Source organism: Podarcis gaigeae (genome assembly GCF_964106915.1).
Source record: "Podarcis gaigeae genome assembly, chromosome: 6".
In the NCBI taxonomy this organism is placed as follows: domain Eukaryota; kingdom Metazoa; phylum Chordata; class Lepidosauria; order Squamata; family Lacertidae; genus Podarcis; species Podarcis gaigeae.
Genome location: NC_139682.1, coordinates 5,263,775 through 5,805,983, shown reverse-complemented (window position 1 = coordinate 5,805,983; position 542,209 = coordinate 5,263,775). Strand labels below are relative to the sequence as shown.

General features: G+C 45.9%; 11 protein-coding genes and 3 long non-coding RNA genes across 32 annotated transcripts; 4 read left to right on the top strand and 10 right to left on the bottom strand.

Annotated features, from left to right (window-relative positions):
- Nucleotides 1–6,609: 6,609 nt before the first annotated feature.
- On the bottom strand, nucleotides 6,610–9,448 carry LOC310847225. The gene is made up of 2 exons (XR_014565682.1): nucleotides 7,922–9,448; nucleotides 6,610–7,812 (listed from the first exon to the last, which is right to left on the bottom strand). It is a non-coding gene; the product is annotated as an uncharacterized lncRNA (long non-coding RNA).
- A 587-nt stretch (nucleotides 9,449–10,035) lies between these two features.
- SLC2A4RG (SLC2A4 regulator) lies at nucleotides 10,036–58,230 on the bottom strand. Of its 2 annotated transcripts, XM_083744277.1 has the most exons (9): nucleotides 57,668–58,217; nucleotides 47,916–48,094; nucleotides 25,335–25,444; nucleotides 20,177–20,415; nucleotides 19,471–19,571; nucleotides 18,570–18,864; nucleotides 17,457–17,582; nucleotides 15,635–15,759; nucleotides 10,036–13,242 (listed from the first exon to the last, which is right to left on the bottom strand). In XM_083744277.1, exons 1-9 carry the CDS (start codon nucleotides 58,010–58,012, stop codon nucleotides 13,131–13,133), a joined length of 1,632 nt encoding a protein of 543 aa, XP_083600403.1. In that variant the 5' UTR covers nucleotides 58,013–58,217; the 3' UTR covers nucleotides 10,036–13,130. The 2 variants fall into 2 exon arrangements, with proteins under 2 accessions (XP_083600403.1, XP_083600404.1); XM_083744278.1 differs by lacking the exon at nucleotides 17,457–17,582 and having other exon boundaries at nucleotides 57,668–58,230.
- A 22,847-nt stretch (nucleotides 58,231–81,077) lies between these two features.
- LOC310847098 (uncharacterized protein) lies at nucleotides 81,078–105,550 on the bottom strand. 2 transcript variants are annotated; one of them, XM_083744608.1, is made up of 6 exons: nucleotides 105,024–105,550; nucleotides 94,105–94,255; nucleotides 90,426–90,477; nucleotides 88,448–88,508; nucleotides 85,589–86,007; nucleotides 81,078–83,558 (listed from the first exon to the last, which is right to left on the bottom strand). In XM_083744608.1, the coding sequence occupies exons 2-6, from the start codon at nucleotides 94,215–94,217 to the stop codon at nucleotides 83,142–83,144; spliced, it is 1,062 nt and encodes a 353-aa protein (XP_083600734.1). In that variant the 5' UTR covers nucleotides 94,218–94,255; nucleotides 105,024–105,550; the 3' UTR covers nucleotides 81,078–83,141. The 2 variants fall into 2 exon arrangements, with proteins under 2 accessions (XP_083600734.1, XP_083600733.1); XM_083744607.1 differs by lacking the exon at nucleotides 105,024–105,550 and having other exon boundaries at nucleotides 94,105–94,369.
- A 2,501-nt stretch (nucleotides 105,551–108,051) lies between these two features.
- On the bottom strand, nucleotides 108,052–119,369 carry ZGPAT (zinc finger CCCH-type and G-patch domain containing). Its single transcript, XM_083744443.1, has 7 exons — nucleotides 119,127–119,369; nucleotides 116,698–117,439; nucleotides 115,779–115,912; nucleotides 114,417–114,575; nucleotides 112,922–113,053; nucleotides 110,787–111,204; nucleotides 108,052–109,584 (listed from the first exon to the last, which is right to left on the bottom strand). Exons 2-7 carry the CDS (start codon nucleotides 117,282–117,284, stop codon nucleotides 109,446–109,448), a joined length of 1,569 nt encoding a protein of 522 aa, XP_083600569.1. The 5' UTR covers nucleotides 117,285–117,439; nucleotides 119,127–119,369; the 3' UTR covers nucleotides 108,052–109,445.
- Nucleotides 119,370–119,463: 94 nt separating this feature from the next.
- ARFRP1 (ARF related protein 1) lies at nucleotides 119,464–144,000 on the top strand. 2 transcript variants are annotated; one of them, XM_083744761.1, is made up of 8 exons: nucleotides 119,464–119,676; nucleotides 124,020–124,119; nucleotides 125,322–125,409; nucleotides 125,955–126,037; nucleotides 127,303–127,384; nucleotides 129,080–129,150; nucleotides 140,710–140,810; nucleotides 142,991–144,000. In XM_083744761.1, exons 2-8 carry the CDS (start codon nucleotides 124,027–124,029, stop codon nucleotides 143,076–143,078), a joined length of 606 nt encoding a protein of 201 aa, XP_083600887.1. In that variant the 5' UTR covers nucleotides 119,464–119,676; nucleotides 124,020–124,026; the 3' UTR covers nucleotides 143,079–144,000. The 2 variants fall into 2 exon arrangements, with proteins under 2 accessions (XP_083600887.1, XP_083600886.1); XM_083744760.1 differs by lacking the exon at nucleotides 119,464–119,676 and adding an exon at nucleotides 119,919–119,939.
- On the top strand, nucleotides 120,679–384,127 carry GMEB2 (glucocorticoid modulatory element binding protein 2). 5 transcript variants are annotated; one of them, XM_083744431.1, is made up of 10 exons: nucleotides 365,406–365,624; nucleotides 370,016–370,214; nucleotides 372,492–372,589; nucleotides 374,206–374,333; nucleotides 374,592–374,695; nucleotides 374,999–375,156; nucleotides 377,267–377,338; nucleotides 378,241–378,378; nucleotides 380,415–380,537; nucleotides 382,315–384,127. In XM_083744431.1, exons 2-10 carry the CDS (start codon nucleotides 370,084–370,086, stop codon nucleotides 382,959–382,961), a joined length of 1,599 nt encoding a protein of 532 aa, XP_083600557.1. In that variant the 5' UTR covers nucleotides 365,406–365,624; nucleotides 370,016–370,083; the 3' UTR covers nucleotides 382,962–384,127. The 5 variants fall into 5 exon arrangements, with proteins under 5 accessions (XP_083600559.1, XP_083600557.1, XP_083600556.1 ...); XM_083744430.1 differs by having other exon boundaries at nucleotides 365,408–365,624; nucleotides 370,013–370,214; XM_083744432.1 differs by having other exon boundaries at nucleotides 365,410–365,624; nucleotides 370,013–370,214; nucleotides 374,211–374,333.
- Nucleotides 173,244–187,518, bottom strand: TNFRSF6B (TNF receptor superfamily member 6b). Of its 5 annotated transcripts, none has more exons than XM_083744589.1 (5): nucleotides 187,385–187,518; nucleotides 183,801–183,950; nucleotides 181,275–181,650; nucleotides 176,495–176,707; nucleotides 173,244–175,082 (listed from the first exon to the last, which is right to left on the bottom strand). In XM_083744589.1, exons 2-5 carry the CDS (start codon nucleotides 183,843–183,845, stop codon nucleotides 174,796–174,798), a joined length of 921 nt encoding a protein of 306 aa, XP_083600715.1. In that variant the 5' UTR covers nucleotides 183,846–183,950; nucleotides 187,385–187,518; the 3' UTR covers nucleotides 173,244–174,795. The 5 variants fall into 5 exon arrangements, with proteins under 5 accessions (XP_083600715.1, XP_083600716.1, XP_083600714.1 ...); XM_083744590.1 differs by having other exon boundaries at nucleotides 187,167–187,415; XM_083744588.1 differs by lacking the exon at nucleotides 187,385–187,518 and adding an exon at nucleotides 187,071–187,347.
- On the bottom strand, nucleotides 240,646–321,596 carry RTEL1 (regulator of telomere elongation helicase 1). 8 transcript variants are annotated; one of them, XR_014565639.1, is made up of 36 exons: nucleotides 321,474–321,596; nucleotides 318,097–318,228; nucleotides 314,632–314,830; nucleotides 312,752–312,845; nucleotides 312,317–312,398; nucleotides 311,323–311,383; nucleotides 308,213–308,288; nucleotides 305,838–305,922; nucleotides 304,298–304,363; nucleotides 303,848–304,001; nucleotides 303,151–303,189; nucleotides 302,238–302,316; nucleotides 300,834–300,931; nucleotides 299,509–299,564; nucleotides 294,498–294,572; nucleotides 293,665–293,746; nucleotides 290,195–290,327; nucleotides 286,597–286,710; nucleotides 280,148–280,188; nucleotides 279,542–279,627; nucleotides 278,684–278,761; nucleotides 273,868–273,945; nucleotides 271,234–271,380; nucleotides 270,199–270,314; nucleotides 267,386–267,509; nucleotides 261,369–261,519; nucleotides 258,958–259,106; nucleotides 256,818–256,913; nucleotides 255,424–255,634; nucleotides 254,274–254,411; nucleotides 250,581–250,694; nucleotides 249,530–249,775; nucleotides 248,046–248,541; nucleotides 246,319–247,760; nucleotides 245,246–245,349; nucleotides 240,646–241,626 (listed from the first exon to the last, which is right to left on the bottom strand). XR_014565639.1 is itself a non-coding variant. In XM_083744116.1 (36 exons), exons 2-36 carry the CDS (start codon nucleotides 318,196–318,198, stop codon nucleotides 241,546–241,548), a joined length of 3,897 nt encoding a protein of 1,298 aa, XP_083600242.1. In that variant the 5' UTR covers nucleotides 318,199–318,228; nucleotides 321,474–321,596; the 3' UTR covers nucleotides 240,646–241,545. The 8 variants fall into 8 exon arrangements, 6 of the variants coding, with proteins under 6 accessions (XP_083600242.1, XP_083600243.1, XP_083600246.1 ...); XR_014565640.1 differs by having other exon boundaries at nucleotides 321,203–321,495; XM_083744116.1 differs by having other exon boundaries at nucleotides 246,319–246,462; nucleotides 248,344–248,541.
- STMN3 (stathmin 3) lies at nucleotides 334,781–361,921 on the top strand. The gene is made up of 5 exons (XM_083744784.1): nucleotides 334,781–335,160; nucleotides 347,790–347,885; nucleotides 350,153–350,328; nucleotides 351,798–351,989; nucleotides 352,961–361,921. Exons 1-5 carry the CDS (start codon nucleotides 335,142–335,144, stop codon nucleotides 353,018–353,020), a joined length of 543 nt encoding a protein of 180 aa, XP_083600910.1. The 5' UTR covers nucleotides 334,781–335,141; the 3' UTR covers nucleotides 353,021–361,921.
- LOC310847277 lies at nucleotides 360,074–364,863 on the bottom strand. The gene is made up of 2 exons (XR_014565754.1): nucleotides 364,819–364,863; nucleotides 360,074–364,586 (listed from the first exon to the last, which is right to left on the bottom strand). It is a non-coding gene; the product is annotated as an uncharacterized lncRNA (long non-coding RNA).
- A 16,701-nt stretch (nucleotides 384,128–400,828) lies between the features above and the next one.
- HELZ2 (helicase with zinc finger 2) lies at nucleotides 400,829–453,766 on the top strand. Its single transcript, XM_083744078.1, has 20 exons — nucleotides 400,829–401,005; nucleotides 414,982–416,100; nucleotides 417,556–417,739; nucleotides 418,577–418,684; nucleotides 419,824–420,350; nucleotides 421,239–421,871; nucleotides 422,991–423,777; nucleotides 425,747–425,822; nucleotides 426,488–430,004; nucleotides 432,168–432,253; nucleotides 433,241–433,375; nucleotides 433,875–434,030; nucleotides 436,623–436,767; nucleotides 437,796–437,912; nucleotides 440,920–441,115; nucleotides 442,648–442,782; nucleotides 444,571–444,792; nucleotides 446,473–446,629; nucleotides 448,702–448,869; nucleotides 449,767–453,766. Exons 2-20 carry the CDS (start codon nucleotides 415,100–415,102, stop codon nucleotides 449,889–449,891), a joined length of 8,475 nt encoding a protein of 2,824 aa, XP_083600204.1. The 5' UTR covers nucleotides 400,829–401,005; nucleotides 414,982–415,099; the 3' UTR covers nucleotides 449,892–453,766.
- A 3,709-nt stretch (nucleotides 453,767–457,475) lies between these two features.
- FNDC11 (fibronectin type III domain containing 11) lies at nucleotides 457,476–463,227 on the bottom strand (the record flags this gene model as incomplete). Its single annotated transcript, XM_083744632.1, is given in 3 exon segments — nucleotides 457,476–458,490; nucleotides 463,105–463,139; nucleotides 463,141–463,227. Coding segments are annotated over 3 exon segments (1,074 nt in total). The 3' UTR covers nucleotides 457,476–457,538.
- LOC310847259 lies at nucleotides 460,570–462,599 on the bottom strand. The gene is made up of 2 exons (XR_014565735.1): nucleotides 462,169–462,599; nucleotides 460,570–461,682 (listed from the first exon to the last, which is right to left on the bottom strand). It is a non-coding gene; the product is annotated as an uncharacterized lncRNA (long non-coding RNA).
- A 43,050-nt stretch (nucleotides 463,228–506,277) lies between the features above and the next one.
- STK35 (serine/threonine kinase 35) lies at nucleotides 506,278–529,944 on the bottom strand. Its single transcript, XM_083745892.1, has 3 exons — nucleotides 529,467–529,944; nucleotides 522,877–523,626; nucleotides 506,278–512,002 (listed from the first exon to the last, which is right to left on the bottom strand). Exons 1-2 carry the CDS (start codon nucleotides 529,927–529,929, stop codon nucleotides 522,914–522,916), a joined length of 1,176 nt encoding a protein of 391 aa, XP_083602018.1. The 5' UTR covers nucleotides 529,930–529,944; the 3' UTR covers nucleotides 506,278–512,002; nucleotides 522,877–522,913.
- Nucleotides 529,945–542,209: the final 12,265 nt, after the last annotated feature.

Here is a 542,209-nt window from a genome sequence, read left to right as displayed (position 1 = left end):
GACCCCTGCAGAAGGTGGTGGACTCTCCTTCGCTGGAGGCAATCCGTCGGGGATGCTTTCGTTGAGATCCCTGCATTTCAGGGGGTTGGACTAGATGACCCTTAGAATCCCTTCCAATTATACGATTCTATGAATTAGATCAGTGCTTTGTTTTGCCAAGAAAATACAGCAAGCCCATTTGGGGTCTAGCAACCACTGTAAACTATGAAGAAGATGCTGGCAAGGCTGCAAAGTATCAGCCGATTGGAGATGATTGATAGATTTAGCGGTCTCATAGACTGCCTATGGCAGGCATGGCCAAACTCTGGCCCTCCAGGTGTTTGGGGACTACAATTCCCATCATCCCCGACCACTGGTCCTGTTAGCAAGGGATGATGGGAGTTGTAGTCCCAAAACATCTGGAGGGCCAAGTTTAGCCATGCCTGGCCTATAGCGCAGGCATAGGCAAACTCCGGCCCTCCGGATGTTTTGGGACTACAATTCCCATCATCCCTGGCCACTGGTCCTGTTAGCTAGGGGTGATGCGAATTGTAGTTCCAAACATCTGGAGGGCCGGTGTTTGCCTATGACTGCTATAGAGCAGTGTTTCCCAACCTTGGGTCTCCAGCTGTTTTTGGACTACAACTCCCATCATACTTAGCGAGCAAGACCAGTGGTTAGGGATGATGGGAAGTGTAGTCCAAAAACAGCTAGAGACCAAAGGTTGGGAAACACTGCTATAGAGGATGTGACTCAGATGAGGCGATTGGCTGCAGTTACTTTTCTATGGTCTTTCCCCCCACATTAGACTTTGGTAGGTTTGTGACTTGGAAGCTGTAAAGCAGCTATAAAGATTTTGCACCCTAGTATTAGAAATCAATTTCATTGATTTTAAGCATTTCATATGCATTTTTCTGTGGTAAGCACGTTGCAATTAAGAATCTGAGCAGTGTTGCAATATATATATATATATAGTTTTAAACATATTGAGCTCCTAATCATTTCATCTTCCTGTTATTATTTTGCTTGTACCTTTTTTAATTGATTCATGCTGCTTTGATCATGATGTTGAGCTGGTCGGTGTGTTGTCCACTGAGTCCAGCATTGTTTCTTTGACTGGCAGCAGCCCTCCAAGACCACACAGGCAGCAGTCTTCCCTTTGTCTCTGTTTAACTAGCATTACCAGGAATTGAACTCAGGACTTTTGCAAGCAAAAAATATGCATCTACCAGGAGGGAGGAGTGGCATTCTTTTCCCTGACGAATCATAATCCTGAGATTCCAAGTTTCATTTTTTAAGAACAAGAAGTTTCTAGCATTTATAGAACCTGAGCTATGAAACAAAACATGCATTCAGGGTGCTCTGCTCATTTTAAGATTGGCGTTTTGTGTTACCAAAAAAGAAGAAATGGAATTGTTCTGCACACGTGTGTATTTTAATCAGGGATTAACTTCCTTGTCGAATGCTGCCCTGCATTTCAAAGAGGCTTGTGCAGGAGAACATCCCCCTACAGCAGGGGGAACAAAAAGGTCGTTGGGCTCTTCTCATCTCAGACCATTGATCGTACAACTCAATGGGCAGTGTAATTTCTGCAGGCTGGGTAACATGAATTTTTATGTATTTTTGGGTTTATACCCGGAAGCTCTCCTGCATACATGTGTCTGAATTAAATTCAGTTATTCAGGAGTGTGACTCACATCCTTCTTAACGAGGTAAGCACAGGAGAGATGCCCAAAATTAGTATGTTTTGATTCCCTATGAATATGGCATATCTGGCCAAAAAGCTTGGCTACCTTCGGATAAGGCTTTTCACAATCGGGCTTATGCTTCCAATGTTACACATCTCCCCACCACCACCACTTTTAAGTAAAAAGAGAGAAGCTCTAATAAAAAAGTTCAGTAACTGGAAACTTTGCAATATGATTGAAGATAACCTACTTTTAGTTCATTCTGTGACATGTGCAACTCTTAAGCCATACTGAACTGGGTTTTTATTTTATTTTTTAAGGTTCTCTATCGTATGGTTTGAATTTCTGCCTTGTTTATTTTAAAAGAATTCCTTCATGGTAAGGGATGCCATGTGTGTGTGTGTATGTGTGGGGGTGTGCTTTCATATATATAAATATAAATATATTTATTTTTCAGCGTGCTTAAACCTGTCTACTAAAATGTAACTAAAGCAAACAAAAGAGGGCAGTGTTTGAACATTGTTGATTATTTTTTTTGCTGGGAATATTCTATATTATACTGACTTTATATATTATTATAAACCTGTGTTTGTATTGCCGATGTTTAATATTTTGTGGGATATGGGGAGATTTTAGGACCCAGAAGTCAGTTGGGAAAAGAGTGTGTGTTTGTACTGATTTTCTGTCATTGTAGTTCAGGTAACTATGACCTTATTTTCTAGATGATCTCACACTTTCCTGTCTGTCTAGGCGAGTGCCAGAGGTCTGCCAAGCCGATTATATTTACTTTGTCATGAGATTAACTTAGACATACTTGCAAAAATCAGTCTGTTTCAATAAACTGGGATATTGCTGCTTAAAGTATCGGTTTCTATTTTTAAGTTTCAACATGCTTCTTACAATTTCCTGTTCTTGACCTGAGCTATTTGCAGATAGGGCAGGTGGAGTGTATGGGGACCTACTCCTATAGCAGAAAAAAATGTGTGTGAGATCAAACTGAATACCGTATTTTTTGCTCTATTGGACGCACCAGGCCACAGGACACACCTAGTTTTTAGAGGGGGGAATCAAGGCAGGAGAGGCGCGCAAGGCTGAAGAGGAAGCCAGGGCAGCGAGCGGGATGGATCGCGCTCGCTGCCCTGGCTTCCTCTTTAGCCTTGCGCAGCCTCCTCCCGGCTGGAGAGGTTGTGCATGACTTTTCTAGAGGAGGGAGAAGGGACTGACTGGCCGTGTCAGTCCCTTCTCCCTCCTGGGGAAAAGCCCGCGAGAGCGAAGCTTGTGTGTGGCTCTTGGGGGCTTTTCCTTCCTGCCTCCCCCTGCATTCGCTCCATAGGATGCACAGACTTTCCCCCTTAGATTTTAAGACGGAAAAAGTGCGTCCTATGGAGCGAAAAATACGGTACTTGATTCCCCTGCAAGCCCCAAAACTGACAGATGGAGGTGTGCACATACATTTCCCCCCCTACTGTCAACAGGGAGAAGCTTGCAGCCATGACCCCTTGACCCCTTGGTTCTTGAGCTCATGGTGACCAACCAAAAAAAGGGGATCTTAGTGTCATAGTGGGTAACTCAGTGAACATGTTGCAGCAGCTGTGAAAAATGTGAATTCCATCTTACAAGTCATTTGGAAAAGGGGTGGAAATAAAACCTGCAATATCCACATAGTCGTATGCCATGTACATTTGTGGAAAATGGGAAAACTGCTGTACGATTTAGCAGTCTCCGACACATTTGATATGCACAGCAAAATATGTATCTGGAGCTAGATCATGTTCAAAGGGATCCAAAGTGATTTAATAAATACAGAGACCCAATACCTTGAAGTCTCTTTAAGTATTAGAATCCCCCTTTTCGACCCTGGCTGTTGGGGAGAATTTGGTTTGAAAACTCACATGCAGCACTGAAAACATGGGTGTAACAGTGCTATTCCCTGCCCAGTGCTGAACGTCCACAACCCCGTCTTGGCATGATTCAGCACGGAGAGCTGTGCCCATGAAGCTGCTTCCCATAGCTTCCCTCCCTGCACAAGGAATCAAACATGGCTGCGAAATATAGTCAATACAGGGTGCGAGGGAGAGACCCATTGTGGGATATTTCAAGTGTATTTTGCTTTGTAAGCTGTTGGGGAGGGGGGGGAGAGAACTTGACAAAAAGCAGCCTGCTGATTATGAAGGATTTGTAAAGCATTTTCTTCCACTTCCTTAGGAATAACTCAAAAATATTTTAACAGTAAGGCATTTATCTGATTTTTAAAAATATGACCCCACCACCACCCTGGGTATAAAGGAGGATACATGACACTTTCATTCTACTCGCCTTATTTTAGAAGGCTGAACCTAATTTCAGAAGGCTTGACTGCACCAAGGTTTCAGTAAGAGAGTGCAATGTAGGCCTAGCTATCCTATACTACTGGAATAGATGTAAAGGTAAAGGTAAAGGTACCCCTGCCCGTACGGGCCAGTCTTGACAGACTCTGGGGTTGTGCGCCCATCTCACTTAAGAGGCCAGGGGCCAGCGCTGTCCGGAGACACTTCCGGGTCACGTGGCCAGCGTGACATCGCTGCTCTGGCGAGCCAGAGCCGCACACGGAAACGCCGTTTACCTTCCCGCTGGTAAGCGGTCCCTATTTATCTACTTGCACCCGGAGGTGCTTTCGAACTGCTAGGTTGGCAGGCGCTGGGACCGAGCAGCGGAAGCGCACCCCGCCGCAGGGATTCGAACCGCCGACCTTTCGATCGGCAAGCCCTAGGCGCTGAGGCTTTAACCCACAGCGCCACCTGCATCCACTGGAATAGATGCCCCCCCCCAAAAAAAAACCTATATAGAAAAGTGTCAGGGAGAAAGCTAGAACACTTGTTCCTGATGTGCTAGTTTTCTATGTGCAGGGAGCACTGTTGACCCAGAGGAGCAGCTCATCATTCCCATACTCTTAAAACAGGTCTAGTACATGTTTATGTCAGAGAAGTGCACTAATCCACTGTCAATTACCAACTCCCCGACTGTATGCACACAGCCCTTCTGTCTGCCTCCAGATGCACATCTAACCCTTTGCTGCTAGGGGGAGACAGATGTTCAGCAGAACTTCCTTCTGCAACGTGTGCCAATTGTGCAAAGCAAGCAAACGTTCGCCCTGCTTGCGCTGCAGTATTTTGCTTCTGCAAAACCGCAGGAGGGGTGAAGCAGATTGAGGCAAGCCTGAGTGCTGGCAGTACCGTACACAGCGAATCTTTCCCAGTTGGCCCTTGTTGAGAGTGAGGCATTGGCAAACACCAGCTTTCGCTAACTTGGCACACAGATGTGTCGACTGGGGCAAATGGGTACTGTAATCCAAAATGGCTGGAGGGGACAGCAGGTTGGCAAAGGCTGGTTTTGACCTATGAAAAGCCTTAAAGCAGCTCAGGACTGCAATCTCTCAGTCTCTCCGCATACGAACCAACCTGTGATCATCATGTGAGGACCTTCTGTGTGTGCCTCTTCCACAAGAGGTCCAGAGGGTGGCAACATGAGAACGAGCCTTTTCTGTGGTGGCCCCCCATTTATGGAATGCTCCCCCCAGGGAGCCTCGCCAGGCACCTTTGTTACATATCTTGAGACTCCTGGCGAAATCATTCTCCTCCTCCCAGGCCTCTGCCTAATTAAACAATCCTTAGCCTTTTTAAACTATGCATGGGGGTATGCGTGTTATTGTTTGTTACTATGCTACATATTGTTATGAAGGGACGCAGGTGGCGCTGTGGTCTAAACCGCTGAGCCTCTTAGGCTTTGCCGATCAGAAGGTTGGCAGTTTGAATTCCCACGACGGGGTGAGCTCCCATTGCTCTGTCCTAGCTCCTGCCAACCCTGCAGTTCGAATGCACACCAGCACAAGTAGATAAACAGGTACCACTGTGGCAGGAAGGTAAACAACGTTTCTGTGAGCTCTGGTTTCCACCACAGTGTTCCATTGCGCCGGAAGCGGTTTAGTCCTGCTGGCCACATGACCTGGAAAGCTGTCTGTGGACAAAGCTGGAAAGCTGTCTGTGGACAAACGCCAGATCCCTCGGCCTGAAAGCAATATGGGCGCCGCAACCCCAGAGTCGCCTTTGACTGGACTTAACTGTCCAGATATCCTTTACCTTTTTATATTGTTGTACAGTGGTACCTCAGGTTAAGTACTTAATTCGTTCCAGAGGTCCGTACTTAACCTGAAACTGTTCTTAACCTGAAGCACTACTTTAGCTAATGGGGCCTCCTGCTGCCACCGCACCACCGGAGCACGATTTCTTGTTCTCATACTGAAGCAAAGTTCTTAACCTGAAGCACTATTTCTGGGTTAGCGGAGTCTGTAACCTGAAGCGTATGTAACCTGAAGCGTATGTAACCTGAGGTACCACTGTATTGTAAATTGCCCTGTGGTCTTTGGATGAAAGGTGGCACAGAAGTTTAATAAATATTAGCAACTTCATGTTGAAATTAACTGAATTAGGGTGTCTAGCCTATGTCCACCTGGGAATAAACAAAGCAGACCTGATAGCTCTCCACTAGAGTCAACCTGGAGACTGACTCCATTCTTTTTCCATTAGCTATCTACCAATCACTCCTCAATGCTGCTGATAGGATGATGCAGAAGTCTTTGGGTCTGAACAAACACTTTTGAAAGTGATTTACATACAAGAGCCCCCCTTCCCATAAAAGCCACCCGTTGTCTCCCACTTCAAAAGGGTCAGTGTGGTTTAGTGGTTGGACTATTGGAATAGGGCCTGGGGTTCAAATCCCCACTTGGCCATGCAGCTCTTGGGCCAATTGCTGCCTCTCAGCTTAACATACCTCGCAGGTTTGTTTTTGGGATTAAACGAAGGAGGGCAGAAAACCATATACATCACCTTGAGCTCCCTGGAGAAAAAGGCAGGCTATACATGCAATAAATAACCCCAAAACCCAGAAAGACCAAGACACAAGCATATTCTTGAAAAACAACAACTTTTTTTCCCTCTGAATATCTGATAAAAGTCTCAATTTGATTGGCACGCTTCCTCTGATACCAAAGGTCACCTGAGCACAGCACAGCACACACATACAGACATACACGCAAACACAGTCAATACAAGAAGCGCCACCTCCACACTTCGAACATCCTGAAAGAAAAGGTTCCTTAAGGGGGGGGGGGGGCAGGGAAAGAAGATAACTGTTTGTCGCATTCTGGGCTGTGTAAATATCCTTCCAACCGTAGCAAAACAAAAATCCTAGTTTGGTTTCCTCCTCTTCTCTTGGTTTTTTGTTGTTGTTTTTTTTAAAAAAGCTTTTCAAAATACATTTCTTGCTGTGGCAGCACTTAGGAATGTTTTAGCTTGCTATTTTTATACACACACACAGAAAAAAAGTGTTTGTGTTTTGCTAATAGCACCATAGCTCTCCTAGCTGAGTTGTGTGTCACAGGTGGGAGATTCTTGATCTAGAAAAGGATTTGTCTGCCTGTGGCCCTAAAAAAAAAACAGTCATCAAAACATGGGGAAGATACATTCAATGTCAAAAGTATACACTCTCCATAACTGCAGATGTCCCGGCTACAAAAAGGAAGTGCCAATTTAATCTCAGAGCCTTGCAACCTCCGAGGGGGGTTTGGGATACTATGGCAAAATCAGTTCCTCACCTTCTGGCCATTCTCTGAAAAGCAGAATACAGCAATAACACTTAACACCCACAAAAGGCTTCTGAAGCCGGCTGCCTCTGATCTGAGATTATGATCAAGTTGACACACTGTCCAATCCTCATTTACAGACAGTCTAGCCCTGCCAGGGATGATTCCCAGAACCAACAGGCATGTTCCACATTCCACTGATGCAAGGCCCAGCCGGCAATTTGACCCAATTTTGTTGCACCTGCCAACAGTGAGCTGTCCCACTTTTTAATGTGTTGTTTTGCTTTGCTAGATTGATATTCAAAGCAATGTACAGAACAGACAAGGCCATAAATATAAATCAAGTTAAAAGCATCTTTATGCTGGGGAATTTTTACATGCATTCTCTGCTGCTTGCAGTTGCTAATGGCAAAGAAACTGTTCAGGCAGGTTGCGGAATGACAACCTTTCCTCAGAGAAGCCAGAGTCCCTCACAAAAAGGAGGGTAGAGGAACATCCCAGGCACTGCAAGCTCTGTGTTGACCTCCACTTGGAAATTACCGGCCACCCTCGTCTCCCCACCAAGGGCTTAATCTAACCCAACAGCTCTTGACCAGTAAGAAGAGGGCATTTCTGGCTGGCACAGTCTTGGCCAGACCAGTCTGGCCATTAAAATGGCATTTACAGAATCACAAAAGCCCTGGATGGATGCTAGACTTAGCCTACACAAGAAGCAGCAGCTTGTAGAAACCGGAGTTGAATGCACCCCTTCGTAAAACAACTCCCTGGAAGTGGAAATTCAGCATATTGAGAAGGGATCTCACGCAGCCCTGCTCTATGCTGTGCTAGCTTTTTACCTGCAGGGAGTTTTTAAGAGATAGGATGCCAGTCAAAAACCTGGTATTTCCCCCAACCTACTCCCCCAAGACCCTTTTATTCTGTTTTATCTGACCGCCCTTAAACATTGCATGTTTGAGGATTTAGTTAATGGCTATAATCCCACTCAAATCTTAAAAGGTCCAAAAGATATGCACAGGGCAGAACCTAATTCTGGGAATTCAAGTGGGGAAACTTCACCAACTGTATCTGGCATTGTCAAGATCCAACAAATATTGGCCACTTACTGCAAAAAAAATGGGGCTTGAGATTTGTGCAAACTCTCTTGAAAGTGATCTAATACACAGCAACAAGCGCGACTTGGGAATCCGATAGTTGGTCACATCACTGCCAAGAGCCAGAGATTATTCTCCCAGCATGTTTGACTGCCTTTTCTAACTGCCGGCAGCACAGGGGGTGTATACAAAGTAGAACTAAGGAACTTGCTCCATCAGCGCACAGATTTCAACTAGTGCAATAGATCCCCCACCCACCCAATGCTCTCTCCTAAATATGCTCTGGGTTCCCACCACCATCAACCACCCAGAGAAAATTTAGGATGGTGTGCCGGGAGGGTGTGTAGAGGAGGGCAGTCTAGTGCACAAGTTTAAATCTTTGCACAGATGCAACGTTAGCTGGATATCACTGCTGGGCACTGCAAATTTTACTTGAAGAAAGGGCAACCACTGATCTCTCCCACCCCTCCTTTTTATTACTTGCACGGGTTTTTCTATCTCTTTTTTTAAGGCTTACGGTGATTTAGAAGCAATGTGCTAAAATGCCACCGATAAATATTTAAGGTAAGATTTCAAACTGTGAATATCCCAGTTGAAATGTAAACTGCTCGAGGCGTCTCGGCTGTGTTTTGAAAGTGTTTTGCTTCTGCTGAAACTTCTGAGGACAAAAAGCCCTCCCTCCAGGGGTGGATCCCAAGCCTTTTGCATCTGACCGTGGGACTCCTCTCTATCCCCCAATCTGAAAGTCAGCATGTCTGTGCTCCTATACATATTAACTATCACATGCAAATTCCATGCAACTGTGTCAGGGCTTGTCTACACTTGAGCTTCTCCAATGCCTAGGAAGCACGGTTCTGAGCCGTTTCCCCCACTGTCTTCTCCTTTCCCTGGGAAAAACACAACCAACAGCAAACTGCAGGAAACCCAATTGCATTTTGCTCAATTGAGTACTAGAGCGCGGTTTTCGGGGGGGGGGGGGAGCAACCGGGGGAGAGGAAGTGGAGATAAGCCCTCATCTCAGTTGGCTTCTTGCGGCAGGAACAACTGCAAGGAAACCACTGATTTAACCCAATACCATACTTGACCTCCAGCCACAAGGTGGCAGTCTATTTAACAGAGAAGGGTGGGGGCTCATACCTGGACAAGCCAAGTCATGTGACTAGGATTCTTTTCAGTCTTCTGCTGGCACTTATAGTGGCTTGCTACTGCAGACAGTGGGAATTGCTGCTGTTCCAGGTTAGAAAATTCCCTGGCTATACAAAACAAGCATGTGAGGAAGATTCTAACTTCGCATTTACTCTGCCGTGATTTTAAAACTTCCCATGTGCATGGATATTTTATTTATATATATATATATATATATATATATATATATATATATATATATATGAGAGAGGTACCAGCAACACCTCCAATTTATACTCTTGGAACGGGAACATCTATGGTTGGTCTCATGTTCTAACCATGTCTACTCAGAGGTAAGTCCCATCCACTTCAGCTGGGTTCACATGCAAGTGCTTCCAAGCAAGTCTCAGACCCTTGGAGCGCAATCCTGCCCACGCTTACTCAGAAGTAAGTCTACATTCAATGGAGAGCTGCCGCTCTAATATGTCTCCAAGGTGGGGGCACCCAAGATTTCATACAATAAAATAATCTGAACTTTTTAACAGATTCCAAAGCTGCTTTTATATATATTTATATATAAAATAAAGCTTCCTGAACACATACATACACACAAACACACACACAGTTGCTTGCCATGCAGCACAATCTGACTGCTTACTCAGAAGCAAGTCCCTCAAGAGGGCGTACTGCTACATAAGCACACAAAGGACCGCAGCCTTCGTCTAGAAAAGGCCACTTTGAATAGGGGTTATGGGGAAAGGGCTGATTATCTTCCAACAGTTAACAACAATTGTGGCCGACTCGGGAGGACTTTGTCCGTTCCACTGCAGGCAAGAGACTGCACAGCAAAGCTTTTTTTAAAAATGGGGGGCGAGGGTGGCGGGGAGAGAGAAGAACTACCTCTCTCACTAGCCAGTGCAGTTTTGCTTAAAGTGAGAGGGAGGGAGCAAGCTGCAGGTTGGGGAGTGAGGTTCATTACCTCTACAAAAATGGAAGCCAAACTTTTGGAACCACCTAACGTTCACCTTGTGTATTACGGGGCGGCAGGCCTTAAAAATGCAAACTTTGCTACCATTCGATTTCTTAAAGAACATCATACTCCAAAAAAAACCTCAAATCCTTGTGCAGTTTGGTGTAGTGCAAAGAGTGGCGATCAAATGAGGCATTTCCCGGCAATCTGGTTCCCAAAGCTGATCGTCCTCATTTTCAAAGCATGAGGATGACAGGCGCAAGCACCTTGGAAATGTGCAACACATGTGCAAATGCCGCTGAAATAAGGCAGCGGCGCAAGAATGGAGACGCACTCCTGCCGCCGCTTGTCGTTTCAGCGCGGTTCCCTCTGGGTACATTTTGGCTAAAAGCAGATTTTATCTGAGGACCATGGATTCCCATTAATAGCTACCAAACTTTACAAGGTCTGTCTTTCAGACAAGTAGCTATTTTAGCTACAAGAAACATCTCAGGGGTTGAAGTGTGGCATGAAAATAATAATTAAAAAACAAAAACAAAGGGTGAAACATTTAAAACCTTAACGGGATTGGTTTGGTTATAAAGACCTGGCTCCTAAAACAAAAAAAAAGGGGGGGGGATTCTAACAGCCAAGCTAAATATTTATGGAGGTGGATGAAATTTGGGTAAGAATATCAACATGTTTTACAGGTGCGATACTTGAGAAAAAATAAAAATCAATGTTCACTTTCCCAAATTAAAAAAAAAAAAGGTTTGGGAAACAGCTGCAATGCGGACTTCCACTGCACAAGAGTGACCCCTCCCCACCCAAATGCAAGGTAGACCCAAGAGACTGCTTGAGGTGGGGGGCTGGAAAGGTCATGCCTTTGCACTGTGTGTCCAGTGACACAGGTGCATTGGACTAATTCCATTTAAAGCACATCATTCTGGCATCTGGTGCATTTAAGTGCAAGCAAGCTCACCACTGCTTGGTTCGGACCCCACCCCACCCCAAGAACAGCTACAAAATGGCAATTACTCCCCCCCAAAATAAGCCGCAGCAGTTCAGAAGGTGGAAGGGAGATGGAAAAACAGACCAAAATGAAACCTCAATGTTCGACATTTGGCAAGTTTCCTCCGAATACAAAACTCAGAAAATCCTGATTCCAAAATTCAAATTCGAGCCAGAATTGTCGGGTGGGAGGGAGCTGCGAATCTTGTCACTGAAATTTCAACTTTGCCACCCACATCTGGCACCCGAGTCAAAACCTGCTGCAGATCCATTTCCTGATTTCCTGACGGCACACACAAAATTCGAGAGAGTCTGGGATTGCACATACAGAAGTTGAAGTGTTCCTTTGTGTGGTCAGAGTAACTTGTAATGCAAATTCATTCCGGCTCTTGTGGGGGGGGGGGGGGAGAGCAGGCTGCCTTTTCCCGTGCATAGCTTATTTCTGGCAAGAGACTCAAGGTTTTCAAATCCACCATGGGACCATTCTTAAGCCAGGTTGCAAAAGTTTGGACGTTTCTTATAATACAGCCTTCTTCACCATGCCTTGGAGGGTGGAGGTGGAAGGGAGAAGGCAGGTAGTGAATGAAGACGAGGAGATAAAACTTCTCAGGCTCCGAGGACACCCTACAGATTCAACCCCCCCCCAGCAACTGCGAGTCCTAGATTAGACTCGCTACCTTCAAAACCTATACAAAAACAGACAAAAACACCTTTCTGTTTCTGAAAATTGTGTTGCAACCAATACGTGAAAACAGCTGAAGGTGCTGGAGACTGGGGCATCTTCCTTTCTGTCGAATGCCTGATTCACCAAAGCAAAATAATGAAACAGAAAATGCACAAGGAGAAGAGGAGGAAAGCCCAGGTGCAAAAGTCTCTGTTCTCCGTTAGCCATGGGATAAAAACTTGTTCTCCTTTCCGCTGGAGGGCAGGAAGAGCTACCATTGGCTCAGCCTGCCTCAAATTGGCTCTTTGGGTTCGGCAGCCGTCTCACAGGGCACTGCTGGCTGCCCCCCCCCACCTCAGACCCTAGAGAGCAGGGGTGGGGAACCCTCTCCAAGGACTGCTGGACTCCAACTCCCATCAGCCCCGGCCAGGGATGTTGGGAGCTGCAGCTGAGCATCTTCTGGGAGGCTACAGCCTCCCCACCCCTGACCTTAAGGCTACAAAGGGGAGGAGGCAAGGATATGGGGAGAAGGAAAAGAAATAGCTTATTTCAAACAGAAACACACACCCCCCAACAGAAAAAAAGGCTCGATCTTCACATGTGCGGATGTGGGAAAAGCTGCCATTTGGCCAAGGAAGGTTGGTGGCAGGTATTTTTTTTTAAAAAAAAAAGGTTAGGGGGGGAAAGCATCAGAGTGTTCCTATTATGGGGGTCGAGAGAGCCTGCCTGGGCCGTGCACATCTTGGGAAAGGCAGGGGTTCCTTCCTTGCAAAGCTACACTGCCACCGTCCGCAGCAGACTCTCCTTTTTCCTGAGCCAAGGCACAGATGTGAGTCCCCACCTTGGGTGGGGGCCGGGGGGCGGGGAGAGGGAGGTGCTGCCAGGAAGGGGGGCGGACGGCCAGGAAGGTCAGGCTGGAAGGCACAGAAGTGCAAATCGCGCGACAAGAAGGGGGAAGAGCCCAGGCGGGCGGCCTCCCCGGAGCTGGGCCGCAGGGGGACTCGGCTCAGTCGACAAACCGCTGGCAGGCCTTCTTCCAGCGACAGGCCGTGCACCACATGTTTCGGTTCTCCATCCCATACACCTTGCGGCACTTCTTGGCCTCGCCACGAGGCTTCCTGCAAAGAGGCAGAGAGGAAAAGGCCGTTGAGGGAGAGGGAGAGAGGAGGAGCTGCCGCCTGTGCGGACAGGTCGATACGATACGATTATTGTCATTGTCCCATACAGAACAACGAAATTGAAAAAATCGACATCAGACATTCAAAACCAACAAGCCGGCTATCCCAGCTTGGTTAGCCCCCCAAAAAACTCTGATACCCCATAATTAAATACAATATACTCCGGCGCTGCGGGTAAAACCACAGAGCCTAGGACTTGCCAATCAGAAGGTCGGCGGTTCGAATCCCCGCAACGGGGTGAGCTCCCGTTGCTCAGCCCCTGCTCCTGCCAACCTAGCAGTTTGAAAGCACGTCAAAGTGCAAGTAGATAAATAGGTACCACTCCGGAGGGAAGGTAAACGGCATTTCCGTGCACTGCTCTGGTTCACCAGAAGCGGCTTCGTCATGCTAGCCACATGACCTGGAAGCTGTACGCCGGCTCCCTCAGCCAATAAAGCGAGATGAACGCCGCAACCCCAGAGTCAGCCACGACTGGATCTAATGGTCAGGGGTCCTTTTTCCTTTACTCCCATAGAGACTACCTTACACTGCGTTTAAAACCAAAATCACGTTTGGATAGAAACTATTTCTAAGGCTGCTAGTCCTAGTCTTTATAACCCTGTACCTTCTTCCAGAAGGCAGAAGCTGAAAGGGATCATTTCCGGGGTGCGCCCTATACTGCGCTATCTCTGCAGCTTTCTTATGGCACCTGGAAGCATAGATTTGATCCAAGGTGGGAATAGTGCACCCAGTTATTCTCTCTGCAGTCTTTACAACCCTGGACAGCATTCTCCCCCCCCCTCCCCGTGACCGTGCAGCTCCCAAACCACACACACAGACCATAAGCTAGGTCGAACAGCCGCCGGTTTAGAGCACAGGAAGCAGGAGAGGTCAAGCCTTGGCCAAACACCCACTTCTCTAAGGTAGGAGATCCTAGGGCCGACCCCAGGCAACTTCAGCTTAGAGGAAGGATCAGTTAGCAAGTGATGTAGGAAGGCCACACTCCAATATATATTATTATTATTATTATTTCTACCCCACCCATCGGACTGGGTTCCCCCAGCCACTCTGGGCAGCTTTCAACAGAACATTGAAAAAAGAATAAAACTTCAAACATTAAAAACTTCCCTAAACAGGGCTGCCTTCAGATGTCTTCTAAAAGTCAGATAGTTGTTTATTTCCTTGATATCTGGTGGTAGGGCGTCCCACAGGGCGGGTGCCACTACCGAGAAGGCCCTCTGCCTGTTTCCCTGCAACCTCACTTCTTGCAAGGAGGGAACTGCCAGAAGGCCCTCGGAGCTGGACCTGAGTTGGAGCTAAATGGACAGATTGGCTGGCCTGTGCATGACCAACATCTCTTCATCCAAGGGCAAGCAGAGAGACACAGATGGTGGGACATAACAGAGAAGAGAATGTGCTTCTGTTTGGCCAAGGTGAGATGTAATCCTTATAGATGTATCTATCCAAGAAGCAAAACCGAAAAGCATTCAAGGCTGCATCTACAAGGGACATCTACAGTGGAAGAGACTGGCTTTGTTCACTTTTTAAATTTTATTTTACAGGACATCTGCAAGCAAAGCATGCTCCTCTCCTGTTTTGCCTTCTGGTTTTCTCCAGAACGCAGAAAATCGGACCTTTCCCTCGCCCATGACTCTCTCTAGTTTAAAAAACACATAATGGAATAGCTGAGCACTTTTTGCCAGCAGAAGATGGCAAGTGGCCTGTTTCCTCTCTCTAGGAATCGACTCCATCACTTTAACCCTTCACTTTCCAAACAGCGCTGCTTTTATTGCAGGTTTCTTTTCACACACACCCAAACTGCATCACGGGGTGCATGGTCACAAGCACAGGATGGAGTGAGAGGGGTTGGCGTGGGTGGGTGTCCAGAAGTATTTAACCCTTTCCTCCCACCCCATAGCCCCAGTGAAAACCCCAACACATCTGGGAATAGGAAAAGGTGGACTGCCTACAGGAGCTTATGTGGTCCTCCAAGTCTGGAAGGAAAGTTGCTATTTCACGGACAGCTTAAAGCAGAACAGACCTCAGTTGGGCATGGCTCGGCTTTCTCTCTCTGGAAGCACCTCAAGTGTCAAATGGTGCTTGTTCTACTCCAGAGGCACACCTGCAAGTTTCAATGTACAGTATGCGAGAAACAACTCCTTTCCCCTTAAATTCACCCCCACCCTAGATTTTAAAATGAGTTTCTTGAGGCACAGGCAGAGCCTGAACAGACTAGTGTGAAAACCAAAACCTTTTAAGAGGGGGATAGATGCAAATTTCCGTTCTATTTTCAAAACAGAGACACCAAATGGTGGATGGAGACGTAAGGAAGAGCACCAGCTGGCCAACTCACCTTGTGCCCGTGGCAGGCTTTGGCATGGAAGAGGGCACTGATGGGTGCCCCTTGGCAGCGGGCACAGGAGGGACCTGTGGGCGCTTTTCTCCTATGTCAGCAGGCCGGATAGGGGTTAGGCAGCCCTGGGGGGAGGGAAAGGAGAAAAAATATTACTTTTGTGCATCATGCCCTAACTGTGCAGCAATCGGAGCAGCAGTGATACAACTCTGGGCCCTGGGGGGCAACAGCAGCAGCAGAGGAGGAGACAGCTATCGAAGGCTGCTAGTCCTGATAGCTACGCTCTGCCTCCACAGTCAGAGACAGCAATGCTTCTGAATAAAAGTTGCTGGAAACCACCGGAGAGGAGAGGGCTTGTGTTCGAATCCTGCTTGCAGCTTTCCCACAGGCCTGTGGTCGGCCACTGTGAGAAGAGAATGCTGGATTAGATGGGCCACTGGCCTCATCCTGCAGCGCTCGTCTTATGTTCAGAGACTAACATGGGACAGCTGCATCTTCTGTTGCCAAAGACATACCCACCCATGAGAGGCATCTTAATTAGAGGCAATAATAATAATAATAATAATAATAATAATTTATTATGTATACCCCACCCATCTGGCTGGTTTTCCCCAGCCACTCTGGGCGGCTTCCAACAAAGTATTAAAATACTGTAGTCTGTTAAACATTAAAAGCTTCCCTACAGAGGGGTGCCTTCAGATACCTTCTAAAAGTCTGGTAGTTGTTATTCTGTTTGACATCAGGTGGGAGGGCATTCCACAGGGCGGGCACCACCACCGAGAAGGCCCTCTGCCCGGTTCCCTGTAACTTGGCTTCTCACAGTGAGGGAACCGCCAGAAGGCCCTCGGTGCTGGATCTCAGTGTCCGGGCTGAACGATGGGGGTGGAGACGCTCCTTCAGGTATACTGGACCAAGGCTGTTTAGGGCTTTAAAGGTCAGCATCAACACTTTGAATTGTGCTCGGAAACGTACTGGGAGCCAATGTAGGTCTTTCAAGACCGGTGTTAAGTGGTCTCGGCGGCCGCTCCCAGTCACCAGTCTAGCTGCCGCATTCTGGATTAGTTGTAGTTTCCGGGCCCCTTCTAAGGTAGCCCCACATAGAGTGCATTGCAGTAGTCCAAGAAGGAGGTAACTAGAGCATGCACCACTCTGGCGAGACAGTCTGCGGGCAGGTAGGGTCTCATCCTGCGTACCAGATGGAGCTGGTAAACAGCTTCCCTGGACACAGAATGGACCTGCGCCTCCATGGACAGCTGTGAGTCCAAAATGACTCCCAGGCTGCACACCTGGTCCTTCAGGGGCACAGTTACCCCATCCAGGATAGGGGGGGTCCTCCACACCCGCCCGCCTCCTGTCCTCAAAAAACAGTACTTCTGTCTTGTCAGGATTCAACTTCAATCAATGATGGGCGGTGACTACACCAATGGATCTCTGTAGCCAGCAGCCACATTTATTTATTCATTTCAAATAATTGTGGGGTTGGAAGGGACCCCGAGGGTCATCTAATCCAACCCCCTGCCGTGCAGGAATCTCAGCTAAAGCATCGATGGCAGATGGCCGTCCCTTTTTATATTTATTACCTTCATATACCACCTGTTCTTCTAAGGAGTTCAAATCGGTGTACACCGTTTCCCCCCCGCCCATCGCAACAACGACCCTAAGAGGTAGGTTAGGCTGAGAGACGGTGGCTGGCCCAACCCAAGCTAACAATGGCCAGCGAGAGCTTCATGGCTGAGCAGGGGATTCGAACAGTACAACACTCTAACCGCTACACAACACTGGCAGAGGGGAGGGGGCGAGCGTGGCCCTCTGGGTTACTTACCGGGGGGCTTTTAAAAAGGACAGGGGGCAAAGGTGGAAAAAAGGTTGGCTGCTGCCATGATATGCTGATTTCCATTCCAGTGGGTGGCGCTTTCAGATCGGCCAGCACGCCAGCAGGACCCGTCGCCTGGAAATCAAAGCAAAGTGGCATTTCTTGTTTTGTTTTTAGAAACCAGCAGGTCACCCATTTTGAGGGTTGGGGGGTGGGGGGCACAGGAAAACCTGGTTCTGCCCCTTATCGGGGCTCCTGAGCCATCCTTATTCAGTGAGCATTTCCTCCAGCGATTCCTATCCCACCCCCACTAAACCAGGGGTGGGCCACGTCCGGCCGGGGTGGGCCAATTGCTGCCCCCCACCCCCGATTTCTCTCTGCAGCCCTTTCCTCTCCCCAGGGGCCACAACCTGTCTGAGTGCTTAATGCACTGTTGACAGCCAGTGGTGACAGCATGGTGGTTAGAGTACTGGCCTAGGACCCTGGGAGGCCTGGGTTCGAATCCCCGCTCAGTCGTGAAGCTCGCTGGGTGGCCTTGGGCCATTCGTTCACTCCCAGCCTAGCCTACCTCACAGAGTTGTTATTTTGAGGGTAAAACACGAGAAGAGTATGCAGGCTGCCTTGAGCAAAGGTGAGATACAATTGCAACAAATACCGTATTTTTTGCTCTATAAGACACACCAGACGATAAGACGCACCTAGTTTTTGGAGGAGGAAAACAAGAAAAAAAATATTCTGAATCTCAGAAGCCAGAACAGCAAGAGGGATCGCTGCGCAGTGAAAGTAGCGATCCCTCTTGCTGTTCTGGCTTCTGGGATAGCTGCGCAGCCTGCATTTGCTCCATAAGATGCACACACATTTCCCCTTACTTTTTAGGAGGAAAAAAGTGAGTCTTAATAGAGCAAAAAATACGGTAATCCTGCTTGCCTGGAAGCATTATAGAGAGACGTGTTTCACGTAGAAGCCTCTGACTTTTGCACAGCTAGAACATAATCTATGGTGCAACGCTAAGAGTCCTATTCATTACTCTGTCCCGCTTTGCCACATGAGTTGATGCAGACCCCAAACTGAAAAAGGCTCCTCGCCCCTGCCCCAGCCAGTGCTCCAATGCGGAGAGCCCACCTGGTACGCATGGTCGGCTTGAATGTGGCAGACGCTCGTGGGCGCCGATTGGCTGAGGATGGCCATGTGCGTCGGCTGGCTCAGGTGGGGCGCCGCAGAAATGTCTGGACTGAATGAAGGAGGCCCCGGCGCTGGCTGCAGCTCCTCCAAGGAGGGAAATGCTGGGGGCACGGAGGAGGTGGGGGAGACGGGGGTCAGGCTGGACAGGCCGTCCGTCAAGGAATCCACATTGACGTCCAGCTCCGTGTAGTAGAAGTCTTCCTCCCCATCGCTCTGATCCAGGTCAGCTTTCCTCCTGGCGGAAGTAAAAAAAATATAAATGGAGGGGGGCTATCAGTAGCCACTGGAACTGAAGAAAGATTATTTCCTTCTTGTTGTTGTTGTTTAGTCGTGTCCGACTCTTTGTGACCCCATGGGTTAAACCACAGAGCCTAGGGCTTGCCAATCAGAAGGTTGGCGGTTCAAATCACTGCGACAGGGTGAGCTCCCATTGCTCTGTCCCAGCTCCTGCACACCTAGCAGTTCAAAAGCACGTCAAAATGCAAGTAGATAAATAGGTACCACTCCGACAGGAAGGTACACAGCGTTTCCGTGTGCTGCTCTGGTTTCGCCAGAAGCGGCTTAGTCATGCTGGCCACACAACCCGGAAGCTGTACGCCGGCTCCCTCGGCCAATAAAGCAAGATGAGCGCCGCAACCCCAGAGTCGGTTACGACTGGACCTAATGGTCAGGGGTCCCTTTACCTTTACACACATAACATTTCCCCTCTTCATCTTCCCAGTTCCAAAAATGGGTTTAAGCATGCAACATGTCAACATTTCTCCCCACTGCAATCCCAACCTGCCCACGGTGCCAGCAACTGAACGGGCCCACCAGGCCCGACCAGGGTGCCCAAACCTACCCCAGGTGGATGGTCCTGATGTGTTTCTGCATCCCAGACGAACTGCTCAACACCTTCCCACAGTTCTTCCACAAGCACTTGAACATCACCTTGGTGGAGTTCTGTAAGAAACGGGAGAAAGGACCATTTTTAAGACCATCTTGGAGTCTCAACAAAGTAAGGGGAAATGTGTGTGCATCTTATGGAGCGAATGCAGGCGGGAGGCTCTGCTCAGCGCTCCCTTTAAAGAGCCGCACTGGCTTTTCCAGGAGGAGTGAGAAGGGACTGATGGGATGCCCTTACAACATTTGATTCAGAGTATTTTTTTTTTTATTGTTTTCCTCCTCTAAAAACTAGGTGCGTCTTATGGTTGGATGTGTCTTATGCAGTGGTACCTCGGGATGCGAATGGGATCCGTTCTGGAGCCCCGTTTGCATCCTGAGCGGAACGCAAGATGCGACAGTGCGTCTGCACGTGCCGCGTTTCACCACTGCCGCGCATGCGTGTGACGTCATTTTGAGCGTCTGCGTATGCGCGAGCGGCGAAACCCGGAAGTGATGCACTCCGTTGTTTCTGGGTTGCCGCGGAGCGCAACTTGAACGCACTCAACCCAAAGCACATTCAACTCGAGGTATGACTGTAGAGCGAAAAATACGGTAGTCCTTTGGGGTCCCTTCCAATTCTACGATTCTTTCCCAAGATGCCCCCCCTTGCCCCACTCTCTCACCTTCCTCTTCCTGGGGATGGGGTCACCAAACAGGAAGTGTGTCGCCTCGGTCTCCTCCAGCTCCGACTGCAGCGAGGGAAGGAAGCTGGTGGGAGCCTCCGTGGACAGCGGTGGAGACGGCGTCGAGGGGGTGGAGAGGTCACTGGGAGGGTCCCAGCTCCAGTCGCCGCTGTTGTTACTGCTGCTGCTGCAGCTGGAGGACATGGCCGGGACTTCCTTCCAAACATCACCGTTGGTTTCTGCCGCGGGGTAGAAAAAAAAGACCTGCACACCACCCCAAGCATGCCTAAAACACCTTGGAGCAACTAAAACAAACCAGGTGTCAGAACTATTTTCATTCCGAGGGCCACAGCTCCTTGTGCGGGACCTTCCGAGGGCCGGGTGCCAGCAGGGCCAGAGTGACGAGCAAGCAGGGCAGTCAATGAAGCAGGTTTCATTCCAAACATGCAAAAGTCAGAGCTACGCACACCTCTTTCCATGCTCCATCCCAGTACATTTCCAAGCACAATTTACTGACCTTTAAAGCCCTAAATGGCCTTGGTCCAGTATACCTGAAGGAGCGTCTCCACCCCCATCGTTCAGCCCAGACACTGAGGTCCGGCTCCGAGGGCCTTCTGGCGGTTCCCTCACTGCGAGAAGTGAAGTTACAGGGAACCAGGCAGAGGGCCTTCTCGGTAGTGGCACCCGCCCTGTGGAACGCCCTCCCAACAGATGTCCAGGAAATAAACAACTATCTGACTTTTAGAAGACATCTGAAGGCAGCCCTGTTTAGAGAGGTTTTTAATGTTTGATGTTTTATTGTGTTTTTAATATTCTGTTGGGAGCTACCCAGAGTAGCTGGGGAAACCCAGCCAGATGGGCAGGGTATAAATAATAATTTATTATTGTTATTGTTATTATGCAAGTGGAGACCCTGGTGAACAAGGCTAAGCTAGGGGTGCAAAGAGCTTGGCATGGAACAGGGCTTTCTGCCAGACACCCCAAATGTTCCCGTGGCAGCTTAAACAGTAAAAAAAAAAAAAAAAAATTGCTACGCAAGCTGCAAGTATTGCAGAATGCTGCAGCCCAATTGCTGACAGAAGTGAGGCATTGTCAGCATATAACACTTGGACTCAGAGATCTGTACTGCTAGCCGATTTGCTACCAGGCTAGGATCAAGGTATGTTGTTGTTGTTGTTTAGTCGTTTAGTCGTGTCCGACTCTTCGTGACCCCATGGACCAGAGAACGCCAGGCACCTCTGTCCTCCACTGCCTCCCGCAGTTTGGTCAAACTCATGCTGGTAACCTCGAAAACACTATCCAACCATCTCGTCCTCTGTCGTCCCCTTCTCCTTGTGCCCTCCATCTTTCCCAACATCAGGGTCTTCTCCAGGGAGTCTTCTCTTCTCATGAGGTGGCCAAAGTACTGGAGCCTCAGCTTCACAATCTGTCCTTCCAGTGAGCACTCAGGGTTGATTTCCTTCAGTATGGAGAGGTTTGATCTTCTTGCAGTCCATGGGACTTTCAAGAGTCTCCTCCAGCACCATAATTCAAAAGCATCAATTCTTCGGCGATCAGCCTTCTTTATGGTCCAGCTCTCACTTCCATACATCACTACTGGGAAAACCATAGCTTTAACTATACGAACCTTTGTTGGCAAGGTGATGTCTCTACTTCTCAAGATGCTGTCTAGGCCTGTCATTGCCCTTCTCCCAAGAAGCAGGCGTCTTTTAATTTCGTGGCTGCTGTCACCATCTGCAGTGATCATTGAGCCCAAGAAAGTAAAATCTCTCACTGCCTCCATTTCTTCTCCTTCTATTTGCCAGGAGGTGATGGCACCAGTGGCCATGATCTTCGTTTTTTTGATGTTGAGCTTCAGACCATATTTTGCGCTCTCCTCTTTCACCCTCATTAAAAGGTTCTTTAATTCCTCCTCACTTTCTGCCATCAAGGTTGTGTCATCTGCATATCTGAGGTTGTTGATATTTCTTCCGGCAATCTTAATTCCGGCTAGGGATTCATCCAGCCCAGCCTTTCGCATGATGAATTCTGCATATAAGTTAAATAAGCAGGGAGACAAAATACAGCCTTGTCGTACTCCTTTCCCAATTTTGAACCAATCCGTTGTTCCATATCCAGTTCTAACTCTAGCTTCTTGTCCCACATAGAGATTTCTCAGGAGACAGATGAGGTGATCTGGCACTCCCATTTCTTTAAGAACTTGCCATAGTTTGCCGTGGTCGACACAGTCAAAGGCTTTTGCATAGTCAATGAAGCAGAAGTAGATGTCTTTCTGGAACTCTCTAGCTTTCTCCATAATCCAGCGCATGTTTGCAATTTGGTCTCTGGTTCCTCTGCCTCTTCTAAATCCAGCTTGCACTTCTGGGAGTTCTTGGTCCACATACTGCTTGAGCCTTCCTTGTAGAATTTTAAGCATAACCTTGCTAGCGTGTGAAATGAGTGCAATTGTGCGGTAGCTGGAGCATTCTTTGGCACTGCCCTTCTTTGGGATTGGGATGTAGACTGATCTTCTCCAATCTTCTGGCCACTGCTGAGTTTTCCAAACTTGCTGGCATATTGAGTGTAGCACCTTAACAGCATCATCTTTTAAAATTTTAAATAGTTCAGCTGGAATACCATCACTTCCACTGGCCTTGTTATTTGCAGTGCTTTCTAAGGCCCATTTGACTTCACTTTCCAGGATGTCTGGCTCAAGGTCAGCAACCACACTACCTGGGGTATACGAGACATCCATTTCTTTCTGGTATAATTCCTCTGTGTATTCTTGCCACCTCTTCTTGATGTCTTCTGCTTCTGTTAGGTCCTTTCCACTTTTGTCCTTTATTATGGAAATCTTTGTACGAAATGTTCCTTTCATATCTCCAATTTTCTTGAACAGATCTCTGGTTCTTCCCATTCTATTGCTTTCCTCTATTTCTTTGCATTGCTCGTTTAAGAAGGTCTTCTTGTCTCTCCTTGCTATTCTTTGGAAATCTGCATTCAATTTCCTGTATCTTTCACCATCTCCCTCGCATTTTGCTTGCCTTCTCTCCCCCGCTATTTGTAAGGCCTCATTGGACAGCCACTTTGCTTTCTGGCATTTCCTTTTCATTGGGATGGTTTTCGTTGCTGCCTCCTGTACAATGTTACGAGCCTCCAACCATAGTTCTTCAGGCATTCTGTCCACCAAATCTAAATCCTTAAACCTGTTCCTCACTTCCACTGTGTATTCATAAGGGATTTGACTTAGATTGTATCTTACCGGCCCAGTGGTTTTTCCTACTTTCTTCAGTTTAAGCTTGAATTTTGCTATAAGAAGCTGATGATCTGAGCCACAGTCAGCTCCACGTCTTGTTTTTGCTGACTGTATAGAGCTTCTCCATCTTTGGCTGCAGAGAATATAATCAATCTGATTTCGATGCTGCCCATCTGGTGATGTCCACGTGTAGAGTCGTCTCTTGTGTTGTTGGAAAAGTGTGTTTGTGATGACCAGCTTGTTCTCTTGACAGAACTCTATTAGCCTTTGCCCTGCTTCGTTTTGATCTCCAAACTTGCCAGTTGTTCCTTTTATCTCTTGACTCCCTACTTTAGCATTCCAATCCCCTATAATGAGAAGAACATCCTTCTTTGGTGTCACTTCTATAAGGTCTTGTAAGTCTTCATAGAATTGGTCAATTTCAGTTTCTTCAGCACAAGTAGTTGGTGCATAAACTTGGATTACTGTGATGTTAAAAGGTCTGCCTTGGATTCGTATCGAGATCATTCTATCATTTTTGAGATTGCATCCCAGTACAGCTTTCGCCACTCTTTTGTTGACTATGAGGGCCACTCCATTTCTTTTACGGGTTTCTTGCCCTCAGTAGTAGATATGATGGTCATCCGAACTGAATTCACCCATTCCCGTCCATTTTAGTTCACTGATGCCCAGGATGTCAATATTTATTCTTGCCATCTCATTTTTGACCACCTCCAACTTACCCAGGTTCATGGTTCTTACATTCCAGGTTCCTATGCAATATTTTTCTTTACAGCATTGGACTTTCAAGGTATACAAAGCCTTGTTTGACAACTTGTATTGTATTGTATTGTATTGTATTGTATTGTATTGTATTGTATTGTATTGTAGTGATTCCTTTGGACCCCATCAGCAAGGCCATGAGGGCAACTGCTCAGGCTTTGCGCTCCAGGGAGGTCGTTTTGGTGCAATCTGACTTGCACCAGAGGTGCACTTCATTGTCTCTTAAGACAGATGGGTGTCAACAAGTGACAACTTGTTTGCCTACAAAATCGCCTTGCCCATATGCGCCCACTTGACCACTTCAATCAAAGTTGGCACTGTTACAAGTGCATTCATAACAACTCAGTCTTTTGGTGTGGCAGCACCTAAACTTTAGGATTCCCTAACTGCTCTTTTTGGCACCTGCTATCTAGATGTTCGGAGGGATGCGGGTGGTGCTGTGGGTTAAACCACAGAGCCTAGGACTTGCAGATCAGAAGGTCGGCGGTTTGAATCCCCGCAACTGAGTGAGCTCCCATTGCTCGGTCCCTGCTCCTGCCAACCTAGCAATTCGAAAGCACATCGAAGTGTAAGTAGATAAATAGGTACTGCTCCAGCGGGAAGGTAAACAGCGTTTCCATGTGCTGCTCTGGTTCACCAGAAGCGGCTTAGTCATGCTGGCCACATGACCCGGAAGCTGGACGCTGACTCCCTCGGCCAGTAAAGAGAGATGAGCGCCGCAACCCCAGAGTCGGTCACGACTGGACCTAATGGTCAGGGGTCCCTTTACCTTTACCAATCTAGATGTTCAGAAAGTTGATGCGACTTTTCATGTGTTTTTAGACTATTTAAGCTTTCTTCTTTTGTTACCTTTTCTTAGTTACCATTTTATTGTTTTATCTTTTTTGCAAACTGATTTGAGGGTTTGCTTGTTTTTTTACAATCAAGCAGTGTATGTATCTATATCTATAGTATTTTAAATATAAATCGTTTGGAAGACACGGCACAGTGGATCAAGAGAAAGTTGGCCATGCATGTGCTGTAAACTGTAAAACGTGACATGTTGCAGAAACCCAAATGGGGTAGAGATACCTTCTAAAATTATCTGGGACAATATTAGGAAGCAGGCATTGCTCATCTCAAAGCCCAACCACCCCTCTTCTCCCAGTGTCTTTGCAATACCTGCGCTGAAACCGTTGGGTGGGTTGTTAAGCACAACCGGGCTGGTGGAGAGGCTCGTGAGGACTGCAGCCGCTATGACCTCGTCAATCCCCGCCTTTTCAGACAACTTTCTGCAGGACAGAGGGGAGGAAACACAACAACAACACATTGTCAAGAAGAGCAACTTCCAGCATAAATACCTGTACAGAACTTGCAACAGCTGCTCACTGCTGGGCAAAAGCTGCCTTAGAGCCATCTATGGTTTTCTGAACCGGGAAGGGTGGGGTATAAATAAAATATATTATTATTATTATTATTATTATTATTATTATTATTATTATTATTATTATTACTACTACTACTACTACTACAACAAATGCTCCTAGGAGTGGCCTTCATGCAAGTGAAAAACTGCTGTTCCTGGAATTAACACTTTTCTAGCCCTCAAGGATGATGTTTTCTGTATTATGGGTTTTTTAAATAAATAAATAAATCACAAAACAATGTTTATACACAATACATATTTATCCTCTGGTTTATCAACCAACTGGTCCCTCCCTTTCAGCTTACAGAACAATTGCTTAAAAACAGAAATTCAACAAAACATTGATATGTTGAGATGTGCAAACAGCACAGGCAAAGGGATTAAGGCCGCAGGGACCAGCAAACTTTTTCAGCAGGGGGCCGGTCCACTGTCCCTCAGACCTTTTGGGGGGGCCGGACTATAGTTGGCGAGGGGGAGAATGAACAAATTCCTATGGCCCACAAACAACCCAGACATGCATTTTAAATAAAATCACACATTTTGCTCATGTAAAAACACAAGGCAGGCCCCACAAATAACCCAGAGATGCACTTTAAATAAAAGGACACATTCCACTCATGTAAAAACACGCTGATTCCCGGACCATCCGAGGTCCAGATTTAGAAGGCGATTCGGCCGGATCCGGCCCCCGGGCCTTAGTTTGCCTACCCGTGAATTACGTTCTCAGGAGATTTTGCACTCTGCAGATTCCACCTCCCCCCAAAAATCCCTTTGTTTTTATGTCCTGTCCCCACCACAACCCTGACTTTCCAGCTTTGTCTTAGCCTCCTCTGAACCGGTCTCTCCCACAACACGCAACCCAAACAATCTGATTCCACATTTGCCTTTAGAAACAAGCACCACCTCCAGAGAAGGCACCTTAGCACTCTGGAAACTGTTCAATCAAAGTTTCTAAGGCAGATTTTTTCTGTACCGCCATGCATCCCAAATGCATCATTGAGACTGGAGGCAAGTCTCCCTTCAATAGAAGTACTGACTTGGCAAAGAACTCTTAACTTCTGGCTTCACCTAAACTCAAATCCCCCCGGTTTACTATCCCTAGTATAACAAGACTCCCATAAAAGTGCCTGGCTTAAAACCATTTATCCAAAACTTCCCTCTTGTGGCCTATCCCCACAACACCTGCTCACTATGGGCCCCACTAAAGCAAACAGACTAACTGGTCAATGTGAACAACCTGGCCGCTATAAGGAAATTCTGCCTTTGGTATGTTCAGTTTCCACCTCTCCATTTTGATTCTCTGGCCCCATATCTGCACAAACTTATCCCAAAATAGGTAAAGGTAAAGGAACCCCTCACCATTAGGTCCAGTTGTAGCCAACTTGGGTTGCGGCGCTCATCTCGCTTTACTGGCCGATGGAGCCAGCGTACAGCTTCCGGGTCATGTGGCCAGCATGACTAGCTTCTGGCAAACCAGAGCAGTGCACGGAAACGCCGTTTACCTTCCCGCTGAAGCGGTACCTATTTATCTACTTGCACTTTGATGTACTTTCGAACTGCTAGGTTGGCAGGAGCAGGGACCGAGCAACGGGAGCTCACCCTGTCACGGGGATTCGAACCGCCAAACTTCTGATCGGCAAGTCCTAGGCTCTGTGGTTTAACCCACAGCCCCACCCGCGTCCCATCCCAAAATACAGACGTGCTTTTACACTTGCAAGACTAGATGTTTTGCCATCTGCGGTACTTGAGGGTCGATTCCAAAAGATCCCGCCTCAGAAACGTCTTTGCCCCTGTAGAGATGGGAGCACCGAAACCGCAGCACACGTCCTCCTGTCCTGTACTCTCTACAAAGACCTGAGGAACGAGATCATCACCCCACTCGTACTAACCATCCCAGGGCGCTCAACCACTGCCACAATGTCCTTTCTTTTATCAGATCAAAATGAGCAGAGAACAGCAAAGGTTGCTAGGTGCATAGCAGGGGCAGAGTAAGGGCCACTAACTGACAGCTGATTCAGGACTTTAAATTGCGCTTTTATATCAGATTTCCTTTTCTGCGTATACTGCAATGTTTTACTGTTGCTATGGCCATTGGCTGATGCGAATGAAGTTTTATTCATCTTATCTCCAGAGAAGGAGAGGCGCACATGAGGCTTAAAATGGAACACCCACATTTGTGCATGTTAGCACCCAGCCCCTACGGTGATGTCACCGAATTTCCGAGAGCGGGGCGTGTGTGTTCCCTGGGAGAAGCTGGACTTCCTTCGCGAACAGTACAGGGAGCTCCGAACATAATATAAACAGGCGCCGCAGCCAAATTTGCCCACCACTCCCCCTTCCACCCTCCAGGGTTCTCGCTTAACTGCAGGTCACGCCAATTGGCTGGCAAGCGGCCCACTCCGCCAACCGTGACCACAAAAACAGCAACAGAGCCAAGCAGCTCTTCCTAAAGCAACTCCAAAATAACTTTTGCAGAGACTGGGAGGAATTGGCAGGCTGGAAGCCACATAAACACAGCCCCGGGGCGGGGAGGAGAAGCGGAAGGAGAGGATGCCTCGTGCAACAGGAGGGGGGTTTTTCGGGGGGGGGGGCAAGTTCTGCACAAGCCCCAGCTGAAGAACAAAACGAAGCTGAACCCGGGATGTCTTTATAAATTACATGGAAAAAGAAGGCTGCCAGGGCATCGCTTGGCTTAGCGTAGACTAAATGCCACCGGCAATCAGAGTGTTTCTCCAAGACTTACCACTAAATGCAGTTATCTGGAGAAAAAATGATTTACTAAGTACGTTGGTGGATAGCAGGAAGTCATGATTCGAATTAAGGAGTCAAGCCAAAGCTGTGAAAAGAAGGCCTGTACTACTTGCCAAAATATGCCATGTGCCAGACAATAAATGTTGGAAATGTAAGGAAAATGAAGGAACATTCTTTCACCTCTGGTGGACTTGTCCCAGGGTGAAGGTCTTCTGGGAAATGATATATAATGAGCTGAAAAAGGTATTTAAGTATACCTTCCTTAAGAAACCAGAGGCCTTCCTCTTGGGTATTGTCGGCCAGATGGTGCCAAAGAAGGATCGAACATTCTTTTTGTACGCAACAGCAGCAGCAAGGATACTTATCGCTAAGAAGTGGAAAACTCAAGATCTACCCACGCTGGAAGAATGGCAGATGCAGCTGATGGACTATATGCAACTGGCTGAGATGACTGGCAGAATTCGAGACCTGGGAGAAGAGAGGGTTGAAGAAGATTGGAGGAAATTTAAGACTTATTTACAAAAATATTGTGATTTGGTGGAAAGTTAAGTAGGATGTTTGATCATAAATAATTGGCCACCACAAAATCGGATCGGAATGGGATGTAAAGTGAGATTAAGAGAAATAAATTTGCAGAGGACTATATTTAAATAAGCGGTTATAAAATTTGCAAACTAGATGATAAATTGCATGGAAAAAATCTATGATGATGAAAATGGCAGCGGGAGATGTGAGGAAGTCCAAAGAAGTTATGAAACTCTGTTGAGATAAAAGTAAGGTTGTTTATTGTCTTTGTACTTTATTCTGTAAAAACCCCTAATAAAAATTTTATTAAAAAAAAAAAAAGAAAAGAAGGCCTGTACTCCCTATGTACTGAAAATATTTGTTTTTTGAAGTTGGCTCTATTTTTTGTTTTTATTCTTTTTCTGTTTTTTCCCCTTTTTCTTTATGTATGGATGTATCTATGTGTTTGCAATAAAGAAAGTTTAAAGAAAATGAAGCTGAACCCATCACTAGCCAGGCAAGGACATGGGTAGGCCAACTAAGGCCTGGGGGCCGGATCCGGCCCAATCGCCTTCTAAATCTGGCCCTCGGATGGTCCGGGAATCAGCGTGTTTTTACATGAGTAGAATGTGTCCTTTTATTTAAAATGCATCTCTGGGTTATTTGTGGGGCCTGCCTGGTGTTTTTACATGAGTAGAATGTGTGCTTTTATTCAAAATGCATCTCTGGGATATTTGTGGGGCATAGGAATTCGTTCATTTTTTCTTCGAAATATAGTCCGGCACTCCACAAGGTCTGAGGGACAGTGGACCGGCCCCCTGCTGAAAATGTTTGAGGACCCCTGCTCTAGGGCAAGAAGGTGTACCTGCGCACAGGACTGGCCTGTTTTTTAAGATCGTTTCTGTAACACATTTCGCGAACAAGAAAGCTCACATCAAAAACACAACCGCCACCAATCCAGCGTTGGAAACTCAGATAGGCACTAAATGGCTCCTGGGTTACAGGGTTACAGCCACTAAAAAGGAATGTCTTGTTGCCATCTGGGGGCCAGGCAGCAAGAAACTTGTATCACAGGTAGAATTCAACGGGTTGTGTGTGGGAAAAAGGGCAAGATCCAAGGATCCCCAGACATGCACCTCCAGAGGGTGGAGGTGTCAAATGCCATCCTGGCGCCCGGGCATCTTCACTCGGTTGGAAGCGGCCGATAGCCAGGTGCAAAATGTGCCTGGTGAATTTCTAGCGCTGCCAGTGCCTCCTCCAAGACAGACAAGTGCAGAAAGCAATGAGCACATGGTGCATTGGGAAAAGGAGAAGCATTTTGTTGGTCAGTACTAGAGTGTTAAAAGGGACACGGGTGGCGCTGTGGGTTAAACCACAGAGCCTCTTGGGCTTGCTGATCGGAAGGTCGGTGGTTCGAATCCCTGTGATGGGGTGAGCTCCCGTTGTTCGGTCCCTGCTGCTGCCAACCTAGCAGTTCGAAAGCACGTCCAAGTGCAAGTAGATAAATAGGTACCACTCCAGCAGGAAGGTAAACGGCGTTTCCATGCGCTGCTCTGGTTCGCCAGAAGCGGCTTAGTCATGCTGGCCACATGACCCGGAAGCTGTATGCTGGCTCCCTCAGCCAATAAAGCGAGATGAGTGCTGCAACCCCAAAGTCGGCCACGACTGGACCTAATGGTCAGGGGTCCCTTTACCTTTACCTCGGGTTAAGAACTTAATTCTGTTACGATATAGGAGCAATGCAGCTTCAAACTGCTAGCTTGAAAGCAAAACATAATGGGAATGTTGGGACTGTCCGTGGGAAACAGAGGGACAGTCAATTCACAGTGCGAAGCGCCGGAATTAACTCAGAGTGTAATTCGTTCTGGAAGTCCGTTCTTAACCTGAAATCTGGGAAAAGTAGATTGAGGGTTTTGCCCCTCTAATAATGAGAGAATCCAATGAAATTGAACTACAAGGTAAGCGGTTTGCCAAATGGCACGGCCGGCTCTCGAGCATGGGTCCCCGCTGCGGCCAGAAAGTACAGCGACAGATGCTGAAGTTACAAAGCCAATTGTGGCGTTTCCTGTCTTGTGACATTTGCCGGAGAAACAGAAGCTTTTCTCTCTCTTACTGGTTTGACTTTACGGCTGGCATGGCAGGTCATACAAGCAGCAGAACTGAATTATAGAGCTCCTTTTGCTTCTCTCCCCCCCCCCCCACCTCCCACCAGCTTAGAATGCGCATCTCACATTATATGGGGTGTTTTTTATGCTTGAATGTTGGAAATGGGGGACACCACATCATGGTTGCTAGGTTTCTGCATTTCCTGGTTTGGCTGCTGAATAAGCAAGGAGGATACCTTGTCTGAAAAGAAAATCAGTGTGGGGAGAGCTTGCTTGCTTGGGCTGCTGAGCAGCCAAGTCACTCCAGGTGCTTCTGCAACCAGACAGCCAGACCTTCCCCCAAACCACAAAGCTAGGAGGAAATGTGAAGGGGTGGGGGTGTTACTGTGCAACTTCGGTGGGGGTGGGGAGGCGGGGAAGGAAGCCTAGTCCATTGCCACACTCCCCAGCACACTTGCTCTGGAGAGAGAAAATCTAGAAGCCATCAAAATATATTATGCAAAGTGGGAGAAGCTATGCAAAACTAATTTCCGCCACTTGCAGAATTTGGCTGTGCTCAGCACAAAATCTGGATTGCCTGGGTGCAAATTTTAATTTTATTTTTTTTAAAAAGTAGGCAACACCCTGCTCACACATTCCAGGCTGCAGAGGCTGTCCAAGCCGTCTTGGGCTTGCGGAAAGGCCTGCTCCAGGAAGCTTTGCTCAAGATAAGGGGTCAAAGGACTCGACGTGCACAAGTGTAAACAACGGCACAAAGGCTCCTCCCTCCCAAAACTCACAGCCTATCGCCTCTCTCCTTCTGAGCCGTACCAGCCAATGGGAAGCCGGTGCCTGAGGATTTTGACAGCCTAGTGCGAAATCTGGGCTCCCCTCCATCCCAGCGATGGAGAACCTCTGCTCTCAACTCCCACATGACTTCCTGTAGCAGCAGCTCATGATCCCAGAAAGGACAAACAAATAATGCATTTCTCTTCCCTCCAAGCTGCGGGAAGCAGCTGCCAAACATCCAAGTTGGAGAAAGCAAAGGCCAGAGATGGAACGTCCTGTTTCCAGGCCTTTAGCAACCAAGTTGCAAAGTAAACCATGCAGGCTTTTCACTTTAAAAGAGAAGCCCGTTTGCAACGGTTTCGTTTTGGGTCCTGCACCATTTGCCACGGCTCTTAAGACCATATTTAGGACTGGAGGCTGCAGAATAAGCTATGGCCCTGCTATCCAAGCACGCTGGAAGACCCCAGCTTGTTAGATAATGCCAAGTCCACAGGATTTGGCCCGTACAGGACGGCTGCATATTCCTGCATTGCTGGGAGTGGGCTAGAGGATCCCTCAGGGTCCCTTACAATCCTGTGATTCTATGCAGCTCTGCCGGATGAGGCCCATCTGGTCTAGCATCCTGTTCTCACAGGCGCCAGCCAGATGCCTCTACGGCAGGTACATCCAAAATCCCTAATCCGGCCTGCCGGTCATTTTAATCCGGCCCCAGTGGCAGTTAATTTCCTGGGATAAAATTCTAAAAGAAGGTCAACCATTTTAACCCTAAAAAAGGAGCTCAACAACTTTGGGGGGAAATCTCTAAAGGGAGGCAATTTAATCCTTATATTCTGGCACCTTCAGGGAGAAAAAGAGTGGGAAACTCCTCAGCTGGAGGGCAACTGCCATGTCTCTGCCCACACGATTGCTCACATCCTTGTCTGTTCTGAGGAGAAAAGTGTCTCACTTTTCTCTGCAGAAATAAACATGGCACTCCAGAGGAGATCCCACAGAAGTGCCACTTCAAGGAGATTCCTCACCAAACGTCTCACGCCTTTCTGAGGGGGGCAATAAGCGACACAGATCACTTAAAGCAAGCGTGTCCACAGTCCATTCTGAGGGCCAGTTTTATCTGGCAATTGATTTATTGGGGGTCAAATCCTTTAAAAAGCTCAACAAGTTCAATCCTTTAAAAAGGTCAACTTTGGTCGGCCCTCAGGCATGTTCACTTCATCAAATCTGGCCCTCTTTGAAAATAGTTTGGACACCCCTGCTCTATGGGAACCCAGAAGCAGGATCCGAGCGCAAGTGTCCTCTCCTCTTGTGGTTTCCAGAAAGTGGCATTCAGAAGCATTATTTTTTTTTTATTATTATTATTATTATTATTATTATTATTATTATTATTATTATTACAGTGGTGCCCCGCAAGACGAACGCCTCGCAAGACGGAAAACCCGCTAGACGAAAGGGTTTTCCGTTTTGGAGGCGCTTCGCAAAATGAATTTCCCTATGGGCTTGCTTTGCAAGACGAAATGTATTGCGAGTTCCTGCGGGTTCCCCCCCTTTCCCTAAGCCGCTAAGCCGCTGATCAGCTGATCCGCTAAGCTGTCAATGGGCTTGCTTCACAAGACGAAAAAACCGCTATACGAAGAGCCTCACGGAACGGATTAATTTCGTCTTGCGAGGCACCACTGTATTATTATTATTATTATTATTATTATTATTATTAATACCCCATCCGTCTGGCTGAGTCTCCCCAGCCACTCTGGGAGGCTCCCAATCGAGTGTTAAAACAATACAGCATTAAATATTAAAAACTTCCCTAAACAGGGCTGCCTTCAGATGTCTTTTACAGATAAGATAGCTTATTTCCTTCACATCTGAAGGGAGGGCGTTCCACAGGGCTGGCGCCACCACCAAGAAGGCCCTCTGCCTGGTTCCCTGTAACCTCACTTCTCTCAATGAGGGAACCGCCAGAAGGCCCTTGGAGCTGGACCTCAGTGTCCAGGCTGAACGATGGAGGTGGAGACGCTCCTTCAGGTATACTGGACCGAGGCCGTTTAGGGCTTTAAAGGGCAGCACCAACACTTTGAATTGTGCTCGGAAACGTACTGGGAGCCAGTGTAGGTCTTTCAAGACCGGTGTTACATGGTCTCGGCGGCCACTCCCAGTCACCAGTCTAGCTGCCGCATTCTGGATTAATTGCAGTTTCCGGGTCACCTTCAAAGGTAGCCCCACGCAGAGCGCATTGCAGTAGTCCAAGCGTTGCTGCCTCCAACTGTGGCACGCAGCCATTGCTTCCCTCTCCTCCAGAAATTTGCCCTATCATCTTTCATAGCAATCTCAAGTTGGCAGCCACCACTGCCCTCCTGTGGCAGAGAGTTCCGCAGTTCCACAACATGCTCCGTGAAGAAATTCTTTTATCTGCCCTGAACGTTCCAACTTTCAGCTTCCCTGCCTGTCCGCAAATCCTAGTGTTATGAGAGAGGGAGAAAAAAAGCCTACAAACTGAAAATGGCAGAAAGCTAGAAGCCTGATCACCTGCTGTGACACAGGGGCAATTTCTACTGCTTTGCAACTCCACAACAAGTGTGCTCATCGGTAAAGAGCTGTCCAAAAATGATTCAGGACACGCAGACCAATCCTATGGCAAAGTTCAACAGAGCTTACTTCCATGTAAGCATGCACAGGAATGTAATCACAATCTAACCAAATTAATTGGAATTTCCACCCATCTATGTAATCAAGCCCAGGAGACCTTGATAAGCCAAGATAACCTCTTATATGGGATGATGGACTATTCGGAGCTAGCCAACCTGACTGGAAGAGTCTGCGACCAGAAGGAGGAGGAGTACCAGAAGGAATAAATGAAATTCAAAGACTATTTTAGTTAAATATGCGAAGACAACTTACTTGGGAAAACTTGCAAATACCAGATAGGCTTAGGATTTAAACAGGTGATGTTAAGAGAATAAAATGTTTAAAGTCAGAATGATGTTAAGTGATTAAGTCAGTTTTATGAGAAATTTAGTTTGTTACGATGATATACACTGAAATTCAGCCAGGGGGACTAGAGGAAGTCACCCAACAATGTTATGAAGATTGGATTAAGTACAGATAAGATTTATGTATGTTTGTTTGTTTTAAAATTTTGGAAAATCCATTTAAAAATTTGAGGGGGGAAAAGATAGGCTCTCATACGGGACACAGAGTAAGCTTTGGGATAGTCATAGAATTGGAGAGTTGGTTTGGAAACCAGCAATTACCAACAGTAGAAGAATGGCGGCAGAAGGTAATGGAATATGCAGAAATAGCCAAACTAACAGGGAAAATTCGACAGCAGGGCAAGGAAACATTTCAAAAAGAATGGGGGAAATTTATGTTGTATATAGGAAAGATAAGATGAAACTGTAAAACCAGTAGAATTGGAAGCAAACCTCATAACAGGAAAGATTAAGAAAAGTGATGGATAATAAAAATAATAAGGAAACTAATGTAACAGCAGTTGTAAATGAATACATGTACAGACAAGAATTGCATAAACATGAGGACTTATTTGTTTATGGATACACTATGGACAAATATGGAAAATGAATAACAATATATAAAATGGAAGAAAATAATGCGATAAAATTAGATGTGATATAAAAAACCAGAAGAAGGAAGGAGGGAAGTCAGCTCTGAAGAGCAAGTATAAATGTCAAACGTAATACAATATGTGTATGTGGAGTATCTAATTGAAAAACTAATAAAGATTATTTGAAGAAAAAAAGAATTGAAGAGTTGGAAGGGGTCCTAACGGTCATCTAGTCCAACCCCCTGCGATGCAGGAATATGCAGCTGTCCCGTACGGGGACCAAACCTGCAAACTAGAGAATCTTTTGAACCAAGGCGAGGCCACATTCGTGCCGTGCATTTAAAGCAGCAGCACACCACTTTCAAGAGTCAGGGCTGGCTCCAAAGAATTCTGGGAACTGTAGCTTGCTGTGGGTGCTGAGAGTTGTTGACCCCTCTTCCCCTCCCAGAACTACAGTTCCCAAATGCAGTTCCCTGGGAAGAGGGATGAACAGTTAAGCCACTCTGAGAATTGGAGCTCCTGAGCTGGTCTTTGACTGTAATAAAAAAATATTATTAATATTATTTTGTAGCTCAGGGAACGGGGTCCCCTAACAACTTTCAGCGCCCTTAAAACTATAACTCCCAGGATTATAACGCACATCTACTTAAGAAGCTCAGGGTATGTATCCATCGAATTAATGCCCACCCCTTATTTAACCTGAAAGGAATATATATATATATATATATATATATGGCACCATCCAATTACACGCCACTTTCACACAGGTCTCTGCCCCAAGGAACATACAAGTCTTCCATTCGACACAGGGGAAGACACAGTTCAGGGCAGTTATTTGTTTGTTTATTAAATTGGTATACCGCTCTTCATCCGAAGAACTCAGGGTAGTTCGCAGCATAAAAATACAAGATAAGAACTCAAAATACGTAATAAAAACAAGAACAAAACAGACCCGTAACACCCTCCTCCTTCCAAGTTATGCGCACTTAGGCTTAGCTGTCGAACGTTTAGGAACTGAATGAATGAATTTTATTACTACGGTCACAAACCAGTTCAGACTCACTCATAGTATCAGGAAAATCATAGAACACAACAGGGATACATTGAATTGCAATTGGGTATAACAGAGAAAATTCAGATATAGCGCCAGTTATATCTTGATCACTAAAATATAACCTGGAATTGTCATTTAAAACCTTTTTGGTAGTACAGCTTGTTCCCTAAGTTTTATGGCAGTCGCACAGAATTTGGCCACCCTTAGTGTGATCTCTAGATCCTTATCCTCTACCAGGAGTTTTAGACGTTGAAGTTTGGACCCATTTGGAGATTTTTGTATAACAGGAGTGATAAATACCGAGTGTAGATCCCCGTAGAAACGGCAGTGTAACAGGACATGAGAGACAGTTTCTACCTCCATCAAGCTGCAGGGGCAGACTCGTTCCACGTACAGTTTACCCTCGAATCTGCCCTGCAATAAGGCAGGTGGCAGCATGGGGAATCTAGCGTATTTGGGTATTTGCAATTCTAACCAATAATTTGCCAGGGTAAATCCTCTCCCCTTATCTTTTATTGCTGGGTGTTTATTCATCTCGCTCACGTGGCATTGCAGTTCCACATATGTTTAGGAACTTTGGAGTTAAGGATTTATAGAAAAGGTGGATTTTTTTGGGGGGGGGTTGCAGTGGAGGGAAAGAGAGAGAGAATAAATTGCTTCCTTCCCCACCCCAAACCCTCCAGGCACACAAAAGGAAAATGAGGCTGCACACCCAGTGCGCAAACACGCCCAGCGCACCGGGCGGGAGCAGAGAGACAGAGGGAGCCAAGTGGGCCAGGGGCCAAGCTGAGCTGTTTACTACCACACAGCAATGCCTTAACAGGTCTCTCCAGACCGCTCTGCATTGCAGGAGCCCAGAGGCAACCCTCTGGGATGAACAGCACTCCGGGACGGCCAAGTATCAAGTTACCCAGTCCTTGGAAGGGAGGGTTCAGTCCTTCCGCCCTGCACTGGTGGGCACATGTACACACACACACACACACAGAGAGAGAGAGAGAGAGAGAGAGAGAGAGAGAGAGGTATACGCCCCTCTCTTAGAAGCTTCCACAAGCCTACAGACGCACACTCCTCAGCCAAAGTCCGGGATGGGGGTGGAGAGGAGGGAGGAAGGGAGCAGAGGATGTTTTGCAGCCGGGTAGTTTTGGCCCAGAGGCTGCTTCCTTCCTGCAAAAGCTTGTGTGGTGCGCAACTCCACCGCCTCCACCGTTCGACAAGCCCTACACGTAAACATAAGAATGGCATCACTTTCATGGAACCTATGGAGGGGACCCCAACGGTCATCTAGTCCAACCCGCCCGCAAGGCAGGAATTTCTTAACTAAAGCATCGCGGAGAAATGCGCACACACACAAACACAACCTCTGCTTAAAAGCTCCACCACCTTCCAAGGGAGACCGTTCCACTGCTGAACAGCTCTTGCCATCGGAAACTACTTCCCGATGTTTAGATGGAATCTCCTTTTTTGTAACTGGAAGCCACGGGTTTGAGTCCTACCCTCCGGAGCAGCAAGAAACAAGCTTGAGTTAGGTCTGGATTACCATATACAGTCATACCTTGGGTTACAGACGCTTCAGGTTTTTCATTTTTTCGGGTTATGGACGCGCCGAAACCCGGAAGTATCGGAACGGGTTACTTCCGGGTTTCGGCCGTCACACATGCGCATAAGTGCTAAAACATGCTTTGCGCATGTGCAGAAATGTCGAATCGCAACCCACGTGTGCACAGACATGCCGCTGCGGGTTGCAAACACTGCGGGTTGCGAACATGCCTCCCGCACAGATCACTTTCGCAAACCGAGCGTCCACTGTGCTATTCTTTATAAAGCTGACTTGTAATGCAAAATAAAAAATCTCCTTAAAGACTTGAAAGCTGAAGTATTCTCGCAACGGACCCACCCTGCAGGAACCAACAAGCAGGACCCGAGTCACAACTCTTTCCAGCAACCGGGAAACGGAAGCATTGCTTGCTGCAGAGTGCAACATGTGCAGAGCGCCCATCCTGATGCCAGCAGTGTGCGCCAAAAGAACAGAGAAACGCCAAAGAGCTGTAGTAGGAAGAGACAGCTGCTTTAGCGACTGTGTAATGCAATTTCAGTTACAGTCGATGACCTGTTGATGGCATTTTACCATTGTACTGTGGAGAGTGTATTAACTTAGGGTCTGTGTGTGTGGTTTGGGAGCTGCACGGCCAGGGAAAAAACAATGCTGTTCAGGGTTGCCAAGACTGCGGAGAGAATAACTGGGTGCACTCTTCCCACCTTGGATCAAATCTATGCTTCCAGGTGCCATAAGAAAGCTGCAGAGATAGCGCAGGATAGTGCGCACCCCGGAAATGATCTCTTTCAGCTTCTGCCTTCTGGAAAAAGGTACAGGGCTATAAAGACTAGGACTAGCCGCCTGAGAAACAAATGCGAATTTGCTTTTAAACGCAGTGTAAGGAGTCTGCATGGGATTATATTGTATTTAAAAATGGAGTATCAGAGTCTTTAGGGGGCTAACCAGGTTGGGATGGCTGGGATAGCAGGCTTGTTAGTTTTTGAATAACTTAGGTAGATTTTTCAATTTCGTTGTTCTGCATGGGACAATGACAATAAAGACTATCGTATCGTATCGTCTCCTTTCAGCATACAGACTATGCTCTGGCCAAGTGGTGGGAGCCAAGAGCAAACCTTAAACACAACAGCACAAACCTAAGCCATTGGTGCCTGCTGCTGGCAATAACAGACAGTAATCCTGGGTACCACGCTGGTGCCTGAAAACTCACTTCACAGCTTGCTAAGTTGGCTTTTCAACCTGTCTGCTTAAAATACAGCCAAGATCTGGACATGTGCAATTCGTCGAATGCAGCAAATTACCAATTGCAGACTGATATGCTCCAGCATCTACACAATCTGTCCCTCCCCCCCCCCTCTGTTTTTTGGAGATCATGGAAGTTTGTGCACTCCTGCCGTTGGCCGTTCCAAAATTCTCCAACGAAACTCTCTTAACTCCAGCTGCGGAGGCAGGGCATCGCCATCCCACCAGGTGGCGCTCCAGCCACGGCCACCTTGCTTAACAGCAGTCCACACACACACACCCGCGGGCAGAGGAAGTGGCGTCCTGCCGCTCTCGGCTCCGGCAGACAGCAAAGCGAAGCAGCGCCTCCCCTGCCTGTAATCCAAGAAGATTAAACACACACATAATTTGCTGCCTGCTTTAAGGCCTATTTTTAGCCCAGGTGCTTCCCCCGGCACGGAAAGTGACGCGGCCTGCCAGCGTGCACTGCACTGCCAGCTCGGGGAGCTCTATAGCGGCACCGCTGGGCACGGCCTGCAGACGCCTGCTGCAGCCGAGAGTGCCCGCCACAAGCGTGGGGCTGACAGCTTGTCCAGGAGGGGCAGAGGAAGGGCAGGTTCAGAGACCTGGAGGCCTTGGGAACCTGAACGTGGAGATTTATTTTTTAAAAGATCAAAGATCTTTTAAAAAATAAATAAATAAAATTGGATATTTTTAAATTTAAATTTGATTTTAAAAATTCCTTAAATCTTTCTAAAGATGGTTTTTTTTAATTTAAGTTCCATTAGACTCCAAAGGCTATTCATCAGGAAATAAGGATTTGTTTTAAGTTTTTCAAGTTTTTTTTTTAATTGTTTGACCACATCAGTTAATGAACATGTACACAATATAATGCTATTGTTGCAGTTAAATAAATTGTTTACATTAAGGAAATGATGGTTTTTCTCCTTCCAGTAAAGAACAGCAGAAAAGTTGTCCAAATAGAAACAGCTAACTTATTAAACCTCGCAATAATGTGTCATAATTATCAGTCTATGTATTTCTAATGGTATAACCAAATCAGTAATTTTTGATGCAACTGTAAAAACTACTCTGAAAATTTATTATTCCAAAAATGAAACCTTCATCTGGTTGTGAATATTAAGATTATACCAGCAAGAATGAGTCTTTCTTTAAAAAAAGGAAAAAAAAGATTTAAATCAAGTCTTACTGACAAGTGATTTAAATCGTGATTTAAATCAAATCCACCCTGGCCTCAAACAACATCCTTTCAACAAAAGACAGAAGCTGATGTTTCCTGCACCCAAAGCATGTGCTCTACAGATGAACTGCAGCCCGTCACTCTTGAGCGATCCACCTAACTCTGCTCAAATTGTCGGCGGTTCTTCAGGGTATCAGGCACAGCCTTGTTCCCCAGAGATGTCAGCATTCGAACTCGGCTCCCTCCACCGTTCCAGCACTCAGTTACGCCAGCCCACCCCAAAAAACTGAAAACTCTGAAAGCAGAGAACTCAGGGTGCAGAATAATCTGGGACATACATGGGAGTATGAAATGGGATTGTCTGCAGGAGAAGAACTGCAGGAGAAGAACTGCAGCCACCCCTCAGGAACCCAAATTCTGCAAGCAGAAAAGCGGGATTCTGCAAACCCCAGAACACCACACAAGCTGAACAAGTTTGCAAGACGTCTTCTCCTGCGTATACTTTTCATTTAATTAATCAAAATGTTCACTTATCAGCCTTTCAGCTCAAGGCAGCTCACAATCGCAAGATAACACAAAATGCCACGTGGCAATAAGAGGAAACCACAGCCAGGCACACTCACAGTATGAAGGGGGGGGGGTGTAGGAAAATATTCATAAAACACTTGGCAAACGGGGGGGGAAAGCCTTCACAATGTACCAGAATGCTATTTGACCTGGGGCCAGCTGGGCACACTGAGGCAGGGAGTTCTACAATCTGGGAGCCACAGCAGTGAAGGCCCTGCACCAGGTCCCAGACAATCAAGCCTTCAATGGCCAGAGGGAAATCTACCCTGTTCCCATTAGTCTTAGGAAGAGACAGGCACTGCTGCCAAACCCTCTGGCGCCCAGGATTTCAACAAAAATGTCATCCACTTACTTTCAAGTGCAGCTTCATGGCCATAAATCAACATATCCAAGCCCTAGATTGCTTTGGAAATTACGGGGGGTGCACATCTTTAAAGTTGTTAAATGTTACAAATATTATGCATAAATGTATCCTTTCGACTTGACAGCTCAGGGAAGTTACCTACCTTTAACAATCATGTAAAATCAACTCCTTTGCCAGTTTCCTCCATGTAAAGGGACCCTTGACCATTAGGTCCAGTTGCGGACGACTCTGGGGTTGCAGCGTTCATCTCGCTTTATTGGTCGAAGGAGCTGGTGTACAGCTGTGTACATGTGGCCAGCATAACTAAGCCGCTTCTGGTGAACCAGAGCAGTGCATGGAAACACCGTTTACCTTCCCGCCAGTGTGGTACCTATTTATCTACTTGCACTTTTGTGCTTTCGAACTGCTAGGTTGGGAGGAGCTGGGACTGAGCAACGGGAGCTCACCCCGTCGCGGGGATTCGAACCGCCGACCTTCTGATCGGCAAATCCTAGGCTCTGTGGTTTAACCCACAGTGCCACCCAGGTCCCCTTTTCCTCCATGTATACACAGCTCCTACCACAGGAAGTGCCCAGAGGTGACAATTGCTGAGCTGATTGTTGGCCAAGGAAAGCCTAATCCCATCACCGGACATGCCAAGGGGTCCAGACATGCAAAGGAAGTTCTATTGTACTTTGGGTGGTGGGACTTCAGAGGTGTTTCCCTATGCTAATCTTATACCTGGGTTTTGCCCTGACATGTCTGCTTATGCTAATCATGTACCAAGGACTTGTCTGGACATGTTTGCCCAGGTTAAACTAGTGTAACCCCGGTCTACCTCTCCCCTTTTGTGACATGTCAGTGATGTAGCAATGATGCTGAAATATATACTCAGAGTTGAGAATGGATTTCATGCTCTTTATTCAGCTCATAGTGGTGAGGAGGAATGGAAGTTCCCCCAGAATGTCTGCTTTATATACATTATTTACACAATGGGCCCCACGTGATTGGCTAATTCCAGGATTCTCCTGTAGGCCAATCAGGTTGCGGATTCACTTCCACCTGGAGCTGGATTGGGTGGCTCCTGTGGACCAATCAGACTGCTGCATTCTGGACCCTATTGTTCTAGGACCAATCAGACTGCTGCCTTTTGGATCCTATTCAACTCAGTACATAACAGGTGCTGTACAAACTGTATTCTGGGATACGGTGGGAAACTTTTAAAAGTCCTTGTCACACCATCCTTGGGGTTAAAAATTCGTCTTTGAACCCGCTGCGCAATAACTTTGGTCTACAGCCGGTGGCTGGACTCCTTCCTTTATTCCGCAGGGACCCACAGGGATGTGATAGGAATTTTGAGGTCTTAAGATATATGTTAAATGTCCATAAGTGTACCATCCAAGCACTTACATAGATCAGCACAGGAAGACCAACCTGGAACCATTTTGATTCCCAAACTGAGCTCATGATTTCTCTGCAACGTCAAAGTTGGAAACCTCCCCATTGTCTCTTTCCTCACAAATCCTGTCTTAAGGGCACATTTGGGATATGAATAGGGTGTGAGCCTGTGACCTGGCTCAGGAACTAAGTATTTATCAATACAAAAGACTGGCCAGGCTCCCCAGGCAATCCAATCAAGTGACCATTAAACAGGAGGTAAACAAAGCACTCAGATTTCTGCTGTAGACCACCTTTTCTGTGGTGTAGGTATGATTTATCGGGGGGGGGTGGTGGTCTTGAGCTACACCCCTTTTCTGATGTATGTATGTTTCTGGGGTGGTCTTGATCTACAGGGTGGCAATTTCAAAAGTCTATATAAGGCCTTGTGCACCATTGTTCTGCGTTCCTCCTCCCTCCTGCGTGTGAGGGGAGCACCCTGCTGCAACAGATCAATAAAGATCAGGCTTACTAGCTGCTTTGCTTCTCAATATTCTCTGGTTGGCCTCTGTTATTTTCTCCTACCAATAGGGAACCTACGTAAGGACCCTACATGGGCTCTTGGATACCCCATAAGGGGAAAAGGGTAGATTTTTGTTTTACAAGACATCCCAGTCCCCTGGAAGTTCAGAATCAAAATACTTTGGACGCTGACTAACGGAGTTGCGCTCACATTTTCCAAGGATAAATTTGGGCCTTTCCAGAGCCCCTCGTGCAACGGACTTCTGCTTGCACAACAGAACTTCCCCTTCTGTGCACCCTCAAAACCTTCCCCAAAGCTTTGGGGGGGGAGGTCCCTAAGGGGAGGGGAAAGTCCCATTCCGCAAGGGGAACTTTGCTCGCAAAGCCCGGGACCCAACGCGTTATTTTCCGGGGTGGAGTAGAACATAAACAAAGCAAAATCTTTGTGTAAATTAACCAAGGAGCAGGAATACACTGAATATTTAGCTGAGCTTTCTAGAAACATTTTGCATCTCACTGGCGTCATTACGCACAGGCGACAGTGCTCTGCTTTTAAGAGGGCCAGATTTGATGAAGTGAATATGCATGAGGGCCGACCAAAGTTGATGCGCTTTTAATAGTCCAAAGTTTCTTTTTTTTGCTGACTGAAATATGAGATACTACTATGTTTTTTACTCTATTCATACTTTTATTCCTCTTTCTTTTCTTTTTTTCTTTTCTATTTTGCTTTATTTTTGTTCTTTGGTATGTATACTCTCAAAAAATTCTATGTTTGTTTACTGGTACTGCATGTATTTTAAGACTTTGCCTGGTCAATAAAAAAATTATATTAAAAAGAAGAAACAGAAGTTGTTGTTGAGTTTTTTTGGGGTTTAAGCTGTTGAGTTTTTTGGGGAACTTTCTTTTTTTAGGATTTGACTACAATAAATAAACTGCCACAGGGGCTGCAAAAAACCGGCCGGGGGGCCGGATTGGGCCCCCAAAACAGACTTTGGACATGCCTGAACTTGGTGGAACTTGCTCCCGAGTAAACATGGAAACTGCGGCAAAAACCAGGTATTCTGAATGTAGACCACATTCTCATCGTGAATTTAAAGCCCTGTGATTACACTTTAAGCAGTCATGGCTCCCCTCTCGCAAAGAATTCTGGGAAGTGTAGTTTGTTATTCCTCTCCCAGATATATAATTCTCAGTATGTAATTCTTACATACTGTTTCTAAGCCCAGGTAACCCTTTCTTTCTTTTTCATTTTTCATGGAAACGTTCGTCATTTCTGTTTTTCCTACTGGCAAGAACTAAGAGTTTCATCTCGGACATGTGATAAATTTAAAATAATTGTTTCAGTAAGACAACGGCTGCAACTCTTTCCACACCTGCCTGGAAATAAGCCCCACAGAGCCCAGAAAGTCTAACTTCCTTCCATCTGGAGTTTATGTATGCTACTAAAGTGTATTGCAAGCTGTCTTGATGATGATTCCATCAATAGTCAGGATATAAACTTTCTAAATAAATAAATAAAAATATGCAAGATTTAAAAATTCAATAAATATGCCATACAGTACAACCATAGAGGCTGACTCAAGTTATTCACCATACACCAAATGTTAAGAGGAAATTTAGGTATTCTAAGAAAGGATATATTTGCATAAAGTCAATTTCCCTTCCAAAATCTGATTCTCCAACCCACCCACCCCACCCCTTGGGTTTTTCCATATGTCCAGAAATATTATATATATCTCCTTCTACATTCCAGGGTGCTTCTTAAGAACCCAACAAGTTAATTATTTACTATTACTTTACTTATTCAATGTCTATACCACCCTTAATCAAAGGATCACAGAGCGGTTTACAACATAAAATCACAAAACTGCGCAGCATATTAATAAACAAACACACACACACACCCCACACACACACTTACAAGTTTAAAAAGCCGCAGGTGTTAAAGTGTGGGGTGCACTTTGACCATTAAGGGTGTTTCTTCATATTATTACATCAGCGGAGGAAAAAATATCAGCTGTGGCATGAAGCCGATTGGTATGGCCACAAGACTGGCAGATATTGATAAGGGGGCAAATTTCAACACAGAGGTATGTTCTCCAGAAAGCAATTTCATCCTACCCTGGCAGAAGATAGCATCCCCACCGTCCTCGATTCTGCAAAACTCAGCTGCTCCAGGTAAGCAAAGGTAGGATTCTAAGAGTGACTAGTGGGGTGCCACAGGGTTCTGTCTTGGGCCCGGTCTTATTCAACATCTTTATCAACGACTTGGATGATGGACTCAAGGGCATCCTGATCAAATTTGCAGATGACACCAAACTGGGAGGGGTGGCTAACACCCCAGAGGACAGGATCACACTTCAAAACGACCTTGACAGATTAGAGAACTGGGCCAAAACAAACAAGATGAATTTTAACAGGGAGAAATGTGAAGTATTGCACTTGGGCAAAAAAAATGAGAGCACAAATACAAGATGGGTGACACCTGGCTTGAGAGCAGTACATGTGAAAAGGATCTAGGAGTCTTGGTTGACCACAAACTTGACATGAGCCAGCAGTGTGACGCGGCAGCTAAAAAAGCCAATGCAATTCTGGGCTGCATCAATAGGAGTATAGCATCTAGATCAAGGGAAGTAATAGTGCCACTGTATTCTGCTCTGGTCAGACCTCACCTGGAGTACTGTGTCCAGTTCTGGGCACCACAGTTCAAGAAGGACACTGACAAACTGGAACGTGTCCAGAGGAGGGCAACCAAAATGGTCAAAGGCCTGGAAACGATGCCTTATGAGGATTGGCTAAGGGAGCTGGGCCTGTTTAGCCTGGAGAAGAGGAGGTTAAGGGGTGATATGATAGCCATGTTCAAATATATAAAAGGATGTCACATAGAGGAGGGAGAAAGGTTGTTTTCTGCTGCTCCAGAGAAGCGGACACGGAGCAATGGATCCAAACTACAAGAAAGAAGATTCCACCTAAACATTAGGAAGAACTTCCTGACAGTAAGAGCTGTTCAACAGTGGAATTTGCTGCCAAGGAGTGTGGTGGAGTCTCCTTCTTTGGAGGTCTTTAAGCAGAGGCTTGACAACCATATGTCCGGAGTGCTCTGATGGTGTTTCCTGCTTGGCAGGGGGTTGGACTCGATGGCCCTTGTGGTCTCTTCCAACTCTATGATTCTAAGGTGCCACCTCTAGGCAGGACAACTCTTCTACGCTCCATCAGAATAAAAACCACCGCCTTCCAACCAATCATAGCAACAGTCTATGTACCTTAACCACAAATACAAAGAGAAAACTCCTCTTCAGACACCACAGACTGATGAGTGTGTTTGGTTCTGGTGAGCTGGGGGGGGGGGGGTGTGGAGTGCGAAGAGGGAATAGAAAACCGGGAGGGGGAACATAATGGAGCGTCCTGGAAAAGGCCATCCGGGATTCCGGAATGGAGAACTCGGTGTCGCAACACCTCTAGCCAGGTGTGAGGGCAAAGATGCTCTCCCAGGTCCCTGCTTCAACCAGGGGTTGAATGAGAGCATGGGTAGGTAAACAAAGGCCCGGGGGCCGGATCTGGCCCAATCGCCTTCTAAATCCGGCCTGCTGACGGTCCGGGAATCAGTGTGTTTTGACATGAGTAGATTGTGTCCTTTTATTTAAAATGCATCTCTGGGTTATTTGTGGGACCTGCCTGGTGTTTCTACATGAGCAGAATGTGTGCTTTTATTTAAAATGCATCTCTGGGTTATTTGTGGGGCACAAGAATTTGTTCACTTTTTCCCCAAAATATAGTCCGGCCCCCCATAAGGTCTGAGGGATAGTGGACCAGCCCCCTGCTGAAAAAGTTTGCTGACTCCTGAATTAGAGCATGGGTACGTAAATTAAGGGCCGGGGGCCAGATCCGGCCCAATCGCCTTCTAAATCTGGCCTGCAGACGGTCCAGGAATCAGTGTGTGTTTACATGAGTAGAATGTGTGCTTTTATTTAAAATGCATCTCTGGGTTATTTGTGGGGCATAGGAATTCGTTCATTTTTTTTCTTTTTGCAAAATATAGTCCGGCCCCCCACAAGATCTGAGGAACAGTGGACCAGCCCCCTGCTGAAAAAGTTTGCTGACCCCTGGAACACACCAAAGACACTAAGAAGTTGAGAACAACAGCAGTGGCAGCTGCGGGTAGTGGGGCCCCATCCTAATCAACATTTAACACAGGGGTCAGAAAACTTTTTCAGCAGGAGGCCGGTCCACTGTCCCTCAGACCTTGTGGGGGGCCAGACTATATTTTTTTGGGGGGGGGATGAATTCCTATGCCCCACAAATAACCCAGAGATGCATTTAAAATAAAAGGACACATTCTACTCATGTAAAAACACGCTGATTCCCGGACCGTCCATGAGCCAGATTTAGAAGGCGATTGGGCCGGATCCAGCCCCCATGCCTTAGTTTGCCTACCCACGGTTTAACAGAAGGGTGACAAAACCCTCCAGAGGAATGCAGCACCTAGCAAGCCGTCCTGAAAAGCAGGTGTCAATATGTTCGCAGTGGAGTTGGAGAAAGCAGTGCCCGCAGCAAAAACAAGCTGCGCTCCTCCGCTGCGGCCACCAAACTAGTTTTCAGGGAAATCCCCAGCGCTCAAGGCCAACGACATGGCCCGAAGGTTTTCCAAATGCAGCAAAGCAATCCACTGCGAGAGATGGATAAGATACCAGCCCTTCACTAAACCGGTGCATTTTCCTTCCAATTCCCACCATTCAATGAGCTTTGCAATAAATGAGACTCAGGAAGGAACTACCCCCTCCAGAAACCCAAAATAACTTTTCTCCAACGACCCTACCTTTGCCTGGGTACTGGGATGTAGGCTGAATGATGCAGGGGGCCCTGATCCAGCAGTCGGAGTGCCGCTGCCTCATCCTCCAGCCGCTTCAGCACCAAGGGATCGGACAGGTGCCTCGGCCTCCCGTTGATCAGCTCCGCTTCCGCCGGAAGCCCCTTCCCACTGGAGTGGGCAGGACTCTGGAAAAGGACACAGAGGCATTTGATGCCGGACGCAGGTAGCAAATCAACAGCAACAGCTGGCCATAACCCTTGAGAGTGTTTGCCCAGCTCCTTTCAGCCCAATAGAATCGCTTGCCACCACATCCCGTCCTGTGGCAGTGAGTTCCACAGATCAACGTCACACAGCACAGCGGGGTAGCGAAAGGTTGCTACCTTATTTTGACATCCAGCTCTGGGCCCCAAGATAATTGTGGTGAAAATATCTGTTTCTCTCTCTCTTCTTTTACAATTCAAAGTGTTGGTGCTGACCTTTGAAGCCCTAAACGGCCTCGGTCCAGTATACCTGAAGGAACGTCTCCACCCCCATCGTTCTACCCAGACACTGAGGTCCAATGCCGAGGGCCTTCTGGCGGTTCCCTCACTGCGAAAAGCAAAGCTACAGGGAACCAGGCAGAGGGCCTTTTCTGTGGTGGCACCCGACCTGTGGAACTCCAGATGTCAAAGAGAAAAACAACTACCAGACTTTTAGAAGACATCTGAAGACAGCCCTGTTTAGGGAAGCTTTTAATGTTTAGTAGACTATTGTATTTTAATATTCTGTTGGAAGCCGCCCAGAGTGGCTGGGGAAACCCAGCCAGATGGGCGGGGTATAAATAATAATTATTATTATTATTATTATTATTATTATTATTATTACACATGGCCTTGTATTTTTTCTGTGGTTCTGCTTGTACAGTGGTACCTCAGGTTACATACGCTTCAGGTTACATACACTTCAGGTTACAGACTCCGCTAACCCAGAAATAGTGCTTCAAGTTAAGAACTTTGCTTCAGGATGAGAACAGAAATTGTGCTCCGGCAGCGCAGCGGCAGCAGGAGGCCCCATTAGCTAAAGTGGTGCTTCAGGTTAAGAACAGTTTCAGGTTAAGAACAGACCTCTGGAACGAGAATTAAGTACTTAACCCGAGGTACCACTGTATTGGTGTTCTTTTTAAAAAAAAAAAACCCCCCCACCCCCCGGTCATGCATGTGAACAGCCAGGAAGGGCTTGGGCTCTTGTTCTTAAAGCTCAGGAGCCCTTGGCTTTATCTTAGATAAACAGAGCAGGTGCGGACAAAAGCAGCAGCGAGCTTGGCCTTATTGCAACTGAAATCCAGGCTACCCCAGCCAGCAAAGCCCGTTCAGCACTGATAAGCATGTTCTAACATGGAGGCCGATTCCTATTCTGCACTCACGCTAAAAATCTACGCACACCAGGCAGCAGGAGCACAGCTCAGAAACAAGGACGGGCAGTTCAGTTGCACCTCCAGGGTCTATCCCTCTATCTTTATGTGGATCGGCTTTTGAGCTCTGTAATCCTTTAGAAGACCTATCCACTTCTGCAGGGGCTGACCAGGAAAGCCAGAGTCAGCTAAACTACAAACTTCTCCCTTTGCTGTGGCTTTTATGTTCTGGTTTGCAAGTCTAATAAATGCCACAAATATTGAGCAGCTTCGCTTTAAGGAACGGGGGGAAAGAAGAGGGTAACCCGGCAAACCTATAACAATCTGCTTTTGCAGAAAGTAGTAAGGATTAAGCCAACATATCAATGGGGGGAAAGAAAGGCCTGGGTGATAGATCACTATCTTATCCAAAACAGGTTTGAAGTCCATATTGTGATACAGTGGTACCTCGGGTTACAGACGCTTCAGGTTACAGACTCCACTAACCCAGAAATAGTACCTCGGGTTAAGAACTTTGCTTCAGGATGAGAACAGAAATCGTGCTCCGGCAGTGCGGCAGCAGCAGGAGGAGGCCCCATTAGCTAAAGTGGTGCTTCAGGTTAAGAACGGACCTCCAGAACGAATTAAGTACTTAACCTGAGGTACCACTGTATTGGTTTCACAATTTTGGGCCTGGCAATACATCGCGAATCATTGGGGGGGGGGATGCATGCAAAAATCAAAATGTGGGGGAAAACATGATGCCAGCCAATGCTTCTCCGATTCCTGCAGGTCCTGTTAACTGCGCCAGCTCAGCTCTCCACTCTCTCCTGCAGGAGGCAGCGAATCACAAGAGCAGGCGCTGGCAAAAGTCACAATGCGGGAAAAACTGTCCAGCCAGCCAGTGCCTCTGCCTAGCTCCACCCTTATTTCAGACATCGTGATACAGTCATACCGCGTGTTATGTTTGCTTCAGGTTGAGCGTTTTCAGGTTGTCCCCCACGGCGACCCGGAAGTACCGGAAAGGATTACTTTCGGGTTTCGCCGCTTGCGCAGACGCTCAAAATGAGGTCACGCACATACACATATGCGAGTTGCCTTCTGCTCAGGTTGCGAACTGGGATCCGGAACAGATCCCATTTGCAACCAGAGGTACCACTGTACAGTGGTACCTTGGGTTACATACGCTTCAGGTTACATACGCTTCAGGTTACAGACTCCACTAACGCAGAAATAGTACCTCGGGTTAAGAACTTTGCTCCAGGATGAGAACAGAAATCGCATGGCAGCAGCACAGCAGCCCCATTAGCTAAAGTGGTGCTTCAGGTTAAGAACAGACCTCCGGAACGAATTAAGTACTTAACCCGAGGTACCACTGTATATCGTGGACGCTCAGGTTGCGAACGTGATCCGTGCGGAATGTACATTCGCAACCCGCAGCGTTCACAACCTGTGTCTGCGCATGTGTGGGTTACAATTCAGCACTTCTGTGCATGCGCAAAGCACGATTTAGCACTTCTGCGCATCCGCCGAAACCCAGAAGTAACCCGTTGCAGTACTTCTGGGTTTCGGTGGTCCGTAACCTGAAAAAACGCAATCTGAAGCGGCTGTAACCCGGGGTCTGACTGTATTGCGATGTTTAGCTTGTGGTACATCAGGATGTTGATATTGCCCAGCCCTAGTGGGGAACCTCAGACCCTGTAGCTGAATGTGGCCCCCCAGGATGCTCTGTCCGGCCCTTGACACTCTCCACAGGCCACCCCCTCCACCAGCCATTGAGGGCGACTGGGATGAGTCCCAGAAATCTTTTTTTAAAAAAATCCCATTGGCCAGTATGTGTAGAAACTAGGCATTTAATTTGCATTCGATGCTCCCCCCGCTCCCCCCAAGCCCTGCTCAACCCTGCCATGTGGCCCTCAGAACATGGTCTGGAAGGGAATGCGGCCCTCGGGCAGAAAGGGATTCCCCATCCCTGATATCAGCCACCCAAGTCAGCAGGAAAGCTCTGGATTGCAGCAGTCTGAGAGCGAGGCTGCGAGAAATGATACGCACTGGACAAGCCAGCAGCACCTGTCTAGGCAAGGGCCACAGCAAAACGTTAGAGCACACACCTCGGATGCAAAAGGTCCCAGGTTCCATTCCCAGCTTCTCCCAGTAGGGCTGGAAGGACACCCCCCCCCCCTGTAACCTGCAGAAACTATTGCTATGTCACTTGGGGGCAGTCGCTCCATTCATGGGAGAGCTGGGAAGCAAGGCTCCTTCCACCTGCTTTGCAAGAGATCCAACAGGCACATCCTGCAACTGGATATTAGAGGAACAACTGTTCATATATTATTGCCTGGGTTTTTGTTTTCCTCTTCCCTCCCTGATCCTCTCTCCTTGTGTGCTGTGGGTTTTTGGTTGTTTTTTTAAAGATTGTAAGTCTGCAGGGCAATTGTTTTTACTATTTATTTTGTGCTTCTATCCTGTATTTTTATCTTGCGAACCGTCTCAAGATCTTCAGATGAAGGGCGGTATATAAAGTTTGCAAATGATGATGATGATGTAAGCTGCTCTGGGAGCCTTATTGGCTGAGGAGCAGGTTACAAATGCTCTAAGTAGCCAAAAAGTAAATGTACCTTCCCTCCCCCACCCCGGTCTTAATTCCTGTCCTTCTTAGCTTATCTCATTCCGCACTAAGATATTACTCTTAGACGACACCAAATTGGAAACTCTCCAACACTCGGCTGCCACCCTGCAACTCAAACTCAGGCAAGCCCTTTGCTTGTTGACAGAGGGCATCTGCTGGTATGAACTCAATGCTGCAAGGAGTCAGCTTCCCAGAGAGCTTTCTTTTTTAAAAACAGGAGAACTGAGCACGGCTGCATCTGTCTACAGAATCCGACCACTGCAGCAGACTGGACCGACCTCAGCACCGATTCCAAAGTTCTGACCGGTGATGTAGGCAGTCGTACAATTCTAGAACCTCAGCTTTCGGAGAACCTCAACTCTAACAAAACAATTAAAAGCACACCACCAAGTTTCTAGACCTCATGACTACGAAGCTGGTGAAACCTGTTGCACGTCAGGTTAAGGCTGGAGAAAGGATACAAAGGCAAATTTCGAAGGAAGTGTGCATGACTCTGCCTCCAGCCTCACAGCCAATTATCCCATACCATCTTCCCACTTTTAAAAAAGCCCAGGGAGAAAATACCGTATTTTTTGCTCTATAAGACTCACATTTTCCCTCCTAAAAAGTAAGGGGAAATGTGTGTGCGTCTTATGGAGCGAATGCAGGCTGCACAGCTATCCCAGAAGCCAGAACAGCAAGAGGGATCGCTGCTTTCACTGCGCAGCGATCCCTCTTGCTCTTCTGGCTTCTGAGATTCAGAATATTTTTTTTCTTGTTTTCCTCCTCCAAAAACTAGGTGCATCTTATGGTCTGGTGCGTCTTATAGAGCGAAAAATACGGTATGCGTCCCAGGAATGAATCACAGCAGCATCCATCTAGTGGACATTCAGTGGTACTGTGGACCTGCTAAAATAGGAACTAGAATCCCATTTCCATCTGCACCAGCAGGCAAGGGCAATATATTGTCCAAAACTGGTCCTTATTGTGATATCGCTTTCATGATTTTAGACCTGGATATAAATTATGAATCATGGTGTGTGAGTGTGTGTTATGCTATGCAAAAATCACAATGCGGGGAAAACGGTGAAGCCTCCATCCTTATTTCAGACATTGTGATATATCGATATATTGTGATGTTTAGCTGGTGATATATCATTATGCTGAAAAACATCACCCAGCCCTACCAGGGAGGATGAAAGTTAGGGGGCAAGAGGATGAAAAAGGGACACCCCCTCAAAAAACACACACACATACAAATTACTTTGGGGGCGGATGGAGAAAATCAGAAAAAGGGTGTTTTGATGAAGGGCTGGCCTTGAAATATTTGTACTAGTAGAATTGTAATGTTTTCAACAACACACCAGAGCACTACAAAATAAATGTTTGGCTTATAGTGTTATAGTGCTGCTTATGTTTATAGGTGTGTGAGGATAAACACACATACGTGTTTCAGTTACAGATAGGTAGCCGTGTTGGTCTGCCATAGTCAAAACAAAAAATTCCTTCCAGTAGCACCTTAAAGACCAACTAAGTTAGTTCTAGGTATGAGCTTTCGTGTGCATGCACACTTCTTCAGATACCAAGATATCTGAAGATATCTCCAGATATCTGAGGAAGTGTGCATGCACACGAAAGCTCATACCTAGAACTAACTTAGTTGGTCTTTAAGGTGCTACTGGAAGGAATTTTTTGTTTTGACACGTACGTGTGTGTGTGTGTGTGTGTGTGTGTGTGTGTGTGTAATATTAATCATAACACCTTTTTTGTTAGCTTCAGCCCAACAGCATCTGAAAGATAGCAGATTCTCCACTCTTGCACGAAACCTTGCTTATTCTCAAGAGCACCCGGCCTCCACCCCAAAAGGTAGCAAGGCTTGGGTGAACCCCACAGGCCATGGCTTCCATCGCACTAAATCACAGGGACCCAGCCCCAGCCATGAAGCCCCCAAAAATCGCACTGGGGCTGGCCTTGGGGGCCTGTTAAAACACCAGAGCCAGCGGCCTCCCTTCTCTGCTTGGAGACCCTGAGACACGACGGTTCCCTAAGAGAGCGATTTCACCCATGAACTTTGCCCCTCACTTCTTCGGGGAGAGGTGGGCAACCCTCACCATTCAGAGAGGGGTTTCACCTCAGTGGCAGAGCACCTTGGCCTAACCCTGTCTACACACTGGTAACCTCTAGATTAGATTACTGCAATGCATTGTATGTAGGACTGCCTCCGAAGACGGTTTGGAAGTTTCAGCTGGTGCAGAGTTCAGCACACCGATCCTGGCCCGACTGCACTGGCTGCCTATTAGTTTCTGGGTCCAATTCAAAGTGCTGGGTTTGACCTCCCCATATGAACCGATCCGGACACTGCAATCACCATCTGGGCCCCTTCTTCATGCGCCTCCTCTGTGAGAGAGGTCCAGAGGGCGGCAACACAAAAACGGGGCCTTTTCTGCAGTGGCTCCCCATCTGTGGAATGCTCTCCCCAGGGAGGCTATTTATTATTATTATTATTATTATTATTATTATTATTATTATTATTATTATTTTCTATCCCATCCATCTGGCTGGGTCTCCCCAGCCACTCTGGGTGGCTTCCAACAAAAGATTAAAAATACATTAAAACATCAGTCATTAAAAACTTCCCTAAACACACATTATATGTCTTTAGGCGCCAGACGAACATGTTCTTCTTCATCCAGGCCTTTGGCTGATCAATATTCTTCAGTGCATCTGTGGGAAGGGCGGGGGGGCTAAATTGTTTTTGTTCTTTTTGTTTTAGTTATTTACTTGTTTTTAACTTGTATTTTATTCCGTGAACCGCCCTGAGATATTGTGGTGAAGTGTGGTATATAAATTTAATAAATTACTGCAAATAATAAAAATAAAAAACTTCCGATCCAAAATCCTGGAGGTGCAAGCACACCGTGACCAGGAATGGGGCACCTCTGGCCCTCCAGATGTTACTGGACTCCAACTCCCATCAGCCCCAGCCTGCAGGGTCAACGGTCAAGGAATCGGACAAGTGTGGCCTATCAGCAGCTGGAGGGCCACACATTCCTCATCCACGGCATAGGGACCATGGAGCTGAATGGACGAGTGATATGACTCTGCATAAAACAGATTCCTGGAACACGGTCAGGAAGGATTCCCAAGCAACATGGAAGCCCCAGCTCACTGGAAAATCCCTCCCAGCCCCCTTTAGCTCTTGAAATTTGCCTAGACACTTTCAAGCCTATTTTGACTTGTGCATGCCCCCCTAGAAGTGATGTTCAGAGGCTGAAGACAAAGGAGCGGTCTTCTTGGTGGTGGCCCCCAATCTGCCTCATGTGAGAGAGAGTTCCACAGTTTAGCAATGTGCTGCTCAAAGGAGGATTGTCTTATCTGTCCTGAATTTTCCAACCTTCAGCTTCCTTTAATCACCATGATTTATAGTGCAATGATGGGAGGAAAAACTTCTTCTATTTCCACATTCTACATGCAGTGCATACTTCCTCACACCTCTACCATATCCCCTCTTATTTGCCTTTTCTCTAAACTAAAAAGTCCCAGACACTGGAACCTTTTCTCACTCCGCCAGCTGGGTCATTTCGCTCGCCCCTTTCCAACTCAACAACAATAATAATATTATAATAATAATTTATTATTTATACCCCACCCATCTGGCTGAGTTTCCCCAGCCACTCTGGGCGGCTCCCAATCGAGACTTAAAAACAATACAGCATTAAGTATTAAAAACTTCCCCATTCTGGATTAATTGCAGTTTCCGGGTCACGTTTAAAGGTAGCCCCACGTAGAGCGCACTGCAGTAGTCCAAGCGGGAAGTAACTAGAGCATGCACCACTCTGGCAAAACAGCCCAAGGGGAGGTAGGGCCTTTTGAGAGGAGGTATTCCAAATGGGAGGGACACGGGTGTGGGTTAAACCACAGAGCCTAGGACTTGTCAATCAGAAGGTCGGCGGTTCGAATCCCCGCGACGGGGTGAGCTCCCGTTGCTCAGTCCCAGCTCCTCCCAACCTAGCAGTTTGAAAGCACAAAAGTGCAAGTAGATAAATAGGTACCACTCCGGCGGGAAGGTAAACAGCGTTTCTGTGCGCTGCTCTGGTTCGCCAGAAGCGGCTTAGTCATGCTGGCCACCTGACCCGGAAGCTGTACACCGGCTCCCTTGGCCAATAAAGCGAGATGAGCACTGCAATCCCAGAGTCGTCCACGACTGGACCTAATGGTCAGGGGCCCCTTTACCTTTTTATTCCAAATGGGACGCTGCAAACTGCAGGAGGAGAGAAGGTGCTGGGCAAATTAGGCCACCGGCCTGGTTCAGCAGAACCTTTCCTACAAGGGACCACCAAAGCTCATCTAGTCCACCCCTCCCGCAACGCAGTTATAATCCAGGCCCAACATTTGCACCAACATTGCCAAGCAGGTGCCCTGCAGATGTTCTAGCTTCCAACTCCCACGAGCTCCAGATTCTGCCCGCCGCCGCCTGCGACTCAATTCGCCCTTTCGGACTCCCAGCAGGACCCAGAAGCAACGCCTCCCCGCCCCCTGCACGGCGCACGTGTGAATCCCCAGCGAAGCGCTCCGGAGGCGGGCGCTGCTGTGTTCCCCCACCCACAAACCGAGGCCGAGCCCACCCACCCCGGTGGGCCCTCCCCTCCTGGCCCAGCGCGGTGCCTGTTCTGCAGAGTGATTGATGGCCCGTCCCTCCGAGCAGCTCGCGCCCCGCCATGCAGGGGTGGAGACCCGATGGGGCGGGGATGGGCTCGGGCGGAAAAAAGAGAGAGAAAAAAGGCGGCTCTCTGCAGCTCCGCTCCACGTCCCGGCCCATTGCTATTCCCTCCCCTCGATCAAAAACTTTCAGCGCAAGCAAAGCAAGCAGAGAGAGGCGCCATCTTTTCGCGAAGGGGAATCAAACTTTTCGCCGGGGTTGCTGCAAGGCCGGGGAAGCCGGGCGCCTGCCGGGTTTGCCAGCTGGACCCGACGGCGCGCACGGTCTCTCTTTGCAAGCGCAGCGGGGCAGGGGCTCGGCGCTGGCACCGGCCCTTTTTGCTTCGGGGGCCTAGCGGAGCCCCCAGCTACTATTTAGAATTGACGGCCCAGTAAAGCGCTCCAAGGATCGCACTGCGCGGCTAGTTTCCGCTCTCCGAGCCTAGGCAAAAAGGGTGCGCGCGCGGGTGCCGTCTGCAAAGAAGCCGGGTCTGTCCAACCCACCCGGGACTTCTTTATTTTGCAAGCAACCGCGGCGGCTCTCGGTGGCTTCGTGTAAGGGCCGCTCCTCCAGCCCACCCTCCCTATGCAACTTCCCGGTCCCACCCTCCAGCTGCCATGCATGGCTCTGGGTGGTTCCCCTCCCCCCCCCGTTTGCAAATATAATGCACCCCCCCCCCCGCAACCGAAATCCGCCTCCAAGGCTCTAAGCAGTTTCTTGCCAAACGCGTTGGGGACTCTCCTTTTTCCGATCTCTGCAAAAATAATATTCCCTACACACGCCCCGCACTCCTGGCCTCCCCTGCGCAGGACGGCCGTATCTCTTTTCTCCGCCCCAAAAGTCCACGAAGCAAGCAGCAGCGCCGCGAAGCCCACGGCCGTCGAGTCTTTGCAACTTCAGCTAGTGGCCTGCGTCTCTCGCCCGCCCTCCGTGCTCCTGTGCGCCATGGCGGGACACACCCACCCGCTTCTCCTTCGCCAGATCCGAAAGCGCGGCCGAGGCCGGGAGCAGCAGCGACACGGGACGGGACCAGACGGGGCGGGAGAGCGAAGTTGCCGCCGCCGCCTTCCGCCGCTTCTTACCTTTTGCAAAAGCTGCAGCCTGCCTTTGCTGCCGGCCGGGGAGCTCCTGCCGGCGCCGTCCTCGCAGCTCCTGCGCCGGGACCTCCTTCGGATCGACGCCGGATCTTCCACCAGCACCGTGTAGACGGCGTTGCTGGCTGCCTCGGAGGAGGAGGAGGAGGAGGAAGGGGGGTACGGGGAGGCGAGCGGCTTGCAGGAGGCGGAGATCACCCCGCAGCACAAGCCGGGCGGCGGGGGGCTGCCGTCGGGGCAACAGGGTCCGGCGGACGTCAAGCCGGGCGGCGGGGAGCAGATCCTGCCGCCGGAGGAGGCGAGGCGTTTGAAAAGACGCGGCTTGGGCTCCATGATCGGGGGGGGGGACACGACGAGGAGGAGGAGGGGGCCTGCAAGCCCCCTTCCCCGCCGAGGGCGAGGGGGGCCGCCGCAGAAGCTGTGCGGGGTGAAGCCCCCCGCGCTGCCTCCCAGACTTTCCCTCCCGCCAGCCAGCCAAGCGAGGGAGAGAGAGAGAGGCTCCCCCCGGACCACGCCCCCCTCTCCTGCCCCACCGCCTGCTGCCCGCGCTGCCTTCGGCTTTTCCTCCTCCTTCTCCTCCCGCCCCCTCGGAGCTCGTGCAAGCGGAGGGAGCCGGGTTAAAAAAAAACACACGCGCGCGCACTCACACACACACACACATTTCTCTCTGCCGCACGCCATTGGTCCGCTCACTGTATCAACATTCCGAAATGGAACGGTGCCCGGAGCCGGCTCGAGCGCTGATTGGCCGGCCCGGCGTTGCCAGTTGCAAACCGGGAGGAGGAGACGGGAGAGGCGGCGTTCTAAGCCGGCACGCCTCCTCCGCCTCTTGCAAGCGACTATAAAAAAAGGAAAGGAGGGCTGGTTGGTTGTTGGTCTATCTATGTGCATTTTTTTTTCCAACGTATGTGTGCGTGCAATTTATTTATTTTATTTTTTTAAGCCGCGCTGGTGGAGCCAGAAAGGGGAGGTCTCGCCTTGGGGAGGGGGAAGCCGGCCTTTCCGCCGCTCGCTCCAGCGGCCATCTTCGACGAGAGGGGGGCGGAGGCGGCCGGGAGACCGACCGAGAGCCGCCTCTGATTATTAAGATGACGGTTGCTGCTGCTTGACGTTGCAGGAAAAAAAGAAAGAAATCGGGGAGAGCACGCGCCGCCGCCGCTTTTAATACGGATTTTGTGGGGAGCCGGGTGTTGACCCGCCGCTTCCTCGCGATCCAGCTTCGGCTCGGTTTCTACCGAGGCTGTCAACATGTGTGATCGCTGCACGCAGGTGGTGGTGGTGGTGGGCTGCCACAACTGGAATCCCCGCCGCCCAAATCCCTGCACGCAGAAAAGCAGCAAGTCTGGCCCGGACCCCTCCTCACTGGCGTGCACGCGTCCTGCGCTGCTTGCTGATTGTTTCGTATTGAGGAGCAACCAAACTGCACTCTGAAGCGATGGAAGCTCAGGCAGAGGCACACAAACTGTTGCTGTAGACCTGAAAGCCACCTTGCATTTAAAGCACTCGGATACAACTTTAAAGAGTCACGGCTTCCCCCCAAAGAATCATGGGAAGTGTAGTTTGTTCAGGGTGCTGAGAGTTGTTAGGAGAACTCCTACTCCAGATGTTTTCAACCTTTTTGAGCCCATGGCTCCCTCGACCAACTACATCTTTCTGCGGCAGCCCTGTGGGGCTCAGGAGCCCAGTTGTGCCCCCCTTGCCTGCAGAGCTGGCAGCCCCTCGCCCTTTTTCAAACACCCTCCCTTATGGAGGGTTCCCTCAGCCTCCTCCCCTCGACTTGGGGGTCCTCTGGGCAGCTGTAGTTGCTGCCCCTGGTCTCTGAGCTGCCTCCCCCCACCCCAAAGAGAGGTGTCTCCTCCCACTGCCCCACAGGGGCCTGGGAAGCACCCCCTGGACAGCCCCAGACGCCCATGGCACCCCTGACCATCATTGAAGACACCCCAGGGGCCACGGCACACGGGTTTGCAAGCAGTGGCCCTAGTCCCTTCACAGAGTGGATTAACCCTTAATCCCTCTTGAGAGTTGTAGCTCTCAGGAAGAGGGATTGTGACTATATTAAGTTACAACAGGGTCGTCTACTGAAGATCTGGCAGCTGAGGGCCACATTCCCTCGTGGGAAGCTTTCTAGGGCCACATGCCAAGGGCAGGCAGGGCCAGGGGCAAAAGTAAGCAGAGCAAGGGATGTAACTCTTACAAGTTAGTTAGATATACAGATAGATATATAGATATAGATATAATATCTCTTAAGTGGTTTGCATAAAAAAACCAATGAAAATGCAACAAAATTCAACAACTATTTTTTAATAAAATAAATGGAATGCAGCACCCTTCCACTGTGGTTCTGCAAAGCCCCACAAATGAGTGGTGGTAGGTTTTACTTTTACTTTTAATTCATTAAAGGCAAACATCTAATCAGCTGATACTTCTGTCAATAATTTGAAAATATTTCCTTGTTGTGCATAAGCCACTTAGAAGTTTTTTTATGATTAAGCAGTATATAAAGCAGCATTATTACTATTCATACCAAAAACACATTATTATTATTATTATTATTATTATTATTGAAAGCAAAAGAGTCATACAAATTTGGAGAAATGTGGTATCGTTTTATTAAATTCACTACTAACAAAGAAAACAAGTTTATTCCACCTCTTGGCTTATTCTCTTCATTTCTTATTTGAGTCCGAATGTCTTGTTTCTTTGTTTTCCCTTCTTTGTCACTGATATCCAGATGATATCTTCACCCCGTGCTCTTGACCTCGCGTTAATTGCCTTGCACCTTACCTGTAATCTGTTACCCTGCCGTTGTTATTATTGTTTGTTTGTGAAACTTAGTAAAAACTTAGTAAAAACTTTAAAAGAAAAGATCACTGTAAAAAAATAAATCAGATTTCTACCTCTCACCAGAGTCACCACAGACATATCGGAACATGTGCAAGGACCCGTTGCCAAAATATCCCATAATTGCTGGCAAGCAACAGGAGGAGAGGGCAGGAGACAGCTCCTACGCACCTTCTCCTCTGGCCTCTGACCACATTCTCATACCTGCATGCTCTTAAAAGCAAAAGATCAGGATCTGGCCCTGGTAGCTGTGATAGGAGTTTTATGGTCTTAGATATATGGTAATGTTCATAAGTGTACCAACCAAGGATGTACATAAATCAGCACAGGAAGACCGACCTGGAACCATTTTGATTCCTAAACTGAGCAAGTGTTTTCTCTGCGGGTTTGAAGTGGGAGACGTCCCATTGTTTATTTCCTCCTCGAGGATCCTGCCTTGGGGGCACATTTGGGATGTGAATAGGGTGTGAGCCTGTGACATGCCCCAGGAACTAAGTATTTATCATTACAAAAGACTGGCCAGGCTACCCAGGCAATCCAATCAAGTAACCTGCCAGACAGGAGATGAACAACAACAGGAGAAAAACAACATTCAAATTTCTGTTTTAGACCGCCTTTTCTGTGATGTAGGTGTGATGTATCTGAGGGGTGGTCTTAGGTTACACCCCTTCTGTGATGTATGTATGATGTTTCTGGGGGTGGTCTTGATCTACAGAGTGGCAATTTCAAAAGTCTTTATAAGGACTTGCGCGCCATTTTTCTGGGTTCCTCCTCCTCTCCTGCATGTAGTGAGGGGAGCACCCTGTTGCAACAGATCAATAAAGATCAAGCTTACTAGCTGCTTTGCTTCTCAATATTCTCTGGTTGGCCTCTGTTATTCTCTCCTACCAATAGGGAACCTATGTAAAGACTCTATATGGGCTCCTGGATACCCCATAAGGGAAAAGGGCAATTTTTGTTTACAACATAGCCCAACAAGGGACAAATTGCTGACCTACTTCCCAAGACTGTTGCAATGAAAAATATCAGGAAGCCGTTGGCATGGGTTGCTGCTGTTGTTTTCAACACACACACACACACACACACACACACACACAAACACACACACAGAGCTACACACATGATTCCTAGCAGCACATTCCAGCTAAGAGGCTGGAGGCCACAGTTCCTTCATGATCAAGTGGGTTAATAATTAAGAATCGTTATCTAGGTACTGTCGGTAGTTCCTTCGTGTGGAGACCAAAGTTGGCGGCTTGTCTTGTTTGAGCAACTCGTGCATTCCCCCTTCACCTCCAGTGGCATTCAGATTCAAGGCGGGAAACGTTGCTTTCATGGAGATGAAGAGCCCCCAACAATACCTTACCTGGGAGCCAGCCAGAATCAACCCACCGGCAGCTACGCAGGTAATCAGAGTACATCTCAGTTGCCTTCATCTCTGCAGTGGAGTGCCAGAAACCCAGTTTCGGGACTCCAAGCCAAGAGAGTAACACTTGCCAAGGGAACAGCATCTCGCTGGCCACTGTGATAACAGGATCCCTCATCCAGCATGCTCTTCTTATGTTCTTAATGGTTTGCTTCATACACAGGGGGGAAACTGAGGCTGTAGTCGCCGGACTACAGTTCCAATCACCCACCAACAGTCATTGCCAGAAGGACTCCACCAACGCTGCAATAACGCTATAACCATTATTTACCTTCAGGATACGTCCTGCGGCGACCTGGAAGTACTGGAAAGGGTTACTTTCAGGTTTCGCAGCTCGCGCATGCGCAGACGTGCAAAATGATGTCATGCGCAGAAGCAGCGAATCGCGACCTGCACACGCGCAGACACTGGTTGTGTTCTGCTCGTGTTGCGAATGGGGCTCTGGAATGGATCCCATTCGCAACCAGAGGTACCACTGTAGAACACATGCTGGCTAGGGCTGATGGGAGTTGTAGTCCCAAAATCTGGAGGACGCCCGGTTGGCAAAGGCTGATCTAAGTGAATGTTTATTGACACTTCCATTTGCCACGTTGCTTTCCCCTGGGGAAACGCACCTGTTTTAACGCTGAATGGGAACAAACGGCAAATGAGTTTTACGCAGTTTGCCATTTGTTTTGATTTACCTCTAAGGAGCGGGTTTTCCAGGGGAAAGAGGCGGTAGAAAGTTAAAACTGCTTGGGCCCATACCTAGAAAGCCCAGGGCAAGCGGGAAACTGCTTGGGCCCTTGCTTTATAAGTACAGGACAAGCAGGAATGTGGATGATCCCATGGATAATGCCTCTACCCTAGGAAGCAAGCATGCTAGAGAAAACAATCTCCCTGACACCCTAGCTTTCTACATGCAGGGAATGTTTAGTACACTGGCAATTTAAAGTGGTCCGTTCTAGGTAGGTAGTGGGGCATCCCATATTTGGTCATCAAATATGGAATTAAATCCGGGTGGGCAGGAATCAGTAGCCATGCTGGTTTAGAATTGGAGTCCAACGATACCTGGAAAACCATAGACTCCTCACCTGATCCCCACCCTGTGTTAAAAGATCTAGCCCAAAATCACCCTTCAGATCAAAAACTGTCACTTTAAAAAAAACCACATTAAAAACCACCTAGATGTACCCATTTGTTGAACAGCATCACTGCAGGGCACATGCCCCAACATCTAAATACTGTGTGTTCTTTTTGGTCTCTCTGACTTCCTATTATACAAATTCTGCTGAGACCGGAGCTAAAAATGATTGTGTTTAAAGGCAGTACCTGCTTCCTGTTAAAACTACAGTGAACTGCGTTGGTTTGTGATTCTGCTTCTGGTAAAAAAAGAAAAAGGAAAGGAAATTCTTTTAAAATCAAGAGACTTAGTAGAATATATGTATAAGAACTGCTGGTTGCAGCCAGGGGATTTATTTGAATAGTTTATGTTCATTGCTTTAGGCGGAATGCTGCAAGCTTCGACAACGCTGCCTCCCATAGGATGGATCCTCAGGACTTATCTGCCCTCGGAGCTGGACCTCAGTGTCCGGGCAGATGTTGTTGTTGTAGTTTAGTCATTTAGTTGTGTCCAACTCTTTGTGACCCCATGGACCAGAGCACGCCAGGCACTGCTGTCTTCCACTGCCTCCCGCAGTTTGGTCAAATTCATGCTGGTAGCTTCAAGAACACTGTCCCACCATCTCGTCCTCTGTCGTCCCCTTCTCCTTGTGCCCTCCATCTTTCCCAACATCAGGGTCTTTTCCAGGGAGTCTTCTCTTCCCATGAGGTGGCCAAAGTATTGGAGCCTCAGCTTCAGGATCTGTCCTTCCAGTGAGCACTCAGGGCTGATTTCCTTCAGAATTGAGAGGTTTGATCTTCTTGCAGTCCACGGGACTCTCAAGAGTCTCCTCCAGACCAGAATTCAAAAGCATCAATTCTTCGGCAATCAGCCTTCTTTATGGTCCAGCTCTCACTTCCATACATCACCACTGGGAAAACCATAGCTTTAACTATACGGACCTTTGTTGGCAAGGTGATGTCTCTGCTTTTTAAGATGCTGTCTAGGTTTGTCATTGCTTTTCTCCCAAGAAGCAGGCGTCTTTTATCTTTTTGCCTGCTGTCACCATTTCCAGTGATCATGAAGCCCAAGAAAGTAAAATCTCTTATGTTGTAGTTATGTTGCATAGACAACATAATTTAGTATATCCCTGCACAGATCGGCCACCAGTCAAAGCTGATGGAATGCACTTTGAGTCCCAAGTGACAGTAAGGAACCCCGAAGTACAACCTCCAGAATGGATTAAGTTCTTAACTCGAAGTACCAGTGTACCCCCAAGCTACGTACCTGCTCCTTCCTAGAGAGTGTAACTTTACCCATTCATCAGGTTGAGGGAACCACCCACTAATCGTGTCTCAGTCTTGCCCAGTCTTGCCTAGATTAAGTTTCAGTTTGTTGGCATTCATCCCATTACCGAGGCAAGACATTGATCTGGCATATCTACCGCCATGCCTGCAGATTTAAAGGAGAAGCAGAGTTGTGTGTCATCAGCACATTGCTGACCACAACACCCTAAGAATTAAACAGAGTCTCTCCTGCCTTTTGCAGCAACCTTGCTGCAAGAGTAGGGATGGGGGACAAACTCGATTCGGTTTGCATTTGAAGGCAAACACACATATTTTGCACTTCATGAAACCATGTGCAATCCAAAGCGCAGATATATTTCAAAATCTGCACTTATATGGCTTTTGCAGAGCGGTTCTCCAGCCAAGTAACCATAGCTGTCAACCATCCCTTATTTGGCGGGAAAGTCCCTTATCCCAGCGCCGTGTCCTGCTGCTGTCCCTTATTGATGATGTCCCTTAAATTTCCTGGGTTTCAAAGGAAGCAGCTCCTCTCCCTCCCTCCCTGCCAGCCAGGGAGGAGGGAGGCTCCAACTGTGTTGCTTGGCTGTGTTGCTCACCCAATAAGGAGTCTAAGAACGACTAGGGGGTGGAGCTTGCATGCCTTGTGCTGATCAAATTGGCCGCGTTGCCTGGGGACTTGTCTTTGCTCAGCGCTTCCCAGGGGAGAGGTGACGGTGGCTTTCCTTGCTGCATCCCCTTTGCCGGGTTGCTGCGTTGTGGGAACCACCGCTTGAGGCTTCGTTTGGCTGCTGGTTGACTGAAATCCCTTATTTTGGCTGGTGATCCCTTATTCTCGAGGCTGCTGGTCCCTTATTTTCAAATCTGTAAGTTGACAGCTATACAAGTAACATGCACGAAAATGCACAGGCCGAGGTAAAGTGTGCACAAAACATAGGCACCGACTCCATGGGGCCTGAGGGGGCCCGAGCCCCCTCAAAAATTCGTTTGGGGGGGCTCCGCCCCCCAATAATTTAAGAAAATTATTACCGTAAATTTCGCTCTATAACACACAGATTTTTTCTCCTAAAAAGTAAGGGGAAATGTCTGTGCGTGTTATTGAGCGAATGTGTAGTCCCTGGAGCTGACTCGCCGGAGCGCAGGGGCAAAAATAGGCAAAAATCAGGCAAAAATAAGATCGGGCGGGCGGGCGGAGGGAAGGCGGAAGCTGCTGCTTTCCTGCATTCTGCCTCAGGGTCTTACTGCCCACCCGCTTCTGTTGCTGCGTTTGCTCAAACTCAACAAAGAGCAGGGAATCCCCTGCCCTCCTGGCAAGCAGAGGGTTAAGGAAAGGATCGAGTCCTTCCTTCTAATTCTTTCCTAGTCACACTGCGTGCAGGCTCCAGCCCACCACCTCCTCCTCTCCGTGCTCTAGGGATGCAGGTGGGAGAGAGAGAGAGAGGGCTGGCGTGGGGGGGGGACTTTTGCCTTCCTTTCCTCCCCCCCACCCCGTTAAACTCCTCCCCTGCATTCTTAGCCAGCTGCTTCTCCGCACACCCCTCTTGTGCTTCTTGTCCCTTCTGTGTTTTTCCTTCCCTCCCCATTTAAAACGTGGTGACAAAGCACGGATCCACATGGATCCTCAGGATCTTTGCATTGGGTCACCCCAAATTCACCATCAGATCACATAGCATGTCCATGGCTACATCTTGCACCAAAAAAATCACGCACCCACTGTTGCCTAGGGTCACAGTGGTGCAAAAACGTGGTTACAAAGCACGAATCCACATGGATCCTCAGGATTTTTGCATTGGGTCACCCCAAATTCACCATCAGATCACATAGCATGTCCATGGCTACATCTTGCACCAAAAAAATCACGCACCCACTGTTGCCTAGGGTCACAGTGGTGCAAAAACGTGGTTACAAAGCACGGATCCACATGGATCCTCAGGATCTTTGCATTGGGTCACCCCAAATTCACCATCAGATCACATAGCATGTCCATGGCTACATCTTGCACCAAAAAAATCACGCACCCACTGTTGCCTAGGGTCACAGTGGTGCAAAAACGTGGTTACAAAGCATGGATCCACATGGATCCTCAGGATTTTTGCACTGGGCTACTCCAAACTCACTGTCAGATATTAAAAATCTTTATAAAATAGAGAATTAAATACATACAGAATGTTAAATTTTCAGTTTTGAAATATTAGTACTAGTTTAGTACTGTATTTCTATATTACTATAGTACTGTATTAGTTATTTTCAAATACATAAATATTTTTAGGGTGTAAGACCCAATTAAAGCCCGTTATTTACATACAGTATTACAGTATTTACATACAGTATTAGGCATACTGTATTAACTTTATTAACTGTATTAAAGCATTAACTTTGACATGGTGGACCAGAGAGTGCTTAAGAAGGACAGAACTTTTTTTATGTACGCTACTACAGCAGCAAGGATCCTGATTGCAAAATATTGGAAGACACAAGATTTACCCACACTGGAGGAATGGCACACGCAGTTGATGGACTACATGGAACTGGCCGAAATGACTGGCAGAATCCGAGACTTGGGAGAAGAAACAATTGAGGAGGACTGGAAAAAATTTAAAGACTATTTGGAAAAATATTATAAGTTGTATGAATGTTAAAAAACGCACCTTTTAGGAAATTCTAGCTTCAGTAAGGTTAAATTAAAGAAATGGAAATCAAGGTACAAGAAGTCAGAGATAGAATAATGAAACAACTTTATTGTGTTAAAATGAAAACGTACATGATTTGGGTCATAATATATTTGAAATTGGGTAGCATGATAAAATGGAAGATACAATAAGTATTGAAACAAGTTAACAAATTGCAGATGTTATGTATCACAGAGAATGCAGGGTTGGGAGGACGCGGGGAAGTCCAGTAGATTTGGAAAAAAGAACAAGAAAATTTGTAACTTTCTTTTTCTACTTTTATAATATGTTCTTTATTCTTTTTTCTGTATTCATAAAACTAATAAAAAATATTATAAAAAAATAAAGCATTAACTTTGAGATATTATATTTATTTAATGAACCCTCAGCCTTATTCAAAGTAAGCTTAAATTAGCTATTTCACTTATTAATCAAAGTGCTATTACTGTGCGACAGCAATATTTTATGTTTTATTCTTTTAATGATAGTTTAGGATTTATTTAAATATCATTTCAGTCTTTTCAGAGCTATATATTCACTGCTCTGTAATAGTCCATAAGCATAATTGTTACTGTAAATTAAATTAGCTTTTTACGAAAATACCGTGCGTGTTTTTGTTTTGTTCCTTTTTTCAAAGCCAAAAAGTGTTTCAGGCTTGTTGAGTTTCCCGGAGTGTGGAGTTATAGAGAGTCGAGTTTTCGGGGTTCTAATGTTGATCATATGACTCTAAAATACTTTTAAAAAACTTTAAAACTCACTAATTTTCATCTAAAATTTAGAAAACTTCCCCGGGGCAGGACCCCGGTATGGCCCCCCCCCCAATATTTTTTATAAGTCGGCGCCCCTGGCACAAAAGCACATATAATAGCGGGCGCAGCATACAAAAATGCATCACATTAGGGGGAATGGGTTTGCGGAAATGTGCTTGCTGCGCACAATTGCATACAAAAATGTGCATAAGGATAAGTTTGCATGAAGATGGATTTCATAAGGACTGCTTAAAGATTTGCAAATGAGTGTGGAAGATTGGGGAAATGAGAAACTGAAATGGGACAGATTTGCCCATTCCTGTTAAGAGCGCCAGGAGCAGAAAAGGTGGTAAAAACAGTGCCAACTGCAACAAAAAAATCCCTGTTGTCTGGCAACTTTTAAAGGTCCCACTCGGCAGATCTCCTCCTGTTGCATCTTCTCATCCCCTGTGGCCGCTGGTTGTGGTTTCTGTGCAGTCCAAGTTTTTTTTTTCCACCTCCCGCAGCCTGTACAACTCTTCGTAAAGTTTTGCTTCATTCATTCCCTTTTGCCAGCTGGCTCTGATCAAAAAGCTTTTAATATTACGAAACAAAGACTTGGGGTGGGAGGGAGAAGAAGAGAAGGGTGAACAGGCTGCAAGGAATCACTAACTGGCCCAGCCTGGAAAGAGTTAACAGGACAGTGGTATGTTATTGGCCAGCAAAGCAACCGCCTCTTTGGGATCCTGGCTTATCCCCCCCTCCCCCCCCTCTCCTTCCACCTCCTCTTCCCCTTTCCCTTAAATTATTATCAGGCTAACAAGTCTGGGCTGTTCTTCAGCCAGCTCGGAGTGTCAACTTGCAGGCTCCTCGCTCTTCCTTTTCCTCCTTCCCTCCTTCTCTTTCTTTCTTCCAAACCGTGTTTAATCTTTAACTCCAAAAATGCTGATCTGGCCTTTTAAAAAAATAAATAAATAAATTCTTATTTAAAGATCAATTTACATATTATGCAATCACAGCAAATACAGGCATTTTGCAAGAGAGTGCAAAAAAACACAAAACCCCAGCATTGGACCTTGCTGGCCATTGCTCTCCCCACATTCTGGCCCAGGAGATTTCTACACTCCCCACTCTCCCCCCCCCCTTCACCCCCAAACCCAAGCCTTAGAAGACCGAGTATGGAAGTGTGTGTGTGTCCCCTTTCTGCAGGTTTTTCCCCTTTCTTTTCTTTCTATTTTAAAGTATTTTTTTAATAAACAGTTTCAACATAACAAATTATCAATCCAAATAATCAAATACATTATTTCCCCTCATTTCCCTCCCTCTCCCCCCCCAACAAAAAGGACTTCCCTCAGCACCCCTCTCTGATTTCTCCGCACATAATTGTTCTCTGCATGTTATAAAATTGCACATATCCTTGCCTTATCTATCATGGATTCAACCAATAAATTTGTGGATGTTTATTCAAAACCTGCCAAAGAGTCCAATTCATTTAGTTGTATTTTTAAGTACTTTGTAAAAAGTTCCCATTCTTCCTTAAAGTCACGGTTGTCCTTATCAGGCAGGTTGTATGTCAATTTAGCCAATTCCACATAACTCATCAGTTTTTCTTGCCACTGTTCTTTCGTTGGGATGTCCTCATTCTTCCATCCTTGTGCTATCAAGACTCTTGCCTCTGTTGTAGCATACATAAATAAGTTCTTTGTTTTTCTTAGCAGGTCCTACAATCCCTAAATGCTTCTGGGTTTTTTTACAAATGTCATTTTAAACATTTTTTTTCAATTCATTATATATCATTTTCCTTTTTTTTTAACTTCTACATTCCCACCACATATGATAAAAAGTCCCTTCTTTTTCTTTACATTTCCAACATATGTTTGTCCTGGTTTTGTACATTTTTGCTGTTTGTACTGGTGTGATATACCATCTATACATCATTTTCATATAGTTTTATTTCAAAAGAGAACAATCTGTAAATTGCAGATCTACTTTCCACAATTTTTCCCAGTCCTCAAATTGTATATTATGTCCTATATTTTGTGCCCATTTGATCACGACCGATTTGACCTCCTCGTCTTTTGTTTCCCATTCTAACAGAATACTATATGCACCCTTCAGCAGCTCCGCTTCTTTTTCTAAAACTTCCTTTTGAAATCTTTCAGCAGGCATTTTAATAGAAACTATCTGATTTGCAGTTTCTGAAGCAAAAACACAGCTACCCTTCAAAATTCACACTTATCCAACCGAATAACAGGGCTGAAAATGCACACGTCAATGAAAATAGATGTGTTTGATGGGTGAAATTGCCTGCAGAAATGTGTTCATCAGAATTCTGACAAATTTCTGTGGGAAAATTGCAAGCCGATGGAGAACTGAAATGAAGACTGGAAAAGCGAGAAACAAGGAGAAAATGAAATTGGCAGATTCCCTCCCCACCCCCGTCATTCTGTGTGTCTGGCAGGTCCTGTATTTTTCTCCATTGCAAACCCTTCACGAGCTTCAAACGTTGGAGCCACGGAGCGGCCCTTAGTGGCCTCATCTGTGCTTGTCCCACAGTGCTGCCAAGCCACAGTTGTTGGTGTCATCATCATCATCATCATCATCATCATTTATTATTTATGCCCCGCCCATCTGGCTGGGCTTCCCCAGCCACTCTGGGCAGCTTCCAACAAAATATTAAAATACCGTAATACATCAAACATTAAAAGCTTCCCTAAACAGGGCTACCTTCACATGTCTTCTAAAAGTCTGGTAGTTGTTGTTCTCTTTGACATCTGGTGGGAGGGCGTTCCACAGGGTGGGTGCCACTACCGAGAAGGCCCTCTGCCTGGTTCCCTGGAACCTCACTTTTTGCAGTGAGGGAACTGCCAAAAGGCCCTCGGCGCTGGACCTCAGTGTCTGGGCTCAACAATGGGGGTGGAGACGCTCCTTCAGGTATACAGGACTGAAGCTGTTTAGGGCTTTAAAGGTCAGCACCAACACTTTGAATTGTGCTCGGAAACGTACTGGGAGGTCTTTCATGCAGGGCCGGCCTTGCTGTTGGGCAGAGGGAGATGGCCAACTCAGGTGGCAGGTGTTGGGAGGCAGGCACAGAGTTGCAGGGGTGGATCGGAGGACAGAATTCGGCAGGCCATGCAGCTTGCCTTGCTAGCTGGCTAAACTCCCATCTCCTCTGCAGACAGAAGATCCAGTTGCTGCTCTGATTCGCTTCTGTACATGGGATTATGGGCCTCTTGTCCCTTGCCTCAGGCAGCAAAATGAATTGAGCAGCACTGATCTGAGTCAAACAGTTATGGTCCACCTAGTGGGGAACAATGTGCATCCTGCTTGCAGATTTCCCATGGGTGTCTGGTTAGCCCATGTGAGACAAGATGGGCCACTGGCCTGATCCTGCAGGCTTTTCTTATGTCCTAGGTTCAATACCCAGCTGTGGCGTTTGCCCTCCTAGGTGTGTGGCATCATACTGGGTTCATAAGGAAAGGGTTAACTAATTGTAAAATGACTAACCAATAGGAACCCAAGGGGCGGAGTTTATTGTGTATAAGGTTTAAGCACAGAGGGTTTGGGGGGAAGTTAAGAGTTAGAGTAGGGACGCAGGTGGCGCTGTGGGTTAAATGACAGAGCCTAGGGCTTGCCTGCCCACCTAGCAGTTCGAAAGCACGTCAAAGTGCAAGTAGATAAATAGTTATCGCTCCGGCGGGAAGGTAAACGGCGTTTCCGTGCACTGCTCTGGTCCGCCAGAAGCGGCTTAGTCATGCTGGCCACATGACCCGGAAGCTGTACGCCGGCTCCCTCGGCCAATAAAGCGAGATGAGCGCTGCAACCCCAGAGTCGGCCACGACTGGACCTAATGGTCTGGGGTCCCTTTACCCTTTACCTTAAGAGTTAGAGTAAGGGTGGTTGAGAAGACAGTCTGGAGTTAGACTAGAGAGGGAAGATAAATCTGTGGGTTGGGCTAGTCTGGTGTGAGAGAGGGAGAGAATTTGTTAAGAGGAGTCAGTCAAACAGTTGAGACAATCAGTCAGTAGGTATTAGGAAGGTATAGACCAGTAAAGAAACTAAAGTTAAGATACTGACAGGAATATTATCTGAGAAACCATATACTTTTCAGTGTTTGTAAAATAAACTTGTTTTTTTTTTTTGTTCACTTTTAACAACTGACTGGACTCAGTGTTTTACCAGAGAGTAAATGGTTGGTGGCAGCGGGGAAGCGATCACAGTGGTGGCACAGGGATCAATAGACCATTAAACGTCCAGGGACCCTGTGTGATCGACACACCAGCATCTCCAGTTGGATCTGAGAAAGTCTCAGAAACCTTGGAGTCGCGTAGGGCAGCATAGTAGGGGTAGACAATATGGCTTGAGAGACTAATGGTCTGGCTCAGATTAAGGCAGCTGCAGATGTTCCTAAAGCCGCTTCATGTGTCCATCCCATCCTTTAAGCTATTGCATGTTGGCGGTTGATGGTGGCTCCCATTCCCCACTATTTCCCAGACGTATCTGAAATCTCCTTGCCCACGTTCTTGGCTGCCCTGCCCTCCCCACTCCCTGTCTCAATGCTTCTTGGTCCTTCCTCATCCTGGCTCGAGTGATGGGCTTGAGATGCCATCCTCATTGACCTTTTGCAGGGCCCGATGTCAGATGTTATTCAGAGTCACAAGACGAGGGGTTGACTCAAACTCCGTTCCAGCAGCTCTCCGGGACACACAAGCGCAGTTGTTGTTCGGCACAAGACCAATTTGTTCCAGTCACCCGGCTAGCACTTCTCCTGCTCAACTTCCATCCATGCGGTGACTCGGTGGATTACAACGAGGGCATGAAAGAGAAGTTGGTTTTCCTTGCTGGGTGCCCAGCCAACCTAGTCTCTGCAAGAAGAGCCTAGCTGCTCGGTCAGGCCATGGACCATCCGGTCCAATGCCCTGTTCTCAAAATGGCCAACTAGATGCCCTGATGCAGGATTTGCCAAACTTGGATCTCTGGCCATTTTTGAACTATGCCTCCCATCATCACCCCTAGCTAGCAGGACCAGTGGTCAGGGATGAAGAGAGCTGCGATGCAGAAAGAGCATGAGACCCAAGTTTTGCAAACCCTGCAGTGGTAAATCCACAGCAGAATTCTCCTCTCCTGCAGTGGAGCCCGCTGGATCAGGCCACTTGCCCATCTTCAACACCTCCCTCTCCATGGAGGCGCAGATTGCAGCTATAACAAAGACGGCATTTTTTCATCTCCGCCAAGCTAAGCAGTTGGCTCCTTACCTCTCTCGCCCTGACCTCGCCACTGTGATCCACGCGACGGTCACCTCCAGACTGGATTATTGTAACTCGCTCTACGTGGGGCTGCCCTTGAGACTGACCCAGAAACTCCAGCGGGTGCAGAATGCCGCAGCGAGACTCCTTACGGAGTCCTTGCTGTGGGATCACATTCACCTGGTGCTATACCAGCTGCACTGGCTCCCGGTGGAGTATAGGATCAGGTTTAAGGTGCTGGTTTTAACCTTTAAAGCCCTATACGGCCTAGGACCCTCGTACCTACGGGACCGCCTCTCCTGGTATGCCCCACAGAGGACCTTACAGTCTTCAAACAAAAACATATTGCAGGTCCCGGGCCACAGGGAGGTTAGGCTGGCCTCAACTAGAGCCAGGGCTTTTTCGGCTGTGGCCCCGATCTGGTGGAACGCTCTTTCACAAGGGACGAGGGCCCTGCGGGACTTGACATCTTTCCGCAGGGCCTGCAAGACAGAGCTGTTCCACCAGGCCTTTGGTAATCCTCACAGAACTCTAGCCTAATGGTTGCCATGAATTTGATTTTGAATTGATTTTAGAATGAATTGATTTTAGAGTGCTGTGTTACTTTTATTGTTGTGAGCCGCTCTGAGCCCGGCTTCGGCCGGGGAGGGCGGGATATAAATAAAATTATTATTATTATTATTATTATTATTATTATTATTATTATTATTATTATTATTTTATTATTATATCTAGTCCAGCCAGTGGCGGAGCTTCATGCTCTGGCACCGGGGGGGGGGGGGAGAGCAGGTGGGGGCAGGGCTGGCATGCGTCCTGGGGGGTGGGGCGTGTGTCCTGGGGGCGGGGCGCACCACCTGCCGGGATCACGCTGCCGGGGGCGGTGCCCTCCCCCCACACTCCTCTTCCTCTGCCAGTGAGTCCGGCGTCCTGTTCTCACAGTGGTTGACCGAGTGCCTGTGGGATACCTGTAAACAGGACCAAAGCAGAAGAGAAATTCTCCCCTCCTGTGATTTCCAGAGTATAGCCTTCTTGTCCTTCAATTGCCCAATCCTCTTTTTTAGACCCATAGCTCAGTGGCCATCACTGCCTTCATGCAGCTTGCAAATGTGCAGGAGGCGTTTGCAGAAAAACACCCTCATGGGGATCTGTCCTCCTCCACGCCCCTCTCCCAATTAACCTCTGTCTCCAGGACCTGCCCCTGTGGCATCACTAGGTCTCAGATTTGGGCTCTAAAACCTCAGGGTCTAGGATGATCCTCTAATCCCTGTGGATGTTTCCATGGGAACCAGGAAATGAGCTCTCCAGGCAACGAGAGAGTTTCTCTCTAACCTTTTTACACCCTCCATCCTCTGCTTCTTGGCTCACATCTCCTGCCTGGCTGTTGGCTGGCTGCAGACCCTGCTCCCCTCCTCGTGTCAATCACAGGTGACCTGGCTGCATCCTCCAACACGCCCAAGGGCAAGGCAGGCCAGAGCAGATGGCACATGCATTATTTGCTGCCTTCCAACAGCAGCCGGCGAAACTCAGGAGGACTGGACAAGGCAGCTGCCACCACTATTGCTGTCACCACACTTCCAGCATCTGCCACCCAATGCGGTTTCCTCACTCTGTCTAAAGGCTTGGTGGCATTTTGAAGCCCTCCAGGACCCTGCCTGCCCTTGCGGGCCACTTCCATCCATCCACCCATCTCCATTCCACTGGTTTTCATTCCCAAAATATCCTGCAGCTGTTGAGCCTGCTCATTTCTTAACAGGCTGCTCTGCAAGGGAGCAAAGCCTTTCATTTTTATCTATTTTTTAAATTATTTTTGCAAATCTCTTGGTTTCCGCCCAGGTGTGCTGGGACTTCCCCTCTTGTTGGCCAGTGGCCCTAGTTCAGCTACAAGGGTGTCATCGCTCTAGGGCTGCATTCAGCATTAGAAGAAAAGGTGTGAACCCAGTCTATTGTACCAGGACTGTTATTTTCCCCATATACCTATGTGAAAATATGAAGACCAGAAATATTGCTATTTCTACCGGCAGGCCACGGTTGCCAACTCTTTCTCTGACAGTGTCACTGTTATGTACTGAAGTTCTCACCCTGTAGATAGTTTTCACTCAGGTCCACATATGCAAATAAGGAATTGAAAGTGACGTTCAGTGATTGGATAGTTACAGAAAGTTGTTACTGTTGCTTTGTAGTTGAGCTCTATATAAGCAGGTTGCCTGAACCCTTCAGTTCAGTTCTGTTCTGGCCTGTGAATAAACAAGAGCTCTTTGAAGTTTCGCTGTGTCATCTGATATGGTTCACCCACAACTTAACAGTCACAATGCCTTTAACAGTTGCACAACCAGCAGAAATTCATTCAGTGAAGTTTTTTTGCTGGTTCTGGGACAGTTGCATGTGATGAATTGCAGTCTATCAGGTAGTTGTTAAAGACACAGGAGCCCTGCTTACTAAAAAGGTGGCAGCCGCCAGGATGTTAGAATATTGGAATAGAATGACATTCTCCATTTCCTTTGGAACAGGAAGTGGAGACAAAAAGCAACACTGTTTTCCCTGCCTTCTTTCTTTATTTACTATTTTGCAACTTCACAGGTGCGCCATCACGTACCTGCAGGTTAAGTGCAGCCGCCTGAGCAACAGGCCCTTGTAGGACTGCATTTATTGAGTAAACAAACAAACCCCTGTGTTGCAAAATATGAGTCTGCAATATCAAAAGCAACACGATGGCCAGAAACAATTAGAATGTGAAAAACTTTATGGAATAATTCAAAACATCAAAACTAACAAACTGAAGTCTCTGAAAGTCCTTAAATGAATCACAGTGCCAGACTTTACCAGGTGGAGAACAAGCTGTGAAGCTGTGTATAATCATCAGGGGGTTTGGACTGGGTGTCCATCAGTATGCAGATGACACCCAGCTCTACCTCTCTTTCAAATCAGAACCAGTGAAGGCGGTGAAGGTCCTGTGTAAGTGTCTGGAGGTGGTTGGAGGATGGATGGTAGCTAACAGATTGAGGTTGAATCCTGCCAAGACAGAAGTATCGTTTTTGGGGGACAGGGGGCGGGCAGGTGTGGAAGACTCCCTGGTCCTGAATGGGGTAACTGTGCCCCTGAAGAACCAGGTGCACAGCCTGGGAGTCATTCTGGACTCACAGCTGTCCATGGAGGTGCAGGTTAATTCTGTGTCCAGGGCAGCTGTTTACCAGCTCCATCAGGTACACAGGCTGAGACCCTCCCTGCCCTCAGACTGTCTCGCCAGAGTGGCGCATGCTCTAGTTATTTCCCGCTTGGACTACTGCAGTGCACTCTATGTGGGGCTACCTTTAAAGGTGACCCAGAAACTGCAATTAATTCAGAATGCGGCAGCTAGACTGGTGACTGGGAGTGGCCGCTGAGACCACATAACACCAGTCCTGAGAGATCTGCATTGGCTCCCAGTATGTTTCCAAGCACAGTTCAAAGTGTTGGTGCTGACCTTTAAAGCCCTAAATGGCCTCTGTCCAGTATACCTGAAGGAGTGTCTCCACCCCCATCATTCTGCCCGGATGCTGAGATCCAGCGCCGAGGGCCTTCTGGCGGTTGCCTCATTGTGAGAAGTGAGGTTGCAGGGAACCAGACAGAGGGCCTTCTCGGTAGTGGCACCCTCCCTGTGGAACTCCCTCCCACCAGATGTCAAAGAGAAAAACAACTACCTGACATTTAGAAGGCATCTGAAGGCAGCCATGTTCAGGGAAGTTTTTAATATTTAATGCTGCATTGTTTTTAACACTCGATTGGGAGCCGCCCAGAGTGGCTGGGGAAACTCAGTCAGATGGTCGGGGTATAAATAAATTATTATTATTATTATTATTATTATTATTATTATTATTATTATTATTATTATTAAATGTACAATTCTGATGTCCAACTCTGAACTCTGCTGAACAGTGTTTCTGGATAACAACTACTGTTTCATTGAATTCTTCATCAGCCAATTAGTTCAACACGCGTAAGGCGATTATGTAGTCATTTATTGACTGAGCATCTTTGACACAGAAGCACTAGAAACACGGGATGTATATATTTTAACAAACACCCAGAATTTTAAACACAGATTATTAAAAACAAACATGGCGGCTGAAGGCATCGCACTCCTATCCCAATAAAGCACAGCCACCAATGAAATGCTGGAAGGATGGGCATAGAGTTAAAGGGACACAGAACTGAGATTCTGGACAATTCAGCTATAACTCAGTAGGAGGTGATGCCAAGAAAGTTCTCATTTTCAGCATTGCTCCCCCACCAGCAAAACTCATACACTTTACGGCAGGTGTGGGGAGCTTTGGGCACACCTAAATGTTACTGAACTACAGTTCCCATCAGCCCCTGCGGGCATGGCCCATGCCCAGGAATATGGGAGTTGTAGTTTAGCGATACGTGGAGTGCCAAGTGTTCCACAAACACACCTTTCAGCAACTTGGCACCCTCCAGGTGTTGCTGAGCTACAACTCCCATCAGGAGGGTGCCAGGGTAGCGCCAGCTGACTTACAGGATTTCTGATTGAAGAACACAATATACATACATGAAGTTCAACGGCCACTTTTTTCTATTCACGGATTTATTCTAGGCACAACCAAATTTTCTTGTTGAACCTCGTCTCATTAGATGAGTATTAAAGCATTCCCACTCCTTTTGGACTACATCAGTTGGTTTATTCCTTATAGATTCAGTCATTTTTGCGAGTTCCAAGTACTTGCTTAACTTTAATTCCCATTCTTCTCTAGTAAGATCTGTTCAATTTTGCTTATACCAAGATGAGGACGTGAATTGAAATATATGGCAAAACTGTATCAGATAGATAGAATGAACCGTGGTGAGATAGATGGAAGTCGAAAATAAATAGAATAACAAAAGATATCTATTCCAAAAGGGAAAGTACTGTGTTTGAGAAATGATGTTTTGGGATAGCATTGTATAGTTAATTTCACTTTATTTTTGTTCCTGATTTTTTCCCTCTTTTCCCCTCTTATTCTTTCTGTTCTTTGCTTTGTTTCTTTGTTTTCTGTAGATTTGTTTGTATTTGCACAAAAACTCAATTAAAAAGAAGAAGTTCAATGGCCACTTATATAAATGCTAATTAATAATTGCATTATCATTGCTCTTATTAGAGTTAGTATTACGTACAGGGACAGCTCAAGGATAGCAAAAGGTGTTCTCAGGATTCCGAGGCCACAGCACCCTCTGGTGGTGGCTAGCTTGAGGTGCTACAGAAGCTTTGTTTCCCAAAGTTTTGACTGGGGCGCAGTCCCCCCTTGTTGCTCATTAAAACTGCAGCAGCCTTCTCCAAGCTGATGCCCAGCTGTGCTGGCTGGGGCTGGTGGGAGTCATAGTTCAAAACATCTGGAGGGCACCAGGCTGGGGAAGATAGAATCAGAGGCTCCCTCCACCTAACATATACAGTGGTACCTCAGGTTAAGTACCGTATTTTTCGCACCATAGGACGCAGTTTTTCTGTCTTAAAAACTAAGGGGGAAAGTCTGTGCGTCCTATGGAGTGAATGCAGGGGGGGGAGGCAAGCAGGAAAAGCCCCCAAGAGCCACACACAAGCTTCGCTCTTGCGGGCTTTTCCCCAGGAGGGAGAAGGGACTGACGCGGCCAGTCAGTCCCTTCTCCCTCCTCTAGAAAAGCCTTGTGCAATCCCTCCAGCCGCGGGAGGCTGCGCAAGGCTAAAGAAGCCAACTTTTTAAAAATCCCTCTATCTCTACCTCTTTTTCTTTTTTCGTCCTTTCTCCACCCCCTTATTTTCCTCTGGATCAGTGTTTTTATCTAGGTTAACGTTTTAGTTTGGAGGGGAGGAATATTATAAAAAAGGAAACTTTGCAGCTTTTATTTTAGTATACAATAGAAACAGATTAAACAAAACACGAGAGAAGGAACTAGCATAGAAGAAGAAGAGAAAAGGGAAAGAGGGAGGATACAAAGCCATTTACCAGAGGTAGATCTTAACCCTTGCCTCACCTGGGAGCTTCTCTGGGCAGGAATTCCCTTGGCTTAAGTGGGGTGGGGGAAGAGTGGCAGGTAGGGGGGTACCTACCTAGACACTGAAGCCACATGTCTCTCCAATGAAAATTGGGAGTGGGCATTGCGTGAAGTGGCTGTGGATCTCCTGCCGCAGAATTGTAGGACTGTATAGAGTTGGGAGGGCCACCCGAGGATCATCTAGCCCAGCCCCCTCACAATGTAGGAATCACAGCTAAAGAATGCCAGGCAGATCGTCCCCCAACCGCTGCTTAAAAGCCTCCAGTGGTGGAGACCCCCAACAGCTCCCGAGGTCACAGAATTGCAGGGTTGGAAGGGAACCCCAGGAGTCATCTACTCCAGCCCCGGTGGACAGCGGGCACGATCCATCCCGTTGTGCAAGGCTAAAGATGCTGCTCAAGGCTAAAGAGGAAGCGAACAGCCTGTCCGTTGCTCTTTTGGACTGGGTGGGGAATAATATTTTTTTTCTTGATTTCCCCCTCTAAAAACTAGGTGCGTCCTGTGGTCCAGTGCGTCCAATAGAGCGAAAAATACGGTACTTAATTCGTCCCGGAGGTCCGTTCTTAACCTGAAACTGTTCTTAACCTGAAGCACCACTTTAGCTAATGGGGCCTCCCGCTGCCACTGGAGCACAATTTCTGTTCTCATCCTGAAGCAAAGTTCTTAACCCGAGGTACTATTTCTGGGTTAGCAGAATTGGTAACCTGAAGTGTCTGTAACCTGAAGCGTCTGTAACCTGAAGCGTCTGTAACCCGGGGTACCACTGTACTTTCCTAAATACTTACTTCCCTCACCCCAGACAATGAGCAGGTACAGTGGTACCTCGGGTTACATACGCTTCAGGTTACATATGCTTCAGGTTACAGACTCTGCTAACCCAAAAAATAGTGCTTCATGTTAAGAACTTTGCTTGAGGATGAGAACAGAAATCGTGCTCTGGCGGTGCGGCAGCAGCAGGAGGCCCCATTAGCTAACGTGGTGCTTCAGGTTAAGAACAGTTTCAGGTTAAGTACGGACATCCAGAACGAATTAAGTACGTAACCCGAGGTACCACTGTACCCTCATTGCATTTTTGGAATTGCCCACTTAATATTGACATGATCTGGCACCTCGCCTCTCCCATTGCCTGGCTAGTGAGAATCCTGGTATGTCTTCATTTCCTCCTTTAGGATATGTCAGGGGAGGGGATTTCGATGTAGTTCACATTTAAAGGAGAACCTGCTTAACTTTCTCTCTCCAAGACTCTGTGTGAACTGAAGCACACCCATCCTGAGAAATTCACATTCCTCCGAATTTCACAATGCCATTCTACAGCCCAAGAAACAGATGTAAAATTGCAAATACACAGGTAAAGCGTTGCTGAAAATGTATGGATCAGTAAAAATGAACACACAGACCTGCATTCTATTAGGGGAGATTGCTTTGCAAAAATAAGTGTATTAGGCAAAATTGCACACATATGCATGTGTATATTAGAAGAATTTGGCACTGAAATGCTGATTGATTTGCACGGAGGCTTTTTCTTCTTCTTTTTTTAAAAAGCTGACTGATGTTGAACTGTGGAGAACTGAATTTAAGATCTGAAAAATTAAAAACAAATATTGACAGATTTGCCCACCTCTGCTCAGGAAGGAAGTCTTCCTGGGGCTGGGAGACGACGATGACGAAAAGCCAGGAGGGAGGCTGATGGGGGAGGGGGGGAATGGCATGACATGGCAAGAAGACTGAAGATGGCGCCTCAAACTGCAACATTTTGTTGCAGACCACACCTGCTTTTCCAAAATGCATTTGGAAATACAGGTATTGAGCTACCTGGTTTTTGCTGCAGCAGCATATGTACCGTATTTTTCACTCTACAAGACGCACCAGACCACAAGACGCACCTAGTTTTTGGAGGAGGAAAACAAGAAAAAAAATATTCTGAGTCTCAGAAGCCAGAACAGCAAGAGGGATCGCTACACAGTGAAAGCAACAATCCCTCTTGCTGTTCTGGCTTCTGGGATAGCTGCACAGCCTGCATTCGCTCCATAAAACGCACACAGATTTCCCCTTACTTTTTAGGAGGGAAAAAGTGAGTCTTATAGAGCAAAAAATACGGTAATTAATCTGCTGCTACCCATTTTTTCTTTTAATTATGCTGCTTTCTTCATAATTGGGGGGGGGTTATGGCTTATTGCTAAAATGTTATGACGTAGCTGATGTCAGATTGTTCTCTTTAATTTGCAACTTTTAATGGATAAAATGGTAAATGGAAGTGCTAATTATTTTCGCTGCCTGGGAATTTCCACTGCGAAACAGAAGCGAATCTAACAGAGCGGCTTAATTTGGCGCTCGAAATTCCTGGAACCCCAACTGGTCCCAGTTTGGAAATCATTGTTCTGAACCCACAACAGGTCAATAATACACACATGCAAGGAAGTATGGCTGAAAAAAAATGTTTAGGGGGGATTAAAGTAATAGCACACCTAGCAGACACAAGAGATTTAAAGGCGGAATCCGGAGAGGAAAAGCAAGGACCAAAATGCAGGGACTGACAAAAATATACACATAATAAAAAGGGCTCTAGCAGTTTAACAGTTAAAGTACCATTCAAGGTGGCTCTGCTGGAGGACACAGTCCAACACCAGTTCAAGAGTTTATTTCATTCCCATTCATGCCCCTTAAGCTGTCTTTTCATTCATTCGAAACTTCCCAGAATGCTACATGATCTTAAAGCAACACAGCTGTTCTCCAGTGACCTATTCTCAGGGGTGTCCCTGTTGAGAAAAGGCCTGGAAGGCAGAAAGCCATCGGAAAGTCCTTTGTTGCAACAATTAGTACCTGGATTTGCAAGGGATGGGGAAAGGAGGGGGGATATTTTCACAGAAAACTTAGCAGTCCTTAAAAGAGAGGAGGGAAGATGAGGGCTCTGTTCTCTCTTCACAGTTTTATGAACCTCTATTATTCATTTCAGCAGTGACAGACAGCATCTTTAAAAGCAGAGACATCACCTTGCCAACAAAGGTCCATATAGTTAAAGCTATGGTTTTCCCAGTAGTGATGTATGGAAGTGAGAGCTGGACCATAAAGAAGACTGATCGCCAAAGAATTGATGCTTTTGAATTCTAGTGCTGGTGGAGACTCTTGAGAGTCCCATAGACTGCAAGAAGATCAAACCTCTCCATTCTGAAGGAAATCAGCCCTGAGTGCTCACTGGAAGGACAGATCGTGAAGCTGAGGCTCCAAGACTTTGGCCACCTCATGAGAAGAGAAGACTCCCTGGAAAAGACCCTGATGTTGGGAAAGATGGAGGGCACAAGGAGAAGGGGACGGCAGAGGACGAGATGGCTGGACGGTGTTCTCGAAGCTAACAGCATGAGTTTGACCAAACTGCGGGAGGCAGTGGAAGACAGGAGTGCCTGGCGTGCTCTGGTCCAGGGGGTCATGAAGAGGCAGACACGACTAAACAACAACAAATAATTATCCGTTTCCCACCCCCCACCCCTTCTGAAAAACAACAACTGTAAATGCTTTGCAGCAATAAGTAGGGAAATGGCAGCTATCTGGATGTTGGACGGCAGCTCTCATCAATCCATCAGCCCTTTCAAGCCATGACAACTCAGATCAAAAGGGGAAGTTCCATTGAGGCTCTTAGAGCTTACTCGCGAGTAAGCAGATGCAGGGTTGCAGCCAGACATGTTGATGCTCTTCATAAAGTTCCTAGTGGAGCGAAGTGATTATCTGCAAAGATTATCCAAGTGCGAAATGTCACCCAGCACTGATGCTCTTCTCTGGCAGTTCCTAAGGCTAACAGCTCACCTTCGTCTCCTCCTCCCACCACAATATTTTTAGGCTTTTTTTATTGGTCTTTTTCATTCTGCCAGATTAATTGATGCCGGTTGTCATATAAGCTCCCTGCAAGCAAATGAGACGAAATGCTCAACAAATAGTCTGACCTCTGTGCAAGCTTTGTGGAAGCAGATAAAGAGGAATGGTCAATAAAACATGTCGTCTGGAGGTGCCCTTTGTCAGTATCTGGCGTTTTGAGGGCACCTGCCAGTTAACATGCAACCGCAGTCAGCGTTTGATGGTTTCTGAGGGCTGACATGCAACGGCACTTAGTAACGTTTGAACTATGTCCACTTAATTCATTTGCATCCGCTTGAATAGGTAAACCAAACCAAAGAGTCAGATTTCAAAATGGGCTAACATGTTTTGATTCTGAAACTGAAATGCCAGGTTTTCGATGCTTTCGTAGAGGTTTTCTGCTGGGGCGTTCCTCTCCGACTTTCTTTTCCTCCTCGAGTTCTTCCAGTAAGTATCTACAGCCTCATAAGCTGGCTCTGTGCATGGCTTTCTGCCGTTGCCCACCCACGATTTACAGCCAACAGACTCATAGCAGGGTTCAATAGCGGGAGGCTGGAACAATGAGGGCGGGTGCCCTGGCCTGCCATCTGATTCCTGATGGACAGATGCCACCAGGGCATTTCCTAGGCTCATCTCCCCTTGGGATGGTCTCTCTCCACTGTGCCCACCAGAGCCCTCAATTTTCTTCTTCTTCTCCTTCTTCCTCTCCTTGCGCACCACTGAATACATTTCTTCTAACTACGAGAGAAGCAGACATTAGGGGAGCGTCAATAAAATGGCTTTGGGGGTCAGTTTTGTGCACCTTTGATCCTATGAAAGCCCGTTGAGGCAGGAGAGCTTTTCTCTTGCCATTCTGCACAAGGGATACCCCATTGCACTGGTGAATTCAATATATAATAATAATAATAATAATAATAATAATAATAATAATAATAATAATACAAAAATGCTGACAGATTTTCACAAGGACTTTCATTAAAAACACACAAATAAATTGCAAACTGGAAAAAGAGACACAGGGCGAATCTACACTGGTCGGTTATAACGTTAAAAATGTGTTATAAAGATGTGACACTGGAGGCCGCTGCAGAGCGGTGATATGTTGAGAATGGGAAATTATATTGAGAGCTATATTATTATTTTTTATAGCCTTTAACAGCGATTTTACAGATCAGTGTACATCCAGCCATTAACTGACAGATTCGCACTTCCCTCTTCCAACCCCAGTACAGTGGTACCTCGGGTTACATACGCTTCAGGTTACATATGCTTCAGGTTACAGACTCCGCTAACCCAGAAATAGTACCTCGGGTTAAGAACTTTGCTTCAGGATGAGAACAGAAATCGTGCTCCGGCGGCATGGCAGCAGCAGGAGGCCCCATTAGCTAAAGTGGTGCTTCAGGTTAAGAACAGTTTCAGGTTAAGAACGGACCTCCAGAACAAATTAAATACTTAACCTGAGGTAGCACTGTATAAGTTTTTTTTTAATGTATTTTTTATTAAAGATGTATTTTTATTAAAGATTTTCTTGATTTACAAGGGTATATGCAATGTCTCTCTCTCATATGTTTTTCCATGTAACTTTTTTTTTTTTACAAATCAGTTTCATTTGTTGAGAATAAGGGAAAAGAGGTGGGGGGGCGGAAGATGGGTGGGGGTGGTGTGGTGTGGTGATGTTTCTATTTCACTTAATATATGTGGGGTTTTGTGTCAGCGCTGCTTGTGCCGGTTCTCTACTGTTCACTTGTGTTCCTTTGGTGGCGAGAGAGGTTGGGGTTGGCCTAGGGTGTGGTTGTCTTAATGTGATTGGCTGTGGGGGTCTTTGTTTTCATGTGTGAGGGGGGTGGGTGCAACCCCAGTATAATTAAGAGCAATGAACCCCCATTGGGGGGGGGGTTTACTTCAATTGCACAGAAATGGTAGGTCTCTTATACTGGTGACTGGGAGTGGCTGCCAGGACCACACAACACTGGTCTTGAAAGACCTACATTGGCTCCCAGTACGTTTCCGAGCACAATTCAAAGTGTTGGTGCTGACCTTTAAAGCCCTAAACGGCCTCGGCCCAGTATACCTGAAGGAGCGTCTCCACCCCCATCGTTCAGCCCAAACACTGAGATACAGCGAGGCCTTCTGGTGGTTCCCTCATTGCGAGAAGTGAGGTTACAGGGAACCAGCCTGAGGGCCTTCTTGGTAGTGGCTCCCGCCTTGTGGAACGCTCTCCCACCAGATGTGAAGGAAATAAGAAGCTATCTTATCTTTAAGAGACATCTGAAGGCAGCCCTGTTCAGGGAAGTTTTTAATATTTAAAGCTGTATTATTTTAAGCACTTGATTGGAAGCCGCCCAGAGTGGCTGGTGAAACTCAGCCAGATGGGCAGGGTAAAAGGTAAAGGGACCCCTGACCATTAGGTCCAGTCGTGGCCGACTCTGGGGTCGCTCATCTTACTTTATTTGCCAAGGGAGCCGGTGTACAGCTTCTGGGTCTTGTGCCCAGCATGACTAAGCCGCTTCTGGCAAACCAGAGCAGCGCACGGAAACGCCGTTTACCTTCCCGCCAGAGTGGTACCTATTTATCTACTTGCACTTTGACGTGCTTTCGAACTGCTAGGTTGGCAGGAGCTGGGACCGAGTTACAGGAGCTCACCCCGTCACGGGGATTTGACCCGCCAACCTTCTGATCGGCAAGTCCTAGGCTCTGTGTTTAACCCACAGCGCCACCCGCGTCCCAAATAAATTATTATTAATAATAATTATTATTCTGATATATACCTGTGCTGCTTGAGCAGCGTGAAGTGCCGTTGCTAGAGATCCCTGCTGCGATGCTTCAGAGGCCCCCGCCTCTATCTCTGCGTGGTGGTGGGCCTTCATCTTCTTCCCTTTCAGAACACAGGCATACTCTGCTCCAGTTGCTTGGTCTTTTTGCCCAATAGCATCCTCCTCCTCCTCCTCCTTTGTGACAGGGCTTGGTTCCTCCGTTGCTTCCTCCGACGCCGTCATGGATTCATACAGCACATCCTCGGCTTGGTTTGGGAAGCTCAGGTTTGAGTAAATCTGGTCTGGAGACAGCAGATCCACTGGGGGCCTGCGGGGAAGCCCCCTCGGGGGCAGGATGATGAAGCTGCAGCTGGATATCGTCCCATCATCTTCGCTCAGTGCGTAAGGGATGTTGCCACCGGTTGACCTCAGATCTAGAGGAGGAGGATGCAAGAAGCATAAGAGGAGGGGACTCCAGAATTCAAAATGAACCTAACAGATTGGAGAACTGGGCGCAAGTTAACAAAATGAATTTCAATAGGGACAAATGTAAGGCAGGAAGAACCAGATGCACAAGTATAGGATTGGTGACAGCAGGCTCACTAGCAGTGCATGTGAAAAGGATCTAAAGGGTCTTGATCAGGGGTCAGCAAACTTTTTCAGCAGGGGGCCGGTCCACTGCCCCTCAGACCTTGCTGGACTATATTTTGGAAAAAAATATGAACAAATTCCTATGCCCCACAAATAACCCAGAGATGCATTTTAAACAAAAGCACACATTCTACTCATGTGAAAACGCCAGGCAGGCCCCACATATAACCCAGAGATGCATTTTAAATAAAAGGACACATTCTACTCATGTAAAAACACGCTGATTACCGGACTGTCCGCGGGCCGGATTGAGAAGGCGATTGGGCCGGATCTGGCCCCCGGGCCTTAGTTTGCCTACCCATGACCTTGATGGACCACAAACTTAACGTGAGTCAACAGGGTGATGCAGCAGCCAAAAGGATGATGCTATTCTAGGCTGCATCAACAGAGATATAGTGTCCAGGTCAAGGGAAGTCATAGTCCCAATGTATTCTGCCTTGGTCAGACCCCACCTGGAGTCCTGTATCCAGTTCTGGACATCACAATTTAAGAAGGGTGTTGACAAGCTGGAAGGTGTGCACAGGAAGGCAACCAAGATGACCAAGGGTCTGGAAACAAAGCCTGATGAGGGAGTTGGGTATGTTTAACATTTGAGGGAGTTGGGTATGTTTAGCCTGGAAAAGAGGAGACTGAGAGAAGTTATGATAGGGGGAGGGTAAAGGGACCCCTGACCATTAGGTCCAGTCGTGGCCGACTCTGGGGTTGCGGCGCTCATCTCGCTTTATTGGCCAAGGAACTGGCATACAGCTTCCGGGTCATGTGGCCAGCATGACTAAGCCGCTTCTGGCGAACCAGAGCAGCGCACGGAAACACCATTTACCTTCCCGCTGGAGTGGTACCTATTTATCTACTTCCATTATGACGTGCTTTCGAACTGTTAGGTTGACAGGAGCAGGGACTGAGCAACGGGAGCTCACCCCGTCTTGGGGATTCAACCTTCTGATCGGCAAGTCCCAGGCTCTGTGGTTTAACCCACAGTGCCACCCGCGTCCCTGAAGATATGATAGCCATCTTCAAATATCTTAAGGGCTGTCACATGGAGGAGGGAAGAAGCTTTGTTTTCTCCTCCTCTGGAGGGTAGGATTCAAACCAAGAAAGGAGATTCCGACTAAACATTTGGAAGACCTTTCTGATAGCAAGAGCTGTTTAGCAGTGGAACAGATTCCCACGAGAGGTGGTGGACTCTCCTTCCTTGGAGGTTTTTAAGCAGAGGTTGGATGGCCATCTGTCAGGGATGCTTTAGCTGAGATTCCTGCATTGCAGGGGGTTGGACTAGATGACCCTCAGGGTCCCCTTTAAACTGTAAGATTCTATTATTTTTCTCCCTGCCCCTGGGGACCTAAGCTGGGTTTCCCTTTCGCCAGCCATGCTCTGCTCCTGCAACCACAAAAGTGCTGAGCCCTTGAGAAGGAGATGCTTTAGGATTTGTATGTGCACAGTCAAAATTGTACGTATCTAGTTCTGCCTGTTGGTATCAGGCGGTTGACTCTTCTGTACGCTTTCTAGTGCCTACTAAAAACACTCTTGTTTGGTCAAGTCTACCCGGGTGCTTAGAGTTTTAATGTGGTGTGAGTTCTAATCTGTTTTTCGTCTATTGTTATTGCAACTTTTCGAAAGTCTGGAATTTTTATTGTTAGTTTTTCTTAGGAATGATTTTTATTTATTTTATTTTTTAACGGCTTGAGGGTTGTAGTAGTTTTTTTTAATAATAATAATAATAATAATAATAATAATAATAATAATAATTTTATTTATACCCCGCCCTCCCCAGCCAGAGCCAGGTTTAGGCCGGCTAACACCAATAAAATCACAGTAAAAACATAATGGGGAAAAAAGAGAGGGGGAACAAAAAATCCAATTTAAAATACAGGTTAAAATGCAATTTAAAATGCAGCCTCATTTTAAAAGTAGCCCATAGATCAAAACCATAAGGGGAGGGAAACATAAGGGTCAGATCGAGTCCAAACCAAAGGCCAGGTGGAACAGCTCTGTCTTGCAGGCCCTGCGGAAAGATGTCAAATCCCGCATTCAAGCGGTGCATAAATTTTATGAAACAGATAAATGAATAGCCAAAATAAGATGGGGAAACGACTCTTATATTATTTGCAATTTGCAGCAGCGTGGGCAAATGCTCCTTTGCCTCCAATCTTTGTTGCCTCTCAGCTTGGAATCCTGAGATTTGAACTGGATGCCAGAGTCTTTGGGAAACGTGCGGCGACTTACTTTTTGCCTTGGAATTTGTCCTGTTCAGCTGGTGCGAGTTGATGACCGTCAAGAGCTCCGTCTGCAAAACAAGAAGTTGTGTCTGGGTGGTGGGCACAGTGGCATAGGAAGGGGGGTGCGGTGGGTAAGGGTCGCCCTGGGTGTCATCACTGAGGGGGGTGACAAAATGCCAAAAATATGTTTTTCTGAAAAAATAACTCTTGCACCCATCGCAAACCCCTTCTTATGCGACTTCAGAAACACTCTCCCCTTGAGTGATTTCCAGAAACCATTGCTGACTCCAACTTTGCAGGCAGAAACCAGAAACCATTGCTGACTCCAACTTTGCAGGCAGAACACAGCCTTTATGGCTAGGAGCCTTCGACAGCGCTCTCCTCCATGAATCTGCCTAATCCAGAGGCGTAACCAAACAATTAACCCCCAGTGTTGCAAACAATGATCAGTAATATCCAAGGCAACACGATGACCAAGTACAACAATGCAATAGCAACATAAACTCTTTATATAGTCTATACGAAACATAGAACAATATGAGAAACCAAATAAACAGAAATCTTATAAATCTCTGAAAGTCCCTAAATGTGCACTCTTGATGGATTCTCTTGAAAAAATAGAACCAGACAAACATAAGTCTTATAGGTCTCTGAAAGTCTTTGTGGGCTATGCAAGTCTCTGAAAGAAGCAATGGGTCAGATTCTTATCTGATGAAAACAAGCCGTAAAGCTTTGTTTTATGACGTCCAACACTGCCGAAGTGGTCCGCAAACAGATGTTGTGAACAGTGATTCCAGATATACCCACTGTTTCGTGGAATTCTTCTTCAGCACAGAAGGATACAGAAATATTTCATTAAAAAGGTAAAGGGACCCCTGACCATCAGGTCCAGTCGTGGCCGACTCTGGGGTTGCGGCGCTCATCTCGCTTTATTGGCCGAGAGAGCCGGCGTACAGCTTTCGGGTCATGTGGCCATCATGACTAAGCCACTTCTGGCGAACCAGAGCAGCAGACGGAAACGCCGTTTCGCTTCCCGCCGGAGCGGTACCTATTTATCTACTTGCACTTTGACGTGCTTTTGAACTGCTAGGTTGGCAGGATCAGGGACCGAGCAACGGGAGCTCACCCCATCACGGGGATTCGAACTGCCAACCTTCTGATCAGCAAGCCCTAGGCTCTGTGGTTTAGGCCACAGGTCCATCTGCATCCCTTGTCTCTGTTATACCCAATTGCAATTCAATGTATTCCTGTTGTGTTTTATGATTTTCCTGATATTATATGTGAGCCGGAACTGGTCTGTGACCATAATAATAAAATTCATTTATTCAGCCCTCTCTCCCATGAATCTGCTTAATCCAGAGGTGTAGCTAGATGAGGCGGGGGGCACTGGGTGCCATAGCGCCTGCAGCGTGCCTGAGCCACGCATCTCTCCTGGGCAGACTGCCTGCAAGCTCTATGCTGCTTTTTGAGCAGCGTTTGGCTTGCATCTGCCCACCACCTCAGCCGCCCTACAGATGAGGGAGCGGCTGCAGAGAGGCTCCACGCAGCACGCCCTGCCTTGGTTCGCCCCGCCCCCATGGGCGGCTTGCTCCGCCCCCAGCTGCAGGGCACAGAAATCGCCCCGGGCACCTGAGCATCTAGCTATGCCACTGGGTGGGCAGCTGTCCGCATCCCTGGAATTGCAGAAAATGGTGCACACACACCCAATCGAGTAAAGAAATAAAAATACTTAACTAAAAGTAGAAGTGATCAGAATGTTTTAATGCTCACTGAGATCACTCGGATGACGTTGTGGCGCATTCTAGCAATGCAACTGGCAACCCAACTGAGCAATAGCATTGCTTCTGAAAAACCAACCAATCGCATCAGAGGTTGCTCAGTCCTGGCTCCCCCCCCCCAAAAAAATATCTTGGCTACGTCCATGTGCACAAAGAATGTACTTGTTATTGGGAAACCAAATGTAGAAAAGAAAGAGGTCCACTCACTGCTTCGTCCAGCATCACTCCATCTTGTGGAATTACCCTGTTCTTCTCTTTCCTGAATGGCAGAAAAAGAGATGGAACGAATCATTCACGGGTCAGGTTAACAACACCCTGGTCAGCCGGTGGGAGTACAGAAGGTCCACGTATTTTTGCTGGACTGGATAGCCATCTGGTCAGGAGGCCCATTCCGCACAATGTAGGAATCAGGCCTTTTCTGTGGTGGCACCTATTCTTTCGAACCCTCTCCATTTAAACACCACACAGATGCTCTTGCCATCCCTTTTCGTCACCTGCTAAAAAAACCTCCCTTTTTTGGCCAGCCTTACAAACGTCTGTCATTTTATTTCTTTTCTTTTTTTATTGGCTTAAAAAGAATTTATGCAGACAGCAAAACAAAGAAGCCTAAATTAACATTGCCTTCTACCGATAAGAAATAATAATAACTATTACAATAATGAAAATACTAAAAGTACATTTACTTCCCCTTTTAAACTTCTATTCTGGTTGCAATATATTACTATTCTACAAGAATCTATTATATCCTTTGCTGTCCCATATATTATTTTATTTCCCAAATTCAACCTAACCCTCCCTTCCTCCCCACTGCTTCCCTTCACCTGTGTGAGATCTTCCCATCATAATATATTTTGTCTAGTTGCTTTGATAAAATAGAGTAACATGAACACTGTTAAATTATAATTACTTCTTTTGTCCTTACACGCTTAACAATTCCCTATTAAGAGTTCTGCTTTAACATCATATTTCTTCATGTATTCCCCTATACATTCCCATTCTGTATAGAATTTTTGATTGGAGCAGCCCCTGATTGCTGCAGTCATTTTTGCCATCTAGGCAAACTTCTGTCACTTTCATGCCTCCCCATTACACCTCCCCCCCCCCCCCAATAGCATCTTGCCAGACTGGCACATGCTCTAGTTATCTCCCGCTTGGACTACTGCAATGCACTCCACGTGGGGCTACCTTTGAAGGTGACCCGGAAACTGCAATTGATCCAGAATGCGACAGCTAGACTGGTGACTGGGAGTGGCCTCATTGGCTCCCAGTACATTTCCGAGCACAATTCAAAGTCTTGGTGCTGATCTTTAAAGCCCTAAACAGCCTCGGTCCAGTATACCTGAAGGAGTGTCTCCACCCCCATCATTCAGCCCAGACACTGAGGTCCAGCTCTGAGGGCTTTCTGGCAGTTCCCTCACTGCAAGAAGTGAGGTTACAGGGAACCAGGCAGAGGGCCTTCTCGGTAGTGGCACCCGCCCTGTGGAATGCACTCCCTTTAGAGGTGAAGGAAATAAGCAGCTATCTTCTTTTTAAAAGACATCTGAAGGCAGCCCTGTTTAGGGAAGTTTTTAATATTTAATGCTGTATTGTTTTTAACACTTGATTGGGAGCCGCCCAGAGTGGCTGGGGAAACTCAGCCAGATGGGCGGGGTATAAATTAATTATTGTTGTTGTTATATTATTATTATTGTTGTTGTTATTATTGTTATTATTGTTATTATTATTATTATTATTCTGAACTCAGAATCCTCAAATGTTTTCGTGCAGGAGTCGGGAACCCACGGGGGCCACCTTCTCTTTGGGGCAACTTTCTGAGGGCCACATGTGAATAGGGGTTGGGGCAGAGGTAATTGCGTGAAGCGGAAGCAACAGACGTGAATCTTGGCTTTCTATAGCAGGCTAGTTTCTAAGCAAACTCCTCTCCAAGCAACCAATACTGGGATGGTTAATTTTGCACATGTGAAAGCTTCTGGGTGAACAAAACGCTTGTATTGAAATGAAAATTATCCAGTCCCAAAATATGGTTCATAAAGCTTCACTTACAGAACTCAACTGAAAAACAAATAAAATTATATTTACTCAGTTGAATATTTCATATACTGCTCCCAGCATAAGGCATCTAAACTTAGCTTACATATTGTCACATATAAAAGAACTTAATTTGCAAAAGCCGCTAAAAGTATCTGTGCTAGTCACATGAAAGACAACGCTGTAGATTATGCAGAAGACTCAGTTAATTTGATTTATTGTAAATGGCTGCTTGTTTCTGGATTTTTCTTCATAGGTTTTGTTGGATTTGCTGGTTTTGTAACTGAACTGGTAATGGCTTTTAGTCAAATACAATAAATGATTGATTGATTGAACTTAGTTTACAAATAACTTGCATTCTGAGCTAAAAACCCTTCTCCGCTGCCGCCTCTTTTAACTTTTTGCTGGAGACAGAGACAAACACATCCATTCTCTTCAGTGCCTTAGAACAAAAAGGCCCAACACCCAACATGCCTGCAAATTAGCACATGCATAGACTGGAAATGCTCTGTCTTTCCTGCAGCTATGAGCTGTTGATCATCCTGTGACTAAGCCACAGAAATAGGTAAAGGTAAAGGTACCCCGGCCCATACGGGCCAGTCATGTCCGACTCTAGGGTTGTGCGCCCATCTCGCTTAAGAGGCCGGGGGCCAGCGCTGTCCGGAGACACTTCCGGGTCACGTGGCCAGCGTGACGAAGCTGCTCTGGCAAGCCAGCACCAGCGCAGCACACGGAAACGCCGTTTACCTTCCCGCTAGAAAGCGGTACCTATATTATATATATATAATTTTCCAGTGGCACCTCAGAGACCAACTAAGTTTGTTACGAAAGCTTATACCAAGAACAAACTTAGTTGGTCTCTAAGGTGCCATTGGACAATTTTTATTTTATTTTTTTATATGCTTTGAGGTTTGTTCATTTTCCAATCAAGAGGCATGTAAATTGTATGAATGAAATGAATGGGATGTTGCAGAATCTGGGACCCCGGCACTCTGTCTGGAGAAGGCTTCCTTCCAGTAGCACCTTAAAGACCAACTAAGTTAGTTCTTGGTATGAGCTTTCGTGTGCATGCACACGTCTTCAGATACACTGAAACAGAAGTCACCAGACCCTTCTATATAGTGAGAAGGTGGGGAGGGGTATTACTCAGAAGGGTGGTGGGAATGGGTGATTGGCAGATAGCTGTGATGAGCCTGTTGACGACTCTTAACGACTGCAATAGGTCTTACAGGAAAAAGCAAGGGGTGAGAGGGTGAAAAATGGCTTTGTCATGTATAATGAGATAAGCTTCTCTTTCCAGTCTATTTCTGAAATTCCTTTGTAGTAAAACAGCTACTTTGAGATCTTGTATAGAATGTCCTGGGAGATTGAAGTGTTCTCCTACTGGTTTCTCTGTCTTGTGATTCAGAGAAGCTGCTGAATTGCAACTTATTACCAAACCTAAAACCATGGAGAGACCTGGTCTGAACAAAGACATTGGATTCTTATCTCATTATACATGACAAAGCCATTTTTCACCTTCTCACCCCTTGCTTTTTCCTGTAAGACCTATTGCAGTCGTTAAGAGTCGTCAACAGGCTCATCACAGCTATCTGCCAATCACCCATTCCCACCACCCTTCTGAGTAATACCCCTCCCCACCTTCTCACTATATAGAAGGGTCTGGAAACTTCTGTTTCAGTGTATCTGAAGAAGTGTGCATGCACACGAAAGCTCATACCAAGAACTAACTTAGTTGGTCTTTAAGGTGCTAATGGAAGGAAATTTTTTTGTTTTGACTATGGCAGACCAACACGGCTACCTATCTGTAACTGGAGAAGGCTTGCCACTTAAGGGTGAGAGCAGCTCAGATGCTTACCTCCTGCAAAGTGTGCAGAGGGCCAAGAGACAGGCGGTTAGGCCAACCAGGGAGACGACAAGGAAGGAAGGAAAGAAGTCGCCAGCGCCCGCTTCCTCCAGGGATGGAGCCATCAGTGGATTCCCCTGTGAGACGCACTTAGCATAGGATGCTGTGGAGGAGAGGAAGCAAAACGGACGATCAGACTCCTGGGATGCAGTTTGCCTCATTCATTCATTCTGCCTTATACAGAATCAGACCATGGGCTCATCTGGCTCAGTACTGCAATAATAAGAATAATAATAAATTTTATTTATACCTCGCCCTCCCTGGCCAGAGCCGGGCTCAGGGCGGCTAACACCAATAAAATCACAGTAAAAACATAATAGGAGAAAAAGAGAAGGGGAGGGAACCAATTTAAAATACAGATTCAAATGCAATTTAAAATGCAGCCTCATTTTAAAGTAGCCGATAAATCAAGACCATAAGGGGAGGGAAACATAAGGGTCAGACTGAGTCCAGACCAAAGGCCAGGCAGAACAGCTCCGTCTTGCAGGCCCTGTGGAAAGATGTCAAGTCCCGCAGGGCCCTGGTCTCTTGTGACAGAGCGTTCCACCAAGTTGGGGCCAGTACTGAAAAGACCCTGGCCCTAGTTGAGAGCAATCTAACCTCCTTGAGGCTCCGGACCTCCAAAGTGTTGTCACTTGTGGACCTTAAGGTCCTCCGCGGGGCTAGATGGGCCATTGGCCTGATCCAGCAAAGCTCTTCTTATGCTACAGTGGTACCTCGGGTTACAGATGCTTCAGGTTACAGACGCTTCAGGTTACAGACTCCGCTAACCCAGAAATCGTACCTCGGGTTAAGAACTTTGCTTCAGGATGAGAACAGAAATTGTGCGGCGGCAGCGGGAGGCCCCATTAGCTAAAGTGCTACCTCAGGTTAAGAACAGTTTCAGGTTAAGAACAGACCTCCGGAACGAATTACGTTCTTAACCCGAGGTACCACTGTATTTTGTTCTCGTGTTTTACCCCCCATAAAGATGGCCCTCACAATCGAATCGTGGAATCCACAGGCAAAGTGGATTTTAAGCAAGCTGGTGGAGTGTTGGATCCTCAGGACAGCAATGGAAGCTGAAAGGTTCCTTCTTGTTGGGAATGTAAGAAAGTAAATAACTTCTGGGAAATGATATATAATGAGATGAAAAAGATGTTGAAATATACATTTAAAAAAACACCAGATGCATTTTTACTTGGTATTAAAGGTCAGGACATTAAGAGGCAGGATGTTATGGTAAATTGTTTTTATATGCAACAACAGCAGCAAGAGTGTTGTTAGCCCAGGAATGGAAGCAAGAAGAAATTCCGACAAAAGAAGAATGGCAGATAAAATTAATAGACTATGCAGAATTGGATAAAATGACAGGAAGGATTCGAAACCTGCGGGACTAGAGATTTACAGAAGATTGGAAGAAGTATACAAACTATATGAGCAATTGTAACCAACAAATTACGCTAGTAGGACTACAAGAGGTTCTGTAAAGAGAAAAATATGAAACGTTGCAAAGTAGAAAAGGAAAAAAGATAACAGTTGTGAGATTTAAATGTAATAGGGAAAGTAAGAAATGTATATTAAGAGATTAGATTGGAAAATTTTCGGACAGGATTGATGGAAGTCAAAAAAATTGTATAAGATGTAAAGGTATGTTTAATTACTGTTGAAAATGATATGTTAAAAAGCTAATAAAAATTTATATATATATATATATATAAAGGAAGCCTACTTCTTGCAGGCTCTTAACGAAGAATGCAAAATATCACGGGCCCCTTGCAGTTTGCACTCTGGTTGGCAATGGGTTTCCTGTGCCTCTGAGCCACAGGGCCTGCAAACTCGAGGGAGCTGTCGCTGCATCGCCAAACTGTCAACCACCGCTGAGCTGTGGTCTCTGCTGCTCCTGTGTTGCAAACAAGTACAACCTGCATGTTCATGCACTCAAAGGTCAAACAGCACACAGGAAGCTGAGTGCAACATTCACAATAAGGCTCCCCCTAACATGACTCTCTTTGTTTCCAGTACCGTAAGAACAGAGGCGGATTTAGGGCATCGTGGGGGGTGGGGGTGAAGTTCACACCTTCCCGCTTCTGTCCCAAAACCTAGTTAAGTCCTGGGCTATACAGCTGCAAATAAAAGGTTTTAAGTGTGTTTTAAGTGCAATATACAATGTGACACTAGATGGCGATGGTTGAGCCTTATGGAAAAGTCAATGTATTTTTAAAAAAAAAATTCAGTCGAAAATCTAACTATAACATACGTCAAAATCATCCTCCTATTAGTTATACATAACAGTATATACTTTTGTCCCTACTCATTTATCCTTATTTTTTTCCCTTCCTCCCTCCGCTTTAACCCCTCCCCCCAAAAAATTGTTCTCTCTTCTGATCTTTAACTATGTGCACAGATTATTCATTCTAATTTGGATGCTTGGGTTGGCTCCCCCCCCCCCGTGCTATCCAATTCCTATAACTTGACCATTTATTCAAAATCTTGTGACATTTGTTTTTCCGTGTATCTTCCGCCATTACCTGTTCAAATATATCAGATTGTATATATTCAAAAACATAGTCATTCCATTTTTCCATGGTCCATTTATCCTTTAGTTTTCCATCCTAATGCAATAACAAGCATACCAGCTAATATCATAATTTTAATAATAATAATAATAATAATAATAATAATAATAATAATAATAATAATAATTGCCAGAGCTGACTCTAGGTCCCAGCTCACAGAGGACCAACGCTAGGCTGTCGTAATGTACAAAAGTCTTTATTGAAGTTCAGTTTCCATTTCAAAGCCACAGCGTGCAGCCCTACGTCTTAAACCCTACATCGGCGAAGTCCCGTCTGAGTCTCCTCCCCTCTGACACCAGTTTAAGATCCTAGCCCTGCTCCACCTTTTCCGCTGCTCTCTCCTCCTCTGGGTCCTCCTGCCCACTGGGGCATTGCCCTTTCTGGACTCTTCCGACGCTGAGTCGCTTAGCTCCTCCCCCTGCCTCCGGCGGGCTTTAGGACCCGGTTCCCAATCCTCATTCTCTGCTGTCCCGCGCTCCTGTACATTTGAACTTGCCTCTCGCGCCAACCCAGTGACCTTTCTCCTAACCGTTACACTACTTCTGTCACTGCTTCCCTCTTCCGTGATACTGGCCGGATCTGACCTCCCCTCCGTTGTCCGACTCTCCGATGGAGGCGTGGTCAGCCCTGCCTCGTCTTCTCTCCCTGGTGGGGAATGCACTGGCCCCGATACTTGGGACTCTTCCCCCCCACTCTGCTCTGGTGGGGAAGCTGGTCCTGATTTCCAACTACTGCTCTGGGAGTCCCTGCTGCCCCCTTGCTCCTGGGGCGTTCCCCTTGGGAACCCCCTACCCCTGGCCACTGGCGCCCCCTTCTGTGAATCTTCCGATTCGCTGAAGAGGCTCATGGAATCCCTCGGCCCACTGTCCTCTTCTCCTACGCTCCCCTCGGATTCTTCCCCTTCGCTCTCCACTCCTGAGCCCCTGACATTAATAATAATTTATTTATACCCCACCCATCTGGCTGGGTTTCCCCAGCCACTCTGGGCTGCTTCCAACTGAATATTAAAAACAGTACAGCATCAGACATTAAAACATCCCTAAATGGGGCTGCCTTCAGTTGTCTTTTAAAAGTAAAATAGTTGTTTATTGCCTTGACATGTGCTGGGAGGGTGTTCCACAGGGCAGGTGCCACTACCGAGAAGGACCTCTGCCTGGTTCCCTGTAACCTCACTTCTCGCAATGAGAGAACTGCCAGAAGGCCCTCGGTGCTGGATCTCAGTGTCCGGGCTGAACGATGGGGGTGGAGACTGGACCAAGGCCGTTTAGGGCTTTAAAGGTCAGCACCAACACTTTGAATTGTGCTCGGAAACGTACTGGGAGCCAATGCAGATCTCTCAGAACCGGTGCAATGTGGTCCCGGCGGCCACTCCCTGTCACCAGTCTAGCTGCCACATTCTGGATTAATTGCACTTTCCGGGTCACCTTCAAAGGTAGCCCCACGTAGAGCGTATTGCAGTAGTTCAAGCGGGAGATAACTAGAGCATGCACCACTCTGGTGAGACAGTCCACGGGCAAGTAGTGTCTTAGCTTGCGTACCAGGTGGAGCTGGTAGACAGCTGCCCTGGACACAGAATTAACCTGCGCCTCCATGGACAGCTGTGAGTCCAAAATGACTCCCAGGCTGCGCACCTGGTCCTTCAGGGGCACAGTTACCCCATTCAGGACCAGGGAATCCCCCACATCCGCCCGCCCCCTGTCCCCCCAAAACAGTACTTCTGTCTTGTCAGGATTCAACCTCAATCCATTAGCCGCCATCCATCCTCCAACCGCCTCCAGGCACTCACACAGGACCTTCACCGCCTTCACTGGTTCTGATTTAAAGGAGAGGTAGAGCTGGGTGTCATCTGCATACTGATGGACACCCAGCCCAAACCCCCTGATGATCTCTCCCAACAGCTTCATATAGATATTAAAAAGCATGGGGGAGAGGACGGAACCCTGAGGCACCCCACATGTGAGAGCCCAGGGGTCTGAACACTCATCCCCCAACACCCCTTTCTGGACACAGCCCAGGAGAAAGGAGTGGAACCACCGTATAACAGTGTCCCCAGCTCCCAGCCCCTCTAGATGTTCCAGAAGGATGTTATGGTCGATGATGTCAAAGGCCACTGAGAGATCCAGCAGAACGAGGAAACAGCTCTCACCTTTGTCCTGATCATCAACCAGCGCGACCAAGGCAGTTTCAGTCCATGGTGAGGCCTGAATCCCAATTGGAAGGGATCCAAATGGTTCGCATCCTCCAGGCGTGCTTGGAGTTGTTCGGCAACCACCCGCTCAATCACCTTGCCCAAGAATGGAAGATTTGAGACTGGGCGATAGTTTGTCAAATTGGCTGGGTCTAAAGATGTTTTTTTAAGAAGCGGTTTAATGATCGCCTCTTTCAGTGGGTCTGGGAAGGCTCCCTCACAGAGGGAAGCATTCATCACCCCGCAGAGCTCATTGCCCATCCCTTCCCGGCTCGCTTTTATCAGCCAGGATGGGCAAGGATCAAGGAGACAGGTGGTCGGTTTCACTTGTCCAAGCAGCCTGTTCACATCCTCGGAGGTAACAGATTGGAGTTGATCCCATGTAACAGGACTAGACAGAACTCTAGCACTCTCCCGCCCTGGCCCTGCTCCCATGGTGGAGTCTACCTCCCTCTGAATCTGAACGACTTTATCTGCAAAAAAATTTGCAAAAGCATTGCAGGAGATCTTGGGGTCCCTACCAGGCCCTAGTGGTGCAAATGGTTCTGATAGATTGCGAACCACCTGAAAAAGTCTCCTGCTGCTGTTTTCTGCAGATGCAATGGAGGTGGCGAAGAAGTCCCTCTTCGCCGTCGCCATTGCCACTTGGTAGGCTCGACGTTGAGCTCTAGCCCGTGTCCGGTCTGATTCAGAGTGAGTTTTCCGCTACCGGCGCTCTAGCAGTCTCAATGATTGTTTCATCGCCCTCAGCTCCGGGGAAAACCAATCTTGCTCTTTTCTTTCTATTTTACTATTCCCCAGTATTCCTGAGATAAGCATTTCTCTATTGACTTCTATCTGAAATACATCAGAAATAACCTTTATAATCTTTTGCCAATATTCCTTTACCCAAATACACTCCCACCACATATGTGCATATACCCCTAACTCTTGACCGCAGTGCCAGCACTTAGGACTCAATCCTTTAACTATGTATGCCAGTTGCGCCGGGGTTCTATACCGTTTCAATAGGAATTTCCTGCTTTATTCTTTTTATTTATCCATTTTTTATTTTATCTGTACTCTTCATCATCTCTTGGACCGTATTCAAATGAAACAGCCCTTCCCACTCCCATTTATTCTGAATTATCCTTATCATCCTTTTCCTTATTTCTCATCATTAATTTATATGCACAGGGCTCCATATTGCCAGGCTCTGGCCTGATAAAAACATAAGAGGAGCCGGCTGGATCAGGCCAATGGGCCAGCATCCTGTTCTCACAGAGGCCAACCAGATGACTGTAGGAAATTCGCAAGCAGGATTCGAACTCAGGAGCACTCTCACCCCTCCTGGGGTTTCCAGAAAGCGGTATTCAGAAGCATGGCTACCTCCAATTGTGGAAGCAGAGCAGAGCCATCGTGGCTAGGAGCCATTGAGAACCCTCTCCTCCTTGTTTGTGATTATACCGTACCTAAAATCACAAACGATATTCCAGACAATCAAAGGAAAGTATTATTTGCGACAACAGCTGCCAGGATGCTCACAGCAAAAAACTGGAAAGGGAGAGAAATTCCATCCGTGAAAGAATGACAAATTAAATTTTGTCAATCTGACCAAAAATTGTTAAAAGAATGGGGATGTGCTAAAGAGTATATGAAAAAATATTGTTCTGGAGTAAGCATATCGGTATGCAATGAATGAAGCTTTGCAGGGGTAAAGAAAGAGAAAAATGGTGTAAAAAGTATAAAGATAGAAGTAATAGAAGTAATCTACATTAGACGCAACAACTTAGAAAGAGTAAAAATTTTGAGGTCTTAGAACAAAGGAAGGAAGTCAATACGTGTATATGTATGTAATGACTAGATTGGAATGATGATATGGTTTTATTTGTAGATGTGTGGTTTTTTGTTCTTTTTTCTTTTGTGTGTTTTTTCTTGTTTGTACTGTTTGATTTTGGATAGAATGTTTGTAATTTTTGTTGTAATTTTGCATTGAAAATTAAAAAACAATAACAAACAGAGAGAACCCTCTCCTCCTCATGAATTTGCCCTCTCCTTTTTTATCTTGATTGGCAGCCATTGCTGCTTCCTGTTGGAGTGAGTTCCGCAGTCTCACTATGCACTGCACGAAGGGCTTTATTTTATCTGTCCTGGATCTTACAACATTCAGCCTCATTGACTGTCCACAAGTTCCAGTTTGATTATGCCGGTTATAACCTCATAAATTTCTAGCATGTCGCCTCTTCCTTCTCTTTTCTTCTCCTAGTCCTACAGACCCTCCAAGTGTCCCTGTTTTGCAGGGACGGTTCCGGATTCACAGAAGCCGTCTCGGTTTTTTAGTTGATCCCTGAATGTCCCCCTTTTCCTTAGGGCATCCCTGTTTTCATTGGAGAAATGTTGGAGGGGATGGAGCTATCTGACCCCCACAAGCCATCTGAAGGCAGCCCTCTATAGGGAAGTTTTAAAATGTTAAATGTTTTATTATGTTTTTATGTATGTTGGAAGCTTCCCAGAGTGTCTGGGTCAACCCATTAAGATAGGCAGGGTATAAATATAAAATTCACAACAACAACAGAATTTCAACAGAAGTAGCTCATAAAGTTATAGCTACTACAGTGGTACCTCGGGTTACATACGCTTCAGGTTACATAGGCTTCAGGTTACAGACTCTGCTAACCCAGAAATAGTACCTCGGGTTAAGAACTTTGCTTCAGGATGAGAACAGAAATTGTGTGGCGGCAGCGGGAGGCCCCATTAACTAAAGTGGTGCTTCAGGTTAAGAACAGTTTCAGGTTAAGAACAGACCTCTGGAATGAATTAAGTACTTGACCTGAGGTACCACTCTATATTCTAATTTTAGGACAAGTCCAAAAATAGGGCAAATAGCTCCCTGCTGCTTGTTCTTTACTGCAGCTCCTCCACACACCAGGGCCGGCTCTATCATTGGGTGGAGTGAAGGGGCTGCCTCAGGTGGCAAAAATTGGGGGACAGGGAGTTGTGTGAAGATGGAGCTGTACGTTCCCTGTGTGGGTTACCGTCTGCTCCCTAACCTAGCTTGCTTCCCTCAGTTGTGGCAGAGAGAATGCTGAGCTTTCTCCAGGTTTTGGCCTCCCTTTGGAAGCAAACAAGGCCTTTGACTATCCCATCGCAGCAGGGTAATAAAGCAAACAACCGTGGATGAGGCCAAACAAAGCTTATGACCTCCACCCTAAGTCCACTCTCAAAAGTGGTACCTCGGGTTACAGACGCTTCAGGTTACAGACTCCGCTAACCCAGAAATAGTAGCTCGGGTTAAGAACTTTGCTTCAGGATGAGAACAGAAATCGTGCTCCGGCGGCGCAGCAGCAGCAGGAGGCCCCATTAGCTAAAGCGGTGCTTCAGTTAAGAACAGTTTCAGGTTAAAAACGGACCTCCGGAACAAATTAAGTACTTAACCCGAGGTACCACTGTACTATGCTATAAGATCCACTCTCCTGTGATATCATATATGAGTTTGTAATACTGATGAAGCCCATGACGGCGAAACAAGGCTAATATTCCGGAAATCCTTGTCTTAGACTCTGTGAAAGGATTCTGTGGAACTGCAACAACCTTTCGTACGGATTGTTGGACTCTATGAACAGACAGGTGGAATAAACTTATTCCCTTATGCATAAACTGATCCACTGGGTCTTCTGCTTTTTCCGTTGAACTTTATGACCTACTTTTGTTGAAATCTACAATTCAATACAATGAATACTATATATTATATTTTTTCAAACATACAGCCGGTTACGTCTTGTGTGTTTATTGAATAAGTTTCACGTAACCATAGGTTTGTTGTTGTTTTGTCCATTCCCAGCAGCAAGGGCTGGCCGGCTGGGCTCCCTCACCTGCTTGCTTGCTTGCTTATTCTAAGGCTGCCTCAGTTCCTGGCAACCAGCACCCCCTGGCCAGCCCCAAAGGCACCATTCGCCTGGGGAGTTTGCAGCCAGGGCTGCTGCAGCAAACAGCTGTGCAAGCCTTTGGGAGGCAGAGATGCGAGAGGGCATCAGAGGAAGGAGAGGAGGAAAGAGGGACAGAGGCCAGTGTTGTCTGTGGCACCCCTGGCCATCATTCAAGGAACCCCAAGGTGCCATGGCACACAGGTTGAAAACCACTGCCATAACTAACCTGGGCCCTGTGACCTAAAATAAACCCAGTCTTGCCACAGCCTGGTGCTTATCAGCTTGCGGTGACACAGAGGCAGAATATTTCATTGTTTGCCCCAGCGTTACAAAATGCAACCCCTGCTCCATCGGTTTGGGCGTTTTGATGGGTTGGGTTTTGAAGACTTACCTGCTTAAGGAAATTCCCTTGGTCTCTCAACCAGAGTCTGGTGTTTTAATTGCTGTGTTTTAAAGGGATTGTCTTACTGTATGTTCTAATTGCAGGTGCTTCTATTTAATGTTTGTGTAACTGGTTTTTACACTTTGAAAACTACTGGGAAGCCTTTAATTTTTTTAAAAAAACTGAACACCACTTTTATTTTCTTGACCTTGTTTTTTGTTGTTGCTGTTAGCAGCTCAGAAAAAAATACTTTTGTAAAAGGAAAGGGAGAAGGTGAAGTCAAATGAATTTTAAAAATGTAGTTAGAGGGCTAGCATCGCAGAATGTTGATGCCCCCAAACTGGTGCCTGAAGGAGCTCATGGTCCCAACACAAGCCTCCCATCGACTCATCTCCTCCTAACTAAACGAAGTCACAGTCGCTGCCCCTGATGAAGATGCTGGGGTTGGACTAGATAACTCATTGAATCCCTTCTAACTCTACAATTCTGACATTAAAACAGATTGGATAATCCAAACTCTCGTCCATAGAGACTCAAGATCAAGAAACATTTATTGATCGGAATTGTGTGATAGCTCAGTCAGTGGAGCACAAGGCTCTTATAATAATAATAATTTATTATTTATACCCCACCTATTTGGCTGGGTTTCCCCAGCCACTCTCGGCAGCTTCCAACAAAATATTAAAATACAATAGTCTATTGAACATTAAAAGCTTCCCTAAACAGGGCTGCCTTCAGATGTCTTCTAAAAGCCTGGTAGTTGTTTTTCTCTTTGACATCTGGTGGGAGGGCGTTCCACAGGGTGGGTGCCACTACCAAGAAGGCAATCTGCTTGGTTTCCTGTAACTTGGCTTCTCGCAGTGAGGGAACTGACAGAAGGCCCTCGGAGCTGGACCTTGGTGTCTGGGCAGAATGATGGGGGTGGAGATGCTCTTTCAGGTATACTGGACCAAGACTGTTTAGGGCTTAATCGCAAGGCTGTGGGTTCGAGCTCACCATTAGATGAAAGATTCCTCCATTGCATTAGGTTGGACTAGTTGAGCCTTGTGGTCCCATTCTGTAGTTCTACGATATTCCCTCCCTTCTTATAAAAAAGCTAATGGGGCATATGCGATTCTTCCCCTCCTTTTAGTCTCACCGCAGGATTTAAAGCTTCAAAGAGCATAAATTTGGGGCGCCTCTCTCACTCTAAAGCAGCTCTCATCAACCTGGTTCTCTCCAGATGTTTTCGGACTACAACTCCTGTCACCCTCAGTCACGGGGTTGTCAGGACTGGGACTGGGGAGCACTGAAAGCCCCAAACACCTGGGGGATGTTGGAGGATGCTCTAAAGCATTGCCACCGATTTGGACATAAGATGTATTTATGACATTTATATCCCCCCCAACAAGGAACGTAAGATGGCAACATAGCTCCTACCCTCCTCATTTGGTCCCAACAACCCTGAGAGGTAGGCTGAAAGGGACCAGGCCCCACAAAGGTCACCCACTGAGCTTCATGGCCGAGTGGAGATTGGAACCCTGGTCTCCCAGGTCCTAGACTGGCACTCTGATACACCACACTGGCTCTCCTCAAACGGCTGAGCCTTTCACTCCCTCTGCTGCCAAGTCCAGATTACAAAGCAGAGAGCCACCTCTGAAAACGGAACGTGCTCAATGCATTGCCTGGCCCCTAACTGGACGGGTGCTTGGGGCAGGAGAATTTCAGCACATTTCCTTGCAAATAAATCCCCTGGGATGCTCATCCCAAGCCAAGCGTGTCCAGGATTGCAGCCTTAAGACAACTTTTAGAGGCGCGGAGAGCCGCCACAGTCCAGGTTACTCATGAAGGTTACTTACTTTAGCAGTGGGGGGAACAGAGGCGGGCAAAGAGCATCTCTGCAATCGGCCCCAGCGATTGGAATCCCTTGAACTTTCGGCTTGACCTCACCGTCTTCTAAAATAAAAGGTCAGGTCCCAGCTTTCTGGGTGGCTGCAGGCAGCTCGGTCGCACGGCTGACTTTCCCAGGGTGGGTGGCTGCCTCTGAGCGGAGGCCACATGCGCCCTGCGGCAGAGCCTGCTTCCTGCCTGCATCGCCCAACTGCACGCTGCTTTTCAAAACCAAAAAAAGGAAAAGCAAAAGTACCAGCGGCAGGTAGATGCGACCAGAAGTGTGCTCCGCTCCCCACCCCCTTGTGGAACATCTCAGCAGGACCTCATCCCCTTTTAGGGTAGGTTTTTCAATGGCCGAGGTAGCTGAATGGAACTTCCATGTGCAGCCGCAGTGTATCTCTGAAAGTCAGCTGCTGTGAGGGGCGGGATGTTGTTCCTTCCCACCTTGCCTATGTGCTTCCCAGAAGCGGCTGGCCAATAATAATAATAATAATAATAATAATAATAATAATAATAATTTATTTGTACCCCACCCATCTTGCTGGGTTTGCCCAGCCACTCTGGGCAGCTTCCAACAAAGATGAAAAATACATTAAAATGTTACCCATTAAAAACTTCCCTTCAGATGTCTTCTAAAAGTCTGGTACAGTGGTACCTTTTGTTACGTTCTTAATTCGTCTCGGAGGTCCGTTCTTAACCTGAAACTGTTCTTAACCTGAATTACCACTTTAGCTAATGGGACCTCCTGCTGCCGCTGCTGCTGCGCAATTTCTGTTCTCATCCTGAAGCAAAGTTTTTAACCCGAGGTAATATTTCTGGGTTAGCGGAGTCTGTAACCTAAAGCGTATGTAACCCGAGGTACCACTGTAGTTGTTTTTCTCTTTGACATCTGGTGGGAGGCTGTTCCACAGGACAGGTGCCACTACCGAGAAGGCCCTCTGCCTGGTTCCCTGTAGCTTTGCTTCTCGCAGTGAGGAAACCGCCAGAAAAGCCTCGGCACTGGACCTCAGCGTCTGGGCAGAACGATGGGGGTGGAGACGCTCCTTCAGGTATACTGGACCGGGGCCAATTAGGGCTTTAAAGGTCAACACCAACACTTTGAATTGTGCTTGGAAACGTACTGGGAGCCAATGTAGGTCTTTCAAGACCAGTGTTGTGTGGTCTCGGCGGCCACATAGAATATTAAAAAAAAACAAGATGCTTCGTTATGTGGACACGTGGTTTGAGCCAGCAACCGCGAGTTAAATTAAGAGCTCTGTGCAAGTAACCTCATCCTATTTCAGGCCAGAGGAAGAGCAGATTATTTCACTGAGGTTCTCCCATGCTTTCTGGGGCCAAAGAGGGGCCCAGTATTATTCGGTGGGAAGGAGAAAACCATTTCCAAGTAATATCAGAGAATCACAAACCACCCTTTAAAACATGTTATCTACCACACATAAATGTAGCCTGAATACTTTATTGTGGATGCAAAATATGAGGTTCCTTTCCAGAAATCGGTTCTTCTTTTGTAAGGAACAGGTAACTAACAGACGGACAAAGTAACATTTAGTTCCCACTTACTAAGGGTAGCAAGCGAGGGTGGTCTAAGGAGTGAATGATGACTGGCACAAAACCTGGGGAATCAGGACTCTTGCTTCCATTCCCCAATTGGGAGCTTCGCCTGGCTAGCCTTCCCCATGAGAACTAGAAACCTGCTCAGCATTTAAGAGCAGGAGAAGCTGGTGCTTCCAATCTTCCATGACTCTTCAGGCATAGCATGTGCCCTGTGGTTTACGTGGACCCAGAAGTAGAACCTACTGTCATGTGCATATCTGTACTGCCCGATCCTGAGCACATTTACTTAGAATAAGCACCACTGGATTCAGTGGTTCTTAGTCCTAGGTTATACCGTATTTTTCGCTCTATAAGACGCACCTGACCACAAGATGCACCTAGTTTTTGGAGGAGGAAAACAAGAAAAAAATATGCTGAATCTCAGAAGCCAGAACAGCAAGAGGGATCGCTGCGCAGTGAAAGCAGCAATCCCTCTTGCTGTTCTGGCTTCTGTGATAGCTGCGCAGCCTGCATTCGCTCCATAAGACGCACAAACATTTCCCCTTACTTTTTAGGAGGGAAAAAGTGAGCCTTATAGAGCAAAAAATACGGTAATTTTTTTAAAAAAAGCAAAACAAGCATTGCAGCCTTAAACAAGAACGCCGGCGTGTTGAAGAACCTGACAAGACCCAGTCACCCTAGCAAAGTAGTAGCTTTTTCAGACTAAGTGAGGATAACACCCCACCCTGTTTTAAACAGAGGGCTGAACGCATTGCACCCAGCAGGGTGGGATTTGGCACCTAGCACAAATACAGCACATTTAATGGGCACAGATTAGGAGAGACTTCCTTACATTTGTCTTTCTGTCACTATTCCTCCTTACTTTCCCAAAGGTGCCATGGGCTTTGAAGATGCTTGAACTCAGGATGCAAGGGAGAAACGTGCTAAGAGGAAGGCACGCTTGGCAAATCCACACCGTGATCAACTCCCACCCGGGAACCAATGTCCCCACTGTGGAAGGATGTGCGGGTCCAGAACTGGCCTCCATAGTCACTTACGGACTCATTGTTAAAACCGTGCTTATGGAAGACAATGTTACTCGGCTACGAGGGATCGCCAAAGATTGCTCCTTTAGAAATGGGAAATGGAAGGAGAACAAGATGCCTTTCTAACAAAATTCAAGAGTGTGGGAGGAGGGATGTAACAGGAATTTAAACCGAGTGGCTGCTCTTCTTCTGGCCCCCAGCGCTTTTTACAGGGTAGATTTATCTCTGTTAGATGGCTCAGGCACAGCTGAAGAAAACCAGACCACTTCCTTGCTGGCGAATTATATTTTGCAAACCCGACTGCAAACGAAGATATCATACATGCAAAAGCGCGCACACTAGAACCTGAGCTACGTAAAAAGTCCCAGAACCCAGAAAGGAAACTCCCAAGACACAGAAAGCAAAGGAGTCGGCATGACAATTGTTCTTTTAACGCAAAATAATCTTTACAAACCTGAAAGGAAACGTGCACAGGAAGCTACACAGATGTCTAAGCCTGCCCTGAAACGGAGAACCCACCACTGCTCTTCTCCTCAGCAGAGCATTCTTCCTGAGACCAAACAGTTTACCCACTTCTCTGATGCTCTCTCCCCTGTGGGGCTGCAGGAGAGAGCAAGAATGATAGTGGCTTTTCTCTGCTCCGCTGTCAGTTCTGACGGAAGGCAAATGCTTCAGAAGGTGGTTGCATGAACACAGAAGAACTCACCACCTGATGGTTGTTGTTCGGGGGGGGGGGGTTGATGTCACCTGAAAGCCTCTTGCACTCCTTCCTTCACCCCGTCCGTAGGATTTCAGGCTAGATTTGGGAGGGCGGCAATGCAGGCTCAGCATGCGCCTGGAGGCCACACGTGACCAGCTTTGCACACCGTTTCACACTGCAAAGCACGTGGCTGTCCCCATGTTGTTGGGACTCCAACTCCCGTCAGCCGCAGCCAGTGGTCAAGGATGATGGGAACTAGAGTCCCAACAACAGGGGGACGGCCGCAGATTTCCCCACCTCTGATTTAAGGAGACCCTACGGGAGGCGGTTCTGCCTTCAACCTTGCCGGGATTTGATGGGGGAGAGCACAGGGACTATAGGCCAAGAATCCTCAAAGAACTGAACTGCTGCTCGTGTGGGCCAGTGAAAACGGCCAGCCTTCCTCCAAGCTTCTTTTCACATGGCTGTTAAACCCTCCCTGCCCAGGAGTTGCACAGGGAGATAATGCTACCACACTTCTAGCACCTGACTATCGGTGCGGATGCCGCGCATGAGACTGCAGCAGTTCCTTCCGCTAGGTGCTAGAGAACCACCTTATCTCTTCCTTCTTCTCGTGGTGCTTTTCTCTGTTGCGAGTTGGGTGGGGAGATCACCCACCACCAAGAAGTTGCCAAGGGATCCTGGGAGGCAGAGAGGCGGTGACAGACAAGGAAACGGCCAGGAGAAGGGCAGGAATCTGCTAGCGGCTCCCATGCCTCATTAACGTTCTCTGCAGCTCCAATGTAGGTGCATCACCATGTAGCCTTTCTTTTTAGAAACACTCATCAGGCCCTGTCAGGGATGATAGGAGCTCAAGCCCAGAGACACCTAGAACACCCCACGCTGGCTACCTTTGCATTCAGGTATGCATGGCTCTGGGCCACCCACCTCATCGTCTGCACCTGCCTTTCAGGCCTGCTGTGCAGCCAGGACAAAGGAAGAGCAGGACTAGCCTGTCTGCCAGCTCAAGAGATAGCAAGGTCTCCCTCCTTGCACACTTGTAGAACAGCATGGCTGCTCCAGACCAGTGAAAATGGCCCGGCCTGACGAAGGGCGGGAGAGGAGACAGGTTAGAACTCGGTCATTTTCTTGTGCGTGTTGGCTTTCTTCTGCTCTCGCTGGAGACTGGCCTCCTGAGCCCGCAGCTCGCTCAGTCTCTTGTGGGCTCCGGCAAGCTTCTCCTCTAGCTGAGCTGCGGCAACCGTGTGCCTGAAAGCCCCAAACCCAGAGAATTAGAAGGACGTCCTCAGAAAAGGAACATGCACAGGGAGGTGCCTACTCTATCGCCCTCCATCCCTCCAATTTCTGGGCACCACAATTTAAGGATATTGACAAGCTGGAAGGTGGGCAGAGGAGAGCAAACAAGATAATCAAGGGTCTAGAAGCCAAGCCTTATAAGGAACGGTTGAAGGAGCTGGGTATGTTCAGCCTGGAAAAGAGGGGAACTATATAGTGGTGCCTCGCTAGACGAAAAGAATTCGTTCCGCGATTCTCTTCGTCTGGCGGTTTTTTCGTCTTGCGAAGCAAGCCCATTGACAGCTTAGTGGATTAGCGCTACAGCTGTCAAGCGGCTTCCAGCGATCAGCTGTTAAGCGGCTTATCAGCAGAACAGCTGATAAGCGGCTTATCGGCTTAAGAAAAGGGCGAAAAAAGCGAAAAAAACCCGCGGGGGGATGCAAGATTTTTTTCGTCTTGCGAAGCAACCCCATAGGGAAATTTGTTTTGCGAAGCGCCTCCAAAACGGAAAACCCTTTCGTCTAGCGGGTTTTTCGTCTTGCGAGGCGTTCGTCTTGCGGGGCACCACTTTAATAGCCATCTTCAAATATCTCAGGTTTATCGATAAAGCATTCCTCGTGCAATATGAACTTAATTTCACAAGCAACCGTATCAGGCCCACCTGGGTTCTAGATACAAGTACTAGGTCATCAGCATACATTAAGACTGAGAGTTTTTGGTCGAGAATTGTGACAGGAGCATACTATAGGCCCTCCATTTCTTTAACCATGTCATTAATATATAAATTAAACAGGAAAGGTGCCAAAATGCATCCCTGTTTGACTCTAGTAATGGTCTTAATTCTAGTGGTGAGATGGCCAGCCAGATCCACCTTTACTTGTATCAATGTGTCAGTGTATACTGTTTTCATGAGAAATAACAGATGGAGGTCTATATTTGTCTTTTCCAATTTTTGCCACAATGCATGCCCTTGTGGGTCCCTTCTAACTCTATAGTTCTCTGATTCTGTGATGAAAGAGCCTGGTGATCTTCCAGATGTTTTGGACGACAACTCCCATCAGCCCCAGCCAGCGCTACTGAAGTATTTCCAGCTAAGCTAGAAATACTGGGAAGCCCAAACCCACGGCCTCCATTCTAGATCAGATACCACATGCAGAATCGAAAGGTCTCATTACCTCCCGATGTTGCGTGCCAGGGCTTCCTGGATCCCGCGGATGTCCTTCTGGGTTTGGTCAATTTTCTCCACCGTCTGGAAGAGGCGGACGCTCAGAGCCTTCTTCGTGCTCTTACTGGCATGGTAGATCTCCTTGCTGCTCCTCTCTAGAGGTGTAAGCCCTGCCTCCTGCTTACCGAGGTCCTGGCCCTGAAGCTTCTCATTCAGGAAGTCAAAGACATTTCGGGAGGGCTTTGGGCCCTGCCGGGGAGGCCGGGCGACTCGGTTGCCTTTCGCCCTCCGTTTTCTGGGCTTGGCTGGATCAACCTTCCCCTCTCTTTTCTTCTGGAGGATCTCGGCACACTCGTCCAAGGACTTGCCTTTGGGCAGCACAACTGCTAAGACCGGCTCCACTCTGCCTTCCGAATTCTTCCCCAATCCTGAAGCAGGAGGAGAGTCATGGGTGGAGGACTTGACATGGCATGTGTAAGAGACACTTGGATGGATGAAGCAGATGGGCCTGTCCTTGCTGCTGCTTGTCCACCAGGTTTCTCTTACGCACAGCAACCCAGGTCATATGGGGGGGGGGGCAGTTTGCAGTGATTTTTCGGAAGTCATTAGCTTTCATCAGGCATCCTACTCATTAGCTACTCCTAGTCATTAGCTTGCATCAGGCGTCCCTACTGGGAGTCATTTTGGACTCACAGCTGTCCATGGAGGCGCAGGTCAATTCCGCGTCCAGGGCAGCTGTCTACCAGCTCCATCTGGTACGCAGGTTGAGACCCTCCCTGCCCACAGACTGTCTCGTCAGAGTGGTGCATGCTCTGGTTATCTCCCACTTGGACTACTGCAATGCGCTCTATGTGGGGCCACCAAGAAGGTGACCCGGAAACAACAACTAATCCAGAATGCGGCAGCTAGACTGGTGACAGGGAGCAGTTGCTGAGACCATGTAACACCGGTCCTGAAAGACCTACATTGGCTCCCAGTACCGTATTTTTCGCCCTATAGGACGCACTTTTTCCCCTCCAAAAATGAAGCGGAAATATGTGTGCGTCCTATGGGGCGAATGCAGGCTTTCGCTGAAGCCTGGAGAGCGAGAGGGGTCGGTGCACACCGACCCCTCTCGTTCTCCAGGCTTCAGCAGAGCCCCACCGCCAGCCCCACAAGCGGGGGGGACAGCGGGGAGGCGCAGCGCGCCATCCCGCTGTCTCCCGACGTCCTTTGGAGGCTGGCAGCGGGGAGAAGCCTGCTTCTCCCTGCCGCCAGCCCCGCAAGCGCCTGGGGGGAAATAATTTTTTTCCCATTTATTTCCCCCCCCCCAAAAAAATTAGGTGCGTCCTATGGGCCGGTGCATCCTATAGGGCGAAAAATACGGTACGTTTCCAAGCACAATTCAAAGTGTTAGTGCTGATCTTCAAAGCCCTAAATGGCCTCGGCCTAGTATACTTAAAGGAGTGTCTCCACCCCCATCATTCAGCCCAGACACTGAGGTCCAGCGCCGAGGGCCTTCTGGCAGTTCCCTCCTTGTGAGAAGTGAGGTTACAGGGAACTAGGCAGAGGGCCTTCTCAGTAGTGGCGCTTTCCCTGTAGAATGCCCTCCCATCAGATGTCAAGGAAATAAACAACTCTCTGACTTTTAGAAGACATCTGAAGGGAAGTTTTTAATGTTTGATGTTTTATCGTGTTTTTAGTGTTCTGTTGGGAGCTGCCCAGAGTGGCTGGGGAGGCCTGGCCACATGGGCAGGGTATAAGTAATACAATTATTATTATTATTATTATTACTACTACTACTACTACTACAGTGGTACATTGGTTTAAGAACAGCTTAGTTTATGAACAACTTGGATTAAAAACGCTGCAAACCCGGAAGTAGGTGTTTTGGTTGGTGAACTTTGCTTGGAAGCAAAACATGTTCGGCTTCCTGTTGAGTGTGTTCCATTTGTAAATTGAGTCCCCCGCTGCTATGGGAAAGAATGCCTTGGTTTAAGAACGCTTTGGTTTAAGAACGGAATTCTGTAACGGATTAAGTTCATAAACCAAGGTACCATCGTATTATTATTATTATTATTATTATTATTATTATTGGCACAAGCAGAGAAATTACTTGCATAAGTTGCAGAGACAACCACCTTTTGCGCACATGCAAATACTTACCTTTGCCAAACTCATACCCCATCTGAGCAAGGAGTTTGGAGCCGATGCCACGCGTATGCGCCTCCCAGCTGCCGAAGGAGGAACTGCAAGAGGAGGGCCCTTCCCTATTCTCAGGCGTGCTGGAGTCGATAACTGAGGGCACAAGAGGAGATTTAAGTGGGGGAGGGCAGCAGCACTGGCAAAACCAAGCAGGGTGGGATGCCTAATGCAGAATCTTGGAAGCAGGAAGAACAACCGGCTTCTCTCTCAACTTCTGGCTGCCTTGAAGACTAGAGTTTGTTAAATGCCCTAATCATTCCAGCCAGTGTGGTGTAGTAAGGAGGATGTCAGATTAGGACCTGGGAGACTAGGGTTCAAATCCCCACTCAGCCACGGACCTCACTGGGTGACCTTGGGCCAGTCACATCCTCTCAGCCACCCAACAGGGCTGTTTGGGGAATAAAATGGGGAAGAGAACCATGTATTCCACCTTAAGCTCCTTACATAAATTGCATTTATGATTACATGTATATGGTTTGGCTTTCTGGCCACTTAAAGCAGCTGCCAGCTTGCAGAGAGCTTTTATATTACTGCCTGTCACTTACGCTTCAATTTACATGCAGGAGATCCCAGGTTTCCTAGTAAGACTGGGAAAACATTTAACTCTGAAATCCTAGAGAGTAGCTGAGCTAGAGGAACAAAGGCAGCTTCCTTTATCCCCCCTTTTAACAATATTTCCTTCCCCTTGCAAACTTATTTCTATGAGAGTGCTGGCAGAGCATTTTTGGCCTCTTCATAAAACCACAGTTTCCTGGTATATTTGGAGCATATGCATTGTTAAAGTTCCTCTAAGTTTACAGCGCAGATACAGCACTACATTCCAATGGTCACTGAACTCCATTTGCCATTTCTTCACAGCCACAACTCCGGAGGAATCAAATTTCCTGGGGTCCGTTTGCTCCTGCGATTGCTTTGGTTCTTTTTTTTTTTTTTAAGACTTGCTGTGCGCGGAACAAACCTTTACTGTTTTTGAGGGCAAGGTGACCTTGACTAAAGCGAGCCACTTTGCAGATAAAAACAGCGCGCGAATCTCCAGCATTTCAACATGGCCACAAGTAGCGGGCTCAAGATGATGGAGACAATCCTTTCCCCGAGAGATTAAAGAGTGCAGTTACACTAAGTGAAAGCAGATGTTCAGAGCAAAAAGGGAGGCACCCCCCCCCGAAGCCCTGTGAGGCTTGAATGCCCACACCTTATACCAGGGGCCAGCAAACTTTTTCAGCAGGGGGCCAGTTCACTGTTCCTCAGACCTTGTGGGGGGCCAGACTATATTTCTTTGGGGGAAATGAACAAATTCTTATGCCCCACAAATAACCCAGAGATGCATTTTAAAGAAAAGGAGACATTCTACTCATGTAAAAAAATGCTGATTCCCGGACCGTCTGCAGGCCAGATTTAGAAGGTGACTAGGCTGGATCTGGCCCCGGGCCTAAGTTTGCCTACCCATGCCTTATACCTTTGGCATATCCGGCATCATCCACTTCATCGCCTTCTGACTCCGATGAGGATGAGCTCTCCTCGCCACGGAGGGGAGGCATAATGCCGTCTCCTTCCACAACCGCTTCTTTCAGGAGCAGCGAATCAAATTTCACCGTGTAGTAACCGCTGTCAATGTCTGAGGAAGGGAAAGTGAAACGGTTAGGCTGCAATTCAAAGCGCCAACTGGCGTAAAGGTAAAGGGACCCCTGACCATTAGGTCCAGTCGCAGACGACTCTGGGGTTGCGATGCTCATCTCGCTTTATTGGCTGAGGGAGCTGGTGTACAACTTCCAGGTCATGTGGCCAGCATGACTCTGGCGAACCAGAGCAGCGCATGGAAATGCCGTTTACCTTTCCGCCGGAGTGGTACCTATTTATCTACTTGCACCTGACGTGCTTTCAAACTGCTAGGTTGGCAGGAGCAGGGACTGAGCAATGGGAGCTCATCACGTCGCGGGGATTCGAACTGCCGACCTTCTGATTGGCAAGCCCTAGGCTCTTTGGTGTAGACCACAGCGCCACCCACATCCCATGTACAATTAGGAGAAGCTCCCCCCCCCCCCAAAGCTCAAATGTCAAGACACGCATCTCTCACAACTCCTCAGCAAGAGGTGTGTGAAAGAAACCGTTTCAGATCAATACCTTTTGGTGCAACTTTGGTCTGGGAGTAAACTCCACTGAACTCAGTGGACCTTGCTTCTGGATAGACGTGCACAAGACTGAACTGTAGATCGATTTATATATCCACTGTATATATGAACTGGTATAGCATTGTGACTTTGTTTTCCCAGTTCCTGATGGGCTATTTTAATACCCATTACTTTCTAAAAGGTATGATATTAAATGCATCCTTAAAGTACAGGAGGCATTTTTTTTAACCACTCCCCCCCCCAATATACATTGGGGAAATCACTTTGGTGGAGCAAGTGTACTGCATACAAAATAGTTCAGGGCCCAGTTCTCCAGTTAAAAAGGGCTGTGGGTATAAAGACCAAAGAAACACATGCTTGTGCCCGAAATCTTGGAAAGCTGTTGCTAATCAGAGAAAATAAACTAGCTAGATGGACCAATGAACAAGCTTGGAATAACGCAGCTTAGTTACTACACGTGGAGTAGTAACTGAAATGTTTGCAGGCAGCTAATGTTTGAATTTCTTTGCAAGAGTGCATCATGCAAACGCCTGCATCAGAGGGGCCACTGATAGTTCGGGTATGTCTTAGGGTCCCCTCATGCCAGACAGGTATCTTGCCTACCCCTGCTGCACCCATAAGTCAGGTTAGAAATAGGAATAAACCACCCTCCAACCTCACAGCAAACGTGCAAAGCGAAAGAAACTCACCTGTGATTTTAGCAGCATACCAGATCCCATCCTTATGCCTTGCCAGGCAAGCTGAGCCCACAGCAAGGCAGCTGAGGTCGGGCTCCTCAAAGGGGCGCAGCTCCTCCACAGATACAACTTGCCCATGGGAGAATCTACAGGAGGGTGGGGTGGGGGGCAACACAAGGACAATGAATCACAAGTGCCAGCTGCTGGGAATCACAAACGGGGAGAGGACTGCTGTACTCAGGTGCTGTTTTCAGGCATCCCACTGACTGGCCACTGTGGGAACAGGATGCTAGACTAGTTGGTCAGAGCAAGCAGGGCTCTCCTTATATTCTTATTCAGGACTGTCTATGAGAAACATTTGGCCCACCAGATGTTGATGAACTACAGCTGCCTTCTTCCCTGACCATTGGCCATTTGTGATCGGAGGCTGATCGGAGGGCCAAAGTTCCCCTGCACCTGAACTGCAAGCTTCCAAGCTGCACAAAGGATACTGCAAAATTAAACTGCAGAGATGCTCTAAATTGGACCCCAGTGCCTTCCAAGTATTGTAGCCTCCACAGCCCATTTCTCTAGCAGCTGGCCATGCTGGCTGGGGCTCACGGGAGCTGTACTACCAGATATCTAGAGCAGGGTTTCCCTCTGTTTCTGGACTACAATTCCCATCATCCCTGACCACTGGGCCCTGCCAGCTAGGGATGATGGGAGTTGTAGTCCAAAACCGGAGATCCAAGTTTGGGAAATCCTGGTGCAGAGGGCAGCAGGTTGGAGAAAGCTGCCCAAAATGAAAGTGGGTACGGGGAATGCAAGCTTGGCATAGCATCCAGGTCCTTGTTGGAGGGGAGGAAGGGGAGAAGAATATTATGAAGACTTCCCTGACCCATTGGGAACCCCATCCCTACCCCTTACCCAACTCAAGAGGAATCCTAATTACCGGCAATTCTCTTTAAACCGACACTTGTCATCCAGGAAGAAGGGGCACGGCTTCAAGGATTTGTGGGTGGGGTAGAGATAGAGCACTCTGACCCCTCGGCTTCCATCTTCCATAGATTCACTCCCCACAATCATGGCATTATGGTACTCAAGGGTGCCCCAAGAACTGTAGTATGGGGCTTTCACTTTCATCCCACTGGCTTCCTCCTCCTCCTCTTCTTCTTCCTCTTCCTCCTCTCCTTCTTGCTCCACATCTTGAGCATCTGGGGACTCATCCTCTCCACCTATTTCAGAAATGGCTTCCTTAAAAGCGGCATATTCATCATCTGTGCTCAGTGGCCTGTCTGACTGGAGAGGATTGGACGAAGATGTGGAGAGTGTCTCTGGGTCCAAAGTTGCACAGAGCTTGCTCTTTTTCACAGAAACCAGGCTGGATTCTGTCAGTTCTATCAGCTGCTTTAAATCCGCCTGCAGCTGGATCAGGTCGGGTTCCTGTGTTGGGTCCAGCACAGCTCCCAAAGCCAGCTCCACTTGCTGCAGCTGGGCGTTATAGGTCTGGATTGCCGCTTCCAAACTCTCCTCATCCATCTCTGCAGAATGAAGAGGTCCCTGCCCCCTTTTGGGCTTCAGCACATCTTCAGCTTGACAGGTAGCAGGAAAACTCGATGGCAGATGCTTGCCCAAAGCAAGATCTTCTGAGCTGTCCAGCAATTCCCTCTTTGTTATCAATCAGGCACACCTCACTGCAGCAAAGGTGGGTTAGTTAAAGTTACAAAGAGTTAGAAATAAGACCACAGTATTAAAAACCAGCCCCTAGAATTTATTCAATAGATCACTTAAGACAAGGCAGCCATTATTCCACTCTTTCAATGGGTGCAAACTTGCAGCAAAGTATGCCCCACAATTACAGCCTCTGCTCCGAGGAAACAATTCACTGGAGCAGCCAGCGTTGCCACCTTTCTTTTACTAGTTTTGCTCCTGTGCCGTTAATGGCAACCTGACTGCAGAAATGAAGCAAGCAAAACTTTCCCCATGCCTGCCTTGTGGCTCCTAATGTGGAGCCCATAGTAACCACAGAACTCCCAGCCACTTCTTGACTCTCTCCAGGGCCTCCTGCTGCTGCCGCAACATTCAATAGGTATGTAAGCAGAGCAAGACACTATTCCTTGTGTCACACGATCAAAGCAGGCTAAATGGGGGAAAAACCCTTCATATTTATTTGGGGGGGGGCTTTTCAAACAGGGAAAAAACACATACATATACACACATCCTTTTCCTATTAGGCAAAGATCATAAGATGACCCGGATGGTCGCCAGATTCTGTGTACAGATCTGTAGGCGCAGACCATCCCCCAACCCAAACTAGTTAGTTAAGAAAATCCCCAAACTCGGTTCCATGGGTGACTCTGGGTCATCTCTCTGCAGTAGCTTATCTTAAAGTTTTAAGTGTTGATACGCTTATCGCATTTATAAATTTATTGTTGTACATTGTTTAAAATGTTTGTTTTCCTTCTGGGATTGTACCCCCAAGTGTGTTTTATAAGCTGGTCTCCGACTGTAATAAATTATCTATCTACACATACACACATACATGCTTTAATATTTAATGTGTGGCAAATTCTTAAAAATCGGTTGCTTTGCTTTATTCATTTTTCTTTGCTTTGGGGCGTCCTCCTGGAGAGCAGGATCTAAACCCTCCCCTGAAGTGATTATGTTGTGTATGGTTGTCTTCCTAGACTGAAAACTTTTGGAGACAGAGGCTCCATCCCTGAGCTGGCCCTGCGACAGCCGCTCTCTTCCCTCACCAGGCCCCGCTCCGGCCAATAATAATAATAATAATTTATTTATATCCCGTCCTCCCCAGCCAAAGCCTGGCTCAGAGCGGCTAACAATAAAGGTAACACAGCATTCTAAAGTCAATTCATTTTAAAATCAATTCAAAATCAAATCAAATAATTATTTATTTATTTATTTGCTTTACAGGGTTAAAGAAAAATGCTTCGCAGGGTTAAAGAAAAAGAAAAATGGAGTAGAAAAGTACAATGATGGAAGTAATCTACATTAGACACAACAATTTAGTAAGAGTAACAATTTTGAGGTCTTAGAACAAAGGAAGGAAGTCAATACGTGTATATGTATGTAATGACTAGATTAGAATGATGATATGGTTTAATTTGTAGATGTGTTCTTTTTTTGTTTTCTTTTTTCGTGTTCTGTTTTCTTTCTTTTTGCTTGTTTGTATGGTGTTATTTTGGATTCAATGTTTGTAATTTTTGTTATAATTTTGCATTGAAATAAAAAAAAAATCAAATCAAATCAAATCAAAGGCACCCATTGGGCTAGAGTTCTGTGAGGACTACCAAAGGAGGGGGTCAGACTGTGCCAAAACCTCCCCGAGAGATACCCGTCAACCCCCCCCCGGTGGCCTACCTCGCAGGGTTGCTCGCAAGGGGGACTGGAATGACGAAAGGCGCAGCGCTTTGGACGTCCCGCCCCGCTACGGAAGCTCGACGACGGTAGGCCTCGCGCCGATCCCGCCTTCCTAGCCCCGCCAGGCTCCCTCTCAGCCCCCGCGACCCCGGCGACTCCAGGCGCCGGCCACTACCCAGACGAGGGAAGACCCAACTCTATGCCCGGAAGCCGGAAGGCGCACCAGAGACGAGCGCCGCCATCTTGGGTCCGCCGGCCTTTCCATTTCCGCTCTGTCCCTGGTGCCCGGCGCGCACGTCGCCCTAAGAGGCGGGGCTTGTGCGTTTACGTCCGTCTTCGCGCGCGATGTACGCTGGGTATTGTAGTGCTGGGCCGGGAGACGACCTCGGAAGCCGCCGCGTGGTGCGGGGGAGAGGAGGACTGCGTTTCCCAGGGTGCCCTGCGCGGGGCGGCCTTTACCACAGCAGGAGGAGGAGGAGGAAGAGGAGGAGGGGTGGTACGAGGAAGGCGAGCAGCAGCCGTTGACGGCGGCTTGACTGAGGTAGCTCAGGTAAGTCGTGCGGCCTTCCAGAGACTCACCTGGGCAGGTGAGCTTGCCCCGCCCCCGCCCCGTCGACCGTTACTCTTCGGCGGCAGCGGGTGGAAAGAGGTGCCGGGGCTCCTCAAAGGGGCCGCGGGGAAGCGCCTTCTGCGCATGCTCGGGTCCATTCAAGAGGGAAACACTTCGCACATGCTCAGAGGCCCCTCCTTGTCGACGTAAGAAGAGCTCTGCAGGATGAGGCCCGTCTCTCGTTCCAGCCTCCTGTTCTCACGGCGGTCGACCCATAGCTGTCAACTTTCAGATTTGAAAATAAGGGATCGGCAGCCTCACCTGTCCTGGGGAGCCTCGAAAATAAGGGATCAGAGCCTCTTTCCTTCTTTGTTTTTTCGTTGCTGTTTAATGGATTTTATTTCTCTGTTTTTTCATATTGTGATGTGTTGTTTTGTTTTTGTTTAAAGTAGTATTTTTACTTTTTCTTTCTGTAACCTTTAAAACTTTAATAAATATTATTTTTTTAAAAAAGAAAATAAGGGATCAGCAGCCTCACCTGTCCTGGGGACAGCCTCCGGGATAGCAGCGGGAAACGGAGCTGGAATAAGGGAATTTCCCGCAAAAAAAAGGGAAGGTTGACAGCTATGGGTCGGCCAGATGCCCATTATGGGGAACCAGCAAGCAGGATCCGAACCCAGGAGCCGCCCTCCTGTGGTTTCCACCAACTGGTACTCAGAAGCATGGAGGCAGAGAGCATCGTGGCTAGCAGCCTTCAACAACCCCTACCTCCATGGATTTATCTAATCCTCTTTAAAAGGCGTCCAGTTTGGTGGCCAGCCCTGCCCCCTGTGGCAGTGGGTTCCACAGTTTAACTTTTTTGTTGTTTAGTCGTGTCTGACTCTTTGTGACCAGAGCACGCCAGACACTCCTGTCTTCCACTGCCTCCCGCAGTTTGGTCAAACTTATGCTGGTAGCTTCGAGAACACTGTCCCACCATCTCGTCCTCTGTCGTCCCCTTCTCCTTGTGCCCTCCATCTTTCCCAACATCAGGGTCTTTTCCAGGGAGTCTTCTCTTCTCATGAGGGGGCCAAAGTATTGGAGTCTCAGCTTCATGATCTGTCCTTCCAGGGAGCACTCAGGGCTGATTTCCTTCAGAATGGATAGGTTTGATCTTCTTGCAGTCCATGGGACTCTCAAGAGTCTCCTCCAGCACCATAATTCAAAAGCATCCATTCTTCGGCAATCAGCCTTCTTTATGGACCAGCTCTCACTTCCATGCATCACTAAGTTTAACTTTAGTGAAGTGCTTTTAAAAATCTGCCCTGAACCTTCCCACACTCTGCTTCCCTGGATGCCTGCGAGTTCAAGTGTCACCAGAGAGGGAGAAAACCCTTTTTTTCTCTGTCCGCTGTGTCCATGCCATGCATAGTTTTATAAACGTCTATCCTGTTGCCTCTGTTGGAATTCTGCCTCGGTCAGAGGGATGTGCCAGTCTTCCAGGCACCGGCAGATATTCCTTGGCGACCTCCCCGCTGCTTCACTCTGCTGATAAGCAGCCGAGGTCTCGGCGATTCTTCTCAGATGTGTGAGAGGAACACACCGTTCTTCCTCTCTCCCCTTTGGTGTCCCCCAGGGAGGGGAAAGAAGCAGACAGAAATCTATTTACATCTTTTATTTCTGTCTCTTACATCAGTACAGAGAAAACATGTCTGCACTCAACAGCAGTAAGAATAAACTCCGCCCATGTACTTCCAGTACGGGTCATATGACACAGACACTGAGCTCACATCCTGTGCTCAATAAGGACAATGGACTGCCCCTTTGTTTCCATGGCAACAGTCACAAACATCCTGTTTGGCTTTCCAGCCACAAGCAGCTGACTGAGCTGCTAGAGCCTTTGCTTGCTGCAGCATTGCTGCTTTAGAATAACAGCCTCTTGCTCACCTTTCTAAGCTGAAAAGTCCGAAACGTTTCTTCGTAGGTTAGTTGCTCCATCCCCTTGATCATTTTGGCAGCCCTTTTCTGGTTCTTTTCCAACCTTACAATAGCCTTTCTGAGCTTAGGGGGCCAAAGCTGTACACAGTACTTCAATTAAGTCTGGACTATAAATTTTTATAACAGCATTATGATATTGGCAGTCTTATTTTCAGTTCTTTTCCTATTCCTAGCATGGAATTTGCCTTTTTCATGACCACTTCACACCAGGTCAACATCTTTATGTATATCACACAAGTACAAGTATGTAAAAAGTGTAATGTAGATTCCTCCATTCCCCACTTTGTTGCTTCACATATTAGTTACAATGCCATGATTTTTATTTAATATATTTGTCACCATTCATCCAAAGATCACAGAGCGTCCGTTATAAAAAGTGGATATGAAAGAGAGAGGTCCTGCCCCAAGGAGCTTACAGTCTTAAAATGTATTGCAGGGATGATAAAGAGGAAAGGTATGGGTAGATGGTCATGCAGAATTCAGTTCATCTTGTGGTGCTAGAAAACAAACACTGGGTCTGAGTTCTGCGTCAAGTTAACTTCTGGTTGAGCTTAGAGGAGCTGACAAGGGATGGGAAGCTTCAATATGCCTTGAACCTAGAGGGAGAAAATCCAGTTAGCATTGTCTATAATAAATCATTTAAATTAACTGACAAATTCTTTACATAATTGAAAATCCAGCCCTTTTTAATGGACCGGGGAAGCTTTCTCTGCTGTGCAGAGTCCTTTGTCCCACCTCACTAAATATTTGTTCCACCTGGGACCTTAACCTGGATGGAGATAGCAAGTGCTCTGGTAACCTCCCGTTTAGGCAACATAGAGCTCCAGTCTCCTTAGGATCACCTGTTTCACTGCATGTTTCCTGCAGTGTGGCTCAGCTGCCGTAGCTGCAATAACAAAATTCTGTTCAGGGATTGTATTATCACGATGACTACAAGTTATCAGTGCTTTAATGCATTGAGGTCACTCTTCCTCAGAGGACGATCAATTGTGTTGTAAATGAGAGAACAGCGGTTGCAAATAATTCAGCAGAAGTTACCAGCCTGCAAAAAGATACCTCCTTGCTTGCTCTGACACTTCACAAGCACACTCACTCACTTATTGCATGACATTTCTTTCTTTTTTCCTGTGGCTACCACAGCATTTCTGTGCACTCTGGGTTCCATCACAGCGTCCCGTTTTGCCAGTAGCGGTTTAGTCATGCTGGCCCCATAACTGGAAAGCTGGCTCCCTCGGCCTGAAAGCGGAGATGAGCGCTGCACCCCATAGTCGAATTTGACTAGTTTTAACAGTCCAGGGGTCCTTTACCTTTTACCTTTACCTTGAAGCTAGTGCTTCAAGGCTGTGATAGAAAGTGGACAACTTGCACTCTATAGAAATGTTTTAAATGCAACTTGTGCGTTCCAAGTTTGTAGTCAGCACCTGTAATTAAAACATGATACTTCAGTGACTGCTCTGTTATGTACTTGTATTCATGAAATGAACTCACACCTAAAATAATGAATGATTTAATGGCTTTCTCTGTGGTGTAGTGGTTAAGAACAGGGGACTCATAATCTGGTGAACCGGGTTCGCTTCCCCGCTCCTCCACCTGCAACTGCTGGGTGACCTTGGGCCAGTCACACTTCTCTGAAGTCTCTCAGCCCCACTCACCTCACAGAGTGTTTGTTGTGGAGGAGGAAGGGAAAGGAGATTTTTAGCCGCTTTGAGACTCCTTAGGGTAGTGATAAAGCAAGATATCAAGTCCAAACTCTTCTTCATCTTCTGTGTATGTAATTAAATACAAATTCTCGCAAAGCAAATCTAGGAATGCATGTACTCTTTTCACTAGATGCTAAACATAGTTACATGTAAGAAAGAGACCGCAGGCTTATCTGCCTTGGTTCGTAAGGCTGATGTTATCTTTTTCAATTAGGCTATATATGTTCATGGGGAAACTGCACCACCTGCAGCTGGTTCTTTTTTCATTGTGTTTTTATTTTCTAGCCGACACTGTGGTTTTGAAGCATCCTCCTACCTACACCACAATAACGTTGGTGTTGTACTGAGATGAGGCTTACTGTAGCTGAGGGTTAAAATGGCCGGGTAGTTGTAAGCGTGACGTTGGTGCTCTCCCTGCAGGTCTGGTTGCCGTCCTTCCAGCAGGCAGGTAGCAGCTGACTTGACTGCAGTCTGCATGATTGGCCCCTGCTCGCATCAGTGAACATGTTTCCCCAAGGTGCAGAAAAGTCGTTCTTGTGTTGTTTGGGCGGCATGCATAGGGCCTCAAGTCATGTCCTCCTGAGATGGGTCAGGAACATAATGTGCCTGTAGGGGGGGGGACACACACATTTCTAGCAATCTAATATTTGATATTTTTGCTTGTAGGGTCAGGATGTATACACTGCTATCCGGGCTTTACAAGTATATGTTCCGAAGGGATGAATACTGCATCTTGATCCTCGGACTGGACAATGCTGGTAAAACGGTGTGTTCCAATGCTTGTTTGGTGGAGGAGGAAAGAAAACCCTCTCCTCTTCCTTGCTACCTTGTCTGGTTTCATGTATCATGTAGTAATTTCCAAGATGCTAGGTAAAAATGAGTTAATCCCGAATTCTAATTTTAGGAGGATAAATCCTTCAGGCAAACAGCACACAATTAGCATCATTAGGTCAGCTGTCCAACCCCCCCCCCCCCCGATCTTCATTGGTTTGAGTTTCTAGTAATTTTCTTGCATAATAATATTTTTGTTGCAAGCAGATATAAAATTAAGGGTCTCAATCATCTTGGGTTTGGGTGGGTAAAAGTTTGCTCAGAATGCCTGTAGCAAAGGAAACCAGAGCAGAAGGCAAGAAAGACCTACTGAACACTGTGGACTGTTTCATATAAGACTACAGTGGAAGGCAGGGGAAAATTGCTTGAACTTGGGGTGAGCCTGTTATGCCTGATTTTGGGTGATTGCCCCCCTCCACCCACTGCAGTCCCATCCAACATGGCCCATGATGTTTTGTAGGTTTCACTAACCCACTGAAGAGGGGTTTTTTTTTGGGGGGGGGTGCAGGGGGAAATAAGGGGAAATGAAATATCCATTGCATGAACTTGCTTTCTGCTCATACAGTGTTGGAGTAAAAAAAAGGTGTCTAAGGACTGCCAAACTCTGGCCTGGTTTGAAGTGGAAATGGCTTCGCGCAAGCTCTGGGAGAGGAAGTTGTGGCTGCCTTGTTCCTTGGTCGTTCTGCTGTGCGCTGAGCTCAGTCGTGGGTTGGCTTAGCATGGCATTTGAATCTGGGCTCGTGGTTTACAGACAAACTGTAAGACAAACCATGGCTTAGCTCAGTGAAGCAGTGGAATGATAGTTAGGGTGGGTTGTGAGACTGCACACCTCTGTCTTACTAATGCTTTATTCTGTCCCCTTGTTCTCGGTTATGGATCCCCGCCCCTCTTTTCCCGGTTTAAATGTTGAACTCCATAATATTCCATAAAACGGAAATTCTTATTTCAGTGGAGATTATGTATGATTGCTAATTTGGTCACAGAATTTTTCGTTGTTGGCTAGCAGCAGCTAGATTTGATTGAAGAGCTATAAATTTTGGAATTCCAGTTTTACAATAAAGTTTTCCTGTGTCCCAGAAAGCACTTAGTTTAACGACCTGTTTTCCTTCTCCCTCCCCTGCTTCCATTTTTTTCCAGACCTTCCTTGAACAGACTAAAACAAGATTTAACAGGAACTACAAAGGAATGAGTTTATCCAAAATCACAACTACTGTGGGCTTGAACAGTAAGTGGATCTAGTTTGGTCAAGTGAAAATAAGGTTTAAGATGATAAGAGTTTACCTTGGCGGGGTGGGGAACTATTTAGAAAAGTTTAAAAAGGGAGTTTGAGCAGCTGCCTGAAATATCCAAGGCCATGATATATGCATTCTGAAGATAACAGTGCTTCTCTTAAGACTGCCAAGGGGAAAAGAATACAGCTGTCCATTCACAGAGTTTTCTCTCTAGCCTATCCGATTTAATTAATGACTCTGCACTTTAACAATTTTTTTTTCATTGTGGGCACTGTCAACTCTCCCTCATTGCTTGCCCCCTATTCCTGCTTCAGGTTTCAAATTATTTTTCATTGGCTTTGGAGCAGTGGTTTTCAAAACCTCTCTTCCTAAGGAAATAAATCAAACTTCTATCTCCCACTGAGGGGCCTTTGCATCTTGTGGAGGATTCTGGGTAGTTTTCTAGTGGTGGCTCCTGACAAACATCACCTCTGGGGGACTTTTGGATTTCTCTTTGTACAGAAAAGAGGCCCATGTTGGGTTATTGTCTGTCTTCTAGTTGGCACTATAGATGTGGGCAAAGTCAGGCTAATGTTCTGGGATCTTGGAGGACAAGAGGAGCTTCAATCTCTCTGGGATAAGGTAGGGATGACGGCTGTGTGTTCAGAAATGCCTTGCCATCTTAATAATGGTCCCTTTGAAATTTGTAGCAAGAGAGCTCCCCAGTTAATTGCGCTTCCCAGTCAGTGTGAGCAGCACACAAGGAGTTGGAGTCAGACTAAGTTCATTGAACTTGATCCTCACCGAAACCCAACAGGACAAGTTAATCATGCCTTGACTTGATTTAATGGGGAATGAAGATCCACAAAGTCCGGATTCAACCCAAAGTGTATTGGGACCATCAGACAAGACTCATGCAAGGATATAGACTATGCAAATGAAATGTCTTCTCTATGCAATCCCTCTAATTTCTTTATAACAGTGTGGGTATCTGGGAGCTGAGGACTCTTTCATCGTAGTATTTATGTGGGCTTCAAAAGTACATCTTTTCCAGTGTTGCCCGGTGGTTAGGGTGTTGGACAAGCACTGGGGAAGCCTGGGTTCATATCTTCACCTAGCCATGGGCTAGTCACGACCTGTCAGCCTAATCTACCTGACAGAGTTACTTGTGAGGATATCCTACACTGAGTTCAGGAAGGGAAAAGGCTGGATATAAACGAAGTAATTGTAGCATGGAATCAGAGCCTAGTTCAGTTAAGAGCTTTGCAAGAACAATAAATAGCTTTTATCGAGGCTATCAAGTATTGAAAATGTACTGTTGCTTTTTTTCTAATAAAAGTAAAGTTTTACTGTCCCCATAGTTTTGTTTTAATGACCCAGGAGAGCTTTATGTTTTTGCTCTGAAAGCAATCAATAATCATGTTGATGTCCATTGGTATATATGTATGTATGTACTTACAGTATTTATATTTTTGTTTAACAAACTGTATAGATAGACTGTTTAATCCTGGGAATTTAACATCTGCTTGTTATGTGCAGCTAGTTTTCTTTCTGTGACCCATTTATACATACATCGTTGCACTCTTTTGCATAGCTGTCAACGTTTCCCTTTTTTAAAGGGAAATTCCCTTATTCAGAATAGGATTCCTCGCAAGAAAAGGGAAAAGTTGACAGCTATGCTTTTGGCATATGTCTCTGGGGCATTAGTGCGCACCTTTGGCTTCTGTTTGTAGCGCAGAGCGTTCTGAAAGGACTGCATGTTTGCTAGTTTGCAGGGAATTAATTGTGCAGGCAACTGTGAGTGGCAAGCAGCTGGGCAGGATGAGGGTTTAGTTTCTTCTGACCCTGCAGTCCCATGAAATAGGTGAGGAGAACCCCTTGGTTTAGCTCCTCTGTTGTGTTTTCAGTATTATGCAGAGTCCCACGGCGTCATCTACATTATCGACTCCACCGATGAAGAAAGGCTTTCAGAATCCAAACGAGCTTTCGGTGAGCATGCGGGGAGTTTTCCTGGAATTTGTCTGTGTAGGGTGGGAGGGGCTTAAAACTGCTTGAAACAGGAAGAATGTATTCCTGTGACTTCGCCAACCGCAAAGCAAAAGTTGAAGCCCCCAATTAAGTCCAGAGATGTCCAAGCAAAGATATGTGTTCTCCCTCTCCTTGCAGCACAACGTCATTTTAAAGGTCAGTGCAGCTAGCTGATTACATGGTTGGCCTTTTCAACATAGCTTTCCAAATAATACGCTATCATTTATTTATTTAAGAAATCTGTATATATTGCCATTCATCAAAAGGTCACTGGCTTTTTACAATACACATAATAAATTACAAATAAACACAGACTGTAATATTTGTACAATACGAAAACCTAAAGCAGTAATATAAATAAAATTCAGAGGGTGGAATTCAGCTAGCAAGCTCCGCCACCCCACACAAGGACTTCTGTGTTGCAACAGGACTTTCTCCCTTGCACATGTTTCCCAGAATTGGCTCTTGGGGTGGGAAAACACCTAGAGCAGCATGTGGGGGAAGGAGAGGGCAGATTGTTCCGTGAGGCAAGCAGAAATACTTGTGCTGATGAACCAGTCTGCTTGGCACTACGTTGAATTCTTCCCAGCAGCAGTCAACCCAACAATAAATTCCACAATTTACCCCCTGTGAAAAAAGACAGTCTAATAACTTCAGTTATTATCTACTCATTTCTGATGCAACTATAAAACGGAATAATTGTTTAACAGCAGTTTTATGAATAACAGCAGGAAGGGGGAGAGAACCTGCAGGAGGATAGCTAAAGAGCCGAAACAGCGTGCAAACTCCCAGAGTTGCTAGTTTTCCTGGAACCCCTCGTTTTAACTTTTTTACTCCAGATGTTCCCCTCGGCTGTGCATAGACTGCAGTTTAGTTGCGGACAATTGGATCAAAAGTGTGATATGAATGTATAGGGGAATATCTAGGTTCCCTTACTGGAGGCCAATAATAGCAAGGCAATGAATCAATAAGCATTTGTTTGCACGTGCAATGTGGGCAACCCCAATGCAGAAGTCACTGCGAAGGGTTCAAATGTAATACTAGTATAGATATAGCAGTGTAAAATAATCAAACCCACTCTTTAAGAACACAGTCTTAAAGCATCGTCTCAGGGACGCTAACCAATTAGCAGCTTGTACCTTTTTATGTGCACATTTACTTCCCTTTGTTGCTACCCTATTTTACACAACCAGCCATTTTCATTGAAGCTTCTAAAGCATGATTTGTTGCATTCTCCTAACTTCTGATGTCTGCAAATGTTTTCTTATCTCTAACATAGCTTGATCGCTCCCTTTCAACCCTTTCAAATATGGCCTTGTTTTCTTTCCACCTAGCAGTTTCTCTTCAATACAGTTTAACTAAACGATTTAACTATTTCAGTCCCTACAAATGTCCTCTTGCCACTGAGTCCTCAGTGCAAAAGTGTTTTCATTCTGACATACACAGGATCTCTGTTAGTGGCCTGTTCCAGAGAGGAACTTGTAGTCATTTTCTTCCTCCCTGGCCTTCTTTTACTCCCCTACTTCGCTGAGCTAAGCCAAGGTTCGGCTTAACTTGCCATCGAAATGTATGTTTGTGGTTAAGCAATCCTCCTTGATTACAAGCTGTGGCCAAGGATATAACCCAGTTCTCTTCTCCCCTTCATCTTCCTCACAGAGAAGATGGTAACTAGTGAAGTCCTGGAAGGTGTTCCATTGTTGGTTCTGGCGAACAAGCAAGACGTGGAGGTGAGATCATCATTTGTTTCAAAATCGTTAGTGGTGTTTTAAAATTTCTAATTAGTATTTCAGGACTACTTTTCTATTGCCTTCTAAAGTAGCTAGCAAAGTTGAGCACAGCTGAAATATAAAAGCAACAATAAGGGGGAAGAGAATGGCATAAGCACTTAGCAGCAACAAACCTATAAAATGGAACAGAAACTAGGTCCCGCTTTCCATAAGGATACATACGTCTTTTCACTGATACATAATCGGTAATCTCAGGCTGTCCCTCTCTGGCTGCTTCTGTGACTTTCTAGTTACCAGACATAATTGCTGTGAGCTACACATTTCAGTAGCCTCCAGGAAATGCGACCTGAAAATTTTCTGTCCTTCCCTGTGCATGTTGTATAAACTGGCTGTTGGATGTTTGTAGTGGTCTTACGTCAGGTGACCTCAAACCAGGAGAGGTGGTCTCAGGTGCAAAAAGCAACAACAATGTATTTTCTTGGAGGGGAGCTATCCTGCTCTGTCTTGCTCTTCCCATTGCCTCCAGAAAGTAGGGCCAAATACAGCTTTTTCTGTCTCCTTCCATGGGAAGGAGTTGGTGTGCTGGGATTGTATGTGTTTGCCTGACAAGTGTGTTTTTGGTGACATAGGTATCAGTTTAAAAGGTAAAGGGACCCCTGACTATTAGGTCCAGTTGCGGCCAACTCTGGGGTTGCGGCGCTCATCTCGCTTTACTGGCCGAGGGAGCCGGCGTACAGCTTCCGGGTCAAGTGGCCAGCATGACTAAGCTGCTTCTGGCGAACCAGAGCAGCACATGGAAATGCCATTTACCTTCCCACCGGAGCGGTATCTATTTATCTACTTGCACCTTGACGTGCTTTCGAACTGCTAGGTTGGCAGGAGCAGGGACCAAGCAACGGGAGCTCACCCCATTGTGGGGATTCGAACCGCCGACCTTCTGATCAGCAATTCCTAGGCTCTGTGGTTTAACCCACAGCGCCACCCGTATCCCCTAGGTACCAGTTTACTGCCCCATAACACAGGAAGCCCAGCCCTCCAGTGGTGAGCATAAAAACAGGTGCATTCAGAGCAAAGTCTCTGGGAGGGAGAAACTGCTGCCCTCCAGTGTTTCTGGATCCGCACTCTAATCCCTGACCCTGAAGCTCAAATCTATCTCAAAGCTGATCTTTCTTCAGTTTTGACTGTAGTGAATGAATATGCAAGAAAAGAAGCGTTGCATGCTACGGGCAACATATGTCATACTCTTTGATGCCCTGGCTGTGGTATCCAGTGTACTAGGAATTCTGATGTAGCCTCTCTTCCCTCCCCATGTCTGTGCTGGTTGGGGCTGATGGGAGTTGTAGTTCACAATATCTGGAAGGCACAAGGTTGGGGGAAGACTGGCACTGTAGCTTTCATTAATCCCAACAGCTGCAGCGCCCACATGCTGTCCTCTAGGGGGAGCCAGTCACTCATTGAAAATGGGATATAGACTGTACAGTACCATTAAGCTCTGCACCTTGAATGTCCTCTCTGACTCTGTGAACATGCGCACACATAATTTGTGCCGGCGGATGCGCACACTAATCCAGCCGAGACTCTCACTTCATTCACTTGATGGTTTGCAGTCCACAAGCACGTATGCCAAATAAACACGTCACCCAATTTAATGTGGCAACTAAAGGTCTTCAGAGTTCCGCTGCAGAAACCTTTATGCATACAGAAGTAAAATGTGCACATCGAAATCTCCGGGATGAAATGCATCTATCATCGAAACAAGGAACAGCAGTCTCCTTATTCACCGTAGCTCAAAGATTCTCAGCAGCTTGGGCAGACAGAGCAAACCTTTTTTGGAATTTCCTCTCAGAAAGGTGGTGGCGATTACTGACATACATACAAAGGAAACGCTACGTTTCTGGCACCATTTTTTCCTGGCATTCCGCTTTCCAAATGCCTTTTGTTTAAAGGTTGTAGCCTGACTCAGTGGCGGTACTAGGTGGGTCCTGCCCAAAGAAGGTGCTTTGAGCAGTCTGGAATGTGGAAGCGAAATTTAAACGAAGAACTGGGTCATGCTTGTGAATTCTTTTGTGCTTGCGTCAGATGTTCCACTCTGGTTTACGTTTTGCACGCTTCTGTAAAGAATTGGCAAAAGTGTTGCAACGAGTGCCTGCGAGGGATGAATTCCGGCATCTGTGGAATGTGCCAGACCAGCGTGTGCCCTCACACCACAAACAGACTTGCACAGAGGACTTTAGAGCGATCTCTGTTTCCCGTGGGGTGCCAGCCAAATTGCTAAGCCTGGTTGGGGACCAAGGGTGGGCTTTAGCACATGGGTCCACGACTAAAGGAAATTCAACCGCATCCCTCCAAGCTTAAAAGTCTGCCGTTGCTGGGGCCTGCTCTATACCCGGAGCAAAAACGAGGTGGTGAAGTGGACAGGGTGCCATTTCTCCCATGTGAAGAGTGCCTCGCCCCCCTGCGATGAGTGCCTAGTCTGAAAAAAAACCTTAACAAAGCAGGGAGGAAGAAGGCTTATTTTGGTTTTCACTAGAGGAACATTTGAAACAAAAAACTATCCATCGCAATCTATTGAACACGATTCTGGGCTGCGCAGGTAGACCCAGGCTTGATTACACCTGAAAACACTTGGGCAAAGTTTCTCTTACTTCGGGGAGGTTCAGTTTGGAAACTCTCCTTTTGTCTCTAGCCGTTCTGTTTGCTGGAACTGTTTCAGTCCCCCGCTGTCCTTTTGGGCGGCGGTGGCTGCTCTCTCATCAGATCATCTAGTGTCCAAACGCAGCAGCAGTGCCTGGCTGCAGCAGGTCTTGTGCCAAAGTTTTATATGTGATTCCAGGATTCCAGTTGGCTGGTCAGATGCTTCATGAGGTTGAGAGCAGTGCTGTGTAGCTTTCCTTGGGTTGCATCCAGCAAAGCCGTCCCATTGGCACAAGGACTTCTCCCTGTGCAATGGGATTGTTTTCTACCTGTGCCACCTCCCCCCAAAAGGATCTGCTCCAGAGAGTTGGGGAACCTCTATGTCAGATGCTGATGTGTTTGAGAGCAAACAGGCAAGATTCCAACCTGTCTTTTCCAGGCTTTATTATCTGTACAAACTATTTTACAGTGCAGAGCGTCACAAGTCCATTTCTGCTCAGTCACTAGCAGAATCTGGGAGTGGCCGGTCCTTATACCTTCCCCAGCAGAACAGTCGTGTGACCCCCATCCTTCTCCTCCCCTCTCTGCGCGCAAACCTACTGCGCAACGTGGGCGCTGGCAAAACGGGACTTGCCTCCCCTCCACTTTGCTCAGGCTCGGTGTTGAGGCTCTCCCTAGCATCTTCTGATCCCTGCGCCCCTTCCCCACTGGAGGCGGGGCTTCCCTCCTCGCCAGAGGAAGAACTGCTTTGCAAGATCTTCGTTTTTTTAAAAAAAAATAATATTTATTGAAGTTTTGAAAGATTACAAAAATAAAGAGAAAAAAGAAAAGACAGAAAAAATAAAAACAATTAAAACAAACAAACAAACAAATCAATCTTTCCATAACTTATCTTTCATTTGCTTGTTTCCTTGACCTCCTCACACCTCCCTTTTTTGTATTCTAGTTCAATTAGCCATTTCAGCAAATCCTTTCCATCTTTGTTTTTATCCTAATAATTTATCTTAATATAATGTAACTTTACATTCTCACCAATTAACAATCTATTTTTACTTAATACTTTATAACACTTCTGCTAAAACCACATAACTTCATTCCAACATCCTTCTAACATTCCTTAATTTTGCAATGTTTCTGTAAATAAACTTTAAATTTCTTCCAATCTTCTTCCACCGACTCTTCTCCCTGGTCTCGGATTCTGCCAGTCATTTCCGCCAGTTCCATGTAGTCCATCACCTTCATCTGCCATTCTTCCCGGGTGGGTAGATCTTGTGTCTTCCAATACTTTGCGATGAGTATTCTTGCTGCTGTTGTAGCATGCAACAGATCTGCTTTGCAAGATCTTCGGAGGCTCCCTGTAACACAACTGCCCTTCCACCTCTCGCCTCTGAGCTGATGGCAGTTCCCTGACACTGCAGAACAGACTGAGGGCAGCTTATAGAGGAGGAGTCCTTGAACTAATGTGACAACTTGGTTGGATGCAGTCCCTTTAAAAAATAACAATGGTGCCCATTGCTAGCAAAGGCAAGAATTCCAGCTGCTTGCTCTCCATGCCCAGGAGGCCTTTTCTTGCTGCTTCTGCTACAGGGATCTCCGCACAGGAACACATTTGCCAGGGACAAAGGTTAGCAGCCCATGACTCCCACCTTGTTCACTATAGGAACTAAGGTGGGCTTTCTCCACGTCCTGATGTTTTGGACCACAACTCCCACCAGCTCCAGTGAATTATCCAAAAAACCAAGAGCGTGCGAAGCTGAGGAAGACAGGGTGAAATAGTGGGGGTTGTTTTACATATTGAGGTTGATGTTAACTGAAGACTTGACCTGCTGCATCTTTAACAAAGCAACTTTTCTTAAACAAAAAACAAAAAAATGCCAGTTGTATTTTTTAAAGAGGCGTCTTCCTTTATTTCTGATTTGTTTTCGTGTTTTGGAAAGAAATTAAGAAAAATCTACCATAGCCCTGACAGTGTTTTTCCAGGATGGGAGCCAAAAACAACAAAAGAATGAGGAATAAACAAACGAAATCATAAACTGTGTTTGTCCAGGAGAAATTCTCAGTGAGCAATAAGTTGGTTTTATTAGGATCAAACCAAATACTGCTGAGTAATAGTGAGCAACTTCCTCTGAATTCTTCTTCCTATTGGTGTTTTGCAGGGGATGGGGGGGAGAGAAGAAAAAAATAAAAAGATCGGCCCTGTTCTTGGATGATGTGGCACTTAATTTCCAACCGCTAGGAAGTGCCTTGATTGGCTCATTTTACAAACACAGCATCATCCAAAATTTATCTCTGGCTTTGCTTATACAAAAGCTGCAATGTTTACTTTTTACTTCTATTGCTGGCCTCAAAAGGAGAACCCATGTCCTTCACTTAAGGTTGGAGACAGATCTGGCTAACAACTGAGGTTTATATTATTATTTTAATGGGGGGGGGGGTCCCAGCAAACATATTAATAAAATTAATCCAACACATCCAGATCAGAGTCAGATTAAAGCGTAGCCATGCATTTCTCTGTCTTTCACAAACTTAACTTTTGAAAGCAAACTGATCTTCAGAAGACCTGGGCAGGAAGCTTCAGCAATAGCTTATTCTAGCACCAACATGGGGTTCTGTATTCAGCATTATCCATATATCACTAGGCCATAAGGACCTCCCTGGCAGATCTCAACTTGTGAGCAGGACAGCATCCTCCCTTCAGATAATTTGGTCCCAAGTCGTTTAGGGCCATATAGAGAAAACGTTGAACTGGGCTCAGTAATGAGTTGGCAAACAGTGCAGATCTTTGAAGGGTGGTCTTCAAAAGTTGGTGTCAGCCATTCATTCATTTATCTCAGGATCCTTGGTTTAGCCAGGTATCAACAGCATTTGGTGACTATTTCGATTAGACTGCATGTTCTTTCCATCTTGAGACCTAGTATTAATGCAAGCTATTAATGTTAATTAATTAATGCAAGTATTAATGACTTCAACATCCAGCATATAACACAGTTGCCTAATGTTATTCATCACAATTTCCCCATTTCACAATAATGATTAATTGGCTCAGGCATCAAACCTGCTGAATGCGTCAAATTAAAAATACTTGACCGGTATTTGACTTTTCAGTTGAGCAGATTGTTTTTTACTGGTCAGATGCCCAATTTCTCATTCCCTCGTGACTCCCAGGCCACTCCATCCCTATCCATTTATAGCTGACAACCTTCGACTTGCCATTACTTGGGAGTTTGCTGAGGCTCCACCTCTCTTGTCTTGCAAAGGAGGTGTGTGTGGGGTGTGTGTGTGCCAGGGCCACTGAAAGCCATAGCTTACTGGTGCAGCATCTGTGTTGCATCATCATCATCATCATCATCATCACCATCCTGCCTTTTCCCCAACAAGATTCAAGGCAACTTACAGCTAAGATAGACATAGCTAAAAACTTACGAAAAGGCAATAATTAAAAAACAATTAAACATAAGTCCAATTACTTACCTGGCAGGGGAGATACCATGATCACAAACATAAGTCCAATTAAAATATAGACATTTTTTATTATTATTACATAGAAAAAAATCACATACAAAATGTCCCCGGTTCAAATCCATGGCATAACCTGGCAGGGATGAGAGGAAAAATCCTTTTTCAGTGTAGCTATGATGGGGCTAGATGAGCCCATAGTCTGCCTCTGCAAAAGGCAGCTCCTTCTGTTCCTAGGGCCCCAGACCCCCTGCTCCGTCGCAGTGTCTTTTGATGTCAGGAGCTGGAGTGAGGCGTGGGTCAGCAATAAAACAATAAAAGCGCCCGATGTCAGTGAAGTTAAATCTTTATTCCAGGAAACAAAAGAGCGCAGGCCTGGTGAGCACAGCAACCCTTCCCAGTAGGTCTTCCCCGAATGAGGCAGTTGTGAGGACTGAAGGTCTGTGTCTTCCCACTGCTCCCTAAGACTCCTCCCCATCCCAGGTCCTTCCCTAGCAATCTCCGCTCCTTCATCTAGTCCCTCATTGCTCTGCCCTCTTCATTCCTCTACTTGTTCTGGGAGACCGGGGGGGGGGGGAGGAGCTGGTCGCAGCAGGAGGGGGAGATTCCCTGGATTCTTCAGCATCCTATCTCATCTCTATCTCCTGGCCTTCCTCCTCTCCTGCCTTTGGGTCTAGACCAGGGGTCAGCAAACTTTTTCAGCAGGGGGCCAGTCCACTGTCCCTCAGACCTTGTGGGGGTCCGGACCATATTTTGGAGAGAAAAACAATGAATGAATTCCTCTGCCCCACAAATAACCCAGAGATTCATTTTGAATAAAAGCACACATTCTGCTCATGTAAAAACACCAAGCAGACCCCACAAATAACCCAGAAATGCATTTTGAATAAAAGGACACATTCTACTCATGTAAAAACACGCTGATTCCCAGACCGTCTGCAGGCTGGATTTAAAAGGCGAATGGGCCGGATCCGCCCCCCCGGGCCTTAGTTTGCCTACCCATGGTCTAGAGCAGTGGTTCTCAACCTGTGGGTCCCCAGATGTTGTTGAATTACAACTCCCATCACCCTTAGCTAGCAAGACCAGAGCTCAGGGATGATGGGAGTTGTAGTCCAACAACATCTGGGAACCCACAGGTTGAGAATTGCTGGTCTAGAAGCTACCCTCTGGCACAGCTGCCTCCTGTTCCCTAAACCCTATTACCTTTTCAGCTTCCGACACTTCCTCCTCCCAGTCTGCTCCCTCTTCTCCCTTTGACCGCTTGATGTCGTCCCACCACCACCAACCCCCTGGCTCTGACCCTTCTTCCCTTGGGGGTTCCCCAGCTGCTGCCTCCCACCACTCCCCTTCATCCAGCCAGTCCATAACAATGGACCAGCCTGTAACAGTTGCTTTGGGGAGTGCCAGGAACCAGAGACCAAATTGCAAACATGCGCTGGATTATGGAGAAAGCTAGAGAGTTCCAGAAAGACATCTACTTCTGCTTCATTGACTATGCAAAAGCCTTTGACTGTGTCGACCACGGCAAACTATGGCAAGTTCTTAAAGAAATGGGAGTGCCAGATCACCTCATCTGTCTCCTGAGAAATCTCTATGTGGGACAAGAAGCTACAGTTAGAACTGGATATGGAACAACTGATTGGTTCAAAATTGGGAAAGGAGTACGACAAGGCTGTATTTTGTCTCCCTGCTTATTTAATTTATATGCAGAATAGATCATGCAAAAGGCTGGGCTGGATGAATCCCAAGATGGAATTAAGATTGCCGGAAGAAATATCAACAACCTCAGATATGCAGATGACACAACCTTGATGGCAGAAAGTGAGGAGGAATTAAAGAACCTTTTAATGAGGGTGAAAGAGGAGAGCACAAAATATGGTCTGAAGCTCAACATCCAAAAAACGAAGATCATGGCCACTGGTCCCATCACCTCCTGGTAAATAGAAGGGGAAGAAATGGAGGCAGTGAGAGATTTTACTTTCTTGGGCTCCATGATCACTGCAGATGGTGACAGCAGCCACGAAATTAAAAGACGCCTGCTTCTTGGGAGAAGGGCAATGACAGGCCTAGACAGCATCTTGAGAAGTAGAGACGTCACCTTGCCAACAAAGGTCCGTATAGTTAAAGCCGTGGTTTTCCCAGTAATGATGTATGGAAGTGAGAGCTGGACCATAAAGAATTGATGCTTTTGAATTCTGGTGCTGGAGGAGACTCTAGAGAGTCCCGCGGACTGCAAGAAGATCAAACGCATCCATTCTTAAGGAAATCAGCCCAGAGTGGTCACTGGAAGGACAGATCGTGAAGCTGAGGCTCCAGTACTTTGGCCACCTCATGAGAAGAGAAGACTCCCAGGAGAAGACCCTGATGCTGGGAAAGATGGAGGGCACAAGGAGAAGGGAGCGACAGAGGACGAGATGGTTGGATAGTGTTCTTGAAGCTACCAGCATGAGTTTGACCAAACTGCGGGAGGTAGTGGAGGACAGAGGTGCCTGGCGTGCTCTGGTCCATGGGGTCACGAAGAGTCGGACACGACTAAACGACTAAACAACTAAACAACAACAACAACAACAACAGGACCTCCTCTGAAGACAATTCCTCCAGGCAGTTAAGGATGCTGCAAATGATGTGCTAATCTCCTTTGGAAGGTTCCGCCTGCTATCTTGGTTCAAAATGGTGTCTCATCGGAGCAAAACAGAGACCCAGACCCGCTCCTCGATCTCAGGGTCCGTATCGTGCAAAGTTTGCTGACAATATATGAAGAGTTGTCTGAATGTATAGAGAACAGATGGACAAACAATTTTCCGAGCTTAAGAGATTTAGTGCTGTTGAGTCCAGAAACCCTCAGGCACACAGCTGTGTTAATGGATCTGCCTGGGAAAGGTTTCCTAAGGATTGTGCAATATCTAATATGCAGCATGCTGGTTCTTTTACAGGGACACCTTTGTGCTCTTGTGTACTTATTGTTATAACGTCATGCTGCTCCATTAGCTAAGTGGGGCCGGTTCCCAGCCCTTTGTCCTTAGATGACCTGGACGCTTTTACGGGAAGGAATGTTTTAGACTTGAGCTCCAAGCATTCTGTGTCAACCCCCCCAGCACACAAACACTACAAATATGATATCTGCAAGACCTCACACAGACTTAAGAGACGGACGCAGGAGCCTATCCGGTCTCCTTTGGCATTCAGAGTTCTGGTTCTGACTTTTTAAAAAAAGCCAAGCCGTTTAGTATCCATATGCCTATACTTTGCCGGCATGAACCTGTTCATGTGGAGGTCCCGCCCTGTATTCTGCAGTTACTGGATGCACTGCTGGTTGAGTACTATGCCAGGGAGGTGCCTCAGGAGATCTGTCTGACTCCACCATCTTCGCCCCTTTTATTGGAAAACAACATTGTTCCATAAAATCTGGCAGTGGCCGTGGCCTTGGAAGGCTTTAAAAAGGAATTGGATAGATTCTTGGAGAAAGAGAAGTACACCAGTGGCTCCTACTCGTGATGGCAGTGTTATGTAGTGGCTAGAGTGTGGGACTAGGACCTGGGAGACTAGGATTCAAATCCCCATTCAACCATGAAGCTCACTGAGTGGTCAGCCAATGTATTTCAGCCTGAGCTACCTCACAGGGTTGTGGTGAGGATAAAATGGAGGGGGAGAGAAGTATGCAGGTGGGGCAAAAATGCAGTTAATTAACTAATTAGGTGGATTCAGAAGCAGCATGAGTAAAGCTCATAGCCCATAGCAGTTTATGCCACAATAAATGGATTGGCTCCTAGCTGATTTTGGTGCATTACATTGTTTTGTTAATTATAGCATTTAGTTCAACGTTTACTACTAGCTCTGGGCACATGACATTTGCCTTTCCCCTTTGCAATGAGGGCTGTTTGTGCTGCACTGAAGAAGGGGTCTCGTTTGCCCTTGGAGCCAGACCTAAACCCCAGCTCTGGGCCCTCTCCACCCAAGCTGCCTCACCGAGTTGCAGTGAGATGGCTTAGGCTAGACCGAGAGTGTATATAAAGGAATGGCAAAAGTGCTTTGCATTTTCCATGAGCAATCAAAATCTCAGGGAAGTATCTCACCAAAACCCGTCTGCTGGGTTTTTGTCTTGGTTCCTAAGCCTCTTCCAAACACTGCTTTCTTCCATGAACGCATTACGCCTGCTATCTTCGTTATGTTTATTACGTCGTCCTAATTGAATACCCAGGGGACTTAGCCATCTCTGTCCTAAGGCAGTTTGCTGGAGATCCTTCGGTACAAATCCCTCTCAGTAATTATTGCTTCATGGACCTCTTCCTGCTGTTTTGGAACTCTGGAATTTTCCTCAATGATGACATTGAACTTAAACACAAATAACTTAACTTAAATGGCCAAGCAGTAACGCAACTTTGCGCAGATGTGGACGATTCCTCCTCTTTATAATCCCAGCAATCTGACAACAGCTGAGGAAGTTTCTTTTAAAACATCTTACTCGTATTTCCTTATCTATTTCTCAACCCTGGTACTATATGTTTGATTTACCACTTAATCGTAAATCCCTGTTTGTCTCCCAGCAGCTGCGGTTTAAGTGTGGGATGGAACAATTCAGAAGCATTTTTTTAAAGTAAACAAAAGAAAACATGATGCTTTTAATTACTATTTTTTATCCCTTACCTGTTTTGAGTCTTATGTGTTCCATTTATCCGCATGTTTTATCTTGTGCTGGTCTATGACCAAAATAAAGTTTGACACTGATACCTGTAGTATCTCTGGCAACTTAACTACAGCCATCAAGAGCCTTCCCAAATAAAACACTATGAGAATTGCGGTAAGGATGGCAGAAGTAACGTCTGCGCAGCATTTTGAAAACTTAGCTTGGCATTTGCACGTATAGCTTAAAATCATCAGTTTCATTTGGATACTTGTTTGAACATATGGACTGTGTCTGTTAAACTATACATTGAACTCGGGGTCAGTGGAACATTTTTATTGTTAAAGTCAGCTGACATTGTTTCATTTCCCCCCGTCTTATTTGCCTAAATAAAAGGTGCATTAAAAATAAAAAGTTGGCGCACACATTTGCAATGTGCACTGACAGGGTTCTAGGCTATTAGGAAACATGAAAAAGCAGAGTTCCTGGTTGCATGGCGCTCTGACGCCACATGTGCATTTGTTTACAGATGTCCTTGTTTCTGCAGAGAATAGCCTTAATGACGAAAAGGGGCTTAGCATTACATTGCTTCCTAAATATGAGCAGACTCACGCTTTGGCTAGGCTTCTGAGTAAAGTAGAGTTGCACAATTCTCTCTGCGGCTTGTGTCTGGCAGTGAGTCTGGCCGAGATGATTTTCAGGTCCTTAGAGTTTGGCTCAGCGCATAAGCTGATCCATTATATCTTGCCCTGGCTTCCAAGTCCAGGGAGACGGGCTGTAGGTGAGCGAAGGAGGTGCTTTGTAAAAGGACAAGCCTCTGACAGTTACTCCCTCGTTTACTCCTGCAGAGCTGCCTGTCCATCCCTGACATCAAAACGGCTTTTAGCGACTGCATCAACAAAATCGGGAAGAGAGACTGCCTGACCCAAGCCTGCTCTGCTCTGACAGGGTAAGTGGACAAGGGCAGCCCATCAGTGCTCTGGTGAAAAAGCAGCAACAAAAAAGGGTGCATGTGGATGCCGTCATAGGCTGGATAAGTATGAAGGCAGAATCCTTCCACTCTATCATGGTATAGAGAGGAAATACCTGCCCCGGCCTGTAGTTGCACCGTGTACCCTTGAGGTTGAGGGGGAGGCCTGTTGCCAGATTGCCTTCTGACCGCACCAAAAGAGGTGGCTTACATGGGAGACTGCCTCCTGGAGGCTGATGAGGCATAGCGGCTGACGCTGCATCTGATCTCAGCCGCTAAATTCGCTAGCTGGCCCTTAAGATCGCCGAGCGACCTGTGTGAGCTGGCAAGGAGTGGCAGTGCTGAGCCACAACAACAGTCGGGAGGCAAGCCCTGGCAAAGAACAAAGGAGTGATTAAACCAGGCTTATGAACACGCTGACGAAAGTGGGAAGCCCACAGAAATACCAACTAGCCTGCATTTGTGTGCACGCTGCAGAGAAGGGGAAGCCAGCACTGACGCACCACCGGGGTGCCTTTGGCAAAGGGACAAAGGGCTCTGTCAGATGCTGTTGGTGGTTGCTCGTGAGTAAGCAGGCAGGACTCCGACAGGCGCTGTGGGTAAAACCTCAGTGCCTAGGACTTGCCGATCGCATGGTTGGCGGTTCGAATCCCCGCGGCGGGGTGCGCTCCCGTCGTTCGGTCCCAGCACCTGCCAACCTAGCAGTTCGAAAGCACCTCTGGGTGCAAGTAGATAAATAGGTACCGCTCACCAGCAGGAAGGTAAACGGCGTTCCGTGTGCTGCGCTGGCTCGCCAGATGCAGCTTGTCACGCTGGCCACGTGACCCGGAAGTGTCTGCGGACAGCGCTGGCTCCCGGCCTATAGAGTGAGATGAGCGCACAACCCCAGAGTCTGGCAAGACTGGCCTGAACCGGCAGGGGTACCTTTACCTTTATTTACAGTGCAGAACCACAAAGTTCATGTCCATCTTAGTCACTAGCAGAATCCGGGAGTGGCCCCTTCCGGTTCCCCCCTCCCCCAGCATAAGAACTTAGACACCCCAAGTCTCTGCCTCCCCTCCTTCTGTTTCACCCCTCCGCGCTGGCTGGGAGACGGAAATGGCTTGTGTGCCTCCTGGCCAGCCGGGCTAGGAGAGGCGCTTGGACTCTCAGCAGCATCTTTGAGCCCTCTCCTTCCTTGGCTGGCCCCTTCCCTCCACTGGAGGTGTGGCTTTCTTCACCGCTGGACGATGAGCTGCTCCTCAGAAGCGTCTGAGGCTCTCTGTATCCCGCTGCCTCCCTTCCCTGTTCCGATGGCTGTCCCCTGACAGGTCCCATCTCCTTCGCCGCCAGCCTGCTGTGTTTCTATCCTACTTGCGGAATATGAAACCTCCCTTCCTCCAGGGCTCACAATGGAAACCTAGAGGGCTGGCAGCGAAGGAAGAGAGAAACCTGGGCTTCCCTCACCTATTTCTGCCCTCACCTGCACTGACTTCCTGACCACCTGTGGCTACCCAGCAAGGTGACCTCGAATAAAAAGGACCCAGCCTGTGATATGCAACCTTTTAAGTTGCATGACCTGGAGCATCCAGAGCCCCTGTGTCATGTTATCCTATTATTATTATTATTATTATTATTATTATTATTATTATTATTATTATTATTAGAATTTATATAGTGTGTTTGTTTGCTCTCAAAATGCACCCTTCTGCAGCATAGATGTAGACAGCAGGAGATGGGAAAGGGAAGGGGCTATGGGGAGACCCTAGACCCATGATTCCCAAATTGGGAGGTACCTGGGGGCGTGTTCCTCTAGGGGAGTGCTGGAAGTGTAAATGACAATCAGACTTTGAAAAGCTGGTATCAAGTTTACCGGTTTTGTTAAATGAATAAAACTAAATAATTTTTATTGGATTTTGAATAAATGTGCAATGAGTTGTTACTGTATTGAATTTTAAGTGTTGTCATCTTCCTTATGGGTCATGCAAACCGCTGTTCTGAATAATGCTTTTTAATAGGGTGGGGTGGGGGATGAGTTTATGGGACCAAGGGGGTGGTAGTGTCAAAAGGTTTGGCCTCACTGCCCTAGAGAGTGATGGGAAGGATTTCTGAAGGCAGAAGGAACACTGCAAAGATGGGGGTGATAAGTGGTGACCTTTTCTTTTTTTGTGTGTCCTCAGGAAAGGGGTGAACGAAGGGATCGAATGGATGGTGAAGTGCGTGGTGAGGAATATCCATCGCCCCCCCAGGCAGAAGGACATCACGTAAAGGACCACTGAGGAACTGAGCACTGGACACCTTTGTCCCGCACAGACTCACGGCTCTTTCTCTATCTTTCTCCCTCCCCCCCCCTCTCCCAACCCCCCCCCCCAAGAGATCTGGCCTGGGCTCAAGGCATGAATGTCCTCTTTTGGTGTCTCACAAGAGAACTCCTTGACAGGAGAAGTCACACCGAAGTCTTTACCCTGTGCTCTCTCCTGAGCTCTTAAGGGGTGTGACCATCATCAGCTGTGCTTGTGCACCTGCGCACTGTAAGAGTGCAGGCCTTGAGCTCCTTCTGTGTCGCTTTTAACCTGTGGAATTGACTGAAGGTCCTTTCAATGGCTAATCGGATGGAAATCGGTGTTTGGATTCGATTGGGAGGCGGAGGGCAGGGACTAACATCCCTATTTGCTGTTGAAAGTTGCCTTCCCAAATCCAGAATTGCATTGACGGGAGACCCAAGGGTGTTTGTAAGGCAAAGAGGGGTTTGGTGTGGGAGATGACGGTTCCTTTGTAACAAAGAGAACATGTCACAAATCCTACGGTGGGACTGAGGCATCACTGGGGCTAACGGGGAGTTGTGGTCCACAATATCTGAAGGGCACCAGCTTGGCTGAAACTGCTGTATAGGGTCAAAATTGATTTTTTGGGGGGTCTTATATTTCCAGTTTGTTTTGCTGATTGATCTGCAGCATTGCAGAGACCAAAAGCCAAAACCTGCCCTGTGATGTTGTGCTCCCACAGTGGTCTTTGCTAGAGGGAAAGCTGCCTTCGGAAGACATTTTCTCTCTTGTCTCAGTCAAATGAAGAAAATTGTGGTTCTTCTGTATCTGGCTGGCACTGAGATGCTCTGTGTATTTCCCCGGGGGTCCAGGGAGACCACACAGGGATTGTTGTTTCAATAAAAGTTTCATATTCCTCTGTACAACTTTGCAGAATTCATGGCTTCCTCTCTCTGGCAGAGCTGCTCAAATATCCCTCCTTATGAATGAAAGTTGCTCGCCCAACCCTTGGCAGCTTCTGACTCCTGCTTTACCTAGATTATTCATTCATTTGTGATGCAAATGGCCTCTGAAACGCCCTCTCTCTAGGGTGGCTTTTGCCAAGCTGGCTCGGCCTGATGGAAGCTTTAGTGCAGGGGTCGGCAACCGAAGGCCCATTGACCACAAGCGGGCTACGGGGGTCGTTTAACCGGCCCACGAGCTGTCCCTGAACCGAGACACCTGCTTGGCGAGTCCCTGCACGCTGTGCTAAACCAGCACGACGCAGGGACTCACTTTCGTGGCGTCGGAAATCGCGTCTGCGCAGACGCCGGCAATCACGTCTGTGCAGACGCAGACACCAGAAATCGCGGGCACGATCCAGCCCATGGAGGGATCGCCGCTGGAGTGAACCAGCCCAGCCCAGGCAAGGCAAACCTTGCCAACCCCTGCTTAGTGTGAAGCATCTGGATTGTGCTATCTTGGCATAGGCTGACCCGGAGGCATGACTGATGCCAGCCTTGTCATCAGTTTGGTGTCAGGTGGAACCTGTCCATTTATCCAGGCTTTTTGAGTGGGCAGGGAAGATTAGAAATTCCAATATGTCTGCAAACGAGGAGCTGTGATTGTATTTTTTTTTAAATATTTTTTTATTCAATTTTTTAAACACATACAAAAAAGACAAGCACAACACATAATAAAGACAAACTAAAACAAAAACAAACATGTATAATTGCACAATCTTATTTTCGTATACCTTCTTTCATCCGACTTCCCCATACCTCCCTTTCACTGCATCCTTATTTTACAATTTTTTAGCAACCCGTCAATCCATTTATCCATTTAATTCCCTTTCATTAAGTTTTCCTTAATTTATTAGTTACAGCTGTAATTCTCTACTTCTTACCCCTTGACATCTAACCCTCCTCAATTTTACAACAATTTTTGAGATACATTTTAAATTTCTTCCAGTCTTCTTCCACTGTCTTTTTCCCCTGGTCGCGGATTCTGCCGGTCATCTCTGCCAGTCCCATAAAGTCAATCACCTTTGTCTGCCATTCTTCCAGAGTAGGTAGTTGCTGTGATTGTAGCTCTGACTGTTCCCGCTGCCCGCCCACCCAAATTCTGTACAGTGGTACCTCGGGTTACATACACTTAAGGTTACATACGCTTCAGGTTATAGACTCCACTAACCCAGAAATAGTACCTCGGGTTAAGAACTTTGCTTCAGGATGAGAACAGAAATTGTGCGGTGGCGGCCCCATTAGCTAAAGTTGTGCTTCAGGTTAAGAACAGTTTCAAGTTAAGAACGGACCTCCGCAACGAATTAAGTTCTTAACCCGAGGTACCACTGTATCTGCTTTCATAAATTGTGGTTTTACTCCACTGCAACCCACCCTGAAAGCATCAGATGATGCAGGGAGAGGGGGCCTAGAAATTACCTTATAAATAAAGAGCGTTTAAATTGTCTTTATCCTGCTCTTCCGCAAAAAAGAAACAGCTCCCACGGCAGCTTAATACAGATCAATACAAACAAGACAAGTCCTTGCCTTCAGGCTTACAATAATAATAATAATTTTTCAAAACACACGGCACACAAGGAAAATGGGTTGGGGAGGAGGAGGGATAGAAGCAAACTCAGGTTTAACCTCCTGGTTGCCAGCTCTTTAATGACCAGCTGGGGTGGATGAGTTCAAGGAGAGGTGCAGCCAAGGCGTTGGTGGTCTCTGCTACAACATAGTGCTTGCTTCTTTTGGTTTTTCCCCTGCTATCGGTGACTTTTCTGACCTAAAGCCTCTGCTACTCCTGTTTTGTCAGCTGTGGGTTACGTTTTCCAGGTGACTCAACAAGCACCTGCCATAATTCTATTTGCTCAGATCCAAATTACTGATTTGGATACGGTATGATTCATATTTTTATAAATATTCCTCTCATGAAATGTCGAAACCTGTTCGGACTCAACCTAGTATTTTTGAACCCTACTCTGAAGCGGATTTGCTGTTCCAAATATTTTTTCCAGTAATTTGTACACGCATTCATGCTTAGAACACAGGCTTGGTTCTGCCGAGAGCCTCGTTTTTGTAGTATCGCAAGAAGCCCAAATTGAGTGACCTCCAGCTGGATTGCGAGAAGAGGGTGGGCCGCAAGGCGTTCGTTTTTTTCTTCATCAATATTTCTCTCGAAATTGGCTGAGTAAGGTTTCCCAGCAACGCTACACACCCTTCTTTCTCTAATGAAAATTATGCATAGTTGAAAAGCAGATTTCCCCCCCTGCCAAGTTTTGACTTTTAAAAAACCTTTGGAATTTATTTGTAGTAAGGGAAGAGGTTGGTGGAGAGAACAAGACGGAAAAGAAAGTCATTGGTGAGATCAGGGCCCAGGAGAGGAATAGCTCTTGGCGAAGGAAAGCATTCTATATGCTTCCAAGAGAAGACTTGAATGGTTTCTTTAAATGTAAAGGTTCATCATTGTTCCACCCGATGTGTATGTCTTTAAGGGGCCAGAGCAAAATAACGAGACCCAGCTTTACAGCTGTGAAACATAGCAGGTGCTGCTGAGTTGTATTGATTAAGGTGTGTCAGCATTTGGGTGTAGTATATAAGGAGCCCCACCTAGCTCTCCCATTACCCTGGGGGATGGGTTGGTGGTTGGGTCTGGTTTGTTGTTAATGTATTTAGTGTAAAAGGAGTTTTTGTTTTTCTTATTAAAACCTTGTTTAAGTTATTTTTGAGTCCCTTTTTGATGCATGGTCTCCCCAGCAAGCTCTCTGCAGCGCTACCATACTGCATATAGCCAACAAAGACGATGCAGGAATGTCATGTAAAAGTGCTGTGTAAAATGTATAAAATATTACTGGAACGGGAGACAGAGGATGAGCAATAAAATCCTCAGTGATACATTGGGCCATAGATATCGGTCACAATATAGACATGGAGGCATGGGAGCGATTGTGTAATATGGATATAAAATTTACAGCGTGTTATTGTCTAAGAGAAAATGATATGAAAATGATATATCTTTGGTATCTAGCACCGAGTAAATTGGCAAAAATGTATAAATCTAAATCAAATAACTGCTGGAAATGTAAAGAGAAAGAAGGTTCTTTTTATCATATGTGGTGGTCTTGTAGTAAGGTTAAAGCTTACTGGGAAATGATATATAATGAAATGAAAAGGATGTTTAAAATAACCTTTGTAAATAAACAAGCAGCTTTTCTTTTGGGAATTATAGGGGCAGAACTACCTAAACTGTATAGACATTTATTCATGTATGTGACTACAGTGGCAAGAATGCTACTCGCCCAAAAAAGTCCCAGCAAAGGAAGGATGGACGCAGAAACTTATGGAATACGCAAAAATGGCAAAACTTACTGGAAGAATAAGAAATCAGGATAACAAATTTTAAAATAAAAGAATGGAAATGGTTTGTTGAATATTTACAGATAAATTGTAAACAAATAAGAACAGGGTTATTGTAATAACCTGCAGTTTCATATGTGTATATATTTAAAGTAGATAATTAAATGAGCAAATTAAATGAATTTGGATATGCAGAAGATATTAAAAATAAATTTAAGGAACTGCAGAAAGGGGGGGGGGGAGAAGTCAACTTTTGAAATGTCAAAACGCTGGTAAAATTAGTGAAATGTATAAACTTGAAAAGTAGAAATAAAAAATTTAAAGAGAGAGAAGATGTTGAAGGGAAGACATGAGCCCAGTTGGCCAGTAAGCAGCTGATTGCAGCCTTGCTGCCTGCTGCCAATCAAGTGAGCATGTGGGTCTATTGGTCCCTCTAAATTACTGGAAGCCTGCAAGGCTCTCTGTGCAGCAGAAGGGAAATACCTTCCCAGGCAATCTAGGCCCTTTCCTAGATCCTTACGATTTCTCTTTTTTTTTTAATAAATATTTATTAAAGTTTTTCTTAGTACAATAGAAAAAACAAACAACATAACATATAATTTTTCCAATATCCACATTTTCTTCACTTCTTTGGACTTCCTCGCATCCCTCGTTCCTGCGTTCCAAATTTTCGAACTTTACCCAGCAATTTATCACCTTGTTTCAATTCTTATATTATAATTTTCTGATATTGTATCCCTAATTTTAGATAATTTAACCCAGACCTTAAAAGCTTAATTTTAACATAATATTTATCCAAAATTTATCTTTTCTTATATTTTCATTTATCTTCATATTCCCTTTAACTAACTTATTGGTGCCATATTGTTGATAATCTTACATCTTTCTTAACATTCATACAATTTACAATATTTTTGTAAATAGTCCTTAAATTTCTTCCAGTCCTCCTCCACAACTTCTTCTCCCAGGTCTCGGATTCTGCCAGTCATTTCTGCAAGCTCCATATAGTCTATCAGTTGCATCTGCCATTCTTCCAGTGTGGGCAAATCTTGGGTTTTCCAGTATTTAGCGACAAGTATCCTTGCTGCTGTTGTTGCATACATAAAAAATGTTCGGTCCTTCTTTAACACCCTCTGGCCGACGATGCCCAAAAGAAAGGCCTCTGGTTCCTTAGGGAAGGTATACTTAAATACCTTTTTCAACTCATTATATATCATTTCCCAGAAAGCCTTAACTCTAGGGCAGGTCCACCAGAGGTGAAAGAATGTTCCTTCAGTTTCTTTACATTTCCAACATTTATTATCAGACAAATGGTATATTTTTGCAAGCTTGACTGGGGTCATGTACCACCTATATATCATTTTCATAATATTTTCTTTCAAGGCATTACATGCCATGAATTTCAAACCGGTGGTCCATAACCTTTCCCAGTCAGCAAACATATTATTATACCCTATGTCCTGTGCCCATTTTATCATAGCCGATTTAACCGTTTCATCTTGTGTGTTCCATTTTAGCAGCAAATTATACATTCTTGAAAGTACCTTAGTCTTAGGTTCTAACAATTCCGTTTCTAACTTTGATTTTTCCACCTGGAATCCTATCTTTTTATCCAACTTAAAAACTTCTTTGATCTGAGCATAATGTAACCAATCTCTCACTTTATCTTTTAATTTCTCCAAACTCTGCAACCTCCAATTATCTCCATCTTTTTCTATTATTTCCCAATATTTCGGCCATTTGGCCTCCATATTGAGTCTTTTCCGGGCCTTAGCTTCCATTGGTGATAACCACCTTGGGGCCTTATTTTCCAATAAGTCTTTATATTTTATCCAGACATTGAACACTGCTTTCCTGACAATATGGTTCTTGAAAGCCTTATGAATTTTAACCTTGTCATACCACAAATATGCATGCCATCCAAAACGTTAAATCCTTCCAAATCTAAAACATCAGTGTTTTCAAGAAGCAGCCAATCTTTCAACCAGCAGAAAGCTGCTGATTCATAGTACAGCTTTAAGTCTGGCAGGGCAAAGCCCCCTCTTTCTTTAGCATCAGTTAGTATCTTAAACTTAATTCTGGGCTTTTTGCCCTGCCAGACAAATTTGGAGATATCTCTTTGCCACCTCCCAAAACACTCCATTTTATCCACAATCTGTAAAGTCTGGAATAAAAACAGCATTTTTGGCAATACATTCATCTTTATAACAGCAATTCGTCCTGACAAGGAAAGTTTCAATCTTGACCAAACTTCTAAATCCCTTTTAATTTCAGACCAACACTTTTCATAGTTATCCTTAAATAGACTCATATTCTTCGCTGTTATGTTTACCCCTAGGTATCTTACTTTTTTAACCACATTTAACTCTGTCTCTTTCTGAAACCTTTCTGATTCTAAAGGTGTCAAATTTTCCCCCAAAACCTTAGTTTTCTGCTTGTTAAGTTTAAATCCCGCCACCCGAACAAACTCCTGAATCAATTGTAATACCCTTTTCGTACTAGACTCTGGCTCCTGTAGGGTCAAAACTAGGTCATCTGCAAATGCTTTAAGTTTATACTGTTTCGCTCCGACCTGAATTCCTTCCACCAACCGGTCTCCTCTAATCATGTTCAAGAGCACCTCCAGGACCGATCCTTACGATTTCTCACAGGGGATACCTTTGGCCCTCTAGATGTTGCTGAACCACAACTCCCATTATCCCCAGCAAGCTGAAGTGCAGAGTGTTTGAGGACCAGGACATTCACAGGAAAACCAAAATGCTTGTTTACAAAGCTGTTGTACTACCAACCTTGCTGTATTCTTGTGAAACATGGACCACTTACAAACGCCATCTCCAACTTCTCAAAAGATTCCATCAAGGGTGTCTCTGACACCCATCGCTTGGGAAGACTAATATCAGTGAACTGGAAGAAGCAAAGATCACCAGTGTTGAAGCAATGATTCTTCAACATCAACTTTGTTGGACTGGTCATGTTGTGCGGGGTGCCTGATGATCGTCTTCCAAAGCAACTACTCTATTCCGAACTTTAAAATGGAAAGCGTAATGCTGGTGGTCAACAAAAGAGGTTTAAAGACTGTCTCAAGGCAAATCTTTAAAAATGTAGTATAAACACTGACAACAGGGAAACACTGGTCTGTGAGCGCTCCAGTTGGAGAACAGCCTTTCCCAAAGGTGTCATGGGCTTTGAAGGCACTCGAACTCAGGAAGCAAGGGAGAAACATGCTAAGAGGAAGGCACGCTTGGCAAATCCACACCGTGATCAACTCCCGCCCGGGAACCAATGTCCCCACTGTGGAAGGACGTTTGGGTCCAGAATTGGCCTCTGCGGTCACTTACGGACTCATTGTTAAAACCGTGTTTAAGGAAGACAATCTTACTTGGCTACAATTGATCGCCAAAGAAGATAGGAGTTGCAGTTAGGCAACAATCCCACCTCTGGTACAGTGGTACCTTGGGTTACATACACTTCAGGTTACATACGCTTCAGGTTACAGACTCCACTAACCCAGAAATAGTACCTCGGGTTAAGAACTTTGCTTCAGGGTGAGAACAGAAATTGTGCGGTGGCGGCAGCTGGAGGCCCCATTCGCTAAAGTGGTGCTTCAGGTTAAGAACAGTTTCAGGTTAAGAACGGACCTCCGGAACGAATTAAGTACTTAACCCGAGGTACCACTGTATATCAGAAGGGGCCGTGCACCTCTGGCAATGTTAACAGGTGTTGCAACGGTTTTATGCACATCCTTCTGGACCCTCTAGACGGTCCAGAAGGATGTTATGGTCGATTGTATCAAAGGCCACTGAGAGATCCAGCAGAACTAGGAAACAGCTCTCACCTTTGTCCCTAGCCCGCTGGAGATCACCGACCAGTGCGACCAAGGCAGTTTCAGTCCCATGATGAGCCTGAATCCTGATTGGAAGGAATCCAAAGGGTCTGCATCCTCCATAACTATGTGAGTATTTGTCACTCGAAGTGGGGCAGAGGTTTTATGTTCTTCCAGGATTCAGTTCTGGAATGTATGAAGCAGTGTTCCAAAGGAAATGTGTATAAGCTGATTCACGGCTGAGCACAATCGACCTTGCACACAGAAATGATTAAAATGTAGGAGGAAGTAGAAACTTGTTAAACCCCATTCTGGGGTTTAAAAAGATAATGGTTTAATCAGGTTGTGTTAGTCATACGTCCACGCTCATCACATTCATAGCTGTGAAGTGGGATGTGCCGGGAGACAGCAACTGCCCCAAGGCCGTCAAACTTTAAGGAACGGAAATGAATTGGATCTCAAGCCTGCTTTTGATCCAGCTCACTCGCATCTTGTGCTTTTCTTTCTTTTTTTGAAATAGTTTTTATTTGGTTTTACAAATGTAAATTTATAACAATACCAAATGCACATCCCTATATAGAGATTTCTCTGACTCTCAAGACTTCCCACCATCCCTTCCATGGGTCTTACTGTCAATATTTTCAACTTTATCTTACTTCCTAATCAATGTTTCGTATCTGTACATATTGCCCAAAATGTTTGTTACATTACAAGCGACATTAAAATCCTGCTAATGTTTTCATCTGCTTACAGTGGTCTCCTAAATAAATTATCATTTTTTCCCCATTCTTTCTTAAAGTTTTTGTCTTCTTGGTTCCTGAGCTTTCCGGTCAGTTTTGCCATTTCGACGTAGTCCAACAGCTTGATTTGCCATTCTTCTCTGATAGGGACTCTTTCTTCTTTCCATCTTTGGGCTAGTAGCATCCGTGTTGTCGCATACATGAAAAGTATTTTGTGCTCCTAATAAAATTCCTAATAAAAAAACTTCTGGTTTTTTTTACAGAAGTTATTTTAAACATTTTTTTCAATTCATTATATATCATTTCCCAGAAGGCTTACATGACCACCACATATGATAGATAGATAAATTTATTGTCATTGTCCGTATATACACAGTATACACAACAACGAAAATCAAACACCCAAGACCGGATTCACATACACATTTGCACGTATCTCCAACACTCTCATCCTATTCAGACATAATCTATTAGAACATAACATAATCCAGAATATAACATAACCTATTAGAAGCATAGCATAACCTAAAACCTATCTCATTCCTTACTACTCACTGCTTGCTATTTCTTACAACTGGCCCTGAGATCATTATTTAGTGCAATCAGAGCTCTTGGATAGAAACTATTCAGAAGGCGTGTGGTTCGTGTTTTCATTGTCCTGTATCTTCTGCCCGAAGGCAACAGTTCAAAGAGGTTGTGAGCAGGATGGGTGGGATCTCTCAGGATATTGTGTGACTTCTTCAAGCTGCGAGACGTGAAGATCTCATCCAGGGTTGGTAGTTGGAGCCCAATAACATTCTGGGCAATTTTAATTATTCTCTGTAAAGCTTTTTTATCCATTTCAGAGCTGCTCCCATACCACAATAATATACTATAGGTTAAGACACTCTCAATGGTACTGTGATAATAGGGACAGAAGTAGGTGCTGAGATAGATTCAATCCCCTGAGCATTCTCAGGAAATTCTCTTTCTTTACATTTCCAGCAGGTATTGGTACTTGCTTTATACATCTTTGCTAACTTACTAGGAGTCAAATACCGCCGGAACATCATTTTCATATAGTTTTATTTCACCGTACAACATGCCAAGAATTTCAAGTCTGTTTTCCCAAACTGAAAGTTGAATATTATGCCCCAAACCCCTTGCCCAGTGTATCATTACTGATTTAACCTGTTCATCTTTCATTCCAAGAGCAATTTATACATTTTTGACAGTAATTTTATAGTTTTCTAACAAATCTTTTTGAAATCTTGAGATCTCATAACTAAAACCGTTCTTTTTGCCTGTCTTGAAACCAAAGGCATCTTGCGATTACAGTCATACCTCGTTACGTCAGTCTCCAGTTGCATTTTTTCAGGATACAAACGCGGCAAACCTGGAAGTGTATTCTTATGGGTTTCTGCGCATGCGCAGAAGTGCTCTGCGCGTCTCGCGCATGCGCAGAAGTGGTGCTCTAATTGCGGACTTTTCGGCCTGCGAACGGCACCCTGGAACGAATCAACTCCTTAACTAATGGTACCACTGTATTTAACTTTCACGGTCGCAGCTTTGCATGGGTTGGGAGAATAAATATATAAATGGAGAGCAGCGGAAAGCCACTCTGCATTTATTTATTTCCACCCACTCACCTGCACAAAGCTGCGATGGTGGGCTTCCCCGACTTTTGGAAAGTGGCACAAGGGCTCTGCCGGCATTACAAATCCTTCTGCCTCTTTGCCAAAGCCAGGCAAGCAGCCCTCCACATTGCAGGTTTGGGATGGGGGCAGGGAGCTGTTCCTGGCCTTATCCACATCTTCATGGACCCCTGGAACCCAAGGCCCTCCTGTAAAATGTGAGTGACCTGGAATCAACTCTGGCTGTGAGAAGCAAGAAACAGGGAAGGAGAGAGCTGTATCGCCGCCACCCAGAGATCTTTTGAGCCTACAGGAAAAGGGTGGAGTTGCTGGAGAAGGTAAGCAGACGTTGGCACGAAGCACGCACCGCAGGAGCCTGGGGTGAAGGAAGGGTGCGTTGCTGGAAGGGGGCAAATGACTCACCTGCTGATCTGTGAGCAAGCGGAATAAGTGGATGGGAGGTGTGGGAGGGAAATGAATGAGCCCCCAACATGCCTGGAAAGCATCCCCTGCTTGTATCATTAACATAGCTGTCAAGCGTCCCTTATTTGGTGGGACAGTCCCTTATCCCAGCGCCATGTCCCGCTGCTGTCGCTTATTGATGATGTCCCTTAAATATGTTACTGAAGGTAATGGGGCCCTTTCTATGTCCAGCTGTCCTTTGTCAATAACAAATTGTTGCTTTTTTATGTTGAATATGTGCTATATGGTAATTTATGGACCTAATAGGTATCTAAAGTCATTTGCACGCAACAAAATATGTATTTTATCAAAGTAATTGTTGATCCCTTATTTTGGCTGCTGATCCCTTATTTTCGAGGCTGCTGGTCCCTTATTTTCAAATCTGTAAGTTGACAGCTATGATCATTAATTTGGGGAGACAGCAGATCATCTCCTTTGCCTGCCTGCCTGGCTGATCATAAGCAGTCCTGAGCCTCGAATCAGATCTACAAACACCCACTAGGAGATGGGAGACTTTCACTTTCTTCAGGTGGCCTGCCCAAGTCCTGATAAACAGGTGGAACGTGTGCATACTTCCCATCCCAGGCTGTCGGTCCTGAATTCAAGGAAACCGGGCAGGGCTTGTTTACACTGCTACGACTCTTTTCGTTTCATTTTCTAGTCCACAAATAGATCTTTGTAGGTGTGGATCAGAGCAATATGTATCTTAAGAACTTAAGAAATTCCCCTCCTGGCTCACACCATGGATCTGATTTCACCCAGACGAGTCATGTGCCGATGAATTGCTCACCATGAATTCCTCGCAGCTGCACTGTCCCTCAAGATAGGTATTTACTTAATAGCTCCTGTTATGAGCGTAGAAAATCTCCTTTTAAAGCCACTAAAAATTTCATACTCTACAAGATTTCTCTGATGAAAATCTGGACATCCTTAATAATAGAAAGAAAGGAAGAAAGGAAGAAAGAAAGAAAGTGTTTGGTCTATTAGTGAATTCTTACTTTGGTAGATTTAGCTCATTGCTACATGGAACGCATGGTTTGTATACAGGAGATTTGGTATTCTCAATCCATTTCCTGCCCTGGAAGCCCAATAGAGTAGACCAACCATCCGAAGCCATCGATGGCTGTCCTCATGACTCATCTGATAATTAATAGTGATCTGATGAATTAAACCAGTAATTCCTTGAAATGCAAAGCAGGTTGGAAGAAAGGGCACCTTTTATTTTACTATTATTTTATTATTATCATTGTTTATTCAATTTATATCCGCCCTATACCCGGAGGTCTCAGGGCTGTTCACAGAACAAAATCAAAATATAAAACCACAAAATACGTAATCAAAATAAAAACAACTATCCAATAACACCCCCCAAAACCCCCACACTTTAAAAGGGCATAGGATTTTATTAGGTTTATATTTCCCGAAGGCACAAAAGGAACCATTACATTCCTTCCTTCTAATTAACTGAGTCATCTCAGGAACTTCCACTAGGAGGGGGAAGCTTTCTAACAGTGAAACAGCTATACAAAAGCAAGGAAGTTGTTACTGTTTGGGTGGGAAACTCTCAAGGTTTGCAGAAGTGTGTAGCTGTTCCTTTAAAAATAAATAAATCCACCACAACTTCCCATTCTCATGGCTATTCTTGGATTGAACCGTCTTACGTTCCAAAGTCACATACGCATTACGGAGCAATAATGGCAAGTTGCCCCTTGGTTCTTTGTTCTACCATGCTGTAAAATGTTTTAGTTACTCAGTGAAGTCTTTAAACAAAAATAAAATTAACCATAACAATGGACTGATAACCCCCTGCGTCCTTACAGAATGCTGATGGCAGTGAAACCGAAAGAGGTGGTGGTGGGGAAACTAGACTTCTTCCAGATTGTGCAAGTTTTATCAGCTAAAATCTATGACTAACAGCACCTGAAGCACAGAACATTGAACAGAGTTTGCAGATGACACCACCATAATGGGTTTAATAACAGGTGGAGATGAATCAGCGTATAGAGGGGAGGTCCAAAAAATATCTACATGGTGCCTAGGGAACAACTTGCACCTTAATATCAGCAAGACAAAGGAGATGGTGTTGGACTTTCGGAGGAAGAGAGGAGAACTAGCTCCGCTGTATATCAGGGAGGGCTGTGTGGAGAGAGTCCCTTCCTTTAAATTCCTAGGAGTTTATCTCAGTGAAGACCTTACTTGGAAAATCATTACAATCCAGGTGGTTAAGAAAGCCCAAGAGAGACTCCATCTCCTCAGAGTATTGCGGAAGAACGATGTCAATCAACATTTGATGATCTTCTACCAGCCCACAATAGAAAGTGTCGTTTCATACTGCATTACGGTGTGGTACACTGGTTTGACATCAACTGATAGGAAGTGCCTACAGAGGGTGGTGAATACAGCACAAGATATTATGGGCTGTCCCGTGAATCCGCTGGATGAAATAGCGGAAGAACGTTGCCTCAGGAGAGTGAGGAAAATTCTCAGGGTTGATTCACACTTTGGCCGGCCCTCAGGCAGAAGATAGAGAAGCAGGATTAGTCACACCAACAGGGTAAAGAACAGCTTCTATCCGTGGGCTGTTGAATGAAAAGATAACAACAGGGCAACTGACTTTCGGGTTTGGTGGGTGTGGTTCAGTAAACAAGGGGAATTAAGACTAAGAGAGCTAAGTGGGGGGTCCTCATGTAATCTCACTGTATACAAGTTGTACAAGTGACAATAAAGTATTTCAATCTGAAGCACAGACAATGAACATTAGTGTATCAGTTGAAAACAACTCCCTGAGGCTGCCGCACCTTGCTGTCTGAGTCTTCTAGGGCCTGAGGGCATGGGGCAGTGCTTTATGTTTCTTTAAAAAATGTTTAGGGGTACTCTCATTTTCCTACTCCTATTGAAATACTGCCCCTCAAGGAGGCCAAACTTAGATTCACAAAATGTTTAGGGGTATGCGTCCCCCCAGGAAAAAAGCACTGGTATGCGGGAACATTTTGCTGCCAGTTCCATTTGCGAACGTGCGTGTTGCAAGCTTGTGGCTTGCATATTCCTGGAAATGAATTGTTTCAGCGCCAGATGTCTTTATCTAACCTCGTATCTTATCTCAAAACACGTAGGAGTAAATTCACCTGGGGCTTGGCAGGGCTCGCTTCTGTGTAAAATATGCGTAATATCATCTGGTGGTCTTTGCTCACCAGGTGATATCTGACGTGCCCATTATGATAAGTATCTGTCTAGCAAGCTCCGCTCCGCTTACAGTTACAGAAAATGAAACTATACATAAAGCTTGCTTTTATACAGCTGTTTTGTACTACAACAGCCTCAGTCCGCTGAGCCATTGATGGATTAGACTGGTGGGAGTTGTAGTTCAAAGAGGTGGAGGGCACCAGCTAGGGGAACGTTGGTCTAAGGCAGACCCCATATAGAAGCAAGTTTTTTGGACAGCTTCCTTTTCTGTTGCTATAGAAAGGATGTTAGCAAGAGTAAGCCACAAACTGTTCTGGAATACATGATTTATTTCTCTGAAAGTTTTGTACACTGTTTCCCATTACAAAGTGACCCCAGAGAGGTTTCGATGTCTCAACAACAATCTGTTTAAATAATAAGAAGAAGCAAATTTCATGTTTCATGTAGTTTATAAATGTTTGGGTCATAGGTCATTCACATATTAGATAAGTATGGTACAGAACCCAACAGTTCAATATGCTCCATAAAATCACACTGCTACCTAGTCTCATACATAAAACCTATGTCTTTAAAATACTACGTAAACCGCATGATGGTGATAATTTTATTAATTATACCCTGCCCATCTGGCTGGATTTCCCCACGTATATAGAACTTACATATTGAAAAGGTAAGATTTAATACAAAAAACATCAATTATTCAAAGATACTATAGTTAAATAAGTCGTTGACTGCAATCTGCTTAATAACTCTTGCCTGGATTTTATTTGTTGCTAGCGAGAAAGAGAGACCTTGTGGGAATAATTTGACCAGTAATAAACAAACACTGGCAGTTTGATGTATTTCCAAGCTGGCTGGGGAAGAGATGAGTCTTCTTCCTCATATACCAGCACAGAAACCAGCCTGTTTACTTCCACGGGATCTATATTGCAAACTCAAAGTAGGATGAGGAAAGCTCTTCAGATCTTGAGAATATCTCATTGTGTGATTCAGAGCAAACTCGAAGAGAACAGGGTCCAAATGATGATTGCCTGCTTCCTGGAGCAAATAATTAGACCAAGATGAAGAGATGGGGCCTGAGGATGGGGAAATGTCCTCTCTCTGATCTTTCCTAAACAGTCTCGGCTCAATATATCTGAAGGAGCATCTCCATCCCCATCGTTCTGCCTGGACACTGAGGTCCAGCTCCGAGGGCCTTCTGGCGGTTCCCTCATTGCGAGAAGTGAGGTTACAGGGAACCAGACAGAGGGCCTTCTCGGTAGAGGTGCCCGCCCTGTGGAATGCCCTCCCATCAGATGTCAAGGAAATAAACAACTATCTGACTTTTAGAAGACATCTGAAGGCAGCCCTGTTTAGAGAAGTTTTTAATGTTCAATGTTTTATTGTATTTATTGTATTTTGTTGGAAGCCACCCAGAGCGGCTGGGGAATAAATTTATTATTATTATTATTATTATTATTATTATTATTATTATTATTATTATTTTCCTGGCCCTGTTGCCTGAGTCGATGATACATCATAAGTGGTTTCTGAGGAGCTTCTGTGGGGTCCGGCTGGCATGACTAAAAGCTCAGTCATAGCATAGGCAGCTCATTGTCCCCTGGAAAGAACCCTGGGGAGCTCTGTGTTGTGCTAACCATTGGGGGGGGGGCAAGGAAGGGATGGATTGATTGTATTTCTGTGCCGGCCTAAGACATTTTGGTACCTGAGGTGAACCACAGCCTCCCCACCTGTTTGGTGAGATTGAGGTGATAGTGCAGAGGGAAGTACAGAACCGGACTTCTAAATGCAATTCCAATACACACCGCTCTGTAGTCTCCACACAGTGAAGCTCAGAAAATTCAAGTTGTGGTGCTTTTGCCCTCTGGAACTCTCAAGAGGTTACACACTTCCAGCATTCCTGTTTCACTGCCAAGGATCATCGTTTGAGCTCTGCGTTGCCCCCATTCCGCCTGCCCAATGAACACAGCAACGCATTGAAATCTTAACAGGTTCGAATCCCAGTTTCCCAAAAACCTCGCATGACCATCTTGAGACAATTACAAGATTGTTGTGAGGAGAAAAAATGTGTGAGGGAAGGGATCATGTACAACACCTTCAATAGCTACAGTAAATGGAAATAAAATTTTAGCTGTAGGCTGCCTTGAGTTCCTGTCAGGGAAAACGGTGGGATATCGTTCACTCACTCATTCATTCAGGGAAAACGGTGGGATATCATTCATTCATTCATTCATTCATTCATTCATTCATTCATTCATGGAAAATGGTGGGATATCATTCATTCATTCATTCATTCAGAGAAAACGGGATATCATTCATTCATTCATGGAAAATGGTGGGATATCATTCATTCATTCATTCATTCAGGGAAAACGGTGGGATATCATTCATTCATTCATTCATTCATTTAGGGAAAACGGTGGGATATCCATTCATTCATTCGATTTCTATTCATTCATAGCACTTTGGCCCTCCTTACTTTCAGCTCCCCCAAACTCCAAACCTTGTAACTTGCCTCATAAAGGAGTTGTTCTGACTGCCTTGATCCATTTGGTTGCCCTCTTCTGAACCTTTCCCAGCTCTGTGGTATCCTGTTCAAGGTGATGTGACCAGAAGTGTGGTTGTGTGATAGATGTGCACAAAGGCATTGTGACATACTGACCCTTTACTTTTCACCAGTGGCAGCCTCCCCACCCCCAGGAGCCACACACTGGGTCAACATCTTCAGGGAGTCATCAACCACAACCTCAAGTTCCCTCAGCAGTCCATGAATGCTGTGAGAGCCATGATGCTTTCTAAATCCAAAGTCAGCAGCTCAAATGTAGACTCGGGGTCATGCCCTAGACCTGACGTTCTCGACCAGGCAGAGAGATGATGGGGAAATTCTTGAGAATTCATTCGTCATGGGTGGATCAGTTTGTGAGTAGACGGATTCTGAATGGCTCTGAGGGGGTTTCCATTCCACATGACTGGTGCTCCCGCTGAAACCCTGTGGAGCACTGAGTTTGACCCAGACACTGGACTCTATCACTTCCAACATCCTCCCACTGACTCCAGCTCTGCCAGACCATTCATACACCAGGGAGCTGGGGTTTATGGCACCGCAATAGGGAAACAAAGGCAGATGTGGGCTACATCTGACTGAATGCAAGTCAGGTCCCACTCTAGGGCCCATCATGGGGTGGTAATGGTGGGGAAGCTCAGTTCCAGACATTCTTATTTCATTGTGGTTTCTGATCTAGAAGCAAAATAGCCTTGGTCACCTCGATGGGTGACTTGTACGAGAGTGATGCAGCTTAAAGCATTTACAAATGTTTCAGGACCCCGGAGAGCTCCGAGTGAAGCAAGGCCTGGAGACCAAATGAGGTCTCTTATTCTCAGTCCAGACTTTCCTCCCTAGGTCACACCCTCTCTCCAGAGATGGTTAAAGGATTGGTCATCTGGCTCAACACCCAGCTCCTCATCTCTCCAATTCAACCTGATTCATTGCCTGCACAAAAGATCCAGTGTCGAGGAGCGTTCACCCCGAGATGAGTTGTGGGCTCTAGGGATGCCTTTTCAGAACTGTCTTGGTGGACAAGATCTGGCTAGAGCCAGTGTTGGCCTTCCATAATCTTCACTCCTGGTCCAGGTCAGAGCTCAAACTGCTGCCCAGGAGAGGAGGAGGAGGAGGAGGAGGAGGAGGAGGAGGAAGAAGAAGAAGAAGAAGAAGAAGAAGAAGAAGAAGAAGAAGAAGAAGAAGAAGAAGAAGAGGAGGAGGAAGAAGAGTAGTAGTAGTAGTAGTAGTAGTAGTAGTAGTAGTAGTAGTAGTAGTTTGGATTTGATATCCCGCTTTATCACTACCCGAAGGAGTCTCAAAGCGGCTAACATTCTCCTTTCCCTTCCTCCCTCACAACAAACACTCTGTGAGGTGAGTGGGGCTGAGAGACTTCAGAGAAGTGTGACTGGCCCAAGGTCACCCAGCAGCTGCATGTGGAGGAGCGGAGACGTGAACCCAGTACACCAGATTACAAGTCCACCGCTCTTAACCACTACACCACACTGGAATCAAGACATGCAAAGTCATGGGTAGCCAATGTGATGCCCTCCAGATGTTGATGGTTAAACTCGATGACCCTTGGGGCCCCATTCCAACTCTACAATTCTATGAATCCTCATTATCCCTGACCATTGAGAACACTGCCTGGGTCTGAAGGAGGCAGTAGGCTTCTGAACCCCAGTTGCTGGAGACCTCGAGAGAGAAGGATGCTCTTGTGCTTCGATTCTGCTTGTTGGCTTCTTTTAGGTCTATTGGGGACCACTGTGAGAACAGGATGTTCTAAATGGATGACTAAATGGGAATGACTAAACAGATGACTAAATGGGAACCTTTGGGCTGATGCTGCAGGTTTCTCCTTATGTTCTTATTATGGGCTGCCTAGGAACATAGGAAGCTGCCTTATATTGAGCCAGCTGAACAAAATAACACAACACGGTGGCCAATAACAATGGCACTAAACTACAGTATCATACGAGCACTGACCCAGAGCGTATTTTCTAGTGTTTATATTTACTTACATGTAAGATTGGCTTGTTAAGAAATTGAACTGCATCCTTCTCATATTAATTCTTACAAGTCTGGCTGATGAAGAATTGATCAAGATTGGCTGATGAAGCATTGAACGAAACAGACTGGTTATCCGGAAACTCTGTTCTGGCAATATTTGGTGACAGATTATGTATATATCGAACTTTTGAATTCTACCATGACTGGTGAAGAAGATTTAGAGACTTTGGTTGTAATTTCTGATGATTTGTATTAGTCTATAAATAGTGTTTAGTGCCATTGTTATTGGCCATTGTGTTGTGTTATTTTGTTCAGCTTGTCCATATTACAACACAGGGGTCTTTTTACGGATTATATTGAGCCAGAACATTGATCAGTTTAGTGCAGTATTGTCTACACTGATTAGCAAAAGCTCTTGAGGGTTTCAGCCCTCACCTAAGCATTAAAGCTTCATCCAAGATGTCATTCTAGACATCCTCATCTTCTGAGGTAAGAGAACTGGGGAGAGGTCCTTTTCCACTTGTGGAACCCCTTATGTGAAATGCTCTGTCCCAAGAGAAGCCCACCTCTCTCATTGCTACATTTTATGCACAAAACCTTATTTAATGTCCTGATTTTGATTATTTTTAAAAAGAGCACATCTGGTTTTCCTTCTTGGCTGCAAACTTAATATTTTTTTTTCCTGCTATTTTACTCATCTGCCTTGACATTTGCTGACTCATCTCCTGTCCAATTGCTATTTTATGCTGTTTTTGGATTCATCATAACAAATCTCAATTTATGTTTGCATTTATAAATATATATATTTTTAAGAAGAAAAATGTGTTCACGGCTTCAGAAACATTTGCACTCCAAATGACTGCTAGGAATCCTTTAAATAACTTTAGTAAATTAGTCGTTCTCCTTGGTCAAGTGCTCTCGGGAATGGATGTCAAGGGCAGGTCAGCAATAAATCACATGGAGTAAGTGAAGTTTACTCTTTATTAGAAGAAACAAGGTCTGCTCTGGAGTGCCAGGTCTGATGAGTGCAGCAACTGTTCTCTGTAGATCTTGCTCCTATGAGGCAATTGTGGAGGCTGAAGGAGGTCCCTCCTTCCCACAACTGCCTAACTTGCCTCCTCTCCCAGGTCCTTTCTATGGGAATGTTATGGGAGACAGGAGAGGATATATTGTTTAATGATATCCTTCCTAACTTGCAGTAGCAAGTTCTATATCTTAGCAGAGTTTAAACATTCCCCTTTAAATGCACAGCGGTTTGCTTGTTGCAGGTTCTTCTGAACCTCTCTATATAAGATTCCTGGTAAGATCCCTTCTTGTCCCTCTTAAAAAAAATATACACGACAATCTTATTAAAGTGAATACAAAAGTAGTTTACTCACATTCATTCAGTTCACAGTTAGATCCCTGAAGGCAGACTTAAAGGTATATATACATGTGGAACTATCCCATAAGGGAGTTAGTCCCAAGTGACTGCAGACAGGCAGTCACTTCTGCTCACAGATAGAGAAAAACAAAATGGAGAAGAGAGGAGCAAAAGAAGATGGTGTGCTCCTCTTCCCCAGATTAGGCCATACATCCCCTCTAGTCACATGCAGAGGAAGTTTGTCCCAGCTCAGGAGGAAACAGAAAGTTTTCTCCTGGCTGGTACAAAGCATCTCCTAGCATGTCCCTTCTAGGAATGTTGTACTTGACTGCTATGTGTTTCACATCCCACACTTTCCAAGCAATCTGAGACTCTGTGGCCACACCTGCCTTTGCTCCTCCCTCTTCATACCTCTGGGAGACCAGGGGTAGGGGAGCTTGTCACAGCAGGATGGGGAGACACCCTGGCTTCTTCACCAGCTTGACTCATCTCAGCTTCTTGGCCTCCCTCCTCTCCTGCTTCAGATTTTGGTTCTGGACTTCTTTCTCCCAGACTCTCTCTGCTCACTAAACCCTGTTACCTCTTCAGCTTCCGACACCTCCTCCTCCAAGTCTGCTCTCTCTTCTTCCACTGACCACTCATTGTTGCCCCACCACCAATCCCCTGGCTCTGAGCCTTCGCCCCTTGGGGGTTCCCCAGCTGGCTCCTTCCACCATTCCTCTGAGTCCAGCCAGTCCAGGAGACCTGCTGAGATTCTCCTTTCGACAGCTTGTCTCTTACTGGCACTGCCTGTTTGTGGAAACCTTCAGAATTTCCTGCATCACAAATACTACTTGTGTCACCACAATGAAGTACTTCAAATCACATCAAGTATTTTAAATAAAAAACAACTTCCTTAACTGCATAACAGTTTCCTGCCTCATTCCTGAGTAGTTTCTAAACCACAAAGCATGCATCCCAGTTATATTAACGGAGCACTCATTGTTCCACTTTCTGTAGAATGTGAAGCTCTTTGTCTTAGCAAAAACGAATTTTCTCAGAGTTGCAGAAATAAAAGTCAGGAAGAGGTGAATGTCTAGCGGGAAATGTAAACGGAGGCAAATTGTTGCGGCGTCCCAGAAAAACTTCCTGTTATAATAAACTCAGCCAATGCAGAATACCAAGTTAGGGATCAAGATGGTATCCAACTAACTCATTCCATCAGCGCAAGAGTTTCTGCTTCCCACACCCCACACCTCCTGCTGCATACCCCTAAATCTGCTTTGGGGTTTCTTCTAAACCTCCAGAGTATATTTGCAAAAGGCGGTGCCTAGAACTAGACACTCCAGGTGGAAGCTGACCAAGGCAGAATAAACAGTACCTTTACTTCCCTTGATCTGGACATTTGATTTCTGTTGCTGCAGCCGAGAACTGCATTTGCTTCTTTTTTAATTTCCTGCAGCTGCCACATCATGTTAAGCTTGTGGTCTACTAAGACCCCGAGATCCTTTTCATGCGTACTGCAGAACCTTAAATATCCATCACTATCCTTCTTAACACAAGGGACGCGGGTGGCGCTGTGGTCTAAACCATTGAGCCTCTTGGACTTGCCGATCAGAAGGTCGGCGGTTCGAATCCCTGCGACGGGGTGAGCTCCTGTTGCTCAGTCCCAGCTCCTGCCAAACTTGCAGTTCAAAAGCACGCCAAATAGTGCAAGTAGATAAATAGGTACCTCTCTGGCAGGAAGGTAAACGGTGTTTCCGTGTGCTGCTCTGGTTTCAGTGTTCCGTTGCGCGGGCGCCACAATCCCAGAGTCATCTGTGACTGGATTTAACTGTCAGGGGTCCTTTACCTTCACCTTTGTCCTTCTTAAACAGTGGTGCCCAGCTGTGGTTTGTTTTGTTGTGGTGAGCATATTGCTGAAGCAGAGTGCCTGGGGCAACCCAGTCAGATGGGTGGCATACAAATAATAATAATAATAATAATAATAATAATAATAATAGCTGGTTCCCTGCACCGTTCGCATGAGAGGCCCTGTCGTCCCAGTCCCTCCAGGTGAGACTACTGAACCCAAGCCAATCTGAGGCTGTCTTGATCTGACTCAACCCAAACCAGATCCCATCCAAATTTGCCTAATTCACTTTGGCATTCAAGCTTCGGCCAAATCTAGTGCACAGTCCTGCCACGTACCCAAAATGCCTCCACCTTGTCAGGGTTTAGTTTCGGTTTAATGCACCCCCTCACTGGCCCTAGAGGAGAAGAAGAAGAAGAAGAAGAAGAAGAAGAAGAAGAAGAAGAAGAAGAAGAAGAAGAAGAAGAAGAAGAAGAATAGTAGTAGTAGTTTGGATTTGATATCCCGCTTTATCACTACCTGAAGGAGTCTCAAAGTGGCTAACAATCTCCTTTCCCTTCCTCCCCCACAACAAACACTCTGTGAGGTGAGTGAGGCTAAGAGACTTCAGAGAAGTGTTACTAGCCCAAGCAGCTGCATGTGGAGGAGCGGGGAAGCGAACCCGGTTCACCAGATTACGAGTCTACCGCTCATAACCACTACACCACACTGGCTTTGACCATCCCTGTTTCGCTGAATACCATACTGACAGACCCTCCAAGTGTCCCTGCTTTCCCGGATTTACAGACGCCATCCCAGCTTCAGATTTTTGACCTTGGAATGTCCTGCTTTTCCTTAGGACGTCCCTCTTTTCATCAAAGAAATGTTGGAGGGTATGGAGTTATGCAACCCTCTAGCCTAGGAGATAAGTAACTATGCAACCTTTAGAAGACATCTGAAGGCAGCCCTGTATAGGGAAGTTTTTGAATGTTAAATGTTTTATTTTACAGATATATATGTTGTTGCATATGTTGGAAGCCGCCCAGTGTGGCTGTGGCAACCCAGTAAAATGGACGGGGTATGAATAACAACAGCAATGGAATAGGACATCCCTATTTTCATCAGAGAAATGTTGGAGGGTATGTAGTGGAATTAAATGCTGTGTGCCTGTGTGGGCTTTTATATGTCATGTGACTGACAGGCCTCTATCACATGCCCTGTTCTCTCAGGGAAAAGGGATGGGTGGATTATTCACACAATGTGTCCCATGTCACTCATGAGTGTGACCTGTCTCCAAATCACTGCTAAGCCCCATTGAACCCATCAGTTCTTAAGCGCTAATCTTAAGCAACCTTTGTGATACAAAACTCAATAGAAAATACTAGTCAACTCGCGATGAACATTTTTGCTGAGCCACATCTAACCATTTCTAGCATGAAAGTCATATTCCTCCAAGGGAGGAAGTGGATGGTTTCGATAAAGAAATGAAGGAAACCAGAATGCAAACGAATGTCAGTTAAAGGTGGCAACCAAAGCCCCATTAGATGCTGGCAAACAACTCAGCCCTCCAAATCTAGGTCAACTTCTTGGGTCTAATGTTCTTCCAGAAGCTGCAGTTAGTGCAGGGGTGAGACCTTAGCATAAACACCTGTGCAGGTGCAGCAGCAGCAGCAGCAGCAGCACAAATCATTAAAAGAGAGACAACTTAGAATAACAACTGCAACTTCCTGCCTATTGACATCAGGCAGGAATCTTCACTGTACTCTTCATAGAATCATAGAATCATAGAATCCTAGAGTTGGAAGAGACCACAAGGGCCATCGAGTCCAACCCCCTGCCAAGCAGGAAACACCATCAGAGCACTCCTGACATATGGTTGTCAAGCCTCTGCTTAAAGACCTCCAAAGAAGGAGACTCCATCCACCACACTCCTTGGCAGCAAATTCCACTGTCGAACAGCTCTTACTGTCAGGAAGTTCTTCTTAATGTTTAGGTGGAATCTTCTTTCTTGTAGTTTGGATCCATTGCTCCGTGTCCGCTTCTCTGGAGCAGCAGAAAACAACCTTTCTCCCTCCTCTATGTGACATCCTTTTATATATTTGAACATGGCTATCATATCACCCCTTAACCTCCTCTTCTCCAGGCTAAACATGCCCAGCTCCCTTAGCCGTTCCTCATAAGGCATCGTTTCCAGGCCTTTGACCATTTTGGTTGCCCTCCTCTGGACACGTTCCAGTTTGTCAGTGTCCTTCTTGAACTGTGGTGCCCAGAACTGGACACAGTACTCCAGGTGAGGTCTGACCAGAGCAGAATACAGTGGCACTATTACTTCCCTTGATCTAGATGCTATACTCCTATTGATGCAGCCCAGAATTGCATTGGCTTTTTTAGCTGCCGCGTCACACTGTTGGCTCATGTCAAGTTTGTGGTCAACCAAGACTCCTAGATCCTTTTCACAAACTTGACATGAGCCAACAGTGTGACGCGGCAGCTCTTTTTGGCGTCTGCTGCAGTTTTGCTTAGACAAGCCTAGCCAGATATGTAGAATGTTGGTGTGTGTTTTGAACTGATTGTTGATTTTTATATTTTAAATGTTATTGTTGTTGTTGTTTAGTTGTTTAGTCATGTCCGACTCTTTGTGACCCCCTGGACCAGAGCACGCCAGGCACTCCTGTCTTCCACTGCCTCCCGCAGTTTGGTCAAACTCATGCTGGTAACTTCGAGAACACTGTTCCACCATCTCCTCCTCTGTCGTCCCCTTCTCCTTGTGCCCTCCATCTTTCCCAACATCAGGGTCTTTTCCAGGGAGTCTTCTCTTCTCATGAGGTGGCCAAAGTCTTGGAGCCTCAGCTTCACGATCTGTCCTTCCAGTGAGCACTCAGGGCTGATTTCCTCCAGAATGGAGAGGTTTGATCTTCTTGCAGTCCATGGGACTCTCAAGAGTCTCCTCCAGCACCAGAATTCAAAAGCATCAATTCTTTGGCGATCAGCCTTCTTTATGGTCCAGTTCTCACTTCCATACATCACTACTGGGAAAACCATAGCTTTTACTATACGGATCTTTGTTGGCCTTATGTAAAAACAAACCTTATGTTTGTTGACCTTATGTAAATGTTATTACATAGCTGCTTTTAAACTATTCTGGGGTTTTGTGCCAGAGGTGTCAGAGGTGCACGGCCATTTCTGATATACCAGAGGTGGGGTTATTGCTGAACTGAAACTCCCATCTTCTTCTTTGGCGATCACTCGTAGCCAAGTAAGATTGTCTTCCTTAAACATTGTTTTAACAATGAGTCCGTAAGTGACTGTGGAGGCCAATTCTGGACCCACACGTCCTTCCACAGTGGGGACATTGGTTCCCAGGCAGGAGTTGATCACAGTGTGGATTTGCCAAGCGGGCCTTCCTCTTAGCACATTTCTCCCTTGCGTCCTGAGTTCGAGTGTCTTCAAAGCCCATGACACCTTTGGTAAAGGCTGTTCTCCAACTGGAGCGCTCGCAGGCCAGTGTTTCCCAGTTGTCGGTGTTTAATAATACATTTTTTAAAGATTTGCCTTGAAACAAACCTCTTTTGTTGACCACCAGCATTATGCTTTCCATTTTTAAGTTCGGAATAGAGTAGTTGCTTTGGAAGACGACAATCAGGCATCCGCACAACATGACCAGTCCAACAAAGTTGATGTTGAAGAATCATTGCTTCAACACTGGTGATCTTTGCTTCTTCCAGTACACTGATATACGTTCGCCTGTCTTCCCAAGTGATGTGTGAAATTTTTCGGAGTCACTGTTGATCAAATGTAGTTCATACTCTTTATCTCCCTGCCTGCTTTTTCCCCTGCAGGGTATCAGATGATGAGCAGATCAAATCTTCCTTCCCCTGCCATTCCAAGGATGATTGGCCCCATGCAATGTGTATGTAGGAATTTGCACCAAGATTGTTGGAGGGAAGGTCTGTGACTCAGCCCAGATAGTAGGTTCTCCTAAACCAGGCATAGGCAAACTCAGCCCTCCAGATGTTTTGGGACTACAGTTCCCATCATCCCTGACCACTGGTCCTGCTGGCTTGGGATCATGGGAGTTGTAGGCCCAAAACATCTGGTGGGCCGAGTTTGCCTATGCCTGTCCTAAACCTCCAAATGCCAGATAAATATTACTACTGGCCACCCCAATCTTTGACGAGATTCCAAGGGGCCTTGGCACTCAACCAAGTGAAAAAATGGCGTGGCAGAGTCTGCAGTGTCTTTGAAATGTGATATATTTCACATACAGTGGTACAACCCCCTGCAATGCAGGAAACCCAGCTAGCGACAGGAAGCATACACTGTGCTGCTTTAGAAACCCAGCTTCAAAAGGTCCACGCATTCATTATGAGTAAGGAAGCAATCTTATGACTCTGGAATTACAATACTGCCTGCAAAATCACTCAGGTTTCTCGAGGGAGGAGGGAAGACTGAAACAATAAACAAACCACAACTTGACTAATTTAGAAAGAAACCAAAGAGGGGAATTTCACTGGCATGTAATCATGTCTCATTTCCATTCCCGCCCTCCTGTTAAATAGCACAAGCCCTGGGTATTAGATAATCCCAGTATTGTCTGTTGCCTGCATAGATTGTGTAGAGAATGAATTTCCACCTTGGACAGCCATCAAAGAAGTCAAGCACTGTCACTTGTCAACTGGGCGGGTTTAATGACATGTGTTAATTGGCTTACCAAAATATGGCACAGTGGAGTGGACTTGGTGTTTTCATGAGGACTAATACTTTTCGTGTGTGTGATGTTACTCACCGGCGCCTTTTGTGGGAGGGTTGCAGATACTAGGAGTGGATATATGGATTTAATAGTATCCTTACTAACTCATGCTTGTGAGTCAGCAGCAGAGCAATATGCCCCTGGCTCTGCTCGTTTCTCTCTGGTCGGGGACAGAGGGTGGTGCTTGGGGGGGAATTGTCATCCTGCCACTCCTTGGGGTGGAGTGCCCTAGGGTGTGATACTCTCCCCGATGCTTTTTAACATCTTTATGCGCCCCCTCGCCCAGCTTGTCCGGAGTTTTGGGCTGGGCTGCCATCAGTATGCTGATGACACCCAACTCTATCTGTTGATGGATGGCCATCCTGACTCGGCCCCAGACATACTGATCAGATGCTTGGAAGCTGTGGCTGGATGGTTACGTGGGAGCCGGTTGAAGTTAAATCCTTCCAAGACAGAGGTCCTCTGCCTGGGACGGGACAATATGGGATTGAGGGGGCAACTCCCATCTCTTGCGGGGGTGCAATTAGTGCCAGCACCGTCCGTTAAGAGTTTGGGTGTAATCTTCGATACCTCCCTCTCCATGGAGGCGCAGATTGCAGCTATAACAAAGGCGGCATTTTTTCATCTCCGCCAAGCTAAGCAGTTGGCTCCTTACCTCTCTCGCCCTGACCTAGCCACTGTTATCCACGCGACGGTCACCTCCAGACTGGATTATTGTAACTCGCTCTATGTGGGGCTGCCCTTGAGACTGACCCAGAAACTCCAGGGGGTGCAGAATGCCGCAGCGAGACTCCTTATATAATGTTGCACTGTTTTAGTGTTGTTAGCCGCCCTGAGCCCGGCTTCGGCTGGGGAGGGCGGGATATAAATAATTTTTTTTATTTTTTTTATTATTATTATTATATAGCAGGAAGTTAGCTGATAGATTAGTTTGAATCTCTTTACTTAAGCAATCCAATCTGGCTTTGTTCAAATGATTCCAAATGATTCAGCATAACTGCCCAGAGTGCTTCAGTCTGAGGTTGAAATGCATACAATGCAGTTCGGATGGAGATGTGTGAAGCAAGATCCCAAAGCATGTGTTTCTGTGGGCGCATTGCCTGGAAACCCAGCCAGCAAATGACATAGCAATTTTGATACCACAATGCTGGCAGAACAATGTGCTACATGCATTTGGAAATAATCCCATAAAACCGCACCCTCCTTGCAAATAATCAGTCCTTCAGTGAGCAGAGCCTACTCTCTGCAACTTCCTGCTCATTCAGGTTCTTCGCTGAATTGTTTTTGGTTTTTAAAAAAATTGCTCTGGTAAATCGACCCTGACAAATAATTTTAACAAACATGCAGTTTTATTATGCATATTTGTTCATAAAGTGCTGGTTTTATTTATGCCTTGACAAATTTGCACGCATCTAATGTTTGATATACAAGGGACGCGGGTGGCGCTGTGGGTAAAAGCCTCAGCGCCTAGGGCTTGCCGATCGAAAGGTCGGCGGTTCGAATCCCCGCGGCGGGGTGCGCTCCCGTTGCTCGGTCCCAGCGCCTGCCAACCTAGCAGTTTGAAAGCACCCTCGGGTGCAAGTAGATAAATAGGGACCACTTTCTAGCGGGAAGGTAAACGGCGTTTCCGTGTGCAGCTCTGGCGCGCCAGAGCAGCGATGTCACACTGGCCACGTGACCCGGAAGTGTCTTCGGACAGCGCTGGCCCCTGGCCTCTTGAGTGAGATGGGCGCACAACCCCAGAGTCTGGCAAGACTGGCCCGTACGGGCAGGGGTACCTTTACCTTTACCTTTAATGTTTGATATTGTTGGTACTTTGAATGGATATGTTATATTGTTATATGTGAACTGCTTAGAAGCTTTTGTTGATTGAGCAGTATATTTCTGAGCAGTACATTTTAACTTTGAACCAATCCAGAAATGCTACAACTGGATTTAATATTATCAATAATTTTTCAAAAACCCAGAAGTTTGCAATGCTTGAATGATTAAGTCTAAAAATGCAGAACACCTTTAATAACAGGCTCCAATTAACGGAACAGCAGTATGTGTATATTTAGCAGGAGAATGCATAAAGAGGAGATTTTGCAAAGAAAACAAATCTTGCAGACGCAGACTTTGTGTTTGGACTGTGCTCTGGGGCGAGTTCACCCGAAGGCACATTCCAGCTGCAATACCAACATAGTCCACTTGCTTTGGAATAAAACCCTCCTAGTGGTACCAGTGGAGGACTTTTCTTAACGCAAATACTAGCTTCAAAGGAAGGATTTCCCCCAAGATATGCAGTAGGTAAGGATCAAATCCCCTCTCCATGCCTGGTCTGATCTTCTTCACAATCCGTCCCCACCTTCTCTGTAGCTGATCCAACCTGCATGTAAACAAACCTGCCAGTTAGATGCAAAGGCATTTAATAGCCATCAGGTGTAGTTTGACCTTTGGAGACATCATCTTTTAGCCAAGGGTGCTGGTGCAGCAAGGCTTCCGATGCCAATGGCGCATAAGCCCTGGCTGAATCTCAGAAATCCATGGTGAATTTTCCAAGAGGTGGAGTCAGGAAAGTGTGTGTGTGTGTGTGTGTGTGTGTGTGTGTGTGTGTGTGTGTACACCTCTAATGTGCATGCAGAAAGTCGACAATACCCCCAGGTAAAGCTTGGAAAGCCACTGCCCATCCTGCCACTTCCACCACCTTGAGGCACCAGCAGGAAATCAAAAACACTGCAGTAGGCAGCTGTCAATCTCTAGGATTATTATTTTTTTTGCAAAGTTTTGCAAAGGGACAAATGTGAATGCTTGCTCCAGATTTGCTATTCTGTCTTTGCCAACAGGTTTGTGAATTGCAACCCTTCTTGTCTTGCGCTCCTTTTTGCAGTCTTAGTATAAGCATGGACACAGTAAAAATTTATTTTGTTCTTTTTAATCCACAGCACATCATTTTAGTCTATCTGGAATCTCCTGCAGCAATCAAAAGGAGGAAATGCACACAATTCATTTTGTGTCCTGTAGTTTATAAACAATGGAGATTGCCTTTGTGTGGCTGCCCTTGCTATGCTGGGATACGACAGGAGTCCACTATCTGCATTTTCCAGAAACAATAAGAGGCATTTTTGCTCCAATGGGCTTTCCCAGCTGGTGAAGTGGGTCATTGTGAGGAGTGTCCACTTCTTAGGGTTTTAGTTTTGTTTTAAATGTATTAGCCCTTTTATGCTTTCAATTGTCTCTGTCATACATTGTGTTGAGACCTTTATCTAGGAGGAATTAATAAATCAATAATACTGTAATTATCATCCAAGACAGCAAACTTTACTCTCAAGGGAAGTTCCTTTTTCCTTCTCTTAACTTGCCATGTGCTAAGAAAACCTTAGAATTTCCACAACCAGACAGGCATTCTTGCAGTAAATTCCAAACAATGCCTCCACCGCGCTACTTTTGCAAAGCGCTTGGCTCAATATACTACTTTCGTCGGTCACGTTTAATCCAGAAACTACGACTGAGGCTCCGCAATGGAGCAGAGCAGAAAAGCAAGAATTGAACCACATGAGAGATGGGATAAAAATGCCCACAACTTTTATTGGTTACAACTAACAGATTGGCGTGACAGAAGGCAAGCATTCAGATCCGAGAGCCACTAACCTGAGGCAGGCTGGACCCAGAAACACCAACCCAGGACCATTTAAGGGTGTCCTTACCTCCACGATCCATTCATGCATTCATCACCTTTATATACCAAGGAGCTCAAGGTGGCGTACATGGTTCTCGCCTTCCCATCTTATCTTCCCAACAACCCTGTGAAGTAGGTTAGGTGGAGACAGGAACTGGCCAAAGGTCACTGAGTGAGCTTAATGGCAGAGTGGAGATTCGAACCCTGGCCTCCCAGGTCTTAGTCCGGCACTCTAACCGCTAGGCCACACTGGCTGTCAATCTGGACCCAGGCCTCCAGAGCCGTTTCGACCAGTTGAAATGAAATTACAATGGGTTAAAAAAAAAAAGATTAAAATTATGGTGTTGAGAATGTTAAGAAGAGGATCTGCTCGATCTGGCCAGTTTCCCATCTAGTCCAACATTCTACTCTCACGGTGCCCCCACCCCAGATCCACATGCAGGATTCGAACACAAGAGCCCTCTCCCCGCCTGTGGTTTCCAGCAAATGGAATAAAGCTTCAGAAAATGATGCTGGATTTTAAAATATGTTGGATCTACTCTCATCCCGAGGTCATGTTGAACTTCCTGAGAATTTCAGCTGTTGTTTGAAGAACCAGCTCCCAGCACTTTGGGCTCTTACCCTGGGTGGGAACAATTCCTGGGCCCCATGCCAGGGTAAAGCTTTCAACTAATTTTGACTGGTGAAAGTTTGTCTGCATAAACTGTTCCTTGTTTCTCCCTTCCCCACGTTTCCTTCATGTGGAACATGCTGTTGATATATCTGGCAACATTAGGCGTATATATTTTAGAAACTTAAATGCACGCACTGGCCTTCCAAACAGATTTAGCCTCTTGATAATCCTGTTTGGTCACCAAACTTTTGTTTGTTGGGGCAGTATAAAAACGCTAACAACTAAGAAAACCAGAGTTATGAATGGCAAGATAAATTAAAATATAAAAAAAACAATATGCAAGTGTAACTATTCCAACATAAACCAACTCTTCCCCTGAAACAAATAGGCTGCAGTGATAGGACTGTAGCAAGGATAAATCAGTTCTCATTGATATATTTATGCTGTTTTGCGTGTTCTATTTGGGTGGCAGGGGAGAATAAGTAGCACATTTTTTTAAAAAAAAACCTAATACTGAGTTAAATGCTTTTAAAAAACCAATTCCTTGGACGTTCAGGACCCCCAAGGTGAACAATTTCATCAGGGAATACAATGCAACGTGGACTCAACTCTACCTGCTTCAGGGAAAATCAGATTCGTTAAAAATTGTGTCTCTTAATTTTTGCTTCTTTTCAAAGAGGGGAATTTTTTTTTAATACACAAAGCCCAAGGGAAGGCAATGTCCTCTTAGATATAGTCCCAGTCGCAGACCAAAATGGTACTGGTTATTTTTCTCAGAGGCACTTGTGCATATCCTTTTTATAACTTGAACCCAAGTCCAATCTCATGAACTCAAGAAATGCTTTTGGATCTTCTTTTGTATGTTCTGCAATTTCATGTGATCCAGGGCTTTCCAGAGCTTCTGCACCACGGCCTGTTTCCCCAGAGAGTCCTTGAGCTGGATGAGGAAAGCATGGAGTTCCACCTGGAGCACTAATGGGCTCTTCTCATCACAACCTGCGGCAGGTGCACTTCCGTTGATTCTGTGCAGCAGTCTCTCCAGCCGTCTCTGCGACCCGACTTGGTATGGCACAAAGTCTATTATGGCGTCTTGACAATCACTCCCGATTCCTGAAGAAGGCAGGGTGGGGAACGAAACAGGTCTCGGTATTAGGCGGTGTGAATAAGGCCTCTAGTGCCAGGCTCATATTATAGTGGGTGGGTGGCACTGTGGTCTAAACCACAGAGCCTAGGACTTGCCGATCTGAAGGTCGGCGGTTCGAATCCCCGCGACGGGGTGAGCTCCCATTGCTCAGTCCCTGCTCCTGCCAACCTAGCAGTTCAAAAGCAGGTCAAAGTGCAAGTAGATAAATAGGTACCGCTCTGGCAGGAAGGTAAACTGCGTTTCCATGCACTGTTCTGGTTCTCCAGAAGCAGCTTAGTCATGCTGGCCATATGACCCGGAAGCTGTACGCTGGCTCCCTCGGCCCATAAAGCGAGATGAGCGCTGCAACCCCAGAGTCGGCCACGACTGGACCTAATGGTCAGGGGTCTCTTTACATTTTACTATTCAGTAGACTTCTACATGTTGTTTTTAGGCACCTGATAAACCATGCTTCAATCCAAAAGGGAGTAGGTTACAAGGGCAGCAAATAGAATCCACTGGCAACTCAACAGACCAGCATTAGAGTGATGTTTTTGAAATTCCCAGGCCCTCTGACCCAGTTTTAAAGTGTTGCGCATGAAACTTGTCATGACTGCTGCAATGCATAGCTGTCAACTTTCAGATTTGAAAATAAGGGATCAGCAGCCTCACCTGTCCTGGGGACAGTCTATGGGATATCTAACAATCCAGGGAAGCAGCGGGAAACGGCGCTGGAATAAGGGAATTTCCCGCAAAAAAGGGAAGGTTGACAGCTATGCTACAATGTGCTCTATGTGCTCAGAAACTACAGCAGACCCAGAACGGGGCTGCCACACACCATACGTCACAACAGTCATGGAGTATTCTGGGAACTGCAGTTCGTTAAGGGTGCTGACTTCACAGAGCTACAGTTCTCAGCACCCTTAGCAAACTATGGTTCCCAGGATTCTCAATGGTTATTTAAGTGGAATAAGAGTGCTCTAAAAGCATGGGGTGGGTGGACCATAAGCTGGCAAGAGTGGGTGTTCTGGAAAGGGCACAAAAGAACTCCTAAATTACAGGGCCCAGGATTTTTCTGAAGGTAAGTCACAAGTGTGCTTTTGAATTCTGGTGCTGGAAGAGACTCTTGAGAGTCCCATGGATGACCCTGATATTGGGAAAGATGGAGGGCACAAGGAGAAGGGGACGACAGAGGACGAGGTGGTTGGACAGTGTTCTTGAAGCTACCAGCAGGAGTTTGACCAAACTGCGGGAAGCAGTGGAAGACAGGAGTGCCTGGCGTGCTCTGGTCCAGGGGGTCACGAAGAGTCTGACACGACTAAACAACAACAAGTCACAAGTGCTTGATGCCCATTTGAAATGGGCAAGGGGATACCTGTGCCCCCGTGCAGCCTCTCACCTAGTAATTCATCTGCTTTGTCCTTGGTGCTGTTGGCGTTGCTCATCTTGCAAGCAGTGCAGAAGGTGTCATGGAACTGGTTCCCAGGGACGTTGACCACCAGGCCTTGCTTGGAACAGTCCCGGTGGGGTTGGCAAACCTCAGTGCTGGACACAGAGTCGGAAAAGGTCCCCTGAGGACACGGGATACATGTAGTGTCCTCCTGCGGGTTGCCTGTAAGATACAGCCATGGCAAAAGAAGAAGAAGCTGTGAGCAAACACTGCATGCAAATTCCGAATGGAGCTGGGCACTGTCTAAGAACAGCGGCTCCCAAATGTTCCCACCCCCCATGTAGCACTTTAAAAATTGCTGAGGGTCTTGGAGGACCACTTGGTACTGGGGTTCTCCAAGGGTGTGGCAGGAGAGGATGGCAAGCGTATTGGGAAGATTCAAGGACAATCAAACATTTAAACATTTCAGTGTAGCATAGCATAGTATCAGTATATCTATTATTTGCAGAATATGATCACTGCAGATGGTGACAGCAGTCACGAAATTAAAAGACGCCTGCTTCTTGGGAGAAAAGCAATGACAAACCCTAGACAGCATCTTAAAAAGCAGAGACATCACCTTGCCAACAAAGGCCCGTATAGTTAAAGCTATGGTTTTCCCAATAGTGATGTATGGAAGTGAGAGCTGGACCATAAAGAAGGCTGATGGCTGAAGAATTGATGCTTTTGAATTATGGTGCTGGAGGAGACTCTTGAGAGTCCCATGGACTGCAAGAAGATCAAACCTCTCCATTCTGAAGGAAATCAGCCCTGAGTGCTCACTGGAAGGACAGATCCTGAAGCTGAGGCTCCAAGACTTTGGCCACCTCATGAGAAGAGAAGACTCTCTGGAAAAGACCCTGATGCTGGGAAAGATGGAGGGCACAAGGAGAAGGGGACGACGGAGGACGAGGTGGTGGGACAGTGTAGTTGAAGCTATGAATATGAGTTTGACCAAACTGCGGGAGGCAGTGGAAGACAGAAGTGCCTGGCGTGCTCTGGTCCAGGGGGTCACAAAGAGTCGGACATAGGTAAAAGGTAAAGGTACCCCTGCCCGTACGGGCCAGTCTTGACAGACTCTGGGGTTGTGCGCCCATCTCACTCAAGAGGCCAGGGGCCAGCGCTGTCCGGAGACGCTTCCGGGTCACGTGGCCAGCGTGACATCGCTGCTCTGGCGAGCCAGAGCCGCACACGGAAACGCCGTTTACCTTCCCGCTGGTAAGCGGTCCCTATTTATCTACTTGCACCCGGAGGTGCTTTCGAACTGCTAGGTTGGCAGGCGCTGGGACCGAGCAACGGGAGCGCACCCCGCTGCGGGGATTCGAACCGCCGACCTTTCGATCGGCAAGTCCTAGGCGCTGAGGCTTTAACCCACAGCGCCACCTGCGTCGTGACCTGCGTCACGAAGAGTCGGACATAACTAAATGATTAAACAACAACAACATGGATGGGTATCTTTCCTGTGGTCATATTATAAAGTAACTGTGTTCTGTGTTATAAACCAAGCACTGCTCATTGTTGGTTCTTTTTGTTTTCCAATGTATTTCTCATCAATAAAAAATTTCAGTGTGGAGTGCACAATTTTTTATTCTGAAAGTGTGGCCAAGAGAAAAAAAAAGTTTGAGAAGCAGCGATTTAATGATTTTGTAGCAATTGTAATGCGCAGTGCTAGATTTTTAATTGCATGCTTTTTGTTGCTGTTTCTCTCTCTATTATATTGCAGTTCAAATTGTAATACAGTGAAATGCAATATGCATAAGAGATGCAATGAAAAGTACAGTTAGAAGCAATATGAATCTTTAATGTGTTGAATGCATAGTCTCTCATCTTAAACCACAAATATGCTACAGACCACCTGAATAATGCTCATGGACCACAGTTTGGGAACTCCCTGGGCTAATACATATACTGCAATGGCTTGGCTAGGTCTCTTCTTAATCTGTGGTGCTTATTTTCATGTATGCAAGCCCCACATTTTGAATCCAGGCACCTAGCCATTTCTTTGTGTTGTTCACCCACACACGTGGGTCCACAAGGTTTCATTTCCTCCCACCATTTCTATGCATGCGTAAAGCTAAGGTAAACCTGTGTAACTTATAATCAGGTGGACTTCACTTTTGTGTGTTCCCCAGTGGCCGCAGTTGTTCTGACCAAAACAAAAGTGGTCTTAAACTTCACAACTGGAGGGGTTAATTGAAGAAAATCCACTACGCTAGCCTGATTCAGTAAAAGGCAGAATTCTAAGTCAGGTATAGGTTGCCACAAAGTATGTGAATAATAGAACTTGTTCAAAGTCCAAAATCCAGTTTATTACAGAACATGTAGAAAAGAATCTCAGCGAAACACCACTGAACCACAAAACTTCTCTGAACTTAGTCCACCCATTGAGCACACCTGGTCCAAGGCAGAGACAAAGGCCTCATCCAGACTTGTGACTTGATACCATCTCCCATTGGGCAGAACAGAGGACTTGAGCCATGTGGTCTATGACCAGAACTGTACTCCACAAAACATAGATGTTTGCTAAAGGCACTGGCTAGAGGAAGGCAACTGAATCAGGGCTGCCAGACTGCATTGCAGGGAGCATTTTTGAACAGTATGCTTGCTTCTGCACCTCCATCATCATCATCATCATCATCATCATCATCATCATCATCATAATTTATTATTTATACCCCGCCCATCTGGATGGGCTCCCCCAGAGACTCTGGGCGGCTTCCAACAAAATATTAAAATACAGTAGTCCATCAAACATTAAAAGCTTCCCTAAACAGGTGGCACACACCTGGTTTCAAACCCATGCAAAGCCCTGATGGCAACTGTCTATTTTGCAGAACCTTGCCAGAATTCCCCACTGTTCATGGAGTACAGAGCGTCACATTTTATCAGTGGTAACTCCCCCTGCAAAGCCATTTCAGTGGGAACCAAGGACGCGGGGAGATGAGCTGTCCATGAAAGCTGAGCTCAGCCCCTGCGTTTATGAAAGCCAGGCTGCCTTTCCAAGATATGCAACTTTCGCCTTCACTGAAATATGATGCCAGGGAACCCCCCTGGCTAAGAAAGAAAAGAGAAAGTGGAACAGCGCTGGTCTCCTGCCAAGTCACTTGGTGATCCGGGCACAGAGATGACCTCAGACACCACTTAGATCATGGCCAGGGCACTTGCTGTTAGGAATGCAGAGAGTTCCGCCTGGGATGGGAACGCAGAGGCTTAGCCCTGCAAAACCAGAAGCAGCTGGAAGAGGGGACTTTGGGCACACTCGCATTTCTCCCTCCCTTCAGAGTAATCGCACCACATGTAAGAACATAAGAATAGCTTGCTGGATCAGGCCAATGGCCCATCTAGTCCAGCATCTTGTTCTCAACAGGATGCTCCTTATGGGAAGTTCAAAAGCAGGATCTGACCACAAGAGCCGTCTCACCTCCTGCAGCTTCCAGCCACTGCCCATCTCTCTCCCATCCTGTTTCAAAAGCCAAGAATAGAGTGTGCTCTTTATACTAGGAGGGGAATCCCAGCATCGTCCTACGATTTGAGCCCCACGGCTCAAAAGGAGCCTCGTTAGAGGGTGAGAGGACAGGCTGCGCCAACCAGGTTGGCAAAGGTGGTTCTACAGCTGCACCTTGAAGGAAATGGCAACGCCAACAAGTTGTACGGGCTCCTCCGGAAGAGATGCAAGTTTAAGAATGTTATAACATCAAAATGCAAAACTAAGCTGGAAACCAAGCTTTATATATATGTAAATATGATTTATTTACACATATTAAAATTGGAAGCTTTCCACAGAGAGAGATTTCACAGCATTCACGTCTCAGAAGAAGCCCGTTCTTCACAGCAGCCCAGTGTTGGATTTCCAGACATCTGGGTGCCACAATACAGTGGTACCTCGGGTTAAGAACTTAATTCGTTCTGGAGGTCCATTCTTAACCTGAAACTGTTCTTAACCTGAGGTACCACTTTAGCTAAGTGGGCCTCCCGCTGCCACCGCCGTGCAATTTCTGTTCTCATCCTGAAGCAAAGTTCTTAATCCAAGGTACTATTTCTGGGTTAGCGGAGTCTGTAACCTGAAGCGTCTGTAACCCGAGGTACCACTGTATATAAAAGGTATTGACAGAGGCAGGCAACCAGGATGATCAAGGCTCTGGAAACAGAGGAACAGTTGAAGGAGCTGAGTATGTTTAGTCTGGCAAAGAGCAGACTGAGAGGAGATAGTCATCTTCAGATGTCTGAAGAGGGATGTCAGATGTCTGTCACATGGAAGGGGGAGCAAGCTTGTTTTCCACTGATCCGGAGAGTAGGACTCTAACCAATGGACTCAAATGACAAGAAAAGAGATTCCGACTAAGCATCAGGAAGAACTTTCTGATGAGAAGGGCTCTGCTGACAGCGGAATGGACTCACTCAGAAGGTGGTGGACTTTCCCTGAGCAGAGGTTGGATGGCCATCTGCCATGGATGCTTTAGCTGAGTTTCCTGCATTGCAGGGGGTTGGACTAGATCAGGCATAGGCAAACTCGGCACCCTCGAGATGTTTTTGGACTACAACACCCATCATCCATAGCTAACAGGACCCAGCGGTCAGGGATGATGGGAATTGTAGTCCCAAAACATCTGGAGGGCAGAGTTTGCCTATGGCTGGTCTATGATTCTAACCTCTGTGATTTACCAGGGACGGCCAGCCCAAACCAAGGCCTGTCCCCAGTAGAGACGTGCCTGTTGGGATCGAGAGTGAGGGTGCTGCTTGCAATACGTACCAAGCTGAGCAACTCCGGTTCCCAAGGGGCAGCTGGAGTGCTTTATGCAGAAATCCAAATCCGAGTGGTAGCCCGCCTTGCACTGGCACACCCGGTTGTGTGTGCCATTGCACGGCCGCACCTCTTCTTCCAGGCTGTTGCAGAAGACGTTGCAGTAGAGGCACTTCTTAAGGTAGTTCCAGTATTGCGTGTAGTGGAGAGCGGGGCAGGGCTGGCAAACGGTGTCCTTATCATTGGTGCACTCTTCAGCCACGTACGTCCCCGGCGGGCACTGCTTGCACACAAACACCTCATTGGTCCGGCGATCTCGCCTGCTGTAGGTGGGGTAGCTGCCGGAACACGGGGGGCCCAAGAGCAGGATGTAGAGCACCACCCACTGGAAGGCAAAGGGAGAGAGTGCAGATGAGTTCCTTTCCCAGTAACTGTCCTTGGCAAAGGATTCTGCCATTGGCTGACATTTCTAACATTTTGCTAGAATCCTCGTGGTCAGATCCTGCTTCAGGAGTTTTCTCCCAAGCATCTGGTTGGCCACTGTGAGAATGGGTTGCAGGATTAGATGGGCCACTGGCCTGACCCACCAGTCTCTTCTGAAAAAAGGTACAGGTAAAGGACCCCTGACAGTTAAGTCCAGTCGCGAACAACTCTGGGGTTGTGGTGCTCATCTCGCTTTACTGGCCAAGGAGCCGACGTTTGTCTGCAGACATTTTTTCCAGTTCATGTGGCCAGCATGACTAAGCCGCTTCTGGCAAAACTAGAGCAGCGCATGGAAACACCGTTTACCTTCCCGTCGGAGCGTTACCTATTTATCTACTTGCACTGGTGTGCTTTCGAACTGCTAGGTTGGCAGGAGCCGGGACTGATCAACAGGAGCTCACCCCGCCGCGGGGATTCGAACTGCCGACCTTCTGATCGGCAAGCCCTAGGCTCTGTGGTTTAGACCCACTCTTCTTAGGTTCCTTTAAAGGGTAGCTTTTAATGTTTAACAGACTACTGTATTTTAATATTTTGTTGGAAGCCGCCCAGAGTGGCTGGGGAAACCCAGCCAGATGGACAGGGTATAAATAATAAAATTATTATTATTATTATTATTATTATTATTATTATTATTATTATTATTAGCATAAGAAGGCCAGTCCACCACCCTCTTTTCCACATGCCTCTGGGAAGCCCACAAGTGTGGCATGAGCACAAAAGTCTTCTTCTTAATAATAATAATAATAAATTTTATTTATATCCCACCCTCCCCAGCCGAAGCTGGGCTCAAGGCGGCTAACAACAATCAAAATAATCCAACATTCTAAAAACATTCATTATAAGATTAATTAAAATCAAATTAAAATCAAATTAATGGCAACTATTGGGCTAGAGTTATATGAGGATTACCAAAGGAGGGGGTCAGACTGTGCCTTGGCCAAAGACCTGGTGGAACAGCTCTGTCTTGCAGGCCCTGTGGAAAGATGTCAAGTCCTGCAGGGCCCTAGTCTCTTGTGAAAAAGCATTCCACCAGATCGGGGCCATGGCCGAAAAAGCCCTGGCTCTGGTCAAGGCCAGCCTAACCTCCCTGTGGCCCGGGATCTCCAACATGTTCTTATTTGCAGACCGTAAAGTCCTCCGTGGGACATACCAGGAGAGGCGGTCCTGTAGGTACGAGGGTCCTAGGCCGTGTAGGGCTTTGAAGGTTAAAACCAGCACCTTAAACCTGATCCTGTACTCCACTGGGAGCCAGTGCAGCTGGTATAGTACCGGATGAATATGATCTCGCAGCGAAGACCCCATGAGGAGGGTCTTCTACTGTTCATCCCCTCCTCTGTGACCAAAAAGCCAACACAGGCTCTAAGTCCTCCTTCCCCTGCAGAGACAACAGCCCTGAGACTAGGAACAGGCTTCCTTTCCCTAAAGCAATGCATACAACCCTCACTTAGAATATTGAGTCACCTGCCCTCTGCCACCTCCTGTGTTCCTTGTTTCTCTTTAACATATGCCGAACTCTGCTTGACTTGGCAACATCCCAGTTCAACTGCTTCCAAGAAGTCCATACGATGAATAGGAAGACAGCCCTCCTTCCTTGCGCTTCGCAACCCCCTGCACCCTCCCCAGCAGTCAAAGGCAGGCTGCTTCTGAACATTAGCTGTCATGGCTAATAGGCCTTGATGCTCCTACCCCCGGCCAAGCCCTAGAGTCATGAGAGAGAGAGAGGGGGGGGGAGAGGGAGAGGGAGAGGGAGAGAGAGTTCTTCCATTCTCTCTGCACCAGGGTTTCCCAAACTTGGGTCTCTGGCTGTTGTTGGACTACAACTCCCATCATCCCTAGCTAGCAGGACCAGTGGTCAGGGATGATGGGAGTTGTAGTCCAATGACAGCTGGAGACCCACGTTTGGCAAACCCTGCTCTACACCAAGAGTAGCCAACGTGATGCCTTCCAGGTGACTACAACTCCCATGTTGGATCCTCCAGCTCTACCCTGTTCAAGCGTATTTATGCTTGCAAGCCTAGACCTCCGAAAGCAAAAGGGAGCCGGGAACTCTACCTCTGAGAGCATCCTGAAAGGGTTCCGCTTGCTGTAGAGTTGCATACTACTTCCGAGGGTTTTGACAGTCCTGCTTACTCTCTTGGAATCAGGTGGGGTCTGCTGCAGCGCGGACTCAGCCCTTCTCTTGTGTTTGCAGACGTTGTAGTTCTGGGAAAGAAAAAGTGAAAGGAAACAGAGTGTTAAGAAACCGTAAAGAAAACAATGTGCAGGCGTGCGGAAGGACGGAATCTTCTGTTCTTTGGAGAGTAGAATGAACCCTCTTAATTTGTCTGAGATTGGCTGTTTCCCTTTTGGGGGGGAGGAATATACAGGACAGGGGGCTACTTTTCAGAGCTGCCCTGACCCTTCCTCAAAACCACAGACAGGTGTCAGGATTAGACAAATGGAGGGTCATGTGAAGAGATGTTATCCATGTCTTGTGTTGAGCTGATTGAGTACCTGGAAGGTTGTGTGGTCTGGGAGGGTGAGCTGAGCCCCTGGGAATGTTACTCCCTCATTTAAGGAAATTGAAGCCTGACTATCAGAGTCCTTATCTCAGGCCTAGCAGCATCCCATCCCAACCTTCCATCCATCCATCCATCCATCCATCCATCCATCCATCCATCCACAATGTAATTAGTGTCAGGGCTGGATTAACTATTAAGCAAAATAAGTGTGTGCTTAGGGCATCAGGAGAAGGAGGGGGCACCACATAAACTGCTCAGTTGAGCATTCATTTCTCAGTTGAAGTATATTAAAAATCCCAACAGAACAATAATGTAACAAGGCAGGCTGGGTGCCTTACCTCGAGTAAGAATAGAAGCAGATGCATTACGTAATGTTAGTTTTGAGGATCTGATCAAAGGCTTTGCAATTAGAAAAAGGTACATAAAGAATGGAGAATATTTAAAGACTATCTGAAAAAATATTGTAACCAAAAAAAATCTCCTGGCAGACCTTGAATGATTCTTGCAAAATTAAGGTGATAATAATAAAGTACTCTTGATAAGAACTGGGAAAGCAAAAATAATAATAAGGCACTGTGTGTAAAATGACAAAATGAGTAATAGTACAACGAGAATAGCCGGAAGTTAATTTTATTTATTTTAATCTTTCTTCTTCTTCTTCTTCTTCTTCTTTTCTGGTATGAGAATAAGGGTCTAAGATAGCATCTATCTCATGCTCCCAGCACCTCCTATCCCTCTATGTCCCTGCCCTCTTGTTCCACTTTAGGCTTTTTCTTTATTTTACATTTAAGGCACATGAACCAGCTTTTGCCTGTTGGACAGGAAAAGCAGGGTAGTCCAGGCTCATGAGCATCTGGCAAGGATAAAATAGTCCTTTTTTATTTTCACATTCTGTACTCCCAATACTCTTAAACTGTTGATTTATGCTACTAGACAGTTTGCTACCTAAGGATTACACCACCTAGCCTTGGATCATAGCCAAATTGCTTATCTTAGAATTAAGTTTCTTTGAAGACCGGTGCATTAAGTAGAAGATGCACAAAGAGACTGGAGCTGACATACGACTCGTACACAATGTTAAATAGGAACCAGCCATCTATCTATCAAGGGACCCAAACCAATGGCCTCAAATGACAAGAAATGAGGATCCAATTAAACCTCAGGAAGAACATTCTGACAGTAAGAACAGTTCAACACCCTCAATAATGTCTACACTGACTGCCAGTGGCTCTCCAGGCTCTTCGCCAGGCAGTCTTCCCATGTCCTACCTAGAGATCCCAAGGATCTGGCATGATCTGCCCCTGACCCACAGCCCTTCTCCCAACACATGCTAAGCCAAGCAAGAAATAAGATGAAAAGTGTGTGTTATGCTGATGTGAAACAAGACACAGACCTCATATCCTATTAGCGCAAGGATCTGGGAAACATCCAGCCACACAAATCTTTTCAATTAAGAATAAATCTTTACCCAATAAAAGTTTATTACTTAAATAAACTCTGTGTGGATCCCAGACATCTCTGCTAGGACCAAAAGAATTAACCACAGTAGCCCAACTGAAGTCATCTCAGACACCATCTACTCCTTGGAGAAAAAGTTGAGATATGAATGCAATAAATAAGCTCTTCTCCTTATCTGCTGGAGGGCCCAACCAGACGGAGATGTCAGCCGCCAATCTGGCATCAAGACATCTCCACATGGTTTCAAAATGTGCCTGGGGAATTTCTAACACTGCTTTTCTCCCTAGCTTATAGACTTCCCAATTTAAATGTATAAAGTTACATGATTAATTTGGGTGGGTAGCTTAGACAGAAAGGCATTTATATCTGTAAGACAGGATTCTTTTGAAAAAGAGACTTGATGAAGTGGGTCAAATCATCCACTTTGGGCAGATCCACAGCATGCATTGAACACAAATTTAAAGCACTTCTCTCAAAGGATCCTGGAAACTGTAACCTCCCATCACAGAGCTACAATGCCAGCACCCTTAACTACAGTTCCCAGAATTCTTTGGGGAAAACCATGTGTTGAATGTGCTTTAGAATGTATGTGGATTTGCAGTATTATAGCACTTTAAATAAACCCTATAATATAATGGAAGAATTCTGCTCAACAAAGAACAGTCTCTTTTGTACACCTGATGAACATTTAAAGACAGTCTCATATGCACATCTGTACACACAAACACACATGCACGCACCTGACAAAAGCTACATGTCCTCATGACAGCATCACATGTACACCAGCACAGACACATGTACGTCTCATACCTCCCACCAGACATAGACACACATGCACCAGTTGCACATGAACACACAGGAAATCGTCATCTCTGCCAGGAAAACAGCACTGACGACCCCTACGGTCCCTCGGAATGCACATCAGCACAGGGCACCGTGCCAAAGTGGCCAATAATAATAATCATTTTATTGTTTATGCCCTGCTCATCTGGCTGGGTTTCCCCAGCCACTCTGGGTGGCTTCCAGCACATCTAAAAACATAATAAAACGTCAAACATTAAAAACCTCCTGATACAGGGCTGCCTTCAGATGTCTTCTAAAGGTTGTGTCGGTCTTTATCACCTTGACATCTGATGGGAGGGCGCCATCGCAGAGAAGACCTGGTGATGATGATGATGATGATGATAACCAACTATGTTTATAAGGGTACCTACTGAGAAGAGCCATTCAAAAGCAACTGTACCAAAATGTGGAAATAATAAATTTTCAGGGGCGGCGCCGAACTTTGTCCTCGCTCAGGGCTCCGTATTACCAAAGTCCGCTCCTGACAGCATCATGTCCATACCTGTATCTGCACACATACCTCGCACCAGACACAGACCCACATGCAGCCGGCGCGACCACGCGAACCTTCAGGAAACGGTCATCTCCGCTAGGAAAGCAGCGCAGATGACCCTACCTGAGCCACGAATCATCACCGCGCGTTCCCTCGCAAGGCGCATCTACGCGCGCACCCGGCTTTCTATTCGTGGCAACGCCAGAAACGCTTCGCCACGGCGCGTAAAGGCGCACGCCGAGGCGCACGCGGGCTGGCAGACTCCGCCGAGCCTTGCACGCCTCTTCCGCCGCCGGAGCCGACTCGGCCAGCGCTGCGCTCCGCCCCTGCCTGCCCTTTACCTCGGCTCGCTGCGGTTTCGTTGGTGGGCTTGCCTTGGCGCGGCCTTTGCTCCCCGCCGCTTATATGGTGGCTCCGCGCCGCTTCTTTCCAGGTGGCTCCACCCCAAGGGAAATCCCAAAACGCGTTTCCAAATTTGCGCGCTTCCTGGAAAAGCGATGAGGACAAATGGGGGGTGATTGGGTTCATAGCTGTCAACTTTTCCCTTTCCTTGCGAGGAATCCTATTCGGAATAAGGGGATTTCCCTTTTAAAAAAGGGAAACGTCGACAGCTGTGATTCGGTTCGAGGATCGAAACAGCGGCAATTGGGTGATCGATCGTTCAAGGGGCAGCTGACGACCCCAGCCCCTAGAGGGTCGTGTGTGTTCAGGTCCCATTCTGCGGTTTCTTCAGCCATGGATCTGCGTGGCTCTGGTGCCACTCTCCGTCCGCAAATTTCATCCGGATGGAGCTCATTCTTCCTTCCCAAATCGCCGGTTCTCTGCTCCCCGCCTCGATTCTGGCATGTGTGCAGGCATTTTTGAACTTTTACTCAAGCACCTTAAAAATAATAAATCCCGGGGAGGCAGCAAGTGCTAACGTAAGATTGTAGCTGGGTGGTATAGCATCTAGCTTGCATTGAGAAGTTCCTGGGTTCTATTGCCAGCGCCTCCAGGTGGAGCAGAGAATGTCACCTGGCTGAAACCCTGAAGCGATGCTGTCAATCAGTGTAGGCAGTACTGACCTGGATGGACCAACGGGGTTGATTTCATGAGGCTAGGTTCTTAAGCGCTACTAACCTCAGTTATGATTCACGGAAGGTGGCGTTGGTGGATAGGGTGGATAGGAAGATATCAATTTCCTTTTAATAAGAAGAAATACTGAAGCCTTTTGCAAAGGTGATTTTTACCAAAGGCAGGGATTCCCAGACTGGTCTATGGACCACCAACGCTTTGTTTAAGTGCTCCGCAGTGTATCTGTGGATACTTGATTGAAGACGAGAAGCAGTGCATCTGTCACATTAAATATCAATGTTGCATTTAAATTGCATTTAAATTGCAGCTTTTATTTCTTACATTGTGTTTTTATTGTGTTTCCAAATATGAATTCTGTTGAATGCAAAAGAATACAACACAAGAAATTTCTAAAAGCAATAAAAACGCAATTAACAACCATGCAGCACAGCAGTTTATGGTTGCTACGACAGCTACAAAGCTATTAAGTGATCTGCCAAAAGCCTCAGCAATTTTGAGATGGTCTGTGAAAGTCGTGGAATCACTGTATGTACTGTGATGACAATGTCTGAATCCTTTGAGTGTAGAGATCTTGAGAAAACAACTCCCCCTGCAGCCAGGCTGCTTATTAAACATTGAACTCCTTTCTGGTGAATTTGGCTCCAACCCACAACAGTTTCTTGCTGTCTAAAGAGCCACAAGAGGGAGTATAAGTTTCATGCTAGATAGAACATAGTACAGTGGTACCTCAGTTTAAGAGCTTAATCCATTCTGAGACAAATTGAAATTGCAGAGTTTTGAGAAACTAAAAAACAAAGTGCGAGACTGGCTTCATTATTATCAGATAATGGAGGCTTATAAATTGGACAAGAAAATTGGATTCCAGGTGGAAAAATCAAAATTAGAAACAGAATTGTTAGAACCCAAAACTAAGATTCTGTCAAAGATGTACAACCTGCTGCTGAAATGGAATACTCAGGATGAAACAGTGAAGTCTGCCATGATTAAATGGGCACAAGATGTTGGACATAATATTATGTTTGCTGACTGGGAACAGTTATGGACCACCGGTTTGAAATTCACGGCATGTAATGCCTTAAGAGAGAATATTATGAAAATGATTTACAGGTGGTACATGACCCCAGTCAAGCTTGCAAAAATTTATCATTTGCCCGATAATAAATGTTGGAAATGTAAAGAGACTGAAGGTACATTCTTTCACCTTTGGTGGACGTGCCCAAGGATTAAGGCTTTTTGGGAAATGATTTATAATGAAATGAAAAAGGTATTTAAATATACCTTCTTGAAGAAACCAGAGGCCTTTCTCCTGGGCATGGTCGGCCAATTGGTGCCAAAGAAGGACAGAACTTTCTTTATGTATGCGACAACAGCAGCAAGAATACTCATCACAAAATATTGGAAGACACAAGATCTACCCACTCTGGAAGAATGGCAGATAAAGATGATCGACTATATGGAACTGGCAGAAATGACCGGCAGAATCCGAGACCAGGGAAAAGAGTCGGCGGAAGAAGACTGGAAGAAGTTCAAAGACTATTTGCAGAAATATTGTAAAATTAAGGAATATTAGAATGATGCTGGACAGAAATTAAGTGGTTTTTCAGCTGTAATGCTTAAGAGATATGGAAAATAAGGTTCTGAAATAAGTAAAAGAACTAATGGTGAGGATTTGCTGAACAAACAATTTGAATTGGAATATAAGAAAGGGAGGTATGAGGAGGTCCGGAAAATAAGTTAAAAGAAAATAAGTAAATGGAAACTTTTTGTGTTTTTAAATTGTTTTTATTTCTGTATTTTTGTATTTTTGGTTTTTTTCTGTTTTTTCTGTTTTACAATGTATTATTTCTGAAAACTTTAATAAATATCTTAAGAGCTTAATCCATTCTGGAAGTCTGTTCTTAAACCAAAACCGTTCTTAAACCGAGGCACGCTTTCCCTAATGAGGCCTGCCGCTGGCAGTGCCCTTCCACCATTCGGATTCCGTTCTTAGACACTACTTCCAGCTTTGCAGAGTTCGTAAATCAAATCATTCGTAAACAGGACTGCTCTTAAACCGAGGTACCACTGTACTAGGATTTAATCTGTGGCAGCGTCTCTAATTCAAAGGGTCAGGATAACAACCTGCATATATGTCACTAAACAGGCGTAGGAGTTGCAGGTCAATGCTATGCCTGTTCATTCAGAACTGTGCTCTGAGGAACATATTCCCAAATAAATATGCATAAATAAATATGCCCACATCAAATTAGGCATGCCCTCAATTCTCTCGTGCTGAAATCCATCTTCAGCTTTACCTAAAGCACTTTGCAAAGATTCTGCTTTATTCAGTCACTTCCCATTAGTAAGTAGCATAAGCTTGGTTTGTATGGGCTGCACCACTACAAGCCAAATGTGTGTACTGTCACTCCTGAAAGAGTATTGAGATATTGGACAGTATGGTGATTAATCCATGATAGTTCTTGTGTGTGAGAAGAGAAGACTGGAAAAGACCCTGATGTTGGGAAAGATGGAGAGCACAAGGAGAAGGAGACGACAGAGGAAGAGATGGTTGGACAGTGTTCTCGAAGCTATGAATATGAATTTGACCAAACTGCGGGAGGCAGTGGAAGACAGGAGTGCCTGGCGTGCTCTGGTCCAGGGGGTCACAAAGAGGCGGACACGACTAAATGACTAAACAGCAACAACAGTTCATGTGTGTGTGGGTGTGATGAGACATCAGGATGCTGTGCCCCTAAGCCAGGGTCGGCAAAATTTTTAAGCTGCGGGCCGGTCCACTGTCCCTCAGACCTTGTGGCGGCACAGGGAGAGGAGAGCTGGAAGAAGATGCGAGGGGGGCAAGTAGTCCTCCTCCCCACCCCCCAGCCGCTGTGCTTACCCCCCCAGGGGCTGCCGCCACCACCATACCACCACTTCTTGTGGGTAGGCAGAGTGAGCTCATCCGTTCCGCTCTCTGGCCCACAGAAGCACCAGGACGGCGGCGGTGGCGGGAAGATGAGAGGCGCGAAAGGGCTGGCTCCAGAGAGGGGCTGCTTAAAATGGCATTCAGCCAGCTCAGCCCAGCCCCCTTCCTCCTCTAGGCAGGGCAAGGAGAAACCAGGAGGAGGGAGGGAGGAGGCGCTGCCATGGTGTGTGTGAGGGAGAGGGGGGGAAATGGAATGGTGTGGGGAGAAATGGCGCAGCCCGAACGAACAGAATCCCCACACTGATACTCAGACAGTCCGCGGGCTGCATCCTGAAGGCAATTGGGCCTGATCCAGTCCCCCGGGTTTTAGTTTGCCGACCCCTGCCCTAAGCAATAGGTGTACACATGTATCATGCTTTAGCTGTGAGATGTTTTGCCTCATGAGTGTTAGTCACCATTAAATAATCCTTGATGACTACTCCAAATCTACTCCAAATCTTCTAAACTTCTGCCCCTTCCAACTCTGTTTCACAGGATCCTTGGAATTACTCGGAACTGGCTAACAATAAGCAGGATGCTAAAGGAGACGGTCCTTCCATCTGGCTTAGCCGGGTCAAATTACTTCTATTGCTGGATCTTCCGACATTAGCATTATACAAACACCTGGTTACTTCACTTCCAATGAAACTTCTGAGTAAGCGTGTTCCGTAAGGGTGAAAACTTGGAGCCAGGTTTCTGGAACCCGTGTCCAACTGTCCAACCACAATGTCACACTGGCTCTTTGTAATACATGTACATTTAATAAGCGTCTCTAAAGTTTTCTGGCAGCTATGAGCAAAGACTAAACAACACAGCACTTCCAAGCAGGCTTTCAGTGTAATACCAGAACAGAACCATCTCTTCCATGAAGCATGTGGAGACTGTTCCCTCAGACAACAGAAAATTGGCAATGCCACCATCCCAGGACTCTGGCTTACTTGCTTCATTTTCTCCTTGCCCTGTTCCTGCTGCTGCTCCCAGCTGCACACCCAGCAAAGCCCTCTGCTACCCGCTTGCCTGTTACCAACCTCACCTGTTACTTGTTACTTTTAAGCTTTTTTTCTATGTAATAATAATAATAATTTATTAATTATATTCCGCCCATCTGGCTGGGTTTCCCCAGCCACTCTGGGTGGCTTCCAACAGAATATTAAAAACACAGTAAAACATCAAACATTAAAAACTTCCCTAAACAGGGCTGCCTTCAGATGTCTTCTACAAGTCAGATAGTTGTTTATTTCCTTGACATCTGATGGGAGGGCGTTCCACAGGGTGGGTGTCAGTACCGAGACGGCCTTCTGCCTGGTTCCCTGCAACCTCGCTTCTCGCAGAGAGGGAACCACCAGAAGGTCCTCGGAGCTGTACCTCAGTGTCCAGGTTGAACGATGGGGGTGGAGACGCTCCTTCAGGTATACTGGGCCGAGGCTGTTTAGGGCTTTCAAGGTCAGCACCAGCACTTTGAATTGTGTTCTGAAACGTACTGGGAGCCAATGTAGGTCTTTCAAGACAGGTGTTGTGTGGTCTTGGCGGCCGCCCCCAGTCACCAGGCTAGCTGCCGCATTCTGGATTAGTTGTAGTTTCCGGTCACCTTCAAAGGTTGCCGCACATAGAGTGAAAGTGTTGAAAACACATTTCTACTTGTGGCAGTACAGGCACTCTCCTCATCACCTAACTGAGGAAGGAACTCACTTGGCCCTTTTTAAGAATAGGTAGGGAGGCGGACGAGATGCAGCACTATTGCCACTGCTAAACTGGCAGCAAAAGAGGGGAAAGTGGACAGGAGTTGTGGGGGGGGGGAGAGAGAGGAGAAGTGGGGGTGACAGCTCAGGTGGTGCAATTTCTTGTGTGGGAAACCTGAGACCCAGGTGTTGAATGTGGTCTTCTAGGCCTCTCTGTCCAGTCCAGGGTACATTCCCCAGGTCACCCCCCCATTGCCAGCCCTCTTCTGAGCTGTCCTTGAGTGCGCTAGTGTTATGTACTGAGTTGAATAGGATCCTGTAATGGTTCTAGGGGTTGCTCGTGTGTAAGTTGTCGCCACTCCTGGCTAGGTTACCTGGGTGAATCCTTTCTGTCTGGACAGCCTCTCACCCGTGGCTGTCTCAATCGCTGGCAGAATCCGTCAGTGGGCATTTCTTGAACTTCTTCCAGCAAAGAAGTTCTTTGACGCCTAGTCTCCTCCTACTCTCCCTGCGTGGAAGTCTTCTGCGCAGGGAGGGTGTGGGCAGCGGAGGACCCGTGCTCTCCCCACTGGTCTCCGGCGAGGAGTCCTGGAGCTTCCTCACCGATTCCCCCTTCTGCCCCCCTTCTCCACTGGTGCTACGCTGATTTCCTTCCCCAGCAGATGGGCTGCCTCTCTCCCTACTGGGACCCTCTCCGGCATGCCTCTGGAGCCTTCCCTCCGCCTCTGGCTCCGATGGCAATTCCCTGACAGATCCAAAAGGCAGCAGTCTGATTGGTCCTAGAACAATAGGATTCAGAATGCAGCAGTCTGATTGGTCCTAGAACAATGCAGCAGTATGATTGGTCCGCAGGAGCCATCCAATCCAGCTTCAGGTGAAAGTGAATCCGCAACCTGATTGGCCTAGAGGAGAATTCCAGAATTAGCCAATCACGTGCAGCCCATTGTGTAAATAATATATACCATATAAAGCAGATATTTTGGGGGAATTTTCATTCCTCACTACTATGAGCTGAATAAAGAGCATGAAATCCACACTCGACTCCGAGTATATTTCAGCTAGCCTGGCTTGACCATGTCCTTGAACTGTCAGAATGTCTCTGGCTTCCCAGGTGGGAATGTTGCATTTGTGTGTGTTTGCAGAAACCTCTGGCTTAAGTTTTGTTAGAAGGTCGCCTTCCTTAGAGTGCCTATTTTCCCTCTGGTCCTGCCCATGGCTCGACATGTGGTCTCTGGAATGTTGCCCACAAGAGAACATGGACCTTGGGCTGAAAAAATACACCCAACCCCAGCTCCCCAATTTAAGAGGGACCATACAAAATGAAAGGTTGGTTTGGAGAAGCAGGAAACCCAAGTAAATTCAGGCACATAATAGTTTTTAAAAATCCGACACAATTGTGACTGTTCAGAGGACAATGACAGGAAATGCTCACTTCCCCATGTCTGAACGGCCAGTGCTGCTCCAGAGATAACATCACACAGTACTTTTATAAAGGGGTATTCCGTGGTCACCAATCCTTACTGCAGGACCTCCAGAATGTGCAGTTGAGAAATATGAAAGCAGAAAATTTACTAGATCAGCATTAAGTTAGCATAAGGTAAAGGGAACCCTGACCATTAGGTCCAGTTGTGGCCAATTCTGGGGTTGCAGCCCTCATCTCGCTTTATTGGCCGAGGAAGCCGGTGTGCAGCTTCTGGGTCACATGGCCAGCATGACTAAGCCGCTTCTGGCAAACCACAGCAGTGCACGGAAATGCTGTTTACCTTCCCGCCGGAGCGGTACCTATTTATCTACTTGCACTTTGACGTGCTTTAGAACTGCTAGGTTGGCAGGAGCAGGGACCGAGCTCACCCCGTCACAGGGATTCGAACCACCAACCTTCTGATCAGCAAGTCCTAGGCTCTGTGGTTTAACCCACAGTGCCACCCACGTCCCTTCACATAAGTTAGCATACTGATCTTGAAACATTGCCTGCTCACCTGGAGGAGATCCAATGGAACATCATCCTGTGCCTTTTGTTGTTGTGTAAATGCTGGCAGATGTTACGTTTATTGCTAGGGATAGATTGGGGGAACTTCGGGGAACTTTCTTTGGTTGTAAAGTGTTCAAATTACTTGCTCTCAGCAGTGTATTTGAGACACAGCATGTAAATAAAATTGAGTCAGCTTTGCACGCAGGCCGGTTGGGAAAGGGTGTAAATATATTCAGGAATCTGTATGAGTGTTTTCTCCCTGGGGTGGAATTTCTTTCCCCCCCTCTTTGTTTTGTGGTGCCAGAGAATTTGAGCGGTTCCCCCACCCCCACCCCCGCACAATAATCACCATCATCATCATTTGAAATAGTGGTGGTTTCCCCTTAAAACATCCTCTGTCTTATTTGGTAATATAAAAGCAAAATATGCAAATTAACTTCACAGCAAACTTTAAGTTGTTTTACAGCTTTAGTTAGCTAACTCGTTTTTACTAGCCTGGCCAAATTGTAGCTTCAGAGGCTGGGATTCACTTAAGAAGCCCCACCAGCATTAGAGAAAGAATTGCAAATAAAACCACCAATCTCATAATGCTTTTGCAAAAACCTATCATGTGACTGTGTTTTGGAATACTGTGTACAGTTCTGGCAGCCTTACCTAAAAAAATAATAATGGAGCAACTCTTCTATGAAGAATGGTTGCAGTGCTTGAGATGCTTTGGAGAAAAGGGGCGTAAGAGGCAAAATTTATTATTATTATTATCATTATCATTATCATTATCATTATTTTATATCCTACCCTCCCTAGCTGAAGCTGGGCTTAGAGCGGCTAACAACAATAAAAGTAACACAACATTTCAAAATCAATTCATTTTAAAATCAGTTCAAAATCAAATTAATGGCACCATTGGGCTAGAGTTCTGTGAGGATTACCAAAGGAGGATTACCAATAGAAGTTTATTAAATTATGAATAGCATGAAGAAAGTGGATGGGGGAAAATCTTTTCCCTTGGAATACTAAAACTCCTGGACATCCAGTGAAGCTGATTGATGGAAGATTCAGGGCAGATGCTTATTCACAGAGTGCATCGTTTATCTATGGAGCTCACTCTCCCAGGCCACCAACCTCGACGACTTGTAAAGAGGATTAGACAAATTCATGGGTGAGGTGGCTATCAATGGCTATTAATCATGACGGCTGTGCTCTGTCACCACAGTCTGGAGGCATTATTGCTTCGGAATACAGTCATACTGAGGTCCAGCGCCGAGGGCCTTCTGGCGGTTCCCTCATTGCGAGAAGCAAAGCTACAGGGAACCAGGCAGAGGGCCTTCTCGGTAGTGGCGCCCGCCCTGTGGAACTCCCTCCCACCAGATGTCAAAGCGATAAACATCTACCTGACATTCAGAAGACATCTTAAGGCAGCCCTGTTCAGGGAAGTTTTTAACGTGTGATATTTTACTGTATTTTTGGTTTCTATGGAAGCCGCCCAGAGTGGCTGGGGAGGCCCAGCCAGATGGGCGGGGTATAAATAATAAATTATTATTATTATTATTATTATTATTATTATTATTTATTATTATTATTATACCTCGAGTTAAATGTGCTTCAGGTTGAGCGTTTTCAGGTTACGCTCTGCGGCGACCCGGAAGTAATGGAGCACGTTACTTCCAGGTTTCGCTGCTTGCGCATGTGCAGACGCTCAAAATGACGTCGTGCACCTGCGAAGAAGTGGCGAATTGCGACCCACGCATGCGCAGATATGCAGTCGTGGGTTGTGTTTGCTTCAGGATGCGAATGGGGCTCCAGAACGGATCCTGTTCTCATCCTGAGGTATCATTGTACCAGTTTCTAGAAATCGCAGGAAGGGAGAATGATCTTGTGCTCAAATCCTGCTTGCGGGTTTCCTACAGGTATCTGCCTGGCCGCTGTGAGAACAGGATGCTGGGCTACATGCATCATTGGCCTGATCCAGCAGGGCCTTCTTATGTTCTTATGCTCTGCACAAAGATTGCTGCTTACACAGTGGTGCTTCTCCATTTCCTTTCCCTGTGCCCCCTTACAAATGGCTCTGGCAGAACCCCCAGAATAGTGCAAAGTGGGAGTGCCATGTCACTGTCATACAAAAAAGTGTCCAGAGTGAGGAATTAACTATTAATTGCCAAAAGTATACTTAGGGAAGGGACGCGGGTGGCGCTGTGGGTTAAACCACTGTGTCACTTGGGCTTGCTGATCAAAAGGTCGGTGGTTCGAATCACCGTGATGGGGTAAGCTCCCATTGTTCAGTCCCAGCTCCTGCCAACCTAGCAGTTCGAAAGCACGTCAAAGTGCAAGTAGATAAATAGGTAGCTCTCTGGCGGAAAGGTGAACGACGTTTCCATGCACTGCTCTGGTTTCGCTGCCACATGACCCGGAAAAACTGTCTGCGGAAGCAGACAAACGCCGGCTCCCTCAGCCTGAAAAGCGAGATGAGAGCCACAACCCCAGAGTCGTTCGCGACTATACTTAGTTGTCAGGGGTCCGTTTACCTTTACCTTTATACTTAGGGAAAGGCATGCCCACCAGTTACACTTAGTTACTCCTAGGTGAGCACCTGATGAGGCAGTTATCTATCTCTCCCACCTGAACTGTGTGCAAGCAGGTGAAGACTATGCCTGCGTGAAACCTGTTTCTGCTACTCCCTCTTCCATCCTCTCTTGGTTCTGGGAGACAGTGGCGGAGGAGAGTTGGGCACTGAAGGAGGAGGTGTAGAAGCCCTTGACTCAACACCAGCCTGACCTATCCTTCCTCCTGCACCTGTTCTTCAAACTCCAGTCCTGCAGCTTCTCTTGCCTCTAAGTCTCGCCTCAAGCTGTTACAGGCTCCCCCAGATTACTGGCTTCTTCTTCTAAGTCAAGTCTCCAACCCTCCTTTCTCCAGGTGCCTACCCGTCAGTATCTGACCACCACTCCTCAGTATCCAGCCAGTCCCTGGCTGGGAGCGGGGCTCCTTCCATCTGGCAAGCTGAAATGCTTGCACAGGCCAAAGAATTGGAAGACTGCGACGTAGAATTGCACCCAGAGGCTGCAAATTAAGAACACATCAAGCTAAATATATTGTTAGTTTGCAGTCTTGTTCTGGTGTTTCAGTTTGATTGGTGAACGAAACATACCACAACTTTTTTCCAGTAGCACCTTAAAGACCAACTAAGTCAGTTCTTGGTATGAGAAGTGTGCATGCACACGAAAGCTCATACCAAGAACTGACTTAGTTGGTCTTTAAGGTGCTACTGGAAGGATTTTTTTTTGTTTTGACTATGGCAGACCAACACGGCTACCTATCTGTAACTGGAACTATGGAAGGCACCACATTGAGCCGCATGAAATGGAAGTCCATGAAGAAGTGTGCATGCACACGAAAGCTCATACCAAGAACTGACTTAGTTGGTCTTTAAGGTGCTACTGGAAGGAATTTTTTTTGTTTTGACTATGGCAGACCAAGACGGCTACCTATCTGTAACTACCACAACTTTATAATCGTTGTGCCTGCCCTGAAGCATGCACAAAAGCGTCAGAGCACTCTCGTTTGAAATTCAAAAACCCTTTTACCCAAAGTCCTCAGTTTGTGTTCTTAGCTAGTCCAACCCCTGTGACAAGTATCCAAGGTTGGTGCCAAAGAAAGACAGAACTTTTTTTATGTATGCAACAACAGCAGCAAGAATACTCATTGCGAAGTACTGGAAGACGCAAGATTTACCCACTCTGGAAGAATGGCAGATGAAGGTGATAGACTATATGGGACTAGCAGAAATGACCGGCAGAATCCGAGACCAGGGAAAAGAGACGGTGGAGGAAGACTGGAAGAAATTTAAAGACTATCTGCAAAGGCATCATAAAGTTAATGGACATTAGTGTGATGTTGGATAAAAATTAAGTGGTTACCAGCTGTAATGCAGAGGTTGAGTAATAAGTCATAATAAGTTACAACAAGTTATAATAAGGATTTGCTGAATTAAGAATTTGAATTGGAATACAAAAGGGGGAGGTGAGAGGAGGTCTGGGAAACAAGTTAATGGAAATGAGTGTCAGGGAACTGCCATCGGAGAGTCAGGTGGTGGTGGGGGGGCTCAAGGAGGCTAGGAGACCCTTGGATGCGGAGGAAGGAACCAGCAGGGGGAGAGAGAGAGTTCATGGAGAAACTCAGTCGGAGGGATGGCTCCAAGAGACTTCCAGTGAAAACAGCGGGGAGGTCTCAGGACCTCCTCTGGGTACACCTACTCCTCGCAGGAAACTGTCACGCCGAGAATCACGCAGGAGAGTTTCCGTTAAGGAACTCTTATGTTGGCGCAAATTCCGGAAACGCCCACCAACAGATTCTGCCAGCGATTGAGGGAGTCATGCTTTGAGGGCTCCCGTAAAGGCAGAGCTTTGAGACCTATGCCAAGCTCTGAGGGATTCAGCTTTTACGCACAAGCAGCTCATTATCCCATCACAATGAGTAATGGAAATTATATTTGTTTTAATTGTTCTTTTTGTTTTTGTATTTTTGTATTTTTATTATTTCTTTTTTGTGTACGTTTATTTTTGTTGTATTAATTGGAAACTTTAATAAATATTATATAAAAAAGCTAATCCCTTCCTCTCTCCATCTGAAATCCTTGCATCTCCTGTCCCTTTTCAGCTCATAGCACTGTTGAAAATTTATCCATTCATTTATATCATTGATTCCCCATTCCCCTGCTTTATTTTGAGCTTTTATTCAAATGTTTCCAGTTTAGGTTGTAAGATACTCTGAGCAAGGAATTTACATTTGCTCTGATGGCAATAGACAAATATCAAGCTCAAGTGAGTTTTATTTCTTGATCTATATTCATTCCATTAAATGAATATACTGCTTGGTTGTAGGGGGGGAAACCTCAAGGTGACTTACAAAAAAAATAAAACAATAAAATGACCACTAAAAAAATTACAGCTGCAGTTTGAATCATACAGAAGGTTAAAACCACAGTAGAACAGACTAAAACAAATTAAACTCCTTCAAGCTTCCTAAACATGTGGGTAAAAAGGTAAAGGGACCCCTGACCATTAGGTCCAGTCGTGGCCGACCATGGGGTTGCGGCGCTCATCTTGCTTTACTGGCCGAGGGAGCCGGCGTACAGCTTCCGGGTCATGTGGCCAGCACGACTAAGCCGCTTCTGGCGAACCAGAGCAGCGCATGGAAACGCCGTTTACCTTCCTGCCGGAGAGGTACCTATTTATCGACTTGCACTTTGACGTACTTTCGAACTGCTAGGTTGGCAGGAGCAGGGACCGAGCACAGCGCCACCCACAGCGCCACCCGCGTCCCTAACATGTGGGTAAAAGGTAAAGGTAAAGGTACCCCTGCCCGTACGGGCCAGTCTTGACAGACTCTGGGGTTGTGTGCCCATCTCACTTAAGAGGCCAGGGGCCAGCGCTGTCCGGAGACACTTCCGGGTCACGTGGCCAGCGTGACATCGCTGCTCTGGCGAGCCAGAGCCGCACACGGAAACGCCGTTTACCTTCCCGCTGGTAAGCGGTCCCTATTTATCTACTTGCACCCGGAGGTGCTTTCGAACTGCTAGGTTGGCAGGCGCTGGGACCGAGCAGCGGGAGCGCACCCCGCTGCAGGGATTCGAACCGCCGACCTTTCGATCGGCAAGTCCTAGGCGCTGAGGCTTTAACCCACAGCGCCACCTGCGTCCCAACATGTGGGTAGGCTTGTCTAAATAAGAATGTCTCCAGCAGGTGCCGAAAAGAATACAGTGAAGGTGCCACCTGGTGTCAAGAGGTGGAGAGTTCCAAAGTGTCGGTCCTGCCACACTAAATGATCACATTCTTACAGATGTGGTGCGGGTATTCTGTGGCACGTGCAAAAGTGCCAATTCTGCTGATCAAAGCAGTAACTAAGTAGCTTGGGCTCTCCGCCAGTGCCAGATTTATGTATAAGCTATAGTTTAGGGGCCCCCTGGATGTACTTTTCAAAAATATATGCTTGAATAAATAAATAAAACCTACATACAGCAACAGTGTTTTGTGTTGTGTAGGCTCCTATGATGTAAGTAATGGGCCCCGCCTGCTAGCCTGCTCCCTAAAATATCCCTGGTTTGCTCATTTCTATATATAGGGTGCCTACATTCTGCATGGACTGGTTGCACGGCAACATGTGCAAAAGGCTTTAGATACCTATCAGGTCCATAAATTACCATTTAGCATATATTCAACACACACAAAAAACAGCGACAATTTGTTTTGGACAAAGGACAGCTGGACATATAAAGGGCCCCATTACCTTCAGCAGCTTAGGACCTCATCAAACCTAAATCTGGCCCTGCTCTCCGCCATCAGAAATTACTTGCTACCATTCAAAGGAAGACTTGGGAACTCAGTTCTGCCTCTCTTGGGACCAAGTAATGCTTGAACTCTATGCCTCCCCACAAACAAAAACAAAAACCCCCAGGGGCCAATCTATCTCCCCACCCCCCACTTTAAATACTTTCCCCAGAAATCTCTCTCTACAAAACCAGGATAGCCTATCAGTGAACTTTGCCACCAGAACCGGGAAAGTATCTGTGATAGCTTTCTTCCTTACAAGGAAGAGAAGCGGAACCCCAACTGGGAACATGTGCAGAATAGCACAATGCAGATATTAATAATTTGTGCTGTGCTGTGCTGTGCTTCCTTTCCGGCCAGTTGTGCTGTCGCTTCTAATGCAACCCAGTACATGCCCTTGTGAGTGGGAGCCACACAGCCATTGACCCAGCTTCCTCTTCCTTGGAAAAGGCCTTAGAACATGTTGGGTCATTGGTTCATCTAGTTTGGCGCTTCTGAAACTGGTGACTTACTCCCCAGTTTCAGGTGGATCTTGTTCAGCACTCCAGGTCCCTTCTAACTCTAAAGGTAAAGGTAAAAGTACCCCTGCCCGTACAGGCCAGTCGTGTCCGACTCTAGGGTTGTGCGCCCATCTCACTTAAGAGGCCGGGGGCCAGCGCTGTCCGGAGACACTTCTGGGTCACGTGGCCAGCGTGACGAAGCTGCTCTGGCGTGCCAGCACCAGCGCAGCACATGGAAACGCCATTTACCTTCCTGCTATAAAGCGGTACCTATTTATCTACTTGCACTTAAGGGTGCTTTCGAACTGCTAGGTGGGCAGGAGCTGGGACTGAGCAATGGGAGCTCACCCCGTCGCGGGGATTCGAACTGCCGACCTTCTGATCAGCAAGTCCTAGGCTCTGTGGTTTAACCCACAGTGCCACCCGCCCTTCCAACTCTGCAATCCTACGATTCTAAGAAATGTGAGCAATTGAACCTTGAGACCATTCGCATGCAAACCAGGCGCTCTGCCACTAATCTCCTGCTCTTCCTCTTTATCGGGAAGGATTCTTACACAAAGACACAGCACAAATCCTTGCGGCAACCTCCTTTAGAAATCCTCGGACTCTTGTGACAACCTGTGAGAGCCGCTGCGGTGTGGTGGTTAGAGTGTCAGACTAGGGTTCAAATCCCCCACTCGGCCATGAAGCTCACTGGGTAACCTTGGAGCAGTTACTCAGCCTAGTCTACCTCACAAGGTCGTTGTGAGGATGAAATGGGAACTATGTAAGCCTCCTTGGAGGACAAGTGGGATTGTTGTTGTTTAGTCGTTTAGTCATTTCCGACTCTTCGTGACCCCCTGGACCAGAGCACGCCAGGCACTCCTGTCTTCCACTGCCTCCCGCAGTTTGGTCAAACTCATGTTGGTAGCTTCGAGAACACTGTCCCACCATCTCGTCCTCTGTCGTCCCCTTCTCCTTGTGCCCTCCATCTTTCCCAACATCAGGGTCTTTTCCAGGGAGTCTTCTCTTCTCATGAGGTGGCCAAAGTCTTGGAGCCTCAGCTTCACGATCTGTCCTTCCAGTGAGCACTCAGGGCTGATTTCCTTCAGAATGGAGAGGTTTGATCTTCTTGCAGTCCATGGGACTCTCAAGAGTCTCCTCCAGCACCATAATTCAAAAGCATCCATTCTTTGGCGATCAGGCTTCTTTATGGTCCAGCTCTCACTTCCATACATCACTACTGGGAAAACCATAGCTTTAACTATAGGGACCTTTGTCAGCAAGGTGATGTCTCTGCTTTTTAAGATGCTGTCTAGGTTTGACAACCCTTGCTTTAGAGCTTTTAAAAATGAGGAACAGCCACTTGACTTGAGCCTGCAAATGAATACAACCTGTCTTTTGTTTTGGAAGGGATAACTTGTCCCAGCTTCCAAGCTGGATCAGACTATGACTGGTCTCACTCCTGCGGCTGTGCAGAAGAAAACTGTGCCACTTTGATAGTCATGGAAAGGAGGAGCGGAATGGCAGTTGCCAGGTGACTTTAGAAGGGATACTTCTAGGACTTGCCTCCGAAGCTGCTTGAGAGCTAGGTGGCATATGGTGATCTCCAGGGGGCTTAATCTTAGGTTTGGTCTGGCATTCATCTGTATCAGGGGACCATGGAAGACAATGCGCCTTTGGGGTGAAGTCAAACTGTTGGAGAGTTACAGCGCCTGCTGTGGCTGTAGAGAGAAATGCAAGGGAGAGATGTTTTGCTGGGCAGCTGAAGATGTCTGCACCATGGCCTTTCTTCTCTCTGCGCTCCTCCCAGCGGTCATTCCTTCTCTGGTCACTGTTCCGGATATGTGACCTAATTGATTGCCTCCAGGCTCCACAGTTATCTTATGGTTATTGTTTTCATAATACCATATTTTTCGCTCAATAAGAAGCACCAGACCACAAGACGCACCTGGTTTTTGGAGGAGGAAAACAAGAAAAAAAAATTCTGAATCTCAGAAGCCAGTGAAAGCAGCAATCCCTCTTGCTGTTCTGGCTTCTGGGATAGCTGCGCAGCCAGCATTCGCTCCATAAGACGCACACACATTTCCCCTTACTTTTTAGGAGAGAAAAAGTGAGTCTTATAGAGAAAAAAATACGGTAATAACCAGGGGGTTTTTTCCAGCCGGAACTCAGTTCTAGCACCTCTCAGGTGGGCGCCATTGCCATTATAAGAGAACAAGGGAGGCGTTCATTGGGAGAGTTCTGGCACCTCTTTTCCTAGAAAAATAGCCCTATAATAATGTTCTTTTACATACTGCCGGTCATCTCTTCTGATAAAGAGCTACACATTGCAACAGGGACTTGTCAGGTGTAGGAAGTTCTTTAAAAATGAAAGAGGCACAATAGCAAGTTTTGGGATTCACCCAAACTCTTTTTAATTTAAACCTCTGCTGTATTCTTCCTTTTCCTTGTGAGTCACTCTCAAATTGGCCCTACCTCACAGAATTGTAAAGAACTCTAATCCCTTTGTAAGGTGGGTATTGCAAAATGGGAATGACACACAGTAGAAAGCTGTTTAGCACGCTATACAAAGCCCCTTATAAGGAGCTCTCTGGTGTATAGGGGAGTGGTCTTTCACAGTCGTTCCCTAGAACCGTGCAACCTAGAAAGGTCAGGATCTGAGCCTAGATAGGCCTTCTGCAAGCTGACCACCAAGTCAAACCATTAGCCCACCTAGCCCTGCTAGTCCTACGACTGGCTTTATTTCTTACAGCTCTCAGGCAGAAGAGTCTCTTTGACCCTTGCTACTTTAGAGCCATTTAATTGGAGATGTTGGAGTTGAACCTGGGACGTGCACTGTATGCAAAACATTTGATTTGCCACTAAGGTACGAGGCCTTTGCAGCATAATGAGGTCACCGCAGAAATTAAGGGTGCAGCTTTTGAAATTAGTCAGTTCCCAGCAGTTTGGTTCATTTGTATATTTCCCAGCAAGACTCGGTGAATTTATTATTTCGCCTGTTCTTGTTCCACTTGGGTCAACAGGGATGCAGAAGAGGAAGACAAAGGCTTCTAGTTCTCCATCACAGTCATTAAGCTTGGGAGTTTCCATGCCAGAATCTTTGGTTTTGTCCATGCACAAACCTCAGAAGACCAAAAGATGTGTGTGAAAGTCCTCCCTGAGGGACTTGGCTGGGGAAATTCAGCTGTCATTCCTGCCACAAAGCAGAACTGCTCCAATATTTCTCTGCCCGACTACGCCTTCCCAGTAAGACATGTTGCACCAAGACGCGTCTACCTGATCCGAAGTCACGTATAGGGAGTGCTGTGGCTAGGTCTACCAGGAACTTAACTGAATTCTGGTATTTGACCCGCAGAATCATACCAAGTCAACACATTGGATTCTATCTTCAGGGGGGGGGGGTGTATGCAAATCTTTTTATAAGTTTCATAACCCAAAGCTGAAAGGAGAGCTAGGCAGAATGCCCTCCATAATCCCCAGTAAACAGAAATTTATTGTAAGACATATTCCAGCCATCCTCACACTTAAACTAATGTTTAAAAGGGGATGGAAGGCACTACTAGAAGGTTTGGGAGTGTCTTTTCCTCTTAATTAGGCAATGTAGAAATAATTATTATTATTATTATTATTATTATTAGTTAAATTTATATACCTCCCTTCATCAAAAGACCACAGGGCTGCTTACAAGTAAACACGTATTTTTGTATTTTTGTGTTTTTTGCAACTGTTGTAACTGTTGATTTGTTTTCCTTTTTGGTTATTTAAGTGAAAATTAATAAAAAGAATTAAAAAAACAACAAGTAAACACGTAATTTAATTCTGGACTGGTGAGATGTTGGCAGAAAAACAGGCTAGCACCATCTGCAAGCCTTAGCCAAGTTACACTTTTCTACAGAAAACTAAACTCTTCTGAAGCTGCATAATTCAGGAGTTCCTTATGCCAATTAATTGAAAACCTGATAAAACACAGGCATATATGTCTTCTTAAGAGGCTATGGTCAAAGCCTCATGAAAATTGAAAAGGGATAAGCCCATCTTTCAGTTTCATCCACCCAGTAACTCAACTCATCCTCAAGGGAAAGTCTTCAAACTCATCACAGACTCATGACATAGTTCTATAATTTATTTTAAACTGCTGCTGTGTAGAAGAGTTAACTGCTTTTATAAATGCTTCCACATTGATATATTACGGGGTCTTCCCTTAGAACAAAGCCCTTTTGAATCCTCAGGGGGAATTCCTGAGGGAATATTTGCCTGTTTGTCTGTTGGACTGTGGCTTTCTGAGGAGTATTGCCCTTGGAAATGCCCCTCTGACCCTTTCAGGACCTGTGAGGAGAAAGAAAGAGAGTCGGATCTCTAAAGGGAGGCAATTTAATCCTTATATTCTGGCACCTTCAGGGAGAAAAAGAGCGGGAAACTCCTCAGCTGGAGGGCAACTGCCATGTCTCTGCCCACACGATTGCTCACATCCTTGTCTGTTCTGAGGAGAAAAGTGTCTCACTTTTCTCTGCAGAAATAAACATGGCACTCCAGAGGAGATCCCACAGAAGTGCCACTTCATAGAGATTCCTCACCAAATGTCTCACGCCTTTCTGAGGGGGGCAATAAGCGACACAGATCACTTAAAGCAGGCATGTCCAAAGTCCATTCTGAGGGCCAGTTTTATCTGGCCCCATGGCAGTTTATTTATTGGGGGTCAAATCCTTTAAAAAGCTCAACAAGTTCAATCCTAAAAAAATCTCAACAATTTTGAGGTAAAGTTGCAAAAACAGCTCAACAAGTTCAATCCCAAAAAAATCTCAACAGTTTTGAGGTAAAGTTGCAAAAACAGCTCAACAACTTCAAACCTAAAAAAAGCACAACTTTGGTCAGCCCTCACGCATGTTCACTTCATCAATTTGAAAAAAAAGTTTGGGCATCCCTGACTTAAAGGCTGACAAGTTTTCGGGGCATCTCCTTGGAACCCCTTGACACAGAGAGAACACACTGCAAATCCATATAGCTGCAATATAACATATACCATGTGGCGTTTCCTCAGTAATTATTCCACATAAATCCAGTCCCCCTCCTTGAACCTGTCCCCCTGGTGTCTGAAGGGTGGAAAACAAAGAGGAAGGGGATACTTTGCCACTTTGTCAGTGCATCCTGACTTTATATTAATCCTTCATGATTATCCTTCATGCATAATCTCCCAGTGGGCTCCCTTTGCCCTGGCGGAGAAACTCTGAGCAAAAACCCCCTAACATCAGCCATCAAGGCAAGAACAATGCAAAACAAGACCACTCAGACGTGTTGGAAAGAGTCCACTCAGCCTTCCAAAACATTACTGATGTTTTGCAGGAAAAACACTGTAGGTGGGAGGAAAAGGGGGAAACTTTTAGATGTGTAGCCAGGGATTATGATGTGAGCTCAGACGCCACAGGCTGCAAAATCCATTTGGCCTTTGCCAGAGAGCCAGGAAAAAACTTAAGGTGAAAGTCTGCCTTGAGAAAGCAGATTTCAACTGCTCCTATGTAAGCTCATAGCAGAAGCAGTCCAAACAGCCCTAGCTAGTTGGTTCCCCATAAACTGGAAGATACCTTATTTACTCGAATGTAATGCACACCTGTTTTGGCTGAATTATGTCATGAAAATTAGGGTGTGCATTAGATTTGATAGCGTGTTAGTTTCGATTGTTGATAAACACCGCTGACATAGCAAATACTTTTTGGGTTTCAAAGTTTTGAAAACCAAGGCGTGCATTAGATTTGTGTAAATATGATAATTCCTGGAGGAAATTAAAAGAAGAGAATCCACAGAACTTGAAGAACTCTGGTGCCTTTTGGATCTCAGCTTCCTTTTGCCTTATGCATAGAAAATCTCCCCCTGCCAGACTTAAATGAATGAGGAGGAAATAACCTTCTGGGAAATGAAGCTTCCAAGCTAGAATAGAAACTTAGGAAAATCACCTTCTCCCAGGAAGGAGACTGGCACATTAGAAAGTGTCTCTCACACAACAGTGAGAGGGGAAACAGGCGATCCCGCAGGGTTATTAGCGTGGAACTTGCCAAAATAAATGGAGCAGAGAAGGCAAGATCACTCTTGACTCAAGCAAAACTCTAGACACCAGCGGTGGTGTTACACGATGCTCCTGCTGAGCCAATTTATTGGTAAGATTCAACACAAACCCTCCATTGCTCAAACAGTCCCTCTTTGAAGCTCTTGCCACAGAGCAGGGGAGATCAGGCATGCTGGACCCACCAGTGCAAAATGGAGCTCAGGGGCAGAAGGAAAACACTTGTATTATGAGCCATGGGCCTCACTGGCCAAGCAAAAACGGCATTTCTCATGGGTGTAGCTAGGATTTTTGTTGGGAAGGGGGACAGGCTGTCGTTAGGGGGCAGAACCCCGGATTTGTATTGATTTGTATTGATTTTAATTTATTTAGGGGGGCGATTGCCCCCCCCGGCTATGCCCATGGCATTCCTGTTTAGCAAGTGTATTGACTGGACCTGACAAAGCTCCACACCTCAACTGTGACTTTCAAAGACACCCTGAAGAAAGAGAAGCTGCAAGCATTCAGATAGCCTCCTAGAAAAAGGATGAACACAAACAGAGAGGCAGGCAGGCAGAAAAACATGGCGGCATAGAATGTGTGTGAGGAAATTCAAAACGCAGAGTCAGAATGGTCAGACCCACAAATAAGAGGATGTGAGGGGTAACAAAAGGCAAGCCTCTAAAGATGCTCCTAACCATAGGCAGGGAACCTAGCAAGTTTCCCTTCAAGGCTGCCATCTTGGTGAGAGGCAACGGTGATGGGTGAAGAAGCCATGAAGTTAAAATGGAGCTTGCACAGTGAAAAAGAGCAGGAACTCCCTTCTGTCAGGACTTCTCTCAACCGCCACATGCTTGCATTCTTAGTGGGTTAGGTAATGTAAGAAGCGCTGAGCACTAATTAAAACCACCTCTGAACTGGGAAGGGAGGAGGAGATAAGGGCCTAGGGAGATAAGTGCTCAAGCGCCAGTTTGTGTGTGAAACAAAAGGCTGGCGCCATTTGAGGATGGGCAATAAATAAAACGGCGCTCCTGGTCACATGGGCGTCCCATGAAGCAGAATGTTGGAAGGTTCGGGGCAGAGAAAAGAAGGCACTTCGTCAAGTGGCACATACCGTATTTTTTGCACCATAACACTCACTTTTTTCCTCCTAAAAAGTAAGGGGAAATGTCTGTGCGTGTTATGGAGGGAATGCCTACGGGTGGCATGCCTACGGATTTTCCTCCTCTCAAAACTACGTGCGTGTTATGGTCGGGTGCGTGTTATAGGGTGAAAAATACGGTAGTTAAATTATGGAACTCCCTCCCATGGAACTTGAATGGCTTTAAAAGAGGATTAGACTGATTTATGGAGGAGGATGCTGTCGATGGCTACCAGCCATGATGGTCCTGTCCTACCTCCATGGTCAGACGTAGCAACGCATCTGAATACCAGAAGACAAAAGAAGACGAGAGTGCTCTTGTGCACATACCCTCCAACATTTATCCTAGGGATGTCCTATTCTGAAATATACTCGGAGTCGAGTGTGGATCTCATGCTCTTTATTCAGCTCATAGTAGCGAGGAATGGAAGTTCCCCCAAACTGTCTGCTTTATATACATTATTTACACAATGGGCCGCATGTGACTGGCTAATTCCGGGATTCTCCTGTAGGCCAATCAGGTTGCGGATTCACTTCCACCTAGAGCTGGATTGGGTGGCTCCTGCGGACCAATCAGACTGCTGCATTCTGGATCCTATTGTTCTAGGACCAATCAGACTGCTGCATTCTGAATCCTAGGACCAATCAGACTGCTGCATTTTGGATCCTATTCAACTCAGTACATAACATATTCCATTATTATTATTTTATTATTTATACCCCACCATCTGACTGGGTTTCCCCAAGCACTCTGGGTGGCTTCCAACACATATATAAACATAATAAAACATTAAGAAACTTCCCTCTACAGGGCTGCCTTCAGATGTCTTCTAAAGGTTGAATAGTTACTAATCTCCTTGTTCTCCGAGACATGGAGGAGAGGGGAAAAAAAGAAAACTCGGACATTCCAGGATCAAATCAGAAACCAGGGCGGCCTCTGTAAATCCAGGACTGCCCCTGGAAAATAGGGACACTTGGAGGGTCTGCAGACATTGGTTGGTCTCTGTAAGAAGAGGATGCTGAGTTAGATGGGTCATTGGTGTGATCCCCCAGGGTACAGGATACATAGATGGATGAAGAAGACAAAGGAATACAAGGAAATTTGGGACTGGGGAAAACTAGCATGAGAGGAACACAAGGACCAAATCATCCCCAACCACAGGCAGGGTTGATCTAGTGAGAGGGATCAGTTCTCCTCCTGGAGAGGTGGACAAAGACTTTAGTGGACCTCTGCCTCTTCCTTCCTGTCATCCTCATGGGGAATATCACCCATCACCAAAACTTTCTGACAGTAAGAGCTGTTTGGCAATGGAACGGTCTCCTTCGGGAGGTTGCGGACCTCCCTTCCTTGGAGGTTTTTAAGCAGAGGTTGGATGGCCATCTGCCATGGCTGCTTTAGCTGAGATTCCTGCATTGCAAGGGATTGAACTAAATGAGCCTGTGTCACTTCCAACTCTACAATTCTATGATTCTGTGATCTTCAGGTAAAGGACAAACCACAGGCCACAGGCATGCACCCCTGAATATCAGGTTTCAACGTTTAAAATATGAGCAGAAAGACTGCATCTACACTGGAAACCCTGAGGATGGAAATTCATGGGAAATGGTTTTTCAGGATTATGTGGTTCTTTTTAAGTACGTGTGCCCTTGCAACTCGGAATTTAATCAGGCTGAGAGAAACAAGGTTAGCTATGCCAAGCCTCTGACCTTTCCCAGCTGCAGACAGCCTCTGATACAGTATTTAGATTTAAGTGAGCAGAACCTTAGGGCTGGAATTGCTGGAACCAAACAATGTTCCTGGTTTTCTGGAAATCCACCACAAATGCAAAAAAAGGCTTTCTGGTTGGTCTGAGGAACTGATTTTGGCTGAGTGGCCAAAATGTACTTTTCTGTGACAATTCTACCCTCATGCTACAGAGGGAAAATGTGGATTTGGTGCGCTCAGGTTTTTTACTGGAGAAATCTGGGTATGTACTGTATTCTTAGCTGACCCCTGGTGGTTTTCAGAAGTTTTTCTTTGTTTTGTTTTGTTTTGGCTGAGCCTCACAGTTGTGTTGGATGCATTTACTTCCTCTGCCCCACAAAAGCAAGTGGTTCAAAACTGTGCATCAAAAACTTCTTACATGCGGTCTGCATTCACAGTCCCTACTATCAATGGGCCTCATTAAAGCAAAGAGTCTAATAGGCCAGCGCCTGAAAGACATTGAACGGCAAAACAACCTGACTATCTTAAAGAAACTGTGCCCATGGTATACCTACTTTCCCCCTTCTCATTTTGACTCTCCAGCTTCATATTTGTTTAAGTTAACCATCCCAAAATATAGACGTGCCTTTACATTGGCTAGATGGGATGTTCTCCCTTCTGCCGTACTCGAAGGTCGCTACCAAAAGACTCCATTTGAAAAACGACTCTGCCCATGTGGAGATGGTAACACGGAAACAGTGTCCCACGTCTTCCTATCCTGCCCCCTTTACAAAGACCTAAGGAATGAGATAATTACTCCACTCATTCTCTCCAACCCCGGCCGTTCACCAGACATCACACTGTATTTCCTCTTATCTGATACGGATAGTCAGATAACAGAGAAGGTCGCGAGGTACATCGAAAGAGCTATGAAATTGAGGGCCACCATCTGAGTGACAGACTTGTTCATCTGACGGACCTCCTTTTGCTTGTTCTTTTCTCCCTTTTATCCTTATTTCTATTTTTAATTCTTGTATAGCTGTGGCCTGTTGGCTTTGCTAATAAAGTTTTGATTGAATCTTTACTTCCTCTGCAAATTACAAAGAAGAGGGTACGTTTGTGAGGAGAGAGTAGCCGCAGTAGCAGCATAGGTGTGAAAAGTAATAATAATAATAATAAATTTTATTTATATCCCGTCCTCCCCAGCTGAAGCCGGGCTCAGGGCGGCTAACAACAATAAAACAGTACAAAAGTACAGCACAAACAACACTCTAAAATCATTCATTATAAAATTAATTAAATTCAAGCCACTGGCCACCATTGGGCCAGAGCTCCGCGAAGATTGCCGAGGGAGGGAGTCAAGCTGTGCCCTGGCCAAAGGCCAGGCGGAACAGCTCTGTCTTGCAGGCCCTGCGGAAAGATGTCAAGTCCCACAGGGCCCTAGTCTCTTGTGACAGAGGGTTCCACCAGGTCGGAGCCACAGCCGAAAAAGCCCTGGCTCTAGTTGAGGCCAGCCTCACCTCCCTGTGGCCTGGGACCTTCAAGATGTTTTTATTTGAAGACTGTAAGTTTCTCTGTGGGGCATACCAGGAGAGGCGGTCCCATAGGTACGAGGGTCCTAGGCCGTATAGGGCTTTAAAGAGAAAGTAGAGAAAGTGAAGCATTTCCTCAATGTGGGAGACGCAGCAGGAAGCCAGAGGGAACTCTTTCTGGCTTAAAACCCAGTGACAACCAGGAAAGTAAACTCCTTCCAAGAACAGGTATATTCAGGCAGAAGTATTGTCACTGAGACTTCAGTGGTGAGATGACTTTCAACCCTCACCTTGGGTAGATTCAAAAGCAAGCAGGGCTCTGCACCCTGTGGAATTTGTTTCATCTGGAATAACTTCTGGATTTGGAGAACTTGTCATTCTCCAATTCTCTGAGGGCAAATAGCCCAAATGTTTGATTTTACATGACAGCTTTCCTTTCTTGCCAGTCCTATATCTGGTCTAAAAATTCATGAATTCTTCAGGCTTCTGACTGGTCCTCCGTTTACAGTAAATTAATGAAAAGAAAGGTCTATGTCAAGGAAGAAGGATAAACTGCCCACACTTTGATTGGAACGCACTCTTTATTTGCATGCAAAAATCCCCTACAAACAGTTTTTTTAAAAACCCTGAAAAGTCAGAGAAACCTTTTTGCATGAAGCTGTGGTCTAAACCACTGATCGGGAGGTCAGCAGTTTGAATCCCCACGACTGGGTGAGCTCCCGTTGCACGGTCCCTGCTCCTGCCAACCTAGCAGTTCAAAAGCACACCAGTGCAAGTAGATAAATACGTACCGCTCCGGTGGGAAGGTAAATGGCATTTCCGTGCGCTGCTCTGGTTTCGCCAGAAGCGGCTTAGTCATGCTGGCCACATGACCCGGAAAAACTGTCTGCGGGCAAACGTTGGCTCCCACGGCCAGTAAAGCAAGATGAGCGCTGCAACCCCAGAGTCGTTCGCGACTGGACTTAACTGTCAGGGGTCCTTTACCTTTACCTTTAAAGCCCACATGCTTGAATTTATCTAAGTGCAGGTCCATTTCCAATATTTGCCTTAGCTTCTGGGCAACAGGGCTACAGCTTTCCCCACGGAACAGTGTTGATAGGCGGCTGCTTAGGAGAGGTTAGCCCAGAAGCTACCACCCCTCTCCATTTTGTTCTTTCTCCAAGGCTAGGCCTTAATGCTGCCATCGGGCCCTGCCACCCTCTGACCCGACCAACTCTGCCCTGCCACAAAGTTCCCTACCCACCTTGAGGGGATGGTGCACAGCTAGAAGATTCGTGCCCAGTGCCCACATGCTTCTTGTTTCGATGGCTGCTTTCCCATCTTGGAAGGGAGCAGTGGCTCTGCAGGAATGCTCTGTCATCCTCCACAACACTGCGTCCCTCGGAAATGAAGTCGTTGCCCAAAAGAGCGCCTCTGTTGAAAAAGAAACCAGCTGCTGAAGTTCAAGGTCAAGCGGTGTCACAACAGCTGGGATTCCAGAAGTTGGTCAGCAGCCTTCTGCCTCCTAGCTAGGCAGGGCTGAAGGCAAGCCCTTCCATTGAGACCATTGTCACTGGAAGCCCCTTCAGTCTACTGGAAGGCGGTTATTTAGAAAGCAGAGACTGTTCCACCCTGAAACCTTTACATTTCCACAGTGTAGGTGTTATGTACTGAGCTGAATCCTAGAACAATAGGATCCAGAATGCAGCAGTCTGATTGGTCGGCAGGAGCCACCCAATCCAGCTCCAGGTGGAAGTGAATCAGCGACCTGATTGGCCTGCAGGAGCAGCCAATCAGGCTCCTGGATGAAGTGAATCAGCAACCTGATTAGTCTGCAGGAACAGCCAATCAGGCTTCTGGAGGAAGTGAATCCACAACCCGATTGGCCTATAGGAGCAGCCTGCAATTAGCCAATCACACGGGGCCCATTGTGTAAACAATGTATATATAGCTAGATGTTTTGGGGAAAGTTTCATTCATTGCTACTACGAGCTGAAGAGAGCATGAAATTCACACTTGACTCTGAGTATATTTCAGTAACGATTGCATAGAAATAGTGTAACAATTGAAGCCGTGTATTTCCGTAGTTCTAGTTACAGGTATGGGACGCAGGTGGCGCTGTGGGTTAAAGCCTCAGCGCCTAGGACTTGCCGATCGAAAGGTCGGCGGTTCAAATCCCTGCGGCGGGGTGCGCTCCCGCTGCTCGGTCCCAGCGCCTGCCAACCTAGCAGTTCGAAAGCACCTCCGGGTGCAAGTAGATAAATAGGGACCACTTACCAGCGGGAAGGTAAACGGCGTTTCCGTGTGCGGCTCTGGCTTGCCAGAGCAGCGATGTCACGCTGGCCACGTGACCCGGAAGTGTCTCCGGACAGCGCTGGCCCCTGGCCTCTTAAGTGAGATGGGCGCACAACCCCAGAGTCTGTCAAGACTGGCCCGTATGGGCAGGGGTACCTTTACCTTTACCTTTAGTTACAGGTAGGTAGCCATGTTGGTCTGCCATAGTCAAAACAAAATAAAAAAATTCCTTCCAGTAGCACATTAGAGACCAACTAAGTTTGTTATTGGTATGAGCTTTCATGTGCATGCACACTTCTTCAGATACACTGAAACAGAAGTCACCAGACCCTTATATATAGTGAGAGGGTGGGGAGGGGTATTACTCAGAAAGGTGGTGGGAATGGGTGATTGGCTGATAGGTGTAGTAAACCTGTTGACGACTGTTAACGACTGCAATTGGTCTTACAGGAAAAAGCAAGGGGTGAGATGGCTAAAAATAGCTTTATCATGTATAATGAGATAAGAATCCAATGCCTCTATTCAGACCAGGTTTTAAGTTTGGTAATAAGTTGCAATTCAGCAACTTCTCTTTCCAGTCATTTTCCTGAAATTCTTTTGTAATATGACAGCTACTTTGAGATTTTGTATAGAATGTCCTGGGAGATTGAAATGTTCTCCTACTGGTTTCTCTGTCTTGTGATTCGTGATGTCAGATTTATGTCCATTTATCCTTTGGCGTAGGGTTTGGCCTGTTTGTCCAATATAGAGAGCTGAAGGGCACTGTTGGCATTTGTTGTTGGCATACACAATGCTACAAGATGAGCAATTAAATAGTCCTGAGATGGTATGTTTGATGTTGTTGGGGCCAGTAATTGTGTTTTCCGGGTGTATATGGCAGCAAAGTTGGCATCTGGGTTTATTGCAGGCTCTGGTACCAGTGTCCATGTAATGTCTGGTTGTTATATTATTGTGGGTGAGGAGTTGTTTAAGATTGGGTTCCCACCACCCTTCTGAGTAATACCCCTCCCCACCCTCTCACTATATATAAGGGTCTGAGGACTTCTGTTTCAGTGTATCTGAAGAAGTGTGCATGCGCACGAAATCTCATACCAATAAACTTAGTTGGTCTCTAAGGTGCTACTGGAAGGAATTTTTTTATTTCCATAGTGTAACCATTAGGGTGGGCAAAGTATGGTAAGATGCCATCGATCTGTGACATTGATCTGTCTCCTGATGTTTTCCACTGTTAGTTAAATGTGGGGTGACTCAAACTGGATCACGGCAGAAGTGCCTTTTTTATTTTAGCGTGTACACGCACACGCAAACACATGCTTCCCTTGCCTTGCAATTTTCCCCAATTTGAATTGCTCTTCTGAAGTTATTTGCAAAAATGAATAAACACATCTCCTGCTCAGACACCATTCCCAGCTGCAGGTTTGCTACCGCCATCAGCTGGATTGGAGCCTTATTGCTTCCTTCCTCATAAGAAGTCCATGACACCTATTGATTTCTGTTGAGAAAGACTGAAGGGAACCCCTTCATAATCCTAGTTCTTGGAAACGATGCCTTATGAGGAACGGCTAAGGGAGCTGGGCATGTTTAGCCTGGAGAAGAGGAGGTTAAGGGGTGATATGATAGCCATGTTCAAATATATAAAAGGATGTCACATAGAGGAGGGAGAAAGGTTGTTTTCTGCTGCTCCAGAGAAGCAGACACGGAGCAATGGTTCCAAACTACAAGAAAGAAGATTCCCCCTAAACATTAGGAAGAACTTCCTGACAGTAAGAGCTGTTCGACAGTGGAATTTGCTGCCAAGGAGTGTGGTGGAGTCTCCTTCTTTGGAGGTCTTTAAGCAGAGGCTTGACAACCATATGTCAGGAGTGCTCTGATGGTGTTTCCTGCTTGGCAGGGGGTTGGACTCGATGGCCCTTGTGGTCTCTTCCAACTCTATGATTCTATGATTCTATGATTCCTATCAACCTGTGTTGGCAGGGCTCTCCAACGTCAGATCGTAGTGAGGGTGCGTGTGGTGGAATGCTCTTCCGTAATTGCCCCTGTCCTTTTGTGGCATTTGAATATAGACTGCATTTTTAATCAAGACTTATATTGGCTTATATCTTGATCAGGTTCCTAAATTAAATGGGCTTAGATTTTCAAATGTTTCATGCCAGGCAGAAAGAACCTTGGCAAGAGGTTTTTCTCCTAAGACAAGGGGGCCCCATTGATTTATAGTAGAAAAACAATTCTCAAAGTCATAAAAAAGGGAGAATTACATATGCTGCCCCAAGGCTGAGAAAACACAATTAAAGGCAAGGGTAAATAGTAAAATAATACCAATGTGCCTCTCAGTAAAATGAGCCAGATCTTCTTTCCAAGGTTGAAAGGCCAAGAGCAGTGAAAAAGGCAACTGGCTTGGCTAGAAGAAAAAAGAGCATTTTTGGGAAATTTTCTAAAGCTGTTGGGAAGAGCTAATGGGAGAAGCATCTAGCTGGCTGGGAAAGGAGGGGGAAAGGGGGGAGGTGTAAACTGAAGAGGCTTCTTTTTAAAAGCTGTTTTTTACTGAGTTCCTTTTTACTTTACAAAGGCTTTATTCTTTTAAAAGGCTACCTATGATAAGTGAATGAAATATATTAGCTTAAATATATTGGCTTAAATGTAATTATGCAAAGGATTTAAGGAATGCTAGATTCTTATTTCATATGGTTGTAAGAGTTGTATTTATCCTGAAATTAAGTCAGCCACCAGCCTAGCCCCCCTGCTAGACAGAAGACGCCATCCAAGCACTCTTGATATATATATGGTTGTCAGGCATTTGTTTAGAAACTTTCAAATGAAGGAAATCTTTCAATATTGATGTGAAACTCAAGATCCTTGACATCTGTTGAACATAAAAATGTAAGATTAAACATTTGTTTTAGAAGGCAATAGGGCAAGGAGGGCAAGGAGGGCAAGAGGTGAGCTGGTAATTAAGATTCCATGTAAGATATATTATTACTTATTTGTCATTTATATATAGCTCTTTGTCTCCCTTATAAGGGCAAGGAAGTGGGTGTATCTTTTGTGGGTGTATCTTTTGTGATTGGTTCTACCAAACAGCCAATAGGAATTTCAACCAGGCTGATTGGACAGAGGCAGCCACAGGAGGAGCAAAGGGGGCTGGATTAAGGGAATATAAGTGCTGGCCAGGATGGCAAGAGGCCAGGCCAGAGCTTGGTAACCATATACCACTGAGCCTCTCATTTATTTGTCTGACAAATAAATTATTATTTTAATTTCTCTATTGCTGCGTTGAATATTTCATTCCAGCTAAGCGTTAACCACAAGCAGGGTGCTACATTTTATGGTGCCACTGTGACTCGGATAAGTGGTCTGCTGGAACGCAGCCCCTTCGCCCTACTGGGCAGGGTACAAGAGAGAGGACCACTGCTTACCCAGCGCGCACTGGTAAATTTTTCCAGGGGGAACGCAGAAGACTCGTCTGTCTGATACCCTGCTCACTGGCGGCGACGGACCGGGGGAAACAGGGAACCAACCAAGGGTAAGTGCACAAAGGGATTTTTGGCCCTCCAATTAATTGGGAGGAAGAGAAGTCTTGATCAAACTTCTGCGTCTCAGTAAGGGGAAACTGAGTACGCTAGGTGGTTGGGTACATCAGATGTTGGTCTGGTGGAGGAAAAGGGAAAATTGGGAGGTAGAGTGTGGTGAAGTATCTAGCGCATTGTATGTGTGAGAAAGTACAGAGCAATCTGTAGCTGACCTGAGTGTGGAGTGGGCAGTACTTCGGTTCTTAGTAAGGCGACTTCACTAGGCAAGGAAACCCACAAAGCGTGTGTGTGAGTGACTGAGTGGATACTTCACAGGGCCATACAATGGGAGTTGGGGGTTCAAAGGGGGAAAATACACCTCTTGAGTGTATGTTAAATAATTTTAAGAAAGCCTTCTCAGGGGCATATGGAGTCAAAATGACGCCAGAGCGCTTGAGAACGTTATGTGAACTAGAATGGCCGAAACAAAATACTGAATGGCCATCTCAGGGAACTTTTGATATAAATTTAGTAAGCAAACTTTGGTCTAATATCGCCAAAGAAACTGGAGGGTGCCCAGAACAATTTCCATATATAGATTCCTGGCTGAGCACATTAAATAAAAATCCTCCATGGATAAGGGAATGCAAAGTCAAACGATGCAAATTATTGGCTGTAAAAGCTGAAGCTAGGAAAGGAATCTTGCCAAATAAACTCAAACCCATTTTTGAGGGACCAGAGGAAGAGGTGCTTCCACCTCCACCCTATGCTCCACATCGAAGGGAGCTTAATTCAAACACTCCGCCAGTTGTAACCCCAAGGCAAGAAAGTGGAATGAATAATGGGAGTGGAGTCACAGAGCTTGATTCCTTGATAGATTATGATAAATATCTTCAGGAGGCATTGGAGTCCTATAATAAAGCCCAAGCAGAAGTGGTTATTCCACCTGTGACTCCTAATAGACCTGCATCCACAGTCTCCTTTAGTGGAACAACTGATTGCCCACCCCAAACCCCTGTACATCCAAGTCCCAGAGAAATATTACAGAAGTTACAGGGAGACCTTGATCGGTCAGCAAGCAATACAGCCAGGCGTATAAAGCTGCTAAAAGAACGCCTTGGGACAAATACCATCCCCTATGATTTGAGGCCCCTAGAGCAAAGCGAAGAGAAAGATCACGTAGTAGCCCCTCTTAGAAGAGTATTTGATGCACTTGAGGAGCCTGCGCTGGTTAACGGGCAACCCGGACCACGGCCACCTCGAACTTCGACCCTGCAATATATTCCATTCACAACTACAGATTTGATGAATTGGAAAACACACACCCCATCTTTTGCAGAAAAACCTCAGGCTATGATGGACTTGGTGACTTCAATAGTAAATACTCATAGCCCTACTTGGACAGATTGTCGCCAGCTCCTAAATACTCTTTTCACCACTGAGGAAAGGAGAGACATAATTGAAAAGGCACAGATATATTTGCGTGAGCAGGCCAGAGTGGGAAATATTTTTAATATTGACCGTCATCTCCAAGATAACTTTCCCTTGGAAGATCCTAATTGGGATCCAAACAATGGAATTCACCTGGCCAGACTTACCACCTACCGCCAGACACTTGTGCAAGGTATCCGCAGGGCATGCCAGAAGCCCACTAATATGTCTAAAGTCTCAGAAGTAGAACAGAAACCAAATGAGAGTCCAGGAGACTTTTTAGAGAGGCTGCAAGAAGCCTATCGTATATGGACTCCTTTTGACCCTGAAGCCCCTGAAAACAGCAGAATGATTACTGCTACATTTGTGGCCCAGTGCGCTTCTGATATTCGTAAGAAAATTCAGAAATCAGAAGGATGGGAAGGGATGCTGATGAGCCAAATTATGGCCATTGCACGCCGAGTTTATCGGAATAGGGATGAGGCTGAGAAGCAAGAGAAGAAGAAGTGGCAGAAGGAAAAGATGGTAATGCTAGCCACAGCAGTGAAGCAAGACCACCGCCCCTTAAATGGAGGGAGAGGGCGAGGAAGGAATCCACCACTGGGAAGGAATCAATGTGCAAATTGCAAGAAGGAGGGTCATTGGAAGCGGGAGTGTCCTGAACCCCTGAGGTTGGAAGAAGTACGCCCAGGCCCAGGCCCAGGCCCAGGCTCCGGCCCAAGAAACCAGGGACGGGGACGGGGAATGATCCGAAATGGAAGATATCAGAGACCAGGACAAGGACAGAATAGAGACAATTTCATTGGACTGGCAGAAGAGGATTTTACTCAAGACTAGGAACGACCGGACTCCATAAAGTTAGGCTTCCAGGAGCCCACGGTCACGATTCAATTAGGGAGCCATTTAATAGACTTTATGATTGATACTGGGGCTGAATACTCAGTACTCCCAGAACTATTGCAGAAAAAGGCATCCAAAAGTGTAGTCATTAAAAGTGCCACTGGACAGTCAGCTAAGAGGTCTTTCCTCCAACCTTTGGAATGCCAGATTGGGGGACATCGTTTAACCCATCAGTTTTTGTATATACCTGAGTGTCCAATACCTCTCTTAGGCAGAGATATGCTGTCCAAATTGCAGGCCCAAATCACCTTCACTCCTCGAGGTCCAGAAATGAAACTGCCATCAAAAGCAGCAGGAATAATTACCCTCTCAGTACCTAAGGAACAATCATGGCGCCTAATGTCAGCCCTGCAAGTCCAACCCACATTGGATACAGAATTAAACAAGCTCCTCCGAACTCTACAAGTGCCACCAGGAGTATGGGCCGAAAATAGCCCACCAGGAATGGCTAAGAATATAGCTCCAATTGTAGTAACCCTAAAACCTATGGCTACCCCCGTATCTGTAAAGCAATATCCCTTACCCCGGCGAGCAGCAGAGGGCATCCAGAAACATTTGGACCGCCTATTAAAATATGGTCTGCTTAAGCCTTGCCAATCAGAATGGAACACACCCCTTTTGCCTGTTCGAAAACCTGGGACAGATGAATACAGGCCAGTGCAGGACTTGAGGCTCGTAAACCAGGCTATCGAGACCTTGCACCCAAATGTACCAAACCCATATACCTTGTTGAGTTTGATCCCACCAGAAGCAACATTTTTTACTGTATTGGACTTGAAAGATGCATTCTTCTGTTGCCGGCTGGCACCACAGAGCCAACCTATATTTGCCTTCCAGTGGGAAGACCCTTTGACAGGAACAAAAGGCCAGCTAACCTGGACAAGATTGCCCCAGGGATTTAAAAATTCCCCAACTTTATTTGGCACTGCCTTGGCGAGGGATCTAACAAGTTACCCCTCAATACCGGGAGAAAAGGTGGTTCTGCAATATGTAGATGATCTTATACTAGCGGCAAAGGATTTTAATACCTGTAAAGAAGGGACAGAGGAACTGCTCCACTTGCTCTGGGAAGCTGGCTACCGAGTTTCCCAGAAAAAGGCACAGTTATGTTTAGAAAAGGTCAAATATTTGGGCTTTGACATCTCACACCAACAACGAGCATTGAGACCAGAGAGGAAAGAAGCTATTTGCCTTATCAAGGAACCTACCACAAGAAAACAACTTAGAGGATTCCTGGGAACAGCAGGGTTTTGTAGACTATGGATACCTGATTTCAGCAGTCTGGCCAAGCCCTTACATGAAAGCACTCGAGGTGCAGAAAAGGACCCATTCGTATGGGGACCTGAGCAGAAACAAGCCTTTTTAGTTATCAAACAACGACTTATGGAGGCCCCAGCCCTTGGATTGCCTAATTCGGAAAAACCCTTTCAGCTGTATGTACATGAACAGAATGGGATTGCAGCTGCAGTCCTGACCCAGAGATTAGGAAGTTGGAACCGCCCAGTAGCTTATTTGTCTAAACAATTGGACTCAGTAGCAAAAGGATGGCCTCCATGCCTAAGGGCAGTAGCGGCCACTGCAAGCCTTGTCAAAGAAGCTGATAAATTTACCTTCGGCCAGACGATGTATGTGAATGTACCTCATGCTGTTCTGACACTCATGGAATATAAGGGTAGTTATTGGCTAACGAACCCAAGGATGGCTAGATACCAAGGCCTATTGTGTGAAAATCCCAGGATTCATCTACGAGTAGTGAATATGCTCAATCCAGCGACTTTGCTGCCCCTACCAGAGGTAGATGATGAGGAATCACATGATTGTCTCCAAGTAATGGATGAAGTTTATTCCAGTAGACCTGATCTGAAAGATGAACCATTGAAAAATCCAGATGTTGTATATTATACGGATGGTAGCAGTTACCTTCATGAAGGTGCCAGACGAGCAGGATATGCTGTGGTCACCAATGAGGAAGTTGTGGAAGCTGAAGCTTTGCCTGCTGGCACATCAGCACAAAAAGCTGAACTTATAGGCTTAACTAGAGCTCTGCAATTGGCAGCTGGATGTAAGGCAAACATCTATACTGATTCTAAATATGCCTTCTTAACCCTGCATGCACATGGAGCTCTATGGAAAGAAAGAGGTCTAATAGGAGCCCACGGGAAGGCCTTGAAATATGGACCTGAAGTAGAAATCCTGTTAGAAGCAGTATGGGCTCCAGAACAGATTGCTGTAATGCACTGCAAAGGTCATGGACGAGGAAGGGATCCAATAACCAGAGGAAATCATGCTGCTGACAAAGCAGCCCGAGAGGCAGCCCAAAAGCCTGTGGGAGGATTTATAGCAGCCCTCATACCAGAGGTAGTTCCAGAAGAAGTTAAACCTCACTATACCCCAGAAGAGAGGAAGTGGGCTGAACAGGAAGGAGCGGTTGTGAAGGACGGTTGGATGATCCTGCCGGACAATAGGATTTATGTACCTCATCATCTAGCAGGCACAATTGTAAGAAATTATCATGAATCTACTCACCTTGGCGGTACTGCAACCAGAGAGAGTCTCAGTCGGAAGTTGTATATTATTAATCTATCACAATTAGCAACTTGCATTTCACAGAAATGTGTTCTTTGTGCTAAAAACAATCCCAGGCAGGGACCAGTACAACCTCCTGGAATTCAACATGTGGGATATGTCCCCATGGAAAGTCTAATTGTGGACTTCACAGAGCTGGTCCCTTCTAAGGGATTCAAGTATCTCCTTGTGTTTGTAGATACTCTTACCGGATGGGTTGAAGCTTTTCCCACCCGAACTGAAAAGGCACGAGAGGTAACTAAGAGACTCCTCACTGAATTGATCCCAAGGTTTGGATTACCTAGATGCATTGGAAGTGATAATGGGCCAGCGTTCATTGATCAAGTAGTACAAGATGTATGTCGAGTCCTACAAGTAAAATGGAGACTGCATGCAGCATATAGGCCTCAGAGTTCAGGGAAAACTGAAAGAATGAATCGGACTCTGAAAACCCAATTGGCAAAATTAACCCAGGAAACGGGATTGGGATGGGTAGATGTGTTACCCATAACACTGTTTCGTGTTCGGTGTGCACCCACAAAAAGACTTAAGTTGTCACCTTTTGAGCTCCTGTATGGGAGACCGCCCTCCTTTGTTCAGGATATTCCAGCTGACCTTAAACAAATAGGAGATCATGTGACACAGGGACAAGTGCAATCTCTCTCCCGTGTTTTTGTTTCTCTTAACAGGTGGGCCCTCGAACGCACGCCGTGCAGCATTGCCGAGCCGATTCATCAGTTCCAGGCTGGCGATAGCGTATGGGTGAAAGAGTGGAAACGTGATCCACTTGCACCAAAGTGGCGTGGACCTTACACCGTCTTGCTCTCTACTCCAACAGCGGTGAAGGTAGCTGAGGTGACCCCCTGGATTCATCACTCTCGTTTGAAGAAGTCCGAAGGCAGTTGGACGTGCAAAGGTGACCCCTCTAATCCTTTAAAACTAACTCTCTCCAAAAACCCCTGTATCTAGCCCTACCGGGAACGGGCTAGGTCACGGGCAACATTTGACGACCGGCCTGCTGCAGCCACAACCTGGAAGCTGGCTGACCTGCGCACGCCTGAAGCTTGAGGAGCGTCTGAACCAGCGACTGTGAACGGAAAGATTCTCTAATACAATTGATTGACTGCCCCCTTGTGGAACAATTATCAGAGATATTACTCATTGGGGATCCTCGGGATATATGTTTTGGTCTTGGTGGTACCCCATTTCTGTCACTGGGGGAATTATATTGGGGCTAATAATTATTTGCTATCACAATAAGGTAATCTTTTGTGGAAGGAATGCATATACTAGACATCAACATGATTTTATTATTAATCCTGATCCCTTGGGAAGGGGAAGGGTCCTTAAATCTGACCAAATTGGCTAAATATGGATTCAGCCATGACCACAATATGTGGGTAGGTTTAGCTGAAATGGTAGCCAATGTTGCAAATAGGACCAATTGCCTTGTTTGCTCTCTTGGGCCAGATGATTCAGAGGGAGGTATGCCCTTATTACCGATACCATTAGATGCCATTGGTATGGTAAGCGAAATGCCACACCAAACAGAAATACAGAATTTCCCCGGATGGAACTCAACTAAACCATTACGAGTTATACCTGTACAAGGGGAATTCTGTGTACATAAATCATCAGATGCAGCTGATTCTCCCATGATAGGCTCTTCTCATTGTCACTATACTTGGGATTATATTAAGAATAGTCATACCTGGGCACACGGTACTACCTATCGAACTCGGAATACCTTGCCCTGTGCACCTCCTTTTATTCACGCATGGAAAGTGGTGTGGAACATAACTGTGACAGAAAAAGGCAATCTAACATACTGCACTGTGAACTCTCTACCTCTTTTGGTATTTCGCCTTCTGTACTCCACGTACCAAAAACCTCAGACCCGATGGTTGTGGTGGATATGTGGAGAATGGGCATACAAAAAGCTCCCTTCCAAATGGAGTGGGACTTGTTTCTTGGGTTGGGTATTACCACCAATGTGGATTATGCCCACTAGTTCGGCCAGGCGAACACGAAGGAATGCTGATATTTCTCATATAGCAGGAGGAAGTACCCAAAGTTGGAGCGGTACTGATGATTGGCCGCCAGAGCGCATTATAGCCTATTATGATCCTGCCTCCTGGAATCCTGGTGAGCTCATACAAGGGGCACGGGATCCTATTTATAATCTAAACAGAATAATTCGATTGCAAGCAGTAGTGGAACTTGTAACCAATGCAACGGCCCAGAGTTTGAGACTTATTGCACAACAGTTGGATGAAAGTAGAGCCGCCATTTTGCAGCTGAAAATGGGAATGGATTATGTACTTGCCAGGCAGGGAGGCCTATGTGGAGTCTTGAACTTGACAGGGAATGCCTGTTGCTTTAACATTTCAGATAATGGTGAGGCAATCCGTGTGTTGGCCACAAAGATGGAGAATATAGCACATGTCCCAGTACAAACATGGGAAGGATGGGATATGGGATGGCTCACCAATTGGTTACCTAATGTCACAGGACTCAAAGGGATACTATTGTCTTGCTTGTTTTTCTTGACAGTAGTGGTAATGGTTTTGTGTATGATGCCATGTATCATTTCATGTTTTAGAAGTACAATTAGCAAGATGGTTTCAAATGAAACTCTACCTCATATCATGGCCCTATACAGAGCTTTACCTCAGGAATATGATGAAGGTCAAGCTATCAAGGACACTTGGGATGAAGGTCCTTGAGCTTGAAAGGGGGGAATGTGGCATTTGAATATAGACTGCATTTTTAATCAAGACTTATATTGGCTTATATCTTGATCAGGTTCCTAAATTAAATGGGCTTAGATTTTCAAATGTTTCATGCCAGGCAGAAAGAACCTTGGCAAGAGGTTTTTCTCCTAAGACAAGGGGGCCCCATTGATTTATAGTAGAAAAACAATTCTCAAAGTCATAAAAAAGGGAGAATTACATATGCTGCCCCAAGGCTGAGAAAACACAATTAAAGGCAAGGGTAAATAGTAAAATAATACCAATGTGCCTCTCAGTAAAATGAGCCAGATCTTCTTTCCAAGGTTGAAAGGCCAAGAGCAGTGAAAAAGGCAACTGGCTTGGCTAGAAGAAAAAAGAGCATTTTTGGGAAATTTTCTAAAGCTGTTGGGAAGAGCTAATGGGAGAAGCATCTAGCTGGCTGGGAAAGGAGGGGGAAAGGGGGGAGGTGTAAACTGAAGAGGCTTCTTTTTAAAAGCTGTTTTTTACTGAGTTCCTTTTTACTTTACAAAGGCTTTATTCTTTTAAAAGGCTACCTATGATAAGTGAATGAAATATATTAGCTTAAATATATTGGCTTAAATGTAATTATGCAAAGGATTTAAGGAATGCTAGATTCTTATTTCATATGGTTGTAAGAGTTGTATTTATCCTGAAATTAAGTCAACCACCAGCCTAGCCCCCCTGCTAGACAGAAGACGCCATCCAAGCACTCTTGATATATATATGGTTGTCAGGCATTTGTTTAGAAACTTTCAAATGAAGGAAATCTTTCAATATTGATGTGAAACTCAAGATCCTTGACATCTGTTGAACATAAAAATGTAAGATTAAACATTTGTTTTAGAAGGCAATAGGGCAAGGAGGGCAAGGAGGGCAAGAGGTGAGCTGGTAATTAAGATTCCATGTAAGATATATTATTACTTATTTGTCATTTATATATAGCTCTTTGTCTCCCTTATAAGGGCAAGGAAGTGGGTGTATCTTTTGTGGGTGTATCTTTTGTGATTGGTTCTACCAAACAGCCAATAGGAATTTCAACCAGGCTGATTGGACAGAGGCAGCCACAGGAGGAGCAAAGGGGGCTGGATTAAGGGAATATAAGTGCTGGCCAGGATGGCAAGAGGCCAGGCCAGAGCTTGGTAACCATATACCACTGAGCCTCTCATTTATTTGTCTGACAAATAAATTATTATTTTAATTTCTCTATTGCTGCGTTGAATATTTCATTCCAGCTAAGCGTTAACCACAAGCAGGGTGCTACACTTTTGCAAAGAAAACTAGGATTTATAGGAGAAGGGTTCTAGCTTGTCTTCTCCCACTGACACATTGGTTTTCTACATGCAAGCATGTTTTATTTTTAAAGATCATTTTCATTCAGATTATCAGAATGAGGAGCATTAAATCATGTGAACCACCTGATGCATTGCGGCCAAGGCGACACAGATTTACCACTTCATGAGAACTAGGCCACCGTGACAATCCTGTCAGAGGTCTAAAAATAAAAAGAGGCGCTGTCTCGAAAGGGGCCACACATGTCAGAATGATTCTAACTGGTTTCATAGGCGTTCCGTTTAGAATACATGACTGAGACGTTATGATTTAGAGGCCCTTATATGCAACTTCCTTTAAAAAACCGCTTTGTCATCCGAAAGAGCTGATATATAACTCTGGTGGTGATGATGAGGAAGTCAAGTGGCTGAGAATGCTGATAGCAAGGGACTTTTTACAAACCCAGCTGTTCTGCATTAGCTGGGAAATTAGATGTCAGCCTGAGCCTTTAGTGTCATCAGCCCAGTCCTGTGAAATATTTTATTTCATCTCTGTTGTGAGAATTATAAGATATAAAAATTATAAGATATAAAAAATAAATGTACCAGGCAAACACATACATACATACATACATACATACATACATACATACATACATTGAATGTCTGAAACAGTACAGGAAAAAAGTCCTGAAACCATTCTGTCTCTCAAATTGACCTCAAACGTTTCTCTGTAAGGACAAAGGAAATGGGAAAACCTCCCCATTGGCTCTTTGTTCACAAATCATGTCTTAAGGGCCTATCCGTGCATGAATAGGGTGAGCCCGTGGCCTGGATTCAGGAATTAAGTATTTATCGTCACAAAAGAATGGCCAGGCTCTCCAGGTAAACCCATCAACAGGTTTCCTGCCAGACAGGATTTCTGCTGTAGACTGCCCCTTCAGTGATGTATGCATGATGTATTGGGGGGTGGTCTTGGGCTAAAGGTAAAAGTAAAGGGATCCCTGACCATTAGGTCCAGTCATAGCCGACTCTGGGGTTGCGGCGCTCATCTCGCTTTATTGGCCGAGGGAGCCGGCGTACAGCTTCCGGGTCATGTGCCAGCATGACTAAGCCACAATTTCAAAAGTCTATATAAGGGCTTGTGCACCATTGTTCTGGGTTTCTCCTCCCTCCTGCGTGGGGTGAGTGGGGACCCTGTTGCAACAGTTTAATAAAGATCAGGCTTACTAGCCGCTTTGCTTCTCAATAATCTCTGGTTGGCCTCTGTTATTTTCTCCTGCCGATAGAGAACCTACAAAAGGACTCTATTTGGGCTCTTGGGTGCCCCATAAGGGAAATGGAGATGGTTTTTTTTTCTTATAATAGTCTCATTTACTGCATTTATATTCCACCTTTCCTCCAAGGACCTCAAAGTGGTGCACATGGTTTTCTCATTTTATCCTCAGAACAACCCTGTGAGGTGGTTAGGCTGAGAGTGAGTGACTGGCCCAAGGTGACCCAGTGAGAGTCATGGCTGAATGAGGATTTGAATCCTGGTCTTCCAAGACGTACGGTAGTCTGACACTCTACTACACCACATTGGCTCTGCCAATAGAAATTCAGCAGCGGCCTTCTATGCCAACTTTTAAATGCCTGCTGAAAGCTTCTTTTTTTTTTATTCCGCCAGGCCTATGCAGTCAATTAAGAGCACATCTCCCAAAAACGGCTTATTGATGCTTGTTTTTAATTCTCTCTCTCTTTTTTCATTGAAAGTGTTTTTTAAAATGCTTTTATTGCATGGTTTCCATCTTTTCAATGTAAACCACATTGACATGTTTTGTGATTTAGAGGTATATAAATACTATTATCGACGTGCCCTGGTCCATGGGATCTCGAAGAGTCGGACATGACTAAACGACTAAACAACAACAAATACTATTATAGTAAATAAAAATGAGATCAAGCTACATTAAAAAAGAGAGAGAGTTAAAAGGTATACATTGGATATTAAAAGATTGACTAATGTGGCATGTGGGAGGGAAGTAGACTGGCTCAGTGTTTTTTTTTGGGGGGGGGCAACTTACTGAAATATAGCAATAAATGCAAATCAAGAATACTGGGAAATTAAATGAAATTACAAGAGCCGGGAAGGGCATATAGAAAAGTTAGCTACAATAGCTCAAGACAGTCATATTTCCTGAGATGGAGCAGTTAGTGAGTGTTGTGCACCCAAGTCCAAAATCTAAGAACTAATGTCCCACCTGACATGGCAGAACCACTTTGGGTCTCCCATCCCTCCAGAGACCAGCAATTTCTATGTTACTTTTTCTGCAGCAGCCAAAGTCCACAAGTTTTCTGCACCATAAATAAAGAGGAAGATATGGTTGCATTTTCCATTGTTGAGTTACGGAAATCCTGGTCACAGCCAGCGTCCGTGTCAAAAGTTCTTTGGAATGAAAAGTTTTCATCTGATCATCCCACAGGTTCAGCAAGAGAGTTAGGGATAGAATATTTTATTATACAGTGGTACCTCGGGTTAAGTACTTAATTTGTTCTGGAGGTCTGTTCTTAACCTGAAACTGTTCTTAACCTGAAGCACCACTTTAGCTAATGGGGCCTCCTGCTGCTGCCACGTTGCCACCATGCAATTTCAGTTCTCATCCTGAAGCAAAGTTCTTAACCCGAGGTACTATTTCTGGGTTAGCGGAGTCCGTAACCTGAAGCGGCTGTAACCTGAGGTACCACTGTATTAGACCTTTTTTAAAAATAAACGCCACACCAACATGACCCCAAAGTATTTTGAATTTGGTTAGAGCTGTAGCAGCCAGGGCTTTAAAAGCCTGATCAGCAAATGTTGTGTGAAAACAGGTAGATATGTAGCCAATTTAATCACAGGACACCTATGTTTAATTTGTTCCACAGAGGTAAGATTGTTGATAACATAAATATCACACAATCTAAAAAGATTCCCTCTCCTCCCACGATATGACAACTTTACGTAAAGTCAAGTCAGTGACCTAAGAGGAAGCAGTGGCAAACAGAGGAGAGAAAGGCCATGGTGCCATTTCTTCCAAATCCTGAATGTGTTTGGAGTATATGGGTAGTAAATTAGATGTACACCTGAAGGAGATCATTTGCAAAAATGCAAAACACATAGCTCTCTGTGTGGCAACATTTCCTGTTTAATGGAAATCCAATTTTTTATCAGCCTTCCTAGAATAAAATGGAGTTGACTCAACTGAAATTTGTTGTGGTGTAATGTTAGTTGTGGGAGCCCCCAGCCGCCTCCACCCAGCTTTGTATAACAATTGTTAAACACTAATCTAGTTTTGGTTTTTCCTGAAATTCAAAATACAAAATTAAGAGATCACTTTTTAGCACAGCAGAATGGAGAGAGATACGGAACACTTGAAATAGGAACAAGAATTTGCGAATCACCATCATGTGCCTTGTCATAATCTGCCCTAGAACAGGTATTATTTCATGGTATTTTTCATTAGATATAACTAAATGAATATTGTTTGTTTAGATTTCATGGTAGGAGAAGAAATGGAGACAGTGAGAGATTTTACTTTCTTGGGCTCCATGATCACTGCAGATGATGACAGCAGCCACAAAATTAAAAGACGCCTGCTTCTTGGGAGAAAAGCAATGACAAACCTAGACAGCATCTTAAAAAGCAGAGACATCACCTTGCCAACAAAGGTCCGTATAGTTAAAGCTATGGTTTTCCCAGTAGTGAAGTATGGATAATAATAATAATAATAATAATAATAATAATAATAATAATAATAATAATTAATAATAATAATGGAATAATGGAAGTGAGAGCTGGACCATAAAGAAGGCTGATCGCCGAAGAACTGATGCTTTTGAATTCTGGTGCTGGAGGAGACTCTGGAGAGTCCCATGGACTGCAAGAAGATCAAACCTATCCATGCTGAAGGAAATCAGCCCTGAGTGCTCACTGGAAGGACAGATCGTGAAGCTGAGGCTCCAATACTTTGGCCACCTCATGAGAAGAGAAGACTCCCTGGAAAAGACCCTGATGTTGGGAAAGATGGAGGGCACAAGGAGAAGGGGACGATAGAGGACGAGATGGTTGGACAGTGTTCCCGAAGCTACCAGCATGAGTCTGACCAAACTGCGGGAGGCAGTGGAAGACAGGAGTGCCTGGCGTGCTCTGGTCCAGGGGGTCACGAAGAGGCGGACACGACTAAACGACTAAACAACAAAATCCCAAAATGTCAAGAGCCCTGTGGAATGTTTAGTTTTCATTTCAGTTGCTCACCTGGAGCTATATTAAAGATGTACTCAAGTTAACTTGCCCAGTTTTCCTTTCTGCTGGACCACTCTGGTTCTCCCCAAGGGCTGGTGCATGCACAAGATGGCATTTTTTGCCGCAGCTCACCAACTACAAAACACACCTGCACATCTTCAGAAGTCTCCGATTGGCTGTATCCTGCCTGCTTTCCACACTTGGGTGGCACACAGAAGATCCCAGGGTTCAATCTCTAGCATCTCCAGACAGAGCCACCAGCAGTCAATGCACACCAGGAGTCAGAAGATTTTCCCAACTTGCAGTTTAAATTCTCTCATGGGCAACCTTCCAGATGCAAAGGTCGGCAGAGCAACAGGTGCAGTGTATACCTCTGTCAAGTGGGTGGTTCTATGGTCTAAACCACTGAGCCTCTTGGGCTTGCCGATCAGAAGGTTGGCAGTTCGAATCCCCACGATGGAATGAGCTCCCCTTGCTCTGTCTCAGCTCCTGCCAACCTGGCAGTTCGAAAGCACGCCAGTGCAAGTAAAAAGGTAAACAGCGTTTCCATGCGCTCTGGCTTCCGTCACAGTGTCCCGTTGCGCCAGAAGCAGTTTAGTCATGCTGGCCACATGACTCAGAAAGCTGTCTGTGGACAAACGCTGGTTCCCTTTGCCTGAAAGCAAGATGAGCGCTACAACCCCATAGTCACCTTTGACTGGACTTAACCATCCAGGGGTCCTTTACCATTACCTTTTACCTTTTATATTCCAGCCACACAAAAACAGAGGTTTCTACACACACACACACACACACACACACACACACACACACACACACACTTGCTAGCTAATCTCTTGATACAAGTGGTTATTACTGCTGGAGTCCAATAAGCAGCCTTTTATTTTAACAGTAAGTGAACCAACCAAATAGTTTGTGGCTGATCTTAAAGCTACATATGTGAGCACTCAGTGAGCACACTTAAGATCCAGAATGGAAGCAGGAATAAGTAGGAACAAGGGTGGCAAGCCTGCAAAACCTACCCCACCACTTTTTCTCTCTCTTGTCCATTCTTACTAAGGAATGTAGCCTATTTAAAAAATCCCATAAAACAGGGACGTACAGGGAAAAGGCAGGATATAAATAAATTTAACAACGACAACATGCAGGCATGTAGCGCATACAATCTGTGTGAACTCTGCACTTCAGGAGGTTGTGGACTCTCCTTCCTTGGAGGTTTTTAAGCAGAGGTTGGATGGCCATCTGTCATGGATGCTTCAGCTGAAATTCCTGCATTGCAGGGAATTGGACTAGATGCCCCTTGGGGTCTTTCCAACTCTACCACTCTATGACTCTATGATTCTGTGAAAGACAACACAAAGAGGAAGCCAGTCAGAAACACATTACTCTAAAACAGATTTCCAGTATTACATAGAGCAAAACCCCAATTTTAGCCTGTCCCTAGCTCAGGAGGTATTTTGCACTCATGTTTATTTCCATTACACAGCTGGCGGGGGGGGGGTTAAATTCCGAAAAACAAGTATGGTATTTTAATGAGCCAACATCAGATGAGCAGGGTATTAACTGTTCTGGTGCACAATGAGCAGAAAGCATGTAGAGGCTCTGAGTCAGCCAGGATGCCCCAGAATTGTTAGCTACAAACCAATGGCTCAGCTATACACAGGGACGCCTTGCCCATAGAGGCAAGTGGTGCGGGGCGCCAGGGCGCCAAGTTCTGGAGGGCACCAGGGAAGAGGCGGAGGCTCCCGGCATCAGCTTGCTGCCCTCGCCTGCCTCCGCCATGCCGTGCCAAAGCAGTGCCGCGCCGGGAGCCTCTGTCTGCCGTGGCCACCTCAGCACGGGCGCCAGGGAAGAGGCGGAGGCTGGGCATGGTGCCGCCCTCGCCCGCCTTGCTGAAGCAGTGCCACGCCTTGACTTCTTTGATGGCTGTCCAAGGTGGAAATTCATTCTCTACACAATCTATGCAGGCAACAGACAACACTGGGATTATCTAATAGCCAGGGCTTCTGCTATTTAACAGGAGGGTGGGAATGGAAGTGAGACATAATTACATGCCAGTGAAATTCCCCTCTTTGGTTTCTTTCTAGATTAGTCAAGTTGTGGTTTGTTTATTGTTTCAGTCTTCCCTCCTCCCTCGAGAAACCTGAGTGATTTTGCAGGCAATATTGTAATTCCAGAGTCATAAGATTGCTTCCTTACTCATAATGAAAAACGTGGACCTTTTGAAGCTGGGTTTCTAAGGAGACTAAATATATTAAAAGATATTAAAATTAAAATATATTAAATACTAAATATATTAAAAGAAACTTGTGCAAAAGAGGAAATATGGCAGCCTTCCAAGATAAGACATAAACAGCAAATAAAAGCTCATATAATAAAAAACAGTGCTGGATGAAATCATAGTTGGATGGAACTTGCAACCCATGTGGCCATGTGGTTAAATACGCTACATGAAAACTACCAGATGATGAATCCTGAGTTAGTGGGTGAACCTCTCTGATGTGGCAATAAATAAGGCTTTGGAAAATCAAGTTTGTAATAAGAGTGCATAGAAGAATCCTTCCAGCCTTGAGCGCAATGGAATGGGTAGCTGCTACCTAGCAAGTGAGTTATCGTTACGTAAATTGGCACTATCTCCCATGAGTAAACACTACTAGAAACAACTAATTATTCAGCGCCAAAATCTTGCCTCATAGAAGAGTTGCTTTTGGTCAGTCATTCAGTAGACTAGACTATGTTTATTTGGAGGGTTGTGTGTGTGCCACGGAAGCATGAATAGGCCACTTTTGGTTTCTGAATTGTTCATTTTTCCAATCTAAAGTTCAGTTCTTCACATCAGTTTGAAAATTCGTCAGCACTGTAGTGTACATTTCTCCTAATATTTACATTTTTGCCCAATATACACATTTTTGCAAAGCAATTTCCCTTAATGCAACATTGATTTTACTAACATACAAATGTTTATGCACACTTTATATCCCACCATATGGATCCTTGCACAATTACTTGGTTGCCGAACTGCATCACAAAATTCAAAGAAGTTTGAATAGTGAAGGATGGATGCGTTTCAGAATGTGAGAATTGGGCAGTTTGGCCTTTAAATATGAACAAAATGGCACACACACCCATTGCTAATACATGCATATCACGAACAGCTTTAAACCCTCAACATCTTCATTATTTTTTTTCAATAGAATGGTCCTTCTGATCTCTGCAGTTGGCCGGAGATGTGGGGCTTGTTTATCATTTGAAAAAGGCATAAGACATACAACTCATTTCTAAGAGAGGCTTTCTGGACCAAGCTGACCTAACCACATCACCCAAGAAGTGTGCTCGGTAGGAGGGAATTCTGGGGCCAGTTCTCAGATTCTGCACTCTCTCAATAGCCATACCCAAAAATATTGCCACTCTGTTTAACTTGGGCTGCTACTCTATGAAGCAAGCCAGGTTTCTATCTGAGGAACACTCTGCATAAATGAGAAATATTTTTTAGGGTGTGATTATTTTTCGCAAGGTTTCCATTTAAATAGAAATATTAAAAAGTATTTCATTGTTCTCTGTGCTCTCACCTTCTCTAAGAGCTGACCCACATTTAGAGGCATCATGCACAACTTTGCTAGGGCTGCTTCACTTCAGAACGCAGATCATCGGATCACATTATTGAATGCAGCCTTTACGGAAAATGAACATTGAGGAGACTGGTCCTAACCTGGGGCTTCTCCCTGATGCCAGGCAGCTTGTGATAGTCAAGGAGCATACAAACCCCTCAACTGCACCCTTTAAGTCTATAAGAACATACCACTCTGGGCAGCTTCCAACAAAATATTAAAATACTATAATACATCAAACATTAAAAACTTCCCTAAAGAGGGCTGCCTTCAGATGTCTTCTAAAAGTCTGGTAGTTGTTTTTCTCTTTGACATCTAGTGGGAGGGCGTTCCACAGGGAGGGCACCACCACCAAGAAGGCCCTCTGCCTGGTTCCCTGTAACTTGGCTTCTCGCAGTGACGGAACCGCCAGAAGGCCCTCAGAGCTGGACCTCAGGGGTGAACGATGGGGGTGGAGACGCTCCTTCAGGTATACTGGACCGAGGCCGTTTAGGGCTTTCAAGGTCAGCACCAACACTTTGAATTGTGCTCGGAAACGTACTGGGAGCCAATGAAGATCTCTCAGGACCGGTTGCTTGCCCCTGGCGGCTTGTATTCAGAGATACACAGTGGAGCCTGGGAGGCACAGAGTGTGTAGGGAGACCAACAGTAGATGGAGCCAGAGCCAACAAATTCTGGTTTCGTTCCCATCCTCCCTGCTGCTGAGTTGCACAAGTGTAACGCTGAGTCTATGGAGGAAGAAGCTGACAGCCAATGCCACCCACTGGACTGGGCATAGTAGGGGGCTGGCTGAGGGCAGATTGAGTGTGGTCAGGCACTGCCCCCTTTGCCCTAATGAACCAGTCTCTACTGGAAGTATATTGTCCCTGAATGCAGATGTTCCATTTAGCTGTCATGGACAATATAGCCACCACTAGACCTATCCTCCACGATTTAATCCAGTTCCCATTTAAAACCACCCAAGAATTCACCCAGGAACAGGGCAATGTCATAGTGCAGCATAGTTCCCGCTAGGCGTTCTGAACCAGGAACCTGGCCAGGCTGCTGCGGGCAGCCAACCTGCCGCTTGGAAGCAATTTATTTTTCTTTGTTGCAAAATGGCACCAAAGAAAAAGCCTCTACTACTTTGCAAAGGGTAAGACCACACCCTGAAAATTCTTAGAATTCACCCATTTCCCTGAAAGCAACTGAACAGCCTACTTATTTCCAAGAGGGTCAAAATTAGGTGGGTGTATTTGTGTTCTGTAAGTTAGTTATTCGAACTGTGCAGTGGATTTGGCTGGGGCCTGAGCCAAATTGGGCCTATAAAGAGATTCTGTTGTCAGCAGAGTCAGGTTGAGACCTCTATGGACTGCTCTGAGTTGGGATGGGTGGCCCCGAGCAATCTGAGACTGCCAAGGAGTGGGACACAAAGCAGGCAAGAGGTGGGAAAACTCAATGAAAAGGCCAAGACTTGCCTAACCGTTAGCTGCATGTTCCCAGAAGGGAGGAGCCTGATGGTGCAACGTCTGTTGAGTGGAGGCACTGGTCCTGCGAGGTGCACCTCCCCTCCAAGCAACTTTGCTACAGGAAAACCACTTGCAAAGAAGCACCCTACAGAATTGGCCCTACTGCTCTCGGTCAGGAGAGGCGGAGGAGATGGCCGGTAGCCAGAAAGCACGGGACAATTGTTCTAGTCTTTCTCATGGTTAAGGACAGTTATTTGCATACAGAGACTTCTTTTTTTTTTTTTTATAAATGTTTTTATTAATTTTACAGAATAGAGAAAAAACAGATAGAAGAAAAAAGAATATAAAGATTTCATAGATCTTTTGTCAAGACTACTGGACTTCCCCACATCCTCCAGACCTTGCATTATTTAAAATACAAACTTCAGCAATTTGTCATCTTATTTCATAACTTATTGTAACTTTCAGTTTATCATGTTATCAAATTCAAAATGTTGTACACCGATTCTTATATATTTTAATCAAAACACAATAAAATTATTTCCTGATTCCACCTCAAACTTCTTATACCTTGGTTTTCATTTCACCTAATTGCTATTGCTGGGGTTAGAATTTCCTATAAAGCGCATTTTCTTAACATTCATACAACTTATAATGTTTTTGTAAATAGTCCTTAAATTTTTTCCAGTCCTCTTCCATTGCTTCTTCTCCCAAGTCTCGAATTCTGCCAGTCATTTCGGCCAGTTCCATGTAGTCCATCAACTGCGTCTGCCATTCCTCCAGGGTGGGTAAATCTTGTGTCTTCCAATACTTTGCAATGAGGATTCTTGCTGCTGTAGTGGCATACATAAAAAAGGTTCTATCCTTCTTTAACACGTTCTGGTCTACCATGCCCAGAAGAAAGGCCTCCGGTTTCTTAGGTAAGGTATACCTAAATACCTTTTTTAGCTCATTGTAAATCAACTCCCAGAAGGCCTACACTTTCGGACATGTCCACCAGAGGTGAAAGAATGTCCCTTCTGCCTCCTTACACTTCCAACATTTATTATCGGACAGATGATATATCTTAGCAAGCTTGACTGGGGTCATGTACCACCGGTATATCATTTTCATAATATTTTCCTTCAAGGCACTGCATGCCGTGAATTTCATTCCGGTGTTCCATAACTTTTCCCAGTCTTCAAACATAATGTTGTGCCCAATGTCCTGTGCCCACTTTATCATGGCGGATTTGACTGCCTCATCCTGTGTGTTCCATTTAAGCAGCAAGTTATACATTCTCGAAAGCAATTTATTTTTTGGTTCTAACAATTCTATCTCTAATTTCGATTTTTCCACCTGGAATCCCACCTTTTTGTCCACTTTAAAAACTTCCTGAATTTGGGCATAATGCAACCAATCTCGCACCTTGTATTTTAATTTTTCCAAGCTCTGCAACCTCCAATTGTCTCCAATTTTTTCAATTATCTCCCAATATTTTGGCCAATAGTCCTCCATGTTAAGTCTCTTACATGCCTTGGCCTCCACCGGTGAAAGCCACCTCGGGGTCTTACTCTCCAATAAGTCTTTGTATTTCATCCAGACCATAAAAATTGCTCTTCTGACAATATGGTTTTTAAACCGTTTGTGAACTTTAACCTTGTCATACCACAAATATGCATGCCACCCAAACGCGTTATCAAACCCTTCCAGATCTAGGACATCAGTGTTCTCCAGCAAAAACCAATCTTTCATCCAGCAGAAGGCTGCAGATTCATAATATAACCTCAAGTCTGGCAGGGCAAATCCCCCTCTTTCTTTCGCATCAGTTAATATTTTAAACTTTATTCGGGGCTTTTTGCCCTGCCAGACAAACTTAGAAATATCCTTCTGCCACTTTCCAAAACATTCCACCTTGTCCACGATCTGTAGGGCCTGAAACAAAAATAACATTTTCGGCAATACATTCATCTTTATAGCTGCTATTCGGCCTAACAAGGAAAGTTTCAATCTTGACCAAGTTTCCATATCTCTTTTAATTTCGGACCAACATTTCTTGTAATTATCTTTAAATAAATTCAAATTTTTGGAGGTCAGATATACCCCTAGGTATTTCACTTTTTTAACCACATTTAATTCTGTCTCTTTCTGGAACTCATCTATTTCTGTGGATGCCAAATTTTTTGCTAAAACCTTAGTCTTTTGCTTGTTCAGCTTAAATCCCGCCACTCGACCAAAGTCAGAAATTATTTCTAAAGCTCTTTTAGAACTAGAGACTGGCTCCTGTAATGTTAATACCAAGTCATCTGCAAATGCTTTCAATTTATATTGTTTCACTCCGACCTCGATACATTGTACCAACCGGTCCTTTCTAATCATGTTCAATAGCACCTCCAGGACTGAGATAAACAATAGAGGTGATAGGGGGCACCCCTGTCGTGTCCCTTTTTCTATTTTAAATTCCTCTGTCACCACATTGTTTACTATCAATTTAGCTTTTTGTTCTGAATAAATTGCTTCTATTCCATTTTCAAACCCCCGTCCCACTCCCATCCCTTCCAGATTTTTCTTCATGAACATCCAAGAAATGTTGTCAAAGGCTTTCTCCGCATCAATAAAGATTAACACCGCTCTAGTGTTGAGATTTGTTTGTAAAAGTTCCAAAATGTCAATGATGTTTCTTGTGTTGTCAAACAAATGCCTACCAGGTAGAAAGCCTGCCTGGTCCTTATGGATCACTTCATTAAGGACTTTTTTAAATCTACTTGCCAAAATGTCCGCAAAAATTTTGTAATCCACATTTAGGAGTGAGATGGGACGATAGTTCTTAAGCTGGGTCTTTTCAGTTTCTAGTTTAGGTATCAATGTGATGAAAGCTTCTTTCCACGTTTCCGGTGCCTTCCTCCCCTCCATAATCTGGTTGCAGACCTCCAACAGAGGTTGTATCAAATAGTCTTTCAAAACCTTATAATATTTGGAGGTAAGTCCATCGGGGCCTGGAGATTTGCCTAATTGCATACAGAGACTTCTTTGAATCAGAGGTGGTGCACAGACTGGCTCCCCATCCACTATCATTCACTGTAGCCTTAGCTGCCAGCACTGGTCCCCTGCCCACCAAACAGATGGCCAGGAGTCCTAAATTTTAGTGTAAGAGATGCCTAAGACCTTGGAAGGCTCTGCTCACCCTCCTCAAATAACTGCAAACAAACAAACAAACAAACAAACAAACATTTTATTATTATTATTATTATTATTATTATTATTATTATATAATTTATACCCCGCCCATCTGGCTGGGCTTCCCCAGCCACTCTGGGCAGCTTCCAACAAAATATTAAAATACTATAATACATCAAACATTAAAAGCTTCCCTAAACAGGGCTGCCTTCAGATGTCTTCTAAAAGTCTGGTAGTTGTTTTTCTCTTTGACATCTCGTGGGAGGACGTTCCACAGGGCGGGCGCCACCACCAAGAAGGCCCTCTGCCTGGTTCCCTGTAACTTGGCTTCTCGCAGTGAGGGAACCGCCAGAAGGCCCTTGGTGCTGGACCTCAGGGGTGAACGACGGGGGTGGAGACGCTCCTTCAGGTATACTGGACCAAGGCCGTTTAGGGCTTTAAAGGTCAGCACCAACACTTTGAATTGTGCTCGGAAACGTACTGGGAGCCAATGTAGGTCTTTCAAGACCAGTGTTATATGGTCTCGGCGGCCGCCCCCAGTCACCAGTCTGGCTGCTGCGTTCTGGATTAGTTCAGTTGCTCCATACACAATTTTTTCTCCTCCGTATGCAGTGATCTCCCACAAAACCCTGCATTATTTTCAGTAAGTGAATGCAACCATATTTAAACAAAATAAAAGAAAAAAATTCCTTCCAGTAGCACCTTAAAGACTAACTAAGTTAGTTCTAGGTATGAGCTTTCGTGTGCATGCACACTTCTTCAGATACACTGAAACAGAAGTCACCAGACCCTTCTATATAGTGAGAAGATGGGGAGGGGTATTACTCAGAAGGGTGGTGGGAATGGGTGACTGGCAGATAGCTGTGATGAGCCTGTTGACGACTCTTAACGACTGCAATAGGTCTTACAGGAAAAATGGCTTTGTCATGTATAATGAGATAAGAATCCAATGTCTTTGTTCAGACCATGGAGAGACCTGGTCTGAACAAAGACATTGGATTCTTATCTCCATGACCATTTTTCACCTTCTCACCCCTTGCTTTTTCCTGTAAGACCTATTGCAGTCGTTAAGAGTCGTCAACAGGCTCATCACAGCTATCTGCCAATCACCCATTCCCACCACCCTTCTGAGTAATACCCCTCCCCACCTTCTCACTATATAGAAGGGTCTGGTGACTTCTGTTTCAGTGTATCTGAAGAAGTGTGCATGCACACAAAAGCTCATACCTAGAACTAACTTAGTTGGTCTTTAAGGTGCTACTGGAAGGAATTTCTTTCTTTTATTTTGTTTTGACTATGGCAGACCAACACGGCTATCTATCTGTAACTGCAACCACATTTGTTTAGCTTTACCTCTGAAGCCACTAACCCACATGCTTTATTGCCAAGTGACACACCATAAGCAAAAAACTCTTAATTTTCTTATGTGGAGGGCTGGAGTTTGGGGAAAGGGGAAACCAGGAGTCTGATTGTACAAGCGGATATCCGTTGTGGAAGTGGGTGGCCATCACTGGATGCTGTCCACAATGTTTTGAATGCTGCTGATATTGAAGCCACACGGCAAATGCGCTTTTTATTTATTGACATAGTTTAACACATACTATTTCCCACTTTTGAAAACTGAGGCAATTTCTCAATTCACAAAAATACTTGCAGTTTATAAAAATATAAAAGCACTTAATGTACTTTAAAACTGTTCCATTTATTTTCTATTTTTTACAACAGAACCAATTGGTTGTTGCAGAAATCCTTCTGAAGCATCAGAAAGCAGAGTAGAGAAGAATCCCTTCTTATCAACAGAAGTTTCCGACATGAGGCACAAGTAGCGAAATTCAGAGGCTTTCTATTTAATTAGGACTTAATTACACTGACTATCAACTATCAAAATTGACAGCCAGCAATACGCACAGCCTTCTAATGAGCAGATAATCCACCTCAATTTGAGGTTTTCATTTGGTCAGTTTCTCTGAACTCTTTTGGTAGGCAGCTGGCCAATAGATCACAAGGCCTGCCAACACCTCAAAGAGTTTTTTTAGCACCTACAAAGTGATTGCTTTTACAAATGGAAGTCACAAACTGTCCACAGGGAGACAAGCCATAATTATCTTGCCTCACTGAAAAGACTCTTATAAGAAAAATGATTTTATGCTTTTGTGTAAAAACGTCATTCTAAGAGCCCAACAGCTGCAAAAGTGTTAGAATGTTTGAGAGTATAAGGGGAACTGTAATCCTAAAGATCACACTGTCCTTTCACCTTCTGCTGCCACTTGTCATCGTGAAGATCATGCTGATTCTCCAAACTTCTGCTGTGTGTTGAAAATCTCTTCTGGTGGAGGAACTTCAGCAAGAGGGTGGCGGCAAGAGGTGGCAACATCAGTCCAGAGAACAAAGAGCAGCTTGCTTAAAACAAATGCACACTTTGCTTCCTTTCCATGGTCCTGGGCTATTTTTGCCTCAATGCATACCTCTCTCACTGGGGATCTGGCCAATAATTCATAGATAAATGTCTCGTCTTGGTATCAACTTTGCATTCCGGGCACTTCTTGGCAACCTGAGGGGTGAGGTAGGGGTGAAGCAGAAAACAAGGGAAAAAATGAACACTGCCCAACATGCGCAACTCCACTAAGAACAATCAAGATGTTTGACTTCTGCCATTCTGCCAAGAACTCATACAAAGGGCCAAGAACAACAAGAAGTAAGCTTTTGGTGCTCAATCTGTGGCATCTGACTTACACATGATTAACCCAAATTATATCACTCATTTTGCTTCTGACTGGGGAAGGAAGGTTTAATGGGAAGGGGGAGAGGTGCTTCAGAGAGCAGTTTGCTCTGAAGCACCTCCCCATTACATGCGTCCCCAGAGAGGTCTAACAGGTGAGGAAGCACTTCAGAGAGCAGTTTTGCAAATGACTCTCTAAAGCAACCCCCCTTCTTTAAAGGGGTGTGGCGATAGAGGACAGGTCAGGGGTAAAGGGGGAGGGGTGTTTGGTCAGGTGGGGGGGGGGGAGCACCTAGTTTCTTAAATAAAAGCAAAGCACACAAGGGTCAGTCAAATCTAAAAACTTGCTTCCTTAAAGTCAAGAATTGCAGAATGGCTTCTCCAACTGAAGGTTACCACAGGGTGAAAAAACTCTTTTAATGAACTTCATAGACCAATAGGCCACAATAGAGAAGCAATGCATAGCTTGCAGAATGCTTGGCCAACTGAGGGAGATAATCTAACTTTAGTTAACAGTTTGATTTCTAATTATCTTCTGCTCTTCGTTTATCTCATGAACCTTCATATTTTATTTAAGGTTTGGGACAGATAGGGGTTACACACCAGACTTTGGGTGTCTTATGAAGCATTTATTCATCTGACAGGTTATTCAATGATTTATTATTCTAATAAAAATATAAAGTTGACACACGTTTCCCCTTCACTATGTTTTTGGACGAACTCAAAAGGCTGCCACACGTTTGTGACATTTTGGTTAGTTCTAATAAAAGGCATTGCCCAACTCTGGATTTTAGAGCTCGGTTCTAAGTTCCTGCTTCGTTTATGCAATCCCAGTCTAGGAAAGGAGGAAGCAAAACCGTTCCAAAGGTGTTAAAGAAGTGAACTCACCGCGGTTCTGGTTAACAGTTGCTGACCTCAGTTTTCACTGGCATTGCCTCCCACACCCCCTGATAATGTCTGAGTCAGGTTCTTTCCCATCAGGGGAAACATTAGCTGATTTTTGCAAACTGGCCATGCTGCTTGACCATGCATGTTATTTGGTTGGCACTTCATGGAAGAAGATGAATGCTTCAAGGACCCAACTCACAGGTCACTTGCCAGGGAGAACTTTCTGAAGGCATAATTCCACATGCTGCTCACTGTATTTGGTAATCTAAATAGGCCTCATTTCACTGTGATGATTAGATGCTTTCTCTTACTGCCCCGTTGGTGCCCAAAAGGGGCAGAGAGCTGGCTTGATACGTCCTGATGACCTACATGCCTTGGTGAGACAAGAAGAGCCAAGTTTTGGCTGCCAGGACTGCTTGGTTCAAGACCCAATCATGCCTGGCGCATTACTCCTGTAAGAAAGGGGGTTGGCTTCACAGTCTGAGGGGCAGAAAAGTTTTGGGTGAGCTGTGTCACATGGAGGAGTTTGGGGTGAACTTTCAGGGAGTTTGGAAAGAGCTGTGCAGGGATGGGGGTTGGCAATGGGGTGGAGGTGGCAGGTAGAAGGAGATGGGGATTGGATGTAAAAGCTGTGTAAGGGGATGAGGGTTTGGGGCGAGATGTAATGGGAAGCGGGGCGGGAGGTTGGCAGGAGCCCCTACTCAACAAGCTGTTTCAAATAGGCATAAAGGATCACTGCCAACTCTGGTGGTTTTCTTTCTCTGGAACTGTTGCAATTCCGTGATTAAATAAATGGGGGGGGGGTAACTGTCAGGAGCTCAGCCTACACTCGAGTAGGACCCTGGTAGAGACACATACCCGACTGGCATGTTCTCTCTCTCCTGGTCATTTGTTCGGGAGCTTCAAAAGCTTTCTTCTGCCCGAACATCACAGCGACCGATGCCAACAGACATCGGCACACTTAGGGATCAGCAGAGTCTACGCAACTTGCGTGACAGACCTCAGCAACTCAGCATGTTGGCTAATCTACTTTATTTACATATAAACACACATAGAACACTGCAACATGGCTCCCTCTCTCTCTAGCATCAGGCAGCAAAGAGAAAGAACAAAGGACAATAGTCCGACTTCACGGAACACAGTAACACAGACATCCTGTCTCCGTCACTTCCCTCTTTGTGGAGTCAAAATATACACCGTCATGTGATAGACAACAATGCCATGACTGCAATCATGGAGCAGGAATTCTAACAGTAACTCCCTGTACTTGCTGCACCCTCTGTCATCCTGTCTTCTCTCATTAATCAACTTAACCGGAACAGTGATAGCTCAGAGAAGAATTGCATTTGCATATACTTACCATGAAACAGGGAACATTTTTCAACTGTAACTTCATAGAATCATAGAGTTGGAATAGACCACAAGGGCCATCGAGTCCAACCCCCTGCCAAGCAGGAAACACCATCAGAGCACTCCTGACATATGGTTGTCAAGCCTCTGCTTAAAGACCTCCAAAGAAGGAGACTCCACCACACTCCTTGGCAGCAAATTCCACTGTCGAACAGCTCTTACTGTCAGGAAGTTCTGACAGTAAGGAAGTTTAAATTTCATACAATTTAAACTGATCAAGAGATTAAAGCTTGCAACCCATACCATTTCAATGCGTAACCAGATGACTGACTCATGTGCTCCAAAGAACGAACATGGAAAACCACATATTGTCCTTCTCTGCAATGCACACTCCCTGAATCAAGCTGAGTGACCAGGTGCTATTGGTACCTTCTGAAAGCTCTGTGCATGCCTGTTTGTGCCACTGCCTCGTGAGAGAGAGGAGGCCTGTGGCTGCAATGGACCACAAGAACAACCCATTTTTTTCCGGCAGAGGAAAACTGTAACAACTCCACAGTTGAAAACAGATTTTAAAATGTGCAAGTCACACATCTTGGGAGGCAGGGAAAGTAAGTAATGGCCAGTAGTGGTGAGCAAGGCAGGATGCAGCTGCTTACCTGACCTCCTATCACACTGTTACTACGGCTTATGAGAAGGGACAAAGCTGTGATGCTGGTGGTGCAGACACACTGCCAATCTGGCACTAACCCTGCCAGCTATGACTGGGAAAATAGCTTCATTACAATACAGTGGTGCCTCGCAAGACGAAATTAATCCGTTCCGCGAGTCTCTTCATCTAGCGGTTTTTTCGTCTTGCGAAGCAAGCCCATTGACGGATTAGCGGATTAGCGCTATTAGCGGCTTTTAGCGGCTTATCGGATCAGCTGATAAGCGGCTTAGCGGCTTAGAAAAAGGGGGGGAAGGGGGAAAAAACCCGCAGGAACTCACAAGACATTTTCGTCTTGCGAAGCAAGCCCATAAGGAAATTCGTTTTGCGAAGCGCCTCCAAAACGTAAAACCCTTTCGTCTAGCGGGTTTTCCATCTTGCGAGGCATTCGTCTTGCGGGGCACCACTGTATTGTAAAGTAGCTGCTCTACCAGTGAACAGGGAAACCAATCAGACAATGTTGTTTTGAGGAAAGGAGAAAGCAAAACTTCGACAAGCCAAACCGACCTTTAGGAGACTCTCCCAGCACAATTTGCAACAAGTGAAGTCGCACAGCTGGCATTTAAAAGGCACACTATGCTCAGATTTGCATTTTCCACACTGGAACCCTTCTGGAAAATTGAAAAAGAGTGTGACTGTTAAGAAATGGATTCCTTTTGGCAGCTGAAGTACTGCCCCCCTACACAGTAATGGCCTTTTTTGCACAGATAAAATACGTACAACAGAAGCTGTCAGATTTATTGCTGTTTGATATTATAGCTCCCCGAGGACTGCAGAGATGAAGGAAAACACACTCTGACCTCTAGCCTCTTCTGGGAAGAAGCCAGAATGAGCACAGATAGGAACTAACTAATGGAATTGTCTTCTTCTCAAATTTTGGCAACAGCAGCTAGTGGCAAGGTTGGAATGCCTTTAGACAACTGAATATGTAAAGCTCCTATTTACTTAATGAGGCCATTAACCCATCCAATTTGTTACTGTCTACTCTTGACTCATACATTCTCCAAGGCTTTAGGTAACCAAATATTTCCCACCCTTAAAATTTGAGGTCCTTTAGCTGATGGTGCAGCACGCTGAAACTGGGATCTGATGCAAGGAGAGCATATGCCCTGTCTTTGAGCTACTGCATTTACAATGTATTTCTGATGCAGCTGAGGTATCCTTTCTTTTGAAGGAAGAAGGGCTTCTACCTGATCCAATATTTAAGGTAAAGGTAAAGGGACCCCTGACCATAAGGTCCAGTCATGGCTGACTCTGGGGTTGTGGCGCTCATCTCGCTTTATTGGCCGAAGGAGCAAGTGTACAGCTTCCGGGTCATGTGGCCAGCATGACTAAGCCGCTTCTGGCGAACCATAGCAGCGCATGGAAACGCCGTTTACCTTCCCGCCAGAGCGGTACCTATTTATCTACTTGCACTTTGACGTGCTTTCGAACTGCTAGGTGAGCAGGAGCTGGGACCAAGCAACGGGAGCTCACCCCATCACGGGGATTCGAACCGCCGACCTTCTGATCGGCAAGTCCTAGGCTCTGTGGTTGAACCCACAGCGCCACCCGCGTCCCTTGAACCAATATTTACATACCCCTTAATGGTGAGATGGGCACACTGTCAGAATCCATGGGTGTGCGGACACTGCTTGGACCTCCCTTGGAGTTCTGTGATTCCAAGTTACTTATAGGGGTGGCATTACTTAGGATCTTCTCTAGCATCTCGTTCTTGGAGGAGCCTGCAGAGGAGATCATACAGTTACATCTCAAAAAGCACACACAACTATGTATGAGCAGTTTTTTCTTCCATTTATTTATTGCTTATTTATACCACACATCCTCCAGGATTAGGACACATGGTACTGGCTCCACAATTTAAATAACTACAGGGCTGATGGCCAACATTCCTTTCCTGGACACTCAAGAGAGGGATGGCCAATCGACTCTAGTTTAATTCAGATGAAAAATTTATATAGGTCCAGTTTAACTGGGCTTCAGTTTTGGATGTGGGATGGAAACTATCCCGGCTGTCCAATGGGATAACCACTGCTGGGAGACACACAGGAGGACACAAATGCTAATACGAAGAGCAGGAACATGTTTTTCCTTGAAGACAAAAGCCAACACAACTAAACCCAGGGCACAATTCAAAGAACAAACTAAAACCAGTGTTATTAGCAACTACAGTGGTACCATGGTTTGCAAACTTAATCCGTTCCATAAGTCCGTTCTTAAATCAAAGCGTTCTTAAACCAAGGCGTGCTTTCCCATAGTAAAGGGGGACTCAATTTACAAATGGAACACGCTCAACAGGAAGTGGAACATGTTCTTATTCCAAGGCAAAGTTCACAAACCAAAACACCTACTTTTGGGTTTGCAGCGTTCTTAATCCATGCTGTTCATAAACTAAGCTGTTCTTAAACCAAGGTACCACTGTATAAGCAAAATGATATAATTTACACTTATACTACCTGAAGAAGTTGGATAGAATGCCCACCATATGCTTCCAAGAAAAGGAAAAGGTTCCACCACAGAACCTGTTTCGTACCATGAGACAGCACTGATCTGGGGCTGTGAATTGCCTTTAGGTAGCTGTTGTAGCTGTTATCATATTGTAGTGTGAAAGAAGAGAGCAATAGGACTGGTCTGGGAAGATGAAAACATCTTTACGGAGGAGTCAAACTTACAAACTGCTTTGCCTCCTTCTGGTAGGTGGGGCAACACAAAAGCATCTGTATTCTCTGGATGAGTAATCAGGAAACTACCGGTATTTGGGGGGAGGGGGGGAGACAGTAGATAAGAACACTTTGGCCTAGATGTGTCATTGAAAGTAAGTTATCCATTATGGCAGTAATGCCCTGCACCATTAGTCAACAAAAATATGTAACACATCAGGTGCAGTGTGAACTGCCAGCTTCAGACACTTTCAGCCTTCGTCAGCCTGCTCTGGCCGTTTTACAATAGTATACTCACAACCCAAAAATCTGGGTGAGATTTGTGGCTACAGCTAATCCTTAATTCATTCTTCCTTAGTTGTCTGAGTAAACACAAAAGAGGTACTGATGAGCAATATTTAATTTTATCTAAAGAAAAAAATAAAAATTCCTTCCAGTAGCACCTTAGAGACCAACTAAGTTTGTTATTGGCATGAGCTTTCGTGTGCATGCACACTTCTTCAGATACACACCTGAACAAGTTTACGAAGTGTGCATGAACCCGAAAGCTCATACCAATAACAAACTTAGTTGGTCTCTAAGGTGCTACTGGAAGGAATTTTTTTGTTTGTTTGTTTAGACTACGGCAGACCAACACGGCTACCTACCTGTAACTTTATTTTATCTGGTGAGCAAACAAAGAGGCCACATTTGCTGCCTCATTTTTGCTTGTTGTGCCAGGGTTGGGGGTGCCGCATTTTTCCTATTAAGCAGCAAATTTCACTGCAAAAAAAACCAGGCTGCTGTATCTTATCCTTAAACTTGTGGTAATCTTCCTCTGATTCATTGAACAGGAGAAGGCTACAGCTTCTTTTTATTTCCCTTATCGGTGGATGGAAAGAAGAAAACCTGGAGCACACTTCTTTGGGGAGGAGGGGAAACTGTACTGAAATAAGCAACTCAAACCTGGGATTGGGCTGGCAGCTTTATCCTGAATTTTACTCTGTTCCACCGTGCAGTTTGAGTCCCTCAAGCCAAAAGAGCCCTCCTCCTGTGCTGGTAACGGAGCCTCCTCACTCTCCTCAGGGCAACTCATTCCAGTCAGCTCTTTACACATCTGTCTGAACTGTTTTTTGTGATGGGGGCGCACAAACATGGAGAACCCTGTGAACATAAACAAATAATGACGTGCGCGCACAGTTGGAGCCAGCTTGTTATAAGCCAGAGAATTCCAGGAGAATGGGGAAAACACTTCAAAATGATCAAGACCAACAACAACAAAAAACCCCTCTTGGCTGGTCACTAAATCCAGCCTGTTCTGGTTTCTACCTACTGCGGCGGAATCATTTTACTAGTCAGAAAGACTCTTTGAATGTCATATTCACACAAAGAGCAGCAAAAATGTTTGCATTCTTGTCTGCCCTCTGAAAAACACATGCTGGGGAAATCCTCTTGGGAACCAGTATGGAATATTGCATGATTGTCTCAGACCTACAGAGGTCAACTATGACAAGTCTGGAGCCTTGCAGTTTTCTGGTTAAATATGTCTAGTGCCAAGGATGACTGTACAAGATCCAGAGCTGGCCTGTTGAGTCAACTTGTCTGAGTGTAAAGGTGCTTCTAAAGTAATCTAGTGAGATGAAAAGACAGAGTGCCTCTTTTGCACAGTACTTAATCTTTTACCTCCTTGGAGGCTGATGAGCTTATTAGCAGAACTGTTGTCTATCCAAATCAATACGTGCATTTGTAAGAACTCGATTATTTAGTGTGGCAGCACCCACACTTTGGAACTCCCTGCTTGCTGATATCAAAGTAGGCGCCTTCGCTGTATATGAACTATTGCCCTTAACATATGTATTTTCCAGCATGCTTCTGGTTGGAAAGGTGAATTTCAAAGCCTAGATGTGTTTCAATCCGCAAACCTTTTCAAATGAAATAAATTCGGATGAAAATGCAAATTTCTCCCCCACCCATATCTGATACTGATGTGCCATAAAGAAGTTCAGCCACGGCTGTTGCACAGCTTGTTAGCGATGGCAACTGAACTCACTGCCCCACCACACTGAGGAACGGGCTTAGCAACATGTGGGTGGGAAGAGCAGAGTTCTGCGGGCAGCAAGACACTCTGAGAAACAATCAGGCAGGTACTTGCTTTGTAGCAGATGGAAATGTTCTGGCTTCTCTGTGGTGAGGGCTGCAACCACAGACACCATGGCATCGTAGTCATCAGTCTTCTTGTATGCTGACAGGGCTGAAAAGAAACTGCTGAAGCTGCTTTGGTCCAGAGCCAGTTTGAGGTCACTCAGGTAGGCTGATCGGATTATTTGGTTACGGCTCTCCTTTAGGGAGCTGGGCATTTTTTTGGAGGGCTCAGCAGTCACACAGGCACCGTTTCCTCCTGTTAAAAAGCACAAGGCAAGGCACATAAGGACAGGATCCTAAATGTAGCAGTCTGAATCAGATGAAGCAAAGTTAAGAATGTTCCTTGTTAGGGTTTTTGGGGTTTCCCCCCTTTTTGGAGGAGGTGGGATCCTGCTTTGCTAGCACAGCAATTTATTTGCATACTGCCCAACATCCCTTAATACACACTGATGTAAGCCATAGGAAAAGTTTCCTCCTTAGTGATGGATGTGCAATGCTGAAAAATGGTAACAAAAAAGAAATTTAACATGTACAGGGTACGCAAATCATGTGTGAGTCAAAACTAACTCAATGAGTCAAAAGTGACTCACAGATTTATTTAATCTTAACCCTGATATTGGGATTAGTGAGCCTCTGGTTCTCCAGAAGTTGTGGGAATCAAATTCTCATCCAACCTGCCAACATGGCCAGTGGTCAGGGATGCTGGGAGTTGCTGAACTACAATATCTGGAGGACCACAAGTTCCCCATCCCTGATTTATTTGCTGCCTTTCTCAACAAACCCCAAACATCTCAAGATTGTGTTAGAAGCCATTAAAAGACAACTAAGTAAAAAAACACCATTACAATTATAAAATTAAAAACATAGGGTTGTTCGATGGGGGAAGGGAGAGTTTGTGTGCAATCTCGTGATCTTAATATCAGCCCAATGAACGTGTGAAGGTTTGACTCAAGGGACCACTTTTCTTTCTTTACTTTCATTGACATACAGGAAGTAAAACCAAGTTTTATTGCTCCTGCCATTAACATACTTTATGCATTTCTTCTTTACAGGAAGCATACCTGCACCGTCCGACCCAAAAGTTAGGTGGGAACCTCCTTTATTCAAATGCTGCTCAGTGTTCAGCTGCCCAGTTGAACCACCCGAAAAGGTGGTTTTCTCATCACATTTCTTCTCTAATATCAAAGAGAAAGAGATACAAAAATTGCTTGAATGAAGGTGGGAAGTCTTGAGAGTACGTTAAGAACAACAGAAAGGAAGTCCAACAAAATCATTGCAATGTATCCTTATTCTTAATCCTAAAATGACAGGAAAATCCCTTTCCCAAACAATAGGAAGAATGAACAGAATAACAACTTCTTCCTAAGGGAGGCCAATTCTGACCATTTTTATTTAAAATATACCACATAGTTGTATGCCATATATACCGTATCTCATTAAAACAATACCAAAGTGGTGTACAATAAGAAGTACAATTGGTGCCTATCTGAAGGGTAGTTTTCCAGTGGCATGGCACGGCTATCGGACTGGGTTGAGAGAGCTGTATATGTTTGGCCTGGAAAAGAGAAGACTTGATAGCCATCTTCAATTATTCTTGCTTGCTCCTGAGGGTAGGACCTAAACACATGGCTTCAATTTCAATGAAACATCAGGAAGAACTTTCTGATGGTAAGAGATGTTCAACAGTGGAATGGATTCCCTTGGAAGGTGGTGGACTCTCCTTCCTTGCATGATTTTAGGCGAAGTTGGGTGGTCATCTGTCATGGATGCTTTAGTTGAGATTCCTGCATTGCTAGATGACCTTTGAGGTATTTTTCAGCACCGCAAGGCTGCTGAGGTAGCAGTGCTCCAAAATGGCACTTGGTCACGGTTGCAGTAAGCCTCCTCAATTAGGTCTGAGCAATACACACTTATTTAGAGAACAAAAAACAGAACTAATATGCTGAAATGGTCTGGCAGAGCCAATATAATATCAGTATAATATTGAGTATGCAACAGATTTTTTGTGGGAGTATTTCCTATCAGTGCAAAGGAGAGGTCTTGAGGTCTATGAAAGACTGAATTCACCACAGAAAAGCGAGATTAGGGAATGAAACACAAGAGCATCTTAGTCACTGACATATCATATATTAGTCACTGATTTATGGTATTTTGGACACATCCAAAATACCGTAAATCATGAAGTTGGAAGAGACCCTGAGGATCATGTAACCCAAGCCCCTGCAATGCAGGAATGTGGAGCTGACTCTGACGGGGATCGAACCTGCAACCTTGGTGTTATCAGCACCAGGCTCTAGTCTAACCAAGTGTGCTATCCACCCAGCAGAGGATAGTTCTGGGTGGAGAACGATATTCTAGGAGGGAAATTCAATGGAACTTTGGTCTAATGAGCCAAATGGAGCTTTAGTAAGAGACTGGAAAGTTCAGTTCAGGGTCCAGGTAGGAAACCAGTGGGACCATGGGTTTATATAATATTTTAACTACTTTTAGGGAAACATTTGAAGTCAAATTGACATGGGGTGATTTTCTTCCTCTTGCAAGCTGGAGCAACTCCCTTAAAAGGCCAGGTTACAACATCTGGGGATTTTTAGTTTTGAAAAAAAGGCAAGCAAAGGAGGATATAATCAAGATTTTTAAAGTTATGCATGGCGCAGAGAAAGTGGAGAGAGATTATTTCCGTGTTTGCTGCTCTAGAAACCTGTCCTTTGTTAAGGAAGAAACTCTCACAGAGTTAAGAAACCCATGATGCAATGCAAGGTCCTACCAGGTTAGGAATAACTGAATACAGTGGTGCTCCGCAAGACGAACGCCTCGCAAGATGAAAAACCCGCTAGACGAAAGGGTTTTCCGTTTTGGAGGCGCTTCGCAAAACGAATTTCCCTATGGGCTTGCTTCGCAAGAAGAAAGCCCATAGGGAAATCTCCGGGGACCTCTTTTAAATGCTGGCGGTGGGGAGCAAAGCCTTTCCCCCCCCCCTCCGGCCTTCAGAAGAGGTCCAGGAAGAGCGGCGGGGGCCGAAAGGCTTTGCTCCCCACCGCCAGCATTTAAAAAGCAGTCCGGGATAGCAGGGAAGCGCTTCCCGCTATCCCGGATGGCTTTTGAAGGCAGGCGGGGGGGGGGAGCAAAGACTTTTGCCCCCCCCGCCCACCTTCAGAAGAGGTCCTGGACCTCTTCTGAAGGTGGGCGGGGGGGCAAAAGTCTTTGCTCCCCCCTGCCTGCCTTTCCGGGAGAGCGGAGAAACACAGCGCGTTTCTCCGCTGTCCCGGACGGCTTTTAAAGCCGTCTGGGGGCTGCCTTCCCGGGGGCTTTTAAATCACCCCGGACAGCGGAGAAGTCCTCCGCTGTCCCGGGGTTTTTAAAATGCTGGGGGACAGCAGCGAAGCGTTCGCTGCCGCCCGCCAGCATTTTAAGGTCGCCCCGGGACAGCGGAGAAGTCTCCGCTGTCCCGGGAAGGCCGGCGGGGGGGGGGAGCAAAGACTTTCGCCCCCCGCCGGCCTTCAGAAGAGGTTGGGGGACAGACTGTCCCCGGACCTGGTCTGAAGGCGGTTTCCATAGGAACGCATTGATTGATTTTCAATGCATTCCTATGGGAAACCGTGCTTCGCAAGACGAAAAACTCGCAAGACGAAAAGACTTGTGGAACGAATTAATTTCGTCTTGCGAGGCACCACTGTACAGCCCCTAAATGGAATATGTAGGGTGCACCCCAGAGTTATTACTAAGAAGGCTTTTATCCTTGGCTAGGACTTATAGGAAGGAGCTAAACTACTGGCTACGCTGGCTAGGAGTTGGAAATCCAACAAGATCTGGAGGATCACAGGTTACCTCTCCCTGATTGACAGCTTCCACAAAATGGTTAGGACTCAAGGAGGATGGTGCTGCCAGGTTGTTCCTACGTTATATCCACTAACCATGCAGGCATAAGCTTCTTCTTGCAACGGCACGGGCACTGAGGGTCTTTAGCACTTCTTCCAAAGAAGCTGCCATAGCTTGTTGGCAGTTTAATATGTTTCCCTCGATGATAGTGAAAAGAAGATATTTAGCTCTCCCAGAATCAGAGCGTCTCTGCAAATGTAGTAAACAGGAACCTGATACTTTGGAGCATATTTTCTTTTCTTGTGATTTTGGCATTTATGCCAGAAGACAATTATTCGAGGCCTTACAACTCAATAGGCTGAATTCTATGATACCAACGGTTCAGGGCCTGCTTTTGGACAGGAATGATCAAATTACTTTAATAGTGGCTGAATTTTTGGGTGCTGTCCATGTATAAAGACTGGGCCATTATAAAGAGATTTAGTGGTTCTTAATTGATCGCTGATGTGGTAGTGTTGTATTATTTATGCAAATTGATTTCCTCTGGAGTTAAAGATCCGACTGGGACAAACCTTGTTATGCTGAGCACGTATTTTGCACAATTTGTATACGGTGCCTGTTTGATAATGTGTGGTTTGCTATGCCTAATAAAGGATTTTTGAATTTGAATTAGCTTGTTGTCAGAGCGCATGCTTTGCTTGCAAAAGGTTCCAGGTTCAATTCCTGAAACCCCAGAGAGCTGCTGGCAGTCAGTGCAGGGAACACTGAGCTAGGGATCTTTAAGGACTTAATGACAGGTGGGCAGCAACTCGGGATAACAGAGCAATGATGCAAGCATTCTAAAGACAAGAATCCCTCCCTGATCCTGACTGAGAACATACAGAGAGGCAGGAAGTCTCAGAGGGCTGCCAACTCCTCAAAAGTAAGGCTGGTCTCACCTGGGTTCTTGGCCAGCCGCAGCCTCTCCTCCAGCTTCAGGCTGTGCTCAGGTTTGTAGCCACAGCCCAGTCCCGTCAAGGAACAGCAAGCTTCGTCAAACTGCTTTTTGTGCTGCGGCCGAACAAACTGGTAAAATTCTTGCATAGAAAAGAAGGAAGGGTAAGTTCATAGCATCAAACACTGAAAAGGTGCTTTGTTCAGGAAGGCATCAACACGTTCCTAGAAATTTGTCACCCCCCACCTGCCTGTTCCAAAGTATTTTCAGGGAACAACAGTAGCACATTGACAAAAGGCGGCTTGCCACCTTGAGATTAATGTTCCATAGATCATGTTACAGTCTATTCAAGTTCTGACAAGTGATGGAAACTGCCGCTAATACTAAATTTCTTTCAAAACCATCTTCAAAAGGAAAGCCCTGCTGGATTAGATCCAAGGGTCACTGTGTCTTGTCCAGCATTTCATTTCCAGTTGTGGCCAGACAGATGCTTCTGGGAAGCCCATAAAGGCAAGAGCTCCCTCATCGTTCCTCCTCTCTTTGCTTTGGTATGCTGCATCTGAACCTGCAGCTTCCATCTAGTTATCACAACTATTAGCTTTTGAAAGACCACCCTCCTCCAACCACGAATTTGTCCAATCGCCTTTTAAAAGCATCCAAGCCAGTGGTCACCACCACATCTTCTAATAACACATGGACAAAAGGGTTAGGCCACTGGCCTGATTATTTTATTAGGTGTCTATCCTGTGCTGTCCCAGTACCTCCATTTCCCTCCCTCCCGATGTCTCCTTGTGTCTGCTTTAGATCACAAAACTTATTGGGACTATTTCCCCCTCCCCTATATAACCAAGCAGAAAGAACGTGCATCTGCATCCTAAAAGTCAGTGTTAAGTGAGGAAACTGCTTGTTTTTCCAGTATTACAGATACACAATTGCAAATCCAAATGGATTTCTTCAGCGAGACGATAAAAACAGCCAACATTACTCGTTTGCACAGGAGAAGGAATAACAATAAAAGGATAATTAAAAAGTGCAACCAGCACACGGGTGAGTGTCTCCTGCATTGCACTTTGCAGAAGACCTTTCATTAACCATAATAATTTGTGCATGAAAACCAGCAGGTGCCCAGAAGAGATGTCCAGGGCCCACAATACCTCGCAATAGGACATGTTTTTTCTGGTCTTCCACGAAAAGTGAGCTCATCTGGCACAACATAGTACTGAAGTCATTTGTGGTTTTGTACTGCTGAAGAGCCCTTGAGAACGTGTTAAAATTCATCTGGCTCAAAGACTGCTTCACTGTTGCAATGAAAGCTGCAGCCCTGGCAGTTTTAGTCTCTGAGAGGTCTTGGGCTTTGCCAGCCTGCTGAAATAAAAACAAAAACAAAAAACAAAGAGATTTAAGCACGATCCGCAAGCAAGCTCTTTTTGCACACACTTCTCTAGCCCCAATTTCTTCTTTGTAACTAATGATTATAGGGACGCGGGTGGCGGTTTGAATCCCCGCGGCGGGGTGAGCTCCCGCCGTTCGGTCCCAGCTCCTGCCCACCTAGCAGTTCGAAAGCACCCTTAAGTGCAAGTAGATAAATAGGTACCGCTTTATAGCGGAAAGGTAAACGGTGTTTCCGTGTGCTGCGCTGGTGCAGGCTCGCCAGATGCAGCTTTGTCACGCTGGCCACGTGACACGGAAGTGTCTTCGGACAGCGCTGGCCCCCGGCCTCTTAAGCGAGATGGGCGCGCAACCCCAGAGTCGGTCACGAGTGGCCCGTATGGGCAGGGGTACCTTTACCTTTTTAACTAATGATTAGGGAAGAAGAGTTCTCCCTTCTCTGAAGCAACCAAGGGGAGATGGAATTGTTTTATTTTATTTAACAAACACTTAATTGATAGAAAACCTCTAAGCAGTTTTCTTCTTTGTCCTACAATGGTACATTGCATGTTATAATTAAATGCCTGGGAAGGTTTGTGGAAACAAAAGGTTTTAGGAGATGAGCTTCAGGAAATAAACCAGGGTTGAGAAACTACAAGCCTGGGTACCAAATGTGGACCATGACCCTCCGTGGATCCCACTGGTCCCACATGCCATGTCCTCCTTGAGTGCTTTCATCCACCTGCCTGCCTGGAATGACTCGTTTGCATGGAAGGAGGATGGAGAGGGGTGTGTGTGTATATATATGGAAACCTCTGACTTCCGCATGGCTAGAATGGAACCTACCATGCAAAGGTAATAGCTCTATGCATCACTGTGCCTGGTTTAGCACTTGGCCCCACCTAACACTGGCATGAGGCCCCTGAAAGGCTGCCGAAGAATGTGGCTTTTAGGGTGGAAATAGTTTCCCACTACTAACCTAAACCTTTATGCCGAAGGTTTCCCCAAGTGACTCATCTGGCTTTTAGAGCTCACCATTTTCAAGAGGCCACCTGTGCTTTTTGAACAATGAAGCATTTGAGGACTGAGCAATAACACCTGCATTTGGCTTCAAGGGGGTCTCTCATCTTTCTCCTATGATCTGATTTCTCGTAAAGCTCGCTGACTCCTTGAAACATACCGGATTGCTGACTATCTTGATTTTCTTCCTGCCTCCTTTCTGCTCATCCATGAGCTTCTTCTCGTATCGAAGGGAGAGAGTCGACAAGCGTTTTGCCTGCAAATGTTAACAGTGTTAATGCAATCTCCTCCCTCTCTTTCAGAAGAATTCCGCACTGAAGGTTGGCTTGCCCTCCCAGCAATGCTCAAGAACACAAAAGCAATCTTTGCTCTGACTAGGTATGCCGCGCATGAAAGGATGTTCACATTTCTGGGAAGACACCCACTTAATGGAGAACAAAGGGAAGTCATTGTCCTGGAGATGTGGCGGAAAAGCAAGCCAACATTTAGAAATGTGGGGTTTCCCTGACTGGAAAGTAATGCTAGCACTTCAAAGCTATGGTCAATCTCTTCTGCATCTCCTTGTAACCTCACATTCAAGGTGGGTCTGGGGGTGGGTGGGAGTTCAACAGAGACAGAAATAAAAAATAGGCTGCTAACATTTGAAAAAAAATCAGGTCAACTCAGAGCCAATACTATCAAGTAGTGTGATTTAATAATAAGACCAAATATGAATTACAATAAAACGTAACTGAAAAACAACAGCAACAAACAAACAAACAAACAAACAAACAAACAAACAGTTAATTAAAATACAGCTTAAAATGCACCCTCATTTTAGTAGTAGCCCATAAATCAAGACCATTAAAGGGACGAAACATCAGATATTCACTCAAGCCAGCTAACCATGCTGGTCCTACATGGGCCAGCAAAAAAGCCAAGAAAAAATTTATATACCAAATCCCATATAAGGGGTCAGAGTGAGTCCACGCCGAAGGCCAGGCGGAACAGCTCCATCTTGGAGGCCCTGCGGAAAGATGTTAAATCCAGCAGGGCCCTAGTCTCTTGTAACAGAGCGTTCCACCACGTCAGGACAAGTGCTGAAAAGGCCCTGGCCCTAGTTGAGACCAATCTAACCTCCTTGAGGCTCGGGACCTCCAAAGTGTTGTTATTGGTGGACCTTAAGGTCCTCCGTAGGGCATACCAGAAGAGGCAGTCCCATAGGTACGAGGGTCCTAAGTAACTAAGGGATAAGTGAATGTGTGGTGAGGAAGATTCAGATTGCAACCATAATACTGGATGTGTTTGGGGGGGTTTTTACACCCTGCTCACCCCACTCCTTGAGTGGGAAAACACCCTTTTAGAGAAAACACATGGATATGCTTAAGTTCTCCCCAGTGGGTCAAATCACACAGGCAATTTCTATCTGGAAAACAGCGAACGGGGAAAGGATTAACCCCTGCCCTTCCTCCAGCACTATGCTGTGAATTATCTCCCCGCCTGCTTTTCTTACCTTTACAAATTAAAGGGACAGGAGAGCCAATAAATGGACCTCAAGTGCCTTGTCTAGAAGAGCTGGCTTTGACCTGAGAATCTAAGAATCTGAGAAAACTGAATAGACACACCTCATTCCAACAATATAGTGCTGTTATATGACTCTGTCTATGACAGTAAAGGGACGCAGGTGGCGCTGTGGGTTAAAGCCTCAGCGCCTAGGACTTGCCGATCGAAAGGTCGGCGGTTCGAATCCCTGCGGCGGGGTGCGCTCCCGTTGCTCGGTCCCAGCGCCTGCCAACCTAGCAGTTCGAAAGCACCTCCGGGTGCAAGTAGATAAATAGGGACCGCTTACCAGCGGGAAGGTAAACGGCGTTTCCGTGTGCGGCTCTGGCTCGCCAGAGCAGCGATGTCACGCTGGCCACGTGACCCGGAGGTGTCTCCGGACAGCGCTGGCCCCTGGCCTCTTAAGTGAGATGGGCACACAACCCCAGAGTCTGTCAAGACTGGCCCGTACGGGCAGGGGTACCTTTACCTTTACCTTTATGACAGTAAAACAAAACAGATACTGTTTGTCAAGAGATAATAAACAAGAAATATGCAGGCTCTGAAGAAAACTGAGAAGCCCTGGCTCATGGGAATCTTAGGCACACACCTGTACACCCAGGTGTACTCGTAGTGTTCACTGTAGCATGTAAAAAGTGGTACTTGAGTGACACCTCTGTAGCCCGAGATCTCTGCCTAACAGAAGCACACTAGTCTATTACCTGTTTGGGGAGAGGGTGGGGAGAAATCGGGGACTAGAAATTCAAACTGCGCTCTCATACCTGTTCCTCTCCTGGCAAGATGTCTTCCTCACCTGCCTCTCTGCAGTTCTTTTCATTGCACTCCAGTGCAGCCAAGAGGCTACCAGGTTGTCTTTGTGAGGTGGACGGCCTTTGTTCATACTCTATACACAGGCTGGCCACTCCATTATCTGAGACAAGATAGACAGCCTGTAAGTAACTAGATTCTGAATGTCCCAACTCATTTTTCTCTGCTCAGGGTTAGATCAGTTTGAGACAGGAGGAGAAGTAAAAAGAAGAGTATATCCAGTTTAGATGTTCAGAATAAAATGAGAAGAATCCTAAAATTTATACCAATTTCTGTCTCTGGAAGGTAAGCATCCTCCACTTTAAAAGCATGACCAGCAAGAAGTCTATTTTCAAATTCAGCTGGGGCCAAAATGTTCTGAGCATGTGAGCAACAAGCAAACAATAAAAAGATCTTACAAAAAATTATAATACAGCTGCAGACTAGGAAGTATCCCCACTTAAAAAGCTTGTTGAAAGAGGAAGGTTTTCAGTAGACACTGAAAACAACAACAGAGAGGGTGCCTAATATTCATCCAACAACCTTTTAGAATGTGGATTTTTTTGGAGGGGGAGTTATTGGGTTACTGCTTTTGGTTTGATTTTATAAGTTGCGGTCTTCTTGTGAACCTCCCTGAGACCTTCGGGTATAGGGCGGTGTATAAGTTGAAATAATAATAGGGAGGGAATTCCAAAGTGCAGATGCCATAACACTAATGAGCAGATTCCCAAATTGTGCAGAAGGGATTTCCTGATAAGGAAACCTGATAAGATGGTAATTCAGGAAGTCCTCACTTTCAGAGTGCAGTGATCAACTGGGCAGATAAGGGGTATTTAAAAGTGTTTATCATCATCATCATTATTTTTAATGTGCATGTATTTGTGTACCACCCTGGGATCCTTCAGGATGAAGGGCAGTCTGAAAGTTAAACAAACAATAAAGCAGAAGTTTGAAGGACTTGGCAGCAAGATTCAGTCCACTAAAGTGTCAGATAGATGCCCTCTCCATCCATGGACAAGGAAATGAAACAAAAATCTGGGACTAAAAGCAAAGCATGTATATATTAAGTTTTAGGGAAAGTTTTGTTGTTATGGTAAAGATTATGTTCCTGCAGAAGTTTTCAAAAGAGACAGCTAAATAATATATGAATGCACATTGAGCATTGTTAAATATGGTTAATCTAAAGGCTCTCCCCATTCAAATTATTCTGGTGCATTTGGTATATTTGACTAAATGCTGACGCTGGTCTTAAATACATGGAAACCACCTTTTGTGAGAACACAAGTGATTAACATTTTTTATGGGTTCATACTGACTTCCTTTAAGGAAACCACAGCTGCGGGGGAAGTAATAATTAAGCTGGAACTGATCTCAAATGCTAATAAAGTACAGAAGTATGTAAATCCATTTCTGTTACTTGGATATTAATACTTTGTGATATTAATTTATTATGTTTTATTTTGGTATGGTCTGTTCCTATATGTTTGGCTCTAGATACCTCATTTACTTCTGATTTGTTTTAAATTACATTGTTTTAATTTGGCATAGGACTACCTGAAGAAAAATCTGTGCCCATATTATACCTGACTGGGTCCTGATATTGGCCTCAAAGGCCCTTCTTTCTAGCCTATCACTAAATAGCGTCAGTTTATCACATACAAGGGATAGGGTCTTTTCAGTGGTGGCCCTACTTTTGTGGAATTCCCTCCGCTAGGAGTTATTTATGGGCCCTTCATTGGTGACATTAAAGAAGGTTCCTTAATTTAATTTCTAATTCCACTTTGCTTTTCAATGATGCCTTTATCTGGCTTCATGTTTTAGTTGTTGCTACTTTAATTTTTGATGCACTGATTTTGTTTTCTGTGTTTTATGGTCTGTCATACTATTATTAATGGCTGTGGCTGCTGTAAGCTGCCTTGTGAGGGTTTTAGTCCAAAAGGTGAGATATAAATACTGTCTTCAGAGGCAGCCCAACGAAAGTGTGTTGCTGTAATCTACCCAAGATGCAACCAAGGCATGTGTAATTCAGGCCACGTCTGTTTTCTCTAAACACTGCTGCTGAACAAAATGAAGATGGGAAGAGGTACTCCTAGCCACTGATGTCACCTGCAGTTCCATAAATAATACCAAGTCCTGGAAAATACCCATATGTGCTACAAGCTTCTATCTACATGAGAAGTCTTATCTAACAGCAGCAATTCACAAGCCTTGGCTTGTTTGCCCTCCCCCATGCCAGAACTGCCTTCAGACAAATATTCGGTGTTTCAACTTTCCCTAGCTCGTTTGGCTGACATTTTATGACCTCAGCACACCTTGCCTTTTTAAGATTCTGAGGTGAGATTGTTCCAGTGCCTATTTTGCACAACAGGAAAAGGCAACCGCTTACCAATCCTCTTCCTTTTCAAACTAGGAACATGGTTGTCCGTGTTGCTGGCTTTGGTCACTGAAAGGAGCTTCTCACATGAAGCCGAAGTTGTAGGGCTGCCTTCTTCTCCAGTGGTGGTGCAAGAGGGGTCTCGAAGTGGGGGAGGAGGCACCTGCACAGAAATTGGAAGCATTACGCAAGAAAAAATGTAAAACGCTCAACTTCCAACATCTTAAGAACCTGCCTAAATATTATGACTTGAACTCTACAGCCTCTACGTCACCTTAAAACTGGAGTCACCAACCTTTTTAGGCCTTTGCATTTTTGAGCAAGTGCTGTAGGCACCACCCACTTTGTTCCCTTCTCCCCTCCCTCCTTCGTCCGCAGGAGACAGAAAGTGCACACAAAAAAACCTTTGCTTTTCCAAGGGATTTGGGTAAAAATCATACCCAGTGGAATTAATCTGAGCCATAGACCTGAAAGAGGAAGTGAGAAAGACCATCACTCTTCCAGCTCTATGTACTTTTCAAGGGAGAAAAAGTCAACAGCCCTCACACCTCATGACCAGGGGAACAATGAGTGGGGTGAGTGGCACTCAGAGGCTTTGTGGGCACCAGGGAGCACCATCTCTAGAGCCCCATCCCACCCATGGGCACTGTGCTCACAAGCCCTGCTTAAAGCCTTCTTTTAAGTTAAACTATGGTTTAATATGAATGAGCAACACTTCTTACTTCATCACTTTGCCAAGGAGTAAAGAAACGAGAGGTTGGCTTGCCATTATGTGTCTGCCTCTTTACAAACCATGGAGGTAAGCCAAGGATGTTGAGTAACCATCATGGGTCTGTGAGCAAACGAAGAAACCATGAGCACAGGTTTGCATGTAACAAGCCAGCCTCTGATTTGTTTCTTCCCAATATGCTGAAGAAAGGAGTCTGGTAGTAACACTGTGGGACTTTAGAGCAGTGTACAATCCAGTGGTGCCCCACAAGACGAATGCCTCGCAAGACGGAAAACCCGCTAGACGAAAGGGTTTTCCGTCTTGGAGGTGCTTCGCAAAAAAAATTTCCTACGAGCTTGCTTCGCAAGACGAAAATGTCTTGCGAGTTCCTGCGGGGTTTTTTTCCTCCCCCCCCCCTTTCCCCAAGCCGCTAAGCCACTTATCAGCTGATCCGCTAAGCCGCTTAACAGCTGATCCGCTAAGCCGCTTATCAGCTGATCCGCTAAGCCGCTAATAGCGCTAATCCGCTAATGGGCTTGCTTCGCAAGACGAAAAAACCGCAAGACGAAAAGACTCGCAGAACGGATTCTTTTCGTCTTGCGAGGCACCACTGTAATAGCAAATTGCTCGTTCATGTTAAACCATACTTTAATTTAAACATGGTAAAAATAGTGAAGGTTAAGACACAACAGCATAATATGGAGAAATGTGTTGAGAAATGACATGGTTAATATATTAGATTTAGGTGGAAAATGGGCTATACATCTGTGGGACTATGATAATGCCTAGAAGGGATACCAGTAATGAGGTGCCACGGGTTGATTGTACGACTCTGTCAAGACACATGGTATAGAATAGCCTCTGGCATGACACAAGTCATATGTGGCCCATCCAAGATGAGATGAGGCCCATCTAATTATACTGGTAAGAAAGTCTAAGGTTAGTTTAGGAGACACACACCCTTAGCAAAGAACCACGTCTCATCTGACCACAGCGTGAAATTATGTAAAACAGGACAGTTAATATAATTAACAACCTGGCAGTTCCGATCCTGAAAAGGTTACTCCAAGATCTACCCATTACATCATTCTCTTGCCAACAGTAATCAAATGAATGCTGAAAGCCAAGAGCAGGGAAGATGGTGACAGCCATCTCAGAATCTGGTTGGAGGAGAATAAGAAGCTGCCTTCTATCAGCTCAGACCACAGGTCCATCTACAGTTGCTTAGTACCCCTCACTTTAGCTGTAATTAAAAACTGCTGTCTGAACAGATTTACAGAACAATGTGCTTCATGCCTGAGACAAGTTTTATAGCTAATGAATCCCAGTTGCACCCCAGAGAATTAGGATGAAACTAGTCATAATGATGGCAAATGTGTTTGTTTAGCCAGGTGCCTGCTGGGCTGTTCATCTCTAAAGTGGGTGGATGGGTGTGTGTTGTTTCCATCAAAAGGAGAAGCATAGGAGGGGAGTTGGAACTCCCCTTGCTCCCCCCCACCCCCAATAATGGACGTGAGCCAGATTGGGATAAAGTACAAGTGGTGAAGAAGGGGATTGTTTTAGATCTATCACAATCTGGGTTCATGCCTGACCATGGGTCTGAAATATCCTTGGTTGCACTGATGGAAGATTTTTGCAGAGAGCGAGACCGGGAGAGTGCAACCATGCTCCCGCTTCTCAAGAGCTATGCAGCCTTTGATTCCATTGCCCATGGCATCCTCCTGGAATGGTGCTGTAGAATGGGAAGCGAGGTCACTGTGTTACAGAGGTTCTGGTCCTAGCTACGGGCCTGAGTCCTAAAAGTAGAACTGGGAGAGTGCTTTGGGGCTTCCTGGCATTTATGCTATGGGCTGCTGCAGGGCACTCCTCCCTCTCCAATGCTGTTTCATATCTATATGAAGCCACTGGGAACGGTCATTAGGACTTTGGGGAGAAGGTGCCACCAGCATGTTAATGACATCCAGTTCTCCTCATGCTATTTGGATCAGGAAAGGCCGTGAGGGCTCTGGACCAGTGCCAAGACAAAGCAGTAGGATGGAAAAGAGAGGAAAAGGTGAGCTTGAATCCTAGCAAGAAGGCAGAACTGTGGTGCAAGTTGTAGTTCAAAGCATTCAGAGGGCACGAGATTGATGAAGGCTGTTTTATCTGATGTAAAATACATACACATCCCCAATTTATATGAGAAAAGGAGAGGTGCCTGAATAGAAAAGGTGTGCATGCCGTTGTGTCCAGCTCATAGGAAGTGCTGCTGGTGCTGAACGTCCTTGTGATGTAATGGCTAGGACTGGCAAAACCCAGTTTCAAATCACTGCTCAGCCCTGGAATTCACTGACACTCTCTCTCAGCCTGACCTATCTCACAGGGCCGTTGTGAAGAAATTGTTTCTCAGGGTGGGGTGAAGAAGATAACCACAAATGTCAACTTGGGGTTTTTCAGGAAAAGGTGAGGATATAAATGAAATAAATAAAACATTCTGTATTGGTGAAATGAGAAGCCAGATGGCTAGAATTAATATGTCATGATAAGCATGAACACCATAGAACTGTTAAAACCTTTTTTGGGGGGTATGTCTTTTGGAGTGCACTAAAATCAAAGTGTATGATCCATCTGATAACAGAGCTGCTATGCCAGAATAACTAAAGGAAAGAAACAACAACTAGTGACTAAAGAGAATAACTAATAAAGAGAAAACTACATGATGTATCCTATAGCTGTACTTGCTAATAGGTCTCCGCCCCCCACCGCACCCGATCAAAACAGCTAAGCAGCAAAAAGATGCTGCTGGAAACTCCCTCTGTGCTGTATTTTCATCTGTAAAATAGAAATAATTGTGATCTCTCTTCACATGGTGAGAAAACGGTGAGAGATTAGGATCTTAAGCCACTTTACATATGTAAAATTCAAGAAGCAAGAGATTTCTGTAGATGCATACAATATTTATTCAGTCCAAGGTTCACACTATATTTGGAACTGTACAATTTTGTACATCTGGAGAAAAAAAAGCTGCAGCATAAAGCTTCCTTTGTAAAAAGTTTGGCCAGCATTGGGAAGCTTTTTGTTACTTTGTACATTAGGGTGTTACACCTCTTCCGACTGTTCTAAATGAACAGCATGCTGCTAAGCCAAAGTGTATCAGATCCCGGATGAACTATCGCCAAGTCAACAAAATGTATAAAGAGGATTTAAAGGAGAAAGGATTTGGTGATAAAAAATCAAAAGCTGAAATAGAAATATTAAGCAATGAATGTAAAATAATGTCTAAAATGTATAAAATACTGTTGGAATGGCACCTGAAAGACGAGGAAGTGAAATTGGTGATGATACACTGGACAAAAGATTTTGGATGTAACATACAGCTTAAAGAATGGGAGAGGTTGTTGAAAGATAGAATAACATTTACAGCTTGTAATGCTTTGAAAGAGAATATGATGAAATGATGTCTAGATGATATACTACACCTTTGAAATTAACTGAAATGTATAAGACAAATAAAGTGGTACCTCGGGTTAAGTACTTAATTCGTTCCGGAGGTCCGTTCTTAACCTGAAACTGTTCTTAACCTGAAGCTCTACTTTAGCTAATGGGGCCTCCAGCTGCTGCTGCACCGCCAGAGCACGATTTCTGTTCTCATCCTGAAATAAAGTTCTTAACCTGAAGCACTATTTCTGGGTTAGCAGAGTCTGGAACCAGAAGCGTATGTAACCTGAAGTGTATGTAACCAGAGGTACCACTGTACTAAATGTTGGAAATGCAAAGAAAAAGAAGGAACATTTTATCATATGTGGTGGGAATGTTAAGGAAGTAAAAAACTTTTGGGAAATGATATATAATGAGATAAAAAATATGCTGAAATATACATTCTTTAAAAAACCAGAAGCATTTTTACTTGGTATTATAAGTGATTATATTAATAGACACAATGTTAAATTGTTCTTATATGCAACAACAGCGGCAAGAGTATTGTTAGCCCAGAAATGGAAGCAAGAAGAAATTCTGACGAAAGAAGAATGGCAGACAAAATTAATGGACTACGCAGAATTAGACAAAATGACAGGAAGGATTCGAAACCTGCGGGACCAGAGATTTACAGAAGATTGGAAGAAATATACAAACTATTTGAAAAGCAATTGCAACCAACAAATTACGCCAGTAGGACAACAAGACATTTTGTAAGGAGAAATATATGAAATATTGCAAAGTAGAGAAAGAATAGAGATAGTAGTTAGGAGATTTAAAGGTAATAGTGAAAGTAAGAAATGTATATTAAGTGAATAGATTGGAAAATTTTCATATGTGATTGATGGAAGTCAAAAAACTGTATAAGATGTAAAAGTATTGTCAGGGACGCAGCGGGAGCGCAGGGAGGGGAGGAGATGGAGAGCGAGGGGGAGCAATCCGAGGGCAGCGTAGGAGAAGATGACAGTAGCCCGAGAGATTCCATGAGCCTCTCCAGTGAATCGGAAGATTCATAGAAGGGGGCGCCGGTGGCCAGGGCAAGGGGGGCCCCAAGGGGGACACCCCAGAAGCAAGAGGCCAGCGGGGACTCCCAGAGCAGCAGTTGGAAATCAGGACCAGCTTCCCCACCAGAGCGTAGTGGGGGGGAGGAGTCCCAGGTATTGGGACCAGCGTATTCACCACCAGCGAGAGAAGATGAGTCAGGATTGACCACGCCTCCATCGGAGAGCGGGGGAACGGTCAAGAGGAAGGTTGCCGGCTGGGCGCGCCGCCAAGTTCAAATGTACAGGCGAGCGGCACAGCAGGTAGCCCGGATAGGGAACCAAGTCCTAAAGCCCGCCGGAAGGAGGGGCAAGAATCAGGGGGGTCAGCGTCAGAAGAGTCCAGAAAGGATGAAACCCCAGCGGGCAGGAGGGCCCAGAGGAGGAAGGAGCTAAGGAAGAGGTGGAGCAAGGCTAGAGTCTTAAACTGGTGTGGAAGGGGAGGAGATTCAGATGGAGCTTCGCCGGTCTAGGGTTTAAGACGTAGAGCTGCACGCTGCGGCTTTGAAATGGAAACTGAACATCAATAAAGACTTTTGTACATAACTACAGCCGGGCGTTGGTCCTCTGTGAGCTGGGACCTAGGGGCGGCTCTGACAAGTATGTTCAATTATTGTTGAAAATGATATGTTAAAAAAACACTCTCTCACACTCTCTCTCTCTCTCTCTACATATATATATATAAGACCCAAAGTGTATCAGATCCCAAAACAGTCTGTGAACAACTGGCTGGGTAGCCTTATGCCTCTGGAATGCTAGTCATAAGATAACTCTCAGACATTTTGCAGACTAATAGCTTTCGCCTACAGTTGCTTGGAACTTACAGTTTCCTGGGCAAAACGGAAGAACTGTGACACATCTCTGACGGCATGCCCAAATTTTTCATAAATCTTGATGTAAGGACGGACCCAGGAAGGCAATTGGGCTATTGCATCTGTATTCATGAACCTGTTGGAAAGTGGGAAAGAACACATGGTAAGCTCTGACAAAAACAGTTTTGGGACATGCCTAGAAATGTTTGTAACACTTTCCCACCAAAACAACCCAGAAGAAAGATAGAATTGGATGCCTAACTGCTCTGCAACATCTGATACCACTGGTAAAAGAAAACACCTTTGGATATAGCACCCCATAATAATTTTATCCCCATCACAAAAATAACAGAAGAGGATAAACAGTATCCTTACATTTACACTTGTCTCATTCTTCCATACAGCAAAAGGTTAAATGGTAAGTTGCAAAACACTGTGGGATTGCAAGTGCTGGATAAGGGAGTCAACTGAAGTGCTGGCCAGAAATCACACATGAATTAGCTAAGAGCTCCAAAACCCCTTTTGCGGGGTTGCCACCTGTGGGAGATAAAGCAGTCATCACCAGACTCCCCTCCACAATGTCTGGATCAGGCCAACCTCCTTTGCAATTCCTACGAAGAGTCTAATTGATTGACTGAACTATACAGCTTATGAGATCTGCTTTTTAATTCGCCACTGCTGTTACGAATAGATTAGTTTCATAAACCATTCCTTTCCTAGGAAGAGAGCACCAGTTGCAGATAATAGCTCATCTGGAATCGTTCAGTTTCCAGTTACAGGTTCCATTTAGAAAAATAGTGCGTTCCCAGAGGATTACTTAGAACCACCCTGCAGACATGGGAGTGGCCTGAAACAGATTCAACTCTCCCACAGCAGAGAATACTACAACCTGACTTTTAAGGGTTTAGTGCTGAAAGCCTTCCCTAGGCCCTCAAGCAGAAACTCCAGGCTTGTGGGCATCCCCTCTAAACTTGGGAGGTGTCCCTTAGACACCATATAGGAATAATATTAATATGCAACATGAGTAAGTCTTGAATAAACCCTTCTCCATCTATTTGCATCCCATGCCGATAACCTAATACCCCATTTTAGATGGTGTACTACAGAGATAAATGTATTTGTCTGTTTATGATAGGAGTGCAATTATAAGGACCACATACTCCAGTTTAGTGACTTTCTTCACATTTGATGTCACTGCAGTGGGACAAAACCCACATTTTGCACATATGGTGGCAAGCGGTGAGATAGAGCATTCCTGTTTTTGAAGAAAGCCGCGAAAAGATGATGCAATTTCTCCCGAAAGAATACGTTCAACTTGGATTATTATTCTAAGACTACTGATGTGGATTTAGAAACCCAGTCTAGCAACCCATGAGAAATATTTTGGTTAGATCATATTTCTTTCTTTATTTTGGTTTTGAACCAAGGGATACATGGGTAAACAGTTTTCCTTTCCACTGGCCAGAATAACAACTCAGAGCTTTCTCTGAATAGCTGCTCCCATTAATTTGCCTAGTTCTAGTCACAGGCACAGCTGCATCCTGCAGGCTTGTGGTTAAGAAAGTAAGAGGCCGCTGAATCAGGCCTACGGCTCATCCAGTCCAGCATCTTGTTCTCACAGTGGCCAACCAGATGCCCTGAGGCAAGTCCAAAAGCAGGACCAGAGCTTAAGACCATTTCCCCTTCCTGCAGTTTTCAGCAACTGGTATTCAGGAGCACACTGCCTCTGACTGTGGAGGCAGAGAATAGCCATTGTGGCCCCAGGTAGCCTTTACCTCCACAGGTTTGTCTTTCAAAGCCATCTAAGTTGGTGGCCATCACTGCCTCCTGTTGGAACAAATTCCATAGTTGAACTATGCACTGCATGAAGAAGTACTTTCATTTGTCCCTCCTGAATCGTCCAACATTCAGCTTTGTTGAATGTTCACAAGTTCTAGTAACATGAAAGGAGAAAAATATTTTTCTATCCACTTTTTGCATGCAGTGCATAATTTTACACACTTCTACAGTATCATGTCACCTCTGACTTGCTTTTCTCGAAAATAAAGAAAAGGCTTCTGCCATGTTTGTTAGTCTTTGAGGTGCCTCAAGACTATTTTTGCTGTAACAATTTTTTAAGTATATATTTTTATTCTGTTGTTTTGTTTTATTAAAGTAATTTAAACATCTATTTTTTAAATATAAAATTTATTAATTAAAAAAAATATGAACACAAAAATCCACACAAAACCTAGAATAAACAAAAACATTAACAAAAGAACTGAACACACCCAACCCTTCCCCAAGAACAGACACCTTAGAAACAAACACATCTGAACAGCACAGCCATCCTGCATTCTTCCATCCAAGCTCGGACTGAAAATGGGAACCAAGCATGCTCAGAAGAAGTCACAAGGGTGGTCACAAGGGTGGCCCATTACTTTGGAATTACACGGTAACAAGGCAAGCAAGGAAATCAGAGAGGTGCACCAACTGAGCCAATTTGCTGCCCATTTACTCGGTTTGGAGAGTCCTTTTGGAGCTCATCACAATCTTTTTTTTCTAACTACCCCGAGCAATTTAGTATCATCAGAAAACAGGGCTACCTAACCACTCTCCCCTAGCTCTAGCTTGTTTATGAACTAATTTAAAAACACAGATCCCAATATGAAACTTTGGGCGATTCCACCTTCTACATTCCTCCATTTGGAAAACTGTCCATTTTCTCCTACTTTCTGAAGGCTTGTTCCACAGTAGCAAAGCAAGGAGATGGCACAGATGGTACAGAATTCAAGTAGACGGAGATGAGGACACGAGAACTCTACCCAAGCAAGAAGGAAGGTCACCTGTGGTCACAGAGGAAGATGGCGCCGTAATCCTGTCGATGCCGAATGACTCTACCAATGGCCTGGTTCACTGCACGAGATGCCTGTTGTTTGTACCAGCTGTTCCCGGATAAATACTAAATGTCAAAGAAAATGCATCAAACAACAGACCAAAATTAATACTACCCTTTAAGGAGATGCCCTGAAAACACATCTGCAAAGAATGCCCTTCTGCCTGGCCCTTGGTTCTCCCCTTCCCCACTGTTTTTGTAGCTTAGGAGCACCTCTTTTCTGAAAGAGGAACTGGTCACCCCACTGACCCAGCCAGCTGGCCCCTCCCTGCCATGAAGATTTATCTGGATTAATAACACTGTGCATTGTGCTTTAGACCAGTGTTTCCCAACCTTGGGCCTCCAGCTGTTTTTGAACTACAATTCCCATCATCCCTGACCACTGGTCTTGCTAGCTAGGGATGATGGGAGTTGCAGTCCAAAAACAGCTGGAGGCCCAGGTTGGGAAACACTGCTTTAGACGTTTGCAACATTCCTTTTAGATATGCATTAATACAAGGTTAACTCTGCCACTTGCAAACTGTCTACAAATTCTTAAGAAACAGCAGCCAATGGCGAATTCTCTCATAAATAACCAAGCCAGTTTTAGAAGCCTTCAACAAATATTCCTGTGGCCCAAGGAAATGGGACTGATATCCATAGAGAAAAGTTGCAATGAGAGAACAGAGACAAACAGGGTCAGACCAAGAATTTTTGCTGCCTGAAGCAAAGGACTTGATACCCCACTCACTTTCCATGCCAACTGGACTGTTATTGTTTGTCTTCATTTCAACATTGGTGATGGATCAGACCCAAGAGCAGCAAGCTAGGTTAAGGGGTACAGCAGGGCATGCCATGTAGCACACACAGTTCAGCTCCCCCCCCCCCACACAGCTACCTGCCCCCTAGAACCTTCAGCCTGAGGTGGCTGCCTCACTCTGCCTAATGGCAGGGCTCGCTTTGATGACAAATATCCATAATATCAATGGGAGGGCTCCCTTCTTACCTGTCCACCAGCGGCACCTTTTGACCTCATCTCATCCAAGAACTGCATCTTTAAAATGACCTTTGGGTCCATGCGAGGGGGGAAAGGAAGTCCTGTAATGATGACACCTCGACCATTCCTGTCCGTGAAGTCCAAACCTTCGCTGGCCTGAAAACAGATGATGTCTGTCACCAAAAGAGGCAGAGACAAATTCCTGCTCCGCTTCCAGCTTCTCCAGTCTTCCCTGAGGGTCCCGAACGCACTTCAGCTGTTGTTCTGGGTTGGTTCCTGAGTTTTGGGGGGCTCCAGGTCATCTCTGGAAGGGGAGCTACTTGGCAGGGGCATGAGCTCAAGAACAGCACTGCAAGGCTGCTGTGCCTACTTGCCGGAATTTAAGGTTGCAAACAGGGGGTGCTTAAGATCTGAGCTGTGTCTCTCCGCTTGATGGTGCCAAGGCCTATGATATAATTCTCTGGATGCCTCAGTCTAAAGGCCACTTCATGACTATACTAGTGCAATGTAAGGTAAAGGTAAAGGGACCCCTGACCATAAGGTCCAGTCGTGGCCGACTCTGGGGTTGCAGCGCTCATCTCGCTTTATTAGCCGAGGGACCTGGCGTACAGCTTCCGGGCCATGCGGCCAGCATGACTAAGCCGCTTCTGGCGAACCAGAGTACTAGACCTTCCCGTCGGAGTGGTACCTATTGATCTACTTGCACTTTGACGTGCTTTCTAACTGCTAGGTTGGCAGGAGCAGGGACCGAGCAACGGGAGCTCACCCCGTCGCAGGGATTGGAACCGCCAACCTTCTGATCGGCAAGTCCTAGGCTCTGTGGTTTAACCCACAGCGCCACCCGCGTCCCTCTAGTGCAATGTAGGAGCGATGAAAGTAAGCTGCTGGTTAGGAAGCACTGAGTTAGAATCTCATTTATGCTTTGAACACACTAGTTGGCTCTTAGTAGCCCATTCAATCTACACATCAAGAAGTTCAAGCAGCACTCCATGAAGGAGTCACATGACCTCCTGGGATATGGAGAGAGCCCTCCAAGGCTGGACAAGGACACACACTAAGAGTTCCAGGTAAAGTAAGGAGGGTGGCAATAAAAAACTGGCATTTTGAAGCTATAGCACCCTATTTATGGAAACCCTTTCCTGAGAAGTTTCCCTCACAACATCTTTTTTTTATTTTCACCAACAGTATTTTATTTATCTAGACCTTTTAAACTTGCCACTGCAATATGTTGTAGCTTAAGTACATCTTTATGTTTTATCTTGCAGCTTAGATCCACTGTTGGGGAAAAAATATTTTTTTAAAAAAGATCATATATGGTAAATGAAGGGATGAATGAATAGATACACAAATAAAAAAGGAAACGGTAACAAATTACTGTTCTTCTGTGTAGAGCCTTGTCACCGGGAAGTTCCCGGTGGCTGCCAAATAAGGTCTGTAATGTAACCTGAGTATTACAATGGTCAAGAAGCATGCCTAACATTTTCACCTTCACTTTCCATAAGAGGCAAAAGACAAAACAAAAACAAAAACCCCAACCGTAAACACAGGAAGCCAGCTTTATTATGTCTCTTTGTCTCACTGCACTCATGATAACATGCTTCATTTATTTTTATTTTGGCTTCAATACTACTGCTTCAAAAGTTAAGCTTGTGCTAGTTACATCATTTTCAAATAGTTCCAGGATATCCTGAGGTTTCTTGGAAGCTTATCACGAGTTACTCAGCAGAAAGATATGGAATGACGGAATAGCTTCCTTGAAAGGCCCACTCCTACCAATCTTTCCTTAGAAGACACATCAGCTGGGAAGCACTGCAGGACATTATCTTAGTTCACACAAGACAGCTGAACAAGCTCATGGCCCAGAGGAAATGCAGACTAGAAGTTGCCACAGTCCAGCAACACCACACAAACAAGCTTCATGGCACCCATGAATGGGGTATTTGACACACAAGCTGGTGTGTTAAAGTTCCTATGAAAGTAGAAACTTTAGGGTTGTGAAAGACAAGAACAGATAGCAGGAAATGAGTTTGAGTTTCTCCATCTTGCTGATGAAAACCAGCGAGGAAATGGTATAGTAACAGCCAACAAATCTTGTATTATTTCCATGTGTGTAATGGAACTTCAGAAGCAGTGTGGTGCAGTGGTTAGAGCATCCAGCTAGCACAGGAAATGCAGGGATTCAAATCCTCACTTAGTGATGAAGCTCACTGGTGACCCTCTCCATCACTCTCTCTCAGCCGAAACTGTCTCATAGGGCTGTTGCAGAGATAAAAATGACCAGTTGAGAACCATATACACCACCCTGAGCGAACTGGGAGAGAGTTGGTATAAAAATGTAACTAATAATAGGAACTCACAGAAGCAGGACTGCAACAAAATGTTGCAGTATATTTCAACTATTTAACACAACTACTCAGATTCTGTTAATTGATTTCTATTATTACAACAACCCTGTAAAATAGGTTAGGCCAAGAGATTTCAAGCATAAAGTTCCCAGTGAGCTTCATAGCTGAGAGGGGATCTGAATCCGACTCTTGCCCAGTTCTCATGATTCTTACATAAATAAATTCCCACTGTTGCTCTGCACAAGTTGGCTTCTGCAGAGAGTCTAAGTTTCAGACATCTGCAATCTGTTACACATACCTTCCCCCGGCACACAGCCAAGAAAACAGCACCATTAGATTTGGGGCAGACAATCTTCTCATAATAGGCATTTATGACCTAGGAGAGAGAGAGAAATGTAAATGAAAATTTAAGGACAAACTTGTGTCGTGCCTAGCTCTGGCTTGGTACCAGACAGAGAAAGAAGTTTGGATTTGATATCCCGCCTTTCACTCCCTTTAAGGAGTCTCAAAGCAGCTAACATTCTCCTTTCCCTTCCTCCCCCACAACAAACACTCTGTGAGGTGAGTGGGGCTGAGAGACTTCAAAGAAGTTTGACTGGCCCAAAGTCACCCAGCAGCTGCATGTGGAGAAGCGGAGACGCGAACCTGGTTCACCAGATTACGAGACTATCGCTCTTAACCACTACTCCACACTGGCTCAAGACACTCCACAGGACCTTGAGGAGCAGGCACGGTCCCCTGAATCCGATGCTTAGGATCCCTTTGAGGGGCCATTCTGATGATGGATGCTGCAGCACAACTGTTGACAGGATTAAAACCCCGTCAGCATATGACACCTCTGCTCAGAGACCTGCACTGACTGCAGATCTGCTACTGCACCAAGTTAAACGTGCTGCTATCGGTATATAGCACCTTTCAGAGCTTGGAACCCATAAACTTCTGTGATTGCATTACCCCATGTAGCACCTACACTTTGGAACTCCCTGCCTATTGACACTGGCCAGGTGCCTTCACTGTCCCGCCCTGAGACCTCCGGGTATAGGGTGGTAAGTAAGTAAGTAAGTAAGTAAGTAAGTAAGTAAAAATACTTTTTTTGACACCTGGTAAAGACATTCTTCGGACGCGGGTGGTGCTGTGGGTTAAACCACAGAGCCTAGGACTTGCCGATCAGAAGGTCGGCAGTTCGAATCCCCGCAACGGGGTGAGCTCCCGTTGCCCGGTCCCTGCTCCTGCCAACCTAGCAGTTCGAAAGCACGTCAAAGTGCAAGTAGATAAATAGGTACCAATCCGGCGGGAAGGTAAACAGCATTTCTGTGCGCTGCTCTGGTTCACCAGAAGCGGCTTAGTCATGCTGGCCACATGACCCAGAAGCTGTACGCCGGCTCCCTCGGTCAATAAAGTGAGATGAGTGCCGCAACCCCAGAGTTGGCCACGACTGGACCTAATGGTTAGGGGTCCCTTTACCTTTAAAAACATTCTTGTTTAAGCAAACCTAACAAGACATGTAGAAGCTATCATGTGTTTTAATCTGCTTTCGGTTTATTACTGGTTTTAATTATCTTTTGAACGTTCTAAACTGGGTTTTAAACTGAGTCTTTTTAACTGGGTTTTTAACAGGTAGTTTTATTGCTTTATTCTTTTTGTAAACTGCTCTGAGGTTTTATTACAGTCAACTACTTGGATGATGGACTCAAGGGTATCCTGATCAAATTTGCAGATGACACCAAATTGGGAGGGGTGGCTAACACCCCAGAGGACAGGATCACACTTCGAAACGACCTTGACAGATTAGAGAACTGGGCCAAAACAAACAAGATGAATTTTAACAGGGAGAAATGTAAAGTATTGCACTTGGGCAAAAAAAATGAGAGGCACAAATACAAGATGGGTGACACCGGGCTTGAGAGCAGTACACGTGAAAAGGATCTAGGAGTCTTGGTTGACCACAAACTTGACATGAGCCAACAGTGTGACGCGGCAGCTAAAAAAACCAATGCAATTCTGGGCTGCATCAATAGGAGTATAGCATCTAGATCAAGGGAAGTAATAGTGCCACTGTATTCTGCTCTGGTCAGACCTCACCTGGAGTACTGTGTCCAGTTCTGGGCACCACAGTTCAAGAAGGACACTGACAAACTGGAACGTGTCCAGAGGAGGGCGACCAAAATGGTCAAAGGCCTGGAAACGATGCCTTATGAGGAACGGCTAAGGGAGCTGGGCATGTTTAGCCTGGAGAAGAGGAGGTTGAGGGGTGATATGATAGCCATGTTCAAATATATAAAAGGATGTCACATAGAGGAGGGAGAAAGGTTGTTTTCTGCTGCTCCAGAGAAGCGGACATGGAGCAATGGATCCAAACTACAAGAAAGAAGATTCCACCTAAACATTAGGAAGAACTTCCTGACAGTAAGAGCTGTTCGACAGTGGAATTTGCTGCCAAGGAGTGTGGTGGAGTCTCCTTCTTTGGAGGTCTTTAAGCAGAGGCTTGACAACCATATGTCAGGAGTGCTCTGATGGTGTTTCCTGCTTGGCAGGGGGTTGGACTCGATGGCCCTTGTGGTCTCTTCCAACTCTATGATTCTAAGTGGTATATAAATGTTGTGAAATAAATAAAACAAATAAAACTGTCAGAGGAGGAGGTGAAGCAGGCTCCTCGCAGCTCCCTGTTTTCAAGAGTGCCGGCACCAAAAGCTTTCAGAGGAATGGCACATTATGCATCTATGGACCCAAAGTTCTCACTCTACTCGTAAGGGGGCTTCTCGTGAGTAAGGAATCCATGCTACTCCATCACAGCCAGCAGCTGAGGCTACCATCTTGTTTAGGAGGCCTCCCTCTTGAGCCTTCCACTTGCTGGAAACATCTGGGTCCCAGATCTAGTCACTCTGCCTTGCTCCACTGTACCTTGCCTGGACACCCTGTGAGCTTAGACTGTTGCCTGACTTTGTCTTTGCATCATGTTTGGCCTTCAACTGATTCCTGGTTTCCTTGGAACGTACTATATCTGCAGTCCTGTCATTACATAGAAGCTTACAGCTTCAGTGATTGTGGCCTCATCCTCTGGAACATAACAGCTTTCCAACTTCCACTGAAATATACAGGATCTAGGATCCCGGTATCTTGGTAACTTTGCTCAATCGGGCAGATGTTTAGTTCCATGAATGAGCCACCCTTCATTACAAGAAACCTGCAAATCTCATATCAGGCCATGTGAGACAGCAGCTTCCATGGAATTCCCGTTCCTTATCTTCCCGCAAATTATGTTCAAGACGAGACAAACAGGAAATATATAGCATTTTATATGCACATAAATGTTCGGAAAATTAGGATAACCCAGCAGAGACATTTCAAGGTTAGGAGAATGGGTTTACTTATGGATCGATCTGAGATTTTTAAATGAAAGTTCATAAACAAAGTTATTTTAAAAAACCATCACTGTATTTTGTTTTCAGTGGAATTCAAGCATGACTAACCGTTTGATAAGAAGAGTTGAACGTGCCGTCCCACCAAGAAGAAAAAGCAATGATGAAGGAAGGAAGCCCTATCTGCAGGGTACATGCTGCTTTTTCAGAAATTTTTTTTCCTGTAAAAAGGTTTTGCCCAAGAGGTGTGATACACAGGAGGGTGTGTGTGCAAGGGCTGTTCTATGCAATAAAGTTCCAGAGATTTTTAGCAGATTATTCAAAGCACTGCACTGTTTCCAAAGTGCTTCTGCCAGAGGTCAAATCAAATCAAATCTTTATTACGGTCATAGGCCAGCTTGGGGCGGGGGGGAGGTTTACAGTTATTTAAAATCTGAAAAACTATTTCAAAAACTAAAAAGAATTAAAAGTCTATAAAAATCTAAAGGAAGCAAGGGAAATCTAAAATTGCCAGGAGTCAGAACTATGTCCAATGTTCAACTTCCTTTTAACTCACTTGAGCTTTCTGAATGATTTTTTAAATGTTAACCTGCTGTTCATTGCACATTTTTATTAAGAGTTATATGGTGTTTCAAGGCCAAAGTGATGAATGTGTACTTGTGATAGGTCATATATCTGGCACAGTGGCACTGCTCACCTGGTTTCCAAACCCTATCACTATCAATTACTGAAAAGAGGAAGAGGAAGATGAGGGGTGGAACTTGGCATCCCGGGTGAAGCATCTGATTGGTTACACTGCTGCGGCACCCTGTGGCAAGCTTCGCTTCTACCCATCTCCCTTTCGGTAACTGGAAGTGATGCTTGGCACTGGGAATCCAGGTGAACAACTCTGCTTTACCAACCACTACTGTGTATAACCCAAATGCCAGAATTTTGATTAAGGCTCAAGCTTCAGGAAAACCCTAATAGAAAAAACAGATACCTTCTGGTGCATGGAGTGCTATGTGAGCAGGATAAAACCAATAAAACTGCTAGGAGGAAACTGCCACTATTCCTGTTGGCCTACCTAACTTCGTGACAGCAGTCACAAAATTGAAAGATGCCTGCTTCTTGGGAGAAAAGCAATGACAAACCTAGACAGCATCTTAAAAAGCAGAGACATCACCTTGCCAACAAAGGTCCGTATAGTTAAAGCTATGGTTTTCCCAGTAGTGACGTATGGAAGTGAGAGCTGGACCATAAAGAAAGCTGATCGCCTAAGAATTGATGCTTTTGAATTATGGTGCTGGAGGAGACTCTTGAGAGTGCAAGATCAAACCTCTCCATTCTTAAGGAAATCAGCCCTGAGTGCTCACTGGAAGGACAGATCCTGAAGCTGAGGCTCCCAGACTTTGGCCACCTCATGAGAAGATAAGACTCCCTGGAAAAGACCTGATGTTGGGAAAGATGGAGGGCAGAAGGAGAAGGGGACGACAGAGGACGAGATGGTTGGACAGTGTTCTTGAAGCTACCAGAATGAGTTAACCAAACTGCGGGAGGCAGTGGAAGACTGGAGTGCCTGGCGTGCTCTGGTCCAGGGGGTCACGAAGAGTCGGACACGAGTAAACAACAACAATCTCAAGCTGTATATCGGACATCACTAACAACCAGATTCTCTTTTCCCTGGGACCAGGCTCAAGGTTGCTTAGTAGAAGTCTGACTAAGCAGCCAGGAACCAAGTTACTATGCAGCATAACAGTGTAAAGTCTTGCCAACCTCTGTGAAGGTTCCTTTGTTTCTTGGTTCCACAAACATTGGTTTAACTGCTTCAATTCTTCCAGCAAGATCATGCTCCTGTGAGAAAACAGAGAGAAAGAGAGGGACTGGTACAAGTGAGTCAAGCAAGTGAATCAACTACTTCAAACAAGGTGTGGGATTTTCCTGCCTGCTTGATAGATGTAATACAAGCAGGTGTGCAGTCACCTAAGACGCCCCCCGCCTCCACACCAAAACTGGACAAAGGTTTCATGCCTGTTAGCACCAGACAACAAGCTCTGATTCTTTGGATAAGCAAGCAAGAACCCTGGGGCATGTTTCCAACATGTGAGTATTTTTGAAACTCAAGGTTTCCTAAAGTAAACAAGAAATATAGTCTCTTGCTTTATTCCAATGCCACAAGCCAGAAAGTTTTAAATTAAAATTATTGCACTAATTTGAATCAAGCCAGAACATGAAAGAGAGGCGATAGCTGTTGGAACCTGTAAGGTAATGCCATCTCAATTGTGCCCTCTGGTGAACAAGTTACTTTGCCTAACTCCTCATTGTATAGAATCTGATTGTATCGCTTCAGATCAGATGGGGAAGATGCTCAGGCTGCCAATAGTTACAGCTTTAAGCCATGTCACCATTCAACTCCTTTTTGGCAACAATGCAGTGAAAGCAGTTAATGAGGAATGAGCTGAAGACTGTGTGGAACAATCTTATTATTCCTTATTATCTGTCAAAACTGTGCACAAATCCACTCAACTCAAACACCAATATTGTTTGTATAGGTTCTCGTTAATGACTAGCAGCGTGAACAATGCATATTGCTTAATGTCGCTTTATAGGACAGAAAAGGCCATGGAAACCTACTCTCCAATATTCCAGGCTTTTATCCATGACAGGATATGAAGGGAAGAAAACAAGCAGCCCATGTGGTGTGATTCGAACAAGATTACCTGCCAAAACAAAACAAATATTAAGACCAGGTTCACCCTGGTTTCAGTATCTTTTTTTAAAATTACTTTTTTTATTTGCATTTTATTTGATTGGCAGCAGCTCTTCACGGGTGGAGTCAAGGACACATTTCCACCCCCCAACAGTATTTAGCGCCTCAGTTGGTGGGAGACCGACAAACTTTTTCAGCAGGGGGCCGGTCCACTGTCCCTCAGACCTTGTGGGGGGCCGGACTATATTTTGACCAAAAAATACATATAAAAATGAACGAATTCCTATGCCCCACAAATAACCCAGAGATGCGTTTTAAATAAAAGCACACATTCTACTCATGTAAAAACACGCTGATTCCCGGACCGTCCGCGGGCCAGATTGGGAAGGCGATTGGGCCGCATCTGGCCCCCGGGGCTTAGGCTGCCTACCCATGGTGTAGCAGCTGCATTGCTTGGCTAAGTGCACAGCGTTGATTTAAATCTGTGCGGATTTCAGTCATGTTGGAGCAGAAGGTCTTCTCGGTCTTACCTATTGTTCTCCCAAGAGATGACAGACACTCTGATGAAAATCTGCAAAAACAACAACTACCCGTCAGCACCCAGCTTCTACATGTTGGAAAGTAAAGAATGCCTGGTGCCCCCACAGTCATCACCAAAGGAATACAATGAACCGTTTGTCACCCTTAAGACATGACTATCACTCTCTTCTTTCCCCTACTGACTGATTCACCGAAAAAACAGGTCCCTGTAATTTATTAGAATGTATCTAGTCATATGATCCAAAGAATCATCTACAGAAGTTATAAAAGTTTAAATAGCTGAGTCATTAACAGTGTCACCACTAGAAAACAATGGGTGGGGGACAGAAGAGGCAAAGTAATCACTTTAATGCAGAAAAGGATTTTAAGCATTGGATTTATGCTAAGATTTGGACTGTAGGATCTTTCTCTGAGGAATCTACATTTTAAAAAAGGAAACCCAGGTGCTGGAACTGCCTGGCAACAGTAGCAGTCAGCCTGCAGACATAAATACTTTGAAACAAAATTTGGAAAAAATCTGAGGGGCTTGGACTTTGCTACTTTGACATCTTATGAGGTACCAGCAAGCACTGCTTGAAACATTGTGTTTTTGTAAAACCAACTCTGCTGAAGATTTAGCATTTGAAGGCTTTTGGACATGGGTTTTGTTTTCTCTGTGAACTGTATTTATTGATTCCCTTCTGAAAGACTTTTTAAGCTCCCCCTAGAGGTTTTGGACTTTACAGCAGTGACATCCTTATACTTTCTGTTTCCCGGTCTCCTGGTTGAATGTTACCATCTGGGCTGTCTTTTTCTCATGGGAACAACTCAGCTTGACCTTGAGCCTTAGATAAATTTGGAATGAGTGGCGCAAAGAAAAAGGAGCCAAAAGAAAAGGAAAAAGAACAAAGACCGCGAACTAGACAAACAACTTTAGCCTCAGCCTTGCAGCAACGCAGATCTTCGGTACCCACTGTACTCTCTGAGGAAGCAGCAGCTTCTCTGCCACGTGCAGGGGAAGGAGAAACAGAGGAACTACAATTGGAAGATATGGCTTCAGGAACAGCTGCCTCCATTTTAGAAAAAATATATGAAAAATTGGAATCTTTGGATAAGAAAGTGGAATCCTTGGATAAAAAAGCTGATGAGCAAACTTTTAAAATAGACCAAAACACCGAATGTTTAAATAGATTAGCTGGACAAGTGGCACAGAACGTGGAAACAATTGCAGAATTGAAGGGAGCTACAGGGGAGAACAGAAAATTGGTTGAAGACACCAGCCAAAGGCTGGGAAAGTTAGAAAAAGAGGTGAGGCCACTCAACAAACAAGTTGGTGAACACCAGACCTATCTCTCGATGATTGAACTGAGAAGTAGGGAGACCAACTTAAGGATTAGATCGATACCCAAAGTGGAAGAGGACAACCTGGCTGAGTTTCTGACCAAAATATTTTCCAAGCACTGGAACCTAGAAGAGACGGACTTTAAGATTACATCAGCTTTCAGACTTGGAAGACTGAGAAAAAAAGACGAGCCCAGAGACTGTTTGATATCACTGAGATCAAAGGAGGAGAGGGATAAGATTTTGGGCCTACACTACGGAAAGTCACTGGACATTTTAGATAAGAGGATTGAGTTATACAAGGACGTTCCCAAACAGCTTTTGGATTTGAGATCGGAATATTTGGAATTAGCAAGACTTTTGAGGAGCAACGCCATCATCTTTAGGTGGGATTTTCCACAAGGACTATCTTTTACTTTCAGAGGGAGGAAGATCAAAATTAGAACATTGGAAGACAGAGACAAATTTCTGAACCAATGCGGAGAGGACCTTCATAAAAAACTTGGATTACCATCGGAGCCCGAAACACCAGAGGTACCTGCACCCTTGGATCCTGAAGATTCAGCGAAAAAGGTACCACCCCTAGAAAAATAACCAGATCTATCCAGGATGTCTCTGCAACTTCTGAGTTGGAATATAAATGGCTGCAACATTCCGGAGAAAAGGAGGAAAATTTTTCACATATTCAAAAAGGAACAATTGGACATTATTTGCCTGCAAGAAACCCACGTGACTAGGCTCCACAGAAAAGTGCTGATAAATAAGAGAGTTGGCCAAGAATTTATATCTTCAGACATAGTGAAGAAGAGAGGGGTGGTGATATATGCAAAAGAGAGCCTCTCACCTAAATTCTTATTTAAAGATGAACATGGCAGAATTTTGGCAATTGAAATACAGTATCAAGGAGAAAAAATTTTGATATTAGGAATCTATGCACCAAATGATGGGAAATCGGAATTTTATAAGAAGTTGCATGAAAGCATGCTGGAATATCTGGACTATGACAACATCATAATGATGGGAGATATGAATGGGATTGTATCAACTAACATGGATAAGTCGCAAAGTCAAAAAGTTACCAAAGATGGCAGACTACCAAAGACCTTTTTTGAAATGACAGAAAATATGGGCTGGATTGACATATGGAGAATCAAGAACCCCCTAGGAAAAGAAGGAACATTTTTCTCTGAGGCTCAACTGACTTGGACAAGAATCGACCAAATTTGGATTACTAGAGGTCTGGCACCTAAGGTCAGGAAAGTGGAAATCTGCCCAAAGACATGCTCCGACCATAATGCTTTGAAAATGGACATGACATTATTACCAACCGGCTCCTTTAGATGGAAGATGAATGACAATTTGTTTAGAAATCAGGAGATCGTTAAGAAGGCCCAAAAAGTTATAAAGGACTATTTTGAAATAAACCTGAACACCGCGGTGGAAAAAAGAACAATTTGGGACGCAAGCAAAGCTGTGATGAGAGGGTTCTTGATACAACAGAATGCCATAAGGAAAAGGACACAAAATGACAAGAAAGACAAGATTCTGGAGAAAATTAAAGAACTAGAGAAGAAGCTAAGAGCCAATCCGAAGTCACAGCCGATTTTGAGAGAAATTAAACTTCATCAGGCACAATATTCAAAACTGATAAACCAGGAAATAGAATGGAAGATTAAATCAATGAAACAAAAAACGTTTGAATCGGCAAATAAATGTGGGAAACTGCTGGCCTGGCAGTTGAAGAAGAGACAAAAATTGAACATAGTAACAAATTTGGAAATTGAAGGAAGAAGTATACAGAACCCCGTGGAGATTAGAAAGTGTTTTCAAAAATATTTTAAAAAATTATATACTCAAGGGCCGCAGAATGAAGTTGAGATTGAACAATTTTTGAGGAAAAACGGATTGAAAAAATTGTCACAAGAAAATAGACTACTCCTGAACAGCAAAATAACACGACAAGAGATTGAACATGCCATTCAGAACTTGAAATTGGGCAAATCTCCAGGGCCAGACGGCTTGACCTCCAAGTACTATAAGACATTAAGTGATTATTTGATCCAACCACTGCTGGAGGTCAGCAATGAAATTATGGAGGGAATGAAGGCGCCAGAATCGTGGAAAGAAGCGTTTATCACATTGATACCAAAATCAGAAACTGAAAAGACACAGCTCAAGAACTACCGCCCCATCTCCCTTTTAAATGTGGATTACAAAATATTTGCTGATGTTTTGGCAAACAGACTTAAAAGAGTTTTAAGTCAAGTAATTCATAAAGACCAGGCAGGCTTTCTCCCAGGCAGACACATGTTTGCTAACACAAGGCACATTATTGATGTCCTGGAACTTTTGCAAACTGACATAAACACTAAAGCAGTGCTAATTTTTATAGATGCGGAGAAGGCCTTTGACAACATCTCTTGGAAATTTATGAAGGGAAATTTAAAAGAAATGGGAGTGGGGAGGGGTTTTGAAAATGGGATTGACGCAATATATTCAGAACAAAAAGCAAAATTGATTGTTAATAATGTGGTAACAGAAGAGTTCAAAATTGAAAAAGGAACACGACAAGGCTGCCCGATTTCCCCTTTGTTATTTATCTCAGTCCTGGAGGTGCTCTTAAACTTGATCAGAGGGGACCGGTTGGTGCAAGGGATCCAAGTCGGAGCGAAACAATATAAACTTAAAGCTTTTGCAGATGACCTAGTTTTGACACTGCAGGAGCCGGAATCTAGTACGAAAAGAGTTTTACAATTGATTGACAATTTTGGTCGGGTGGCGGGATTTAAGTTAAACAAACAGAAAACTAAGGTGTTGGGGAAAAATTTGACAGATATTGAATCAGAACAGTTTCAGAGAGAAACAGAATTATCATTGGTGAAAAAGGTAAAGTACCTAGGGGTGAACATAACAGCAAAAAATCTGAGTCTATTTAAGGAAAATTATGAAAAATGCTGGTCTGAAATTAAGAGAGACTTGGACAGTTGGACAAAATTGAAGCTTTCTTTGTTAGACCGAATTGCTGCTATTAAGATGAATGTATTGCCAAAAATGTTGTTTTTGTTTCAGAAGAGGCAAAGTATATTTCTAGGTGAGCGTGCTAAGATCACTGAAAAAAATTAACAGGATATGTTAATGGAAGTCCAGCAAATGGGGGGGGGGGGAATCTCCTTGTTTGAGGAAGGGGGCTTTGCCTTCCCTGCCCACCCCCATGCTGCCTTAGGTCATTAAACTAACAAAAAGGGGTAGGTGGGGTTGAAATGAGTGCAGTGCCTGGTTTAGCCTTCCTCAGAAACCATAACAAAAATTTTTTTCCTTCCAGTAGCACCTTAAAGACCAACTAAGTTAGTTCTTGGTATGAGCTTTCGTGTGCATGCACACTTCTTCAGATACACTGAAACAGAAGTTTCCAGACCCTTCTATATAGTGAGAAGGTGGGGAGGGGTATTACTCAGAAGGGTGGTGGGAATGGGTGATTGGCAGATAGCTGTGATGAGCCTGTTGACGACTCTTAACGACTGCAATAGGTCTTACAGGAAAAAGCAAGGGGTGAGAAGGTGAAAAATGGCTTTGTCATGTATAATGAGATAAGAATCCAAGGTCTTTGTTCAGACCAGGTGTCTCCATGGTTTTAAGTTTGGTGATAAGTTGCAATTCAGCAGCTTCTCTTTCCAGTCTATTTCTGAAATTCCTTTGTAGTAAAACAGCTACTTTGAGATCTTGTATAGAATGTCCTGGGAGATTAAGTGTTCTCCTACTGGTTTCTCTGTCTTGTGATTCCTGATGTCCGATTTATGTCCGTTTATTCTTTGGCGTAAGGTCTGGCCTGTTTGTCCAATATAGAGAGCTGAAGGACACTGTTGGCATTTGATGGCATACACAATGTTAGACGATGAGCAATTAAATAGTCCCGAGATGGTATGTGTGATGTTGTTCCTCCCAGACCTTTCATTGCCTACAGACAGCCACCCAATCTTAAACAACTCCTAACCCACAATAATACTACAACCAGACCTAACACGGACACTGGCACCAGAGCCTGCAATAAACCCAGATACCAACTTTGCTGCCACATACACCCGGACAACACCATTACTGGCCCCAACAACATCACACATACCATCTCGGGACTATTTAATTGCTCATCGTCTAACATTGTCTAACATTGCTTTTTCCTGTAAGACCTATTGCAGTCGTTAAGAGTCGTCAACAGGCTCCTCACAGCTATCTGCCAATCACCCATTCCCACCACCCTTCTGAGTAATACCCCTCCCCACCTTCTCACTATATAGAAGGGTCTGGAAACTTCTGTTTCAGTGTATCTGAAGAAGTGTGCATGCACACGAAAGCTCATACCAAGAACTAACTTAGTTGGTCTTTAAGGTGCTACTGGAAGGGGAAAAAAATTGTTTTGACTATGGCAGACCAACACGGCTACCTATCTGTAATCAGAAATCATGCTTATTGTCCTACGTGGAGTGGACTCTTATCTCTGGCCACAGAGAGTCATATGGTGAAGTTCTAACTCTGAAACAGAAACTTCTTAAGTTTCCTTTACTTTCTGGCTCTTTTGTGTTTGCCTCCTGCAACTTCCTGTCTGAATTAGAGGTGACTGATCCAGAAAGAGAGATATTGGGCTCACTGTGGGTATCTTGATGAAAATATTGACCCAGTGTGTTGCAGCTGTGAAAAATGTGAATCCTGTATTAGGGGGTTATTAGGAAGGAGAATGAAACAAAAACTCCCAGTATCATTATGCCATTGTACAAAACTGGTGCAGTCACATTTGGAACACCTTGCACAGGTCTAGTTGCTGGACCTAAAAAAATTGTATTTTAGAGTAACAGAAAGCTGGGGTTTCTTCCACAACAGAAAATGAAAATATCAACTGTTTTTCCTTTGCATGTGAAGGAGTGAAGAGAGAGAGGGGTCAAATTAATGTCTCATTATAACACAGTCTCATAAAGCATTTTCTGTTATGTATGAATTTGGGCTCTGTAGTCCCAAAAACCACAAATACGATTTTTCTGCAGAGAATTTGTGCTGAGCCCATGTGCAGTAAATCGATGCAGTACCCAAGTCTGCAACAAGATTATGAAACTGGAAGGAACCCTATTACCTTTTTTCATAGGTGGAACTCAGCAAACCACCATCAGGTCCTTTAGGGATTATCCCCACCCAAATCTGGTGTTTATCGATAACGTGTGGGTTTTCCAAACAAACTGGGAAGGGACTAAAGGAAAACAGAAAGACAGTCAGACTTCACTAACCTGTCAGTGCTATAGACTTTATAGTTTAGCTTAATCCTGAGAGAGACAGATGGAGTTAATCAGAAATTGATGGGGGAATTCCATTATCTGCATCCTCTTCGGTTGGAAGAGGAACCAGGTTCCCATCCAAAGTTTGCCTGGCGGTCTGGCACTCAGTTTCCCCATGGAATGCAAGGGCAGGCAAAGGGACTGGGTGCACAGAGCACTCTGGCTGCCCTGACTGCCCCCGATTCCGCTATTATAATGAGGCCATTTTTGGAAAAATATTGGAAAATCAATAAAAAAAAATTTTTTAAAAAAAGAGAGAATGATGCTCTTAGCGATCTGCAGTTTCTTTTAAAAGTTATATGATAGATATCTAGATATATGTGTGCATTCTACCTCCAGTGTTCTGGGATCACAGCAGTGAAGCCAGAAAGGAACATTAGGTCATTTACCATGCATAGACCTTCTAGGCTGGTATAATCAACTTGTATAATGAACTTGTATGAGGAGTTTTATGTTCTGATTTCCCCAGGGATCATGTGACTTTGATTATTAGTATAACAACCTCCGTCGAGTTTCTCTTCTTTTCTTTTCTTTTGGTCTGTGATAAAGCTCTAAAATCTGAGAGACGATAACAGGAAAGACAAAAGAATGAAGAAAACTCAGCAAAGCCACTTGAAGAGGAAATGTAAAGCTGTGATAAGCCTACCGGGCTCTGCTGCCATTTAGAAAGGAAAGTTCCCCTATTAGCTGAAACAGAAGAGAAGGCACTAAACCAGGGGTCAGCAACCTTTTTCAGCCGTGGGCCGGTCCACCGTCCCTCAGACCATGTGGTGGGCTGCACTATATTGGGGGTGGGGATGAACGAATTCCTATGCCCCACAAATAACCCAGAGATGCATTTTAAATTAAAGGACACATTCTACTAATGCAAAAACACCAGGCAGGCCCCACAAATAACCCAGAGATGCATTTTAAATAAAAGGACACATTCTACTCATGTAAAAACAGGCTGATTCCCGGACTGTCCGCTGTCCAGATTTAGAAGGCGACTGGGCCGCATCGGGCCCCCAGGCCTTAGGTTGTCTACCCCTGTACTAAACTTATCGTGTCCTTTGATGGCCTCTGGTGGTCAAAGAAAACACTGCAGCCTAACTCTTTGAGATCAGTAGTTGCCACACTTTTTCAGAGACGGGACCAAACTTTAACTTAAACATGCATTTGGGGACCCATGTCTTTACCGTGTATTTTATGGCAGCAATGCTGCTGTTGTAACCTGCCTTAGATCAGGCTGGGGCTTGACAGAGGGTTCTGATCCAGCAGCTGAAGACTGGTGCTCTATTGAATATGGCTGGTGCTCCAACTGTAGAGGTGGGGGAAAGGGTGCTGGGGTTTGAGCAGTGGACTTCAGGGGAGGCCTGGGAAGTGAGGGGCCTGCTGGCTGCCAAATCCTCATGCAGTCTCCTATGCTCTTCTAACCCCAAGCCTGGTGGCCAAGAGAGATTCCACATGGGGAGAATTCATGGCCGGAAGCATTTGGGTCTTCCAACGCTGCCTGCTGCAATCCCAGCACTGGCACAGGCCCCATGGGTGAGGTGTTCTGAGTGGGTGACTGAATAGTAACCTTTCACCAAGTAGGGGCCTCACTGGGTCCTGCTTTTGCCAGTCTGGCTATAGGCCAATCTGGAAGGTATTTGTCTTCGCCGTCCCACTTTCAGACTCAGAACTACGCATATCTTGGCCTGCAGGCACCATAGCAGCAAAGAAGAGGGGATATAACTAACTAACTAACTAACTAACTAACTAATAATAACAATATTAATAATTTATTATTTATACCCCACCCATCTGGCTAGGTTTCCCCAGCCACTCTGGGTGGCTTCCAACAAAATATTAAAATACAATTAAACATTATTAAACATTAAAAGCTTCCCTAAACAGGGCTGCCTTCAGATGTCTTCTAAAAGTCTGGTAGTTGATTGTTCTCTTTGACATCTGACAGGAGGGCGTTCCACAAGGCAGGTGCCACTACCGAGAAGGCCCTCTGCCTGGTTCCCTGTAACTTGGCTTCTCGCAGCGAGAGAACTGCCAGAAGGCCCTCGGCACTGGACCTCAGTGTCCGGACACAACGATGGAAGAGAACTAATGGGGGAAAGGTAAGGATTTTTTTCACACATATAAAAATATGTAGAGAACGGTCAAGGAGTAAGAAACTGAGTAAGAGGTGGAGTCGAAAATGGAAGCGGAGAAAACAAGGCACAATCCAGAAATAGAGAGAGGTTATACACAAACTGGATGGGTAGAGGCAGGGACAAAAAACTGGAGAGAGGTTGTTATGTTGGTCATCAAAGTCACATGATCCCTGTGTGGCCTGGGCAAATGAACCCTTCATGCAGATGCATCACATGTCAGCAAGCCAGAGGATATTTTTAAGTCTTCCTAACTGTATAGGTCCTTTGAAAAAAGTAGTCCAGTCAGCTAAAACAAGTTACTGGCCCAAGTGGTATGGAATGACGTAGAAACAGGGATGCCCCAAAATAATGAGGTAGAGTATGTGCACATAAAATACACAACACCGAAGAGGCAAGCACAAGCTAAAAGGTGCATTTAGCAAATAGGCAGAAATTTAAAGAACGAGTCCTCTAGCCTCAGGCACCTGAGTACCTCAGGCGGCGCAATGGGCCAGAGTGCCTGGCTGTTAACCAGAAGGTTGGTGGTTTGAGCTGTGGGCAGGAGAATACGAAAGAAGCAAAAAACTGAGTAAGTCAGGGTCCCTCCCGGCTCTTAGATTCTATGATCTGGTTGGTCACTGTGGACTAATCTATCACACAACAGCATTTAAAACTGAACATCTGTTAATATGAACATAAATAGTGGTCCAGTATGTAATTAATAATTGCCTCAAAGTAAGTAGACTAAAAAAGAGAAAAAAACATGTATCTGTTCAGTAAATTTTTTGGGCATCTGTCTGCCACGTATACTTTTAGGACCCACTTTATTTCTGTGATTGTAGGTTGTTTTAAGCTTGTTTTAACACTGTGTTTTACTTGCTGTAACCTGCCCTGGGACAATAGGGTGAAGAGCGAGCAATCAATTATCACCATCCTCATCCTCAGATCACAATTAAATGGCAAATTAGTAAAATCAAGAGGCAGGTTTAAACCGGTGCCAATTTCCAAACGATTTAGAGGGAGGACTTTTCCCATGGCACTTCCACATGTACTGAAACTGACCTCCAAGAATAGCCAATCACTGGTGTGCTCAGGGCTCACTTTGCATCACAGGAAATGTGTGATGATGTTTCTTCAAATACCTTGTGACAAAAGCATCCCACACGTAAGAAATAAACCTTGAACCTGAAAATCCCATACTCGTTCCTCAGTGACTTTCATTGAAATCCAGGACAGGATATGACCCAACTCAAGCTGCCTTTTGTCATAGGAGCAACAGAAAGAGACTCACATCTGCATTTCCATAGTAAAAGACGATAGTGGAGAGAGTGTTCCGCTAGTGAGAATGATTGTTCGGACTTCCTGACGAACTAACTCGTGCATGCTGTATCCAGGACTGAAACACCAATAGCTCAAGACCTTTCCTGTATCAAACAAAACACCAAGGCAAAACGTTAAGAGGTATTCACTGTGGCTGGAGCAAAGAGCACTGACCCGTAAGTTACTGCAAGCAGATATAGCGGGCCACTTGCAAGTAACCACGGGCCTTGAACTAATTACCATCTTCTCTTAATGCACAGCATTAAGAAACTGTGAGTTCCAAAACACTTTTACAGAAGTTATTATTTTTTTTAAATGCCCTAAAACATGTAAACACTATTAAAAGGATCCTTTGAGTGGTTATTTGTACAGAGCAGTATCTGATAAATGCCCCTAGAGCCTTGGAAAATGTTTCCAAGTAGAAAGGCAACTTTATTTTAATGTCTTGTGCAGAACTGGTTTCCCTTCTGATGGAGAAGAGAAGAAGTTAGGTAGAGCAAGTTCTTGACTGATATAAAACAATTCTATCTTAGGAAGGAAAGCAGTATCTGGGTGTACCTCAATGTTTATCACTGCAGAACTGCATAGATACAAGGAGAGTCAGATCTGAGTGCAGACAGCTCACCATATCACCTCTAGAAAACCTGTTCTGAAGGATGAACACATTGACTAGAAGTAGCCACTGGCTAACTTGGGACAAAATAAAAAATTCAATGCAGCTATGTATTCTATCACTGGCAGGTAGCACTTTCAAAAAGTGCTTAGCTGTAGGACATGAGAAGATAGGGAAATGCTGAGATGGTTGAATGATGGGCTCTGAGAGATGAATTCACCAAACCTACAGATTTTATGCATGGCACAGTTGCCTGGCAGGGGTGAAAATAATGAGAGTATACTCAGAGAACCTCTTTCACTTTGCTCTGTATGACATGGATTGACTCTGTATTGACATGGAAGGGAGGAGGGGATATCAAGTTTTGGAAGGCGACCATTTAAGTTGGCACTTCACTCGGTATCACATTTCTGGCACAAAAGAAAGTAGAGGCAGAGCATGGAACAAGCAAAGGAATTGCGAGATTTGTATTTGTAGGCAATGCCATTGTTACTTCAATTCTCAAGGTTCTCTTATCAACACTCCAGATTCTTTGTTTTCTGTATTATTCACCATATTTCTGAACAAGGAAAATGTGTACTGCCTAGACAGAGTTTCTGGAACTAAAGTACAAGGACATGCTATGAACAGTAGGAAGTACTTGAAGTAAACCTAAACAAGAGTTTTCCCCACTCAGAATTGGTATGTGTAAAATAAATATAATTTATCAAATTACTTACGACAACAACTGTGGGGGGTGAAATATTTATATGGGAACATACCTTTGTAATTGCATCAGCATCATTAGAGGCTAAAGGTCAAATGAATTCATTTTTGCTCTTTAGAACACACCAAGTTTGGCTATTGTAATAGTGAGATATACACACACTCTTTGCTTCTGTACACCTCCTTTCATTCAAGCTGCAAACAATTCTGTACTTAATTCTAATTTAGGGATGGGAAATATGTAACCTTTCAGATGCTGTTGGACTCCAACCCCCATCACCCCTGCTGATATGGCCACTGACCAAGGATGATGGGATCTGTAGTCCAGCAACGTCTGGAGGGCCACAGGTTTCCCACCCCTGCTCTAAATTAAGCATTGATTCCCATTTTGTCCAAAGCAGGGGAACCATGGTTGCAAACTTCAGAACAAGCCAGAATATTAAGCCACAGTTTGAATTCATCTTATTCCAAAGATAGCAGCAAAACAGGGAAATCTATTTAAATTTAGGTTTCCTGATTTAATGACAACTTGTGGCATAGAGGGAGGTAAGGAGTCCGTGTGTGCTGTCAAAAGGCTGATGCATATCATCTGGGGAATGAAAATGGAAGATACTGGTCCTCCTAGCTTCTTTCCTATGTCTAAGACTCCCAGTCCTTGATTACCTAACCTACATGGTCATGCTTGTAGGGATCAGATGGGATTACCATGAGGAATTATAGAATATACATCGAGCCATCGTGTCCACAATGAAGACATTGTGTTGACTGGGTATGATATGTTGACGATAATTTCTGATTAAATCCCATAAGATTCTACATTCATGCCCTTTTGCTGCCCTTTTGCCTTTGCTGCCCATTTCTCCTTGCTCTTCACAAATCACGTACATACTTAAGACAGGCAGGATTCCTGTGTCCTCAAAGACTGGGCAGTTTCGTCTTTGTAGTTTTCTGATATTAATCTTAGGATGTTAATCTTAGGGCCAGGAAACAGATCTCACATTAAAGGGATAATGGTCACTGTCCTCCTGGCCATCCTCTTTATCATATGTATTGCTTGTTTATTATCTCCGGGGTTGCCAGATGCTCTTCTTTGTAGTTCTGTTCTTTGTTTACCCCTGATGGGAAGTTTTGCTTCTGCACATGACTCTGGCAAACCGCCCTAAGCTGAAGCGTTCCTTCCTCACTCACCCTAGAATGTTTAGTTCACATTGAGTTCATGAAACATCGTACCCTGACCTGTTCTCAATGCATGGTTAACCACATTTACGGAATGCGATAGTTATGTTCTTTTAAGTCATGCTATATCAATCACTAGTAATAGTTTAATAAGGAGGTTTTCATACCTGTCCAATTCTGTGTTCCCTTTCCCAACCTTTAATCTATTGATGATTAATGCCTATATGCAACCCTTGCATTGTATTTGTGTTAACCAATCAGCAACCAGCACATATGTGGCAATGCTGTAATATTCAATAAAAGGGACTCCCCGAGACATGCTCGGGAGATGCTTCCCATATGACACTTGTCATTCGTCTGTCGTTTATTTCAACCCAACATACCCCAGAAATATTTGTGCTTAATTAGTTTTAGTAGTTTAACTTGTCCCCACGTGGGTTTGTTTAAATGCTCAGAGGAAATGATTGGTTCTTACGAACACTCTGTAAAAAGTTCTTTTGTGAATAAAACGGCCTGGCCCAGGGGCTGCGGAGATCTGACGGACAGGCACAGAGAGACACGATTATACGCACCCTTCCCAGAGTCTTGCTGGTTCAAGTCTCTTTGTGTATTCTTATTAATCAGAGTTCAATCCTTCCTTTACTTTGAGAACGCAACAATGCCACTGTTTTCCCTGTTTTTGTCTATCTTTGCCCCCACAGTTCTTCCCAAAATCAACAGCACAGCATCAATACCTTCAAACACAACATTAAATTTTGGAAGCACAATTACACAGTGCAATGACAAAACTACGCAATGGTTTCACAAAAACTGGCTAGAAATGTCCTGGCCAAATGAGATTATAGATTGCTGTCATGGCACACACAGCTGCCTCCAGTTCTCATTTAAGTTGAAGAAACCTGGGCTGAAAGATTTACATGATCAAAGCAACGTATCAGCATTGTCACCTTGTTTTTTAGTTGCTGACGAGTTCCACAGGTCTGTCCTCTGCTTCTTTTTATGATTACTTGCATCTAGATGGATGTGGACCTAAGAGGCATAATCAATAAATATGAAGTACAAGAATAGGACATCTATGCTACTTGCATCACCACAATGAGGTTTGTAAGGGAGCAATGAACAGAACCAGCTTCTACTAGCAGGCAACATGTTGTAAGTGGGCCTATGCAGTTTGAACAAGGAACTGAGTAAATTCTGAAAAGGTATTAACTTACTCTTTTGCAGTATCTTACAACTGAAAAGGTATAAAGTCACTAATTATACTATGGTAAACTCATGCAGCCCTCTTTTTCCTCAAACTTAATTCAACCATTTATTGCTAAGCCTATAAAAAACTAATTTTTTTTTTACTTTTCAGCACCATAAAGGTAAAGGTAACGTGACCCCTGACCATTAGATCCAGTTGCGGACAACTCTGGGGTTGTGGCGTTCATCTCGCTTTACAGGCCGAGGGAGCCGGCGTACAGCTTCTGGGTCATTTGGCCAGCATGACTAAGCCACTTCTGATGAGCCAGAGCAGTGCACGGAAATGCCGTTTACCTTCCCACTGAAGCGGTACCTATTTATCTACTTGCACTTTGATGTGCTTTTGAACTGCTAGGTTGGCAGGAGCTGGGACCGAGCAATGGGAGCTCTCCCCGTTGCGGGGATTCGAACCGCCGACCTTCTGATTGGCAAGCCCTAGGCTCTGTGGTTTAGACCACAGCGCCACCCGTGTCCCTATTTTCAGCACCACAGACAAGCTAAAGTAGGAAATCAGCCTCAGAACAGCACAACATACCTTATAATACTTTGAGACTGAGCAGCCCAGGATGGAACTAGACGTGCCTTCTGATGGACGGAAATTAAAAACAGTCTAGGAAACAAGATGGGAGAAAATGTAAGATGGGGAGGGAAAACCCACCATGCCTTTCAAGCATGCTTTCAGCATGCTTCTGAATGGCTTCATCATAAAAACAAAATAATTTCAAAATAAAAAAGGATTTCTGCTGGTTATCCGCAACATCTTTGCAAGGCTTCCAACTCTATCACTAGGCTGAAAGCACAGAACAGTCATAAAGGTAAAGTAAAGGTAAAGGTACCCCTGCCCGTACGGGCCAGTCTTGACAGACTCTGGGGTTGTGCGCCCATCTCACTTAAGAGGCCAGGGGCCAGCGCTGTCCGGAGACACTTCCGGGTCACGTGGCCAGCGTGACATCGCTGCTCTGGCGAGCCAGAGCCGCACACGGAAACGCCGTTTACCTTCCCGCTGGTAAGCGGTCCCTATTTATCTACTTGCACCCGGAGGTGCTTTCGAACTGCTAGGTTGGCAGGCGCTGGGACCGAGCAGCGGGAGCGCACCCCGCCGCAGGGATTCGAACCGCCGACCTTTCGATCGGCAAGTCCTAGGCGCTGAGGCTTTAACCCACAGCGCCACCTGCGTCCCTACAGAACAGTCATACCTTGGGTTAAATATGCTTCAGGTTGAGCGTTTTCAGGTTATGCTCCACGGCGACCTGGAAGTAATGGAATGTGTTACTTCCAAGTCTTGCTGCTCGCACATGCGCAGACGCTCAAAATGACGTCACGCACATGCGCAGATGCGAGCACATGCTTCAGGATGCGAGCAGGGCTGCAGAACAGATCCCGTTCGCATCCAAAGGTACCACTGTAAAGGGTAACAGTGTGCAGAAGTTCCAGTTACAGATAGGTAGCCGTGTTGGTCTGCCATAGTCAAAACAAAAAAAATTCCTTCCAGTAGCACCTTAAAGACCAACTAAGTTAGTTCTTGGTATGAGCTTTCGTGTGCATGCACACTTCTTCAGATACACATCTGAAGAAGTGTACATGCACACGAAAGCTCATACCAAGAACTAACTTAGTTGGTCTTTAGTGTGCAGAAGGGCAATTTGTGGGCGTTTTAGTTCTCATTTTGCCAACGATTACTCTTAGAGTTCCACAGGGTTACTTCTGAGTAGACATAAATAGCCACTTTTCAGTTTAGGAAAAAAGGCGGCTAAGGGGGAACAAGATATTGGTGTATAAGAGATGAATCGTGTATCTTATACAGCGCTCTGGACAAAAAGAAGGACTTATTCATGCAGTACAGTGGTGCCCCGCAAGACGAACACCTCGCAAGACGGAAAACCCGCTAGACGAAAGGGTTTTCCGTTTTGAAGGTGCTTCGCAAAGCAAATTTCCCTATGGGGTTGCTTCGCAAGACGAAAAAATCTTGCGAGTCCCCGCGGGGTTTTTTCGTTTTTTTCGCCCTTTTCCTAAGCCGCTAAGCCGCTTAACAGCTGATCTGCTGATAAGCCGCTTAACAGCTGATCGCTAGAAGCCGCTAGACCGCTGTAGCGCTAATCCGCTAAGCTGTCAATGGGCTTGCTTTGCAAGACGAAAAAACCGCTAGACGAAGAGAATCGCGAGGCACCACTGTACATAGTAAAAACCATGTAACTTGCTCCCGCAGCAGGCATTGATGGCCATCAACTTAGTTGGTTTTAAGAGAGAATTAGACAAATTCATGGAGAAGGCTATCAGTGGTTTCTAGCCATGGTGGCTGTACTCTGTCTCTACGGCTGGAGGCTTAATGCTTCTGAATATCAGTTACTGGAAACCACAGGCGGTGAGAGAGCTCTTGTGCTTGGGTCCTGCTTCTGATTTCCTATTAAGGTATCTGGTTGGCCACTGTGAAGACAGGATGCTGGATTAGATGCGCCATTGGCCTGATCCAGCAGCCAGGCTCTTTTTACCTTCTTATAGTATTACTTGCATGGGTGGCCCTGTGGTCTAAACCACAGAGCCTAGGGCTTGCCAATCAGAAGGTCGGCAGTTTGAATCGCCGCAACAGGGTGAGCTCCTGTTGTTCAGTCCCTGCTCCTGCCCACCTAGCAGTTTGAAAGCACGTCAAAGTGCAAGTAGATAAATAGGTACCGCTCCGGCGGAAAGGTAAATGGCGTTTCCGTGCGCTGCCAGAAGCAGCTTAGTCATGCTGGCCACATGACCCGGAAGCTGTCTGCGGACAAACGCCGGCTCCCTCGGCCAGTAAAGCGAGATGAGCACCGCAACCCCTTAGTCATCCGCAACTGACCTAACGGTCAGGGGTACCTTTACCTTTACTTTAGTATTACTGGGGGGGCACGGGCCTCCCCCAACTCACTCTGCCCTGCCCCAGCTTGCCAAACCGCCTCACTCATATATAATTTAACTGGCATATAATCATGCCTAATTCATGCCCCCATGTATAAGACGCACCCTACTTTTAGGGACCCCAAATTTAGAAAATGGGCATATGCACTATTCGTGTATAAGATGCCCCCCGATTTTTAACCCTAGTAAAAAAACCTAGTCTTATACACAGAAAATTACAGTATATATTATAGCTTGGAGAGTGATCGCCCCCTAGTGGAAGTTAAAAGAACTACATCAGAGAGCTCAAGAAGTTAATAAAAACGAATGGCCTACAATTCTGTTTCTAAAAAAACAGTTTACAGTGGTGCCTCGCAAGACGAAATTAATTCGTTCTGCAAGTTTTTTCTTTTTGCGAGTTTTTCGTCTTGCGAAGCACGGTTTCCCATAGGAATGCATTGAAAATCAATCAATGCGTTCCTATGGAGACCGTTCGGGGACAGAGGGGAAGCGCCGCACGCCTTCCCCTCTGTCCCCGGACCTGTTTAAAGCAAGGGGTGGCGGGGAGAAGATTGCTTCTCCCCGTTGCCTGCCCCGCAATCTCCGGGGACAGAGGGGAAGGCGCGCGCGCCTTCCCCTGTCCCCAGACCTGTTTTAAAGCAAGGGAAGGGGCAGCGGGGAGAATCGCTTCTCCCCGTTGCCGCCCCTTGGTTCAAAAGAGGCGCCTTCCCCTCTGTCCCCGGAGATTGCGGGGCTGGCAACGGGGAGAAGCGATCTTCTCCCCGCCGCCCCTTGCTTCAAAAGAGGTCCGGCAACAGCGGGGAAGACGCGCTGCGCTTCCCCGCTATCCCCGGAGCTTGTAGAGCAAGCTTCGTTTTGCGAAGCAAGCCCATAGGGAAAAGCGTCTTGCGAAGCGCCTAAGAAAACGAAAAACTCCTTCGTCTAGCGAGTTTTTCATCTTCCGAGGCGTTCGTCTTGCGGGGTACCACTGTATTTCATTATTACTGGTAGCTGGTCAGGAGATGCTGTTGGATGTTTTGTGGTAGGGGAAATGGCCAAAAATCACTGCTAATATTCTGGATAAAACAGTTTGGATAGATTTACATTTCCTATATTATAAGGTATTAATATGAAGCATGTTTAAGCAATCTGAAAGGATGGTACCCTGAGGAGCAAAAGGTTTCTCAGTACTCTTAAATATACTTCATGGCACTGTAGAAAGAGCGAAATTAAGGCTATCAAAAGTAATTCATGTACAAAAAAATTAACTCATTTGCATTAAGTTTATGAAGAAGTTAAATAAGTCTTAGTTCATTTCCTATCATTGCAATTTCCTATAATTGCAATGGATAATGACTTGTCTGGAATCTAGAAGCTTTGAAATGAAAACCTATGTGGAAATACCACAAGCAAATGCATCTCCCTTTAATTTTTTCTTCTGCAGACTAAACATACCTAACCTCTTGGTTTTAAGGTAGAAGGTAAAGGTACCCCTGCCCGAACGGGCCAGTCTTGCCAGACTCTGGGGTTGGTGCGCCGATCTCACTCAAGAGGCCAGGGGCCAGCGCTGTCCGAAGACACTTCCGGGTCACGTGGCCAGCGTGACAAAGCTGCATCTGGCAAGCCAGAGCTGCACACGGAAACGCCGTTTACCTTCCCACTAGAAAGCGGTCCCTATTTATCTACTTGCACCCGAGGGTGCTTTCAAACTGCTAGGTTGGCAGGCGCTGGGACCGAGCAACGGGAGCGCATCCCGCCGCGGGGATTCGAACCGCCGACCTTTCGATCGGCAAGCCCTAGGCGCTGAGGCTTTTACCCACAGCGCCACCCGCGTCCCATAACCTCTTGGTTTTAGACACTGTCAATTTCCTGGTCATCCTCCTCCTCATCTCCAGCCTAAACATACCCAGATTTTTCTACTGCTCTTTTTTCCCCAGACTCTATCATCATCCTGGTCACCCTCACCAGCATTTCCTGTCAAGACCCATCCAGTGCTCAAAGCAAGCATAGAGGTTACTGTGTCTAACGGATAGGATTCCCATAGGATTTGTTATTGATCTGCAGGAAAGGTTTACACCAGGTACAGGAAAACTCGGCCCTCCATATGTTTTGGGACTACAACTTCCATCATCCCTAGCTAAAATGACCAGTGGTCTATGCCCGGTTTACACTGCACCAGCTCAACCTGGTCTCCTTAAATCTCTCCCAGTTATGTTCCAGTGAATCACAAATATGGTACAGTTTCTAAACTGAAAAATGCAGACCACATCCCTTAGAACTCTCATTCCATTGTGCACAGTAAATTGGCATTCAAAGCCTCTCTTCAGAGACAAAGAATACCAAGTGGAAATGACCAAAGCCTTGATTGCTGCCACCATCAAGCAAAATTTCTTTTTCCTTCACCATAATAAACTTACACAAACACAACCAACCACCCTACCTTATCATAGCTTCGGACCTGAGCAGGTTGAACATGAGAGTGCAGCAGAATTCTGTAAAGTGATTTTAACCATCCTGTTCTCTAATTACCAACTTGCCCCAGGTTTACATAATATGCATTATGAAGATATTCACAGAATGACATGAAAAGCTCACTTGGAATGCTATTACTGAATTTATAACTCTCTCCATGGTGCCTTTCAGTCTTTGAAACTACAAAAGAGGAGGCAACATATATTTACCTGAATTATGTCTGTAAATTTATGCAACCCAGCTGTATTGATGAATATGCCAGTACCTAAAGGCAGGGGAGAATATTGTAACATTTTTACATGACTTTTCTCACAATCATCAAAAATCCATTTATGAACACTGCGTTGTAGGCATGGAGGCACTGAGCAAAGATTCTGGCATCTGCTACAGTGCCCTGGTCAAAACTAAGAAAATGAATTCCAATGGGGCAAATCAGGCATTAATTACTTCCTGGACTCAATCTCCTTTTACTAGAAATAATTAGCCATCATGGGCAAGGGGGAAGGACACAAAAGATCAGCCACAGAGTACCCTGTCTACATCCTTAGGACACATCAACTGAAACTCATCCCACGAACTTGGACCTGATGGCATTCTGGTAATACAGTGGTACCTCGGGTTAAGTACTTAATTCGTTCCGGAGGTCTGTTCTTAATCTGAAACTGTTCTTAACCTGAAGCACCACTTTAGCTAATGGGGCCTCCTGCTGCCACTGCGCCGCCGGAGCCCGATTTCTGTTCTCATCCTGAAGCAAAGTTCTTAACCTGAGGTACTATTTCTGGGTTAGTGGAGTCTGTAACCTGAAGCATATGTAATCTGAAGTGTATGTAACCCAAGATACCACTGTATCCCCAAACACTGTTACAAATGAGGCATCAAGGTCAGAGAGGATACAGTGGTACCTTGGGTTACATACGCTTCAGGTTACACACTCTGCTAACCCAGAAATAGTGCTTCAGGTTAAGAACTTTGCTTCAGGAGAAGAACAGAAATCGGGCTCCGGCGGCGTGGCAGCAGTAGGAGGCCCCATTAGCTAAAGTGGTGCTTCAGGTTAAGAACAGTTTCATGTTAAGAACGGACCTCCGGAACAAATTAAGTACTTAACCTGAGGTACCACTGTATAAGCAATTTTATTACATATTCTTATTTATTACATTTTTAGACACTTTTTTTTCTTTTTCACAAAAGTAAACTCAAAAACAATTGACAAAAAATTTGTATACTCAAAATGTTTAGCAAACTTATCATAAGATGCCTCTGAAGATTCTGGGATCTCTCCCCATGGACCTCTGTTGCTTATTCACCACCATACAAAATAGGTTTCATAGTGAGTTCTTGTGTTCAATCATATTCACCATGACTCTCTCACCTGTATTCTAGTTGTCTCCCACCTTGTTTCATTTTCTCTAGATGCAACTATTTTCAGGTCTGTTTCTTGGGCTCATGCAATGCTGTGCACTCTCACAATATTATACTGTACTTTCAAACTTTCTCCCCACCCCCTATTTCCCCAAAGTATAATGTGCACACTTACGGCCTGCTAAATACTGTAAGATTTGTTCCAGTGACTCAAGGAGAGACGCTTGGGTTTGGGATGTGATTTGGACCTTTTCAAACAGGTCAAATATATAGCTGTAATTTCAAGAAGAAACATAAACAAAATACTTATCCTAGTAGCTAACCAAAGTACAAAATACAAAACAGTCTCGTTCCATTTCTCACTAAGGTATTCTAGGGTTCTCAGCACATATAAACATTATGTATATAGAGTTAGAAGAACTACTCAGAATCAACCCCGGAAAAGGCAGATCATTCCATCAGACAAGCAGAATAGCTTGCACTGAAAGAGCAATCTGCTTAATGCCATGTTGAATTCCTCCCTGTAAGTATGGAGAACCTATTCTGTAACAGAGAGTGGAAATCAAATATGTTTTACTTAACAGTAGTTTGAATCCCCATGATGGGGTGAGCTCCCGTTGTTCGGTCCCAGCTCCTGCCCACCCAGCAGTTTGAAAGCATGTCAAGTGCAAGTAGATAAATAGGTACCGCTCCGGCGGGAAGGTAAACAGTGTTTCCGTGCGCTGTTCTGGTTTCGCCTGAAGTGGCCTAGTCATGCCAACCACATGACCTGAAAGCTGTCTACGGACAAACGCCGGCTTCCTTGGCCTATAGAGCGAGATGAGCGTGCAACCCCAGAGTCGTCTGCAACTGAACCTAACGGTCAGGGGTACCTTCACCTTTAACCTTAGTTGAATACCATCCGCCACCTCCTACCAAAGCTTGATGAGCCTCCATAAACATGAGGGCTAGAAACCTTCTTTTAAAAAATAGTTTCTGTTTTTGAAAATGTGAAATGCAGTGGCTTGATGAATGTCAAGTGATTTGTTTTATTTGGTATTTGTAATCAACCCTTCCCCCAATAGTGTATCCTCTGGACATTTTATCCTTGCAAACCAACCTGCAAGATAGGGCAGGCTAAGCAATATTTCATTAATTTATTTTATTTATATCCCACCTATCTTTCAAGGTGGCATAAATGGCTTGTTCATTCCCTATAACAACCTTGTAGACTATGTTAAGCAGAGAGGTAGTAGGTACCCCAAGGCCTCCAAATGAGCTTCACTGCTTACTAGTCTAAACATTATATGTCCTACTTGACCTGACGGGACACCCAGTGAGTTTCACAGTCAAGCAATGGTTTGAACTGAGTGTCCCAGTCTGACCCTTCGTCCTGCTTCATCAAGCAACCTCTTTGCAGCTACAATTTCCAGCAGCAACAACTGAGCTCCAGAAAACCTGGGTGACTCAGGCCCAAGATTCTCAAGGAAACACCCTACACCATAAAACAAGCAACAAAGCAATTTTATGAGTCTATGGGCAGGCACACAAAAACAAGAAATGCCAACTGGGCACATGCTTTGTATCTCCTGAAACATACCTTCCATCCTTAGTGAGTCCACTTCCACTTGGTGGCAGCTCGACAGCATCTATAACGTTTTCTAGCTGAAGAAGAATCTCTTGAAGGCAAACAGAGGAAGAGGAGGAATGTTATGCAGCTGGCATATAACCAAATTATCCTGCTCTTTCTCCTCAGACGAGACTGCAACACAGGCACTCTCTCACTGCCTTCCCAACAAGAAAAGAGCTCCTTCTAAGTGACACACTCCCTCAGGGTGGGTAGGTTGCAATGACACATTTACACAACAGGCCACCTCAGTGGGCTTGTTACTGAAAAGCAGGACATAACTTTTAAAAAGAACTAAAGCAAAGGACTTTTTCTAGGGCTGATGCAAGATTTTCACATTTGGGGGTAATACTTTCTGAGTAAGATAAGTAGAATCCAGTCAACCAATGATCTGCCATATGCCAATATCATAAAAATGACAGGCAAATTACATTGTTTACAGGCAATTAAAATATGCAAATGAGTAGTAGCTTGCCAGCCAAATACATAAACATGAAATATCCTTCAGTATTCAACAAGTTGTCAGTAAATTAGCTAGCATTTCTCATCCACCATGTATGTTTCTCTCAAACCAAAGTGATTAGGAATTTGCTTCCACAAGGGATACTGTGCATTCCCCTCACGCACACAACCCTTAATAAATGTTCCTCTAGTCTCTTTGGGTATTGTTCAAGGCATTCAGTTTTTCACATACTACCTACGTTGACAGATCTTTAATTTACTGCACCAAAGAGGTGCATAAAGTACAAAATTTGGAATATCTGTGCAATAGAGAGTAATCAGCTACATGATTGTCTTGGCTAAACTGAAAGCCACCCATTGCCAAAACATTTTTTAAAAAAAAACTTTTCTATAGACAAAATATGAATCTAATAATTGTACTTACGCTTTATCTTTGCAATGTCTTCAAGCTCCATGTTTAATCCTGTTTCAGAAAGAATTCTTATTCAGGCAGTTTCCAGTGCAATACTGTATCAATGTCTCTTCCCCCAGCCCATCCTGTATAAATCTCAATATTTAGATTGTACATTAATGTACCTTTCCAAGTGCAATGTACATGCACTGCCTGTTGAATGCTTATTGGACTTTGTTCCAGATCAATGATTGTGGATGAGTGGAAGAGAGGAGGCCAAGAAGGCTGCAAAGTATGTGCTCTTCATTTCCCTCCTTGACCAATTCTCTAAACCAAAATCCAGAAATCCAAAGCACAAATATCAAAAGCGCCATTTAACCAATTTGCTTTTAAGTACCTAATTTACACTGGATTTGCCTTGGCATGGAAAACTCCCCCCCCCCTTAAACAAGCTCAATGAATGCACTGAAAAAACGCTTGCATGAAGCCTCACTGGCATTAATACACAGCTGCACAAAAGATTTTCATGTTCTTGCACAAGTATCTTTCTTTCATTGGGGTTTTCACAGAAGAGTTGCCAGCAATAATCCTAATACATCCACTGCCTAGCAACCAAACTCCACATTCTGAAGACTGATTTTGCAAAACCCAAGGGTAATTTCTAAATGCATGCAGCCCAATGAAGCTCTTGTTGAATTCAAGAAATCACTGCCCTATACAGACAATCTACCTGAACTGGCAGGCTCCACATTGAATTCAGAGTTGATTTCACTCTGCTGAACATTTTTCACTTGTTCTTCCAGAACTATGTTAATGGCATCCACAGCTGAAGCTAAGTCATAGGGTGTCAAGTCAAACGATGCCAACTCTTCACATATCTTTTCCTAGGGGTGTAGACAAAAAGTTACACTTGTAGTGTACACTATTAACCACATCAGCTATGCACACACTTTGAGTCTGTCTGTCAGGACAATTCCTGCTCTAGGAAGCCAACATTATCAAAGGACCAAATGAAGAGAGTATTCTTTTAAAAATAACACCAGTGACCTATCATCTCAGTTGCTCAATACTTATTGAGGGAACAAATAGTCACAGATTACTTGAATTCTTATATGAAAACATACCTACAAGGCTCTTTGCCTGTTAAAAATGGAGAGAAGCCAGATGCATCTTTTCTTACCACATTGTGAGCTTCATCAAGTATCACTACAGCCCCCTTCAAGTCCAAGTTGTGAGCTCTTCGACTCTATTTTTTTTTTAAAAAAGTGGGAGATATGTGAGGCAGGATGGCAGGGACAACTTGTTTACAACTATTTGCACCACCCTTAAATGTCTGTCATCACAAAGCAGTCTATCAAGGTATGGCAGCTGCACATGGCCCAATGAAAGAAGTGCAACATGGCCCTGTAAAATTCCATTTCAATGACACTCACACAGGTGCTCCTTGCAAACCTATTATTTATTAAATACCGTATTTTTCGCTCTATAACATGCACCCGACCATAACACGCACGTAGTTTTTAGAGGAGGAAAATCCGTAGGCATGCCACCTGTAGGCATTCCCTCCATAACACGCACAGACATTTCCCCTTACTTTTTAGGAGGAAAAAAGTGAGTGTTATGGTGCAAAAAATACGGTATTTTATATGCTGCCTGTTTTGCAGACATCTAAAGGTGGTGCACAACAATATATAAAAAAATTACAGCAAGTACAATCAAAACTAGTAACATACAGTAAGGCAATCCATAAAAATATCCTTTAAAATCCCACAACAAGCAGGAAGTTGCATGTGGGTATTATCTGTCGCACACACGTTTGAGGAACAATTAATGCCAATAAACCAAAGCGAACATGTCATTTTGCTTCTTCAGTGCACATTTCACAAAGAAAAACAGTGAAACAGCTTTGTCAGCACATCAGAAACCGCTATTATTCAATAAACCTCATAACTAGAAAATGATCCATAAATCTGCATTGCTACAATCCCAAAATGGTGACCGGTACTGCGATTTCATTATTATCCACACTTCACCATGAGATCCCAGTACAGGTCACTCGAATCCTGGTAACCTGCAATAATGATTAAAGAAAAGGGTTTTAGCCTTCAAAAGAAGGGAGTAGGGGAGAATAAAAACTACACAAGCAGTTTTTTCTAAAAGCAGAACTCAAAGAGGCTTCTAATACTCAGTAGATAGCACCATATTCAAGGTGGATCAAGGACCACATGGCTCTAGCTTTCCTATAGCACTGCCACTAAACTAGCCTTGTTAGTCAGTACAGGGAGATATGCAGAGACTCCTGTGATTTTAATTAGTTATACAGAAGGGAGAAATTTAGCTGGGAAAGCTTCTATGATGAAAACAAAGAAAAGCAACTATAAAGTTCTCCCTTGTATGCCTAGCCCATCATGGAAGCTCAACAAACCAAACAATATTCAGCATATTTGGAAGGATGGAAGAAAGGGAGAAATGCTACATGACTTCCAACAAAAAAGAACTAGTGAACAAAACTATCTCACTTTCTGAGAAGGAAATATGTTAAAATAAAAGAAACATGCACACGCGCACACACACACAATCTCTGCCTTCTATGATAAGCATTTAGCATCTGTAATGTTTCCTGTAATGAGTTAATTAAGCAATTTACTGGCATATCCACCAAAATCCTCTTAAAATATTCAGCAAAACTGACTTGAATTTTAAAGTAATACCCCACATACCTTTGGGTCCAGTAAATAGTTATAAGGCATAAAAATGATGTCTGCCTGCTGCTTCAAACTCCGAGAAAGATAGTAAGGGCAAACTCTGTTTAAAGAGAGAGGGAGGGAAAAATACACAGTGCTACAAGACAACCAACGTGCTTTCCACAGTCATTTATTGAGATTCTCAGGGGTTTCTTGTCAGCTTCTTAATGGGCTAGTCTTAAAGGCAGATGGTCTGGTGGGTTTATGTGGGCCCGTCTCCTCTCTCATTTGATAAAAGAGAATGCTGGCAATAAATCCTTGACCCTGCAAGTGCAGCGAGATAAAAGAAGGTGGTGGTGCAGAGGCTGCTAGGAAGCTTAGCATTTAAGGCAGGCATAGGCAAACTCGGACCTCCAGATGTTTTGGGACTACAATTCCCATCATCCCTGACCACTGGCCCTGTTAGCTAGGGATGATGGGAGTTGTAGTCCTGAAAGAGCTGGAGGGCAGTGTTTGCCTATGCTTGATTTAAGGCATTCAACTTTTTCACTGACATAGTCCAGCTTTGACGGCCTTCTGGCTGTTCCCTTCCTGCGAGAAAGGAGGTTACAGGGAACCAGGCAGAGGAACTTCTCAGTAGTGGTGCCCGCCCTGTGGAATGCCCTCTCATCAGATGTCAAGGAAATAAACAACTATCTGGCTTTTAGAAGCCATCTGAAGGCAGCCATGTTCAGAGAGGTTTTAAATGTTTGATGTTTTATTGTGCTTTTAATTCTGTTGGGAGCCACCCAGAGTGGCTGGGGAATAATAATAATAATAATAATAATAATAATAATAATAATATTCTTAAAAAACAGGGCTTCAACCAAGAAAATAAACTGTAAAAGAGAGAAGGAACCTTAATAAAGCATTACACGGGGGGGGGGGTGCTTATCATGTAGTCATTTTTCAATCACAGCTTTATAGCCCATTAAGCAAATATCTGTTTACTTAATTAGATGTGTCATGGGGCTTATGCGTACAAAGATGGATTGTTCATGATTTAGAAAGTATAGAAAAGGGAGATCTGGAATTATCTCCCACCTGATGAGCTTATCACTGTATGAACATCAGCTACAGTGGTATAGATCCAACAGCACCCGTTTGATAATTAGTCATAGATGTCTTGGTATTTACAAAGACTTGCACTGGAGATTTTGAATTCCCTAGCCAAAGGAATGCAATTCAGTCCCTAATCTTTCTATGACTAAATGAAGCAGTAATTTCATATAACAGTGGGTTTTTCTTTTTCCGTGCCATTCTTTAATGAATTTCTAAATTCTGCAATACAGATTTTATTTATGATTGATTAATGCTCCTTTGGAAGGAAGGGCAAGATATAAATTTAACCAACAAATAAAACATTTGGGTTGACTCTTTTTGCAATAGTCAAGTATGTAGATGTAAGTGAATGCAGCCAGCGCTTTCTATTCACAGAAAGATCATACAACAACTTGCATGGTTGAAGGTGTGAGCGACAAATGACAATATCCCCACTTCAAATTTCAGCCTAGTCATGAACTCATTGGGTGTTATTAAATCAAACCAATACATCTGAGTCTAAGCCTACCCGATGTTCACAGGTTTGATGTATGGATTACCAACATAGACTATATGAAATTGTTTGAGCACTTCATATTTAAAGAGCATTTTCCTAAGTTTCCATTATTTTCTTATATACATGCACATATACATTTCCTATATACAAATACATGCACAAATTTACTGTGCACAACGACTGAATTTTGAAAAAGGCTGTCAAAACTGAATCCTTTCCTCATTTCAGTTCAGCACTAATGCAATTATCTATTGAGAATATGCCACTAATATTATTAATAATTGTTTATTAATGAAATTTGTATACTGTCCTTCATCTGAAGATCACAGGGCATTTCACAACATAAAAATACAAAATAAGAACACAAAATACACAAAAAACAAACTAATAACCCTCCCTCCCACAAACACATTTAAAAGGCCATAAAATGTTAATCATTTTATAATGTTTTTAGAATGTTGCACTATTTTAGTGTTGTTAGCCGCCCTGAGCCCGGCTTTGGCTGGGAAGGGCGGGATATAAATAAAATTTATTTTTATTATTATTATTATTAATCAGCCAAGGACCTGGTTATAGAGAAACAAGTTTTGCCTGGCACCTAAAATATGCAGTGAAGGCAGCCAGCAACTTTCCTGGGGAGAGAATTCCACAAAAGGGGAGCCACTGCAAAAAAGGCTCGTTCTCATGTTGCCACCCTCTGGATTTCTCATGAAGGAGGCACATGAACACGGGCCTAAGATGATGAACATAGGGTCCGTGTTGGTTCATATGGGGAGAGGCATAAAGAAAGAGAAAAGTGAAGAGGAATTGTGACCTGTGCTTGTTCCCATTTTTAACCAGGTCTTCAATATCCAAGATGGAGCTGATCAGATCTTTTTCAGTGCTCTTCTCTATAGAAAAGAAAAGAGGAGTTAGCATATTCCAGCAGATCCCTGGCTGGCTCATCTATTCCCGGCTCCTTGAACATCCCATTTTGGGCCTGCCCACCCATTCAGCAGGTAGAATGCCGGGTTCCACACTAGCAGAGAAATGTTGGCATCACTCCACAGCTGGGTGGCCAGAAGGGCTGGGCAAAGGACACCTCTGCCCAATCCAAATTCCCCAGATTGTAGCCTTAGGTCAGGGGTCACCAACCTAAGGCCCAGGGGCCAGAAGCGGCCCGCGGAGGTCGTTTGACCGGCGCACGAGCCGCCCACGAACCAAGTTGCCCGCTTGCGCTAAACTGGCACGGTGCAGGGACTCACTTGCATGGTGCCGGAAATCATGTCTGTGCAGACGCTGAAAATTGTGGACGTGCATACGCCGAAAATCGTGGCTGTGCGCGTTCACACATGCTCACGATTTGGCCCACGGAGGGATCCCTACGGGACCAATTCGGCCCAGGCAAGATAAACCTTGCCACCCCCTGCCTTAGGTGGTCAGGGTTATGGAAAGCAGGTCCTATCAAGAAAGTTGGAAAGAACTGGGCATATTTAGACTGGAGGAGAGAAGACTCGTCCTACACCAAACACTCTTCTCAGTGAGGAATGCTATGTCATCCAGGAGGCCCCTTCATCATCATAGCGGGCCCTGGGATGATATCTTATTTTCCACTAGAAGCAGTGCCTAGCTGAGCAGAAGAGAAAGGGTGATGCCCTTAGGGGTTCAATAGAAGATTGGATGATATAGCAGCAATGCCCAATTAATCAGGCCTAAAATTTTTATTGAGTTCTACTATTTTAATTTATTCATTTGATGAATCAATTAATACTGCAGCCCTAAAACAAGCAAACCTGCAAGTCTTTTCTCCCCTCTTAATTAAAAAAAAACCCTGCCTGCGATGGGGCAAGACATGGATTCATGACATCAGAGGCACCAGGTAATTTGTGTAGTGAACAGCTGGCTTCTGCTGCAACCTAGCAGAAAGCAGAAGCATTTCCCTTGAACTCTACTTGTGAACAAAATGTAGTGAGTACGATTCCACGATGACCCTGCTGCTTAAATTATATACTTTCATGTGCACCCTTAATTATCATTTTCTGGGTGCAACCACCCAACACTGCTGCTAGGCAACCTCTGCCCATTTCCTGCACAAATCACATTTAAAATTAATGCAGGTTGCGCATCAACAGCACTTGATGGATTGCTCGTTCTATCTTTAACTTACATGATTATATGAACATAAGAGCCTGCTGCTTCCACATTCCAGGAAAGGCTCCAAAAATATCTGAACATCTGTTGATTTAGTTCTTAATTATGTTTCTCATAAGATACCACATTATATGCAGATGACACACTCTGCAAGCTATGCTCATGGATGGCACCATCTCAACCCACCCCCATTATGTATGTGTCTGTGTCTGTGTCTGTGTCTGTGTCTGTGTGTGTGTGTGAGAGAGAGAGAGAGAGAGAGAGAGAGAGAGAGAGAGAGAATTTACTTTAACCTGAAATTATTGATCAGTGCCACTTTCTATGGTCACCAAATTCTGGGCTCCTAGTATTCCTTATACAGGGAGGCAGCCGTTTACCTTCCTAGGCCTTATTGTCTCTGAATGTGCAAGCAGGTCACTTCACATAATGCCAGCGATTGCTGAATGTGCATGGTATAATAGTCAGCTGACTACCTAGAGGCATAAGCTTGAACTTCAACACTGTTAAAATGATGATGATGATGATGATGATGATCATTTATTATTTGTACCCTGCCCAGCTGACTGGGTTGCCCCAGCTGCTCTGGGCAGCTTCCAGCATACATGAAAACATAGTAAAACATTAAATCTTAAAAAGCTTCCCTATACAGGGCTGCCTTCAGACGTCTCATGAACATAATATAGTTACTCATCTCCTTGACATCTGATGGGAGATGGGCGCCACCACCAAGAAGGCCCTTTGCCTGGTTCCCCCAGCTTTACTTCTTGGAAGCTATCTTCCAAGTGAAGTTTATATACTGAATACGAATTCAATATAAGTGAGACTTTCTGACAGGCTCAGAACTTCAAAAATCTTTGGGATAATGGTACCTCATTGCCTAGCTACTTTTTAGCAATCTAGCAAGCTGCCTTATACGGAGTCAGGAGTTCATCTATTTCAGCATCATCCACACTGACTGGCAATGGCTCGCAGGGTTTCAGAGGAGACTTTCCCAGCCCCATCTCCTTGGGATTGCTAGGGATTAAACCTCAGACCTTCTGCATGTAAATGATGTACTTTCCCACTGAGCTTCAGCACTTCTGCATCCTATATTAAAACAGCCCTATGTCTGAGAAGTCTCACTTTAAATACTGCAACATCTGCACTTATAACTGAATTCATGTGGACTAGCGCTATGGTGGCATGGTGGAGTGCTTTTCAGTAGTGTTCCTTCCGCAATGTAAGGGATGGGGAACCTCAGGCCCAGGGCCAAAATGCAGCCTTCTGTAAGTGCTTCTATTCACCCTTGGGACTTTTCCCACATGTCCTCACCAGGTTAATTCACTCATCTGGTCTGCACCCTCCTTGTGTGCTTTTACCTGGCTACAATTATACCTATTGTCTACCTAAATGGGTAATGGAGAAGTGTGCATGGGGGTATATTTAGAAACCTTTACATTTTGCCTAGCTGGAATGTAGCCCACTGAACACAGGAAATTGCCACATCTGAAACTCTTAGGTCAATTTCCTAAGTGGGAATCCAGTTTCCACAGCCAGCAATTTGAGAACTAAATTAGCCAATATCTACCTGAAAGCAAAGCACAGCACAAGCGCACAGACAAGTATGGGTTGTACAATCTAAACTAGTTAATGATGCTTACAAACCTAACAAAAATGAACAGCAGAGGCTGGCAGTTTTGCATGGAAGAAACAGTTACATGCAAGTAGTCAACAGAAAGACTGATATAAAACCAGCCCAACATCAATTACCAGACTCCCAAACTGAGAATTACTTTCACAAACGTTTATTCATACCTTCCACATTGTTATAGAAATGACATGTGCGAGTTGTTATCTTCATACGGCACATGTGGATCTGCAAAACAATATAAATTCCAGTTCAGTGCATAACATAATGAAGCCCAAATAAGTGTATAATTGCACTTGCTCCTATTCACCCCTTATTTCCCTTGGAATTTAGATTGTATGTTCCTTGCAGCAGGGACCCATCTACTTCATTTATGCAGCTCTTTAAAATACCATGTACATTACTGGCACAATATAAATCACTACCACAAGTAGCTCTCAATAGCTACTCAATAGAGGGCAACATATGATAACTGGATTTGAGAAAAATGGTTCTGCAAGCTCTCCTACAATTTCAAGCAGAAAGTGCTGTTACTTGGCAATTTCTAGAAAAGCTTTGCTGGACAATGAACAGGGAAAAACATCCGTCCCTACTAAGCAGCAGAGAGTATGCTAGAATTCATATTAACAAAAGCCATGTAACTTGACTGCTCCATAGCAATCTATTTCATATCTATTATTGATTCTCCAACTGCAACCTGCTTTTGCCCCCTCCCCCAAAGAAATATGGATTTTGGTTTACTTTACCAAAATGTCCAAATAGTCACCATAAGAAAAAGAGTTTAAAGGTTGCAAAACAAAAACAATCAGCAGGGTTTAAACTTATGACTGAAAGGCCTGAGAACATACAAAGGTCTTTGTCTGGCACCAAAATGACAAAGTAGGTTTCAGGAGGACCTCTCTTTCATGCAGACCTTTCAGGTGAGATCATTCAATAATTGGGGTGCCACCACAGAGATGCCACAGGTGGACACCCAGAAAAGGCCATCTACCTAAGAAGTGGAGGGCTTGAAAAGTCAACCAGAACTTTGGAATGGGCCCAGAAATGGGCTGGATGAAGTCGGTAAAGTATTAGTGAGGGAGACCTGGATTTAAATTCCCACTGCCCACAACTCTCACTGGATGAACAAGAGTCAGTGCGGCTTTACTTTTATGCTCTTACCTGTGTATGGTTATTTTCCTGTCTTTTAACTTCAGGGTGGATGCAGAGCTGCTCTCTGGAACCCAATACACATACCTTTGGCCTATTAAATAGGGGAGGGACGACACAAGCACTGACATTTTAATCAAGACAAGACACTGAAGATATACATGGTTGGGTTGTGGCAAGCATTTCAAACATGGAAATGAAGCAGGGCATAGTGCATAAGCTTTTCAGCATTAAAGGGCAGTATATTTTGCAAAAGCTATAATCCCTCTGTGTTGAGGGGGAGCTCCTTTACTATGGCTGCAAAATGTCTCAGCGACAGCTTATATAACCAGTGTTTTCAAAAACATTTCTATCAACAATAATACAGCTAAAACAAAAATTGCCAGACACATATATCCCAAGTTGTTTCACACCTGGAGTGAGCATCAATATCTTAAGTTTCTTTACCTGTAAACTGTGTTCTTTAATTCATTGATGGCCTGAGTAAGCTGAGAATGAGTTCTGGAGGCATAAATTATTTTAGGAACGTCAGTGTAATAAGCTGTCAAGTGGGGAAGGCGAGAAGGGGATTGGGGGGAGGAAGCAGAAAGGGAAAAAATTAGTTCTTGTTTAGTGCTAAATATATCATCAGTCTGCTTTTCCCCTTCTGGTGCTATGGTAACAACTCAGCCTGCAGAGGCAGTGGCAGATTTTGCAACTCAACCACTCACCTATAAGGAACAAGAGTGCATATTTTTAATCACTTTAGCTAAGAGTCGTTCTATGAGGCACCTGTAGGATCTGCACATGAAAACTAATGCCCTGATTTATACAGATTGAAGTTAGTAAGCAAAAGAGGCACCCAAAATATCAAAATGTAAGGAAAAGTGCAAATCTGGGCTCTGCTAGACATGAAGAGTGAACAACTACAGCAGAGCAACCATGATGGATCAACATGGATGAAATGGATTTCAACACTGTGCCACTTTGTGAAGGCTCCTTGAATTTTTTTTACTGAATTTCAGAGACAGTCATGTGAGAGCATGGCATCTTGGGTGACGAAAACCTAATGATAATGTTAAATACAACATTACACCACCAGTATAATAAGATCCTAAAGAGAGGAGGAATGGGATTGCTCCTGATGTGGAATTATAGATACTGCTAGAATGTTTCAAAGGAATTGCTGGAATGTGTCAAGGGTGCACCTGACCTTGGTGAAAAAATGTTCACCCATAGATTATGGATATCCAGAGTCTACATCAGGGGCATTCAACCTTTTTATACCTACCGCCCACTAATGCATCTTTCTTGATGGTAAAATTTCCTTACCATCGATGGAAGGAGGATTCAGCTTGTGCTGTACAACCCCCTTCTGCCCACCTAGAATCCTGAAACGCCCACTAGTGGGTGGTAGGGACCACATTGACAACCCCTGGTCTGCATCTTATGTGGGATCACCTATGCAAGTAATCAAATTGACACAAAAGATGGGAAGTCTAATCTTCCTGGCCCAGTTTCTAATCCCTATAAAAAGTGTTCAGAGAATTGATTCTCACTCTCTTCCTTCTTTCCTTGCTGCCACCGCCTTTCCCACTCTTTTTTATATGTTCCCTCCCTGAACTGGTTGAGTAACTAGGACTTTTATTCCAAAATGTTAAGTGTGGTAGAAAACCTAGAAATACAGATATGATATGAAACTTTAGCAACTACATGAGCTGGAGGATGTTAGAAGGCCAAAATTTCAGTTAGAATGGGAAAAAACAAACTCTGATTGGCTCCTTTATCAATGTAATTACAATGATAATCTTAGCCTATTCTTACTCTATATTATTTTCTAAGTGTTAACTTGCTCTCTTACATTACTTTATTTTTATGTTATAATTCAAAGTTTAGAATATCATTAACTTCCATATGAAGATAATACGATTTGAATGAAGCACTGTACATCAATAAACTGATTTGTTTCAAAGACGATCTTGAGTCTGTGGTCTTTTATCACTGATTATGCTTTATTCTTTGTCCCACTGGGTTGCTAATGAGCAAATTCCAACACTGATGAAATAACCAAATTAACAGAGTCCCCAAGTTTTTCTCTTGCTTCTGATAAAGAAAAGAAACTAACCATAACACTCAGCAATGTTTGCATAGGTTCACATGTTCCCCACCTTCTATGCACCTGAATTTCCACAACTTGAGTGTGGGACTCTATTGAGGCTGGGCAACTGCAATGTTTGCCAGCTTGTCACATCTCATTTTCTACTTCTTCTATAAGGTCAAACAGTCCAGTCTAAGAACTTCCAAATGAACATGACATTGCTTACAGAACCACAAGACCCAGGACTTACCTGGGATATCAGCACCTGTGGTAGCATTGCCCCAAGATGACATTGGCCGGTCAGTGAAGAGTTCTGCTCCATTCAGTCGTTGGGCTATCTTCTGCGCAGAGATGGCATCTTTGAAGTGGTCCCGCCAAGCCAGAGATGCACAAAGGAGGCATAGTGTCTTCCCCGTGCCTGTGGGACTCTCTAAAATCCCATTCACTTGCTTGAATAATGGTAACAAGTAGAGAAAAGAAATAATTAGAAAACTGGACATTCACTTTAACTGCCAGCTAATTGCCAAGTATTTTCCCCATGAGTCTGTACAGAAACAAGTAAGTGGCTGACAAATGCTGGCAGCCTGGATGGAAGACAGGTTGCTAGGTAGCAGATTAGGCAGGGTGAGCTATAACTGGGAAAGCTAGGGCAGCTTCCTCTAGCTCAGGGGTCTGCAACCTTTAAGACAGAAAGAGCCACTTGGACCCATTTCCGAGGGGAAAAACTGGGAGCCGCAAAACCATTGCGACATTTAAAACAAATATAACACTGCATATATTGTTTCTTACCTTAATGTCCGATCTGACAGCGGGAGGGAAGGTGACGTCGGGACGGTGTGTGACTAACGCACGCACCGCCCCCATGCAACGTCACAGCCAGTACAGTGCCCGCCACAGTGGGGAGTGTCGGGGCGCACAATGTGCCTCCTCCCCTCGCTAGTATCCGCCCTGGAGCCGTGGCAAAGGTGTAAAAGAGCCACATGCGGCTCTGGAGCCGCGGGTTGCAGACCCCTGCTCTAGCTGCTCAGTTAGAACCTAACTCTTAAGGAGAGAACCAAACTAGTAATGGGGATTACAGCTGGCCACCTGTTCTTCTCTGGAAGTTACCACTCTAAACAGGAGGATGCACACATATCATCTGGACTGTATGTTTTAGTTAAATTGACCAAGAACAATGTTCTCTCTAGCTGTCACTGTATAGCTTAATCTGCATAAATCATTTGACTCAGCATTTACTGGAGAATTTATATGTCCACAGTAATTTAATACCCTGCTGTGAGCAGCCTGTTCTAGAAGTATCGTCCAACTCTGATTCTATGACATTAGAAACTTCAACCAAAGCTCTCTTTCTGGCTTGTTGTTTTACCAGACTGGGAAAGGAAAATGTAGCAAGACAGATAGAGCTCCAAAGGTTATTCTAATCTAGAGCCATCTCTGACTGAAATACTTAAGAAAGGAACAGGCATTGTTGGTGACAGTGAGAGGGTTGTTGACGGACTCAGTTTTAGGGCAAACATGCCAAAGTTCTTACGCACTAATATTATGATCACAAGTTTTATTTGATCTGTTTAAATTAGTTGGCACTTCAAACTGGTGTTGAGGCAGAGTTAAACGATTGTTCCAAGTCTGACAACAGGAACTCTGTGATTTGGAACTCTTGGAGAGGGAAAAAAACCTCTGCTGCTGAATTGCATTTGAAATTATGCACACTTTTTACAGAGCAGTGTCCCTGAAACTCATGTACAGCATTACAGCAATGGCAAGGCCTGCATGTCACTTTGTAAACAGATCTCCTTGCTTCTACAACGGCTGTTAGAGCACTTGTGTAGGACAGTGATAATAATAAAGATTTACAAAATGGCCTCTGAGCACAATGGTTCCTTAAGAGATTTTCTTGCAGACGTGCAAAAGAGATAATGGAATGCATGGTCTCAGTTCTCAAGCCTTAAGAACAGATTGTACGAACATAAGGTCTACTTATTTGCTTCTTTCCCCTCATCTGCAAGTGTAAGAGAAATCCCACCTACCCACTTCTCTACAAACAGATCTAATGCGATACGTCTGGCACTAACAAGAGAAGGGTTTGCAAAATAGCCTCTTTTCAGGAAGTGTTAAGCAGGTTTCATATGTTGAAAATGCATCTGTTCTGAACAGTATAAAAATATATCTCAAAAACAAGAAATGGAAGTCAATGTCTTGAATTTAGCCAATTTCAACTAACGGGAATTTATGCAAGATTTTAAGTTACAAAGAATACTTATTACATTACACAAGTGCATTTCTCCTTGTGACTGGGACTTCACTTTCCTCTCCTCCCCACTACAAACTTCCACATTTCCCCAGAAGGTGCTCCAGAGGGTTGACCTACTCTCCAGAAAATTATTTTGAGAGCATGTAAGGGGGTGGGGGTAGGCAAGACCCTATGGCACAAGCAAAGTCCATTCCACTTGCACGTGAACATAGCTTTAGACACAATCCTAATCCAAAATTCAGTTCCACTCAGTTCCATGGCACTTACTCCCAGGAAACTGACAACAGCATGAGTATATGATTTGCTGCCTTAGGACTTACTTCTAAATAGAATTGTTAGGATTGCAGTTTCTTGATTATTAATAGCAGCATGGTGAGTGACACCATCCTGAAATTTTATAATTGCAAATGGAAGCATCCTCTAAGATGCTTACTGTGACATGTGTTCATCTAAAATCAAGAATATGATTTTTTTTCTTTTGGAACTATTGGTTTCTATCCCTTGCAGATTTATGAAAATTTAATAAATCAACTAAATCAACAGTTTCATGCAAATTTACTTGAAAGTAGGTACTACTAGGTTCAGCAGTTTACACTGGAATAAGCACGAAAAGGATTGCAGTCTAAATTATTTGCAGTCTAAATTATTGCACTCTTATTATTTAAATAGCATTTCTCCTGAATGCTCTCAGCACTTCATATTCTATAACAACAGTAATCTTTACAACATGGCAATTTTTTTAGCATTATACTGCACTGTCCCTTTTCATGGGTGAGTTGAGAAATGACCCAGTTACTTCCAAGCTCACGATACTTCATTTACTTAATCAGAACATTATACTACCATTTACAACTGTGAATATTAGGCAGATAATTTTGTAGAATGAACAAATTTAGTTCAAAAATGCAATATAACATGAAAATCCCAAAATAGTTTATCCAATTAAAAATAAAAAAAAATGTCCATGATATTCACAGTCAAGCAGGCCACAAGTATATATGCTCTGCTGTCTTTGAATCCTCCCAAAGATACTTATAAAACAAACAACTGTGTCATTCACCATGCCAAGCCTGCATTTCATTCGATGGGAGCCAAAACTGAATAATAAAACTCACTTCAAGACATTTTGAACCAGTGTACTTTTGCATCTATTTGAAACATTCAAAACTTATAAAACAATGGCTTGGTCAGCAATCTCATGGTGTTATGCATAATATATGCACATTTCTCCCCTGTATATATTATGTATTGTGTAATACTGCAACTATGTCTGAGAGCAAACTAATGGTAACCAGGAGTAATCTAATCTTTCCCAACAAAACATCCCAAATGCTGGACCTTACATTATTTCAGAGATGTTAGCATGACTAGTCTCTAGATTTCCTGCTCTTGACACACATTATTAAACATTGTTTAAGAAGTGCCCTGCAGAGGTCTCTGGCTGGGATTTCTCAGATTACCTACCTTTTGCAGGCATTCCAGCACTTTAGACATGTATTCTTCCTGACATTTGTAGGGTTGAAATGGGAAGTCCACAGTGATGCCATTTAATTTTATTTGGGGCATATTTCATCAGACATGTCAGGATCTCAGAGTCTGAAATCAACAGCACACTTCCTTAAGTTAAAGGTGTCATTTTGCTAAAATACAGTATTAACAAGGACAGTGTTTTCAAACTACCCCTCCCAATTCCTATTTTGGAGGCGGGCAGAGAAATCATGTAAATCTAAGCCCCTCGAGGAACAGAACCAGTTTGGATCCGGCAAACCCATAGTTGCCTCTGCCTCTGCCCCTGCAACAGTCCATTTTGTGACCCTTTGCTTGGTATTAATTGTGGGAATATTTGCGGCAGCAGCAGTTTTTTGTCCACCAAGCTCTCTGCAGGTGTGGTGATGGTCTTTGCACTGGGATACCTTCACAATCCTAATCCCAGCCAGTCAGCAACATAATGGGATAAGATTAGTTTCTTAGACTTACTTTAGAACCTCCCTTCTCCATATGATAAAAGACCAAACACTTTGCTTTGCAGTCTACCCATTTAGTCTGGAATAACACAATTTAGACTTGCTAACAAACAACAAAATCATGAAACAAAAGGATCACCTGCCATTTACAAAGTATCGTTTCTGAAGCACTTTGCACTACTGTACAGTCATACCTTGGCTTTCAAACAGAATGCGTTCCAGAAGTCCGTTCGACTTCAGAAACATTCAGAAACCAAGGCGTGGCTTCCGATTGGCTGCAGGAGCATCCCGCAGTCAACTGGAAGCTGTGGAAGCCACACCGCTGGACGTTCAGCTTCCAAGGCAAAGTTCGCAAACCAGAACACCTACTTCTGGGTTTGCGGCGTTCGAGTTCCAAGTTGTTTCTGAACTAAGCTGTTCGAAAACCAAGGTACGACTGTATTTGACAATGGTCAAATAATGTTGTCAACTGACTAGGTGCAATTTAGTCTTGGCATAGTTCAATTCTATGCACAATCATTCAAAGGTACCACTGAATCCAATGGGATTTACTCCCAAATAAGCATGGATAGGATTATGGCCCAAAGTCGGCAACCTTCTGGACGTTTCCCTGGGAACAAGCTCCAGAGAACTCAATGATGACGCTTTTAAGTAGAGAATAAAGAATTGTGGTGTATCACTGCAATCCCAATCCCAATCAGGCCCTGCCATCTTTGCCCCGCCACTCACACCAACCAGGGCAGAAAGTCCTGCACTGGACATGTTACCAATGCTATCAAGCAATACAGCAGAGGGGCTGGCTCAGGATCCAGTGGATCCCAGACCAGCTCCTCCCAGTTCCCCAGAACTGCCAATTCTGAGGCTTTCCACAGGCTGCTGTGGGGATTCCACTGGCAATACTTCTATCGATCCGCATGTTGAGTGGGCAGAATGATGAGTTCTTCATTGCCCAATCCACCCAGTGCAGAAGAGGTTTGAATTGCAGTCTGTCGCTTCACCTTTAAAGCTTATCTCTTTATGCATAGCAGCTGGTTATTTTGAACATTCCAGAAACAACTGGCAAGATTTAACTTTGAAAAACTGTGACTTCTTAATGTTCAAAATATATCACTATGCCAAATGAATGGTCTGGGCCCACTTAATGCTACAGTATTGCCTGTAGTTGTGTAAATCTGGTCAATTTTATTTTATTTATATTTCATCTTTCCTCCATGGAACTTAAGAAATGCAGTTGCCCAGACATTACTATTGTTTATTATATTTCTATACAGCCCTTCAGGGGTGCCAACTTGAATAAAATATGGGGGGGCACGTAAGCCCCGCCTCACATTAACCATCACAAGACACAGCACACAAACTCCATTTGAATTGCAATGCCTGGCCTCCTCAAATGTTTGGGGGGGGGGCACTGATGGAGGAAGAGGAGTGTGGGGGGGTAGCACCCTGCCCCCGGCAGCACGTTCCCAGCAGGGTGCCATCATGACTGTCCCCCCGCCCCCAGGAAATGCGCCCTGCCCCCCCGGACACATGCCAGCCTGCCAGCTATGTGCCCCCCACGCCACGGGAGGGGGGGGCTGAAGAGACCGCAAGCCCTATGAGTTGGCTCCTATGCAGCCCTTCATCCAAGGATCACAGGGAAGTTTACAATATAAAAAACGCAAGTTTAAATTGCCATAAATTGTTTAATTAGCCAAAGGCCTGCAAGAAGAGAATGTTTTTGCTTGGTGCCTAAAGATTTGTAATGAAGGTACCAGGCAAGCCTCCCTGGGGAGAGCATTCCACCAGCAGGTAGCCACTACAAAAAAAGGCCCATTCTTGTGTTGCTGCCCCCTGGATCTTCAGTCCCATCCCTGCTTAACTTTGGCACGGCTGTTCTATACGTGTTAGCGCCATGGCAGAGGCAGGGATTACCCACGTGTAATCCCTGACATTTACAGATAACAGGATTTTAATCAGCAAGACCTTGGAAAGGAGCTCACATTTGGAGCAATTGTGCTAGATGAACTGATGGGTTTGATCTGAGTAAGCTTCATGAGCTTACATTTAAACAGGAAGCACAGCTCAGTGGTAAAACACACACTCATCACATAAAAGGTTCCTGTGTCCTTCCTTGGCATCTCACTTAGTAAGGCTGGGAAAGGGATCTACTGAGTCAGAGTAGGCCATAATTCTCAACCTGTGGATCCCCCGATGTTGTTGGACTACAACTCCCATCATTCCTAGCCAGCATGACCAGTGGTCAGGGATGATGGGAGTTGTAGTCCAACAACATCGGGGGACCCACAGGTTGAGAAACACTGGGCTAGATGGATACACGGTATTTGGGCTCAGATCTCTCAGCAGAACCGAAGAGTCTGAGCCCGAGTTTGACTCTCCCCTTCCTGGTGTCCCGCAAAAAGCCCTGCGGACCTCGAAGGGCGGCATTTAGAATGAATTACTTAATATTCAGAAGCAAAGCCCAGCCATCCCCGCCAGGACTGCGGGTGACGGCCTCAGGAGGGATCTCAGAACCATGGAGCTGGGCGGGACCCCCAAGGGTCATCTAGTCCAACCCCCTACAATGCGAAAACTCGCGGCCCTTCACACGCCGCTGGGCTACGACTTACAAAGCCCCAATTGGGCGCGCTGACTGGATTTCACATCCTGAGGGGGCCACCCCTGGGCCTACAACACAGCCCCCGCCGCCGCCGCCTCCTCCATCCATTCATCCGAATTATCTAGGGACGGGGCTATTTCCCTCTGCCTCCGGGCTCCCTTCGCCGCTCCTCAGGCAAAGGACCGGAGGGCAGGGAGAAGGCGGCCCGCTGTGGTGAGGCGGACCCGAGTAGGCCTCAAAAGCCTCCCGCCACCCGCCGGTAACAAAATCCCCTCACGCACCTCCGAGTCAGCCCCTCCCCTTTTCCTGGGAGCCCGCGCGCGCGCCGCGCCACGTGACGCCTCCTCCGCAACCCCATTCGCCAAGCGGCTCTCCTCGTGTTCCCGCTCACGAGAGAGGGAGAGAGTGTCGCCGGCTTCCCATGATCTCGCGAGGCTTCCTCGAGGCGTTGCCCAGGCAACCGCAGGAGGAAGGCCTGGCTGCGGCTGCTGTTTTTTCTCTCTCCCTCCCTCCCTCTCCCTCTTTTCTCGGCTTGAGGGGAGGCGAAGAGGCCTGGCGTCGTTGCCATGGAAGTCGAAGGGGCTTCGGATTTTCCGCGGTCGGCGGTCTGCTTTTACCCCTTCAGCCGCCTCAGTCAGAAATGGAGGGGGGGGGACCCGACCTCCTCTCAGCGCCCCCCACCCCAAAGAAAAGCATTGTTGTCGTTTAGTCGTGTCCGCCTCTTCGTGACCCCCTGGATCAGAGCACGCCAGGCACTCCTGTCTTCCACTGCCTCCCGCAGTTTGGTCAAACTCATGCTGGTAGCTTCGAGAACACTGTCCCACCATCTCGTCCTCTGTCGTCCCCTTCTCCTTGTGCCCTCCATCTTTCCCAACATCAGGGTCTTTTCCAGGGAGTCTTCTCTTCTTATGAGGTGGCCAAAATATTGGAGCCTCAGCTTCAGGATCTGTCCTTCCAGTGAGCACTCAGGGCTGATTTCCTTCAGAATGGAGAGGTTTGATCTTCTTGCAGTCCATGGGACTCTCAAGAGTTTCCTCCAGCACCATAATTCAAAAGCATCCATTCTTCGGCGATCAGCCTTCTTTATGGTCCAGCTCTCACTTCCATACATTACTACTGGGAAAACCATAGCTTTTACTATACGGACCTTTGTTGGCAAGGTGATGTCTCTGCTTTTTAAGATGCTGTCTAGGTTTGTCATTGCTTTCCTCCCAAGAACCAGGCGTCTTTTAATTTCGTGACTGCTGAGTCACCTCATCTGTCTCCTGAGAAACCTCTATGTGGGACAAGAAGCTACAGTTAGAACTGGATATGGAACAAGTGATTGGTTCAAAATTGGGAAAGGAGTACGACAAGGCTGTATATTGTCTCCCTGCTTATTTAACTTATATGCAGAATTCATCATGTGAAAGGCTGGGCTGCATGAATCCCTAGCCGGAATTAAGATTGCCGGAAGAAATATCAACAACCTCAGATATGCAGATGACACAACCTTGATGGCAGAAAGTGAGGAGGAATTAAAGAAAAGCATTGCCCTCCGCTATTATAGCGCTTTGAGGGGGGCTTAAAGCGCTTCTCCGTTATCCTTACAGCAGCCCCGCAGGGCAGGACGCCGTTTTCCCAACGGATTATTCACGCTCACATTTCAGAGGAACAAAAACAGTAACATTTGCCTTGAATTAGGCACCCTCTTCCATTGTCTCCCCAGACAGACGGCTAACCACAACAACATGCCACGGAGCTCGGGCTTCTCTCCTCAGAAGGCTCCTCCCTTCCATCCTTGCACAACAGCCCAGCAAGGGAGGCTAGCCTGACAGCTGAAGTTGGCACCCAGAGTCCCTCAGTTTGCTTCCACACAATGAACGTGCTTTGTTAAGAACATAAGAAGAGCATCGGCTCGATCTAGTCCAGCATCCTGTTCTCACTGTGGCCCACCGGATGCCTGCAATGAACTTGTAAGCAGGATTTGAGCAGAGGAGCACTTGTGCGGTTTCCAGCAACTGGTATTCAGAAGCACTGCTGCCTCTGACATTCAAAGTCTGCTCAGTCCTGTGTTGATTGTTAAAACTCCAGCAACCAGAGGGCGTTAGATAGGCACCAGTGGACTGCCTTCTGCCAAGCCTTGGTCTTAATCAGCTGACAAGCGTTCCCCTAAAGTTTCAGGATGAGGCCTCTCCTAACCTTCTAACCATAACAGCCTGGAGACCTGTAACAACATGAATTTCAGTAGGGACTCACTCTCCAACTGTTTGGCTTTACCCCCCAAAGGCATGCTCATATCAATGTCCTGAGACAGTGCGCAAAACGTTTCTCCCCTTTCTCCACCCCATGCAGAATTGCAAGGGGTCAGTTCATCTGGCTGGTAAGAAGTTGGTCGGAGTTTAGAGCCCAGCCAGGGCTGGCTGTGGGCAGAATTCTGGCATTTTTGGGGGTTGGACTAGATGACCCTTGGGATCACTTCCAACTCTACCATGCTATAATTCTATCGAGCAGCTAAAGGAACGGGCGGAGGAGCAAGATGGAGAACAAGGGGAGGCACAACCACACCCCAACAGCACACTCTGGCCTGACCCATGGTGGCCTCATCCCACTTTGCCCCCCCCCTTTCCTATTAATTCAGCTACCTGGCAACCCAGCAGCCTGGCCCCTGTTTGCCAGCTGATGTCACAAAGTGCTGCTTTGCAAGCAAGCCTTATAATGCCCTGCAAGAGGGATACCTGTCAGATGATGGTGAGATATTTGCGAGAAAAGGCCTCAGAGGCTATTGTGGCTTCATGAGCAAATGAAAGAAGGGGAAGCTGCCATGTATAAAAACTGCAACTTGGAAGTCGTGGTATGTTAATTCCACGGGGAATCCATTCCCCATATGTGCCAGGAGGTTGTGGCGCCAACCTGAGCAAAACAAGGCTGGGGTGGGGAGTAGGCCCGTTTCGCCCCAACCCCTTGCCCCACTTCTTCCAAACAAGGGGTTGGGCTGTCGTGTGCCCAGGCAGGAGCAGTGAGCGTTGGCAGCCAGTGGTGACGTGGGCATGGGCAGCATGGCAGAGCTGATGGTTCTGCCTCCCTCCTTCCCTGAGTCCGCTGTGCTGCTGCTGAGCTGCTCTGTGCCACACAGGAGAAGGAGGGATGTGGCACTGAATTTTAGCATTGCACAGGGCACCTTTTAAATTTGAGAGCCCAATGTCCACTCTGGTTGGGAATGCTTCTGTGGAGATGAATCCCAGAATTCTCCCCACCCACATCCTTCCTATAAAAAAGCAAAAAATATCAATGTTTGGTTCAGAATCTAGGTACTACACCCTCACTAAAGGAGATTGTATGAATGATTCACTAAATTATGACGTGTGTACCTGAGCTTATTGCCTCAAATTCTCTTATATGCTGCTTTACTACAAAAATGACGACTAGACTACTGATCCTAAACTGAATAGTTAGTTGCCCAACCACCCCCTCCAGAACCCACTGACTCTCAACTGCCTCGCACTTAAACTCCCCTTCAAATCCTCATCCAATCATCACTCACCACCAGAATTCCACAATCTCTCTTTTCCCCTCCCTCCTTAACATTCCCATAATAATTCTGATACAATTACCGTAATAACCCTATTACAATATTTTATTCACACAGCTCCCTATAATCATACCGTTAGAAACACTTGAGCTTCCCATTCCTGGTTTCTAGGAAATGGGGGTGAGCAAACTGCAGGTTCTCCATCCCTGTTCTAAAAGCCAGGTGTCTTCCCCCAAATGGGAACTGTAGTCTGTTAGGGGTTCTGGGGATTGTGGATCTGTGAGAGGGAAGCCACAATTGCACAAATCATTTCGGAAGAAGTAATGTGCTTTAAGGGGACGTGGGTGGCGCTGTGGTCTGGTTTGCCAGAAGCAGCTTAGTCATGCTGGCCACATGACCCGGAAGCTGTACGCCGGCTCCCTTGGCCAGTAAAGTGAGCACCGCAACCCCAGAGTCGTCCGCGACTGGACCTAACGGTTAGGGGTCCCTTTACCTTTACATTTACCTTTTTAATGTGTCTAAAAGGCACATTGGAAGCTCTTTAAAACATAGCATCATAGAATTGTAGAGTTGGAAGGGACCCTGAGGGTCATCTAGTCCAACCCTCTGCAATGCAGGAATTTCAGCTAGATGATCCATGGCCGATGGCCTTCCAAGCGCTGCTTAAAAACCTCCAAGGAAGGAGAGTCACTGCTTCAGGCCCTAAGGGCCTCTGGAGCAGGAGAAAACAAGCTTTCTCCATCCTCCATGTGACAGCCCTTTAGACTTTACTTATTGAAAGGGCTGCATGGTGTGGATCTCATATCAGTGTTATGAGAGTGTAAGCAACACATTTCTCTCTCCCCTTTCTCCACACCATGCAGAACTGCAATGGTAACCAGAATGCTGGCGTTTGGAGCCCAGCCAGGGCTGGCTGTGGGCAGGATCCTTGCATTCCTGAGGGTTCCATACTATGATTATATCAATCAGTTAAAGGAACAAAAAGATGCTTCTGAAACATTTGGGGATCATAGGAACACTCTCCCCAGAAGTGGTTTTCAGCAGCAAGAACTTGCATCTTTCTTAAGAGAGAAGCAGTCCAGAACAAGGTGGGAAAGCCTCAGAGTTCAGGTAGGTGGAAATGCCAATTGAGTGCCCTATACTATAGGAATGCTTCCTTCCCGTGTCCCCCACTCTCATGCGCCAGACTGGTGCTAGCATGGCTGGGAGCCAGGCGCCTGCTCTTTCCTCCATATTCTTTGCAGGGAGGGAGCCTTTCCCCAATATATACTTTGTTCTGGTCAAATCCCTGGAGAGACGTGACGAACCTCAGGTACTGGGGCAGAGGGAAGGAAGGGGTCCTGGTGAAACACGTTTGTGGCTTCTAGCAAGTGTTTTTCAGAGGCATTGCTCCCTCCAACAGGGGAGGCTGAGCATAGCCATCATGGCTAGTTGCCTTTGATAGGCCTCTCCTCCATGCAATTGTCTAGCCCTCTTTGAGAGCCATTCCATCCAAGATGCTCTTGTGGTGCATCTGATTCTCCTGTGCTTTCTTGCTCCTGCAAGGAGATGACTATTGTGAGATCCTTTGGTTAACATCTATCTGGGATGGAAAATATTAAAGAATCAGAGGACTGGTGAGCTTCCCTTGAAGCACAACTGATCAAAGGCAGGCGGATCTATTAACATCTTGATAAAGATGCTCAAACAACAAAGGATGCTATCATACCCCGCAAGCATCTCAGAAAAAGCTCCCAAGCTGATGGAGAAGAGAGCAGTTGGAAGTTGCCATTTCTGGATCCCACCACGGCCCTTCCAAGTTGCCCAAGAAATCAATGTCACAACAGTTTTTTCCTCACACCTCCTCCCCATGATCCCTCGTGGGGCCTTCTCAGACATATGCTGTGTCTGAACCAGCAGATCCCACCAAACCAAGTAATCGTGGACCCAGTCAGAAAAGGAGTGTGCACAGTCAAACCAGAAATAAGCAAAATAACTAAACAGGTACTAGAAGTCATCCCAGAACTGGCCCTACTGAACATCTTCCAAGATAACAATGCCGTCTCACACTAGAAAGAGCTCATAACCCACTGACAGCATACGATTCAATATGGCTAACTTAACCCGACAACCCACCTCACCCACGCACAAACAAATCCCACTGCAGCCAGCCAAAGATGATCAACCACACCCTAGGCCACCCCAACCTCTCTCACCACCAAAGAAACATAACAAGCAAATAGAAAGAGAACTTCCCCAAGTGACGCTGACAGAAAACCCCCAAGCATACACTAAATAAAAGAACTTAAGCTTTGCCACCCAGTCCCTCTCTCCCGTGCCCCGTCCCACCCCCCTCACTCTTCCATTGTCTCCTGAGACAGACAGATGCCAACAACAACACTTAGGCAGGATGAACCAGCTACACAAATATAAGATGGGGGACACCTGGCTTGCCAGTAGTACATGTGAAAAGGAGCTAGGGGTCTTACGTAGACCCAATCAAGGGGAATCATATTACCCAATCAAGGGGAATCATATTACCGCTTTATTCTGCCTTGATTAGACCACACCTGGAATTCTGTGTCCACAATTTAAGAAGGATATTGGCAAGCTGGAACATATTCAAAGGAGGGTGACCAAGATGATCAGTGGTTTGGAAACCAAACTTTATGGGAAGCGGTTGTGGTAGTTGGGTATGTTTAGCCTGAACTACTGCTCCTCATTACATTGGATGGCAGTCTATCAGTGATTCTATGTGGTACCTGAATTATAATGGGTAAGACTAGTTGACCCTTGGGGTCTCTTCCCACTCTATACTAAGATGAATGTCTGTGTCAGCAGCAAGATGGAAAAGAGTCTCAAGAAGAGCAACCTTCCACAGTAGCAATGGAAAACAACAGGGGGTCAGATTCTTCTCTGCTTCCCACTGCCTAGCTTCCATGATGACAGCAGGGAATATTCCTGGCAGCAAGCAGCATGCAGGCACTTTTGCAAGCAGAGACGAGGGAGTATGCTCCTGCACTCAAGCATGTCTGGAGCCAAGGATCAGCAACCCTCTAGCCAATCCCTGGGGCTGAGACAAGCAGCGGCAGTGGAGGTTGTTGGCGGGAGGGGAGAGAACATAGTCATGGTCATTTATTTCTGCTCAAGTCGGACTTTGGCATGAGGAGCCTCTGCCAGCACCAGCTGCATCAGGAATGTGGGAAGAAGGGAAGTCAGAGGCAAGGGGTGGGCAAGATTAGAATGAGGGAGCTGTTTGAGGACTATGGGGGGAGAGAAGTGGGAACCAATTTTCAGCAGGGGTGTCTGCGGGCTTATTTGAAATTTGTTGTGACCCGGAAACTACAACTAATCCAGAATGCGGCAGCTAGACTGGTGACTGGGGGCGGCCGCCGAGACCACATAACACCGGTCTTGAAAGACCTACATTGGCTCCCAGTACATTTCCGAGCATAATTCAAAGTGTTGGTGTTGACCTTTAAAGCCCTAAACAGCCTCAGCCCAGTAGACCTGAAGGAGCGTCTCCACCCCCATCGTTCTGCCCAGACGCTGAGGTCCAGCGCCGAGGGCCTTCTGGCGGTTCCCTCCCTGTGAGAAGCAAAGCTACAGGGAACCAAGCAGAGGGCCTTCTCAGTGGTGGCGCCCGCCCTGTGGAACGCCCTCCCATCAGATGTCAAAGCGATAAACAACTACCTGACATTCAGAAGACATCTTAAAGCAGCCCTGTTCAGGGAAGTTTTTAATGTGTGACATTTTAGTGTATTTTTGGTCCCTGTGGAAGCGCCCAGAGTGGCTGGGGGAACCCAGCCAGATGGGTGGGGTACAAATAATAAATTATTATTATTACTTATTGTCATCTTGTGCAGCAAAACAAAATATAGTGCTCCAGTCCCTTTTAAAAGCAACAGAAAAGCATACAACCATTGAGTTACTGATAGCATGCTTATCAATTTTCCAAGGCATCATGGTCACTCAATGGGAAAAGTAGGTCTTAAGGCACATCTTCCAGAGCAAACTTTTTATCCACTTGACTACACTGCAGCCCTACCAAGTCATTCTGCATTTCAGATACATGTATCTGCAGAACGGAGGTGCCAGTTTCAAAAGCTTCCAAGCCTCTTTCACACCTGCCATATAGCATGCTATAGTGATACTTCCAGGACGTATTGCTCATATTTGTTCCTTTTATCTTACTGCATCTTTCAGGGAATTTCATTATATCAAGCATGGGTGAGTTCTACAGTAATTATCAAGAAAGCAAATTCTGTGAGGGAAAGGGAATCCTGGACAGCTCCCAAATGCAAGTAGCAAATACAATGAGTCAGGAACTGCTTTATTTTTATAGATAGATTCTGATGTGACTCAGCTCTGGCTAAATGCTTCTCTGTCTTCCCATTGGATTGTATCTTTGCCCTAGTTTACCAATACTGCAACTCTAGCATAGCAGTGTCACTGGTTTTTCTCTAAATCACTTCCTCAAGAGCCCCCCAAATTCTGCATGCTGCTTTGCATTGTTTGCCCTTAAGATGTCCTTCACAATAATATTTGCAGGTCAATCCTATCCAAATAAGTCTCTCTGCATTTAGGATTGCAACCTTCAATAGGGAGAATCATCCGAAGTATGGGATAGTTACCTGAATAAAAAGGGAGGTTTTGAATGCATCAAATACTTACATTTAAGCCCAGATTGTTCCTTTAAAATAACAAGGCTATGGAAAGAACTGGAAACTGTAGGGTTTTATCAAGTCCACGAAATGCTTCATCCATTCCTTCTTGTGTCTTCCCATGTTTTATGTGGCTCATTCATTGCAAGATCCCTGTCAGCAGGGTCGTACTGTGCACAGAGGGAAGCAGCTGGGCAGTCTAGATTTCTGGCCTATCCCTTCATAGGTGGCTTACCTTCAGGGAAACCAAGTCTATTTCCCTGCAGCAGGAAGAGAACGCATTCTCCTTTGCCAGGCACAGCTCAAGAAAGAAAGCAAAGTGCAGAAGAAAAAGAAGAGGAGGAGGAGTTTGGCTTTGATATCCCGCTTTATCACTACCCGAAGGAGTCTCAAAGTGGCTAACATTCTCCTTTCCCTTCCTCCCCCACAACAAACACTCTGTGAGGTGAGTGGGGCTGAGAGACTTCAGAGAAGTGTGACTAGCCCAAGGTCACCCAGCAGCTGCATGTGGAGGAGCGAACCTGGTTCACCAGATTATGAGTCTACCACTCTTAACCACTACACTGGCTCAAAAGAAGCAGAGAGCAGATTTGGCTCAATTGCACACATTGCATCTCTGTGTAAACTGTATGCTCCATGTGTAGTGACGAGTTGCATTAATCCTTCAAGATGGGAAAGAACCCTCCACTCAGTGTAGCTGGCTTTTATATAACTGGTAGAGTTGAAAGATGCCACAAAGCCATTAATTTCTACAACACATTTTAACCAGTGTGTTGTAGTGTTTGTTGTGGGGGAGGAAGGGAAAGGAAAACGTTAGCCGCTTTGAGACTCCTTCAGGTAGTGATAAAGCGGGATATCAAATCCAAACTCTTCTTCTTCTTCCTGATATTTATGTATTATTTATCTGATTTATTGCATTTATGTCCTTCCTTTCCTCCACAAAAGACAAGATGGTGCACCTGATGTCACCTCACCCTTTATTCTTACACCAACTCTTGGAGAAAGGTTAGTCTGAGAAATTGTAACTGACCCAAGGTCACATAGTATGCCTCACAGCAGACCAGAGATTCAAACCTGCCATAGCTGCTTTCCTTCCCGTTCTTTTTTCCTTTTGTATTATGCCTTTTAGACTGCGAAGCTGAGGGTAGGGGGATATTTTGTTTTTTAACTTCTCTGCAACATTCAGGAAGTCTTTACAGAGCTCTGCAATGCCGATAATGCCAGTGGTGGTAACAAATGAAATGACCCTGTTCTGAGTTTCAACCAATTGAGTCAGGACGTATAGCTATACTTTCATTCCAATTTTGGTCTGCTAAGTACCTTTGAGCAAGTAACTCTTATGAATCAGCTTTCTACTTGGCATTGAGTCACCTTTGGAAAATGTTTTTGGTTCTTCAGGTGCATTCTTAGAATACTCTATGTTTGTTGGTTAATTTTTGGTGGGTCTCCTTCCACATTTCCATTCTACTGATTATGTGCTTGGAACCCATGTGAGAGTTTGAAGGTCCTATGAAATTCCGTTGAGGACAATTTTATTGAAGACTCACTTCAGCCAGATGGGCGGGACAATAATAATCATAATTTCCTTGTCAGGACGAATTGCTGTTATAAAGATGAATGTATTGCCAAAGATGCTGTTTTTGTTCCAGACTTTACAGATTGTGGATAAAATGGAGTGTTTTGGGAGGTGGCAAAGAGATATCTCCAAATTTGTCTGGCAGGGCAAAAAGCCCAGAATCAGGTTCAAGATACTAACTGATGCTAAAGAAAGAGGGGGCTTTGCCCTGCCAGACTTAAAGCTGTACTATGAATCAGCAGCTTTCTGCTGGTTGAAAGATTGGCTGCTTCTTGAAAACACTGATGTTTTAGATTTGGAAGGATTTAACAACGTTTTTGGATGGCATGCATATTTGTGGTATGACAAGGTTAAAATTCATAAGGCTTTCAAGAACCATATTGTCAGGAAAGCAGTGTTCAATGTCTGGATAAAATATAAAGACTTATTGGAAAATAAGACCCCAAGGTGGTTATCACCAATGGAAGCTAAGGCCCGGAAAAGACTCAATATGGAGGCCAAATGGCCGAAATATTGGGAAATAATAGAAAAAGACGGAGATAATTGGAAGTTGCAGAGTTTGGAGAAACTAAAAGATAAAGTGTGAGATTGGTTACATTACGCTCAGATCAAAGAGGTTTTCAAGATGGATAAAAAGATAGGATTCCAGGGAAATATTAGAAAAAGATGGTGACAATTGGAAATTGCAGAGTTTGGAGAAAATGGAGGGTAAAGTGCGAGACTGGTTACATTACGCCCAGATTAAATAAGTTTTTAAAAATGACAAAAATCTAGGGTTCCAAGTGGAGAAATCAAAGTTGGAAACGGAATTGTTAGAACCTAAGACTAAGGTACTTTCAAGAATGTATAATTTGCTGCTAAAATGGAATACACAAGATGAAACGGTTAAATCGGCTATGATAAAATGGGCACAGGACATTGGGTACAATATCATGTTTGTTGACTGGGAAAGGTTATGGACCACCGGGTTGAAATTCACGGCATGTAATGCCTTGAAAGAAAATATTATGAAAATAATATATAGGTGGTACATGACCCCAGTCAAGCTTGCAAAAATATACCATTTGTCTGATAATAAATGTTGGAAATGTAAAGAAACTGAAGGAACATTCTTTCATCTCTGGTGGACCTGCCCTAGAGTTAAGGCTTTCTGGGAAATGATATATAATGAGTTGAAAAAGGTATTTAAGTATACCTTCCCTAAGAAACCAGAGGCCTTTCTTTTAGGCATCGTCGGCCAGAGGGTGTTAAAGAAGGATCGGACATTTTTTATGTATGCAACAACAGCAGCAAGGATACTTCTCGCCAAGCACTGGAAAACCCAAGATTTGCCCACACTGGAAGAATGGCAGATGCAACTGATAGACTACATGGAGTTAGCAGAAATGACTGGCAGAATCCGAGACCTGGGAGAAGAGGCTGTGGAGTAGGACTGGAAGAAATTTAAGGACTATTTACAAAAATATTGTAAATTGTATGAGTGTTAAGAAAGATGTAAGATTATTAATAATATGGCACCATTAAGATAGTTAAAAGGAATATGAAGATAAATGAAAATATAAGAAAAGACAAATTTTGTATAAATATTATGCTAAAATTAAGCTTTTAAGGTTTGGGTAAAATTATCTAAAATTAGGGACACAATATTGGAAATTATAATATAAGAATTGAAACAAGGTGATAATTTGCTGGGTAAAGTTCGAAAAACTTAGAACGCAGGAACGAGAGATGTGAGGAAGTCCAAAGAAGTGAAGAAAATGTGGATATTGAAAAAAATATATGTTATTTTGTTTGCTTTTTCTATTGTATTAAGAAAACCTTTAATAATTTTTTTTAAAAAAAATAATAATAATCATAATACTAATACCTCATGTTTTGTACTGTTGGTTGGGGATTTTGCAGAACTATCTGACTTTCAAGTATTCAGACTAAGTTTTCAATAGCCCTTCAGCGTCTCAGTTTTATATATAATGACTCTATCTAAGCCAAACAGTTTATTTGGCATGAAGTTTTCTCCTTACGGAAAGCTGCTTAAAGTATACCCATTAAATAATACCATTTATGCAGACTACATCACCTCAGCAATCTAGAGATACTAATTTCCAGTCTGTTGGCTCGTCAGAATCCTAAATTATTGTATCACCAGTCAAGCCTGATGTATGTTTCAGGCATATTCAAATAATTCGTTTTTGAAAGCTGGGGCACTGCCATGGTTAGAGCATGAGGTGCCTGTCAGGAAGACATCACATCAACTGTAAATTCCCAAAGTGGCCTAAGGCAAGTCTCAAACTAAATCCCAACTCTGCAACATGGTGATAGCGATAATATGGACCTGCCTTACAGCGTGATTGTAAAAATGGCAGTGCATGTGGTGATGTGCTTTGAACCTCAGAAAATATGAAGGGTGCTGATTATTATTATATTTATTTATTTTTAAGCATTTCTAAATCACTTCCTATACCACTTAAAGATTTGTAAATATTAACACTAAAACCAAGTATCATAAAACCAGTAAATAAAACTTATTAAAAAGAGCAACAGGTATAAACAGGAATTCAGCAATAGTAAGAGTCCAATCTTATTGGGTCAGAGAAATCCTAGGCAAAAACATAGGTTGTCTTCTTCCCAAGATGTGTTGACTTCTTCCCAAGATGGCTGAAGTAGCTCATAAGATTATGTTCCATATATGGCAGGGGATGGGAAGGTATTTCATAGTGTAGGGTCACTATATATAGTAGAAAATGGGTTTGGGAAAATGGGTTTTCGGTCACTGTCCTGCGATGTTCTTTAAGGCAGTGTTTCCCAACCTTGTGCCTCCAGCTGTTTTTGGACTACAGTTCCCATCATCCCTTGCCACTGGTCTTGCTAGTCAGGGATGATGGGAGTTGTAGTTCAAAAACAGCTGGAGGCACAAGGTTGGGAAACACTGCTTTAAGGTGCAGTGTTATGAGTAAAATTTGCCTGAGTAATCTAACCGGTCTATACAGGGGCTGGCAGTCTTTTAGGTAACCTGGTCTCAAGTTGTTCAGCACTTTATATGTTAGTAACAAGGCCTGATAGGTGATCAACAAATAGTGCAGTTCCCTCAGCACAGGTGCAATGGGCCTGATCCTGACAATTGGGGCTACTAATACAGCTGTCCTGATTCTTAGGCTTATCAGAAAGCAATGCTGATCAAAACATGGTGATTAATGTGATGATAGAGGAGAATTAATACATTTGATGGAATTAAAAAGATGGTGATCTGCCATGACTTATTAAAAAAATCCTCATGCCCCACTGTACCTCCTTGAAGAAAGGGATATATATATATATGGAGATTAGATATATAGTGATATATGTATGTGTGTGTGTGTGTGTGGCATGTTTCCAAATGTTTGACTTATGAAAGGTGGGAAACATAATATGTTTATTTGCATATCTGAGAATATGCAAAGTAGGTATTAATTTTAAAAACAGTACTCCTTGATTTGGCTTTTGGCTTTCAATCCTGCTATGGACATAGTTTTAAATGTAACAGTGATAAATGTAAAGAACTGTATCATGTGATGCCAGTGGGGTTAAATTCAGGTACTGTAGCTTAACTAGGTTGTGAACTGGAGTACTAGGCTTGTGAAATGGCAACCCTAGGTGAGAATAGGAGCTGGTATTTTCGTGCTGGGTTAACTTGAATTCCAGACACATCCTTCAAATAGGTCTGCGAAATTGTGAATGGCTGTGCTTCCCAAAACTTTTTATCTCTTAAATTCGGTTCACTCTGTGCATTTTCACATTTTGTTTTCAACTCCCTAACATAAAACGAAACAGCTGATTTCTAGACTATACATGTCAGACAAGAGGTAAATCTCCAGTTTGGGCGTGTCTGCTAACTATCCCCTTTGCTAACAGGCTCTGCGTTTCTTCTCAGACTCCTGACATTGTAAAAGAATTGGGCATCAAAAGCTGCCCTCCGAGGCCCATTGATATTCTGCACTGGGAACTCATTTTCCGTATTTCAAGCCCTTTCTCCTTTTTTTTCTTTCTTTTTTTCGCCTCTCTCCCTCTCCCCCTCTCCTTCTCTTTCTCTCCTCCCTTCTTGGATAGCCACAGCCCCCTAGAGCTGAGTCAGACCTTCCTCTCTTCCACAGCATTGCAGCACTTCAGCAGAAAAGACAGTCTCCTGCCTCTCTGCCTCTGCATCTTCCCTTGCAGCATCCTCTCCACTACCCATCTCACCATCATGGCCAGCACCGTCTCAGGTAAAACAAGCAAGGGTTTTTTCCCCTCTTTATATGCAGCTGCATCATTGAGAAGGAACCCATCTGCAATGATCAGTGTTATTCTCCATTCTTCTTTTCAAGGTGGGGCTTATCTGCAACGCTATACAGATGGTAGCCGGGCAGGCATCATTGTCTTCTCTTGCTTTCAGAATTGTGTATTTCCAGGCTTTGATACGTGTTTTCAAATCATCTCTTTTTCTCTGATGCATACGGTTAAAAATCCATTTACCTGAGTGGTTGTGTTTTGTCTAATTTTTTAAACCCAGTTTCTGTAAAAGTAGATTGGCAGTGGTAGAAAGGAAGGGGATAAAAAGAACAAAGAGGCAAAGACATTTAAATAATAATAATTGTACATCTGGGTGAGTAGAATCAGGGCAGGTTGTTTAGCCAGCAGCTGCTGTAGAGGGAGTGGTCCGCCCATGGCGCTGAATGAAACCCAATGCTGTTAGACAATCCTTTCCTGCAGGGGCTGTGACACCACTGCATAGCTGCACCCTGTTGCCCTCCCAGGATACAAGGCCTGGTAGGTGAGGTGAAGGAACAGCTTTGCTCACAGTGTGTCCATCGCTTGTGTTGCATCCACCTGCTTTCTAGTCCCTAAACATGTATCTTTCTTCTCCTTTTTTTCTTTTTAAAGGCTGGGGCTAAGCATATGGAATTTGGCTGGGAGGAAGCGTGTTGTCTCTTTACATAGACAATAGATGACTTGTGATGTCCACTCACTACTGGTCTTTAAAGCTTTTATAAATTGGGGCACAGGTCGTGTTTATTTACTGAATTTTTAAAAAATGAAAATAAAGGAAAGCCATTATAGATGGGGAGAAAGGGGGGAAGAAAAATGTATGTAAATACTTTCGTAAACACAAAAAACTAGCTGTGGAGAAGCTCTGTCTTGCCTGCTGCACTCGCTGGACTTTCCCATCCCTGTGTTGCCTGCGGCTCCTTTTCTGAGCTGCCTCCTTTTAAAATACAAGGGGAGGTATATGTGATGGGTCCCCCTGTCTGAGGATGTGCAGCTTTGCATGAGATAAGAAATTTGCCAGAAACCTTTTGCAAAGAATATGTTTGATCTGTGCTGGGGGGCGGGGAGGGAATGCATTGTGTTTGAATGGGAGGACAGAGGTAGCAAAAACTAGGAATGTTTTTTTTGGAGATAGGTGTTTTCCTCTCCTATTATTTTATTGCAGAATCAGTACAAATTAAATAAATGACAACGTCAGGGTTGGTCAGGGTTCTCAAGGCTGAAAGAGCCCTGCTGTGAAGGAGTTGGGAGGGGGAATGACATGTCTGGGTACCAGGTGCCTTCCCCATATGGTGCTCTGAAACAATATGGTACTTTCTCCCTTTCCCTCCCACCCCAACCATACATTTTAATTTCCTGACAGTGGGACGCAGCTTTTAAAGCTGAGCAGTTTGCCTCGGAGGTCTATTTCCGATCCTTTTCCCGTTCCAATTGGATTAGGTTTGGCATAAGACTGATGTCAAAGAACAGAGGTTCTGGGGTGACAGGAGTGTGATCAAAACAAGGAGATGAAAGAAGAAAGGTGTTTGCAGAAGACAAAGAGAAGGGTGGACCAGAACTTGAGGCAGCTTGTTATCCTTGTTTGCAGACATGCAAACCATAGAGCTGAGAGGTGAGATTTTATCACTGTCTGTCCCCTCTCTTTTCATCTTGCCTGGTTGCTCCACCCTGTTTCATAAAAGCAAAACACACTTGAAGAAAGATAAGAAGGGCAGCTGTATTTTTATGTGTGCCTCAAGAGATTTCTGTATATCCTTTTCGACAGCTGGAAGAGGAGCGGGTTCTCTGTGCCTTGGTCCCACTTGCTTCCCAAGTACATTCCGTTCGCCAGAATAGTATCACTTCTACTTAGCAAGCAGGGGAAGCAACAGCACATGCTCAGTGCAGGCTCAGCTGCAGTGGCGGCTGAGCTGTGCCAAAGGATTCTGCTCAGGCAAACATCTTGCATTTAGTCCCAGACAGTCCCTTGGCTCAACAAGGCCACGGCTTCTTGAACATTCTCCCCCAACAGAAAGCAGAAAGCCACTATGTTCACCTATGGCACACGCAGATCCCCTCAGTGCATGGATGGGAATTAATAGCTGTGACCTTCTCTGAGAATTATCAATTAATTTGGTACCATATGTTGAAAAACCCATGGGACTTTTATTGTGTAGTGAATGCATGCCTCTTGCTCTGGTCAGCCCATCCATGGAATACATAGTATGTTTAGCAGTCGCTGGTCCCCTTCCTGTGGCTACAGACCAGCAGCTGGTTGAGGAATTCAAGAGACAGGTCCATGCAAGTGAGGGCTGCCAAGTTAGGGTGTCCTGGTTTTGACTTTTTGAAGTATGGCAACCCTAATGCAAGTAAATGCTGAGTTTTTATACAGAGAGGATGAATAAGCTTTTTGGCCACGATATATGCTGTGTGGAGAAGGGGGACAACGACCCCAAATAAATACCCTCAGTTGTTTTCTTTGCCATTCCTCATTGGAACACAATATAAGGGGAGCTGGTTCACTATCTTATGTGTTTCCAGACTTAAGGAGGACACTTTTCTGTTAATTAGAGCCAATGTTGAATGTAGAATGAAAAACTGTTGTTGGAGAGGTTGAGAAGGAAGGAAAAGGGAACAGTTAGATTGGGCTCCTTACTGTCCCCCAAAACTTCAAGCATTGTTTTCTTAATATATTTAAACCAGGGCAGCCAAAGTGGTTCCTTCCAAATGTTGTTGTTGGACTCCGTCAGTCCCAGACAGCATGGTCAGCAGTCAGGGGTAATGCAAGCTGGAATCCAGCAACATCTGTAGAGTACCATCTTGGCTCCCTAATGAGTAATTGCTGTGCTAATGTGTAAAGAGAGTGCTTCTCTGGTTATATTCAGAAGGTAGGAGAGACTAGGAGGAGCCATAGTGGACATGGCATATCAGGTGCTCTGTGTGTGTGTGTGTGTGTGTGTGTGTGTGTGTGTGTGTGTGTGATGAATACTTGGTTCAACCTATTGTTTATAACAGCCAGGTATTTGTTTATACAGTGGTACCTCGGGTTAAGTACTTAATTCGTTCCAGAGGTCTGTTCTTAACCTGAAGCACCACTTTAGCTAATGGGGCCTCCTGCTGCCGCTGTAGCACGATTTCTGTTCTTATTCTGAAGCAAAGTTCTTAACCTGAAGCACTATTTCTGGGTTAGCAGAGTCTGTAACCTGAAGTGTATGTAACCTGAAGCCTATGTAACCCAAGGTACCACTGTACTGCATTGAATTATTATTCAGGATTTAAATAACAAGTAGTCTGCACATACCCTGCACTGACTGGCTGTGATTTTGCCTCTGACGTGCGATTCTTAACAAGTACTTTCAGAATCACGCTGAAAGATTTTTTCAGAAACCACTGGAATTCTTCAGTCCTCCCTGCATCTTGCTCTCTGACAAATGAGTTCCAGATAATGATTTATTTCTGTCCCTTCCCATATCTGGGTATCTATGATGCAACCACACTTGAAGTACTTTATACAGTTCTGTTTGTTTTGCCTAAAAAAGAATATCGTAGAGCTGGAAAAGGTAAAAAAAAGGGGGGGAGCAGCCAAAATTATCAAGGGGCTGGAGAGATTCCCCATAAGGAAAGGTTACAATATGGCTTTTTAAGTTAGAAAAATCACAGGTGGAGAAAGGGGACATATAACAGAGCTGTATAAGTTTATGCACAATGTGAAGAATGTAAATACCGTATTTTTTGCTCTATAAGACTCACTTTTTCCTTCCTAAAAAGTATGGGGAAATGTGTGTGCGTCTTATGGAGCGAATGCAGGCTGCGCAGCTATCCCAGAAGCCAGAACAGCAAGAGGGATAGCTGCTTTCACTGCACAGCCATCCCTCTTGCTGTTCTGGCTACTGAGATTCAGAATATTTTTTTTCTTGTTTTCCTCTTCCAAAAACTAGGTGTGTCTTGTGGTCTGGTGCGTCTTATGGAGCGAAAAATACTGTACAGAGTTTTCCTCCCTCTTTTATAATGCTAAAATCCATGTAAATCTAATGAAGCTGAATGTCGGAAGATTCAGAACATATAAAAGTACTTATTCACACAGTGCATAGCTAAACTATGAAATTAACTCCTAAAAGAGGTAGTGATGACTGCCAGCTTGCATGACTTTAAAAGATTATGAAACCTGCTTGGAATTGTCGGTAGGGGAGTACTGTTGGGCTCAGGTTCTGCTTGCACGCATTTTATCATTTGACTTCTGTTAAAACAGGATGCTGGTCTAGATGGGCCTTTGGCCTGATCTGACAAGCTCTTCATGTGTTCTCCCAAGTAGATCCTACCCATGTCTTTGATTTAAATCACATACTCTTCAGGCACTGATCTTCTGGTGAGGAAATAATATTTTTAGTGCCTTCCTTAATCTCAGTGTGCCCCCCTTAGTTTTAGTGTGTCTGCCCTTACAAAAACTGGACAGAGATATAATGGATGCCTTGATAAATTCCTGTTTGGATTATTGCAACGCATTGCACATGGACGTCTCTGCAAATGTTCCGGAAACTTCACGGGATGCAAAATATGGCTGCTCAAATACTAACTGGGAGGGGCATTTTGCAACTTCACTGATTACTTGTTCAATTCAAAGTGATTTTTTTATCTTTGAAGCCCTGCATGGTCCCATGTTGTCATCTCAGTCCCTTTGAGATAACACAAGGTGCACCAGGTGACTATGAGAGAATGGGCCTTTTCTATAGTGAAAGGTCCTCCGCATCCCTGGCTCACCTGGCACCTATTTCAATATCCTGCTGGCAGCAGGCAAATACGTTTTTACTTTCTCCCAGGTCTTTTATACCAAGTTATAATTTAATACTGTTCTAGGATTTTATTCCCCCACCCTCAGTTTTGAACTGATACACTGTTGCAAAGTTCAGTGTTTTAAAATAATTTTATGTTGTGTATTTTAGCTGTATCTGTTGTTTTATTGAACTTGCTGGTTTAAATCTATTTAAGCTAGCCAGATAACTTTGGTTGTAGGGTGGCCTGTAAACTGCACACATGTTAAAATAAATGTTTTCCATGCAGAAAATCACAATTTAAACTTAAAGGTTCTCAAGCATTAGGATTGGGATGGGTCTGTTTTTAGAATCTGGAAGGTGCAGATTTCTCACCCTGTATGACAGGCTGTGCTTGCTAAAAGTTCTCTTTCTTCATAACTATTCAAAGTGCAAGAATACTGCCCTCCTTTATATCTAGTTATTTTGCAAGCTCACTTGGGACGTGTTGCGTATTTATCAGTTAAATGGTGATGTCATTTCTCTCTTTTTTCTTTTTTCTTTCTTTTTTTTTTGATAAACTCACCCAACTCTATATTTTCATCTTCCCCCACTTCTGCACGACTATGGTTTAGCTTTGTGTTTCAGCAGGGGGTGAGCAATACAGCTCAAGGCCCTAGTTAGTATGCATGAGCCTTCAACACATACCACCTTTCAGTGTTGCCTTTTGTCCCAAGAGATTTTTGGAACACTCCTTGACAGGCAAAGACATCCTCAGAAATGTACTGATTACTGTATGAAATCCATACAAATAGTACGCTTTCTGCAATGAGGTTTGACCCTGCATTGAGTAGGCAACTTGGACCACTCCCGGCAGTCCTGGGAATGTGTTGCTGTCCATTGGCACCATCTCTTCAGCAGTGATATTGGAGAACAGTTGGATCTGTGCCTGTCCTGTCTGTTGAAGAGCAGAATATGGCCTGGGAGGTGTTTCTGTATATTGGGGTGCACCTCATCCATCAAGATGGGGGCCCTGCATTTGATTCCACATAAGCTGAGTTTCTTTTGTGATAAGATTTATTGGGAGAATCATTCAAATTTCCAGTTCTTAGTACAATCCTGGCAATAAAAAATCCAGATCATTCAGTTTCCAAATTACCTGACCTAGATTGTAGCTGATAAAGATAAGTCACACGATCATGGCCAAAGTGTCCTTATTAGAGAGCTACCATAATATTCTACAGGTAAATGTTTTAAGCATGGCTTTGGCTAAAAGAGCCACTGATTATCACAGGCTTATTATAACAATCTCACACAAAAGGAAACTATGGAAGAAGACTGAACATGCCTGTACTGTCTACTAAACACTACAGTTTTGTTGAACTGGAATTCTTTTTTTACCTTAACTGAAAGTCTGGAGCATCTTTGCCCCTGTATTCTGAGTTTATGTTTTGGTTTTTGTCAGTGGATTTAGTTACAAATAGTTATCTTTGTTCTGAGCAAATTCAATATAGCCTTTGGCTTAAATTTCAAATGAGAATAATTCTTCTATTACTCATTGCTGACATTCTCTTTCTTTGAAGAAGCACATTTTTCTCTGGACTTTGCAAAGACACTTCCCCCTGCGAGGTTTGTTCAAATTCCTTGTACGCACCTTGATCTGTCAGCCCCAGCTGGCATGTACGTAGTCTGTTCCTAATGCTAAAAAAACCCCTCAGTAGTTATTGAACTAAAAGAATTAGAAGAATTTAAATAGATTGTTTAAAGTGGAATGATACAGAAACAAAAGCACACAGATGGAGGTGTTCTACCAAGGCCACATAAAGGCTGAGAGTGAAGGGATAGCTCAGTTGGTAGAACATGAAAATCTTAATCCTAGGGTCATGGATTCGAACCCCATGTGGAGCAAAAAGGGTTTGGACTAGATGACTCTCATGGTCCCTTCCAGCTCTACAATTCTACAATTCTATGAACTAAGTCATCTCTATCAGCTTGGAACCTGTACTGGAACCTGTACTTTTGTCTGTACTGGGTCTTTTGGTACAGACAAAAATAGGCAATCTCTGTTCTGTGACAGAATGAAATTATGTGTTTGTTTGCTTGTTTTGCATAAAGGCTTGACAATGACTGAAGAAATGGAAGGATGAGGAGGCATGGCGATTGAGCCAGATGGACAGCAGGAACTAAGGAACAGAAGCTGTGGGGACAGAAAAGTGTGCTGTGCCAGCACTGGGAGGCTGTTCCAGACCCCTTCGAAGTTTTGATATTTTACCAGGCATTGTTCACACACCATCCAGGTTTTCTCTGTAGTAATCATAGCCAGAAACTTGTTTTATTTTTTAATGTGATAGTTGTGGTTCTCAGAAAGCTATAATTTCATCAGAGTTAGAGTTCATGGATCAGTTTCATATATTCACAAAATGCACATGACCTTTTGTGCAGGCAACCCATACAGCTGTCTGGGCTCTACATCTGAAGGAGTTCAGCAGCTGTTCATAATTAAAATATAAAATGTTTGGATGGGCCTTTATGCCAATAGGACCTTCTTCCCCAGTAGTATGGGTCCCAATAATGTGGGTGAAGTACAGTTTCCCCAGGTAGTCTATCCAGCACCTTGTTTGGGCTACTACTTATTACACAGTTTGCTAAATGATCCTGATCCATTATCTGTGTTTTTCATAATGCATCAGTAGCCGCAGGAGCAATATATAGGACCCTGAAGAAATATGAAGGAGGCCTCTTTGGACTGAAACAGCTGGAAACTGAGCAAGTACATTGCCCAGCATCTTCTGCATCTATGCACATGGAACACTTTGCTAGTTTGCACCAATCAGGCATTTGCAGCAGTTTGCCCCATTGGCATCTTAGTGAGGCAGCAAAGCTGTGTGCTTTACAAAGAAAATCAATACCAAGGTCAGAGAAGCTTCCTGGATGGCCTTTACTGTGTCCATCTGTCTAAAGGAAAAGTGAACTATTGACTAGTTCCCCCTTGAGATGACTTTGATAGATCTCTTCAAGTAACGATTAATGCATTTCCCATTATAGAGCCAGCACAGTTCTTACGTTGTTCTACCTTGATCATACAAGGACTCCAAAGCAATGTGTGTGTTTTCCCTTGGGGATCACTATTCATATGCTCACGTTCCTCCCTTGTTCCTGTCCTCTCGCCCCCACCCCCATTTATGCATTATTGACTTTTTGATCTATAAATCTATAAGTGCTTCTGAACTGGAGCTTTGTTGCCTTCAGTTATGCCCCCAGGGGATTATCAGAACTTAGGCAGCTGACCTTGCAATGCTGGAAATCCTGGAGATGGCTACATCACTCAAAGAATCAGCACACTAAGTTTTCCATCAGGCTCCTGTGTACTTCCCCACACATTATGTTGACTTTTATCATCCCTGGGGCAAGCATGGCCTGTTCACAGCATTCCAATCACCCCACTTCTACAAAGGAAGGCAAGAGCAAAGGTAGCTTGTTGAACAAGGTCTTGCTCAGGGCCTGGAGAACTGGACTCTGATGCCAGCCCAGATTTAGCTTCCCTGGGTGGCCTCAAAAGCAAGCTGCAAATAGCCTCAGTTTGTACCTCTGTAAAATGGTACTAATATTGGCTTGCATTAGAGGACGATTGTGAAGATCAATGTTATTTAGGGAATTGTGATCATAGCATTGTAGATTCGGAAGGAAGCAAGGCTCCAAACCAACTTGTCAATGGATTTAGGTCCTAACAACCTCCAAAGCAACTTGGCCTGGCTTGGATTGCCTAATAATAATAATAATTACAGTGGTACCTTGGTTTATGAAATTAATCCATTCCAGAAGTTGGTTCTTAAACCAAAGTGTTCTTAAACCAAAGCGTGCTTTCCCATAGCAGCAGGGGACTCAATTTACAAATGGAACGCACTCAACATGTTCTGCTTCCAAGGCAAAGTTCACAAACCAAAACACCTATTTCCGGGTTTGCAGTGTTCTTAATCCAAGTTGTCAATAAACCAAGGTACCACTGTATAATAATAGTAATAACAGCAATAGTAACAACAACAACAAAATAACAACAATACACACATACACCACCCATCTGACTGGGTTATCCCAGCCACTCAGGGCAGCTTCTAAAGTACAGGTCAGACTGTCCCTTAAGAGGTGACTACAGATCTTGTCACAAAATTGTGCATTACAGGAATAACTAGATTTCAGGGCATCTTGCTGCAGGGAAACTCCATTTAGGCAATGTAGTGAGTCAGTAGCCAACCACTTTGAAACAAAGAAAACCAAACACTAAGGGAGCTACTGTTATTTTTTTATTGATTGGGATATTGTCTGGGATTTGACAATATGCTCGAGGTCTTTTCAAATACCCTTTTGAATAATATTTTGTCCCAGTGACCATTCACAAGATCTCTTAATACGATGAGTTTCTCATTGAAACACTTTATTTACTGTTTTCCTGAACAAGGTGGCTAAAGAGTACAATACTGTAAACTTCCACAGAGCTGTTAAAAGGCAAAGTGTTATCAAATGTGGGAAAACATATTGTTGAGGGGATAAGTGCTAAATCAAAGCTAAAGAGAAGAGGTGTGTTTTCTCACATGAAGCTCCAGTGGACCTTCATGGCCACTGAGGGGATCTCCTGCTGTTTGTGCCTTGTGTGTGACTGTTGTTAATGTAGCATACAAACTCATGAAAGCCAAAGTGAGCTGCGTTTCAGCCAAAGTTAACGCTGAGTGAATCCAGACAGTACAAGCTGAAAAATAAACACACATAACAATGCATATGCAAGTGATTTGGCGTTTCTTACATGGAAATTATACCCATCTGTGGTAGAAACTCATTAAGTGTGGCCCTTTGTCGGGCTTGTGTGGCAGCTGACTCAACCAGAAGTGGTGCTGAAAGAATAGCTCCTTCACCTTCAGGCTTGAGCTCTGCTTGAGAATCAGAAGGGAAGTGGATGGCGGACCAAAGAGGTTTTGTGTAGGGACCCTGTGCCTGCAGAGATGGGGAAAGGCCAGGTGGCTCTGGGAAAGCAGCCCTGAGCAAGGACAGCCTCTCTCTTTGCATCCCTGTTTCCCAAAGCTGCTTTGTGACAAAACATGGCTCCAGCTGGAAGACTCAGCTGAAACTTCATTTAATTGCAAGGGGTTGAGTTCGGAGCAAAAGCTCCTCCAATTTTCTTCCCCTGTGGCTTCTCCCTGACTCTCCAGTACATCCAAAGCCAAGAGAACAGCTCCTCCCCTCCCTCAATTTGTGTTGACTGGAATCGGCTAATTGCTGCTGATCGCTGGCGCCAAGATGGAGTTAGAGAGTCTGAAATGCCAGGAGATGTACACATCCTGCTTTCCTCATCTCATTAGGCTGCTGACAGCAGCTGGGATGCATTTGTCTTCCTACCACTTTTATCTTAATTGATGAAGGGGAAGGGGGCTTCACTACATGACAGGAGGAGAGTACAAAAGACAAAATTGGGGACAGGCTGGGGCTGAGACGGAAAGATGCCCCAGCATTGGGCTTGCAGGCAAGTAGACACAGCAGCTGAGATTATGCAGTATTTGGCAGGACCTTTAAAATACAAGACCCAAATGGAGATTGTAGGGGGCAGGGACAGTTGCTCAGCCCAGCTTTTTTAAAAATTCATTATTCATATATTGCCTCCAGCTGCAGATGCAGGTTTGATATGCATTGTGCCTGCCATAAAAGTAAACTGGCAGACAGCTGAGTTCTTTTTCACACGTGAAGCTTAAATCAGATGAGTTAAGTTGGCCCCTAAAACCTACCTTGGCAATAAGGTGCATTTGGTTCTTTTTTGAATTCTTTCCTGAATTTATGTACATTCACATGTGACACACACACATGCATATTAAACTGACTCACTTGCTCTTCTTAGTGTCTTACACAAAAATAAACAAATGAAGCAGGGAAACTGATGGAATTGGTTCGCTGGTCACACATGGCAGTGCTCTGTCCAGCCAAGAATGCTCTTTAGCGATGAGTCAAACATTAAAAGCAAATTTTGGATTTTGTATGTTTCCTAAATTTGTCATACAAGTACATACATTTGAATATCTTGTTAAATTTGCAACTTCCTGACTTCTCACGGGGGCTCCCCTTGATAATTTTTAAGCAATTCAGAACAAGATTTCAGAATACAGAAATCTTATCTATGAGACTTAGCAACTAGAGCACTGGCTGCCAGCATCTCACTATAGTTATCTTACTTCTGTTAATACAATGAGATGCAGTCAGCAGGTGCTCTGGTTTACTTACAACTTTTGGTAGATAGAGGCTGAGAGACATGAGATCCCCAGATTATCTTGCTACTTGATTACTAAAGAGACTATTCACCACTAATTATGGCTATGTAGAATCCCTGTTATGAACTCCATTCATAAGATTGCCATTCATACTCTATGACATTGAACTCTATATGTTGCAGTTTTCTGTCTGAAAATATCCTTTTGCTTATTGTTTTATAACTTTGCTTCTTTTGCAAAGATAAAGCAATTTTAAACTTGCAAACCCCCTCCCTGTCCGCACAAAGTAAATCATTGACATTCCCATTTTACAGAATGGAAAGTAACTTGTCCAGAACCAAACAATGACTTGGGGCAGACTTGGGCCTACTTCCCTGGACCACAAACTGTTTTGTTTTGTTTTGTATTGTATTACCTCAAGGATACAGGAGCCGCTTCCATACGGCTGGACCTCATGTTGTTACACTAATGCCAATTTGAAAGGGTTGGCAACTGGCAGTGTCACTAAACACTAAGTCAGGAGCAAAGTGGAAAGTTGCCCAATTAGGACCCCTCTTCAACAGATGTTATAAGAGTAGTATAGTACCCAGACATGCACTCAGCAAAAGCAATTTAGAACCAATTCATAATTCAACTGTCTGTCCATTGACTAGCTCATTTTGGCTGTTCTCTTTCTGGTGCCCATTTCTTTCCATTTTACTCTTCCTTGTTTTTGTGTTATGAGGAATGGTAAACAACAGACCACTAGCCTAATGCTGGAGAGAAGTACCAGAGGAATCCCACTGTATGGGTCAGATAGCAGTTTGGCTGAAGACTTTGGTAAGCTACTCACCCAGGAAGAAATACTATTCAACCTGGCAAGTGGCTGACTGTGATGCTGCCCTGATCCCTGGGTCTGAGTTGATGAAGCAGAAAACTCACCCTGTTATGTCAGCCAGATGTTTCTCAATGGCCTGCGTATCTGCTTCATGTTTGTGTTCCATAGTGCACCTTTAATTGCAATCAGATTTGTCTGAGGAATTAGAAAATGGGAGAGGAGTGGATTGCACTGGATAGGACAACAGTTTTTTGAAATGGACAGAAAGAAAGCTGTTTCTAGTAAAGAGAAAGACAGCCTACCTGAGCAAGGAGATGAATACCTGGGGCACAATCCACAATGAATTTCCCATGCAGATGCCCCATGGAAATGAATAGAAGAGTCATTGGGTTGCAACCAAAATGAATAGACATGACTATCTTTGATCTCTTCATTTCAGTGGGTCAGCACTGATTAAAAGTTAGTTGGATTCAACCCATCCATTTTTCTAACTACAAGGTATTTTCTTGGAAGTACGAGGGAATGTAGCTATTTGAAATCTCTGCTCAAAGATGCATGTGAGGCTTTCAAATGATCATTCTCTTCTTACCTAAGAAAGCTAGTTTTACCATTTTGCTTTATGGTGGAAATGTCCAAACACTCTTGGTTTTCCCCTTTTGAGATTCTGGAAATAGCTCTAAAGAATAACCCAGGTTTGTGGCATGGGTCAACATTTTACTCCATGTCCTCTGAAAATAGCAAATGGCTGCCATTAGAACTTTGCTCACTGTTGTTTTTTTGTTTTGTCTTTCTAGCGTACAAAGAGAAAATGAAGGAACTCTCTCTGCTTTCATTGATCTGTTCCTGTTTCCACACCCAGCCACACCCAAATACCATATACCAATATGGAGGTAAGTATCTCATACTGCTGACCTGACTGATCACTAAAAGTCAGGGTTTAAAACAAGTTAACCTAAAAAAAAACAAAAAAAACACAAATAGAATCAGCAGTTAAAGGTGTAGGTTATAAAATAAAATAATGTATTTAAATAGATGTCCAACTTTTCATATCTTGGTAGGCGTACAGATGCTGAAAGCTGTACTGCGAAGGTGCCTGCCTAATGTCAGTGACCAGGGAGTTCCAAAGGGTAGCTGCTGCCACACTAAAAGATCAATTCCTTACAAGTGCAGAATGAGCACTACTCATAAAAGTGCCAGTTCTGCACTCAGAGGTGGTTGAATGGGCATGTAATATGGAGTAAAGGTAAAGGGACCCCTGACCATTAGGTCCAGTCGTGACCGACTCTGGGGTTGCGTCACTCATCTCGCTTTATTGGCCAAGGGAGCCGGCGTACAGCTTCTGGGTCATGTGGCCAGCATGACTAAGCCGCTTCTGGTGAACCAGAGCAGCGCACGGAAACGCTGTTTACCTTCCCACCAGATTTATCTATTTATCTATTTATCTACTTGCACTTTGACGTGCTTTCGAACTGCTAGGTTGGCATGAGCAGGGACTGAGCAACGGGAGCTCACCCCATTGCGGGGATTTGAACTGCCGACCTTCTGAACGGCAAGTCCTAGGCTCTGGGGTTTAACCCACAGCACTACCCGCTTCCCGTAATATGGAGTATGTGTGTTAAATTAAGACATGGCTGGCCATTCTGCAGGAGATAAAGGGATAGCAAGGCAGTTCCAGGGGCCCGCCAGATAACTGCCCACAAGTTCCCACTCCGCTCCAATTCCATTAGAAGGCCGCCATTCTGAAGTGTAGCAAACAGAGAGGGAGAGGGGAAACGAAGCTCCTTTCACAAGCCTACTTTGACCCACTTTTTCTTCTACATTCTTTTGATTTTTTTTTTAGTTTTTCTGTTGAGAAAGATGTGATATAAATAGAATAACTAAACAAAGCAAGTCATTTCACACATTCAGTTGCAAGTCATCAAGCAGTGAGTAATCCAGTGATGTACATACACATGTGATTCAAGCATTTGTCTGCTTAAATCCTACTAAAGCTGGTGGGAATTTAGTGTCCCAACTGTGCTCAAGAATGCAGCCTTTGTATACTGTGGAGGTGTGCTATTTTATTCCTGTATTCGAAATTCCATAGAATCATATTGCAAGGTTCTTTTTTAGTGTCAGGCAGCCCGTTTTGTGATAGGGAAAAGGGAAGGAGACCTCAAGGGTGCACTAAGAACAATATATTGATCCATGACATTTCTATCAGTAAGTCTCAGAAGCACACAAGCTATCTTTTGAAGAGATTGAGTCAGTTCTTCATGAACTTCAAATTCCTACTGCACCTTGGAAGTCTCCTCTCTTGCTGCCCTGCTTTCTTTCCTTCACCTGCAGTGTTTGACATGCCTGACACCTGCAAGCAATGCAGGGTTTCTTTCGGCCATTCCCCAAGAGTTGCCAGCCCACTGCAGATGCTGATATATCATGATTGGCATTGGTGGCATAGTCTGAAGCCACAGCTGCTGCACAACGCTCACATTAGCTGATAGCTTTCACTGGTTGTACAGCATATGTTCCATTAGCATTCAGAACTGAATCAGCTATCTATGCAGGATTAGTTGCAACCAGCCTTAATACTTAAGAAGGACTCTGCACTTACATAAATCCTAAAGATTCATACATATGGAAAGAGTATTTGAGAGACCATTAGAACTGCTCCAGCTACAATGAAGAAAAAGTTATGACACAGAACTATTATTTATTGATCTATTTATTGATTTGATTTGATTTCTTACCTGCCTTTCTCCATAAGGTTCCAGGGTGGCTTACAATAAGTTAAAGCGCAATATTGAAGTCAGTTAAAACAATTTACAACCCAAAGACTAGGGTGGATTCTAAAATATATCTGCCTATCTCATGTGTCAAAAATCTAGGGTAAAGAGGTGCATTTTCAGCGTGACAAAAGCTATGCAATGACGGTGCTAGATGCACCTCTGAAGAGGAAATGCCACAGCTTAAGAGCTGGCACACAGAATGCTCTTTCCTGGGCCGCAACCCTCAGAATATCAAGATGGCTCCCTCTGCTGATCTTGAAACCTGAGAGGATCTGCAAAGAAGGAGGAGGCAGTCTTTCAGATAGTCAGAGCCTAAGCTGCTAGGACTTTATTTGACACTGCAGTTCACACCCCTTCATCCTTTTGGTACCTGTCTTCTTCTTGCTCAGATATGGAGGTCAAGCAGCTGGACAAGAGGGCTTCTGGCCAGAGCTTTGAAGTGATTCTGAAGTCACCTTCTGATTTGTCCCCGGAGAGCCCAGTCCTCTCCTCTCCCCCCAAGAAGAGGGACCTGTCCCTAGAAGAGCTGCAGAAGAGGCTGGAGGCTGCAGAAGAGAGGAGGAAGGTAATGGGATTGTCAAGGAATTGCCATTGAAGTGAGCCCAAGAGAATGCTTTGACTAGAGCTAAAATCCCGTGCTGGTGAGGGCTTGTGAAAATCCTTGCAATTCTGTGGTTCAGAATGTTGTATGTGGGCAGAGGAGAAATGAAGATCTGTCCCTCTCTCTTGAAGGAGACTAACCAAGTCGTAAATAATACTAGTGCACTATCAATAACATTAAGGGCTTATGTGACTGAAGTGCTTCACTTAGTGAATGCTGCAACTTATGGGCAGGATCGTTACTGAATATTCATACCCCAATCCCTTTCTCCTTTCCACTCTGGTCATGAGTAAAATTACATCTAGTACAAAGAAATAAACTGGAAGATTAGCTGACCCAGAAGCAATAAAAAAAATCTTAGTAATGTTAAGAAACATACAAACCCTAGGTGGTAATATAAATACATTCAGTGGATAGAGAGCAAAGTTCCAGATACCTGTTTTATTTCCAAACACTACCCACCTGGTTTGCAAGTGTAAATTTGACTAATGCAGCATTGTAAACACAGGTATTAGGGACACTGAAACAGGGGTCAGCAACCTAAGGCCCATGGGCCAGAAGCGGCTCACAGAGGTCGTTTGACTGGCCCATGAGCCGCCCCTGAACTGAGTTGCCCGCTTGCGCACTGCGCTAAACTGGTGCAGCATAGTGCGGGGACTCGCTTCTGCGGCGCCAAAAATCGCATCTGCACATGCACAGATGCCGGAAATCACGTCTGTGCACGTGTCGATGCCAGCAATCATGGGTGCGTGCACTTGCACACGCGCAATCCGGCCCACAGAGGGATCTCCGCGGGACCGATACGGCCCAGGCAAGATAAACCTTACCGACCCCTGTTTTAAACTATTTTAAGGCTATTAGAGAAACAGGATAAACATATAAGGCTCCACCACACATGCAAGGGAGCTGAGGGGAGGGGAAAGCAACAGAGGAACTGACAGGGCAGAGTGGCTAACCTCCAAGTAAATTCCCTACCGCTATCAGGACCCCACCAATTTTTGCAGCAGTGGGGAAAAGGAACACAGTAAAGTAGACAAGGCAGAAAGGACTGAAAGTCTCCACTCAACCCAGCACCTTCATGGGGGTGCAATTTCCCCCCTTCCTAGACATCAGAACCATCATTTAATGTGTAGAGAAGGGGTGATAATCCCCTCTCCTTAGCTGATCTACACAGATCAGCAGAGGAGCAGGACTCGTGTGTCCTGTACACAGTGGTGGTGGTCACACCCACAATTGTTAACGCAGCCTCTGGGGGTTAAGCTACCCCTGCAATAAGAGCATGTGTAATAGATGCCATGTACAATATTATCTGCTATGGGGTAGCCAGGCATTGTAATAAGCTCCATCCAAAAAGATGATGCACAGGCACATTGACCGACAGTTGGCTATTCAGGAGCCTTTTCATCTAACCTGGTTTGCTGGTTGCGTTGCAGAGCCAGGAGGCTCAAGTCCTGAAGCAGCTGGCGGAAAAGCGGGAGCATGAGAGGGAGGTGCTGCACAAGGCCTTAGAAGAGAACAACAACTTCAGCCGGCTGGCTGAGGAGAAGCTCAACTACAAGATGGAGCTGAGCAAGGAGATCCGTGAAGCTCATCTAGCTGCCTTGAGGGAGCGACTCCGTGAGAAGGTAAGTGCCAGAGGCTCACACCAAACAAATCCCACACTTCCCAGCATCGTTTCTGATATGAAGAACATGCTTCAGCTCATTTCATATCACAGGTGATTCCAGGGACCATGAGCCTCCTCTGCGGGGCCCCTTTGTTCCACTCAAAGACTGGAGTTAACAAAATGAACTCTACTTTTTGCTGCAGCTGTTGCATGTTGAGAAAAAATTAAATAGTTTCATACATTAGATTGAGGGTGCAAGTAGATGAGACAGCTAGAGACCCATGACCACTCTGAGGTTTTATTATAATCAAATGATATATAAGCTTTGGGAAATCAAATCAAATGAAATAAATGATTTGGGGAGGTTTAAAGGGCAAATGCAACTACAGTACTATGACGGAATGGTTAGATGTAGATGGGCCTCCCTTGTGTCCTTTCCCCAGGCTACAACCCCCAGCCCCATTTCCCTGATCCAAATACACAGACCACCCCCATCCCCCAAGCTGCTTCCCATGGAGAAAAATATTCAGGTACTATGATGGAACACAGAGCAGCTCCTTGACACTTGAGTGATTTTGATGGGGGAAAATACACATGAGAAAGGGTCAAGCCCCTTTCCCTTAGTACCACAGCCCTGATCCACCACCCCATATCCCAGTGCATTCACCTTCTTAAAAACCAAATGAGGACTGATCACAGCGCTCACACTAGAAGATCTAGTTTGGTCTTTAGTGTGATCGCCAATGATGTCTTAGAGTAGACTCATTAAAGTCAAAGGACTTAAGTTACTGGAATCCATTGATTTCAGTGTGTCTACTCAGAGTAGGTCTTAGTTGGAGATAACCCTTAGTCTTTAAGCTGCCTAAAGACCCCTGTTTCTTCTGCAGCGGACTAGCAAGTTTGTCCCCCTGAAATTAGCTTGAGACCAGCAAGGAAGCATCAGCTGTCATGGATACTTTTCATACCGCATCTCATTTCTGTCTCTTTCAGGAATTGCACGCAGCTGAGGTGCGCAGAAACAAGGAGCAGCGGGAAGAGATTTCTGGATAAAGGGCTTTTCTACACAACTAGCACCTGCTTCCTAATAACTAACAAACAAAACTCAACACTTTTTTTTTTGTCTAGATGAGGCAACATCTGATTTCTCCATTTCCATTTCCCTCCCCCCCCTTCCCTCTGGTGTACCAAGCTTCATATCTCTCTCCTCTCTGTATCCTTAACTCATGGGGGTTCATAGGGGCCTCTCAGCAGAATAGCAACTAGTCCACAAACATTAAATATAGAATCCATAAACCAGCTTCTCTTCGGGCTTTTCTTCAGGAAAAAAAAAGATAAACCTTAAACTAATGCACAAAAATTAAGATGACACGCTGAACATATTTGGCAATGTTGTAAAGGTGAGGGCTGTTCTCTATGAAGCATGGGCTGCTCTTGGTAGTTGTCTCGAGTGAAGCAACAGTGTGCAGTTGGACAAAGAGAAGCCTGTCCTTGACAAGTAGGGTGATGGGCAATTTCACATGTTACAGGGTTTTTTAAAGACATAAATCTAGCTTTTAAAAGTACACTTGAAATGTAAAGTGAGGGCAACACAGTTGAACCAGTATTGGCTATGGCTTCTTGCTGGGTATTGCTTCAGTGGCAATATGTGTCTGTCACTCTGCAATGTGTGAAAAGGACCTACTAAGCCCTTAGCTTTCTGTGTGGCTGAAGCAGGGACTGGATGATTGAGGGATTTGGTTAGAAAGAGCCTCTTGCAGCTTATTCCTTGCTCTCTGTTGTCTGATTTGGAACTGTTGGTAAATTAACTTAGTAGTTCAGAGCCTGTTTAGCCTCAGACCTAATCATGCCTATGAATTGAACTATGCTTTTATTTTCATAAGATTTCTCTTCAGGGCAAAGAAACTGGCTAGGCAAGGCCACTGAATGATCAAAAGTTCTGTGGTAAACAAGAGGTATCTTGAAATCTGGAGTATTTCAGATACCAGTATTTCACGTTGACTATTCACATCATCAGAAAAGCTACAATGTGCAGGACTTTAGCTAAATATGGTAGTAAGCCACACCTCCCCCTAAGGATGGAAGCATCTTGTCAATAGCATTACAGGAGGCAGAACTGGAGTACAGATCACACACCTTTGTTTTTTTCAGGTATTGTAAAGGACATAAAACCCTCTGTCACCATTTCTGATCGTTGTAACTTCCTATAAGTAAGGAGGAGACACTGCCTAGGAAAAGTAACAGGGAGGCATGGTGGAACATGTGCATCTGTATTAATTGTGACGTTTCAGAGATACAAACGTGAAAGCAACTGAATATTTTTATTTCAATAGTGCCTCCCCACCAAAAGTAGAGTGTATGATTCTGCATAGCTAGTAGAAATGTTCAAATACAATCATCAGCGGTCCAAAGGTCTGTTGGAGCCAATATACACATTTCCCTAAAACAATTGGGTCCAAAAATTACCCAACTTTAAACAGCAAAATAGATGCTTGGCACCATCAGTTGTCAATATTATTCACTTAATTGATAACCCACCTTCTTGCTCATGGTATTAAAACAATCAAGATGCAGAAATTAAGGCAGTGTTATGCTTTCAAAATTGTAATGAAATTCAAAAAAACTGCAACCAGAAAAACCAAAAACCACCCTAATCTTCCTCAGTCCCTAAATGCCTGATGGGAGAAAAGGGCTCTATCCTGCCTTTTTCAAAAGTTAAAACAGTAAACAAATTTAAAATAACGGTTTTATAGCACATGCATGTTTAAATAGCTGGATCCAGCCCCCTTTCTCAATAAAACAGAAGCAGCCACAGTTGAGAAAAGGTGTAAGGAAAGGGCAGTCACTCAGTGTTTAGAGCATCTGCTTTGCATCCAGAAGGTCCCAGGCTCAATCCCTGGCATCCCTTTGCCTTGTCTGAACTCCTGGAGAGCAGCTCCCAGTCTATTTCAAGAATACTAAGCTCAATGGGTCAATGGTTTGACTTAGTATAAGGCAGTTTCATAAGTTCCTAGTTTTTGCTTTTATATTAATTTCAGGGAAAGCCAGCCATTCAGATATGCATATGCCATTCCAAGTGCATGTGTTTTGACATTTAAATCCAGATAACTTTTCTTTTTCATAGTGGAATTTAAAAAATAAAGCATGCCTCGCCCATTAGGCTGGACATGGCATTGGCTCAGGGATGAGGTATGTGTAGTCAACCTCCCACTCTGCAGTTCAGTGGGTGGCCTTTTAAGGTTATTGTCTCTCAGCCTAAAGAATGCCATTTGGTTGCTGTGAGGGTTAAGAAAAAGTCAACCACTATAGAAATGATGTGCCTCATGGCACATTGTGTCATACCCCAGGGAAGGGGGGCAGTGCTCCCTATTTCCCGTGGACCCATAGCTAAGGGGTCAAAGAAGGCACTGACTCCCCTCTAGTCTGCTGCAAGAATGACTTTATTTCAGGTCTTCTCCTTCAGCAGGCCAGCCTCTGCCATGCCCCAGGTTGCTCTCAACAGCAAGTGCAGCCCTTCTGTAGACCTCCTCTCCTTGGGTGCCTGGCTTCTATGCTGTTGGCCTTGGCAGACTTAAGCCCAGGACTTCAATGTGTTCGTGTAGAGGAAGGGAGGCCAGGTAAACTATTCCCTCTTTGGATTCACTCAGTGGGGCTTAAGGAAAGTCTGAAGATGGCCACCGGCAAGGAAACGAGGGCAGCCTGTCTCCTGAACTTCCACTGCCCCACTTCCCCATCTCTGAGGCTTTTAAATGTCCTCCAGATTCCCCCACCTTTCATTCCAGCTGAGGCCAAACAGCTGCACTGCTTTGCCTCCCTCAAGCAGATGATTAAGAGCCTTGCCTTGTCCAACTATTGCCTCCTCAGAAGCCATTGCACGGTTGGCGCTTGGTGGTGGGGACTGGGTCCTTCTTAAAGTGCTGGCAAAGGTCTAAGAAGGCCCTGTGGCCCATCACAGACATGGTTGGATGAATGCTGGTTCTAATGCAACATCCGGTCTGACAGGAAGAGATTTATTGTAGGCAGAGCTTTTAGGGCAGGGCCAACTGTATACATATTTGCTCAAAAGCAAGGCCCACTGAGTTCAATGAGGATTGTATCTTAGTTTTGTGTGCATAAGGTTGCAGTGCCCACAGCTAAACATGTTGTGTTTTTAAAGCATTTTTTTGGTAAGTCGGGGGCCCAGGTCTGCTCCTTCAAAAGTACGTCCTGTGGAGTGAGTTTTCACAGATGAGATCAAAAGGAACAGTGTAGGGAGGCAGTGCTCTGTAGGAAGGAAAGGAATTGACACAATTTGGGGCAGAGTATGATGTCAATCTGCTGTTACAGCTAGAGAGCTCTCCATGATACATTTCTGGCATATTGTATAGTGCATGCGTACAGGGAAAAGATGGGACCAAAACTAGAGAGTAGTGCAAAAGAATCAGGATGTGCTAGACGGATTTTAATTTTAAAACAGACTTGGGAAGCCTGAAGAAGAAAACTGTTTACAAATACAAGTGGTATTTCAAAATACTAGGATTATCAACATTCCCTTTCTAACAACTCTTTCTAACCTATTGATATGTCACTGAGACCATTTGGTAGCTTGGGAGTTTTTCATCTGTCACATGATGAATCCTTCATGTCCCATAAGCCAAAAGGTGCTTTGTTAACCACTAAGACAGTCCTCTTCAGTGCACCAGAAGCATGGAAAGTGGGGGGTAGGCCTTTAATCTCTTTAAGTAATATAATCTAGTTCAGATTGAAGATCTGCCTCCTGCCAGTTCCAGCAGAGTCACCCTAGTTAATCTCATGACACGCTAGTTAATTAAGTAGTTACTGTGTGGGCTAGAGAATGATTCTACCTGTATGCAAGGCTGTTTCTTTGGCTACTCTTAAGTACCTCTTAGATAGCACTTTTAGTACAAAGGGCATTGCAATGCAATTTTTTGTGCTCTGTAAAAAATTCATCCTTATTCCAGTTTTTAAGATGAAAGCTAAGGCTGAGAGACAATGGCTGTCCACAATCAAACATACAATTCAGCCTACATCAAACTAAGTTCAACCTGCATTGGTTCCAAAATCTTAAAGAGTTCCCACTGAAGGAAGGGCCTGAATTGTGGAGCACCAAAACTTAGTCCAATGCCAGCCCCAACAGTGACAAATAAGTATTTTGTCCTTGAGTAGGTATTACTACATACTAGCCTAGTATCTCTCACTCTGACTATTCCTTTCTTTTTGTTTTCCTGGATCTGCAATGATTCCATTCTTTGTGGTTTCTGGTCAGAACTCAGTTGTGCCTTTTCAGACATCAGGTAAGCGGTTTGATGACCCATGTGCCACTTTGGGGGCACCAATGTTGTCAGTGACATCATGTTGTAGATGCTTCCCCCTCCTTCTCCCAGTGTCTCTCTTGTCTAGGTTGTACTATTAATTCCTCTTTGGTGGTAAAGGTTCTTATGGGAACTGCTTCTCTTTGAAATTCAGAAATGGGGCAAGACAATTTCTTTTCTAGTAGAAAAGGCCTTTACAGCCATATTGGAGCCATAGTTCTCAAGCATGACTACTGTGTGCCTCCTAGATTCATCAGAAGAAAAATCTAGACTGGATAGACCCCCAAGGTCCATGGAACCATTAGGGAAGCCATATGTTGGGTCGGGGCAGGTGAGCATTCAGCCAACTGATCCAGTCAAGGCACAGACAAAAATTGGCTGGAAGTCAGGTGGAGCTGTGCCCCTTCCCCAGCACACATCCTGCCTTCCACTTGGGAGTACCAGGGCATTAGCAGAAAAGCTTTGTTTCCAAAGAAAGGGGCCATGTCACAATGAAATGTCTGTTCAGAGGCTCAGAAAGAAAATAGAAGCATCATCCCAGGGGTGGCAAGACAGGTGCTTGAAGCCAGGAAAGAATTGGGCTTGAATGTCTGAGCTATTGCATCAGTTTCCAAATAGCAGCCATCCTAGAAAAGCACCTGTGTATAATGCAGAATCATCTCATCCATGCTATAGTGATGATAGTTTAAAATGTTAAATAAATTTTAAGGAAAAATAGAGTTTGTGTGTAAGAAGTGGTTGCAGTCCTCAGTGCCCATGTCCTCTGGTGGGACCTGGGAAAATGTCTGCAAGGTGTTAACGATGTCTTATTTGCTGTGGTGCTGGGTGTTTGCTTGGTGTGTACTTCTGACTTGCTGTAAATACTGTTTTTAGTACTATGGTTATGATGGCTGATATTGATAATAATGGTGACAACAACTAGAAATGTCATAGTTATGAGCACAAGCTCAAAAGCAGCATTCACTCTGGTAGTTATCCATTTTGCATCAAAAGCATTTAGAGTCAAGCATGGAACCTAGTTTGTCATTGGACAACAACCTCTACCTGAGCTGTACCACTTCAGGCTGCAACTGGGAGCTCACATGATTGAATGCTCCTCCCTATAAAAACAGAATCTGATGCATATGGAAAGCTATCATTTAAGGAATAGAGGGAGGTTAAAGCTCTTCTCTGATACCTAGATTTGTATGCGCAGGGGTATTTTTATAGTAAAGAACGTCTGAGCATTCCATCATGAAGTCCAACCTACAGTCTGAAGTTGTGCAGCTTACTGCCTTGGTGAGAACTAGGCTAGAGTAATAGCAGGAAGAGTTAATATCAGCGCATTCTCAGTCTTTTTTGCTTACTGGAACAGATGGGCTGTTTCACATATGAAGAAATCTATAGATTTGGGAAAGAAACACAGATCAAAACAAGGGGGGAAAGTGTGAGAATTCAATAGTAAGTTGAGCAGGTACTGGAATAAACTGTTCTGAAGTTGGTAGGAGGAAAAAGGCAGAGTGGGTGGAAATTCAAGGAAGTCTTGACATTCTGAAAGGTCTGGGTCCACTTTAGTTTTCGTCTGTTGAGGTTCAAATGATCCAGCCTACCTCTTAAGGTAGAGGCAACTTTCAACTAGACAGAGGTGTCATATTCTCTGTAGGTGCTTCCTTCCACTTCCTGACCCTACAGTCATGGAGCTCAGTGTGTTCTGTGGCTGCTCCTTGGGTCCCATTCACCATTTCAGATCTACATAGCAAATGATGCACAACCAGCCCTGGTTTTGTGATGCTATTCTTGAAGAATAACTTGTGTTCTGGAGACTCTTAATATGTGCAATCATTGGAAGTCTTAGGCTTGATTTACAAATGTGTGCATCCACTATACCAGGGACAGCCAGTCTGGTGCTCTCCAGCTGTTGTAGGACTACAGCTCCCATCATCCCTGACTTGGCCAGGGCTGATGGAAGTGAGAATCTAATATCTGGAAGGCTGTCTCTGGAAGTTCTGCGGTATTAGATCCAAATGGCCAATGCACACACACAAATGAGCTTAGCCCTTTGGGCCAGGCTTTCCCAACCTTGTGTCTTCCAGACATCTGGGGGAGCACCAGACCAGGGAAGGCTGCCTTAGGCAGTCAATGAATTCTGCCCATAGTGCTCACTTAGATATGAAGAATGGGATCTTTATTTCCTTCACTTTTAACTCTTTCAGTGCCTTGAGATATAGCCTGCATATCCAAGGGTACGCTGATGTTATCAGGCATGTTGTCAGGTGGAAATTTGCATCAGGTATTATCAGTACAGATGCATTATGTTGTGTAAAGAAAATAATACCAAATGTATCAGCATCTCTACATTTGGATGTATCAGGGAAGCCAGGGGATGAGTTTATCCAGTGTCAATCGGTGCATCCAAGAAATTACTTTTTCTATAGGACTGGATATAACTTGAATTACAATGGGTGCTTATAAGGATATTTTACTCGTGGTGCAAACAAATCAGGAGGGGGCTAATAAAATGTGCAGGTACCCACTTGAATTGATTGTGGAGAATTCTTAACTGTGGTGCACATATCCACAACTTAAATTCATGTCTGCTTGATTCCTAGAACCCCCAAAAAAGAAATTGGGAGATTCTAAAGGAGTAAGCAAAAAACCCTAAAAACAGTCTGCAATGAGGACTTGGCATGCTCAGTGCTTGTAGAACATTGGCTAACAGTTGTGGGGACCAAAGACCAGAATGTGCATGGAAAAGTATCCTGAACAGGAATGTTCTACACTGCATTTTGTTGCAGATCCTACTTTTATAAAAAAATTTTAATGGAACTGGAAATTCTTCATTATGTATCCGTGCCTAGATACAGTTCAGTCTTAATAACATTTAGGTATGCTACTGAAATGCATGCTGCTTTGAGAGATTATGAACCAAATTAACTGTCACAGCGACTAAAATTAAGGCTGGGGGAGGGAGGGAATCAGCTGAGAGGGCCTAAGCAATGCCTAGGAATCCCAGAGTGGCTTTACACATTTTCAAAGCAGAGTTGCCACATTTCCATATGCATTTGGTGGACCCTGCTCGGTGCAAGAGAAGATAAATTTTGCAATTTATCATTAGTAAATCCAAAGAAGGGCTACAACAATTCTGTGTCATATTCCAAGCACTAAATATTCCACTTATTTTAAGAGAGCCACAGACCTGCCTTTAAGGGGGGAGAGAGAGGTTGTTAAGGACTTAATGGTCTTTGTACATGCATACTTAGGAAATTTTCATTTCAAGCACTATTTGGTTGCTGTGTTGTTGAACAAAGCCAGTGTTCTTGTTGGGGGGGACTTACTCTAAATCAGTGGTTCCTAATTGGTCGTCTGCATCACCCGCCCAGGGGGTCTGTGGCACTATTCACATAATAAAATGCACCCAGTGGCTGGGGCAACCCAGTCAGATGGGTGGGGTACTATTATTATTAAGAAAAAAATTCAAAAGTAGGTGGTGCATGACTTGGCTTTTGAAAAACGGGGGTGGGGGGGTGAGTGTCCTGCAGTACTTAGCTAACTGGGAACCACTTCCCTAAATGTCCTTTTGCAAAGTGGTTATTGCCCAAGAACTGCAATCACAGCATAAAGGAAGTTTCCTGCTGCTCCATGAACATCCTTATAGTAGCTCTAGGTATTTTATTCATTGCCTGGCTCAAATGTCTCCATTCAGCTACACTTATAGCCAGTAAGTACTACATCGCTAAATTCATGTGGCAAAATTCACACACAAACACAGGTACAAGAGACAGTTGGAAGTAAGTGGCAAGGAATGACTGCTTATGGCCCTGTTGATGTTACTGTATAGCAGATTTCATATTAAGGATCACTAATAAAGCTATTTCTGTGGTCTTGTCTCCCTTGAGCAATGACAACATAGGCACATCTCAGCATTTGGGTTCCTACAATCCATAAGCTTACTGTAATGGAAAGAGAGTAGTGACCACTTGATGCTAGAAGTGCATAAGATGTGTGAAGAAAGGATGCAAGCTTGCTGGATTTCTTATTCTAGTTAGCAGATGGGTGGATCAACTTTCTCTACAACTACCGGTATTAAGGCTACACTTGGAAGGAAGTCCAATCAAGCCAAACAATCTTACTACCTGGGCAAACATGGTCATGACTGAGCTATAAGGCTAGTGAGCACCTTTCATATATAAAATGGAAAGACCTTCTTCACAAGTGAACTGTAAAGGTTGCTGTTTGATAAGCATTATGTAAAAATATGACCCTAAAAGTAGGTTCCTATCCATGCAAAAGGAGGCTCAGTCTACAAAAGCGGACTTCAAAACACCTAGGTAGCTGTCCAAAATTAGATGGTGTTTCAGTTCCCGTCCCCCCCACCCCCCAGAACTGCCCTCCTATTCCCTCCTGATAGTCAGTTTGAATGTTGTTGGCCTTGCACAAGATTCACTTCTTAGGATGCAGCATGTGCTGTCTTTGTCCTTTCCAAATAGACAGGAAAAAAGAATGTGTAATAGTGCCATGAATGGACTTTTCTCACTCTTAAGATAAGCCTCGTCCGATTCCTTTAAATCTACCACGTGCATTTCATTGTCAAATTGAGGTTGTTGTTGTGCAAAGAAGTGATTAATGAGGAAAAAAAAGAAATAAACTTGGTATGAAACCACAACTCTCTGTTTTTATTAATTAATTCATTTAATATAATACAATTAGTTTTCCAGCACAGCAGTTCTTTCTGGGAAGCTCTTCAGCTGCCTTGCAAGACAGCACAATTATCAATTTTCTCCTATTCGAGCATGTCCTCTTCTCACTGTAGTGACAGCAAAGCCCCACTATATATCCAAAAATAGCAGCAACTGACATATGCAGGTTTGAAGAAATATTAACCAAACTCCTTAATCAGCTTATGGAAGAAATCTCACACTAAGAAGTTGCAACCACATCCCCATACAGGTCAAAGCTTTTGCTAGACAGCTTAGAACACTGTCAGGGTGGGTGTCAGGAGTAGATCAGCAGTAACTCAGAGTGTGTCAGTGAAGTTAACTCTATGCAAAGAAACAATACCGTGCAGGAGGCCAGGCCTAATGAGCACAGCAACTCCTCCCAGTAGATCTTGCTCCAGTGAGGCAGATGTGAGCGGCCTTCCCACAGCTCCCTATGTCTCTTCCTCCCTGGGTCCTACCAAAACAATCTGGAGGCTCCTTCATCTTACCTGACTTTGCTCCACCCTCTTCAGGTTCTGGGAGACTGAGGCGGGGAGCTTGTTGCAGCAGGAGGGGGAGACCCCCTGGCTTCTTCAGCAGCCTGACATCATTGCCTCTTGGCCCCTCCTCCTCTCCAGCCTCCTCTTCTGCTCTGGGTCTCCACTGCTCTCTGTCACACTCTTCCTGCTCACAAAGCCTGTTACCTCTTCAGCTTTCAACTTGTCCTTCTCCCAGTCTGTTCCCTCTTTAACTCATCATCATCTCAATCACTAATCCCCTGGCTCTGAGACATCTTCCCGTGAGGATTCCCCAGCTAGTGCCTCCCGCCACTCCTCTGTGTACTGCTGGTCCATGACAAATGCTGCCCCAACAGTGTGATCCTGTGCATGACTATTAAGATGTACTAAATCCAGTAAATTCAATGTAGCCTAGATTAAAATTGTTGCCTAATAGAGCCCAGCTCCTCTGACTGGGCAAGTGGTAGAGCATATATTTTGCATGCAGAAGATACCAGGTGCAGTCCCCACATTTCAAAAATAACGTGGAGGGAAACAGTGAGGCACTGGTTTCTGGATATGAACTCTATAGGAAAGACAGGTAATGGCATATGTCACTATTTCCATCAAAGAAGACATGAGTCCAACAAGCTACGAAAACCCAAAAGGACCTGACTCCTCAAAATCACTGTGGGTAGTGATACTGAGCTGAGTACTGATACTGTATATCACCAGCCCCCTGACCTTTATGTATCCTAGTTTTTTGTTCTCTTTGGATCAGGTCCTGTAACAAAAATGACTTCAGTAATCCTGAAGCAGCCTGTCCCTGAAGCACATTGCTAAAGGCATGCTATCTGGAAAAGAGAGTATCTCTGTGTTTGTTTTGTCATTGCAAAAAGCAAAGACTATGGGAATGTCCCATGTTTTTCTCTGCAGCAAAACTACATTCATGAACACTTGCCTAAAATTTACCTATCTTGAAAAGTCCACATCCTTCTACATTACATACCCAGTGTGCCATTGCTATACACTAGTCAAGGGAGTTGCAAACAAATGTTTATTGGCCCACAGTCACTCCAACATAGGCATAAACAGAGTACTACTGTCACTCAGAACACCAATTCAACTGCCCTGAAGGCTTGCTTCTCTTCCCTCCTATTCTTCCGAGTTCCACTTGATTATTTTTTTTTACTTAAATAATGTATTATTAGTAATAGTAACATATTCACAATCAGAAAAGGCAAAATTTGTGGGAGACTGCAAATTAACAGATTAATTACACAAGGATTGAAGGGTGCTCTCCAATAAAAAGATGCCTCCAAATGCACCCCCCTGATCTCACACTCATAGTATTTTCTCTTTTTCAACTAGGTTGCATGGCACCTGAGCTGAAGCTGTTCAGTTTGCTTCTGCTCCTGACAGCCTATGACAGGAAACTTCCTTTGCAATGATATCATTGCCACCAATTCTTGTAAACATGGCTTCAGCCTCTGGAATCTTCACATAGGCCTTCACAATCCCTGTGAAATTCTATTTCATGACAGATTATTTTTCGTTTCTTGTTCTCGTGTTTTTTCAAAATTTGGAGCAGAAAACACACAGCTGTTTCAGAACTCTTGTCCTTGGCAATTACAAGACAGCATGAGAGGATGTTTTTTTCTCAAGAGGAGGACCGAAATACATGGGCGATTCATCACCCACCAAGATTATCATTATTACCTGCTGCAACACCAAGATTTAAAGCCTTGTCTGAAGTGTTAAGGCTTTGAAGTCATCAACAAAAGCAGCAATGCCACGATTACTTTGTAACATGCTTGACCATATCCGGATTAAGTAATCTTTCTTTGGCGATCACTCATAGCTGAGTAAGATTGTCTTCCATAATCAGTTTTAACAATGAGTCCGTAAGTGACTGTGGAGGCCAATTCTGGATCCACACGTCCTTCCACAGTGGGGACATTGGTTTCTGGGCAGGAGTTGATCACGGTGTGGATTTGCCAAGTGTGCCTTCCTCTTAGCACGTTTCTCCCTTGTGTCCTGAGTTTGAGTGTCTTCAAAGCCCATGACACCTTTGGGAAAGCCTTTAACAGCCGGATTAAGTAATGCAGAGCTTCTGGCTCATGGAACACTACACCTTGATTTCATTTGAGTGTGTGTGTGTGTGTGTGTGTGTGTGTGTGTATATATATATGTGTGTGTGTGTGTGTGTGTGTGTGTGTAAAATAAATGTAAAAAAAAAATGTTTCCTGTTTGGCTTGGTATTTAAGTTACACAAGATGTACAGTTTTTAATTTTTCTCATTCCCCACATTTTAAAGGAGCATTTGCTTTGCTTCACGTGGATTCCCCCCCCCCTTTGCTACCTACCCTAAACCTTTGAAGAGGGAGGGCGGGAACTGATGGCCGGACCCTGTAATAACATCGAGGAAAAAATTGCACAATATGTAAATACCCTAAATAAATAAACCAATTCCTTACTAGCTTTTTTCCATATATAATTTTTTGCAACGCGCACCCTGCAGAAGCCGCGCTTGACGTTATTTACAAAACATGCACTTGCGTATCGAATTTGCTTTTGAATCGTGAATCCCCAGAGGCGGAGGACGCTGCTCATTGGGCAGCGCAGAAACCCGCCTAAAGAAATAAATAAAGAAAAGCAAAGCAAAAGCACGCCGCCCCGAGTATTCACAGGGCGCGCTCCCGAAACACAAGCGCGCTCTCGGTCTCCCTCTCGCCAACGCGCGCGAAGCTAGCTCTCGCCCTCTCCGCGTTCCACCTCGCGCAGGCGCGCTGCGCTCCCGCCGGGACTTATTTCACCCCGGCGAGCCCGAAAAGAAGTTGAGAGAAGCAGCGGCGGCCTCCCAAATCCAACCCCGCCCTCGCCGTGTCAAATAAGTCTCGGCTAGGTAGCTGGAGGAGGGGGGGGGGGAAAGGAGGAGGCCTGCGCCTGCGCAGAAGGGACCCGAGGCGCCCTGCGCGCGCGCCGCAGCCCAAGCTTCCCTCAGAGATATATATATATAGACAAGCCAAGGCAGCCATTTCCCTTCAGACAAACCCCCCCCCCCGCCCGCCCCGCGGGGAAAAACAAACAAAACCCACCTCCTTCTCCTCCTCTCTCGCCTCACCCGCTCGGACGGAACCCGAGGCCGGGCGTCGGACGGCAAGCGGCTGAGGTAAGGCAGCCCCTCCCCGCCTTCCGTCCAGTCCGTCAGGTCCCTGCGGAGCGTCAGGACGTGACGGCGGCGGCAGGAACGCTCGGCCGTCACCCTCCCCTCCCCCCCCCCACCGCCGCCCCGCCGCATTTCCCTCGCGCAGCCAGTGGCGCCAAGCGCGCGCCCGCCCGCCCTCCTCCTCGCGCTCTGCGGCGGCGCCCCCCCCCCCCACGCGCCTCACGCGCTGCGCAGAGAGAGAGGGGGGGGGCTGGGGAGGAAACACGCGGTCCCGTGCGCGTGCGCGTGCCTGCAGTCGGCGTCGCGAGCCGGCATGAAAGGGCTGGACGGGGAGGATTTCGTCGCGGAGCCTTTCGCGGAAAGAGGAGGAGGAGGACTTCGAGTTTCTCCTCACTCCAGGGGGGAGGCGCGCGCGCGCTGTTGCATATACACGCGCGTGCACGGTTTGCATGTGCGCGCGTGGTGCACGGGAGGCTCGCCTCTTTTTTTTTTTTTTTTTTTTTTTTTTTTTGCTTACTTGCCTGGAGCCCGCTTCCAAATAGAAGTTGTTTCTGTTTACACTTTTCTTTCTTTAAAACAAACAAACCAGAAAACTTATACCGCACTTTTCCTCAATGGCAATTATTTATTTAACGGAATTTGTGTGCCGCTTCATGGTCCTCTCAATGTGGTTGGTTTGCAACGGTGATAGCGTGTTGCTGGCACTCAGCTGTGTCAGGAGTAGAGATGGGAAGGCCTGGGGGGGGGGGGGGAACAGGGAAAGATTGGAGGATATTTAAAGAATACCCTAGAAAGTATTGTGATAATGCAAATCTCCTGACAGATTGAAGTGTAAGGAAACTATAAAAGTAAAATTTCTTTTGATAATTTGATAAGTAACAGAAAATAATAATAATAATGAAGTGTATATAGATAAATAAACTGTAAAAAGTACAGTGAGGTGAATCGGAATTTAATGATACGTTGTTATTGTCTATGTTTGTTTATATGGGTTTTTTTTTTGTCCTGTTTATGTTATATGTAAATTGTAATAGTTTTGAGAAAAAAAATTAAGAAAAAAGAGAAAAAAACAGGAAAATTGGGGGGAAACCTGGGTCGTCGCACCTCCCCCAGTTTTCCCGATTTTTTCCCCAGGCCTTCCCATCTCTAGTCGGGAGATAAGTGGAAGAGTGGGCTTTCCGATACGGGAGAGACACATTTTGTTGCAGGTAGGGCAGAAGAAGGCATCTGGTTGGGCAGGTGTGAGGGTTCTCCCCCCTGTGTTCCTCCCAGTGGTCATTCCTCCTCTGGTCATGATACATATACAGTGGTGCCCCACAAGACGAACGCCTCGCAAGACGGAAAACCCGCTAGACGAAAGGGTTTTCCGTTTTGGAGGCACTTCGCAAAACAAATTTCCCTATGGGCTTCCTTCGCAAGACGAAAGCCCATAGGGAAATCTCCGGGACAGCGGGGAAGCGCAGCGCGTCTTCCCCACTGTCCTCTGACCTCCTCCGAAGGCTGGCGGTGGGGCGGAGAGACCTCCTCCCGCCGAAAGCCTTCGGATGGCTGCTCCGAAGGCTGGCGGTGGGGCGGAGAGACCTCCTCCCGCCGGCAGCCTTCGGAAGGCTGCCCCGAAGGCTGGCGGCGGGAGGAGGTCTCTCCGCCCCACCGACAGCCTTCGGATGGCTGTCCTGAAGACGTGTGGTGGGAGGAGGGTTTTCCTTCCCACCGCCAACATTCAGAATGCTGTTCTGAATGTTGGCGGTGGGGAGGAAAAACCCTCCTCCCACCGCAAGCCCCGGGAACAGATGAGAAGCGCTGCGCGCCTTCCCCTCTGTTCCCGTACCTGTCCTGAAGGCTTGCGGTGGGGAGAAAAGCCCTTCTCCGCACCGCCAGCCTGGCAAGCGGTCTCCATAGGAACGCATTAATTGATTTTCAATGCATTCCTATGTGAAACCGTGCTTCGCAAGACGAAAAACTCGCAAGAAGAAAAAACTTGCGGAACGAATCAATTTCGTCTTGCGAGGCACCACTGTATTAGTATTACAAATGCTTCTTCCATTTTGCAAAGTGCAGGAGTACAGTCCCCTCCACCAAGGGGCCTTGCAACCTGCAGCTTTGAAAGAGGGGAGGCAACGAAATGATATAAGCGCCAACTGGTGCGCATTGTGTTTTCCCAAAAAGGAGAGGATAGGTCACTGCGGCAGTTTACAATTTGACATGGGAGAACATGAAGAGGGTTAATAAAATAAATGACTTCATATGGGCAGAGTTTAAAACAATCTCAGATTATTAGAATAGCCGAAATACATTAAGGCAGTAGCATAAAATAAAAACCAACAGCAGAAAGAGCATTCGCAAAGCTCAAAAAGTACAGGCAAGTCAGGTTTTTTTGGTAGTTGCTGCATGCAATATTTGCAGCAAAAAGGGCCTCTGCAACATCAATCTTGCACCTATTTTGTGAATCTCAATGTCTGCATATAAACCACTGTAGGGGGGGAGAAACCACTTCATTTCAGGTTATTATGTAATACTGTAGATAGAACTAGTGGCAGGCAAAGGAAAAATGAAATGACTGCAGCTTTTTAAACTTCCTTCTATGTCAGATTGCTAAAGTGTTGTAAGATGGTGGACCAAGCTAGTTGTATTTTTGTTCATCCCACAGTATGCGGTTTTTCCAGTTTCTTCCTCTTAGATACCAAAAGCATATTTTATCTGTAGTTCTCTTGAAAGGGTGAGTATGTACTAACCTGTTTCACAGATTCTTCCAGTCTGCCTTTTGCCGGATGCAGTTCCCCTGCACATATCTGGAGATGTGTGTCTCCCTTTCAGACTAAATTAGGGTCTTTGCCAGGAGACGGAGTGGGCAAAGCAGCAAACATGACTGCAGTGTCAACTAAGCCGTGTAGGAATTACTGTGGTTTTGGGTTTCATAGACCTTGCAGACACAAACCCTTGAATGGGTACCATTTGCTGCATGCTTGTACTTCTCTCTCTAGTTTGCCCAGGATCCCAGGTTGAGCACTGGAGGTCACTCTTAAATCTTAGTTTAAAAAGAATGCTCAGATATCCCCTCTTTTTAAATCTGCTTACTCAGTTCATTGCTTGTGAATTGTCAAATTTTGCTCAGCGTAGGCTGCAATGGCTGCTGGTACTGTTTTTCCTTCCTCTTTTTTCCCTTCTTCTGCTTATAGCCTCATAGCATGATATGGTGAGTCTGCAGCATATCTAAATGTTGTATACAGTCTCTTTCCCGTCTTCAAATGCACCCCATCTTGGCTCAGTGCTATAGTGCTGCAATTGTAGCTTTTAGTACCCAAAGAAAATCTTTAATAAAAATTATTTTTTAAAAAAGAAAACATCCTCCTTACTTTTACAAGGGACAAGAACCTCTTTGACACATTGCTGATTTTAAACTTTGTTCATTGGCCACTTACAGTTTACTCGTTTTACTTTATTTCAGCCTTGCATATAAATCTCACATAGAAACGTTGCCAGATACATGGCTATATAGTGGTTTATTGTAAGAGGATTTCTAAAATGCTGTCTCATTTAAAAAAACAAAGCAGTGTATAACAAAGTCATTAAAATAATGTAGAGCAGTGCAAATGACAAACAGTGAATCAAATTAATTTTCTAAAAGTGCTTGCCAAAACTATATGGGGATGTGCATGGTCTATGAAAAATCCAGGATTGTGTAAGCTCCTGAAACTGGATGTTGGTTAGTAGCAGGAGCCATGGTGTCTGTGTGTATAGCCAATGGTCAGGGATGACAGAAGTTACAGTCTACAACATCTGGAGTTCTCCATTCCTGCATTAAAGGATTAAAAGGGCTTTGGAGAGTCACTGCCAAAGTAGGCAGTACTGAACTACATAGTTCAGACCGAGGCTCTGACTTGGTGTAGGATAGTTTCATGTATTCAGCTTCAATGTCTTAACTCATCCGACAACCAGTGTACCTTGCTTCTCTGCCCCCATTGCATCCTTCAGTAGCTATCCAGCAGAGCTTTTCTGTGCATTGCCTGGGGTATGTTAATATCTACTCCAGGGAATGGAGTTTTAGACCGTTCAGAATTTCGCTGTGTCTTTTAGAGAAGTTTTTTTTGGCTCCTCTATCACTTCCACAAGCAGCCATCTGTTTGGGATCCAGTTCTCCGGCATTTAACACATCTAAGATGTGGGCTTTCACAGAAAGAGCCACTATGTGCTTGTTCTGTTGAGCCATCTTCCTCTTAAGCACCCTGTCCTTCTGAAATTGCACTGGATCTCGTTTCCAAGTGTGTAGACTGTGTGTGTGTGTGTGTGTACATGTACTTCTGATTCCTTTTACATTCAGATGTAGAAAACCAAATATTCTGCTGGTGAGATTGGCAGAGCAATAACCTCTTCACTCTTTGGTTCTGTAACAGCAGAGTCAAGATTCCAGGAGGGGCTTTCCCCGCATTGTTGGTGCTTGCTTGCCATACGTGCCTTCCTGCGGATGGCAACCCCAGATGTGAGTGTTCACATGGAGGAGGTGGTGGTGGTAACAACTCCAGACAACATGGCTGACAGCAGTAACATGGAGGAGGTGAAAACGGTGCTAGTTACCACCAATCTCTCCCAGCACAGGTAAGCAAACGGTCATTATTTAGCCTCTGGGACGGCTAACGTTAGCGTTGTAAGCTGCTGCACACACCCTGTTCATTTCACTTCAGTTTGGATGGAGGAAACACAGTTCAGAACGTATAACTGCATTTAAAGGAAACCCAAAGCAGCCTCTGTTAGATAAGATTTGCTCAGTTTATGTACAGCTTCACAAAAAAGGAGTCCGAAAGCAATTTATAGGGACAACAACATGTAATAAAAATGCATTAAAACTAAACAAATATAGTTCATTCACAAAAATCACCGAACAACATAAAATTGGGGGGGGGGGAGGATGGATAGATCTCTGCATGCTGTACATATCACAGTGAATTGATTTTTGTTATTAAAGGGAGCAAGGAGAACCTCTTTGTGAAACCTCTCGCAGCCACACTGGAAGCCAGTGTGGTGTAGTGGTTAAGAGCGGTGGACTCGTAATCTGGTGAACCGGGTTCGCTTCCCTGCTCCTCCACATGCAGCTGCTGGGTGACCTTGGGCTAGTCACACTTCTCTGAAGTCTTTCAGCCCCACTCACCTCACAGAGTGTTTGTTGTGGGGGAGGAAGGGAAAGGAGAATGTTAGCCACTTTGAGACTCCTTCGGGTAGTGATAAAGCGGGATATCAAATCCAAACTCCTCCTCCTCTTCTTCTTCTTCTTCTAGCATAGGGGTGTGGCACCTAATCTGGCTAGAGAGCTGGACAGTTATCTTCACTGCCTCCGCCTCCAACCAATGATTACCCAATGTCACAGTGACTTAGAAGCATAGAATTGTAGAGTTGGAAGATCCATCTGGTCCAACTCCCTGCAATGCAGGAATCTTTCACACAATGTGGGGCTTGAACCCACAACTCGTGAGATTCGGAGTCTCATGCTCTCAGGTGCCTGAACGGGTCTTGCGGAGCACTTTGCAAGGGGTTTTTGCAGGCGCTGCTGATTGACGGTGCCTGAAGCACTCTTTCTGCTGAGCCAGGTCTTTTACCTGCCCCACACCTGAGGTTACAGGGCAGGTGGGGGTGACTTGCCTGAAGTGGCCTCCTCCATGGGCTGGAAGTTCCCCACCCTTGCTCTAGAGAAGGCTTTTAGCAGGCATGTGCATCTAATGTTGGAAAATGGAAAGAAATTGAACAGAAGGTCAACCCTGGCCGTGAATTTACCATTGTGAAGTGGGAAGGAACATTTTGAGGTCAGCAATGACAGCCATACCCAAATCCAGGAGTGGAGGTTTTGTGTTCTCCAACCCCACACCCCTTGGTAGTGGAAGTGAAACAAGTAGAAGTGTCTGTTGGTCAGGCTACTAGTCCTTATATCAGGCTTGGTTAATCCAGAGGCTTCATCCTGCCTGCCAATCACAGGAACTAATGTTGTACACCGTTTTTCCTTTCTGTTTGAGGAGGGCTCTGAAGCCACAGTAGTTTACTAGGCTACATACCATTTAACCTGTAGTTCTTACTGTAATTCCTTCTATGTTGTCTTTTGCTTGGGAAAGAAACCTTTCCAGTGATCAGTAAAAGTAATTTCAGGAGCTGCTTCCGTGGTGCTTGTTTCCATCATCTTCCTGCCTGCTTGATAAAACCTCCTGTGGGGGAAAACTTTGGAGCATGACTTCCATGCAAAAAAATCTGAGCAGTGCTTCCACCCACGAGTTTTGTCATGGAAACCAGCCGTGCAAACGGTTTTTTGATGGCAGGATTAGGTGGATCTGCCTGAGTAATTGCCAACTCCTTGGAAGAACAGAGCAGCACTGCCTATGCTAGAAGAAATGATATTATTGGGTGTCATGTGGAGAGTTTGAGACGTGCTAAATGAATTAAGATCCGTTCCTCTGCCTGAATCTATAAACTCTACCAAGTTGCCTCTAGATTCTAGGATGTTTAGCAGAAACAGGACACATATCTTTAAAAAAGGTGAAAACTATGAAATTGTTGTTAAATACCTAAAGATCGGGTCCTCAGGCTTCAGAAGCTACTTCCAGTTCTGCATTTCTAAGCTTAGCAGCAGTGCTTTAATCCCTTACAACTGCTTTTCCTTTGTGCTTAATATTGTTTTAACCATATGAATCAGTGGGTTGCAGTCTTGAAATTGCTGCACTGTGTACAACTTTGTTTTTCCAGGGGAAAACAACTGCCTACTTAAGGAGAAGAGCTGCATTTTTGTGTATTATAGCTGGAATTGCTCTGGAGTCATTCTCCAGAGCAAACCTTACCATAGCAGGGCAGCTTCCCCATTTCTTTTTAACTGTTTGTGTCTTTATTTCTTGCTAGCAATGACCTAAATGAAGACACCCTGGAGACGGAAAATGCAGCCGCTGCAGCCGCTGCTGCTTTTACAGCCTCTGCACATTTGAAAGAAGCCCTGTTAGGTAAGTGGGGTGAGTAACAGAGGCTTGCCTCTTTTGTATCACAGTCACTTGCATTAGCAGGTAGCATTGCCAGGGGAAAGGCTCGAGAGCACTTAGGCTGAGGGGTTTCCAGCTCTTGTTTCCACCTCTGGAATGAGCATTCTGAGGTTGGGGAAACTGCTGGGAATCTGTCCTTTCCCGAAGGACAGTGGGCTTCAGTGTTCTTAAACACAAGACCACTCATGTATGGGAGGGACGCGGGTGGTGCTGTGGGCTAAACCACAGAGCCTAGAACTTGCCGATTGGAAGGTCAGTGGTTCAAATCCCCGTGACAGGATGAGTTCCCGTTGCTTGGTCCCAGCTCCTGCCAACCTAGCAGTTTGAAAGCACGTCAAAGTGCAAGTAGATACCACTCTGGCGGGAAGGTAAACAGCGGTTCCCTGCGCTGCTCTGGTTTGCCAGAAGCGGCTTAGTTACGCTGGCCACCTGACCCAGAAGCTGTACGCCGGCTCCCTCGGCCAATAAAGCGAGAAGAGCGCCGCAACTCCAGAGTCGGCCACGACTGGTCAGGGGTCCCTTTACCTTTAATTTATGGGAAAGTCACATAGGTCAAGAACAGGACAGGGAGCCTGTGGCTCCCCAGATGTTGGACTCCAGATCCCATCAGCTCCAGTCAGCATATTCAGGGATGATGGGAGCTGTAGCCTAACAACATCTAGAGGGATCTCCCCAGCCTTGATGGAGGCAGTAACTTTGTTCCTGGCCACTGTCTGTCACCATTTGCCTATTTTATAGGTATGCATGGGGGGGGGGGATTAAGGAGCCAGTGTTGTGTCCAGGTGCTGAAGACCAGCAACCCTGGCTCAAGATATTCACCAGTAGTTTTCCTTCCTATTCCACAGCTCCCTTCCTCCTCTTATATTGTTACACCTCACTGCCTGTTTTCCCTCACTACTCCTTTATTCTGCAAAAGTGCAGAATGGTCCAACTTTTTCCCAGGTGCCCCATGCAAACCCCTAAACAGTAGGGGTTCCCCCAACCCTCTCAATCAGGTTTGGGGAGGCCACGGTGGCAGCAATGGCAATGATGTCCCATCCTGCAAGTGGAAATCCCTGTGCTGATGGAGTGCAGTGGTTGAATGCCACCCTTTGACCCCCTTGCCGCCTCAGAGGTTTATGCCCCATATCTCTCTGGCTTGAGAGCTTGCGTATTCTTAAACCAATCAAAGTTGGCTCAGTCAGAGTTACCACTTTTCCTGTTGCAGGACAGGTAGAATGCTGAAAATAGAGAGGCCTATTAGGAAAAAAGCAGTGTGTGTGTTTATAATTCAGGTATCTATGTCTTTACAATTACTACTTTCACCACTGGTGAAATTTAGATTGTTAGCTGCTCAGGACATAGAACAGTATCTCCACGTTCATTGGTTGTACCCTATGATTCTATGTAAATAACTTGATAATTGTAATGTATCTCATTTACAGAAGCAGTTAATCAAGCTGGTGCTCAGTAATAAATATTTTTTCATCCTGTTATCAGTTTTCCTTTCAACTGTATTCCAAACTTCATTTGCCAACCAGCAATCCGTGGTTGTAATTCCTTTTCAAAAATTTTATCTTTCACGATCCCTCTCCCTGAAGTGAAGATGGCTGAAGGTGATGATTGTGTGGAGACTGAGATCGTTTATCCCATCACCTGTGGAGATAGCAAAGCCAATCTAATATGGAGGAAGTTTGTTTGCCCTGGTATCAACGTGAAATGTGTCCAGGTGAGATGGTTTTATATCCTGTAATGTGTAAGATTTCCATTCTCTAATCTTACGTATTGCTTGTAAAAGCACACAGATCCCAGCCCCTGTGGTCACATCATCTAAATTTTTAAAAAATGAGATGGGAAGGGAAGAGAAATTGGGAGAAGAAAAAGATTGCACGTGTCTAGGTGGCACGAAAAGGCTTATAAAAGGAATTACAGCAAAATACCTTTAGAATAATTAACCTATACCACAACATGTCTCTCTTCCCTCCAGTATGACAACCATTTGATAAGTCCCAAGGAATTTGTCCATCTGGCTGGCAAGTCCACCTTGAAGGACTGGAAGAGGGCAATCCGGATGAATGGGATCATGCTAAGGTTAGCCTGTTTGTGAGAGTGCCTGTGTGTGCCTGCCTGCAGACGCAGAACTGAAACGTATCTTTGGGGCATGTGTGTGTCCCACCGCCTCTTGCCTTAGGGAGGCAGAATTCACAGGGCCCTAACCTATGCCATCTGGTATCTAAATGAGGTGTCCATTGGGTGTGTCTCCTAGGTTGGCTTTATTGAAATGCATTTCGGGACAGCTATGAAGCACGAACATGCAACTGTTGTGAGTTTTCAGGGTGTTTTAAATAATAATAAAGCTGAGATGGACGTTCACGTTGGTTTTGTGTGTTTTAGGAAGATCATGGATTCAGGGAAGCTGGATTTTTACGAGCATACGAAAGTTTGTTCCAATACCTGCCGAAGCACTAAAATCGACCTGACCGGAGCCAGAGTGCCCCTGACAAGCCAGACGTCAACAGAATACATACCTCTCACGCCAGCCTCTGCAGATGGTAATGTGAACTGCATTCCACTAGGCCACAAATTCTACCACTGGTTATGTTGGCTGGAGCTGATGGGGGTTGTTGTCTGGGAGCATCTGGTGGTCCACCAGTTGAGACCCTGATAACGCTTGCTGTACCTATGTTAGAATGATACAGAAGAGGAATATCCTTGTTGTGTCTCCTTTTGTCACGGTTGCACTGTTGTGATCTTGCCAGCCTTGCTGGGGGGGGAGCAATAACAGCCCAGTAGAGGGTGGGTGATGAGGCTGTTTGCCTGTGCTGTTTTGAATTAACCGGCTGGTTCTTGGCTGCAATCTTCTACTAGAACTGGAAGAGACTCAAATATTTCTGTGGTCATCAATACAGTCACCAACCCATTCATTCCATTGTCCCTGCTGAGCAACCCATGCTTTTCAGCTTCTGGGATATCATACTTAAGAGGACAGATGTTTCACAGAAGGCTGCCTGCAGGGCAAACATCTCTGATCATTACTCATTTTGTGTGTGTGTGTGTCCTATCCTATCTCCCAAAGAATATACCATATTTTTCACTCTATAAGACACACTTTTCTCCTCCTAAAAAGTAAGGGGGAATGAGTGTGCATCTTATGGAGCGAATGCAGGCGGGAGGCTCTGCTCAGCGCTCCCTTTAAAGAGCTGTGTGGAGCGTGTGTGCGGCTCTTCAGGGGATAAAGTGCATCTTATGGTCTGCTGCGTCTTATAGAGCGAAAAATACGGTATCCCTCTTTGAACACCCTACAGGTTTGTTAGGCTGAGAGACAGTAACTTTCCCAAGACCATTTAGTAAGCCTCCCTGCAGAGCAAGCTTTCAACTCAGCCAAGGGAGTACAGTCATACCTCAGCTCCCGAACACCTTGGGAGTCAGAACATTCCGGCTCCCAAACAATCGAAAACTGGAAGTGAGTGTTCCAGTTCTCAAACATTCTTTTGGAAGCCGAACGTCCAACGGGGCTTCCGATTGACTGCAGGCACTTCCTGCAGCCAAACAGAAGCCGTTCTTTGGTTTCTGAATGTTTCAGAAGTCAAACGGACGTCTGGAACAGAGTCCATTCGACTTCCGAGGTATGATTGTATGGGGAAAGCCAGAAAAACCTTGGCATTGGTAGCCAGTCTTCCTAGGGGCAGGTTGGTACTCACTTGGAAGCTGACAGTATACATGCTTTGCATGTGGGTTCAATTCACCAACCCCTCCATTCAAGGAGGTGTGCCAGCTGAAGTAACCAGTTCTAGGCTAAATGAACCAATGGTCTGACCTGGTATAAGGCAATTCCGTATTTTCCTACACCAGTGGGGCCATAGCTCTGTAGAACACGTGCTTTGAATACATGAGGTCCAAGTTTCCATCCCTGGCATGAGTGCTGGGAAAGATTTCTGCCCGAGACCTTGCTGAACTCATTGTAATAGAGTAGCAGGTGGACCTCTGGGATGAGTACAAGCAGTTATGTGAATTTGCCTGTGTACACATGTATGTGTGTTTAATTTTAATACTTTCATAGAAGTATAAACAGCCACCAGACACTTGGTGAAGCTCCAACGGGTGTCTTCTTATGTTGATAGTTTATTTCTGATTCTAAGTATGGGGATCAACCAAGCTCTGTATTGAACAACAAAAACACCAATATTGGGACCCAACTCCGTGGTGCCCAGCCTTGAAACTTGCTGACTGATCTGATGCTGGTCATGGTTCCCTAGCTTGGGGTTGTCATGATGAAAAAATGGAATCTCGTCGTGATTTGTGATTCCAGGGTGGTTTATCAAATAAACAACTTTGAAGCCTATTTGGCATTAGATGGCGTATGAATTAATAAATAACAATAGCAATAATAAAAATCCAGCCCCTACAAACAGAATGCTAAGATCTTGAGAATTTTGTTTGAAATTTGTGCTAGGTTTAGAAATGCAGGAGAGATGTCTCTTTGGTTTTGTCTGGCAATTGTACCGAATTTGTAGAAAAACTTAATGCAACTACAAACCAAGATAAAGCAATAGAAAAATGGCTATATCTTGGAAGGGCACGTCTTGACTTGTTTTGCCAGCATGCCGACAAAAAAGTGGTTTTGTTGATGATTTCTGAATGTTGATTTTGTTTCAATCACAGTAAATGGGTCTCCTGCCACAATCACCATAGAAACGTGTGATGACTCCATGGACTGGACCACTGCTATTGGAGGTGATTTTCACATGCAGAGCTTTCCTGTGGCCTGGCCTCAGCCCACTACATCTTCTGTGCCACCACTTCTGTTCCGTATTGGCTGCCTAAATCTGAAAGGCTTGTGCGAAGGCAGTTGCATGTAGGTTGCCAGCTGTATGGCACTGCCATCTCTATGCATAAGGCCATGCCTCAGTGGCAGAGCACACACCTCGCGCACAAAAGGCCCCAGATTCTGTCCCTGGCATCTCCAGATAGGGTTGGAAAAGACCCCTGTCTGAAACTCTAGACTGCAACTGGGGCAGTGGTCTGATTCAGTGTAAGCCAGCTTCTGATGCTTTGTCCGTGATTCCATTCATCTATTCGCGTAACACTGTCTTGCCTTTGGCATGCTGGTAGTAACATACTTAGGAATAACTTGTTTTACTGGTCCAACTTTTGCCGATGAAAGAGGCTGCATAACTTGGGAACTTGCGTATTCTTAAACCGTTCGACGTTGGCTCAGTCAGAGTTACCACATTACCTGTCCTGCATTAATGGCAGCTTGTTTTTGTAGCAGATTCTGCTGTAAAAACTTCCTGGAATCTACCACTTCAGACCGCAGGTGAGCAGTTGCATAATTTAAAACTTCCCTGCGTGTGAAATAACACCTGCAGAACTCAGAAAAAAGAGTTCTGTTTGGCATGCAAGTTTTCTATTCGTAGGGAATGGGAAGAGGAATTAAAACATGACACTCCTCCTTTAATCTGAAGTGGTAGACTCCAATAACTGTTTTACTATGTGACCTCTTGCTTGTGTGGTATCACTGCAAGGCTGCTCTTTGGTAAATGTTATGTTCCCGGGGTGAGTCTATCAAACAGTCAGTCAGCTTCATTCCCCCTGCTGCTTTACAGGTTTTTCAGGATTCTCTCACTTTCTTCCAGATGATACATTTACATTTTGGCGAGGTCTAAAGGAAGCCGGTCTTTTGGAAGAGGTGATTACCGAGTTCCACGCGGAGCTCATGGAGACCATGAAGGGCCTGCAGCAGAGGATTCAGGAGCCCCCCTTGCAACTCAGCGGTAAGTTGTTGTTGTTGTTGAGTCGTTTAGTCGTGTCTGCCTCTTCATGACCCCCTGGACCAGAGCACGCCAGAGACTCCTGTCTTCCACTGCCTCCTGCAGTTTGGTCAGACTCATGTTTGTAGCTTCGAGAACACTGTCCAACCATCTCATCCTCTGTCTTCCCCTTCTCCTTGTGCCCTCCATCTTTCCCAACATCAGGGTCTTTTCCAGGGAGTCTTCTCTTCTCATGAGGTGGCCAAAGTCTTGGAGCCTCAGCTTCACTATCTGTCCTTCCAGTGAGCACTCAGGGCTGATTTCCTGCAGAATGGAGAGGTTTGATCTTCTTGCAGTCCATGGGACTCTCAAGAGTCTCCTCCAGCACCATAATTCAAAAGCATCAATTCTTCGGCGATCAGCCTTTATGGTCCAGCTTTCACTGGCTTGCACATAAATGGCTTTGTCTTTTTAAGTCTCCTTGTTTATAGATCACTTGCATTGCTAGCACATCTAAGGAGCGCAGGGCGTTAAAGGTAGTGCTGGCAGTATTGGGAAGCCTGGTTTGTAGCCAGCGTTTTGGGCTTTGAGGTGTTTATTTTTTATTTTAGCATTTGCTATGCACTTTCTGACTTAATAATACAGGCATTAGGAAGTTGATGGAAGAAGATTCTACTCACAGTGTTTAAGGGTTTGTGTGTTACCTGCTTCTGTAGCTGGTGAGTGGTGCAGGATTTGGCATGCTGATTTTTCTCAGCTTTCACTTAACAATAAATCTACTAGTTCTCATGGTTCCAAAGAACGATATCTTCTATAAATTGAAAAAACAGGGACCTCTTGCATATGGCTCCAAGTAGGTGGAATACAGAGCTTTAGTCACCTGCCCTGTGTCTTGTTCCTTTTTCTATACAGTAATGGCTATTATTTTCCCACCTGTCCATGCCTTTTGCTGCACTTTCCTGCCTCCTTAGTCAATAACCAAAACCACAGTATTCCAAATTCGTTCGTAACCTGATTCTGGGATGCAAAATGTATCATGATGATGGTGATGTATCAATGCAGTTAGTGCAACTTACTCTGTGTGCAAAGCTCAGAATTTGCATGATTTGGTGGCAGAGTACAAACAGCTGTATATATCACCAGATGGAGGTGCATCATAAAAATCGTACCTCCTTTTACTTTACTAAACATTCATTGCTGATACTGGAGGAAATAGCTTTAAATAACATAAGCACCACTGGAAAGTATTATATCATGCCATTAGGGATCTGGGAATTATGGCTGGGCTGGGCTTGCTGTTTTATGCTGTTTTAATTGAGTTTTATTGGGACGCGGGTGGCGCTGTGGTCTAAACCACAGAGCCTAGGGCTTGCTGATCAAAAGGGCGGCGGTTCGAATCCCTGCAACGGGGTGAGCTCCCGTTGCTCAGTCCCTGCTCCTGCCAACCTCGCAATATGAAAGCACGTCAGAGTGCAAGTAGATAAATAGGTACTGCTCAGGCTGGAAGGTAAACAGCATTTCCGGGCGCTGCTGTGGTTTCTCCAGAAGCGGCTTAGTCATGCTGACCACATGACCCGGAAGCTGTACGCCGGCTCCCTCGGCCAATAAAGCGAGATGAGCGCCGCAACCCAAGTCATCCACAACTGGACCTAACCATCAGGGGTCCCTTTACCTTTACTTAATTGAGTTTTAACATGTTGCTCCCCACCCTGGGACCTTTACATGAAGGGTGAATGAGAAACACAATTAACAATAATGATGAGTGTGTATGACACTTTATAGAACATCATAAGCAGAAGAAAATGATTCAGGTCCCTGCTCCATAGAGCTTGCAACTTAAAGGCAAATGGAGTGACAATTACTTAGTCTTCAATGGGTTGAGGAAATGGGAGTTTAAATCTTGATAAATAAAAATTCCAGCATTGTGACCCACTTCTTCCTTCCCTCTCCCATCTCTACAATAAGAAAAACAATGGGTTTCTTTAAAAAAACAAACCATTAATGTGCTTTTCTCCAGTGTCATCAGCCATGATGTTTTTAACCTGTTGCTTTTTTTTCAGATGCTGTCTTGCTCAACAATACAGTCCAGAACTTTGGTATGCTGGACCTGGTGAAGAAAGTTTTAGCCAGTCACAAGTGCCAAATGGACCGTTCCCGAGAGCAGTATACGAGAGATTTGGCAGGTACAGTTCCTTAGTCCCAGATGCTGCAGTTCCATTATCAACTCTATTGAAACCGCCACAGGACTTTCTGTTGCCAGAATCGTGGAACGTAGTACAGTACTAGTGAAAAGACAACATGGTATTGAGGGCTTGCACATGCCAGCATCGGCATCCATAAGTTGTGTCAGCATCTGATTCCCTACATCTGCCATCTACATGGGAAGAGCGGCAGGCACGTCCTCCTTGGGTTATGCACAGGTTCCACATGGCTTGTAGGAACTGAGGGGAAAGTAGCACTCATGTCCTGAGAAATGCTATAAACTGGCTATTGCCATTTCCTTGTCGTAGAGGCAGTCCCATTGCGCAGAAAAGCATTCCCTTTCATCTTGTCTGAAATGCATGGATGTGATACTTTCTCTTCTGCACATGTCCCCCACTGCGGTATTTCACAGCTCAATCCAGTGTGACCTTTCCTGACGTCTCAGCCCCTTTTGAACAGAAAGGTTAAAAAAAAGGCACAGCCCTGAATGCCAGTTGCCCTTCAGAACGTGTTTGTTGGTCACCTAGGAATCTCTCCTGCACAGCCCAATGATGGCACAACAAACATACAGTTGTCACTGGTTTGTTGTGCAGGCTCCAGATGTGCCCCTCCTTAAGTGTTACCTAGAATGCACATGTGTCGCTAGCTTACCAGGTGCCTGTGATGTCATTGGTGAAAAGTCGGCTCCGTTTCCCCTCCACTGCTGTACCCTGTTGCAATTATCATACCAGTACTTGGCCTGCAGAGAGGACTCTTGCAGGGGAATTCTTCAATTCAGGTTTTTCCTGTTAACCTCAGCTTGACTCACCAAGCAGGGGCTTCTCTAGACCTTACCTGGAGTCTTGTCCATTTTGTCTCCTGAGCTGAAGCACACATCACCCCTCCTAAAACAATGATGATTGCAAGGATAGAGAGAGAAATAGCAACACAGCTATTTCTTCCCGCGGCAGGGCTACTTTCCCTTCTGTTTTCCATTTAGTGTGGCCTGTGTGTTTCAGTATTACCTTTGGATTGGAGCTTTCTCCCATGGCTAAGGTACGGATGGGTTGTGGTGAGATGGTTCAATTCAGACCATGGAGTTCCAGGTTCAAATCCCCTCTCAGCAGTGAAGCTCACTGGGCCATTCACATGCATTCTGCCTGTCCTGCCTCACATGGTGGTTATGAGGATAAAATGGAGAAGAGGAAGGAGGAGGAACGGTGAAATACAACTGCATATTAATGGAGGGGTGTTGAAAAACAACGGCAGTTAATTCATAAATTGCTCAGATAAGCCTGTAGAAAACTCAGAGTGTTGAGACAAGTGTGACTCTAGGGTTGCATTCTTTTCATGTTGCGAACGGGCCTCTGGAATGGATCCCGTTCGCAACCAGAGGTACCACTGTACAGTGGTACCTCAGGTTAAGAACTTAATTCGTTCCGGAGGTCTGTTCTTAACCTGAAGCACCACTTTAGCTAATGGGGCCTCCCGCTGCCACCACGCGATTTCTGTTCTCATCTTGAAGCAAAGTTCTTAACCCGAGGTACTATTTCTGGGTTAGCGGAGTCTGTAACCTGAAGCGTCTGTAACCCAAGGTTCCACTGTATTTTAAAGCAATCCTTGCCATGCCATACCACAGTTGCTGTGTCATTTAAGAAGAAGAGGCCAGCCTCTGTTCCTGGCTGTTTGGACTTGGTTGGTGCCCTTGCTTATCTGCTGCCCTTTCTCTCTCTCTCTCTCTCTCTCTCTCTCTCTCTCTCTCTCTCTCTCTTCCTCCAGCTCTGGAGCAGCAGTGCGATGAGCACCGGAAGAGAGCGAAGGAGCTGAAGCACAAATCGCAGCACCTCAACAACGTGCTGATGACCCTGACGCCAGTCTCCATCCCGTCCCCTCTGAAACGCCCCAGACTGACCCGAGCCACCTCGGGGCCTCCCGCCATCACTTCCCAGCTCCTGACTCAGTCGGCACAGATCGCCCTTGCGCCAGGGATGCCGGTCACGCAACTGGCGAACCTGCCCATAGGCAAAGTGGTCTCCGCCCTCCCAGCATCTGCTCTTGGGAAGACCACGGCACAGGTGACCTCTGCTGGCTCCCCGGCTTCTCCACTGCTGGGCGGATACACTGTCCTGGCCTCTGCGGGCTCGACTTTTCCCAACGCCGTTGAAATACACCCAGATGCTTCCAACCTCACGGTCCTGAGCACCGCGGCCATACAGGATGGCAGCACCGTGTTGAAGGTGGTGAGCCCCTTCCAGCTGCTCACCCTGCCAGGACTGGGCACGGCCATTCAGAACGTTACGCAAATGTCTCCCAGCGGGAGCACCATCGTGACTGTGCCATCCAGCATTGTTGAGGGCACCACAGCCAGTGAAGACCACACAACCATCGAGGTCACCACAGTGGGGGACGAGCCTGAGCAGAAATGAAGCGGAGACTTTGACCCACCTTCTGAGGTGTGCTCTGGGCTCACACGGCCGTCCCTCTGAGGAGGAGGAGGAGGAAGGGAAGGGGGCACTGGGCGTAGAGAAAGGGAGGCAAGATCGGCTAATGGGAGGATAGTGAGGTTGGGATCCTAGAACAGAGAGAGGTGTGGAGGGGAGGACACCAGGCGAGAGAGAGATCACTATTCCACGGGAACCATTAAAAGCTACAGCCCTTCCATCCTCGGCTTGTTAGCGCTGTACCATATCTGGCCACCCCCAGCTGGAACAAGGAGCATGTTCAGAGAGATGGAGGTAGGCGAGACAAGGAGGAGGAAAGCTTTCCAGAAATTACAGGGCACACAGCCAGAAGGACCTTTTCTGGGCTCAGGCTGGGCTGTGTGTTGCGTCATGCTCGAGACTGGCTGCTTCTCTGTCATGTGGGGGAGAGCGGCTGAGACCAGGGCTCTGGCAGGTGGACTCTGGCAAAACGCACCGGAAAGGGTTTCAAAGGCTTGCTTGCATTTGCTCATTTCTAAATGCAGTGGCGGGCACAGCCCTGATCTGCCCATATTACTGGTTGGGATAAAATTGCGAGGTGAGCCTCGTGACCTGGGGTGTTCAGCAGGAGGGTTTGCATGCAGGGCCGGCAGAAACCCATTTGCATAGGAAAGCCCACAACCTCCAAGGCGTATGGGCCTCTTTGTATACTTCATTTGAACACCACACCTTCCAGTCCTTCCTGCTATGAGGCAGGTGCACAGGGACTGTCATTCTGCTGAGTGTTGAATGCCTGAGCTTCTTCCATGTCAGCGGAGGGCTGATTCCATGTCCACTTGCCCTGCCGGCTGCTGCTTCCAGTGAGCCTTATCCCCTGTGCACAAGGACCTCAGGTACAGGCCGCTGTATCGTCCTTGAAAAGGGCATTTTAGCCGAAAGGGTGTGCAGCGGGAAAGGAGAACAAAAATGTTCAGCTCCTGAGCTAGCTTTGGATTGCTCCAACTGGCTTGAGGGACTGATAACAAGACAGTATTTTTTAAAAAGAACCAGCAAAGAAGTGCTTGTGAGGGAGACATGCTGCTGCCAAGGTAATGGGTTCTTGTACTGAGGCTTTGTCGAGAGCAGCAAATGCAGAGTTCTTGAACAACCTAGTAAATATTTTTGAAAGCATACCCTGTGGTTTATTGGCTGTCTTTGTCTTATACCTGCATCTGGAAGGAAGCCTTGCCGGTTCCTGCAAATGGGCTTGAGAGCAAGTTGTCAGATTTTTGCTCCGTTTATAAAGTCAAGCAAGAGGGTTTTTGTGTGTGTGAAACAAGTTAGATTATTCCAAGGCTTTAATCTTCATTGCAGGGAAATGAAGTCAACAGTAAAATAAAAAGTGAGCAGTAAAGCAGCTCAAAGCTCTAGCTAGCCTAGGCAAGTCTTAAAAAGAAATCTCAGACTTGTAAGGAACAAGGATCACTCAATATTGTTTGAAAGCTGGTTTTCCATCACTTGCTATTGGGCATAAGACGTTTTACCCTGCAGATCGGAACAAAGGAGATGCTGCAGGAACTGCATCCTTCATGTGCGTTCGGACTCTGGTTACTCACGTTTGCCATGTAAGGTAGCTGGTGGTTTGACACCACAGGAAGTAGGAGACGACCACCAGTTTCCCCCTTTGGTAGGTAAAGGGAAAAAGGTAAAGGACCCCTGAATGGTTAAGTCCAGTCAAAGGTGTCTATGGGGTTGCAGCACTCATCTTACTTTAAGGCCGAGGGAGCTGGCGTTTGTCCACAGACAGTTTTCCAGGTCATGTGGCCAGCATGTCTAAACCGCTTCTGGTGCAACTGGACACTGACAGAAGCCAGAGTGCACGGAAACGCCATTTACCTTTCCGCCGCATCGGTACCTATTTATCTACTTGCACGAATATGCTTTCAAACTGCTAGGTTGGCAGGAGCTGGGACAAAGCAACAAGAGCTCACTCCGTTACGCAGATTCGAATTGGCTCCATGGTTTAGATCACAGCTCCACCTTCGTCCCTTCCCCCTTGGAACCCACTTCTGAAAACAGCCTTTTAGAGCTATTTACCTGATCAAACCTTTCCCAGTTTCCTTAAGAAATGTCCTCAGAGAGCTGCAGAGATGCCCACTGCTATAACAATACGCAGACTTTGTATTTTTGGTCAACCTAAGATGGAAAACATCACTCATCTGTTAACCTGCTCCTTATGTAGAGACCCAAGAGATTGCTTTCTGAAACCATTGTTCTCTCAAGAAAGCAGGTGCATCCCAGCAGAAATGGTTCGGTTTCGTTTGAGTATTAGCTTCATAACACACAAAGTGGCCCTATATGCCCTGGCTGCAATTTTTTAAAAAGGAGGTAAAGAAAAGGGAGTTGAATAAAATCACTTTAAGTCAATTAATCTGAAATTAAGCTAGACTGGCATCTCTAGTATCTCTTCTCTCTTATCATGGGTGTCAGTTTATATTAAGGATGTTCAGTATTATTTTATTAATATTATTGCTACACGTCTGTAATGGCTGTTGGGTAGAACAATAAACTTATGAACTGAGCTGAAAGTAGGTGACAGTAACACAAATAAAAAGTGGAGACTGGCTGTCTGGTTTCCTTGGCTAGTCAGGATAATTATTGGCAATTTCTTGTGGCATGCCCTGTTTCTGAACATGAGGCATCTGTGAACAAGCCATCGGTTGGCTGGCATCCGTCTGTCTCAGGAGACAAATAGAGGAGTGCACCATTAGGGATGAAGTCAAACTGTTGGAAGGTTACAGCGCCTGCCATGGCTATAGAGACCCATACAAGAGAGACATGTTTTGTTACAGCTGGGGCAGGTGAAGGTGTCTGGTTCTGATGCTTTCTTCTCCCTGCGCGTCTCCCAGCGGTCATTCTCCTCTGGTCATTGCTGTGGATGCACAACTTGACTGCCTTGTCTCCAGGCTCTGCGGTCATCTGCAGACATCTTTGCCAGCTTTCCCCAGATTTCTGTGTCTGTCTTCCATTTTGGGGGAATATTCTGTGCTTATTTTTTAGAATACCCGTGGTGGTTTGCAATGCAAAATCAAAGGCCTTTCTTTAAAAAGGAAGAAAGAAAGATCCATAAAGCAACATGCTCTGAAATCTGAAAAAAAGTCATGTAGACTAGGAGAGGGGCATACATTGTGTGGACATGTCCCAAGTTGATGTGTAAGAGACTTGATTTGAAAGAGAAACTCTTTTTTTTTTTTCAGCCACTGGGTGTAGCTGGAGAGAAGCTTCTTGGCAAAAAGAACTAAAAGTAGATTCAGAATGAATCTTAAAATTAGGGAGGGTTTTGTTTTTCAGTAGGACGGATGTTTAAAAAGCAAGCTTTCGAGTTCTCCCAAAACAATACTTCAGATCACTGCTAAGCGAAACAAGGAAAGAGATAAAGGCTGGAGCACAAACATTAATACCCAACAACACAGGCTACTATGACGCTTGCATTTTTTTCTGATGCAATGCCATAACTATCAGGGGTGTGCATTGACCACAAGTTTCAGCATCAATCCTGATTCAACCCGGGGGGGGGGGGGGGGACTCACCTTGGCTGAATAACTTGGGAGGCTGCCTGATTCATCTCAAGATCTGAGTTCACTGAGGGGATGGGGGACGACGACAAAGGTTTCATTTTCCCCACTTCCTTTCAGAAACTGAAAACGTTAAAATGGTTGTTGATTTCTTTTTCTGTTTGACAGAACTGAACAGAGAGTAATTCCCTGCCCTGATGTTACCATGTTGTCTGCTGATTTTAAACAGAAATTATGCCCTCAAATAATACTTCTCCCCTGTGGAAAGATGACACGGGATACAGAGAAGTGAGCAGTTGGTGCTCATAATGGTTCTATCCCTCCAAAGGAGGCTTCTCTCCTGATTGAGAAATTACTAACACAATATCCATTTTAATTTTAGGTGTGTTGCCCAGAACCCGATATTCCTTTATTAATGGCTTGGTGAACTTGGATCAGTCGCTGCCTCAGCCTAACCAGGATTGTTGTGAGAATAAAATGGGAGTGGGGGGGGGGGAGAGATCCTAATATGACACCTAGAGGTCTTGGGAGGAAAAGTGAAATATAAACATGTTGTTGTTGTTTAGTCGTGTCTGACTCTTCGTGACCCCCTGGACCAGAGCATGCCAGGCACTCTTGTCTCCCACTGCCTCCCACAGTTTGGTCAAACTCATGCTGGTAGCTTCAAGAACACTGTCCCACCATCTCGTCTTCTGTCGTCAACCTTCTCCTTGTGCCCTCCATCTTTCCCAACATCAGGGTCTTTTCCAGGGAGTCTTCTCTTCTCATGAGGTGGCCAAAGTATTGGAGCCTCAGTTTCAGGATCTGTCCTTCCAGTGAGCACTCAGGGCTAGCAATTGCTAGAGGGTGTTTCCTATGGTAATATATAAAGGTAAAGGGACCCCTGACCATTAGGTTCAGTCGTGGCCGACTCGGGTTGCGGCGCTCATCTTGCTTTATTTGCCGAGGGAGCCGGCGTACAGCTTCCGGGTCATGTGGCCAGCATGACTAAGCTGCTTCTGGCGAACCAGAGCAGCGCACAGAAACGCTGTTTACCTTCCTGCCGGAGGGGTACGTATTTATCTACTTGCACTTTGACGTGCTTTCAAACTGCTAGGTTGGCAGGAGCTGGGACTGAGCAACGGAAGCTCACCCCGACTTGCTGATCAGAAACCGCCGACCTTCTGATCGGCAAGTCCTAGGCTCTGTGGTTTAACCCACAGCGCCACCCGTGTCCCTTCACAGTAGTATATAGCATTGGGCTATTTTACTAATTAGGGCCTGCCCAGGTGCCCAGAGGACAGGATGATGCCACCTCACCACCATTTAACATACAGGTGCCAAGTGAACAAGCTCTTGGATCTTACTTTAACCCTGGCAAGGAGACAGCATCTTCTGTTCTCAGGATAGCTTGGTGGTGGTGGTAGTTTAGGGCAAGTTGTCTGGTGAACAGCTCCAAATCAAATTCTCTTGATCAATGCAGGTAAAGTGATATGTCTGAGCTGGATCCGATACTCTGAGCTACCTTGTGTACTCTCTAGTAAAGTCAAAAGATGGTCCTTTTCTCAAAAGGAATGCAACCAATGAATCGGATTAGAATGACCTCTCCAGGCCACAAACAAAATGGTGTGATAGCTGACCCTTGACCACTATCCAAACATTGCAAGTCAGACTGCGGTTGGGTTGTTAAAGGGTAACTAATCCCCGCTTGGGTTGCAAACCTAAGCATATTTATTTAGAGCATTTTTGCCCTGCTCATCCACCAAAAGGGCTCCCAGAGTGGTTTGCAAGGATCAATAAAAAAGGCAGTCCCTGCATCTTCAAGATTATTATCTAAACACCATTATGCAAAATGAAATAGAAGTGATTGGGAGAGGGGACAAACACGGCCGCTACTTCTTAGAACAACCAGCAAGGCTGGAAACAGCCCAAGGAGAGGGCGAACCGAAAGTTGCTGGGCGATGAAGTGGCCCTGCTTCTCTCTTCTCTCTACTGCAGCCTGATGGAATGGCTGCTATTGGCTTATGGATGGATGAGCCTCTGAAGAGAGCCAGTGAACTGGCCCGTGAACTTCTTGGGAGGAAATTCAGCACAGAAATGTACCGTAATACACTTTCAGAATTAAGATGCGTTCGTTGTGTTGCTTGTGAAATGAGATCTGATTTCAGCTTCTCAATGCAACCCCACCATGACTCTCACTGGGTAATGACTCTCACTGGGAGATGGTCACTTGGGCCAGTCAACATCTCCCAAGCTGACCTACTTCACAGGGTTGTTATAAGGAAAATATAGAAGCGGGGAAACAATGTGCTCCATGTGCGTAGCCAGGATTTTTGTTTTCTGCCTCAGCTGTCCATCAGCTTCCCTCTACAGAAATTACAGTGGTACATCAGCTTAAGAACTTAATTCGTTCTGGAGGTCCGTTCTTAACCTGAGGTACCACTTTAGCTAATGGGGCCTCCTGCTGCCACTGCGCAGCTGGAGCACAATTTCTGTTCTCATCCTGAAGCAAAGTTCTTAACCCGAGGTATTATTTCTGGGTTAGTGGAGTCTGTAACCTGAAGTGTATGTAACCTGAAGCGTCTGTAACTCGAGGTACCACTGTATGTGCTGAGTTGTGCCTTACCATGCAAAAGTGAAAATGAAAAAAGGATGAGTGGTTGATGTTTTTCCACAATGCATCTCTCTTGAAATCGAACAGGTGCAGTAATCTGAAATCCAACAGGTGCAATTTCTCCTTATGTACAGGTTGGGGAAGCTTTGTCTTTTGGCTTTCTGCCTGTCCTGCAGGAGCTCTGCCAGAAACACTGGTCTTCAGCTGGTGGATCGTGACCTGATCCGAGGCGGGTCACACAACAGGAGCACTACCAGCATGCAAATATATGGCAAAAGATGAAGAAAGGGGTCTCGAAATGGGTTATAAGGGCCAAATGGCCGAAATATTGGGAAATTTTGGAACAAGATGGAGACAGAATAAAATTGCAGAATTTTGAAAAATTAAAAAATAGAGTGCGAGACTGGCTCCATTACTACCAAGTAATGGAGGCATATAATATGGATAAAAAACTTGGCTTCCAGGTGGAAAAATCAAAATTGGAAACAGAATTGTTAGATCCCAAAACTAAGAATTTGTCAAGAATGTATAACTTGCTGTTGAAATGGAACACTCGGGAGGAAACGGTGAAATCTGCTATGATTAAATGGGCACAAGATGTTGGACATAACATTATGATGGCTGACTGGGAACAGTTATGGACCACAGGTTTGAAATTTACGGCATGTAATGCCCTAAGAGAGAATTTAATGGTACATGACACCAGTCAAGCTTGCAAAAATTTACCATTTGCCCGAAAATAAATGTTGGAAATGTAATGAAACTGAAGGTACATTCTTTCACCTTTGGTGGACATGCCCAAGGATTAAGACATTCTGGGAGATGATCTATAATGAAACGAAAAAGGTATTTAAACATACCTTCTTAAAGAAACCAGAGGCCTTTCTTTTGAGCATGGTCGGCCAAGTGGTGCCAAAGAAGGACAGAACTTTCTTTATGTATGCAACAACAGCAGCAAGAATACTTATCGCAAAGTACTGGAAGACACGTGGGACGCAGGTGGCGCTGTGGGTTAAAGCCTCAGCGCCTAGGGCTTGCCGATCGAAGGGTCGGCGGTTCGAATCCCCGCGGCGGGGTGCGCTCCTGTCGTTCGGTCCCAGCGCCTGCCAACCTAGCAGTTCGAAAGCACCTCCGGGTGCAAGTAGATAAATAGGGACCGCTTACCAGCGGGAAGGTAAACGGCGTTTCCGTGTGCGGCTCTGGCTCGCCAGAGCAGCGATGTCACACTGGCCACGTGACCCGGAAGTGTCTCCGGACAGCGCTGGCCCCTGGCCTCTTGAGTGAGATGGGCACACAACCCCAGAGTCTGGCAAGACTGGCCCGTACGGGCAGGGGTACCTTTACCTTTACCTTTACTGGAAGACACAAGATCTACCCACCCGGGAAGAATGGCAGATGAAGGTGATGGACTATATGGAACTGGCGGAAATGACTGGCAGAATCCGAGACCAGGGAGAAGAGTCGGTGGAAGAAGATTGGAAGAAATTTAAAGACTATCTACAGAAACATTGTAAAATTAAGGAATGTTAGAAAGATGTTGGAATGAACTTACATGGTTTTAGCAGAAATGCTATAAAGAATTAAGTACAATAAATTGTAAAGGGATTAAAGGGAAAATAAGGTTAGAACCTGTTAAGATAAATTATAGGACAAAGAATTGAGGAAGATGGAAAGGATTTGCTGAAACAATTAAATTGAAGTGGGATACAAAAAAGGGAGGTGCGAGGAAGTCGCTGAAACAAGTTAAGGAAAGATAATAATATTGAAAGTATTGAATGTGTTTTTAATTGTTTTTTTTAATTTGTTATATTTATGTAGCGTTATTGTTTTTGTGCTGTATTGCATTGTTTTGTTGTGTTTGACTTTTTCTTTTCTTCTTTTTGTAATTTCCAAATTCTTAATAAATATCATTTAAAAAAAAAACACAACGAAATGGGTTATAAGAAGCAGGTCTTGGGTTTGAAAATTTGAAGACCCCTGCTCTACAAAAAGCCAGCATCTTTCACCCCAATCCTCTGCTTTTGGCATGTATTTCTTTAATCGCTCTGAAACTGTGGTAAGCAGGAAGTCGTTTCTCGTCCGAAATAACAGTATACTGTACAGCTTGTTTCTCTCTCTCTTGCAACTGGTTGCAACAGACAGGCAGGAAAGCTAAAGCAAGGAGCCTGCGTGTCATTACTCGGAGCTGCAAGGCGGAGAGACGTCACTGGAAACCCGTGACAAGCAGAACCACAAAGGGGAAATGGAAACCGAAACTTAACTGCTTTGCAGCTACGTCCGGCTTAAAGTCCTAGTGCCCTTTGCCCTCTGCACATCGATCCTGGCTCCCTCCCATAGGAGCAGCAATCCCATTCAGAAGGACGGGCTCGTTATTGCAAAAACACTGCAGGGTGCCAGATAATTACCGGGTGAAACTCTGTCCATCTCTCCAGACCAGTATCACCTGGCAGTGGCTTTCCAGGGGGGCTTTCTCAGTACACCTGGAGGAGGAGGAAGAGGCAAGATAAAAAGGGGGGGGGATAAGGATGGAGCTTCACTTGAGAGATGGGGTTCATCCAAAATCTCTCTTAAATGCCAAGACTCAGCCACGCATAACCATTGATGCAGAGTTCATAGATTTGCGATGCAGGAATCTTAAGTTGCTTTGAACATGTGCAGAGTGCCTCTTGAGCCTTATCAAAGGTGCCGTTTTCACCTGGGTTCCTCTGTTAAGATCATACCTGAGAAAGGATCCTTTTCACAGAAAAGCTTATTCCCCTCCCTTCCCCATTCCTCCGGGGAGGAGTGAGTCGTGGACATTTTGTGTATCTCTTCTTTGTTGCAAACTCAAGACTGCAAGCCCACTGAATCCAACGGGGCTTACTCCCAGGTAACGTAACAGGTTGAACATCTGCTTCCTTCTGCTACTACGCCATCAGCCTCCAGACCTTTCGCCATGAACTGAAAAATAGGCTCTAAATATTAGCCACCACATCATCCTCAGTAGACGGTCTCTCTCCTAACCAGCTACTCAGAGACACGTGTCACCTATACAGTACAGTATAGGCTTAACGTGCTGATTCGTTTTTCTGAATTCAGATCAAAGCTGGTTTTGGAGTAAACACACTGAAATGTGGTACATATAAGAAAAAAACAGGATAAATATAGAGGGCAGCTAGCATTGGCCATATGGGCTCCCTGCTTCCCAAAACATCAGTGAGAGTGTGTACACAGCCCTTTTCAGGATAGAAGGGGAAAGGAAGAACGATGTTGGGCATAAAACGAAGTGGGCATAAAATAAATTTGCAGGTTACAGGACTGGATTGTTTTTGCTTTTCTTTTGAGCGTCTTCAATTCACTTTCAAGGTTTCTTGCATCAGACATTTTCCTCTGCGGGAAATTCCTTGCAACAGTTTGAGAATGCCTGGGAAAAAGGAATGCTCAGGACAATTACAAAGCGAAATGGACTAGGGCTGTAGTGGTTTGCCTTACTAAATGGAAAGGGAAAATAGAACCCAGCCCTGCAGGAAGAAAAGGAATGGATTAAAGCTGTTTGGATGTGTCAATGATGACTTGGCTGACTAATATTCTACAGTCTTTTAAATGTGTGGAAAGGGAAGGGGTATTGTTTGGCTGTTTCATTTTATTCATTTACTTGTTTTTATCCTGTATTTTATTCCGTGAACCAGAATAAATAACAACAACAACAACAACAACTGCATCTCAGCATCTAGGACCCAAGTGACCACTCAGATCCACGCAAATGTTGTGATGATGATGATGATGATGATAATAATAATTTATTTATACCCCGCCCATCTGGCTGAGTCTCCCCGGCCACTCTGGGCGGCTTTCAATCAAGTGTTAAAAACAATACAGCATCAAAAACTTCCCTAAACAGAATGACAATTCAGAATAATTGAATAATAAACATTCAGAATGACGATCCAAGGGGAAGCTCAGTCAGTAGAACAGGAGGCTCTTAACCACAAGGTCAGGGGTTTGAGCCCCACATTAGGCAAAAGATTTCTACAATTCTACGATTCTATTATTCATTTGCAAACCCCCTCGCTCCCCCACTTTTCTTTCATCTAATGCAGACTGTGAGCTATTTTGGGGGCGGGGGGTTATAATAGATACAATGACTTGGAACACTGTTCATGTTATATTTCAGTTATTAATTCAGAATTTTAATTGTACTTAACAGTTTCAGCAAGAATCCCTAAGCGGCTTACGGAAATTATAAAATCAAAGTAAAGAAAATGTAATGCAACTAAAGATCAGAATGAAGTAAATACACTATTATTAAATTTAGATCGCAGGGCAGTTTGCAGTATAAAAACACAAAAATACACAACAAACAAGAACCCCACCCCCAATTTAAAAGGTCATTGATTGTTTAATTAGCCAAAGGCCTGGTTATAGAGGAAGATATGTAATGTAACTGAAAATATGTAATGAAGGAGAGAATTCTACAAACGGGGAGTCATTGCAGAAAAGAACCCTTCTTGTATTGCCACCCTTCAGATGATTTCACATTTTAATTCTGATTGTGTCCACTCAGGAGTCCTGTAGATTTGAAGGGGGCTCAGTCCCAGGTCAGTGAGGATCACAGCCCCAAACTACTGAGCAGGATAATTAATGTTTTATATTTTATATTTTATGTAAAGTACTTGGCGGTTTTGATGTTCAAGCGTAAAAAATAAAGGCATAAAAATTCTCACATCAATAGGCTGCATCAATAGCAAGCAGTATAGCATCTAGATCAAGGGAAGTAATAGTGCCACTGTATTCTGCTCTGGTCAGACCTCACCTGGAGTACTGTGTCCAGTTCTGGGCACCACAGTTCAAGAAGGACACTGACAAACTGGAACGTGTCCAGAGGAGGGCGACCAAAATGGTCAAAGGCCTGGAAACAATGCCTTATGAGGAACGGCTAAGGGAGCTGGGCAAGTTTAGCCTGGAGAAGAGGAGGTTAAGGGGTGATATGATAGCCCTGTTCAAATATATAAAAGGATGTCACATAGAGGAGGGAGAAAGGTTGTTTTCTGCTGCTCTAGAGAAGCGGACACGGAGCAATGGATCCAAACTACAAGAAAGAAGATTCCACCTAAACATTAGGAAGAACTTCCTGACAGTAAGAGCTGTTTGACAGTGGAATTTGCTGCCAAGGAGTGTGGTGGAGTCTCCTTCTTTGGAGGTCTTTAAGCAGAGGCTTGACAACCAGATGTCAGGAGTGCTCTGATGGTGTTTCCTGCTTGGCAGGGGGTTGGACTCGATGGCCCTTGTGGTCTCTTCCAACTCTAGAATTCTATGATTCTATCCAACTAGGTGTGGGTGTTTTCAGTATATGCATCTCCCAAACTTCTTTTGGGTGGCGTTTCTCTTGCTATTGCTTATCTCTCCTCCTTTGTACCCCCACCCTATCAATAAGCAGCTGACCATCACAAGGTGCCCCCCCACTGCATTTCTTCCTTTGAAGCAAAGCAAGGCAAATTAGCTTTTAAAAACAGCATGCTTTTTATTCCCTTTTTATTTAATTATTTTCTGCAATACAAATTATTGGCTGGTTGCTGGCTACAAGAGCCTGGGGGGAAACTCCATCCAGATACTAGTTTAAAGGGCTTTGGTTTTGGCTTCCAGTCTACAGTCAAAAGCAGGGAGGAAACAAGTCCCAAGAGAGATAGATATAGTTAAATGGGAGTTGATGTGGTCATTCAAGGTCACCTTGGTTCAAAGGTAATCCCATCAAGCCAACATAACAATAGGGTGCCCCTCCCAGTGATGGGCCCATTAACCTGGAGCCGAAATTCAATCACACTGGGGAAAGGATTGTTAAGACCACTCCTCTCCATAAAGAAACAAAAGAGTAGCCCAACCAAGGGGAGGGGAGGGGCTCTCCATCCTGCCAAAGGATGCTAGCCCAAAGGAAGTGCATGGATTTTTTAAAAAAATATTAAAGATTTCTTAGTTTACAAAAATACATGTGTTGTCTCTCTTTTCAAGCTGCGTTTTCTACAGATCAGTTTCATCTGTTGCAAGACATTAGTGTTGCATACAATGTTAGGCTAGGAAGAAAAGGGGGGGGATGGTGAAGTGGGGTGGGAAATGGGTACCAATGCTTCTATTCTTTTTTTAATATATATTTATTAATTTAAAATAAATACATTTAGGAAAAACAGATGTACGCACAAGTAAACGAACATACAATCAAACAAACAAATAACAGAAGAATCAAACAAACCACCACACTATAAGATATAAAAAGATTAATATAATTATCATCATATATACTCCTGGTACTGAACACAATTATAAAATTTATAGAAAAGAAATTTAAAACTGACTTCCAATTAATCTCACTGTACTTTGCCCATCTATTACTTTATACCGCACAGTTACATATTTCTTATATTATTTCTTTTTACCTCCCTACAAACTTATATTTATACAATGCAATGCTTCTATTCTTTGAAGCCCGTCCCCATTCTGACTGCGATACCATTTGCTCGGCTGAAGCATTCCTTGCTGAGAATCGCTTTGCTGCCTGAAGTTTGAGAACAGAATTAGAATCATCGAATCGCAGAGTGAAGGGTCTCTGAGGATCATCCAGTCCACCCCCGCCTGCAATGCAGGAATACACAGCTGTCCCACACGGGGATCAAACTTGCAACCTTGGCATTATCAGCTATCCGGCTCTTGGGGGTCCTGACTCCATTATTTCTCCTGCTTTGCCTTCATCGTCTTCCTGCCTCTCTGGGTACCTGCCCAGTGGAGCAGAGATCCTTGCTGCCGTCCCTTCCAGGGCTCTCTGCCTGTTGCTGCTTCCTTCACAAAGTCCTTCTCACGACTCCTTTTCCCCCATCCTTTCCTTGCTGCTATTGCTGCCCACCTGACCCACACATTTCAACTTGCTGGAGGTGATTTCCTAATAATTGTAGGTTTCACGTCTTGCTCCCTCTTCCTATTTTTAACTGTGTGTGGCTGCGCTTTACATACAGTTTTTGGTTTCCTATCTTTGAGAGTGGTTGCAATTATTTTGAACCTGTTACTAGACAAGCATTCTGGTCTTCCTGAAACTCAGCTTTCCGCTTATTATGCCAGCCATGCATGACTGAGGCCTGGCCTGCAATGTCGGCTCAGAGAACAGGTGAGGGGGCTTCTCTTCGGAAAACCCACTTTGCCTCCTGTGTCATAGCCTCACCCTTCCTCTCTTACGCCTTGCGTGATTGCTCTTCCACGTATGTTGTGTGTGTGTGTGTGTATTTAACCGTGGTTAAAATTATCTTGCCAATTCTCTCAAGCGAAAGGACTTTTCACTAAGCTAAGCCATTCTTGTTGCCCCGATAGATGCACATATTATTCTGAGCTATTCCCCATTGTGGTACAGTCATAAAGGTAAAGGTAAAGGTACCCCTGCCCGTACGGGCCAGTCTTGACAGACTCTGGGGTTGGTGCACCGATCTCACTCAAGAGGCCGGGGGCCAGCGCTGTCCGGAGACACTTCCGGGTCACGTGGCCAGCGTGACAAAGCTGCATCTGGTGAGCCAGCCCAGCACATGGAAACGCCATTTACCTTCCCGCCAGTAAGCAGTCCCTATTTATCTACTTGCACCCGGGGGTGCTTTCGAACTGCTAGGTTGGCAGGCGCTGGGACCGAGCAGTGGGAGCGCACCCCGCCGCAGGGATTTGAACCGCCGACTTTTCGATTGGCAAGCCCTAGGCGCTGAGGCTTTTACCCACAGCGCCACCCGCGTGGTACAGTATTTAACTCGGGTTAAATATGCTTCAGGTTGAGCGTTTTCAGGATACACTCCGCAGCGACCCAGAAGTAACGGAAAACAAGTTACTTTCAGGTTTCACCGCTTGCACATGCGCAGATGCTCAAAATGACGTCATGCGCAGAAGTGGTGAATCGTGACCCACGTATGCGCAGACACACAGTCGCGTGTTACATTCTACTCAGGATGTGAACAGGGCTCCGGAACGGATCCCGTTCGCATCCAGAGGTACCACTGTGTTGAACATGGGCCATCCTTCCTTGGAGGTTTTTAAGCAGAGGGTGGATGGACATCTGTTATGGATGCTTGAGTTGAGATTCCTGCATTGCAGGGCGTTGGACGATGATTCCCAGCGTCCCTTCCAACTCTGCAGTTCTATGATTCTATGATACCCTTTAGAGACAGTGTTGCCCTTGTAGAGCTCAGTAGGGAGAGAACTCGGAATGGGAACAAGAGCAGAATTAATTGGCTCTGCCTATCACCTCCATTCTAATGTGGAAAATAGCAGCAAACCCACTTACAGTTCGCTATGGGTCACTTTCTCCCAGGCACTAGTCCACAGGGGCGACGACTTATAAAAAATATTGGGGGGGCCCATACTGGGGTCCTGCCCCGGGAAGTTTTATAAGATCCGCTCCCGGCCCGTTGCTGCTGCTGCCGCCCGCCTCGTGGCCCCCTCGCCAGCTGAGGGAGGGAGAGAGACCGAGAAGGAGAGAGATGCGTGGTGGGCAAGGCAAGTGCCCGCCGCGCCTCGCCTCCCACCGCCCCTCGTGCCGGCCGCCCCCTCCCCTCCCTTCCCCGCGCGCGCGCGCTCGCTTGCCCTCCTCACCCCAGCTCTTGGCCGTTCGCCCCAGGAACTCGCCGCTGTTGGGGTTGTAGATGAACCTCCGCCACTCGGCCATAGACTGGCTGAAGGGCTTCTCCTCCTCCTTGGCCATAGCGCGCACGAGAGAGAGAGAGAGAGAGAGGCTGGAAAGAGAGAGGGAGCTGGGTGGTTCGCGGGCGGCGGTTTTTCCCCTGCCGAAACAACAGCGGCTCCTCAGAACCGCTAAGTAACTCTCCCTCAGGCGCCCGGCGGGAGAGCAGAAGAGAGGAAAAGGAAAGAGGGGCTGGGCCAGTCGCACGCACCGAGCAAAACTACTCGCGCCGCCTCTTTTACTACCGTAATAATTATTTGTTTTAACTCATTACTGAATGTATTTTAAAAGGTAACTATCATCAAACAAGGAAAATAAAAAATACCAACATAATTTTGTGATTTTACAAAGCATAATATAACTACCGTATTTTTCGCTCTATAACACGCACCTGACCATAACACGCACATCGTTTTTAGAGGAGGAAAACAAGGGAAAAAAACATTCTGAATGAAACAGTGGATGTATCATTTTTGTGCTTCATGCTGTGGCCACAGACATGTGATCTGATGGTGAATTTGGGCTGACCCAATGCAAAGATCCTGAGGATCCATGTGGATCCATGTTTTGTAACCACGTTTTTGCACCATTGCAGCCCCAGGCAACAGTGGGTGCGTGATTTTGGGGGGGCAGGCTGTAGCCATGGACATGCTATGTGCTCTGATGGTGAATTTGGGCTGACCCAATGCAAAGATCCTGAGGATCCATGTGGATCCATGTTTTGTAACCACGTTTTTGCACCACTGCAGCCCCAGGCAACAGTGGGTGCGTGATTTTGGGGGGGCAGGCTGTAGCCATGGACATGCTATGTGCTCTGATGGTGAATTTGGGCTGACCCAATGCAAAGATCCTGAGGATCCATGTGGATCCATGCTTTTTAACCACATTTTTGCACCATTGCAGCCCCAGGCAACAGTGGGTGCGTGATTTTTGGGGGGCAGGCTGTAGCCATGGACATGCTATGTGCTCTGATGGTGAATTTGGGCTGACCCAATGCAAAGATCCTGAGGATCCATGTGGATCCATGCTTTTTAACCACATTTTAAGTGGGGAGGGAAGGAAAAACACAGAAGGGACACGGAGCAGGAGAGGGGTGTGCAGAGAAGCAGCTGGCTAAGAATGCAGGAGAGGGGTATAACAGGAGGAGGGAGGAAAGGAAGGCAAAAGTTTTCCCTCACCTACCCACCCAAGTCAGCCAGCTCTCTCTCTCTCTCTCTCTCTCTCTCTCTCTCTCTCCCTCCTGCACGGAGCACAGAGACACACTCTGCTTTCCCTCTGCCTGGAGGGGAGGGGCTTTCCCTGCTCTTTGTTCCGTTTGAGCAAACACAGCAAGGAAACAGAGCAGGGTGGGCAGTAAGACCCTGAGGCAGAATGCCGGAAAAATACGGTAATAATTTTCTTAAATTATTGGGGGGGCGGAGCCCCCCCAAACGAATTTTTGAGGGGGCTCGGGCCCCCTCAGGCCCCATGGAGTCGGCGCCTATGCTAGTCCAACACTCTAAGCACTACCCCACACTGGCTTTTTCCCCTGCTTATGCCTTTCCTCAGCATCTTAAAAAGCAGAGACATCACTTTGCCAACAAAGGTCCGTATAGTTCAAGCTATGGTTTTCCCAGTAGTGATGTATGGAAGTGAGAGCTGGACCATAAAGAAGGCTGATCGCTGAAGAATTGATGCTTTTGAATTCTGGTGTTGGAGGAGACTCTGGAGAGTCCCATGGACTGCAAGAAGATCAAACCTCTCCATTCTGAAGGAAATCAGCCCTGAGTGCTCACTGGAAGGACAGATCCTGAAGCTGAGGCTCCAATACTTTGGCCACCTTATGAGAAGAGCAGACTCCCTGGAAAAGACCCTGATGTTGGGAAAGATGGAGGGCACAAGGAGAAGGGGACGACAGAGGACGAGATGGTGGGACAGTGTTCTCAAAGCTACCAGCATGAGTCTGACCAAACTGTGGGAGGCAGTGGAAGACAGGAGTGCCTGGCATGTTCTGGTCCAGGGGGTCACGAAGAGGCGGACACGACTAAATGACTAAACAACAAGAGTTCAACCCCTGTATTGCTGGAATCTTTTTCCCAATGTGGGGAGCCAACTTGAATAAAATATCCCCCCCCCCAATTGATCACATGATGCAATGCGCACATGCTATTTGAATGGCAATGCCCATCAACTTTCCCTCAAATATTTTATTGGGGGAGGGGCGAAGGGACCTCAGCCCCTAGGAGTTGGCTCTTATGGCCACTGTGAACATATCATGTGGTCATTTTGCTTATTCCTCGTTTGATTTTAATGCTGATTACTCCCCCAACCCAACACCACCATATACTGGAACAATGACCTAGGAGAGACCTAGTTACAGGTAGGCAGACGTGTTGGTCTGCCGTAGTCGAAACAAAATACAGTGGTACCTCGGGTTAAGTACTTAATTTGTTCCGGAGGTCCGTTCTTAACCTGAAACTGTTCTTAACCTGAAGCACCACTTTAGCTAATGGGGTCTCCTGCTGCTGCCGCACCGCCGGAGCACGATTTCTGTTCTCATCCTGAAGTAAAGTTCTTAACCTGAAGCACTATTTCTGGGTTAGGGGAGTCTGTAACTTGAAGCGTATGTAACCTGAAGCATATGTAACCTGAGGAACCACTGTAAAAAAAATTCCTTCCAGTAGCTCCTTAGAGACCAACTAAGTTTGTTATTGGTATGAGCTTTCGTGTGCATGCACACTTCTTCAGGAAGACCTGCAGCTTATTATTATTATTAACTTCTTATTAATGCACTGCAAATTTGCTATCTATCCATTTAAAAGAAGACATAGGATGGAGAGGGGCAAGGGCCCCGCGCCGAAGCACGATGCAAGCCCTCCCGGGTCAACCTGGCGCCGGGAACCCATCGCGTCCGCGCAATGCCCGGACTTGCTCCAGAAAGGCGGAGGCGCGCGCCGAGGCAGCCGGCTGCGCGGATCTGGATGCGCCGTCGGGGCCGAGCAGGGGCGGGCGCGGCTTGCCGGGCTGCCCCGCCCCGGGGCTGGAGCACCGCCTGATGTAATTTCCGAGAAGCGCTGCCATAGGTTTGGCGGCGGCGAGGCCCCAGAAAACGAAACCGTGGCCGGGCTTTAAATACCTCTCCGTCTGCCTCCCCCTCCACCGGCGCATCTTTCCGTCCGCCCTCAACTTCATCCCAAGGCTGGTCGCGGGCATCGGACGCGCATCGCGATTCGGACGCGTTCCCACGGTAAGGCTCGGCGCGGGGCAGGTTGAGAGGGCGCTTCCTCCGCCGGCGTTTCCAGGGGGGGGCGTATCTCGGCCGCCCCCATCTCTCCCCGCCACCCTCCTGCTCCTAGGGAGGTTGGATCTCGCGTGGGAACCGGAGCGGCGGCACGACCCGCGTCTGAATCCAACCCGATCGTCTGAATCCAACCCGCCCCCGGGGGCTTGGAACGGGGATCGCGAGGCTGCTCGGAGTTGCGGATCGGGGAGCTTTTGTTGCGGGGATGGGGAGGGGGAGAGTGGGGACTCCCCACGTGGCGAGCGCAGGCTGGGACGGGCTTGCTGCGGACCCCGTGGCGGGCGAGGGAGAGAAGGTATTCACGTGGGAATGGACGGTGCGCTTCTAGCCTGGTGCCGGGATGCGCTCTCCATCCCCAACGCCAGGGATCTGGGATCCGCCGCGTCTCTGCTTCCCTTCCCTGCCTCTCCACAAAAGAGAGAAAAGAAAAGGAGAGACAAAGGAAGGGAGAGTTGAGAGCGCCAGGCGCGATCCGGCAAAGCGGGTTTGCTTGCGCCGATCCAGTCCCGAGGATGGCGAGGAGGAAGGGAGGCTGGTGCGCCCTCGGGGCGCGCGGAGCTCCCAGCGCGTCTCTGTATTAGTCTCCGTGCGGGTGATGAGATCAGCCGGTGGAACTCCCCGAGACAGCCTCTCTCTCATCTTTTTGCAGAGCGAGAGGTGTTTCTCAGCACAGCCTCTCTCCTTCCTTGACCTTTTGCCGTCCTTAAAATATATATATTTTTTTAATAGAAAAGATGTATACTGGTCTCTAGTCAGGTAGATATGTTCCTGCGCCCTGCAGCCTCCCCCAAGCTGGCACCCTCCAGATGTTTTGGAACACAACTCTCCCCAGTCGCCCCCCCCCCCAGGGCATGGTCCAGACATCTGGAGGGCACAGTCCAGAGCAGCTGGGGGGGGCGGGGAGGCTGCAAACCTGCCAGGTGTGCTTCTGCCCCTGTGGACTTTGCCAGACTTTGGTCTTCTCTGCGTGCAGCTGAGGAAATCGCTCCAGCCCCATCCATTCTGAGCCTTGCAAGGTCACTCCCCCCCCTCCCCCAATCTGTGGGTTTGTTTTTGCTCCCCCCCCCCACCTCTGGAACTTCACCTGCCTCCAGGTTTGAGGTGGCTCAGGTTGCCAGGCAAGACTTGCCCGCATCTGTTCAGGGCTGCCCTTCCTCCCAAGGCTCAGTGTTTATTCTGAAGGCTGAACAACAACAGGGTGACGTAGCAGAGTCTGGCTGGGCTGCTGCAGCAGCAGCAGCAACAAGGACTTCTGTGGCACCCGAAAGCTTGCTCATTTCGGCAGGAAGGGTTTTCATGTATTCCCCACCCACCCAACTGCTGCCTGAGCTTATTTTTTTGGGTTTGTGGTTTTGTTACATTTCCACCCCACCTTTAAGGAGCACAAAGTGGCTTACATAATCCTCCTCCTCCTCCCCATTTATCCGCACAAAAGCCCTGTGAGATAGGTTAGGTGGAGAGGGAGTGACAGGCTCAAGGTTGCCCAGCCAGCTTCATGGCCGAGTGCAGATTTGAACCCTGGTCCCCCAGGTCATAGTCCTGGCACTCTAACCCAGCCCTTTCCAAACTTGGTTCTCCAGCTGTTTTTTGGACTACAACTCCCATAATCCCTATCTACCAGGGCCAACGGTCAGGGATGATGGGAGTTGTAGTCCAAAAAAAACAGCTGGAGAACTAAGTTTGGAAAGCACTGCTCTAACCACTACACAACACAGCCTCTCACAAAATTGTTTGAAAACATGCTCCCCCCCAAAATAATATGAATATATTTACAATCTCTCTTTCTTTCAAGGATTTTAGGGTAGCATTCATGGTTCTTCCCTTGTCTGTTTTATCTTCGCAACATCCCTGTGAGGTAGGTCAGTCAGCTTTGTGACTTTGGTTCAGCCTCTTCACTCCCCTCTGCATTTTATCCTTAGAAACAGCCCTGAGATGTAGGTTAGGCTGTTTCTAAGGAGCTTTGCAGGAAGGTGGGGATTCGAATCGGGGTCTTCCCAAGTCTAGACCGGCATGCCAGCTGCGAAGCCATCCTGTCTCTCTCTCCTTTCATCTGGCAAAGTGGGCATTTTAGTCCACAGACCCAGATGCCACAATAATTATATCAGTCTTCAAGCTGCCATAAGAAATCATGAAGGCAACAGACTTATATATTTACTGTGGTGTCCAGTTGTTAGCTTTGCTGGAACAGACAAAACTTTATTTTCAACATTTCCCCTGTGGATCTGGAGGGCTAGAAAGCACAATAGTAATTGCCCCCAAACCCCTTGACTCTTCCCCCTTTCCTGAAATCCACAATGAATTTCTCAATTTTCAGACTTTTGATGTTGCCGGTTGACGTGGTTGCTAGACAGTGATCACAAAAGGGCTCATCCTATTTTTAAACGCTATGCGGAAAGTTTTTTTTTAATACTGCTTGTATTTGAACAAAGCTCAAAAGCTGTTTGCAAAGCAGGTTGAAGCGTCTGAAATGAATTGCAAATGTACCCCCGCCCCACACAATAATTTCTGTTTGTGCATTACTCGCGTGTAATGTGCAGGCGGACATGTTGAAGCAGGAGGGAGGCTGAACTCCTGGCAGTAGTAGTGATTCAGTGGGGAATCATGGAATTGTAGAATTGGTAGGGACAACTGAGGATCATCTAGTCCAACCCTCTGCATTGCAGGAATCGAGTGCCTTTGTCCACCTAACCCCACCAGCAGCGGAGGTTTTTCAATTAAACAAAAATTGCATCGGACATGTAAGCTGCAACTTCACTATGAACTTAGTCCTGGTTCTGCTTGTGGATGCAAGGGGGGGGGGGGAGAGGAAACCCCCCCAATCATTGTGGGGGGGGGGGGAGAGAGAGATACAGATAGCAATATAGAAACCCAACAAAGCTAATTTATAGATTTGGATCTAAGGTAGAATATATGGCTCCGCTGGTGCAATCGCGCAGCAGTGACTTCCCTGCCATTTTGCTCCTCTTTCCCCTGGTTCAAACGCAGACGGTTGCATCAGAAAATGACAGCATGTTTATTTTACTTTGTCTTCCCCCAAGTGAAGCTAATAACCCGGAGTCTGCTAGGATTGCACAACGCTGTATTTGCAGTTTGCAAAGCCACCCGATCCTCAGTATCGCTGACTGGTGAAGTTAAGGAACGGGAAAACCTTCTGCAGAAAAATGAAGCCCTGGGCTTTTCCCCGCCTTGCATTACTAGGATGTAGGGTGTTCATTTTTTTCGGCTGTTTGCATTCCATGTGCAGGCCTTTGTGTATGTGTGTGTGTGTGTGCAGTGGCGTAGCGTGGGGATGCAGGGGGGGCCGGCCGCACCAGGCGCAACATCTGGGGGTTAGGGTTAGGGGGCGCAAATCCACGGGTTAGGGGGCACAAATTACTTGCCTTGCCCCGGGTGCTGACAACCCACGCTACGCCACTTTGTGTGTGTGTGTGGAGAAGGGAAATTTAGCCTGGGGGTGGGGAATGCCAGAATAAGGGGCTCTCTAGACCAGGGTGTGGGAAGCTATTTCAGCCCTAAGGGCAAATCCCAAGGGTAGGCAGCGCCAGAGGCAAAGGCGAGCAGAGCAAAAGGTGTCACTCATGGCTCTGAATGCTGACATCCTGTAACGTGGGAACCAGTACAAAATTGCAGCTTCTGTTTTTGGGATGCCCAGCTGCGGCTTTGCAAATAGTTGTGGTTGTGCTGATAAGTTCTGCTTTGGGGCGTGCCAAACAGTGAGTGCTTGTTCACACCTACCAGTTATCAGTGCGCAATTAAGTTTCAAACAGGGAGGCTGACTTTTGAGTTCCAGAAATGCACATCCTCCTTTTCTCTCTCCACCACAAAGAAGATAAGGTTCAGGATCCTATTATTCCCCCTCCTGCACAACACCCATTGTTCCTTAAGTTACTTCCGCTAGATGACCAGGAGCTAAGAAATTCTATCCTGATATTTCATGCTCAAAGCCTGCTCCCTAAATACGGTTGTGTTTCCACACCCAATATTTCTGTTATCTGCTCTCCAGAGCTAAAGGAACCGTTCTCTGTGTGCTGGACAGAGAGACACCCTGGGGAGAGTGAAGAGTATTGCAGAGATTTTATTATAAGCTACTTCTTATTGATTATTTATGCACCACTCTTGGGCCCAGCGGTGCTCAGCAACACGAATGCGAGTGCCAGAGGGTGATAAGTTAGGAAGGAAGCATTGGGAAACCTCTGTATCGTAGCAAAGAGAAGCCACTTGACAACGATTTGAATGCAGGGACCATAGGGGAGGGAAGCAGTGTTAGAAACTAGGATAGAATCGTAAAGGTAAAGGTACCCCTGACCATTAGGTCCAGTTGTGTCCGACTCTGGGATTGCGGCGCTCATCTCGCTTTATTGGCCAAGGGAGCCAGCGTACAGCTTCCGGGTCATGTGGCCAGCATGGCTAAGCTGCTTCTGGTGAACCAGAGCAGCGCATGGAAACGCCGTTTACCTTCCCGCTGGAGCGGTACCTATTTATCTACTTGCACTTTGATGTGCTTTCGAACTGCTTGGTTGGCAGGAGCAGGGACCGAGCAACGGGAGCTCACCCCGTCACGGGGATTCGAACCGCCGACCTTCTGATCGGCAAGTCCTAGGCTCTGTGGTTTAACCCACAGCGCCACCCGTGTCCCTTTAGGATACAATCATAGAATTGTAAAATGGGAAGGGACCCCAGGGGTTATCAAGTCCAACCCAATCTCAGCAATACATCCATGACAGATGGCACCTTAAACCTAAGTTAACAGCTGCCACAGCAGAATGTCTCTGGGCACCATTGTCCCCTCCAATAAAGTTTTATTTATTCCCTGGCTTTTTTCTGGCCCATGTAGGACCAGTCTGGATAGTTAGCCTTGGTGAAAACTTGACGTTTTCATCCCCCCAAAAAGTTTTTGATTTGAGTTTCCATTGAAATGAGGCTGTGTTTTAATGTTGTATTTTAATCTTGTTTTTAAGTTGTATTTCAGTCCATTTGTTTTTATATCGGGTGATAGGTGCCCTGGGACCGGTCTTGGCTGGGGAGGGCGGGGTATTAATTAATTAATATTATTATTCATGTCATTTCTATACCGCTTCATATTTTAAAGATAAAATCTCAATGCAGTTTACAACATGTCAAAGCATCAAATGAAACAATCTAGAATAAAAGAAATTCAAGCTTCCAGGAAAATATTTCAGATCCTTCTCTAAGTGGCATATTGCATTCCCTGTATTTATTTACCTACAGTGGTGCCCCACAAGACGAATGCCTCGCAAGACGAGAAACCCGCTAGACGAAAGGGTTTTCCGTTTTTCGATGCGCTTCGCAAGACGAATTTCCCTATGGGCTTGCTTCGCAAGACGAAAACATCTTGCGAGTCTTGCGATTTTTTTCGCTTCCCCCCTTTTTTCTAAGCCGCTAATAGCGCTAATCTGCTAAACCGCTAATAGGGTTGCTTCGCAAGACGAAAAAACCGCTAAACGAAGAGACTCACGGAACGGATTATTTTCGTCTTGCGAGTCACCACTGTACTTAATTTATGGAGCTGCCCCATGGCCAAAGTACTCTAGGCAAGCAGTGTGGTATAGTGGTTAGAGCACTGGACTACGACCCAGGAGGTTGCATGGATCCCCACTTGAGTCATGAAGCTCACTGGGTAACCTTGGAGTAGGTCGCAGCCTCTTAACCTACCTCACAGGGTCGTCATAGGAATTACCGTATTTTTTGCTCTATAAGACTCACTGTTTCCCTCCTAAAAAGTAAGGGGAAATGTGTGTGCGTCTTATGGAGCGACTGCAGGCTGCGCAGCTATCCCAGAAGCCAGAACAGCAAGAGGGATCACTGCTTTCGCTGTGCAGCGATCCCTCTTGCTGTTCTGGCTTCTGGGATTCAGAATATTTTTCTTCTTCTTTTCCTCCTCCAAAAACTAGGTGCGTCTTGTGGTCTGGTGCGTCTTACAGAGCGAAACATACGGTAACTGAGGATGGGAGGTGAAGCATGTTTAGTGGTACCTCAGATTACATACGCTTCAGGTTACAGACACTTCAGGTTACAGACTCTGCTAGCCCAGAAATAGTTCTTCAGGTTAAGAACTTTGCTTCAGGATGAGAACAGAAATCGCACGGTGGCAGCAGGAGGCCCCATTAGCTAAAGTGGTGCTTCAGGTTAAGAACAGTTTCAGGTTAAGAACGGACCTCTGGAACGAATTGATTTCTTAGCCTGTACAGTGGTACCTCTGGTTGCGACCTCCGGAATGAATTAAATACTTAACCCGAGGTACCACTGTATTCTTTGGAGAAAAAGGTGGGATATGAATGCAATGAATCCAATGTTGTTAGCCGCCCTGAGCCCGGTTTTTGAACCAGGAAGAACATATTATTATTATTATTATTATTATTATTATTATTATTAAGCTCATCTGCTTAGCTGCTTAAGAAAGCTGGAGGGGCCAGCCAGATGGAGATGTCTGTTGCCAACCAGGCATCCAGGGATCTCCGCGTGATTGCAGTTGGACCTGCGCCAGTCGTAAAACATGTCTGGTGCCTGGCTAATTTCCAACACTGGATAGAATCATCAGTGATGAAGACAAAGCTTTGTGTCTGACTGATGCTTGTGGACAGATAAGGTTCAATCCCTATAAGGGACAGCTGCACATTCCTGAATTGCAGGGGGTTGGAATAGATGACCCTCAGGGTCCCTGCCAGCTGTCCAATTCTATGATTTAATCCAGGTTCCAGGCACCTCTTGCCTTGACAAACAGAAGCCACTCAGATCTGCTCCCCTGCATCTGTTCAGACTATGTGACAGCCGTCCTCAAACCCTGTCCTGGTGCAGGACTGGTAACAGTCAAAGCAGCTGGGAAGGGAGAGGGTGAGTGAGTTGGGATGGAACTAGGGGAGAGGCATGTGCTGGCAACTCGGAAGGCAGGGTTCTTTGGAAACAAAGCGACTGCCAGCTCAGCTCCAGGAGTGCTCTCCCTGATGCAACAGGAGCTGTTAATATTTGCAAACTGGACAGCATTTTATTCCTAGCCTGCATTCTGTGGCTGTTTGTGGGTCTTCGTCCGGGCTCCATTATTGCACCATTGCGCAGAGGCGTGGCTTCGTATATTTGTCCTTGGTCTTATGACAAAGGTGGGGTGGAACCTCATGTGAAATAGCGGCAAAAGTGTGTAAGCTCTGAATCGGGAAGTCTCTCTTTCAGATCTTGCTTGTGCCGTGAGCCCAGAAGGCGACCTTAAGCAATCTGCCTGCATTCTGCAAGATAAGGTTAAAAATGTGGTCTGGCGTTACAGGTTTGTTGTAAAGCAACGCTGGGGAACTTTGCCCTTCCAGATGTTGAAGGACTCCAGTTCCCATCAGCCTCAGCCAGCGTGGCTTTAGGACTGATGGGAGTTGGGATTCTGGCAACACCTTGCTTACAGTCCCATAAGACACCTCCTCAAGTGTCCTCAAATGCCACCCCCGGCTTCTCTCTGCTATGTTACCGCAGGTTTGCTGTGGTTTATTATCCAAGTTTGCCTTGGAAACAAAAGAGCGTTTATTAGTGGTTGTCCCCTCCCCACGCCCAATCACACAAAAACGATTTGCATCTTTGGCTGCTCCCAGGGAAAGCAGTCAGAATCAGGAAGTGAAAATTAAGTGGCATTTATCACCTTGTGAGATGAGAGGCGTGCTTGTGTCTGGGCAGCTGTGCCCCAGGTGGAATCTGAGCCTGAAATAAGAACAGTGTGGCACAGGGCAAGGTGTGAATGTAGCAAAAGGGTCCATTGATAGCACAGTGCAGTTGGTGAGATTCTTTCTGTAGCTGCTACCTTAAAGGTAAAGCTACCCCTGACCTTTAGGTCCAGTCGCGGACGACTCTGGGGTTGCGGCGCTCATCTCGCTTTGCTGGCTGAGGGAGCCAGCATTTGTCCGCAGACAGCTTCCAGGTCGTATGGCCAGCATAACTAAGCTGCTTCTGGCGAACCAGAGCAGCGCGCGGAAACGCTGTTTACCTTCCCGCCAGAGTGATACCTATTTATCTACTGCCACTTTAACATGCTTTCGAACTGCTAGGTTGGCAGGAGCAGGGACTGAGCAACCGCCGACCTTCTGATCGGCAAGCCCTAGGCTCTGTGGTTTAGACCACAGCGCCACCCATGTCCCAGCTGCTACCTTTTTGTTGTTGTTGTTTAGTCGTTTAGTCGTGTCCGCCTCTTCGTGACCCCCTGGACCAGAGCACGCCAGGCACTCCTGTCTTCCACTGCCTCCCGCAGTTTGGTCAAACTCATGCTGGTAGCTTCGAGAACACTGTCCCACCATCTCGTCCTCTGTCGTCCCCTTCTCCTTGTGCCCTCCATCTTTCCCAACATCAGGGTCTTTTCCAGGGAGTTTTCTCTTCTCATGAGGTGGCCAAAGTATTGGAGCCTCAGCTTTAGGATCTGTCCTTCCAGTGAGCACTCAGGGCTGATTTCCTTCAGAATGGAGAGGTTTGATCTTCTTGCAGTCCATGGGACTCTCAAGAGTCTCCTCCAGCACCATAATTAGGAGTCCACATATTTTGACTTAGAAAGGCTATTCATCGGGAAATAAGGATTTAAGTTTTTCATGTGTGCTAAAACTGTCTTGAGGTTTTTTTTAATCGTTTAACCACATTAACAAACATGGATACATATGCTATAATATTACTGCTTTAGTTAAATAAATTGTTATTAAGGAAATGATTATTTTTCTCCTTCCAATAAAGTACAGCAGAAACGTTGTCCAAACATTAACTTAAATAACCTCACAATAATTTCATCGTTATCTGTCTATGTATTTCTAATAATGTAACCAAATCAGTAATTTTTGATATAATTGTAAAAATTACTCTGAAAATTTATTATTCCAAAAATGAAACCTTCATCTGGTTGTAAATGTTAAGATTATACCAGCAAGAACGAGTCCTTTCTGTAAAAAAATGACAGTCCCTGCATGTATTCTGAAAGTGGCGAAGGGCAAGCTGGCGGCTCCTTTGGACTTGGCGGGGAAGGAGGTGTCCCTTAAACTAGTTTCAACTGGCAGAGTTTAAGGCTGCTATCGAAAAGGGCAGCTTGCCCGGTGAACTGTGACATTTTGGGTTGAAATGTCACTGCCCGGTCCTTATCGACCAGGATTCAGTTTACATTGGCGGCCCTCTTTGAGTGCACAATTAGGCCCCTTCAGTCTATGAAAAACAAAGAAGCCCACATTTTCAGAGTTGCAGAGGCTAGGTCTTTCTGTATTGTGCCCAGTATACAGACCAGAACCACCGAGGCACTAAACCTGCCTTCCCCACAACCAGATGCCCTGGAGATGTTTTGTACTACAACAGCAACAACCCTGTGAGATCGGTTAAAGGGCTGCATCTGACTCCAAGGTCACACAGTCAGCCTCCTGGGGATTTGCACCCTGATCTCCCAGGCCCTAGTCCAACACTCAAACCACACTGCTAGAGTCCTCCTGCTAGGGGGGGCAACTCTATAAACTGAGTAGGTAAATAAACATGGGGAAAGCAAAATGTCACTTAGAGAAAGATCTGAAATATTTTCCTTGAATTTGTGTTATTCTGGATTGTTTTATGCGATGTTTTAATGTGCTGCAAACCACTGTGATATTCCCCCCTCTTTAAAATATAAAGCGGTATAGAAATGAACTGAAAAACAATTATTATAAGGCGCCATTTGGTGATTAGCTTTTATGTCTGAGTTTCTAGCACTGCCTGTGAAAGCACATGAGCAGCCACGTTGGCAATCCATGGGGTGTGTGTGTTTCCTTTGCATTGCGGGTGACCCAGTGCCAAGCAGACGCGGCCGTCCACCTTTGTTTTTAGTTTTTGTCCCGTTCTCAGAGGCCCTCAACAGAGTGCTTTGCATTTGTCAGAGCTAGCGATTCTGGGAGTGACTGTTTGCCCAGCTGGAGAGCAAATCTCATCTCGCATCTGCACAGTATCTCTGCAAACAAATGATGTTGTGGTCTTGCCCCACCCAGTTTCTGGGTCAAGCTGCCAGTGACTCACAGATCTTGCATTTTAACTTTTGAGGGCTTCTCTTGGGACTCCCAATTTGTTTAATTTTTTTGTTTTGTTTTGTTTGCTGGAGACATTTCCCTTTCAGTTTTGAGAATGACTCGACGGATAGTCATTTCTTCAGGCTCACATCTTCTGATGCAGCACTGACACCCACACTGCTTGACTTGGTTCCTCCTCCTCCCCAACCAGCCATCCTTCTCCCTGGGGCTGGGCCAAGGGGAATGCCAGCCACTCTCAGGGCTGCGCACGATTTTAGTCCTCTTCTAGTGACTTTGAGTGCAAACAGTGTTAGAAACTCAGATATACAGTCGTACCTTGTTTTGCGACCGGGATCCGTTCCGGAGCCCCGGCCGCTAGTCGAAACAGATGCAGGGCAGAGCGCCGTGTCCATGTGCAGAGCGGTTTTCATTTCTGTGCATGCATAAGCGACAAACCCGGAAGTAACCCATTCCAGTACTTCCGGGTTTGCCACGGACGTTTGCCAGAATGGATGCTAGACAAGGCAGATGTTCTGGAGGTATTACTGTACAGTCAGACCTCGGGTTACAGACAGTTCAGTTTGCATTTTTTCCGGTTACGGACTGCCGAAACCCAGAAGTACGGGAACGGGTTACTTCCGGGTTTCGGTGGTTGCGCATGCGCCGAATTGCAATCCGTGTGTGTGCAGATGCGCAGATGTGGGTTGCGAACGCTGCGAGTTGCGAACGTGCATTCCGCACGGATCACGTTCGCGACCCGAACGTCCACTGTATAAGCGAATTGCCAAATGGCACCTTAAGCCAAGTTACGGTCGCCACAACCAGAGTTTTTAGGTGCCATTCCCCCCATAGAGTTGTTTATTATTGTTATTGTTATTATTATTATTACTTCTATACCGCTTTAGATTTTAAAGAGAAAACCTCAAAGCGGTTTGCAACACATTGAAACGTCAAACAAAACAATCCAGAAGAAAACATATCCAGCCTTCAAGGAAAATATCTCAGATCTTTCTCTAAGTGGCATTTTCCTGACATGGCTTAGCGTTATGTCTGAATTGGGAATCATGGCTTGTTCTTGCCTTACATCCCATGGTTTGCTGGAGGAGAAGTGGAAAGTTTAGCTTTGCTGGCTGAGGCTCATGAGAGCTGTAGTCCGTAACATCTGGAGAGGGCAGAACCATTGTGTTTGGCACACAGAAAATCCAAATGAAATCCTTGGTCTCTCCAGCGCAAATATCTCTGTTGGAGTATTCGAAATTAGCCAGGTGCCAGGCCCATTTTGCAGCTGTGGGTTAAACCCAGAGCCTAGGACTTGCTGATCAGAAGGTCGGCGGTTTGAATCCCTCCAATGGGGTGACCTCCCGCTGCTCGGTCCCTGCTCCTGCCAACATAGCAGTTCGAAAGCATGTCAAAGTGCAAGTAGATAAATAGGTACCGCTCCGGTGGAAGCTGTACGCCAGCTCCCTCGGCCAGTAAAGCGAAATGAGCGCCATAAGCCCAGAGTCGGCCACGACTGGACCTAATGGTCAGGGGTCCCTTTACCTTATCAAGCACTTGCCACCAAGTGAAGATGCCTGGCACCAGGACGTTGGCTGACATCACCATCTGGGGATCATTAGATCTGGACTGTTTCCATACACCAAGACCCCATCCTGTTGAATTTCAGGTACCAAAATGCCTTTTCCGTTCAGCCAGAGCAGGAGCAGGCACCATTAAGGAAAAGAGGTCGGAATAGGCTGATAGACGTGTTGACTATCCCTGGATCAAATGCCTTTTCTTCTTTGAGTTCTCAAAATTCTTAAGGTAGCTCACGGTTGCCACCTGAACTAGCCAGATCATTCACAGCCACTCCATCCTTTGAAAAATAAGACTTTTAGCGCCACTGTGCCCCAAAATGGCCACTAGACATTCCGTTTTGGCGACTGTAACCTTGGTTTAAGGAGCCATTTGGCACCTGGTTTCTATATCTGAGCTTCTAATGCTAGTCTGTTAGCATAATGGAGTAAATCAGCATTGCTGGCTTAGGGCGATGTCTAGGAAGGAAGAAAGCTAGGAGAGCTGGTTCCTGTTTTGCTGCAAGCAGAATGAGCTGGTGCAACACTGTTGGCAGAGAAACCAGTGCCTGGTGGAGCAAGGTTCTGAGAACCCCATGGAAGTCGGCCAGGTTTGGGGGCAAGGAAGGTTTAGGAGAGGATTTTCGGTCACAGCAGTGATCCCGATATTGCACTTGGCAAGACAAGAAAGAGAGAGAGAGAGAGAAGGTATTGCGTCGTATTGTGTGTGGCCTACCCCTTAAAGGTCCCTCTGGATGAATTTGTAGTCCATAAACAAGGTTTGTTAAATTCTACCCCTCCAATCCGCTGCTGGCCATTCTCAATACTTCCATTAAAATACAGCTATGCCTCAGGTTATAGCCGCTTCAGGTTGCCTTTTTTTGGGTTACGGACCGCTGAAACCCAGAAGTACTGGAACGGGTTACTTCCGGGTTTTGGTGGTTGCGCATGAGCGGAAGTGCTAAATTGCGCTTTGTGCATGCGCAGAAGCACCGAATCGCAGCGTGTGCAGACGCGGGTTGCGAACGCTACAGGTTGCAAACATGCATCCCGCACGGATCACATTCGCAACCCGAGCGTTCACTGTATTTCAAAGAACTGCTACCCTGCTTTGCTATCTAGGGAAATCAAAGTTGCTTGTAAAACAGAAGGAAAACAAATAAGGGCTTAAGGGCCTGACTTCTGGATTAGGCCTAAGAGAGCCCATCTTGTCTGGCCTTCTGTCCTCCTCTGAAGGGTAGGACTCGAACCGATGGCTTCAAGTAACAACAACAGAGATTCTGACTAAACATCAGGAAGAACTTTCTGACAGTAAGAGCTGTTTGACAGTGGAATAGACTTCCTTGAGAGGTGGTGGAGTCTCCTTGGAAGCTTTTAAGCAGAGGGTGGATCTGTCATGGATGCTTTTGTTGAGATTCCTGCATTGCAGGGGGTAGGACTGGATAATAATAATAATTTTTTATTTATACCCTGCCCTTCCCGGTTCAAAAACCAGGCTTGGGGCGGCTAAGAACAAATTAAACACTTAATTGTAAAAGCAGTAGAAAAACATGAATAACAATAAAATTCAAAGTTCAGAAATCAATTTAGGGGAAATCCCTCTAATAAGCATTAGGTAATCCCCAGGGCTAGCTGCTGAATTAGTCCTATTTGGGCCAGAGAGGAGGCCAGGGGAGAATTAGCTGTGGGATCCCAGAGCGAGTGATCTTCATAAAAAGGGGAGGGGGAGGGAAGAGAAAGGAAATAAAAGATCAGGCTGAATTCAAATTAAAGGCCAGGCGGAATAGCTCTGTCTTGCAGGCCCGACGGAAGGAGGTTAAATCCTGAAGGGCCCTAGTCTGATGGGACAGAGCATTCCACCAGGTCGGAGCCATCACTGAGAAGGCCCTGGCCCTGCTGGAGGATAGTCTGACTTCCTTAGGGCCCGGGACCTCTAAACTATGGTTATTCATGGACCTTAAGGTCCTCTGCGGAGCAGACCAGGAGAGGCGGTCCCCAAGGGTTCCTTCCAACTCTACCGTTCTGTGATTCTATGAACAACAACCACATACTTATACCCCACCCATCTGACTGTTTATTTCCTTGACATCTGACAGGAGGGCATTACTCAGGGCAGGTGCCACCACTGAGAAGGCCCTCTGCCTGGTTCCCTGTAGCTTCATTTCCCCAGTGAGAGAATTGCCAAAAGGCCCTCGGAGCTGGACCTCAGTGTCCGGGCTGAACGATGGGGGTGGAGACGCTCTATCCCTCAGTCTGTTCAGGACTTCTTAAAAGTGTGGGCTTTTAAAAACAGTTCTGAATAAAACACTAATTGCTTATTAAAAAGAAGGGCTGACTTGCAAGGCAGATTCCTTATTCTCTTCTTGTTGTTAATTCTTAGGCGTTTTGAGAGCTGCGACGGGAGCTACCCTTCGCTGGGCACCTGTAGCTGTCTTGGATTGACATCTCACGGCACCGATTGTTCTCTGCTGACTGAGCTTATAGGACCTTTTCAAAAGATGCCCCTGTTGAACGGGGCGGTTGCGACACCCCTGGACGGTCTGCAGCAGCAACTGACCTTGCACCTGGCCTGCTCAAAATGTGCCCAGCAGGAGAACGAGAGCACCTACAGGTTGAAGGAGGTGGCGCACCGCTGCATGATGGAGATTCTCCTGGGCAGGCGCAGAGGCAAACGGGGGAAGCTGTGGCGAAAGGTAGACAGGCGGCCCAGCTTCCCAAACCCCACGCACTACGACGTCTGCAGGTATTACATCGCCGGCTTGGGTTGCACCAAGCACCGCAACCGCTGCACCTTTGCTTGGAGCTGGGAGGAGGTGTTAGTGTGGACGTTCGAGCGCGCCAACAACATGGAAAGGCGGGCCCTGAAGAGGCTGGTGCAGCAGGCACAGGTCGGCAGCTCCGCCAACGGCCTTTCCAGACCTCCGGCTCTCAGCATCTCAGAGGAAATCCGGAGCGAGTTCGGGGGCCGTTTCCAGGAGATCTGCAGGGTCTGCTTTTACCAGACCCCACAGAGGATCTCTGTTAAGGACTCGGCGCCAGCTTGCCAGGGGCACTGGGGAACCCTTTTGGTCCACGTGATCTCTGATGGCAAGAAGAAAGAGCAGTACACAGAAGTCCGCCCCTGCCCAGGAGGCTTGAAGAAGTTCAGCTACTGCAGATACGTCTCCGCCGGCAAACCTTGCCGCCACACTGTTCACCGGTGCAACTACTCCCACAGCGACGTGGAGCAGGCCGTCTGGGAGGCGGAGGCGAACCGAGGCTTGGTGCGCAGAGATCTCCTCCATCTGCCAGGGGTGGAGAGCAAGCCGGGCGAGGAGGTCTTGCAACCCAGCGTGCAGTTCTACTGCAGGGTCTGCCTGGTGACCTGCAGCTCCCAGGAGTCCTTTGAGAACCACTGCTCCTCTGTGGAGCACACCCAGCTGATTGCCACGGACCCCGTGACTGAGTGGGCTCACCGCGCCCCTCCCTACGGCCTGACGGCTTTTGCCCTTTGCAAAAGGTAAGCGCTGCAGTTATTCTTTCCTGGGCCCGGGTCTCTCTGGCGGCCAGGAGTGCATTTGCGTGGTTAAAAGTTACACCCCAATTAAATTACTGCAATAAGGCATGTTTGGTGGAGATGGAGGACAGGGCCTTCTCGGTGGCTGCTCCCAAACTTTGGAACTCCTCCCACCCTGAGAAACCAGACTGGCTCCCCCTTGTCATTCCGATGGCAGGTGTAATGGTTATATGGGGTTGCTCGTGCGTAAGTTGCCGCCACTCCTGGCTAGGTGGCCTGGTTAAACCTTTCCTGGCTGGACAGCCCTTCACTTTGTGGCTCTTCAGTCGCTAGCAGAATCCGTCAGTGAACCTCTTCCAGCAAAGAAGCTCTTTGACGCCAAGTCGCCGCCTACTTTCCCTGCGCGGAAGTCTTCTGCGCAGGGTGGGTTTGGGCAGCGGAGGACCTGTGCTCTCCTCTCTGTGAAGAGTCCTGGAGCCTCCTCTCTGCTTCCCCCATCGGCCCCCCTCTATCCCTGGTGTAGCGCTGATTATCTTCCCCAGCCGGAGACCTGCCTCTCTCCCTGCTTGGCCCTCTCCAGCATCGCTGTGGAGCCTCGCCTCCTCCGCTAGTTGCGAAGGCAGTTCCCTGACAGCAGGTGATGACTTTCTTGTTCTAAGTGGCTTGGGGGGGGTCTGACTGCTTTTAAAAAAATGACTTGGCGTTATTGCACTTATATGTATGACATGCTTAAAACCATAGAATTGTTGAGTTGGAAAGGACCGTAAGGGTCCTTATATAGTCCAAGCCCCTGTAATGCAGGGATCTCAGCATGCATACATATTTAATTGTTTATTAATGATGGGTTTTGTTTTTGTTTTTAGCGGTAATTATTTTAACTGTAAACCACCTTGATGCTCTGTCAGGGAAAAAGCCAGAGTGTAAATAATAATAATAATAATAATAATAATAATAATAATAATAATAATAATTTATTTATACTACGTCCAGTCACTCTGGGCATCTCCCAACAGAACACTAAAAACAGAATAAAACTTCAAACTTTAAAAACTTCCCTAAACAGGGCTGCCTTCAGATGTCTTCTAAAGGTCAGATAGTTGTTTATTTCCTTGACATCTGATGGGAGGGTGTTCCACAGGGTGGGTGCCACCACTGAGAAGGCCCTCTGCCTGGTTCCCTGTAACCTCACTTCTCGCAGGGAGGGAACTACCAGAAGACCCTCAGAGCTGGACCTCAGCGTCCAGACTGAATGATGGATTTAACTCAGATTACCCAGAACAATTTGCAGATTAGTTCCCATTCCACCTTTGCATCACTCAAAAGGTGACCCAGCCACCAATGATTTTTCGGTGCCCCTGGGTGTGGCTATACAAATTGAAGGGCATGGCTGTTCCAAAAGCACCTGTCTTGATTCTTTTATCCCATATAAGTCAACTCTGGGTTGGTGTCTTCCTGCAGAGTTGATGTCTGTGAATATGGGGATGACTGCATCTACGCCCATTCTGCCCAGGAGCTGGAAGAATGGATTCAGCGGGCAAAGGTCTCCGAGAAGAACAAGCGGACCGCCAAGCAGTATGGCCTCCTTTCGTATCAGGACCGGCTTCTTGCTGAATACCAGGAAAGCCACAACGAAGTCTTAATCGTAAGTTTCACCATTTCTGCATATTCCATAAGTTTTGGTATCCATTCCTCCTTTGCTAGGACTTCTGCTTTTCCATTTTTGAGCAAGTAACATTCTTGCCGCTGGAGTCCAATTTAGGTAGTTCTGTCCCTATAATTCCCAAAAGAAAAGCTTCTGGGTTTGTTTGTTTTTTGCAAAGGTTATTTTAAACATCCTTTAAATTCATTTCCCAGTAAGCTTTAACCTTACTACAAGACCACCACATATGATAAAAAGAACCTTCTTTCTCTTTACATTTCCAACACTTATTTGATTTAGATTTATACATTTTTTGCCAGTTTACTCGGTGTTAGATACCAACGATATATTATTTTCATATCATTTTCTCTTAGACGATAACATGCTGTAAATTTTATATCCGTAATCCACAATTGCTCCCAGGCCTCCATGTCTATATTGTGACCAAAATCTATTGCCCAATGTATCACTGAGGATTTTCCTTGCTCATCTTTTGTCTCCCATTCCAGTAATATTTTATACATTTTAGACAGCACCTTTACATTACATTCCAACAGTTCTCTCTCCAGTTGAGATATTGGTTCCCCAAACCCTCATATCCAATCTTTCTAAAATACCTCATTCAAATGATGATATTGTAACCATGTTGTTTATTTCCATCCTAATTCCTTAAATTCTTTTAATTCATGCTCTCCTCCCTCTTGTTTTAATAAATTTCTATAAGTAGTCCCAGAGGGATCTTTTCTCTGAATGCAGACGAAAAGGGGGAAGGCTCCCATCTCCCCCGGCCAGGTCGTTGGCTACTGGCCGCTTGGCTCATCTGGTTACCTCTCTCACCAGATTTCTGAGGATGTTGACGGCGTTAAGGTCACCTGTCCGCAATCTCTGCGCGTGCAGTCGGAGGACAAGAAGATGCGCTATCGATGGGTTTTCACTGTTCATTCCAAGGTAAGCTTGAGAAGGCAAAATAAATCCTAGAGATGTTGAAGGAGGGAGTCTCGTATCCTTACTTTAGGAAGATAGGGCTGGATTAAACCACCCCATTCTGCAGGTGGGAGTCAGTGCCAGAGTGATAATAATAATAATAGTAATAATAATATTTTTTTATTATTTATACTGCGCCCTTCCCGGTTCAAATACCAGGCGCAGGGAGGCTAACAACAAATGTAAAACACTTAATTGTAAAAGCAGCATGAAATACAATGTAAAAACATGAATAACAATAAAATTCAAAATTCAGAAATCAATTTAGGGGAAATAAGCGTTAGATAATCCCAAGGGGCTAGCTGGCTGAATTGGTCCTACTTGGGCCAGCGAGGAGGCCAGGGGAGAATTAGCTGTGGGGTCTCAGAGAGAGTGATCTTCATAAAAAGGGGAAGGGAAGAGAAAGGAAATAAAAGATCAGGCTGAATTCAAATTAAAGGCCAGGCGGAATAGCTCTGTCTTACAGGCATACAGTGGTGCATGTTCTGGTTATCTCCCGCTTGGACTACTGCAATGCGCTCTACGTGGGGCTACCTTTGAAGGTGACCCAGAAACTACAACTAATCCAGAATGTGGCAGCTAGACTGGTGACTGGGAGAGGCCACCGAGACCGCATAACACCGGTCTTGAAAGACCTACACTGGCTCCCAGTACATTTCCGAGCACAATTCAAAGTTTTGGTGCTGACCTTTAAAGCCCTAAACAGCCTCAGTCCAGTATACCTGAAGGAGCGTCTCCACCCCCATTGTCCAGCCTGGACACTGAGGTCCAGCGCCAAGGGCCTTCTGGTGGTTTCCTCACTACGAAAAGCCAAGTTACAAGGAACCAGGCAGAGGGCCTTCTTGGTGGTGGCACCCACCCTGTGGAACGCCCTCCCATCAGATGTCAAGGAAATAAACTATCTGACTTTTAGAAGACATCTGAAGGCAGCCCTGTTTAGGGAAGCTTTTAATGTTTGATGCATTACTGTATTTTAATATTTGGTTGGAAGCCGCCCAGAGTGGCTGGGGAGGCCCAGCCATATGCGCGGGGTATAAATAAGAAATAATAATAATAATAATAATAATGTGACGTGAGATAACATGGCCGTCTTCCAATTTCAGAAGCCGCTGGTGCATGTGGCCCTGCTGAAACGCGTTCCTGGCGCTGCCTTCTACCTGGCAGGGAGCGGGCTCAAGCGAGGTCTCACCTATGCCTCGGGAGAAAGATTCAAGGCCGTGCGGGCGTCTCCGCCAGCGACGGAGGTGGAGGTGTGCCTGGAGTGCCAGACCTTCGGCGTCTACGAGCAGTGGCTGGTGTTCGACTTTGGCGCGCGCCCGGTCCTGCTCCGGAAGCTGCAGGCCCGGGTGGGGCAGAAGGAGGCCCCCTGGCAAGTGGACCCGTCGTCCGCGGGGCAGAGCAGCCGCTTTGTGGACTTTGAGCGGTGGCACAGCGGCAACCGGGTGGTGGTGCCCAGCGTGGAGCGCACCGGGCAGGAGCTGGAGCTGCTGGCCAAGTACAAGGCCCCGTCACTGTCCCTGGACTTCCAGCGTGGTGCCCAGGGCAAGCCCATCGCCCGCCTGAACTACCGCGAGCAGATGCACAACTTCCTGTACAGGGAAGAAGAGGCGCAGGAGGCGCTGATCGCCAAGTGAGTAAGGCCAAGGTGGCCTGAGGCGTGCGGCTTGCTTTTTTAGCCTCAGCTTTCCCTTCTGCATTATGGGCGTAATAATACAGGGTTGTTGTCTCTAGGAGATAATGTAATACAGGGATGTCCAACTCCCAAGAGACTGTGATCTACTCACAGAATAAAAAAGTGGGAGTGATCTACCCATTTTTTTGCGGCGGGGGGGGGGGCAAAAACAGATAAATAATAAGTCATCCCGCCAGTGGAGACTCCGTCTTCCGCTCTTCAAATTGTACGCAGAAAAAGGAAAGGGGGGGGGGGGCAAAGGCTCTTTTTTAGGTAAAGGTAAAGGGACCCCTGACCATTAGGTCCAGTCGTGACCAGCTCTGGGGTTGCGGTGCTCATCTCGCTTTACTGGCCGAGGGAGCTGGCGTACAGCTTCCGGGTCATGTGGCCAGCATGACTAAGCCGCTTCTGGCGAACCAGAGCAGCGCATGGAAATGCAGTTTATCTTCCCGCCAGAGCGGTACCTATTTATCTACTTGCACTTTGACGGACTTTCCAACTGCTAGGTTAGCAGGAGCGGGGACCGAGCAACGGGAGCTCACCCCATCGCGGGGATTCGAACCGCCAACCTTCTGATTGTCAAGCCCTAGGCTCTGTGGTTTAACCCACAGCGCCACCCATGTCCCGTTTTACCCGTGGACAAAAATGAGCCTGTGATCAACTTCTGACAACCGGGGGTCAACCTGTCGATCGCAGTCTACCTGTTTATTATTATTACTATTTAGCATGCATTTAGCTTTGATCATTCAAGATTTTAAATTCATGCCTCTTTGCCCATCTTGCCTCCTCCCCTTCTTCCCAACCTCTTTCCCTACTCTTGATCCCCCCTCTTGTTCTGATATACAGGCTCAACTTCCAAGTGACCATCTCCATTCAGCAGATGATGGAGACCCTTTTCATGGGGATGAAGTGTGCACCCCCAGGAGAGCTATTTGCCCACCTCCCCACCCCTTACTCCCTGACCCCGGACTCCGACGAAGGCTACCTCCTCTACCGCTTGGTCAAAACTGCCTTCCTGGCCCCGGACCCTCCGGCCAACAACCGCGTCTTTGAGGTCTCTGTCGAGATGAAGGCCGAGAAGAGCATCTGGCTTCTTCTGCCTAAGCGCTGCTGTGTCGAGCTGGGTCTCCGTGCGGACATGTCCCTCAAGGTGGAGGTCCAGTTCCAGATCGACCAGCTCCAGTTCCGGCAGTGGCACTGGGCCGTGGACCAGCTGAAGGATGAGAAGCTTGTCTTCCCCGACGTCGCGGCCTGCTCCATCCCAAGACCCCTCGGCCAGGTTCTCCTGCAGAGGGCCAACAAGAAGCAGAGCCAAGCCATCTCCTTCATCACTGGGCAGGTGGCTGGAGTCCGGCAGGTGCCGCCTCTCTTGATCTACGGGCCGTTTGGGACCGGGAAGACCTACACCTTGGCCATGGCCACCTTGGAGATCATCAAACAGCCAAAGACCCGTGTCCTGATCTGCACCCACACCAACAGGTGAGTTGGGTCCTTGGAGAGGAGAGGGCTCTGCTTCTGTATACCAGGGGGTGGAAACCACAGGAGAATTCAGGGAATCAAATCTCTCCCCTGGTGGCAGCCCAGAATCAGGGAAAGGATAAAAGTTCTTACCAAGCAATTCACTTATCAATAATTCGCAGAGAACAACCAGAAGACCCAGTCATTTCTGTAGTTTGAGGAAATGAAAATCAATTGAAAATCAATAAAATGGCAGCTTTAATGTTGGCCTGGTGTTCCGCAGTCAGCTGCCGTTTCAGTAGGGCCACTACACAGCTCGGAAGGGATTTTTGTGCGTTTGAAAATGTGCACAACTTTTACACTCCCACCAAAATGCCGCACTAATGTTTCACAAAACTGACATTTTCACTTGCTTTTTTGCGTACCGTTAAGTAGTTTTTATACACAACTTTCATACAGTGTGGTGTTGCTTTGTAAACATGTTTTTTTTTACTCTCGCCCCCTGGCAGAAGCACTTTGGAAACAGTGCAATGTTTTGAATAATCTGCTAAAAGTCTCTGGAACTTTATTGCATAGAACAGCCCTCGCACACCTCCCCCTTAATGAATTCCTATGTATCACACCTCTTGGGCAAAACCTTTTTACAGGCAAGTTTGTGTTCTGCCACAACACAAGTGAGATTTTTGCACAGGAAAATTTTCCCAGGGGTGTGTGTCGTATCTGCCACAATGGCACAAATCATTTTTGAAGAAGTAATGTGCTTTAAGGGGACGCGGGTGGCGCTGTGGTCTGGTTCGCCAGAAGCGGCTTAGTCATGCTGGCCACATGACCCGGAAGCTGTATGCCGGCTCTCTCGGCCTGTAAAGCGAGATGAGCGCCACAACCCCAGAGTCGGCCACGACCTAATTGTCAGGGGTCCCTTTACCTTTATCTAAAGGGCTGTCACATGGAGAGTGTCTGCCTTAGAATCAAAAGGTTCAATCCCTGCTGGCATCTCCGTGAGGAGTTACTCCTGCTCGAAATCCTGCAGTGCTGCTGCCAGTCCGTGTAGACAGCATGGAGCTGCATGGACCAACGGTCTGATTTCTTACAAGCTCTGTGTTTTTAAATGGTTGCAGTAAACCCATCTTATTTTCCCAGTGCCGCCGATATATACATCCGCGAGTATTTCCACGATTACGTGACATCCGGGCACCCCGAGGCCGTCCCGTTAAGAGCCGTGTACATCAAACGTAATATCAATATGATAGACCCCACCGTGAAGCTCTACTGCTGCTTCTCCCAGAACCGAGACTCCTTCCGCCTCCCCACAAAGGAAGAACTGGGTCGGCACAGGATCCTCATCACCACCGCCATGCAGTCCCGGGAGCTTGGGCTGACCCCTGGCTATTTCAGCCACATCCTGATCGACGAAGCTGCCCAGATGCTGGAGTGCGAGGCCCTGGTCCCCCTCTCCCTGGCCACCTTCGAGACCCGCATCATCCTCGCGGGGGACCACATGCAGACGACCCCCAAGCTGTTCTCCCTGCAGGTCGGGGAGCAGTCGGCTGACCACACACTGCTGAACCGCCTCTTCCAGTACTACCAGAAGGAGAAGCATGAGGTGGCCTTGAAGAGCAGGATCATCTTCAATGAGAACTACCGCTCCGCGGCGAGTATCATTGACTTCGTCTCCAGGCACTTCTACGTTGGGAAAGGGGACGCCATCCGCGCCATGGGGAACATCCCTCCGCACCCCGAGTTCCACCCGCTCATGTTCTGCCATGTCGCCGGTTCCGCCGAGTGGGATGCCGCCAGCAGCTCCTGGCGCAACGCCTCAGAGATCGGGCAGGTGGTGGAGAAGGTGGAGGAGATGGTCCAGAGGTGGCCGGATCAATGGGGAGAGCGGGACTTCAGGAGGATATGCGTGGTCTCTTATGGGATCCAGGTGCGTCAGAGAGGGTTACTGTGTGGTTGGGACTGTGCGTAATCAGTCGTACCAACAGGCTAAAAAACAGTTTCTATCCGTGGGCTGTTAGGCTGCTGAACGGAAAATAATATAGTGCAAATGACTTTCAGGGTTGGCGTGTTGTGCGACAAGCACACAGTGCAAAGAGATTGAGTGTTTGGGGGGTGGAGGGAGGCTTGGTTAGGTAAAGGTAAAGGCACCCCTGCCCGTACGGGCCAGTCTTGACAGACTCTAGGGTTGTGCGCCCATCTCACTCAAGAGGCCGGGGGCCAGCGCTGTCCGGAGACACTTCCGGGTCATGTGGCCAGCGTGACGAAGCTGCTCTGGCGAGCCAGAGCCGCACACGGAAACGCCGTTTACCTTCCCGCTAGTAAGTGGTCCCTATTTATCTACTTGCACCCGGGGGTGCTTTCGAACTGCTAGGTTGGCAGGCGCTGGGACCGAGCAGCGGGAGAGCACCCCGCCGCGGGGATTCGAACCGCCGACCTTTCGATCGGCAAGTCCTAGGCGCTGAGGCTTTTACCCACAGTGCCACCCGCGTCCCTTTAGACAGCCCTTTAGACTTTACCTATTGAAAGAGCTGCATGGTGTGGATCTCATATCAGTGTTAATTAATTAATTAGTTTAATTAGTTAATTAAATAATTAATTAATGGTATAATAATAATAATAATAATAATAATAATAATAATAATAATAATAATTATTATTATTATTATTATTATTATTTATACCCCAGCCACTCTGGGCAGCTTCCAACAGAACACTAAAATACAATAACCTATTAAACATTAACAGCTTCCCTAAACAGGGCTGACTTAAGATGTCTTCTAAAAGTCTGGTAGTTGTTGTTCTCCTTGACATCTGGTGGGAGGGTGTTCCACAGGGAGGGCGCCACTACCGAGAAGGCCCTCTGCCTGATTCCATGTAATTTGGCTTCTCACAGCAAGGAAACCACCAGAAGACCCTTGGCACTGGACCTCATTGTACACAGGTTGTACATTGACAGTATTATTATTATTATTGTTATTATTATTATTATTTATTATGTGTTCAGTGAAAGGAGGGGCAACATTTTTGTGTGCTCAGTGACAGGAGGGGCAACATTTTTTATTATTATAATTTTTTTATTTAGTTTTACATTTAACTATTTACACCAGACATCCCAGCCTTTGGCCCTCCAGATGTTTTGGCCTACAACTCCCATTATCCCTAGCTATGAGGACCAGTGGTCAGGGATGATGGGAATTGTAGTCCAAAACATCTGGAGGGCCGAAGGCTGGGGATGCTTGATTTACACTCGTACATAAATCAAGATTCCACCTAAACATTAGGAAGAACTTCCTGACAGTAAGAGCTGTTTGACAGTGGAATTTGCTGCTAGGATGACAAGTGAGATTGAGGAAAATATAAACCTTTTGGAGAATTATTAGATTATATTCAAATGAATGGGACACAAGAATGCAATCAAGATGATAAATTGCTGGCAAAAATTTACAATGATGTAAGTGGGAGCGGGAGACGTGAGGGAGTCCAAAGAAGTTATGAAACTATGTTATGATATATGTTATATTGTTCATTATCTTTGCACTTGTATTTAAAAATCCTAATATATATATATATATATATATATATATATATATATATATATATATATATATTAAAAAAAAAGGAATTTGCTGCCAAGGAGTGTGGTGGAGTCTCCTTCTTTGGAGGTCTTTAAGCAGAGGCTTGACAACCATATGTCAGGAGTGCTCTGATGGTGCTTCCTGCTTGGCAGGGGGTTGGACTCGATGGCCCTTGGGGTCTCCTCCAGCTCTATGATTCTATGATTCTATAATCAAAATCATCCCTCATGCAAGGGAGCCTTGCTGCAGAAGGACCCAACCAGCCTTGTTACAGGCGCCTGCCTGTTGGTGAACTGACCGGCTCCTCTTTATTTTCACCAGGTGAAAGCAATAAGGCAGGAGCTGAGGAAGAAGCGCCTTGGGGAAGTGATGGTGGAGGGCTACGAGAATCTGCCAGGTTGGTACTTGCCCAGCTGCCAGGTGTGCTTGAAGCCAAAGAAGGAACCGCAGCTTATGAGAAATAAGGATGCTATCCCATAACCCTTTCCAAGCAGCCACTCCCTGTCACAGGGCCAGAGCTCAGTGAAAGAGCACCCTTTCACCACTGCCTGTCAGTGTAGACAATGCTCAGCTAAATGGACCATTGACCTGACTTGGCCTAAGGCAACTTCCTGTTCTCCTAGGTCTTAGCTTGGTTACAGAGCATCCCATTTTGCGTGTCCCAGATTAAAACCCTGGTTGGTGCTTTCAAGTAGGACTGGAGCAGCTTCTGTCCCCCTCCAGAAACCCTGGAGAGCAACTGCCAGTCAGAGTAGACATCACTGAGCTATGTGAACCCAATGGTGTTGATGAAGGTAAGTCCTGCTGAAATCAATGGAAATCCTGTGAGTAGGGCGTAGTTGCGATACAAGTCTAGGTTGCATTGGACTTGGTTGGATCGAATTATATGTTTCAGACCACCTCTCAGTTCCCACCTTTAGCCTTTCCCTCCATGATCAGATTGTGGCAAATCTGGATCCCGTTTGAGGGACTCTTGACTGTATCTACCTCTGCTTCATGGTCTCCACTTGGAAGCTGCATCCCTTTCCATTTCCTTGCAATTCTGTCTTGTTTTTAAAACAGGGAGGGAGTTCCGCGTTATCATCATCAGCACCGTTCACACCAGGGAGAGCCTCTGCCACGTCAACTGCTCCAACCTGGAATTCTTCAACGATGCTCGGATGCTGAACACCATCATGACGAGGGCCCAGTCCCAGGTCGTTGTCGTGGGAGACGCAGTGGCTTTGTGTTCCTTTGGGCAGTGCAGCAAAGTCTGGAAAGGCTTTCTCAAGGAGTGCATTGACAAGAAGACTGTGACTCCTGAAACCTTGACGCTGGAGGAGATAAGGCAGGCGGTGTGCGACCGGGCCAGCTGGAACAGGGGGAGCCCCCTGCTCGAGGAAGAGGGCAGCGACACCGAATCCTGGCTGTCGGATGCAGAGAGCTTGAACGTCGACGACCCCATACTGCAGGAGCTCCTGGACGAGAGCAAAGACATGGTGGTGACGGTCTCCGACGAAGGACTGATGAACGTGAAGTCCGAGGTGGCCACCGTCCAAAACAGCAGGCAGGAGTACGTCAGCTTCCACCTGCAAACCATGAAGGAGTGTCTGCGCATGAACCCGAACATGTACAAGCGATGCGAGCTCATCAAGGAGCAATTTGACCGAGCGTCTGCCTTCACTCTGGACGACGCCCCTCCCTTGAACATCCACATCAAAGGCCGGGTTCACTGTGGGATGGGCTTCACTGGGGACCAGGTCTTGGTGGAGATCCTGCAGCCCGGCCCAGGGAAGGCCACGGGTGAGGGAAGTCTCCGTGGGAAAGTGGTGGGGGTTCTGAAGAAGGCTGACCGGGACCGCATCTTCACCTGCATGATGGACGAGTTCGATCCCCGCGTCATGGTCCCCATTGACCAGACCGTCACCAAAATCTTTGTCCCGGGGCTGAGAGATGAGCCCAATGTCATTCCCATCCGCAGGGTGGATCAAGGGGGCAAGATCAAGCTGAAGACCTGCAAGAAGATAACCCAAGAACTGAGGAGGAACTGTCTCTTTGTGGTCCAAGTCCTGAATTGGCGGAACGGCTTTTACTTCCCCTTAGGGATTATTACGGAGGTTCTTCCTCTGGCTAAGACGCTAGAGGAAGGGTTGCGTATCCTTGACACAGAATACTGCCTCAGGAGCAAACACCCACCCTCAGTGAACAAAGAGGTGGCCACAATCTCCTCTAGCAAGCTCTCTCTTACAAAGGGTGACCGGAAAGACCTTCGGGCTTACCTCACCTTCACCGTTGACCCCCCAGGTGCAAGGGATCTGGACGATGCCATCAGTGTCCGAGACTTAGGTGACAAATATGAGATAGGGGTCCACATTGCCGACGTTGCTTCTGTGATCCCCAAAGGCTGCGCTCTCGATACGGAAGCGAAGAACCGGGGAGCCACCTATTACGCTCCCGGAAAGGAGCCAGTTTGCATGCTCCCGCCTCAGCTAAGCCAAGACCTCTGTAGTCTCCTACCGCAGAAAGATAGGCCTGTGATCTCTCTCTTCGTCACGGTGGATAAGAAGACGGACCAGATGGCAAATGTCTCCTTTGCTGTGTCCACAATCTGCTCAGACCGGCAGCTGACCTATGAGGAGGCAGAAGGTATCATCAAGAACTGCTACAAGGCGGAGGCGCCATCTCTACGCTTTGATACCCTGGAGGATTGTGTTGCGGTTGCGTACCACTTCTCCCGCGTACATCGGCTGTCCCGGCTTCATGAAGACTGTTACTATGACCAACTGGACGAGGAATGCCCTCTGGGCCAGAGGTGCTCCCACCAGATGGTTGAGGAGTTCATGATCATGTTCAACAGTTCCGTGGGCGAGTTCCTTACCAACAAGGCTTCCACCAGAGATCGAACCCCTCTGCGCTGCCAGGTGGAGCCCAACCCACAACAGATGGCTCAGATGAGGGACAAATACCGTGATATAATTCCTCTGTCCACCCACCTCTCCCATCATCTGGGAGCTGCAGCCACAGGGGTCCACGTGGGGACCAGCAGGACGTTTACCCTCCTGACCTCATTGTGGGACCACCTCAAGTCAGCTGCCGATGCTTGCGATGTCCCCAAGATGCTCGACCTTATTACGACGGACGACATCCATCCCAAGCTGGCCCCGGCGAACATGGAGTTCCGTAAACTTCTGTCCCGCTCCTATTTCCTTCGCTCCAATTCGTCTCCTCAGTCCAAAGTGGGCCACTATTCCTTGCACGTGGACTCTTACACCTGGGCAACTTCCCCCATCCGACGCTACATGGACCTGATCCTCCAGCGTCACATCCTGTCTGTGATTTTAAAGAAGCCAGTGCAGTACTCCTCGGAGGACATTGAGTTCCTCTGCCACGATTTCAACAGGAAAAACAGCATGGCGAATGCCTATGAGAAGAAGGCCCACTCGTTGGAGATGGCAACTCAGCTAAAGCAACAAGCCCAACAGAAGGTTTCCTTTGTGATGTGCGTGGAAGGGATGGCCAAGAACTTCAGAATCATGTTTCCTCTGAACAAGGAGACCCTTCGAGACCCTCAGCTTGTCAACTACAGAGCTCTTCAGCTGGTGGCTCAACCGGCCTTCATTGAGGAACGGAGCAGCGTGAGGCTGATGTGGAAGAAGAGGATCTACTCCATGGTGACCTCAAAGGAGTGCACTCCAAAGTCACCAGTGCTGTGGGACAAGAGGGTCTCCCTCTTCAACATGCAGGCCTGGCGCAACATCCTCGCAGCTGTCAGGAACAAAGATTATGAGGAGATGATCTCCCTCGTTGAGAAGGGCCACAGCACGCAGCTGAGGACTATGGGCCGGATGGAGAGAAGCAAGTGCTCACACTACGTAGAACTGTCCCTGGAGCTCAGCGCCGGAGATGTTTTGTGCCTCCAGCTCACCACAGATGTCCAGCGGGGCTTCCTGGTGCCAGCTTTGCAACTGTGGACTGTGGCCCCAGGCTTCGACGTATGTCTGCAGCACTCCGAGAGGCCCATCGACTGCTTCTCCAAATACGCCACCCTGGCATCCAAGGAGATATACAAGGATGCCTCCGATTATCGCAAGGTGTGGCTGCCCATCTCCGACATGGAAGCTGCCTCGTGCGCCGTGGCAGAAAACGACTCCATCGTCTTGCACGACGTCAAGATCTCCTGGGAGAAGCAGAGGTCAAAGAAAGGACACCTCCTGGGGACGTTCTCCTTGACCAAGGAGTTCATGAAGGAGTGTGCCATTGAAGTGCACCTGAGCCACTGCTACCTCTGCGTCCGCCTCTCGGGCCTGAAAGCTGATGGGGTCCAGGATGATGCAGACGCCCTCAGCCGTGGCCTCCAGCAGCTCAGCCTGACTAAGGGAAGCGCCGAAGCTGGCAAATTCACGATCGACCCTGCTACGTACACCTGGGTGGCCCACGGGCGGACCAATGAGTTTGATGACAACGAGAAATCTGACCAGCGAGGTGCAACGATGGTGCGTTTCAGCATCCACTTTATGTCCATGGAAAAGATCCCCGTGGAGGTCACCCAGGAGACGTCAAGGTTCACCGTGGAGCTGATTCCAAAGTTGCTGCCTGATATGTAAGTGCATTGCTCTGAACCATTTTGGTTGTTGTACGGTTGAGTTTCAAGAACTTTTATCATTGCGGATCATATGGATAGGCAACAGTTCACAATGCAATAATAAAAATAAAAATAAAAATAAAAATAAAAATAAAAATTATACCCCGCCCTCCCCAGCCAAGACCGGGCGCAGGGCAGCTAACAACCAATAATAAAAACAAGTTGATTGAAATACAACTTAAAAAACAAGATTAAAATACACCATTAAAACATTAAAATGCAGCCTCATCACAGGAGGAGAAAGGACAGAAGAAAAAGGGGGAGGGAATCAAATTGATTCCAAGCCAAAGGCCAGGCGGAATAGCTCTGTCTTACAGGCCAGGCCCTGCGGAAAGAAATCAGATCCTACAGGGCCCTGGTCTCACGAGACAGAGCGTTCCACCAGGCCAGAGCCAGTGTTGAAAAGGCCCTGGCTCTGGTTGAGGCTAATCTGACTTCCTTAGGGCCTGGGACCACTCGGGTGTTGCTATTTATGGTCCTTAAGGTCCTCCGCAGGGCATACCAGGAGAGGCTGTCCCGTAGGTACGAGGGTCCTAGGCCGTGAAGGGCTTTAAAGGTCAAAACCAGCACCTTAAATCTGACCCTGTACTTCACTGGGAGTCAGTGCAGCTGGAAAAGCACTGGGTGAATATGCTGCCATGGCAGAGACCCCGTGAGGAGCCTCGTGGCAGCAGTCTTTGCTAACCTGGTGCCCTCCAGTTGTTTACAACTCCTGTCAGCCCCAGCCAAGCTGATGGGAGTTGTAGTCCAAAATGTGGGGTGGGCACTAGGCCAGCAAAGGGCACAGCTTGCCAGTATTGGGCACAACTGGTTTGCAGCAATGGCAGGAGAGTGCAGTTTCTTTTCTTCTTTTTAATTTTTTTTTATTTCAATGCAAAATTATAACAAAAAACAAACATTGAATCCAAAATAATACCATGCAAACAAGAAAAAAAGAAGAAAACAGAACACACAAAAAAGAACAAAAAACACACACACATCTACAAATAAAACCTTATCACCATTCTAATCTAATCTAATTACATACATATACACATATTGACTTCCTTCCTTTGTTCTAAGACCTCAAAATTTTTGCTCTTAGTAAATTGTGTCTAATGTAGATTACTTCCATCATTGTACTTTTTTACACCATTTTTCTTTTTCTTTAACCCTGTAAAGCATCATTCATTACATACTGATATACTTACTCCAGAACAATGTTTTTTCATATACTCTTTAGCACATCCCCATTCTTTTAATAATTTCTGGTCTGATTGTTCCCTTATGAATGCTGTGAGTCTTGCCAGATTTATATATTCACAAAATTTAATTTGCCATTCTTTCATGGATGGAATTTCTCTCCCTTTCCCATTTTTTTGCTATAAGAGAGTGCAGTTTCCATGGTGGTGCTCCCTTGCCTTTACTGCCATGGTGAGTAGCGGTGCTGTCACAGCTGGGAGTCCAGCAGAACAGCAGGGCCCCACCTCACATATGGGCACCAATGACCATGAAGCAAAATCTCCTCACATTGAGACATTTCCACCACATATGGTGATTGTTCCTTCTTTCTCTTTATGCAAAAGCAACATTGGCCCTCTCCTGCTTTACTTCCAAGGCCATTCTTTGGCTATTTTAACACAGGGAGAGTTTGGCACAAGGGAGGATCTCCGTTTTATTGGCATTTAAAGCCAGACCTAACAAATCAGCAGTTTCCAGAACAATTTGAGTACTGCCAACTTTCAAAATTTGCACTTCTCCTAATTGTGCAATGCTGTTGTCCAGCAAAGTAGCGCATGCATTAAAAGGCCATACATTGGTGAAGGTAGCATTCTCGAATACCTGCTCTTAGAGAAAATAAGTTTGCAGAAAGGTGCCTTTTATGCAAAAATTGCACACACAAATGTGTATATCTGGAGAAATTCACACTAAATTGCTGGTGAATTTTCACGAAGAGCTCTTTTAAAAATCACACACTGACTCAGGGAATGCGAGGAACCAAATACAGTACAAGATTAGAAAAATGAGAAACCGAGAAATCAGCACATTCTGAACCTCTCCAGACTCTCCCCTTCCTTTTTTTCTTCCATCCTGCTTCTCCTTGGCTTCAACCTCACACAACATTTCTTCCTTTTCCTGCAGCCGGAAGGAGACCGCCATTTGGAAACTGGAGCACGCGACTGAGCTTGCTCAGCAAATTGCCCTGGGCAAGGAAATCTCTGAAAAACGTAAGTGGAAGCAAACTGTAGTGTTTAATAATAACCATAATAGGTTCTGATGCTCCAAAAGCAACCATGATTTGGATTGTACATTTTTCAACATTGTATATTTACATTGTTCTAACCTGCCCTGGGATTTTTATGTTGAAGTTTGCATAAGAAATCTAATCCAATATTGTCACTGTCTATATTTTCCAATAATTAACTAGGGTTGATTGAGTCACGTGCCTTTTAACCGATTGACCAGTTGATTATCTACACAAATGAGTTTGCGTATCACCAGAACCTTCATATTAGTTGTTATTTTGAGATGCTCAAAATAATAATAACCTTTAACGCTTTTGTTAGGGCTTGCAAGATTCAAGGTGCAATTGCATGCACGCCGATCAGGATTTTGCTGTCAATTTGAGGCATCAACTCGGAACTAGGGGTGGGGGACAAATTTGCTCAGCGTGGGAGAAATTTTTCCTGGGGATTCAAGTACAGAGGCTTACACCCATTTCTCAGCTGGTCAGACTTTATTCAGTAACGCATTACAGGAAGAGCCCACTCCTGCTCTATACCAGGGTCTCCCGCTGTTTTTGGACTACAATTCCCACCATCACAGACCATTGGTCCTGCTAACTAGGGATGATGGGAGTTGTAGTCCAAAAACAGCAGGAGGGCCAAGTTTGGGAATCCCTGCTCTATGCCTACTTGGTGACTTTTTGCAGTTAACCCCTTCCACCACCTTAAACAGTGGGGGCTGTTGTAATATAATGTAATAATGCATTGAATAACATGCAAAATCCTCTAGATGCAAACTTTAGTGTTGAGTGATACCTTAGGGAGGAGCGATACCATTTCAATGTGAAATTTTCACGCATTTTAAAAATCAGAAAACGAAAAGCGGGGTTTAGCAGATTTATGACTCAGCGCAGGCGAAAATGATGCAATTGATGTTTTGGTGATTGGATGTGTGTTTTACATTGTTGTTGTTGTTTTAAAAATACACAGCAGTGAGGCAGTCTAAGTTCTGGGCACTCAAAAGCTTTGATCTTCCTGGAAGCGTCCGGAAACTCAACCCGAGCCAGAACCGTGCCATTTCAGAGGCCTTGAGAAAGCCTTTCACACTCATCCAAGGCCCGCCAGGTGAGTTGACAGCATGGGGGGGGGTGCGTAGTTGATTCTTGGTGGGATGGGGGTTGGGGTGTTGCTGATATTAAATCTGCCCCAACTGTTCCATGACTTTATTTATACATATCTCATTAAAAATCCCATTGGAAGTTCAGTAGAACCAGCGCCAAGTCAGGGATATCTGCACTGGTAGCTCAGTCAGTAAAGCATGAGACTTTTCATCTGAAAGAGTGGTGCGTTCCAGCTCCATGTTGGGCAAAAGATTCCATCTTTGCAGGAGGTTAGACTAGATCAGTGTTTCCCAACCTTGGGCCTCCAGCTGTTTTTGAACTACAATTCCCATCATCCCTGACCACTGGTCTTGCTAGCTAGGGATGATGGGAGTTGTAGTCCAAAAACAGCTGGAGGCCCAAGGTTGGGAAACACTGGACTAGATGACCCTTGTTTTCCCTTCCAACTCTATGATTCTGTAACGGCAGGCCCCTCACTGCTATTTCTCCTCCTCCTTGTCCAGGGACTGGCAAGACCGTGGTTGGTGTCCATATCGTCTACTGGTTCCATCAGCTGAATCTGGAAGAAAAAGCAAAGGATCCAACTATGGATGCTGAAAAAGCAAAGAGCCACATCATGTACTGTGGGCCGTCAAACAAATCCGTCGATGTTGTTGCTGGTAATCGTCTTTGTTGAGTGCAGAGGATCCATTCTTACATCATGGAGAAGCAGTCAAAGTGGAGATTGTCTGGGGTGTAAATTTGGTTGGACTGTTCCCGTCACAGCTGTGCTCCATCCTTCTGCTAAGACCCCTCTGTCATTGAAAGTCTACTCAATATTGATCCAGAGTAGATTCCAATGTATAGTTAGCAGAGTAACAACTTAAACACGTTGCAGGATTCCCCCCAAAATAGACCAGAGGCAATTAATATTTCTTCCAGCAGAGCTTTGCTGCTACTGAAGGCAAATGAGCATAATGGTCACAAATCCAATACATCCAGGATTGGCCCTGTCCATAAGAAATCCAGTTGCAGCACACTTAAAATAACTTATAATAAGACTAAATCTTAACACTATATACAGAACACCACACCAGAAGGAAGAGAGACAGAAAAAGAAAGTGAAACCCAGGCTCCTTCTGGCCTCTTATTATAGTCAGCATTATTATAGTCATCTCTTATTGACAGAAGAGATAACAGAATCATTTTACACCAGCTATACTCAGCTTCTCTGAAGGAATAACCCAAACATCATGAACCTTCTGCTTGTTTCTTTCACACATAGAAGCTTCCAGAACCCTCTTGAATTAAATAGAATTGGAAAGATCTCTTCACATCAGATCAATACTTTCTCCACTAACTGACACCCTTTTGCTACTTCCTGAATGCCTTTAAATCCCCTATATTTCTCTCTACCTGTCTGAAACGTCACTTTTCAGGATGTGACCTGCGGTGAGGTGGAACGTCTTGAAGAGTGTCGACCCGATAGTCAATCCCAAATAAACGTTATTGAACAAGCAGGGAATAGTAAAAAGAAAGAAAAAAGTGTTTAAAACAAATAATGCGAAGTTTAAGAAACTTGGATTGTTGTTGTTAATAACAATAGGTCCCGCTGAGACTCAAAAGGGGCTTACACAACTTCAAACAATACAGATAAAATACAATAAGCCAAAAACAAATAAAAGAGAATCATTAAAAAATTATTAAACTGTAATAAAAATAAAACCATTTAAAAGCAAATCTATTAAGATACAGAAACAATAAAAACAGCACAGCACTGTTAAAAGGAGATTCCTTAAAACTACAATCTTCAACTGCCAGCAGAAAGACAGCAAGGAAGGACACGGTCTGGTGTCTTTAGGGAGGGAGATACAGTGGTGCCTCGCTAGACGAAATTAATCCGTTCCGCGATTCTCTTCGTCTAGCGGTTTTTTCGTCTTGCGAAGCAAGCCCATTGACAGCTTAGCGGATTAGTGCTAGAGCTGTCAAGCGGCTTCCAGCGATCAGCTGTTAAGCGGCTTATCAGCGGAACAGCTGATAAGAGGCTTAGCGGCTTAGGAAAAGGGCAAAAAAAGCAAAAAAAAACCGCTGGGGGACGCAAGATTTTTTCGTCTTGTGAAGCAACCCCATAGGGAAATTCGTTTTGCGAAGCGCCTCCAAAACAGAAAAACCCTTTCGTCTAGCGGGTTTTTCGTCTTGCGAGGCGTTCGTCTTGCGGGGCACCACTGTACCTTTAAAAAATTGTCTAGTGTCTGCTCTGCATAAAACACCCTCCCTGAACTCCAGGGTGCAGCAGTAGTTTGCTGCCTGTCCTGCTCCTAATAATACCTTTATTGTCAATGTACAACCTGTATGGGGTGCGGGTGGCGCTGTGGGTTAAACCACAAAGCCTAGGGCTTGCCGATCAGAAGCTTGGTGGTTCGAATCCCCGCAACGGGGTGAGTTCCTGTTGCTCGGTCTCTGCTCCTGCCAACCTAGCAGTTTGAAAGCACATCAAGGTGCAAGTAGATAAATAGGTACCACTCCAGCGGGAAGGTAAATGGCGTTTCCGTGTGCTGCTCTGGTTCGCCAGAAGCGGCTTAGTCATGCTGGCCACATGACCCGGAAGCTGTACGCTGGCTCCCTCGGCCAGTAAAGTGAGATGAGCGCCGCAACCCCAGAGTCATCCGCAGAGTCAGGGGTCCCTTTACCTTTACCTTTACAACCTGTGTACAATGAAATTAACCCTCTGCCCTAAATGGATCCCCACTCCTCAGTAAAGCCAGCCTTCTGGTTTTCCTGCAACAGTAAGCTGGCTATCAACTTCCCATGACTCTTCCCCACCTCCTCCAACACAGGCAGAGCAATCCTCAGTATAAGAAGCTGCCAGAATTTATAGTGACTTAAATTCAGCCCACTTTAGTAGCACCAGGTGAGCCAGCATAGCTATGCCTGAGCCAAGTTGAGGGAGGTATGCAGATATTTCTCTGACGGAGCTGGAATGAGGGACTTGTGCTAATGTAGCCCTGGCTGGGCCCCAGTTTATCCCCAACAGCCCAAGATCCACATATTCCCAACAATCTCGTGCTGGTGGGTTTGGACTGTACTGTTGGAATGTTTGTGAATATTCTGTGACTTCGTAGCAAATTGTATGGGCAGGGCCTCTCAATTGACAGCCGAGTTTAATTTGTTGCATAGGAACAGCCTAGTGTCTGTAGCATCTTAAGTTTTGGGTCGCTTTTAATAGGCCGCAGAGTTCATTTTTCAGCCTAGCTGTTTTGCTGCCTCTGCAGAGATGCTGTTGAAGATGAAGAATTCTCCGAGGCCCTTGAGGGTGTATGGAGAAACTATAGAGACCATGGATTTCCCCTATCCAGGAAGCAGCCTACATGTGTCCCGGAAATCCCAGCGGGACGCGAAATCCAAGCCGGAGATCAGGTTCGAACTTCAATTTCCTCACACAATCAGATATGTAGACATTTTTCTAATAGTGCTTAAAGTTAAACCTGCTTATTTATACGATTTGATACACCTGAATGTTGTTTCTTTTCTAGTGGGAATAATATATATAAAACAGATGGGATGCCAAACCATAGTTTGGTGCTACAAGGATGATCCTGGATGCAATATTTGGCTTGTGCACTTCCCCTTTTCCTTTCCTTCGCCCTGTGATGAATTAGTTCCTTCCTGGTTTCTGGCAAACCATGGTTTCCCATTGCGTCTGAAGAGACAAACTCTGGTTTGTGCCTACCCTGAAAACTAGGATTGCAACTGCAATTTGAAGTTGGTTTGATGCAGCAAGCCCAAACAATAGCCTGCAGATCTGGATGTTGTGGCAAACTATACTTTGGTGCAAACCAGGAAGGAGCCAAGGAAACAAAGATCATTGGGTGGGGAAGAGAGAGAGGACGGTGGAAAGAGAGTGTTGCAAATGAGCCCAATATCCCTTCCAGACTTGTGAATAAATAATATTTAGATGATTTGCAGTGTAACCATTCGCATGTTCATTTGGAAACAAGTTCCACCAAGTTTTCTGGGGCTTTCTGCCACATGCGTGTGCTAGGATTGCAACCTCTGTATTTTAACAGATCAAATTAAAGCAAATGTCATTTTAGCAAAGCTAAATGGAGGTGCTTTTTGAGAAGTGGGTTGGAGGAAACTTAATGAGCCCAAGCTCCCAACGCCTTACAGGCAACGGACCTCTTCATATATCTTTCCATTTTGTCTAGCAGCAACACATCAGAATCCAAAACGGCCCTAACAAAATGAAAAGGGAGCCTGAATTCTCAGTTTTGTCAATAAAAATGTCCTGTTGATTGACTAAAGCTTTAACTGAGTAATTAAATGATCTGAAAGTCTGTAGCCCTAGTAACTTGGAATGATTTGGGAGAAAGCTTGCAAGGGGTAGCGCTTATTGCTTGTACATTGTGTTTAGTCTTTAACAAAAGGTAATACTTTCTGCACAGGGACATAACTCTACACTACTTGATCCGTCGTCCACCGAACCCTTTTGCGAGACAAATCTGTGAATTCGATGCACGTGTGAACAGAGGAGAGGAGATAGCAGAGGATGAAATTGACGAGTGAGTGCAACAAAGACCTAGTTTTCTGCCAAGCCTTCGATGGAGAAACCTTTTATTACTGCTTTGATTTGCATTCTGAGATTTCAGAATCTGTCCTTCAGACAGTCCTTTGGTGATAGGCAGTCTCATGGGCCCAGTTCAAATGTAATGGTAAACCATAACTATGTGAATAAGCCATGGGGGCCTTGCACTCCCCTGGCTCCAGTGTGTGTCAGAATAGGAGATTGAAAGCTCCTGCTTTTGATTTGTAACAAACCACAGTAGCCTGTGATGTCTTCACTCGGAGAAGTACGGTTTGCTTGAACTGTGGTTGGAGAACAAGCCAGGTTATTAAACCTCGGTTTGATTCTGGTTTGTTCTCACTAACCAGTTTCAGCAAACCACCATTTCCCAAGCGTGGACATTACAAAGAACTGTGGTCCTGTGGGGAAACAGGATAATGGGCTAGATCAGGGGTCGGCAAGTTTGATCTCGCCTGGGCCGGATTGGTCCTGCGTAGATCTCTCTGTGGCCTGGACTTTCAGCGTCTGTGCATGTACGCTTGCAAAAGCGAGTCCCTGTGCAGCATGTGAGCGGGCTTCTCAGTTGGGGGGCGGCTCGTGGGCTGGTCAAACGACCTCTGTGGGCTGCTTTTGGCCCATGGGCCTTAGGTTGGTGACCCCTGGGCTAGATGGACTTTGCTGTAATTCAGCGGGACTCTTAAGTTGCTCTCAGCTGACTATGATGAAGTCCCCAGAGTCTTCATTTTCTTTCAAAAACGTCAAACTTTTCAAAACATTCTAGCCCTTGAGAGGTGCAGGAAAAGTTCTGATGCTTTGGTTTCCTGAAGTCTCAGAGTGGAAAGGGCACACTAGGCTGGATTTTATGGGGGTTTGGATTTGGGGGCCTCATTCTGTTCAGCCTCTCCGCCCCCCTGGTTTGCATGTTCAAAATTCCATTATTGGATGGGGCCTGTTGCTTCAGTCTCATAAAAGAACTAATACGTGAACCAGCAGCCGCTTATCTGTGGCTTGCCTCAGTCAAAAATATATTCCCATGCCCACAAACATGGTGGCCTTGTATCTTGGTGACGTAACATAGTACTGTATTTTTCGCACCACAGGATGCACTTTTTCCTTCCCAAAAATCAAGGGGAAATGTGTGTGCGTCCTATGGAGCGAATGCAGGGGGGAGGCAGGCGGGAAAAGCCCCCAAGAGTGGCACACAAGCTCCGTGCGCTCTTGCGGGCTTTTCCCCAGGAGGGAGAAGGGACTGACTGGCCGCGGGGAAAAGCCCCCAAAAGCGGTGCCCTCTTTAAAGGCTGCGTGGCTCCTGCAGGCTTTTCTACGAGGTGGGGGAATCCCCCCACCTCCCAGGAAAGCCAGGAGAAGCCGCACAGCCCCTTTAAAGAGCCTGCGGCTTCTGCGGGAGGTGGGGGAAGCTGCAGCAGATTCCCTCCTCCCGGGCTCCCTTTGAAGCGGCAATGTAGGAGGGGAGCAGCTTACACTTGTGTAAGCAGCTCCTCTCCCACTTTCCTGCTTCAAAGTGGAGGGAATCCACTGCAGTTGCGAGTAGAGGATCCATGGCTCCGCTTCCTTCCCTCGAAGCAGGGTGCAGGGGAGAAAGAGGACAGGAAATAGATGCCGGGCAGGAAGACACAACCACACTTTGACCACTGAAAATCCACCTCAGCCTCTCCAGATTTCCACTGAGACGGCCAAGCTAATCTCGATGGCCATAAGTCAGGCTCAGCATGATTAACTGGACTTAGATAAGCCATGGTTCCCCTTCCTGCCCTCCTCTGAGGCTCGATTTAAAGCAGCAAAGCGGACAGGAGCCGCCCGCTTTGCTGCTTTAAATAGTTTAGTGCAACATTTGATTCAGAATATTTTTTTCGGTGTTTTCCTCCTCTAAAAACTAGGTGCGCCCTATGGTCAGGTGCGCCCTATGGTCAGGTGCGCCCTATGGTGCGAAAAATACGGTACTTCGCCTTCTTCCTCCCAGGGCTCTCATTCAGTGGGCGGCTGTAAGGAAAGCTAAGTGCATTCTCATGGAGCTGGGCTCTTAATCTGCTCTCCAAATAGTATCTATGCTCCCATCTGGCAGAAACATGCCAAAGTACAAAATGTGCAGACTTTGCTCCCCTCCTAGTGGCGTAGCAATAAAACTGCAAGCACATTTGCAAAGCTAAAGGGGGGGTCCGGATGCAGAATCCTACTCTTGAGATTCTCAGCTTCCCTTTTCCCACTTTCTGGATCTTTCCCCTCCCCCTTTTTAAATTCAAGTCTCTAAGCCTTACGAAGATAGGCTTCAAAGTGTGTGAGTGAAGCCTGCTGAAGTCCCATTGGCCAGAAAAATAACAATAACAATAAATTTATTATTTATAACCCACCCATCTGGCTGGGTTTCCCCAGCCACTCTGGGCGGCTTCCAACAGAACACTAAAAATAGAATAAAACCAAACATTAAAAACTTCCCTAAACAGGGCTGACTTCAGATGTCTTCTAAAAGTCGGATAGTTGTTTATTTCCTTGACATCTAGTGGGAGGGCGTTCCACAGGGCGGGCGCCACTACTGAGAAGGCCCTCTGCCTGGTTCCCTGTATCTTCGCTTATCGCAGTGAGGGAACCAGCAGAAGGCCCTCGGGGCTGGACCTCAGGCTGAACGATGGGGCTGGAGATGCTCCTTCAGGTATACTGGGCCGAGGCTGTTTAGGGCTTTAAAGGTCAGCACCAACACTCCTCGGAAACGTACTGGGAGCCAACACAGGTCTTTCAGGACCGGTGTTTATATGGTCCCAGCAGCCACTTCCAGTCACCAGTCTAGAAAAAGTTGGGCAAGATGGTCAAAATGAGCGGAATCAGTTATGAGAGTTTTTCGGGGTAGGGGAAGCTAGACTGCCAGAGTGCAGAATTGTATTACTATTACCATTTATTAATGGATTTAAAGGGGATGTAGAGGCATCTGCCTCCCTGTAAGGTTTTGGGTCATGTCAAGGTACTGAGCTGTCTCCATTGCGGTCATGCAGTTATAAGCAGTTGCTAACCAAAGCCCGGTCGCATGAGCTGAAGTGCCACGACGTCATCCTGTGCACATGCACCACGGCCTCCGCCGCATCCCTGATTGACCACCTGCAGGTGAAGCAGGTGCTCATTGACGAGTGCGCCATGTCCACCGAGCCAGAGACCCTTATCCCCCTGGTGAGCTACAAGAAGATGGAGAAGGTGAGCCGGCTGCTTGCGATTACAGCCATGGCGGTTATGCTGATGGCTTGTTTATTTAGATATCCCTCAACGCCCAGACGGGCTCCTGTTTTATTTCATGAGGTTGCTGCCAGGGTCCCCTGTAGATTGCTGCTGGACTGCAACTCCTGCAACTGACTACTGACCAGGCTGCTTAGGAGTTGGTGGGAGTTGGAGTCCAGCAGAATTGGGTGGGGGGGGGGAGGGCACGGGCGGCACGCTGCCAACCGCCAATTTATTTACTCATTCATTTGTTCAATTTATTAAACTTGTCACCCAAAGGTATCTGTAATGGGGTTGGGGGTTGTTTGTGCGTAGGCGCAAACTGCTCCAGGCTGAGTAGTTTGGTTAAAACTTTCCCCTGGCTGGACAGTCAGTACTCCGTGACTGTCTCAATCACTGGCAGAATCCGTCAGTGGGCGTTTCCTGAATTTCTTCCAACACAGAAGTTCCTTCACACCCAATCGCCTCCTAGCTTCTCTGCGCGGAAGCTTTCTGCGCAGAGTGGGCGTCCCCAGAGGAGGTCCCCTGCTCTCCCCGCTGGTCCCGCTGGAAGAGTCCCGGAGCCCTCCCTCCGAAGCTCCCTCAGACTCCCCTTTCTCCCTGGCGTCACGTCTATTTCCTTCCCCAGCGGAAGCTCTCCCTCTCTCCTTGCTGGTTCCCTCTCCTGCGTCATCAGGGAGCCTTAGCACCACCCTTGGCTCCGATGGCAGTTCCCTGACAGTATCCAAGTGACTTTCAGCAAATAAAAAGGCACAATACATAATACGACGGGGAGGGACTCATATAATACAGTGGTCCTCAATTGGTGGTCTGCAGACCACAGGGATCCATGACACATACAGTCATACCTCAGATTGAATTTGTTTCAGGTTGAACATTTTCGGGTTGCGCTCCATGGCGACCCGGAAGTAAAGGAACATGTTACTTCTGGGTTTCGCCGCTCGCGCATGCGCAGACGGTCAAAATGACGTCATGCGCAGAAGTGGCGAATCGTGACCTGCACACATGCAGACGTGGGTTGCGTTCGCTTCAGGATGCGAACGGGGCTCCAAAATGGATCCCGTTCATATCCAGAGGTACCACTATACCTGTCTATTGTCCGAAACTTCCTGTTTTGGGGGGCTGTGAGATCGCAGCACCCAAAAATGTGTGTTTTAGGGCTCTGTGCTCTCTTGTGGTTCACGTGACTCGCACGGGCCAGTTTTGTGCTGGGACATGTTGGAGGGAATTGTTTTTTTTATTATTATTATTAATAGAATTTATATATAATCCATTTTCCCATAACTCCATGGCGGGGGGACGACCCCATAGCAGCCATATAAATAGTAACGAACAACATTAGCAGCACTCAGATAATAAACAAAGCGATACTCTGGCTCACTAACAAAACCTCAACCTCCCCCCTAGTCCAAAAACCATTCACATCACACCAATAAGGTTCGCCCGCTTTGCAGCTGACCCAGTTGCTCCTCCTCAGCATTGCGGGCATCACCACAATTATTTCCTTCTAGGTGGTCCTACTGGGGGATCATAAGCAGCTGAGACCCGTGGTCCACAATGACTTCTGCAAGACTCTTGGGATGGAGACATCGCTCTTTGAACGCTACAAAGACTGGGCTTTGATGCTGGATATCCAGTACCGCATGGTAAGGGACACAGCTGCTTGTTGTGAAGTTGAGGCGAGGCTGGCAAAACATGGCGTGCCGCTTCCTGAGTTCTTTGGGGGAAAGCAGGAATTGCAGAAGGATGCACAATAGTTTGTTCACCTGTCCTGCCTTTTGTTTCCTGCTGGATCTGTCCCCCTTGTGCTGGTTTATTGGGGGATACTGTGCTAGATCATTGGTGTGGGTTATTTTGTTTGTTTTAATCTGTTTCTCACATTATCTCCAATATGGTTCTTTATTCTGCATGAAATTTAGTGCTGATAGCTGCCCTGGGCACATTTTTTTTTTTGGGGGGGGGGGAGACAGGTGAACACCAGTAAATACCATATTGGCCCGAATATAATAATAATAATATAATAATTTATTATTTGTACCCTGCCCATCTGGCTGGGTTTCCCCAGCCACTCTGGGCAGCTTCCAACAAAGATTAAAAAGACATTAAAATGTCACACATTAAAAATTTCCCTGAAGATGTCTTCTGAATGTCGGGTAGTTGTTGTTCTCTTTGACATCTGATGGGAGGGTGTTCCACAGGGCGTGCGCCACTACCAAGAAGGCCCTCTGCCTGGTTCCCTGTAGCTTTGCTTCTCACAATGAGGGAACCGCCAGAAGGCCCTCAGTGCTGGACCTCAGTGTCTGGGCAGAACGATGGGGGTGGAGACGCTCCTTCAGGTATACTGGGCCAAGGCCGTTTTGGGCTTTAAAGGTCAGCACCAACACTTTGAATTGTGCTCAGAAACGTACTGGGAGCCAATGTAGGTCTTTCAAGACCGGTGCTATGTGGTCTCAGTGGCCGCTCCCAGTCACCAGTCTAGCTGCCGAGTTCTGGATTAGTTGTAGTTTCCAGGTCACCTTCAAAGGTAGCTCCACATAGAGCGCATTGCAATAGTCCAAGCGGGAGATAACCAGAGCATGCACCACTCTGGTGAGACAGTCTGAGGGCAGGTAGGGTCTTATCCCGCGTACCAGATGGAGCTGATAAACAGCTGCCCTGGACACAGAATTGAGCTGCGCCTCCATAGACAGCTGTGAGTCCAAAATGACTCCCAGGCTGTGCACCTGGTCCTTCAGGGGCACAGTTACCCCATTCAGGCCCAGGGAGTCCTCCACACCACACTCCCCCCCCCCCCCAATTCTGATTGTGAAAAGTTAAAGTGCGGCTTATGTTCTCGACCTTACGCTGCTGGCAAAGCAATATGGCTCCCCCCCCCCCCGAAGCAGCCCGGGAGCGCGGGGCAATGGCACCCAGCTTGCCCACTACTCCCAAACCTCCCCCAAGCTGCTGAATTTTAAAGGTGCTGCTTATTTTTGGGTGCGGCTTATATTTGGGCGAATACGGTAAATGAATTATTGCAGCCCTTTGCTACCACTCTCCCCAACATTTGGTATTCAGAGGTAGAATGCCACTAGATATAGCAGTTCCATTTAGCAGTCATGGCTAAGAGATGCCCGGCATTGTGGAAAGGGCAGGTTCCATGTTGGGATCCTCAGGAGAGAGCTTGGAAATAAAACTACTGATGCCTTTATACAAGCCTGTGGTAAATCTACACCGGACTTTCCCACATAATATTTTTAATTGTTCCTTTAACTGTACCGGTGGTTATGTGTGTGTGTTTCCCCCCAACGTGCTTGTTTTACGATGTGGATATTTTATAACTGATTTTTAGACTTGTAAACTGCTTAGAAGCCATTTTGGCACATAAGCGGTTTATAAATTTGCTGCTGCTGTTGTTACTAACAACAAATGCCTCCCTTTTTCCACCCCATCAGCACCAGGACATCTGCCAGTTCCCCTCCGAGGAGTTTTACAACAGGAGGCTAAAGACCTGTGCCAACCCTGCCCGCGGCCACAGCACCCTCTTCCACAAGGACAGGGCCGGCTGCTGCGCCATAATCTTTGGCCACATAGAGGGGCGAGAGAAGAGTCTCGTGGTCTCCACAGAGGACGGCAATGAGAACTCTCGGGCCAACCTGGAAGAAGCGGAGCAAGTGGTGAGTAAGGAGTAAAGGTTTGGCTCCCTTCAGTTGCCCCTCGTGAGGAACGCACTGAGAGTAAACCCCAAGGAGGGGGGGAATCTACCCTCCCTTATGGGACATCTTCGGGAGAAGATAAGGCTAAGGAATAAACCCTGCACAGATCTGGAGTGAAGTCTCTAAGGTGGTTGGATGGCTCCTTGTCCGCCTCCTTCCAGCAACTCCTGCAGCCAAGCTGGTGCCAAACGTCTTGCTCTGCTTTCCTTTGGACCCCATCAGCCAGGCTGAGAAGGGGGGTCTTGTTATCTGGGCAGCCTAGGACCTCCAGACAAACTGCCCAGCCTTGCACCCCAGGGAGGTATCTTTGGTGCTGCCAATTGCAGGAAAAACAGCACGGAAGGCGGCAGTTACAAGTTACCTTCCTCTACAGCCACAGCAGGCACTGCGATTCTCCTGCGGTTTGACTGCACCTTTGAATGCCAACATCTATCCGCCATCCAGCAGTTATTAATACCGTGGTACCTTGGTTTACACGGGACGCGGGTGGCGCTGTGGGTAAAACCTCAGCGCCTAGGGCTTGCCGATTGCATGGTCGACGGTTCGAATCCCCGCAGCGGGGTGAGCTCCTGTCTTTCGGTCCCAGCTCCTGCCCACCTAGCAGTTCGAAAGCACCCCTAAGTGCAAGTAGATAAATAGGTACCGCTTTATAGCGGGAAGGTAAACGGCGTTTCCCTGTGCTGTGCTGGTGCTGGCTCGCCAGAGCAGCTTCGTCACACTGGCCACGTGACCCGGAAGTGTCTCCGGACAGCGCTGGCCCCTGGCCTCTTAAGTGAGATGGGTGCACAACCCTAGAGTCGGACACGACTGGCCCGTACGGGCAGGGGTACCTTTACCTTACCTTGGTTTACAAACTTAATCCATTCTGGAAGTCCGTTCTTAAACCGAAACCATTCTTAAACTGAGGCGCGCTTTCCCTAATGAGGTCTCCCGCCACCAGTGCCCTTCCACCGTTCAGATTCCATTCATAGACCAAGGTAAAGTTTGCAAACTGGGACACTGCTTCTGGTTTTGCGGAGTTCTTAAACTGAATCGTTCGTAAACAGGGCTGTTCTTAAACCGAGGTACCACTGTATTATTTGCTGTATTTATACAGGTCGTCTAGTAACATGCTATTTCTGTGACTCACAAGAAATAAGACATTAAAATAGAAGAACCAAAGAAGTATATACCAGCATAAACCCTTTTCAGCCTGCAAAGAAAAAGCTAGTTACAGCTAGAACCCAGATTTTTGAGATCACAGTTTATTTCTTTACATGATTTGATTTTTGTTGTTGTTTTTAAATATTGCAGCAGGCTCTCCACTGTTACAGTTTTGACTCATTTTTATCTTCATCAAGTTCCTTGTACACCACTTAGAGAGTATTACAATTAGCCAGTATATAAGCTGTCAAAATAAATGAATAAAAATAAAGTGAGCTTTGGGATAGCTTTGCAGGGGCAACCAGATGTTGATGGATTTGCATTGCCAATCAACCCTAGTCAGCAGTCAGGGGTGATGGGCTTTGTAGTCCCAACATCATCTGGAGAGCCAGCCCTAAATTGGAGACTCCATCTGCCCAGTGCATCTTGGGTTCTGTTTCTGAGTCACGCTACTGTGGGTGAAATAAACAAAGATTCTGTCTTTTCGCTGCCTTTCAGGTGAGGATAGCAAAGCAGCTGACCCTCGACAGAACCACCAAACCTGCCGAGATTGCCATCCTGACTCCTTACAATGCTCAGGTGGTCGAAATCAAGAAGCTTCTTCTCCAGGCAGGCCTGCGAGATGTCACCGTTTGCACTATCATGAAAAGCCAAGGTAAGTCCCACCCGTGTGGCACGGGGCGCTGCGTTTTAGCCAGCACGACCTGCCGGGCGTTGATGGCCTTCACGCAGTGCAGAGTTAACTGTGGAACTCTCTGACACAGGAAGCAGCAATGGCCACTAGCCTAGGTGGCTTTCAAAGAGGATTAGACAAATTCAACTCGCCGTGATGACTGTGGGAGGCAGCAATACTTATTAATACCAGTTTCTGGAAACCACAGGAGGGGAGAGTGGGGTCTTAGGCTTAGGTTCTGCTTGCAGGTTGTCCCCTGTGTGAACAGGATGCTGAGCTAAAAGGGCCTTTGGCCTGGCCCAGTAGGCTCTTACGACCTGAGAAGCAGCTGCCCTGCACTGGAAAAAAACATCCTGTTTAATCAAGCGTTTATAATTATTCCTACGGCTAATCTTCCCTGCTTTTCCCACTCCCAACTGCCAGCTGTGTGAGCGGTGCAAAGGAACGAAGTTTGTAACTTCCGTTTGCTGCAGCAAGGAACTGCTCTTGATAAGGTGAAGTGCACTTGGGGGGTATCTTTTTTTGCGCAAGGAAAAGGGAAGAGCTGGGAAGTGTTGTTGTTGACCTTTAAAGCCCTAAATGGCCTCAGTCCAGTATTCTGAAGGAGCGTCTCCACCCCCATCATTCTGCCCGGACACTGAGGTCCAGCTCCGAGGGCCTTCTGGCAGTTCCCTCACTGCAAGAAGCCAAGTTACAGGGAACCAGACAGAGGGCCTTCTCGGTGGTGGCGCCCACCCTGTGGAACACCCTCCCATCAGATGTCAAGGAAATAAACAACTACCTGACATTTAGAAGACACCTGAAGGCAGCCCTCTTCAGGGAAGTTTTTAACGTGTGACATTTTAATGTATTTTTAATCTTTCTTGGAAGCTGCCCAGAGTGGCTGGGGAAACCCAGCCAGATGGGCGGGTTACAAATAATAATAATAATAATAATAATAATAATAATAATAATAATAATTATCATGCTTGCTGGAGGACGGGTCATGTGGTGCTGTGGCAAGCAGAACTGTGGATGAAAAGTCATTGGCCCAGAGTCATCCACCCCATACTAGTGAGTTAGGGGTATTCAGTACGCCTCTGAATTCAGTACTCAGGGGTATCCGGTGTCAGAACTTTCGCACGACTGAGCTACTCCTCCGGCCGAGTCCTCCGACGGTGATTAGCGACCTAAGCCTTTGATGAGGCTCCAGGCACGTTCCCATTACGCAGAGTATACAATCACAGCAGGACGAGAAATATGAGCTACATTGCTAAGAGTTTTATTTCTAACTACGCAGACAGAAAAGAAATAGACATCCTCTCTCTGTGAAAGCGGAGAGGCAACTGGTACAAAGAAACAGGAAACCAGTAATATCAACATCCGTCTCCCGTGAGACTTCCAACAGTCTGGAATCTCTGGAATGTAAACAGAGTCTTGTGACTCCAAGCACTGCACAGTGGCACAAACAGAAACCTAACATCCGTTCTCCTCTGAATACCAAGTGAACCACAAGTGAGGAGGATGCTGTTGCACTCATATGCGCTCCCCATAATGTGCACCTGCTTGGCCACTGAAAGACCAGGATGCAGGGCTAGAAGGCACTTTGGTCTGAACCTTGAGAGGGCTTTTCTTCTCGTGTTCCTACAAGGTTCCTGGGTGGAGCAGGGCTAAGGTAAAGGTAAAGGTACCCCTGCCCGTACGGGCCAGTCTTGACAGACTCGGGGGTTGTGCGCCCATCTCACTTAAGAGGCCAGGGGCCAGCGCTGTCCGGAGACACTTCCGGGTCACGTGGCCAGTGTGACAAAGCTGCATCTGGCGAGCCAGAGCTGCACACGGAAACGCCGTTTACCTTCCCGCTGGTAAGCGGTCCCTATTTATCTACTTGCACCCGGAGGTGCTTTCGAACTGCTAGGTTGGCAGGCGCTGGGACCGAGCAGCGGGAGCGCACCCCGCCGCAGGGATTTGAACCGCCGACCTTTCGATCGGCAAGTCCTAGGCGCTGAGGCTTTAACCCACAGCGCCACCTGTGTCCCTGGAGCAGGGCTAACCGTGTTGCAATTTCTGGCCTCCAGGAAGCGAATGGAAGTACGTCCTTGTGTCCACTGTGCGGTCTTGCTCCCGTTCCGAGGTTGACCGGAAGCCTACCAAAAGCTGGCAGAAGAAACACTTGGGTTTCGTGACCGACCCGAACCAGATCAACGTCTGCATCACTCGGGCACAGGAAGGCCTCTGCATTATAGGTAGGTGACCTATATGCCCCATGGAGGACCTTAAGGTCCATAAATAGCAACACCCTAGAGGTCCTGGGCCCTAAGGAAGTTAGATTAGCTTCAACCAGAGCCAGGGCCTTTTCAACACTGGCTCTGGCCTGGTGGAACGCTCTGTCTCCTGAGACCAGGGCCCTGCAGGATCTGATTTCTTTCCGCAGGGCCTGTAAGACAGTTGTTCCGCCTGGCCTTTGGCTTGGAGTCAGTTTGATTCCCTTCCCCTCTTTCTTTTTCCGTTCTTCTCCTGTTGATGAGGCTGCTTTTTAATGTTGTACAGTGGTGCCCCGCAAGACGAATGCCTCGCAAAACGAAAAATGCGCAAGACGAAAGGGTTTTTCGGTTTTTGCGTCGATTCGCTAGACGAATTTCCCTATGGGCTTGCTTCGCAAGACGAAAACGTCTTGTGAGTTTGCTCGCTTTTTTCCTAAAGCCGCTTGAAGAGGCGCAGTTGCGATGGACCGTGCTTCGCAAGACGAAAAACATTGCAAGACGAAAAGACTCGCGGAATGAATTATTTTCGTCTTGCGAGGCACCACTGTATTTTAATCTTGTTTTTTAAGTTGTATTCATTCAACTTGTTTTTATTATTGTTTGTTAGCCGCCCTAAGCCTGGCCTTGGCTGGGGAGGGTGGGGTATAAATATTATTATTATTATTATTATTATTATTATTATTATTATTATTATTAAAGGTACGTGGCTTAAGGCAAACAGTGAGAGGTGGGCAAGTCCATTGCTGTGGAGCCTCGTTCTTGCTGGAAAAAATGCCTTCTTCGGAGAAGGTAGCTGCGAGGAGAAGGATGGACTGCTTTTCATTGTTGCTTAACTCTTCTCTCTTTCCCCCAACCCGCCCCCCCCCGCTTTGCTTACAGGAAACGGTTACCTCCTGGAGAGCAACCCTTTGTGGCGTAGACTCCTCGAACACTACAGGAGCCGCAGATGCTTCACAGATGCCACTGAGATCCAGGTCATGAAGGTGCAGGCAATTCGCCGATGAGAACCAACGGCTCTTGGGGGAGAACCCCTCTGCGTTTTTAAGGCACCTGTTTTGCACGCGCCTTTTTAACAGACACGATAATTGCTGGCCGGAGGCAGAACCAGCGGCCTGTCTAGCTCATGGGAATAGCTACTCAGAAGCTACTGTGTAAAGAACACGCCTCTGTGATGATATGCAAGGCCATTCAGCCGGGAAGAAAGCACAACGACCGACCTCCAACCTTATTTTGGTGATTGCACTAGACTGTGGCTAGCACAGCACCACATGGCTCAGGCAGCATGAGCTTGTGATGTGCCTGGGTGGGCCTGACTCTGCCATGGGGGCTGCGTGAGTGGTGCTGTCTTGGAAGCTGGACTTCTCTAGATGGAACTACTTGCCACACTGTTCTGTTTTCTGAATGCATTCCTTTTGATTTTGTGTATATGTGTAGAGAATCTTTTAGAATGGGGGTGGGCAAAATGTTGGGTGGCTCTGTGGACAGTTTGGGATGTGCATCTTAGCTTTTTGCTTTGGGGTCCAAATGGATGCTGTAGAAAACCAAAAGGAGATCCAAAACGCAATGTTCAGGATCCTGCCAAAGGAAACTGCACCAACCAAGCTGCAATTGCCGCACCGATTCCTTGCTCAAAACGAGCAGACCAGCTTAGTGCATTTGGGGAAGAGAGACACCGCAACGTACAGATGACCAAGCCCAAGTTAAGTTTTTGGTTTTTTTAATAATGAGGCCATCACAGCCATTAAACCCAAATCACTTATTCAGGGTGGCCTCTCTCCTGGGGAACTTTTCTGTACAAATGTTTTTAAAGTGGCCATTTTAAATTTTTAACTTGAAAAGTGTTTCTTCCTGGCAAGAATATAATGTATACTTTTTGTAGCTTGCTTTTGAAAAGTTGCACCTACTGTAGAACCGCAAACCCTGTGACGCTTTGTGCTTTTCGATCCGCCAGCAGTTCTGGACATGCAGTGCAAGTCTCCAGAAAATAACCTGGTGTGCCAAGAATGACCAGGTGTTGCAAAGTAGCTTTTTCTACACCCGCCCACCCATCGCCCATGATCTCTGTATGGGCCTTGATGATGTCGTTTCCAATCCAGTGCCTGGTCAGGCTAGGATAACTGAATGTAGCTGCCCAGCTTTGCTGGGTACCGTCTCCCAATGGCTTTGAGAACCTAGTTCAGCAGATCCGTGTGCATTGCACTGTTTCCACATGGGTTGTGTGCACTGCACCAGATGAGAGGAGATAAGGCTTACCTTTTATCATTCCATTAAGTGCCTACCTTAAAACAGAAAGTCTGCATGAGGCTTGATGCAGAGGGACCTTGATTCTCAAAATGAGTTGCCAGTCAGCTTTTGCTGGACTCAGCTGTTCTGGCCTGGCCTCATCCAGCTCTGCAAAGCCCATGGAGGTGAACTGAGCCGTGTTTGTAGTAATTTGCTGAAGCTAGACTACTTTTTCTTCAATAACGAGGGTTGTGGGGACTGTTTTTCTGTTCCGGCACCTCTCCACTGTCTTTATATTGTCGTGATGTATATATGGGGCTGCTTTTTAACAGCAGGTGTGGTGGGATGAGGGTCTTAGAATTCTCCAAGCAGCAAACCTTATTGTGCAAACCTTTGGAATCCCCTTTCTCTTAGCATGAGGGTTTCCCCTCTAGAAATGTTTACTTATTGTCAGGAGTCTTAATAGCAATAAAAAAGGGGGGGGGAGAGACTCTTTTCCTCTTAGTTCTACCTCGATTGTTTTAAATGTGAATGTTTGAACTTTGTTAGTGCAAATGCAGCTTCGTGAATCACTTTGCTCTGGAACGGGAAGGAAGTTTTGGACAGGAGTGCTGATCTTATAATAACAGCAGCGAATGTATAAAGAAAGAGCAGGTCAATATACAGACATAATCGTATCCTGGCACTCACTCGCCCTTTCTTTGTGCAACGGTGATGGAAGCTTTTAAGCCAGCCTTGGAAATTAAAGCTCCCAGCCCATTTTCACTAGCCTTCATGCTTACTACATGGGTATCAAGTGGCATAAAAAGAAAATAAGCTCCACATTTTATTACATAGAATAATAAAGCTTCAATTGCAGGCTACCCAGTGGGCGATCCTTACTCGCCACAGGTGACTAGGCATATGGCTGTTTACATTTTCATTTTAAACTCTCCCACCTCTGTGCCCTGACTTGATATCTTCCCCGCCCACATCCTGTCTCCCTTCCACAATCTTGTGCTTTGGCAACTCTGGCCAACATGGCCAATGAGAGTTGCGGCCCCAAAGGTGGAGTTCTTGGGAAGGCAGTAAGATTGGTTGCTGTAACCCACAGGAAGGGAGAGGGCTCTTGTTTTCAAATCCTGCTTCTGGATTTCCCAAAGGTATCTGTTTGACCACTGTGAGAACAGGATACTGGATTAGATCGGCCATTGACTTGATCTAGGAGGGCTGTTCTTATGGGAGACACCAGGTTGTGTTCTTTCTGCCCATTCTACATTAGCTACTCCGCTCCTGGCCAACTCTGTTCCTTTCTTCCACTTCCAACTTTGTGCCTTATACAGTAGCTGCTGCATACCTGGCAGAAATCTACAACCTGCACTGTTGCTCCTTCCCGAACCACAATTGCCTCACCTTTCCCTCACCCTTCTGCTAGGTTAGCAAGCTGTTGACTCCCGCTTTTCCCTATCTGACCAATATCTTTATCCAGAGGGCACAAGCTAGGTTATAGCAAGGAAATACAAGGTAAAATCTTTGTTCCCCTGTAGCAGTGACCTCAGGTACCCATTCCTGCTGGAAGTCTGTAGTCGGGACCTTTTACAGTTCTACGTGGCTGTGTTTGGTGATTGTTGGAGAGGTACTGCTAGGCGCAAACCCCTGGGCTCTTCTACTACACATACTTGCTGAAATGAATAGGATGTATGTAAGTGGACCTGTGCACAGGTCTGCATTGCAGCGGTTTGGACTAGATGACCCTCAGGGGTCCCTTTAAACTCCACAATTCTGTGATTCCAAGTCTGATTCATTTCAGTGGGGCTCGCGAAGGAGAACCTCCTCCTGGAGTCTCGCTGCAGTAATTGGCTGCGTCCTAGCCTCAGCATCCAGCGACTGCAAGTGATCCACTTGCTTTTCGTCAGTGGAATTTTATCTTCAAATAGCTGCAATGTACGTGGCTTCAAGAAAATGTTCAACACTGAGTATTTTTTTAAAGTATTTAGAGGTTTGTGCCGTGTATCGTCCCAATACATTTCTGCTTAAGACAATCAGTATAAATGCAGAGGCAATTTGAAAACAAAACAAAAAACTTAGTGCAATAATGTCGTTTAAACACAAATGAAGTGTGCGGTTCAGCCCTGCCCCACTAATGAACTGAGCGGGGCCTAACTCTTGCACAGCCCCCATGCATTTCGTGAGTTTCCAGCTGAGTGAGTTTCCAACGCATGAAATGTTGCTTTTCTGTGAAATGGACTGAAAGACAGATGAGCCGCAACCATAGAATCAGGATTGTAAGCGTTGGAAGAGACCCAAAGGGTCACTAGCCCAACGCCCTGAAATACAGGAACCAAGTTGCACGCTGTTTTTATACATATACTGCTATCTTTACTTGTTGGTTTGGATTGTATCTGTTGGATTCCATTTTTAGGATGCACTGTAATTTAAAAAAAAAAAAAAAACTGGATTTGCATGTACAATTTCTTAAGCACCCTTTTTGAGGGCCTGAAATTAAGTTTAATAGATTTGAAGCTTTAATGTCTATAAATTATGGCTCCTTGTACTATTTTATTTTGTTGTTTCAATTTACAGGCTCATTAAAATATTTCTGTGATGTTTATATGAACCTTAACATTTTCAATGATGCTGATTGTATTATGCGAAATAAAACTTTTCTGAATTCTGATTGGGGTGATGAATTATTTGGGGGGGGGTGTTTTAGAGGAGTCTTTCCCAGCAAACTCCGGAGATCTGAGAGACTGAACCTGAGACCTTCCTTATACAAAGGTAGGAGCGTTCTCTCTACCTCTTTGAGTTATGGCCCCCTCACTTGAGGGATCACATTTTTTAAAAAAATGCTCCCAACTAAATAAACCCCCACAAGGTGAAAGCTAATGGTTGCCCCACCTCTAAAAGGGTATTTGTTGTTGTTGCTTAGTGAGCACTCAGGGCTGATTTCCTTCAGAATGGAGAGGTTTGATCTTCTTGCCGTCCATGGGACTCTCAAGAGTCTCCTCCAGCACCATTCAAAAGCATCAAAGGGTATTGCAGTTGGAAAAGGTTCAGAAAACAGCAACGAAAATAATCCAAGGGGTGGAGCAACTCCCTTATGAGGAAAAACTGCAGCTTTTGGGGAATTTTTTTAGTTTAGAGAAAAGGCAAGTAAGAGAGAACGTGACACAAGTCTATAAGATCATGCATGGAGCAGAGAAAGTAAAATTAGAATTCATGGGCATCCAATGATACTGAGTGTTGGAAGAACCAGGATAAAAGAATACTTCTTTACAAAGTTCATAGTTAAGCTATAGAACTCCAAGCTACGGAATTTATGCCCTTAGCACACACAGGCTTATTTGTTAATTGACAGACAACTACGCAAGAGCCCCACGATACAATAGATATTTGTGATTGGGTTTCGGGAGCTCTTGTACATGTCAAGAACATGAGCCTGCTGGATCCGGCCATTGGGCATCTAGTCCAGCATCCTGTTCTCGCAGTGACCAACCTGATGCCCGAGGGAAGCCTGCAAGCTGGGCATGCACTCTGCCCGCTTGTGATTCAGAAGCATAATGGATGGATGGAGGGCATAGCCTTTGATAGCTTTGCCTCCCTGGATGTTTGCAAAAAGCAGCTGGACTGGGGCATGTGGACTGGGACTATGGCCCTGGGGGAGGATGAGAGAATCCCTCCCACCATATTCCCAGTGATCCCCTTGTCCCCCAAACTGCTGTTGGCCCAGTTAGGGGAAATTTACACATACAATTATGAGCATCTTCAGGGGCAAAATGATGCTGGATGAAAGGGCTGATCTCCCCCTCCTTTAGTCTCTAGAGGGGCCACCGCCTCTCCTGATATGCCCCGCGGAGGACCTTAAGGTCAACAAATGACAACATTTTGGAGGTCCCAGGTCGCAAGGTGGTTAGATTGGTCGCAACTAGGGCCAGGGCCTTTTCAGTACTGGCCCCGACTTGGTGGAATGCTCTGTCACAAGAGACTAGGGCCCTGCGGGACTTGACATCTTTCGGCAGGGCCTGCAAGACAGAGCTGTTCCGCCTGGCCTTTTATTTAACCTGTATTTTAACCTGTATTTTAAATCGGGGTCCCCGCATTAAGTTTTTACTGTAATTTTATTGTGTTAGCCACCCTGAGCCCAGGGAGGGCGGGATATAAATAATAATAATAATAATAATAATAATAATAATAATAATAATAATAATAATAATCCTATCCTACAGTTGTAAGGGACCCCCCAGGTTCATCCAGTCCAGCCCTCTGCAATGCAGGAATCTCAGCTAAAGCATCCATGACAGACAGCCATCCAACCTCTGCTTAAAAACCTCCAGTGAAGGAGAGAGTCCACCACCTCCTGAGGGAGTCCGTTCCACTGTGAAACAGCTCTTATTCATTTCCCTTCCCATGAAACATCGCCAAGTGATTTGACAGCAAAATCATGAACAATAGAAACACGGTGTGGGTTTCATGGGGGGTGTCAAACAGCTTTTACTGCCAGCAAGTTCTTCCTGGTGTTTAGTTGGAACGGAATTACTTAACCCCTGTAGCCCCATGGAGGCTTTTGGGGACTGGAGATATAACCAGATCTGTATTAAGAATTTGGCTCTCAGTATTTCGAACTAGTGACCTGCCTGCTCTTCAGGTGCCCTGGGGTAGTAACAACAACAATAGTGATTTGTAGGAAGCCAGTGAAAGAGAGAGGTGTTTCAAGTAAAACTTTCCTCTTTTGCTGCAGTCTGGAGCCTAGAGAAGCTCAGAATTCAAAGAAACGCCTGACACTCCACAGGGGGTGGAAGGACCCAACAATCATAGAACTGCAGTTGGAAGGGGACCCTAAGGATCATCAATCCAACCCCATGATGCAGGAATATGCAGCTGTCCCATACGGGAAGCGAACCTTCATCCTTGGCATTATCAGCCCAATACTTTAACCAACTGAGCTGTCCAGGCTCCAAATGATAGTTGCATATAAAGCTGGCGCGAATTTTGGAGGAGACCCAAGAGAAGGCAGAATAAACAGAACCACGTGTCTAAATATGGCTGACAGAGGGAACACAAGCCATCAACTGTTTCCTGGACAGCAAGGAAAAGGCAGGTGTCGCTGCCATCATCAGACCATAAGCAATGTCGGCTGGTGTGATGAGCTGGACTCCAATAACATCAGAGGGTCCACAGCTCTCCAATCCCTGCATTAGAGCATGTCAGGAGGATGTTCCCCATGCCTGGGAGAAAAGAGCAGTGGCCCTGAGGCAAGCCAGGCTATCAGTTTGAGTTCCAGCATCTCTCTGAGAAACACTGGGCCGCTAGTTTAAAGGAGGCTTGCAGTGGCCCAAGATGAGCCTTGATGGTTTCTCACTATGGCAAACTAGATTATTGATTTGTTTGGATTTTTATTCAGCCCTTTTGTCCAAAGGAGCCCAAGGTGACACCAAACAAAATATTTTTAAAATAAATTGAAAACAATCAAATACCCTCATGGCTAAAAAATGTCATGGTTGCCAAGAACTGAGATGTCTGTGGAAAGTCTCAGAATGGGTTGTGAAAACAATAAGCCTCCTCATCTGTCGTTTCAGTGGCTTTTTGCCTCTGAGCATCAAACTAACCACTAGTAGCCATCTTAAAGTCCACAGCTGTATCTTGGGGGCAGTGGTGGCTTCGCAGAACAAAAGACACTGGCTTTTGCTGAGTTCCATTTACACTAGGTGAGACCAAGAATATCTCTTTACGTGACCAAGAGCTGCATGTCTTCATATGGCCCCACAAGTGAAATCCACCAGGGCTACTATCAACTCTTTCCCCCCCAACCCAATCTATAGGACCCTAACTTGAAAGCCCTTTGGGTAGCATTTCCTTGACCAACCATCCAACTGGAGAAGCCAAAACCAGGTCTTCCCTGCTCTCTACATGTTCTAGTAAAAAAAAGAAAAAAGTGAATTGGTACAATTTCAGGAAGTCCAGAAGGAAATGTTAGAAATGCACCGTGAAGCTTGTTTTTGCCAATTACATCTTTGCCAGTTCCTAATAGAAATGAGGATGATATCTGGACCTACACTGAAAGTCAAGTTTTGAAAGTTTTGGGGAAATGTCAGAAGTTCATTTCATTTCTCTCTGTCCCCCTTAAAACCTTAAGAATCACCAGTCAGCACCATGAGATTACCAAAAATTACCTTCATAGGTACACTGTTACTGACTCCTTTCTTGCCTGTGGGTGGCTGGTGTTTGGATGTGGGCCTGGTGCCTTAAAGGCGGTAAATCTGGACTGGGTGACATTCTCCCCCACTGCTGTGGGCACCTCAGTGGTCTACAGACTACTGTTTTGGCAGCTGAAGGCTTGCCAAATTTCCACCCAAGACCAGAAAAAGCTGGTGGTTTGATGCAAAACCTTTAAAAATAAGTTTTTAATTTGACTTATTTTACATTCCTTGTGAATTGCTACGATGGGAAAGTCAGGGTTCAGACATAGAAGTCTCCATTTCTTCCTCAAGGTACAGTTTTGTCTTAAGCAGGATGGAATCGTGCCACTGTTCATAGACAAGTGTGTAAGTCTCTGCCCTTTTGACAGTGAACCTGTACAAACGGTCGGGCAACAGGTTGTGGATTTCGCAGGTGTGCGACGTGACCGGCATGATTCCGCAGTGGACTCGCTCTTGGGGAGTTCTGGGCTCCAGCAGCTTAAAGCTGAGTTCGTACTGTTCGAGCTGCGGCTGCTGGCTGGTAACAAACCACTTGAGACTCACCCAGTCCTCGTGAGCCACCGACTCCCTCCGGTCAAACATCACGGGCATCTTTGTGCTCAGGACAAGCCTGATGTGAGGGATCTTGGTAATCCCGACGTCCGATACCAGGCGGTGCTTGACGTACAGCCTCCCAGGTACCAGCATAGCAAGGAAATAATCCATCTGCTCAGAGAGACTCGACAGCCTTGGTTTGACAGCGTCCCATCTGGAGAGGAAAGTCATCATGTCGTGGGTCTCCAGGAAGTGGACCAGCTCCTCCCGACCTTTCTCCAGCTCTTCCAACAGGTCAGACAGGAGCAGCAGCTGGATTTTGGTTTGGATGGTCCCCACTTTCTTCATCCTCTGGAACCTCCAGGGGTCTATCAGTTGGAACATGGTGGTCGGGAGCATCAGGTGGTTCTGATCTCCCAGTGCCAAGTGCTTAGGCAGGATTTCAATGTAGTAGGAGCACTTTTTCAGAAGCTCAATCCTCTTGTGATGGCGCTTGAGCAGGTGGAGGCTGAGGTCCGAGTGCAGGAACTCCAGCACGACATTCTTCCTCTCCATGTACATCCTCCAGGCTTCATTCTCCTGCTCCTCTTCGCTGTACACCACCGTCTGGAGGTTGGCCCCTAACTTGTTCAAATAGACATCAATAGTTCCAATGTTCATCATGCCTGGGCTGGAACACAAGAACAAAACAGGCACACAAAGGAAGGGCAGGTCAGCTGAAAGACTGCCATCGCGGTGGCTTCTGAACCCCTCTTAATTTTGGTTCTCAGAGGCTTGTAACCCAAAGTTTGTCCAGTTACAAATGTGATAAGGGTCTTCCTCTGTTCTGAAGCTCCTGGACCCTTTGCCATTCCTCTCCTGGTTTTCCTCCGCCTCTCAAACTCCTCCCACTGACCCTTTTATTCATCTGGATCACTCCCTATGGGAACCCTACTTTCCTAGACTCCTCTGGGTTCCTTGGCTGGCTGCTGTTCTCTTTTCCGGGGCTCTTGCTTAGTCTATATGCCTAAGGCAGGGATAGGGAGCCTGTGGCTGTCCACAGGTTGTTGGACTGCCGTTCCCCTAATCTCTGACCACTGAGCCATCCTGGCTGTGGTTGATGGGAGCCAGAGTAAAACAATATACATGGAAAGCCACACATGCCTTTTTCTAGGATCTGAGCAGTTCTGCCAATGCATACTTCCAGTCGATAGTCCAGCCAGACATGCTTAGGAAACAGAGAATCTGCACCAATGGGAGCTAGAGGCCTTCTGGCTATGTAGCTCTGCAGTGACCAGTAGGCAACCAAGCTAATTCCTCCCGGAGGCTACCTTACCACCATCAGACAATCCCTTAGTGCATTTATAGTGTATGTGTGGAAAGCAGCAGGAGGAAAGACAAGATGCAACAATCCTTCAAGGCTACAATAATGCCTGCTGCTCATCCTGGAACAAGGTATTTCCCTGGCACACTTTTGTGGCGCTACACTCTGCTTTATTTAAGAGGTATGGCTAAGCTGGGATGCGGTTGGCGCTGTGGGTTAAACCACAGAGCCTAGGACTTGCCGATCAGAAGGTAGGCGGTTCAAATCCCCGCGACGGGGTGAGCTACTGTTGCTCGGTCCCTGCTCCTGCCAACCTAGCAGTTCGAAAGCACGTCAAAGTGCAAGTAGATAAATAGGTACCTCTATGGCAGGAAGGTAAACGGCATTTCCGTGTGCTGCACTGGTTCGCCAGAAGCAGCTTAATCATGCTGGCCACACGACCCGGAAGCTGTACACTGGCTCTCTCGGCCAATAAAGCAAGATGAGCGCCGCAACCCCAGAGTCGGCCACGACTGGACCTAATAGTCAGGGGTCCTTTTACCTTTACTAAGCAGGGGTTATGCTTATGACATCTCCTCTTTATATTATTCCATTTTCGGGACGGGGGCGGAATCCACTTATGTTGGCCTTTCTGAGTGCCTGTCAGGGAGTGCAATATCAAGGCAAACACATAGGCGCTCGGGAGTGGGCATATGTCAGTGTGACCCAAAGCCTGAAAATGGTGGATGGACTCGTGTTTTTGTTGTACAGCAGAACTCTCAGAAAATCTGAAGCGTGCGTAAGGACAGGGAGCCCTGCCATGAGACATCCCTGAATGGCTGCAAGATGTTTCTAATGTACCTTCTTGTGGCAGCATGTTTCCTTCTCTTGGCAGCGCTAGGGGCACACACACTTGAGCACTTAGCTCAGTTGAAACACAGGCACTAGTAGTTTTCTGCAAGCCTGACAGATGTCATGACCCTGAATGAAACATTCTGCAGGTTTTCCAATAATATGAGCATATCATGCAAAGATGCACCATGTCCTTGAAACTAGAGGCGTTCTGTGGCAGCTGTTTACCTGGGCCTGTGGAAAGTGCTCTCTCTTAAAGGCTAAACTGTGCAAATAAATTAGGTTAGGTTATTCAGATTGTTTTATGCAATGCTGCATGTGGGGTTTTCTTTTGCATTAACTTATTCATGTATTTGAATTGCTATTGTTCATTTGATATTTTGTAAGCCACTTTGGGCACAACTGTGCAGGAAAGTGGCATATAAATAAACAAGATGATGAAGTCTGGGTATGTAGAGAACAGCTAGCCTAGGGAGATTAACAAGGATCATCTGCAGGGTCACTCTGTGACTTTCTTTCAGGCCTTCTCAATTCTCACTATTTTCAGCTTTTTACTCATCTCCACAGCCATGATCTCTAGAGACATACTGTATTTCCTTTAAAAAAATAAAATCAAAGGCAGGTTTTTTTTTTTTGGTAAGATGGCATATGCAATGACTATCACCATTCAGTAAAACTCGAATGGTAAACTGGTTCATAGCTCAGCTCCTTAGCTAAGGATCCCAAAACCTACTTAAAATATCATCTGCCTTAAGAGATAAATTAAGGCTAAATGTGTCCAATGCCAACTATACAGCACTAATAAAGAGCTGCGAAAGCCAAGGGGACCTATAGTAGGCAGCTTGAGGGTCCCCCAAAATAACTTTAATTTCAATGCTGTATTTGCCTTTGGCTATATCCTGAGCCTTTAAAATCCTAAGAACTTGAAAGATGACTTAACCATGAACCTTCCTGTTCCTTGGACTTCCATGAACCCCTTCTTCTCATCCCCCAGGATGTCCCATATTCTCATTCCTCAACCTTCAGGGCAGGGGGAGGTGGCCAATTAAAGATGCTCACAAACGCTTCAGCTTGTGATCTGTTGCAACAACCAGACTGGAATGGCCATTTAACCAGAGAGCGCCCAGGGCCTACCTGCAGTCTTTTTTTTTTTTACCCTTGAACTTTCTCAGCCTGGCTCCTCCGTGCATCAAAACCACAGCCATAGGGGGAGAAATTACTGTAGTGTGCAAAAGCACAACTGGACAGCTGGTTGCCTGGCAGCCAAACCTTGGCAAAACTGTGAAATGTGAAATATCATACCCAAGGTGTACTCGCTGCCGCTGTCTGGTGCACACCTTGTTCACACTGCACATTTCCCCATTAAGAATGGATGCAAGGTGTTTGTATGAGTACAGCGGGCAAAATGACTGCATGAACCAGCTCCTAGGACCTGAGCCTCCCTCCTTTTACCCATATATTGGTGTGTGGTATTGTTAGTGTGGCAGCACGGACACTTTGGAACTCCCTGCCTATTGATAATAGGCAGTCACCGTCAATATATATTTTTGGCATGGGCTGAAGGCCTTCTCATTTAGACAAGTCTGCTCAGGTGTCATGCATGATTTACGGTAATTATAGTTCCTGCAATGTTGTACTAAAGTACCCTGGGATTCCTCTTCCAGCTCTATCTACCATTCCATGCATGAGTTTTAATTTGTTTTAGTCCGTGCCATTTGTGGCTTTAACCTTTTGTTTTTGTTTTTTTTAAAAAATAATATTTATTAAGAGTTTAAAGATTACAGAATAAAAAGAAAAAGAATTAAACAAAACAAAACAATACAATACAATACAGAAACAAAAAGACTACATATACATAACAAAACAAAATAAAAACAATTAAAAACACATCCAATACTTTCATCTTATCTTTTCATTTACTTGTTTCAGCGACCTCCTCGCACCTCCCTTTTTTGTATTCCACTTCAATTAACTGTTTCAGCAAATCCTTTCCATCTTCCTCAGTTTTCTGTCCTATAATTTATCTTAACACATTCTGACCTTATTTTCCCCTTTGATCCATTAACAATCTATTTGTACTTAGTTCTTTATAACATTTCTGCTAAAGCCATATAACTTCATTCCAACATCTTTCTAACATTCATTAATTTTTACAATATTTCTGTAGATAATCTTTAAATTTCTTCCAATCTTCTTCCACCGAGTAGCTTTAACCTTTTGGTACATTTTAAATTATGCTTGCAATTTTTGTGTGTGTGATTAAAAAAAAAAAAGCGCTTCCTCTTTCTTTGCAAACCGCTTTGAGGTCCGCCGTCAACCAAGCGGCATATCAATTTATGAAATTAAACGAACAAAACATTGCAGCCTGGGGCTCATCCTCCTTTCTGTAGCCCCGCTGTGCTTTCGGCTCAGTGGGTACCTCACTTTGCACCCCCTGAACCCCTCGATGGATTTGGGTGGAGGTGGCAAGAGGTATTCTCCCTCAGCTGACTCACAGCTGACCTACCTGTGAGACAGGTGAGTTCCTTTCTGCAAAAGGCGGCCTTACTTCCACTTCTGTCGCCCGCAGCAGTGTTTAGGGAAGCTTTTAATATCAGATGAATTATTGTATTTTAATATTTTGCTGTAATGCAAGCCACCTAGAGTGGCTGGGGAAACCCAGCCGGATGGGCGGGGTATTATTATTATTATTATTATTATTATTATTATTATTATTATTAAATGATAATAATAATAATAATAATAATAATAATAATAATAATAATAATAATAATAATAATATAATGATAATAATAATAATAATAATTTTTTTCAGGTGGGACACCTGCAAAGGTCCCCACCCACCTCCATAAAGCAGGGTTTCCCAAACCTGGGTCTCCAGCTGTTGTTTTGGGACTACAATTCCCATCGTCCCTGACCACTGGTCCTGCTAGCTAGGGATGATGGGAGTTGTAGTCCAAAACAACAGCTGGAGACCCAGGTTTGGGAAGCCACGGAGCAACCTCCCCCTATGGCCAATGCCCCAGGGATGAGGGTGTGGGGGGGAGGCGCCCCTTTCCCCTCCCTTCCACCTATGCAGCCCCCAACGTTTTCGCCCCCCCCCCGCGGGGTCCCGAGGCTTCTCCCCCTCCCCTCCCCCGGGAGCCTTACCTGTGGCTTAGCATGGTTGCTCCCGGGGCAGCCGCTCACCCGACACCCCCCATCTGCCGGGCCCGGGGCCGGAGCCAGGCTCGGGGCTGCGCGCAGGCCTCGCCCGTCGCCATGGCAACCCATTGTTCCGCGCGGCCGCGTTCTGGAGCCCGCAGGCCTCGCGAGGCCGCGCCCAGGAGGGAGGCCCGCGCTTGAACCCGGGGCCGGCGGGCGGCGGGCGGGGAGAGCGGAGGCCTCAGAGGGATCCGTCCGTCTGTGTCGTTGCGGGTCCCTTGACTTGCGACTCACTGGAAAATTCAGTTATTATTATTATTATTATTATTATTATTATTAATATTATGCAAGTCGCTTCACTTGCGACTCCCTGGAAATTCAGTTATTATTATTATTATTATTATTATTATGCAGGTTGCTTGACTTACGACTCCCTGGAAAACTCAGTTATTATTATTATTATTATTATGCAGGTCGCTTCACTTACGACTCCCTGGAAATTCAGTTATTATTATTATTATTATTATGCAGCTCGCTTGACTTGTGACTCACTGGAAAACTCATTATTATTATTATTATTATTATGCAGGTCGCTTGACTTGCGACTCACTGGAAAACTCAGTTATTATTATTATTATTATTATTATTATGCAGGTCGCTTGACTTGCGACTCACTGGAAAACTCAGTTATTATTATTATTATTATTATTATGCAGGTCGCTTGACTTGCGACTCACTGGAAAACTCAGTTATTATTATTATTATTATTATTATTATTATGCAGGTCGCTTGACTTGCGACTCACTGGAAAACTCAGTTATTATTATTATTATTATTATTATTATTATGCAGGTCGCTTGACTTGCGACTCACTGGAAAACTCAGTTATTATTATTATTATTATTATTATGCAGGTCGCTTGACTTGCGACTCACTGGAAAACTCAGTTATTATTATTATTATTATTATTATTATTATGCAGGTCGCTTGACTTGTGACTCACTGGAAAACTGTTGTTGTTGTTATTATTATGCAGGTGGCTTTACTTATGACTCATTGGAAAACTCAGTTATTATTACTATTATTACTATTATTATTATTATGCAGGTCGCTTGACTTACAACTCACTGGAAAACTCAGTTATCATCATCATCACCACTGAAAAATCCAGTTGTTGTTGTCCTCATCAATATCATGGGATCAGCCCGGGGGTGGGCAGCTGCCCTCCATCAATTAAAACCAGTAAAAAATAATAAAAATCCTTAACTGAGATTTTACCCCTCCTAACAAAAGCCTTTGTTGTTGTTTAGTCGTTTAGTCGTGTCCGCCTCTTCGTGACCCCCTGGACCAGAGAACGCCAGGCACCTCTGTCCTCCACTGCCTCCCGCAGTTTGGTCAAACTCATGCTGGTAACCTCGAAAACACTATCCAACCATCTCGTCCTCTGCCGTCCCCTTCTCCTTGTGCCCTCCATCTTTCCCAACATCAGGGTCTTCTCCAGGGAGTCTTCTCTTCTCATGAGGTGGCCAAAGTACTGGAGCCTCAGCTTCACAATCTGTCCTTCCAGTGAGCACTCAGGGTTGATTTCCTTCAGTATGGAGAGGTTTGATCTTCTTGCAGTCCATGGGACTCTCAAGAGTCTCCTCCAGCACCATAATTCAAAAGCATTAATTCTTCGGCGATCAGCCTTCTTTATGGTCCAGCTCTCACTTCCATACATCACTACTGGGAAAACCATAGCTTTCACTATACGAACCTTTGTTGGCAAGGTGATGTCTCTACTTCTCAAGATGCTGTCTAGGCCTGTCATTGCCCTTCTCCCAAGAAGCAGGCGTCTTTTAATTTCGTGGCTGCTGTCACCATCTGCAGTGATCATTGAGCCCAAGAAAGTAAAATCTCTCACTACCTCCATTTCTTCCCCTTCTATTTGCCAGGAGGTGATGGGACCAGTGGCCATGATCTTCGTTTTTTTGATGTTGAGCTTCAGACCATATTTTGCGCTCTCCTCTTTCACCCTCATTAAAAGGTTCTTTAATTCCTCCTCACTTTCTGCCATCAAGGTTGTGTCATCTGCATATCTGAGGTTGTTGATATTTCTTCCGGCAATCTTAATTCCAGCTAGGGATTCATCCAGCCCAGTCTTTCGCATGATGAATTCTGCATATAAGTTAAATAAGCAGGGAGACAAAATACAGCCTTGTCGTACTCCTTTCCCAATTTTGAACCAATCAGTTGTTCCATATCCAGTTCTAACTGTAGCTTCTTGTCCCACATAGAGATTTCTCAGGAGACAGATGAGGTGATCTGGCACTCCCATTTCTTTAAGAACTTGCCATAGTTTGCCGTGGTCGACACAGTCAAAGGCTTTTGCGTAGTCAATGAAGCAGAAGTAGATGTCTTTCTGGAACTCTCTAGCTTTCTCCATAATCCAGCGCATGTTTGCAATTTGGTCTCTGGTTCCTCTGCCTCTTCTAAATCCAGCTTGCACTTCTGGGAGTTCTCGGTCCACATACTGCTTGAGCCTTCCTTGTAGAATTTTAAGCATAACCTTGCTAGCGTGTGAAATGAGTGCAATTGTGCGGTAGTTGGAGCATTCTTTGGCACTGCCCTTCTTTGGGATTGGGATGTAGACTGATCTTCTCCAATCTTCTGGCCACTGCTGAGTTTTCCAAACTTGCTGGCATATTGAGTGTAGCACCTTAACAGCATCATCTTTTAAAATTTTAAATAGTTCAGCTGGAATACCATCACTTCCACTGGCCTTGTTATTTGCAGTGCTTTCTAAGGCCCATTTGACTTCACTTTCCAGGATGTCTGGCTCAAGGTCAGCAACCACACTACCTGGGGTATACGAGACATCCATTTCTTTCTGGTATAATTCCTCTGTGTATTCTTGCCACCTCTTCTTGATGTCTTCTGCTTCTGTTAGGTCCTTTCCACTTTTGTCCTTTATTATGGAAATCTTTGTACGAAATGTTCCTTTCATATCTCCAATTTTCTTGAACAGATCTCTGGTTCTTCCCATTCTATTGCTTTCCTCTATTTCTTTGCATTGCTCGTTTAAGAAGGCCTTCTTGTCTCTCCTTGCTATTTTTTGGAAATCTGCATTCAATTTCCTGTATCTTTCACTATCTCCCTCGCATTTTGCTTGCCTTCTCTCCCCCGCTATTTGTAAGGCCTCATTGGACAGCCACTTTGCTTTCTTGCATTTCCTTTTCATTGGGATGGTTTTCGTTGCTGCCTCCTGTACAATGTTACGAGCCTCCAACCATAGTTCTTCAGGCATTCTGTCCACCAAATCTAAATCCTTAAACCTGTTCCTCACTTCCACTGTGTATTCATAAGGGATTTGACTTAGATTGTATCTTACCGGCCCAGTGGTTTTTCCTACTTTCTTCAGTTTAAGCTTGAATTTTGCTATAAGAAGCTGATGTTCTGAGCCACAGTCAGCTCCAGGTCTTGTTTTTGCTGACTGTATAGAGCTTCTCCATCTTTGGCTGCAGAGAATATAATCAATCTGATTTCGATGCTGCCCATCTGGTGATGTCCATGTGTAGAGTCGTCTCTTGTGTTGTTGGAAAAGCGTGTTTGTGATGACCAGCTTGTTCTCTTGACAGAACTCTATTAGCCTTTGCCCTGCTTCGTTTTGATCTCCAAGGCCAAACTTGCCAGTTGTTCCTTTTATCTCTTGACTCCCTACTTTAGCATTCCAATCCCCTATAATGAGAAGAACATCCTTCTTTGGTGTCACTTCTATAAGGTCTTGTAAGTCTTCATAGAATTGGTCAATTTCAGTTTCTTCAGCACAAGTAGTTGGTGCATAAACTTGGATTACTGTGATGTTAAAAGGTCTGCCTTGGATTCGTATCGAGATAATTCTATCATTTTTGAGATTGCATCCCAGTACAGCTTTCGCCACTCTTTTGTTGACTATGAGGGCCACTCCATTTCTTTTATGGGTTTCTTGCCCACAGTAGTAGATATGATGGTCATCCGAACTGAATTCACCCATTCCCGTCCATTTTAGTTCACTGATGCCCAGGATGTCAATATTTATTCTTGCCATCTCATTTTTGACCACCTCCAACTTACCCAGGTTCATGGTTCTTACATTCCAGGTTCCTATGCAATATTTTTCTTTACAGCATTGGACTTTCCTTTCGCTTCCAGGCATATCCGCAACTGAGCGTCCTTTCGGCTTTGGCCCAGCCGCTTCATCAGCTCTGGATCTACTTGTACTTGCCCTCCGCTCTTCCCCAGTAGCATGTTGGACGCCTTCCGACCTGAGGGGCTCATCTTCCAGCGTCATATCTTTTATATGCCTGTTGTCTTTGTCCATGGAGTTTTCTTGGCAGGGATACTGGAGTGGCTTGCCGGTTCCTCCTCCAGGTGGATCACGTTTGGTCAAAACTCTCCACTATGTCCTGTTCATCTTGGGTGCCCTATGGTTCATAGCTTCTCTGAGTTCTTCAAGCCCCTTCGCCACGGCAAGGCAGTGATCCACAAAAGCCTGCCCCCCACCAAATCCTGACTATCATCATCATGGGATTAGCCAAGCGGTGTGTGTGGGGGGGGGGGAGCGCTCAATAAAAACCAATAACAATTAATAAAAATCATTAACTGAGTGAGGTTCTGCTCCTGCAACAAAAGTCCTCACCACCACCACCATCATCATGGGATTAGTCAAGGGGGGACAGGTGCCCCACCCAATAAATGAAAATCAGTAAAAAAATAAAAATCCTTAACTGAGGTTCTGACCCTCCTAAGAAAAGCTTTCCCCCAAAAAAATCCTGACCATGTCCTCCATCATCATCATCATCATCATCATCATCATCATCATCATCATCATGGGATTAGCTAGGGGAGGCAGCTGCCCCCCTCAAGCCCCACATCAAAACCTCTTGCAAAAGTAGATGGGTCCCTTTGTGCCCCAAAGCCTTTTTCTGTGCAAATCCTTCTGGATTCCCAGGTCCTGATTTACAAAAGGACATTTTTTTCCTCCCACAAGAGGGCAGCAAAGTTGTCTTTTTCCACTTCTGATCTGGCTTTGAATGTTGGGTTGTTTATAGGATCTTGTAGCCTTAATGATTTCGTGGCTTCAGGCCCAAAAAGAAGCAGTCTTAAATGTCGGTGGGGTGGGGATCCAGACATTTCGCATAAGTTTTAAATCCAGGACATTTTGAAAAGGAGTGTTTTCAGTGATGGATTTTACATATTAGAATTTGAAATGTGGGAATCCATAATTCCCACCCTGAAGACGTTCATTTGTTTACTGGTTAAAATATTAGACTACCTGCTTAACACAATAAGATTAGACAAACAGATTCCTGAAGGACAGGTGGCTATTAGCCATGACACCTAAATGGAGCCTCCATGTTCATTGGCAGTATACCATTTGTCAGAGGGTTCACAGCACGGGCGACCTGTTCCTTTCATGCCTTTTGGAGTTTCTCAAAAAGTACCGGTATTTGGCAGAGACGGGAAGTTGGACAAAACAGATCTTCGGTGTGATCTTGCAGAGCTCTTTGTGTATTTTTAAAAGGAATCTCTCTGATCCTCCTGGTAAAGGTAAAGGTAAAGGGACCCCTGACCATTAGGTCCAGTCGTGGCCGACTCTGGGGTTGCGGCGCTCTTCTCGCTTTACTGGCCGGTGTACAGCTTCTGGGTCATGTGGCCAGCATGACTACGCCGCTTCTGGCGAACCAGAGCAGCGCACGGAAACACCGTTTACCTTCCCGCCGGAGCGGTACCTATTTATCTACTTGCACTTTGACGTGCTTTCGAGCTGCTAGGTTGGCAGGAGCAGGGACCGAGCAACGGGAGCTCACCCCATCATGGGGATTCGAACCGCCGACCTTCTGATCGGCAAGCCCTAGGCTTTGTGGTTTAACCCACAGCGCCACCCGCATCCCTTGATCCTCATGGATGGGAGTTCAAATTATCAATGAACCTCCTGTGCTTTAAGAACTTCCAAAATTTAGGACCTGGTGAGAGCTAGCCAGCACCATCATCCATGGGAAGCCTTGTCCTACACATGGGTTCCAAATCTGCTGGGGTTTTCAGCAGTGGCAGATACCATAAAGCACTGATGCACTGCTTTTTGGCATTTCTTTGGGGCATCTGTGAAAACAGAATGCTGGACCAGGTGGGCCTTTGGCATGATCCAAAAGGGCTCGGATGTTCTTACCTTTCCCGCCCTGATCTGGCCACAGTGATCCATGCGACGGTCACTTCCAGGCTTGACTACTGTAGTTCGCTCTACGCGGGGCTACCCTTGAAACTGTCCCAGAAACTCCAGCGGGTACAGAATGCTGCAGCGAGGCTCCTCATGGGGTCCCTGCCATGGGAGCATATTCACCCAGTGCTTTACCAGTTGCACTGGCTCCTGGTGGAGTATCAGGTCAGGTTAAAGGTGCTGGTTTTGACCTTTAAAGCCCTTTGAGGCTTAGGGCCCTCGTACTTACGGGACCGCCTCTCCTGGTCTGCCCCACAGAGGACCTTAAGGTCCATGAATAATCATAGTTTAGAGGTCCCAGGCCCTAAGGAAGTCAGGTTATCCTCCACCAGGGCCAGGGCCTTCTCAGTGATGGCTCCGACCTGGTGGAATGCTCTGTCCCATGAGACCAGGGCCCTGCAGGATTCAACTTCCTTCCGCAGGGCCTGTAAGACAGAGCTATTCCGCCTGGCTTTCCATTTGAACTTAGCCTGATCTTTTATTCCCCTCCTTCCCTCCCCCTCCCCTTTTTATGAAGATTACCCGCTCTGGGATCCCACAGCTGGTAATTCTCCCCTGGTCTCCTCGCTGGCCCAAATAGGACTAATTTAGCCAGCTAGCCCTGGTGATCATCTAATGTTTATTGGGTGGTTTCCCCCCTAAATTTGATCTTTGATTTTATTATTCACGTTTTATACTGTATTTTATGCTGTGTGGTTTTTTTTGGTAGCATCAGTTAAGTGTTTTAAATTTGTTGTTAGCTGTCCTAAACCGGGAAGGGTGGGGCATAAATAAAAAATTAGAATCATAGAATCATAGAGTTGGAAGAGACCACAAGGGCCATCGAGTCCAACCCCCTGCCAAGCAGGAAACACCATCAGAGCACTCCTGACATATGGTTGTCAAGCCTTTGCTTAAAGACCTCCAAAGAAGGAGACTCCACCACACTCCTTGGCAGCAAATTCCACTGTCGAACAGCTCTTACTGTCAGGAAGTTCTTCCTAATGTTTAGGTGGAATCTTCTTTCTTGTAGTTTGGATCCATTGCTCCGTGTCCGCTTCTCTGGAGCAGCAGAAAACAACCTTTCTCCCTCCTCTATGTGACATCCTTTTATATATTTGAACATGGCTATCATATCACCCCTTAACCTCCTCTTCTCCAGGCTAAACATGTCCAACTCCCTTAGCCGTTCCTCATAAGGCATCGTGAAGATTACCCGCTCTGGGATCCCACAGCTGGTAATTCTCCCCTGGTCTCCTCGCTGGCCCAAATAGGACTAATTTAGCCAGCTAATTATTATTATTTATTACAGCAACATTATTTCCCACTCATCTGAGTCTTTATCCCATGATGTATAGACTGGTTGGTGGCAGGAAGCTGCAACGAACTGCAGAATACTCTGAGCACACCTGTTCCTTGATTTGTGGATGCCTCCCTCCCCCCCCCCTTTGCATAATGATGCTCGCCACTCTTGGCCCAATCGCACAGAAATCTTCCATGTCACAGCCACATCTTCCAGGGTGTTGTTGGCATGGAGACACCTACATGCAATTATGCCCAAGCACGTACCAAGCCGCATAAAATGTGAACCGTGCCCATCTGGAGCACAGTCTCATGACGTGGATTCTAAATCATTTCCGTGTGTCAGGGATGTGTTTGATTCAGCCCTAAGTGCAAATATATCTGTAAGAGAAAGAAAGGGGGGGAAAGGAAAAGGGCAACATTTTAGTTAACAATTTTCAGAGGTTGGAGAAAAACAGAAAAAAAACCTTCCAGTACTCTGATCCTGCACCACTGAGAATTTAGTGTGCTTGGGGAGCAGGATAGTAAATTATCCTAAAAATTAATTTATTAATTACTCATCTGCCAGATTTGGTCTTCTTTAAGATGCAACTGCTTTGCGTATATCAAACACAGCTAAGGCTGCACGCAGTACAAGCTTCTGAGGGAGACTTTGTGCAAGATGTCATGCATGCAATATTTTTATTGAACTATTTTTGTCTACGTGCTGCGGATGTGGTGGATGGCATCATTCGTGTTTTAAGTCATATTGCTGCTGTCAGTGAATGGGTGCAATTCACACTTGGGTATGTTTCCTGGTCCCCTGCATTGATGTAATTCTCTGTGTATGTGTGCGGGGTATATGTGTTTGTCTTATGGCTGTTTTAAAGCTAGGAGGTTGTCTTTATCCCAGTATTGCTGTACCCTGCACTGCCTTTCTGGGCACCAAAAATGAGTCGTAGAGCACCACCCTAGAGCCGGTAATCAGATGGCACCGTGTATGTGTGCCACTCTGCCAGTGCAAAGAATTGCACTCAGGCTGCCAGACACCCCTCTGCCCTTCCTGGCATGTCTGTGAAAAACTCTGTGCATATAGACGTTCCACTGGTGGCATTCCAATGGTCTTAGGACTGAAGGGGCAGCCATGGATTTGTAGGTTCTTGAGGGCCCTCATTTCCTTGGCACAGTCAGAAGTGAGCTCTCAGTTATGCCAGCTCTAGAGGTGGTGCCACCACCATCGTTTACTCATTTGTTGTGGTTGTTTAATCGTTTAGTCGTGTCCGACTCTTCGTGACCCCCTGGACCAGAGCACGCCAGGCACTCCTGTCTCCCACTGCCTCCCGCAGTTTGGTCAAACTCGTGCTGGTAGCTTCGAGAACACTGTCCCACCATCTCGTCCTCTGTCATCCCCTTCTCCTTGTACCCTCCATCTTTCCCAACATCAGGGTCTTTTCTAGGGGGTCTTCTCTTCTCATGAGGTGGCCAAAGTCTTGGAGCCTCAGCTTCAGGATCTGTCCTTCCAGTGAGCACTCAGGGCTGATTTCCTTCAGAATGGAGAGGTTTGATCTTCTTGCAGTCCATGGGACTCTCAAGAGTCTCCTCCAGCACCATAATTCAAAAGCATCAATTCTTTGGCGATCAGCCTTATTTATGGTCCTGCTCTCACTTCCATACATCACTACTGGGAAAACCATGGCTTTGACTATACGGGCCTTTGTTGGCAAGGTGACACCACTTAATGCCAAAATAGAATTCTTAAGTAGAAAGGTTGCCAAACCAGTCCCTTTGTTGGGGCAATGGCTTTGGCTGACTAAAAAGCACCATGATTAGCATAACAAAAGAAGTAGCTCAGTCCCTTGTAAGAAAATTGGTCGGCCTTTCCTCCACCCCCTCACCTAGCTATACTGGGTAGGAGAACAGTAGCCAGTGTAGCGTGAGTGAGCAGAACTGCAAACAGGCTGGGAGCTGGAGACACAGAGACCTGCTTGCTCTGTTCTGGATCCAAAGCTGTGACTAATGGAGAAACAAGATGTGTTGGGGTGTCTGTGCTGTGAGCCCCTGCACCTTATGCTGTAGGTTGCAGATGTGTATAAATAAAACCATATATTCATGTTCTCCACTGACCTTCATTCCAAAGAAGCCAAACTTGAGCAAGTCCTGGAGTTCTCTCGTCGCTCAGAAATTGGGGGATAGCGTATAGCAAGATAGACCAGCGTGGTGTAGTGGTTCAGAGCGGTGGACTCGTAATCTGGTGAACCGGGTTCGCTTCCCCGCCTCTCCACATGCAGCTGCTGGGTGACCTTGGGCCAGTCACGCTTCTCTGAAGTCTCTCAGCCTCACTCGCCTCACAGAGTGTTTCTTGTGGGGGAGGAAGGGAAAGGAGAATGTTAGCCACTTTGAGACTCCTTCGGGTAGTGATAAAGCGGGATATCAAGTCCAAACTCCTCCTCTTCTTCTTGTAATACAAAACGCAATCAAAACACACAGCAACCAGAGCAGGAGACTTAGTTCAAGCAATCAAGGAGTTCCCTGTGCAAACAGGTGTCTTTAATTCCCTTCCTCCCTCCCTCTCTCTTTTTTTTCTTTTCCTTCTCCTCCTGCGATGAGGCTACATTTTAATATTTTAATGTTCCATTATTTTAATGTTGTATTTTATTTTTGTTTTTAAGTTTGTAATCATTCATCTTGTTTTTATTATTGCTTGTAAGCCGCTCTGAGCCCGGCCTTGGCTGGGGAGGGCGGGGTATAAATAAAAAATTATTATTATTATTATTATTATTATTATTATTATTAACACCTTCCCGTTGACTGCAGGGGGCAAGGGAGCAAAGGAATTGGCAAAGGAAAAATAGTAAGAAAAAGCTGCCCCCCAACATGCCCTGGATGTAGCCAGGGCTGAAATGGCAGTAGCTGTACCATGGAATTTACCCACCAATGGCGCCCTAGGGGACTTACCAACTTTCCTCCTCTGCTACCACCCCCACTGATTGGTTTCCATCGTGCATCTGCCACTCTGGATGTCTTATCCAGAGCCCACTCACTTCACCTTTCTATTCCCCAAGCACCTGAGTGATGCTTTCTTTCATTTCTGAGCCACCCGCCCACCCACCGCTTTCCTTTTATTTTTAACCCACCCTCGTCAGTTTCTTGCACGGTGCCCCTCACCTCCAACCCACAGCTTTGACACAACACATTTTGGATTGCTGTTTCAACCCCACCCCCAACTCCATCTCCATTAGTGAGCGAAATACAGACCACATCCGATTGTGCATGCATGTGCTTTTGAACTCCCACCAAGGCGGAAGCCATTTCCAATGACAACTTGTGTGGGAGATGAAGAGATCAAGTCAAACTGCATGTCCTGAGGGGAGGGGAGAAAGCTGGCATACGGGGCAGTCCTAATCATGTCTACTCAGAAGTAAATTCCATTGAATATGGTGGGACTTATTCCTAGGCAAGCAGGGTTAAGATTGTGCTGATGGTATCAAGGTGGTTTTAAAGGTAAGGTAAAGGGAGCCCTGAACATTAGGTCCAGTTGTGGCCGACTCTGGGGTTGTGGCGCTCATCTCGCTTTATTGGCCGAGGGAGCCAGCGTACAGCTTCTGGGTCATGTGGCCAGCATGACTAAGCCGCTTCTGGTGAACCAGAGGAGCACACGGAAACGCCGTTTACCTTCCCACAGGAGCGATACCTATTTATCTACTTGCACTTTGACTTGCTTTCAAACTGCTAGGTTGGCAGGAGCAGGGACCAAGCAACGGGAGCTCACCACGTCACGGGGATTCGAACCGCCGACCTTCTGATCAGCAAGTCCTAGGCTCTGTGGTTTAACCCACAGCGCCACCTGCACCCACAAGGTGGTTTTAGGCTATCTCAATTTCAGTGTTCATGCTTACGAAAGCTTCAGGGTGGACAGACAGCTTCATTTCCAATCAGTGTATGTCCCATAACTTACACCACAAATGTTCCAGTTAATGTTTTGTCCTATTATTTGTTGCCATAGCTCAAGAGAACCCCTGTCAGGGACTGGACTGAGAAGGAATGGTGGGGACCGCCCTCCATCCCTCCCTGGCACCTTGCCAAGAAGAGGAGGACAGTATAGATATAGAACAGCGGTTTGCAGAAGGTCACAGTTCAGAGGCTGTAGTGGGGAGAAGCCAGGAAATATTGGGAGAGCAGCGGCAAGAAGAAGCAACAGGGGAGAGACAGCTGACAGACTCAGAGTCTCTAGAAAGCATTCTTGACCCCCCCCTCCAGGACCAGGCGTGCCTAGAGAATAGTAGAACAGAAAGCTCAGAGGCAGAAAGCACAGATCAGCTGGCACAGGGGTGACGTAGAATAGGAGGGACTGAGGGGGTGGGACTTTACTTGGAGCAACGCCATTATCTAAGAAAGACCATATTCCTCCATCTTTCTCTGTGAATATTGAATAAACTACTACTTGGTAATAACTCTTCTTGTTTTTCTGCTTCTTGGCATCCCACTGTGGGAAGAATAGGATTCTCTGAAGCCTGACAGCCCCTCCAGAAAGCAATAATGCTGTAAAGTTGGGGAAGGACCACAGAACAGCTAAGAAAGTGGAATGACGTGTGGATATGGTCCGGTACAAATCCACCACTAATTCCCTATTATTGCTTCAGTGACATTTTGCAGAATACATAGACACAGACACACGAAACCTACCTGCCTGGAAGGACCCTAGTGTCATTGCATACGAAACTGATCTATCAAACCTCACCTCTGCCATGAACTCAACAGGTAGACTTAGGGTCCATCCATATTTCTGTTTTCCCTCCTGATTTCAAGTTGAGGATCCAAGGGGACTTATTGTCTTTTCCTCCTGCTACTTTCCCTGGGGAAACCTGTCTACTGCTGAATCAGAGCAAACATCAATTGGCAGAAAACCTGTGACTTGAAATCACACGACAAGCGTACGTGTGGGAGCTAGTCTTGCAGCCAGGGGTGTACCTAGGGAAGAAGAAGAAGAAGAAGAAGAAGAAGAAGAAGAAGAAGAAGAAGAAGAAGAAGAAGAGGAGGAGGAGGAGGAGGAGGAGTTTGGATTTGATATCCCGCCTTTCACTCCCTTAAGGCGTCTCGAAGCGGCTAACATTCTCCTTTCCCTTCCTCCCCCACAACAAACACTCTGTGAGGTGAGTGGGGCTGAGAGACTTCAAGAAGTATGACTAGCCCAAGGTCACCCAGCAGCTGCATGTGGAGGAGCAGGGACGCGAACCCAGTTCCCCAGATTATGAGACTACTGCTCTTAACCACTACACCACACTGCCAAGGGTGCAGGGCCCAGGTGGGTGCAAAAATTGCACCTCTCCACTCTGGCTCTGAGTGGCCAGGAGATCACCTGCCCATTCTCTCTTTCTGGCTTTGGAGAGGCACATCTCCATGCCACAGGCGCAAGGGACCGGCGGTGGCAGTGGCCACAATACAGCTCTTTGCAGCTGGCAGTCTAGGAAGGCTGACTATGTGTGAAACAAAACAGAAAAGGAAAAGCTCCCTTTGCATTCTTGTTAAAAGCATGTGTTAAAAGCAGGGGTTTGCTTACCTACCAGATGTTCAGTTTAACACATCATCAGCATATGGCTCACTGCTATATAATCAAAACAGCGATAGTTGCAATGCAATAAAGCAATGTTTCAACGGACGGAAGCGCTGTGTTTGGCCACAACAGTTCCTTCCCCAGAAAACATATATAGGCAGCTGAGTCCTATTTTCAAGTTCTTTGAGTAGAAGCCAGAATGTACAAATATTGCAAAACAAGCAAGCGGAGTGCCAAATCGACCAGCCTCCATTCTGATGTCCCAAACCTGCTTCTAGTGGAGGAGACTCCAGAACACCTTTAGCACAGGTGTTGGGATGAGGGTTGCAGGTGCCTGATGTGGTGAAGCAGAAACGGCACAAGAAAAACTAGAAAGTACAGAGCAAGGAGAAGGAGAGGAATATTTGTTTCTTAGGCTGGTCATAGTTTTATCTTTTTATTTCCCAGCGGGGAGGGGAATGACACAGTCAAAAGTGATGAGTGATGTTGGCTTAGGGCTCACGTGCTTCAAGAAGCACCTCCTCCAAAATCTGCTGACCTGGGCCTGGAGATCGGCAGGGAAGCCCATCAACAGTCACATTGACAGGCGTAGCCTGTTTGGCACCCTGGAACATGCCTCCCCCCCCCCCCCCGGATTGTGGGATGTGAAACACAGGAGCAGTCAAGTACAACATTCCTAGAGTGAACATGTTTGCACATGGGGAGGAATGTTTGTCCAGCCAACAGGTAAACTTTCTGTTTCCTTCTGGGCTGGGACAGACTTCCTCTGCATGTGACTAGAGGTGGGCGTGGCCTCACCTGTGCAGGTAACAGCAAAAGGACAGGGCAGGACAGCCATCTCTCTCTCTTTGACTACATGCATCGAAGAAGCAACATCTGCTTAGCCAAAGATGCTCTTTTGGCTTCCAGCCAAGAGAGGACAGAGGGACTGTCTCTTTATGTGACAGTTTCCAGGTATATGTTACTTTTCTAAGCTAAGTCTGCCTTCTGGGATCTGATTGTGAACAGAATGTGAGTAAACTCTTTTTATACTTTTATAGAAGACTGTGTCGTGTCTTATCTTTTATGAGGGAATAAGGGGAAAATACCAGAAAAGTTATTATAGAGGCTTTAGCGAGCCTGAGCAAACGCATCCACTGTGAATTTATAAAGGGGAATGTTACTCTGCTAAATTGTGAATTTGTTAACACAAGTTGGAAAGGCTATAATCAAACAATATATCCTCTCCTGCATCCCTGAACATTCCCACACGGATTTATTTATCTGTTGCATTTATAACCCAACTCCCCCCCCCCAAGGAATTCAAGGAGGTGTATATGGTTCTCTTCCTCCCCATTTAATCCCCACAACAACAACCTTGCAAGGTAGGTTAGGTTGAGAGGCAGAGAGACTGACCCAGGGATATCCAGCGAGCTGGCACTTGTCCCCCCAGCTGCCAACATTCTGGCATCGACCCAAGACGCTTATGTTCTCCTGAGCAGCTACTATCAGACTCCCATCATGCCTTGCAGCCAGAGTGGCCAAAGTCAGAATTGCCAGGGGTTGGATTCCTGCAACATCTGGAGGGTTGTTGATTAGCTCCCCATCCCTGATGTAGGGGAATAAAAATGAAAAACGATTTGGTTTTTACAACAAGTTACAGAACTTAGCTCGGTTGTACTTTTCTTAAAAAAAATGTTTTATATTTTAAATATCTTTTTCTTAGCTCCTTTAGGAGGATGGGTGGTGTAGAAATCAAAAAACAAAACCCCAGATGCTGCTATGGTTGTTGTACCATTGCTGTTGTTTATTGGTTTTATTGGTTTTTAATTTGCATCTCTGTGATCTTTCTGCCCTGGGCAGGAGATAGACTCACTAAACAAATAAAATACACCCCCCCCCCGTACTGCAGTCTATGCTTTATCCTGACGGGTCCTGCATTTGGGTAGATTGAGCCTGCGACATACTGGGGCATTGACCCAGTCATCACTCAGAGTGGCGATGAATGAGCTCCGTCAGCTGTTTCACAAGTCACTTGCGGAGAGTAAACACCTATCAGAGATACTGCAAATACAGCTTTTGCGCCACTCAGACATCGTCATTATCTTTGAACTGACAGCTTGAAGCATATATCTGGATGTTGACAGTGCGTGAGAGCATTCATCAAAAGCGAAAGGCTTCCCGTGGCCCAGGAACAGACCGCTGCTAAGTCTGTGTGAGTCGCAAAGACTAAAATGCAATCTTCCTCTGTCCAGGAATTATTCTTCTCGCCTTTGTGGAATAGACACTCTGCCCACGATGGTGAGAATGGGTGGTATTCAATGAAGACACACATCCCACCATGAATCAGATTCAAGTTAGAACAGCTACAAGCAACTTAGATGCTAAAATCCTCTTTTTTAACCTGCTTAACTTCAACCCTGAGAAGATCTGACAGTGTCTCCAAAATAGAAAGTCTTTCATCTCACTGCCTCTTCCTTTGCCTTGCAAAGCCCAGAGAGAAGGATCGCTGCCGGACTAGGTTTTTGGTTTCTGGGAGGTTTTTCCTTTAGCTGAGCTGCGAGAACTTGTAGCTTGCCAAGTTAATCTTTATTTCTGGAGAGCAGAGGCAGCTGCCTGAGTTGGCTTGTGTGAATGGAGAGGGGGTGGCAGGAGGTGCTACAGTCAGACATGGGAAGGTTCAGGCTTGTAAGCCTTCAGGCAGAATTTCCTTTCCCAAAAATGTGGGAGGTAAAAATGTGGGAGTCTGCCTTATTCTGAGCCAGTCCAATTGACCCAGTTGGCGCAGTATTGCCTGTTCTGACAGACAGCCGCCCTCCAAGGTCTCTGGCAGAGGCCTGTCCCAGCATCTACTGCTACCTGATATAATAATAATAATAATAATAATAATAATAATAATAATAATAATTTATATCCTGCCCATCTGGCTGGGTTTCCCCGGTCACTGGGTAGCTCCCAACAGAATATTAAAAACAATAAAACATCAGACATTAAAAACTTCCCTAAACAGGGCTGCCTTCAGATGTCTTCTAAAAGTCAGATAGTTCTTTATTTCCTTGACATCTGATGAGAGGGCTTTCCACAGGGCGGGTGCCACTACCGAGAAGGCCCTGTGCCTGGTTTCCTGTAACCTCGCTTCTCTCAGGGAGGGAACCGCCAGAAGGCCCTCGGAGCTGGACCTCAGAGTCCGGGCAGAACGATGGGGGTGGAGACGCTCCTTCAGGTATCCTGGGCCGAGGCCATTGAGGGCTTTAAAGGTCAACACCAACACTTTGAATTGTGCTCGGAAATGTACTGTGATCTCTTGGGGAGCGGGTTATGCTTTGAGCCCCACTCCCTTCTTATGCTCAATTTGTATTTATGTGTAAATGAAACCTTCTATCCTAGAGACACTGCAGCCTCTGCTGATCTTCATTCCAAAGAAACCAAACCCCGAGCAAGCTCTGGGAACCCCGGGATTCTCTTGCCTCTTGGAGATTGGGGTGGCATGTAATGAAGTCGTCTAAGACAGATGCAGAAGGGGATAAGAATTGCAGTTAAAAGGCTCGCCGGAAAAGGAAGGTCTTCAGCAGGCAGCCAAATGACAGTAAAGATGGAGCCTGTCTGATGTGCAATGTGAGAGACTGCCAAAGGGTTGATGCTACCAGTTCCCACATCGCATGAAACAGACCTCCTGGGGAGATGGCACCCGCAGGAGGCCCCCTCCTGCAGAGCACAGAGATCGAATGAATATATAAGGGGTGAGACAATCTTTTAGTTCTGTTTCGAGCTGCAGCTTGCCTTCTTCCATAACCGAAGATCATAGGAACAAGACGCAGGAACATAGGAAGCTGCCTTGTTCTGAGTAAGAGCATTGGCTTATTCACCTCAGTACTGTCTACACTGACTGAAAGCAGCTTGCCAGGATTTCAGGCAGGGAGTATAGTAGTACAGTGGATGCCCGAGTTGCGAACGTGATTCGTGCGGGAGGCACTTTCGCAACACACAATGCCGCATCTGCGCAGGCATGGGTTGTGATTCGGTGCTTATACGCATGTGCAAAGTGCGGCCGCCAAAACCTGGAAGTAACACGTTCCGGTACTTCCGGGTTTTGGCGCTTCCGTAACCTGAAATAACGCAACCTGAAGTGGCTGTAACCCGAGGTATGACTGTAGTAGTAGTAGTAGTAGTAATTTATTTATACCCCACCCATCTGGCTGGGTGCTCCCAACATCATCATCATCATAATGAAGGGAGATGGGAAGGGTTTCTCCCAATATTCTCTGTCCCTTGCACCTTGTACCTAAGAAGGAATTTTGCTCTCCATATTATCTGCACCAAGCTTATCTCTGCAATTGTGGTCAGGCAGTTAGCAAACAGTGGCTGTTTGCTAACTCTGGCAGGTCAAGAGTCCATTTCCTGCCTTGCCAGCTAGCAAGAAATTGCAGCTGTTTGCAAATCTAACCAGCCTGCTAAGAAGGCCGTTTCCTGCCGTGCTTTTCCTGCCTAGTAATGCAAAGATAAGAAAGACGTGTATAAGCAAAAGGGGAGTGCTTAGCCAGCAGAAAGATAGGTATGAGGAAGATGGAATGTTTAGCAAGCAGTAAAGATGTGTTTAGCAAGCAATATAGATGTGCCATATAAGGGAATAAGTTGAACATTGGCCAGCTGATTGGGGAAATTTGAGGAAGGAATGGGAGGGGGGGAAATGCTCAAAAGGTATAAGAAGGCTTGCTGAAGTGTATTGCTTTACAGCCAGTTTTCAGGAGCTATCCTGCTGGTTGTCTCTGTGCACAGATTGTCTCTGTGCACAGATTTCAATAAACTCTTTTTCTCCAAAGAAGATTTTGCTTTCCTGGTACTTTTGTTCCCTCCAAGGTCCGGGGATGGCGAGGCTGATGGATCCCTAGGTAAATAAGGCTTCAATAATGCGATAAAACATCAGACATTAAAAACTTCCCTAAACAGGGCTGCCTTCAGATGTCTTCTAAAAGTCAGAGAGTTGTTTATTTCCTTGACATCTGATGGGAGGGTGTTCCACAGGATGGGTGCCACCACCGAGAAGGCCCTCTGCCTGGTTCCCTGTAACCTCACTTCTCGCAAGGAGGTAACTGTCATTAGGTGGTGGACCTCAGTGTCCAGGATGAGCGATGGGGGTGGAGACGCTCCTTCAGGTATACTTGGCCGAGGCCTTTTAGGGCAGGCTTCCTCAACCTCGGCCCTCCAGGTGTTTTTGGCCTACAACTCCCATGATCCCTAGCTAGCAGGACCAGTGGTCAGGGATGATGAGAATTGTAGTCTCAAAGCATCGGGGGGCCGAGGTTGAGGAAGCCTAGTTTAGGGCTTTAAAGGTCAGCACCAACACTTTGAATTGTGCTCAAATACTTTGCCGACAAAGGTCTGTATAGTTAAAGTTATGGTTTTCCCAGTAGTAATGTATGGAAGTGAGAGCTGGACCATAAAGAGGGCTGATCACCGAAGAATTGATGCTTTTGAATTCTGGTGCTGGAGGAGACTCTTGAGAGTCCCATGGACTGCAAGAAGATCAAACCTCTCCATTCTGAAGGAAATCAGCCCTGAGTGCTCACTGGAAGGACAGATCCTGAAGCTGAGGCTCCAAGACTTTGGCCACCTCATGAGAAGAGAAGACTTCCTGGAAAAGACCCTGAGGTTGGGAAAGATGGAGGGCACAAGGAGAAGGGGACGACAGAGGACGAGATGGTGGGACAGTGTTCTCAAAGCTACCAGCATGAGTTTGACCAAACTGTGGGAGGCAGTGGAAGACAGGAGTGCCTGGCGTTCTCTGGTCCATGGGGTCACAAAGAGTCGGACACGACTAAACAACTATACAACAGCGTACTGGGAGCCAAAGCAGATCTCTCAGGACAGGTGTTATATGGTCCCAGCGCCCACTCCCAGTTACCAGTCTAGCTGCTGCATTCTGGATTAATTGTAGTTCCCGGGTCACTTTCAAAGGTAGCCCGACATAGAGTGCATTGCAGTAGTCCAAGCAGGAGATAACCAGAGCATGCACCACTCTGGCAAGACAGTGCGCAGGGAGGTAGGGCCTCATCCTGTGTAGGAGCTGGAGCTGGTAGAGCGTATCTCCCAACCCCATCTGGAGAGACCAATGGATTGAACCTGAGACCTTCTGCTTGCAAGGAAGATATCGGCCTTGTAATTGGAAATCTCTGTAGGAAGCGAACATGGAGATTCAAGCTGAGCAGCTGGTGTGCGGGTTCGCAGAGGTGTCAGTTCTGGGGGGAATGCATAAATTTATGTGAAAGGGCCTGTGCCAGCACACAAATGAACTTCAGAGACATTACACCAGACCTCCACTTGGCCCAGTAAATTTTACAAGGCTATGAGTCTCTGGGAACTAATGCAAATATAAATTTATATGAAGGCGTCTCGTCCCACGCTCCGCTTTATCAGCAAAATCTCCCTGTCAACGAGCTGCTTGCCGTTGTCCGAGGCATTAATCAGCCCGACCTTTTTGCAATCAAAATTAAGTGTGTGTCATCGTTCCTGCCTTCGGGATCAAAATATAAAGGAGCCGGATTGATTCTGCGCCCCCTCCTTTCTTGCTTGCTCTCTGATCTGACACTTAATAAAACATTATATTTCCTCGTGCCAGGAGTAAGCAAAAACGCTCGTATGCCACCTGTCTGCCGGGCCCCGACACCCGCGATCCATCTTCGTAGGAAATCGATCTCTCGGGGCGGAAGAAGTAGCTGAACCCAAATTAAAAGTCTCTTGCAATCTCTGCCCTCGTAGTTCATGTCAGTTGAGTTTATGGGACAGCGATGCAGGGCGCTTGGGAAAACAGAGAGAGGAAAATAATGGACAGAGTAGCTTCATTCTGTCTCCATTTTGGGGGCATGCAGTGCGGGAGGGTCCTTGGCGTCGTGATGTCAGAGAGGAAGAGAAGCAGGTGAGTAGCTATGATTCCTGCTTTGCAGGGGGTTAGACTAGATGACCCACAGGAGCCCTTCAGCTCTACAGTTCTGTGATTCTATGTGGGTGGACGGTGCTCCCTCCTGGTGCTTAGGAGAGGAAAGCTGTTGGCTTCCCATCACTGGATGACTGCGACATCAAGGGATGATTTTCATGTGCAAGCAGACTGTGCCAGATATGTCACACCACAAATAGAACCTCTATGTTGCCTGAAATACAATTTTACAGGGCCAGTTTGTGCCAGCTGTCAAGAGCATGGGTATGCAAACTAAGGCCCGGGGGCCGGATCCAGCCCAATCACCTTCTCAATCCGGCCCGCAGACGGTCCAGGAATCAGCGTGTTTTGACATGAGTAGAATGTGTCCTTTTATTTAAAATGCATCTCTGGGTTATTTGTGGGGCATAGGAATTCGTTCATTCCCCCCCAAAAAAATATAGTCCGGCCCCCCACAAGGTCTGAGGGACAGTGGACCGACCCCCTGCTGAAAATGTTTGCTGGCCCCTGTCAAGACCATAGATCATGGGTGAAGGAGACAACTGTAATCAATTGACATTGCTTGTAGGGTTGCAAGAAGTTTTGTAAGGAGAACTATATGAATTATTGAGAAAAAGGACTAAGGAGGAGTTTATTTAAGATCTGGATTTTATAGCAATAACTATTAAAATAAGATGCAAAATCAGTAAGTAAGTTAGAAAGCTATTAGTCAAGGTTGATGGAAGTCCTAGGTTGTGATAGCCAAAGGTTTGTTATATTGTATAAGACGGGATGTTATGTTTGGAAAACATGCGATATATATATATATATATATATATATATATATATATATTCATTTTTAGATCTCTGGGTGTTTTGAAGTACATCAGCAAGGACTCCCAACAAAATAACTCCCACCTATCCCACTGATATATTATATTGTTGGAAGGAAGGAAGTGGCCGGGTTTCCACCCAGAAGTGGATTTCTGAGTGGCATTTCTGTCCTGTCTCGGCCTGCTACCCAAATGCCTAGGCTCAGGATTTTCAAATTCCAAGCAGGTACCGTTTGCAACAGGCTCCTCTTCCTGCATCTCAGGGTTCTAGTTTTTTTGAGGGTAAATTCCCCAAGCCTAAAGGCCACTCACCTCTCATTTTGCTACAACTCCCAATTTCTGGGCTTGCTGGGAGTTGCAAACCCTATTTCTGGCAGGGTTGCCAAATGTCCAGACATATGTGATCCCAGTGACGGACTCAGTGTCAGTGGGAAATTTCTGGAAACTGTAAAAATGTCTGGGTTTTTGAAAGTTCCCCATCCACCTAAAAAACAAAACAGAAAAACAACTTCCCCAAGAAAGCTCGACGACTTTCTTTGGGTGATATATAAAAAGAAGCACAACTTTTTGTGTCTGGATTTTTACATCTTGCAATTTGGCAAATATTTTATGGGGGAATAAGAGGCAATGGGGCAGCTGGGGTTTGTGTGTGTGCTGGACTGCCTTTGGACAGGTACAAATGACTCTCAGACTTTTACTGGAAAGCTTGTATCACTGGATCAAGTCCATCCATTTTATTGAATTAATTCAATAGTTTTAATTGGGTTTTGAATAAATGTGCAGTGAATTGCTACTGCTTTGAATTCAATGGTGCTGTTATCTCCCTTAGTGGGTCGTGCAAACTGCTATTCTGAACAATGCTTTTTATAGGGTAGGGGGCACTGGGGATGGGTTAATGGAACCAAGTAGGCAGTGGCCACCAAAGGTTAGGGAACCATGGGTCTAGGGGCTGGTAACTGGTGGGCACCTGTTTGCAAAACTCAAAACCCGCTGAGGATGAAACGCTCTGCTTCCCACCCTCCAGGCTTCCCACACTCAAGTGCCCGTTTCTTGATTTGCAGCCCTCTCCGCAATGCTGTATTTTTTTGCACTCATCACCCGAGCCGAGACTTTAATTTACTACCCCGAATGCACCTTTGTATAAGTAGCATAAATCGACGCTGAAGTTCTGCGCCCAAGGGAAGAAAGAGTGAAAGAAACACAATTCAGTGGTACCTCTGGATGCGAACGGGATCCATTCTGGAGCCCCGTTCACATCCAGAAGCGAACGCAACCCGCGTCTGGGCATGCATGGGTCACGTATCGCTGCTTCCGTGCATGCGCATGATGTCAATTTGACGTCTGCGCATGCAAGAGTGGGAAAACCTGGAAGTAACATGCTCTGTTACTTCCGGGTCGCTGCAGCACGCGACCTGAAAATACTTATTCCGAAGCTACTTCAACCCAAGGTATGACTGTAAGTAAATTTAAATATAGGGTGTGAATGTGGCCAGCAATGATGCTGGATATGCCCCCCCTGCATTCCAGAAGTGGGGAGCACATTTGTGGGGGGGAAAGCAGTGGGCAGACCATTTGGGCAGAATGGAGCCTGCGGGCACCCAAGCCATAGCGTCTCTCCCAGGAGAGACGCATGGCTTGGGCGCACTGCAGGCCCCACGGTGAGTGCCGCCCGGCATTTTGTTACCCCCCCAGTGGTGACACCTGGGGTGAACCGCCCCCACCGCACCCCCTTCCTCCGCCCCTGCCCCAAATCCAGCAAGCATCGGTAGCATCAAAATACTCCAAAGGCAGATGAACTTCCAGGGACCAAAGTTTGAGGCTGGAGGGGAGGAGGGGGAAGAGAACCCCAGAGCTCGTTTGGGGCTTCTGCTCCTCTGCCAAGGGAATGAGCTTTTAATTGTCTCATTTGCTCCGGGCTTTAGAACTTCTCTTCACAGGTGCTTAATTCTCAGCACTCTGGGCAGAGCAAAGAGCCGGGCTATTAATCCTGCATGGCAAAAAGAGCTCTGCTGGAGAACAGTTTTATCAGCCTGCTTCCCCACTGAGTCAGAATCAGCTTACAGAACTACAGAAGTGGATGTCAAGGCGTCTGGTACCTGTTGTGCCAAGTGGATTGTACGTGCATCGCAGCCTCTGGGGCTTCAGACCAAGCAGAAACAACTTTGTCTTGTGTCTAGTCCTGGGCCAACAACACCTTACACAAACTGCTTCAATTTCCAAGAAGTCTGCTTGCTACAGAACCTTGCAGAAATAATTAGCCTTACCGTCTCACACTTTGTTCAAACTTACATTTATTTTATTATTTAAATACTAGTACCCATTGCTACAGGGACGCGGGTGGCGCTGTGGGTTAAACCACAGAGCCTAGGGCTTGACGATCAGAAGGTCGGCGGTTCAAATCCCCGTGATGGAGTGAGCTCCCGTTGCTCGGTCCCTGCGCCTGCCAACCTAGCAGTTCGAAAGCATGTCAAAGTGCAAGTAGATAAATAGGTACCGCTCCGGTGGGAAGGTAAACAGCGTTTCCATGCTGTCAGGGGCTCAGGAGCAGAGGCACAGGGGAGAGAGGAAACGGAGAGCGAAGGGGAAGAATCTGAGGGCAGCGTAGGGGAGTATGACAGCGGCCCGAGAGATTCCATGAGCTTCTCCAGCGATTCAGAAGATTCCCAGAGGGGGGCGCCGATGGCCAGGGCAAGGGGGATCCCAGGGGGGACGCACCAGAAGCAAGGGGCCAGCGGGGACTCCCAAAGCAGCAGCGGGAGATCAGGACCAGTTCCCCCACCAGAGCGTAGTGGGGGGAAAGAGTCCCATGTATCAGGGCCAGCGTCTCCTCCAGCAGGGAGAGAAGATGAGTCAGGGCTGACCACACCTCTATCAGAGAGTGAGGGAACGGAGGGGAAGTCAGGTCCAGCTAGCCCACCCGAAGGGGGAAGCAGTGACAGGAGCAGTGTAACAGTCAGGAGAAAGGTTGCCGGCTGGGCGCGCGCGCCAAGTTCAAATGTACAGGCGCGCGGGACGGCAGAAATCCCGGATTGGGAACCAGGTCCTAAAGCCCGCCGGAGGCAGGGGGAAGACTCAGGGGACTCAGCATCAGAAGAGTCTAGAAAGGGCAAGACCCCAGTGGACAGGCGGACCCAGAGGAGGAAAGAGCAAAGGAAGAGGTGGAGCAAGGCTAGAGTCTTAAACTGGTGTCTGGGGGGAGAAGATTCAGATGGAGCTTCAGCGGTCTAGAGTTCAAGACGTAGAGCTGCGCGCCGCGGCTTTGAAATCGAAACTGAACTTCAATAAAGACTTTTGTATATAACAAGAACTGGCGTTGGTCCTTTGTGAGCTGGGACCTCGGGCAGCTCTGACACATGCGCTGTTCTGGTTCGCCAGAAGTGGCTTTGTCATGCTGGCCACATGACCCGGAAGCTGTACGCTGGCTCCCTCGGCCAATAAAGCGAGATGAGCACCGCAACCCCAGAGTCGGCCACGACTGGACCTAATGGTCAGGGGTCCCTTTACCCTTACCCATTGCTACAGGGAAGGATCCCAATAAACACATTACGTTAATACTGTTGTCTGCACCCCAGTCTCCAAGGAGCAAAAGACTCCAGGGTTTCCAGTGCTTACCCAGGGTTCGGGGTTTATTTGGAGTAAAGATCAGTGGGACTGTGGTGTCTTCACATGGTTTTGTTTACACTCATATATATCCTGAGCATAGGATGGAGGAGGGCTCACAACATTAACACCCCACACGATCTAGATTCACTGTTAGGTTCCCAGGGACATCTTTAAACCATCATTATGGGTCTAGCATGCAGCAAACTTCTGGCATCAGCCAAAACTCAACCTCTCTTTGGCCTATTGTTCTCCATCCTAGGATGATGTGGGGTCCAGCTGGGTAAGGTGACGAAAAGCCCTCCTGTTTGTCTCTATGGCAACATAGCGACTTTTTTGGACATGTAAATGGCGGTGCTTAAATGGCCAGCTAAGGCCATCATCTGACCAGTTCATTGTCTTACTTCTAGTAGATTCTAAACCTCACAGACACAGGGTCACAGGTCTGGAAGGGATCCATAGATATCATCCAGACTGACCCCCAATCCTGTAACAATTCTGTAATGCTTTGCTTAATGTATCATTCTTATTTGCATTCTGAAAGGTGGAGCACTAATAATTGATAGGAATAAACTAACAGGGGAAAAGGTGGGAATGACTCGGGATCAATAAGTAGCAGCGGTGGTAGGAGAGGGCAGAAAACCCTAGCTGGAATACTGAAAGGTTTTCTTTTTTTATAATAATTTTTATTGGTTTTCCAACACAAATAAACAACAAACAACACACTCACATAAACAAACGAAAACATATAAACATGTATAATTTCAAAAACGTTTTTTTCATAACCTTACTTCTCGGACTTCCCCTTGCCTCCCCTTTTCTGCATCCTTGTTTTAATTTTTTTTCAGCAACTATTCAGACCAATTAATTAATTACTTATTTTCTTTTTAAACTTCTTCTAACGCTTAATCAATTACAGCTGTAATTCTATATTTTCCTTTCCCCTGACATTTTAGCATTCTTCAATTTTACAACAATTTTTAAGATATACTTTAAATTTCTTCCAATCTTCTTCCACCGTCTCTTTTTCTTGGTCACGGATTCTGCCGGTCATCTCCGCTAGTCCCATATAGTCGATCACCTTTGTCTGCCATTCTTCCAGTGTGGGTAGTTCTTGTGTCTTCCAATACTTTGCTAAGAGGATCCTTGCTGCTGTGGTAGCATACATAAAAAACGTCCTATCCTTCTTTGATACCAATTGGCCGACCATGCCCAGGAGAAATGCCTCTGGTTTCTTATGAAAAGTACATTTAAGTACCTTCTTAATTTCATTATAAATCATTTCCCAGAAGGCTTTAATCTTCGGGCAGGTCCACCAAAGGTGGTAAAAGGTTCCTTCAGTTTCATTACATTTCCAGCATTTATTATTGGGCAAATGATAGATTTTTGCGAGCTTGGTTGGGGTCATGTACCACCTGTCAATCATTTTCATAATATTTTCTCTTAAGGCATTACATGCCGTAAATTTTATACCGGTGGTCCATAACTGTTCCCAATCCGCAAACATAATGTCATGACCAATGTCTTGTGCCCACTTAATCATGGCTGATTTAACTGTCTCATCCAATGTATTCCATTTCAACAGCAAGTCATACATTCTTGATAAGTTCTTAGTATTGGGTTCTAACAGCTCTGTTTCTAGTTTTGATCTCTCCATCTGGAAGCCAATTTTCCTGTCTTGTTTGAAAACCTCCATTATTTGATGATAATGAAGCCAATCTCGTACTTTAGATTTTATTTTCTCAAAACTCTGTAATTTAATTTTTCCACTCTCTTGCTCTAGGATTTCACAGTATTTTGGCCATTTGGATTCCATATTAGGTTTTTTCACTTCCTTGGCTTCTATTGGTGACAACCACCTAGGGGTTTTATTTTCCAACAAATCCTTATATCGAATCCAAACACTATATAATGCTTTCCTGACAATATGGTTTTTAAATCCTTTGTGAATTTTTACCTTGTCATACCATATATATGCATGCCAACCGAATCTATTATCAAATCCTTCCAAATCCAAAATGTCTGTATCCTCAAGAAGTAGCCAGTCTTTCAACCAGCAGAAAGCTGCCGATTCATAGTACAGTCTTAAGTCCAGCAGGGCAAACCCCCCTCTATCTTTTGCATCAGTTAATATCTTAAATTTTATTCTGGGCTTTTTGCCCTGCCAGACAAATTTAGATATATCTTTCTGCCACTTCTTGAAACAGTCCACTTTGTCCACAATCTGTAATGTCTGAAACAAAAATAGCATTCTAGGCAATACATTCATCTTAATTACAGCAATTCGACCTAACAAGGAAAGTTTCAAATTTGACCATATTTCTAGATCTTTCTTTACCTCTGTCCAACATTTGTCATAGTTATCTTTAAATAAATTCACATTCTTAGATGTCATATTAATCCCCAAATATTTCACTTTTTTGCCACCATTAATCCAGTTTCACTTTGAAACCTCTCTTTTTCATCATTTGTTAAGTTCTTCTCCAAGACTTTAGTTTTTTGCTTATTCAACTTGAATCCTGCTACCTGACCAAAAACTTGAATTAGTTCTAAAACTCTTTTCGTACTAGTGTCTGGCTGTTGTAAAGTCAATACTAGGTCATCTGCAAAGGCCCTCAGTTTATATTGTTTAGCTCCGACCTGAATTCCTTCAACCAGCTGGTCCCCCCTAATCATATTTAACAATACCTCCAAGACGGATATAAAAAGTAGTGGGGATATTGGGCACCCCTGTCGTGTCCCTTTTTCTATGGAAAATTCTTTGGTAACCACATTATTTACAATTAACTTTGCTTTTTGTTCAGAATATATTGCACCTATACCGTTTTCAAACCTTTGGCCTACCCCCATCCCATGGAGATTCTTCTTCATAAAACTCCAAGAAATATTATCAAAGGCTTTCTCCGCATCCACAAATATAAGTACCGCCTTCGTATTAATATTAACTTCCAACAATTCTATAATGTCAATTATGTTTCTTACGTTATCTGACATATGTAGGTTTTCTGCCTACTCGTAAGACAATCTGGGATGATGGTTGGAACCTGGATTGAGACAGAAGAAGAGACATGCCAAGGAAGAATGCCACAACTTCCCCTGCAATGGTGTAGCTAAAAGGGGGTAAAGCCAGGTAATGTGTGCATAGGCAGAGCTGTCATCCAGGCTGAGTCCCACCCAACACCAGCTAAAAGGACCAAACTCAGATGAGCCTTCTGGATCAGGCCAATGGCCCATATAATCCCACAGGTAGCATGGCTCAGAAATGACCCTTCTTAAGACCTGGGACAGCCGCTGGCAGTAAGAGAATATTAAGACACATCAAGGAAGTGGTGACGGGTGACAGTGTGGTGGCCTGGGACTCGGGCTCGGACTTGGAACCAGAGGAGTCTCAGTCTGCACCAGATCCTCTGCCTAAGGTGGCATCTGAACCAAGTCTGGGGCCTGATTCTGAAGAGTTCCAGTCTGCAACAAACACCAGCTGGGCCGAGTCAGGGGCCTGAGCCTGCCCTGGCTCCAGATGCGGGGATTACCTTGTTGCCTTCAGTTGGGTCAGGGGAGGCTGAGGCGGCCTCTGGGTCTAGTAACCCACCGACGTCTCCCGAGCTGCAGAGACTAAGGTCTGAGAGAAGGAGAGACCCGAGTACTTGCAGGAGGAGTGCTTGCCTTTGGGCGAGCCAGGGAGGTGAGTCACCAGGAGATCAGGACCGGCCGTTACCCCAACAAAGATAAAAGGCTGTCAGACCCTGCCCCAGGTTGCGGGAGCAACATTGCTGTTTGCTAGAACCTGCCTGAGACCCTGTGCCTGACCTAGCCTGGTTTCCCGCCTCGTGTCCTGCCTTGGTCCTGTCGGACTGACTCCTAGCGGTACTCTTGGATTCGGGACCGGACCTGGACCGTGTTGCTCGGGTTACCCCCGGTACCAGCACAGACAGTCACGTTGTAGTCTGTCTTTACCCCAGGGCTTTCGAGGCTGCTCTTTAAACCCTTACATGTAACATAATTTTGGAAGTGTGACAATTAAAAAATAAACAAGGAATATTTGGTGTTATGTTGGAGGGGATGCCAGGAAACAGGGAATTATGTTCACATATGGTGGAGGTATAGTGGAAGACAGGAGTGCCTGGCGTGCTCTGGTCAATGGGGTCACGAAGAGTCGGACACGACTAAACGACTAAACAGCAACAACAACGTGGTGGAGGTGTAAATATGTACATTTTCTTTTTTTGGCAAAGGGTGTTTAAGGTGATAACTAAAATCACTGGGTTAAAGCTGACCGAAAGTCCAGAGGTAGCATTATTATCAATTTACGACTGGGTGGGAGGTTCTCAGGCTATGAAGGGCTTGCTCACAAATTTATTGACAGCTGCACGAATTATTATTGCTAGGAAGTGGAAGGGGCAAGCAGAATATAAAATGGAAGAATGGTATAAAGAGGTGTGGGACATAGCTATTACTGATAAATTAACATATGCCATTAAAGTAAGACGGGGGATATGCAGGAGAAATGATTTGGGGGAGATATGGAGGGTATTTGTAGAATTTGTACTGTTAAAACGGAAAGGGGTCAAACCATCGCAAGAGGTGTTGAAATTTTGGGAGGTTGGATAGTTACAGTGGAATGGTCTCGGTGGTGGGCTGCACATTCTTATTCTTATTTATTTATGATTACTACAACAACAACAACAACAACAACAACAACAACAAAAAATTAATAAAAAAAGCCTCCGACCTCTCGCTTTGGATTCGGGTTGCAGGCACTCACATGTCTGCAAGGGGGCGCATGAGCCTTGGTTAAAGATCGGAACAATTGTGAGTCATTTCGCTGTGGGAAAGTTTCCTTACTCAGCTAAGCTCAGGTAAGCATTATGCCATTATGCAGCAGCTGGATGAATGAGACTGGATTCAGAAACCCAAGGATGCTATCAGTGAGTAGACTTTATCTCTACCGCTTTTTAAAAGTTATTATAATAATTATTATTTTTTTAAAAAAAACCATTATGACAGTGAGAGCCGTTTGGCAGTGGAACAGTCTCCTTCGGGAGGTAGTGGCCTCTACTTCCTTGGAGGTTTCTAAGCAGAGGGTGGGTGGCCCATCTGTTCTGGATGCTTTAGCTGTGATTCCTGTATTTCAGGGGGTTGGACTAGATGACCTTCGGGCATCTCTCCCAACTCTACAATTCTTTTTTTTAAAACTTTTTTTATTAGGAATTTCAACATGACAATTTAAGAAAAACACATCATCTTCACCCCCCCATTTTTCCCCTCCCCCCAAAATACCCCCCGACTTCCCTCAATTCCTCTCTCTGGTTTTTCAGCACATGTTATTCTCTGCATATTATAAAATTGTAAAGATCCTGAAATAGAGTCGCAAAGTGATTTCATGCTCTTTATTCAGCTCATAGTGATGAGGAGGAATGGAAGTCCCCTCAAAGTATCTGCTTTATATACATTATTTACACAATGGGCTGCACGTGATTGGCTAATTCCAGACTTCTCCTGTAGGCCAATCAGGTTGTGGATTCACTCCTATCTGGAGCTGGATTGGGTGGCTCCTGCCGACTAATCATACTGCTGCATTGTTCTAGGACCAATCAGACTGCTGCAGTTTGGATCCTATTCAACTCAGTACATAGCACCCATTCCCATCTAAGTTTCAGTCCTGCCCGGAAGGTCGCATTCATAGTCCTCAAGGTACGCCGGCGGCCTATGTGTGCAGCTGTGGTCTGTGTGCTGCTTGAGTGCATTGCTGTACCTCCTCCCTGTCAGATCCTGAGTCGTTGGTGAGGTCTTCGTGGTGGACCCTCGGTTGGGACGGCAGGCTCAGCCGTGCCTCTTGTGTCGACCTCTCGGCAGCTTCCGTTGCCAGGGCCTCCTCCAGAGCAACCTGGAATGTTAGGTCCTTCTTAGCGTAGAGGCATCGTTGCAGCTTCTCATCCTTCAGGCCACCGACGAGGCGGTCACGAAGCATGTTCTCCAGCTCTGAGAAGTTGCAGAACAGGGCGGCTTGGTGGAGAGAGGTCACAAACCCAGTTATGGTTTCCCCAGGGACTTGCCGCTTTGCGTAGAAGGCATTTCGACGAGCCACCACTGAGGGCTGGGGCGAAAAGTGCCCCTTCAGCTGTTCCATTATTGTTTTGTATGGAACAATAGCGACATCTTCAGGCGCAAGGAGAACCTGGGCGATTTCAAATGTCTCCTCTCCGCAGACGCTGAAGAATATCGCCCTCTTCTTGGCGTCTTCTTCGTCGCTGACCCCTTTGGCTTCTAGGAGGAAGGTGAAACGGGAGGCGTACGCTTCCCAGTCTCCAGATGCTGGGTTGAACAGCGAGAAGCTGCTGTCGGTTGCCATTCTGAGTTCCTTGTGTCCCGGAGCTGAAGCCTGGATACACGGTGCGAGGCAGCGGTGCGGCAGGTGGCGGTGCTGCGGTGCTGTGTGTGGCAGTCAGCTCAGCGGGATCCCACCTTCGTCGCCAGTGAAATATACTCAGAGTCGCAAAGTGATTTCATGCTCTTTATTCAGCTCATAGTGATGAGGAGGAATGGAAGTCCACTCAAAGTATCTGCTTTATATACATTATTTACACAATGGGCTGCACGTGATTGGCTAATTCTGGACTTCTCCTGTAGGCCAATCAGGTTGTGGATTCACTTCTATCTGGAGCTGGATTGGGTGGCTCCTGCCAACCAATCATACTGCTGCATTGTTCTAGTACCAATCAGACTGCTGCAGTTTGGATCCTATTCAACTCAGTACATAACAGATCCTTAATTTAACTATCTATATACTACCAATAAAAAGTTTGTGGATGTTTATTCAAAACCTGCCAAGGAGTCCAGTTCATTTTGTTATTTCTTTAAGTACTTTGTAAAAGGTTCCCATACTTGTTTAAAGTCACAGTTGTCCTTATCACGTAGTTTGTGTATCAATTTCGCCAATTCTGCATAATCCATCAGTTTCTCTTGCCATAGTTCTTTAGTCGGGATTTCTTCATTCTTCCATCCTTGTGCTATTAAGACTCTTGCCCCCGTTGTTGCGTACATGAAGATGTTTTTCAATTTCCTTGGCAGGTCTTTTCCTACAATCCCTAACAAGAATGCTTCAGGCTTTTTTACAAATATTAATTGGAACATTTTCTTCAACTCATTGTATATCATTTCCCGATTTTTAAAATTTTTTACCACAGTCCCACCACATATGGTAAAAAGTCCCTTCTTTTTCCTTACATTTCCAACATATATTTGAGCAAGTTTTATACATTCTTCCTATCTGCACTGGTGTTATATACCATCTATTCATCATTTTCATGTATCGTAATTTTCTTTCAGCAAAGAACCAACTCTACAATTCTATGATTCATCTCTACATTTAATTTTTGCTTTTGCCCCTCTCCTCTAAAACTGCGAATTGTTTCTCTGGAAACACTGGCCAATAAGAGAGACACTGCAAAATAAAGACTTTCAAGGCTCAAGAGCAGAAGGCAGCTTTGCAAGAAGTCAGCTCTGAGTGTAGACCGTGAAAGTGCAAGAGATCAAAATGATTTATATTTCTTAACAGGGATCATTCCAGAAGGCATTACTGAACACCTTTTGCAGCCATTTAGTCAAGTCAAGTCAAGTAACCTTTATAGGCATCACATAAGAACATTCAGAATAGATAGGTCAGTGCGATCTCGTCGCATGGCCCTTAAATGTAAAATGTATGATGATCTCTGCCAACAGTTTTTAGACCATCTATGTATTCCAACATGGAAACCAGAGATGGAGGTTATGCATCCATTTAGGGCAATAACAGTGGAGACTCCTAGCTCAAGGCCAATAGTAGGGTTGCTTCTCTTTCCAACCTCCGCAACCCTGCCAGTGCTCCTGTTCCTTTAACATCTCTTTGCAGGCAGAAATTCAATAGGTGAAGCTTCTTTCCAGTAGGAGGGTGTGGGGCTGGGGTGAGTCCCACACAGTTTACTCTTTACCTGCTTCAGAGTTCATTAAAGAACCAGAACTGAACCAAGAAAGCAGCCGTTAAGGAAGGAAAACAATTAACAATAAAAATCATCTGGACTTTTCCAAAGCATGACAGATGAAGGAATCTCTTTGAGGTTGTGCGGAGATGGAGGTGACCTGTGAGGTTTGTGAGGATGGAGCTAGCAAATTGCCAGCCCAACGTGCTCCTGTTGGCATGGCAACCCTGCTGGTCCTCAACTGGGAGGTGGCGTTTAAAGTTATGTCTCTGTCAATCTCGACTCGAGGGTTGAACAATGAAAAAATGCGGAGATACAAGAAACACGGCAAGGGAGGGGAGGACTGGCTTGGAAGCACACAGGTTTGCTGCTGCCCCCTCTGTTGCAGTGGGCGTTTATTCTGTTATCAGCAGGGCGGCTGATGCTGGGAATGGGCATTGTGGCGCCTTTGCCTGTAGCTGAATGCGTCTGTCTGATCCAGCGCAGAGAGCAATTGCGTAGTGGCTCATTCAGAAGTGCAGGGTCCCTCCATGATAGTCACAGCCACGCCCCCTTCTTATACATAATCTCATGTAATAATAATAATTAATAATAATAATAGATGCGACAGGAAGGATTCAAAGCCTGCGGGACCAGAGATTTACAGAAGATTGGAAGAAGTATATGAATTATTTGAAGAGCAACTGTAATCAACAAATTACGCTAGTAGGACTACAAGAAGTTTTGTAAGGAGAAATATACGGAGTGTTACAAAGTAGAAAAAGATAGAGGTATTGGTTATGGGTTTGAAATGTAATAGGGAAAATAAGAAATGCATATTAAGAGACTAGAAAGGAAAATTTTCAGACAGGATTGATGGAAGTCAAAAAAACCTGAATAAGATGTAAAAGTATGTATGTTTAATTACTGTTGAAAATGATATGTTAAAAAACTTATATATATATATATATATATATATATATATATATATATATATATACACACACACACACACATATATATATATATAATGGATGCATTTCAACGATCAATGCAGATCTCCATTTGCAGCCTTCCAGCTGGATATGCCATTGTCTTTGCACAATCATGGGCAATTGTTTCGGAGCGCTCCAGTGTCTTACTTTCGGAGTGAATTAAGTTGTGTTTCCCTTGAAGTTGCCACGGAACATGTGCACCGTACTCTGGAAGCAGAAGCACTTCCGTCCCCTAGCATTGGAGCATGGAGAACAAATTCCTCCCCTGTGCTATTCCTGTACACTTACTCCAGAGTGACCCCAGGAGCCAATCCTCAGTGGCTGACCCACCTCCTTGCATTCTGATTGGCTCCAGAACTTTCCAAGTTCTAGCCAGGAACCGGGAAGCAGACTGACCACAGGTGTTTTCAGCAAACTGAAGGGAGCAAGCAAAATGTTTGGGGTGTGGGAGACTCCCTGGTCTTGAATGGGGCAACTGTGCCCCTGAAGGACCAGGTGTGCAGCCTGGGAGTCATTCTGGACTCACAGCTGTCCATGGAGGCGCAGGTCAATTCCGTGTCCAGGGCAGCTGCCTACCAGCTCCATCTGGTACGCAGGCTGAGACCCTACCTGCCCACAGACTGTCTCGCCAGAGTGGTGCATGCTCTAGTTATCTCCCGCTTGGACTACTGCACTGCGCTCTATGTGGGGCTACCTTTGAAGGTGACCAGGAAACTGCAATTAATCCAGAATGTGGCAGCTAGACTGGTGACCGGGAGTGGCTGCCAGGATCACATAACACCGGTCCTGAGAGATCTGCATTGGCTCCTAGTATGCTTCCGAGCAAAATTCAAAGTGTTGGTGCTGACCTTTAAAGCCCTAAACGGCTTCGCTCCTGTATACCTGAAGAAGCATCTCCACCCCTATCGTTCAGCCTGGACACTGAGATCCAGCGCCGAGGGCCTTCTGGCAGTTCCCTCACTGCGAGAAGTGAGTTTGCAGGGAACCAGACAGAGGGCCTTCTCGGTGGTGGCGCCCACCCTGTGGAACGCCCTCCTTTTAGATGTGAAGGAAATAAGCAGCTATCCTATCTTTAAAAGACATCTGAAGGCAGCCCTGTTTAGGGAAGTTTTTAATATTTAATGCTGTATTGTTTTTAACACTCGACTGGAAGCCACCCAGAGTGGCTGGGGAAACTCAACCAGATGGGCGGGGTCTAAATAATAAATTTATTATTATTATATTTGCCAGCGGTGGAAGTCTGGGCTCCACAATCTCCTCTGTTTCTATAGTGCTTGGAGGGACTGATGAAGAAGACACTGGTCTCAGGACCTCAGTGGCCCCTGCTGCAGACCAGGTATACCATGAGATGGCCTAGGGCTTCTAGCCACGATGGCTATGTCCTGCCTCCACAATCAGAGGCAGCAACGCTTCTGAATCCCAGTCGCTGGAAGCCACAAGACAGGAGAGTTGCTCTTCCACAAGATGCCGGACTTAGATGACCCATTCTCACATTCTCACATTGTTACGATGCTGGACAGACCCAATGACCTTAAGGAGAGAGACATTACAGTGGCACCTCGCAAGACGAATGCCTCGTAAGACGAAAAACTCGCAAGACGAAAGAGTTTTTCGTTTTTTGAGTTGCTTCGCAAGACGAATTTCCCTATGGGCTTGCTTCGCAAGACGGAAACGTCTTGCAAGTTTGTTTCCTTTGTCTTGCAAGTTTGTTTCCTTTTTCTTAAAACTGTGCATTCAGGAGGTGCAGTTGCGACTTGACTTCGAGGAGCAACTCATAGCACGCGGGGTGGTAGCCTTTTTTGAGGTTTTTGAAGACTTTGGTGATTTTTGAAGCTTTTCCAAAATCCGTGCTTCGCAAGACGAAAAAACCGCAAGACAAAAAAACTCGCAGAACGAATTAATTTCGTCTTACGAGGTACCACTGTATTCTTCACAACTTTTTCTTTGGGCTTGTTTTGGTGCTGGAAAAGAACTCCTAAAATGCCAGCCAGAGGGCCTTGCAGTGCTCCTGTTCTTTGAGCAATTGTGCTTAATGATCTATAAGAGGTTTGGAGGGAATAAACTTCACGCTCATGCAGGCACCTGGGGGGAAAAGCCATTAGGGGACGGTGCTAATGGCAGTTCCCATTACGGTCTTCCAGCACCTGGAGGAAGAAGGGAAGAACAAGAGTTGGGTGGACTCTCCTGAGACAAGAGCAGAAGGAGGCCGCCTGTTCTTCACTGAAAGGGGAAAGAGGGACGGAGGGAGGCCATGTTTCAAAGAAGCCGTGTGTGCAACAACTAGGTGGGTGTTTCAGTCTTGCGCTTTACCTCCTTTTTACAATACGATACAATAATCTTTATTGTCATTGTCCCATACAGAACAACGAGATTGAAAAATCTACATCAGACATTCAAAAACCAACAAGCCTGCTATCCCAGCTATCCCAACCTGGTTAGCCCCCTAAAAACTCTGATACAGTGGTGCCTCGCAAGACGAAATTAATTCGTTCTGCGAGTCTCTTCGTCTTGCGGTTTTTTCGTCTTGCGAAGCACCCCTATTAGCGGCTTAGCGGATTAGCGCTATTAGCGGATTAGCGCTATTAGCGGATTAGCGCTATTAGCGGATTAGAAAAAGGGGGAAAAAGCGAAAAAACTTGCAAGACTCGCAAGACATTTTCGTCTTGCGAAGCAAGCCCATAGGGAAATTCGTTTTGCGAAGCGCCTCAAAAAACGGAAAACCCTTTCGTCTAGCAGGTTTTTCGTCTTGCGAGGCATTCGTCTTGCGGGGCACCACTGTACCCCATTTTTAAATACAATATACTAGAGACACTCCTTACACTGCATTTAGAACCAGAATTGCATTTGCATAGAAACTGTTTCCCAGGCGGCTAGTCCTAGTCTTTATAACCCTGTACCTTCTTCCAGAAGGCAGAAGCTGAAAGAGATCATTTCCAGGGTGCACATTGTCCTGCACTATCTCTGCAGAAATCACTGGGTTAAATATTTGATCCAAGGTGGGAAGAGTGCACCCAATTATTCTCTCCACAGTCTTTACAACCCTGGACAGCATTGTTTTCCCCCTGACTGTGCAGCTCCCAAACCACACACAGAGACCATAAGTTAATACACTCTCCACAGTACAGTGGTGAAATGCCATCAACAGGTCCTTTGAGAGATTGTTTTTCCAGATAATTCTCAGAAAATATAACCTCTGCTGTGCTCTCCTCATCATCAGGTCTTTGCTGTTTTCTCCCCAGGTTAGGTCATCTCTCAACTCCATTCCCAGAAATCGAAACACCGAGACCTGTTCCACGCACTTCCCCTCAATAATCAGTGGCTGAATATTCAATTTACACTTCCTAAAGTCCACAATAATCTCTTTTGTTTTCTTTGAGTTAAGGAGTAAGTTGTGGGTTGCCTGTGGGAAACCCGCAAGCAGGATTTGAAATGAAAACCAGCCTCCCATTCCCCTGTCTCCGTGGAAACAGAGCGCAGTCACCTTGTCTAGTAGCCATTAATAGCCTCCTCCTGCACTGCAGGGGGTTGGACTAGATTGCCCTTGGGGTTCCCTTCCAATTACAATTCTGTGAGCCTTCATGAGTTTGTTGAATCCTCTTTCAAAGCCATCTAGCTTGGTGCCCAGCTCTGCCTCCTGTGGAAGTGAGTTCCACAGTTCAACTACTTGGTACACGAATATGTCCTTTCTTTTATGTGTCCTGAATCTTCCAACATACACAGTTTCACTGCATGTCCACAACCTCCAGAATTAGGAGAGAGGGAGAAAAACTTCCCTCTATCCTCTTTCTGCATGCTATGCATGATTTCATAAACTCCCATCACATCGCCTCCTGCTTGACTTTTATCTAAACTTAAAAAGTCCTAAACCAGGGCGGTCGAATTTTTTCACACCAAATGGGCTGCTAAAATACAGAACCTGCAGGTCGCACCCTGAATTAAATTTCCATCTTGTAAATTGAAGTGTTTCCAAGTAAACTGAAGTGTTTCCAATATATCTGATATTATTTAATATGCACAATCTATTTAACTAAATATATCTAATTAAATGCACAATAGATTTAATTATCAAATTTAATACACAAACAGATGTAAGCGCTTCCATTAACAAGGCATCTTTTTTTCTGGGATGTTGCTATGAGCCGCGAAAGGAGGACTCGTGCACAGCCCACAGGCTGCAGGTTGGAGCACCTTGACCCTGTCGCTTCAGCCCCTTGATCATCTGTTGTTCAAGAAGAAAAGGAGCAAAGCTGGCCTGGAAGATACTCTTGTGGAGGTGAGGCCTTATCATAGAGGGTGACACAGAGCAGGGGCACCTCATCTTAGAAATTATGGGAGGGAGGAACCTCAAGGAGGTTTGCCAATGATACAACGGTGGTTGGTTTAATCACGGCTGGAGAGGGGGAGGCAGCCCAAAGGAAGGAGGTTGAGCAGTTGGGAGAGTGGTGCAGGAAAAACAACTTACTCCTTAACTTAAAGAAAACAGAAGAGATTATTGTGGACTTTAGGAAATGTAAATTGAACATTCAGTCAATTATTATTGAGGGGAAGTGCGTGGAACAGGTCTCGGTGTTTCGATTTCTGGGAATGAAGTTGAGAGATGACCTAACTTGGGGAGAAAACAGCAAAGACCTGATGATGAGGAGAGCACAGCAGAGGTTATATTTTCTGAGAATCCTCTGGAAAAACAATCTCTCAAAGGACCTGTTGATGGCATTTCACCACTGTACTGTGGAGAGTGTATTATGGTCTGTGTGTGGTTTGGGAGCTGCACGGTCAGGGAAAAAACAAGGTTGCAAAGACTGCGGAGAGAATAATTGGGTGCACTCTTCCCACCTTGGATCAAATCTATGCTTCCAGGTGCCATAAGAAAGCTGCAGAGATAGCACAGGACAATGTGCACCCCGGAAATGATCTCTTTCAGCTTCTGCCTTCTGGAAGAAGGTACAGGGTTATAAAAACCAGGACTAGCCGTCTGAGAAACAGTTTCTATCCAAATGCGATTTTGATTTTAAATGCAGTGTAAGGAGTCTCTAGGGACCCGGGTTCTCAGTGGGTTAAGCCACAGAGCCTAGGACTTGCCGATCAGAAGGTCGGCAGTTCGAATCCCCGCAACAGGTGAGCTCCCGTTGCTTGGTCCCTGTTCCTGCCAAACTAGCAGTTTGAAAGCACGAAGTGCAAGTAGATAAATAGGTACTGCTCCAGCGGGAAGGTAAATGGTGTTTCCGTGCGCTGCTCTGGTTCGCCAGAAGCGGCTTAGTCATGCTGGCCACATAACCCGGAACCTGTACGCCGGCTCTCTCGGCCAATCAAGCAAGATGAGCGCTGCAACCCCAGAGTCGGCCACGACCTAATGGTCAGGGTTCCTTTTACCTTTAAGGAGTCTCTATTGGAGGATATTGTATTTAAAAATGGGGTATCCAGAGTTTTTAGGCGGCTAACCAGGCTGGGATAGGCTTGTTGGTTTTTTTAATGTCTTATGTAGATTTTTTCAATTTTGTTGTTCTGTATGAGACAATGACAATAAAGAGTATCGTATCTTATATGGTTGGACCCTGTGAGAACAGGATGCTGGACTAGACGGGCCATTGGCTGGATTCAGCAGTCTCCCCTTGTGATAAAAGTTGAGTGGGGCAGATAAACAGCAGTTTTCCAAGGCACTGAATGATCCCAGCCCCCGGCCAGCTCGACTTAGTGGAAATCAGAGGCCCTGGGGAGGTGAGCGAAGTCTCCTGTGGCCCAGGGCTTGGAGCCACGCCAGGGCCTTGTCTCGCTGGGCAGCTAGCTGGGATTGACAGGCGGCATTCAAACCGAGTCGGGCCGAATCAATCCATTTCAGGTCGTTGTCGGAAACCATTAAGGGACACAATGCTGACGAGGTCTGTCCGTGGGAGCTGGAGGCTGCTGCCTTCGGCGTATTTGGTAGATTCCAGTGCCCGGCTGGGGTGGGATGGGAGACAAAGGCCCGCCCACAAAGCACGGGCAAAACAAACCGGCCACGTTCCCAGGGATGTGCGGCTCGGGCCGATTACGTAAGGCGGCTTGAGCTGCCAGCTGCGCTACCAGTTATGTAACTCCCTGGAAGTCTGCGTCACGCAACGCTCTCCTGAGCTGCTGCTGTTCGCCACTCCGAACGCCAATTTGCGCAGCGCAGGCCCCTCCGGGAAGCACCATGGCCTGCCCCTCTGCACATCTTGAGACCCTCATCATGCAGGGCTGGCTCACACACGTGATGTGGAAGCAAGCACAGCTCTGCCACGCAATGGGAGCTGCAGCCTGGATGAGTCCCCTGTGCAGCATGCGTATTGCTGTGATGCGCTTGCGTATCGGTGAAGATTACCAACGCATGAAAGTGTTTTGATTCGTGTTACTTTCCTGGATTGCTGGACCTGCAGGTCTGACCTGAAGTCACCAGGGTTGGTTGTCACCATCCAGGAAGCAGGAGGGAAGCTTTAATTTCTGGGTGGTCTTTAATTTCTTGTTGGCATCCAACTGCCCCTTGAGTGAACAATAAGTGTGCCAAGAATTGATGGGTGCTCTGAGGTACACCTAGAAAGAGAGCCAGTGTGTTGCAGTGGTTAGAGGCCTGTGACCTCGGAGACCAGGGTTTGAACCCCCACTTAGTCGTGAAGCTCCCTGGGTGTCCTTGGGCCAGTCACCATCTCTTAGCCTAACCTACCTCACAGGGCTGTTGCGCGGAGGACAACCAAGTATACCACCTTGAGCTCCGTGGAGAAAGGTGGTATACAAGTGTCCGTAACAAATAAAACAGCTTTCCTCCCTTAAAAAAATCCTGGCTGATTCGAGGAACCTTGTTTTACACACACACTATCCCGGCATGTTCTGCTCTGCCAACTAAGCTGTGAGCAACTAGGAAAACTACATCCAAATTATACAAGAGAGAGAGAGAGAGAGAGAGAGAGAGAGAGAGAGAGAGAGAGAGAGAGAGAAATTGAGTGGTTGTTATGGCAGGAGTTTATACTAACTTCTTTTCAACTTGAGACAGGGTGGAGAGCTGGAAGCCAAGCAGCTGGAGGAACTATGGTACTGTCTGGCCAAACTGGGAGTATCTGATTTTTCCCCCCTACTAAAGGCATAAAAGGACAATTATCTTTTTTTCTAATGTGGCTTTTGACTATACCCAAGGCAGTTGATAAGAGCCATTTGGTTTCGCTGTATACTTGGAGGGTGTATTTGTGCAACCAACCACTTTGACGTCAAAAATGCAGAAGACAAAGGACCTTAGGAGAGGACCCTAGGTAGGGACGCTTTTGCCCCCAGCTTATCAGAAAGTACTTGTCTGTGTAGGGCAATGTGTGTGGGGGGGAGGGACTTCTGTAGCTGGAGGGCCACATTCGCTTCTGGCTAGCCTCCTGAGGGCCAAATGTCAGCGGTGGTTGGGGACAGAGAAGAGTTCAGCAGAGAAACACATGATATTTTTAAACCTTTGTACAGCACCTTGCATCTCTTCAAGTCACTCTAGATTATTGCCACGGCTAAGAGAACACAAAGCTGAAATGTGGTATGCAAACAGAGGTGTTCCGATTGCAGGTTTGTGGGGTTACACTTCACAACACCCCAGAAGATGTAAAATGTGTCAAAGTCTCTTATAACAGAGGCAAACCAAGGCAAACTGGGAGTGTCTGCATCAATGCTCCCCTAAAATGGTGAACTCTCCTTCCTTGGATATTTTTAAGCCGAGGTTGGAGGGCCATCTGTCAGGGATGCTTCAGTTGGGATTCCTGCATTGCAGGGGGCTGGACTAGATGTCCCTAGGCAGTCCTCTCCAACTCTCTAATTCTGCGAAATGCCAGCGGGAGGGGTTTGTACTGAAATAGATTCAGATGGATAGAGGTTTTTGCTTTTACGGTGGCATGCAGCAAGTGAAAGCTGTATTGTACGAGGCCAAAACGAATTAGGCAGCAACTTGCTGAAGCAGCTCAGGAGAGCCCCAACCCTATACCTTTCCCTCAAGAGGTTCATGCCCCCAATTCGGATCAGATGCTACTCAGCCTGTTATAGTCCTGGCCTAATTGATTCTTTCCGCAAAGGAAAAGCTAGACAATCCCCAAAGCCTTGCTGCAACCTGCCACTGCTATTTAAAAGTTAGCGTAACAAGAATGTAATTATTGGATCAGCTGTAAGAACCCAGCATCCTGTTTCCAATGGAGACTAGACAAGGGAGGGCCTGAAGGCAACACTGTGTAACTCCTTTCACTTGCTTCATTTCCTGCAGTGCATGAAGCCATTTTTAGCACGCTAATTGTGGTGGGTTCTGTAGTCCCATTTGCTGCATCAGACAGTCTGTTCTTAAACCCTCACCACACCTATTTTCCTGGCTCTTACTTGCCTTTTGAGATCTCTCCGTTCTCCAAATCCCTATGCCCACCCTTTCTTCCTCCCATTAATCAAATTCCACCCCAACCCTTTGTAGAGATATGCAGAGCATCACAATTTGTGTGTATCTCCCTGCCTAGGTAAGGGACGCGGGTGGCGCTGTGGGTTAAACCACAGAGCCTAGGACTTGATGATCAGAAGGTCGGCGGTTCGTATCCCCGCGACGGGGTGAGCTCCTGTTGCTCGGTCCCTGCTCCTGCCAACCTAGCAGTTTGAAAGCACGTCAAAGTGCAGGTAGATAAATAGGTACCACTCCGGTGGGAAGGTAAATGGCGTTTCTGTGCGTTGCTCTGATTCGCCAGAAGCGGCTTAGTCATTCTGGCCACATGACCCAGAAGCTGTACGCCGGCTCCCTCGGCCAATAAAGCGAGATGAGCGCTGCAACCCCAGAGTCGGCCACAACTGGAACTAATGGTCAGGGGTCCCCTTTACCTTTACACCCTGCCTAGAATTGTAGACTTGGGTCATCTTGTTCAACCTCCTGCAATGCAAGAATCTCAACTAAAGCATCCATCTCTGAAGGCAATCCAACCTCTGCTTTAAGACCTCCAATGGAGGAGAGTCCACCGTCTTTCAAGGGAGACTGTTCCACTGTCAGGAAAATTCTTCCCGATGTTTAGTCGAAATCTCCTTTCTTGTAACTTGAGTCCTACCCCCCCACCACACCCAGCGCACTCAGAAAAAAGCTTGCTCCATCTCCCATTGACAGTCCTTGAGATATCTTTTCCAGGCTAAACATACCCAACTCCTTCAACCGCTCATCATCAGGCTTGGTTTCCAGAACCTTTATAACATCTTGGTCGCCCTCCTCTGCCCATGTTCCAGCTTGTCAACATCCTTCTTAAATGGTGGTGCCTAGAACGGGGCATTCCAGGTGTGATCTGATCATGACACAATAAAGCAGTGGGAGACGCTGTGGGTTAAACCACAGAGACTAGGACTTGCCGATCAGAAGGTTGGCAGTTTGAATCCCCGCGACGGAGTGAGCTCCTGTTGCTTGGTCCCTGCTCCTGCCCACCTAGCAGTTCGAAAGCACGTCAAAGTGCAAGTAGATAAATAGGTACCGCTCTGGCGGGAAGGAAAATAGCTCTGGTTTGCCAGAAGCGGCTTAATCATGCTGGCCACATGACCCGGAAGCTGTACGCCGGCTCCCTTGGCCAGTAAAGCAAGATGAGTCCTGCAACCCCAGAGTCGGCCACGAATGGACCTAATACTTCCCTTGACCTGGATACTAATCTTCTGTTGATGAAGTCTAGAATAGCATCGGCTTTTTTTGCTGCTGCATCACATGTGCAGCTTTTCATCTTCTGGAAGCTTGTCACCAAGAGAAGTTAATCCAAGCCCTTCCATAGCTGCTGGTGGTCAAGATTAAAAAAAAAAAGGGGGGAGGGTTGTGGCACCCCATGCCCTAGTGCTCATGGCTGGATCCCCACCTACCAAACATAGCTGTAAAAGGAATAATGAACACAAAGACAAAGACCCTTCATCTCAAAACTGGGTATGGCTTTTCAACCCCATCCTCTACGTTTATTCACACAAACGTTTCTTTAATTTACAAAACTGCTGCCATTCATACACAATCAGGGTTTCCACAGTGTTCAAGAAACTTAAATACAAGGTCGCACACCAACCCAAGTAAACCAAATAGCTTAAAAAAACAACAACCAACAACATATAAAGTTGTTCACACACACACGCGCGCGCGCGCGCACACACACAGGTCCTAGGTTACCAGCTTCTGTGCAAAGAAAAATGAGAAATTGCAAAAGTGGAAACTGTATTTTGGAGTCTGGGTTTAAGCCTTTCCCTTGTGTGTGCAGGTTTTCCAGGTTTAAGAAGACACCATGTCCAGTCAAGCTTAAGGTGGGCCAAACTCGCAACTGGACCAAACGGAAAAAAATGGGAGAGAGAAAGGGATGAGGTTGGAGGCAGGGGGAGGGAAGGCTGGACTACGGCCAGTTCAGACCAAGGTGGGCTACCTTTGCTGTGTCATTTCAGACTGCAAGTGTGTGTGGATGTGTTTTGGGGGGTGGTGGTTGTGGTGCATAATGGAGTGCTCCTCCAGCCCTCTGCTCAGAAAACTTGGTGGCTAGATCTTCTTGTCCATGACATGCCAGTTTCCTATGTGGTGGGTTTTTTTAAAGAAAACAAGTGACTTCCATATACGAGACCTCACCTACACTCTTAAATGGTCCAGCTAAACACAGAGTGACCACCTGAGCGAGAAGCTGTGACTTTGATGCATGCATCCTGCTTTCTCCTTCGACTTGGCTTCCTTGCAACTAGGAAAGCTCTACAGCAGAGAAACACACCCAAGCAAGGAGGGGTGAGGTGGCTTTTCCATCTTGCCGATCAAGCACTGGCGTCCCATGACTCTGGCAGAAAAGCAACCCAGATAGAGCTCTGGGCAGCTTTCCGCAACAGACACTTCATTCCGGTCAGCAGAAAGCTGCTGCTTGTGTTGGGACGTCTGGATAGAGACTCATGCCGAGGAAGCGGTCCAAGCTGAGTGGACACATGGCACTGGGCACCCAGAACGCAGCTTCCAAGGTAACTGGTCACCCACCCTCAGTTAGGTACCTTGGACTCAAGTAAATAGGAAAGCGTTTCTCAAACTTTGGTCTCTGGCTGTTGTTGGGACTACAACTCTCATCACCCCTAGTTAGCAGGACCAGTGGTCAGGGATGATGGGATTTGTAGTCCAACAACAGCCGGAGACCCAAAGTTTGAGAAACACTGAGATTGGGGAAACAACAGACGGCGACATATGTCACAAGAGGGAGGTCCAACAGCCTCTTTCCCAAGCCAATGGTGGATGGGAGAGGTCTATTTCGGAGAGAGGGGATTTAAGTCCCTCATTGTGCCTCTGCCCTTCCACATACAACCTCTGATAGAAGGGGCGCAAGTCTGTTTAAATGGAAGAGCAATCCAGTCTCTTAGGTGTGTTTGCTTCAGAGATGTGTTTTTGTTGAAAGGAGAAGCCAGGTGCAGCCCAGGTAAAAAATACCCCTTGGCTTAAACTGTAAGCTGTGCTAGAGTGAAACCCAGCAAGGATAAATCCCGACTAGACAAATGCATATAGGGAGAGAGGGGGAGAAAGACAAGGAATTCACAGAGACTGCGTTCTCTCTCCCACCAGGAGTGGGGGATGTTTATTGCTCTACTCTGACAGTGTTTGGAGATATCTGAGTGGGATCCTGAGGGAACCAAAGTGCCAGGGGAAAAGGAAGACAATTGCCACCCATTATTAGCACCTCAATCCTGAAAACAGCAGCAGCAGAAGGAGGAGGAGGAGAGGGCCCCTTAAGTATACTGATTCCCCTTGACCTCTGCCACGGAAGAAAAACAAGGTTCAGGGAGATACTGGAGGAGTAGCAAAGGGATCAACGTTGCCAGGAGAACAGCCACGTTAGCTTAAGAGAAAGTGGTGTGTTTCCTGCGGCATTTAATTCTCAAGGAGCAGCACTGGAAGCATGGAAGCGCCCGGGGCATCAAATATCACTGGCCAATCTTCCCTAAGGATTGTAATCCAACCAAACCACGAAAGGCTGGTGAGGACCATCATGGCCTGCTTGCCCAGAGGCTTCACGCAGGAGCATGACATGAGCAGCACAGGAAGAGACTTTTTGATGGGACAGTGCCATTATGGCCCAAAATTTCATGCCCTGGTTCTACCAACAGTGCTGTCCCTGAAAAGGACGCCCAAAATAGCTTGCAAGGAGGTGGCAGCCCCAAGTCTCAGGAGTGCTGCAACAAACTGCTCAGCAGTAGCCCCTGGGACAGTTGTACCCTGTGGTGAGGTTAGGAGTCACCCTGTCCTCATCCTCCATCCCAACTTCACAGTGGCCCACTCTGGTACAGGAGGTGACAGCACCCAGTGTGTGCTTGCAAAAGAGATTACTAAAACAAGCAATGTTGCTAATTTTGTGGCTGGGTCTGCTATGCCTGCAACACACAAGGAGGAGTCAAAGGAAAGGGAGGTGGTGGTTGTAGTGGTCAGGGACTTTGGAAGTCAGTTGTGAAATTCCCCCCTCAGGCAGTCTGCTGCTGCTTGCCGCACCCATACAAGACAATGTCTGGCAGGTCTGAGCCCACACTGCCAGCTTCGAACGACATGGATGTAAACAGTTTTAATGTAAAGTCATACACACGGCGCATGAAAGTGGTGTCAGTCAAACAACTGTGACGTGGACCTTCAGTGATATTTCACATTCCTCAGGAATAAGCTGGCAATCCCCATGCCAAATTCATCCAAGGATGAAGGATTCTTGCCACCCATGCCTATAGGAGTGAAGTTGGGAGACGAAACACCAGGCTACAGTATGGGACTCCAAGGATCAATGTGTTCACACAAACAACCGTAAACGGGACAGCATCCAGAAATGGGGGCAGCTCATCGGGCAGGTGGTCTCCTCAAGAGAAACTTGCGTGTGTGCCTCAAAGAAGGAACGTTGCTCTCATTCAGATGCCATCTTGCAGATCTCCCACCCTGCCCATAAAAGTTTGTTGCAGATTCACAAGAACAATGCAAAAACATTTAAGGTCTTTCCAAAGAGATTTAGCTGTATTCCGTGGGCAACCGAACAAAGCTGCCCCAGAGAATAAGAGGGAAGAGACGACATTTTGGGTGCAACAATGAAATACAAGTGAGAGGGGAAAACTCCTTCCTTGGCCCAGTGCTGCCTCCTTCAAGCCCCACACCCCTCCAAATAAAGGCACTATGGTCAAGCTACCACCACAAAACCACAAGCATTTACTGCAGCGTGAGCAGAGGGGGGCATGTGTGCCTGAAGTCCCAGAAGCAGCAAGGATGAACTGAGCTACGGGTTGGCATTTGCTTGCAGAGCTTATCCCAGGGTCTGGGTCATGCTTCCACTCCTATGGGTTCCTCCCTGCCCCTCGCCTCAAAGGCACAGGAGTGAGAAGCAAGGACTAATCTACTCCGACAAAGACCGCTACACACAGATGCTCTGGAGAAGAGGAAGGGAAACCGCCTATCTTGCTAGCATTCAGAAATATGAAAGGGTTAAGCCTAAGGATCTCACTGATCTCTTGGTTTCAAAACTTGCCAGCTAACCGAGTTGCAAACTCAAAGCAACCCTTGGTGAACCTTCTCGACAGACTGTTTCTCCTCATCAACACATCTTGCTGTTCTGGCCATGAGCACGGTTGTTTGGAACAGCAACAGAGGACAAATTGCTGAGCCAGAGAATGCCATTATGAGACTCTGGCTGTTCTATGGTTGACTCACCTACTTCAAGCTGCTTTGTTCTAACTGGCTGAAATATATTCCTGGTTAGGAGGAGCAAGACCTGTGCATCACCTGGAGCCTTCTAGTTCAGCAGCAAGGAAACTGGTAGATTAGCCCCAAGTGGCATGGTCAGTGGTCAGGGATTATAGGAACTGCAACAATCTCTGGAGGGCCAAAGGTTCCTCAACCCTGTTCTAGGCCAGTCAAGGTGAATCATTTTCACTTTAAGGGAATCACTGAAGGGTCAAGACACAGAGACAGAGAGAGACAGACAGACAGACAGACACAGAGGTCGTGGCTTAATCAAGAGCAAAAAGTCTATTGCCTACACCGAGATTTCTTGACAGCTAATTAAATGAGGGTTTTTCTGGGTAGTGTGCAAAGGAAGTTCAACACAAATTGATCCCCAGCGTTAGGAAATCCAGTTGAGACCAGGACTTGCAAATGGTAGGCCTTGAAATAAGCAGGCAAGCCTTCTCAGCCACAAATAACCATCCAGGGAAGAATCTGGTTGATTCGTGCCCTGGTTGTGGCTGCCCACATCCCAGAAAGAAGGGGATGCAAAGAGCAAGACAGTAGGCAAAGCAGAGACTTCTTTCATGGCCTTCCAAGAGCCGCAGAATAAACAGCACAGCATCTCCTCCAGAGTCTCACCAATCCTGGCCACGGCCACAGCCATCAGCCTCAGTAGTAGTGTGGAGGTATGCGGGCAACCCAGCAAGTGGACTGCCAACAAGTGTTAACCGAATTGCGCTGGCTTGGCAAACCGCTCCCTTCACTTCCATGGCTCTGGACAGTGCCTGGAACCAACAGCCTCATCCCCAAAGTAGTAGCACTATTGCCAATCAAGACCGATGGAAGAAGAGATGGACAGGATTAGAAACTCCCTCTGCGGCAGCTGGTAAGTTTCGTGTAAAGACAGCTAGGAAATGGGATATTTGGAAGAGTTAAGAGTGTTTCAAACTAGAAGACTGCAGGAGAGGGAGGGTATTAAGCGTGAGTTTGAGTGGGTTTATGTATAAGTATTTGCTAGCACAAACAAGCCCCAAGGGCAAGCTGGGCTATGCTTAATACACACTCTCTCTAACACCAAGGCAGTTCTAGGCAAGATCTACCAAGCCAAAGTAGCCAAAATGAGCCCAAAGTTAAGGGATCAGTTTGATGTGTCCAGGCTCTCACAGTCATTTAAGTAGCGAAGCAAGCCACCAAACCCATTGGTGGACTTTTCAAGGGCAGAAAAAACACTTGCCCACGTGTGGGCTCTCTTCATCCCCTCCAAATACTACTATGTTCTTGACCTGTGAAATTTGGCATGCAAAACTGCAGGCGTTTCTCAGGCACCGCACTGCCTGTAGTCCTGTAGCCACATAAAAAAAGGAAAGAGAGTTTATTCTTGTAATCATGACTTCTTATTGCCAAGTTCCACTGGTGAAGAACACTTTTAGGAAAGGGAGAAGGAGAAAGGTTTATCCCAGCTTGCTTTTTGTTCTCCAAATCAGCAGCAACCTCTAGAGTTGACAACTTGTGTTCAGCTCTAGGTCTCCCAACATCCCTTCTGAATCTCTTCCAGCTAAAAACAAACACTAAGAAAAACAGATCTTGGACGCAGAGTTCTGGTGTTTAGCAGCAGTAGAAAAAAATGTTTTGCATATCCCAACCCCGTATTTTGTTTAGGTAAAAAAGGAATTCTCCAGAAGTATGTGCACAGATTTAGTTGGTCAGCAAAGCTGAGTGAGCAGAAGGGAGGGGAAGGGGAAAGGGAACAAGGGGAGAGGAAGGGGGGAACATAAATTTGATAAACTTTTAAGAGTCTCAATAATGAAATGGGTTACAACAGCTCCTGCTCCTCTTAGGTGTCTCATGTGATTTTAAGAAGAATCTCGAAGCTTAACGTCGCCAGAGATCAGCCTGGAGCCTCCTCAGTTTTCCTCTATGCATGTAAGTCGTGGAGATTGTAGGTCCCTGGTAAGAAAGAGAAAAGAACATGAATTATGACAACTCTGGTGGAACAAATCCTGGTTACATTTGCTGGCCCTCCAAACCCTTTGCATTCCTTTGGCCACAAACAACCAGCCTTGGCAGAGAAGAATGGGCATACCAAGTCCATCGATTTTATGATTCATTTCATAATATGTACACACTGCCTCACTGTAAAAACATATCCTCAAAGCAGTTTACAAAAAAGATAAAACATGGAAATTACCAACGAGAAAAGTTAGCAACAATAATTTAAGCCTATCCAAAAGTTAAAATAACAATAGATTAAAAACAGATTTAAACACACATCAACTTCCTAAACATCTGGGTAGGCTTGTTTAAACAATTTTTGGAGGTCTTATCTTCTTTTTCAAGGAATACAGTCTCCCAGTTAGATGCCAGCAGCAACTGTGGATGCTCAGAAGAAACCAATGAGGCACTTCGACCTCTAACAAGGCAGGGATGTCCTTGACTTTTGTCCAGAGATTCCACCTGCCCCTTAAGAAGATCTTTTAAAATTAAGATATACGCAAACCACCTTTTAGCCCTAAAACAAGGGCCCCAAAGGCAGTGCACAAAAGACTAAAACCAAATTTAAACAATGTACCAGATTAAGATTGGACCTCCCTAGTGTTGACTGCTGCACCTGGGCTGGGCAATGGTCCCAGTGAAACAGCAAAGAGATCCCCCCAGGACCTTGGAGATTAGAGGGACAAGTTTCTGGCTGAGTGTATCAGCATTCTACCAGTGTCACCAGACTCATTTGCAAAGCTGGCTGAGTGTTTTGCTCTGCAGTTTATCCTGTAACTTCTCCGCTGCGGCTCTCCGAGGTCTGTGCGTAATTATAGTGTTTCATCGAAGTTGTAATGGTGGTGGTGGAGGCGGCAGCAGCATCTCTCTCCCCCGAGTGCCGAAAGCAAGCATTTGAGGATTTCCTGGCCAAACACCAACTCCTCTACACTGCAGACGGTGGAGGAGAAGCTGGCTGACTGCTGCAATGCACTGAAGAAGTTCAGAGCACTCGCTTCATCCAAAGGCTAAATCAAGAGTCTCTAGTTGCTATATCTCCTGTCCTCCACACAATGAAACCGTCTGCACCATTCTAGCTCACCTCCACCTTAAATGGCAGGAGACGCAAGCTGCGCCAACACTGCTTTCACTTGGCTATTACATGATGCTTTACATGCTCAGTTCAAGAGCTACAGTCCCCCAACTAACTGCTAATTTTGGCCTCTTCCAGTGCACACACAGTGTTTCAGTTCTGGTTTCATCTGCTCAAGCATCTTGTGGCCTGGGTTTACGGGCAGCTGCACTACCTCGGCCTTGATCTCCTCTTCCCTGTGAATTGCATTTTCTTTGCCATTTTGTGTCACCATCTTTTGGGTAAGAATCTTATTACACAGTCACTTCTAAATAGAGGCACTGAGAGAGGCTGGGACCAGCAGAGGAGTCATAATGTCAAACAGGACCACGCAACATTCATGCGATTTGTAGTTTTTTGAAAGTAAGCAGGTATGTCCCAAAGTTCACCAGGATCAGGACTGCAGCGGGGGCAGGAAGGGTTAAAGCACCTATCTCCATCTAGATAGCACAAGTCTATCCCCAGCAAAATATCCCCAGCCAGAGCTGGTGTGTTGTAAAAGTGAAGGAGAGTTTCCCCCAATGCAAATCTCATCCTAGCTCACTCTTAAAGTAACATCATGATTTCATCAGTCCCTTTACAGGGCTATTGTAGGGGTTGCTAGAATGTATTTTCAGTCTTCTGTACACAAAGCCCTTTATAAATGCTAAATATAACATGAATGACATCACATCTAAGTCACTTAGCTCTTAGCTCCCAATGGTGAGAATTAACTGATGAGCATGGTCAGATTTTCTGTTTAACAGCCCTGCAGCTTAATAGTTCTAAAAGGCACAAGGCTTCCAGGTGTTGCTTTCTGTACTGAATTAGCAGAACAAGACAAGCTTTGCCACCGCTGCACAGACCTCAAGTTAGCCTGGCTGGGAGCGTAAAGAGGCATTAAGCCAATTATTGGGCTCATAACTCAGGCAACCTGCCTCATACCTCGCTGACAAAATGCACCTGGGAGTAAGGTTTAGGCTAGTTTTCGCTTCAGCATCCAAACTCAGCAACCAAGTTTCTTGTGACAAACCCTCCAGTGGAAAGCCCAATTAGTTGGAGAAAGCTGCAAGCAGAAAATAATGGTTAAAGGGTATGCGATAATTGGCAATGCATTTTCCCAGGCTCTAATTTTCTTGTTGGATTTGGCAAAGGTGCTTCATAAACGAAGCTTAGATACAGTTAAAATTGGCCCCTTAAGAGAGGAGGATTCAGGTGAGGCTGCTGCAATTAGAGCACTGTTTAAACAGACAGGGCAACCTATTTGACAAAATCAGCTGAAGCAGAAAGCAGGTAAATTTCGGCTTAAGATGCTGCCTGACCTATCAGACCCTGTGTAATGTGCTGTCATTTCGAAAGCTCTGATTTTGACGTATCGTTTGAGGCTTTCTACGTATATGATTGTGCACTTGGTGTCACTGCAAATATATCTCACTCCTGCAAACATCATAGGCCCCCTTAGGAAACTAAAGTTTTGACTCTTCCTAATCCTATTCATCTCTTTCGTCACCTCAGATCTTTGCCAGAAATTCCTAATTTTATGGAATTCCAAATACTGAAATAATCCAAAACTGGTATGTTTGCTGTATTCCACAAACACACACAGACTATGCTTATAAATCAGTGGGCCGGGGAGAAAAACACCCCATTACCTAAATTCCATCAATATGTTTGTGCGTGCACCCACAGCCCCTCAATGGTCTACCCGAACCCTTGCAATTCGCAGGAGTGAACATGACAACCATCAAATTAGATCATGGCAATAAGTATTATGTAAGCCTTTGCAAGATTAATGGTTCTGATCTTGCCAATGGAAGGAAAAGGCTTAGTCACTAGCCCTGACCCTTTGAGAAGGCAGGCCACACCAAGGATCAGTCCTGCCTAATATACAAGTGGGTGCAGGTGACAGGCAGACACTCCTGTGTGTCAAAAAACACTTTTTGCAGAGCAAACAGAGGGCAACAGTCTAGGTGAATTCAAACACTACCAGCAAGAGAAAAGGCATTACAGAGCAGTAGCTCTGGCAAATGCAAATCTTTGAGATCTTTGTGTTTCCCACTTCAGCTTGAGTGGGGGGAAAGAACCCTACTGCAGATATAGTGGTACCTCAGGATGTAAACGGGATCCGTCCGGAGCCCCATTTGCATTCTGAAGCAAACGCAACCCACGACTGCGCGTCTGCACGTGTCGCGATTTGCCGCTTCTGCGTGTGATGTCATTTTGAGCACCTGCGCATGCGGCGAAACCCGGAAGTAACATGCTCCCTCACTTCCGGGTCGCTGCGGAGCGCCACCTGAAAAGGCTTAACCTGAAGCAACTTCAACCTGAGGTACGACTGTACAGAGAGGCATTTTAGCCCAGCAGATCTCCATCTTCTGCGGGTTGGGCACAACAGTTCTTGCCTTCAGTCCTGAAATCATTCACTTGCGATTTAGCAGGAGCTCATGTGAACAGCCAAGCCTCCGTTTCTGTCATAGTTAGGACAGCCTCCCCATCTTACATTAACAAGGAATTGTAGGGTGTGTTCCAACCACTCCTCCTCGCTGCCTGTCCCAGTTCACTGTGAATCTCTGAGGAATTGTGCTGCAGGGATAATACCAGTGTGGGGGTGGGGAGTGTTTACATTATTTACTTATCCCAGGACAAGCATGAGAGACAAGCATGCCCTGACTGAGCCAAAGGTTGGTGACTTTCAGCTCACATCAACCCTTGAACGCAAATGAATCATGTGAGAAGAGTGGCCTATGACTCAATAATTAAGGACAAGACCAATACGCAATTAAACTCCTAGGTTCAAATCCAGGCATCTTCCATGAAAAATATTTCAGGAAGTAGGGCAGGTATTGGATATGTACCTGCCGTCAAACCTCTCACACATGAGGAAGAATGAATGGGCTAATGGACTGAATAGTCTGGTATAATGCAGCTCCATAGGCTTGTGGCCCAGGCTAAATGATTATGTTAAGAGCACTGCAACAAGCAAACTCCAGCGCCTGCAGAAATCTGGCCTCAGCTGCCATAGCTCAGTGGGAGAGCATCTGCCTTGCAAGCAGAAGGTTGCTGGTTCGATCTCCTGCCTCTCCAGGAAGGAGTGGGAAAAACTCCTGCCTGAAATCCTGATAGCCAGTCAGTGTAGACAAAACTGATCTAGATGCACAAATGCTCTGACTTGCTATTAGTCAGCTTCCCGCGTCTCTGTTCTCCAAGGTATTCAAGTCAGGATGAGAAGCCCACAGCACCAATGAAAGCAGCGGGAAATCAGTGCCCATCAAAGAACACGACACCCATTTCTAAGAGCACATGGCTGGCACTTTGCTCAGAAGCGAGCAAGGGGGATATGCAGAGTGGCACGTCCCTGCCCCTTACATAACAGGGCAGCCTCTTCTTCACTGCAGCTGCGCTTTGCATGGAGGCGCTACCAGCTCTGGGCCCAGGGTGGGTGGAAGAGGCAGCTGGGCCTTAGAATAAACAGCCACAGGGCAGGTCTGTGCCCTCGCAGTGCTTATTACGTTTGCATTTTACCATTCTGAAGCGATGTGCAGGAGGGATTTCCCCCGAGGGCACAGCCTGGTTACGCAACTCAGCAGCAGCATCATGTTAGCAGAGCACGAGTGACTGCAGATGGCAAAACACAGGCTGCCCAAAAAGGGGGGGGGGGGGAGAGAAGAGAGAGGAGGGAAAGCAGAAAGGATCTTGGATGCCAGTACCCTCACGCCTCTCAAACCCCCATGAGCAGGAAAAAAAGAAGAAGTCATCCACATCAGATCAAATACCTACCCAGCCCAGGTTTCAGACATTAGCCAACCTGATGTCTCTAGATGCCCATAAAATATGACATGGGGACAATAGCTTCTCCTACTGTTCCCAATGGGTTAAACCACAGAGCCTAGGACTTGCCAAACAGATAGTCGGCGGTTTGAATCCCCGTGACGGGGTGAGCTCCCGTTGCTCGGTCCCTGCTCCTGCCAACCTAGCCGTTCGAAAGCACGTCAAAGTGCAAGTAGATAAATAGGTACCACTCCGGTGGGAAGGTAAACGGCATTTCCATGTGCTGCTCTGGTTTGCCAGAAGCGGCTTAGTCATGCTGGCCACATGACCTGGAAGCTGTACATCGGCTCCCTCGACCAATAAAGCGAGATGAGCGCTGCAACCCCAGAGTCGGCCACGACTTGACCTAATGGTTAGGTGTCCCTTTACCTTTACTGTTCCCAATGCCTGGTACTCATCATTTTAGAGGTGGTATACAACCACCATGGCTGGCAGCTATTGACAGCCTTATCCTCCAGGAATCAGCACAATTACCTTTAGAAGCCACTTAACCTTTTGTTACATCTTGCGATATAGTTTAATATCATGCTGTGGAGAAGTACTTCTTTTTGCCCGTTTCCCAAAAAACTTCAAAAGGTTAATGAGACAGATCTTTCTCTTTGCAAGCAGAGGAAACTGCCTTATACTGAATCAAGATCATGGGTTTATGTAGCTCTGTGGTTCCCAAACATTTGGGGGCCAACCCCCTCCTTCCATAAACTCAACCCATGCCCTCTATCCTGTAAAAAGATTAAGAATAGCAGTTTGTACAACCCACCAAAGAAGATACTAGCACATTAAAATTGAAAACAGTAACAATTAATTGCACATTTGCTCAAAATCCAATTAAAACTATTTAGGTTGGTTAATTGAACAAAACTGATAACCAGTGATTCCTGCTTTTCAAAGCCTGATAGTCATTTACACCTCCATTACCCTGCTAAGTAATGCTGCCCCTCCCCAGGGGGCAGGACCACAGTTTGGGAACTGCCAATCTAACTCAACGGTGTCTACACTGATCTGCAGTGGCTCTCCGGGGTAGCAGAGAGGTGTCTTATTTGGAAATGTTGCAGATTTCATCTGGGACCTTTTGCATGCAAACAGTGCACTCTATCATTGGGCTATGGAAAAGCCCATATAGTCCTGTTAGCTATTCCTTGCCAATACCTATTTTTCTATATGAAATATTTTTATCCTTAAGAATGCTTTCTACCAATTTAGGCAGAACAGACATTAACTGGCTTGCAAGTTCCTTGATCCCTGTCCTTTGGATTCACTTATGCCCCTATTATTTTACCACTTTTTACCTATTATTTTACCAGTACATCTGGAGAGTACTTTCTTCCTGGAATTTAAAGTCTGCATCAAATATAGGACTGGATAAAGGAAGGTGTGCAGAAGCATGCCGGGCTACATATTGCTGTTTACTTTGAATGACAATTCCACCCACTTTGTCCGCAGGTTTTGTAATGATGTTAGGATCGTGTGAAAGAGCTTTCAAACAATCGCGTTGTGACTTGGACAAATTGTCCTTAATTTTGGGACCCTTCTTTTCTAATTGTTCCAAATCTCATTATACCAGTTGGTGAAATAAAGTAAATCATTATTTACTCCAGCTAATACGAATCCGTCCATTTTTTTATTTCACCAATTTCACCTGTGAACAAAGGGGGTGGAATTGTCATTCAAAATAAACAGCAATATGTAGCCACTCGAAATAAGATGGGTTTATGAAACAATTTTATATTCTCCCACCACGCTGACGAAAATCTACGAAACAGCAGTCAATATCTGAAATCTCTGTTCAGTGTTGGACATAATATTTGCTGAATACACTAAGCTCCACAGCTTGTCTTTCATCATACAAAGTCTGGTACCTCACTTCATTTAAAGATTTCCAGAGACTTTGAGACTAAGATTTCATTTTGAACTTGTTATTGTTTGAAGGAATTCTATAAAGATTGTCTATTACGTATGTATATGGTCATCGTGTTGCCTAAACATTGCTGACAGTTCAGCCCAGACAGAACTGGGCCAAATTATAGGCCACAGCCCTGACACCAAACCTGGCCAACCCATGGAAAAGTTGTGCACAAGTTTTATTTTAGAACAGTAACCGTTCAACAAGGATTTTTAAGAAGCTAAACAGGCACCACTAGGCAACACCCCACACAACATTCTTATCTAAGCTCATTCCGGACTGGTGAGCGGAAAGAACAGCACATCACTTTTTATGTAACTTCTGGAATGTATGCTGGAGGGCAAGACAGTCCCGACAGCTGAAGGAAATTGGAAGGCAAAGGCTGCCAAGAGCACCTTTCACGTAATCTTCCTGGGTAGGAATGAATGAGGTCGCTTTCAGCGCAGAGAGAGGATGCACTCTGAAGACAGATTCATTCTTAGGAAGCCAATTCAATGGTTTGGGCTTGTGTGAGGGAGGCCTGCACAACTTGCGATGCAGCAAGCCAAACGCAGCCCTTGAGTCACTTATGGTGGTCTGTTAGGTCCCTAAAAATCCCTTGTTTTGGGGATCGCCAAACAGAAGGTTGTTTGGACCCCTTACGGCTGGTGGGCTGAATTTAGGGTGATGAACTGCTAGCTGTGCAAGCCTGCCTTGGGCAGAGAAAGCTCCCACCATGCCTCACCTTTCTCTGTCCTTCAGGTTATCTAAAGTCTCACTGCTACTTACTAAGTAGTCATCTTTTCATGCTATGTTGTTGTTGTTTAGTCATTTAGTCGTGTCCGACTCTTCCTGACCCCATGGACCAGAGCATGCCAGGCACTCCTGTCTTCCACTGCCTCCCGCAGTTTGCTCAAACACATGCTGGTAGCTTCGAGAACACTGTCCCACCATCTCGTCCTGTCGTCCCCTTCTCCTTGTGCCCTATACTTGCTCTAAAGATCATATTGACTTGCATTTTGCAGTCCAGTTAAATATTGGCTTCTGCCAATCTACTGTAATAAAATGGAGAAGAAATGGCCTGCCAAGACAAATTTATCACTCCACTCGCTGCAGCATTCAACTACTGTTGCAGCATTCTGACCGCCTACTGAAATTAACAACCGTTTTCCATAATTTCAGCCAAGTTCTCTGCACATCCTTGGTAACAGATTGTTTGTATATGGCTTTGCAAATGGTTCAAGGGTCCTCCCATTCCTGAAATGTGAAAGTGTTTTGCAAGCAGTGCTTGGAAGGGAAACAAGATTCCTGTTTCTGCTGTGTTTTCAATCCAGGAGCACGTGGCAGGATTCGGAGACTCAAAAGCATGGTCACCGAGCCCTGCTGACTGGCTAGCTGACTGGTTGCTGGCACCTACTCCGGAGGAGGCTTCCGCCTTCCTGCTACAAGTACGTGAGAGGGATACAGCTATAAGTACTGTGCGTGCACTGTGCAAAAAGAGGACGGCCCTCGCTCAGCCCTGCGAAGGTGAAGCGAAACAAGGACAACTGCATTCCTTACTGGTGAAGCCAAAAGCGAAGGAAGCCTCTATAAGGAAGCTAATGAGGGATTCTCCAGAAGCAGTTGCATCCTGGGTAATTTGTACTGAGGGAAGGGTGGGAACATTGGTTCTGGGTGAAGAAACGAAGGAGAATGGAAGACTTTTAGGGAAGCTTTTAATGCTTAAAAGGCTATTGTATTTTAATATTCCGTTGGAAGCTGCCCAGAGAGTCTGGGGAAACCCAGCCAGATGGGCAGGATATAAATAAATTAATTATTATTATTATTATTATTATTATTATTATTATTATTATATTACTTCTCAGGTGTTGGGGAGCACATGGTTCTGCTCTTAAAAATGCCCAATTCAGTAATTCAAAAGTGCGGCTAATGAATGAATGAATGCCTGAACTAGACAAACTTTCTGCTGTTTTTATTTCATGCCCGTATGTTCATATTCAGAAGCTACTGCCCCTTTTCTGCAGTGAGCCTGAACATGGGATAGAAGGTGTAAATCACAGAGCTAACAATGGCCATTAACACTGTTGGGAACAGCTGCAGGTCACAAGAGACCTACAGGATCAGACCAAAGGTCCATCTAGTCCAGAATCAAATTTCCCGCAGCAGCTAACTTAGATGCCCTCTGTAGCTGCCCCCAGCGCACACTATTCAGAGGGATACACTGCCTCTGAACATGGCAGTTCTAAAACTTAGCCATTATTCTGAAGCGGAGATAAAAAACAAAGTTTGGCAAAATTCCCCAAGCCATTACTTAAGGACCCAGAGCAACACAGGACCACTACCCCAACAAGTAAGGGCTCACAGCTGCAGTCACCAGATTGCCATTGGCAGGTGGAAAGGGTATCTTTTAACCCGGCAATTGCAGCATACTTGCCCCGAGTCTGCAGAAGAATGGGGTCCTCTGCCTAATAGTCTGCAGAGATGCTTGGAAAGCACTGAGGCTTTCTCACAGCTCTTGGTGTGTTGCTGTGACTCTGCAAAACAGGGGTGACCCTTCCCCTCCACCCTTCCTTGCCTCAGCGCAGAGCTGGAGTGGGAAGGAGCAACTTCCTTTACTCCACTTTCCCTGAGCCTAAAGCACTGGGTGATGTCAAACCAGACTCTGACCTTTCCTCTGCTGCTTGTTGCAAGCACAAATCTTTGCTGGCTACCAAAGGCAACTAGTGTCTTGAGGGTCCAACACATACTTGTTTCGGAACACAAAGGGGTTCCTCTGCTGCTTCACATCACCAATATGAAAAAAGCGGAGAGCAGGCCCACTGCCTCAAAGGAGGAAGGACCCACTGAAGTTATTGACCCAGGAGTGACACTGCATTCACAATTTTAGGGTGAAAGGTATCTGCGAGGAAGGGAGTGCACCAACCTTTCTTATAAACAGCAGCTCACTGCTCTCATAGAAGCAATCAAGTATGCTGCCTTTAGGGCTGCAATGTTTAACCAATTAGAGCACTGGTTAAATGTGTTTATCTATTAAACACACTCCTGATTAATTGAGCATTTAAAAAAAGGTTTTGACATGACTACAAAAACTGCAGGTGGCAAGCAACATCTTGGAAGAGGCTTTCTCTCTTTTCTTGAACACAGGATGAATGCTTCTTTCAAGGTGATGTCTGCTGTTATTTCAAAAACAATGCTTTTTACCTGTATGCAAATTCATACAAATACTTGCCTTTGTAAACAGGGTTCATGATATCCTTGTAACAACAAGGATCTGATTGTGGTTCAGCATCTTGCTCCTTAGGGATGCGAGCGGTACTGTGGGTTAAACCACAGAACCTAGGACTTGCTGATCAGAAGGTCGGCGGTTCGAATCCCCACGACGGGGTGAGCTCCCTTTGCTCGGTCCCTGCTCCTGCCAACCTAGCAGTTTGAAAGCACATCAAAGTGCAAGTAGATAAATAGGTACCACTCCGGCGGGAAGGTAAACGGCGTTTCCGTGCGCTGCTCTGGTTTGCCAGAAGTGGCTTAGTCATGCTGGCCACATGACCCGGAAGCTGTACGCCGGCTCCCTTGGCCAATAAAGCGAGATGAGCGCCGCAACCCCAGAGTCGGCCACGACTGGACCTAATGGTCAGGGGTACCTTTACCTTTTATCTTGCTCCTTAATCTCATTCACTGCACACAACCTCATCTTATTCAGGTAGAAAGGAAGGGAGCAGACACGCACAAACTGCTCTTGCACCATTTGAACAGCATTAGAGAGCAAAGCTGTAGGTTATGTTTTATTATCATTTATTATTTCTTGAATTTATATACCACCCTATACCTGGAGTTCTCAGGGTGGTTCACAGAACAATCTTTTCAAAGGTCATTAAAGGGAAAAACCAAGGTAAACCAGGTGGAAATGCTATCAAAGGAAGAAATTCTTAGGCAACTGAATGTCTCTATAGCCCCAAGCAGCTTAACAGACAGAAAATGGCTTCATTGCCCCACTAAGATGTGCAGAGAAGAGAGAAACTGCAGAGCACTTACCCCAGTTTTCAAAGCACACCAACACTTTGACCTGAGTTTAAGCAGCACAAGTAACCTGGTCCATCCTGGATTCAAGCTCAAAGGCATCGGGTCGGTCCTGCGGGTTAGCAGCCAACATGTCTTTCAAGAGCTGCTTGATCCCCTCGGACATGGAAGTCCTGCGTTTCTGGGGGATGTGCAACTCCATCTTTGGGTTTTCTAGCAGCGCCTCCCCGACGGGCACAATCTCAGTCCCCTGCTTGATGTAGGTCCCCAGCAGCTCCTTCTTGGTCTCGGCATCAATGAACGTTATCCTCTCGATCATTGCCCAGATGATGATGCCCAGGGCAAAGATGTCCGCCTTGGCAGTGTAGTGCCCCTCCCAGACCTCAGGAGCCATGTAGAAGTCTGAGCCGCAAGCCGAAGACAGCCAGTATTTGTTCACATTCACATTTTTGTTATCGTTCCCCCCGTCCTTGCCTCGAGCAGTCAAGCCGGCGCACACCTTGCTGAGCCCAAAGTCTGCCACCTTGAGGACAGGAGCGCCTGACTGCTCCGTGATGAGGATGTTGTCCGGCTTCAGGTCTCTGTGCACAATGTGGTTCTTGTGAAGGAAGGCAATGGCGCTCGTCAGCTGCAACATGAAACTCTTGTTGGTGGCCGGGTCAGGCCTGCGGGAAAGGATGTACTGGTTCAGGTCTCCCCCTTCGCAGTACTCCATGACGAACCAGAGATAACAAGGTTCTTCAGCATAGCCCAGGATCCTCTCACCTTGCCGGGGGAAGAGAAAGGAGAAGGAGAAGGGTTACTGCATGAGCAAGACGGGGAGACTACAAAGAAAAATCGGAACCTGGGAAGGGAGTGTGCAATTGGACAGCAAATCTTCCTAGCACTGTCCCAGAGGTCTATTCTACACAAAACTAAACCGATTTATTTTGTGAAAACTGGATGTGCCATAGTGAATCCATCACTGGAGGCCCTGTCAACCGGTCAGGACATGGCCTGGCTCTTTGATGAACACAGATGAACAGAAATGCTTTCAGAAATCTCTCTATTAAAGATCCAACACATTTTTGACTTCTGTGCAACATTTCAGATCTCACAGGAACAGACCTCCAGCAATATTCTGAGATCCCGCGGGCAATATTTTAATACACTTTCTCCCATGCTGACTAGCAGCTATCTCCTAGGCACCCTCTTCCAAGGCCTCTAGCCACAAAAGCACCACAAAAATGGCTGCCGGGGTGTGTTTCATTGCAAACAATGACTTGGAGCCATCTGACTGAACTGGCTGCTTGAATGGGAAGGCAGGTAGTCCTCATCAGCACGCAGCCCATCAGCAGATGGAATTTATTAAATCCAGGAGACAAGTTATTGCTCAATCAAGCTAATCTGGTTTCGCTTTTGAAACGAAAAGCATTTGATACCATATTACGAAGGCTATGCCCAGTGTGCATTTTCCTGTGGTGTGTGCATTTTTTGTGGGGTGAGTGCTGCACACTGCGAGGGTGAATGTACCTTAGCCAGAGGGAGAGAGGGATGGTGATCCTGTTTCTGTGGTTATGGTTGGAGGGGAAGGGTCCAAATGTTTGTGGACCATACCTTTTTTCAATCCTCCATCCACTGTACAGGTATTTTGTTGCCAGGCTACTGACTCATTTCCCTGGAAACATATTAAAAGTCTAAGTATGCCACTATGTTTTTGTTATTCTGAGATGCTATTCTTTCATCTGGTATTACAGCCTCTGAGTTCCATTACAGTGGTACCTTGTGTTACGGACAGGATCCGTTCCGGAGGCCCGTCCATAACATGAAAAGCCCACAACTTGAAGCGCTGTGTCTGCGCAGGCGCGATTTACCGCTTCTGCGCATGTGGCAAAACCTGGAGGTAACCCATTCCAGTACTTCTGGGTTGCCGTGGGATGCAAGACGAAAACACGCAACCTGAAGCGGACGTAACATGAGGTATGACTGTATTGCATATATGTTGGGAAACCACTTAAGACAGTACTAAGCGATATATAAATATATGAAATAATAACACTCCTGCATGTAAGCTTTGAATTGCTTTTCCTTTTCCTACTGAAATGTCTTTTGGGCTCTCGCGCATCTTGTCGCTCCACCTTGCAGCAAGCCAAGGGCCTTGGGAAGAGTGCAAGATAGCAAAACAGACCTTCCAAAGAGAAGACGCCAAGTATGACCAAACAGAACCAGAGATAAGTTGCTCCCAGGTCTTTGATAACAGCCTCCATAATAGTGAGGAGCACAGGCTATTTGCATAAACAAGTCTGTTCCCATGACTACTGCTATGGTAATTGAAGGCTATATCACCACTTGGCTATCCTGCCCTGTCAACAGCAAGTAGGAAAAACTTTAGAAAGAAAGGGAAAAAAACATGAAAAAGGGTGTGGGCTACAGGCCTCTAGAAGGATTTGATTGTATACAGGGGGAGCGGGCGGAAAAAGAGAGTATTCTTTCCTGTTATAAGCTGGAGGTGAACAAGAGGATGAGAGGGAACGCAGTAAGAAAATGGAAACTGAAACCGTTGCTGCACTCAGAAAATAAAAATCAGAAGGTCTTATGGGGATCACTCCATTCACTAAATTACAAATCACGCAGGTGCTCCCCCTGTTCCATTAATGCCTCAAACCTAAGTTTTTTTCCCATCTAAAGAAAAACATGAAAAAGTTTGTAACATAACCAAGATGAAACAATTTAATGTTTCAGTTGTTCCGTCTCAAGTATTAAACACGGTAAGCAATTTCATAGCCAGTAATGGGCCATGAGGAATACGCATCCGTTTAGAGCGTCCTTTGCAATTAACAGCCACACGGTATAAACAGCCACACACAGAAACTGTAACCCCTATGCACACTTACCTGAAAGAAAGCCTAGCTGAACACAATTAGAATTACTTTCAAGTCAATGTGTGTAGGATTGGACTGTGAAATCCCTCATTTGAAGTTTTCATCCCCAAAAAGTTTTTGATTTGAGTTCCTACTGAAATGAGGCTGCATTTTAATGCCGTACTTTAATCTTGTTTTTAAGTTGTATTTTGATCAATTGTTTTTATACCTGGTGTTAGCCGCCCTGAGCCTGGACTTGGCAGGGGAGGGTGGGGGTATAAATAATAATAATAATAATAATAATAATAATAATAATAATAATTACTAAGATGCCTAGTGCACATTAGCAGAAAGTCAATTCATCAAAACTAGTTAAACGGCTATGGGAAAAGCACCCCTCTCCCATATTAATTAGACACACTGGAAGATTAGCAAACACCTTCTCTTTCCAATGTTGAGTGACCCCCCCCCCCATGTTGTGTTGACGAGGCAACAGTGAGTGACTAGCCGTGAGTTCGAGGCAATAAAGCAAGAAACTCAAAAGGTTGCCAACGCACAGCAAATGGATGCTGCACGTTTTCCTGTGGTGCCCAACTGGGCATTTTGTGAGCTCCCGCATGGCACGCAGCTGAGCAGGCTCTGTGGCACGCCAGCCGACACGTGAAGGGGCTTGGCTTAGCTATAATAAGCCAGCTCTGTACACTGACAGTATGCCTTGCAAAGAGCACACAGCCCAGCACAAGCTCAGACTGGGTGATGCTGCTGGGTCCAAGGCTGCACATTGCCTACACACATGCTCTACACACATGCACTCTCTTCCCCCCATCCCCCACCCTCACCGCTCCACACTCGGTAGATTTACTTGGGTCTAAGGAATGCCCTTTATTAAAAGAGGGCTTACGGTAAATGTAGAGAAATAATAAAAGAAAATCTGTGGCAACCTTCTGCTAAAGAATTGTCCCACAGAAAGCTCAGTTGCTGTTAGCTCTCTTTCCCTCTTTATTAGGCACCTCACCCCCCAAGAGGATCACCCTCACCACCTGAGCCTTCGGCGTAATTGTGGTGCCTGCTATTCCAAAGGGCATGGCGACAGTGACTCCTGACGGAATATGAGGTTGACTAGTGTGGAGGTGGACCACTAGGGACAGGAATACAGACCAAGGTGGTGGTAGTGGTGGGAGTTGGGTATGAGGAAAGAAATAAAGCTATTTCCAGGAGGTCTCTGCTCATCCCAAAGGAAATGAACTACTCTCAGAGGAGAGATGAGGGACAAGGAGATAGGTGCGCATGTGTAGAGGTTAGATATATGCATTAAAATGACTCTTTCACACATTGGACTGGCCTGAACAAAGTTGGAAAATATTTACAGATGGGCTGCAAGCTAATTGCTTGTTCCAGAGACCATGTTGAGATCTTTAGGAGCTCTTTATTGCACTGACTGAAGCCACCATGAGATGCGGCTTCAACTTATGAAGTCAGGAAGGCAAAAAGGGGGAACAGAAAAGACAACAACTGCAAAGAACCATCAAAGACACACACACACAACTGTTAAGCAAACTTTCTGAGGATTTTTATTAAAAAAGCACTTCAGGGGCTGGTATTCTGTAAGCATTCACTCATCTTTTCAGGGCCTACATTCTCAGTGCTCTCTGTACATGATTCAGTCAGCTTGGATTTGGAGAAGGGACATAAGAGGACCACATGCAAATTTCCTATACAGTGGTACCTCAGGTTAAGTATTTAATTCGTTTCGGAGGTCCGTACTTAACCTGAAACTGTTCTTAACCTGAAGCACCACTTTAGCTAATGGGGCCTCCTGCTGCTGCCGTGCCGCAGGAGCATGATTTCTGTTCTCATCCTGAAGCAAAGTTCTTAACCTGAAGCACTATTTCTGGGTTAGCGGAGTCTGTAACCTGAAGCGTATGTAACCTGAGGTACCACTGTACTCAGGAAATAGGCACAGCTCAGTGGTAAGAGCATAAGAAAAGCCAGTGGTCAATTTAGTCTAGCATACTGTTCTCACAGCAGCCAGCGCACTGCTGGAGGTAGAACTTAGCCACACTGTCTGTGTCCCACTGAGGATGTGCCCATCTTTCCCCATGACTTTTTGAGCTATTCTTCCATAACCAAAGGAGTCCAGCAGGGCTAGTCCAATAAAAAGGGGGAAGGAAGAGCTACATCAGTGTGTGTGTGTATTACATTGAGACCTGCTACCCCGGTAGATCCTGCCACCTGAGGCAGTCATCTCACAGATGGTCTGGCTGTGGGGTCCAGTATATTGTAGGATGTGTAAGCAAGATGCTTAGCACCCCCATCTCATACCCGTTTTAAAAATGTGTACCTATTACATATAAAGATCCATTCATGGGCCCCAATACTTTGGTGTATGCACACACCAGGCATCTACAGCGGACACTTGGGTTGAGAACATGATCCATGCAGGATGCACGTTCGCAACCTGCAGTGTTCACAACCCGCATGTGCGCACGCACGGGTTGTGATTCGGCGCTTTTGCGCATAGCGTGATTTAGTGCTTCTGCGGACGTGCGACCGCCGAAACCCGGAAGTAACCCATTCCTGTACTTCCAGGTTTCGGCGATCCGTAACCCAAAAAACCGCAACCTGGAGTGGCTGTAACCTGAGATATGACTGTATAGGGAACATTGCAAAGGGATTTTTCTCTGTCCCTCCCCCAACATCTCCACAAGGTCCAGTACCTTGAAGTGTATGCATATACAGTCATACCTCGGGTTGAAGTCGCTTCAGGTTAAGCCTTTTCAGGTTGCGCTCTGCGGCGACCTGGAAGTAATGGGGCACGTTGCTTCCGGGTTTCGCCACTCACGCAGACGCTCAAAACGACATCACGTGCATGTGCAGAAGCGGCAAATCACGATCCGCGCACGCGAGTTGCATTCGCTTCAGGATGCGAACAGGGCTCTGGAACGGATCCTGTTCGCATCCAGAGGTACCACTGTACAGAAGTTTCTTGTGCTATTTACACACCTTTTTGCTTCTGCCACGAATACAAAAGGCAGTTTGCAGGACCCATCCCTTGAATGTAGCCACACAAGATTATTCCACATAAGGCACCCTAGGAAGGATTCCCCTCACATACTCACCTCAGTTTAGTGAGAGGAGGTTTAGCAGACCAACCTGAGGAGAAAAAACTACCCCCCCATAGAGTCTTGCCCTGAACCAAAGCTCCAGTACCCCTCATTTCACCAGATGCCTTAACATAATAAGAGGCTGGCTGTTGGGATCAGGCCTTTCAAGGCGGAAGGGGCACCTGTCCTCTGCCCTCACCCCCCCAGAAGAAAACTCGCAAGCAGGAAGTAGGCATTCCCAGACACCCAACACCTGGGCAGCATTAGGCCCCGTGCATTAAGCACCCCAGCTTAAGGCACAAGCGACTTGCAAACTACTCCGGGGATCATTTCCCCAGAGCAGCATGCAGATCGAACAAGCAAAACAAACTGAAAGTGGAGGGAAGGGGACGCGCGGAGCTGCTGTAGCGTGCACGCGCGTGTGCTGGGCCTGTACAGAGCAGCAGCAGCAGCAGCCTCCTTACCTTTGCACAGGATCCTCGCCCAGCAAAGGCGGCGGGGGGGGGGGGGAACTCTCTCGGGGTGGGCCCCTTACTCCCGAGGTGGGGCATTTACTCCCGAGGTATGCAGGGCGAGGGCTGGGGGTTTTTTGGGGGGGACCCTCCATGGGTGGCCCCCCTCCCCCCTGGGTGGTATACGGCGCCCCCCCCCCGCGGCCTACCTTTGAGGGAGGTCTCGACGAGGCGGAGGTAGAGGGCGCTCTGCTTGTTGCCGTGGCTCATGCGCTGCCCGAGGCCGTCTCTCTGCAGGACGCACTCCTCGAAGCGCACCACGTTGGGGTGTCGGCGGCGGAGGCTGGTCAGGGCCCAGAACTCGGCCAGCGCCAGCTCCACGTTCTCGGGCGCGTCGCAGCGGATGCGCTTGACGGCCAGGCGGGCTCCGCTGCGGCCCGACACGGCCTCGTACACCACGCCGTAGGCGCCGCGCCCGATCTCGGCCACCAGGCGGTAGCGCGGCGGGGAAGCCGCCGCCTGGCTCGGGCCGCCTCCCACCTCCATGGCGGCAGCGGCAGCGGCAGCGGCGGCGGCTCCCTCCTTCAGCAGCGGCGCGGCCCGCTCGCGCCTCAAGCGCCGCTCCGGCAGCCTTTGTGTCCCTCGGCGGCCGCCGTCGCCGCCCGTTTCCATGGCAGCGCCGCGGCGGGGCCTAGCTGGTGGGGCCGCCGCCGTCGTCGTCGTGGCCGCGGCCGGGGGAGCCCCTTCTTCATCCCGCCCGCCCGGCTGCTCCGGGACGGGGCTCGGACGGTCCTCGGGCTCGCCGCCGCCTCGGACGCGCTTCCTCCGGGCCGCCTCAGGAACTGCGGAAGGGAGAGGAGGTGGGGGAGGGCGGCGTCGGGTGCGAGGCGAAGGGGGGGGGAGAAAGAGAGAGAGAAGCACACAGAAGGGCGGCTGGTCAGTGAGGAGGAAAGCGCGTCGGGGGATGGGAGAAGCGAAAGGTCGGAGGGGAGAAAGCGCGCCCTGCCTGCCCCTTTAAAAAGCGCGCAGCCAATCGCCGCTCGCGGCAGCCAGGTGGAAGTCGGGGCGGGGGAGAGAAGCGGGCCGTACCATCTTCCTCCTCGAAAGGGGGAGGGGCACAGAGTAACCCCTTCTCAAAATCCAAACGAGAGCAGCCCTTCTCCCCAGCGCGGATGGTTTTCGCGGAAGGAACGTTAAATAGTAACGCGCGTTATAAACCCTTTCCCTCGCCGTAGCGCGAGGTGAGCCGAGAGCACCCGTCGTTAACCTCCCTTCCCCCTTCGGAATAGCTCGCTCCCTTCTTGGACTGTCAACATTTCATTCATAGCTTCAGGGAGGCGGACGAGTCCATTCTGCAGCTTGGGATGGGGAACGGGAGATCAGCCCATTCAAATGCTCCATTGTATTGCTTTCCCTACTCCCTTCCTTGACAACTTTTGCAACCCTGTATTTTTTTTTTGGGGGGGAGGGGGGAACTGCTGGACTGCAAAGAAATCTCGACTTACCTGGAACGAGGAGACGACCCTCTCCCTCCTCTGAGCGCCCCCTCCCCAGCTTGCGCGGTTGGAGGTGTCGGTTCCCAAGCTGAGAAGGAAGAAAGCGAGGCGAGGGAGATGCTCTGAACCTCTGAATGGATGCAGAGAAGCTGGGAGCTTAGCTGATGCTGTCGCTAGGAGAGGAGCGAAAGAGGTGGACGGCGGGGAATGGGGGGGGGAGGGGAACATTGCATAAGCCCCCTTATGTAATAGCAACTGGCCATCCCCCGTGAGGGGGGAGAGGGACATGCAGCCAGGCAGGCAACCAACATCTGCTTATCCTCACGAAAAGGCACCAAAAGCGGTGCGTGCGCTACTGCCTGGGAACAGGGGTATGAACCTGGGAGGGAAGACTCGCCTCTTTCCCATTGGAAGGGGGGGGGGGGAATTATTTAAAGTGAATGCAAACTTCCCTTAAGTTTAGGAAAGGCCATAGCTCGATGGTGGAGCGTTACACTGTACGCAAAAGATCCCAGATTTCAACCTCCAGCAATTCCTGCTGTTACTGATTTGCAGGATTTCTTTGCTGCCGTAAAACAGATGAAGACCCTGATGCCTGGCACCCACCAACAGCACATGTAGGTTTATGGGAACACTTGATGCACTAATCATCTGTTCTGGGGGAAACCCAACTACTTTGATAATATTTAAAACATAATAAATGTTCAGTAGCACCTTAGAGACCAACTAACTTTGTTCTTAGGGACGCGGGTGGTGCTGTGGGTTAAGCCACAGAGCCTAGGGCTTGCCGATCAGAAGGTCGGCGGTTCAAATCTCCGCGATGGGGTGAGCTCCCGTTGCTTGGTCCCTGCTCTTGCCAACCCAGCAGTTTGAAAGCATGAAGTGCAAGTAGATAAATAGGTACCACTCCGGCGGGAAGGTAAACGGCATTTCCGTGTGCTGCTCTGGTACGCCAGAAGCGGCTTAGTCATGCTGGCCACATAACCCGGAAGTTGTTTGCCGGCTCCCTCAGCCAATAAAGCGAGATGAGCGCCGCAACCCCAGAGTCGGCCACAACTGGACCTAATGGTCAGGGGTCCCTTTACCTTTACCTTAAGTTTGTTCTTGGTGTAAGCTTCCGTGTGCATGCACACTTATTCAGAATTGTGCATGCACGTGAAAGCTTATACAGTCATACCTCTTGTTACATTAGCTTCAGGTTACATCTTTTCAGGTTGTGTCCCTCGGTGACCCGGAAGTACCGGAAAGGGTTACTTTCGGGTTTCGCCGCTCGCGCATGTGCGCAAAATGACATCATGCACAGAAGCGGCGAATTGCAACGTGCGCGTGCTGCGTTCCTTTCAGGTTGTGAACAGGGCTCTGGAATGGATCCCGTTCGCAACCAGAGGTACCACTGTACAAAGAACAAACTTAGTTGGTCTCTAAGGTGCTAGTGGACATTTTTTAAAAAAATATATATATGTATTTCGACTGCGTCAGACCAACACGGCTACCTACCTGAATCTAGGACTTTGATAATGTTTACATTCATGCCTATGTTCTTTCTTTTAAAAATTAATAAAATATTAAAGGGGGGGGAACAGATGAAACCACTTCAATCATAAAATGACAAAAATACAACAACAGTCCAAATGGAACAGAGCTGTATAAATCCAGGTAGCCCTGGAAGAGACCCTTGTCTGAAATACTGCTGTCATTCAGTGTAGACAGTACCAAGCTAGATGGATCAATGATAAAGCTGCTGTCCACGTTACTATGATGACACTTACATCTAACACAGAAGCTTTTCTGATGCTTTTAAAACCAAGCACATGCTAGTCTTCTGGAATGCATTGGTTACATGAACTTTAGCCAATCTGAGCCTAACCATGATTCCCTTGGGATGTTACTTCTGTTTTGGAATGACAACCTTGCAAAGTGGCTTATCGGCAGGTGCTCCAAAGTGCAAATGCCTTTTTAATGTATTTTTTTAAGATTGCATTTCCAAATAAAAACCAGAAGCAGAACACAATAGAAGTGCTGGAACTCTCAACTCACTTGCAGTTTGCTGAGTTTGTCCTCACAACTTGGTGAGGTGTCACCTGAGGAATGGCAGCTGCTTGGCAGACCCTTAATCCTCATCATAAAGGGAGGGCTAATATGTGGCAGTGAGACAGTGTGTGGGCTTTGCATATAGAGCGGGACCCACAGTTGAGTCCCCAGGATCTCCCAGTCAATGTCAAACTGACATAGCTTTCTTTTTATTTAACAAAATTGGCACGCGGCTTGTTTGTGAAAACAACAACCCACCAACCCGCTAAGCAATCTACAAAAATAGAGAATATTAATGCTATCAATAAAAAAACAGGAAATGCCTCTGGATTTGAGCTGCAATCCGCCAAGGCAGCTAGACAATACCAGATGGTGAGTCTTGGTATAAGGAAGCCACATATCAAGTTGGCGTGAACCTGCCGGAGTCTCATCAATTCAACACAACAAAGCACTGCTAAAAGCCTAGTCTCAGGTAGCAGAGGTGACCTTCAAGCAGGATAGATTGACATGGGCTTAGACCAGTAGCGGGGGAACCCTCAGGTCCTAGAGGCTGAATGTAGCCCTGGAGGCGCCTCTTTTTGTGCTTGGGATTCCCCAAGCCACTCCTTCTTACGCCACACCCATTACTAGCCCTGCTTTGCTCAAAGGCTTTTGCCTGGTTGGAACAGGTCCTTGGACTCTGCTTGGCCAGATGAGGGAAGGATGTTTGTGTGCACATGTAGAACCCCCTGACACTTGCTTAGATGGAACATAGCTTATTGTAAGAACCAAGTTGTGGGACGCGGGTAGCGCTGTGGGTTAAACCACAGAGCCTAGGGCTTGCCGATCAGAAGGTCGGTGGTTCGAATCCCCACGACGGGGTGAGCTCCCGTTGCTCAGTCCCTGCTCCTGCCAACCTAGCAGTTCGAAAGCACGTCAAAGTGCAAGTAGATAAATAGGTACCACTCTGGTGGGAAGGTAAACTGCGTTTCCGTGCGCTGCTCTGGTTTACCAGAAGCGGCTTAGTCATGCTGGCCACATGACCCGGAAGCTTTATGCCGGCTCCCTCGACCAATAAAGCAAGATGAGCGCCACAACCCCAGAGTCGGCCACGACTGGACCTAATGGTCAGGGGTCCCTTTAAGAACCAAGTTCATAGCTCTGCCCACGTCCATAGCTCTGCATATGGTTTCTGGAAGGTTGGGCAGGAGCGAATGTGGCTTTTTGGCTGAAAAAGTACCCTTGCTCCTGGCTTAGACAGAAATGGACCCGACTCTGCACAAGGCAACTGCTCCAGATTAGAGTGATCAAGCTCATCTACGTATCATGTCTTTCAATTTCACCTGCCACCATAATCTGTCCGAGGGAAACGCTCACTTTGACACATTCCATTTTCCATAACGTTAGGATTCCACATTTGCTGAGACACCACTGTCATTTTCTTAATGTTCTTCAACGTATTATTATCCTGAGGGCATGATTCTTTTCAAGATGCTTACGGTCAGCAAGTTGTCCCAAGCAGCCTGCACAAACTTAACACAGAGCTTTTCGATCTTGGTCACATCCATTTTAATCCATCGTGGCTGCTCTACGGTTTGCTGAAACTTATGGTTCCCCAGGCCTTGTAGGGCTCAGATTAACACCCACCCCTTGGCAGAGGTCAGGTTAGGGAGCAGGAACAGAATGCACCATATTTTTCTGCAAGTCTAGCCATGACCAATTTCCTTCTGGGCCCATTTCAAGATGTTGCAATTAAAGCCCTCTCTGACTTTTCAAAGTGTTGGACTTGGGGATTTGACCCAAGGTTTCTCTTGTCCATCAGACATGAAGCTCACTGGATTGCTTCTTGCAAGTCACAGCCTCTAGCCTCATAACAGTGTTGCTGGAAGGATAAGGAGGCACTCCTTGCAGGAGATTCAAATGCAATAACTAAAAAGACGCATTCAACACAATAGAAGCTCAGGCCACTATCTTAGGGGAATGGACACATCAAAGAAGGCATGTTCATATCATGGACCATTCCTGACCAAAGGGTCAAAGGCAGCACCAGCTCCCCTGTAGCACCCTGCAATTCAGGTTTCATTTCAAGTGCATCGCTTCACTCACCTTCTTCCCTCCCATGTCTTGGGTTACTGTCACAGGTAAGTCTACCAGCAGGCCTTCTCTCCAGGGTTGACTGCATCAGTGTCAACCCCTTCTCCAGACCTTCCAGTTCTCCATTTTGCTCACTCTGGCTTCCTCAAGCGTAAATCCCCAGAGACAGTGCACTCCTCCCAGAGTGGCTTCAGGGTTCTGGAGAAGGCTGTTGCCAAAGAGAGAATGGGGTGTCTTGCTTCAGTGCTTTTGGCCTCAACAGGTCCAGAAATTCATGGAGGAGAAGTTATGGTGAACCTGGGATGCTTGCATTCCCCCTCTGGCCCCATGTGATGGGACTTAAGTGGGTGGGGGCAGCCTAAAGATGGCTTCTGGTAAGGGAGTGAGGGCCAAAACTCCCCATGGTGGAGCCTCACCATTCTCTCCACTGGACTTCCACACCTCTCCAAGGCCTCCAGGCTTTTTATATCTTCTCTGTCCCCTCCCTCCCTCCTGCCTGAGGCAGGGCAGCTGGGCTCCTTGGTTGAGAATGCCCCACCTTGCTGCTTTGCTCACAGGTGGGACCTCAAGGCAGTACCTGCATGTGGACTCCTGTGGGAGCTGTTGCCCTCTTAAAGGGCCAGATGGTCTCACACACACACCGCCAAAAAAAAAGAGCCCTGTTTGCCCACCGCAGACATCTTTGTATTTGTCAAGAAGTAGACGCATTGGGGCAAAAAGCAGCAACTGGCTAGCATGGTCACATGCAGATGAAGAAGAAGAGGAGAAGAGGAGGTTAAGGGGTGATATGATAGCCATGTTCAAATATATAAAAGGATGTGACATAGAGGAGGGAGAAAGGTTGTTTTCTGCTGCTCCAGAGAAGCGGACACGGAGCAATGGATCCAAACTACAAGAAAGAAGATTCCACCTAAACATTAGGAAGAACTTCCTGACAGTAAGAGCTGTTCGACAGTGGAATTTGCTGCCAAGGAGTGTGGTGGAGTCTCCTTCTTTGGAGGTCTTTAAGCAGGGGATTGACAACCATATGCCAGGAGTGCTCTGATGGTGTTTCCTGCTTGGCAGGGGGTTGGACTCGATGGCCCTGGTGGTCTCTTCCAACTCTATGATTCTATTCTATGAGTCTATGAGTCTAGAACTGGAAATGTAATGCGGCCATCTGCTCACACCTTGCTGAATAACACTGGAACTTGCACACTAAGTAAGATCCATGGAAGTGTGCAGTGGGAAGCCATATTTGCAGGAAATAGACAGCAGTATCTATTTTTAAAAAAAGTTTTTTTATTCAAAATTAAAACCAGACCTATTATCCCAAAACATATCATCCTTGTTCCCCCCCATTTTTCCTCCCTCCCCCCACCCTTCCACACAGAACCCACCCAACCCCATCCCCTGACTTTCCTCAGTTCCAGTCTTTGGTTTCTCTGAGACTGCTGTTTTCTGCATGCTACAAAGTTGTATAGATCCTCAAACTATTTAGCTGGTTAATAATAATAATAATAATAATAATAATAATAATAATAATAATAATAATATTTATTTGTATCCTGCTCTCCCCAGCCAAAGCCGGGCTCACGGCAGCTAACAACAAAAGTTTGTGAATGTTTATTCAAAACCTGCCAAGAAGTCCAGTTCACTTTGTTGCGTCTTCAGATACTTTGTAAAGGGTTCCCATTCATCTTTAAAGCACAGTGGTATCTAAAGGGCTTCTCCTACAAAGCACAACTAGAACTTGCCGTTTTGGTGTGTAAGGATTTATTCATTTATATAAGTGATCTCTGTCTGTGGGGATGGATAATATTACTGATGCACCCACAAATCTGGGGTGTTGGCTGAATGGCATTCCTTGTGCCTCTAGTGCTCCATTGCACACCCAAGTAAGTTTCCAGATGGCAACTGAGTACTTTGTGTTGCTGCCTGATAGTTACCATTTTAATTAACGAATTGTCAGAGTGTTTGGAGTTGCTTTTGTGGGAAATTGCACTCAAACATAACTAGCAAGTTTTAGGCTGGTTAACACATGAAGGGGTTAAGATCATATAAATGTATTCCTAGACTCAGGTAGGTCATGCCCCTCACCTGGAAGGAAGTTATGCTTCCTCCTTTGTTCATTCTATCACAAAGATAGGACATTTCACTATATATTGTATCTCCAGATTTCTGCTTAGGTTTGCTTGCTGCTGCATAGAATAAAACATGAATCTGACTTTTGAAGTTTGTAAGTAAAACTTACTAAACTCTGGTCTCTTCATTGTGAGAGGGTTAGAGAGGGGAAGTGTGGTAAGTGGACTAGAACAGGATATGTAAAAGGTCTGCTTTTCCCGCGCTTCACTGTGCTGGATGTTTCGGTGATTTTAAACTCTGCTAGGCGCTCTCTCCTAGAGAGTGTGCTTAGCCCCACTTTTTGGATACAGTGGATGCTTGGGTTGTGAATGTGATCCTTGCAGGAGGCACGTTCACAACCTGCAGTGTCGTGTCTGCGCATGCGCGGGTTGCGATCCGGCGCTTCTGCGCATGCACAAAGCGTGATTTAGTGCTTCTGCGCATGAGCAAGTGTGAAACCCAGAAGTCACCTGTTCCGGTACTTCCGGGTTCGCCGCGGTGCGCAACCCAAAAACAGAGTCTGTAACCTGAGATAGGACTGTATAGGGATCCATCCAGTTCTGCTATTATTTACTCCAATAATAGCTATATTTACTCCAATAATAGCTATATATATATCTATATTCCCACCCCACAGTTTACACATTTTCAGAGCTGGAAAATCAGTTTGGAGAGACCCAAGCAGAAATATCTCTTTCGTCAGAGGTGCGGTTTGGCAGTTCATTTTTCTCTGACGCTTCTGCCCCTGGGTCAGGCTTGACCCAGGTGTGGAGCTGCGACTGTCTCACAACGTTGGGCCGCCACACGAGAAAGCACCAGTTCCCCTCACAGAGCTACAGTTCCCAAAGTTCTCTGGGAAGAGGGATTAATTGTTAAACCACTCTCAGCACCCTTACCGGTACCTAGGATTGTTTGAGGGAAGCCAAAGCACGGGTGGTGCTGTGGGTTAAACCAGAGAGCCTAGGACTTGCCAATCAGAAGGTTGGCGGTTCGAATCCCCGTGACAGGGTGAGCTCCTGTTGCTCGGTCCCTGCTCCTGCCAACCTAGCAGTTGTAATGAAGGCAAAGTGCAAGTAGATAAATAGGTACCGCTCCAGCAGGAAGGTAAACTGCGTTTCCTTGCGCTGCTCTGGTTTACCAGAAGTGGCTTAGTCATGCTGGCCACATGACCCAGAAGCTGTACACCTGCTCCCTCGGCCAGTAAAGCGAGATGAGTGCTGCAACCCCAGAGTCGGCCACGACTAGACCCAATGGTCAGGGGTCCCTTTACCTTTACCTTTTATAACCCTTTAAAATGGTATGATGATGCTTTAAACACATAGCGCAGATGAGGCCTGACTCATTAAGGTGCCACAATACTATTTGTCGTTCCTGCCTTGTTGGAGGTTTCTTCTGTTTTAATATATAACTCAACCTCCCCCAGAGGTGTTCCGAAATGTGCTAAGGAGTCAATTTGCTTTACTCACTCAATATTGCTGAATAAACCCGTCTAGCCAATTTGCTCTTCCACCTTGCCGCTTAATCTTGTTGTGCAGAACTCTATTGGGCTGGCAGTGCCCCAACACACCCCTGGCGCAGAACACAATTGTGAAAGATGCCTGTTGATTTAACCGGAGCCTCTCTGCAGCACTGACTTGATTAGCTTGGTGTAATGAAGGCAATATTCTGGAAATCCATTCAGGCCGATATCTCTGATATGTTAGGATATCATATGCCCTTGGAACCTAAAATAGTTCTGCTTGGTTGTATAAAATATGTTCTTCTGGGAAATGACCAAGAAACGGTGCTTATTTGAACACTGAGATTCTAAAGGCTTCTATACATTATGATATTTCTGTACCCCAAAGCAACCTATCTCTATTAACCAAATAAAATAAACTTTGTCAAACCATAACATGAACTGGAATTACCGTATTTTTTGCTCTATAAGACTCACTTTTCCCCTCCTAAAAAGTAAGGGGAAATGTGTGTGCGTCTTATGGAGTGAATGCAGGTTGCGCAGCTATCCCAGAAGCCAGAACAGCCAGAGGGATCGCTGCTTTCGCTGCGCAGTGATCCCTCTTGTTGTTCTGGCTTCTGAGATTCAAAATTTTTTTTTTCTTGTTTTCCTCCTCCAAAAACTAGGTGCATCTTATGGTCTGGTGCATCTTATAGAGCGAAAAATACGGTATTTTAATCAAACTTAAAGTTTTATTAAAGAGGAACATGTAAAAGCACACGCTCTGAGATCCTTAACACAATTTGAATTATTTTTTTAAGCACAAAGAGGGGGCAAAGGATTAGTTTCTAAATTGTACTTTGTATTGCTTAGTGTAACTTACAGATCTATGGAACCCGTTAAAAAGATATGGGAACTGGACACAAATTCTTCCCAAGGATTGGAATAAAATTTCGGAATTGCGACGCTTAAAATCTGTTCTCACTATACAGATGGCATTGCACTCCTTCAAAAATGTCAAAAATGTTTTTTTTTTAATCACCTAATTGTTGGAGGGGTTGTAATAAATTTAGTACAGTGGTACCTCGGGTTACATACGCTTCAGGTTACAGACGCTTCAGGTTACAGACTCCACTAACCCAGAAATAGTACCTCGGGTTAAGAACTTTGCTTCAGGATAAGAACAGAAATCGTGCAGCAGCGGCAGCAGGAGGCCCCATTAGCTAAAGTTGCGCTTCAGATTAAGAACAGTTTCAGGTTAAGAACGGACCTCCAGAACGAATTAAGTTCCTTACCCGAGGTACCACTGTACATACAATCATTTGTGGTGGGAATGTCATTTGGTGCAAGATTTTTTAAATTTAAATTTGGACCAAAATGTAAATATTACTAAAGAAACTATTGCTTGTTGTCCAAAATCAGTGTTACTAAATCTTTTTGATGATATGAACGTTTTGTCAAAAGAACTGGTCTTGTATATGATCTCGACAGCAGGAATAGTAATTGCAGCACAAATGGAAAACATCCTCAGATATTACACCGGACACTTGGTACCACTCACTCTGGAATATAGGGTTTCATGCCACCGCAATCTCTGTGTGGTAAGAGGCAAGGGGTAATTCGGAAGAATCAATGTTGCTGACACCTGGGAACCATCGGGGAGAGTAGACTGCAGTATAGCTTGCCAGTTTGCAGGAACCAAACCAAACCAGTTTGCAGGACGCAGGTGGCGCTGTGGGTTAAAGCCTCAGTGCCTAGGACTTGCCGATCGAAAGGTCGGCGGTTCGAATCCCTGCGGCGGGGTGCGCTCCCGCTGCTCGGTCCCAGCGCCTGCCAACCTAGCAGTTCGAAAGCACCTCCGGGTGCAAGTAGATAAATAGGGACCGCTTACCAGCGGGAAGGTAAAGGGCGTTTCCGTGTGCGGCTCTGGCTCGCCAGAGCAGCGATGTCACACTGGCCACGTGACCCGGAAGTGTCTCCGGACAGCGCTGGCCCCTGGCCTCTTAAGTGAGATGGGCGCACAACCCCAGAGTCTGTCAAGACTGGCCCGTACGGGCAGGGGTACCTTTACCTTTACCTTTACCTTTTGCAGGAACCACCAGATTTGGCATTAGCATGGCTAATTTTTGAGGAGATATATATGGAGACCTTTTGTGATCACCGCCGAAGAAAGTCTTTACTATACAATGTGCAATGAAGTTTACAAATGTAAGTTGCTGTTTTTTGTTTAAAGGGCAGAGAAACTTCTCATAATGAACTGTTTCCTGGCATTGAAAATGGTGGTTCTGCTTCAGTTTTTTAAAAATATATAAGTAGTTCCAATAAGGTACAACCACTACAATGGCAAATCTTTATTAAGAAATCCAGAACAGGGCTTTATTTAATCTCCTTCTCTGGGCTACTATCAATGTAAGATATAAAAGGGAACCTTTTTATAACTTACATCGATAAACAGGCATTTAGAGAAAGTTGTTTGGTTTACCTGGGCTCCTTGCAGCTTTTAATTGGTGAGTAAGCTGCTCCCTTATTAACAGATTCCAGATTTCAGAATGCTACCGCGGGGATTATTGCTGGTCTCCAAAATTGGACAATCACATGCTTTGTAGCTAATAACAGAGAAGTTAGCAGACATTAATCCTAGAGTGACTTTTAAAGTACTGGAGTAACTAATTAACTTTCACAGTGCTACCTCATTTATCACCCATCACCGTATCATAGGCACCAGGCCAGAGAGGCTAGAGTGCCCGATGATGCAAACAGAGAATTACCTGGGAAGGTATGGGGTGACATGCTCCTTATGGGGGAGACTGTCCACCTTTGGTCCCCACCATGTGCTCAGCTCTCATCTGTGGCTACTAGAAGCCGTCGGGCATGTGACAGAGGTCACAGCCCAGGAAACAGCTTTGACTGGTTGGCTAAACCAGGTGAGGGAAGCCAATGGGTGTCAGACCCTTGGTGAGTTAGGGGTTTCCCCTGCATGCGAAGACAGGCTCTGGCGGACTGAGTGGATGAGACCCATAGTGGGTCCCATTGTCAAGAAGGCTGCAGAGGGAAGTGATGGGCAGTTGGGGCTCATCAACCTGGGAAGGTAGACTGTCTGGGAGAAGGAAAACTCAGATCCTAAACCTCCACTGCCTTTTTGAGAAGAAAAAGCTAAGAAGTAAACCCTACACAAATCCTGCATGGAGTTCCCAAGAAGGATTTTGGAAACCTTGTATGCCCCCTTCTCCCCTTCATGGATCACTGCCTTGCCGTGGCAAAGGGGCTTCAGGATCTGTCCTTCCAGTGAGCACTCAGGGCTGATTTCCTTAAGAATGGAGAGTTTTGATCTTTTTGCAGTCCATGGGACTCTCAAGAGTCTCCTCCAGCCTTGCCGTGGTGAAGGGGCTTGAATAACTCAGAGAAGCTATGAGCTATGCCATGCAGGGCCACCCAAGACGGACAGGTCATAGTGGAGAGTTTTGACCAAAGGTGATCCACCTGGAGCAGGAACCGGCAAGCCACTCCAGTATCCCTGCCAAGAAAACACCATGGACAAAGACAACAGGCATATATCACTGCAGATGGTGACAGCAGTCACGAAATTAAAAAACGCCTGCTTCTTGGGAGAAAAGCAATGACAAACCTAGACAGTGTCTTTAAAAGCAGAGACATCACCTTGCCAACAAAGGTCCGTATAGTTAAAGCTATGGTTTTCCCAGTAGTGATGTATGGAAGTGAGAGCTGGACCATAAAGAAGGCTGATCGCCAAAGAATTGATGCTTTTGAATTATGGTGCTGGAGGAGACTCTTGAGAGTCCCATGGACTGCA

What these genes read in the sequence shown, in the direction of transcription:
- SLC2A4RG (XM_083744277.1), bottom strand. Translation starts at nt 58,012, where the DNA reads ATGGAGCCCAAGCCGCGTCTTTTCAAACGCCTCGCCTCCTCCGGCGGC. An exon ending in GGCTGCAGCTTTTGCAAAAG is followed by an intron (nt 48,095 to 57,667) that starts GTAAGAAGCGGC and finishes GTCCTTTTCCAG; the next exon opens with AGTCCTGCCCACTCCAGTGG. An exon ending in AAGCCTGCCACGGGCACAAG is followed by an intron (nt 13,243 to 15,634) that starts GTGAGTTGGCCA and finishes GCCTCTTTGCAG; the next exon opens with GAAGCCTCGTGGCGAGGCCA.
- LOC310847098 (XM_083744607.1), bottom strand. Translation starts at nt 94,313, where the DNA reads ATGAGGCAAACTGCATCCCAGGAGTCTGATCGTCCGTTTTGCTTCCTC. An exon ending in CTCTGCACACTTTGCAGGAG is followed by an intron (nt 90,478 to 94,104) that starts GTAAGCATCTGA and finishes TCTGCCATTCAG; the next exon opens with GAAAGAGAAGAACAGGGTAA. An exon ending in ACGCTGCTCAAGCAGCACAG is followed by an intron (nt 83,559 to 85,588) that starts GTATATATCAGA and finishes CTTCTCTCGTAG; the next exon opens with TTAGAAGAAATGTATTCAGT.
- ZGPAT (XM_083744443.1), bottom strand. Translation starts at nt 117,284, where the DNA reads ATGGATGAGGAGAGTTTGGAAGCGGCAATCCAGACCTATAACGCCCAG. An exon ending in CGGTTTAAAGAGAATTGCCG is followed by an intron (nt 115,913 to 116,697) that starts GTAATTAGGATT and finishes ACCCTCCTGTAG; the next exon opens with ATTCTCCCATGGGCAAGTTG. An exon ending in GTATGCTGCTAAAATCACAG is followed by an intron (nt 114,576 to 115,778) that starts GTGAGTTTCTTT and finishes TCCCTTCCTCAG; the next exon opens with ACATTGACAGCGGTTACTAC.
- ARFRP1 (XM_083744761.1), top strand. Translation starts at nt 124,027, where the DNA reads ATGTATACACTGCTATCCGGGCTTTACAAGTATATGTTCCGAAGGGAT. An exon ending in TGGACAATGCTGGTAAAACG is followed by an intron (nt 124,120 to 125,321) that starts GTGTGTTCCAAT and finishes ATTTTTTTCCAG; the next exon opens with ACCTTCCTTGAACAGACTAA. An exon ending in GCCTGCTCTGCTCTGACAGG is followed by an intron (nt 140,811 to 142,990) that starts GTAAGTGGACAA and finishes GTGTGTCCTCAG; the next exon opens with GAAAGGGGTGAACGAAGGGA.
- TNFRSF6B (XM_083744586.1), bottom strand. Translation starts at nt 186,934, where the DNA reads ATGGCTCTTCTCAGTAGGTACCCTTATAAACATAGTTGGTTATCATCA. An exon ending in AACCGGAGTTGCTCAGCTTG is followed by an intron (nt 176,708 to 181,274) that starts GTACGTATTGCA and finishes TGTATCTTACAG; the next exon opens with GCAACCCGCAGGAGGACACT. An exon ending in CAAAGCAGATGAATTACTAG is followed by an intron (nt 175,083 to 176,494) that starts GTGAGAGGCTGC and finishes TGCCTTCTTCAG; the next exon opens with GAATCGGGAGTGATTGTCAA.
- RTEL1 (XM_083744116.1), bottom strand. Translation starts at nt 318,198, where the DNA reads ATGCCCCAAATAAAATTAAATGGCATCACTGTGGACTTCCCATTTCAA. An exon ending in GGACTCACTAAGGATGGAAG is followed by an intron (nt 300,932 to 302,237) that starts GTATGTTTCAGG and finishes TTGAAATTACAG; the next exon opens with CTATATATTTGACCTGTTTG. An exon ending in AGTTCCACCTATGAAAAAAG is followed by an intron (nt 280,189 to 286,596) that starts GTAATAGGGTTC and finishes TTGTTTTTGCAG; the next exon opens with ATTTTCATCAGAGTGTCTGT.
- STMN3 (XM_083744784.1), top strand. An exon ending in CTGCAGAAGAGAGGAGGAAG is followed by an intron (nt 350,329 to 351,797) that starts GTAATGGGATTG and finishes GTTGCGTTGCAG; the next exon opens with AGCCAGGAGGCTCAAGTCCT. An exon ending in GGGAGCGACTCCGTGAGAAG is followed by an intron (nt 351,990 to 352,960) that starts GTAAGTGCCAGA and finishes TGTCTCTTTCAG; the next exon opens with GAATTGCACGCAGCTGAGGT.
- GMEB2 (XM_083744431.1), top strand. Translation starts at nt 370,084, where the DNA reads ATGGCAACCCCAGATGTGAGTGTTCACATGGAGGAGGTGGTGGTGGTA. An exon ending in ACCAATCTCTCCCAGCACAG is followed by an intron (nt 370,215 to 372,491) that starts GTAAGCAAACGG and finishes ATTTCTTGCTAG; the next exon opens with CAATGACCTAAATGAAGACA. An exon ending in CACGCCAGCCTCTGCAGATG is followed by an intron (nt 375,157 to 377,266) that starts GTAATGTGAACT and finishes TTTCAATCACAG; the next exon opens with TAAATGGGTCTCCTGCCACA.
- HELZ2 (XM_083744078.1), top strand. Translation starts at nt 415,100, where the DNA reads ATGCCCCTGTTGAACGGGGCGGTTGCGACACCCCTGGACGGTCTGCAG. An exon ending in CCAAAGTTGCTGCCTGATAT is followed by an intron (nt 430,005 to 432,167) that starts GTAAGTGCATTG and finishes CTTTTCCTGCAG; the next exon opens with CCGGAAGGAGACCGCCATTT. An exon ending in CACTATCATGAAAAGCCAAG is followed by an intron (nt 446,630 to 448,701) that starts GTAAGTCCCACC and finishes TCTGGCCTCCAG; the next exon opens with GAAGCGAATGGAAGTACGTC.
- STK35 (XM_083745892.1), bottom strand. Translation starts at nt 529,929, where the DNA reads ATGGAAACGGGCGGCGACGGCGGCCGCCGAGGGACACAAAGGCTGCCG. An exon ending in CGTCGAGACCTCCCTCAAAG is followed by an intron (nt 523,627 to 529,466) that starts GTAGGCCGCGGG and finishes TCCCCCGGCAAG; the next exon opens with GTGAGAGGATCCTGGGCTAT.